General features: G+C 38.3%; 1 protein-coding gene across 2 annotated transcripts; it reads left to right on the top strand.

Moving 5' to 3' along the window:
* The first annotated feature begins 4,891 nt into the window (after positions 1-4,891).
* On the top strand, positions 4,892-391,299 carry PRIM2 (DNA primase subunit 2). Of its 2 annotated transcripts, none has more exons than XM_049894929.1 (14): positions 4,892-4,991; positions 5,851-6,013; positions 7,828-7,931; positions 13,428-13,507; positions 15,313-15,433; positions 82,378-82,467; positions 88,046-88,183; positions 221,829-221,896; positions 241,446-241,518; positions 244,302-244,487; positions 302,481-302,607; positions 308,571-308,653; positions 351,748-351,816; positions 391,171-391,299. In XM_049894929.1, exons 2-14 carry the CDS (start codon positions 5,860-5,862, stop codon positions 391,183-391,185), a joined length of 1,308 nt encoding a protein of 435 aa, XP_049750886.1. In that variant the 5' UTR covers positions 4,892-4,991; positions 5,851-5,859; the 3' UTR covers positions 391,186-391,299. The 2 variants fall into 2 exon arrangements, with proteins under 2 accessions (XP_049750886.1, XP_049750883.1); XM_049894926.1 differs by lacking the exon at positions 391,171-391,299 and adding an exon at positions 362,506-363,119.
* Positions 391,300-576,716: the final 185,417 nt, after the last annotated feature.

Raw genomic sequence — 576,716 nt, forward strand, 5'->3', positions numbered from 1 at the left:
TAGCCACCATTCATATACATTTTTCCACTTTTATAAAACCGAAAAAACCAAACCCAGTGCCGTCGAGTCGATTCCGACTCATAGCGACCCTATAGGACAGAATAGAACTGCCCCATAGAGTTTCCAAGGAGCGCCTGGTGGATTTGAACTGCCAACCCTTTGGTTAGCAGCCGTAGCACTTAACCACTATGCCACCAGGGTTTCCCCACTTTTATTAACACATTTAAATGTACTCTTTGGTTACACCTATTCTGCTTGTTTGGACCCTTTGCCAGCCAATCAGTGAGCCCATGCTTTCTAATCCTTTTGATTACTTTCTTATGAGACACTTCATTTCACTTGGATGTTCTTTATAAATTGGACAATGTGCATGTCCTGGCATAAGAGGTAACAATCTCTTAAGTTTCAGCTCTAATGGCCTTGTCTCTGCCCACATCAAACTCTTCTGCAGCATTTGGCACATGGAAGCATCATTTCCTTGGACCGCCACCACCATCATGACTTTCAAACACAATGTTATCCATGATCCCTAAACTGCCTTCCCTCTCTACTTTGTGATTCCCCAGCTCGTAGTTCTGTCCTTGGAATTCTTCTTCCTATGGAGTTCTTCCCAAAGATCTTATCTAGCCTTATACCATCTGCTCTACCTTTATGCAGATAATTTTCAATTTTACACATAGTTCCAATCTTCTTCTTGAGCTTTAAATTCATAATCCCCATTTGGCTGTGTTGTGCGTATATAGTTTACATTAAGAAACCATTGTGGAAGAAATGATCGTATTTCTAGATTTTTTAAAAAAAAGCAAGCTGAAGCTTACTCTGAGCACCCAGGTCTGTGAGAAATCAATCTGTCATTATTGGCATTTCTTGCTTCATGAGGAGATGGCAAAATTCAAAGTCATCTGTCATCAGTAAGTGCTGGACACCATTTGAATGCCCTGTCTCAGCTCAGAGGTCTTGTCAAGCTGGTCCCCATTGCTGTTTTGAGACCACACTTGGAGAAGGGTAATATTTAATAAGTTTGGATACCTCAGGTGTAGGTCCTACTTCTTCAGGCAAATCCTGCAAGGTCATTTAAATTTTCTTAAGGTCTGCATTCCAGGTTTGTTCAGGCAGCTCATATCAGGGCTTGGAACTGGTTCTTCCCAGTTCAATCATGGCTGAGGAAGCCACACTGGAACAGACTCGAATTTTAAAAATTTGTGTGAACCAGAACCATAACCAGAATGGGAAAAATTACTGGTTGAAGCCCTGCTAGAAAGCTAACGTCTTTCTTAGAAAGCAAGGGCAGTGTGTGCAATGTGTAGCAACCAAATCTCTTGCCTGTTCTTCCATTTTGCAAAACTGTGTTCCTCCTCAAAGATCTCAAAGATCTGGTGGTCCTACCATGCTGCTTTGGATGTGAGTTGCTCTCCTCAGTCCTGGCAATAATCCAATTTTATGTATCAGGCTCCTGAAATTGCTCACTATACCACCTGTGAGTCTCCCCTTCCAGGGTTTTGACGCATAATTTTTCCTGTCCCGGTTATGGTTCTGAGTCACCCAAATTGTAAAATTCAGGTGTCCTCTAGCTTTGTTTCGTCAGCTATGATTGAGTCAGTTCAAAGTCCAGGCTCACACGCTTTCAGTTGTCTTCTTTGGACCAGTTGGTGTTACTTATGTGTCTGATACAGATAGGAAGGAATGAAGGTGAGGTTCTGCTGTCATATTAATGGAATTATTATAGTGTGATGGTTAGTACTGCAGTCCTGGGGATCAGCCTTCCTGGCTTCTAACCTGGCTCTGTCACTTACTATGGGACCTTTCAAAGTTACTTAACTTCTCTTTCTTTTGTTTCCTTATCAGTAAAAAAAAAAAATATATATATATATATGTATACATATAAAAATATGTAGACATTTTGGTAAAATGGTTTTTTTAAAATTAGTTTTTATTGTGCTTTAAGTGAAAGTATACAAATCAGGTCAGTCTCTCATACAAATATGTACATACACCTTGCTATACACTCCTAATTGCTCTCCCTCTGATGAGATAGCACAGTACGTCCCTCCACTCTCTCTCATTGTGTCCATTCGGGTAGCTTCTGGCCACCTCTGCCCTCTCATCTCCTCTCCAGACAAGAGAGGCTAACATAGTCTCATGTGTTGACTTGATCCAAGAAGCTTGATCTTCACTGGTGTCATTTTCCATCCCTTATTCCCGTCCAATCTCTGTCTGAAGAGTTGGCTTTGGGAATGGTTCCTGCCCTGGGGTAACAGAAGGTTTGGGGTTCATGGCCTCTGGGGTCCCTCCAGTCCCAGTCTGACCATTAAATCTGGCCTTTTTATGAGAATTTGGGGTCTGCATCCCACTGCTCTCCTGCTCCCTCAGGGTTTCTCTGTTGAGTTCCCTGTCAAGGCAGTCATCTGTTATGGCCAGGTACCATCTAGCTCTTCTGGTCTCAGGCTGATGTAGTCTCTGGTTTATGTGGTCCTTTTTTGTCTCTTAGGCTCATAACTATTTTGTGTCTTTGGTGTTCTTCATTCTTCCTTGTTCCAGGTGGGTTGAGACCAATCGATGCATATTAGATGGCCGTTTGCTAGCGTACAAGACCACAGACGCCACTCTCCAAATCGGGATGCAGAATGTTTTCTTAATACATTTTATTATGCCAATTGACTTAGATGTCCCCTGAAATCATGGTCCTCAAACCCCCACCCCTGCTACACTGGCCTTTGAAGTGTTCGGTTTATTAAGGAAACTTCTTTGTTTTTGGTTTAGTCCATTTGTGTTGACCTCTCCTAAAATGAAACTTATGTACTATCTAATTAATGAATACCCCTCTCCCTCTCTCCCACCCTCCCCCCCCATAACCATCAAAGAGTATTTTCTTCTCTGCTTAAACTGTTTCTCCAGTTCTTATAATAGTGGTCTTATTCAATATTTGTCCTTTGCAATTGACTGATTCAGCTCAGCATAATGTCTTCCAGATTTCTCTGTGTTATGAAATGTTTCATGGATTCAACATTGTTCTTTATCGATGCGAAGTATTCCATTGTGTGAATATACCATGGTTTATTTATCCATTCATCCGTTGATGGGCACCTTGGTTGCTTCCAACTTTTTGCTATCATAAACAGTGCTGCAATGAACATGGGTGTGCACATATCTGTTCATGTAAAGGCTCTTATTTCTCTAGGATATATTCCAAGGAGTGGGATTACTGGATTGTATGGTAGTTCTATTTCTAGCTTTTTAAGGAAGTGCCACATTGATTTCCAAAGTGGTTGTACCATTTTACATTCCCACCAACAGTGTATAAGTGTTCCAGTCTCTCCATCAACCTCTCCAACACTGATTATTTTGTTTTTAGGATTAATGCCAGCCTTGTTGGAGTGAGACGGAATCTCATTGTAGTTTTTATTTGCATTTCTCTAATGGCTAATGATCGAGAGCATTTCCTCATGTATCTGTTAGTCACCTAATGTTTTCTTTAGTGAACTTTTTTAATTGGGTTATTTGTCTTTTTGGGGTTGAGTTTTAGCAGAATCATGTAGATTTTAGAGATCAGGTGCTAAAATGGTTTTGATAATAGAACCCACCTCATAACATTATAAGAATAAAATGAAGTGATGGGTAAAATCACTTAGAATAGGTCCTGTACAAAGCACTGTCATATGCAGTTAGGTCCATGCTCCATAGGTGCTTTGAAGCCTGATATTGTTTCAATATATTCCACATTTCTAAGGACTCAAACATTTCAAAGCACTCTTCACCCCCAAGGACTTAACCAGAGCCTTCCTCTACCACTTTTGTAAATGAGACAGCCTTCTAGAGGCCACCAGTGAAGTTTATTTCCAGCTTTTGAATATCCTACTGATAGTAGCCAGAGAGCTAGGCGTGGGTCTGATGCGCAGCTTCTGAGGCTGCAGTGTGAGATTCAGAAAGTTCATGGTGAATCCAGTTTCTTCCTGGCACTTGCCACTTCTTTGATCCTGTCTTCTCTCCTAGCCTGATCTATCTCAATTTTTGTAGACCCAGAGCGATTTCTGCACGTGTGCATTTATTCAATCGTTTTAGTTCATTCCACGGGTGTTTTGTTGGGCGCTTAACTATGTGCGAGGCACTGTGGGGAAAACTAAAGGTGAACTGAAAGTGGAACCTGCCCCTATGGGGCTTGCCGCCCAATAGAAAAAATATGTACTGTACATCGATGGGCAAACTAACGATTATTTTTTAGCTTCAGTTTTCTCATGTGCAAAATGGGGTAATATGAACTACTTTATAGGGCCGCTGAAAGACTAAATGGGAAAAAAATACAACCCCTAGAAGCAGAAACACTGGAGGCCTACTGGTTAAGAACTACAGCTGCTAACTTAAAGGTCAGCAGTTCGAATCCACTAGACCCTTCCTGGAAACTCTGAGGTGGTTCTACTCTGCCCTATAGGGTCGCTGAGTCCTAATCCACTGGACGGTAAGCGGTTTAATTTTTTTTTTTTGTGAGTTGGCTGCAAAAAAGCAGCTCAGTAAATGCCCCTTTTTCCTCCACTCTTCTCCCAGATTGAAAGTGATGAATGCCATAACTGCTTGTTAGAGCACATTTTCCTTAATTTATGCAATCTTTGTGAGTGTCCAAACGAAGTTATATTGGTTCATTCTTTAGCGTGTAGTAGTTTTGCCTTTAGTATTCTCTCAGCCTAGTTTCAATTGTTAAAAGCTACCAACTCCGCATGCATGAAGTGCGCCTTAAAATTTGGGAACCTCCCCGCCTCCAAATCTTCAAATACACTCGTACTTAAAAAACTTTGAGCTTTCAAAGCTGACCAAACAGCTTCAGCTCCCAGAAGCACCGCACTGAGCATGCGCAAAGCCCACGCTGAGCGGGCGGGACCTTTGGGGGCGGGCCTTGTGTACCAGTTGTTTCCGCTTCCGGCTCCATACGAACTCTCCCGCCACCAGGGAAGGAATAAGTGTCAGCGTTTGTGTATTTCTCATGCTTGCTGTGGTTTCAGGTAAGAGAAACTCCTGCGTATTGTAGAACGGAGAGCAATCCTGGTGCTGAGGCTTGCAAGTCAAGGGGAAAAGGGGAGCACTTTGCGGGCGGTGGGAGCAGAAGGACTGATCGGTCGGGAATGGGGGTTTTGGTGGTTGGTTTGTGGCAGAGACGCGGGCACCGGTGAGGGTTGAGTGGAGATGGCTTCGCTGAGGTGGTAGGGGATCGGAGTGGGAACATAAAGGAACTTGTGGAGGCTCCCTCTTAAAAAAAAAAAAATTAGGGGCGGATTAACCAGTAAGCAAGGTACGCCCAGGCTTGCTTTTGTTTACTTGCTAATCTGTAGTGCACGATTTCACCACATCTTTGATGTGAAAAAGGTGAAATTGTGCACTACAGATTAGTACGTAAGCACTGGTAAGCCCGTGTGTACCTTGCTGATTGGGTAGTGGGGAGCCTCCACAAATCCCTAAAAGGATTTTCAAAAGACAGTTTTATTTCTCGAGGTCATACGATGGGGAAGTAATTGTACCTGGTTCATCAAGTCATTTTTCTGAGTTCGGGACTGCAGCACATGTACAACCTCACCTCTTGAGACTTATAAGGTGGTGGCACGTAGACCAGTTGTCAGCAGGCACTGTCACATGACATTCATGTTGCTGGAAGTTAGGATCACCAGGCTGAATCTCCCTCACCTTCCCCCCCTTTCACCCCATCACAAAATTATCACAGTTGTAGAAAAATCTGGAAAATACAGCAAAACATCACTGAGGGATACCCACTATTAACATTTTGTGCATGCTCTTCAACTTCAGACTTTTTTCTGTGCATGTGGGATTATTTTGTTTCTTGTAACTTTTTATGTGCTTCTTTCCAAGGTAACCAAGATGGAGTTTTCTGGAGGAAATCGGAGGAAGCTGAAGTTGGCAGGTGACCAGAGAAATGCTTGCTACCCTCATAGCCTCCAGTTTTACCTCCAGCCGCCATCTGAAAACATATCTTTGATAGAGTTTGAAAACTTGGCTATTGATAGAGTTAAATGTGAGTAATATTTAAATTAGAATTCATATTTTCTTCAGAAGCTCACTTACGTTTTATGGGAATGAAGTTTTTTCCCCTTTTCAGCAGTTCATTCAGAAGATATTTACTGAGGATTTGCTATTCATTCATTGTACTGTACAGTGCTTATTTACTGAGTGCATGTTTTAGATGGCAGAGATTTTGAGATGAATACTATAATTCCCATCTTCATTGAAGCTGTATCCTTGTACATGGAGACAGACATCCAAAATAATAATCATAATTCAAAATTTTAAATACTCCAGTAGAGATAAATAGTAGTGCTAACAGTTCTTGAAGCACAGAGTTGGGAATGACTGACTTAGTCTGATTATCTGTGCTTCTTAGAGAAGTTGAAATGTGATCTGGACCTTGAAAGATGAGTAGAAATTTCCTAACAGAGAGGAAATTAAGGGTTTTTCCAAGCTGCGGTAACAGCCTGTACAAGTGTTTAGAGGCATGAAAGAGAATGTAATATTTGAGGGAACAGCGACAATTTCAGGGTAGATGAAGAAGTATGAATAATGGTGGTATCTTGTGCCATGCTCTTGTATAATATTGCGGTGTAAGAAGGATGCAGCATGGATGAAAGGAGTGAGTTAGGCAGGAACTGAGGCAGAAATACTAGTACTATCTTCATACTTATGTCCCATCATATCTTTGTGGGAAAATCCAAAGGAGAGGTGAGATACTGGTAATCATTCTTGGAGGAGTAGGATGAGAACTGCTAGTATAGAGAGAGGCGCACTCAGTACCTGTTTATTGAATTAAAGAGTGAAGGCGTGGAAGAAAAGCGTTTTAGGAAGGAAGTGTAACAGAGCCAGATGCTTCATAGGGATTAAAATGATTGAAAAGCGTTCCTTGGGTTTGGCACTTAAGAGGTGAGATGGTAAGCGCCTGAACTAATGTACTGACAATGACAGTGATAGGGAGAGATTTAGGGATACTTTCTGAGTTATGACTGGTAGGATTTAGTGACAGTTTGGATGTAAACAGTGAGGGAGCAGGTGGGAGGTGGCTGAAGTTCCTACCTGAATGATCTGGTGGATAGAGACTCTGCTTATATGAAAATGGGGAATGCAAGAGGAGGAGGAAGATTGAGGGGAAGATAATTTGGTTTGAGACAATTAGGAGTTGCCTATGGGACGTGAGTTCATGTACAGAAGGCAAGGTTTTCGTTCTTGAATTAAAAAAAAATCCTATTGAGGGAAGTAGAATTCATTTGGGGAAAATGGACAAGGGGCTTTAGGAGGAACCTTTGACTAGTAGGTGACATTTATTCAGAATTGTTCTTTTGGGTGATTGGCTGGCCTTGCGTCTTCACTGTTGTGTCTGCTTCTTCTCTGCATAAGAAAAGAAAGGATTTTATTTTTTGGTCTCTTGTAAGTAAACGAAACAGACCCCTAATAGACAGCTCCACATGAAGGATGTAAACAGTGGTGCTTAAGCTCCTTTCTCTCTTGATATACCTGAAGAGTACATTCCTTTCCTTATCAACAGTGGCTTAGTATTGCAGTGATTATCCACCATTCCTCCCTTTTCCCTGGTTGAAAAGACATGGTATTAGATAATGCTGGATGCTGTGGGACATGGATAATTTCTGCAAGTAGACCGAGATTATCCTTCTACAAGCGTATATAATTTATATAACATACTTGCAGAAAATAAAACTGCTACAGTGTCCTTTATAAACAAGCAATTGTGGAACTGCTAAAGGATCCTAGATTTTATTTGTTTTGGATTATTATTTTTTTAATTATCTTCCCTTGATGTCCTTTTTCTCTTTCTTTTTTTAGTGCTAAAGTCTGTTGAAAATCTTGGTTTGAGCCATTTGAAAGGAAGTGAGGAATACCAGAGTAAGTTAGAGGCTGAGCTTCGAAAGCTCAAGTTTTCCTACAGAGTAAGTAAAAAGAAAAAAAAATCCTTCGGTTTGTATATACTTATAAATTGAATATCTGTTATAGGAAAGGTCTTGTATCAGGCACAGGGGTTTTATAAAGACTAATACAGCACAGACCGTCTGAAGGATCCCATAGTCCCCTAGGGGTGATTGACACGTAATCAGATGATAACAATACAGTAGTGTTTCTTAACCTTAGCACTATTGACATGTGACCCCAGTAGTTCCTTCTGGGAGCCTTCCTGTACATTTTAGGATGTTTAATAGCATCCTTGGCTCTACTTTTTAGATGCCAGTAGTACTCTCCCTCTCACAGTTGTGACAACCAAAAATATCTCTGAAAGCCCCTAAACCCATACCAACCCAATAGAACAGAAAAGAACTGCTCCATACGGTTTCCAGGAAGCAGTTGGTGGATTTGAACTACCAACCTTTGGGTTAGCAGCTGAGCTCTTACACACTGTACCGCCAGGGCTCCAAAAATGTCTTCAGAAGTTGCTAAATGTCCCTTAGGGGCAAAATTGTAACTGGGTTGAGAATCGATGCAGTATAGAACAATGAATGCTGTTTTTGGAAGTGTGCTTCAGGAACTCTAAGAACACATACGATTACTCAACTCAGATTAGGGAGGTTTGGGATGCTTCCTGGAGGAGTTAGTGCTGGAACTGCATCTTGACAGATGCGATCACATTTTTATTTTGGGAAGATGCCAACAATAGATTGAAAGGGTTATGTTTGGTAGGAGGGAGACAGGGGTCTGGAAATGATGAGAGTCTGAAATAAATGGAGGGCAGAGGACTGATTAAAGAGATAATACGAAGGTATAATAAAAAAACGTCAGGGTCTAATTGCAGGAGGCAGAGGATAGGGAAGTGTTACGGATGACATCCAGGTTTCTAGTTAGGGTGACTAAGTGGATGGTGGTGATATTTTGAGATATGATACACAGGAGGAGAAGCAGGTTTTGAAAGGATGATCCAGAATTTAGTCTTTGACATGAATTTGAGGTGCCTGTGGAGATGTCTAGTGGGCAATTGGATATACAGGTCTGGACATAGGAGACAGATCTGTACTGGGAGTATAAATTTAGGGGAAAGTTGGAAACATTAGGAGTAGGTCAGAGCACCCTAGGAAAGTATTTGAAAAGATTACAGAGGGCAGGACGTGAAGAATGTCAGTATTTAAGTTGAAATGGAATCGGAGGAGTCTGGGAAGAAGATTGGGAAGGAGCTGCCTGAGAGGTCAGTTACCCAGGATAACAGTGTCATGGAAATCAAGGAAAGCTGACGTAAAATGGTAGTAGTAGAGTCAGAACTTGGCTAACTTAAGAAGGGATAGTGAGACTCAAGATCAGCCCAAAACTGTTCCCTATGAGGTGGAGGTCAGACATACCTCCATTTTCCAACCTCTTTTTTTTGACAGCAGCTGTCCCTCTCACAGCACTCTCCTCTTCTGGGTTTGATAATTGCAGTGTACACACAGAACTCACAGACCCCTAATAGACAGTTCCACATGAAGGATGTAAACAGTGGTGCTTACTGTTTTTTCTATCCTGATACACTGGAGGGGTACGACTTAGGATCAGGAACAGCAGACTACAACTCAGGATCAGGACCAGGAAGCATGTAGGCAAAGTCTCCCTTCTTCAGTGCAGGACAGCTCTCTCGGCTTCTCTCAGCTATACAAGTAGGCAGGCCGTTTGCTCTGCTGTGCATGCCCCGTCTCAGCTGTGCAGGCTTCTTCTTGGCCCCCTGAGGGCAGGCTTCCTTTTAGCCCCCTCAGGACAGGCTTCATTCAGACCCCTCAGGACTGGACTCTCTGTCTTTGACCTCCCTACTGTCACTGCCGAATCTGCCGCAGGACTCCTTCCAGGCCTATCACCACTGGCTCTGTCACAGGGCCCATTTCGGACGTGTTACTGCCGGGTCTGCTGCGGTGCCCCTTCTGGTCTTCTCGCTGTCTTCAGTGTCACAGCCCTTGACCTGTGTTACAGGTCTTTTAGGAGGTTCCCTTGTCCCCGCTTCCTTTCTTTTCTTATCTTTCTTGCCTTTTCTCCTTTCTGCGTCTTCTGTCTGTCAACCTCTGTGGGGTTTGCTGCATGTATAAGCAAACTCCTGGTTAATTTCAAGGCATGGCCCTCCCACCAGGGACACGGACTGACCAATCCCCTCACGGTAGGCCACAGACACTCCATTTGCGTAGTATATTGACCAGTACCTGCAAGGTGCCTACCAATCACAGGGCAGACTGTAGCCCAGGGCCAGACAAAAAGTCAGGTTGTTTACAGCTTGACCAGGAAATGTCAATCAACCTGCATAAAAGTAACAAACCCTCTGGGGTAGAAAACTAGGGCAAAGATAATTCCTCAGGGCTTAGGGGAAATACCTCTCAAGATGTTTTTCAGTAGAACTAAGGCAAAAGGCCACATAAAGGAACTCACTTTACCACAGCTGGAGTTTCGGTAATAATGTTAATCATGATAATAATAGTAATAGCAGTAGCAAGTATTTATAATATGTTTACTATGTACATACTGTTCAAAGCGCTTTATGTATATTAAATCATGTAATAACAGTCTTACGAGGTAAGTAGTATTATCATCCCCTTTTTACAGAAGAGGAAACTGAGTTATTGATAGGCTAAGTAACTTGCTCAAGCTCATAAGATAGTAAATGGTGGAGCCATTATTTGAATCTGGGCATTTTGTCTCCATGGTTGGTGTTTTTAACCACAACACTTTCAGAAACTTAGGATAGGTCATGAAAGATGAGTTGTACAGCGCCCATTGGATTTAGTAGCTGGATGGGCTCATATAGATTGGAACAGAAGTCATATTGATGGCAGTGGTTGCAGGAGGAAGGTGAAGAAGTGGATATGAACATTTTACTCTTTTAAAATGTTTAGGTGAAGAGATGGGAGAGGGCAAAATCTAGAGGAAGTTGTAGGGAAAAGAGGAGGTACACACATGTATATGGCAAGAGATACTCAGATATATGTATTTATAAGCTGAGAAGAAAGATCTAAAAGAGAAAGAGGAGATGAGCTTGAAGATAATTTACTCAAAGAGAATTTGATAAATCAAGGTCCTAAGAGGCAGAACAGATGGGATTAAGGGTTTAGGTGTAGGAGGAACAAGAGATGCTTCATCCGTAGAGGTGGGCGTGAAGGCTGTGCAGCAGTGTGGATGCAGAAGCTCAGGGTTGAAGGTGTCTCTGCCCGGCGGCCTTTATTACTGTAATCTGTCTAGAGGGAAGGGCAAGGTGATATAGTTGGGGGCTTGGAGCAACTGGTGAAATTTGAGATAGGTTTTCTGAGAAGTGAGGAAGGAGGTGATTATATATCTAATCCTAGCTCCGCTGCTTACAAGATTTGCCTCTGGAAAAGTTATGATTTCCCTGTGCCTCGTTTCCTCATCTTTAAAACAGAGATATAATAATGCCTACCTCACAGAATACCAGAAAGATGTTTATCTGTGTTTTATTGACTACACAAAGGCATTTGGCTGTGTGGATCATAACAAATTATGGATAACATTGTGAAGGATGGGAATTCCAGAACACTTAATTATGCTCATGCGGAAACTTTACGTACATAGATCAAGAGGCAGTCATTCCAACAGAACAAGGGAATACCGCGTGGTTTAAAATAAGGAAAGGTATGCATCAGGGTTGTATCCTTTCACCGTCGTTATTCAATCTGTGTGCTGTGCAAATACTCTGAAAAGTTGGACTATATAAAGAATAGGGCATCAGGATTGGAGGAAGACTCATTAACAACCTGTGTTATACAGATGACACAACCTTGCTTGCTGAAGGGGAAGAGGACTTGAAGCACTTACTGATGAGAATCAAAGACTACAACCTTCAGTGTGGATTACACCTCAACATAAAGAAAATAAAAATCCTTACAAATGGACCAATAAGCATCATGATAAATAGAAAAAAGATTGAAGTTGTCAAGGATTTCATTTTACTTGGATCCACAATCGACATCCATGGAAGCAGCAGTCAAGAAATCAAACGACACATTGCTTTAGGGAAATCTGCTGCAGAAGACTTCTTTAAAGTGTTCAAAAGCAAAGATGTTACTTTGAGGATTAAGGTGTGCCTGACCCAAGTCATGGTGTTTTCATCTGCGTCATACGAATGTAAAAGCTGGACGATGAATAAGGAAGACTGAAGAATAATTGATGCCTTTGAATTATGGTGTTGGCAAAATATATTGAATATACGATGGACTGCTAGAAGAATGAACAAATCTGTCTTGGAAGAAGTACAGCCAGCATGCTCCTTAGAAGCGAAGATGGCGAGACTTAATCTCATGTACTTTTGGAGATGTTATCAGGAGGAACCAATCCCTGGAGAAGGATATCATGCTTGGTAAAGTAGAAGGTCAACAAAAAAGAGGAAAAGCCTCGATGAGATGGATTGACACAGTGGCTGCAACAGTAGGCTCAAACATAGAAAAGATTGTGAGGATGGCACAGGAGGGGGCGGTGTTTCATTCTGTTGTATACAAGGTAGCTATGAGTCAAAACAACACCACCACCACCACCTAGTAGAATTATTTTAAGGATTAAGTAGGTTAATATGTGAAAAATGCTTAGAACTGTGCCTAGTACCCAGTTAGTACTCAAGACATGTTCACGCTTACTATTTTGAACTTGAATAAGGATTCCTTGGCATTAGTAAGGGTTCTGTTGAGGTTAAAAACCAAAAACAAAAAAACCCCATCGCTGTTGTGTTGATTCTGACTCATAGTGACCCTGTACGACAGAGTAGAACTGCCCCTTAGGGTTTCCAGGGAGCTGCTGGTGGATTCAAACTGCTGACCTTTTAGTTAGCAGCTGAACCCTTAACTGCTTCTCCACCAGGGAGTTGAGGTTAAATGTCATGAATTTTTAGAATTCCAAATTCCTATAGGTGTGTATGTATTTTTAGTCCAGAAATGCTCAGCATTTTGAGAATAGTACTGCAGAGTGTAGCTGTAGATTAATTTAAATTTAGATTTTGCCAGATGGTTGAAATTAAAGATGTCGAGAGTTCATGTGAGAAGTAGTTGGAAGTGTTGAGTACCCTGAACATAGGTTGGATAAGAAAGTTTAAATAGAAGGGGCTGATAGATAGGAAGAAGACAACCCATTGCCATCAAGCCAATTCTGACTCATAGTGACCCTATAGAACAGAGTAGAACTGCCACATAGAGTTTCCAACGAGTGTCTGGTGGATTCAAACTGCTGACCTTATGGTTAGCAGCCGTAGCACTTAACCACTACGCCACCAGGGTTTCCAGGAAGAAGATAGTGGGGTTCAAACCCAGGAGATTTTGTTGAGATTAGTTCAGTTCTCAGTTTCAGCTTATTACTAACTTAAGCATATTATGAAATTTGTGCCCTTGAAACTTTTACTTTACTATTGACTTATGCTGACTCAGTATTTCTTTATACTTCTTACCATTTTAATGTGTTTATTTTATTCATATGTCATTATTTTTAAGGAAAGTTTAGAAGATGAATATGAACCACGAAGAAGGGATCATATTTCTCACTTTATTTTGCGCCTTGCTTATTGCCAGTCGTGAGTATACATTTATGCTCTCATAGTCAAATCTACTTACTTGGTTTGTAAATTGGTGGGTGGAGAGTTGACACGTGCTGTACCGATTATAGGAGAACTCAGAATAACATCAGGGATCAGTGGTACATGGGTTGATATTTTTTGAGTTATTTCCAATTGTCCTTACCACTTATTCCTCCCTTTTGCCTTCAAGTGCTGGTACTGGTGTCTGTAGTTGGTTCTCTTTACATTCTCTCCCCAACTACTTGCCTGAAAGAGTTAGCAGCTAGTGACTTATGTACGATAAACCTTTTCCTCTGCATGGCTGGAAGAGAAGAGGCTAGGTATACCATATGTTAAAGATACCCACCCCCTTTTTGGAAAGATCAGTAAATACGTAACGACTGAAATTTTAGTGAGTTGAACACTTGCAGTGAATTGTTTGAGGACAGCTGTTTACTAAAAGATAACGAAAAAAATTCCTATTGTAATGTTTTATCTGTTGAAACACTTTTTAACGTTGTGGAATAGAGTCTTTGGGATTTAAAATTGGAAGAGATTTCATTGGGAAAAAAAGACTTTTGATACTTTTTTCCTGGAAAAAAGTAATATTTATAAGAAACAAACACATACTTGAATCTGATATCAATTTTAAGAAGTTGAAATGTTTAGGTCCTTTAGTTCTAAGATAGTTTCCTGTGGTATTTGTGTAAGTCAGTAGTGCCACCCAGAGGGAGAAGGAGTTAGTTGCTTTTTTTTTCTTGATGTGTTTTTTCCCATGTTAATTTTGGCCAAGTAATAAATAAAAAAAAAAAATCTTCTTTTGTTTTTAAATATATTTATAGAAGCCCTGGTGGTGTAGTGGTTAAGTGCTGTGGCTGCTAACCAAGAAGTCAGTAGTTCACATCCATCAGGTGCTCCTTGGAAACTCTGTGGGGCAATTCTCTCTCCTATAGGGTCACTATGAGTTGGAATCGACTTGATGGCAATAGCTTGGTTTTTTTCTTTATAATTATGGTTTTTTCTTTTTATTGTTACAGGCTTATCAAGTGAGAATCTTAAGTTGTTTACTATCCCAAGATAATAATAACTTAGAAATTATTCACCAGCTTTGGCCCTAGGGTTTATTTTTTGTAAAAAAGCATAAGCAGTTTATTTGATTTATGCAGTAAATGAATTGCTGACAATCTGTGAAAGTCACTTGAAAAAATATAATCATATTTTAAATGCAGTTGGGTATTTACAGCTTTAGAATAATGTATAAAATATTATGTATATTTTATAAATTAATATATTTATACATTGGCTTTTCTTAAATTGAGATATTGAGATTTCTTAAATTTGGTGGTATTATAAACTGTAAAGTTGTAAACAAAGTTTAATTTGCAAAGTTTATCTGACCATAATCTACTCATAGATAAAGTGAGTTAAAAAATTTGGTGTTTATTTGGCATTGATGAGGCGACTTCAGATTAGAGGAGTTTCTCATTTTCTAATGTAAATGACTGTTATCCCATTACATTAAATACAACTAACTATTTTCCTTTATATTATTTAATAATTAATACTGCACCTAGGCTCGAAGCATTCTGTATTTAATCCTTTTAACTTTATGTTCATAACACCTCTACCCCCATATGTAGTGCATCCTTCGAAAACTGGTATATATGGTAGTCATACTCTCTTTATTGTAATAGAGGACTGGTATGCTTTTAACTGCTTCTAGAATCTTGCTCATGATTGAATATTGCTTCATAAAAATTTCTAGGATTTAAAAATCATCGGACTTTTAATGTATATTTGTAATTTTCCCATCTCCATTTCAGTGAGGATCTTAGACGCTGGTTCATACAACAAGAAATGGATCTCCTTCGATTTCGATTCAGTATTTTACCTAAGGACAAAATTCAGAGTTTCTTAAAGGATAGCCATTTGCAGTTTGAGGCTGTAAGTATATTTTTATAGTTATTTCTAATTGTCTTCATCTCTCTCTTTTGCCTTCAAGTGCTGGTACTGATGTGTGGAGTTGGTTCTCTTCCCAGGTACCTGCCAGAAAGAGTACACAGCTAGTGATTTTGCACATTAGTGAGGCTTCTTCCCTCCCTGACTACAGAAAAAGGGGTTCCTTAGTATCAAAGCCTGTACATTTAGTGGCTTTATTTATTAAATTTGTGATATAGTAAAGTACAAAAAAAGGAGCCCTGGTGATTCAGTGGTTAAGCTAACCAGCTGCTAACCGAAAGGTTGGTAGTTTAAACACACCTACCCAGCCTCTCTTCAAGAGAAAGACCTGGTGATCTACCCCCACAAAGGGTACAGCCTAGAAAGGTCTGTGGGGCAATGCTACTCTGTCACGTGCGGTTGCTATGAGTCGAAATTGACTTGACGGCACCAAACAACAGCAAAGTACAAAAAGGTTTAGTTTGTAAAAGTTAATCTTTAACCAAAATCTTGTAGGCCAGAATTTTAAAACTAATAATGTATTAAAGAAAACAAACAGGTGATAGTTACTTATTTGCAGTGGTGAAGGTAGAAGGGGTAATATTTTATTTTAAAAGTTTGTTGTCAGTAGAATTTGCCTGTCCGAGAAGTTTTAAAAGTAGTTTTGCAGACAAATCTGAATGATTTACATATTATAATTATCTAAAAAGAAGAAATGTGTGGGACATATTTTGAATGGGTATTATGGATGGATACAGAATTTGTCTTTTAGGTGGATCTGTGCTGCAGTACCACATTGCCGTCGAGTTGATTTTGACTCACAGTGACCTTATAGGACAGAGTAGAACTACCCTGTAGGGTTTCCAAGGAGCGAGTGGTGGATTTGAACTGCCAACCTTTTTGGTTAGCAGCCAAGCTCTTAACCACTGCTGCAGTGGGGAGGTAGAAAATTCTGTTTTGGGAGATCTAGAGCAATCAGATGGTGGTAGGACTGGTTGTGACTATATTTTGGTTTTGGAATGGGTTGCTTGAGACCAAATAAGAAAGTAGAAGTTGGAGTGGATGAAAGACGTTGTCCTGTCTGACAAGTGGAAGATGTACCCGCTGTAGCAAAGAGAGCATATGAAGGGAAAGACACCACATTTAGCGTCTGTAACATTCTAGGGTGGCATATTCCGGTTTCCCTCCTTTACTTTCCCTAAAAGTCCCATGAGGTTAGAAGGTTTCTGAGTAACATTTACGTAGGAAGTAGTAGAAACAAGAGTCTTCTGACCTCGAAGTCCATGCATCTTCCACTTTGCTTTTAACTTTGATCCTTAGTGACATCTGTTATTGCCAATATCAATTATAGTTCATTTATCCTTTCATTTAAAAAAATATTTTTTTTGCGATTGTTGGTTTTATTAGATCAAATAGAAGGCTCTTCACAAGAAAGTCTGTTCTTTATTCCAGAGTGTCTCAACATGTTGTCAAGTGTAATTTTTTTATAATAGCTTTATTAAGATGGGATTCACATATCATGAAACTCACCCTTTCAAAGTGTCCAATTCAGTGGTTTTGAGTATAACCACAGAATTATGCAGCCATCATTGCTGTTTTAGAACATTTTCATCACCCTAAAAAAAGAAACCCCATACCCTTTAGCAGTCAGTCCTCATCCTCCCCTTCCCCTTTTTGGCAACCCCTAATCTGCCTTCTGTTTTGATGAATTTGATTATTCAAGACATTTTATATGAATGACAAACATGCTTGTGTTCATGCTACTTTTTGTAACGGGAGTAATAAGGCTCTTTGTCTCTGACCCAAGAGTCTGTGTCTTCTGCCAGGATACAGAAAACAGTAATAGGCTAACTTACTGACTTGTAAGTAGTGTAAAATTAAATTCCAGACTGACAGTCATTTATGTGATTTTGGGTTGATTTTCTATTCTCTATTTCAGTTTTCTCTTCTTTTAAATGGGAATAGTAACAATCTCTACATCAGAGATTTGAGAGGTTTGAATGAGATAGTGTGCATAGAGTGCTTAGTACTGTGGCTGGCATATATGTTAACTAGTAATATTATGGAGAGCATAGAGGCAGCAAATGCTTATGTATTGGAGAAGTTTGGGATCAATTAGATTGATATATTTTGCTGCAGTTTAAAACATCTATTTTGGGTCTTTTTTTCTAGGGCACAGGAATTTGATGAAAAATATATGCATAATTTTAACAAGTGGGTTGGCAGTCACTATCATGGTTTTCAATATTAGTTTGGTTGCTTACTACTTTGGTATAATTATTTGATTTATTTATATACTTATATCCTGTTTCACCCCCATGCGTCTGTCAGTTTGTCGTACTTTGAGGGCTTGCATGTTGGCTGTGATGCTGGAACCTGTGCCACCGGTATTCAAATACAAGCAGGGTCACTCATGGTAGACAGGTTTCAGCTGAGCTTCCAAACTAGGACAGACTGGGAAGAAGGAGCTGGAGGTCGACTTCTGAAAAGAATTAGCCAGTGAAAACCCTATGAATAGCAGTGAAACATAGCCTGAAATAGTGCCGGAAGATGAGCCCCTTAGGTTGGAAGACACTCAAAACGTGGCTGGGGAAGAGCTGCCTCCTCAAAATAGAGCCGACCTTAATGATGAGGATGGAGTCAAGCTTCTGGGACCTTCATTTGCTGATGCAGCATGACTCAAAATGAGAAGAAACAGCTGCAAATATCCATTAATAACTGGACTGTGGAATGTATGATGTATGAGTCTAGGAAAATTGGAAATTGTCACAAATAAAATAGAACACGGCCCTGTCCTATAGGGTTGCTATGAGTCTGCTCTGCTAGGAATGACAAATTGAAGAGGAATGGTGTAACATTCATCATCAAAAAGAACATTTCAAGATCTATCCTGAAGTACGATGCTGTCAGTGCTAGGATAATATCCACATGCCTACAAGGAAGACCAGTTAATACGACCATTATTCAAATTTACTTACCAACCACTAAGGCCAAAGATGAAGAAATTGAAGATTTTTACCAACTTCTACAGTCTGAAATTGATTGAATATGCAATCGGGATGCATTGATAATTACTGGTGATTGTTTGGAAACGAAGAAGGATCAGTAGTTCGTGATAGAAATGTTGCTGGAGATTGCATGATAGAATTTTGCAAGCCGAATGACTTCTTCATTGCAAATACCTTTTTTTCAACAACATAAATGCCAGCTATACATGTGGACCTTGTCAGATGGAATACAGAGGAATCAAATGGACTACATCTGTGGAAAGAGATGATGGAAAAGCTCAATATCATCAGTGAGAAGAAAGCCAGGGGCCGACTTTGAAACAGACCATCAATTGCTCATATGCAGTTCAAGTTGAAGCTGAAGAAAATTAAAAGAAGTCCACGAGAGCCAAAGTACGACCTTGAGTATATCCTACCTGAGTTTAGAGACCATTTCAAGAATAGATATTGAACACTAATGACCGAAGACCAGACAGGTTGTGGAATGACATCAAGGACATCTACAAGAAGAAAGCGAGAGGTCATTAAAAAGGCAGGAAAGAAAAAAAGACCAAAATGGATGTCAGAAGAGACTCAGAAACTTGCATGAAAGTCGAGTAGCTAAAGCAAAAGGAAGAAATGATGAAGTAAAAGAGCTGAACAGAAGATTTCAAAGGGTGGCTTGAGAAGACAGAGTATTATAATGACGTGTTCAAAGACATGGAGATAGAAAACCAAAAGGGAAGAACATGCTCGGCATTTCTCAGGCTGAAAGAACTGAAGGAAAAATTCGGCCTCCAGTTGCAATATTGAACGATTCTATGAGGAAAGTGTTAAATGATGCAGGGACTTTCAAAACAAGATGGAAGGAATACACAGAGTCACTGTAACAAAAAGAATTGGTTGACGTTCAGACATTTCAGGAGATAGCGTATAATCAGGAACTGATGGTACTGAAGGAAGGAGTCCAAGCTGCACTGAAGGCATTTGGTAAAAAACAAGGCTCCAGGAAGTGACAGAATACTAATTGAGATGTTTCAACAAACGGATGCAGCGCTGTAAGTGCTCACTCATCTACACCAATACATTTAGAAGACAGCTACCTGGCCATCCGACTAGAAGAGGTCCGTATTTATACCTTTTCCCAAGAAAAGTGATCCTACTGAATGCAGAAATTATCGAACAATATCATTAATATCACATGCAAGTAAAAATTTTTTGAAGATCATTCAAAAGTGGCTGCCACAGTATATCAACAGGGAGCTGCGAGAAATTCAAGCCAGGTTTAGAATAGGGCGTAGAACCAGGGATATCATTGCTAATATCAGGTGGATTCTGGGTGAAAGCAGAGAATACCAGAAAGATCTTTGCCTGTGTTTTATTGACTATTCAGAGGCACTCTGATGTGGGGATTATAACAAAATATGGATAAAATCGTGAAGAATGGGAATTCCAGAACACTTAATTGTGCTCATGAGGAACCTGTACATAGATCAAGAGGCAGCCGTTCGAACAGAACAAGGGCACTGCTTGGTTTAGAGTCGGGAAAGATGGGCTTCAGGGTTGTATCTTTTCACCATACCTATTCAATCTGTATGCTGAGCAGATAATCCAAGAAGCTGGAGTATATGAAGAAGAATGGGGCATCAGGTTTGGAGAAAGACTCTTTAACAACCTGCATTATGCAGATGACACAACCTTGCTTGCTGAATGTGAAGAGGACTCGAAGCACTTACTGATGAAGATCACAGCCTTCAGTATGGATTACACCTCAACATAAAACAAAAATCCTCCCAACTGGACCAAAAAGCAACATCAAGATAAGTGGAGAAAATGTTGAAGTTGTCAAGGATTTCATTTTACTTGGGTCCACAATCAATACCCATGGAAGCAGCAGTCAAGAAATCAAAAGACACATTGCAGTGGGCAATCTGCTGCAAAAGATCTCTCTAAATGTTGAAAGGCAAAGAAGTCACCTTGAAGACTAAGGTGTGCCATACCCAAGCCATGGTGTTTTCAGTCGTCTCATATGTATGTGAAGGCTGGATGATGAATAAGGAAGACTGATGAAGAATTGACACCTTTGAATTGTGTTGGGGAAGAATATTGAATATGCCATGGATAGCCAGAAGAACAAACAAATCTGTCTTGAAGAAGTACGATCAGAATGCTCCTTAGAAGCGAGGATGGTGAGACTACGTCTCACATGCTTTGGACATGTTATGAGGCGGGATCAGTTCCTGGAGAAGGACAACATGCTTGGTGAAGTAGAGTGTGAGCGAAAAAGAAGAAGACCCTTGGCAAGATGGATTGTCACAGTAGCTGCAACAGTGGGCTTAAGCATGGCAGCAATTGTGGGGATGGCGCAGAACTGGGCAGTGTTTCGTTCTTTTGAACATAGGGTCACTATGAGTTGGAATTGACTCGATGGCACATAACAACAACAACGACAATAAACCCTGTTTCATTCTGCAGGTCATTTGAGATGCATTATGTAATAAACATATTCATTCAGATAAGATGTGGAAATATGAATAAAATTGGAAAATTGGCTGAAGGGAAAACTAAAACCACGTTTGTAGGGCACAGGGTGGTCCTTTGTAGTTTCTAAAGGGAATGGTAGCTTTGGCTTCTTTCTTGTGTGACTTGTTTTTTTTCTGGTTCAGTGATTCTCATTGGGAAATAGAATGGGGAGATAGTTCTCCTCGGGTGTTTATCAGAACCTTGGGGTGGAGGTTTGTAGAGTATGAAAAACATTATGCCTTTGGTTTTTGAAACAAACTACAGACTGTAAGGAAACCCTGGTGGCATAGTGGTTAAGATCTATGGCTACTAACCAAAAGGTTGGCAGTTCAAATCCACCAGGTGCTCCTTATAAACCCTGTGGGGCAGTTCTACTCTGTCCTGTAGGGTTGCTATGAGTCGAAATCAACTTGATGGCGACAAGTTTGGCTTTTTTGGTCTTACACTGTAAAGCTTAACCAAGTATTTGCAGCTGGCGGGGATTCACGGAAGATAGAGTGAGAAAGCACTGCAGGGGGCCTGTAGAAAAACGATTTCTGTGATAAATTGTCATCACTTTCTTGGCAGAGCCCTGTTTTCTGTTCTGGTGCTCTCCCATGGCATCTGACACTGGTAATTAAGATGCTTGAATTTAGGCACTGCTAATTAACTTGCCCCCTGTGGCTCTTCCTATTTCATTTAGGCTTTTCCACCTGTTACCATTTCATCAATAGGAACATGCACATTCTCTTCACTTTGATTAGAGTATTTGGTTTGAATTTTAAAACCGTTTTGCTAAAACAGGTATCAGTGATGCTCTTTTGCCGTGTTTTAGACTCAGGACAAAGCAAGGATTGAGGGAAAGTTTTTGGCATTTTTGTATAAGGTGTTCTCTGATGCGTGATAGGCTCTGTGGCCTAACTTGACGAAGAAGGAAAGCTGGAGATGGTGAGCCACTGAGCCATCTTGGTTTCCATGTAACAGAAGCTTGATTGCTGGCACACATGTTCAATCTACCTGGACTTGAAGTGCCTTGTGTGTTGTGTTTGTATGGTTTTCCCTATCTTTTGAGTTTCATAAAGCAGCAGTGACTTCTATGTTGACTTACTTTGTAAAATAGATATATTTTTATGTTAGAAGGAGATGTAGTGTTATAACTAAATTGCATTGTGTTTGCTCTGATGGAGAAATATATACAGGAAAAGGGATCATTAATTTATATGCATAAATTCTTCTCTTAAATTTTGCTTTTGTTCAGATTACCATGGCTGCAGTAATTTTATTAGATAAAAATCCGAAGGAGGTGGAGGGGGCTCAGTTACCAGATCATGGACTGTTGTGTTCTGTTTCTGACTGGCAGTGCTTTTATATTTGGTTTTTTCAGTCTATACTTGGCTTTCTAGTGAAATGTGACTGCTTCCTGATAGTAGATTCTGAATCTCTATGACATAGAACAGAAAGCCTTAATATGAAATATTCAAAAAGGAAATTGAATGTGTTGCATTCTTTGATTTATGTGTAAATAGATTGGATTTTAAATCTGAAATTTCTCAGAAGGATTGGAAATGAATAAATGTTGCTGTTTATACGGACCATATTGCATTTCTCATTGCTGAGTTGATTGACTTAACCTTGTGCCACATTAAAATGAGTGAGTAAGGTTAAGCAGATTCTATTAATGCTTCTTCAGTTGACCAGTTAGGGAAAGGTCAGGCTTTGACAGCTCTCAGCCTCATAGACAAAGGGCCTCTGTGCTGTTATATGTTATAGTTCAGAGTCTTTGACAGCAATTTATAATCTACCTTGATGTTTTATAAAACCTTTTTGTTGTTGTTGATAGTTACCAGGGAGTCAATTTCGCCTCGTAGTGACTCCATGTGACAGAGTACAGTTGCCTCACGGGGTTTCCCTTTTTTTTTTTTAATTTTTATTGAGCTTCAAGTAAACGTTCACAGATCAAGTCAGTCTGTCACATATAAGTTTATATACACCTTACTCCATACTCCCACTTGCTCTCCCCCTAATGAGTCGGCCCTTCCAGTCTCTCCTTTCGTGACAATTTTGCCAGCTTCCAACCCTCTCTACCCTTCCATCCCCTCTCCAGACAGGAGATGCCAACACAGTCTCAAGTGTCCACCTGATACAAATAGCTCACTCTTCATCAGCATCTCTCTCCTACCCACTGTCCAGTCCCTTCCATGTCTGATGAGTTGTCTTTGGGAATGGCTCCTGTCCTGGGCTAACAGAAGGTTTGGGGACCATGACCGCCAGGATTCCTCTAGTCTCAGTCAGACCATTAAGTCTGGTCTTTTTGTGAGAATTTGGGGTCTGCATCCCACTGATCTCCTGCTCCCTCAGGGGTTCTCTGTTGTGCTCCCTGTCAGGGCAGTCATCGATTGTGGCCTGGCACCAACTAGTTCTTCTGGTCTCAGGATGATGTAAGTCTCTGGTTCATGTGGCCCTTTCTGTCTCTTGTGACCTTGGTGTTCTTCATTCTCCTTTGCTCCAGGTGGGGTGAGACCAATTGATGCATCTTAGATGGCCGCTTGTTAGCATTTAAGACCCCAGACACCACATTTCAAAGTGGGAGGCAGAATGTTTTCATAATAGAATTTTTTTGCCAATTGACTTAGAAGTCCCCTTAAACCATGGTCCCCAAACCCCTGCCCTTGCTCCGCTGACCTTTGAAGCATTCAGTTTATCCCGGAAACTTCTTTGCTTTTGGTCCAGTCCAGCTGAGCTGACCATCCATGTATTGAGTATTGTCCTTCCCTTCACCTAAAGTAGTTCTTATCTAGTAACTAATCAGTAAAAAACCCTCTCCCATCCTCCCTCTCTCCCCCTCCTCGTAACCACAAAAGTATGTGTTCTTCTCAGTTTATACTATTTCTCAAGATCTTATAATAGTGGTCTTATACAATATTTGTCCTTTTGCCTCTGACTAATTTTGCTCAGCATAATGCCTTCCAGGTTCCTCCATGTTATGAAATGTTTCACAGATTCGTCACTGTTCTTTGTCAATGCGTAGTATTCCATTGTGTGAATATACCACAATTTATTTAAGCATTCATCCGTTGATGGACACCTTGCTTGCTTCCAGCTTTTTGCTATTGTAAACAGAGCTGCAATAAACATGGGCGTGCATATATCTGTTTGTGTGAAGGCTCTTATTTCTCTAGGGTATATTCCGAGGAGTGGGATTTCTGGGTTGTATGATAGTTCTATTTTAGGCTGTAATCTTTACAGGAACAGATGATAATATCTTTTTCTCCTGTAGATTTGCTGTTCTACGGTATCCCATAGGGTCACCATGAGTTGGAATATACTTCATAGGGTAGAGAACTGCCCCATAAGGTTTCCAAGGCTGTAAATCTTTATGGAAATAGACTGCCATGTCTTTCTCCCATGGAGCAACTGGTGGATTTGAACCACCCTCCTTTCAGTTAGCAACCCAATGCTTAACCGCTGTACCCCCAGGGCTTCCTCTCACTTAAAACAAGTATGAGTAAAACTTTGAATTGCTTATTAAAATGTTTTTCTTACCCTAAACGTGGCATTTAACATTTGTTTATCATCCCCTGTAATTTGAAACTTTAATTTCTTCTATTTTAGAAATTATTTTATGCCGTTCTTGGCTGATAACTTCTTTTCAGTGAGCACGAATTAAAGTTTAATTGTTATTTGTTATTGAAAATGCCAATTATATGAGTTTGTTAGGAAATTTTGGATGCTTTTCTTCAGTTAACATTGGAACATTGATTTTACATTGGCACGTGTAGACCTTTAAAAATAGTTTTTAGTGTTCACATGCCTGTTGTTACTTCTTAGATATTGCAAGTTGGCCTTGAGATAGTCATGGTTTTCTGATCATTTGGGCCTTACTATCTTATTTTCAATGTTAGTTGATGTAGATTGGGTCAGTGTAGGTCTTTTATTTTAGTGTGTGCATTCATCCATTTCTATTACTTAAAATATTGAAAATACCATTGACCTGGTATACATGACTCTATGCTTACTTGTGGGTTCTGTTTACACATTATCATAAGCCTATTAATAGATTGCTAAGTGAACACATTATCGTAAGCCTATTAATAGATTGTTAAGTGATTTTAGTATGCTGCCTACAGAGTGGAGAGATACATTTACCTTTTCTTTCTTTACTTTATACATAGAATAAATTTCAGCCAATAGAGAGTATGGTGATACAGCTGAGATAGGACACACAGATTGTAAGAGCAGGACAGGCTAGAGAACAAATGTGTTTGATAAGCCTGAAAATTTCTCACAGGACTTCTGACAAGTCACTGACTATGGCAAAAGTGGAAATGGGGCCTGAGGGAGAGTGAAATGGAATGGTAAGATGCACTCTTAACACTCTTGGTAGAAATTCTAGACCCAAAATGAACTGAGAGAGAAAGAGTTAATAATCAGGTGAAGGGTTGAATTTATCTTGAGTGTGGGAGTAAATTTTATATTTCAAAGCTATGGAGTAAGCAAGTTTGATTTGAATTGTGTAACGGTTTCAAGCACAGTGCCAAGTGTTGAGTAAATGTCTGAGGTAATTTCTAGAGAAAACAGTAGTCGAATTCAAAAGATTTGTCTATATACTATTTCACGAACACTAGGTAATCTTTAAGATGAGTATAAAACATGAAATTCCCTTTCCTCAGGGTTAAAAATTAGGTGATAGATATATGTATAAAATGAGCTTTTTCTGTTGTACCGGATTTGAGGAATTATGCTGGTTAGCAAACCTCAATTTGTTCTGTTTCTGTATAGAAAAATTTGTGATTTAGAGAGAGCTCTTTATGTCTTTCTGTTACAATTGCATATCTTTGACTTTTTTCTAAGTGATATAAATGAAGTCATTACTCAGGCCTTTCTTTCAATAAGCAGATTCTACACATATAATACTTGTGTTCTCATATTGTTTTTTGATGTCAAATAATTATGGAAGCCAACCATGATTATTTTATGTATATTTATTGGAAAGTTTTAGTAAAATATTGATAAACTTTATTGTTTGGAGAATGGGAAGAGTGTTCATTACTGACCTCTTTAGTTAATTGAAGCCTAACTATTTATGCATATAGTTGTAAAAATATATCATGGCAGATGCTCTTTAGTGGCAATATCTTAGAAGTTCACAGAATTTGGATTTTCCTTACCAAGCTCACAAAATTAGATTCTGCTCATTATAACATACTTTAAACCTAGAGATTCTGTGACTAAACATGAAACTTAAAGCTGAAACCCTTGAAGGCTAAAATTAACGTACTGTAAAAATTTTCAAAACAACTTGTGAAAGTTATTTCTCTTTCAAGTTTTCATATACGAATTTGAATTTGGAATTCTTTGTATTCTTATTGTTGGTAACTCTGGCTAGGACTTTTGCCTTGAAAAAAAAAAGTTTATTGCATATAGAGCTATGTCCTAATTGTCTTACAATGTAATATAGATAGATTAATATTTATGTCCTAGAATAATGGAATTAATTTTATTAGGTGTCAACTCTAGTGTTCTGATATTCTCTGTAGTTAAACATTTACATTGGAAAGTATTACAGGTATGCATCGCATTTTGTGAAATAGGACTTTACGTGATTTGGATGTTGTGCAAACACCATATTATATATAGTATGTATGTTTGTATATATTTGATACACATATATCAAAGTAACCCCTGCGCAAGCTGCTCTGGCTCTCCCTTAGTGCCTGGAACCTTGGAGTTTGCAAACTTGCACCTGCAATTGGCTGCCTCTGGGCATGCAGCACTCTCTGGGCAGCCCCAGAGAGCCTGGTTTGAATTGGGGTCCCGAGGGACGGAGGGTGGCCAGGCAGGGTATGCTCCAGTGGCAGTTGCGAACCCTAAGGCTGCACATGCCTGCAGACTGAATACCTGCGGCCTCCTGGCGCCCTTCCAAGCAAGCCCCTCCTCCCCATCTCATGGAAGTATATGTGGTCGGTCGGTTGGTAGTTGCCTGAATGGACGTTATGTGGTGCATACCTGTGCTCATGTTTTCTAAAGGTGTTTAGAAAAAAGATAACTGAGCTTTTTAATGTATGCATCATACCATAATCTTCCTAACCATCTTCCATTCCTCTCTAGTTTCCTGGAAATTAAAACTTTTTGGTTGAAGTTTGTCATGGACTAGTTCAGAACTTAAGTCAAATTGCCTTATTCTAGGTCTTTTGGTGGGAAAACCAGGGATGTGGAGGACTAATGGAGTGGCAGAAAATAGTCCTTTTGTGTTCACAGTCATTGAGTGGCCAAATCTGATTTACCGAGGCAGGAAGAAGTTGCAGAAACAACATTTATCCAATAAGTCCAGCCTTATGAATATATTCATTCTGCTACTCTCCACACCTCTGAAGGCATACAGAAGACTTGTTGGTAGGTGCCGTCAAGTCTATTCCGACTCAGCGACCTTATGTACAACAGAATGAAACACTGCCTGGCTCTATTCCATCCTCACAACTGCTATCCTTGAGCCCATTGTTGCAGCTACGGTGTCAGTCCATCTTGTTTAGGGTCTTCCTCTTTTTTGCTGACCCTCTACTTCACCAAGCCTGATGTCCTTTTCCAGGAACTGATCCCTCCTAATAACATGTCCAAGGTACGCGAGGTGTAGTCTTGTCATCCTTGCTTCTAAGGAGCATTCTGGTTGTACTTCTTCGAGGACAGATTTGTTTGTTCTTTGGGTAGTTCATGGTATATTCAGTATTCTTTGCCAAAACCATAATTCAGATGTGTCAGTTACTCTTTAGTCTTCCTTATTCTGTCCAGCTTTTGCATCTGTATGAGGTGATTGAAAACACCATGGTGTGTGTCAGGTGCACCTTAGTCTTCGTTGCCTTTTAGCACTTTAAAGAGTTGTTTTGTAGCAGATTTGCTCACTGCAATGCATTGTTTGATTTCTTGATCATCCATGGGTGTTGCTTATGGATCCAAGTGAAATGAAATCCTTGACAGCTTCAGCGTTTTCTCTGTTTATCATGATGTTGCTTATTGGCCCAGTTGTGAGGATTTTTGCTTTGTTTATGTTCAGTTGTAACCCATACTGCAGGCTGTGGTCTTTGATCTTCATCAGTAAGTGTTTCAAGTCCTCTTCAATTTCAGCAAGCAAAATTGTGTTATCTGCATAACACAGGTTGTTTATGAGTCTTTCTCCAATCCTGATGCCCCGTTCTTCTTCATGTAATCCAGCTTCTCAGATTATTTGCTCAGCATACAGACCGAATAGGTATGGTGAAAGGATACAATTCTGACGCACTCCTTTCCCAACATTACACCATGCAGTATGCCCTTGTTCTGTTCGAATGACTGCCTCTTGATCTATGTACAGGCTCCTCGTGAGCACAGTTAAGTGTTCTGGGATCCCCATTCTTCACAATGTTATCCATAATTTGTTATGATCCACATAGTCACATGCCTTTGCATAGTCAATAAAACACAGGTAAAAACCTTTCTGGTATTCTCTGCTTTCAGCCAGGAACCACTTGACATCAGCAGTGATGTCCCTGGTTCCACGTCCTCTTCTGAATCTGGCCTGAATTTATGGTAGTTCCCTGTTGATATAGTGCTGCAATCGCTTTTGAATGATCTTTAGTAAAATTTTACTTGCTTGTGATATTAACGATATTGCTTGATAATTTCCTCATTTGGTGGGATCACCTTTCTTGGGAATAGGCATAAATATGGATCTATTCCAGGCAGTTGGCCAGGTAGCTGTCTTCCAAATGTTTTGGCATAAATGAACGAGCACTTCTGGCGCTGCATCTGTTTGTTGAAACATCTCAATTGGCATTCTGCCAGTTTCTGAAGAAGCCTTGTTTTTTGCCAGTTCCTTCAGTGCAGGATAAACTTCTTCCTTTAGTCCATTGGTTCCATCGTATGCTACCTCCTAAAATGGTTGAACGTCTACCAGTTCTTTTTGGTATAGTGACTCTGTGTATTCCTTCCGTTTTTTTTTTTTTTTTTAATAATTTTTATTGTGCTTTAAGTGAAAGTTTACAAATCAAGTCAGTCTCTCACACAAAAATCCATATACACCTTGCTACACAGTCCCAATTAATCTCCCCCTAATGAGACAGTCTGCTCTCTCCCTCCACTCTCTCTTTTTCTGTCCTTTTTGCCAGCTTCTAACCCGCTCCACCCTCTCATCTCCCTTCCAGCCAGGAGATGCCAGCATAGTCTCAAGTGTCCACCTGATCCAAGAACCTCACTCCTCACCAGCATCCTTCACCAACCCATTGTCCAGTCCAATCCATGTCTGAAGAGTTGGCTTCAGGAATGGTTCCTGCCCTGGGCCAACAGAAGGTGTGGGGGCCATGACCACCGGGGTCCTTCCAGTCTCAGTCAGACCATTAAGTCTGGTCTTATGAGAATATGGAGTCTGCATCCCACTGCTCTCCTGCTCCCTCAGGGGTTCTCTGTTGTATTCCCTGTCAGGGCAGTCATCGGCTGTAGTCGGGAACCATCTAGTTCTTCTGGCCTCAGGATGATGTAGTAGCTGGTTCATGTGGCCGTTTCTGTCTCTTGGGCTTGTAATCACCTTGTGTCCTTGGTGTTCTTCATTCTCTTTTGCTCCAGGTGGGTTGAAACCAATTGATGCATCTTAGATGGCCACTTGCTAGCGTTTAAGACCCCAGATGCCACTCTTCAAAGTGGGATGCAGAAAGTTTTGTAAATAGATTTTATTATGCCAGTTGACTTAGATGTCCCCTGAAACTGTGGTGCCCAGATCTGTGCCTCTGCTACGCTGTTCTTTGAAGCATTCAGCTTATTCAGGAAACTTCTTTGCTTTTGATTTAGTCCAATTGTGCTGACCTCCCCATTATTGTGTGCTGTCTGTCCCTTCACCTAAAGTAGTTCTTATCTATCTATTATCTATCTAATTAGTGAATACCCCTCTCCCACCCTCCCTCCCTCCCCTCCTCGTAAACACAAAAGAATGTTTTCTTCTCAGTTTAAACTATTTCTCAAGTTCTTATAATAGTGGTCTTATACCATATTTGTCCTTTTGCAACTAATTTCACTCAGCATAATGCCTTCCAGGTTCCTCCATGTTATGAAATGTTTCACAGATTCCTCACTGTTTTTTATCGATGCATAGTATTCCATTGTGTGAATATACCATAATTTATCCATTCATCCGTTGATGGGCACCTTGGTTGCTTCCATGTTTTTGCTATTGTAAACAGTGCTGCAGTAAACATGGGTATGCATACATCTGTTCGTGTCAAGGCTCTTATTTCTCTAGGATATATTCCAAGGAGTGGGATTGCTGGATCGTATGGTAGTTCTATTTCTAACTTTTTAAGGAGGCACCAAATTGATTTCCAAAGTGGTTGTACCATTTGACATTCCCACCAGCAGTGTAGAAGTGTTCCAATCTCTCCACAGCCTCTCCAACATTTATTCTTTTGTGTTTTTTGGATTAATGCCAGCCTTGTTGGAGTGAGATGAAATCTCATTGTAGTTTTGATCTGCATTTCTCTAATGGCTAATGATCGTGAACATTTCCTCATATATCTGTTAGCTACCTGAATGTCTTCATTAGTGAAGTGTCTATTCATATCTTTTGCCCATTTGTTAATTGGGTTATGTCAAAGCTAAAAACTTTTTGCCAGTCTGTAGGTAGTCTTTTTACTCTTTTGGTGAAGTCTTTAGATAAGCATAAGTGTTTTCTTTTTAGGAGCTCCCAGTTATCTAGTTTTTCTTCTACATTCTTTATAATGTTTTCACCATGTACTAGGGTTCCTAACGTTGTCCCTATTTTCTCTTCCATGATTTTTATCTTTTTAGATTTTATATTTAGGTCTTTGATCCATTTTGAGTTAGTTTTTGTGCATGGAGTGAGGTATGGGTCTTGTTTTATTTTTTTGCAGGTAGATATCCAGTTATGCTAGCACCATTTGTTAAAAAGACTGTCTTTTACCCATTTAACTGGTTTGGGGCCTTTGTGAAATATCAACTGCTCATACATGGATGGATTTATGTTCGGATTCTCAGTGCTGTTCCATTGGTCTATGTATCTGTTGTTGTACCAGTACCAGGCTGTTTTGACTACTGTGGCGGTATAATAGGTTCTAAAATCAGGTAAATTAAGGCCTCCCACTTTGTTCTTCTTTTTCAGTAATGCCGTATTTATCTGGGGCCTCTTTCCCTTCCATATGAAATTGGTGATTTGTTTCTCCATGTCATTAAAGAATGTCCTTGGGATTTGGATCAGAATTGCATTAAATGTATAGATCGCTTTTGGCAGAATAGACATTTTTATAATGTTAAGTCTTCCTATCCGTGAGCAAGATATGTTCTTCCACTTATGTAAGTCTCTTTTGGTTCCTTGCAGAAGTGTACTGTAGTTTTCTTTGTATAAGTCTTTTACATCTCTGGCAAGATTTATTCCTAAGTGTTCTATCTTCTCGGGGGCTACTGTAAACGGCATTGATTTGGTGATTTCCTCTTCGATGTTCTTTTTGTTGGTGTAGAGGAATCCAACTGATTTTTGTATGTTTATCTTGTATCCCGATACTCTGCTGAACTCTTCTATTAGTTTCAGTTGTTTTCTGGAGGATTCCTTAGGGTTTTCTGTGTATAAGATCATGTCATCTACAAATAGAGATACTTTTACTTCTTTCTTGCCAATCTGGATGCCCTTTTTTCTTTATCTAGCCTAATTGCTCTGGCTAGGACTTCCAGCACAATGTTGAATAAGAGTGGTAATAAAGGGCATCCTTGTCTGGTTCCCGATCTCAGTGGGAATGTTTTCAGGCTCTTTCCATTTAGGGTGATGTTGGCTGTTGGCTTTGTATAAATGCCCTTTATTATGTTGAGAAATTTTCCTTCTATTCCTATTTTGCTGAGAGTTTTTATCATGAATGAGTATTAAACTTTGTCAAATGCATTTTCTGCATCAATTGATAAAATCATGTGATTCTTGTTTTTTGTTTTATTTATGTGGTGGATTACATTAATTGTTTTTCTACTGTTGAACCATCCCTGCATACCTGGTATGTTTCCCACTTGGTCATGGTGAATTATTTTTTTGATATGTTGTTGAATTCTATTGGCTAGAATTTTGTTGAGGATTTTTGCATCTACATTCATGAGTGATATAGGTCAATAATTTTCTTTTCTTGTGGTGTCTTTACCTGGTTTTGGTATCAGGGATATGGTGGCTTCATAGAATGAGTTTGGTAGTATTCCATCCTTTTTTTTTCTATGCTCTGAAATACCTTTAGTAGTAGTGGTGTTAACTCTTCTCTGAAATTTTGGTAGAACTCTGCAGTGAAGCCATCCGGGCCAGGGCTTTTTTTTTTGTTGGGAGTTTTTTGATTATCTTTTCAATCTCTTCTTTTGTGATCGGTCTATTTAGTTGTTCTACCTTTGTTTGTGTTAGTTTAGGTAGGCAGTGTTTTTCTAGGAATTCATCCATTTCTTCTAGGTTTTCAAATTTGAGCATAGTTTTTCATAGTAATCTGATATGATTATTTTAATTTCAGTTCGGTCTGTTGTAGTATCGCCCATCTCATTTCTTACTCAGGTTATTTGCTTCCTCTCATGTTTTTCTTTTGTCAGCTTGGCCAATGGTTTATCAATTTTGTTGAGTTTTTAAAAAAACCAGCAGCTTTTGGTCTTTTTAATTCTTTCAATTGTTTTTCTGTTTTCTATTTCATTTAGTTCAGCTCTAATTTTTATTATTTGTTTTCTTCTGGTGCCTGTGGGTTTCTTTCATTGCTCTCTTTCTATTTGTTCAAGTTGTAGGGATAGTTCTTTGATTTTGGCCTTTTCTTCTTTTTGGATGTGTGCATCTATTGATATAAATTGACTTCTGTGCACCGCTTTTGCTGTGTCCCAAAGGTTCTGATCAGAAGTGTTTTCATTCTCATTGGATTCTCTGAATTTCTTTATTCCATCTTAATGTGTTCTATAATCCAGTCTTTTTTGAGCAGGGTATTGTTCAGTTTCCAAGTGTTTGATTTCTTTTCCCTGCTTTTCCAGGTATTGATTTCCACTTTTATAGCCTTATGGTCAGAGAAGATGCTTTGTAATATTTCAGTGTTTTGGATTCTGCTAAAGCTTGCTTTATGACCGAATATGTGGTCTATTCTAGAGACTGTTCCGTGTGCACTAGAAAAGATAGTTGGTTGCTGTTGGGTGGAGTGTTCTGTATATGTCTATGAGGTCTAGTTTTTTGATTGTGGCATTTAGACCTTCCGTGTCTTTATTGAGCTTCTTTCTGGATGTCCTATCCTTTAGCGAAAGTGGTGTGTTGAAGTCTCCTACTGTTACTGTGGAGCTGTCTATCTCACTTTTGAATGCTGATAGAGTTTATGTATCTTGCAGCCCTGTCACTGGGTGCATAAATATTTACTATGGTTATATCTTCTTCTTGTATTGTTCCTTTAATCATTATATAGTGTCATTCTTTATCCTTTCTGATGGATTTAACTTTAAAGTCTGTTTTGTCAGGAATTAATACTGCCACTCCTGCTCTTTTTTGATTGTTGTTTGCTTGGTATATTTTTTTCCATCCTTTGAGTTTTAGTTTGTTTGTGTCCCTAAGTCTAAGGTGTGTTTCTTGTAGGCAGCGTATAGGCGGATTTTGTTTTTTAATCCATTCTGCCACTCTCTGTCTCTTTATTGGTGCATTTAGCCCATTTACATAATGGGTAATTATGGATAGGTATGAATTTAGTGCTGTTATTTTGATGTCTTTTTCTGTGTGCTGACAGCTTCTTTTTCCCACTTGATTTCATGTGCTGAGTAGATTTTCTTTGTATATTGTCCTTTCCTCATATTCGTTGTTGTTGATTTTGTTTCTGCTGTGTCTTGTATTTTATTTTGATGATTAGGATAGTTTGTCTCCTTTGTGGTTACGTTATTATTTACCCCTATTTTTCTAAATTTATAACTAACTTTTATTTCTTTGTATCGCTGTATGTACCTCTCCATATGGAAGGTGTATGATTACATTTTATTTTAACGTTGTCTTCTTTTATATACTAACATCGCCGTTACCCTGTGTTGGGCTTTTTTTTTTAAATCTTGCATTGTTTTTTTTTTGGATTTCCCTGTCTGGGTTGACTTCTGGTTGCTGTGCCCAGTGTTCTAGTCTTGGGTCGATACCTGATATTATTGATTTTCTATCCAAAGAACTCCCTTTAGTATTTCTTGTAATTTTGGTTTGGTTTTTATGAATTCCCTCAACTTGTGTTCATCTGGAAATGTCTTAATTTCACCTTCATATTTAAGAGACAGTTTTGCTGGATATATGATTCTTGGCAGGCAATTTTTTTCCTTCAATTTTTTATGTCATCCCATTGTCTTCTTGCCTGCATGGTTTCTGCCAAGTAGTCCGAGGTTATTCTTATTGGTTCTCACTTGTAGGTGACTTTTCTTTTATCCCTCGCTGCTCTTATAATTGTCTCTTTATCTTTGGTTTTGGCAAGCTTGGTTGTAATATGTCTTGGTGACTTTCTTTTAAGATCTCCCTTATGTGGAGTTCGATGAGCATCTTGGATAGATATCTTCTCATCTTTTACAATATCAGGGAAGTTTTCTGTCAACAAATCCTCAACAATTTTCTGTGTATTTTCTGTTATCCCTCCCTGTTCTGGTACTGCAATCACTCGTAGGTTATTTCTCTTGATAGAGTCCCACGTGATTCTTAAGTTTTCTTCATTTTTTAAAATTCTTTTATCTGATTTTTCTTCAAATATATTAGTGCCAAGTGATTTATCTTCGAATTCAGAAATTCCAGCTTCTACTTGCTCAATTTTGCTCGTCTGACTTTCTATTGAGCTATCTAATTCTGTAATTTTATTGTTAATCTTCTGAATTTCTGATTGCTGTTTGTTAAACTTTTCATTATGATTTTTCCAGTTTGTTAAACTTTTCATTATGTTCCTGAATAATCTTTCTGATTTCTTCAGTTGTTTTATCTCTGTGTTCCTTGGCTTGTTCTGCGTATTGCCTCATTTCCTTCCTGATGTCTTGGAGGGTTCTATATATTAAACTTTTGTATTCTGGCTCTGGTAATTCCAGGAATGCACTTTCATCTAAAAGATCCCTGGATTCTTTGTTTTTAGACCCTGTTGAGGTGATCATGGCCTGTTTCTTTATGTGACTTGATATTGACTGTTGTCTCCGAGTCATCTACAAGTTATTTGTATTAGTTTATGCGTGCTCACTGTGTCATAGCTTCTTGCTTTGTTTTGTTTTGGCATACCCCTATGGGTTGCTTGAGTGAGCTAGCTTGATTATTTTCGCCTTTGGAGCTCTGATGTGCTGTCCTGAGATGGCTAGAGCTGTTATCCAGTATATCAGTCTAGGAGTCCATTCAGTTTTCTTGTATGAATTCAGCTCAGGTTTCCAGGTAGCTGATCATCAAGTGTGTGGTACAGGCTCTGTCCTACAGTCTTAGAGGGGCAGGGGTGATTGGCGTATATACCCATATCTGATTGCAGCCTGGGGTCACGCTCTGAACAAGGCAGGGTGCTGAGAACCGACCCCCAGGTGTCTCTGAAGAAAACGCGTCTCTGTTCCCTAGAGCGTGCTGGTGGGTGAGCTGTGCAGAGAGACCATGGGCACTGAAAGTTTTTGTTGTAAGGACCGGGAGGTACCAGTTATCCCTGGACCCCTGTCGCGGGTGGCTGGGTGACTCACGTGGAGCCTCTAGTCCTTAGGTACCCGTTGTGGGTAGGTGAGGACCTTGTTTAATAGGCAAAGCAATGTCAAATATCAAAAAGTCCACCTGCGCACCACACCGCCGAAATGGTTGCAGTTTGCCAACAAGGGCCTATTCTCCCAAAATAGGCCAACACAGGTCCATGCAGAAGGGAAAGGTGGTCAAGGTCCACGGATGGTTTATGCTTGGACAGGAGCCGCTTCTGTCCTGAGCTCCCCCAGTTAATGGAGCTAGCAAATTATCTTTTCCCCCCCCAATTGCAAATTTTTTCCTTCCCCAAGGCCGGGAGGATGGCTCCAGGTACTCACCAGGGTCTACATCAGGCTCGGGGATTCACCTGATGAAGCCAGCTTGGGGATGGGGGGGGGTGTGGCAAAATATACACAAGTACTTAGCTTTTGCTGAGGGCGCCCTTCTCCTTAGGTTCCGGAGGTGCGAGTGGGCTGTGTGGCTGGCTGCTTCTCCCTGAGGAGACTGTGGCCGAACGCTAGTACCAGCCTGCCGCCGCCGCTGCCGCTGCTCCGGGAATGGTGCTTGGGGGTTCCCCGGGATTCAGGTTCGGTAACTCCTCTCCACTTCTGAACGGTCTCTTCCTTCCCCTGCCATTCAGTTCGTTGTCTAAGCTTGCCTTTGAAGCTCAGGGCTCCCAGCTTGTCACAAGTACACTCGTTTCACTTGTTTTTTTTGGGTCTTTGTTGTAAGGAGGGCTCCACGGAAGCGTCTGTCTATTCCACCATCTTTGCTCCGCCTCCTCTCCATCTGCTTTTGATGCTTCCTGCGTCATTTAATATTTTCCCCATAGAATCCTTCAGGGTTGCAACTTGAGGCTTGAATTTTTTCTTCAATTCTTTCAGCTTGAGACTTAACACTGGTGGTGTAGTGGTTAAGAGCTATGGCTGCTAACCAAAAGGTTGGTAGTTCAAATCCACCAGGTGGTCCTTAGAAACTCTATGGGGCAGTTCTCCTCTGTCCTGTAGTGTCGCTATGAGTCAGAATTGACTCAAGGACAATGGGTTTTCAGCTTGAGAGATGCCGCGTGTTCTTCCCTTTTGATTTTCTGACGCCAGCTCTTTGCATATGTCATTATAATACTTTGTCTTCTCAAGCCACTCTTGGAAATCTGTTCAGCTCTTTTACTTCATTATTTCTTCTATTTGTTTTAGCTGCTCTATGTTCAAGAGCAAGTTTCAGAGTCTCTTTTGACATCCATTTTGGCCTTTTCTTTCTTTCCTCTCTTTTTAATGACCTCTTGGTTTCTGCATGTATGATGTCCTTGATGTCATTCCACTACTTGTCTGCTCTTTGAACATTAGTGTTCAGTGCATCAAACCTATTCTTGAAGTGGTCTCTAAATTCAGCTGGGATAGACTCAAGGTCGTACGTTTGCTCTCATGGACTTGTTCTAATTTTCTTTAGCTTCAACTTGACTTGCATAGGAGCAGTTGATGGTCAGTTCCACGGTGGGCCCCTGGCCTTGTTCAGACTGATGATGTTGAGCTTTTCCATCATCTCTTTGCATAGATGTAGTCGATTTGATTCCTGTGTATTCCATCTGGATAGGTGCATGTAAATAGTTGCCATTTATGTTGGTGAAAAAAGGTATTTGCAATGGAGAAGTTATCAGTCTTGCAAAATTCTGTCATTGATCTCCGGCATCATTTCTATCACCAAGGCATATTTTCCAACTACCGATTCTTCTTTGTTTCCAACTTTTGAGTTCCAATCACCAATAACTATCAATGCATCCTGATTGCATGTTCGATCCATTTCAGACTGCAGAAGTTGGTAAAAATCTTCAATTTCTTCATCTCTGGCCTTCGTGTTTGGTGGATAAATTTGAATAATAGTCGTTTTAACTGGTCTTCCTTGTAGGCGTATGGATATATATTCTATCACTGACAGCGTTGTACTTCAGGATAGATCTTGAAATGTTCCTTTTGGTGAAGAATATGAATGTCATTTCTCTTCACTTTGTTATTCCTGGCATAGAATATATGATGTCTGCTTCAAAATGGCCAATTTCGGTCCACTTCCGTTCAGTACAGAAGAGAGGGCAATGAAAACCTCTATTACGGACTTTTCCTCATTGACTGTCTACCTGCTGCTGATGGCTAGTCTTCCTGGCTTTCAGGTTCTTGGTATCATACTCCAGCTGTCGATAACTGCCAGCTGTCTTACTTTGTTTCATACCTATCTCTGGGCAAAATGTGCTCTCCCAATTCCAGTTTCCCATGAAGCTTTTGGACAAAAGATTTGTGTCATCTCTGTTGCAGTACTAATAGCCAAATAAATTCCAGCTTCCGTTTAGTTGATCCAGGCTTGTATAAGATTGTTGGGAAACCCAGAGGACTGTTCTTGAACTTGCATGAGGTCCTTGTTCCCTGGGGAAGGAGTACTTGTTGATGACAGAATGAGGACTGGACTTATTAAGGTTTGGGTTTGCCCTGTGATGTAAGATATAGAGGAGAAAGCTTGGTTAACATTTATTTTATGTTTGGAGTGTTCCAGGCACTAAGCTAAAAGTTTTTCATAGATTTTGTCAGTTGATCCTCACCGTAACTCCTTGAGGAAACTGAAGCTCAGAGGCTAAGTAACTCCCCCCGAGTTAAGTGATAGAACTGGAACCCAAAGATCAGATCCTTATATATTTTGAGATGTATAAATCACAAAGCATGTTACTAAATATAGGAACTGATTTCTTCTCAGCTAGTCTTTAACTAGCGGTTACATGAAGTGGGATAGATGCTGACATTTGAGGCGATATGACCCATCAAAAGGGATATACAAACACAGTTGTGATTTTAGAGATTTACATTAATGTAGGAAATTACAGCACTAACTGTAATTTTACATAGATGTTTTATTTTAGCTGATAGTTCTTGGCCGAAATAAAAACCAAATTTATTAAATACACCTTAAGTAGTTTTCCTACTGTATGTGCGCTGCCTCTAGGGAAAACACGTTCACACAGCTCTGTTGTTGAAGGGTTCATTATTTAGCCCGTGGCCTTTCTAGACCCTTTGTTGCTTTTCTTCTCTGCTACCTCTTTTTTTTTTTTAAAAAACATTTCTTTGATCACATTGTGCATTTTAGTTCATGTTCAAGAACAGGCTCATGTAACATATAAAGATCATTGTAAACCAAAATAGACAAACCAAAACCAAAATAGAATAGATTTTTGTGCCTGAGGTGGGAGTAATTTAACATGTCAGAAAAAGAGAAATTATTGACTTGGGTAGGTTTTCTTTGTGGCTCGTAAGAAAGATGTCATAGAGGGAGGCCAACTGGTTCCTGCCAACTGGATCTTTTAGGAGAACGGCTTCTTGGTCCAATCCAAGGGTTCTCAATAGGGACTGTAGTCTCCCCTGTTAGATATTCTGAACATCTTCGAGGTGTATTTGGTGGTTGCAGCAGTAATTGGCAGATGCTAGAGGCATTTAGTTGACAGGAGAGTGGAGAGTTCTATACAACAATGAATTGCCCTACCTCTTTCATGACTTTTGATTTTTTCCTTTAGGTATTTACGTGGGTAAAAAGGTCTCCTTTCTAATGATCTGAATCTAAAACCAAACACAATTTTACAAGCAAACAATTGTTTTTTTTTTCCCCCACGTTTTTTGTGTGCCTTGGTTGTTCCTGAAAAGCAACTGTTGTGTGAACTGAGTGAAGATTATAGTTTGTTCTGTTCTGAATGTTTTTTGGAAAAGCACATCAGTGATGTGATACTTGAGACAGCAGTACACACTTTACCCTTCTACATTGATAGATGTTACATTCACAGTGATTCTATGTATGAGTATAATACCTGAGTCCTTCATCATTTCATCCGTTACACTGTGCCTACCGTTTATGTTATACCAGTATTAAATAACTTTGCTTTTATTTCTCTCTTATATTTTATAGAATTATATTGATTAAAAAAATTGTGTATAGGTAGATTTTTCTATCTCCAAATTTCATTTTGGCATAGTAAAGAAGGTATTTAAAAATATTTGTTATAAAAAAAGTAGCATTGTCAGAGATACAAGGTGGCTTTTGTCTTATAAGATGGTGATGATGATACTGATGTAAAGAATACCATAGAGGAATTTCAAGCAACATAAACCATTGAGAGAACTTTGCCTTTGGAATAAGGAAACTCTGAAATTTAACTTGTTAGTCTACAGGCCCTGAAAATGTGATTGTGAACCATTAGTTCCATTTAAGATGTAGTCATGACTGTAGCATATTTCCTAGTTTTCTTTGTGGGAGATACAAGGTGGCTTTTGGCTTTGGAGTTCACTTTTTAAAATCTTTTTAAAACATTTTCCCCCTTGTTTTTAAACATACTGTTTATCTCACTAATGACTAAAGTAGCTGTCATCCCAGTTGCATTGTTTTATAACTAAAGTTATATATGGATGTCTTCTATTTTTTTGTAAAAAATAATTGTAAATTAAGCCCTCGATATTGCATATTCCAGTACCAACAAGACTTGTGAGCACAGCAGGTGAAGCAAACAGCCAAAAGCAGCATCACAGTAATACTTCTTTGTGGTCTGCAGTGGGCGGGACTGGAAGAGTTTAAAGCCCATTAGGGGCGATGGGGAGGGCAAGAAGGAAAGAAGGAAAGGGAGCTGGAGGCCTGGCAGGCCCGAGGGCAGCCAGCTGGTTGGTGAGTGTGCCCCCTGCAGGTGGGTGGAGGCCAGGGGCGGCTCGGGAGACCAGGCAGGACCAGTGGCGGTGTGGGTCCCAGGCTGACCAGCAACCTTCCTGTGCCCCTCTCCTGTGTATAGTATGGTGTTCGCACAACATCAAAATCACACGATGTCCTATTTCATAGAACGTATGGTGGTAGACTTTAAGCAACATATACCTGTACCACATAAAAGTATTATTTGAGGCTGTGGAAAAGAAGACTGCAAAGGGAGTATTTAAAACTGTGGGAAAAAAAGTTATGAGTGAGAAGAGAAAATCTGGGAAAATTAATCTCATATTGCATTTCTTATGACCCTAGATAAGCTGGAGCCTTAGTGGCACAGTGGTTAAGAGCTTGGCTGCTAACCAAAAGGTCAGCAGTTCAAATCCACCAGCCGCTCCTTGGAAACCCTATGGGGCAGTTCTCTTCCGTCCTCTGGGGTCTCTGTGAGTCAGAATTGAGTTGATGGCAACAGGTTTGGGTTTTTTGGGCTTAGATAAGCTACTTGACCGTTCAATGCCTCGTTTTCCTCTACTGTAAAATGGGGAAAATAGTAGTATCTCTCTCATAGGCTTGTTGGGAAATTAAATCATCTGTACAGTTGCGTAGTGCTTGGCACATAGTAAACAGTAAAGATTAACTGTATAATTTATTAAGCACTTTGGTTATGCATATGAAAACTGAAATGACTGTTTCTAATCCTAACTTTAGAAGTTGCACTGAATGTTTAATATTAAAAAAGTGATCTTATTAGATGTGCTATTTTAATTTCTCAAATTAGAACTTTGTGGTTTCTGAAGGTCTGGTCAGTTGTCATCTTAAAACTATTTTTTTGATAATTATATAATTTACTCTGTAGGTATTTTTATCAAAAGCTTTCATTTTTTCCTGACATTTAATGCCTTTTCGGTACAGACTTTGGTATAATAGTTTCACCTTCACTTTTTTCTTTTTTACTCATGTAATTCTTTCACCTTTTGAGACTTAGAAATAAACTCTTGATTGAATATGTGATTTTTTTTTTTTTGATAGATTGAATGTAAGATAACCGAGGAGTGGAAATACTAAAACTGAATCTAGTTATTGACAGGTTTCTTCTGGTGAAGATGGACTATAAGGAACCCAGTGGTATTCGGCATCTGTATTTTTTTTTCTTCTTTCTGTGACAGGATTATTATGCTCTAGAAATGTCATTTGGGGGAGCCAAAGCACTGTACTATAACTTCCAATAGTCCATTCAGTGTAGAAGGGAAAAACAAAAACAACAAAATGAATTGCAGTTCATGCTTTGCAGGTGTTTGCATGTTTCTTTCTTCTGCTTTAACAGTAAATGGTTAAAGGGATGAATAAGACTAAATGTTAAGTACTTATATACCTGGGATTTAAATTTTTTACGTTTGCATTGTAGTTCTCTTGATGTATAAGATTAAGAGAAATTAGTATTTTCAGTTGAATATGTGTCATGTCACTTCAAAGCTGTAGTTGCTCCAAATTAGACTATAGATTCCTTGTCTAATTGAGATCCACTATGAAGTGCTTTAAAAGCAACCTTTGGAATGTAGTCTGGATTTTTCTAGTCCATGAACCAATTAATATTTTCTGAGTGCCTGTAGATGCAAAGAACTGTAAATTATATTAAAAGTATTGCCACTTGAGTAGATCTTTACAGAAACAATTTTGGTACTGTTTGGTTGATTAGTGTACATCAGAGATATTGTTTGAGCTCTCCAGATGACAGGTTGTTCAGGAATGTAATAAGATCTGCATACAAATAGAATATTGGAATTTAGATTTGAAAAGGATGGTTTCTTATTTATTTTATAACTATCTATCTAGCTTTTCGTTTAGTTTGTTGTATCATTTAAAATGGATTAGAATTCATTTTAGCATCTCTTTTTAATATAACCTTGGCATGATTGTTTTTCTTTATTACTCCCCCTGACACACAGGTGTGTGTGCACACATGCACACAGATAATAGAAGAGCCACACTTTGGGTGGCATTCCTAGCAGAATAATGATAAGATTTATTTGGAGTTTTTAGTAGTTGCTATCCTTAGTCATGAAGGAGCCCTGGTGGCGTAGTAAGTTAAGTGCTTAGCTACTAACCCAGAGATCAGCACTTTGAACCCACTGGCCACTCCGTGGGAGAAAAATGTGGCAGTCTGCTTCCAAAAAGATTTCAGTCTTGGAAACCCTACTGGGCAGTTCTACTCTGTCCTCTAGCATCACTGTGAGTCGGAATTGACTTGATGGCAGTGGGTTAGGCTTTTGTCTCTAGTCATGAGAAATTTCTCTAGAATTTTGCTGTCTATGTATAAGAAAATTGATTCTATAACAGGGGCTGTATTCAAGACCATGTCTTCATCAGAAACAGAAGGTTACCGTATGTTGGCAATTATATGTATTTTCTTCACCACCCCTTAAGTTCTTGCTATTACCTGACTTTCGTTATCAAATTCCAGAGTTGCTTAGTTTTGTTTTGTTAGCCAAAGGGATGTTTTAAGTGGGTTGAGAGAGGAAATACTTTAAATATTTATGTCCCAGCATCTCTCTGTGTGTGAATGAATGTAGTTCCTGTAGAACAAGTAATCAGTTAGCTTGGTGTGTTAGAACGGCAGTTTTGCTGCTTTATTGTTCTCTGGTTTCTCTCTGTCTAACAAAAAAATTGATATGATACTTACTTTTTTATGAGTGCCATTGTTTAAAACTTTTATGATTGAATGCCTAGTGAAATTAACCTTGTGCAGTATGGAACAGCAAAAGTGGAAAGAAACTGTTTTCTGTCTTTTAAAATACTATTTGAATCTAGTTTGGGTATAATTGACCTCTGTGGAATTGAAAGGAGAAAACAAATAAGATTTTCTTTTCTTATGACATTGTATTAATTTTCCCCAAATGGCAGAATTATCCTAAATGTTGTGAAGTACTAGGTTTTAGCAAACTAAGTGGAGCTTAGTTGGTATTTATTTTTACTGTATATGTGGTAAAGTTAGGTAATTAATGAAGGTTTAAAGGGCTATGTATGTGATAAATTCACCCAGTTTCAGCTTCTTAAACCTAAGAAGCACAATTTGCCTAAATTATGCAAAATGCTAATTAAAGGATTTAATTTGCTAATCATCTCAGTTTGATTAGAGGCAGATGCTGATTATCTTCACAAGTCTAAATAGACCTTTCAGAGATAGCTTTCACTATTTAAAATCAACTTGTCAAACTAATTAAGACATAAACTTAAGGAATAACAAATACCAGTGGTTATCTATCTGCCTTCAGTGTAATGCAGGGCAGGGTAATTCACAAATGCTGTGCTCCAAACACTTGGTGTATACGATACTGTTATCAATTTCAGTATTCCCAAAGTTTACAAGCTGTAGTTTGCTTGGCTTTTTTATCGAGCTCATTAGATTCTCTAGTCATAATTTTTGTTGGTCCTTTGGGTCTCTGATTTTTTTCCCCTGCTCTTTTCTCCTTTTGCTATGAGTAGGACAGCATAAGGGAACAGAGACAGCCCTGTGCACCTGCATTCAAACCATGTGTACAAACAGGCAGATGTATCACGGGCAGGTATGCCAGGCTTCTCTTACAGGTGACCAAACTGTCCCCTTAAAAATCTAAGAGATGTGGCAGAAAACAGTCAAGTAGACGGGTCACTGTCAGTGCCAGGAGGCAGTGGAGCCCTCGCAGCAATTTGGATCCTTGCTGCCAGCGTTTGTATTCTTCCTGGCGTCTCTCTTTCACAGGAAGAGCAGACGGAAGATGACTTATAGACTGGTCAAGTGTCTGTGGCTGATTTAGGATTAACCAAAAACAAAACCAAACATGTTGCTATTGAGTCGATTCTGACTCATAGCGACCCTGTAGGGCACGCAGAACTGCCCTATAGGGTTTCCAAGCAGTGGCTGGTAGATTTGAACTGCTGACCTTTTGGTTAGCAGCAAAACGCTTAACAACTTTGCCACCATGGCTCCAGTTTAGCGTTAAGACTGTGGAAACCAAGGCAGAAATTGTCTTACATTTGGCTTTAGTCACATGCAAATGGCTCAGTAACAGAAATTGTTTGGGGTTTTATGTTGTACACCTAGGGTATTAGGATAGGAGGTCTGTCCTAACAAAATGAAATTAATAGACATACGGATGCTGCTGTACCAAGGTTCGTGGTAGCAGGATGAGGTAGCATGCCATCAAAGCAAGGTACTAATCCAGAGAGGTAGTATAGCCTGGCGGTGAAGAGCTCAGGTTTTGGTGCTGCACAACCTAGGGTTGAATCTTGGCACTCCCACGTACTAGTGAAATGGAGAATATAATAGTACTGTTTCATAAGGTTGAGAGACTTTGATAAGTTAATATACATAAAGTACTTAGAATAGTGCCTGACACCCAGTAAGCAAGCACACGATAAATGTTAACCATTATGCATTATTTTTATTTGTTACTGTTTCAGCTTCTGCTGGAGATTTACAAAAGATGGAGAATATTATAGATTCTGTTCCCTAATAAATCTACTTGAGCCATTTAAAAATTACTGCTATAAACATGTACAATAACAAAATTCCAAGAACTTCAGTTGTGTGAGATAAGCTAACATAGTCTGAAATACTAGTATCTTATTAAATGGATAAATACAGATTTTAGTCCAAATCATGCTTCTTTTTATGTGGTGTGAGGGGGTTAGGACTATGTATAAATAAATGCTAGATTGACAACGGACAATTGGCTTAAAAACCCAGCATTTGAACCATTTTGTGCTAATTGTATACTTAAGGGAGTTCGATTGAACTTGTTGCATTAAATTTATTAGGCAGACTGAGGGGAAAAATAAAAGCCTTGATTCAGTAGATGTTAGTAGAAGGGTAAAGAACAGAAAAATTTATATATTAGTGAAATTTCCAAGATTCAGTATGTGCCATATCTCTAAAAGTTCTTAAACCTTCTAGAAGGTTGCTGGTTTATGCTGGGTTTTAAAATAGGAGTGTTAAGGAGTCAGAACTTATACTCTATTAAAGTAAAGCAAAGGGATTTATTGAGGTTTCAGAAGAGTTTGAACGGGGCAGGGGGCACCTAAGATGGAGCCATGATGTGTCCTGAGGTACTGAAATCACACAGACATATTTATATGGTAAAACTAGGAACTTGAAGGTACAATATTCTGATTGGAAGGTTTTCATCAAGAGAGTTAGAGGCAGGCAGGCTTACTTGAAGCAGGGAACCTTCTGTGATTGGTTTGAAGAGTGTATGTGTGTTTTGTTGGTTATTTCTTGGTGATATGTATGCTTTGTTGATTAGTTACTACTTAAAATTGCGGAAGTGCCTGACTGTAGAGGTTTTCAGAATGATCACAAAACAATTACAGGACATTCTTTCTTGTTAGTGCAGTTCTCTTGTACAATGTGATGGTTTCTTTGGGAACACACTAACAACGTTCTTTCTTAGCTTGATTACAAAAACAGACATTTCCTTAGATATCAGTTACAAAGAAAACATTTCTTTAAATATAGGTTAAATCTATATAAAGGTTGGTGGTTGTTAAAGAAATGAGTAAATATTAAGATGGAGTCTGGACTCAGGCCTCAGGCCAGGTGTTTTACTAAGATCAAATGCCTTAGTTTTGGAGCTGTCATACAGGAGGAATGGTTCTCTGTATCACCTTGTACAGCTGTGAACTAGAGTGTCTGGGATTTGCAAAGGAAACTTTTCAATTTTTTGTCATCTTGAAGCTTTCATCTGAATTTAACAGTTTCTCAGTGTGATTGAAGTAAATGTAGGTAAAATTGCATATTCTTGAAGTGATAAGAATGAAAAATAACTTCTGTTCTTAAATAGCAAGTATGCTAATATTTCATATTCTACATTTGGCAGTGTAGTGAAAATTAATTTATAACCCAGTAGCCAAGTATTATGGATTGAACCATGTCCCCTCAAAATGTATGTCTACTTGGCTGTGCCGTGATTCCCAGTTTTGTGTGATTGTCCACCATTTTGTCATCTGATGTGATTTTCCTATGTGTTGTAAATCCTGCCTCTATGGTGTTAATGAAGCAGAATTAGAGGCAGTTATGTTAATGAGGCAGGACTCAATCAACAAAGTTAGGTTGAAATATAAAAGAGAGAATTGAGCAGAGACAGATGAACTTCATACCACCGAGAAAGCAGCACCGGGAGCAGAGTGCATCCTTTAGACCCAGGGTTCCTGCGGTGAGAAGCTCCTAGACCAGGAGAGGATTGGTACAAGGACTTTTCCCCAGAACTGATGGAGAGAAAAGGCCTTCCCCTAGAGCTGGATCCCTAAATTTGGACTTAGAGCCTCCTAAACTGTGGAAGAATAAGTTTCCCTTTTTCAAAGCCATCCACTTGTGGTATTTGTGTTGTAGCAGCAGTAGATAACTAATACACCAAGTATTATTATGTGGATAATAAAGGTATTTAGAAATGGTTAAGTGCTCAGCTATTAACTGAAAGGTTGAAGGTTCAAATTCACCCAGAGATGCCTCGTAAGAAAGCCCTGGCAGTCTACTTCTGAAAGGTCACAGCCACTGAGAACCCTATGGAGCATAGCTGTACTATGAAACACATGGGGTTACCATGAATTAGAATTGACTCAACAGCAAATCATTTTGTTTTATTATAAATACTTATAGCTATATGCTGTCCAGGCAGTCCCAACTCATAGCAACCCTACAAGATAGAGTAGAACTGGCCCACAGAGTTTCCAAGGGGCAGCTGGTAGATTTGAACTGCCGACCTTTTGGTTAGCAGCCAAGCTCTTAACTGCTGTGCTACCCAAAAGACCCCCTGCCGTCGAGTCGATCCTGACTCATAGTGACCCTATAGGACAGAGTAGAACTGCTTTATAGAGATTCCAGGGAGCGTCTGGCAGATTCGAACTGCCGACCTCCTGGTTAGCAGCCGTAGCACTTAACCACTACGCCACCAGGGTTTCCGTTGTGCTACCAGGGCCCATAAATGCTTATAGCTAATGAATATTTTGCGTTCTAAGAAATTACCTTAGGTGGTGTCATAGATTAAAGATGGCTGTAATTTTTTTTACACTTTCTCATTGAGAGGTGGGATTTATGCCACCTCCCCTTGAATTTGAGCAGGTTCTGTAACTGCTTTGACCAGTAGAATATGGCAGGAGTGATACTGTACCTGTTTCTGGGCTCAGATCTTAAGAAACAGGTAGTTTCTCACTTCCTGTCTCTGAAATACACTCTTTGGGAGCCCTGAGATACCATGTAAGAAATCCAATTGCTCTCAGACTGACTTGCTGGAGCAGTCTAATCTGAAATTTGGCATAAACCAGCAACCAACACGCCTGAGAGGCCATATCTCAGCATTTGTTGAGAGTTCTAGCTCAGCTCAGCCTTTAAACCAACCTACCAAGGTTCCAGACATGTGCGTGAAGCCATTTATTGACCCTTCAGAACAGCATTTCACCAACTGGATACAACTAGTGGCTCTATTTAGTACCACATGGAACAGAAAAATCACCCAGTTGAGCCCTTTCTGAATTCCTGACCCACAAAATTAGGGAATATAATAAAATAGTTTGAAGCTGCTAAGTTTTGGGGTAATTTGTTACGCAATAGATAATTAGAACTGGTGGCTAAGCTAGAGCTTCTGGCTTCTTCAATTTGAGATTAAAACAAAACAAAACAAAACAAAAATATCTACTCCAAAAGCCCCAAAACAGTCCTACCATGATTTGGAAAGACTAAGAAATGTAATGAAAGATAAGGTAACTTAAGATTATTGTTAATACTATGGAAAATGAAAATTCTGATAATTATTTGAGTGGAGAAGAGGACTCTAAGGGAGCTCAGATTACTCAGAAGGGAGAGAAATGGGAAGATTGTCACCTTTCAGAAATTCAGTTGGTGGAGCTACTTGAAAAGTTAGCTGAGTAGTTTATGGGTTTTTCATTTTGAAGAAGTGAGGTTTGCCACATCTAAGATTTTACAGGAATCCAAGAATTCTTTGATTTTCTTTACTTTCAGAGACAGCACTTTACTTTTCAAGACCCTGGGAAATGAGATAGTAAGGTAGTTGGCTGTCGTATATAGTGCCATTACCCCCCCAGAGTTTGCCAAAATGTGAAGTAGACCAAACTGTTAAGTTTATTTCATGGCATAGATTGTGGGTTGTCGTTTCTACTTACCAAATATAAAATTAACTCCACTGGTGGCACAGTGGTTAAGAGCTCAGGCTGCTAACCAAAAGGTCAGCAGTTCAAATTCACCAGGCGCTCCTTGGAAACCATATGGGCAGTTCTACTCTGCCCTAGAGGGTCGCTATGAGTTGGAGTTGATTCGATGGCAACGAATTTGTTTTTTTTATGAAGTGGTGAGTACCCAATATGTTCAGAGCACTGTGTAGGTGCTATGGGGGATATAAAAGCACTTTCTTATATAGAAAGGGGTGTAAATAAATGAGTGAAAAAGTTGCTGTGGACACCATACTGTACAAGCTTCTTGATTTTTGTGAGCTTTTCTGAAATGGCTGCAGATTTTTATTTTCAGCATTTCATACTGAAATTTAGATTATAATATTTCATACTGAAATTTAGATTATGATAGGTAAGGAGGGAAAACCTTTGGAAATTGTTTCTTATTGAAAAACTGAAAAAACAAAACAAACAAACCCTAAAAAACTCTTGTAAGTCCAAGGAAGCACGACAGTTGGAGCCTAATAAACCCTTTTATGTTGGCAGGCACATTTGCTGCTATTATAACATTTTGCTTAAGGAAAGGGAGAATCATGAATGAATGTAAACATGTACACAGCGGTTTGACTTTGCTGTTCAGCTTTCTGGGTTCCTTAAGGTGTATCACTTTTCTTTTTTTCTGGATTATGTTTTAAGCTGAGTCACTTTTGGATTGCAGTGATCTTCCTGGTGGTGAAAACAAGATGCAGCATCAAAATTTGCTTTTAAGTTTCCCAAGGCTGGTCTTGTTTATTTCTATAAAATAGAAAAATTTTGGCTTACTCAAAATGAACAGTCATAAGGGAAATACTGATAAGGAACAAGTAGTTGTATTTTGAGTAAGAGATCAATGTCAAGATCGTTACAGAGAACAATATGATGGGTGTAGAGTGTATGAATTCAGTGTTTTCTTTCTTTTGCAAGCTTGGGGATGCAGAATGAAAATAGCCATGTTGAGGCAGGGTAGGAGGACAGACTTTGGAAGGAGAAGATACTATATTGCAATGTGACTAAAATACACACTTAGAACATTTAGCCAGAATGATGGCTATTAAGAGAGGTTCATGCTGATGTTATATGTTGCTCAAGGTTAAAATGAGCTCCCATCTCATACTTTCTGAAGCAGAGGAGTAAAAGGAGGGCTGTGAATTGATGGGTTCAGAAGAGTGGCTCCTGGGTAGTACAGAGAGTCCAGCTTCCTGTTGCACTCTAGTGTTGCGGTACTTGAGAACTGGACGTCCCTGAACAACTGCATCTTTTCTCAGTAGCATCATGGCTTCTTCCTGTATTTCAATCCATAATTTAAGTGCAAGATAAAGCACTTGAACATTTTAGGACTGTAATTTAGGGATAGAATTGTAACTTGGGATAGGGATATAGCCAATGGGAGGAAGTTATTGATGGACTATGAAGTAAGATAAATGGTAGGTAGCCTTTTACTCTTCATTGGTGCCGGGCACCTTTATGAGATGATGGGGAACGTGTGTCCAGGTGAGTGACAGTGTCAAGAAGTGACTTGGAGGGACCTTATCAGTCCTTTCTTTACCAAGGTACCCCAAGTAAACGCACAATTTATAGAAAGTGTGCTTGCTGTACAAATCCATCTTTAAGATAAGTTCTCTAGCTACCAGAGTGACACTCCTAAGTCCATTTTGCATAGAAATTCTGGAGCTACTCCCTCCTTTGTACTACCTTGTTGTTGTTAGGTGCCGTTGAGTCGGTTCCGACTCATAGCGACCCTGTGCGCAACTGAACAAAACACTGCCTGGTCCTGAGCCATCCTGACAGTCGTTGTTGTGCTTGAGCTCATTGTTGCAGCCACTGTGTCAACCCACCTCGTTGAGGGTCTTCCTCTTTTTGGCTGACCCTGTACGCTGCCAAGCATGATGTCCTTCTCCAGGGACTCATCCCTCCTGACAACATGTCCAAAGTATGTAAGACGCAGGCCATTCTTGCCTCTTAGCAGCATTCTGGCCGCACTTCTTCTGAGACAGATTTGTTCGTTCTTTTGGCAGTCCATGGTATATTCAGTATTCTTCGCCAACACCACAATTCAAAGGCGTCAGTTCTTCTTCAGTCTTCCTTATTCATTGTCCGTCTTCAACATGCATATGATGCTACTGAAAATACCATGGCTTGGGTCAGGCGTACCTTAGTCTTCAAGGTGACATCTTTGCTTTTCAACGCTTTGAAGGGGTTCTTTGCAGCAGATTTACCCAATGCAACGCGTCTTTTGATTTCTTGACTGCTGCTTCCATGGCTGTTGATTGTGGACGCAAGTAAAATAAAATCCTTGACAACTTCAGTCTTTTCTCCCTTTATCATGATGTTGCTCATTGGTCCAGTTGTGAGGATTTTTGTTTTCTTTATGTTGAGGTGCAATCCAAACTGAAGGCTGTGGTCTTTGACCTTCATTGGTAAGTGCTTCAAATCCTCTTCACTTTCAGCAAGCAAGGTTGTGTCAGCTTCATAATGCAGGTTGTTAATGAGTCTTCCTCCAGTCCTGATGCCCCATTCTTCTTCATATAGTACAGCTTCTCAGATTATTTGCTAAGCATACAGATTGAATAGGTATGGTGAAAGACTACAGCCATGATGCACACCTTTCCTGACTTTAAACCAATCAGTATTCCCTTGTTCTGTCCGAACAACTGCCTCTTGATCTATGTAAAGGTTCCTCATGAGCACAATTAAGTGTTCTGGAATTCCCATTCTTCGCAATGTTATCCATATTTGTTATGATCCACACAGTCGAATGCCTTTGCATAGTCAATAAAACACAGGTAAACATCCTTCTGGTATTCCCTGCTTTCAGCCAGGATCCATCTGACATCAGCAGTGATATCCCTGGTTCCATGTCCTCTTCTGAAACCGGCCTGGATTTCTGGCAGTTCCCTGTCGATATACTGCTGCAGCCATTTTTGAATGATCTTCAGCAAAATTTTGCTTGAGTGTGATATTAATGATATTGTTCTATAATTTCCACATTAAGTTGGATCACCTTTTTTGGGAATAGGGATAAACATGGATGTCTTCCAGTCAGTTGGCCCAGAAGCTGTCTTCCATATCTCTTGGCATAGATGAGTGAGCACCTCCAGCACTGCATCTGTTTGTTGAAACATCTCCATTGATATTCCATCAATTCCTGGAGTCTTGTTTTTTGCCAATGCCTTCAGAGCAGCTTGGACTTCTTCCTTCAGTACCATCAATTCCTGAACATATGCCACCTCTTGAAATGGTTGAACATTGACATTCTTTTTGGTATAATGACTCTGTGTATTCCTTCCATCTTCTTTTGATGCTTCCTGCATTGTTTAATATTTTCCCCATAGAATCCTTCACTATTGCAACTCGAGGCTTGAATTTTTTCTTCAATTCTTTCAGCTTGAGAAACGCTGAGCATGTTCTTCTCTTTTGGTTTTCCATCTCCAGCTCTTTGCACATGTCATTATAATACTTTGCTTTGTCTTCTCGAGAGGCCCTTTGAAATCTTCAGTTCTTTTACTTCATCAATTCTTCCTTTTGCTTTAGCTGCTTGACGCTTGAGAGCAAGTTTCAGAGTCTCCTCCAATATCCATCTTGGTCTTTTCTTTCTTTCCTGTCTTTTCATTGACCTCTTGCTTTCTTCACGTATGATGTCGTTCCACAACTCATCTGGTCGCTAGTGTTTAATGTGTCAAATCTGTTCTTCAGATGGTCTTTAAATTCGGGTGGGATATACTCAAGGTCATATTTTGGCTCTCGTGGACTTGCTCTGATTTTCTTCAGTTTCAGCTTGAACTTGCATGTGAGCAATTGATGGTCTGTTCCACAGTCGGCCCCTGGCCTTGTTCTGACTGATGATATTGAGCTTTTCCATCGTCTCTTTCCACATATGTAGTCAACTTGATTTCTATGTGTTCCTTCTGGTGAGGTCCATGTGTATAGTCGCTGTTTATGTTGGCGAAAGAATGTATTTGCAATGGAGAAGTCGTTGGTCTTGCAAAATTCTATCATTCGTTCTCTGGCATTGTTTCTGTCACCAAGGCCATATTTTCCTACTACTGATCCTTCTTCTTTGTTGCCAACTTTCGCATTCCAATTGCCAGTAATTATCAATGCATCTTGATTGCATGTTTGATCAATTTCAGACTGCAGCAGCTGATAAAAATCTTCTATTTCTTCATCTTTGGCTGTAGTGGTTGGTGTGTAAATTTGAATAATAGTCATATTAACTAGTCTTCCTTCTAGGCATATGGATATTATCCTATCACTGACAGCATTGTACTTCAGGATACATCTTGAAACGTTCTTTTTGACGATGAGTGCAACACCATTCCTCTTCAAGTTGTCATTCCCAGCATAGCAGACCGTATGATTGTCTGATTCAAAATGGCCAATACCAGTCCATTTCAGCTCACTGATGCCTAGGATATATTGATGTTTATGTGTTCCATTTCATTTTTGACAATTTCCAATTTTCCTAGATTCGTACTTCTACATTCCAGGTTCTGATTATTAATGGATGTTTGCAGCTGTTTCTTCTCATTTTGAGCTGTGCCACATCAGCGAATGAAGGTCCCGAAAGCTTTACTCCATCCACATCATTAAGGTCGACTCTACTTTGAGGAGGCAGCTCTTCCCCAGTCATCTTTGGAGTGCCTTTGAACCTGGGGGACTCATTTTCCAGCACTATATCAGACAATGTTCTGCTGCTATTCATAAGGTTTTCACTGGCTAATGCTTTTCAGAAGTAGACTGCCGGGTCCTTCTTCCTAGTCTGTCTTAGTCTGGAAGCTCAGCTGAAACCTATCCTCCATGGGTGACCCTGCTGGTAGCTGAATACCTGGTGGCATAGCTTCCAGCTTCACAGCAACACGCAAGCCCCCATAGTACGACAAACTGACAGACACATGGGGGTTGTATTACTTTATAACTAGTATATCATATATGCTCTCTGTATCCAGCATTATGCTGCTTGTTATGGAAGATTTGGATTAATGTGTTTATAGTTTGGGAGATCAGGAAAAGACTTTTCATGAAATAGAGAACAAGGCATAATAATTGAATGTTTGATATGGCCTGTAAGAGCTATGAAAAAGCAAAAGGGGCATTGCCAGGGACTGGATTAATCTAGGAAGGTGTAATTGAGCTGTCATAAAAGATAAAATGGCAAAAGAAGGTGGCAGAGAGAGATTCTGATGGGTAGAGTGTGACGTACCAACCACAGACTCAAGTGCGTGAATAATTTTCTGAGGAACTAAAAATGTTGAATTGCATCAACAAATAGGTTACCTTCGTCAAAATCATAAAGCTTACTTCTAGTATTTTCAGTTATAAATCTACGTATTTAAGCATGGTTTGGAATAAACATTTCTTTTTCTTTTATTGCAGGCACAAAAAATAGTTAGTGTTCTACTGTCAATTTGAATTTAAAGTGTATGATGGAAACAGAAATAGAAATTTAATTGGCAAATATTTGATCCCCATGGTATGTAAAGGAAAATCTTAACAAATCAGTTTCTCCACTTCCTTGAATAAACATGGCTGCATGATGACTTGAAGTGAGCCATGTTGACTTTAAGCGAGTTTCAACCTTTTTACCCCAATTAAGTAAAACTATATTTTTGTAACATACTGTTGTGGAAGGCTCCAGTCATCATCATAACTTCTTTGAATCAGAGTTTGGCTGCCTGTCTTCCAAGGGTCTTGAAAATGCCCAAAATGCTACGTTGCTTAAAACTTAGAACCAAGTAAAATTGAACAATTTTCTATTGGGTTACATGCAAAAATGGGAAGGAAAATTACTTTCTTTTTGTTTTTTTATTGGAAGACATTTGCCAGTTGGAGCTTGAAAGAAGATTGAGTTTGGGAGGCCTTTAATTGTGCACCAAAAGGTTATTGTGGAAGATAACATAAGGGAGATGTCATAAAGAAGAAAATTTGAGACTCAGTAATAGAAAGCTGTGTGAAGAAATAGGCATGCTGCTAATTAACTGGGTGCTTGAAATAAATAGTTTGGAATTTAAAGAAACAGCTGCCAATCTCAGAGACTTGATTAACTTAGTTTATAGGGAAGCGGGTGGAGGAACAAACTTCATGTTACTTTAGTCATAAAGCACCCTTGTCATTCATTAAAGTTTTGCTTTGAAATTTTAATGATTATAAAGTTTAATGATATAGGATCAGAGAGATTATTACATCTAATATGTTAAATCATTGAATAAAATTCCAAGTGTATTTGAGTGATAATAAATCATAGGAGTGTAGTCCTAATTATCTCAGCAGTCAATGCTTATTTCCCAAACCGGACTAAGCGTGAATGTGTTTGCAGAGAGATTCAATGAAGCATATAAATGGTCCCTCACCCAAGGGTCTGCTTATCTACTGAAGATCTATGACCAATTATGTAAGTAACCAATTAATAATAAGCAAAAACATGTGAGTGTGTGTGTAAAGGAAATGTACAGAAAAACAGTGAATATTCATCTTTCCATAAATGTCCAGCTGTTCTCATGTTGCGTTAACGTGAAGTGTTTTTTTTTTTTTTTTTGTAGTTTTAAGGTTTTATTATTATGCCACTTCTTTGATTTCACCTGAAAAAAACACAAGAAAGGAGATTGTACTCTTTATTGAAAAATATTTTTGCTGGATGTTGAATTCTAGATTGGCAGATATTTGCTTTTAGCATGTTAAATATATTGTTCTACTGTCTTCTAGCTTCCACTCTTGCTATCGAGAGGTCACCTGTTAGTCTAACTGTGGATTCTCCAGAAGTAATAAATGTAACCAACTCTCCTTCTTTGTCTCCTTTTAAGATTTTCTGTTTGATTCACTTCTCTTTGTTTTAAACATTCTCAGTGTGTCTAAGAGTGGACTTCTTTTTATTTATCCTGCTTGGGTTTCACTAGGGTTCTTGAATCTGTAGAATGGTATCTTGTATTAACTCTGAAAATTCTTAGCCATTATTGCTTTAAAACCTCCTTCTGCCCATCCTTTTTCTTATCTGTGACTCAAATGTGTTTTAGACCTTCTCCTTCTGTCCTCTACATCTTATTCTCACATATTTGTTTAACGTCTGTGTTTTTTTTTTTGCTGAATTATAGATTATTTCTCTTGAGCTATTTCTCAGTTTGTTATGTCTGTTTTGTCTTTGGGTTTTACATTTCAGTTATTATAATTTCTAGAAATTCTATTTGGTTCTTTTTCATATTTGTTATGTTACTTTTCCCCCCACGTGTCTGTCAGTTTGTCGTACTGTGGGGGCTTGCGTGTTGCTGTGAAGCTGGAAGCTATGCCACCGGTGTTCAGATACCAGCAGGGTCACCCTTGGAGGACAGGTTTCAACTGAGCTTCCAGACTAAGACAGACTAGGAAGAAGGACCCAGCAGTCTACTTCTGAAAAGCATTAGCCAGTGAAAACCTTATGAACAGCAGCAGAACATTGTCTGATATAGTGCTGGAAGATGAGTCCCCCAGGTTGGAAGGCACCCCAAAGATGACTGGGGAAGAGCTGCCTCCTCAAAGTAGAGTCGACCTTAATGACATGAATGGAGTAAAGCTTTCCGGACCTTCATTAGCTAGTGTGGCATGACTCAAAATGAGAAGAAACAGCTGCAAACATCCATTAATAATAGGAACCTGGAATGTACGAAGTATGAATCTAGGAAAATTGGAAATCGTCAAAACTGAAACGGAATGCATAAACATCAATATCCTAGGCATCAGTGAGCTGAAATGGACTGGTATTGGCCATTTTGAATCAGACAATCATACAGTCTGCTATGCTGGGAATGACAACTTGAAGAGGAATGGTGTTGCATTCATCGTCAAAAAGAACATTTGAAGATGTATTCTGAAGTATAACGCTGTCAGTGATAGGATAATATCCATATGCCTAGAAGGAAGACCAGTTAATACGACTATTATTCAAATTTACGCACCAACCACTAGGGCCAAAGATGAAGAAATAGAAGGTCGTTATCAGCTGCTGAAGTCCGAAATTGATCAAACATGCAATCAAGATGCATTGATAATTACTGGCGATTGGAATGCGAAAGTTGGCAACACAGAAGAAGGATCGGTAGTAGGAAAATATGGCCTTGGTAATAGAAACAATGCCTGAGATTGAATGGTAGAATTTTGCAAGACCAACAACTTCTTCACTGCAAATACCTTCTTTTACCAACATAAATAGCGACTATACACATGGACCTCACCAGAAGGAACACATAGAAATCAAGTTGACTACATATGTGGAAAGAGACGATGGAAAAGCTCAATGTCATCAGTCAGAACAAGGCCAGGGGCCGACTGTGGAACAGACCATCAATTGCTCACATGCAAGTTCAAGCTGAAACTGAAGAAAATCAGAGCAAGTCCACGAGAGCCAAAATATGACCTTGAGTATATCCCACCCGAATTTAGAGACCATCTCAAGAATAGATTTGACCCGTTGAACACTAGTGACCGCACACCAGACGAGTTGTGGAATGACATCAAGGACATCACACGTGAAGAAAGCAAGAGGTCACTGGAAAGACAGGAAAGAAAAGACCAAGATGGATGTCAGTGTAGACTCTGAAACTTGCTCTTGAGTGTTGAGCAGCTAAAGCAAAAGGAAGAACTGATGATGTAAATTAACTGAACAGAAGATTTCAAAGGGCGTCTTGAGAAGATAAGGTAAAGCATTATAATGACACGTGCAAAGAGCTGGAGGTGGAAAACCAAAAGGGAAGAACACACTTGGCGTTTCTCAAGCTGAAAGAATTGAAGAAAAAATTCAAGCCTCAAGTTGCAATAGTGAAGGATTCCCTGGGGAAAATATTAAATGACGTAGGAAGCATCAAAAGAAGATGGAAGGAATACACAGAGTCATTATACCAAAAAGAATTAGTCGATATTCAGCCATGTCAAGAGGTGGCATATGATCAGGAACCAATGGTACTGAAGGAAGAAGTCCAAGCTGCTCTGAAGTTATTGTTGATAAACAAGGCTCCAGGAAGTGATGGAATATCAATTGAGATGTTTTAACAAACAGATGCAGCGCTGGAGGTGCTCGCTCGTCTTTGCCAAGAAATATAAAAGAGAGCTTCCTGGCCAACTGACTGGAAGAGATTCATATTTATGCCTATTCCCATGAAAGGTGATCCAACCGAAAGTGGAAGTTACAGAATAATATCATTAACGTCACACGTAAGCAAAATTTTCCCAAAGATCATTCAAAAATGGCTGCAGCAGTATATCGACAGGGAACTGCCAGAAATCCAGGCCGGTTTCAGAAGAGGACACGGAACCAGGGATATCATTGCTGATGTCAGATGGATCCTGGCTGAAAGCAGAGAATACCGGAAGGATGTTTCCCTGTATTTTATTGACTATGCAAGGGCATTCGACTGTGTGGATCATAACAAACTATGGATAACACTACGAAGAATGGGAATTCCAGAACACTTAATTGTGCTTATGGTTTTATGAGGAACCTTTACATAGATCAAGAGGCAGTTGTTCGGACAGAACAAGGGGATACTGATTGGTTTAAAGTCAGCAAAGGTGTAGGCCAGGGTTGTATTCTTTCACCATGCCTATGTAATCTGTAAGCTGAACAAATATCAGAAGAAGCTGTACTATATGAAGAAGAACGGGGCATCAGAATTGGAGGAAGACTCATTAACAACCTTCATTATGCAGATGATACAACCTTACTTGCTGAAAGTGAAGAGGACTTGAAGCACTTACTAATGAAGATCAAAGACCACAGCCTTCAGTATGGTTTGCACCTCAACATAAAGAAAACAAACATCGTCACAACTGGACCCATGAGCAACATCATGATAAACGGAGAAGAGATTGAAGTTGTCAAGGATTTTATTTTACTTGGTCCACAATCAACGGCCATGGAAGCAGCAGTCAAGAAATGAAAAGACGCATTGCATTGGGCAAATCTGCTGCAAAGGAACTCTTCAAAGTGTTGAAGAGCAAAGATGTCACCCTGAAGACTAAGGTGCACCTGATCCAAGGTATGGTATTTTCAATCACGTCATATGCATGTGAAAGCTGGACAATGAATAAGGAAGACCGAAGAAGAGGTGATGCCTTCGAATTGTGGTGTTGGTGAAGAATATTGAATATACCTTGGAGTGCCAAAAAAAACGAACAAATATGTCTTGGAAGAAGTGTGGCCAGAATGCTGCTTAGAGGCAAGGATGGCGAGACTGCGTTGTACATACTTTGGACATGTTGTCAGGAGGGATGAGACCCTGGATAAGGACCTCATGCTTGGCAGAGTACGGGTCATCGGAAAAGAGGAAGACCCTCAAGAAGGTGGATTGACATAGTGGGTGCAACAATGAGCTCAAGCATAACAATGATTTTAAGGATGGCTCAGGACCAGGCAGTGTTTCACTCTGTTGTGCATAGGGTTGTTATGAGTCGGAACCGACTCCATGGCATCTAATAACAACAATGTTACTTTTTATGAATTCTTGTTCCTTGGGGATATTTAAAATTTTCTTGTTGTTTCTCTAAATATTGTAGTTTGCTCTTTATAATCCGTGTCTGATAATTCTGATATTTAAGATGTGTGTGTGTCTGTTTCTGCTATCTGTTCTTTATGCTTGTTTCTCACTGATATTGGCTTGTTTCCTCTTGTGTTTGGTTATCTTGGTCTAGTTATTGCCCTCACACAGTTTTTTCGGGGGTTCCCAGGATAAATGTGCTTTCTTCTGAGAGACACTGTTTTTACTTCTGCCAGGTTTCTGGGAGTATTATTAGTCAGGGACTCTTTTTGGTATACCCCTATGGGTTGCTTGAATGAGCTAGCTTGATTATTTTCACCTTTGGAGCTCTGGTGTACTGTCCCCAGCTGGCTAGAACTCTTATCAGGGATATCAGTCTAGGAGTCCATTCAGCTTTCTCGTATGAATTCAGCTCAGGTTTCCAGGTAGCGGATATCAAGTGTGTGGTACAGGCTCTGTCTTACAGTCTTAGAGGGGCAGGGGTGATTGGCGTATATATTGGTATCTGATTGCAGCAGGCGGTCACACTCTGAGCAAGGCAGGGGGCTGAGAACCGACCCCCATGTGTCTCTGATGAAAATGTGTCTCTGTTCCCTAGAGCTTGCTGGTGGGTGGGTTCTGCAGAGGGACCATGGGCACCCAATGTTTTTGGTTGTAAGGACTGGGAGGTACCAGTTATCTTTGGACCCGTCGTGGGTGGCTGGGCGACCCACGTGGAGCCACCAGTCCTTAGGTTCCTGTTGTGGGTAGGTGAGGACCTTGTTTAACAGGCAATGTCAAATGTCAAACACCCACCTCTGCACCACTGAAATGGTTGCAGTTTACCAAAAAGGGCCTATTCTCCCAAAATAGGCCCACACAGGTCCATGCAGAAGGGAAAGGTCCTCCAGGTCCACGCACGGTTTATGCCTGGACAGGAGCCGCTTCTGTCCTGAGCTTCCCCAGTTAATGGAGCTAGCAAATTATCTTTTCCCCCCAGTTGCAGTTTTCCTCCCCCAAGGCCAGGAGGATGGCTCTAGGTGCTCACCAGGGTCTATCTCAGGCCCAGGGATTCAGCTGCTGAAGTCGGCTTGGGGGTGGGGGAGCGCATGGGAAAATATATGCAAGTGCTTAGCTTTTGCCGAGGGCACCCTTCTCTTCAGGTTCCAGAGGTGTGAGTAGGCTGTGTGGCTGGCTGCTTCTCCCTGAGGAAACTGCGCCCGAACACTAGGACCAGCCCGCTGCCGCCGCTGCCCCAGCTCGGGGAATGGTGCCTGAGGGCTCCCCGGGAATCAGGTCCGGTAACTCTTCTCCACTTCTGAATGGCCTCTTCCTCCCCGTGCCCCTCGGTTCGTTGTCTAAGCTTGCCTTTGAAGCCCAGGGCTCCCAGCTTGTCACAAATATACTCATTTCACCTGTTTTTTTTCTGGTCTTTGTTGTAAAGAGGGCTTGACGGAAGCATCTGTCTATTCCACCATCTTGGCTCTGCCTCTCCAGGGACTCTTTTTAAACCATATTTAGGATTGTGACTCTCTGGCCCATTCACAGTGTCTATACCTGGGATTATGACAATTACGATCATGATAACAATTCTGAGGGTGGCATAGGACTGGGCAGTGTTTCGTTCTGTTGTACACAGAGTTGCTATGAGTTAAACCTGACTCGATGGCACCTAACAATAACAGCAGCAACATATCTGAGGTGGCCACAGCTTTTCAAAGACTTTTTATTTTTCCTACCTTTTTCTTTTCTTGCTCTGCTCAGTGTCAAGACAGCATTCTGTTCATTCTCGTGTGTTTGGGGATTAGATGGTGGGTCAGTTCTGGTTCACTCATCCCCTGAGGATGTCATCCTTTGGGATTTCACTTTAATGTAGGAAGGTGGCATAAAACAAGGAGGGAGAGGAGCATTTAGCAGAGGCTGAACATATGGGGACAGTTGAGTGCATAGTAAAGGACAAAGTGGAAAATGTTTTGGAAGTAGTTCAACAGGGAATTTACAAATGAGTGAGGCAGGTAAATGGGAATTAGGGCTGTATTAAGGAGAATGAATATAGGAACAATGCTAGGTCTACTTAAACCAAAAAACCAAACCCACTGCCAGCGAGTAGATTCTGACTCATAGTGACCCTTTAGGACAGAGTAGAACTGCCCCAAAGGGCTTCCAAGGAGCCCCTAGTGGATTGGAACTGCTAACCCTAACTGCTACACCACCAGGGTTTCCTAGGTCTCCATAGAGGCTTATGTTTTGGTCACTGACTTAACGATGAGTGACATAGATGGAAATAATTGGACAAAAGATTCATTGAGAACTTTGATACAAAGTTGTGTGAGTTCTGACTCCAGGTGTCTACTAGGCTCTTAGCCTCCTAATTGGCATAAAATGATACAAATACTGTATTCTAGTCAATTCTTTTTTTCTCCCACTTATTTCTCTAAGATTTGATACTTTTATATTTCTTCCTTGTCTTTTATATATGTTTTTACATTTGGTCTCAGCTGGATCTAAGTTTTCTTAATAGGTCAAATTTTCTTGACATTGCTGCCTAGATATCCAGCATCATTTATTACATAATGTTTTGCTTACTCATTGTTATTTTATATATTGTTACATTATTTACATTTTTTTTAGATCACATTAGCTTGGGAGTGACTCAGCTCATAAATTGGAGTCCTACTTCCTAGTTCAGGACTGGGGTAGGGTATGTGCATATATGTGCGTGCGTGCGCGCGTGTGTGTGTGAGAGAGAGAGTATATGCGTACACGAAAAGTGGGGTGATTGATCAGAAATGACTTACTTGCATCTTCTGTGCCCCATGTGGCTTTCTGGTTTCATAGGCCCCTGAGGTGGCATCAGGCTATTCTCAGTAAATCTCGAGTGTTATGAACATTGCCTGGCTATCCCCTCATGGCACTGTACTGCAAGCCTGAGCCAAAGCCACCACCCTATTAGAGCTGTATTTGGTGACTTTTCAACTTATTATCTACAGGTGTTTGGGCAAACAGTGTCTGTGCTGGGCACTGAAATTTGGTCTTTGGGATGGATCACCTACTTGTCACTTTTCCACTATAATTAATATTCTTTCCTTCCTTCTTCCCATCTCTAACTTACTCAGCACCAGGCCCAGTGGCATTCTGACTGCCTTGGGCCATTTTGATGGTTTTCTCCCTTCCTACCCTGGTAGACCCAGCAATGAGCTCTTTTTCTCTGCTTCCCTTCTCTCCAAGCCTAGTGGACCTTCAGGCCCACACAGAGCTTTTGCTCTCCTTCAAGTGCATCCTAGAAACCGTACTTTTTCTTTTTGGGTGGCTGCTTTTTTTTTTTTTTTTTTCAGATTTCATGTTAGTGGAGTCAACTTAGCTACTTTTCCCCCTAAGCTTTTGGTATAGTTAAATAATATTGCAATGTATTTATAAACCAGCGCCTTATTTTTGTTTGTATTGTCTGTTGACATAGTACTTGGCTCATAAAAGGTGCTGAAGAAATGTTTGTTGAATGAGATAAATTACCCATTTTTTTAAAAGAAGAAATCTGTTTTTTTGTAGAAGAGAAGAAATGTGCTTGAGTATAAGTGATTAATCTTTACTTTTTAGTTTAAATTTCAGCATATTCCAAATAAAAACCCAGTGCCATTGAGTCGATTCCGACTCATAGCGACCCTGTAGGACAGAGTAGAACTGCCCCATAGAGTTTCCAAGGAACGCCTGGTGGATTCAAACTGCCGACCCTTTGGTTAGCAGCCGTAGCATTTAACCACAAATATGACTGTGCTATTAAAAAAAGTGATAATAAAGTAACCAGACGATTGATTTTTACATTGATTAGCTTGGCAGTGTTATTGAGACATCAACATACTAATTAGAATGTCAGGATATTATCATTCATTTTCTAACTTTTAATATTTTAGATGATTATAAACGATAAAAATTTGTAAATGAAGTAGCATGCCATCCCATCAATTTTGATTAACACAGCCACACAGTGGTAACTACTTCTGCTTTTGTTCCTTGTTTTTCTTTCTTCCCTAAAGATTTATAAACTATTAACAATTTAGTTATTTTTTTTTTCATTTTTCTATTATAAGGCTATCTTTTGCACATTAAACTGAAGAAAGTATTTGTAAGAGTTGGAATGTAAATAGAAAAAAAAATGTTTAAAACGAATTTTTGTTTTTTGTTGGTAAGCGTTCTAGTTATTTGTTATTATCTTACAACTACCCCCAAACCTCAAATAACAATTCTAAGACGTAAATCAAAACTTAACCCCAAAACTTAAAACAATAATCATTTTACTTTATCTCATAATCTTGAGAGTCAGGTATTCAGACTGGGCTCAGCAGGGCATGTGTAATTACTTGATGAAACTCAGTTGGCAACATGTCTGGTCTAGGATGTCTACGACAGCATCACTTAAATGCCTGGTGCCTAGGTGAAATGTCTGGAAGACTAGACTCTATTGGGTTCCTCTCCATGTAGTTCCTCAAACAGGGTGGTTAGGTTTCTTACTTGGTGACACAGGGCTCCAAGAGACGAAGGCAGAAACAGTCGGTCCTCTTAAAGACTAGGCCCAGGACTGGCATGAGGTCGCTTGCACCATATTCTATTGGTCGTAGCAGTCCCAGGCTTCCAAACTCAAGGGGAGGGGAAGTAGATCTCACTTGTCAATGGGAGGAGTGTCAAAGAATTTGCAACCATCTTTAATCTCTCATAGTAAGATTAGTGATTGGGTCATACTACATTTGGAAAACAAAGTAGCCTTTATAGATCATAATAAACCCTATTACCATCGATTTGATTCCAACTCATAGTGACCCTATAGGACAGAGCAGAACTGCACCATAGGGTTTCCAACGCTGTACATCTTTATGGAAGCAGATTGCTACATCCTTCTCCTGCAGAGCATCTGGTGGGTTTGAACTGTCAACCTTTCGGTTAGCAGCCAAGCTCTTATGCTCTGTGCCACCAGGACTCCTTATAGATTATAATACTTACTACCAGTATAGAACCTGTATTTATTTGAAGTAAAATAACAATATTAAAAATTATATTTGCTTTCAGTATTTGTTTCACCTGCAAATTTTTAATTTAATTATAAAAGAAATGATTTCTTACTGTTTAACTATGAAGCATATGTTTTAAACAGTCTTTCCATTAATAACTTGTTTTAAAAATGTTGGAATTGTTAACCTGTCTTCGTACCTGCTAGTACAGCTGTATTTCACTTCTAAGAAAAATTAATACTTGAAATCATTTATTTACATTTATTTATGCCATGCCCCTTTACACAAAGGATTTGAGTTAACTTGCAATAAGACACATAAAACAAATCTATATGAAAGTAAAAAAACATAAACTGCAGTGGATTATAAGGAACAAAAGAAACAATCAGTAAGTGACATCACCATCTACTCCTTCATTTGCAGTCCATCAGTCTGTGCTACCTCCAAAGTATATCCCAGATATGTCTACTTCTGTTTTTCAGCTGTACTTCTCTAGTTCAGGCCACCTTCTTCTTCTTTTCCCTAAACTTTTGGAAAAGTCTCTTAAATGGGTTTATTTCTTTCACTGTAACCCCTGCTTCATTTCGCTCTTCATTCAGCATAGAGTGATCTTTTAAAACTCACAGTGTAAATCACATCTTAACTATGTAATGCATTGTTCTTAATATAAAAGTCTATCTCAACATCAGCTGTCTTTCTATCCCTCGAACCCAGCAGCCTTTTTCATCGTGAGGACCTTTGCGCTAGCTGTTACCTCTCCTTGGATGTTCTTGCCCCCGGTTTTGCATGGCTGCCTGCTTTTCATGCAAGTTTTCATTTGTGTATCACTTCATCAGAGAAACTTTAACTGACCACGCAGCCTAAAGTATAAATCCATCAATTCGTATCACCTCTTCAGTTTTACTTTCATTATACTTCACTGCCTTATAGTTTCTTATTTATTGTCTGTCTCTCACGATTAAAATATAATCTTTTTTGGCCCTTCATAGCTGTATCTCATCTGCCTGAAATAGCGTGCGATATATAGTAGGTCCTTAGTGTTTTAGAGGAAACCCTGGTGGCATAGTGATTAAGTGCTACGGCTGCTAAAGGTTAGCGGTTCGAATATGCCAGGTGCTCCTTGGAAACTATGGGGCAGTTCTGCTCTGTCCTATAGGGTCTCTATGAGTCGGAATCAACTCGACGGCAGTGGGTTTGGTTTTTTTGGTTTTAGTGTTTTAGAAGGAATGGTTTAGCTCTATATACAAAAGAAAAAAAATCAAACGCTAGAATTGGTGATGGTATTTCTAGGACAACATAAGTTTATTCTGGCAAAGGGGATTTTCTTTTCCCCCCTAGAATTTACTCTTTACACTGGCAGTGTGTATTGGAATCATGAGTGGACCTCAGGGCTTGAATGTGTAGGTCTGATTGGGACCAGCAATCTGTAATTTTAAAAAGCTTCACTGACAAATCTGATAACACATTTTTGTTTGGGAACCAGGGCCTGAGAGAGAGAGCTATGTGGATTCAAACAGAAAACTCCCAGCCAAACTCTTAATAAATATGGTTGAATATTGTTGATAGGAAGCTTATAGAATAAATTTCTGGGAAACCTTATTTATATTTTTTCTTTAGAGACCAGCATAATAGACTAGGAAGGTGGTGTGCCCAAGATGATCATTTGGTAATGTGGAAAGGAAATAAATAATGCGATATATATTTTTAATCTCATCCCTTTTTAATTTCTTTTTTGGGGGAGGATATGTTTTAAGTACAGTAATATACAGTAGTTCATATATGCAGTTCATAGATAAATTACATATATTAGTAGTATGGACTCAAAATATTTTACTGATGGGAACGTGTGATCCAAAGAGGATGGGATTACTATTTCAGTCAGCTTTAGGTTATGCAGTAGTAACAAGTGACCCCAAAATCTCAGTGTCTTATAAAAAGGTGTGTTTATTGCTCACGCTCTGTGTCCTGTGGGCCAGCTACTCCCCTGCTTTGTGTCGTTTTGACACTGATTGAGCAGCCTCTACTTGGAACTTCACTACTTGCTGTGGCAGCAGGAAGAGAGAACTTGGTAGAGCTTGGTCAACCATGTACTTGTAAAGCTTTTGCTTCAGAGTGACACATATCGCTTTTGTTTGAATTTCATTGGTCAAAGCAAGTCATATGGCTATGCTTGAGTTCAATAAAAAACAAACAAAACTTGTTGCCCTTGAGTCGATTCCAACTCATAGTGACCCTATAGGACAGAGTAGAATTGCCCCATAGAGTTTCCAAGCAGTACCTGGTGGGTTTGAACTGCCAACCTTTTGGTTAGGAGCCGTAGCTCTTAACCATTATGCCACTAGGGCTTTCTGAGTTCAGTAGGTAAGGGTTATAGAGTCCTCCCTCACTGAGGGGCTCTGCTAATGAACAGCAATAAAGTCCACACAGACAACATCTGTCTATTAACCCCGTGGAATATTCACCTCTCCAGAGCTCCCTCTTAGTCTCCTTTTAGGATTGCTGGCAGGGTGAAACTGTTCTTCTAATTCTTGGTTTGATGAAGACTATCAAAAAGAAAAGAAAAGAAAAAAAAACACAGGCAAAATCCTTAAATCCATTAGTAAGGCAGCATGTTAACAATATAGTTTATAAAATATGGAGATATAACTTTACCAAAACGATTAAAGCCCAGTTGAACTTGGGTGACAAAAATTATACTATTATACCATATACCATTTGAAACATTCAGGTCCTGACTATATGGTGGGTGGATATGGATAGTAGGGATTGCGGGTGGGGGATAGTGGTGGAAAGAGAAGAACTTAGAAGCTCAGATGTTCGGGTTTCTGCCGATTGAAAATCAGAGTGAAGGGCGAGCATCTCTGGAATAGTAATGTAAGTCACTCAGGAAATGTGCATCCATTTAGAGCAGTCTGTTAAAATACCTCTTTTCAGGAATATGAATTTTCTGAAGCGTAATAAAAAAAAATTTTTTTTTTTAATATAACCTGATTGTGAGATGTTGCAGTGATAACCTAGCTTGCTTTAATCAATTATTTTGAATACCCCCTAAAGACCAGCCCTTTATTAATTTAACTAATGAAGTGACAAGTTTACAAAAACTGGTTTAGTTGCAGGAAACATTTTACTTTATTCCTGGGAAAAAAGCCTGGAAGACAGAAACTAATTCAAATATACATTAGAAATAATAATAATGAATATTTACCATTTGTTAAGGGCATACTATTTGTTCGGCCTATTCTAGACACTTAACATACCTTATTTAATCTCCACAAAAGTTGCATGAAATTGGCATTTTCTTCATTTTGCCAGTGAAGAAACTGAGGTGTGAAGAGGTTAATTAACTTGTATAAGATTTGAACCCAGGTTTCTGTGATTGCAAAAATGATATACTTTCTACTCTGTTACTCTCCTTTTATAATTCTGCTGTATCTGTTTTTACTCACATGAAATTTTCTGGTAGGAAACGCAGGAAGTCATTTAATTTTGTCTGGTTCTCTCAGAGGATGAGTATTTATGAGGCATGCAGCAGGTAAGTTCATCTGTAGATTCCCAGAAGATGAAAATGCTCATATTTCTCCCAGTAGATTTTAGGGAGGAAGCAAGAAAAAAAGAGAATGATCAAGAGTCTCTTATTTTAGAAATTGGAAATAATCGCTAGCAATTGAAACTAATGTGTAAAATTTCAGACAATCATCCTACATTTTTTTCAGTGAAAATTCTTTTACTTTGGCTATTTAATATTTAGTTATAACTAAATAGATAAATGAGGATTTAGAATGTGTGTGACAAGTGGGTGAACTTTTTAATTCCTTAGGGAAAAACAGAATATTTGCTCATAGGCTATAAGGCAGAAGATGCCCTGACTTTTAAATAGAGTGTGCTTGATTTAGGTGTTACCCACTTACTTTGTGTGAATAGTTTAGAAACACATTGAATTTCTTAGAATTTTATCCATTATTTCTAACCTAAGGAAGACCAGATAGCTTTTTCTCATCTTTGTTTTTTAAGATCTCAAGGAAATTTTGTTACATTCTTTCATGACCTACTCCAGTTTTTATTTAAATTCTTGAGTTTTTTTTTTTTTAACTGGATTTAACTGTATTTCTAAGTAAAAGACTATTTGGATAAGTAAAGTCTCTTGTAACTATTCTATTACATGGCCGTTGTACTGATGCGTACTTCTCCTGCTTCCCTGAGATTTACTTGGTAATCTGTCAATTGCTAATAAACACCTGTGATCTTGTTAATACAAATACTTGAGTTTAGGGAAAGGAGATATACTATGTTAAGATAAGTGAAATATTAGTGGTACTCACATATTGCTGTGGGATTTGTTTTGTCAGAACCGAAAATATTATTAGGACAGACACCCTTAGTTCAAAGATAGCTGATTTCTTTGATGTTGTAATCCGTAAAACCTGTTGCTGTCAAGTCGATTCTGACTCATAGCAACCCTATAGAACAGAGTAAACCCGCCCTGTACGGTTTCCAAAGATGTTGTAATAAGTGATTATAAAAGGGGTATGGCAACAAGTTTGGTTTTGATTTATGGCAAGATAGCATACTTGGCCTCAAATTCTACTTTGCCAGATTCAGTCAAAACTATTTGGGCCAAAAACAATACATGCAATCATTGTGATTATCTTCATTAATGGTGGGAAACACAGGCATGCATAATTAATGTAAAAAAAACCCGAAAAATGAAACCTGTTGCTGTCGAGTTGATTCCAACTCATAGTGACCCTATAGGACAAAGTAGAACTGCCCCACAGGGTTTCCAAGGTTATAATCTTTATGAAAACAGACTGCCACATCTTTTTCCCATTGAGTGAGTGGCTGGTGGATTTGAACCGCTGACCTTTTGATTAGCAGCTGAGCACTTTAACCACTGTTCTGCCAGGTCTCTCATAACTAATATATTCTATTTAATTTAAAATGAGTGTGTTCATTGAGTAAATTTTCATTCGAAATATACTTTTATATATAAATTGGAAATGCAGTGAAAAATGTGACGACTTGAAGATTTCTTGTTCTCATTTAGCCATATGTCCCGGATCAATTTCTTTATTAATTACTGTTTGAGAATGACAGCTTGGCTCTATGACTGGTCTAAAATGTAGCTACCTCCTCTCAGATATTCTTTGCAACGTGTATCTGGTTGTCTATTTGAGTTTCTCTTATAGAATGCAGAGTAAGAAGTAAATAGTCAATTAAGTAGAGAAGTTACTGTCAACAGAGATAAATGTAAACAAAGCAAATACTAAAACAGAATAATCTGGTGTTAGCTCTTAGAGAAATATTTGCTATTGCTAAACCTCAATTTAAACACTCTAGAACGAGGGTTGATTACATATAATTTGTGCTCTGACTGCCTTTAAAATTTTTACCTATAACCCTTCTCATGACATCTAGTAGTATTTCATTTTTAGTTTCTTTATCTTTTTCCTATCTTTTACCAAAAAGGAATTGCGATGAAAAATTTCAGTTAATGGTCTTTTGTTACATTGCTTCTGATGTTACATGTTTCTTCAATTCTATTGTAAAGTAATATTTCTTTGTTTATTTGGAGTCTGCACAGTCTGGTGAGCTTTCGTGTCAGATGGACTTTGGTTGGAAATCCAGTTTGATTTCTATTCCTATTAACTAGCTATCAGACTAGAATAACTACCTTGTAGAATTGTTGGTATGATTAAATGAGATAGTACAAGTAAAATGGTTAGCATAGTAACTAGCAAATAATATGCATTGACCTCAGTCACTACTGATTTTGAATAATCTTCAGGTTGACACACCTAAACTGCTTCCTTTTCCTCCTTATGTCAACTTTCATACAACTGATGACCAAACACTTTGAGCCATCACACAGTAGTGAGATAGCTGTTAGCCACCCATTGATTCTGTTTTAGTAGTGTTGCCATCACTGTCTTCATGGCACTGTTTGTGCAGTTACTTCCTATTTTCATTGTAGGGGTTCTTGACTTTGCTCTTTGGAAATGGGCCATAAAAGGGTAGAGATGGAATGGTGGTGGACTGAATGGGTTCCATCCAGCCGTATGTCTACCAGGCTAGTGATATATGTATTTTTTTCTTCTAATTTTTACACCATAATATCCTTGTGGGTAATATTTCCTTTGAAGGAAGAATTTTATTCCTAAAAATATATTTGAGAACCAGTTTTCTGTTAGATTTTTACCCTTTGTGGAAATACAGAGAAAGAAAAATAATTAGTACTGCATGAGTCTTAGATTCCGTTGATTGGGACAAATATGGAAATCATTAGGCATGTCAAAAGTGGCGATTGTACGGTGTCATTCTAATACTAATTGGGCTTAAGCTGGTCAACAGTATCTTTAATTTTGAAGTAAAAGAACAAAATTAAAATGACATTCAAGAAAGCAGTGAACAATTAGAATTAAAATTTAAAAATACCAAGTATGATAACACCCAAAACATGAAATAGCTAAGGGATAATTTAAAATATTCAGTATCGCTCCACTGAAAAGCATAAAACATTGCTGAGAGAAATTTAAAAAGACCTAAATAAATTAGAGATATACCATGTTTATAGATAACAAAATTCAACTATGTTCAGATATCAGTTCTCCTTAAATTGATCTATAGATCTGGTGTAATTCAAAAAATCAAAATCACAGCAGACCTTTTTATAGAAATTGACAAACTGATTTTTAAATGTGTATGGAAATGCAAATAACCTAGAGTATCCAAAGCCATTTTAAAGAAGAGAAAAAGAACAAAGCTCTAGGACTTAAACTACCTGAATTAAAACTTACTCTAAAGACACAGCAATCACTACAGTATGATATTGTTACAGGATAGACACATAGATCAGTGGAACAGCCTAGAGAGGCCAGAAGTAGACCCATGTGTATATGGTAAATTGATTTTTGACAAAGGTTCCAGAGTATTTCACTGGAGAAAGGACAATCTTTTAAATAAGTAGTCCTGAAACAACTGGATATATATTTGAGAAAGAAAATGAACCTCAACTTTTACTTCATACCATATACAAAAAATAACTCAAAAGGAATCATAGACTTAACCATAAAATCTAAAACTATAAAACTTCTACAGAATAGATAGGGGAAAATCTTTGTAACCTGGGTGAAGCAAAAATGTCTTAGGTGGGGCACAAAAAGCATGAATATAAAAGAAAACATGGTTAATAGGCCTTCAAAATTTAAAACTTTGAAAGATATTTTTAAAAAATGAAAAGGCAAACCATAGATTGGGAGAAGATACTTCAACACATGTATGTGACAAAGGACATATCCAGAATATATGAAGAACTCTTCCAACTCAAGATTAAGAAAATAACCGAATGAAAAATGGGGAAAATATTTGAATAGGCACTTCTCAAAGGAAGATACATGAATTGCAAATAAACCCATGAAAAAAATAGTCAACATTATTGAGCAATAGGGAAATGCAAGTTAGAACCACTATCACTCAAGTAGTTAAAGTTCAAAAGACTGACAGCACTGAGTATTGGCGAGTATGTTGAGCAACTAGAACTCTCATACGTTTTTGGTAGGAGTGTAAAATGGTACAGCCACTTCAGGAAAGGGTCTGGCTGTTTATTATAAAATTAAACATATATCTATGTTATGGCCCAGGGTCCTACCCTGGGTATTTACCCAAGGGTAATGAAAACATGTCCTAAGACTTATATGTAAATATTCATAGCAGCTTTATTCATAATAATCAAAACCCAGAAACAGTCTAAATCTCCACCTACCAAGTGAATGGATAAACTGTATCTGTGTAATGGCATACTACAATGGAATGAGTGACTGATAAAAACAACACCTGGATGAATCTCAAAAACATGCTGAGTGAAAGAAGCCCAATATACAGGAGAGGACTGTGTGAGTCCGTTTTATGAATCCCTTCTTCATGGCCTTTAATGGTATATTTCTGACTTTAGAATAATGATATAAATGGTGGCTCTTGGGTGTACCTGTTTATACCATGTCTTGCTCTATAAAGTATTTTCGATGACTAGGAAATTATTTGGGCAATAGGTATTTCAAATATATCATTTTAAACAACAAAAGCAGCTACTGTGATGATATAATTAAGGCAGTGGAAAATATGTGCATGGATAGAAAATTAAATATAAGAAGTAAAAACAATCATTTGTTTGACTGGAATTATGAATAAGCTTTATTGCAGCTTTTCTCTTAATGTTATTTCATTTTTATAAATAAACAAGAAAGAAAAAAATGCTTATTACTTACGGAAATGTGAACTCACATTTCTGGAATTCTCAAGCTTGCTTTTTTTTAAGAAGAGGTGTAAGATCCTTTGAAAAGCTTTACTTGTGCTTTGTAATTTTAAAAAAAGTTGGTTTGCTTTTTAAAGAAAATGATGATTGCTGCCTTTGTTTTAAGTTCTTTGTATATTTTATCAGTGACAGTGAGCAAGTACAGGAAAAGTGCCAGGCAGTGGCTGCATCAGCAGTAACAGCAGCAGAAATAGCCTGTAGTGTGTATAGAAGAGCTTTTGAATGGCAGGAACAGGAAATTTGATGGGAGAGGAGACAGCAAGAACACCTGGAGAGAACCTGAAAAGAAGAGAATGTGTAGGAAAATGAAGTCTATGAGAAAACAGAGATTATAGGAGAGACAGAAAGGGCATTTATAAGGGTTTGCAGAGAGGGCAGCCAAGTTCTAATAATAAAAATTTGGCTGAAGTTCTTCTAAATCCTGCTATGAATATGAGAGGAAAGGAGAAGGCAACAGATTATGACCACAAAATGAAGATACTATTCTAGGAACAAAGATTCTGTTCTAGCCACCCTAATAAAAAAACATTTATCATTTTCTTAAGTAAATAAAGATTGGTGGTCAAAACTAAAGAGATATTCCTGGGCTTTCTCTCTTGTTTTTTTTTTTCTTTTAAATATATATATATTTCTTATTTAAAACAAAAAAAAACTCTTTGACTCTGTAAATACTCAAATAGTACAGAAAAGTGTAAAAAATTCCTCAAAATTCTGTCATCCAGGGATAATCCCTCTGTTCGTTCTGGTAAATGTTTCCAGGCATCTTTCTTGCATATGTATGTACATATGCATGTCATTTAGTTTAAATGAGATCTTATCATATACTTAGTATTACTAGCGATTATAGAGATGGCATAGGAGTAGGCAGTGTTTCCTTCTATACATAAGGTCACCATGAGTTAGAGCTCACTTGATGAAACTAACAGCAACAACAACAACTTGTAGCCTGTGTTTTTCTCCCCTACTTAGAATGTTGTCATGGGTGTTTTTCCATGTTACTAAATGTAGATATCCATCTTTAGTAGTTACATACTGTCTATCCATTGTATAGATGTCCCACCATGTAACCTGTTCCTTACTGGTGTATCCAAAACACCAAACATACTGCTGTTGAGTCAATTCTGACTCATAACGACCCTATAGGACAGAGTAGAAGTGCCCCATAGGGTTTCCAAGGCTGTAAATCTTATGCAAGCAGGCTGCCATATCTTTCTTCCATGGAGCAGCTTGTGGGTTTGAACCGCCGACCTTTTGGTTGGCAGCGGAGTGCTTTAACCAGGGCTTCTTCCTTATGGGTATACATTTTGTTTAATTTAAAACTTGTAATTCATGTTACTTTCTTTTGGTTTTAGTTAGTTGTTTTTGCATGATATCTGATTCAATGAATAGTAATTAAATCCCTTTTGATCAGCTAAGGCCCCCTAGAAAGATTTTGTCTGCTCCAGAAGTATGTATATTTTTGATACTTCTGCTGAATATGGTTGGTTAATATGCTTCCAGGTATAGAAAGGCAAAGTCTTATTGGTTCTACCTGCAATGAGCTGTGATGAAAAATGGGCTCATAGAGAGGGCTGTAGCTCTGAGTAATTAACTGATATTACCCAGTGGCATTTTACAAGCTTCTATGTACTTACATAGGGTTTAGGACGTAGTTGAATAGGATAAGGTTCATTGGGAGGTAGTCTCCCTCAGACCCGCTTCCCAGGGTGAGTTGACATAGGAAATCTCTTCTGCACATGTAAGGCTCCAAGTTTATGTTGCAGGCGAAAGACCATGAGTCAAAGGGGCCTAGGGGTTTTATACATCAGAGTGCATGGGAACGTGGAAAAAGGAGTAAGAGGAAAGCGGCTTTGTAAAGCAGCACCTGGCCTGACTATCCTACTGTCAAGCTGCATTCAACAGTATGGCAGTCCTGTGACCATGAGTGCATGACTAGAAAGAACATTTGTTCTCCCACTGGTTATATGATTACCTTAGTACAATTAAGTGGTTATAGGTAGTCACAGAGGCAGTTACTGTGGGATCAGAACAGGGAGGAAACTTTCTGACAGGCAGCAGGGACTGGAAGAGAGAGACCCAATTCTAAGCCTCCCTATCAGAGAATGCTATGAGCCTCAGCTTAGGCAGCCTGGATATGAATCATAAAGGCAGACCACCCTCCCAGCACTACCCATTAATCATCCTCCTCACTGTGAAAAGGAAAAGGATGGATGGGGCATTGGGCGCCCTGACTGTGTAATGCAGGGTATGCAATTGGTGTCAGTAGTGGTGGTGGTGGGAGGTAGTTGTAATAGTGCATTAAATACTTATAAGTTCATTTGATGATTTATCTATGTTTTAAAAAAATATTTAACGTAGTGCTAGATGAATAATTCATATACTTGATGCTTGACTTCAGAACTTCGGTTAAATTAAGAAGCCCTTGTGGTACAATGGGTAAGCACTTGGCTGCTAACCAAAAGGATGGCAGTTTGAACCCACCGGTGGCTCCGTAGGAGGAAAGCCCTGGTGATCAATTATAGCCTAGAAAACCCTATGGGGCAGTTCTGCTGCATCTATAGGGTCTCTCTGAGTCGGAATTGACTCAGTGACACACAACAGCAACAATATGCTTATAATAATATGCTTATAATAAATCATTATAATGACTTATTATAAAATTGAGATAATTATAAAGAAGAAAATAAAAATTATCTGTAATCTCTTTACCCAGCATTAGACTGATATTTTGGTGTAGAACCTTCTAGACTTTTTGCCATATATACACTTATTCACAAAAATACACTTGGAGTCTCTTAAAGATTCATCACATACAAATTGTATTAATTTACTTTCATCTAACAGTATTTTATGGATATTTTTTTATAACAATGTTTGTAAATTTCCATAATTTTAAATTCTGTTACATAACAAAGCTAATTTACTTCTATTTCACTTTTTCTAATCTTTAAAAAATTAAGAAATATAACACATATACAGAAAACTATATAAAATACAAGCATGTAGTTTAATAGATTGCAGGTCAATGAACACTGATCTGTCATCCAGGTGAGGAAATATATACAGCATTGCGATTACCCTAGAAATCTTACCTTGTGCTGCTTCTCAACCACACCCTTTTCTCTGTCTCTGCAGGAAACCACTAGTCTGACTTTATGGTAATCACTTCCTTACCTTTTTTGTTTGGTTTTGTTTACCATCTGAGCCCTCGTCCCTAAATAATAGTTTTTCTTATTAAAACAAAACTTTATATAAATGGAATCATTCAGTATGTTTTACTTTTTGTCTGGATTATTTTGCCTAATATATTTTTAGGTTATCCATGTTGTGTGAAGTTGCAGTGTTTAAAAATTTTTGTTACTGTGAATATTCCACACTTATTCATTCTACTTTTTTATATTTTATTTTTGTTGTTGAGAATATACACAGCAGAACATATACCAGTTTAACAATTTCTGCGTGAACAATTCAGTGACATTGATTACATTCTTCAGGTTGTGCTACTGTTATCACCCTCCTTTTTCAAGTTGTTTCTCCCCATTAACATAAACTCACTGCTCCCCAAGTTTCCTGTCTCATCTTTCAAATTACCGTTGTCAGTTTGATTCCATATAGGTAGATCTTAAAAAAGCACAATATGCAAGATCGACATTCTTTACTAGTTAACCTAAACTATTGTTTGGTTTTAAGAAGTCTTTGGGGGTTATTTTTGGTTTCAGGTTTGAAATTATCTCAGGGCAGTAGTTCCTAGGGTTCATCCAGCTTCCATTACTCCAGAAAATCTGGATTCCACGAGAATTTAAAATTTTGTTCTGTATTTTTTCCCTTTTGATCAGGATTCTTCTATAGCATCTTCGATCAAAATGTTCAGTAACAGTGGCCAGGCACCATCCAGTTCTTTTAGTCTCATGGCAAAGGAGGGAGTTGTTCAACGAGGCAATTAGCTACATGTTGCATATCCTCTGCCTATTCCTGACTCCCCTCGCTCTGTTGCTCCAGGTGAATAGCGACTAATTGTTGTGTCTTAGATGGCTGCTTGCAAGCTTTTAAGACCCCAGGCACAACACTATGAACTAGGAGATAGAATGGAAACACTGAACACAGTTTTAGGTCAATTAACTGGAATAGCCAATGAAACCATGACGCTAAACCTCCAAACCAAGGAACCAAATCCCATGAGGTGTTTGGTTATACATAAGCAGCCTCAGCAGCTGTTCTTTTTTGTTGTTGTTATTGCTGTAAATATATCTATTACACAACTTTTGCCAGTTCAGCTTTTTACAGGTGTACAACTTATTGACAGCAATTAAATTAATCAGCCATGTAGTGTTAACCCTACCCTTAATCAGTGTGATTTTCTATCACTGTAAACTGAAAGTTTTACACTGTAAACCAAATGTCAGTGCATCATAAGCAATAACCCCCCTTTCCCTTCCCTCCCACCCCTTGTAACCACTAATAAACTTTGATCTCTATATATTTGTCTGTTCTTGTCTTTTTATATAAGCGACGTCATACAATATTTGTCCTTTTGTGATTGATTTATTTCACTAAGCGTAATGCCTTCAAGCTCCATCCGTATCATAGTGTGTATCAAGGCTACATTTCTTTTACTAAGCAGTATTCCATTGCATGTATGTACCACATTTTGTTTATCCATTCCTCCATAGATGGATGAGCATTTAGGTTGTTTCTACCTTTTAGCTATTGTGAATAGTGCTGCAGTGAACATTGGCAAACAAGTATCTGTTTGAATCTCTGCTTTCAAGTATTTTGGGTATATACCTAGCAGGAAATTGCTGGGTCATATGGTAGTTCTATCTTTAGTTTTTTGAGGAGCTGTCACCAGCAATGGAAAAGGGTTCTAATTTCCCCACATCCTCGCCAAGATTTGTTATTTTCTGTTTTTTTTTTTTTTTATCTTAGCTGTCCTAAACAAACAAAAAAACCCAAAACTAAACCTGTTGCCATCAAGTTGATTCCGACTCATAGTGACCCTGAAGGACAGAGAAGAACTGCCCCATAGGGCTTCCAAGGAGCGGATGGTAGATTTGAATGGCTGACCTTTGGTTTAGCAGCCAGAGCTCTTAACCATTAGGCCACCAGGGCTCCTAGCATGTCTCTGATGGCTAATGATGTTGGCCATCTTTTCATGTGTTTGGCAGCCATTTGAGTGTTGTCTGGTGAAATGTCTTTTTGAGTTCTTTGCCTGTTTTTGATCGGGTTATTTGTCCTTTTGTTACTAAGTTGATGAGGTTTTATGTATATTTTGGTTATGAAATTCTTATTGGATAATTCTACCTTTGGTGGTTATTTAGGTTTCCACTTCTTGGCTGTTATGAATAATGGTTATATGAATAATGCTTGCTGATGTTTCCTAGTATATACTTTTCTATAGGGCAGGGGTATGAGAATTTCGACAGGCCCAGCCCCATCATTTGGAAACTTGTTAGAAATGCAGATTCTTGGGACCTACCCCAGACTTTATGAATCAGAAGCTCTAGAGTGGGATTCAGCAATCTGTGTTTTAACAATCCTTCTAGTTGATTCTGATGAATGTTACAGTCTGAGGTTCATTGCCGTAGGGTAGGGATCTATAAACTATGGCTTATGGGCCAAATCTAACCCACTACCATTTTTGCATGGCCTTTGAACTGATAATAGTTTTTACATTTTTAAATGGTTGGAAAAAAATGAAAAGAATTATATTTTTTTGATACAGGAAAATTGTATGAAATGTAACTTTCAATGTCCATAAAGCTTTACTGGGACACAGCCATGTTCATTTTTTCATAAATTGTTTATGGCTGTTTGCTTACTACAAAGACAAAATAAGTACTTGAGATAGAGATCATATGACTTGGAAAGCCTCAAATGTTTACTATTTGGCCTTTTCCAGAAAGAGTGTGCTTATCTGTACTCTAGGGTATATACTTAGGATTAAATTACCAGGCTAATAGGGTATATTTATCTTCAACTCATGAGATAATGCCAAATTTTCTAAAGTGGTTATACCAATTTATACAGTCTTATCAGTAGGGTATGGGAGGTTCCATTATTCTACCTCCTTATCTGTATTTCAGCTCTTCTGGTGGGTGTGTAGAAATATCCTCATTATATTATTTTGAGCCCAAAATTATATTGTGAAAATTTTTGAACATACAGAAAAGTTGCAAGAACCTTACAGTCAAAACCCACATATACTCACCATCTAGATTTTATAATTTACCTTTTACTATACTTGTTTTTATCACATATCTATACATGGGGTTGCTGTGAGTCAGAAAAGACTTGACAGCACCTAACAACAACAATTCATTTATCTGTTCTTCTATCCACTCATCAGCCTATTCCAGAGTAAACTGCAGACATAAGTATACTTCCCACCTAATACTTCAGCATGCATATCATTAACTTGAGTTGAATGTTTATTAAGTTCTCTTTTTAAAGGTAAAATTTATATACAATGAAGTGTACAGATCTTAAGTGTATAACTTATGAGTTCTGACAAATGTGTATACTTGTGCAACCCAAATTCTTATCAAGATACAGAACATTATTGTCACTTCGGAAAGTTTCCTCATGCTCCATCCCAGTAAGTCTCTGACCCCATCTTCCAAAAGGCAGCTGCTGTTCAGAGTTTTTCTACTATAGATTAATTTTACCTGTTGTAGAACTTCATATGAATGGGACCATATACAGTAGTGTGAGCTCTTTTGTGTAAGGCTTCTTTCATCCAGCAAGTTTTTGAAATTGATTTATGTTGTTCATATTAGTAACTTGTTCCTTTTAATTGCTGAGGTAGCATTCCATTACATGGATAGAGTACAATTTGGTTATCTGTTCTGCTACTGATGGATACCTGGGCTATTTCTAAATATTTGCTATTATGAAAAGAACTTTCATGAACATTCATACATGAGTCTTTTTGTGGACATATGCTTTCGTTTTTATTGGGTAAATACCTAGGAGTGGAATTGCTAAGTCATAAGGGCAGATATCCTTAGTTTTATAAAAAATTGCCAGATCTTTTTCCAAAGTGGCTGTATCATTTGTATTCCTATCAACAATATATGAGAGTCCTGATTCCTCACACCTTGAAAAAATTTTAACCATTCTAATGGCTATATAGTGGTATCTCATTGTGGTTTTCACTATGGTTTTAATTTACACTACTCTGTTGGCTAAGGAGATTGAACGTCTTGTCATATGTCATATATTTATTGACCCTTTGAATTTTCTCATTTGTAAAGTGTCTGTTCTTGCCTTTTGCTCCTTTTCCACTCTATTTGACTGTGCTTTTCTTATTTTTGTCTTGGCTAGTTTTGGTCTTTTGCATGTGCATGTACATTTTACAATCACTTGTAGAATGTCCATACACATAAGATATTGTGGTTTTGTTTGGGATTGTATTGAATCTGCAGGTCAATTTGACACATTTACAATATTAAATCTTCTGGTGTGTGGTTATGGCATCTCTCTGTTACTTAGATTTTTTCTAGCTTCTTAGTAAATTTTGTATTTCTTTATGGAGACCTTGCACATCTTTTGTTAGGTTTATTCTAGGTACTTGGTAGTTTTGACCCCATTGTAAATTATAGCTTAAAAAAATTCCATTATTGATCTTTGTTGCTGACAGATGGAAATATGATCGGTTTTCTTATATTTGACCTTGTATCCAGAAAACTTTCTTAATCAGGTAAATGATTCTAATAATTAATCTATGGATTCTTCTGGATATTATTCTAAGTATACTAATCATATAATTTGTGGATAATGATGATAGTTTTGTTTCCTTTCAATATTTATACTTTTTTTTTTTTTTAAACTTTGGTCTTGTCTGTCTAATTCTAATTTATAGAGTCTTGTTTTCTTGTGTGCTTTGTTGTCCTTGACCTTGGGCCGGACATTGTATGTGGAAAGTTATTTGGAGGAATATATTGGGGCTTAGGAGGATTATATCTTTCTCCAGGAGGGTTTTTATTTGTTTCTTCCATGGGCCTGGAGGCACTGCTAGTCCAGGACCATTTTAATTCAAATACAGGATCTGATCTACTAGATAATGGGAGACTGGGCTGATATCCATATGCTGGCTGGTAAACCCCTTTGGTTCACTCCCACCTAAGTCCGTCAGGGTCTTAGATGAAAATAGGAGGTGGTTTATCTACTCTTGGCAGGTCTCTTCCAAACTGCTTTCCCAGAATTAGCAAATACAAAAGTGGACTTTAAATGGCAGGAATTGCCTGTTGATGTTTTACGTGGCTTCTTTACCTTAGCAGGTGGTTTGATCTAAATTACTTAGTCCCCAATTACTGAAACCTAAGGAGCCCTGGTGACACAATGGTTAAAGTACTCAGCTGCTAAACAAAAGGTAGGCAATTTGAATCCACCAGAGGGAGAAAAGACCTGGTGGGTGATGTGTTCCCTAAAGATTACAGCCTAGGAAACCCTGTGGGGCAGTTCTGCCCTGCCCTATAGGGTCTCTGTGAATCGACTGGACAGCATACAACAGCAATAAGGTGTTTCTTTATGATTGCATTGAGTTTTTAATTTCTGTTACTGAATTTTTTGTTTGTTTCTAAAAGTTCTTCTTCTTTTTTTTTTTTAAACAAATCACTGTTAATAGTTTTCCATTCACACAGATATCATCAGGCTTATTTTTTATTTCCTTACACATGTTGTTGTTAGTTGCTGTTGACTTGATTACTAGCACTGTTATTTCTATATACTTTATGAATCTGTTTGTGTTGTTTTTGCTCATGAAGTCACCTGTGCCTTGTTGTAAAATGCAATGTATTTGACACTGTATTTTAAAATTTATTTGTAGGAATATTTTGAGGCATACTGAGAAGGTACTTTCCTCTGTAGCAGATTTGAGTTTGCTTCTGCCAGGTGCTTGGGGCATTTGGATCAGGGACCACTGGAAAACAAGTTCAAGGCTTGAGATTCCCTTGATGACCCACACCATTTGAGCAGAAGCGTCTTTTAGATCCTACTTTGTGGGGGCCCGACTTTGTATAGTACCTTTCCTGCTTTTAAGAAGATGCTTATATTACATTTTTCCCCCTTTTTTTCCATGAGAGATTGATCTGAGTAACTTTTACTGAAACAGCAAGTTCTACTGCTGTTTATTTAATCAGATACCTGTTGTTGTATGCTTAGGTTTTTTCTTCTTCTTATAAATAACACTGTGATGAAGAAACATCGTTCTTACCTGTATACTTGTCTTGCTATTTAAGGTTAATTCTAGAAGTGAAATTGTTAGAGTTTGCATTTTTAAGGCTTTTTGACACGTATTGTCAAAGTGCCCTACACACAGATTGCCCCAACACTGTATTCTAAATCTTTAATTTTTGCCGTTTTAATAGATAGTTGTACCACATTTTTATTTAATTTATAATTATTATTATAACTTTTGTGAATATTGATTTTTGGGTTTTGCCAGTTTGGGGTTACTAGTACGTATGTACTACTGTCTAGGGGTTTATCGAGAATAACTCCTTGTGAAATATTGCAAGTATTTCCCTCTATTTGTCATTTATAGTTCATCTTCATTTACAGGTCTTTTTTTTCTGTATAGAAGTTTAAAATTTTTATCTAGTCAGATCTTTCAGTCTTTTGTGAGGCCATTATCAGTCTAAGATCATAGATTTATAGTTGTTTCTGCAAAAAATGAGTGTTTTAAGTTTGGAGTTGTCTTATGCAGCTAGAAAATTTGAAAAATAGTTAAACCACTCTTAAACTCAAATAAGTATTTTAGTAAATTAACATAACTCTTGAATTGGGATAATACACACTTTTAGTCTACGGTAACCTGAGTTTTTATTACAAATCTTTTCCGCTTTCTTTCTGCTAATTTTCTTTAAGTGTTGGAAATTGTCACAGTAGAAATTTGAAAGAGTAATGAATTTAGATTTTCTTTCACAAATTGACTTATCTAATGATAATAATGATTCAGTAATCATACTATGAAAGATTTGCGGTGTTAGGGTTTTAGAGGTTTTATTGTAAAAGTATTGACTCTCCAGTAGAACAGGAAAGCATTTTATTGAAATTGAATGAGAACTTTTAATTTCTTAAACAGTAAAATATGTTTCTTTTTAGATAAGTGATGAAGAGAAGAACCTTCGAGAACAGGAGATCATTGCCTCATCACCGATCTTAAGTGGGACTCAGTTGGAGACAGTTTATAAGGTATGTAAACTTAAAGTATTTTCTAGGTATTGTTAAATATATCACATTGACCTTTATATACATACTTAATTAACCCATTCATTGAGCCTCAGTGTCACCACAGCTACCCTACTCTTGCACAGCTGTTGTCCTCAACCAACTAGGGTATGCTAACATCTTTGCAGGGCTGTCCGCTTACACAGACACCCTCCTAACCTTGCTTGGGCTCTGACCCCTGCTGCAGGCCATTTTCTTTAAGGAATGCAGTCCTCACAATGCTTGGGCTTCTTACCCTGCACTAGGCTGCCCCCTGTATAGATGCCCTCATCACTCACTTGGCTCCAACACCCTGTGCTGGATTATTGCCTTGCATGGAAATCATTTTCACCACTTTTGGCCTATGACACCCTTCTTTGTACCACCTCTCCATGTGGACTCCCTCTCATTCCACTTGGGCTCTGACACTCTGTGCCAACTTGCCCTCCCATGGGAATACCTTCCTTAATCCACTAAAGTTCCAGCATCCTACACTGGGCCACCTCAGTCCCCCCCACATCGCCAGCACAGATACCTACTTTGCTTGAACCCACTGAATGGCTTTTGGACTGAATAGTTCCAGAAGTGGAAGAGGGGAAGAGCTGAAACTCACTTTAATATTTGATAGCTGCAAGCCTGCAAACCCACACTTTCTTTTTGAAAAAATTTCCTGGTTATTACTGGTGTGTGCCAGTAATTTTAAAATTCTGCCTACACATTAGCTGTCTGTTTCAGTTCCCTGTTTCTACCAATTGGGTTATCATTCAGTCAACCTTCCAAGCTTAGAGTGGGAGAATCAATATTTATTCCTCCCACATCACACATTTCCTGTTATGCTGCTTCATATCGTCTTTTGCTTCTGCTTGGGCATTTTTATTTCCACTGTGATAACCCTAATAAGCTGGAATGTTTAGAGCCAAAGAAACCCTAAGGGTCATTTAGTCTCTTTCTTCCTCTCCTCCCCCGGTTTTACAGATCTGGCCACTGAGGTTTAGAGGAGCTCAGTGAATTTACCAAAATCACAAGTATAGTTAATAACAGAGCTTGGACTAGAACTCACGTTTCCACACTTCTTCCATCCCCTTTTCTTGCCTGGGTTATTGCAGTAAACTCTCTCACCTGCTGTGTTAATATGTCCTTTGTGAACTTCTGCTTGGTGCAGTATCACAAACAGTACTGCCCTGTAGAGCTGTTTGACTTTCCATGTGTGTCTGTCTTGTTTCCTCAGCTAAGTGATGAACTCCTTGAGGACAAGAGCTGTGTTGTAATCGTTGAAATCAGCAAATTAACCAAAAGTTATCTGTTAAAAAACATACAGTATGTACATTGTGTGAGGTGTTGTTGAATATACAGAAGAATTTTAGGCATTTAGATTCAGCTTTTCCGTATGATTTGGGTGAATAGGGAAGTTAGGGATCATTATTTTTCACCTAATTTCCTACCTCAGTTTTAAAAAGGAGAGAAATTCTTCCTATATTGGAGAGTGGGAATGATTTTTGTAATTTACTAATATATTCTCCTCTCTTAGAATTGTAGCGTAGTTCATAGGACTATAAAAGATATAAGTGGAATAGTATCAGTATTTTTAAAAAATACTTAGAGAGACACACCATAGACTTAGAGACACAAACTAAAACTCAAAGGATGGAAAAAATATATCAAGCAAACAACAATCAAAAAAGAGCGGGAGTGGCAGTATTAATTTCTGAGAAAATAGACTTTAAAGTTAAATCCACCACAAAGGATAAGGAAGGACACGATATAATGATTAAAGGGGCAATATACCAGGAGGATATAACCATATTAAATATTTATGCACCCAGTGTCAGGGCTGCAAGATACATAAAACAAACTCTAACAGCACTGAAAAGTGAGTTAGACAGCCCCACAATTATAGCAGGAGACTTGAACACACCACTTTCTGTAAAGAACAGGACACCCAGAAAGCAGCTCGATAAAGACACAGAAGATCTAAATGCCACAGTCAACCAACTTGACCTCAAAGACATATAAGAAACACTCCACCCAACAGCAACCAAGTATGCTTTCTTTTCTAGTGCACATGGAACATTCTCTAGAATAGACCACATATTAGCTCATAAAGCAAGCCTTAGCAGAATCCAAAACACTGAAATATTACAAAGCATCTTCTCTGACCATAAGGCTATAAAAGTATAAATCAATAACAGAGAAAGTAGGGAAAAGAAATCAAACACTTGGAAACTGAACAATACCCTGCTCAAAAAAGACTGGGTTATAGAAGACATTAAGGATGGAATAAAGAAATTCAGAGAATCCAATGAGAGTGAAAACACTTCCTATCAGAACCTTTGGGACACAGCGAAAGCATTGCTCAGGGGTCAATTTATATCAATGAATGCACATATCCAGAAAGAAGAAAGGGCCAAAATCAAAACGTAATCCCTACAACTTGAACAAAGAGAAAGAGAGCAACAAAAGAAACGCTCAGGCACCAGAAGAAAGCAAATAATAAAAATTTGAGCAGAATTAAACAAAATAGAGAACAGAAAAACAGTTGAAAGAGTTACCAAGACCAAAAGCTGGTTCTTTGAAAATATTAACAAAATTGATAAACCACTGGCCAAACTGACAAAAAGAAAAACAGGAGAGGAAGCAAATAATCCGAATAAGAAATGAGAGGGGCGATATTACACCAGACCCAACTGAAATTAAAAGAATCAGATTACTAAGAAAAATCTTACTCAAACAAATTTGAAAACCTAGAAGAAATGATGAATTCCTAGAAACACACTACCTACCTAAACTAACACAAACAGAGGTAGAACAACTAAATAAACCCATAACAAAAGAAGAGATTGAAAAGGTAATCAAAAAACTACCAACAAAAAAAAAAGCTCTGGCCTGGAGGGTCATGGCAGAGTTCTGCCAAACTTTCAGAGACAAGTTAACACCACCACTACTAAAGGTATTTCAGAGCATAGAAAAGGAGGGAATACTCCCAAACTCATTCTATGAAGCCACCATATCCCTGATACCAAAACCAGGTAAAGATACTGCAAAAAAAGAAAAGGTAGCTAACAGATACTTGAGGAAATGCTCAGGATCATTAGTCATTATAGAAATGCAAATCAAAACTACAGTGAGATTCCATCTCACACCAAGGTAGCTAACAGATACTTGAGGAAATGCTCAGGATTATTAGTCATTACAGAAATGCAAATCAAAACTACAGTGAGATTCCATCTCACATCAACAAGACTGGCATTAATCCAAAAAACCCAAAATAATAAATGTGGGAGAGGTCGTGGAGAGACTGGAACACTTTTACACTGCTGGCGGGAATATAAAATGGTACAGCCACTTTGGAAATCGATTTGGTGCTTCCTTAAAAAGCTAGAAATAGAACTACCATAGGATCCAGCAATCCCACTCCTTGGAATATATCCTAGAGAAATAAGAGCCTTTACACTAACAGATATGTGCACACCCATGTTCATTGCAGCACTGTTTACAATAGCAAAAAGATGGAAGCACCCAAGGTGCCTGCCAACAGATAAATGGATAAATAAATTATGACATATTCAGACAATGGAATACTACCCATTGATAAAGAACAATCATGAATCTGTGAAACATTTCATAACATGGAGGAGTCTGGAAGGCATTATGCTGAATGGTCAGTTGCGAAAGGACAAATATTTTATGAGATCACTATTATAAGGACTCAAAAAATATTTTAAACAGAGAAGAAAATATTCTTTGATGGTTACGAGAGGGGGAGGGACAGAGAGGGGGGTTTTCACTAAGTAGATAGTAGACAAGAACTATTTTTGGTGAAGAGAAAGACAACACCCAATACCGGAGAGGTCAGCACAACTGGACTAAACCAAAAGTAGTTTCCTGAATAAACTGAACGCTTAGAAGGCCAGCGTAGTAGGGGTGGGGGCTTGGGGACCATGGTTTCAGGGGACATCTAAGTCAGTTGGCATAATAAAATCTATTAAGAAAACATTCTGCCTCCCACTTCGGAGAGTGGTGCTTGGGGTCTTAAACGCTAGCAGGTGACCATCTAAAATGCATCAATTGGTCTCAACCTATGTGGAGCAAAAGAGAATGAAGAACACGAAAGACACAAGGTAATTATGAGCCCAAGAGACAGAAAAGGCCACATAAATCAGAGACTCCATCAGCCTGAGACCAGAAGAATTAGATGGTGTCCAGCTACAACTGATGGCTGCCATGACAGGGAACACAACAGAGAACCCCTGAGGGAGCAAGAGAGCAGTGGGATGCAGATCCCAAATTCTCATAAAAAGACCAGAGTTTATGGTCTGACTGAGACTAAAACGACCCCAGAGGTCATGGTCTGCAGACCTTCTGTTAGCGCAAGACAGGAACCATTCCCAAAGCCAACTCTTCAGACGGGGATTGTACTGGACTATGGGATAGAAAATGATACTGGTGAAGAATGAGCTTCTTGGGTCAGGTAGACACATGAGAGTATGTGGGCAGCTCCTGTCTGGAGAGGAGATGAGAGGGCAGAGGGGGTCAGAGGCTGGCCGAGTGGACATGAAAATAGAGAGTGGAGGGAAGGAGTGTCCTGTCTCATTAGGGGGAGAGCAGCTAAGAGTATATATAAAACCCTGTTGCCGTTGAGTCAATTCCGACTTTAGCGACCCTTTAGGACAGGGTAGAACTGCCCCATAGAGTTTCCAAGGAGCACCTGGTGGATTTGAACTTCTGACCTTTAGGTTTGCAGCTGTAGCTCTTAACCACTGTGCCACCAGGGTTTCCAGGAGTATACATAGTAAGGTGTATATACATTTTAGTGTGAGAGACTAACTTGATTTGTAAACTTTCACTTAAAGCAAAAAAAAAAAAAAAACTTACAGGTAAATACTTATTTTAATATCAAAACTAAAATTATTTTCATTTCTTAGTGTTGAGACTCACTTTTCCAATATATTTTTGTAGAAAAAGAATGTAAACATAGATGAAGAAAGTCAGAATTTCTTTATGTACTAGTAATTTTAGCACTGAGCTATGTATGTACATTAGGATTCTATTTGATGGAGAATATAATGTGACTATGTTTTCTGAGGTGAATATAATGTGCTTAAAAATTGAACCAAACCCTTTACCGTCAAGTTGATTCCGGCTCCGAGAGACCCTGTAGGACAGAGTAGAACTGCCCCATAGGGTTTCCAAGGAGCGCCTGGTGGATTCCAACTGCCGACCTTTGGTTAGCAGCTGAACTCTTAGAATATAATGTGCTTAGCAGTTCCAAAATTTGAAATCTTAGAGATTATAATTTGTAAATTTATAGGTTAAGAATAAGAAAAAGCTATCTAACTTGGCATGTGATCATCATCATCTCTACTCTGAAACGAACAGTTTCCTAATGCTAAGTGTTTTGTTTTAAGGAGAATAAATTGATCTTTCTGTCTTTGTTTTGGATCTCCTGAGACTGATGTATTTTTCACAGGAATGATTTTGTTTAGACTTAATACATATAAAGATGTAGACGGATTTTGTAATGACAGGCGCTGACTTAACTTTCCCCATTTCACTTTGAATTCAGATCCCTTTTGCTGATGCTCTAGATTTGTTTCGAGGAAGGAAAGTCTATTTGGAAGCTGGCTTTGCTTATGTACCACTTAAGGACATCGTGGCAATCATCCTGAATGAGTTTAGAGCCAAACTGTCCAAGGCTTTGGCAGTAAGTAATTCACTTTATTATTTGACTTGTTCACATTTTTAATTTATACACCCTTTGTAGCTTTGTTCTGTGTTTCTTTAGGATATAAGTTAATTTAACTTTCAATATGATGTTCAGATTGCTTATGATGCTCTAAGGTTTTCATTTGGGTATTGCAAAGCATAAATAACTTTTTAATATATTTTAACTTGTTTTATAAATTTACTATGTAAAGAACTTTTTTGCATTTCCTATGCGTTTTTCTCTCAGATAATTCTGGGTATTCTAAGTATATTTGCTATTCCGCTAATCTTTCTAGTAATACATTGTAGAGGGAAAAATTGTAGCAAATTTTTATAATTTTTTTGGGGAAAGTTTGTAACTTTCCAGGTAGAAGACAGGATCCCTTCAAATGCTGAGAAAAAAGACAAAACTCTTTGACCTTCTAAATTGAAAATAACATCATTTTTTTAGTAAACTGCAAACTTTGTTCCTTGTTGGTAACAAATATAGCATATAAACTTTGAGTTTTTTTCTTCTTCCCTACTTCCTATTTATTCTTTCCCTGCTCCAGCATACTTAAGAAATGTATTTTTTGGTAATTTATTTTGAAACAATCCCAAACTTATAGAACAGTTGCAAGTAAAAAACAGTATCTTTTTCCCTAAACCATTTGAGAATAAGTTGCCACCCTGATGTCTCATCTCCGCCAAGTACTTTAGTGTCTAATTCCTACAAACGGGGATATTCTTACACATAACCATAATCCGGTTGTCAAAATACGAAAATTAGCATTGATACATTACTGCCATTCAGACCCCATTCACGTTTCACCAGTTGTCTCAATAATGTCTTTTATAACGAAAAGTTCTAGTCCCAAATCACCTGTGCCATTTAGTTGTCATGTCTCTTTAGCTTGCTTCAGTCTGGAACAGGTTTATAGTCTTTCCTTGACTTTCATGAGTTTATCATTTTTCAAGATTATAGGCTAGTTGTTTTGTAGAATATCTATTTGGGCTTATCTGATGTTCCCACATCTTTCGATTAAAGTTATACATCTTGAACAGAAATGTCATAGAAATGTACTGTGTTCTTTTTGTTGCACCCTGTCGGGTAGCACAGGATTCTGATTTGTTCCAATTCTGATTGATTTTATTACAATTTATTTATCTGTTCTATTGTTGACAGGCATTAAAAAAAAATTTTTTTTTTCGTAAGTATTACTAATACTTCTGCTTTGAACATGCTGGTATACCTTTTGGCAAAGATTTCTGTTGGTCATATTCCTAGGAGTGGAATTTCAGGGTATAGGGTAACTCTATGCTGACCTTTAGTGGATTCACATTTACTTTTAATGAATTTGTCCTGATTATTGGTGGGCTGTGAAGAGTTCTGGCCTCAGTGTTTCTGAAATTGATAGAGAAGGGACAATAACTCGCTGTGTCAGGCAGTACTTGTCTGTCTCCTGCGTGGTTCAAGACTAAGTCGGGCTGAGAGGAAGTCCAGGGAGCTCTTTAGCTTATCATGCAGGAGAGTAGATGGGAGGGAACCTGTCCTGGCAGCAGTGGAAGAAGGTAGGAAAGGAGGGAAGGAGTTTTGTTTAGGGCTGTGGTTGAAGTAGAACTCTTAATCTGTTACTATGGTCTCTTTATTACTTTCTTTTCCAGTGAGACAGGTTTTGACCTTGGGGTATGTAGTTGAGGCTGTTCAGCCTTATTAATGGAAATATTCTTATAAGATGAGAAAAACTTCCCTCAAGTAGATGAAAATGATATTTGACTTAGTGATAGAGAGTAACATAAATGGTGCTGGGGAAATCTAAGTTGATAGAAGAGTTTTATCCCAGGTGATATCTGAAAGCTTGTTCTTGACCTGTGATCATGTGATTATTATGGTAGTATAACTAATCTGGCTTTTGAACACACTTTAGAACTAGTAAAAATTAGACATTATCTTCTCCTTCGAGAACTCTTTCTTACCCCTCCTCACCTTTTGAAACTGAACTGTGACCTCCTGGCTCCAGAAGCCTTCCCATGTATATGCTTCCTTTGTGCTCCCACAGCATCTGCACACTACCAAACTGCGATAAAACTATTCTGATAATGTATTTTTCTCCCCAACTAAAATATCAGCTCTTTGAGAGTAAGGGCTTTGTCTTAATTAAAATTTTGTATCTCCAGCATCTAGTGTGTAGCACCTGGCACATAGGGTCAGTGTTCAGTAAAATTTTTTTGAACTGATAGATCCTGAATAATAATAACTTCGATTTGTCTTCAGTTTTCTGTTTGTGTGTTATCTCATTTGATCCTAACCACAAGCTTCTGAGATAGACAGGGGTTATAATCTGTATTTACAGATGAGGAAGTGAGAGGCTAAGTGATTTGCCAGAGGTTATTTCGATGAGTAATTGATGGAGCCATGATTGAGTCTCATGTCTTCTGACTATAATTGTTAGGATCTTTGATTGTAACTGTGTCTTTGTAAGGAGTTGTGCACTCAGGGGCTTTTAGATCTTCAAACCAAGAAAATATTGAAATTAAGTGTATTAGCGTCTAGTTACAGAGCAGGCAAAAAGGGTAAATGTACAACTGAGTTGCATTAAATCGATAATCAGCACAGTGAGGGAAAAGAATGAGGGAAAAATGTATTCCTTTGCTTCACATAATAATCCTAGAAGCCTTAGCCAGTTCTTTAATGCCCTATTTTAAATAAATTTTCGTTGGTTCATCCTCATTTTGTTTTAGGTAGTAGGGTTATAGTGCTTAACAGGTAAGATGAAGTTTCTTCCATTACAGAACTTATATTCTAGTGAGAGGTACAGACAGTTAGCAAAATATGACATGAAAGAGCCAGCTGAACAAATATACAGAAAACAGCGTTCCAGGCATGGAAGGTCACTAATGCAAAGGCCCCGAGGAGGGAGCGTTGGCATCTCTGCAGAGTAAAAAGGCCAGTGCATCTGGGTGTAGTGAGCTAATGGGGGGTGATATGAGACTGCGCTGGCTCTTGGGCAAGATGTAGAACTTTGAATAAACTCAGGTTAAAAAGTTTGATTTTTAGCCTAATGTAGTGTAAAGTCACAGGATAGTTTTGAATAAGGGAATGACATGATTTGATTTTTGTTTTAAATGGATTACTGTGGCTATTGCTTGGAAATCTGCTTTGGAGGGTAGAGAAAGTGGAAGCATGGAAGGCTCGTTAGGAAGCTTTCACAGTTAAGTTAGATGGTGGCATGAACTAGGGTGGATTTGGTGGTGGTAACAATTGAGAGAAGTCAGTGGATTTCAGGTATATTTTTGTAGTATTTTGGTATAGTGGGTTGGATGAGAGAAAAAAGGAATCAAGGATAATAATAAAAATATTAATAATAGTAATGCTAGCTCAAAGTTCATGAATATTTACTATTTGCCAGGTGCTGTTCTAAATGCTTTACATGAATTAAATCAAAACTAAACCCAGTGCTGTCGAGTTGATTCTGACTCATAGTGACCCTATAGGACAGAGTGAACTGCCCCATGGAGTTTCCAAGGACTGCCCGGTGGATTCAAACTGCCAACCTTTTGGTTTGCACCCATAGCACTTAACTACCATGCCACCAGGGTTTCCTTACATGAATTAGTACATTTAATTTCATAGTGAAGTCCTGGTAGTACAGGGATTAAAGCAGTCAGCTACTAACCAGCAGGTCGGCGGTTTGAACCCCCCCAGCCAGTGCACAGGAGAAAGATGTGGTAGTCTGCTTCTGTAAAGATTTATAGCCTTGGAAACCCTGTGAGGTCTATACGAGTTCGAATCGATTCAGCGGCAGTGGGATTGGTTTTGGTAATCCTCATAGCAAACCTATGATGTGGATATAATTATCACTCTGAGGCTTGTATGTTTGCACAGGTAGTGAAGAGCAGAAGCAAGATTTGAATCCAGGCAATCTGGCTTCAAAGTCTGTGTTCCTGATCACTGTTACACTGCCTGGACTTTTGGCCTGAATATCTGGTTAGAGGGTGATGCTGTTTACCAAGATGTGGAAGATTGTGGGAGAAGTACATAAAATAAATTTAAGAGTTCTGTTTTGACCATGTTAAGGGAGATGTGCTTGTTAGACACCCAAATAGAAATGGCAAGAAAGAAATTGGATTTAGGAGTCTGGAGAGGGAGAAGAATGTGAAGTGGTGCGGCTGTAGAGATCACATAGGGAGAGTATGGTATGTCAGTGCAGTAGAGAAGAGGGCCTGCTACTTGGGTTTTCACACATCTCCACTCCGTGCCCCTGAGTGGTGGAACGTGCTTTGCTTTTTTTTTTTTTTTAAATAGACAGTTTCTTAAATTGTAGATGAATTTCTGTAAGGTAAATTCCCTTTTTTTTCACATAGTATGACTGATTTCATTTTCTAATTGTGAGTCTCATCATTAGAACATGCTGATAAGCTTTAAAAAACACACTTTCAGAAAATATATTTCTAATATTTCTAATTTTTGAAAATGAAGAGGACTTGAAGCACTTGTTAATGAAAATCAAAGACCACAGCCTTCAGTATGGATTGCACCTCAACATAAAACAAAAATTCTCACAACTGGACCAATGAGCAACATCATGATAAACGGAGATAAGATTGAAGTTGTCAAGGATTTCATTTTACTTGGATCCACAATTAACACCCATGGAAGCAGCAGTCAGGAAATCAAAAGATGCATTGCATTGGGTAAATCTGCTGCAAAGGACCTCTTTAAAGTGTTGAAAAGCAAAGATGTCACCTTGAAGACTAAGGTGCACCTGACCCCAAGCCATGGTATTTTCAGTCGCATCGTATGCATGTGAAAGCTGGACAATGAATAAGGAAGACCGAAGAAGAATTGATGCCTTTGAATTGTGGTGTTGGTGAAGAATATTGAATATACCATGAACTGCCAAAAGAACGAACAAATCTGTCTCGGAAGAAGTACAACCAGAATGCTCCTTAGAAGCAAGGATAGCGAGATTGTGTCTTACATACTTTGGGCATGTTGTCAGGAGGGATGAGTCCCTGGAGAAGGACATCATGCTTGGCAGAGTACAGGGTCAGTGGAAAAGATGAAGAAAACCCTCAACTAGCGGATTGAGACAGTGGCTGCAACAATGAGTTCAAGCATAACGATTGTGAGGATGGCTCAGGACCAGGCAGTGTTTTGTTCTATTGTGCATAGGGTCGGTATGAGTTGGAACTGACTCGAGGGCACCTAACAACAACTCAACAACAACTTCTAATTTAGATATAGAAAGGAAATTGAGAAGTTTCCAAGGAAGCCGTTGAGCGGCTGGTAAGCAGCAGTTTCTTGGAGCTGCAGAGAAAAGAAAGGGTTTTCTCTTTGAAAAGGATTTTCTTTTTCACGATATTAGAATACTAGTTGAATCTGTGGCTTATGAAGTATTTACTGCTTTGGAAAAAGATGCTTTTGTAGGGATTTGATCAAGTAATTTTTATTTCTAAAGAGCTGGGAATCTTCTTAAATCTTTTATCCTTTTTTTTTTTAAAGCAATGTTCCATTTAGTTCCTTAAGCTGTGGTTAAATATAATTAATTTTCTTGAATGGTTACTTACTTTGGAATCATATAAGAATTTTCTTTGTCTTATTTGTGTTTAACTTATTGATTATTTGGGTTCTGAATTGATTAATATATCTTTTCTAATATTACTTTCTGATTAGTGTTATTTTAAAGTAGCTTTCTGTGAACCAATATCACAGCTAATCCATCATTTTTTCCCCATTTCATAAATTTACAAAAGAATTAGTGAATTATTCTGGATAACAGACTTCACTTCCACTATTACTATCAGGCACAGCCCATTTGTTTTCCCATGGTACTGATCTGTAGGAAACAAAACATTGCAGTTAGAAGCCATGGAACTAACAGAAAGAAATCATTCACTTTGGGGAAATCAAAACATACGCTCTACTTTGGCACATGTTTGTTTACCGAGAATGCTAAGCTGGAGTTGATCTTTGCTCAGTTTGTAAGATATTGGTTTGTTAGGTCTTTTATAAGGTCCAGTTTACAATTTGTTGTTGTTGTTTACAATTTGTTTTATACTGTTTCCAGTTTGTTTGTTGGAAGACAAACATTTCTTTAACATATGTCAGGTTTTCTGCATGGTGCCTCAGTAACATGGGACATAAGAAATTTATGAGACAGGACCCTGACCCTTAAGTCTATATTCTAGTAGGGTGAGCTAAAGGACTCGATGACTAGCTTGAAAGAGGGGAGTGTTCCAATAGCTACACTAAGTCATCTAAGTTCAGGAAATTTTGAGAAAAGATAAGAGTTGATATTGGCTTTAAATAACTTTTAGCCAAGGGAGATGAACAGCTTGTAGAGAGCAGTAGAGATAAATGGTCAGATGCCAGAATACATGGCGTATGTTTGGAGAACAGTTAGCAGTATGATTGGCTGGAGTTAATGTCTGTGAAGAAGAACAAAAAAAAACCCGCCCACTGCTATCAAGTCGATTCCGACTCATAGTGACCCTATAGGACAGTGTAGAACTGCCCGATAGAGTTTCCAAGGAGCACCTGGCGGATTCGAACTGCTGACCTCTTGGTTAGCAGCTGTAGCACTTAACCGCTATGCCACCAGGTTTTCCGTGAAGAAGAATAGTAAATCAAATTGGAACAGTGGGTATCACCAAAAGAGTTTGGGTTTTAGTTTGTATGCTGGTGGTTTTCAAACTTTTTTTTTATTGTGCTTTCCTAGTTAAAATACCACACATCCCTAATATAGAGATGTATATATTATAAAATTGGAATTTTAAAAATGATGAGAAAAAAATATGAATAGAAATTTTAATAATTTTTTTCTCCATCTCAGTAAGTCATCTTCCATCCATAGAATATGGAAACCATTGTTGTAACTGCTGCTGTTGTACATGGGTTTTAGCAAGAGGGATTTGAGACAGAGCTATTTGGAAGAGAAAATTATTTTTGTATTGGATGTGTTGAGTTTATATGATTAAGAGGACATTGGGTTGGAACTTAGGGATTCAGACAGAGATTTAGGAGTCACTACATTTTTTTTTACATGGTTGTGTAATTTGACGCCATACTAGTGGATGCACTTTCTAAAGAATAGAGAACGAAGAGAGAAGAGGATCACGTACCAAACTGAATGTATTTCAAGGTTGGGTGTGTGTGAATATTTTTCAACGCAATGAGTTGCATGCCACAAATGAGCCAAGTCATTGTAAGTAATTCTTGGCATCTTATCCCATGTATATTTTATTTTAGAAAAACTAGGCCATTGGCACCACTCACGAATAGAATTGAATAAAAGATATTTTCTTGTTTTAGTGAAGTATTCTAGTTTTTTGATAGAATAGATTTTATTTATTAAAAAAAATCAGTAATATACGTGAAAGTACTTTGAAAATTCCAAACTGCTATACATATATTAGGTGTTCATTTGAAGGGGATAGTTCATGTAAAGTATAATGTTTTAAGAGGGTTTGATTTTTCCTTTTAATTCTTACTATAGTGCCTAATAAAGCTCCGCATTTTCAGTTATGAAAATTATTGGTGGCAAGAATTCTAATGATTCAGTCATTTCAAGCTTTACGTTACCTTCTAATCGTCTGCAAAAGTCCCTGGGTGGCACAGACAGTTTGCACTAGACTACTAAACTAAAGGAGCCCTGGTAGTGCAGTGGTTAAGAGCTCGGTTGCTAACCAAAAGGTCAGCAGTTTGAATCTACCAGCTGCTCTTTGGAAACCCTGTGAGACAGTTCTTTTCTGTCCTATAGGGTTGCTGTGAGTTGGAATCAACTCGATGGTAGTGGGTTTTTTTTTTTTAAAAACTAAAAAGCTGGCAGCTCGAACCCACCCAGTGGTGCCACAGAAGAAAACCCTGGCAGTCTACTTTGGTAATGATTGTGGTCAAGAAAACCGTATAGAGTGTTTCTACTCTGTAACACATGAGGTTGATGTGAGTTGGAATTGACTTGATGGCAATGGCTTTTTCAATTGCCTACAAATGTTAGTTAGTGGCACATAGATACAGAATTTTTTGGGTAGGAAAGAATTTCAGAGTTGTATGATAATCATTGGTGTGTTATCTTGCCTTTTTTTCGAAGCTAGAAACCAAATTCTAAGTTTTTAGATATCAGTGAACATGCTGGCTTCTTCTATCATGTATGGTAGTGCTTAGCAGAATGCTTGATATAAAGAGAGGCTCTCAATAAAACTTACCAATCGACTAATTTTTGCCCTTGAAAATTTAGCCCCAGAAAGGCTGAGTGGCTTGCCAAAACTTGTGCAGCTAATTAGTGAAGGACCTGGACCCAGATCTTGGGTCTCTTATGACTCATATAGTTCAGTACCTTTTAAAAAAATTTTAAATTATATTTTAGGTGAAAGTTCAGTGTCTTTTTTTCTATAGCTTGTTGAGTCTCCCAAGGCTGAACTGTATACTGCCACCTCTGTTGCCTTCTCCAAGCCACCCTCAAGGAGTTGTTTCCATTGCATGTTTTAAATACTTCAGCTTCTCCAGGGTAGGGATCATGACATATTCAACTTAATTATTTCTGATGCCTAGCACAGTGCCTTGTGAGGAGTAGGTGCACAGCATCTGATGAATTACTTTGTGAAAGCTGCATGTTTGTATTCTTTTCCAGATGTGTTGAGAAAACTAAAGTTAAATAGGATTGCACGTCAGTGTACTGTTTATAAAAGGAAAGAGTGAAGTATCCAATCGTGTGTGAAGTGCTGTACATGTAGAATATTTCTGAAATCTCATTGCAAATGTTTAGGATCTAAGAATACCTTCGAAGAATTGTTGCAGTAGGCTGCAATAGTTAAAATTGTTACTCTTTTGTTTTTTTTTTTCCTGAAGTATGTGAATTTTATACTTTGCTTTGAAACTTATGATGCATCATAAACCAGGTTTAAACTCTAGCTGCCTTGAGGATAGCAGCATCATTCTTCATGATTGAATCTCCAGAGTAATCCTTAGGTTACTACTTTTGTGGTTACCCACCCTGTGATTTGTTTTCCTCATTGATAGACAAGATCCCACACCCAATCGCTGTATAAACACTTATGTTTCCCGGATCATTTTTCATATTTAAGAGTTATACATTTTAAAACCTCACCCTAGTTTGGCTAGAATATACTTAGTATTTTTGCACATTATTTTTTTTTTTTTTTTTTACTGAGTTGCATTGCCTGTATTGACACTGCCTTTATTGCACGGAAACACAGATTTTATCCCTATCACCTACTTGTGATGAGAAAATATCAGCAGATTCTAGTTGCTAGGAAACAGCTGAATACTGAAATCGGGTGGGTTTTTTTTTTTTAGTTGTAAATTCAGTTCTTTGACAGTTCTACTTTTATAGAGCAAAAATTTATTCAGTTACTACAAAGAAAGATGCATCACTTTTTAGTTTTCCAATTTACAGATTTTGCACAGGGAAACTAGAAATACAAAAAATGTTACAGGGTAGATTAAGCATTGAGAGTATAATTTTTAACAACAACTGGACACTGGAAAGTAATGATAATATGTATGTCTTTGAGTTTCAGTTAGAAGTTTTTGGTCATAATCAGCTTGGCTTTCATTTATAACTGATTAAATGTCATAATCATATAATGTTTTGAAAAAAAATTTTATTTACAGTAACTTTTAGAGTATCCACTATCTGCTAGACATAAACACTGGGCTACACGTATGACCAAACAATGGTTCCTGCATTCAGGGCGCTCAGAATGTGTGAGAGGCGGCAGGAATGGGGAGAAATGACCACATTATACAGTGTGGTCAATAAAGAGAGAAGTGTGTACCAGGTACAGAGGCAGCACAGAAAAGAGAGTGATGACCTTAGTCTGGGTATTACAGAGAGGGCTTCTAAGATGTTGACATCGAGCTAGGTTTTGTGGGCTCTTTCTTAGATGTCAGCAGTCCCTAACCTTGTCTTTTTTGGTGCGATATGGCATGATGTAGTAGATCATTACTATTCATCTTCATTTTTAAGGTCCCTCCCTGTTTCATTCCTGTCCGTATTCTTGGCTGATAATGGGCTCTGACATTTGTCTTTTTGCCTGCACCATTCAGGCAGATGAGTACTGTCCATATACCAGTTTCTAATTCTGTACCTTTAAATTTCTCTGCTTGTGTATTTAACCGCACACGTATATGAAGAACTTGTCAAGAAATGGCAGAATCCATCTTCTGATTTACATGCATTGTGAATCTTAAATTTTAGAAGTAAAAATCTTACTAAGGCTTATGTCTTTATCCAAGTGACATATAGAGAACCTATGAAGTCAAGTAGGTAGCATATATACTAAAACTGGAGTGGTACAGGAGATGTTATCTGAAATGTCCTAGGAGAGTAATATATAAACTCAAAACAAAAATAAAAGCAAAAAAATAAAAATTGTCCTAGTTGATACTACAAATAATCAAGGAATGGTAATATTGAGAATAATTAAATGTACAGGTTTGGTTTCCCTTACATTTTTTTTTTTCTAATTAGAAAAAAAAATTTTGTGGTAAAATTTTTGCCATTTTAACCATTATTAAATTCATTGACCTTAATTAAATTTGCCATGTTGTGCTGCCATCACCACTATCCATTTCCGATAGAAATTGAATACCTCTTCAGTTATAACTTCATTCCCCGCCCTGCCCAGCCACTGGTAACCACTAGTAAACTTTTTCTCTGTGCATTTACCTATTCTAGATATTTCATACAGTATTTGTCTGACTTACTTCACGTAGCAAAATGTTTTTGAGATTCACCCGTGTTGTAACATGTATCAGGAACTTCATTTCTCTCTCTACCTTACGTATTTAAAAAGAGGTGCTAAGTGGGGCATTGGTGGTTCAGTGGTAGGATTCTCACCTTCCATATGGGATACCTGGGTTTGACTTCCAGCCAGTGCACTTCATGTGCATCCACCATCTGTGTGTCAGTGGTAGTTTGTATGTTGCTATGATGCTGAACAGGTTTTAGTGGAGATTCCAGACTAAGAAGGACTAAGAAGAAAAGTCTGGCCATCTACTTCTGAAAAGTCAGCCAGTGAATTCTCTATGAATCACAACGATCTCATCGGCAACCATTATAGGGATGATGCAGGACTCAGCAGCATTTCACTCCATTGTGCATGGGGTGGCCGTGAGTTGGGAACTGACTCCATGGGAGCTAACAACAATGATAGAAGTAAATATTTTATGAGACGCTTGCTGTTTTGTATAAAATCCTTTTTTTTTCCCTAATAGTTTTATACTTTTAGGGCACACGTTAAAACATGGTATAAGGTGGAGTAACCTAACAAATATCTAAAACTTTGGGAGAGAGTGGTGGGTTTTGAAATAGCTGATCCTTTGGCTTTTCTGCTGAATTTTGATTTCCCAGAACAATAGCCGGGACATTTTCTAGGCCTGCTTTGCTTGATTGCCACTTGACTATTGCTTTTTTTCTGCTGAGGCTTTAGGAGTAACCTTTTGAAAGAAAAGAATAAATGTCCTAGTAGTAAAGCCTGCTCTAGGGCAGTGACTCCCAAATGTGGGAGGTGGGTGGAGTTAGGGGTGTGACAGAATCATTTGAGGAGCTTTTCAAATTCTGTTTGTTCCTTCTTTGAGCTTTAAGAGTCTTCTTCCCCTAGCGCATTGACTGCCTACTGATTTTCTGTAACTGATAGAAGTGTATCATAGCTCCTCAACTGTGTTGGGATAAGAAAAAGTTTGAAAAAAAGAGGATTTAAACTGGGGAGGGAAACCCTGGTGGCATAGTGGTTAAGAGCTACGGCTGCTAACCAAAAGGTCAGATGTTCAAATCCACCAGGCAGTCCTTGGAAACCGAATGGGGCAGTTCTGTCCTATAGGGTCCCTATGAGTCAGAATTGACTAGACGGCAATGGGTTTTTTTTTTTTAAGTAGCGAGTAGAACTAGGAGGATGGTGGTGGCTGTGGTTAGAATTCTTAACTTTCCATTTTTTGACATTTTGCAAAGTGCTTACCTAGTGCAATAGCACATGAAAGTGAACAGATAAGAATACGATTCTTTGAACAGTAAACATACAATGGGATTTGAATTTGCCTAAGAAGTAGACTAACAATGATTTTCCATTTTTACAGTTAGTGGGAAAAATCCTTTGGGTTGGGGGAAAAAATAACACACTGAAAAGCAGTAGTACCAGAAAAGCAACAATTAGAAAACAGTAGAAGTATATAACCAAGTAATAAGGTAGCTGGTAAAGCTTGTAAGTACTGCAGAATCCAGAAATTAGAAAGGTTGTTTGGACAAATAATAGCGATAAAGTTATTTGTAATTGTTTGGTTAGCCTGTGACCTTAAGCCAACCTTAATTTTTGCGATTCTCTAGACTGAAATACTGAAAAGTATTAACTTCATATTGAGTGCATATTGATAACAATTAAAAGCCTATAACAATTATAAGTTATAATTTATTAAAGATTTCTTATCATATCCTGGCAGTTGAGATATTTTAATGGTTGTGTAATATACTTTAAATTTCTCCTTCAAAGACCTAATGACATTTTTCAGGCAGGTGTTTGGACAACTGAGGTTTAAAAAAGGAAACTTTAAAATGGAGACTGTTAAAAATGTTTTAATAAATTCAAAACTTAATTATTAGGTTTAATTATTAAAATCATCCTGCTCTATTTTTAAAAATATTTTTGAAGGGATGTAGAAGTATCACTAGTTCTTTGTTAAATGGTGTTGTCTAAAGGCCTGATGACCATGCCATATAATTAATACGATACTATTGTAAATTTGTAAAGCTTATTTAAAAAATTGTTTTTGGTAAAATAAAACACAGAAACGGAAAACCACGCAAAACAAATATGTGGCACGATAAATTACTATAAGAGGAACCCTTTAGTAACTACTGCTCTGACCAACGCACAGAACCTTGCCAGCCATCCTGGAAGCTCCTTCCATGTGCCGCATCCCAGTCACAATTCCCTACTTCCCCCATAAGTAACCACTATCCTGAGTTTTATAGTAATTGTGTCTGTGCTTCCCTAGGCACTGTAATTTAGCCTTATCTTTTTTAAATTTGATATGTCTTTTAAGCCTCCTTTAATCCATAGGATTCTCTACACCCCGTTCTTTTGAAGAACACAGGCTGTTTGACCTGTAGAGATTCCTGTGGCCTGGGTTTTGCTGAATGCGTCTTCATGGTGCTGTTCAACGTGTCTCTGCATAGTTCCTGGAAATTAGAAGCTGGATCCAGAGACTGGCTCAGCCTTAGGGTCCATCTCTTTGGCCAAACCTTGCTATTAGAGCTTTCCTGCCTCTGTCCCCTCTACCACTTTAATCTGGACCTTCTTTTCCTTACTCTTCTTTGTTCCTGTTCTACTCAATTTTGATTTCATTCCCAGTAGTGTTTTTCTCCTCAGTGTGGGGCACTGTCCAAGAAGTGGGTGCTGGCTGGTCAGCAGGATTAGAGGCAGTTATGCTAATAACTCAGGACACAATCTACAGGAATAGGTTGTATCTTGAGTCAATCTCTTTTTGAGATATAAAAGAGAGAAGCAAGAAGAATGGAGAGGAACCTCATTACCAACAAGCAAGAAGAGCCAGGATCAGAGTGCATCCTTTGGATCCAGGGTCCCTATGCCGAGAAGCTCCTAGATCAGGGGAGGATTGATGAAAGGACCTTCCCCCAGAGCTGACAGAGTCAGAAAGCCTTCCCCTGGAGCTGGCACCCTAAGTTTGGACTTCTAGCCTACTAGACTGTGAGAGAGTAAATTTTTTGTTAAAGGCACCCGCTTGTGGTATTTCTGTTATGGCAGCAAAGACACTAAAATTTTTTTCTTCATATTCATATTGCCAGTCAGCGGTGGAATTGATAGTCTGATTTAGGTATTCTGATTTGTAGTTAAATCTTCTTTCTACATTACTACCTAGCCTGGAGTCTCACATGTTCAATCATCCTGGGATATCTAGAAATGAGACATTAAGTATATCTTGGCAGTAATTTCTAGAATTAATGACAGTATGATACTTTTGGTTCAGGCAGCCCTGCCTCCATTTCCTCCATTCAATGAATAAATACTAAGCCCCTGATATGTGCCAGGCAGGTACTTGTTTTTAGAGATACAAATGTGAGCCCTCATGAAGTGTACAATTTAGGGGAGATGATATATTTTAAACAAGTACTAGTTTTTTTTTTAGTCATAATGTATGCTGAGGGTTATGGTAATGGAGTATGGGAAATATACAGCAGGGTCCTTCAACCCAGTGCTATGTTTAGGGAACACTTAACTGATATTAAAGCTAAACCTGAAAGATGGACCTGAGCACAAGATTAAGAGATTAGGGGAGGTGGAGATAAGGGGAAGAATGTTCTAGCCAGAGACAACAGCAAGTGAACAGTGTCCAAAATGGGAAGGAATGTTTGGACCACAGAACATACTGGGGAAAAAAGATGTGAGATATGAGAGTAGGGAGAAGGTTGTTGTTAGTTGCTTCAGTGGAGTTGAATCAGGTGATGAAAACCCCATGGATCACAACGATCCAATCCACAAACGATTATAGGTATGGCAGAGGACTGGGCAGCATTTTGCTCCACTCTGCTAGGGTTGCCATGACTCAGGGGCTGACTCACCAGCAGCTAATGACAATAACAACAACAATGGTATCCAATGCCAGCAACAGAATGTAGATTTTCCTAACCTCTGGTTTTGAAAAACCACCAGTCCTGTGAAATTGTATATATAGCAATAGATTGTTTTAGTGTTTCATTTCTGATTTTGTTATTGCAGAATCTTACAAAATTGTCAGCTTTTAATAGTTTACTGTTTTAATGCCTACATTTTAAATTAGAAGCCTGTCATGCAGTTTTAAGACTTTAGACTTTAGTAATACCATGGGAAGCACTTAAGCTCTTGGTTAAAAACAAACATGTCTTTGTGACACTGATTTTGTTCACATACAAGTTTATATTTGTTGAGTTGCAAAACACCCACGTGAAAAATATCAGTGAGCTTACTAAATCAAGGTGTGAATGAAGTAATGGTCTAGAAAATAGAGAACTGAGCCTGGAAGAATATACAGAAGACAGATTATTTGCTCATAAAGTTGAAAACAGAATAGTTAGCCAAATTGGTAACCAGAATGTTATATTCTAAAACCATTTCATCAGAAACTCCATAGTTACCGCACTGATTATTAAAGGCTAAAATAATTGAAAGAAGACAAAATGATATTCAGTCTGTTGAGAAAGAAAAAAAAAAAAAACCTCACACAGCTGTGGATTTTGGCAGGGCAGCTGTAATCCCCAAGAAATAAATCAAGAATTTGCATTTATAGCCTTTTCTTCCAAGTAGCTTAAAGCTTTGCAAGTACATTTTCAGTAATCCTTTGGACTGCTTTTGAGTTTTGTTTAAAATATAAAGGAGGAAATATCTCTACTTCTTGAAAGGTGGAAGAAAAAAAATTACATCCTGAAAGTCATAGAAATTACTTCTTTACCTTGATGACTCCAGTGTTCTGTATGTTCTGCCTCTTATTTCTTAACACTTTGGTTATCCTTCAGCAAATGTTTATCAGTTTCATACTGTGGGTTAATCCTGAGGTAGTATACGTACATGCACACACACACACACACACGCGTGCACACACACACACACACACACTCAGAATAAATTTGAAAGTACATTTCCCCCATCAGTTTCATGTGGTGCTAAATCATTCTTATTAGGTCAAAGACAAAACAAAAAAACAACCCAGTGCCGTCGAGTCCACTCCGACTCATAGCGACCCTATAGGACAGAGTAGAACTGCCCGCATAGAGTTTCCAAGGAGCGCCTGGCGGATTCGAACTGCTGACTCTTTGGTTAGCAGCCGTAGCACTTAACTACTATGCTTCTGAATTTTACTGATTTTAGCTGAAGAATCGGCCTCTCTGGTCATGGAGGCAGATTTCTAATTTTTTTATTTTTCACTTATCGTAGGAAACCCTGGTGACATACTGGTTAAGAGCTACAGCTGCTAACCGAAAGGTCGGCAGTTTGAATCCGCCAGGCGCTCCTTGGAAACTCTATGGGGGCAGTTCTCCTCTGTCCTGTAGGGTCGCTATGAGTTGGAATCAACTTGAAGCCAATGGATTGGGGTTTTTTTTGGTACACCAGACACTGTTAAATTGTTGTATACATTGCTGATTTAATCCTTTCAGCAATGTTTTGAGGTAGTTGTTTTTAGTATGATTTTTGCAGATAAAGAAGCTGAGACTTTGAAAGGTTAAGTAACTTACCCAAGGTCATAATGCTAGTAAGTTGCTGAGCCAGTTCCTGGCCAGTGCACCTGAATCCATGAGTTTCTTTGGTCATGATTTTTTAATGATGTCTTCCTCTTTGTGGCAAGTAGGTGCAAATATGATTTCACTTTCTTTTTGGATTGGTGACGTGAGCATAACTATGCCAGTCAGCACCTTACTACAGAAGTGATGGTGAAATTGGGAATTTTACCAGTTAGAAAAATTGTAAACAAGTATTTAAACAGTGGCTTTAACAAATAGAGATATTTTTCTCACTCATCTAGGGGTAAGTGTTTGCTCATTTTCCAGTAGTTGCTCAACAATGTTTAGTCCATATCTCTTAAATTATCTTATATTTTCCTCACGATAATTGCGTCTCACTTGGTTGCAGGATAGATGGCTGCTTAGCTTCAGCTGTCATGTTCACGTCAGCCACCTCTGACCTTCTTCATCAGGGGAGCATATGCTTTCTCAGAATTGCTGCTTCCTACCCCCTCCCCCCGCCGAAAAATTCTGTTTATGTCTCTTTAGCCAGAACTGTGTCTCATGGCCTTCAGTGTCTGGGAGAGCAAATATTTTATCAGCCACTTTGGTAAGTCAAGTAAGGGAGAAGGCGGTCAAGAGTCAGCCAGCCTGCAGTGTGTGGCACAGGATTGTTTAGCTTTGCTGGATTTAGGCGTGATGAAGTGCACTTAAATACATATGGGATTGAAGAGGATTTTCTTAATGTGTACCTTAAGACATTATCTGTATTCCACAATGGATGGGTAGATTATTTTTGTCTTAGGAGATGGTAGTATTACTGACGGGAGTCCCTGGGTAGTGCAGTTAATGCGCCTGATTACTAACTACAAGGTTAGAGGTTTGAGTCTACTTGGAACCTCCTTGGAAGAAAAGCTTGGTAACCTACTTCTGAAAAATCAGCCATTGAAAATTCTGTGGAGCACAGTTCTACTGTGACACATGCGGGGTTGCTATGAGTTGGAACCGACTCAAAGGCAACTGGTTTGGTTTTTTTGGTTACCTTCATTCTCAGCTAGGTAGGCTGGCGATCCTTAGCAAGTAGTGAAGAAAAGAGAGGGATTCGAGGGCAAAGGAGCTTGGAATTTATTTTTGAAAGAAATTGGATTGAGAGAAAGAAGCTACGATCAAAAATGTATTGAATCCGTATGAGCCTGTGTGTATCAGGGGCTCAGTAACAGCTGTCCTTTTTTTGTGCCTATTTTTAGCAGATCGTTTTGAAATTATCAAATTGGCCTTACCCTTATCACTTGAATGACCAATTCCAGATTGATCACTCTTTTCAGCAATGGAGTGAGGTACTTTTGAGAATGGATTGTCTTTGATCCTTCCTGCTCATTTATCTCAGGGTACCAGGTATGTCTGTGGAAGGTAGCAAGGGAAGGTAGAAAAATGTCCTCTCTTTTATAAGTTAGAGCCCTCTGAGTTTTCTCAGGCCCCATCAGTCTAAAGAAAAAGTTTGCAGACAGTGGAAGGTATTGTAGTAAACGCAGATTTCTCGTCTGCACTCTGTCAAGCTTGCTTAGGTGCCTGGCAAGTGGGTAAGGCAGTCTTTGTGTGCGTAACAGAACTTACTCTTGGTTACCTGTTTGGTATATCTTCACTTTTAAAAAGATTTCTTTCTTCATTTGATTCCTTCATGTTGGGTTTCTCCATTGCCTGAGGCCTATTAATTCATGGCTGTTTTAGAGTAGGGACCTTATTTGAATAAGCAGTACTTACGCTGTCTATTTTCTTTATAAAGTCTTAATGGTCTTTCTTGAAGTATGAGTCTAACATTTTCTTCGGAAATATACTTTTTACTCTTTCAGTCTCTCTTAACTCTTCAATCAAATTTCTTGTTGTGCGTTTTGTCTCTTTATCTTCTTTTCTACTTTCTCTTAATGATAAAGCAAGATAAGAGTGAAGAGGTGAGAAGACGGGAGAAGTTTATTAACAAATAACAGTTGAGATAAATAGAATGACGTGTTTGTGTTAATATAGCTTAATGAAAATAACATGAGAAATAAAGAAAAAATTAAAGTATAGTTTCTTATTTTAAAGAATTGCTGCTGGACTTTGTATCCTACTATATTTTATTTTAGAACTCTGTATCACATTAATTAGTTTACATGACTGTCCCATTCACATGTATCCATAATTGCCTTTATGGCCTCGGTGATTTCCTAGTAGTATTTGGCCTATAGGAGTTACTTGGAAAATGTATGTTGACCTGAACATTCGCCTACCAGTTTTCCTCAATTATTTTTTGAATTTTCCTTTAAGTGTTAATATTGTCATGGATTGAATTGTGCCCCCCCAAAACATCTGTCAACTTGGCTAGATCATGATTCACAGCATTGTATGATTGTCTACCATTTTGCCATCTGATGTGATTTCCCTCTGTGTTGTAAATTCTATCATTATGATGTAATGAGATGAATTAGTGGCAGTTATACTGATGAGATCTACAAGATGAGATACTATCTTAAGCCAGTCTCTTTTGAGATGTAAAAGAGAGAAGCGAGCAGAGAGACAAGGGGCCCTCATACCACCAAGAATAAGGTGCTGGGAAGAGAGGGCATCCTTTGGACCTGAGGTTCCTGTGCTGAGATGTCCTAGACCAAGGGAAGACTGATGACAAGGACCTTCCTCCAGAGCCGAGAGAAAGAGAAAGCTTTCCCTGGGGCCAGCGCCCTGAGTTCAGACTTCTAGCCTCTTGGACTGTGAGAGAATAAACTTCTCTTTGTTAAAGTCATCCACTTGTGATATTTCTGTTATTGCGGCAGTAGATGACTAAAACACATACAATAAACTTAATATATTAATAAAATACTAATAAGTATATCATTAATTATATATTAACAGTTAACGTATTACAGTATCTTAATAACATATTAAATACAGTGTAGTAAGACCTGCCGGGGGGGTGGGGGGAGTGGCTGGTGTATCTTGCCAATTTTACGTTTGACACAATGAAGTGCATTATTTAATTAAGATGGTAATCAAGATGTGACATTATAGGCAAAATTACATAATAAATTAAGAAGGTAAATTAAGGGTATGGAGCAAATTGATAAATCAGAAGATTTTATCGTGCTTTTGTAAAGGTGTAAAGGGAGAAGAAAAGTCATAGCTTATAGGCCCCAATATATTTTAAATTATTGAAGATGTAATTGACTTTTGGAAGCGTTTAAATCTCATAAATGGGTGAAATTGTACCTGGGTCTGGTTTTCATGAGGGGTGAATGTCCTATGAGGAAAGCTCCCGTATACTGACCTTGAGAGCTCTGAAAACCCCTGTGGGTTCTTTAGTTTATATATATGTAAACTAATTAATAGAGAGTCCCAAAGTAAAATATCATAGGATACAAAGCCCAAGAGACTCACATGGGGCCTGTTTCTGATGATAAGCCACAGCTGTAATTTTTATTGCATGATCATAACTTCGTTCTTTTATTGTGTTTTTGTGACCAAATATAATTTATTCGTCCTATTCAAGTTTGAATTCCTGAATGTGCGTACAGTAGCGCTAAACTGCTAACTGAAAGGTCGGCGGTTTGAACCCATCAGTGGCTCCGCAGGAAAAAGATGTGGCATTCTGTTTCTGTAAAGATTTACAGCCTTGGAAACCTATGGAGCAGTTCTGTCTCTCCTATGGGGTTGCTGTGAGTCAGAATTGAGTCAATGGCAGTGGGTTTTTGGTTTGGTGCCATTGCTAAAAGTACATGATTCATTGATTATTTTTTAAAAACCTGTAAGTAGTGCTTGTTATTGGACTTTCCTTTTGGCTGCAGTATGATCTTAATCTCTGAGAGTGCCATGTATTTGGACCATCATTTTATTTATAAGGGAAAATCAAGTGTTAAAGTTTTAAGTGTCTTAAAAAAAATTTTGGTTGTGGGACTTTTTTTTTTATTAACTTTTATTGAGCTTCAAGGGAACGTTTACAAATCAAGTCAGACTGTCACATATAAGTTTATATACACCTTACTCCGTACTCCCACTTGCTCTCCTCCTAATTAGTCAGCCCTTCCAGTCTGTCCTTTCGTGACAATTTTGCCAGCTTCCAACTCTCTCTATCCTCCTATCCCCCATCCAGATAGGAGATGCCAACACAGTCTCAAGTGTCCACCTGATATAATTAGCTCACTCTTCATCAGCATCTCTCTCCTACCCACTGTCCAGTCCCTTTCATGTCTGATGAGTTGTCTTCGGGAATGGTTCCTGTCCTGTGCCAACAGAAGGTTTGGGGACCATGAACGCCAGGATTCCTCTAGTCTCAGTCAGGCCATTAAGTCTGGTCTTTTTATGAGAATTTGGGGTCTGCATCCCACTGATCTCCTGCTCCCTCAGGGGTTCTCTGTTGTGCTCCCTGTCAGGGCAGTCATCGATTGTGGCCTGGCACCAACTAGTTCTTCTGGTCTCAGGATGATGTAGGTCTCTGGTTCATGTGGCCCTTTCTGTCTCTTGGGCTCTTAGTTGTCGTGTGACCTTGGTGTTCTTCATTCTCCTTTGCTCCAGGTGGGTTGAGACCAATTGATGCATCTTAGATGGCCGCTTATTAGCATTTAAGACCCCAGACGCCACATTTCAAAGTGGGATGCAGAATGTTTGCATAATAGAATTATTTTGTCAGTTGACTTAGAATTCCCCTTAAACCACGGTCCCCAAACCCCGGCCCTTGCTCCGCTGACCTTTGAAGCATTGATTTTATCCCGGAAACTTCTTTGTTTTGGTCCAGTCCAGTTGAGCTGACCTTCCGTGTATTGAGTGTTGTCCTTCCCTTCACCTAAAGCAGTACTTATCTACTAATTAATCAGTAAAAAACCCTCTCCCACCCTCCCTCCCTCCCCAACTCGTAACCACAAAAGTATGTGTTCTTCTCAGTTTATGCTATTTCTCAAGATCTTATAATAGTGATCTTATACAATATTTGTCCTTTTGCCTCTGACTAATTTTGCTCAGCATAATGCCTTCCAGGCTCCTCCATGTTATGAAATGTTTCACAGATTCGTCACTGTTCTTTGTCAATGCGTAGTATTCCATTGTGTGAATATACCACAATTTATTTAAGCATTCATCCGTTGATGGATACCTTGGTTGCTTCCAGCTTTTTGCTATTGTAAACAGAGCTTCAATTAACATGGGTGTGCATATATCTGTTTGTGTGAAGGCTCTTATTTCTCTGGGGTATATTCCGAGGAGTGGGATTTCTGTGTTGTATGGTAGTTCTATTTCTAACTGTTTAAAGATAACGCCAGATAGATTTCCAAAGTGGTTGTACCATTTTACATTCCCACCAGCAGTGTATAAGAGTTCCAATCTCTCCGCAGCCTCTCCAACATTTATTATTTTGTGTTTTTTGGATTAATGCCAGCCTTGTTGGAGTGAGATGGAATCTCATGGTAGTTTTAATTTGCATTTCTCTAATGGCTAATGATCGAGAGCATTTTCTCATGTATCTGTTAGCTGCCTGAATATCTTCTTTAGTAAAGTGTGTGTTCATATCCTTTGCCCACTTCTTGATTGGGTTGTTTGCCTTTTTGTGGTTGAGTTTTGACAGAATCATATAGATTTTAGAGAACAGGTGCTGGTCGGAGATGTCATAGCTGAAAATTCTTTCCCAGTCTGTAGGTGGTGTTTTTACTCTTTTGGTGAAGTCTTTAGATGAGCATAGGTGTTTGATTTTTAGGAGCTCCCAGTTATCTGGTTTCTCTTTGTCATTTTTGGTAATGTTTTGTATTCTGTTTATGCCTTGTATTAGGGCTCCTAAGGTTGTCCCTATTTTTTCTTCCATGATCTTTATCGTTTTAGTCTTTATGTTTAGGTCTTTGATCCACTTGGAGTTAGTTTTTGTGCATGGTGTGAGGTATGGGTCCTGTTCCATTTTTTTTCAAATGGATATCCAGTTATGCCAGCACCATTTGTTAAAAAGACTATCTTTTCCCCAATTAACTGACACTGGGCCTTTGTCAAATATCAGGTGGTCATATGGCAATGGATTTATATCTTGGTTCTCAATTCTGTTCCATTGGCCTATGTGCCTGTTGTTGTACCAGTACCAGGCTGTTTTGACTACTGTGGCTGTATAATATGTTCTAAAATCAGGTAGAGTGAGGCCTCCCACTTTCTTCTTCTTTTTCAGTAATGCTTTACTTATCCTGGGCTTCTTTCCCTTCTATATGAAGTTGGTGATTTGTTTCTCCATCACCTTAAAAAATGTCATTGGAATTTGGATGGGGAGTGCATTGTATGTATAGATGGCTTTTGGTAGAATAGACATTTTTACTATGTTAAGTCTTCCTATTCATGAGCAAGGTATGTTTTTCCACTTAAGTAGGTCCTTTTTAGTTTCTTGCACTAGTACTTTGTTCTTTTCTTTGTATAGATCTTTTACATCTTTGGTAGGATTTATTCCTAAGTATTTTATCTTCTTGGGGGCTACTGTGAATGGTATTGATTTGGTTATTTCGTCTTCGATGTTCTTTTTGTTGATGTAGAGGAATCCAAGTGATTTTTTTATGTTTATCTTATAACCTGAGACTCTGCCAAACTCTTCTATTAGTTTCAGTAGTTTTCTGGAGGATTCCTTAGGGTTTTCTGTGTATAAGATCATGTCATCTGCAAATAGTGATAACTTTACTTCCTCCTTGCCAATCCGGATACCCTTTATTTCTTTGTCTAGCCTAATTGCCCTGGCTAGGACTTCAAGTACGATGTTGAATAAGAGCAGTGATAGAGGGCATCCTTGTCTGGTTCCCGTTCTCAAGGGAAATGCTTTCAGGCTCTCTCCATTTAGAGTGATGTTGGCTGTTGGCTTTGCATAGATGCCCTTTATTATGTTGAGGAATTTTCCTTCAATTCCTATTTTGGTGAGAGTTTTTATCATAAATGGGTGTTGGACTTTGTCAAATGCCTTTTCTGCATCAATTGATAAGATCATGTGGTTTTTGTCTTTTGTTTTATTTATGTGGTGGATTGCATTAATGGTTTTTCTAGTATTAAACCAGCCGTGCATGCTTGGTATAAATCCCACTTGGTCGTGGTGAATTATTTTTTTGATATGTTGTTGAACTCTATTGGCTAGGATTTTGTTGAGGATTTTTGCATCTATGTTCATGAGGGATATAGGTCTGTTATTTTCTTTTTTTGTGATGTCTTTACCTGGTTTTGGTATCAGGGAGATGGTGGCTTCCTAGAATGAGTTGGGTAGTATTCCGTCATTTTCTATGCTTTGAAATACCTTTAGTAGTAGTGGTGTCTTCTCTGAAAGTTCAGTAGAACTCTGCAGTATAGCCATCCGGGCCAGGGCTTTTTTTTATTGGGAGTTTTTTGATTACTGTTTCAATCTCTTTTTTTGTTATGGGTCTGTTCAGTTGTTCTACTTCTGATTGTGTTCGTTTAGGTAGGTAGTGTTTTTCCAGGAATTCATCCAGTTCTTCTAGCGTTTCAAATTTGTTAACGTACAGTTTTTCGTAATAATCTGATATGATTCTTTTAATTTCAGTTGGGTCTGTTGTGATATGGCCCATCTTGTTTCTTATTTGGGTTATTTGTTTCCTTTCCTGTATTTCTTTAGTCAGTGTAGCCAATGGTTTATCAATTTTGTTAATTTTTTTAAAGAACCAGCTTTTGGCTTTGTTAGTTCTTTCAATTGTTTTTCTGTTCTCCAATTCATTTAGTTCAGCTCTAATTTTTATTATTTGTTTTCCTCTGGTGCCTGATGGATTCTTTTGTTGCTCACTTTCTATTTGTTCAAGTTGTCGGGACAGTTCTCTGATTTTGGCTCTTTCTTCTTTTTGTATGTGTGCGTTTATCGATATAAATTGGCCTCTGAGCACTGCTTTTGCTGTGTCCCAGAGGTTTTGATAGGAAGTATTTTCATTCTCGTTGCTTTCTAAGAATTTCCTTATTCCCTCCTTGATGTCTTCTATAACCCAGTCTTTTTTCAGGAGGGTATTGTTTAGTTTCCAAGTATTTGATTTCTTTTCCGTAGTTGTTCTGTTATTGATTTCTAGTTTTATTGCCTTGTGGTCTGAGAAGATGCTTTGTAATATTTCGATGTTTTGGATTCTGCAAGGGTTTGTTTTATGACGTAATATGTGGTCTATTCTAGAGAATGTTCCATGTGTGCTAGAAAAAAAAGTATACTTTGCAGCAGTTGGGTGGAGAGTTCTGTAGAAGTCAATGAGGTCAAGTTGGTTGCTTGTTGTAATTAGATCTTCCGTGTCTCTATTGAGCTTCTTACTGGATGTCCTGTCCTTCTCCGAAAGTGGTGTGTTGAAGTCTCCTACTATAAATGTGGAGGTGTCTATGTCACTTTTCAGTTCTGTTAAAATTTGATTTATGTATCTTGCAGCCCTGTCATTGGGTGCATAAATATTTAATATGGTTATATCTTCCTGATCAATTGTCCCTTTTATCATTATGTAGTGTCCTTCTTTATCCTTTGTGGTGGATTTAAGTTTAAAGTCTCTTTTGTCAGAAATTAATATTGCTACTCTTCTTCTTTTTTGCTTATTGTTTGCTTGATATATTTTTTTCCACCCTTTGAGTTTTAGTTTGTTTGTGTCTCTAAGTCTAAGGTGTGTCTCTTGTAGGCAGCATATAGACGGATCGTGTTTCTTTATCCAGTCTGAGACTCTCTCTGTCTTTATTGGTGCATTTAGTCCATTTACATTCAGCGTAATTATAGATAAGTAAGTGTTTAGTGTTGTCGTTTTGATGCCTTTTTATGTGTGTTGTTGACAATTTCATTTTTCCACTTACTTTTTTGTGCTGAGACGTTTTTCTTTGTAAATTGTGAGATCCTCATTTTCATAGTATTTGACTTTATGTTTGCTGAGTTGTTACATTTTTCTTGATTTTTATTTTGAGTTATGGAGTTGTTATACCTCTCTGTGGTTACCTTAATATTTACCCCTATTTTTCTAAGTAAAAACCTAACTTGTATTGTCCTATATCGCCTTGTATGCCTGTCCATATGGCAGTTCTGTGCCACCTGTATTTAGTCCCTCTTTTTGATTATTGTGGTCTTTTACATATTGACTTCAATGATTCCGTTTTGAGCTTTTTTTTTTTAATTAATGTTAATTTGCTTTTGTGATTTCCCTATTTGAGTTGATATCAGGATGTTCTGTTCTATGACCTTGTGTTGTGCTGATATCTGATATTATTGGTTTTCTGACCAAACAATTTCCTTTAGTATTTCTTGTAGCTTTGGTTTGGTTTTTGCAAATTCTCTAAGCTTGTGTTTATCTGTAAATATCTTAATTTCGCCTTCATATTTGAGAGAGAGTTTTCCTGGATATGTGATCCTTGGCTGGCAGTTTTTCTCCTTCAGTGCTCTGTATATGTCATCCCATTGCCTTCTTGCCTGCATGGTTTCTGCTGAGTAGTCTGAACTTATTGATTCTCACTTGAAGGAGACCTTTTTTTTTTTTTTTTATCCCTGGCTGCTTTTAAAATTTTCTCTTTATCTTTGATTTTGGCAAGTTTGATGATAATATGTCTTGGTGTTTTTCTTTTTGGATCAATCTTAAATGGGGTTCCATGAGCATCTTGGATAGATATCCTTTCGTCTTTCATGATGTCAGGGAAGTTTTGTGTCAGGAGCTCTTCAACTATTTTCTCTGTGTTTTCTGTCCTCCCTCCCAGTTCTGGGACTCCAATCACACGTAAGTTATCCTTCTTGATAGAGTCCCACGTGATTCTTAGCATTTCTTCATTTTTCTTAATTCTTTTATCTAATTTTTTTTCAGCTATGTTGGTGTTGATTCCCTGGTCCTCCAGATGTCCCAGTCTGCATTCTAATTGCTCGAGTCTGCTCCTCTGACTTCCTATTGCGTTGTCTAATTCTGTAATTTTATTGTTAATCTTTTGGATTTCTACATGCTGTCTCTCTATGGATTCTTGCAACTTATTAATTTTTCCACTATGTTCTTGAATAATCTTTTTGAGTTCTTCAAGTGTTTTATCGGTGTGTTCCTTGCCTTTTTCTGCAGTTTGCCTTATTTCTTTTGTGATGTCTTGAAGCATTCTATAAATTAGTTTTTTATATTCTGTATCTGATAATTCCAGGATTGTATCTGCATTTGGGAAAGAGTTTGATTCTTTTCTTTGGGGGGTTGGAGAAGCTGTCATGGTCTGCTTCTTTATGTGGTTTGATATGGACTGCTGTCTCCGAGCCATCACTGGGAAAGTAGTTTTTCCAGAAAATCCGCTAAAAAAAAAATGCAGTCAGATCCCTATCAGAGTTCTCCCTCTGGCTCAGGCCATTCGGTTGTTAATGAAGCTGCTGGGGCAGGGTGGGGGAGGGATCAGAGAGATAGGAGAGTAAAAAAAAAAAAAAAAAAGGAGAGTAGCACCTCAGAATATAGCTAGAGTTGCTTGTCTTGCTTAGAATGACTATTATATCTGAGATTTCCGTGGGGCGCGTCGCCTATGTGTGCTGGCTGTGTGGAGATTGCCCCCGGGGGGTCTGGCCCGCTGGAGTCACGGTCAGATCCTCTGCTGCCAGCCCCACGTCCAGTGTCAAGGTTCCCCTACTGGGACGGTGCACTCCCGACTCCAAAATCAGTCGCTGCTTCCCGGGGACTCCCCGTTCTGCCAGCTGAGTCGCCGCACCGCTCCCGCGAACCTGCTGGGCTCTCCCCCGGGATCAGCTCAGGCAAGCGGAGCAGCTCCCCGCACCTGCGCCGTGACCGTGCGTCCTGGCTGGGAGGCTGTTCTCCCTGCTCCAAGAGCAGTCGTTGCCCCCCGGGGACCTCCCCCACTGGCTGCGTCGCCACGCCGCCGGCGTGAACCCGCTGGGCAGCCCCCCGGGGCTAGTTCAGGGGGATGGAGCTGCGCCTTGCGCTTATGCCATGCCCGTGCCCCGCCAAAATCCCGGCGGGTCGGTTCCCCGGCTGGGATGCTGCTCTCCCCGCTCCCAGACCAGTCACTGCCTCCCAGGGACTTCTCCCACCGGCTGCGTCGCCACGCCGCCTTATGCCGTGCCCGTGACCGGCCAAAATCCCGGCGGGACGGCTCCCTGAGTGGGACGCTGCTTTCCCCGCTCCAAGACCTGTCACTGCCTCCCGGGGACTTTTCCCACTGGCTGCACCGCCACGCCGCCCGCGCGAACCTGCTGGGCCCCCTCCTGGAATGAGTTCGGGGGCCAGGGCTGGGCCCCTTGTTTGTGCCATCTGCCCCCCTGGGCTCTGCCCCAAATCGGGCGCCGAAGGTCACCTGAGTGGTACGCTGGCTCCAGGCTCTGAAAACAATCGCTGCCTCCCCGTATTTGTTCGTTCTTCGTCTCTAAATCTGTGTTTGTTGTTCAGAGTTCATAGATTGTTATGTATGTGATCGATTCACTTGTTTTTCTGAGTCTTTGTTGCAAGAGGGATCCGCGGTAGCGTCCACCTAGTCCGCCATCTTGGCCCTTCCTCTCCTGTCTTTTTTTATAGACTGCTAAATTTTTTCTTCAATTCTCATGAGGGTTATTGGTGTACAATATTCTTTTTATGTAATATCAGTTTAGTTTTGTTATCAGATTAATGCTGGGTCATGATTAGTTGGAAAGTATTTCTTCCTCTTCTGTATGTAATTTATATAGCAGTGCAGTGTAAGATAGAATTTGATTATTTTATGTATAGAATTATTATTGATATTTTCTTTTTTCCCCTTAAAAGAAATCTTAGCTTAGTTTGTTTTGTGTTTTTTAGTGTGCAAATAACAATTAATTTTATTAATATTAAGATTTTTTAAAGAGCACAGGGAAAAAAACTCTGTTTTTAAAAATCTATAGGTATGCTAATAATTTTAAGGCAAAGCCCTGATGGCATAGTGGTTAGGAGCGACAGCTGGCAACCAGAAGGTTGGCAGTTTGAGTCCACCAGCTGCTCCTTGTAAACCCTATGAGGCCTTTCTACCCTGTCCTGTAGGGTCACTATGAGTCGAAATTGACTCAATGACAATGAGCTTAGGCCTTTTCTGAGCCCTGTGGTGCAACTACTAAGCACTTGATTGCTGACCCAAAGGTTGGCAGTTTGAACCCACCCCACAGGAGAAAGATCTGATGATCTGCTTCTGTAAAGATTACATCCGAGAGAATCCTGTAGAGTAGTTATGAGTTGGAGTTGACTTGATGGCACCCAACAACAACAACAGGCATTTTGTAGAAAACTTGGGAAGTGTAAGCATGTATAAAGACAAAAATTTAAATAGTTTTTATTTTTGAGATAATAAGGTGTTTAGAATTTAGACCGATTTTATTGAACATTATGTCACAGTTTCTCAAAATAGTAAAATTTTTAGTAAAATCATTTTTAGTGACTATAAAATAATCTCTCATGTGGACTTAATAATTTACTCGTTTGTTCCATTGATACTGGACTTTTATCCTGTTTGTAATTTTTTTGCTATTACACATAATGCTGTAATGAGTATCTCTTACATAGCTTTCGTTTGTATTTCTGGTAAATCTTCCTTTAAATAGACTTAGAAATTAAATTATTGAATCAAAAAATCTAATTATTTTAAAGCACTTGATATATTTTATGGGACTACTTTTCGGTATAATCTTTCAATTTGTGTTCTTCATGGAGTGTCCAGTCTAAGTCTTCAACAATATGGAATTTTACAGTTGAAAGTCTTGGCTAACGTATTAGGTAAAGGTATTATCTTATTGCTTTTACTTTCTTGTCTTTAATTACTTGGGAAATTTTAAAACAATCTATCAAAGACTTAAAGAATAGTCATTCGGAAGAGTTATGTACCAAAAGTATTAAGAGGAAATATATGGGAAAAGTGCCTGAAATAAAAACAAAAACTCAGAAATGGATAAACAGCAGTATAAGGGTATAGAATTTATATCACATAAAGAAAAGGAATGGAAATTTAGCTTGTAAATGGTCTCGTTCCCTTTCCTGGCAAATGGATAGAGTGACGGAGATCATAAGAACCATGGGTCTTACATTCTGATTTCTTTAAAATATAGGAGTACTTCATAAACCTAGTGAAAGAACCTCAGTACTTATAAGCTTTTTTTTTTTTTTTTAATGGCTTATGTCATTAATGGAAGTTTGTTTTGTGGAGGATAGCTACATCTTATTTAAAATAGGTATCTAGAGCATGGAGAAAGAGACCCTGTTCGGCCTCATCGTTATGATATTGATTTACACAAAAGTAATAATCTTGAAGATGTGAAGGAAAATAACAATGAAACTCAAAATATATGAAAGTACCAGCAGAAAATTTGGTCTTTATGGTAAATTTGATAGGTAATGCAATTTAAGAACATGGATGACTGATAAAGTCAGTGGAGAAGGGGAACTGGAGAAGAGTAAGTTTGATTAAAACTATGTTTGGTGGATAAAAGAAAATGTGAACTTTTTAATAGAAACTTGGTGCATGCCTTTTCCATGTAGGTAAATTCATTCATATCCCATTTTTTGTTTCCACAAAGCATCTGAGGGTGCTTGCAACAAAACGCATTCGTTGAAGTAATAAAAGAAATAGAAAGTTAGGCCCAAAGAACAAATCATAACTCTTAAGTGTCAACATGGGTCCTTTAATTAGGCTTCAGATTTGGCCATAAGCTTCCTGGGAGTAAAGTCAAAAAGGAAACCAATAGTTTCCATAGAAAGGAGGGACTGTAGCACTTTCTGTTATCCAAGAATTAACTACTATGCTCTGCCACTTAAAATGTTTACTGATGGAGGATATATAAATTAATATTAAAAAGCAATAAATCATCAAAGTGGTTAAATTATCGAGTGTATTAAAAGTCTTGTTAAATACTACCCTAGATTTAAGTGATTTTACCTCGTATCTATATATTTTGTGTTTGTGCGTTTATCCCATCTGTCTGGTGTTCTTTGGGTACTATCGACTCAATACTGTTGCCAGGGCTTTGAAGGATATAGATGCACCTAACAGAGTTGCTGTGTCACGGAAGGTTAAGGTATAGACAGTAAAGTAAATGAACAATTGGAAACACTTAGAGAATACTAAAATCAAAGCTTAAAGGTAGTTGGTGTAAATACAAAGGGATGATGTTGATGTGCACTATGCAAATTACTTGATCTGGGTCTAGAAGCATTTCGTTAAGTGAAAAAGAAGTTGTGGCATAGGATGAAGATCTCCTGGAGATCTGCTGCAGCAAGGATGAGGTGTAGCTGATCAGTTCAAAGATCAGATAACACCGGAGTGGAGAATTTTAAGAGACATTCGTCATATTCTTTGCAAAGGATGATCACCAGTGATACTTATTTGAAGAACATGACTATTTCTGTGACAGTTAAGAAACAGTTTGAAAGGAATAGATGGTTCTTTTTTTCATCTTTGAATTTCAATGCTTACCATGCGGCTTTGCATAATATAAAGGTTCAATAAATATTTATTGAATGAATGACTAAAAAGAGAAGATGGGAAAGAGGTAGTCTATGATAATGTATAAGAGAAAATATTAATCAAATATAAAGTAGCCATTTTTTCAAAGAGAGTTTTAAAGAAATAATTTTGTGTTAAGAACTATTTTTATAATAGTTATGGTAATAACTTCTCTGTAGTATTTTTTTTACTATAATCTAGTTTATCTTCAGTATTTAAGAGAAACAATACTAATTTATAAGAAATTGTCTGTATTTATGAAATAATCCCATATATTGATTCATTTGTCCCTAACCTGGAAAAGAAACTATAGATTGTGAATAGCTGAATGGAGTAGCAGATCAAGCATTGTTTCTTTGTTGTCAAAGTTCTATAATTACCTTATTTATTTTATTTTATTTTTTACCAATTAGCCTGCTGGATTGTTAGATATTTGAGGGCAGTAACCAGGGTCTTATTCATTCATTTACATCTGGCATCTAGAATAGTATCAAACACATTTGTATGAACAAATGTTTCTTAAGTGCTTTCTACATATGAGGTGTAGCATAGAAGCAGTTTAAGGCAGGATTCTTGAAATGTGTAGCTCATATCCTCTACTAGTTGAAATGAATAAATAAATGCATAACAATTAGTGTAGCATAATGAAAACATCACTAAATAGCCAAGAGCTATGCCAGCTCAGAGAAGGAAATTTGTTAAACCCTGTGATAACAACACTGATTATCTCTAAAACAAAGATAAAAGTTCATTAATTTATTCAGCCACTTTTTACTGGTTAAACAAAGAAAAGGAATTATGTATTTCCATCCTTTTGACATGGATGTGTGCAGCCATCCAGATACATGCTAATCTATTAGAGCACAGAGATTGTAAATCATTATTTTAACAGGAATTTAGCCTTATGGTAAATATGTGAATATTTATAGCCAGAAGGTTGCTACAAGGCAGCTCTGAGGAAAATTGTAGTGTAAAATAAATGCTAAAAAATGTTTTTCCAAACAGAAGAGAATAGGTGGTATTTATAAATAGGAAGGCTTAAAAATGGTCATATACAAATACAATAATAGTAAGATTGAATGGAGAAAATAACTAGGCAAAAAGAACCACATTAGACAAAATGTAGGGAAAACTTTATAGAGGGAATTCAAACAAAAGCTTGTATTAGTCAAAAGAGATTTTTAGAAGGCTAGAGCTGAGTTAGAAAGAGGATGAATTCAAACGTGGATAGGAAGTAAGTGTAGAGATAATAATGGGACAGGGTCATGTTTTGTTTTTATTATTGAATATTTCCTGATTTCTTCCTCAGTCCATTATCAGTAAAGAAGGGTTTAGGGACTGTTTTTCATATTTGAGTTGTGCCATGTCAATTATTTGCTTGCCAAACCTGATTATCTTTCATATTTTTACTCACATGTATCATGTAAAAGCAATGAGGATGTTGAAGAAACAATTATAGATCTCCTTTCTTCTAGGAAAGTACTTGAGGACACTGAGATTTAATTATTTTGGAGTACATTTTTCACAGTGTCTTCTGTATTTATACACAGTTTAGTTTTCTGGGATGTTCACCTTCCAAGAATTAAATACTTTATGTGAATTTTATATACACATGTGATAGTGGTGGTGATGCACTGGGGGCTTTGATGAAGGATTTGTTAAGACGCTTGTCTCATGGGTTGAATTGTGTCCCCCCAAATATCTGTCAATTTGGCTAGGCCGTGATTTCCAGTATTGTGTGATTGTCCACCATTTTGTCATCAGATGTGATTTTCGTTTGTGTTATAAATCCTGCCTCTGTGATGTTAATGAGGTGGGATTAGTGGCAGTTACGTTAATGAGGCAGGACTCAATCTATTTAGATTTTGTTTAAAGCCAATCTTTTTTGAGATATAAAAGAGAAGTGAGCAGAGAGACAGGAGGACCTCATACCAGCAAGGAAGCAACACTGGAGCAATGTGCATCCTTTGGATCTCAGGTTCCTGTGCAGAGAAACTCCTACACCAAGGGAAGAGTGATAACAAGGACCATCCTCCAGAACTGACAGAGAGAGAAAGGCTTCCCTTAGAGCTGGCATTCAGAATTTGGACTTCTAGCCTCCCTGACTGTGAGAGAATAAATTTCTCGGTTAAAGCCATCCACTTGTGGCATTTGTGTTATAACAGCATTAGATGACTAAAACAACACTGTTCCAACATTTAGATAAGAATTTATGAGGGCCCAGACTGGAATGTTATCCGTGGGGATAGAAGGAAAGGGATAAATATGAAGATATGCCCTGGGATATTGGTGTCCAGTTGATGGGAAATGGCTAGTCCAGGAGTATGAGGTGGGGGAAGTGTGGGGAGTTGCCATCCAAATCTTAGTGTTCAAAGGATATGTTGAAATAAGACTTGCTCTAGTTTGGTTTTGGCATCCAGAAGAGTTCAGTTTGATGTGTGGGATACAAAGCAAGAGTTTCTTGGTACTTTGAATGCTCAAAGTCTGTGGTAGCATTGATGCAATTTTGGCTGACCTGCCTTGTGTGCAGCAGGAACTAGCTATGACTGGGTAGGGTTGTGCCTTCTAGGAGCAAGGTTTGTCTTCCAGGACAGGGTTGCTGGCAAGACTCAGGCAGGGTATTTGGGCTCATCCAAGTAATCTAGGCTGCAGGCTAGGTCCAGTTCCAGAAGTGTATTGAATTGTGCTCACCAAACTATCAGCATCTTGGATGGCTCCGTTACAGGCCTGGAGGCAGAGGCAGGAAGGGGGTGGTATATATAGTAGTAGCTGAATTCATATTTAATACTCAGCTTTTGGATAGTTTTTTTAATATTTGGGAGAATTTCCCCAATAAAAGTTCAGTCTTGTTTATGTAGGAATCGGTCTTGCAAATATGGGAAAACGATACCCAAAATCACAGCTCCTTTTGTAGGCAGATCATAGGCATATCACTTAGATTTCACCAATTAGACTCACCCCCCCCCCAAAAAAAAAAAAAAAAAACCTTCAATTTGGAACTGAAGAAATAGTTTTGTATAGAACTTTCATTTTTGGTAGTAGAGGTGGTGGGTGTCAGCCAGGCTTTCCGCCTTTGGTGGGAACAATGACTTCATGTTGGTTACAAGGTTGCTTTCTAGCAACCAGTCTTAGGGATGGTTTTCTCTAGTTTTCTGTGGGGCCACAGCAGTGATGGCAATTTTCTAATTAGCCCTGTTTTCTGGCATAGCTTGGGCATTGTTTCTGGAAGCTTAACTGTGAGCACAGTTCTTTGTCTTCCCAACAATTCTATGAGGTACCCAATAGCCTTTTAATAAACCCCTTTTCTGTTTAATGAGCCAGGGTCAGTTTCTTTTGTACCGAGCTAAAAACCTTACGTGATCTTGGGTTGATTGGGAGATAAGGCAGAAAATGAAGACAAAGCCTCTGATGCCTTCTAGACTTTGTGAGAGTCAGCCTAGTAACTGGTTGCAGCCGAGACTACTTGTGTCAAAGATCCAGTGGCTACTGCTGAGTCAGGGTGAGGATGGCTAGGAATTTACCCAAAAGCCATGAGGCCTTGGTATCAGATTATACTTTGGGGTGAATTGAAGGAGAAATGGAAAATAACTAGGGTGTAATAATAGGTCTGTTAGGATGTCGGAGGGTGTAGAGCAATGATTTTAGTTTTGGACATGTTTAGCTGGAAGTGCCATAGAAATATTCGCATTTGGAGCTATTTGGCAAGTGCTTGGAAATGCGATTCTGACAATCAGAAGGGTGATTGGGGGTTCAAGCCTGTGTTGAAAGTGTATGAGAATGCTAAGGGAAGTAATATGGAATGGGGAGACAAGAGGACTGAGAGAATGACAGGAGGATCCTTGGGGAGTGTCCATAATTACAGGATAGGTAAAGGAAGGAGAAAGTGAAGAAACCTGAAATGGAGTAATCTAGAAGATGGAAGAGAACTCAAAGGGTATACTGTTTGAGAAGCTCAAAGAAGACAGAGAGCTCTCAGAGCAGATTGTCAGAACTATGAAATCCTACAGAGGAGAATAAAGACTGAGAAGGGCCATTGTATCTTTGTGACCTTGGAGAAAACAGTTTTAGTAGATGTTGGGAGCCCGAAACATAATTGTAGTGGGATGATATTATACCCAAGTATATTTTTATGGCAGTTGCCCAGTAGTAGGAGTGGAGGAAAAAATGAAAAAGTTGTGAATTACAGATTAGGAATTGGCAAAGTATTTATGATGGAAAGCCTAGGGAACAGACAATTTTAGGGTGCTTCTGAGAGCATAGTTAACCAACTGTGGTGGTCAGCTTGATAGGGAAGCAAGTAAATCCAGAAGAATGTGAAACTATTAAAAGATTAAGGATGGGTTTGCGACCTAGAGGTCAGGATGGTGGTGAGGGACATAATGAAGTAGAAGAGTAACACATTTTGGTCAGAGTGAGGAATTTTAAAATTTAAAATCTTGCTGGTTGAGCTGTTCGAAATGATGGTAGAGCCTCATAGCTGGTTCTGTTCTGGGAGAGCTGTAGGATAGTGGTGAAGGTCTTTGGTTTGTTTACTCATTTGCTCACTTACTCTGTCCGTACATTTGTTAATTTACAAATACTTTAGTGTTTATTTTGTGCCAAGCATTTTTTTTGGGTGCAAAGGATAGAACTGACCCAGACAGACAAGGTTCCTGCTCTTCTGACTTTCTAGTGGGGGGGGGGGGAGACAAAAACTGAACAAATAAGTAAACAGAGAAATATCTGATAACGATAAGTTGTTGTTACATGCTGTTGAGTCGGTTCCAACTCATAGCAACCCTATGTACTACAGAACGTAGGGTCCTTCGCCATCCTCACAATCATTGTTATGTTTAAGTCCATCGTTGCAGCCACTGTGTCAGTCCATTTCATTGAGGGTCTTCCTCTTTTTCACTGACTCTGTACTTTACCAAGCATGATGTCCTTCTCCAGGGACTGATTCCTCCTCATAACATGCCCCAAATATGGAAGAAGCAGTCTCGCCATCCTTGCTTCTAAGGAGCATTCTGGTTGTACTTCTTCTAAGACAGATTTCATTCTTTTGGCAGTCCATGGTATATATTTAATATTCTTTGCCAACACCACAGTTCAAAGGCATCAATTCTTCTCTGGTCTTCCTTATTTATTTTCCAGTTTTCACATGCGTAAGATGTAATTTGAAAATACTGTGGCTTGGGTCACGCGCACCTTAGTCTTCAAGGAGATATCTTTGCTTTTCAATACTTCAAAGAGGTCTTCCGCTGAAGATTTGCGCATTGAAATGTGTCTCTTGATTTCTGGACTGCTGCTTCCATGGGTGTTGATTGTGGATGCAAGTAAAATGAAATTCTTGAGAACTTCAATCTTTTCTGTTTATCATGATATTGCTTATTGGTCCAGGTGTGAGAATTTTTTTTTTTTCTTTTTATGTTGAGGTGTAATCCATACTGAAGGCTGTGGTCTTTGATCTTCATTAGTAAATGCTTCAAGTCCTCTTCGCTTCCAGCAAGCAAGGTTGTATCATCTGCATAATGCAGGTTGTTAATGAGTCTTCCTCCATACTGATGCCCAGTTCTTCTTCATACAGTGCAGCCTCTTGGATTATTTGCTCAGCATATAGATTGAACAGGTATGATGAAAGGATACAACCCTGACACACACCTTTCCTGGCTTTAAACCACTCAGTATCCCCTTGTTTTGTTCTCTTGATCTATGTATAGATTCTGTATGAGCACAATTAAGTGTTCTGGAATTCCTGTTCTTTGCAATGTTATCCATAATTTGTTATGATCCACAGAGTCGAGTACCTTAGCATAATCAATAAAATACAGGTAAACATCTCTCTGGTATTCTCTGCTTTCAGCCAGGATCCATCTGACATCAGCAATGATATCCCTGGTTCCATGCCTTCTTCTGAATCTGGCCTGCATTTCTGGCAGTTCCCTGTCGATACACTGCTGCAGTCACCTTTGAATGATTTTCAGCAAAATTTTACTTGCATGTGATATTAATGATACTGTTCGATAACTTCTGCACTCGGTTGTATCACCTTTCTTGGGAATAGGCATAAATATGGATCTTTTCTAGTCAGTTGGCCAGGTAGCTGTCTTCCAAATCTCCTGGCATAGACAAGTGAGCATTTCTGCGCTGCATCCATTTGTTGAAACATCTCAGTTGATATTCCATCAATTTCTGGAGCCTTGTTTTTCCCTAGTACCTTCGGTGCAGCTTGGACTTCTTCTTTCAGTACCATCGGTTCCTGATCAAATGCTACCTCTTGAAATGGTTGAGCGTCGACCAATTCTTTTTGGTATAATGACTCTGTATATTCTTTCCACCTTCTTTTGATTCTTCCTGCATGGTTTAATATTTTCCCCGTGGAATCCTTCACTGTCGCAAGTTGAGGCTTGAATTTTTTCTTCAGTTCTTTGAGCTTGAGAAATGCTGACTGTATTCTTTCCTTTTGGTTTTCTATCTCTAGCTCTTTGCATGTATCATTATAATACTTCACTTTATCTTCTTGAGTGCCCCTTTGAAATCTTCTGTTCATCTCTTTTACTTCATCATTTCTTCCTTCTGCTTTAGCTACTTGACGTTCAAGATCAAGTTGCAGAGTCTCTTCTGACATCCATCTGAGTCTTTTCTTTCTTTCTTGTCTTTTTAATGACCTTTTGCTTTCTTTAGGGATGATGTCCTTGATGTCATTCTATAACTAGCCTTCGGTCATCAGTTTTTAATGCATCAAATCTATTCTTGATATGGTGTCTAAATTCAGGTGGGATATACTCAAGGTCGTACTTTGGCTCTTGTGGACTTGTAATTTTCTTCAGCTTCATCTTGAGCTTTCACGTGAGCAACTGATGGTCTGTTCTGCAGTTGGCTCCTGGCCTTGTTCTGACTGATGATATTGAGCTTTTCCATCGTCTTTTTCCACAGATGTAGTTGATCTGATTCCTGTTTATCATCTGGCCAGGTCCATGTGTATAGTTGCTGTTTATGTTGGTGAAAAATGGTGTTTGCAATGAAGAAGTCATTGATCTTCCAAAATTCTTTCATGCCACCTCCAGCATTGTTTCTATCACCAAGGCCATATTTTCCAACTACTGATCCTTCTTTGTTTCCAACTTTTGAGTTCCAATCACCAGTATATCAATGTGTCTTGATTGCATGTTCGATGAACTTCAGAATGCAGAAGCTGGTAAAAATTGTCAATTTCTTCATCTTTGGCCTTAGTGGTTGGTGCGTAAATTTGAATAATAGTCGTGTTAACTGGTCTTCCTTATAGGCATATGAATATTATCCTATCACTGACAGCGTTGTAGTTCAGGGTAGATCTTGAAATGTTCTTTTTGACAATGAATGCAATGCCATTCCTGTTCAAGTTGTCATTCCGGGTGTAGTAGACCACCTGATTGTCCAGTTCGAAATGACCAATGCCTGTCTATTTCAGCTCACTAATGCCTAGGATGTCAATGTTTTTGTGTTCCATTTCATTTTTGATGATTTCCAATTTTCCCAGATTCATACTTCATGCATTCCAGGCTCCTATTATTAATAGATGTTTGAAGCTGTTTCTTCTGATTTTGAGTCATGCCGCATCAGCAAATGAAGGTCCCAAAATCTTGACTCCATCAACATCATTAAGGTCGACTCTACTTTGAGGAGGCAGCTCTTCCTCAGTCATCTTTTGGGTGCCTTCCAACCTGAGGGGCTCTTCTTCCAGTGCTATATCAGACAGTGTTCTGCAGTGGAAGTGATAAGTACTGTAGTGAAAAATAAAATAGGAAGATGTAATAAGGCATAACTGGTTGGCTACATTAAGTTTGGTGATCAGGAAGGTCCTCTGAGGAAAAGCCATTCTTGAGATCCGAGTGAGAAGAAGGAACCAGTCATGCAGAGATCCAGGAAAGAATATTTCATGTAGAGGGAACAGCTAGTGCAAAGCCTCTAAGGCTGGAACAAACTTGGCATATTAAAGGAACAGAAAAGAAAGCTAGTTGGATCAAGTGTTGTGGGTGAGAGGGAAGAGTAGAGCAAGATGAGGTCAGGCAAGGAGACAGAGTTCAGATCATGAAGGATATTAGGATAGACTAAGGAGTTTGAATTTTATTCTTTGTGATGGATGACCACTGAAGGTTTTAGATAGGGGAATGATTTGATTCTGATTTACCTTTTCAAAAGATCACTCTTGGAGTTAGATGGGAAATAGTTTGTAATGAGACAGAAACAGAAGCAAGCACAGTATTTTGGAGACTATGTATATAGGCACAGGTGAGAGGTAATCATGGCTTCACCTACAATGGAAAGAAGAGGATGAATTTGAGATATATTTTGGTAGTAGAAGGGACATATCTTTCTATTAGATTGGATGTATATCCCTTGGAGGTGAGGGATAGAAACCTCTAAGCTTTAGGCTTGAACATCTGGGAGGTGTCCTCTACTGAGATGGGCAAGACTGGTGCAAGATCATGTTTTGATAGTGGTGTTGGTGTAAGAAAATCAAGAGTTCAGTTTTAGGTATACTAAGCTTGAGATTTAGACATACTGAGCTTGAGATGCATATTATACATCCAGATGCATAATTAAGGAGACAGTTGAATATGAGAATCTGGAGTGCAGGGCAGAGGACAGGTCTGAAGATACACATATAGAGAGGTATTTAAATTTTTGGAGCAAAAGTAGGTTGAGATGAGACAAGGCCTTAGGACCACCCTGGGCTACATTGATTGAGTGATAATTAAGTGGATGAAGAGCCAGCAATGGATATCCAGGGGTAGCCAGTGAAGTCAGGAGCAAAACCAAGAGAATGTGGTGTTGTGAAAGCCAAGAAAACAAGCTGTTTTAAGAATGAATTTTAAGAATTTAAGTTTTAAGAATGCTGCTATGAGGTCAAGTAAGATGGGAACAGAGAGGAGGATATTGATTTAACAATATGGAGATCACTGGTGACTTTGACTAGAGCAGTGTGAGTGGAATGTGGAGATGAAAGACCAAGTGCATTGAGGAAAGAACAGGAGGGGAGAAAGTAAATGTTGTGACTGTACTGTAGACAGTGTATCCAGCAAGCTTTGCAGTGGTGGGAGAAGAGAGCTGGAGGGGGGCAGTGGAGTCAAAAGTTTTTTAATTTTTTTAAAAAAAAAAATTGTTAAGATGGGCATAAATTGAATATTAAGGTATAAATTGAAAAGGTGGAGGATTCTGAGACCAGAAGTAGGCAAGATGTTACAAATAACATGTGTATTGATATAACCCCAGGTAATAGTACTTGGTGAAGAAAAATTGTAAGCCATGTTTTTATATTTGTAATTCCTATGGAAATAAATACTAATTTTTTCACATAGTACTAACATTGGCTCTTCATGTTCTTTAGGATGTTAAAATTTAAGAGACTTGAAGACCATATTTTGTGGCTCAGGAGGAAAATGACTATTTTTCTGCCATGGAAAATGGAACTAAAACCTTTTTAAAACAGCAAAGGACTGAGGTGCTGTCTGGAGCAACAGAGGTTAAGAGAAGATTCTGGTCAAATTTTATTAGACAGATTTGAAATCTAAATTATAAAGTCTGAGACTGGAAAACAACCCATATCCTTTTCATTAGCAGTTTATCAGTTGTTAAGTTTGTATAACTATGCTGATGTATCAAATTCTTTTGTTTTAGTGAGACAACAGATCTTCACCATGGAAAACTTGGGAAAATAATTTTGCTTTACAGTTTTAGTGCTCATTGAGCATTATTATGTAAGCTGTAAACAAATGTTAGAGAATTAAGTGTTTGTGACATCTGTTTTTATTGTGAATGTGAGAAGTTTTATTTTGTAAGTATTATAATCATCACTGAGAACAGTTTGACCTTGCTTTCCATTTTTGCCAGACTATTTAATGATAGCTATTTGCATTCTGTCTTCCTTTCCTTTTGTTCTAGCTTTTCCCCCTTTCCCATAAACAGTGATTTCATTATTAGCAGATGGGAAACTTGGTGACTGTAGTTGGTTGGAACCTCTACTTCTCAAGATTTTCATTTTTCTGTCTTTTGAAGTGCTGCCTGTTTACATTTTCATTTTCTCTATTTTAAAGAGCTGTCTCTTTACATTTGATATTCTGATAGAATTTATCTGCTCCAAATGAAAGTCTATGCTCCTTGAATTCTGGCTTCAAAATAATCATCTAGAAAAGATATAAGATACTAGAGGAAGATGAAAGATGTAAAGATGCCAGTCTTAATTTACAAGAGTTTATTGTCAACAAGACTGGATGTTGACTCATATCATTCTTAAAAATGAATCTTGCTTTGTAATTTGAGCTACAGCATTTTCATCAAACAGAGTTTAAACTTATCAGCCTCTATGTTTTTTTGCATTCATTTATATAGTCAAAATAGAAGACATTGAATTCAAACAGTATTTCTTAAAATAATGATTCATTTATATTTTCTGTTGTTTTGGGGCAGAGTGTTTAAAAATTAATTGCAGTTCACTTGCAATTTATGGAAGATGATCTGAATATTATTACATATCATGGAACTTTAAAGTAAGCACACTTCAGTGTACATCTAGTTTAGAACCTAAAACCCTTTATAAATGTTCTCTTTATGTAAATGAAAAGCTTAAGGCATGTTTTAGTTATTGGATTTTTCTATGACATAACCCCAGGCAAGATACACAGGAAGTATATTTCAGTAAGTATAATCTCATTTATGAAAGAGGTGGAGAGAGATACTCCTGTTCCCATCCCGAAGATGGAGAAAATGAGTCTCAGAGAGGTTGATTTATACCTGATTAAATGTCTGGTGCTGAATGGATACATACCAGGGATTTTGAACTCCTCTTGTTGTTTGTTGTGGTTGAGTTGATCTCATCTCCTGGCAACCCCATGTGTACAGAGTAGAACTGCTCCATATGATTTTCAAGGCTGAGATCTTTTGGAAGCAGATTTTCAATCCTAGAGTGGGTTTGAAACTGCCAACTTTTTGGCTAGTAGTTGAGTGCATAATCATTTGCACCACCCAGAGACTCCTTTGAACTCCTAAAAAACCCATTGCTGCTGATTCGATTCTGATGCATAGTGACCCTAAATGACAGAGTAGAACTGCCTCATAGGGTTTTGAAGGAGCTCCTGGTGGGTTCAAACTGCCAACATTTTAGTTAATAGCTCTTAACCACTGTGCCACCAGGGTTTCCTTTGAACTCCTAGCCTGATACTTATTTTGTTTTAATAAGCCACTTTGGCAGAGATGTTTATGAGTTGATTTACAGTCTAAAAATTAAATTTTTTTGTGCTTTTTTTTCCTTTCTAGCTATTGATTGTGCTGACTACTAAAATTTAGAATTTTACTAAGAGACCAAGTTGCTATACAAAGAAAAAAATTTGTTAATATTAGAATTTCAGTGGCAGTGATACCATTTTCATTTTTTTTTTCTTGTTGGAATCTTTCTTTTTCAGAGTATTGCTAATATACAAATGACAGTATTTTATGCTAAGCAGCTTTTTTTCCCTAGATGCAACAGAACGCTGTTTACCTTGACCTTTCAGAGTAAATTGGCAAGCATGTCAGGTGCTAAGAGCTAAGAAGGAGTAGAAAAATGTAGTTTTTTGCAGGTGAATCTTTGGGGTGCCCCATTTACTTGAAATTTTAAACAACAAGGTAAAAGACTTTATGTTGAAGTGTGAATGTTTCAATATGATGATTAATGCGGAGCTTGTCACTTGGAATTCACATCAGGTAGTGTATTTCCAGTGGTAGCCCAAAGTAATTCCTTGTAACACAAATGTATGATTTTTATAATATGCACATGGAGGGTTAGGATAGTAAGGCAATAACTTAGCAACACAGTAAAAGCCATGTGTCCTTTCACTTATTTCGCTCTGAAGTTGATTTGTAAGCCTATGAGAAAACTTATATTCATTTCTACATTGATATTACATGTTGGTATTTTTCTGACAGTTTATGGTCTTTTTTTTTCTTATCTGAGAAGTTACAGATTTGGGGACAAGTTTTAATAAACTTTTATGTCTATTTGGGCTTCTTCATGTGTTTGCCTGCATGTACGTGTGGTGTGTCCATACCTGTGAGCGCACGTTTGTGTGTGTTTTTCTATGTGTGTGTATGTATCCCACGAGATTTAGGTTTGTTTGGAGCATTGAACAGCTGTGCAAGCTCTGTTCCAAACATTTTCTTTTTAACACCTTCTTCCTTATGACTCTTGTTCTTGCTTTTGACCTTGGGCGTACTGGAAATCTTTGTCTGTGAGACCAGGGTTGGGTGGAGAAGTGGGTGTGAGGATGATTTAGCCAGCATGTGTGAATAAGTGCATTTATTTAAACAATAGGTATTCCCAGAAAGTAGGGCTCCTTTTTCAGTTTCTTCAGTCTTGATTAGCGCTCTTGGGTTTAATGAAATGACAGAGATTAACTAAATTCTTGTTTGTCCCAACCACATCTTAAATTACTTGAAGAAATGTACATTATTAACATGAGGATAGTAAAATTATAACTAAAGTAGAGAATATAGGAAAAAGTTCTTTAAGTTGTATCAGGAGAGATTAAACAAAATTGAGAGTCTGGTTTAAGAAGAACAACCATATTTTAAATATTTAGTTAATTATGTGAGATGCAAAAGATATATAAGTGCCTGACTCCAGAAGATAACACAAGTGCTTAAATAAAGGCATTTAAAATTGTCAAGTAATTGGTAAACAGCACATCAAGGATGGAGATCTTTTCCATAGCTTCATTAAAGGATTCTACCAAATTTGGGAAACCCTTATATTAAGGAGGTTAAATTACTATTAAAGAAACATTGAAAAAATAATACTGGTCTGTAATCTAAGGGGATCTTAGTTAAGTAGAATAATACATTAAAACTACATCGAGTTGGATAATTCGGATGACAGAGATTGGAATGACATTTCTGACTTCAGTTGCATTTTAAACTAGAAATACCTTTCTTGATCTGCAAAGTCCTTACAAAAACGGTGTCATTAATCTTGATGCAGTCAGCATAATTCAGGACAACTGGAATATATTATTAATAATTAAATGAACTAACAAGAATGAATTCAGGTCTTTTATACACATATAAATGCTGTTTAAATCAATTAACTAAAAAGAATCTTGTGAAAAATTTTTTTGTGGTAAAATATGTATAACAAAACCTTTGCCGTTTGTAAGTATACAGTTCAGTGACCTTAATTAAAAAGAATCTTGACAGTGTTCCCTCAACTGTAGAGGAGTTCTCAATGAGTAAATAAACACACACACACATACGCACACATTTTATCTTGAGTAAGCAGATAACTATAGAGTATCAGGAATAGCTTTGACTTTTCAAGCTTTCCTCACTAAAAATATTGTATGTATCTAGTTTTATTGTGAAATAGTATATTTAAATTATATCTTCATTTCCTTATTGAGCAAATGATTAATATTTATTTGAACTGAATTCTAAACTATATTTTTTACAGAATTAAATTATTCATAATATGGTCTAATTTATAACAATGTAAGCTATTTGAAATGTTAATTAAAGATTAGAAATCAGCTTCAAACATATGAAACATTTGGTCAACAGACATTTAATATCTTCTTTAAGGGCCAAATAAAGAACTCTCAGAAGCCAGAAGTCATTAATAATATGAATAATGATAAGGGTTATTTTAGGAATATAATTCCAAGATATTTTAAGGAGACCAAGGATCTGAGGGACAGAGAGTGGTAGGGACAACAGTAAATCACACCTGCCAGAAATAGTGTACCTTTTTTATTAATTCATTTTTTCCTAAGTAGTCAGCTGAAGTTTTATAAAATTGAATAGAAATTTAGAGTGGTAGTCTTTTATTTATTTATTTTATTGTACTTTAGGTGAAGGTTTATAGAACAAACTAGCTTCTCATCAAACAATATGCATATTATTTTGTGACATTGGTTAGCAACCCCATAACACATTACTCTTGCCTTCTTGACCTTGGGTTCCTGATTACCAGCTTTCCTGTCTCCTCCTGCCTTATAGCCCTTGCCCCCGGGCTGGTGTGCCCCTTTATTCTTGTTTTATTTTATAGGCCTGTCTAATCTTTGACTGAAGGATGACTCTCAGAAGCAACTTCATTACTGAGCTAAAAGGTTGTCTGGGGGCCATACTCTTGGGTTTCTCCAATCTCTGTCAGGCCAGTAAGTCTGGTTGTTTTTTGTGAGTTAGAATTTTGTTCAACATTTTTTCCCAACTCTGTCTGAGACACTCTGTTGTGATCCCTATCAGAGCAGTTGGTGGTAGTAGCCAGGTACCTTCTAGTTGTGCTTGTCTCAGTCTGGTGGGGGCTGTGGTAGTTGTAGTCCATTAGTCTTTTGGAGTAATCTTTCCCTGTGTCTTTGGTTTTCTTCATTCTCCCTTGTAGAGTGGTAGAGTCTTTTTGTCTAATGTAAACCTGGTTTGTGCCTAGAAGGGGCCCTGAACATAGACTTGAGAGTTAAGTATTAGTTTAGTATTATCAGGGAGTTTTCAAACTTCAGCATAAGTGGGTAGCTGAATACCCGGCATTTCTTTTCATACAAGAAACATTGCAGTTCAAAGATGATGATTCATGTGGTGTTTTTTTCTGATATAATTTACACCTAATAAACTCCACACATTTTAAATGTTCAAGTCTCTAACTTTTGGCAAAAGTACACCCGCATGTAACTACTATCCCAAACAAAACACAATTCCATCTTTCCAGAAAATAATCTTGTGCCCTTTGTAGACAGCCTCTCCAACTCCCCAACCCAGGCATGCACTGATTGATTTTCATTATTATAAATTATTTTGCCCATTTTCATTTTTTCGTAAATGGAATCATACAGTACGTATTCTTTTATTTCTGGTTTCGTTTGTTCAGCATGATGTCTGTGTAGTTCATCATTTGTTGTGTTTTACTCCTTTGTATTGCCAAGCAGTATTTTATTGCATGAGTGCACCAAAACGAGAAAAAGACTTGAACAGACATTTTACAAAGGCAGATATACTAATGGCCTGAATATGAAAAGATGCTTAACATGATTAATCATAAAGAAAATGCAAATTAAAGCCACAGTGAGCTAGAACTGCACACCCAAGATAATGACTAAAATTACAAACACCGGTAACACTAAGTGCTGGTGACCAAGTTGAATTATCATACATTGATGGTGAGGGTGTAGAATGATGCAACCACTTTGCAAAATAGTTTGGTAGTTTTTTATGAAGTTAAATATATGCTTTTCATATTATGCTGCAATCCCTCTCTTAGATATTTCCCAAGAGAAATGAAAACATATTTTTACACTGACTTGTGAATGAATATTCATAGCAGTTTTGTTTTAATGGTCCCAAACTGGAAACAACCCAAATGTCCACCAACAGCTGAACGGATAAATGAAATCTAATATACTTTTGGTATTGTTCTTGTACCTGAGATTTCCTCTTGACTTACTTAATTAGAAATGTGTAAAAATTTCAGAAATTCTGATGCTAAAGGGTTCTTGAAAAATAGGTTTTTGTTAAGACAAAAATCGTAACAGAATCCTATTCCATTCTGTTTCTAACACATTAAACAGAAGTGGATTTCTGCATTGTGTCAGAATCTGATTGAAAATGCGGTGCAGACATGTTCTGCCTGTCTGGAAATAGCTGTCCCTTCTTTTGTGTTAGAACTCAATCATCTTGAAAATGGGAGTGGACTTCTTTATCACCCTGACTCAAATTGGCTTAAATAAAGCAGTTTTTGTGTTATGAATTTATTTTCCACATTTCAGAAGTATTTAATGAGATGTTTGAAGTGAGTGTGACGGGAACTGTTAGCTAGATTAATTTTTAAACCAAAAACTTTCCTAAAATTATATTTTAACTGTATCATTCAACCTTGAACCTCATTGGGTAGTAGTATATCAGTATTGTCTGTATTGTGGTCATAATCTCTTCTGGGTTTGTGGTTTATTTATTTCTTTATAAAGGAAATTAAGCTATATTATATGAATACATGAAGTATGATAAATTAAGGGACCTATTGGGAATACTTGAGATGGTAGAGAACTGTAAGATCAAAAGTTAGAAATCCTAAACCCTTTACATACGGGTTTATGTATTGTAGTGCTGCTTTTTCTTGAAATAAGAGTGTTATAAATTTGAACTTTTTTCTTATAAATGAGACTTTGAAGATTAACTGCAAGATTCAACTGTTTCAAATTAATTTAAGTTTGTATGGAAAATTCAGATAGTGATTATTTCCTAAGGGGACTCTGGGAACCCCATGGCTGTATCTAGACAGGAGAGACCAAGATTAAAAAACTAACTTTAAATAAAAGGGACATATTAGATATGCGGCTTAATTTTAGACATTCAGAATTGATATTTATTTATTTTTTTTAAATCCAAGGTTTATACCTTGGAAAGCTTTTTTTTTTTTTTTAAACATACACAAGAAGTGTGTTAGGCCTGTCATTTTCTTATAACTGAAATGTAATAATTTCTGAGGCAACTGTCCAGTAAATTGAATATGAATCAATACCAAGATGTAAAGTTATTTATTTTTTCCACTCTGTGTTGCTTCATTGTTTCTAAAATTAAATCTAGGAAGAATAAAATTAAATTGGTGTGAAATTACTCCTGAAATCCTGGGCTATATGTTTCAAGGTAAATTATTCAAGTCCTCATGTCAAGATAGTTTGAAGAAAGAAATAGTAAAACCGTTGATAATCTTTGCCTAATCACTGAATCTTAAATATTTTCTACTAGAGCTTCCCATTAAGGTTTTCATACTCCTTGGCAGCACACACTTGAGTGTTTAGGATGCAGGTACTCTTATAGTGTAATTGTTATTTTCTTTGGAGGTGGGGGAGCGATATTATGCCTTGCTGCCTAGCTTCTAAGTCTGGTTCTTCAGGCCTTCCGGAAGAATATATGAGTGAGCTATGAATATATTATTTAACCTTTTATTTGGAAATAGTTTTAAATTCACATAGAAGTTACAAAAATAGTACAGAGAATTCCTATTGTACCCTTTACCCAACTTCCCCAATTATAACATCTTACGTAACAACAGTACTAACTAAAAGATTGGCAGTTCGAACCCAGCCCAGTGGCTTTGAGGGAGAAAGACTTGTCAATCTGCTTCCTTAGAGATTACAGCCAAGAAAACCATATGGGGCAGTTCTGCTCTCTCACGTGGGGTCACTATGAATTGGAATCGACTCGATGGCACACAACAACATTAACTGCAGACCTTACTCAGATTTCACCACTTTTTATACACACTCTGTGTGTGTGTGTGTGTGTGTGTGTGTGTGTGTGTAGTTCTGTGAAATTTTATCACATGCATAGATAGTTGTAACCAACACCACAGACCAGAATACAGAACTTTTCCATTACTGCAAAGGAACTTTCTAATGCCACGCCTTTATAATCATGCCTTTCCTTCAGTCCTGGCAACTGCCTATCTGCTCTTTATCACTATAATTTTGTCCTTTTGCGAATGTTATGTAAATGGAATCATACAGTCTGTAAACTTAGGAGCTTTTTCTTTTTCAGTCAGCATAATGCTCCGTTCAGTAGTGTATCAGTAGCTCATTCCTTTTTATTGCTGAGTAGTATTCCATTGTATAGATACACCACAACTTTTTTTAATCCATTCATTCATTGAAAAACATTTGGGTCGTTTCCAGTTTTGGTATAATGAATAGAGCTATTATGAACATTCATCTACAGTTTTTTTGTATGAACATAAGTGTTTCTCTAAATACCTAGGAGTGAGATTGCTGGGTCATAGGTAAAGTATATGTTTAACTTTATAATACACTGTGAAGCTGTTTTTCAGAGTCTGAACCATTCTGTATTTCTGCCAGTAATGTGTTAGAGTACTAGTTGCTCTGCATCCTCGCCAGCATTTGGTATTGCCAGTATTTTTTTTTATTATAGCCATTCTAATAGGTGTGCGCTGGTATCTCATCACGGCTTTAGTTTGTATTTTCCTAATGGCTAATGATGTTCAACATCCCTATATACTCTTTGGTAAATAATTGTTTCTTATTTAGTTCAGAGGTAGAACATTGCAAGCAGAGAGACAAAGGCCAGGAAATTGAAATTGGGGATGGGGATGAAAGTCATTTGGCAGTAAGGAAAGTAGGACACTTTAGGGACTCGTGAATTGTTAGTTTAGTCACAATCAAATAACCCTTTGAATGGAGTTCTGCAGCTGGAGTCTGTCCTTAATATTGTACTTTGGCTTGTGTTAAGAAAAATCAGTGCTTGAATGAGAAATTTATTTTGAAAGAGACTGTTACAATGCATGAATGCTACTTGTGAAAGGTGAAAGGTAATAGGTCATAGGTGAACAAATTTCTGCCCCTTTGCACATGGTATTATATGGGTTAAGTGATAAATGGCTAGTTAAAGCCAGAATCCTGAAGACATTGGATTAAAGACTGAGTCTGTAAATAAGTAATGGAAAACAGCGATTATATGTGAAGTGTTAGCTTCTAACACAAGTTTCCCAAATCTTGAAAAACTACTGTCAAGAGAAGCAAATGAGGCTAAAGGACTAAGTAATAATAAAAAAAAAAGTAATAGATACAATTAAATCCCTTAATGTAAGTTTTTTTAGGTTATTTAGATGTTGAATAGTTTCTAAATGCGTCTTCTATTGACTTTAGACATTTTCTTGAAATAAGCTTATTTTACTTTTAATTGGATTGATTGCAGAAAACCAAAGCAGAAAGGCTTTCGTGTGTTTTTAAAGATAGCACATTTTTAAATCAGACCAGTTTCTTAACATAGAACTCATAAGTGTAGTTGGATTTGTAGATGGAGGTTTTAGGGGGAAAGTTTTAGGAGCAAATGATCCTGTGGACACACATAGACACACAAACACACGTGTACATATTCAAGGGGAGTACTCCATCAATCCTGTTTGTTTTCCTCTTTTTCGAATTTGACATTTTTCCTCCTGTGTATCAGCTTCTCTTTTTTAATATGTTTACGTAGAAGCCTGTACTATTCTTAAGTCTTCACGATCTCTAGCTCAATGGAGAACATACTCCAAGAAGCATTGACTTTTCTCAGGTGGTCACATAACCAAACCATCTTTCCCCACATTATGCAACAACTGTGAACTACATCAATTCTGTTAAATATACTTCATAAACAGACATATACATACATAAATACATATGTGATATCTACATAATTATATATATATTATATAATTTCTGTATATATTTTAGACTTAATAGAACTGCATGCACTTACGGGACTGAATTGCAGGATGGGGCAGTGTTTTGTTCTATTGTACAGAAGGTCACTATAAGTCTGAACCGATTCCGTGACACCTAACAACAACACCACCACCAAAGATCAAATGGTACTTGCAGTGAACCGACATGCTTTTAAAGAAAATTTGAGTTATTATTGAAAATAAACCTAGGTATTATTTAGTCATCATACACTGAATTATACTTTTATACAATAGATGCTAAATGTATGCTGTATTGTGGCCCAGATGTAGCTCTGATAACCTAATTGTGCTTATCTTAAATTTCTCTTTTTTCGTTCCTGAACATAACATTGCATCATTTTTGCAGGTCTTTTTTTTTTTTTTCATTTTTCCAATTTTTATTGTTTTATAGAATAATAAGGGAAAGGGCCATGCAGATGAAAATAATTACACAAACAGTGCTGTACAAGCCAGAAAGGTGACAGTGCCAAAGCAGCTGAGGTTTGGCAGGCAGGGACTGACCCCCACATGCACGCCATCAGCAAGTTCCCCTGAATCCTTCTCCAGAGCATGCCCCGCACATATCATCATCCCTCATTCCTTATTATCACCTCCCTAGACAAGCCACCATCAACCACCCCCAAGAGCACCATAGTATCCTCCTAACATCTCCCTGTTTTAATGTTTTCCCTCATAAACCACCTCATTTACCACAGAATATCCAGAAGGATCTTTTAGAAACATAAGTAAAATCACTGGTTTAAAATCCACATGACAATTTTGACCCACATGTAGGGAATCGGTAGGTCTAGATGAAGACTGGTAAGTAATCGTCTTTAAGTTCATTTAAGGAGCCCTGGTGGTACAGTGGGTAACTACTCACCTGCTAAGTGAAAGGTTGACAGTTCAGACCACCCAGCTGCTCCTCTGGAGAAAGACCTGGTGATCTCCCTGTAAAGATTACAACCTACAAAACCCTATGAAGCAGTTCTATTTTGTCACATGAGGTCGCTGTGAGTCAAAAATTGACCTGATGGCACCTAACAACATGAGGTTCATTTAAAACATGTACCTGGTGTCATTGTGTGACTTTTGAAATCAGACCTTATGTATTTTGTTGTTGTTGTTGTTAGCAAAATTTTTAAAAATTTTTACTGTGCTTTAAGTGAAAGTTTACAAATCAGGTCAGTCTCTCATACAAAAATTTATATGCACCTTGCTATATACTCCTAATTGCTCTTCCACTAATAAGACAGCACACTCCCTCCCTCTGCTGTCTCTTTTCGTGTCCATTCAGCCAGCTTCTGACCCCCTCTGCCCTCTCATCTCTCCTCCTGACAGGAGATGCCAACATAGTTTCATGTGTCTACTTGATCCAAGGAGCTCATTCTTCACCAGTATCATTTTCTATCCCATTGTCCAGTCCAGCCCCTGTCTGAAGAGTTGGCTTTGAGAATGGTTTTTGTCTTGGGCTAACAGAAGGTCTGGGGACTGTGACCACTGGGGTCCTTCCAGTCTCAGTCAGACCGTTAAGTCTGGTCTTTTTTACGAGAATTTGAGGTCTACATCCCACTGCTCTCCTGCCCCCTCAGGGGTTCTCAGTTGTGTTCCCTGTCAGGACAGTCATCGGTTGTAGCCAGGCATCATTTGGTTCTTCTGATCTCAGGCTGGTATAGTCTCTGGTTTATGTGGCCCATTCTGTCTCTTGGGCTTATAATTACCTTGCGTCTTTGGTGTTCTTCATTCTCCTTTGCGCCAGGTGGTTTGAGACCAATAGATGCATCTTAGATGGCAGCTTGCTAGCCTTACAAGATTTCTTAAAACACACATATGTACACATATACATATATAATTTCTATATGTATTTTAGACTTAAAATTATAGAATTGCATGCATAAATGTGGCTGAATTGCAGTAAGACTGAAGCAGTCTGGTTAGATTGCTTCAGCATTTGAATTTACCATAGGAACAAAGTAACATGTTCAGAAGGTTTATTTTCTTCCTTAATATAGATGTAGTCTATTGTAAGAAGTGGATTATTATCAACTTTAGTAGTCTTTCTAAAAGTTTAAAAGAATGGTATTTAAGATTTCTTTTTCTGTAAGAGGAAGATTATAAATTTGCCAACTGAATGAACCTGTAGGCTTGAGTCTATTTGTCTGTCTATTATCTGCATCTGTCTATCAGCTGTATCTATCCTTCCATCCTATCTGTCCAATCTATCTATCATAGATTGTTGGGTTAATACATGAAAAGCACTTAGAACGGTGCCTTGTTGTTTTTACGTGCCATTGAGTCAGTTCTGACTCATAATGACACTTTGTACAACAGAAGAAAATAGTGCCTGGTCTGGCACCATCCTCACAGTCATTGCTCTGTTTGAACACATTGTTGCAGCCATTGTGTCAGTCCGTCTCGTTGAGGGTCTTCTTTTTCACTGACCCTCTACCAAGCATGGTATCTTTCTCCAGGAACTGGTCCTTCCTGGTAACACGTCCAGAGTATAGAGAGGAAGTCTTGCCATCCTTGCTTCTAAGAAGCATGCCGGCTGTATTTTTTCCAAGACAGGTTTGTTCTTTCTTCTGGCAGTCCATGGTATATTCAATATATTTCTCCAACACCGTAATTAAAAGGCGTCAATTCTTCTTCGGTCATTATTCATAGTCCAGCTTTCATATGCATGTGAGGCGATTAAAAATACCATGGCTTGGGTCAGGCGCATCATAGTCCTCAAAGTGACATCTGCTTTTTAACACTTTAAAGAGGTCTTTTGCAGCAGGTTTACCCAACTCAATATGTCATTTTATTTCTTGAGTGCTGCTTCCATGGGTGTTCATTGTGGATCCAAGTAAAAGAAAATCTTTGAGAACTTCAGTCTTCTCTTTCTTTATTATGATGTTGCTTATTGGTCCAGTTGTGAGGATTTTTGTTTTCTTTATGTTGAGGTGTAATCCATACTGAAGGCTGTAGTCTTTGATCTTCATCAGTAAGTGCTTCAAGTCCTCTTCACTTTCAGCAAACAAGGTTGTGTCATCTGCATAATGCAGGTTGTTAATGAGTCTTCTTCCAACCCTGATGCCCCATTCTTCTTCATATAGTCCAGCTTTTGGATTATTTGCTCAGCATATAGATTAAGTATGGTGAAAGGATACAACCCTGACACATTTTTTTCCTGACTAAACCATATAGTATCTCCTTGTTCTGTTCGAACCACTGCCTCTTGGACTATGTATAGGTTCTGCATGAACCTAATTAAGTGTTCTGGAATTCTCATTCTTCACAATGTTATCCACACTTTGTTATGATCCACACATTCAGTGTCAATAAAACACAGGTAAACAGCTTTCTGGTATTCTCTACTTTCAGCCAAGATCCATCTGACATCAGCAGTGACATCCCTAACTCCACATCCCCTTCTGAATCTGGCCTGAATCTCTGGCAGTGCCCTGTCGATATAGTGCTGCAACTTCTGAATTCTCTTCAGCAAAATTTTACTTGCATGTGATATTATCGATATTGTTCGATGATTTCCGCGTTTTGTTGGATCACTTTTCTGTGGAATAGGCATAAATATGAATCTCTTCCGGTTGGTTGGCCAGGTAGCTGTCTTCCAAATTTCTTGGCATAAACTAATGGAGCACCTCCAGTGCTGCATTCGTTTGTTGAAACCATCTTGCTTGGTATTCCGTCAATTCCTGGATCCTTGTTTTTTTGCCAGTGTCTTCAGTGCAGCTTGGATTTCTTCCTTCAGTTACCATCAGTTCTTGACCATATGCTACCTTCTGAAATGGTTGAACGTTGACCAATTCCTTTTGGTACAGTGACTCTGTATATTCCTTCCATCTTCTTTTGATGAATTGTGCAGTATTTTGCCCATAGAAGCCTTCAATACTGCAACTTGGGGCTTTAATTTTTTCTTTAGTTCTTTCATCTTGAGAAATGCCGAGCATATTCTTTCCCTTTGGTTTTCTAACCCCAGGTCTTTGCACATTTTGTTATAATATCTTAACTTTGTCTTCTTGAGCTGTTATTTGAAAACTTCTGTTCAGCTTTTTTACTTCATCGTTTCATCTATTCGCTTTAGCTACTCAGTGTTCAAGAGCAAGTTTCAGAATCTCTTCTGACATCTGTTTTGGTCTTTATTTTCTTTTCTGTCTTTTCAGTGACTTTTTGCTTTGTTCATGTAAATGCTTAATGTGTGTTTATTGTCAATGTGACTGTGCTCATAATACTTTATTGAAGCACTTTCGGTCACAAGGTGGCAGTCTCTTACTGAAAGTAGTGTGCTTGGATGAAGGTAAAAAATTTCACAAGAACTTGCCTTGAAACTCCAGCTTTTTCCTGGAACAGCAATAAGTGTCAAATGATGCCACTGATATATCAGAGTAGAAAAACAATCAAGAAAGCTACATTTCTGAATTACGGAGGTATTCCATATAGTACATCAATTTTAATTATTGAGTAACAAATTAATTGAGGCATATGTTTCTTTTAAACCCCTGATTTCATTTTTTTCCTCTCCATTTCCTGCTTTCTTCAATTTAGCTTTTTTTCTCCACCAGCTTTAAAGTGTCATGTATTTGTTAATATATCAGATTCCTGGATCCTCCTTTGACTTTACTAAATTAAAATCTCTAGGGATTGACCCTAGGTGATTTTTATGCACAGTGAAATTTGAGAAACAGATATGAGAAATGTTGCAGTGAAAAGCATTGAGTTCTGCACTTTTTCAGTATTTTTGGGAAGAAGCTGGACTGTGGAGGAGAGGAAAACTGTTGACACCGAATTTGCTGAGGTTTGACTAGGAGCTGTTGACGAGGGGCACGTCATTTGAACTGTGTGACCCTTCTTTTGTCTTTTCTGTTATCTTCTCCCTGGGATTTCCTTCTCTCACTTGGATTTCTCCCTCCGCTTTCAGCCCCCAGCATAAACCGTGCTCACGTTTAACTAACTCTGTTAAGGCAGTCTAATAATTCCAAAAGAATTTTTGATACCAAGGAGAAAACGAATACTTACAGAAGAGACAAATATTGTAAAAATACGCTTCTAAAATACAGGCTTCTGTTGCTAAGAACCCTAGAGAAATGACTGAAGAAGTTCATCCAGCCTTAGATCCTCCTCTTCTAACCCCTAATGAGCTGGTGTAACTTCTCTGGATAAACTTTGCCTCCAGTCTTCATCTCAGAGGTGCCTTCTTATTTAATGCCACATTGAGGACACCTACCTGCCTAACTGGCTTCACTTTCAAACAGCGCCAGCTCTCAATTTTTTTTTTTTTTTTCAAAATATCAAGCAAGACTCCGTTTAGCTTCCTCATTTACCTTCAAGAGTCTCCCCAAGTTCAGTACCTCAAGGATACTAAGTTTGCTTACTTCTTTACTTTTCTGGAGGATTCTGTTAATAGTACTCCCACAGATGGGTTCTTTTCTTTTTCTTTCCCATTATTAAACCCTCCATACGGGAAAGGTATCACAACGCAACAATACTTTATCCGTACATTAGTTTATTGTGTAATTGTCTTCAGAGTTAGACACAATAGAGGAAAGGCAAGGTTGTTTTTTGCTGTGCAGCTTCTGCCCCCCATTATTGTGTGTAATTGAGTCAGATTGAGTTACTCAGTGTGACTGCATGTGCCTGTAGTAGATGTTAACAGGTGTTGCCAGGGAATCTGAATGCTTGTAGGAGCACTTACTGTGTCTCCTTACTATGGAGAGGCCTGTGTTTCACTATTCTCTTTTATTTTTAAAAGTCTCTAGAAGAGGATTTTACAACTTCTGCTAGGATTTCATAACTATAACCTGTTATGGCAATGTGTTCCAATATTTAATCAACGTGATAGATTTTAATACATTTTTTTTTTCTGTACCACTATCAAGCTGTATTTCACATTAAATTTCCTTTAAATAGCCTTTTAATATTGATTGATTAACCTTGTGGTCCATTCTAACTTCTGGATCTTTCATTGCCACTAACTACCTTTGTCTAGCTAGATGTTACTTTTTGGGTGGCTATTTTTTTAATCCATCTGTGTGCTTTATTGGAAACCCTGGTGGCCTAATGTTTAAGAGCTACACCTGCTAACCAAAAGGTTGGCAGTTCGAATCCACCAGGTGCTGTTTGGAAACCCTATGGGGCAGTTCTACCCTGTCCTTTAGGTTCGCTATGAGTTGGACGGAATCAACTCGACGGCAATGGGTTTGGTTTGGCTTTATTATATTTTCAGAGTATAATGACTGATCATTTTTAATTTAGAGATCTCTGGAGCTACTGACTGAGTTTTCTTGTCAGCAATTGGCAAATCATATCAGATTCTAGCAAAATTATGTGATCATTAATAAAGCAATTCTAAGTTCAAGTTTTAAATAATTCTCCTATCTCCTCCTTTTGCTCTGCCCTTATCTTTTATTTTTCATGTTTGTCTCTTCCTTAGACTCACTCCCTCCACTCTCATGCATTAGAATGAGGGGGCTAATGTTTGATTTCGGGACTTTTGCTGAGTTTGCCAATAGTGGTATTGACTGGGTGGTAATTTTTAAGAACCTTGGGGACAGCTTTATTTCAGATGAAGAGCATTTGAATGAGTAAAGGTGTGAACAAACTACACCATATTTTATAATCCTTATCACGTCCCTGACTCTATTTCAGAGCATAATGTGATTTGTCAGTTGTCACCCTTTCTGAGCTACAGATGTCATTAATCATGAGAGAGAAATTTCTATTTAAATGTTTGATCATTTGTCTTCAGAAAACATGATTTTCAACTTTTTTAGAGTCCTAAAACTTATAAACAATAATGAATTGGGTTCCCACTGGCAGCTCTGACCACGGGGGAGTGTTCATAAGTGAAATACAGACTGACTTGACTTAGATTGGATGCTGCCTACCCAGCCCTGAGGGCCTTTGAGTTTTGCATTAGGCTTGAGTGTTGATGTTCAAAGGGCTTTAATGAAATTTATTTCTGCTTGGTGTATTTCGTGCAAAGTTTTAACACGTTTTTGTCGCTGAGATAAACAGATTTCTTCTACTCTTGGCCGAGAACTTGAGCGAAGGAGTAAAAATAAACGCTTCTTCCTTAGATTCTTTTATTTTACTTAATTAAATTGCACAAGGCCTTGCATGTCTTGTGGCAATGTACATACTTAACAAAAATGCCCTTTTGTGAATTGCTTCTTAAATTGAAAGGAAGTGCTTACTATTTTAAGATTCTCTATTTCTTGCTGTTGGAGATGTTATAGAAAGTAATTATAAACCTTACAGTGACCAGGAATTTTGTTTGTGCAGGGATAAGGTTTTGGGGTGATAGCATTATCTTGCTCAGCTTTGCTCGCTTACTCTTTGTTGTCTTTGATTGCTATAATTTTACTTGATTGACTTTAGGTGTTCTTGTTCAACTTTCGTATCCTAACTTTTGCCTATAACAGATGGTAGAGTGAGAGAAGTACAAAATTTTTTTTTTTTTTTTTTATGGGGAGGACTAAGACCTAGATTTCATTTTTAATGTAGAGTCTTATAAGATAACCAAAAACACCCAAAACCAAACCCAGTGCCGTCGAGTCGATTCCAACTCATAGCGACCCTATAGGACAGAGTAGAACTGCCCCATAGAGTTTCCAGGGAGCACCTGGTGGATTGAAACTGCCAACCCTTTGGTTAGCAGCCGTAGCACTGAACCGCTACACTGCCAGGGTTCCTTATAAGATAAAATGAGTGAAAAAGAGAAAATCTCTGTTAGCAACTAACAAAGATCCTTGGGAAGGATTTTTAATTATCTCTTTCCTCGACTCCACTCCTCATTTAAATGGTACTATAAAAAAAATTTATTTATTTATATATATATATATATTGGTCACTAGAAGTGCTGGTGGCTCAGTGCTTAAGAGCTTTACTGCCAATCAAAAGGTCAGCAGTTCGAATCCGCTAGGCGCTCCTTAGAAACCCTATGGAGCAGTTCTGCTGTGTCCTACAGGGTCACTATGAGTTGGAATCAACTCGACGGCAATGGGTTAGGAGCCCTGGTGGTGCAGGGGTTAAACATATGGCTGCTAACCAAAAGGTCAGCAGTTCTAAACCACCAGCTGGTCTGTGGGAGAAAGATGTGGCAGTCTGCTTCCTTAAAGATTACAGTCTTGGAAACCCTTTGGGGGCAGTTCTACTCTGCCCTATAGGATCACTATGAGTCGGAATTGACTCAACGGCAACGGTTTATCGGTCACTAAGGGGCAGTGGTAGTTCACTGGTAGGATTCTTGCTTTCCACTTTGGAGACTGGGTTGAATTCCTGGTCAGTGTACCTCAACTGCAGTCACCACTGTCTGACAGTGGAAGTTTGTGTGTTGCTGTAGTGCTGAAAAGGTTTCAGTGGAGCTTCCAAACTAGAAAGAGAGGCCTGGTGGTATATAAAAAAAAGGTGGTATAGCTGGTGAAAAATCAGCCAGTGAAAACCCTCTGATCACGTTAGTCTGATCCCCTTGTGCACAGGGTTGCCATGAGTTGGGAGCTGATTCTGTGGTAGATAACAAAAACATTGGTCATGAGAAGAGGAATTTTTTCTCGACATCATTTTAAAAGTTGATTAAAAAACTCATTTCAATTTTGAAATATTTTAAATGTTGTCTTTTGTTTAAAACAATCAATTAAAAATCCATTAGTTACTTTTTCTATATATGTAATTTCCTTTTTAAAAATTTGCTACAAAGTCCAAAACAAAGGATGTACGCTTCTTTTTTTTTGTAGTATATCAGTGACCAGAGTTTTCTCTGTAGAAATATTCAGCTTTACCAATTCTGATGCTTTAAAACAAAAAGTGCTTCATTCAGGGAAGGTTTATTGCTTGGCAAGGCTTATTGTATGAAGGGAAATGAAGAGAAGGAAAATTTTTGCTAAAGATAGCGTGGGACGTGCTTTACTGCCTCTTAACAATTCCAATAAAAAGTTGATGTCCTCTGAAATTACCTACCAAGCTTAGCCTGCAGTTGTAGCTCTCTTTGAGGTGATGGATGCAAGCATATTTTAAAATTAAGATATTTTAGAAATCGACCTAAATCTGGGTATTAGTACGTACAAGTTATATTACCTCAAGCATTCAAGAAAATAGAATATATTTAAATGCTGTTTGAAGGATTTAGTTTAAAACAGTTTCTGAAACTTGAAGAATTTTATGAAGTCTCTTTAAAGGGAATATTCATTTTGTGGGTAGAAGAACTATACTGTCTAAAGAAGAGGGTGGCCCTTAACTTTATAAATTTTCCCCAAGTTAATGAACTCTGATCTTGCTTTTGAGCTTTTTAAGGAAATGTGGACTCTTACTACTGATTATTTAAGAGAACTTAACCTAGTTTTATTATATGGTTCAGATCACACTCTTAAAATTTGAGCCATGACAACTTCGGCTTTGGATTTGTGGTTCAAGGATTTATGTATTTTGTCTTTTCAATGGAATTTGGCAGAATGTTTATTACATATTTATTTTAACTTTTTTTTACTTAATCAAGTCTAAACTAAGCAAACCTTTCTCAGAGTTCTCCCTATTCTGGCCAGTAGACAAAATTATTTTATTGCTCTTGTTCTGTGATTCTGGAGTTAGACTGGCATGAACTTTGAGAATAGTTACTTTTTTTTTCCCTTGTGAAAATGTATGTAAATTCTGTCAATGTCATGTGCTGTATTTAAAATTATATAAAATATGTTTAAAGCAAGTTCCCAAATTTTAGTTTTCATATGTCAAACACTGTGGTTGACATCCAGAATTTTTTGAAGCATTTTTGAAAAGTAATAACTAGATTATCAATTCAAATATCAGACGTATTTCCTAAATTATTTTAAAATGGAAGATTTTTGAATGATCAAATATTTTAAATTATGTATTTATATATGCTGCTTATTTGTTTCTGATGACTAGAATAAGATCTATTCCATTTGAAAATTTCAGAAAATATAGAAAACATCAATAAGAAATTTAAGATCAGTTAGAGTCCCATTACGTAGTAACAACCACAATTTACCTTCTGGTAAATATCTTTCCATTGCCCCCTTTCCCTTTTTTTTCTCAATCTTATATTCTATTTAATCTTTAGGAGAACTTTCTAAATCAGTGCTTCCAACCGAGAATCATGTAAACAGTCGTGATTATTTGTTGATGATAGGAGAGAAATGTAAGAAAAAGAAGTAGAGATTATCGTACTTGGTTTAAAGAGACCTGGTGGCTCAGTGGCTATGCCCTTTGGCTGCTAACCTGAAAGGTTGGCAGTGCGAACACACTGGTGACTTCCCAGGAGAAAGATGTGACCTTCTTCTTCCTTAAAGATTACAGCATAGGAACCCTACATGAGGAAATTCTACTGTGTCCTGTAGGGTTGCTATGAGTCGGAACCAACTTGAGAGCAGTGGATTTGGTTTTGGTACTTGGTTTGGGATCATATTCTCCTTTAATTCCTTACTTTGGGAAAAAGTAATTGTATCTGTTTATAGACAGATGATTTTCTTTGCGGCATGTATATAAATTCCTCTTTGCCCTTGGTTCAAGAGTTTTCTTTGGGTTTCAGGATATCTAGTACTCTGACTAATCCGGGTTTCATGAAATCTCTTGTCGTTTAGGGAACACTTTTGACTGGCAGCACTTTGAATGATTCCATCAACTAACAAGGTTTTACAGTAACTGTATTTGTTGACCAAATTAAATTGCTTCCCAGTAGATCTTGTTTGTTTGTTCTCTGTGAAGCTCACTCTGTCTAAACCTTTTCCCTGTAGAAATTCCTACGGAAAAATCTTAAAGACCGCTCTACTTGCCATTTAACAGCAAAATTCAAATAATGCCCTTGTGTAAAATAAACCTAACAAAATAGAAGTCATACTGGTTTAGCATAAACAACATCAGAGCTTCTGATTGAACCCAACATCAAGAAATGTTTATGCCTCAGATTTAGCATCTCAGTGAAAGCTATTGACATTAGAGTTTACTACTTGTTGTTTGCCAAGTAAAAATGCATTGTTTGTCATTTAATAAGAGTCAGTAATATTGTGCTGATTTTTGGCTGGGAAGGCTGCATTGCTCATCAACCCCTGTATTTCTATGAGTTTTCATATCTGTGTGGACTCTTGTATTCTCAAGCATAAGTTAAAGAAAAGTCACATCAAGAAAGGAACCCCCGCCACCTGCTAGAACTGTCGCTCTCTTGTCTGTGAGTTCTTTCTGCCAGACTTAATGGTCAGCATCTTTTTCTTTCCAGCTTTTTGAGCTTACCAGGAAAATTGTAATAAACTCAACAGGAGAAAATCAAACAGTACATTAATTTTTTTTCTTTTTCACATGGAAAATAGTGATTCTTATAAGGCAGGCAGTAACATGTGGTAGTATGTAAATGATTTTTATATTTTGTTTGAACTATGCAGTTAATAACAGGCAGTGGTTGCATAAATAGACCCACCATAATTCTGTGTAGAAAATGGTTTCTGCCTTTATTAAGTTTAAAGGACAAATTTCAAAAAGCTAAAATCATCACTCTCAGGCAAATATGAAAATGAGCGTGTGTCAAAGATTTTATTTAACTCATAAATTAATGAGGAAACCAGTAAGATGTTCTGTCTGGTTCAAAGAGCATTTGAGAATTTAGGCATATATAGGCAATTAAACATAGAAATGTTGCTGGGTTAGACAGCAAATTGCTTAATGCCCAGTAGAGACTTTGATCTTTATTGTTATCTGTTCCACCAGATAGAAATTATTTAAATCTCTGCAAGTTAACAAGTGATTTCACTAAATCCGGGAGCTTTAATCAAAAGTCAACAGTGAGTTGCATTATGTACATTTGTCGGGAGTGACCTTTGCCTCTGTATGATATTAAAAAGACGTGCCAGCTATTTTCCGTATTTCTAAGATTTGAACATTTTTTTTGATGCAAGAAGGAAAAGAAAAAAAAAATTGAAGGAACATGGTGTTTACTTTTACAGATAAGGAAACAAGGATGGGAAAAGATTAGAAATGAAAAAGGATGGGTTAGGTAAGAAAGTTTTACTTTCATAGTTTTTAATATAAAAAATTAAGCACATATCATGTTATGGAAGACACTACTTCTGTTTTCTCCTGGTTGTAATGTAGGTGTTTCTCAAAAAATCAGTGGAAAAAGCTTAGCTGTTGTTGGATCAATTGTGTTCTAGGATTTAGGTCTCATAACTGAGTGGAATGAACTTTCGGTAGAGCTGCGATCCAGTTCACATTTTGTATTTTGATACATTTGTGAGGCATAGCTCTGTTGTAAGAAACTTTGGAGTGTTAAACATATGGAAAATGTCCATGTAGTTCCACTAATAATACTAAACTTTGTATTAACTCTAAGATATAGAATCTTAGACTGTTAGACCTGGGAAGGACTGTAGAGGCTGTCTCATTATATAGATAAATCTTTTAAAATTAGAAGTTAAGTGACTCATTGGGCTAATTCTGAGCAGAATGAGAACTGAAATCTATGCTTCTTACTTCTGGTCCAGCACCAAGCCTTCTTTAATGCATACGCAGTTGTCAGGCAAGCACTTAGAAAACTGTAATGCATATTTAATGTTTATTGGTTGCCTATTATGCTCATTTTTAAACTAAAATATATATATATATAGTCCCTACTATTGAAGGGTTCAAGATCTAGTTAGAGTAACTTTTTTTTTTTTAAGAACGAACACCAAAGACAAGGGTATACAAAGTAGTCGATGAGTGATTGATGAGAGTAAATGCTGTAGAAATTTAGAAGAGGAAGAGATCAGAAATGAATATAGTTAATAACCATGCAAACCAGCACATAGTTAGTGCCCAAAGGGCTGGAGAATCACAGTGAGGAAGCATTTGTTTTCTTCAGGGAGGCAAACTGGTATAGCACCAAGCTCACTTTCACATATGTCATCTCATTTAATTCTGGTGGTATCATTTTGGTTCTGCCATTGGTGAATTCATTTTACTTGGTGGTGCTATTAAAAATTAATTTAAATTGAATTTTGGGTAAATATCTCATGTATTTTAAAACATTAGATGACCCAGACAACCTATCCAAGTACAGTTGTTGATATCACTGGAGAGTGATGGCTAGATGTAATCCTATCTAGGCATATAGTAGACAACTATTTAAATATATATTTCCTAAAAGAATTATTGAGTAAAGTAAGAATTGTGGTTTTTTGTTGTCTGATGTTAAGTGTGTTTCTATAACTTTTGAGAGTGGCAAAATTGTAAAGAAGCAGTAGAATAGTTCATAGCTATGTGTTCATTTTACAAGGGCATTTTGTACTTCAGTTTTAGCAGAAAAGTTAACATTTTGATTGATGTATTTATCAAGGTTATAAGAAGCAAAAGCTAAAATTAATATTTCACAATTCTAATTGCTTTTGCTTGCCTTCTCTCTGCATGTTATGTATTCTGGTTTTTAAATATTTAAAATTTCATCTCCTCTGGTATAACGTGGAAATGAAATAACTTAGGGCAGTAGCTTTTTGTCAATGATAGTCCCTCCTTTCCCATTTTTAAAGCAAAGTAATGTTCATGTTGTATCTTTTTAGCTTTAAGAAAAATTATTTGCTATGGTGACAATTACTCTAAGTGCTAACAACATCTAGAGAGTGAACATTTATAATGTGCTACTTCATGTTGTGTGTGGCATGGTAGATATAATTGATAATTCTGCTTTCTTCTGTTGACTGTCTAATTTTTAAGTGTCATGGTATATGTCTTTCTGAACTATTATTTTGAAAAGTTTAGGCAGATCACAGAAAGGCAGATATCTTTGTTTTGCCAACAATCTAATGTAATCATAGGTTGTTAGAGCTAGAAAGGATTCAGGATGGATTCTAGGGTATCTTTTCATTGTTATAGCTGAAGAAACTGAGTCCCTCTCAGGGGACAGAGTTAGGAAATATATATCTTTATATGTGTACATATATACACATATTTGTAAGTATTTCTGTATCTATCTGTGCGTTCATACTGATACTTCTCAAAGCCTGATTTATCTGATCCTGATGTAACCCTGGAGCCCTGGTGGTGCAGTGGATAAGAGAGCTCAGCTGCTAACCAGAATGTCAGCAGTTTGAATCTACCAGCCCTTAATTAGAAACCTCAGGGGGCAGTTCTACTCTGTCCTGTAAGGTCGCTATGAGTCGGAATCAACTTGACAACAATGGATTTTGAATAGTATCATCAAGAACATTTTTTTTTGTTTTTTAAATGAGTAAAAAACGGCGATTTATGTAGATCTTAAACCCATTTCTTTGCCAGCATTCTTAATATTCAGTTCCCAGTTCTATCTTACTTTTGTGTAATAGTTGTAACTCATATAACACAGATAGTAAGTAACACATTAAGCTGCAGAACAAAGTGAAGATTAAGATCACATAGGAGAAATATTACCCTGTATTTCCATTTATACTATTCTCATGAAAATACGTTTGAAAGTGGAATGTCTGAAAAGTGAATAATAGAATATATTATAACAGCGGGTGGTGAGTTGTGTCAGTTCCTAGAGTTATATTAAAAAAAAAAAAGAATACAGTCCCTCTTTAGGGCTTACAGAGGGTCCGCTTCCCTGGATACAGGCAACAGGGTGGGTAGATGAGAACTATTAGATGAGAATTGGGTTCAGGGGTGTTGGCTAAGCAGCCCTTAAACTTTAAATTTCTACACAGGACTTTGCTGAGTTCCTGCTGTAGGGATCTGGGAAGGGGGTCTGCTTACTACTCCCTTGGGATGAGTTGAGACTTAGCTGGCCATCTCTTAGTGTCCTATGCCAATCCCGGTAAACCTTTAGCCTACTGTGTTGCACTTACTGCTCCATGATGCAAGGGATGAGAAGTTGAGGTGGGCAGATATGTTGGGCCAGGTACAAGGACATACATCCTTTTGGCGAGGTTCAGACCTTAGAGCCTCACCGGTGGGAGCTTTTGAAGAAGGCCCTTCTCAGCTGAGAATTTATACATGGTGCTTCCACAAGACACAGGTCAGGAAATGTCTCCTGCGGCCTTGCCCAATCCAGTGGCAGTACCACCACGAAATTGCTTGAAATAGTCTTTTCACCGAATTCTATTGGAGTAAGATGCAGGTATAATATAGGAGTGTTTATATAATGTATAAAACTGTATATTGTATTATAGTAGAGAGTGGCTTTAATGAATTTGCTGTAGGTCTGGGCCTTTATTAAACTCTGGAGACCTATGTGCTGTATTTGGGTGTTTAAATATAGATTAATGGATATAGCACGAGATGCGAAACCTGGTACCCATTGCTCTCAAGGAGTGTCAGAATTGACACACAAATGAAACAAAGGATAAAGGAACGCCTTATATGGCCATAAGTTTCTAGGGATTCAGAGGAGAGCCAAATCATTATGGTCTAAAGCTAATAGGAAGAGTTTCATAGAAGAGATAGATGTTAGGCTGTGTCCTGAAGATGGGCAGGATTTTGGTAGTTGGAGAGAAAGGGGAAACAGGCATTCATTCTTGAGCGATAAGGGGTTTGGGATTAGTGGGTGGGAAGGTGTGATGAAGTAATAAACCCTGGGAGAAAATGATGAGGTTGATTTGACCGAAGCAAAAGGTCTGTTAGGAGCACAGTTGGGAATGAAGTTGACTAGATAGGGTCAGCCATTCTAATAGAAAGCCACAGAAGGAAGAAAGAGAGGGGTTATATATTGAGAATTTGGTATTTTAGGTGACTATTAAAATTAAGTTCTTTTCGACAGTAGTCTCTTTAAGTTTAGAAAGAATTTGTCCTCCAAATGAGTTCATTCCAAATTGACAAAATGTTAGGGAATTAGTAAAACCTACCTTCTCACTAAAATGACCAAACACTGAAAGATAGCTATATATGTAGTTGACAAAATACTTTTGTACATTAATCACTGAAGAAAAATAGTTGGAATGCATAATTTTTTTGCTTTCGATGTTATCCTAATAGAGGGCAAAAGTATTCCTGGGCTTCCAAGGTTAACTATGGGGATAGTTCATCTAGAAGTGTTTATGAGTATTTGTTTTATTTACCACTGGAAAATGAAATAACCAAATCATCATGAAAATATTGCCTTCAAATGTACAGCAAGTACTTTCTAAAGTAAAAACCTCTATCTAAGACTGTTAATGGAAACCTGGTGGCATCGTGGTTAAGTGCTATGGCTGGTAACCAACAGGTTGGCAGTTTGAATCCGCCAGGCGCTCCTTGGAAACTCTGTGGGATGGTTCTACTCTGTCCTATAGGGTCGCTATGAGTCGGAATCAACTCGATGGCAGTGGGTTTGGTTTTTGGTTTTAAGACTATTAAGACTAGAAAAATGGAACGTTTATTAAGATGTATTCCTTACAAATGATTTTAATAAAAACAAATTAATTTTAAATCCAGTCACTTTTATAAGATACCTAAATTTTCAAATCAACAAGGGTTTCACAGTGCTCTGTAATAAAAATAGAACATTTATTTAAAATTTATAGCTGCTTTGAGGCATTGGCATAGTTTTTGAGAGAAAATTCTGCAATGAATGGGTTTGGAACGGAAAGGGGGAGTTCAAAGGATGTTTATTTGTCTAACAAATAGCCCTTTTGAGGATATGTTAATTTGAGATTATGTGATAAGTTTTTTAAGCCACCTTTAAATCAAATTAATGTTTATATTTTCATTTTGATCAACAGAGATTAATTTGGAGAGTAAACAGTAAAGGTCTGATATGTAAATTTCTATCCAAGGGATGGCTATTTAGCCCTAGCTGCTGAATTTATGTCAAAGAATTATGATCAAATAATTTCTCATTAAATTAGTAAATATTTGCTAGGAAAAGCCTTTAAACAGTCCTCTTGAGCAAATAAGATTACTTTATTGTTTTTCTTAAGTTTGACTCTGAACTTGAGAATCTAAATCTCATGGCAAGAAGAATAAAATGACAAAATGTGTCAGTTAGGATTAGGTATTCAATTATTTTATGTTAATACAAACTCATTTACTTTGAGGAGAACCATCACACCTTTTAAAATGAGATCAATCAACACCTTTCTTAGAATTGCTTTCATTGAGCTAATGAATAGATATTTTTATTCTTGAGATATTACGTTTTCGTTCTTTATTAATGACCCTTCCTGCATATGAGTAAATAAATCATCCAGCCACTAGTAGTTCTAAGTGCTTTTCAAAGAGCATTTAAGTGCTTGTAATCACTACGCAAAGGAGTACGTAGATTAAATGTGTTGTAAACTACACATGAAAGCAATGTCTTTTTTATTATCTGTAACTTTAATGGAAAGAAAATGTTAATTTAGGGTAATGAAATAGGCCTCCAAGTATGATCAGTGAATAGACCATTAGGTTAATTAAAATGAGGATATGTATCACTGCTGTGGTGGAACTATCATTGTGGAGGAGACAGATTCATTTAGTGCTTGAATAGTAAAATTCAGAATGTGTCACTCCCAAACGGGATTTACTGCACAAAGGAACAAGATTAATGACAGGGTAATTCAGTTTTGTTTCATTTACTTTTACCTGTCACATTACTTGTCATTCTAGGGTGCCTGTCATTTAAAGGTGAAAATTTATCCAATTTTATTTAAATCAATTAAGTGTAAATTTTGTTACTTTCCTATCTGTCCGTCATCCTCAGATGAATGAAATACAAAACAACGTTTAAGTAATAGTGATATATATGAGTTGCAATATAAGTTTAAAAAAGCTAGCAACTTTAAATTTATTGGGTTGTAAAAATGTAATGGAAATAACCACTGCAACTTCTTAGTTATTCTTTTCAGTGTCTAATACTGAGAATATGATTGGAAACTGATTTTGTATAGTTTATTATCCTCTTGGCCAATTTACCATTTGAATTTACTAGAGAATTTAGTGCATAAGTACTGTACTCTATTTTTTAAAATATTATTTGAACGCTCTTTAATTTTTCCCCTATGAAAAATTTTAGCATAGTGCTGGGCATGAAGTAGCTTTTCTGTGGTACTTTCTATTTTGGTTAAAAAACCTTGGCATTTGTTTAAGTAAAAATTAAGTTCAGTATGCTTTTGGGCTATTTGGTTTTCCCCATCGTATGCCTAATTTGATACATTAATTTCTATTCAGGTTTTAAAGCCACAATATCAGCATGTGCCCTAATAGCCAACCAACCTAATCATTGCCAATAGCTTTTTGTACTAAGTGATTTAAAGCAAACTCTTTCCCTAATGATTTATATGATCAGTCAGTCAACCATGTATTCGATGAATTCTAGCTCTGAGCCTCCTATCGTAGTAGGTACTTCCATGTGGTTAAGGCTTTCTTTGGGAGGGTGTACATGATCAGCATGTGCTTATAAAACAGCCAACTTCTCTCCTTAGCTTTACAAATAAAAAAACATTCTAGGAGGGTGAGTTTCTCTTTCTTTTTGTTTTAGCCTCTTGGTTCTGGCAAAGTCTTTTACTAGTCTAGCCTTCACCATTTTCCTAGATGATATTTACCTAGATAATATTTAATCGGAGATATTTAATGAGTTACATAAGTGTATATATTTAATATTTTTGACGATAATGTTAACATTACCTTAAATAAACTTGATATAGGAAAAACTTTCATGCTCATATCAGGAAATGAATTTTCACTTTGTAATCGGACTCACCATAAAATTTTTATAATTGACTTAGAAGATTTAACAGGTCTCATTTTATTCCTCTTTTTTTTTTTTTAATTGAAGACTCACTTAGGCTAGTTAAGTAGAAGAGGACTTTGTAAGAATTCATTCAGCTTGAATAGAGCCAGAAAGCTATAGCAATGAAGGCAGCTCTAGGGTTTGGATACTTTCACTAGTATACTCAAAAAACACACGATCTCTTCTGGTGTGTCTGTTTGCTTCATTCTTTTCTAACTATATACTGCCTTCTTCATTTTTTACTTTCTCTCTGTGTTTTTCTGTCTCATAAAAAAGCTTATTCATACCTTGTCTTAGAGTATACCAGATTCGACCTTGTGATTTGTCATCCATTTTGTATTGCCCAGTTCTTTCTCTTTTTTAGTTCATATTCCTGAAGTATAGAATCTGTTTGACTTACATATCAGTCAGTGTAAGATAGTTTTTGCTGCGGTAACAGGAATCATTCAGGTAATTATTTCTTACTCATGCTATATGTCATCATGGGTTGGTCATGAGCTTTGCTTCATATTGTCCTCAGCCTAAGACCTGGGCTGATTTAAAGCATTGCCAGGGATGGGAAAATGTAGCTAGTCATGCTTTGGCTCCTAAAGCTTCTACCCAGAAGTGACACATTACTTTGGCTCATGTTGCATTGACTATGCAAGTTACCTTGCCATACATGCCATTGATGGGAACATGCAATCCACATACCGTGTAAGTGAACTATAATTATTTGGTGGACAACATTAATTGCTATTACATTTAGCCCCCTAGTTACCAGATATCCACTTTACTTTTCTTCATACATGGAAAACACATTCCTGTCTTCATAGGAGACAATTAAAATATCTTATAAGAAATTATACATCCATACCCTTAGCCGTGTGGCTTCTGGTAACTTCCAGTAGGTAACTTTTTCACCTTACAATAAGGCTTGGCCATGTGACTTGCCTTGGCCAATGTAACATGACTAGACATGAAATATGCCAAGTCTGAATAGGAGCTTTCAGTGTGATTTGCATGTTTTGGCTTGAATTCTTGCATATCTGCCTGCTGCCGTGAGAACAATACATCCCAGGTATGCACTGCTTCCTTAACTTGAATCTCAGAGTAAGAAGACGTGTAGAGCAGACCTGACCTGCAGCATGGAGCAGAGCTTTATTCCACCCTTAACTTTCATTTTATAGGAGCAGGAAATACATGTTTGGTGTGGTAAGTTGCTGAAATTTTGGAATTGTTAGTACCAGCAAAAAAAACGGATTTAGAGCAATGAGCTTTGTTTGGAGTAAGACAACCTGGGTTTGAGTGTTGGCTCTGCTAGCTTTGTGACTTAGATAAGTTTTTCAGTTCTCTGAGTCTGGGTTTCTTCATCTGTAAAATGAAGATGATAATGCCCACCTCATAGTTGTAAAGATTTAAGTAGATGACGTTTTTAAAATGCTTAGTAGAGTACTGGAAACCCTGGTGACGTAGTGGTTAAGTGCTACGGCTGCTAACCAAAAGGTTGGCAGTTCGAATCCACTAGGCGCTCCTTGGAAACTCTATGGGACAGTTCTACCCTGTCCTATAGGATAGCCATGAGTTGGAATTGACTCGACGGCGGTGGGTTTTTTTGGTTTAGTAGAGCACTCAGCACATAAGAAGAGTTCAATAAATGTCATTTCTGTTTCCTTCAACTTCCACCCTAACTTGCCTGTAAGTAAAGTTATTCAAGTATATGATTATTACTTGTTGAGGATGTTATAGAAAGGAATCAATTGTGAGATTAGAGACCATTTTGGAACAAATGTAAGAATTTCTTTCTGAAGAGAGTCTCAGATGTTCTTATAACTGATGTCTTTTACACAAATGATAGGTTCCTGTAAAGCAGTAAATCAGCTAGATTTTTATGGCAAGAACTGAGCTAAACAGACTCCATCACAACATGGCTACCAAACCTGCAGCTCTTCTAAGAGAAACTACTCTGCTTGTTGAATAATCAGGTTCAGTACAGAGCCCCACCATCACCAACAGCTACCTCCTCCATGAAGGTTGACCTACTGCACTGGAACCAAGGACAGTTAATCTAACAGCTGACCAGAAACTTAGGATTTGTCTTAGCTCAAGAAGATGAGATACCTGTGAAGCAGATCATGTACTTAATGTATTTGTACCTGTAGGAGAAGAGATTTAAAAAAAAAGATGCTGATAGTGTGACTGCTGTTAATGAAATGGGCTAAGAAAAAACCTGTCTATATCACAAGTAGGAGTGAAAACATATACAGAGAGCCTACACACATTTAGAGAATTGGAGGGTGGGAAAAGAATCCCTGGATGGTACAAACAGGTAATGCATTTGACTACTAAGTAAAAGGTTGGTGATTTGAGTCCACCCAGAGACATCTTGGAAGAAAGGCCTGGCAATCTACTTCTGAAAAATCAGCCATTGAAAACCCTATGGAGCATAGTTCTACCCTGACACATGTGGGGTCACCTTGAGTTGGATTCAACTTGACAGCAAATGCTTTGTTTTTGGTTTAGGTTGGGAAGAAGCAAACTGCTTCTCAATTCCAACAATAAGGATAAAACTTCAAAAGAGAGACAAATGTAAATTAAAGCTCAGCTTTGTGGCTAGGTCAAATCAAGAATATGGTTTCATACCTTGTGGCACTTCTAAAATAAGCCTGCAAATTCTTTGATACTGTTTTCTACAAAAAAGCAGAACCACATTCAACCTGCATTTAATACTTGTTATGAACAGAATGTGGCAGAAGTATTGGTGTATGACTTCCAAGAGTAGATCAGGAAAGCATTGTAGCATACTTGCTCTTGGATTGCTCCCTTTGAGGAAACCAGCTGCCATACTGTGAGGACACTCAAATAGCCCTGTGGAAAGCTGCACATGGGTAAGAGTTGAGGCCACTAGCCAACATGAATGGCAGCCATTTTGGATGCAGCTATCCAGTCTCATGGATCCTGGTCGTCTTTAGATGATTGCAGCCCTGGCCACCAGCTTGACTAGCAAATTCATGAGAGATCCTGAGCCAGATCACCCAGCTAATTCACATCAGGATTTCTGACTGTCAGAAACTGTGAGATAACAAGTGTTTATTGTTTTTAGCTGCTGAATTTTGCAGTAATTTATTACACATCAATTGATAACTAATATTTGTTAGTAAAATATCTGAATAGGATAAGGCATATCTTTTCAGTTATATAACCTGAATCCACTGCTGTTGAGTCAATTCCAACTCATAGCTACCCTGTAGGACAGAGTAGGACTGCCCTATAGGGTTTCTAAGGAGTGGCTGGTAGATTTAAACTGTCAACCTTTTGGCTAGCTACTGAGCTCTTAACCACTGTACCACTAGGGCTCCTAAATTATGTAAAATGAATAAACAAACAAACCAAGAAAGAACCCATCACATCTAGAATTTATATTTCACTTGTTCTTGGTTAAAAATTACATTTTTAGTGTAAAACATTAGAAGGGAATATACAAACAAAACAAAACAAACCCCAAAGCCCTTGCCGTCGAACTGATTTTGACACATAGTGACCCTATAGGACAGAGTAGAACTGCCTCATAGGGTTTCCAAGGAGCGCCTGGTGGATTTGAGCTCATGCAAAAAACAGTGAATTAGAAAAATAAAATTGTAAAGTATTCTGGCTTATTCTCACCTGAAGATGTTTTTTTTTAATGCTTCTTATTTTTTTTTGGGTTTTCTACTCCAGTGATTTTCAGATATCTACTGGATCTTATACTTCAAACAGCCCTAAGGTGATTTCCTGAGGCAGAATGTTTGAGGGATGCAAAGACCAGAGGCTCCCCTCTCTCACCCATTCATAAAGTATTGGAGGTTGTGGCAGCCTTGTTTTCCACGCTTTTCTAGTACATTGGTGCCATACCAAACATGAGAGTCAGTGTGAACAGCTTTTATTATGATATCCAAACTCTTTTGGACCCTATTTTCTCAAACATACATTTAAAGAAAAAGTAGGACATTTCGTTCATAATTAAATCTTCCAGTGACTTGCTAGGTATCAGAGAGAATGGCCCAAGAGAAAATGTCCTAGTGTTAGCCAGTTGCTACCGGTAGAGAAGTTAGAGGTATATCAAATGTGTTGGAATGCTTCGTGTGTGCCATTGTAGGACTTTTCCTGGTATTCTGGAATATACCTGAGTCTCTGTAACCTTCTCCTTTTAGAATTGAACAGTCTCTGCAATTTTGCAGATGGTAGTACTCCTGAAAATCATTCGGAGGATATTATTCTGTAATGTTTGTTAAGTTTTGTCTCCTTTAGCAGGTTAAATATTATATCTACTGAATTTTAAACCTCTGTCATTCTGAAAAAAGCTTTTTTTTCTTCACCTACCCAAATCTTCCCCTTAGTTTTTTTTTTAATAATTTTTATTGTGCTTTAAGTGAAAGTTTACAAATCAAGTCAGTCTCTCACAAAAAAACTTATACGCACCTTGCTACATACTCCCAATTACTCTACCCCTAATGAGACAGTGAGCTCTCTCCCTCCACTCTCTCTTTTCGTGTCCATTTCGCCAGCTTCTAACCCCCTCTACCCTCTCATCTCCCCTCCAGGGAGGCAATGCCAACAGAGTCTCAAGTGTCCCCCTGATCCAAGAAGCTCACTCCTCACCAGCATCCCTCTCTAACCCGTTGTCCAGTCCAATCCATGTCTGAAGAGTTGGCTTCAGGAATGGTTCCTGTCCTGGGCCAACAGAAGGTCTGGGGGCCATAACCACCGGGATCCTTCCAGTCTCAGTTAGACCATTAAGTCTGGTCTTTTTAATGAGAATTTGGGGTCTGCATCCCAGTGCTCTCCTGCTCTCTCAGGGGTTCTCCATTGTGTTCCCTGTCAGGGCAGTCATCCCTTGTATCCAGCACCATCTAGTTCTTCTGGTCTCAGGATGATGTAGTCTCTGGTTCATGTGGCCCTTTCTGTCACTTGGGCTCGTAATTACCTTGTGTCCTTGTTGTTCTTCATTCTCCTTTGCCCCAGGTGAGTTGAGACCAATTGATGCATTTTAGATGTCTGCTTGCTAGCGTTTAAGACCCCAGATGCCACTCTTCAAAGTGGGATGCAGAATGTTTTGTTAATAGATTTTATTATGCCAATTGACTTAGATGTCCCCTGAAACCATGGTCCCCAAACCCCTGTCCCTGCTACACTGGCCTTCGAAGCATTCAGCTTATTCAGGAAACTTCTTTGCTTTTGGTTTAGTCCAGTTGTGCTGACCTCCCATGTATTGTGTGTTGTCTTTCTCTTCATCTAAAGTAGTTCTCATCTGCCAACTAATTAGTGAATACCCCTCTCCCAACCTCCCACTCTGCCTCCTCTCGTAACCACAAAAGAATGGTTTCTTTTCAGTTTAAAGTGTTTCTCAAGTTCTTATAATAGTGGTCTTATACAATATTTGTCCTTTTGCAACTAATTTCACTCAGCATAATGCCTTCCACATTCCTCCATGTTACAAAATGTTTCACAGATTACTCACTGTTCTTTACCGATGCGTAGTATTACATTGTGTAAATATACCATAATTTATCCATTTGTCCGTTAATGGGCACCTTGGTTGCTTCCATCTTTTTGCTATTGTAAACAGTGCTGCAGTAAACATGGATGTGCATATATCTGATCGTGTAAAGGCTCTTATTTCTTTAGGGTATATTCTGAGGAGTGGTATTGCTGGATCCTACGGTAGTTCTATTTCTAGCTTTTTAAGGATGCACCAGATCGATTTCCAAAGTGGTTGTACCATTTGACATTCCCACCAGCAGTGCAGAAGTGTTCCAATCTCTCCACAGCCTCTCCAACATTTATTCTTTTGTGTTTTTTGGATTAATGCCAGCCTTGTTGGAATGAGATGAAATCTCATTGTAGTTTTGATCTGCATTTCTCTAATGGCTAATGATCGTGAGCATTTCCTCATGTATCTGTTAGCTATGAATGTCTTCTTTAGCGAAGTGTCTATTCATATCTTTTGCCCATTTTTTAATTGTGTTATTTGTCTTCTTGCAGTTACGTTATTGCAGTATCATGTAGATTTTAGAGATCAGACGCTGATCGGAAATGTCATAGCTAAAAACTTTTTCCCAGTCTGTAGGTAGTCTTTTTACTCTTTTGGTGAAGCCTTTGGATGAGCATAGGTGTTTGATTTTTAGGAGCTCCCAGTTATCTAGTTTTTCTTCTGCATTCTTAATAATGTTTTGTATACTGTTTATGCCATGTATTAGGGCTCCTAACCTTGTCCCTATTTTTTCTTCCCTGATCTTTATCTTTTTAGATTTTATATTTAGGTCTTTGATCCATTTTGAGTCAGTTTTTGTGCATGGAGTGAGGTATGGGTCTTGTTTCACTTTTTTGCAGATGGATATCCAGTTACGCCAGCACCATTTGTTAAAAAGACTGTCTTTTCCCTATTTAACTGTTTTGGGGCCTTTGTCAAATATCAACTGCTCATATGTGGATGGATTTATGTCTGGATTCTCAATTCTGTTCCATTGGTCTATGTATCTGTTGTTGTACTAGTACCAGGCTGTTTTGACTACTGTGGTGGTATAATAGGTTCTAAAATCAGGTAAAGTAAGGCCTGCCACTTTGTTGTTCTTTTTCAGTAATGCCTTATTTATCCGGGGCCTCTTTCCCTTCCATATGAAGTCGGCGATTTGTTTCTCCATCTCATTAAAGAATGTTGTTGGGATTTGGATCGGAATTGCATTAAATGTATAGATCTCTTTTGGTAGAATAGACATTTTTATAAAGTCAAGTCTTCTATCCACGAGCGAGGTACGTTTTTCCACTTATGTAAGTCTCTTTTGGTTCCTTGCAGAAGTGTACTGTAGTTTTCTTTGTATAAGTCTTTTACATCTCTGGTAAGATTCATTCCTAAGTATTTTAACTTCTTGGGGGCTACTGTAAATGGCATTGATTTGGTGAGTTCTTCTTTGATGTTCTTTCTGTTGGTGTAGAGGAATCCAACTGATTTTTGTACGTTTACCTTGTATCCTGATACTCTGCTGAACTCTTCTATTAGTTTCAGTAGTTTTCTTGAGGATTCCTTAGGGTTTTCTGTGTATAAGATCATGTCATCTGCAAATAGAGATACTTTGACTTCTTCCTTGCCAGTCTGGATGCCCTTTCTTTATCTAGCTTAATTGCTCTGGCTAGGACTTCCAGCACAATGTTGAATAAGAGTGGTGACAAAGGCATCCTTGTCTGGTTCCTGATCTCAGTGGGAGTGCTTTCAGGCTCTTTCCATTTAGGGTGATGTTGGCTGTTGGCTTTGTATAAATGCCATTTATTATGCTGAGGAATTTTCCTTCTATTCCTATTTTGCTGAGAGTTTGTATCATGAATGGGTGTTGAACTTTGTCAAATGCCTTTTTTGCATCAATTGTTAAAATCATGTGATTCTTTTGTTTTATTTATGCAGTGGATTACATTGTTTTTCTAATGTTGAACCATCCCTGCATACCTGGTATGAATCCCACTTGGTCATGGTGAATTATTTTTTTGATATGTTGTTGAATTCTATTGTCTAGAATTTTGTTGGGGATTTTTGCATCTACGTTCCTGAGGGATTTAGGTCTATAATTTTCTTTTCTTTTCTAGTGGTGTCTTTACCTGGTTTTGGTTATCAGGGATATGGTGGCTTCATAGAATGAGTTTGGTAGTATTCCGTCCTTTTCTATGCTCTGAAATACCTTTAGTAGTAGTGGTGTTAACTCTTTTAAAGTTTGGTAGAACTCTGCAGTGCAGCCGTCAGGGCCAGGGCTTCTTTTTGTTGGTAGTTTTTTGATTACCTTTTCAATCTCTCCTTTTGTTATGGGTCTGTTTATTTGTTCTACCTCTGTTTGTGTTAGTTTAGGTAGGTAGTGTGTTTCTAGGAATTCATCCATTTCTTCTAGGTTTGCAAATTTGTTACAGTTTTTCATAGTAATCTGATATGATTCTTTTAATTTCAGTTGGGTCTGTTATAATATCGCCCCTCTCATTTCTTATTTGGGTTATTTCCTTCGTCCCCTTTTTTTCTTTTTGTCAGTTTGGCCAGTGGTTTATCAATCTTGTTGATTTTTTAAAAAAAAACCCAGCTTTTGGTCTTTTTAATTCTTTCAATTGTTTTTCTGTTTTCTATTTCATTTAGTTCAGCTCTAATTTTTATTATTTGTTTTCTTCTCTTGCCTGTGGGTTTCTTTTGTTGCTTTCTTTCATTTTGTTCAAGTTTTTGGGATAATTCTTTGATTTTTGCCCTTTCTTTTTTTTGTATGTGTGCATTTATTGATATAAATTGGTCTCTGAGCACCGCTTTTGCCGTGTCCCAAAGGTTCTGATAGGAAGTGTTTTCATTCCCATTGGATTCTATGAATTTCTTTATTCCATCCTTAATGTCTTCTATAACCCAGTCTTTTTTGAGCAGGGTATTGTTCAGTTTCCAAGTTTTTGATTTCTTTTCCTGTTACTGATTTCCACTTTTATGGCCTTATGGTCAGAGAAGATGCTTTGTAATATTTCAATACTTTGGGTTCTGCTAAGGCTTGTTTTATGACCTAACATGTGGTCTATTCTAGAGAATGTTCCATGTGCAGTAGAAAACAGAGTATACTTGTTTGATGTCGGGTGGAGTATTCTGTATGTCTATGAAGTTAAGTTGGTCGATGTGGCATTTAGATCTTCTGTGTCTTTATTGAGCTTCTTTCTGGATGTCGTGTCCTTCACCGAAAGTGATGTGTTGAAGTCTCCTACTATTATTGTGGAGTTGTCTATGTCACTTTTCAATGATGATAGAGTTTGTTTTATGTATCTTGCAGCCCTGTGATTGGGTGCATTAGTATTTAATAGGGTTGTATCTTCTTGGCGTATTGTCCCTTGAATCATTGTATAGTGTCCTTCCTTATCCTTTCTGATGGATTTAACTTTAAAGTCTATTTTGTCTCTATGTCTGAGGTGTGTCTCTTTTAGGTAGCATATGGATGGATGGTGTTTTTTAATCCATTCTGCCACTTTCTCTTTATTAGTGCATTTAGTCCATTTACATTCAGGATAATTATGGATTGGTAGGGATTTAGTGCTATTATTTTGATGTCTTCTTTTGTGTGTTGACAGTTTCTTTTTCCTACATAATTTTATGTGCTGAGTAGTTTATCTATTGTCCTTTCCTCATATTTGTTTTTGTTGATTTTGTTTCTGCTGAGTCTCTATTTTTTTCTTGTATTTTATTTTGATGAGTAGGATAGTTTGTCTCCTTTGTGGTTACCTTATTATTTATCCCTATGTTTCTAAATTTAAACCTAACTTTTATTTCTTTGTATTGCTGTATCTTCCTCTCCATATGGAAGGTGTATGATTACATTTGTTAGTCCCTCTTTAGTATTCTAATGTTGTCTTCTTTTATATAATAACATTGCTGTTACCCTGTTTTTAGCTTTTTTGTTTTGATAACTTGCTTTGTTTTTTTTGGATTTCCCTGTCTGGGTTGACTTCTGGTTGCTGTGCCCAGTGTTCTAGTCTTGGATTGATACCTGATATTATTGATTTTCTAACGAAAGAACCCCCTTTAGTATTTCTTGCAGTTTTGGTTTGGTTTTTACAAAATCCCTAAACTTGTGTTTATCTGGAAATGTCTTAATTTCACATTTATATTTAGGAGACAGTTTTGCTGGATATATGAATCTTGGCAGAAAATTTTTTCCTTCAATTTTTTAAATATGTCATCCCGTTGCCTTCTTTCCTGCATGGTTTCTGGCGAGTAGTCCGAGCTTATTCTTAGTGGCTCTCCCTTGTAGGTGACTTTTCTTTTATCTCCTGCTGCTCTTATAATTCTGTCTTTATCTTGGGTTTTGGCAAGTTTGATTATAATATGTCTTGGTGACTGTCTTTTAACATCTACTTTATGTGGAGTTTGATGAACATCTTGGATAGATATCCTCTCATCTTTCACAATATCAGGGAAGTTTTCTGCCAACAAATCCTCAACAATTTTCTCTGTATATTCTGTTATACCTCCCTTTTCTGGTACTCCAGTTATTCATAGATTATTTCTCTTGACAGAGTCCCACATGATTGTTAAGGTTTCTTCATTTTCTTAAATTCTTTTACCAGATTTTTCTTCAAATATATTAGTGCCAAGTGATTTGTCTTCGAGTTCTGCAATTCTAGTTTCTGCTTGCTCAACTCTGCTTCTCTGACTTTCTATTGAATTGCCTAATTCCGTAATTTTATTGTTAATTTTCTGAATTTCTGATTGCTGCCTGTCTCTGGATTTTTCCAGCCTATTAAACTTTTCATTACGTTCCTGAATAACCTCTCTAATTTCTTCAGTTACTTTATCTGTGTGTTCCTTGGTTTGTTCTGTGTATTGTCTCATTTCCTTCCTGATGTCTTGAAGGGTCCTGTATATTAATCGTTTGTGTTGTGCATCTGGTAATTCCAGGAATGCACTTTCATCTAAAAGATCCCTGGATTTTTTGTTATGAGAGCCTGTTGAGGTGATCATGGTCTGTTTCTTTATGTGACTTTTTATTACTGTTTTCTCCGAGCCATCTGTAAGTTATTGTATTAGTTTATGCTTGCTTACTGTGTTGTAGCTTTTTGCTTTGTTTTGTTTTGGTATACCCCTATGGGTTGCTTGAGTGAACAAGCTTGATTATTTTCGCCTTTGGAGGTCTAACGTCCTGTCCCCAGATGGCTAGAGCTGTTATCTGGTATACCAGCCTAGGAGTCCATTCAGTTTTCTTGTGTGAATTCAGCTCAGGTTTCCAGGTAGCTGATCATCAAGTGTGTGATACAGGCTCTGTCCTACAGTCTTAGAGGGGCAGAGGTGATTGGCGTATATACTGGTATCTGATTGCAGCAGGGGGCCATGCTCTGAACAAGGCAGGGTGCTGAGAACCGACCCCCAAGTGTCTGTGAGGAAAGTGCGTCCCTGTTCCCTAGAGCGTGCAGGTGGGTGGGTTCTGCAGATTGATCATGGGTACCCAAAGTTTTTGGTTGCAAGGACTGGGAGGTACCAGTTATCTTTGGACCCCTGTTGTGGGTGTCTGGGTGACCTGAGTGGAGCTACCAGTCCTTAGGTCCCTGATGTGGATAGATGGGGACCTTGTTTAATATGCAAAGCAATGTCAAGCATCAAACACCCACCTATCCGCCACATAGCTGAAATGGTTGGAGTCTGCCAACAAGGGCCTATTCTCCTGAAATAGGCCCACACAGGTCCATGCAGAAGGGAAAAGGGTTCAAAGTTCTCAGACGGTTTATGCCTGGACAGGAGCTGCTTCTGCCCTAAGCTCCCCCAGTTAATGTAGCTAGCAAATTATCTTTTCCCCGAATTACAAATTTTTTCCTTCCCCACGGCTGGGAGGATGTCTGTAGGTGCTCAACAGTGCCTATCTCAGGCCCCGGGATTCAGCCACTGAAGCTGGCTTGGGGGTGGGGGAGCGCCTTAAAACATACGCAAGTACTTAGCTTTTGCCTAGTGCGCCATTCTCCTCAGGTTCCAGAGGTGTGAGTGGCATGCGTGGCTGGCTGCTTCTTTCTGAGGAAACTGCTGCCTAACGCTAGTACTAGTCCGCTGCCGCCGCACCACTCTAGAAATGGTGCCTGAGGGCTTCCGGCGATTCATGTCCAATAACTCCTCTCCACTTCTGAATGGTCTCTTCCTTCCACTGCTCCTCAGTTCGTTTTCCAAGCTTGCCTTTGAAGCTCAGGGCTCCCAGCTTGTCACAAATATACTTGTTTCTCTTGTTTTTTTTGGGTGTTTGTTGTAAGGAGGGCTCGCTGGAAGCATCTGTCTATTCCGCCATCTTGGTTCCACCTGGGAAGAATGCTTTTTAAGAGTTTTCTGATTTATGTCTTTTGATAGCCCTGGCTTGTGTCTGTCAGCCTGATTTTATTTATTTTTTTATTGTCTTCAAGTTGCACTTTAAGGTTCATTTCTAGGTGTAACTTCTATGGGTTTGATTTACTGCAAAAGTAATATTATGAATTTTAGAAGACTTCTTTTAAGATGTGTTCTCCTTGTTCTTGGATTTTCCCTATGAAAACTAAAGAAGGACTTCTTAACCAGGTTTTATTTTAGTAATATCAATTTTATGAAGCCTGACAACTTCTTATTCTGAATTTTTGCTGAGCAGTGTTCCAGCTTAAGTGAATGGCTTATGATATTGAGTGACTCATCAGCTCTTTTATTGATTAATGACACAGATAAGAAAAATGTACCATGTTGCAGGGGTATTAGAGTCAAAGAAACTAGAAGTCCCTTATTTCATCTTCAGACAGTTGAAAGTCTGTATTTAAGAATGATATGATCCATGAAAGAGACGGAAAAGTCACGGTTTAGTTAAGCCATGTGGACTAGTGAGAAGGAGGGGGTAAGGAAAGAGAAGGCTTAAGCTTGAGGAAGGTGAGGGGGAATCATATGGCTAGCCAGGAAAAAACATCATATAAAGTCCTTGGTAAGTAAGTGGCTTTGCTGACATCGTAGAAGGATGAGCGGTGTTACTGATTGTCTTGTTGTTTAGCTGTCAGAGAAGATTTTGATGCTTCCTACATCTGCCCTCACATGCTACTTCACCTGTTCCATCTTACTGAGATGGATAAACCTTGTAGTTCAGGACTGTCAAGGGCACTGCAATTAGCACTAAATCATTCTCGCTCTGACAAGTTCTGGCAACAGAAGCTTCTGGCAGATGTGTAAGTGTATTTTCAGTGTTCCAGAATGTCTGAACAGCGTAGCGGCGCTCTCAGAGCATTCTGGGTAGCTCAATCGGATAGTGAGTCCATTGTAAGTCAGGTTTTAAAAGAGAAAAAATGTTGGAAATCAGTATAGGCTGTGTGGTTATCATTTGATAATCATGGTTAACTTTTGTTAATTTTGAGGGTATATGTTTTTATTAAAATAACAGGGAATTCAGGTTTCTTCGTGAAACTCAAAAGAATTTGTATATAAAATGTTGGTATACTTCAGATGCTGTGCCTGCTCTTCTCTCTTTACAGAACTGAGTTAGCTAGTTCTGGAATAGCATATAATACTAGAGGAATCAAAATCAATTTACGTAGAATAAAAATCCAGACCAAACCTGTTGCCATTCTAGTCAATTCCAACTCCTAACGACCCTATAGGACAGAGTAGAACTGCCCCATACAGTTTCCCAAGGAGCATCTGGTGGATTCGAACTGCTGACCTTTTAGTTAGCAGCTGTAGTTCTTAACCAGTATACCACCAGGGTGTCTATATAGAATAGTAGCTGGAAAATAAATTATACCTCAGGAATTGGAACACTAAGTATTAAAAAAATGTCAGTCTGGTATGAAAGACAGCTATAGTGTAATGGTTAAAGCCTTGGGCTATGGAACCAGACTGTCTGGGTTCAAATCCCTTCTCTTTTATTTTTTAAATACTCCAAGCTGCCCCTTACTCTCCTGAAATTATTAAGGGTAGTAATAAGTAAAAAGGTTAGATAAGATGATAGTGTCTTTTAATTGTCTAGATGATGGCAAAGGTGATTACTTCCATATGGCATCTCCTTGTGTGACTAAGTCAAGACAGTTGCAGAAAGCTGGGCAAACTTATATTGATTTTGACCATTTTGGCACAGATGAGAGAAGAGTGTGGTGAAAGATTAAAATAAAGCCTTAGGAGGTATGAAAATATGAATGTAGAAACCTTGTCTCTGGAAAATTGAGGAAATTCAGAAAGAGTAATTTGTGGACTTTTGGAATTACTAATTTGTTAGCATTTTCAGTTCTGTCCATTTGAAAATGGTGCTGGATTTGCAAAACTATTGTCCTGAAACCTCTGAGTGAATGTTATAACTTTATGGTAATGTTTTATCCTTTTTGACAAAAGGCCAAAGACTTCCATAAACATTAGAAAAATGAGATCAAATTATCTCTTTGTTACCAGTTACCAAAACTATAAATGGTCTTTTCTTATGTCTGGCCCAGCTGTGATGTGTAAGGGTTTATACTCCCAGCATTGTTCTCTGGCTTCTGTAGGTTGCTGCAGTGGGAGAAGAGCTCAGTATTGTAGGTTGTGTTTATGTTGCCACTTAAAAGAACCCCACCTGCCTGGAGCTGCCATCTTGACCGTGTCTTCTTTCTATTATGAGGTTAATGTCAGAGTCACCTGGCATGCTGTAGAAGTTTTTCTTCTGTCTAATAATTATTTGGACAAAAAAAAAATCTCTGATGTCAGTTCTTTGTGTTTTATCTGATTCCTCCTGAAAGTGGAGTCTTTAACAAAAGAGGGAAGTTTCCAGTTAATCAAGATTTAACTGCTTTGAGAACACCTGACAGCTGTTAAACAAATGTAGTCTGACATCTCCTGCTACGTGCTCCTCTTCAGTTTCTGGGTCATTATGCTGCATGTTAGTATTGTTTATATCAAGGCAGGCTTGTGCTCAACAGTGAGAAGTGAGTTAGCTTTCTCAGGGTGCTAAGACAATTTTGGCGTTTGGGCCGATTAAAAAGATGAGATTTTCTTTCTTTTTTTATGTATAGAAAGTATCCAGAACTGTGTCCCCTGTGTACTTTATCGTAGATATGAATATATATATATGTTGTTGTACGACAGTACGACAAACTGACAGACACATGGGGGATACAAGACATACAAACATGTCTATACCTCATATATGTACTCATACATGCATGTGCATGTAGTCCTGTATGCCTTTCCATACCTATCATAGATATCTATGTAACCATTCGCATGTTTTTTGCTTGCGGTGTTGCAAAATTGTGTATGTTCTATAGCATTTACTGTAGTCCTCGTTTATTCTTGCGTACCTCTCAGTGTCTTCATTTACCTTGATCAGGTTGTGTATTGTCTTTCCCATCACCAGAATTAACATTTTTTTTTTTTACTCTCTAGTAGGAGTGCTAGTGGCACAGTGATCGGATACCAGCTAAAAGGTTGTCAGTTTGAATCCACCAGCCACCCTTTGGAAACTCTATGGCGCAGTTCTGCTCGTCCTGTAGGGTCGCTATGATTTGGAATTGACTGGATGACAATGGGTTTGGCTTGTTTGTTTGTTTGCTTTTTTACTGTCTAGTAAGTGAGTCCCTCTCCTACCCCTGCTAAACATCAAAGAACGTTGCTTTCTGTGTGTATACCTACTTTTTTTTTCTGAAAAAAATTTTTTTTTTTAAATTTTTAAGTAATGAGAAAAGGCAGCAAACCGTGTTCTTGATATCCCAAAATGTTATTAAAATAGATGCATGTCTATGAATTGCATAATGTATTTCTCATAAATCAAAGTGAAAATTTTAAAGATCTTTTAAATTTTACAGGATCTTTTTTTTTTTTTAATGTTTTTATTGTGCTTTAAATGAAAGTTTACAAGTCAGTCTCTCATACAAAACCGTATATATACCTCGCTGTATACTCCTAGTTGCTCTCCCCCTAATGAGACAGCACATTACTTTTCTCCACGCTGTGTTTCTGTGTCCGTTTGGCCAGCTTTTGTCCCCTTCGGCCTTCACATCTCCCCACCAGACAGGAGCTACACCCATAGTCTCATGTGGCTACTCGATCCAAGGAGCCCATTCCTCACCAGTATCATTTTCTGTCTTATAGTCCAGTCCAATCCCTGTCTGAAGAGTTGGCTTTGGGAATGGTTCCAGTCTTGGGCTAACAGAAGGTCTGGGGACCATGACCTCTGGGGTCCTTCTAGTCTCAGTTGGACCAATAAATCTGGTCTTTTTATGAGAATTTGAGGTCTGCATCCCACTGCTCTCCTGCTCCCTCAGGGATTCTCTGTTGCGTTCCCTGTCAGGACAGTCATCAGTTGTAGCCGGACACCATCTAGTTCTTCTGGTCTCAGGCTAATATAGTCTCTGGTTTATGTGGCCCTTTCTGTCTCTTGGGCTCATAATTACCTTGTGACCTTGGTGGTGTTCATTTTCCTTTGCTCCAGGTGGGTTGAGACCAATTGATGCATCTCAGATGGCCGCTTGCTAGCATTTAAGACCCCAGACACCACTCTCCGAAATGGGATGCAGAATGTTTTCTTAATAGATTTTATTATGCCAGTTGACCTAGATGTCCCCTGAAACCATGGTCCCCAAACCCCTGCCCCTGCTAGGCTGGCCTTCGAAGTGTTTGGTTTATTCAGGAAACTGCTTTTGGTTTAGTCCAGTTGTGCTGACCTCTCCTGTATTGTGTGTTTTTACCTTCACCTATTTTTTTTTTTTTTAGATTAGTTCTTCTCTACTAGTGAATCCGTCTTTCCCTCCTTCCCTCCCTCCCTCCCTCCTTCCCTCCCTCCTCTCTCGTAACCATTAAAGAATATTTTCTTCTCTGCTTAAACTATTTCTTGAGTTCTTATAATAGTTTTCTCATACAATATTTGTCCTTTTGCAACTGACTAATTTCTCTCAACATAATGCCTTCCAGATTCCTCCATGTTATGAAATGTTTCACAGATTCATCGTTGTTCTTTATCAATGCATAGTATTCCATTGTGTGAATATGCCATAATTTATTTATACATTCATCTGTTGATGAGCACCTGGGTTGCTTCCATCTTTTTGGTATTGTAAACAGTGCTGTAATGAACAAGGGTGTGGATATATTTGCTCGTGTAAAGGCTCTTATTTCTCTAGGATATATTCTAAGGAGTGGGATTGCTGGATGGTATGGTATTTCTATTTCTAGCTTTTTAAGGAAGCACCAAATAGATTTCCAAAGCAGTTATACCATTTTACATTCCCACCAGTGGCGTGTAAGTGTTCCAATCTCTCCACAACCTCTCCAATGTCTATTTTGTGTTTTTTGGATTAACGCCAGCCTTGTTGGAGTGAGGTGGAATCTCATTGTAGTTTTGATTTGCATTTCTCTAATGGCTAATGATTGTGAGAATTTCCTCATGTTAGCCGCCTGAATGTCTTCTTTAGTGATGTGCCTGTTCATATCCTTTGCCCATTTTTTAATTGGGTTATTTGTCTTTTTGTTGTTGAGTTTTTGCAGTAGCATGTAGATTTTACAGATCAGGCGCTGATCAGAAATGTCATAGCTGAAAACTTTTTCCCGATTTATAGGTAATCTTTTTACTTTTTTGGTGAAATCTTTGGATGAGCATAGGTGTTTGACTTTTAGGAGCTCCCAGTTATCTAATTTCTCTTTTGCTGTTTGTGCAGTTCTAGTAATGTTTTGGTGTATACCTACTCTTGACATTTTATCAAAGTGGTATCATGCAATATTTGTCCTTTTGTGTTTGACTTATTTCACTCAGCATAATGTCATCCAGATTCATCCGTATTATAAGATGTTTGCACACTCATCATTATTCTTTATCATTGTGTAATATTCCATTGTATGTATGTAACACAATTTGTTTATCCATTCATCTATTGATGGGCACTTAGGTTGTTTCCGTCTTTGTGCTATTGTGATCAGTGCTGCAGTGAACATGGGTGTGCATATGTCTGTTAGTATCACTGCTGTTGTATCTCTAGGGTATATACCTAGGAGTGGAATTGCTGGATCATAAGGTATTTCTATTTCTAGCTTTTTGAGGAAGCACCATTCTGTTTTCCCTAGTGGTTCTTTCATTTTACAATCCCACCAGCAGTATATAAGAGTTCCAGTTGCCCCACAACCTTGCCAACATTTGTTGTTTTGTCTTTTTGATCATTGCCATTTTTGAGGGATGAGATGATATTTCACTGTATTTTGATTTGCATCTCTCTTTAATGGCTAATGATCATGAATATCTCTTTATATGTTTGTTGGCCACCTGACTGTCTTCTTTGGTGAAGTCTCTGTTCATGTCCTTTGCCCATTTTTTGATGGGATTGTTTGTTTTTTTATTCTTGAGTTGTTGAAGTTTTCTATATTATTTATAGAGATTATAAATATATCAGATATGTCTTAAGAATTTTTTTCTCAGTCTGTAGGTTCTCCTTTTACTCTTTTAGTAAAGTCTTAAGATGAGAATAAGCATTTAGTTTTTACGAGGTCCCAGTTATCTAGTTTTATCTTCTGTTCATGCATTTTTTGTGTGTGTTTGATAGTATGTTTATGCCAAAAATTAGGACCCCTAGCCTTATCCCTGTGTTATCTTCCGGGAACTTTATAGTTTCAGTTTTAACGTTTAGGTTTTTGATCCATTTTGATTTAGTTTGTATGTATGGTGTGAGATATGGATCCTGTTTGATTTTTCTGCAAATGGATATCCACTTTTTCCAGCACCGTTTGTTCAAGGTACTGTCTCTTCCCCCTTGAATGGATTGTGACCCGCTTTCAAAGATCAGCTGTCCATAGATGGATGGATTTCCTTCTGGGTTCTCAATTCTGTTCCATTGGTCTGTGTGTCTGTTGCTATACCAGTACCAGGCTGTTTTGACTACTGTGGCTATATAGTAAGTTCTGAGATCAGGAAGTGTGAGGCCTCCTAATTTGTTCTTCTTCAGTAGTGCTTTAGCTATGAAGGGCATCTTTCTTTTCCATATAAAGTTGGAGATTAGTTTTTCCATTTTGTTAAAGAATGTTCTTGGGATTTGGATTGCGATTGCATTGTATTTATAGATTGCTTTGAGTAGTATTGACATTTTTACAATGTTAAATCTTCCAATCCATGAGCATGGAATGTTTTCCCATTTATGTAGGTTTCTTGCAGTAGTGTTTTTAATTTTCCCTGTACTAGTCTTTTACATCTCTGGTTAGATTTATTCCTAGGTATATTATCCTTCTGGGGGCTCTTTTAAATGGTATTGTTTTTTTGATTTCCTTTTCAGAGTTCTCCTTTTTAGAGTAACCTAACTGATTTTTGTATGTTGGTCTTGTATCTATCTTGCCCCTTTGCAGAACACTTCTGTTAGTTCCAGTAACTTTCTTGTAGAATCCCTGGGATCAGAGAGAATTTTCTGAGTGGCAGAGTAGTAGATCGGAAATCTAGGACTGAGTTCTAGTTTTGGTTTTGTTACCAAAGGAAAAGTAAGATAGATAATGTCTCTGGTCCTTTCTGTCTTAAATTTATCCTTCTTTGGTTCTATGATTTAAAACAGTTCTTTTGGAAGGGATGGGATGGAGAATGTCACCAAATATTTTTTAAAGCATCGTCAGAAATTTCAAACTGTTTAGGCTTTTTTCACACCATTGCTCATGCTTGTCAGTGTATTGGATGTTAACCGTATCTTAAACATACACAATCTTAATAATATCTTTCTCACAGAGAGGTTCTCATCTTTAGATGGTGGGAATATTCCAACTACCCCAGGGTGGGTTAGTTGTTCTGGAAAATAAGAGAAACGTGATACTGTTGCTTCACTCACTGGTCTTGGGTTGGATCAACATGTGTTGCATGGTTTGGAAGTGTTCATAATCTGGTCCCTTCCTCTTCCTCTCTAGTCACACTGGTCTTCCTTTAATTCTTGGAATACAGCATGCTTCCTCCTGACACAGGGTTTTCTTTACACTTGCTGTTCTGTCTGTCAGGAATGCCCTTTGCTGTTTCACCTCCCTTAGTGGAATGCTGTCTCACCCTCTCTGTTAGCTAGCTCCTACTCCTCAAGGCCTTCTATCAAGCATTACTTAAACAGGGCTATCTCCCCTAACCTGTCTGACTAGGTCACTTTTCCTTATTGTACCTACTTGTAGTACCATGTACCTCTCTTTTGTAGCACTTGCCACAGTTATAATGTTACATTTATTTGTGTGGTATTTAATTAGTTTCTTCCCTGATATACTGTAAGTTCCATGAGACTACGGATTGTGTCTGTTTTTGTTCTCTTATATTTCTAGTGCCTAACTCAGTATATATAATTTGTTGAACAAATAAATGATCCAAAAGCTACTGGAACCTCTTGACTTAGAATAAGTAACGATAGTAACAACCACAGTAACAGCAGGTATTACTTGTTAGTACCAGTGTGCCAGGTACTGTTCTCCTGCTGTTGTCCCCAGCCCTTCATCATCATCATCATCACTACCATTTCTTGAGTAGTTAATACATGCCAGTTACTGTGCAGGAAGCACTTCATGCATTAGTTTGTTTAATTCTAACAGTATGCTTTAAGGTAAATACTGTTATTATTTCTATTTTTCAGATCAGGAAATTGAGGCTTAGTGAAATTTAATAACTTGCTTTGAGAAGCTATACTGAGAGACAGACCAGTTATTTTAACCCAGGCACTTGTGCCCTAAAGCCCACGTCCTTGACAACTGTGCTGTACAATTGATAATATCGTAGAAAAAGATCAGAAGCTTTCTGTAGCATTTGTTGTCCAGCTCAAGTCCTGTCTTTTGTGTGTAAATGCTTAATTTTTTAATATATCCACCACTGCCAGCAGAACATAGTGGGTGTTTTGTAATTCATTTTGGCTACCAGGTGTCTAATTCCCTGGGAAATTTCCTCTGTGGGGAAATCTTCTCCCCTCTTCTGTGGGGGCGGCAGACCTACCTCCTTTATAATATATGCTGAAAATATCAGCTACTTGATTCCCGAGCTTTTCTCCTAGCTAGGGCATACGATTCACTTGCCTAGACTCCAAATTAGAAACTAGTCGCATAACAAAGAAGATACGAGGGAGAATCATTTTGCTGGGGATTAGGCAGCAGCAGCAACTGCCAGGTTATAGCACTGGCAACCTAGAATGCTTCTAGATTGAAGCAGCTTTCAGGGCCCAGAATTAGCAGTGGTGTTCGTGGAACAAACTGTGGAGTTTGTGCCCAAAAATAGTGTAGTGGTTTATCATTTAAAAAAAATTTTATTGTGGTAAATATATTAAACAAAACATCTGCCATTTTAACCATTATTAAATGTACAGTTTTTCATTCAGTGACATTAATTAATTACATTCGCCATGCTGTGCAGTCATTACCACTATTCCCAGAAGTTTTTCATTACTCCAAAGATTTTCATTACCCTTAAGCAATATTTTTTTACCCCAACTCCTGAAAACCACTAATAAACTTTTATCTGTATGCATTTGTGTATTCTAGATATTTTATGTAAGCAGGATCCTACAGTATTTGTCATTTTGTGTCTGGATTATTTCACTTAGCATATGTTTTCAGGGTTCACCCATGTCATAACGTGTATCAAGATTTCATTTCTCTTTTTGGCTGAATAATATTCCACTGTATATATTTACCACATTTTGCTTATCTATTCATCTGTTGATGGTCATTTAGGCTGTTTCCACCTTCTGGCTGTCGTGAGTAGTGCTGCAGTGAATATTGGTGTACAGTCATTTATTTGTGTTCTTGTTTTCAAGTCTTTTGGGCGTATACCTAGGAGTAGAATTGCTGGGTCATATGGTAATTCTGTGTTTAACTTTTTGAGGCTCCACCAAACTGGCTGCACGATTGATTTTACATTCCTACTAGCAATGGACACAGTTTCAATCGCTTCATACCCTCTCCAACACTTGTTATATTCTGTTTTTTTTTTTTTTTTTTAAATAATAGCCATCCTAGTGAGTGTGAAGGAGTCCCTGGGTGGTGCAAATGGCAAATGACGCTCACCTGCTAACCTGAAATGTTGGCAGTTTGAGTCCACACAGAGGCGCCTTGAAAGAAAGTCCCAGTGATCTGCTTCTGAAAAAAACAGCCATTGAAAACCCTATGGAGCACGTTTCTACTCTGACACACATGGGGTCACCATGAGTGGGAATGGACTTGACAGCAACTGGTTCTGGTTTTAGTTAATGGGTGTGAAGTGGTGTCTTAATGACTAATGATGTTGAGAATCTTTTCTTGTGCTTATTGGCTAATTATCTATCTTCTTTGGATATATAAGCCCTTTGGCTTCACGGGACCAGGTTTAAGGCCTGATTTTGGGCTTTGTTCCTGACCTGCTTGTCTGTGAGAGGCATGGACTCTGTAGCCAGACTGGCTAAGTTCAGATCCTGTGTTCAGATCCCAGCTTCAGCCCCAGGTCTGCCATTTACCAGCCTTGTAACCTTGCTTGGTCAGGTTAATTAATCTCTCTGTGCCTCAGTTTCCTCAAATGTAAAATGGGGAAAATAATAGAATATAGCTCATAGGGTTTTTGTAAGGCTTAAATGAGTTAATTTGAGTAAAACTCCTAGTGTCTGCTGTATTGTGTGTGTTAGTGTTTTCTGCTATTATTCTCCTACTCCCTGAATGTTCCCTAAGTATGCATTTTTTAAACAAATTATTTTTCTTCTTAAATTTATAAGTCGAAGTGTATCCCTTACAACTTAAAACCCTGACTGATACAGCACTCAGTTATTGAATAACTATGTGTTGGATATAGTATAATCATAAATTTATTTTTTGGAGGGGCTTTATTTACCATTTCCTCGCGTATGTCTGGGGCCAGGGCTTATATTGTTTTTATTGAAGTGCTGTACTCATTTGCTATCTAGTTTCTTTTGGGTTAACTTAGTTCTGTTAAGACCTTGTTGCAGTATTTGTTTATAAACTATGAAGCAGAGTTTCTCCCTCAGGTTGGAATAGTTGTGAAGAAATCACCACATGTTAGGATGTACCGACTGTTGCCAGGCAGTGGCTTCGTTATCATTACTGTATCACAATTGTCTTGGCATAGGTTTATTGCTGATGATTGGCGTTCTCTATGACGAGCCTTTTTAACTCTCTTCTCATCTACAGTGAAGGGCCATCCAGAGCCAGAGTTTCCCTCTCATACCCTCTTTATTTTGCTGAGGAGCACAGTGCCTCCTGGCACATTAGCTTTCTAGTCTGTGAAAGCAGATACTTTCAAACGAGAAAATGTCATGCAAGGTGAACTATTGGTATTTTCACAGCAGGCAAATTCTTACCACCCTCAATATAAAAACACTACTGAATCACATTTATGGTTTTGTCACCATTACAGTGAGAACAGATTAAATCTAGGAAAAAAACCCTGATAAAAAATTTTTTTTTTTTTAATTGACTGTTAATTCTGAAAACTTGAAAAAGCAGGTAGAACATTGTGACCTTAGTGACGTGGCTTCGCTAATCAGAGCATCCAGATCACTCACATATTTGACGCATTGATTTTTGAAGAACGCGGCTGCTTTGTATGCACGGTATGAGAGTAGTGTAAGTTTTTTTGTCCTGCTTTAGAATAAGCAATGAGAGTCAGGGTCTTATGCGGTAGATTTAAATTTCTGTTGAATAATGTACACTTTTAATATTTTAATATATATTAACAGAAGGGATATTTAGTTTCCTCATATATTTCTAGCTATGTATTTAAAACACAGTATTATTAATATTTATATGTTAATTTTGTTTTCAAAAATGTTATTAATTCATTAATGAAGATGTACGATTACTAGGACCTTAGTATATACTATCTTACATTTTAAAAAGACCCCATCCATACAGGATTATGAATTTTGCCTGTCCACATTTGAACATGCTTTTCTGCACTTTCTTCCCTCTAAGTTTTGTTCTTTTGTAAAATTACCCATCTAGAGATGTACTGGTAGAGCTTTATCTGTCAATTTTTAGTACGTTGGAGGCTAAAAATGAAGTAGGTTGAGTTACCCTAACTTTCCATTTTAACTTAAGTTGACCTTAAGAAACAGAGATAATCTTTTGGACAAAGAGTGTTCAATGAACTCTGTGCCAAAAACAATAATGTAGGTAGGTTTGTATTTGAGCGTTGTGGCATCCCTTAGTCTCTTCAGTCATGTTTTGCAAATATTTGAAAACACTTTTATTTCCTCACTCTGAATAACGTCCTTGTCCTTGAGACCTTCTTTTCTCCTTGGTGTTATGCTTTGCAGCCGGCTCTTCACGTAAATTTGATCACAGATTAGTTGGCTTGGGTTTTTAGTGTGCTAGCTGCTTTAAGTAAAATGAGGGGGCAGTTTTTTTCTTGCTTTTCTGATAGATTATTTGGCAAAAAGTAATCTTCAGGTAATTTGTAGCAATGCTTAAGACTAGAGCAGTGCTGCTTTGGGAGAATAATGTGCAGAGAAAGTAAATAGGAACAGGTATATTTTCGAATGACTTTCAGAACCTGAAATCCCAGAATTCTGCTTTAATCTTTAAATGCCACTGAGAAATTAGGCAGAAAAATGTATTTATTAGATAACTGCATGTATCCTCACTGCTATTAGATATCAATTCTAGTTTGGTAGGATTAATATCTATGTTCTTTAAAATTCTTACTAGATCTCAGTTACAGTTAGCTTTAGTTATAACCCTTTATCATGTGCTTTCATTTCATGGTTCAAACATTGTCTTGGTTCTATAGATTTTAATGAAAAACAACCCTTTCTCCTCAGTGTTAGATATTTTAGCTGTTGCTCCCCACTACCTACCCTGTCTTCATATAAATTCAAAGATTGAATAAGAGGAAGCCAGAACTGAGTCCTGGTGGTAGTTTCCAAGGAGAGTTAGAAAGATGATGAAGGAAGAGAGAGATTGACTCTGTCCCCAGGTGTCTGCTAAAATAGGTGGTAGTCACTGCTGACGGCTACTTGTTCTGTTTAAGTTGACGGTGCAACCACATCAGTGTAGGGCAGGTCAAGTCTTTGTTTAAGCTTCACAGTTCCTGAAGGAAAAAGGATAAACAATGAATGATTTGCATCCTTTTTACTTTTTAAATAGTCATAAGGTTAAAATGAATTTAGGTGAGTCATCAAATTATCCTCTTTTCCTTTGAAAAGAAATTAGGTAAGCATACAATTTGGTAAGAGAGTCTTGTGTGATGACAGTGATTTATTACATAAATCAAAAAGTTGAATTTTATGTATTTCACTCAAGATATGAGAGAAAAAAACTTAAGTGTAACATGCAAGTTATTATGAAGTAGCTTTTGGTAAAATTTATTCTGGAACATTTGTTTTGAGATAAATTGTTTTTCTGGATAGCAGTCAAACAAGGTAATGTTTTAAAACTGTAAACAGGGCCTACCTAAACCTGGATTTATTCTGGAGACAACTACCATTTAGATGACTTCGATGTGAGGTAGAGGGAGAGACCTTGAGGTTATACCTGGAGCAGCACATGTGAGTGTTGCCAAGGAGAGTAGACTAGTCCTCTAACAAGGCCATTTGTGTGTTAGAGCAAAGTTGTGCCTAGGGCTGGCCCTTATAGTCTAAGTGAGGGTCTGATTTATAGTAGAGATTGCCGGTGAGTTATTTAGTGGGTTCCTAGCAGGGTATCCTTGATGTTTCTTATAGCTAAAGGGTGGGGTCTTTCAAATCATTCTTGATATGTATTTTTATGTTGGGGCAATTTTACCTAATGTCTCATTCTACTCAGGGAATAGAAAAATTTAATCAGTATAAAATCTTCAAATGCTCAAGTCTCAATATAACTAAATATATAATTGGCCAATGTAAAAGTTTGGCCTTACTATGCTATTAGATTGAATATAAAAAGGGATAGCGGAAGAAAAATTATTTTGCTTAAAATGAAAGCATAATTTTTGAAGTTTGCTTTGGAGAGCAGGAAGTAATTGTATTGTGAGTATGTGTAATTATTTTCATTCCTTTCCAACCTCTTTGGGATCAAACTGGTTTTCTCCAAGAAAGGCAATTATATGCAGGAGGCCACTTTTTGTTGAATTACTGTGTGTTCCATGCAGTGCATCCCACAAACCTGAAATCAGAGATGCACTGCTATGATTTATAATACCCATTAATTACAGCTTTGTATTAAAGGCTTTTAGTTTTCTGCTTCAGTAAACCTAAATTCTACTTTTGAAGAAAAATTGCTTGTATTAGGTCTTATGCTAAATAGTGTAGCCTGTCTTTTAGAAGCTCATCAGAAGCACTTGATGCAGCGAGAACTTCTTAGTTGGCTTTCAGTGTGCATTGCTGAAGCTGTTTAATTTTGTAGCATGATGAGATAACTGGAAGAGAGATTGCTCTTTCGATGATATGGCAGCCCACAACATGGGTCAAAGTAGAGAACAGCATAGCATCAATCAAGAAGTATTTATCTACCAGATGTTTGTCATCCTTTTACCACCGTTCTAGACTTTGTACTTGGTCTTCTCTTTCCATCTAGTTCAGTGGTTCTCAACCCCAGCAGATCTTTAGATTCATTTGAGGAGCTTTGAAAAAATGCTCTGCCACTATCCCAGAGCAATTAAATACTGGACATGGGTGTTTTTAAAGGGTTCCTTGGTGAATCTAATATGTAGTCAAGACTGAAAAAATGAATCTCTTCAGCTCTTTCTGGTGTGTTTTCACTTGAAAAGTTAGATTTCTTCTTTGTTTCCCTGAAATAGAAAATATGACCAGGCAAACAAACAAGAAACTCGAGCAAAAAACCAGGCTGCATTATCTTCTCTTGGACTTCTGTGATAGTCTGTTTCCATTTGGGGACAGATATTTCCTTGGCAACTCCCTTATGTGTTATAACTTCACCTTTTTTTTTTTCCTTCTGAAGAAGGTCTTATATAAAGTTCCTTTGTTAAACTTCACCGTTTTATGACCTTGTCAGAGACCTGCTTTTCAGTGGGGCTGTGCTGTTCTGTTCCTCTCTGAATATTTGAAATCACGTTTTGACCCAGAAGAGTTTTAAAATAAGGATTCATAGTGTTTTTCATTATATCTTTATTCAAATTACTCATTGAACTTTTGGTTTCTTATGCTTGAGGAATTTATAAAAATTATTTTTAATATTTTAAAACTCATCTTTTTGTGAAGAGAGGAAGCATATTAAGTATAGATTAATCTTGTAAAGCATCAGTTTGTCCAGTTGAAAATGAGGTTGCTGTTTGTTATCTACTTCTGCTGCTAGGCTGTCTTTTATATGAACATATTTGGAAGCAATAATCTAGTTGTAGTAAAAAAAGGTGCCCCTAAATGATGTACTAAAAAGTTCTGAGGAGAGAAGAATAATAATAGTAGTAGCAGCTACAATGCTTTGAATGCTTACTTGGTTCTAGGTGCAGTGCTGAGTGTTTCACATGCAATGGCCCATTGAAACCGCACACCAATTTTATGAGATGCACATACTGTTTGATCCCTCTTTTATAGGCAAGAAGAAACTGGAGCTACTGGGTAGGAGAGCCCAGCTTTTAACCCACATTGTGCTGCCTTTTCTCCTACCTCTGTATGCCACATGGCTGACACATTCTAGCATAGAACTGCTCACACCTCCATCCCTTCCAGGGGAGCTCATTGACATGATTTACCTCAGCTTCTTTACTTTCTTCCCTTTCAACCTTGGGCATCACTTTTTTCACATTTAGGGGATTAGGCGCATGGATGTGCTTTGGGACTTGGCAGAAGGAAGGCTCCATAAAGGCCTGTGGCAAGCATTTAATACATTTCCTCACAAACATAAATACAGTTTGATTGGTGATTTTTTTGGGGGAGGGACTGAGGGGTTTGGTAACAGCTTTATTGAGATATAATTTACGTACCATACCAATTCACCCATTTAAAGTGGTTCACTGATTTTTAGTATATTCACAAAGTTATACAACCATTACCACAGTCAAGTGTAGACCATTTTATCACTTCAAAAAGAAACACTACCCTCTTTAGCTCTATCCCCTATTCCCCTCTATCCCCCAACTCTAGCAACCACTAATCTACTTTCTGTCTATAGATTTACCTATTTGGGACATTTCATGTAAATGGAATCATATAATATGTGGTCTTATGTAACTGGCTTTTTTCTACTTGTTGTTAGGTGCCGTCGAGTCAGTGCCAACTCATAGCGACCTTATGTATAACAGAATGAAACACTGCCCGGTCCTGTGCCATCCTCACAATACTTGTTATACATGATGTTTTTAAGGTTTATCCATGTTGTAGCATGTACTGTTTTTATTATTTCATTTGTTTTTATCACCAAATAATATTGTATGCATATTCCAGATTGATGACTGTGTTCTAGTTTCTGTATCTCACTTCTCTGATGCCTAGAATTGTTTCGACTACTACAGCCAAGGCCACACCCCTCAGTCACACAAGAGAGAACCAGAATGTATAAAGGGTTTTCTGAAGTTGCACAGCTAGCCAGAGGTAAAATGGAGCCATTCCTTCTTTTGTGTATTTATCATATTTTTATTGAGTGCCTACTGTGTGCAAAACACTGTGCTAAGTTTTATGGTGAGTACAAACACAAGAGGACATGCCCCCTGTCCTTATAATCTAGGGAAGCTGAGACATGAATTAATCTATGCCCTGTGTCCTAAGCGTGCTATGAGAAAGTCAGGTTCAGAGGAAGGAAAAAAATGTTTCTGTTTGGGATTTGTGGATGCGAGCCAGTTCTCCCTGCTCCTAGGTCGTTATTTGTTTAACATTACCTTACATCTCACTGATGTGGGTTTTGCTGTCCTTGATATGGGCTATATTCAACAAATATATACTCTCCCCACCCCACAGTGAACTTAAGTGAGTCATTTTTTTAAATTTTTCTAGTTTAAAACTAATAAAAATTAAAACTTTATTAGAATCTGGAAGGTCATGGGTCATGGTGGGTTTAAAAATTTAGAGTGTCGGTACCCAGATGGCACAGAAAAGTTCAGAAACAGTAAAGTACGTTCAGCCACCCAAATTGCACAGCGATAACATCCTATTTAATTCAGCTTGAATTTAAGTTAAAGGCAGGTTTAATGGCTGGGAAACCTTGTAGCTTCTACATACTCTGATAAGCATTGCATAAATACCAGTTGTAGCCACTTGAGTGAACTACAGATCCACAAGAGAAACTCTCTTTATGCTATTTTGAAATACCATTCATCTGCTTCAGTTAGATTTTATAGCCATCCCTTCCTGTTTATTAATGTTATTTAATATTACACCGTCAAAGTATTCAGTGTCACAGCCATTGTATTTGCAATATTGCATAATTCACTGTGAAAGCTGAGTGTTCAGCTGTGTACTAACCTTGTTCTTGCTAAAAATTATATTAAAAAATTATATAGATGGTCCTAATTCAGTGGGTTTATATATAGAGAGAGTAAATAATTTGATTAGGTGCTTTAAAACTTTATAATAAACTGTAAGAAACCTGGACAAAATTTTACTTATGAATATTGTAGATGAGTTGGATTTAAAAAATTTTGTGAAATCTAATTCCTATTTTTTGAAGATCATAAGTTAGATATTCCTTACAAATAATACTGAATAACTAGTTTGGAGGCTGTGTATTAATTTAAAAACAGTATAAAGATACATTTAAAGTTAATAGCATCAAATATAAAAAATATCCGTTTATTACTTGAAACCTGTAGCCTTTATTCCACTCTTCAAAGGAAACCAAAATACCTTCCATTTGTAGAACATTTATTGTGTAAAAAAATTTTAATGAGTGTTTATTTTTTATGGGATGCTCACATATAATTTTTTCACATTCAGCTGTCTCCATGCTGAATGCTATTTCTAACAACAATAATAGTAATTTTAATTAAATTATAAAGGAGTATGGGTTTTTAAGGGTAGAGTAATAGATAGGAAGCTGTAGTAGTGGGAGTGAGTGGTGATGGGGATGGGAGATTAGAGTGTGGAAAGGCTTTATTTGTTTGAAACCAGATAGTAACCTCAGTGGAAAAGGTCAGCATAAAACTAGTAATATGCGTATGTGATCATAACCAGTGTGTTTTAAAATGAGTGTTGTAAACTTTACTTGTGTTTTAAGAAGTTTGCATTTTATACAGTACAGCTTAATATTCCTTGCTTATAATGTATAACATAAACTCAATATGTGCCAGTGATAATTCAGAATCATATACTACATTAAATATAAAATAATTGTTATTTGAGGGTTTACTCTGAGACAGATAATGTGCATATGCTTAATACCCATAATCTGCAGTAAGAATTTCTGACTTTACAGAGGAAGAAATTGAGGTTTAGAGGTTAAGTAATGTGCCAAGGTCACTTAACCTTTACTGATGCCATTATCTGTACCCTTGACCACTATTACCCTGCTTTTTTGTTCTTGTTATTTATTTATTTATTTTTGGGCTCTTTTTTTAAATTATGAAATAACTGTATATTTGTTGTAACAAGTTATGCAGTAAGAGGTATATGGCCTCTTAGTTGTGTTTTTCTTGACATACAAAACCATGTATGAGATATTTAGAGATTAATATACTTTACTAATATTATTTCACTTTGACTTTGTGCGAATATTTCTTTTTCTTAGCTGGAGGTTTGAAAATGAGCTTTAGATATGCAGGTGCACTAGAATTTATATCAATTTACGTGTTAGACAGACCTGGGTTTGAATCTTAACTCTGTCAGCATACTAAATGTAGGAAAGCTCCTTTACAGCTCTGATCCTAAGTTTCCTCATCTGTGAAATGAGGATAATGATATGTGTTTTACAAAATAGGTGTGAAGATTGGAGATAATGCATATAAAGTTCTGAGTACGTTGCCTGTTAATCACGGGCTTTCGGATGGTAGCAGTTACCATTATTTCCGTAGTTCTATTACTGGCTGACTTATGTTGTTTCTTATTGCTGTTAGATGCCATTGAGTCGGTTCTGACTCATAGCAATGCTATGTACAACAGAACTAAACACTTCCTGGTCCGTCGCCATCCTAACGATCATTGCTGTGTTTGAGCCCATTGTTGCAGCCACTGTGTCAATCCATCTCATTGAGTCGAGTTGATTCTGACTCATAACAACCCTGTGTACAATAGAAGGAAACACCACCTGGTCCTTCGCCATCCTAACAGTCATTGCTATGTTTGAGCCCACTGTTGCAGGCACTGTGTCAGTCCCTCTCATCGAAGGTCTTCCTCTTTTTTGCTGACCCTCTACTTTACAAGCTTGATGTCCTTCTCCAGGGACTAGTCCAATGTATGTGAGACAGAGTCTCGCCATCTTTGCTTCTAAGGAGCGTTCTGGGTGTACTTCCTCCAAGAAAGATTTGTTTGTTCTTCTGGCAGTCCATGGTATATTCAATATTCTTCACCAACACCATAATTCAAAGGTATCAATTCTTCTTCGGTCCTCGTTATTCATTGTCCAGCTTTCGCATGTGTGTGGGTTGTTGAAAATACCATGGCTTGGGTCAGGTGCACCTTAGTCCTCAGAGTAACGTCTTTGCTTTTTAACACTTGAAAGAGGTCTTTTGCAGCAGATATGCTCAATTTAGAATACTGTTTGATTTCTTGACTGCTGCTTCCATGGGTGTTGATTGTGTATCCAAGTAAAATGAAATCCTCGACACCTTCAGCATTTTCTCTGTTTATCATGATGTTACTTTTTGGTCTAGTTGTGAGAATTTTTGTTTTCTTTATGTTTAGGTGTAATCCATACAGAAGGCTGTAATTTTTTTTTTTTTTTTTGTATTTTTGTAGGTTTTTTTTTAAAATTGTGCTTTAGGTGAAGGTTTACAGAGCAAATTAGTTTCTCATTAAACAATTAATACACATTTTGTTTTGTGACATTGGTTGCCAACCCCACAATGTGTCAAAAGTCTCCTTCTTGGCCTTGGGTTACCCATTTCCACTTGTCCAACTTTCCTGTCCCCTCCTGCCTTCTTGTCCTTGCCCCTGGGCTGGTGTGCCCATTTAGTCTCATTTACACGGCTGAGCTATGTGTATTATTGTTTTATAGGCCTGTCTAATCTTTGGCTGGAGGGTAAACCTCAGGAATGACACCACTCCTGAGTTAAAAGGATGTCTGAGGGCCATACTCTTGGGGCTTCTCCAGTTTCCGTCAGATCAGTAAGTCTGATCTTTTTTTGTGAGTTTGACTTTTGTACTACAGTTTTCTCCAGCACTGTCCAGGACCCTCTATTGTGATCCCTCTCAGAGCAGTGGTGGTAGCTGGGAATCATTGGGTTGTTCTGGACTCTGGCTGGTGGAGGCTGTGGTAGTTGTGGTCCATTAGTCCTTTGGACTAATCTTTCCTTCGTGTCTTTGGTTTTCTTATTCTCCCTTGCTCCAGACAGGATGGAACCAGTATCTTAGATGGTCGCTCACAAGCTTTTAAGACCCTAGATGCTACTCACCAAAGTAGGATGTAGAAGATTTTCCTTATAAACTATGCTATGCCAGTTGAGCTAGATGTCCCCTGAGACCATGGTTCCTCAGCTCTCAGCCCAGTAACTTGGTCCCTGTGAGAGTTTGGATATGCTTATGAAGCTTCTATACCTTTGCCTTGGTCAAGTTGTGTTGGCATCCCTAGTATTGTGTACTGTCTTACCCTTCACCAAAGTTACCACTTACCCGTTGTCTTTTAGTAATTTTCTCTCCCTAACCCTTCCCTCCCTCCTAAGCATCAAAGATGTTTTCTTTCTGCATGTGAACCTTTTCATGAATTTTTATAATGGTGATCTCATACAGTATTTGCCCTTTCGTGATTGACTTATTTCATTCGGTGTAATGCCCTCAAGATACATCCATGTTGTGAGATGTTTTGCAGATTCTTCATTGTTATCATTGAGTAGTATTACATTGTGTGTATGTACCATAATTTATCCATCCATCTGTTGATGGGCACTTAAGTTGTTTCCATCATTTTGCTATTGTGAATAGTACTGCAGTGAACATGGGTGTGCATATGTCTATTTGTTTGATGGCTCTTATTTCTCTAGGGTATATTCCTAGGAGTGGGATTGCTGGATCATATGGTATTTCTAGTTCTAGGTTTTTGAGGAAGCGCAATATAGTTTTCCAAAATGGTTGTACCATTTTATATTCCCACCAGCAGTGCATAAGAGTTCCCATCTCCCTGCAGCCCCTCCAATATTTGTTATTTTCAGTTTTTTTTTTTTTTTGATTCATGCCAGTAATGTTTAGGTAAGCTGGTATCTCATTGTAGTTCTGATTTGCGCTTTTCTAATGGCGTGAGCAGTTCCTCATGTGTCTTTGATCTTCATCAGTAAGTGCTTGAAGTCCTCTTCATTTTCCGCAAGCAAGGTTGTGTCATCTGCATATCGCAGGTTGTCGAGTCTTCCTCCAATCCTGATGCCACATTCTTCTTCGTACAGTCCAGTTTCGCGGTTTCTTTGCTCAGCGTACGGTTTGAATAAGTATGGTGAAAGTATACAACCTGGATGCATACCTCTTCTGATTATTGACTAAAGTATATCCTAGGTTGAACATTTATTATAGTTGTTCCCTGTGATTTCTAGCCATTGGCCTCAAAATGGAAAGAAATCCCATGAATTAAAAATAGATCATATGAACTGATTGGAGTGTTAACTGATAATGCTGAATACTACCTAGTTGTCTTTTGTATATAGTAATGGATTTGAAATTGTTAATTGGCCATAGTTACTTGGTTAATGTATTTGTGGATGCTCAAACAATGCACTAGAATTTAAAATGATTCTTTTAAGAAAAACAAATAGGAAAAAGTTACATGTTAACTGCCTTTATTCTTACCCTTCTCGTGATTCATTTTGTTTCTCAGATCTTAACTTGATTAGGGAAAGTATTAATGAATTTTCCTCTGTCATTAGGGGATAATTCGCAGCTGTTCTCTGGAGAGTTCAAAGAGATACATTTTTAAGCATAATCTAAAATGTTCTTATTACTGCCTTATAGGACAAAAAAAATGCTTTTCTTCTTTTGTTTCCTTTTTTATTTTTGCAGTTATATGTATACATTTAGCCTTTAAAGAACATTCATGTATAGTGTACCACTATCCTCATTATGGTGTGCAGGTAGCCAAGGGAATAATAGAGATAAATTAATAAATAATAGGCATATTTAAGCCCCTACCCTCAATATATACTGCCTACCATGCACAAGATCAGTAAGTAGATGGTAGGCCAGAGAAAAAGATGAGTAATATAGCCATGAATATGGAGAAACATGTAGTCTGAAGGGAAGCTAAAACAAGTAACTACAGCATCAGGCAGAATATGGTAATTTCCATTGTAGAATAAGTAGTAGTGGAGTTCAGAGGAAGGAAAGATAACATCTGGATGAAGGAAGCAGAAAAAACTTGAAAGAAGGGTAATTTGAAATGCACCTGGAGGGATGGATAGAATTTCCACAGATGTGGGTGCAGTGGAAAGAGTTAGGCAGATGCTCCAGGTAGAGAGAACCTAGTGGGTGGAGAGTTGGAGTCATAAATGCATGAATGTGTTTAGGGCATAGCAAAGATTCACTTGGCAATGAGGAGAGGAGGCGATGAGTAGGGGATAGTGAGAAGACCTTGAAATTTGTATTATTTGTACTTAATTCAGTAGGTAGATTTTTTTTTATTTTGTTTGTTTTTATTTTTTAAACTTATTTTGAGAAATATAGATTCACAGAATGTTGCAAGAAAAAAATAATGTACAGGGAGTTCTCTTGTAACCTTTACACAGTTCTCCCAAGTGGAAACATCTTGCGTAACTGTAGTATGATATCAAAACCAGGAAATTAATATTGATACAGTCTACAGAGCTTATTCAGATTTCACTAGTTTTACATACACTGGTGTGTGTCTGTGTATATAGATCTGTGCAGTTTCATCACATGTATTTATTCTTGTACCATTACCACAAGACTCCTTTGTGTTTTCCTGCATAGCAACATCCACTTTCTCCCATCCCTAAACCCTGGGTATCACCGATCTCTTTTCCATTTCTATAATTTTGTTATTTCAAGAATGTTATATAAATGGAATCATATAGTATATAATCCTTTTTCCAATAAAAGCTTTTTATTTTGAAATATAGATTCATAGGAATATATAGTTGCAAATATATTACAGAGCAGTCTAGTGTACCCAATTTGATGCAGTGGTTACACCTTAAATGCCTATAGTACAATATCAAAACCAAGAAATTGACATTGGTATAACATATGTGTATAATTTTGTGTTCTCAATGCAGTTTTCTGTAACAACCACCACAATCAAGATGCAGAGCTTTTCAGTCACCACAAAGCTCCCCTCATTCTGTGCCTTCATAACCACACTCTCGTCCCTCCCGCCCCCATTCCATCCCTAATCCTCGGCAACCTGTAATCTGTTTTCCATCTCTATAATTTTGCCATTTTGAGAATATTATATAAATGGAATAATACAGTATGTGACCTTTTAAGATTGGCTTTTTTTTTATTTTTCACCCAGCATAATGCCCTTGAGATCCATCTAAGTTGTTGCGTGTACTAGCAGTTTGTTTTATATTTATTGCTGCATAGTATTCTGTGGTATGGATTTACTCCAGTTTGTAACCATTCACTCATTGATGAATGTTTAGGTTGTTTCCAGTTTTGAGTTATTAAAAGTCGCTATGAATGTTTGTATATGTGTTTTTGTGTGAACATAAGTTTTTATTTCTCTGGGATAAATGCCCAAGAGTGCAGTTGCTGGGTCATATGGTAAGTGCTTATGTAATGTTTTAAGAAGTAGCCAAGCTGTTTTCCAGAGTGGCTGTACTATTTTACATTCCCACCAGCAGTGTATGAATGATCTAGTTTCTCTAAATGCTCACCAGGCCAGCTTTTGGTGTCAATACTGTTTTTTTATTTTCACCGTTTTGATAGGTGTGAAGTGATATCCCATTGTGGTTTTAATTTGCTTTTCCCTGATGGCTAATGATGTGGACATATTTTCCATCAAAGACATTTGAGTTAGAAACTGAAGATTGTATTCTGGGTTGGACAGGTGAGGGGAGAAATAAAAGACAGGGAGGTTAGTTTGGAAGCTATTGAACTAGTTCAGATGGGAAGCTCAGAGGGCCCTTGGATGGCCAAGATGAGAACAGAAAGAATGGTGGAGGTGTCTGCGTGGATGTGGAGAAGTAAGGGTAATGGAGAGAAAAAGTGAAATGATTGGGTATTGATCAGCACTGAAAAGACATGGTGCTGTTGACATACATCCTAGAGAAGAGTGAGGAAGATGAGGATAGAGGAAAGGTGTGAACACAGTATCAGTCTGATGGTACTTGCAGCTGCCGGTTTTGAAGGGATTGAGGAGTAAGTGTGAGCAGTAAGTTTGTGAAATTTTTTTTTAAACACAGTTATATAAAGGGGAAAGAGCAATCAATTGTACTGTGAGACATTTAGGATGCATGTGAGAGTAAATTGTCTCAAAGCTGCAGAGCGAAGGTTCTTTGTAGAAAGAAGCAAGATGTGAGGGGCATGGTCAAGATAGCATCAAGATCCAGAAAGTGTCGACTTTGTCAAGGAAGTTAAACACACAGTTATGGACCCAAGAGGGAAGGAAGAGAGGGTATGTCCAACACAGATTTTTGAGGAGAGGTTGAGGAGTAAGATCAGATGGCTTCTTTGATCCTTTTAGGAAAGTCGACTCTTTTTTATAAGACAGTTAGGATGAGTCCAGATTATTTATTTGTAAAGCTGTGGCTTTGATTAAAGCCTCAGGATATGACCACAGTACAATCTTTCATTAAAATGTTTAAACAGCAGCAGCAAAAAAAAAAAAAAAAATGCCAGTAACATAAACAATATGTCTTACAGTCCTATCGGGGCCTTTTTTAAAAAGGACACACATGTCTACCTATATATCTCTGTAGAAAAAACTTGTATTTTAAAAAGTAGTATGGCAAATGAAAACACAGTAATCACATATATCTTAAAAAAAAAAAAAAAAAACCCAAACCAAAATTTATGGCTCTGGGATAACCCAGAAGTTAGGATTTTTCAGTGATGCAAGGTAGATGAAAGGATGACTAGGCAAGGTGTTAAATTAAATCTACACTGTTAAATTCAGTGTAGATGATATTCTGTGAGCCTTGGAAACAAAAGAAGGACTCATGTAGAAAAGAATGGGAATAGTGAAGGAGATGCATTTGTTATGTTGCATGTAAGGTTTTTTATTGAAGGGGGGTGGTTGTTGGTATTGAAGTAGCGTCATTAATTACTACTACTTGGCATATCATATAACAAAAGTTCCTGTCTTAGAAAGTAAAATATTTATCTTCTTTGAAATGTAAGTTTACTTACCCTACAGTCAGCTGTGACTGTGACCTAGTATTGGTCTAAACTAAACAAAGGCGCAGGAAGATAATTGTGATTTAGAAGTAGTAATAAATAAATAAAGCTTGCCTGAGTCTTACATTAAAATGATACAGACATTAGATATTTCTGATGTCATTAAAATAGTACTAGGCTTTGTTTCATTTTTGCTCAGTTGATTTAATAGTACCTTTTTCTAGTATGATATTTCAAATACTTGAATCTGTGATTGTAGGTTACTATTAATAGTTAATATTATTTACATAATTCTGCTTGTTCACAAATATTTTGACCTTGCTTGAGCTATGTAGATTGAAAGGTTTAGAACCTTGGAAAATTAAAATCATGTTTTTCACTTGGGTGATTTTACAAAATCTTGTGACAGATTCTAAAACCTGCTTTCTGATAGTATTTACATAGATATCCAAAAAGTAAATAATACAGAGGTAGGGATTGTTGTGGGGATTATACTGTCATTAGCTGTTGTAGTTGCTTTCTTTTTCTTCCCCGAGTAGAGTAAGAAGACACAGACTTAAGTTTCAACTGATAGCAGCTTGCTTGGAATGAGAAGAAAGTCAAATGGTTTCTCGGCACACTCAGAATAAAATATCCAAACTCCTACCCATGATCCACATGGCATGATCTCATTCCTGTCTGTCCGGTTTCATTTTTAAAAGTACTACTTGTTTTGCTCTTCTCTAGTCCATGCCATTTTGTTCTTGTTTCAGGGCCTTTGCATTTGCTCTTCCTTTGCCATGGAACACGCCTTCCGGTTTTTTTGTGGTCCCTTGAACACCTTGAACATTTTGCATTTGCTTTTACCTCATCCTGTAATGCCCCCCAGCCACACCCCTACCTCCTCACTCTACGCTCCCAACAGATATTGTGTGATTTGTGCTCTCACTTCATTCATGTCTCTCTTCAGGTCATCTTCGCAGAGAAAATTTGCATCTCTAAAGTAGACTTACCGTCCCAACCCTCCTCCGTTACTCACTCCCTCTCCCTTTTTTTCTCCCTTTACCATGTTGTTTTCATTATAGCAGTGACATTAAATTTTCTATTGTGTACGCTCTGTTTCCATCACTAGAGGGCAGGGACTTTGCCTTCTTCTGATCAATATACCTAGCATCTAGAACTATGTCAAGGAGTAAGTGTTCAAATAAACATTGGTGAATTCATGAATAGTTGCCCAATTAGGTTGAAAAACAAGTTACTATGGAGTTGGTATTTTGGAGATATTTGAGTAGTGGGTTAGCGACATAGGGTGATTAGTAGAGAGATGAATATCTGCAGTGGATTCAAGATTCTGTGAACATGTGACATGGACTGGGTAGATCACAGTTTCACACCCTTCTGGCCATAGTGATTAATTAGTCCAGGACATTTTGACTCAAACTGAGCTTGACGGGCAGTGTACCTCGCTCTATCCTGTGAGGCCCTGCATGTTTACTGCAGCTCATCCTTAGATTCTATGAGCTAGTTCAGTCTGGAATCCATTTAACAATTGCTGTTTCTCCTCTTGGCTGGTTAGATTTTAGTTTCTTTGCCTCTGTAGGAGTTCTGCCTAATATGGGTGGGCAAAGGCAGGTCATCTGAATTAGTTCAGTGTTTAATGTTTGTAACTATTAACATTAGACCTGAGTGTGTTGTGGTCTATAGAAAATCCCGATGAGTATAGTGCGGCATTTTCTTGTTGTTTTAACTTTAGGTCTCCAAGACAGGGTAGAAGTTAGGGGAAAACTTTACATTTTAGGGACTCTTAGGTTATAGGAAATATGAATGTTCTTCGGTGATCCAGACGTTTTTATCAATGGCTAGAGAATCCATTCATTTATTCAGTAGATATTTAATGAGTGCTTCCCATGGGGAGCCCTGGTGGTGCAGTGGTTAAGAGCTCGGCTGATAACCAATAGGTCGGCAGTTTGAATCCACCACCCACTCCTTGGAAACCCAATTGGGCAGTTTTACTCTGTCCTCCTATAGGGTCACTATGAGTCGGAATTGACTCAGTGGCAGTGGGTTTTTGGTTTTCCCATGTGTAGGGCGTTTTCCTTATATACAAAGTTTTAATAGAAAACATTTATTTAGTGGGAATTTTGTGCTGTGCTTTATGGTGGTACATGTGAATGAGCCCTGGCCTTTATTCTAAAGGAGCTTGCAGTGTAGGAGAGGGATAATAACAAGCAAACAAATGCATACAAAGCAGTGTAGAAATGTTTGCTACCAGTACACCAAGGAGGGAATCATCAAGTATAAGGTTAAGACAGGGTACAATAGGAGAGGCTCTTAAGGGATGGAAAAAATGCATAGGTATTTGCCAAAGAGGGCATGGAGTACATGTGGAAGGAGGACTGGTATTCCGAAGAGCAGCAGTGAGCAAAAGCAGAGAGGGGCATAGAACTTCTGGACAAGTGGGAAGAGCTGTGTTTCAGAATAGGAAGAGCTGTGTTTCAGAATAGGAAGAGCTGTGTTTCAGAATGGCTGGAGAGCATAGCCTAATGGAAGAAAGAGTTGGATGAACGATGGAACTAAAGAGGCAGAACAGGCTAGAGTGTCAGTCCTGTATCTTACAGGAAGATAGGAGTTACTGTAGAGATTTATTTAAAGAAATAGTAGAGCAGATTTGTATTTAGCAAGATCCCTGGCATGACACAATAGAGTATGGGCTGGAGGTATATAAGCCTGGAGGCAGGAAGACCGTGGAGAGCAGGAATATGAAGCCTCCTCTTCTTAGACACAAACCTGTCCTTACAAAAAGAAGAGAATCAAGAGTCCTTACCTGAACAGATGCCATAGATGGACTGATTCAGCTTTGAGAGGGAACTGGGCACTGCAGGCACATTCCTGGTATCTCCAGGATGTATGGCATGTCCACCTTCCCTAAGAGTTGTATCATCATCATAGCTCAGCTAGTCATATTTCACATAGTTCATCAAAAGTAAGATCTTGGAAACAGGTAGACTGCTGGCATTGATGCAGTATTTCTTGTGACACAACTTGGCCTGGTGAGATGGATGCCTGGAGAGAATGGAACCAAACTGAGTAGGCACTCAACAAATATTTCTGTGGCTGATTATTTATATAAACTGTGTGCTAAGGGAGAAGGTGATTATGGTTGTCATTATTACATCAGAATTATGTTGTACTCTGGAGATTTAGACTTTTTCTTAAAAATTCTGGGTCTCAGCATGTGGATTAAAGTTTTTAGAAATGGAAGAAAGGAAAAAAGTTGTGTAAGGAAGGTTAATTTAGGGAGGACTTTGCTCAGAAGGTCTGGTTACTTCCAGTGTTTCTTAATTTAAAGGATTTGTCTTCTGTACTTTTGGAAATTTCATTCAGTTTAAAATATAGCAGATATTCACAGTTAGATATTTGTGTTAATAAGCCCCATTAGAAAAAAAAAACTCCTTCTGTGAAAATTATAGGTCACTAATGGTTTATTCTTTCCTGTTCCTCCTTATTGCTTATCTCCTTATGCTTAGATGTGGTCACTTACACTGACAAGAATAAGCTTTCCTATTGAGCCGTGGAAACCCTGGTGGTGTAGTGGTTAAGTGCTACAGCCGCTAACCAAGAGGTCAGCAGTTCACATCCACCAGGCGCTCCTTGGAAACTCTATGGGGCAGTTCTGCTGTGTCCTATAGGGTCGCTATGAGTCAACTCGATGGCAGTGGGTTTGGTTTGGTTTTGGAGGTGGAGGAAGACAATAGATAACTTCAGTGCTTTTGAATTTTTGTTTATTGCAAGCCTTTACCTGCAAAGGGGCAAAACATTGCTCCACTTTCTATTTTTTACCCTGCTTAGAATCACCAACTAAGACTGGTAAAATTATCACTTTAGTTCAAATACCCTGAAAATTTAGTATTTTCAAGCTCATTTGGGAAGCATTGTTTTCTGTGGACTAATATCTGACTTTTAAACAGTCAATTTATAAAGTATTTTTAGAGCATTACCAATGGTGTTGAAACATCTCAATTAGTATTGCGTCAGTATCTGGAGCCTTGTTTTTTGCTCATGTGGAACCTTTACATAGACCAAGAGGCAGTTATTCTAACAAAATAAGGGGATACGGCATGATTTAAAGTCAGAAAAGGTGTGTGTCAGGGTTGTATCCTTTCACCATACTTATTCATTCTATATGCTGAGCAAATAACCTGAGAAGCTGGACTATATGAAGAATGGGGCATCAGTATTGGAGGAAGACTCATTAATAACCTGTGATATGTAGATGACACAACCTTGCTTGCTGAAAGTAAAGAGGACTTGAAACACTGATGAAGATCAAAGACTACAGCTTTCAGGCTGAATGACAGCTCAACGTAGAGAAAACAAAAACTCTCACAACTGGACAAATAAGCAACATCATGGTAAATGGAGAAAAGATTGAAGTCATCAAGGATTTTATTTGACTTGGATCTACTATCGATGCCCATGGAAACAGCAGTCAGGAAATCAAACAATGTATTGCATTGGGCAAATCTGCTGCAAAAGACCTGTTTGAAGTGTTCAAAAAGCAAAGATGTCACATTGAGGACTAAGGTGCGCCTGACCCTAAGCCATGGTGTTTTCGGTTGCCTCACGTGCATGGACAGTGTATAAGGAAGACCTAAGGAGAATTGGTGCCTTTGAATTATGGTGTTGGTGAAGAACATTGAATATACCATGGACTGTCAGAAGAATGGACAAATCTGTCTTGGAAGAAGGATAGCTAGAACGCTCCTTCAAAGCTAGGATGGCAAAACTTTGTCTTACTTACTTTGGACATGTTATCAGAAGGGGCCAGTCCCTGGAGAAGGACATCATGCTTGGTAAAGTAGAGGGTGAATGAAAAAGGTGAAGACCCTTAACAAGATGGTTTGACACAGTGGCTGCAACAATGGCCTCTGACATACAAACAACTGTGGGGATGGTCCAGGACCAGGCAGTGTTTTGTTCTGTTGTACATGGGGTCGCTATAAGTTGGAACTGACCCGATGACACCTAGCAACAACAACAGCACCAATGGTGTTTCTAACTTGAGAAGGCAAAAACTCTTTCCCCACCCCATGTATATTGCCATATTTGGCCAATAATCAACTAGTTGCCGAAGTCAATTTGAGAAGTTAGGCATTATTTTTTCTTTCCAATAGTGCTGGTGACCTAACTGGACTATCGATTTACAGTTTTTATCCATGCCAACAGAGCTCTTATTTTTCTTATTATTTACTAAGCCAGGTGATTCTCCGAGATACTTTGTCAGATAAGATTTTATGAATTGGAAAGCAAAAAATAGCATCTTAATGAAGTTATGTGCATTATAAAACAATTTTTAAGTAATTTAGTATAGATAATTTACACATAAAGTATATATTTGATTTCTTCTAGTGTGAAACATAAGGATTTTATTAATTAAAAAAAAACTAAAGCAGTTCAGAAAAACTTGTCTGGTAAGTGGCAGATGCTTTTAATGTTTATTTTTGGTGACTTTTATTTGACCCTTGAGTTTTCACAGTCACTGTTACATTAGAAAAACAATTTCAGAGATCACTAGGCAAGTTCTAACAATTCCCCTAGAAAGTTACAACAAAGAAATGTCTTCTAATAAGCTTGTTTAATATTAAATTTTAATTGGAACAAGCACTCAACTTGGTTTTGAATCAGTATCTTCAAGTCTACCCTCTTCTGTAAAATATTTATGTAGGTAAAGATGGACAAGAAGATAGAACATAGCGTAAAAGAGACATCCATCTGTGTGTTTCAAGCTATATGTTTGCGTGTGTATTTGTGTATGTGAATGTATATATTCCTTTCCTTTTCAAAAAACTGCCCACCTTTGGGATAATATTGTGGCAAAAACACAACAATGTGTATATCCTGTTTGGGGCTGAGTTTATTTGATCAATGGAATTTAAAACCTAAAGTCATTATTTTTATCTACCACAAGTACTATATTTAGAAATAATTAGAAGCAAACACATTCACTAACTTGTAGAGGTCGCATTTTACTAAAAAAAACATAAAATAATAAATATTCTGATTTTCTTGGGGTGGTTTAAAAGTAGTTGGATCCATCGGGAATTAAAATAATTTTAGAATTTGGTAAATATACTCTAAGGTAAGTGCCTCAAGAGTGAGCATATTAATTCTTAGGGAAGCTCAGTCAATTTATTTGAAATAATAGAAGTAATAGTAATGGTGATGATGGTAGTTTTACTAGTGGTTCGTATTAGCAGAAGCCACTAGTTCTTAGCATAGAGCCCACTGTAATGCACAGTACATTTTTGTTGAATAAATAATTGAAGGCATATTTTGTCCTATAAGTTTTTATTTATTATTTTTATTTCTTACAGTGCCTCTGTTTTACCCATGGGGAAATTGAACCACTAAGGAGTTAAATAATTATTTCAAGGTCATATAGCTAGTAAGGAGCCTCTGGGTAGCTCAAACAGTTAAGCACTCAGCTGCTAACCAGAAAGTTGGTGGTTTGAATCTAGCCAGAGACACCTTAGTAGAAAGACTTGACCATCTACTTCTGAAAAATCACAGCCAGTGAAAACCCCATGGAGTGCAGTTCTACCCTGAAATGCATGAGGTCGCCATAAGTTGGAATAGACTTGATGGCAGCTGTTTTATTTATTTATTTTTTATATAGCTAGTAAGGGTTAGAATTTGAACCCAGGTTTCTGACTTGAGGAAATAAACGAAGACCACCTAAATGAGAGCAAGTCACTACTTTTGGCAGAGACTCAAAGGCAGGCAGGGTAATATAGAAAGCTTTAGAGTGGAAAAAAGGGAGGACTTCAAGTGTGCTTTGATTGGAGGTTGTTGCCATGAGGAAGCTGGAGGCAGGCTAACTGGAAGGGGACGTCCTATGTGATTGCTTACGGGAGCATGTTTGATTTCTGTGGTTGGTCCTAAGTTGGAAGCGACAGCAGAAATTACGGAAACTGGCAGTTATTGATCAAGTCCTGGCCATTTTGGGCCAGTCCCCACAGAGGCTGTAGTTTGGCTTCCTGGAGCGTTCGCTGCAGAGGCTGTGGGTCAGAGTTCAGTTTTTATGTATGGTCTGGCCATTGTTTGTGTATTCAGTCTCTCAGATTTTATGTAAGCTCAAGTTTGTATCACTTGTTACTACGTCCTTTCCACCTGAGTTCTGATTTCCCCTTTCAGTCTTACATATGTTAAAAATCCTAGTATGTAACCCCTGACTACAGAGAATACACAGTACTATTTTGTATTGGAAGTGGTTGGAAAAGGAAGCCCCAGAAGAACAAATGGCCAGTAATGCTGGGGAGTTTGCTGGTTTTGTTGGTTGAAATCCAAGTAGGTCGGATTTCTCAGGATTACTGCAGCATTTCTTGTCCCCACCAAATGCAATGTGAATGTGAACCAGGAGCAGTGGTCCTGGGAAAAACTTAGAGTTTATGCATTAGAGCTGTGGCTTTTTAACATTAGAAACTGAGTGATAAGTTTTCGAACTTCGAAATAGAATGTAGGCTAAATAGTCTCTTGGAATTTCACTGTGAAATCTTGAGATTCTGGGACTGTTTTTGTACTTATGTTGTGTCTGGAACACCTCATGATTAGGAGTTATGTAACAAAGTTCTACTCTATATTAAGAATTATTCTTAATTATTGGTACTAATCTGACAATTGGATTACAAATTTGTGTTTTTAAGAATGTGTGTGGTTCTTTAAAAGTGTTTCTTTTTTTAAATATATATATATTCAGCGTTATCAGGTAGATGTATTTTCTAATATTTTATCAGTTTCCTACACTGTTGTAATAACATATACCAGTTGCCATCTAGTCAATTCTGACTCATGGTGACCCCGTGTGTGTCAGCGTATAACTATGCTCCATAGGGTTTTCAGTGGCTCATTTTTCAGAAGCAGATCTCCAGGCTTTTCCTCTGGGGAGCCTCTGGGTGGACTTAGACCTCCACCCTTTTAGGTTAGCAGCCAGGTGCATTAACCGTTTGCTCCACCCAGGGACTCCCTAAAGCTGAAGTACAGGGAGATAATTCCTTTACAAAGTTATTTGCCATTCTGTGAAGATAAAGAGTTAATGTGGGCTGGCTCCTTCCCCTAAAACTAAGCATGGAGAAATTACAGAAGTAAATAGTAAAAAAGCATGGGCCTGAGGAAGAAACTAAAATAACTATGAGAAACTTCAGGGGTGATTGAAGCTATTGTGACTTGGTGTGTATGTGTAGACGAGGGTATGGGGAGGCCTGAGGCATTGAGGTGGCAAAAGGTAAATTGTTTTAAGTTTTTTCTTGACCTGACTTTCTGCAATTGCTTTGGAACAACAATTGTCTGCCATCTGCTACAGAAATTGGTGTCAATAGAGTCAAGTCACTGTGACGTGAAAGCCCTCCTGAGGTGAGGAGTCGATGGAAACAGGTACAGCTAACCAGCTACCCCAGGGCACTCACTCCTTTTAGGACTTGCAGATTATACCCTAAAGAAAGTGTCTTCTTACAGTGCTGTTGCTTAGTGTCAAACCCCTTTGAAAGGGGTTGCCTACTTATGGGCAGCACAGAACTGGTCAAGAGTGGTTATTTGGTGCCTGTGACTCATTCCCTCCACGCTTCTCAAATTCACTAGCAGGGATAAAACTAGGATTGGGTTTTAGCCATTTTTTCATATGTTTCCAAACATAGTAGCAAATATATTTTGGTGTATTCCTTCCATCTTCTTCTGAAGCTTCCTGTGTCATTTAATATTTTCCCCATAGAATCCTTCACTGTTGCAACTCGAGGCTTGAATTTTTTCTTCAGTTCTTTCACTTTGAGAAACACCGAGGATGTTCTTCTCTTTTGGTTTTCCATTTCCAGCTCTTTGCACGTCATTATAATACTTTACTTTGTCTTCTCGTGCTGCCCTTTGAAATCTTCTGTTCAGTTCTTTTACTTCATCAATTCTTCCTCTTGCTTTAGCTGCTCGACGTTTGAGAGCAAGTTTCAGAGTCTCCTCTGACATCCATCTTGGTCTTTTCTTTCTTTCCTGTCTTTTTAATGACCTCTTGCTTTCTTCACGTGTGATGTCCTCGATGTCATTCCACAACTCATCCGGTCTTTGGTCACCAGTGTTCAATGCGTCAAATCTGTTTTTCAGATGGTCTCTAAATTCAGGTGGGATATACTCAAGGTCATATTTTGGCTCTCGTGGACTTGCTCTGATTTTCTTCAGTTTCAGCTTGAACTTGCATATGAGCAATTGATGGACTGTTCCACAGCCGACCCCTGGCCTTGTTCTGACTGATGATATTGAGCTTTTCCATTGTCTCTTTCCACAGATGTAGTCAGTTTGATTTCTGTGTGTTCCATCTGGCAAGGTCCATGTGTATAGTCGTCATTTATGTTGGTGAAAGAAGGTATTTGCGATGAAGGAGTCGTTGGTCTTGCAAAATTCCATCATTCAATCTCCAGCATTGTTTCTATCACCAAGGCCATATTTTCCAACTGCTGATCCTTCTTCTTTGTTTCCAGCTTTCACATTCCAATCGCCAGTAATTATCAATGCATCTTGACTGCATGTTCGATCAATTTCAGACTGCAGCAGCTGATAAAAATCTTCTGTTTTTTCATCCTTGGCCCTAGTGGTTGGTGCGTATATTTGAATAATAGTCGTATGAACTGGTCTTCCTTGTAGTTGTATGGATATTATCCTATCACTGAGAGCATTGTACTTCAGCATAGATCTTGAAATGTTCTTTTTGATGACGGATGCAACACCATTTTTTTTCAAGTTGTCATTCGCATCATAGTAGACCATATGATTGTCTGATTCAAAATGGCCAATACCAGTCCATTTCAGTTCACTAATGCCTAGGATTTTGATATTTATGCGTTCCATTTTCATTTTTGATGGTTTCTAATTTTCCTAGATTGATACTTCGTACGTTTCAGGTTCCGATTATTAATGGATGTTTGCAGCTGTTTCTTCTCATTTTGAGTCGTGCCACATCAGCGAATGAAGGTCCTGAAAGCTTTACTCCATCCACGTCATTAAGGTTGACTCTACTTTGAGGAGGCAGCTCTTCCCCAGTCATCTTTGGAGTACCTTCCACCCTGGGGGGCTCATCTTTCAGCACTGTATCAGGCAGTGTTCTGCTGCTATTCATAAAGTTTTCCCTGGCTAATACTTTTCAGAAGTATATTGCTGGGTCCTTCTTCCTAGTCCGTGTTAGTCTGGAAGCTCAGCTGGAACCTGTCCTCCATGAGTGACCCTGCTTGTATCTGAATACTGGTGGCATAGCTTCCAGCATCACAGCAGCATGCAATCCCCCACAGTACGACAAACTGACAGAGGCATAGAAATTACATATAATCCATATAAATAGATGCATGATAGATGGGAAGCCCTGGTGGTGCAGTGGTTAAGAGCTCGGCTGCTATCCAAAAGGTCAGCAGTTCGATTCCACCAGCCGCTCCTCGGAAGCCGTATGGGGCATCTCTACTCTGTCCTCAAGTCCCTCTATGAGTTAGAATCGACTCGACAGCAATGGATTTGGTTTTGGTCTGCCCATTCTGATGTAAGCCCCCCTGGGGCTCTGGGGCTTATTTTTCTTAGATTAATATAAAGGTGTGTAACCAAATATTTCACTTAAAATTATAGGATTAGCATATTTCCGTATCATTAACAAATCTCACCTGGAATAACACCTAAAAGCCTCTAACTGATTGCTTTCCTTTTTACCTACCTTTAGTCAATCGCCCATGGAACTACAAGAATGGTTTTGTTCAAAATGTAAATGTCATATCAGTCCCCATAAAAATATGATTTTAAAGACTACGTAGTAGTCCCTGGGTGATGCAAATGGTTAAGTACATGACTACTAACCCAAAGGTTGGCAGTTTGAACTCCACTCAGAGGCACTTAGGAAGCAAGGCCTGGTGACTTGGCTTCTGAAAAGTTACAACCTTGAAAACCCTATGGAACACAGCACACATCGGGTCACTATGAGTTGGAGTCGACCTGATGGTAACTGGTTTGGTTTTTTGGTTTACATAGTACTGCATCATATGAATAGTCCGTTATTTATTTAGCCAGTCACTATTGTTGGAAGCCTAGGCTGTTGAACATACTTGTACTTTTTAATTTCAATCTTTGGTTATTTCCTAAGGGTAGTTGTTGTTGTTATATGCCCATGAGTCGATTCTGACTCTTAGTGACCGTGTAGAACAGAGTAGAACTGCCCCATAGGGTTTCCAGGGAGTGGCTGGTGGATTCCAACTGCTGACCTTTTGATTAGTAGCCTGAGCTCTTAAAGACTTCACCACCAGGGCTCCAAGTATAGATTCCTGGAATTGGAATTAGCGGGTCAAAGGGTATCACTTAAAAATGTTTCTGAAACAGGTTTTTAAGTTGCAGAATTGAACTGAGTCTTAGAGGATAAATAATAGTTAACTAGATAGTAGAGGTGAGACGGACTACTCGATCAGGAAATCCTTTAGTTAAAGGATTTTTATGGGGACTGATATGACATTTACATTTTGAACAAAACCATTCTTGTAGTTCCATGGATGATTGACTAAAGGTAGATAAAAAGGAAAGCAATCAGTTAGAGGCTTTTAGGTGTTATTCCAGGTGAGAAACAATGAAAGTTTATACCCTAACATTAGGTAGTGACAGAGATGATGTGAAATTGACAAATTTTAGGAGGAGTAAAGGGTATAGAGAGATTTCCAGTTTTCTGGTGAGGTGCCTGAGTAGACGATGGTGCCATGCTCTCTGATTAGGAATGCTTTGGAGGAGGAATATCAGCCTTGGGAGAGGTGTAAACATGGAAGGGAGTGGTGGAGCTGAGTTATAGACATACTGAGTTTGAGATTTCACATACCAGTGGTATTTTCAGGGTGTTATGTCCAGTACAGAGTCCTGGTGGTGCAGTGGTTAAGAGTTTGGCTGCTAACCAAAAGGTCAGTTTGAATCCACCAGCCACTCCTTAGAAACCCTGTGGGGCAGTTCTTCTTTATCTTTTAGGGTTGCTATGAGTTGGAATTGACGGGTTTGGTTTTTTGGTATGCCCTGTTTATGTAAGAAATATAGGGTCTTGAATTTGGGAGAGTGATTTGCTGTAGAGAAATAGATATATAAGTCATCAACATGTTCACTTGAATTTGAACCATAGACCTGGAACGAACGGAGTTGTTTTGAGTAAGGAGAGAAGAGGGCTGAGAATAGAACTTTGGGAAATATCAACAGTTAATAAGAGGTTAATAGCAAGAAGCAGAACTTATGAAGGGAGTTGAGAAGGAGCTTGAGAGGTAAAAAGAAAGCTAGAAAAGGGGACTGTTCTAGAAGTCAAGGGAAGAGAGAATTTCAAGAATACTTTCATACTCAGGACTGTTAAATGGGAGGCAGTATGGCGTAGTTGAAAGGGTACAGGCTTTGTATACAGGAAGACCTGGATTTCAGTGCTCCATTACTTGCCAGTCTGTGGGCAGTTTCTCTGGGCTTCAGCTTTCTTATCTGTCGAGTGGGGTTACTAAAATTTAACTTTGAAGATTTTTGATTGTCTTGGAGGTGTATTTTGCTAACTTGTCTGTTTTGTGTGAGCTGAAAGGCGAGATTTGAAATTAGAACCTGGGCTCTAACCCATACCTAGGGGAGCTGCAGATTGCTTATCCTCACTTTAAATATAAGTTCATGTTTATAGCTTGATAACAGTCATGTACCAGCTGTTTGGATTCAGATTTCTTTTACTCCAAAGTTCTTTTTTCCTCTTCTGTAACATGCTACAGTTGTAAAGAGTATTCTATAGAGAGAAATATTTTATCAAAATTATGTAGGGGATATTGTTTACAATATAATAGAAAGGTTCTGGAGTGGCACAGAGAGTATTTGTATTCTGATAACAGACTTGTGAGGAATAGGGAGGAATTACATAAACAATGGATATGTTTGCATTTAGGTGCATTTAACACAGTGGTGTGAAATTAACTGACAGGTTTCAGAAAGGAGGTCTGGCATGAAATTGTTTCATTGCTGCTCCATGTTCAGGTCCTGGTGACAGTAAATCCTTGGTTTCCAACTAGGACATTGGTGAAAAGTCAGTCTGTTGTAGTCCTTAGTTATGTACACTTTTACTGTGTTGTGTCTTTAATTTTAAAAGTTTACTGAGTAGTTTTAGGTATATTGATGTCACTTTTATCCTTTTTTTAACTTCATATATATTTTTCAGTAGTTGACTTTAAAATATTCTGTCAACTGTCTGATAATGCGTATACCAACACTCTTGAAGCATCCTGGTAGGACTGATTTTAGTTCCTGCTAGCATTTATTTACATTTGATTAAGATGAACAGATTGAGGGGAAATATAAATCATGTACAATGAAAAAGTAAAATTTAAGAAATGCAAGGTGCAAATCTCTTCCTCTCCCTGTTTTATAACTGTTTATCATCACTTATTTGTGAGAAAATGCTTTTTTCTTTTTTTAAGATTTGCTGCTTCAAAATAATACTGACTTGGGGCTTCCTGTGCTTAGTGAGATCTTTTGGAACTAGTATTACCCATGAGTTTTTGTTCCCTTTCTCTTTTTCTAAGATATGTAATAAAACATGAAGATGTCAGATATAAAGGATGGCGATTGCTCAGATATGTCCTTTGCTTGTCTGGTTATTCATGAAGCACTATCAACCTGATTGTGCCAGAAAGTATGAAATAATGTCATTGGAAAGCAATCAGTCAAATGTATGTCAAGGTCTTTTAAAAGCCTCAGCTAGCTGTTCTGTTATCAAAGGATGTTTAACAGTCTGATATGCTAAAATGATTACCCTTAGGAAATGCATCTCCAAACATGCTTACTCCCCACCCCCTCTTGATTGCATGGAGCCAGTTGGGGCAGATGCATGTAATTGTATGCCACAGTGGTCTAAATCCACACCCTAGATGACTTGCAGGAAGACACCCGCTAGGGTTGCTTTCATCACTAAACTGGCAGCTTATAATTTGGGGCAGTTGTTATAACAGCTGCATTATTTTTTAGAAATATTCTCCAGCTAAGCAGGTAAGGATTCTTCCAATTTCCAGACCAGTTTCTTTTTTTTACCATGGACTCTACCCAACCCAGTGCCTTTGAGTCGACTCTACACACTCTAATTTAAAAAATAATAGAAAAAGGTCAGAGCCTGAAAGGAAATAAGGAATTAGAAAAATACCCACTTTCTTAAGAAAATGGAACTTGAATGTGATTTTGATTTACTAGGAAATCTAAATTAACAACGAACTGATTTGTTATTTTACTGGTATGAATCATTTAATTCAGGAGCTTGGGTCTGTATCCTTGGCGGTTTATATTATTTGAAACTTCTCTGAGCTTAGAAACGAGAAGGCATCACTGACCCAGGTTGCTATTTGTGATAATTTCAAATTTTGCAAGGGGGGAAAAAAAAAGAAAAGAATTTGGGGAACTCTGATTTTTTTTTTTTTGGAAACATTTCAAAATACTTTTTGATTTCCTTCATACTTTTTCAGTTATAGTAAAAGCATGAATTTTGTCCTCAAAGCTGTTTGAAAATGTATCTTATCTGATGTTAAATCAGAATGCTTAGGTGAAAAACCAAGTTGGCACTGTTTAAATGTGCTTATACTTTTCTATTTCATGATGAGTGGTTGTTATTGATTTTTATGTCATAACAATGGCATTTTTTTTGTGTGTCCTGATTTGTTTAAATGTCATCACAGAAGTTTTATAATTCATCATAATGCTCTAGTTATAGTAGGCAAAACATACTTTTGTTATATAATTGAAAGCTAGCCAAATATTTTAAGAAGCTCCTTTTAGGAGGGCTTAGAAATAGAAAATGGAAACCCTGGTGGCATAGTGGTTAAGTGCTATGGCTGCTAACCAAGAGGTCAGCAGTTCGAATCCACCGGGCACTCTTTGGAAACTCTATGGGCAGTTCTACTCTGTCCTATAGGGTCGCTATGAGTCAGAATCGACTCGATGACAGTGGGGGGCGGGGGGGGGGCTAGAAATAGAAAACCTGTAGTAGAGGAACAAAATTCCATAGTAGTCCTTTAAAAAAAAAAAAAAAAAAAAACTGAAGGACTTCCTCATGAACAGAATAGCTTGAATTCTAACTAAACTGAATAAATTAAAAATAGCACAATATCTGATTGTTTCAGGCTAGAGAAATTGTGAGCGAAAGTGGCGGCACACTGGACTGTTTCACATTTTAACTAAAAAGATTTTCTACATCTACAAAGGCAAGGTCTCTATCAAAGAATCATTGTGCTCTGAGACAGCTGGGAGAATTAAGGCACAGAAGCAAGGGAAAGTAGCTAAAGTACTAAGCAAATGAATACTATCTGCAGCATCTGTTAACATAAACATTAGAGGTATGTTGTTAGCCATCTGGGGCCACCATCCTTGAATTATACATTTGGATCAGTGGTTTGAAGTTCAGCTGTGGAGGGAAATAGAAATCTATGCTTATCCTTGTTCAAGTTTTTTTAATCACCTGAGGCCCTCCAGTTCTTTAAGTGCATTTCTAAGGACTGTGCCTTGTCACAGAAACCCTGGTGGCGTAGTGGTTAAGTGCTACAGCTGCTAACCAAAGGGCTGGCAGTTCAGATCTACCAGGCACTCCTTGGAAACTCTACGGGGCAGTTCTACTCTGTCCTATAGGGTCGCTATGAGTCGAAATAGACTCGACGGCACTGGGTTTGGTTTTTTTTTTGTGCCTTGTCACACAGCAGATCACTGTCACAGAGGCTCTGATAAAAATCCTGCCTACCTTCTTTGCTCCATTCCCCATTGCTCCCCGCCCCCCATCCCCAGGTATTAATAAAAGGCCAGATCAGGGGAAAAATAGTTCTTGTAGGTAAGCCAAAGTGTGTAGTTACACATTCACATTTTTTCTATGTCTCTTCACTTTGCTAACTGAATATAATTGTGGCCCCTTTAGCATTAATTTTGGATAAATAAATAAAGAACTTAAGTGTACTGCAAAATAGATTGTTTAAAGTTTCCAACATTACAAGTGGTACACTGTTTAATATTATTTAGAAAGAAGATTGCCAATGTAATGGGCAGCTTATAGACCTGACATTCTTAACAGGAAATAGATCCAGCAAGAGGTGGAAGGAATCATGGACTGTACTACCTTCTTTAAAGAAGGTAAATGACGTGCACTAAGAGGGCCACAGTTCTGTCTGGGCAGTCTTTTAAACATTTACTGGAAGCCCGTAAGTTGGCAACTCTGGTGCACATAGTAAAATTTGTGTGCATATTTAGGAAGCCTTTTGAGAAACTTTCACATAATAAGATTTCACTCAAGAGTCGTATTTACAACAAATAGTAAAGGAACAGGTTAGTTCTGAAAAACCCAGATAAACGCATTTGTTACATGAAGTAATAAATGTAGAAACATGTTTTCTAAAGCTATAGGATGGCCAAATGTTTGGAGCTAGATATATTAGGAGTATATAAAGCCATTGGAGAACAATGGCACTGTTTTACTTAATGACAAAGTCATTACATGTTTTTTTAAATAGTAAAACAAAGAAGGGCATGTTCTCGAGTCAAATGCAAATTTGTATGAATTTTTTAAGATAAATACATGAGACTAAAAGAAGTTGATGCTTAGGGCTTAAAAGTCACATATTCACCTTCCTTGGGTGTTCCAGGTAACATTAGCTGACCATTTGAGAAGCCCTGGGGTGATATGACTTTTCGGAATATTGTGAAGATTAAAGTATATATAAAGCTTCAGGGAGAGTGCCTGGCACATAGTAAACATGAGGAATGCAATCCTGTGAGAGGCCAAAGGTTGACAATGCCAACGTGAAAAACAAAACATGTTGAATTCCACTTGCCAGAATTTCGTTTTGTCTGTGAGAAGTCTAATTGTGAAACTGCTTGCTATGGCCTCTTAAGAATTTTGAGCCAGAATTGTCAGGGAATTCTAGAAGTAAAATGATTTTATGGGCGTTTTATTCTATGAAAGAAAATTCTGTGATTCATGTACATTTATCATAGTTTATTTCTTAATACCTTTTTTCTTACTCTAGCAATTGTTGTACATTTTTAAATGATATAGAGCATCAATAAGGTACTTAGGTTAGCCTTTGGATAACAAGCTTCTTTTCACACCATAAGTTTCATGATCGAAAGTCAGCACTGGGATGTCTGTTTGTACCGTTCCCAGGTTTGCTTTCTCAGTTCTTCATATCATCCAGACCTCTGAACTGGAAATATCTTGTTAAATCTGCACTGTTTAATATTCTTTGGACATTAAACTACCTGGGCAGGTTTAGAGCTCAAATGGAATCTATGCGTTTTGCTTGACAAGGTCCTTGGTCAGTATTTAGAGCTTATACATTGAAAATCGTGTTTGTGGCCAGCTGATAGAGAAATGTTCCTGTACAGGTGACATTGTACTGATGAAACAACCCCTCTTGTGAAGATCAAGTGAGGTAATGTGTGCAAGAGCCCTGTGAAAACCAAGAAGTGCTATGGGCACCTGAGTACTAGACTGTTATGATTAGCGATGGACAGCGTCTTCAGCCTGCCAGGGGAGAACATGAAACTGAAGAACAACTTTGGTTTCAGGAGCAAGGGGGCATGTTATGTGAAATCTCACAGTTTGGGATTTGTAATTGGGATCGTTTGCCATTATAAGAAAACGTAGTTGAAAAAGACCCAGGATTTTCTGTTGTTGAAATCAATGAAGTTAAAAGAGCAGCTGCTTGTAAAAGTTAATTTTACTTCACATCTGTCTTGGTCCCAGTAATAAAAGTGATAGTTCTGTTGAACAGCCTCTTCCCTCTAGAACTATATTCTTTGTTACTTTGAGGTCTGTTTAAATAAATTATTGCCTTTTGATTTCAAAAATTATTTTGTCAGTTTTTAAATATATATCTCTTAGAATATATGTAGAAGCATGATCTATGAATCTTCAATTTAATGGGGAAGGGCTGGGATTCTAGATTGAGTTAGTAGTCTTCGGGAGTTGTAGTAAGGTACAGGAGAGCCATCTCAAATCTTATATAGAATGAGGAGAATGTAAAGACATTTTGAAAAACATTCCCTATTTGTTTTTTATAAAGAAAAGCTACATTTGATCTTTTCATCATTTGTAAATGTACATAAATGCCACTGTCCTGATGCCACTGGAAGAGAGTACTATTGGCTTCTTTGATCAGAACAATATTATATGAAAAAAGAGGCCTAACTTTTGGTGATCACCCATCTTGGATTTCTTTTAAGGTACAACTTTGATATTTGTGGCTATTGTCATTCTTCTTGAGTTTTGTAAGGAATCTGAAGTGAGTGGTAGAGGGTAAAAACACCAGAGAACAAAATTGGGCAGTATTTTCTAAGTGAGCATTGTTTTCCTGTCATTTTTATGTGTTTTAATTTAGCCAATGTTGGGTGAGCAGTTCAGAGAGAAGAGATTTATTATTTTTAAAATGAAGCCACCCTCTTGTCCTTCATTTTCAACTGATTGAGCTACCTTTGTTTTCACAGTGTCTATTAACTTTTTAAGAACCATTTACTGTATTTATTCATACATTTACCTCCGTGTGTATTCTAGTCTCTCCCTTCCCACCCTTCATTTGGAGAAGAAAATAATGAAAAATGTTTTCTTTCTACAGGCCCCTTTAAAAAAATCTGCTTCAAAATAGCAACTGGCTGACAGCAAAATCCCCTTTAGTGTTTTTAAGAGCAACAGTCAGCTACACAGCTAGAGGCTGAGTGCTTTCCTCAGGAAACACTTTTTTATAAAGTGAAATTCATTTATTCCAGGTGTTCAACAAAGAGTTAAATTAATGAGCTGCTGGTTGTGTTCTCTCTAATAAATCTGTAATTGCTTAAAATCATTGCTTTAAAACTTTTAAGTCTACTGGCAAAATTCCCTGTTTCTCTTATTACCTTACTTCAGTTAGGGATGACACATACCAGGCAAGTAATGCCAAACACCTATTTCATGTTCAGAACGTAAAAAAAACAGCTTGGTGGGGGCATCTGACCTCCTTTAACTTCACAAGGGGGGAAGTCACAAGGGGGGAAGGAGAATCAAGATTAACAGCCCAAGGCTGATTCCTATGAGGCAGAAGTCAGACATGCCTCCACCCTCCAAACTGACACCAACTGTCCCTCCTACAGCACTCTACTTCTCTGCTGGGTTCAATAATTTGTTGCAGTGGCCACATGGAACTCACAGACAATACTCGCAATTATGGGGTTTATTAGTGAAGTAACAGGTTATAATTCAGGTTCAGGAATGTTCAGGATACAGTTCTTTGATCAGGACAGCCTCAGGACAGCCTGTTCTTAGCTTGTGCCCGCAGGCACACCTCTCCCTGGCCCTTTGGCCTCTGTCCTGCTCAGGCAAGTGTAACAAAGCTCGTTTAACTCTGTCGATAAGTGCCTAGAGGCACCACACTCCACCAGTAAGCCTTGGCCGGAAGGCACTCAACTCTTGCTCTGTGGGTCAGTGAGTCTAGCTCCATCGCCAAGTACCCAAAGGCACCCCACTCTGCCAGGAAGCCTCCTGCTCAAAGGGGTTTAGCTCTCTTGCATACCCACTGTAACTGCCTTGCTCTGTGGGCCAGGAAGCCCATTGTCTCCTGTCGGTCGCCTGGTTCACCTGCCTCTGCTAATGCCATTTCTCTGCTACTGCTTCTTGCCATCTCTTGCTGTCTCCAGTGTTACAGCTCTATTTCTGTCTCCTGGGTCTTGGAGGTCTTAGCACAGGGATGCCAGGTCCAATGTATGAACTTAACTTGTAGCTCTTCTTTCTTGATAGTGGTAGAACCCCCTCCACTCTGGGATTGACTGCTTTTCCAAGCCAAACTGGATGGCAGAACTGACCAGTTCCCTCGTTAGGGTTCTATACACCTTATTTGCATGGTACCACCCCCACAAGGGTGCCATGCATCTTATTTACATATTAGCAAGCTATCCAATCCCCTTGGTGGGCCGCAAGCACCTCATTTGCATAGTCCCACCCTGTCATTTGAGGGGAGTTACAAAGGGCTATATTAAATAATTAACTGTACTGCAAGAGCAGACATTAGTAGGTATCAATCCTGTATTCTTTCCTGGATGTGGCTTGATATGAACGCTCAATACAATGCTCTAATAAGCCATTACTAGTCAATGGCAGTTGGATGTCCCTACTTTATGCATATTCTCTGGGAAGTTTTAGTCAGCCCCATGACTTCATCTACTTCTTAATTACTTATGATGCATAAATCTAAATCTTTAGTCCTGTATCCTCTCCTGGGCTCTACATTCATACATATTCAGTTGCTTCTTGGCTATTCAAAAGCACCTCAACTTCAGCATGCCCAAAATTAAATTATAATTTCCCCTCCATCCCCCAATCTCTTCTTCCTGTATCCACAACATTGCAATTAATAAAATTATTCACCCACCTAGATAGTCTCTATAACTTCTTTTAAGAGCAGTTCCTGTTGAGTGTATATATCTGTAGAGTATACTTCCTTTATGTTTCTGAAGAGTATGCCTCCATTATATTTCTTACATTCATTTCCTCTTTACTATCTTTACTGCCACTGCCATAATTTGTTTTTTCATCTTGGATCCCTAGATCACTGCATATGCCATCCTCTTAATTGGTCTCCTTGCTTCTCTTTTAGGTTGCCCTCCTATAAGCCATTCCTTACACTGCTGGAAAACCATCCCTCCCTCCCTTTCTCCCTTGAACTATTGCAAACACACAAATGTATGGAAAATAATATAACAGGCTGTCATGTATGTACCTCCTGGAGTTAACCATTTTGTCATATTTGCTTCAGAACCTTCTTTGTTTGCTTGTTTCTTTGAATTTAAAGAAAGAGAATATTACTGATAAAATTGAAGCTGCCCTTGTCCCCAGTTTCATTTTCCTCTTTTCCTTCCCTAGACCCAAAACCCAAACCCACTGCCGTCGAGTCGGTTCTGACTCATAGCGACCCTATAGGACAGAATGGAACTGCCCGATAGAGTTTCCAAGGAGCGCCTGGCAGATTGGAGCTGCCGACCTCTTGGTTAGCAGCCGTAGCACTTAACCACTATGCCGCCAGTGTTTTCTCCTTCCCTAGAGGCAACCCAAATTAGTCTCTTCTCTCCAAATTCTTTTGAGATACTATTGAACAGAGATCATAATTCTAAAAATTACTTTTCCTATACTGATCAAATTTATATTTAACTGTATTGTTGTTCCTGTTAACTGCCGACAAGTTGGCCCCCAACTCATGGCGACCCATTCACAATGATCCCGTGCATGACAGGACTGGACTATTGTGATCCATAGGGTTTTCATTGGCTGATTTTCAGAAGTAGATCCCCTGGCCTTTATTCTTAGTCTGTAAACTCTGCTGAAATCTGTTCAGCATCAGAACAGCACACAAGCTGCCACTGACAGATGAATGGTGGCTGCACTTGTGGTGCATCGGCCAACTGTTGAATCTGGGTCTCCTGCATGAAAGGCAAGAACTCACCACTGAACCACATTTGGCTATACTAGAGAAATACAAGTTCAGCAGAAAGTCTAGGAAGAAATGATCTTTCATGTTTTTTTTACCCTTGGAAAGATACGAGAACTAAGCATTATATCAGCCACATGCTTGAAATAACTGTGTATATGTGTCATGTCTGCTAGGTTAAAAAGGCCATGTTTAAATACAACTTAATATTCCACAAACCAATGTGTGATGCTTAATAGTTTCTAAATAAATATTTGAAGATTAAATAAGGATTTTTCCTTTTTCTTGATAAGGAAAAAAGTAATTTTTTAGAATTACTGTCTTTATTAAAAGTTCTTACTTTTAGAGGAGGAAGAGTGTTTTATCAGTAATATGCATCTCTGTTATTCATTTTTATTAATATTCAGTTTTACATATCAATAATTTTAAAAAATGCTGAATGAAGTAGTAAAATAATTTTATGTTGTTTTATGACATGGTATAGTTAAACTGGAACCCTGGTGGCGCAGTGGTTAAGAGTTTGGCTTCTAGCCAAAATGTCGGCAGTTCGAATTCACCAGCCGCTCCTTGGAAACCCTATTGGGCATTTCTACTCTGTCCTGTAGGGTTGCTATGAGTTGGAATCGACTTGATGGCAATGGTTTTTTGGTTTTTATAGTTAAACTAAAATGAGTTAACTTTATTATGGCTTTGTATAACTTTATGTAACACCTAAATGCCCCATATTTGTTTGTTTTTCTTCCTAATTTTAAGTTTACAGATTCAAGATCATTTTTTTTATTTGAGAAGATATGCTTTATATCCATGTGTTTCCAACCTCAAATAGATTAATCTTCTAATTAGTATTTGGATTTTAGTTTTCTTGAAACTTCATGTCCTTTTAATGTGGGAATGTTTTGAGGCAGATATTTTGGACTCCCTTCCAGAATAAGTTACTTACCAGAATCCAGAACCCATTTATTTAGCAATACTATCCTGAAAGGTGTTTAAACAGAGCGCTTTAATTTTAGCATTGTGATTTAAATGACAAAGAATATTTTTGTACTTCTGTCTAGATAAGTCTTATTTGAATATAGTCACATTTACATTGCCTGCCTTGGAAACCCTGGTGGCATAGTGGTTAAGAGCTACAGCTGCTAACCAAAAAGTCAGAAGTTCGAATCCACCAGGCGCTCCTTGGAAACACTACGGGGCAGTTCTACTCTCTCATATGGGGTTGCTATGAGTCAGAATCAACTCGATGGCAGTGGTTTTTTTTTTTGGTCGGGGGGTTCTTTATTCACTTTCTGTAAAATTTTCAAACACTCCCAGTCTTGATTAGTTATAGTGTGAATACTTGGTCATTGGTTTTGCTTACAGCAAATTATCTTTCTTGGCGCTATCCATGTCAGATTCATCAAAGTAGCAAATAGGGACATAACCTGGGGGGATCCTTTGGTAAAAACCAATCATTAAAATATAATTACTACAGAGGGATAGACATATGATACAAAAGTACAATAAAATGTTAGCAATGGGATCTAGGTGGTAGCCATATAGTGTTCACTGTAAAAGGCTCAAATTTGATATTTGTTTGAATTTTTTATAATGTAGGAAAAAATTTATTCAGCTGATACTTCTGCTCTACTTATATGTCCATGTAGCTATCATTTAATGACAAAATGAAAACAAAAAGACATAGAAAAGAGGAACTATGTCATGGTTGCTTTTTTTTGGTAGTGCCTGTTAAAGTTTGTTTATAATATGAATTTTGTACTGGTGGTTTTGAGCTACTTGTTTCCTTTGAACCAAGGAGCCACAGTTTCAACTGTATTGAGTGGTGGAGCATGCACTCTCCTTTTAAAAGAAGGACTTAAGGTACTCTGTTCAGCTGGAAATGAAAGGAGAAATGCATATGACCTTCCTAGTTGATAGGCCATGTTTCTTGAAAAGTGCAAGACCAAAAGGGTCAGTATCTGAGGCAGGAGTTTTTGAAACTCATGCTTCTATTGCAAGTGTTTGAGAGAGGTGAATCTGTCGTTTACTCTGCAATATTTGTTGAGTGTGTACTGCATGCCACAAGCTGTTCTAGGCAGGGGAGAAAAATTTGTGGGCAAGCAGGAAAGGTTGCTGCCCTGACAGAATGTATATTCTTGTGGGGAGACAGACACAAATGAGTAAATTGATCAATAAGATAATTCACGTGGTGATAAATGCTGTGAGACGCCTGAGTAATAGAATCCCTGCAGATGCTACCTTATCAAAGGTAGTTAGCAAAGGCTTCTTGGAGGTAGTGACATTTGAGCCAAATCTCAAGTGATATGAAGGAACCTTCCATGCAAAAATCTGGGATCTCCAAGACTGAAAATATATGGGTGAAATGAATTTTGGAGAACACCATCTGGTTTTGAGATGTGAAGGGAGTAAGAGGGGACAGAAGCATGCTGGGATTATGCAGTGGCCTCTGGCAGGGTCACATGCTACTGTGGAGCATTCTCAGGGTGTTGTGGCGGTGGGAGGTGCAGTATGCTGTGTGATCTCAGACTGTGGGTGCTAGTGCAGTCATGCCAGCAACCAACTACATGTGGCCTGAGGAACCCAGTTTCTTCATGGATAAGATGACAAGTTGGACCTCCAAGTCTCTAAAAGGAGGATTAAACCAAAACCAAACCCGTAGCCATTCAGTCGATTCTGACTTACAGTGACCCTATACAACAGAGTAGAACTGCCCCATAGAGTTTCCAAGAAGTGCCTGATGGACTAGAACTGCTGACCTTTTGGTTAGCAGCTGTTGCACTTAACCACATCAGGGTTTCCAAAAGGAGGATTAGATGACTAAAATTCGTAGTTATTTTTTTGTATCCAGATATATGGCAAAATGCAAGATTCGTTCAATGATTCCCATTGCCATCTCCTCAGTTCTGACTCATATTGACCCTGTTCAGTGATGCTGATATTTAAAATGAGACTTATTTACATATCTGGCATACTTGCATAAAAACAGCATAAACACTGTGTTGGTTAATTTGGTGTGCTAGATATATTCTTAATAATGAAAGAATATCTTAGTAACTCACTTCTGACCTTTCAATAATAAGAAATAAGCTATTAAGTTATGCCCACTTTTTATGTTGGTTCCCATGGAAAAGCCCTAACTCAGACAACACATTTCAGCTTCACAGATGTAAACTGTGATAGATCTTCCCTTTTAATTCTCGATGATTTATGTATCAAGGACGTTGTGTTTTCTCTAAAAAGAGAAAAAAATTATTAAAACATTTGGAAACCAAAGTCTATTTAAATGCGACAGATGTTCTGTTTAGGTTGTAGAAGAAAGTTTTTAATACCGAAAATCTTGTTATGATACAGCATGGAATTCACCGAAGTCTGCCAGTTGTAATTTACTTGGCCCAATTTTAAGCTTTGCTCAAAACAGGAGTTTAAAAAGCTTTCACTATGAAATGTAGATCTAGATATACTTTCAGTTTCATCAATTATTGGAATTGCACATTTGCAAGTTCATGAGTTTATCACACATTCAATAAATATTAAGCCTCTTTTATGTTGCAAATGATAGGGATATGAGTAGTAACTACAGGGGCTTGTAGGAAAATTTCCTAAGAAAAATGGAGTCTGCAGTCTCTAAAATGAAGTTTATATTTTGTCAGCAAAAGGTCAGCCACATGACTTTGCCACTGAGGAGCTTTGGAATAGCTTTATGACCTCATCTTCTTAACATGAAGAGATACATGCTCTTTTTGAAAATGGCAACTGTTTTAAAAGTTGAAAGCAAAGCCTTTGGAAAACTGAAAATCTTCCTTGAAATAACTTTACTAAAAGCATTTACCCATAGTTTAGGAAATATTTTTGTCAGAATATTCAAACTTGAAAATAAGTGGTGTGTGTGTGTTGAGAGAGAGAAAAATCAAATTGTTGAGCATATCTGTTCTAGAAACTGGAGCTATGGCAAGTTCTACCTGGTGTGCTCCTGTTGTGTCTTGTGGAGTTGGCAAAAGTGATATAGTAAGTCACACTGATCCTATTCCCAGTGTTTCAGTAACGTAGTCCAAAAGGAAATTCTTAAGGAAAGTTTCTTATGAAAAACCTGGTGTAGTAACTTTATCCTGAGAGACTAATGAAATTATTAGATGGTTTCAATTAGGTTTTATTTTGAAGATTTCTCTGTGGCCTTGGTGTAGAGGCAAGAATGGAGGAGGAAGCAACAGTGATTGGAGGTATTGTATTAATAGTGTTGTTAGGTGCTGTTGAGTCGGGCCCCACTCATAGAGACCCTATGTACAACAGGACGAAACACTGCCCAGTTCTGTGCCATCCTCACAATCATTGTTATGCTTGAGCCCATTGTTGAACCCACTGTGTCCGTCTATCTTATTGAGGGTCTTCTGTTTTTTTTGTGGACCCTCTACTTTACGAAGCATGATGACCTTCTCCAGAGACTGGTCCCTCTTGATAACATGTCCAAAGTACGTGAGATGAAGTCTCGCAGTTCTTGCTTCTAAAGAGCATTCTGGCTGTACTTCTAAGACAAATTTGTTTGTTCTTCTGGCAGTCCATTCAGTATTCTTTACAAACACTGTAATTCAAAGACATCAATTCTTCAGACTTCCTTAGTAATAGTGTAGGGAAAAGGAAATGAAGGCTGAAATTTAGATAAAGAGGAAGATTTGAGAAATATTTCCAATATGGAATTAACAGATGTTTAGAAATATTTTGCTGTTACTGAGGTGTTTTTGTTTTTATTTAGAAAAGATTATTTGAATAGAAGCATGGTACATAGGTTGGCAGCAGTGATTGAAAAAGCCTAGTCTGTCAGCTCCATCTGTTTTCAGAGAATTGACTTTTGAAATATTTAGGTAAATTATTTAAATCTTTTTGCAGAGTAGTTTTTGGTTCTGAGCAATGAAATCTCTTGAACAATAACAGTGACATTGTGTAAAGGGATTTGACATTAACAAGATACCGAACCAAAACCAAACCTGTTGCCATCAAGCAACCCTGTAGGACAGGGTAGAACTGCCCCATAGGGTTTCCAAGGAGCCACTGGTGGATTTGAACTGCTGACTTTTTGGTTTGCAGCTGAACTCTTAACCACTGTGTTACCAGGGCTCCATTAACAGATGCAGGGTCTGTTAGAGTATTTAAATGTTTTGTTTTTAAAACCTTGAGAACTTTGATAATATTTGATATGTTATGATATACTAGACTTAACATTTCTTAGAGATACTGGAAGTTTGTTGGTTCTTGTCTCAGTTATCTAATGCTGCTACAGCAGATGGCTTTAACAAAGAGAAGTTTATTTTCTCAAAGTAAAGTAGGCTAAAAGTCCAAACTCAGGTGTCAGCTCCAGGGGAAGACTTTCTCTGTCAGTTCTGGAGGAAGGTCCTTGTCCTCAATCTTCCCCTGGTTGATGAGCTTCTCAGGTGCAGGGACCTTGGGTCCAAAGGACACGCTCTGCTCCTGGCACCGCTTCCTTGGTGGTATGAGGTTCCCAACTCTCTGGTTGCTTCCCTTTTATCTCTGGAAAGATAAAAGATGGTGTAGGCCCACACCCACTCCCTTTACATTGGATCAGGGAGGTGGCCTGAGTAAGGGTGATGTTACAACCCCATCCTAATCCTCTCAACATAAAATTACAATCACAAAATGGAGGACAGTCACACAGTACTGAGAATCATGGCCCAGCCAAATTGATACACAGATTTTTTGGGGGGGCATAATTCAATCCATGACAGTTGTACTAAAACTAGAGCAGACTAATTGTTTCACTTTATTGTATTTTAAATTAGTCAATAACTTTGTGGATAATGTTGTCTCTTTTCTACAAGATTTGAAAGTCTCCCCATGATTATTTTTGGATATAATTTAATAAAGATGACTTAGTGTATGGCACTTGAGTCAGCAATTTTTCTTTTCATAAATATATATATATCTATTAGACGTTTAAAAGTTATGATTTTATCTTTACTTGCATGGTATAGAATATTATTTTTGGGAAATGTCTGTCTTCTGTTCTTAGGACTTTTTAGTTAATAAAATATTAATGTATGAAAAATTAAAAACAGGATACCCTATATAAGACGAAAGGAAATCTCTCAGTTTATTGTTTGTCTTAAGATTGTCTTTTGTGAGTTGTTAAATGATTTATCAGTAGAATACAATAACTGTTATGATTCTAATTGAATCCAGAACAAATTTATCTTTTGTTTTATTAAGTTTACTTCAACCTATGTAATTACTTTTGATGAATGTCTTTAATTTCTTTGGGTCAAATTCTTATAGCTTATGAGAGCATTCTCTTAAGAACAGGGAATGAAATAGGAATATATAGAGATACAGCTAGTATATAATGAAAGTCTGTCAGAGGCTCATAGTTTCATAATACACTGTCAGCTTGATGCATAGTTTTTTAGGTTTTGGCTTTTACTTTTTGGTCCTAGATATTTGAGGTTTTATTTCAATATTAAATACTTTGAACCCCTTTTATATGTTTAAAAGATGTTCTTGGCTCCTTGTAGTAATAATTGTCTCAAAATGAAGGATTGCAATGGGTGTGTGTGTGTGTGTACTTCAGCATGTAACCAATTTCACAGTGGCTTAGCTATAAATGAAAGTTCTTCTCCCAAATTTTTTCATCATCCCAAGATTCGGTGGTACAAGGTTGGTTGTCGTACATTTTAGCATTTTGAAATTTTTCCACTTTTATTTACATAGGTTATAGTTTCATGACTAGAGCCTTTTCATGAACTCAGATGGACACTTCCTCTTACTATCTGTTTTGCCTCCCACTTCCTTTATTTCTAAATTCAGTGATATACCCTACAACCTTAGGGCAGGTAGTTAGCTTTAATCACATAGTATGAATCATCTTATTATATTCTTAATTTAAAAAAATGGAAAAATTTCCTTATATTTTAAATACTCCCCTCTCCCTTTCCCAAACCCTGCTTTTTGCGTTGACTATTCAAATGTGTTCAGTGTTTGGCCTTTGATGTTGTATTAACCCTCCTTTCTGCTTTCAGTTAACAGCCAGGTCCTTGCCTGCTGTGCAGTCTGATGAGAGACTTCAGCCTCTGCTTAACCACCTCAGGTAATACCAGGGCACAGCCTTGTTATGCTCATAAATGCAAGTATGTTAAAGTGGTTCATGCATATTAATGTTATTAAAGCCCCTTCAATTACTAAAAACTTAAAAAAAAAAAAAAAAGGAAACCAAGTCATCTTGCTTTAATTCTATGGCTCGATTTGAAGTTTTTAATACAATGTGCTTGTTACCCTTAACTTTAGAGGGTATCGTAGAAAGCTCTATTAGTTCAATAAAAATAGGTAGAACTAGTTATAGTTAATAAGTTTAAAGTAGGTAGAGATGACTAACTTTATAGCAAGATCTAAAAGGAGTGAGCTAAATATTTAACTCCAGGGGAAAAGCATACTTTTGAGACCTCCATATATTCTGCTCGGGATTGATGTAATGGGTGGGATTTATTTCTAACCACAAAAATAATATATTCTCGTTATTTAAAAAATAAACTTAGAAAATACAGGAACCAGACCAAACCAAACCCATTGTTTTCAGGTCGATTCTGACTCATAGTGACCCTAGAGGACAGAGTAGAACTGCCCCGTAGAGTTTCCAAGGAGTGCCTGGTGGATTCGAACTGCTGACCTTTCTGTTAGCAGCTGTAGTTCTTTATCACTATACCACCAGGGTTCCAAATACAGGAAAGGATGAAGAAAAACCCATCATCACTAATCAGAAGTAATACTTTTTCCTCTCTGTGCTTTCTAAAAGCCCTGCATTGAAATTTTATTTTTATTTAAAGATTATAAGATTTTACCTGTTTTTAAAATCTCTCCAAAAGTATAATTTTTAGTGACTACATGATATTTTCTTGTACAGTTGTACTGCAGTGTATTTATCTCCCTTTGGGGGGGGGACATTTAAACCTTTTCCGTTTCTTTTTCCTATACTAAATAATGCTGGATGCAAACTTTTATATGAATTTAGACCATTTACTTAGGATAGGTTTTTCAGAAAAGAATTGGAATTAGTTTGTCAAAGAGCATGAACATTTTCAAAGGTTTAATTTTATCATTTTCAAAAGCCTTACTCTATCTATACTCTCATATTGCACAAGACTGCCTACATTACCCTGAGCAAGGTGGAATGGCCAAAACAGTTGCTCATTTAATAGGTTAATCATAGCGATACCATTGTAATCGTATTCATTTCAGTGATTACTATTAAGAATGATTTTTAAACATTATCCATTTTTATTTTGGAGGGATTGCTATTTTTTTCCCCCATTTATTGTCAGTGTCTTTTTATTTTATTTGATCTTATCTGCTTTAGAATCCCTGTGTGGCATAAATGGTTAAGCACTTGACTACTGAAGAGTTTTGATTATTTACATATTTTTATTGTCAAATTTTATATAGTCAAGTGGCAATAATCTTTTCCTTTATGGTTTCTTTTTATTCTCTTTCAACTTAGAACATCACTTCTCATTCAGAAGCTTGGAAGGATGTTAATTTCTGGTATTTTTTAGTTTCCTTTTTTTCCTTTTCCCTTCTCTTCTCTCAATTAGGGAACCCTGGTGGTGTAGTGGTTAAGTGCTGCAGCTGCTAACCAAAGGGTCTGCAGTTCAAGTCCACCAGGATCTCCTTGGAAACTCTGTGGGGCAGTTCTACTCTGTCCTATAGGGTCGCTATGAGTCGGAATTGAGTTGACGGCAGTGGGTTTGGTTTGGTTTTGGTTTTTCTGTCAATTAACTTTTCCTTCCCAGGGAGACATCTCTGAATCTCTGTATAATTACTTTTTTTTTTTTCTTTTGGAGGGGGGAGGTGGAAAGGTGGATTGAAACCAGTATTTCATCATGGACTGAACATAAAAATTGTATCATTATTAAATTTTCTAGAACTTTGTGTTAGTGAGTTAAAAAACCCAGGAGTTATGTTTGAATCTCTTCCCTAACCCTACTCTCCTACCCATCTGTTAGTGACCAAAGTCTATTGATTTTATCTCCTGAATATCTCTTACTGTAGTAACCTCGTCTTTCCTCCCTGACTCCGTATTTGCTCTCCCTGGTATTTTTCATATCATTGCCAGATGTAATCATATTCTTCTTCTGCTTAAAACCATCGTCTGCCTCCCCAGTTTCCTTTCAGATGAAGTCTGAACTCCTTAGCTTGGCCTGTGATGTCCTTATAGAAGGGTCCTGCCCTGGCTCTTTGGTCTCATCTTTCAGTACTGGCATGCCAACTTTTAGTCCCACCATATGTCTTGAAATTCCTCTAATACAACATGCTCTTGCTCACCTCTGTGCCTTTGTAAATATAATTCCTTCTGCCTGGAATGCCCTTCTCTTCTTCCGGCACTTCTGTAACTTCACTAATGTTTGTTTGGCCTTTAAGACTCAGATCAAGTGTCACCTCCTCTTGTAAGCCTTCCCTGACAGTCTGAATTGGGCACCTTTTTTATATGTGTACATAACACTCCATGGCTACTTCTATATTGCAGAGCTTATGATATTGTAATTGTTTACTTGTCATTTCTCCATCATAGCATGAGTTGCTTGAGAGTTTGTAAGGTGACTTTCATATTTGTATTTCTAGTGGCTAGAATGGTATCTGGCCCATCATAGGCGTTCATTATGAGTTTCATCGAATGGATGAACGCATGTTATAACAGTGATATTTTGTGCTTTTTTTCTGTATAATGTTTTTACAATTTATAAATCATATTGTCACAATTTTTCCTGTAAAACCCCTGGTTCAAAAGATGTAAATCTAAAGGGCAAAAATCTTACCTCTAGTTAACCCTTGGTTCTGTGAAATAGTGGTAAATTCTCCTTCTTCCACTTAAGTATGGTAATTGTCAACTAGAATTTAGATTAACTACTGACACGTCTTTCTGGATCCTTGAAACTTGCACAAACTGTGCGCTCGTTTAGGACTTTCATTCTCTGTGGCGTTCACTCCTGACTTGTTGCTAGGTAACCAGGGCTAGATGCTACATGTAATATGCACCAACCGATGTTGCTTTTTTGTTATTATTAAACCAAACTCTTTCTCATTTTATTACCATGTCAGAGACATCTGTGTGTAGGGTGGCAGCTGATGTGCATAGTTTGATACTTCCCAGCCTATAAAGTAACTTTGTTTTATGCCTTTCAAGCCTATTGAATTGTATCTTTTGGCTGCTAAATGTAATTTTTTTTTTAAATCTTCCTTTTGCTTTGGTCAAAATAAGAAAGAATATTTGGTTTGAGATATTCTAATGATAATCTTCTTAGGCAAAATAATCATCATTGATTTGCATGACTGTATGATTTAAATGTTACCTGGAGGGAAGGACATTAGGAGGTTGAGACTGAGATAATTATTAGTTCTAATTTTGATTAGTGCCTTTAATGATCAAAGAGGAATGATGAATAGCATTTTAATTAAATTTGTCAATAAAACTAGTTTAAGAGATGGTACAAGTACCTGTAAAAATTGAAGTAACAATACAGAAAAATTCTCAAATCATTTTATAAGACCAAGATACTCAGAATTTGTGCAACACTTTGCCAACTGGAGAATCTTGAATATTGTGTGTGTGTGTGTATGTATGTATGGTTTTGGGAATGCAGAAGTGTTATGTCCAGATTTTCTTAGTCGAACCCAAATACACTCTAGTTAAAAGTTACAGTAAGTATAGAAAATATCTACTTCAACATTTTTTTTGAAATATAAGTTTATTTTTATTCATTTATGGGATCCATCCACTTACCAGTTGCTGAATGCCTATTATGTCCTTGGAATAAAAAAATAAGACTGTCTCAGTTCTCAAGGAAGTCATAGGTTTCATTTGAGAGATAGACACGTAAATTAAAAAACTTCAAAACTTGCTAATAGAATTAAATACAAAATATATAATTTTATTGATTTAACAGGCTATCTCCCTCATTGAATTATTTCCTTAAGTAATGGGGGCCATAACTTACTTGGTTTGGTTTTAGCAGCGTAATGGCTCTTAGTGGGTACTCCGGTTGTTGGACTAAACTTGAATCTCACTTGGAGGATGATGTTGCCATTAAGAAGGAGAACAAAGGGGGTTAGGGATGGATATGGTTGCTGAGAACAGATCCAGTAGGTAGATAGCTAAATATAGACCCAGAGTTTACAAGTGAGGTTTATACCAGAGAAAGACATTCGATAGTCATCGTCGTGTAAACCAAAAACCAAATCTGTTGCTGTCAAGTTGGGTCTGTCTTATAGCGGCCCTATAGGACACCGTAGAACTGCCCCAGGGAGCAGCTAGTGGATTCAAGTGGCTGACCTTTTGGTTAGCAGTCAAGCTCTTAACCACTGTGCCACCAGGGCTCGCATCTTTGTATAGGTGGTAGTTGAAATCAGGGGAGTGGTTGAGATCACCCAGGGAGAGAGTATCAAGTGACAAGAAAAGAGGTAATGGCCATGAATAGAATCCATGGAATATCAGTGTTTATTAAGGTATATGGGATGAGCACAGGTGGAGGTGGGAGAGGAGTTAACCAGCAAAAATACCAGCAAGGAATCTGGAACAAAATAGGAACAGAGCAAAGGGATTGTGGTACCAAAGAGGGTAAGATAAAGATTTCTAAAAGGAAAAGTCACTACTGTCAAATGCCATAGGAAAGTTGGTCATTCAACAATGTCAGTTGAATTTGGCAACTGGAAGCCGTTGGTGGCTTAGCCTCAACATTGTGATAGTGGGTACAAGTCTGATTACTGTGAGGAGTCCAGAAGTAAATGAGAAATGAGGCCATAGAAAGATAGGGAGTATAGGCTACTCTTGGTATATCTTAATTCTGAGGGCAAGGAAGGAAAAAAAAAAAAACACCTTAGTCGCGAGCTTCATGGTTAAAGAAAGTATTGTATTTTTTCCTTAAGACTGGAAAGATGAGAGCATTTACAGATTAGGGGAGAAATGGTCACTCTGGAAGTGAGAAGGAATAACTGAGGGAGCAAGATTTTAGAAGACATAGAAGGGGATGGGATCAAGAATTCAAATGAGTTGGAGTTTACAAAGCACCTTTCAACCTGGCTTTTTAATTCATGTTAAGAACAACCCAGTGAGGATGGTAGATGGTCATTTATCATTATCTCTATTTAAAGATTTTTTTTTTTTTTTTTGAATGCAAAGTGCTATGCTGTCCTGTCCCCTTTTCAAAGGAGACCACTGAATTAATTTTATGGAGTAAGACTTCTGTTTTTCAAAATTGATACCAGGAACTCTTCAACTGGAAGAAATAAACTTGCTTAGACTTAGAAAAAATATCAAATTCCAGAATGCCAGAGAAAATTTATTTAAATCACTATTCCTGCTTTCCTAAAATCACGTATCATTCGATGTATTATCTAATCAGCCTACATCTCAATGCAACTTTACTGTCATCCTTACGGTTATATGTTACTGCATTTTCTAGTGTGAATTGTATGATGTCCTAGGGTTTTTTAATTTGGAAATATATAAAGGCTCTGAAATATGTTCCTTGTGAAGTTTATTGTAAACAAGTGTCTTTGCTACCCATGAGATAATATTTATAAAGAGGCATTAAGCAAGGGTGTATGTTAAAGATTGTTAATTTTTGTTTATTATCTCACTTAAGGTATAAAAACAGGTGAGACTAGGGAGACAGACTTGCAGCTTACATTCTACATGCGATAACTTTAGTTATGCCATTGAGATTTGTTTCCTTAACAATAATGCCTCTGCCTACCCAGTGTATGTGTTTTCCTCCTTCACTGCTCTACTTCAAGATGTGAACTGAATGAGGGGACAGCATATTATAGATGACTTTAGCAGTTGCTCTCCTTTACTGTTTCGTCTTTAATTAATGGATAATTTTTAAAACATGTATTTGTTACATTATTTCTTCTAATTTTATTAGCATGTTTCAACCCAACAGTGAGTTAGAAATCAAATTAAGAAAAAATAAGCTAGCGAAGTGTTACCTACATACAGTAAATACTTGGACTGTATCGCAGGGATTAATTTGTAATGCCTTCTGAATTTGTAAGCGGATGCTTACATTGACCTTCATTTTAAAATCGTTTAAAATAATGAAAGCATCTGGCTTCAGTTGATATTATTACAGATGACTTTTGTAAAATTTTTTTTCTCCTGATGAAGTACATTTAGTTAATATGTACACGTTTCTAATTATTCCTCTAAAGATTATGCTGCCACAAATTTTATGTTACAAATGCAACCTCTGTGAAAGCTTTTCCCAGTATTCGAGTGGCACAGCTCTCAGTGTTTTCTTTTTGAATTAGTTCTCATTGTGAAATTTGAAAACTGCCTGGGCATTTATGTGCCTATTGTAGATATGAAAATAAATGTTAGAGAAAGGTTCAGAACATAAGGGCTTCCTCCATTTGAGGGCTGGAATGAAAGCCTCATTAACGTGTTCTACTCCTTCAGTTGTTTGTCAGCTCTTTCTCATCACCCGTTTCCAGCCTCTGGCCAGACCTTAAAGGATTTATTTCCTTGTCTACGTACAACAATACAAGCTTTTAGTTTGGTAAGTCCTGTAAAGGTTTTCCAGATACCTTGTGTCTTAGTTATCTAGTGCTGCTATAACAGAAATACCACAGGTGGGTGGCTTTAACAAACAGAAATGTATTCTGTCATAGCCTAGGAGGCTAGAATTTGCAAATTCAAGATGCCAGCTCCGGGGAATGCTTTCTCTCTCCATTAGTGCTGGAGCAAGTTCCTTGTTATCAATCTTCCCTTAGTTAGGAGCTTCTCAATGCAGGAACCCCAGGTCCAAAGGACACGCCCCGCTTCTATCACTTTTTTCCTGGTAGTGTGAGGTCCCTCTCCTCTTTACTTGCTTCTCACTTTTATATCTCATAAGAGAGTGGTTTAAAATACAATCTAATCCCGTAGATTGAGTCCTGCCTCATTAACATAACTGCATCTAATCCTGAGTTATTAACATCATAGAGGTAGGATTTACAATATATAGGGTAATCAGATGACAAAATGGTGGACAAGTACACAATACTGGAAATCATAACCTAGCCAAGTTGACACACATTTTTGGGGGACACGATATTAATAAATTAGAAAGAATATATTCTTTTCTATTAGTTACCATCTTTGCGTTATTTTTTTCATGTCTGTATGGAAAATGCTCTTGCCTTCTTAGACATGTACTTGTCAAGAATCAGCATTTTGTTTGAATCAGCTCATTGTGATAGGGCACTGGAATGGATACTTCGATGACTATATACAAGGAGCTAATAGATGCGTCTTAACCGAAGATGTTTTTATTTTTCAGAGCAAAAAAGGACCAAAATTTATAAACACACACACACTAAACAAGGCTGACCTAGAGTAACTGCTACAGCTTAATCAAGTAGAGATTAAACAGAGAGGGGGAGGGGGAAATATTTGTGAGGGGTAGTATGTGTATGTAGGTTATGTTACAAACTTTGTGAGGTTTAATGTTTTTTCTTTTTCCTTAAAATATATATATATAATTTTTTTTTATACAGTTATATAAAATATGGAAAACGAGAGGAAACTAGTCCTACCTCCCTACACCCACCACTAGGCTAACATTGTAATTTCTATTCCTATTTTTATGTAATTATAATTAAAGTGGTTAAACTTTAAAAATTATTTTTTGTTTAATGTATCATAACTAATTAATAAAGTGGAACATTGATTTTCATGGCTTTAATTTTAAATGGCTGTATAATACTCAGTTTTATGGGGTATTAGGCTTCTTGGTTGAATAATGCTATGAAGACAAATTATAGGATGTTAGCAGTAACATGTCCAGGTGAAGTAAGCTGAGGAGAAGAAAAGCTACGTGACTTCAAAGCTTGTGGTCATAACCATCAAGCTTTGTAAATTTGTTAGGAGTCACTGAGAGGGCAAGGTGTGAGGGGGAGACAGGAATAACTTTTTCTTCTCTTTCATGATTGTCCAGTCACCTGTCCATTTACCTTGCCTTCAGTTTTTATGTCAATTTAGAATATTTTTATATGCATCATTACCATTTTTTATTTAGTCTTTTCCACAGTATGAACGAATAGTTAATAAACTCTCTTCCCCTTCTGTGTAAGAGCTTGACCTTCAGTTAACTTCCAAGCAGTCTTTTCCTCGAAACAGGTAAAGATGGTAAATACCAGTTATTCTAATAGGCACCATGTAATGTATGGTAAAAAGGACCCTTGATTGTAAATTGTGTCTAGACTGGAAGAAACTATAAATACCTGATGAAGAAGCCATAGTTGTGTACTTCCTTCGCTTGTTCTGTGAAGTGACCCTGGAAGCTATAACTCTGGAGTTATTATAAGACGAAGTAGCTACAAAGGGGCATGAGGCTTCTAGACCAGGGGAGCCTCCACACCTGCCCACTTGCCCCTGAGCTGTCCCACTGTGCAGGACTGCTTTAAGGACTCCTGTAAAAGAGGAACACTTGAAGCTGCTGCCTGCCTGACAAGCTGTGATTCCTGTCCTGGATCTTTCTGAGTAGACTGTCAAGTGTGGCCTATGGTAGGCTTGTGAGTTTCAGTGTTTAGATAGCCTAAGAAGACTACCTGGTGAGTAGTATGCCTGATACAATTAATCTTTATTAACTGTGAGTAAAAACAAAACAAAGTCCAATAAATTGGACTGAGGAAAGACAGACTAACCAAGACACGCCACAGGTTTAATGCCCTCTCAATTGTTTCTAGTTACTGCGTAGAAAGTAGTACTGTAAAAGATAATGCAAGGTGAATACAAAGCTCATTTTTAATAGAGCTACCTTGGTTCTTGACTTCCTGCATCCATACAGTCTAAAGGAGGTCGCTAGAAACATTGATCAAATATATATAGCAGATCTTACAGAGGTCTACCCTTAGTCACCCAATTTAGTCATCCCTCACCAAAGTGCTTTATTATATTATCTCACCCTGTTTTCTTCACAGCAGCATCACTATCTGAAATGATTATTTTTATTTGTTCATTGTTTGATGTTTGTGTGAAATGTAAGCTCCATAAGAACAAGAAATTTGTTCATCTTGACAGCTGACATAATAAAAAAAAACCCCAAAAAACCAAACCCACTGCTGTCGAGTCGATTCCTACTCATAGTGACCCTGTAGGACAGAGTAGAACTGCTCCATAGAGTTTCCAAGGAGCGCCTGGCGGATTTGAACTGCCAACCTCTTGGTTAGCAGCTGTAGTAATTAACCACTACTGGAACCTCAGTATTTACTTGAATTAATGAGTGAGAGAAAAGACTTAGCTTTTCAAATTTTACCTCTCATGCCTTTTTTTAAGCTGCTACATGTTGAAACTGAATGAGATGGTAGTTCAGACAAAAAACTGATAGATTTTCTGTCATTTCTGAGGAAGAATTCTGATGTAGTCTCTACCTTTGGGAAAATTCAGTCCTCGTTTTGTCACCTGTTTTGGGACTTGAGACTCTTTGTCATGGAAACAGGACCCAATTTGGGATAAAAAGAGTGTTCCATTCCTGTATGTGACCCCCAGAAGAGAAGACCCATTTTTTTTTCCTCCTCAATGACTTATTCAAACATTGAAGCCTTATATTTAAAAACTAAACAAAACCACTATTATGTACCTTGCTATTTTGACCTGTGAAATGAAACTTTAAACATGAGATATCAGTGGTTATGCAAGACTAAAGGGATGGATAGGGAAAATACGTGATGTGACTACTGCACTGTTATCTTTAGTAATAAATCCTCATTACCCATGGCCATTGTCTCCCCACCGAATCCCCCCTTCCCAGAATCCTTGGTTCTCTGCAGTTACTGGGAACAAAACATGAGGGGATAATCCTAGAATGCCATAAAGGCATGATAGCCAATCTCAGAAGCAGTCCACACTCTGCAAATTAATGTATTAATTCTGCTGGATCTCAGAATTTTATGTCCCCCTTATTTTTTCATTACTACTCTCTCATCCTTTCTTTATTCCATTCATTTGACTATCCTGGGCCAGAAACAATAAGAAAAAATCCTATGTTAGAGTTCATTATACTACCAGGGCACACTAAGAATGTAAAAAAATTATGCATAAAATAGAGATATTTGTTGGGGTTTTAAATATGTATGGTGAAAATACTTATGTAGGGCTGTAGTTTTATTATGTATCATAGGCATGTGCATAGTTTTACTTTTTGAATCAATTTTATTTTAAAATATAATTTACATCCAATGAAATGCACCCATTTTAAGGATGTAGTTCTATGGCTTTTGACAGATGTAAGATATAGAGATTTTTGATAGAAAAAGAAGATGCGACTTTCAGCTCACTTGCTGTTCATTGGATTGTTACAGTTTTGAAATTTGAATAAATAGGAAAATATGGACCACATGGGGAAAGATGAGGCCAACCTAAAATAAAAGTAGCAGTTGTGCAGGTTATAGTTCTTACTTGATTTGGAAAGCCATACCGTCCTGATTTTCATTGGATGTGCAAGCCTCTTGAAATCATACAATTTTGCCCAGTTATATAGAAATAGAGATCATTATACTACATATCGTCTGATAGTTTCCTGCGGAGATTTCTTTTTTTTTTCCCAACAAAATTGAGTAAACTTCACACTTGTGGAAGAATAATTTACATTCAATTTAAAACAGAATCTTATTGATTGTGTTCTCATTTAGAATAACTGCAGGGAAAATCACCTGGCTAACACAAGTTGGATGCCATTTACTAGGGATTTAGCTACAAAAAGAAACTCATTTCAATTCCAGTGGTGACAGCTGTTGAGTGAATTTTTGTGTGATATCCTTCACAGCAGGAAATGATATATTGTAACTTTGGCTCCCTTCATTTCCTACCCACCCTACAAATCCAGACCACAGGGATTGTGCTTTCTAAATATCTGAATGGTCTCATTTATGGAGACAGTTTTTTTTTTAAACGTCCAAAGTGGGTAAAATTGTGATTGCAATAATGGATATATGAGTGATGTACAGAGGCCTTTGTTTTCTCTTCCTGAAATTGTTTTTCCATTTGTGCCATGATTACACCTGGCTTTATGTGAAGAGGTTGTATTGGAATTTAGTATACTTTTAAAGAATGATGTAGGAGATTACAGCTCATTAAAGATGTGGTAGCTTACTTTTTAATGATCCAAATAAATATGTTTCCTCGATGCAGGTATCAGTTTTGATTACTTGTGATGCTTTTTTCACTACATTTTTATTTTATGTCAGTTTTCAAAATATGGGAAACTATAGCCTGCCAGATAGAAAGGAGTGAATAGTGTTAACCTATTTAGGTTCAGGAGTACTGGGAAAAGCGTGACTAAGAAAGGAAATATGTTTTGTATATTATTGGTTTATGAACCTGAGAATCTCTGTCTCTTGGTGGGAGGGAGGGCAGAGACACTCCCGGAGGGTGGGAGAGGAATTCTTTCCAGGCTGGCCCAGAATCTTAGTGAAAGCCACATTAACATCTCTCATAGTGTGAACATGGCCTTTTCAAATAAGATAAAAAAAGGACAGGTGCAACCAGGTATTGAGGTAGACCAAGCAGCTCCAAAGAGTCCCAAATAGAAGCATGTCACAGCTTCAGTCCCCATTCTCTTCCCAGTGCCTTAGGTTGCCTTTTTGAACTAATCAGAATTCAAGATCACTTCCCTAATAATATAAATGGCAAACTGGCTAAAGTTTAAAAACTTGATTCCCAGGTAAAATATTGTGAAAACAAGCACATTTTCAGTAGACTTGAGGCACTTCCTTTAGTGGGCCCAATTGCGGCTTATATTCTGCTTAAGACTGTCAGCGACTGATATTAACTTGGCAGATAGAAGCCAAGGTAGATCATTTGGCTCTTCTACAGGTATACCTAGCCCTCAAGAGAATTTTTCTTGTCTCATGTCATCATGTTGTCACTATACAACAGCACTCTCCAATAGAAACATAATGAAAGCTACAGATATGAGCCACATTTATGATTTTAAATTACTTAATTTTAATGACATTATCTTAATGCATATCCAAAGTATCATTTCAACACGTAATCTATATGAAAAAGTTATTGGTGAAATATTTTACTTTTTTTTTTTTTTTTTGCACTAAGTCTTTGGAATCTGGTGTGTTTTTTACACTACTGCATACCTTAATTCAGACTAGCTATATTTCAAGTGTTCAGTAGTCACATGTGACCGGTGGCTACCATGTTGGACACTACCCGTAAAAAAAAAACCAAACTCGTTGTCTTCGAGTGGATTCTGACTCATAGTGACCCTACAGGACAGAGTAGAACTGCCCCATAGAGTTTCCAAGGAGCGCCTGGTGGATTTGAACTGCCGACCTTTAGGTTAGCAGCCGTAGCACTTAACCACAGTTGTACAAAATTGGACTCCATTTGAATCTTCAGTGTTTGAGAGTGAATTTTTGCTCTTCGGAAACTTCCTAAGGGTGTTAAGTATAGATTATTGATAGGCTCCCAAACTTTTCAGATCATCAGGTTATTCAAGGACATCTAAATTTTCCTACTTCGAGGTTAGATATTTTATATGACGGTATAAATAAAGTAGGAAAGAAAATTTTTTTTCTAGTACTATTGGAAAGACATGAGTGAATGTTAAGAATAGATAAAAACAAAAGCCAAAATCTTTAAGTGTAATAAATTTACATCTTATATTACATTGGATATTAATTATGGCTACAATTTGAATGAAAAACAGTGTAATACATTCTTTACATACTTTTCATTTGATTCTTACAACAACCCTTTGAGGGAAGTGCTCTTGTAATCCCTTTTATGATCTCTGTTGTACCAATGAGAAAACTGAAAGAGATAAAAAGATTTTTGTAAAGTCACACAGGTAGTAGGTCGGAGCAAGCTTATGGCTATTTGATTCAGACACCTCTGTCCTTAACCACTCTGCTCTTCTTACTCTTTTGTTCTTTTATGCCTCCACGATTGCCTTGGGCAAATAGGACTTGGAAAAATTATGCAAATATGAGAAGTTGCTGTGAATTCCTAAATTGTTGCAGCTATTCCACTACTCCTTGTCTAGTCCCCCAAGATCTCATAAGTCGTCTAAAAAGAGAAAATGATTGGAGAAGTAATCACCCTGGAAAAGCTGACCTTTGCTCTCTCATTTTGTCAGTTTTGCCCTGTGGCATTTATGTCACAGTGGTGGAGCTCCTGAATACCATTCTTGGAGGTGTGATGATGGTCTTCTGCTAACCATCAGTGCCACAGCAGGAAAAATTATGTTTTTTCTTAACCAGCTAATCTCGCCCACAAATCTGCTTTCATGTAATTTCTCCTTTTTGTTTTCAGCTCTCAGTTTCAACATTCAAAAACAATCCCCTGTTGAGTACCTAAGTGCTTGTATTAGTATGCGGGCTACATTGAAAGGAACTTAAATTTCTGTTGTTTCTACAAAGACCAGGAGTAGGTCTGCTTTTCATTTAAACATTCACAAATCAGGTGTGCGCAGACGTATTGATTTCAGATTTATCTTTTTATACATCCTGTGTATTTTTGTTCTGTGAATTAAATGATTGTGTAGTAGTGTTTTGGGGGAACAATTCCAGTGTAGATGCGGTTAATCACGCATCCTGTCTTAGTCATACCCCTCCCCCCCACGGTTGATTTAATTCAGTTTCAAATAGGGTCATTTTAATATTTGGCTATGTAAATATACGTTTTGGATATTTTGAAAGTCTAACCTTTCACCTTTCAGTTCTTCAATTATTAAAACTGTTAGCTTTAGAGTTTTCTTTTTACTGTGATTTTAAGCTATATTGAAAACCATGCTTACCTCTGATGAGCAAGATAATATGGGAGGAAAAAGTTCCTCAGATGTAACTGAGTTTTAATTAAGTTGTATGTAACTTTATATTGAACAATTATTGGTATAGTAGGAATATACTTTTATGTGTATCATTGTTCTCTTATAGTAGATTACATAATTTAGCACCATTTCCTCAACCAAAATTAAAAAAAAAAAATAAAACAAGGAAAAACGCCTAATTACTTCTAAATAAAACATTTTTTTATACACAATTGAAAAATTCTGTTTTTTAGAAAATACTATTATGCATATGCTTAGGTTTTTCAAAACTTGACAAAACCCCAAATTTTCATTAAAATCGGCACTTAGTGCCATGCTATTATAGAAGGAGATAGAATTTAACATTTTTTTTTTTTCATTCTAATGGTTTTTGTTTAGAGATCACTCAGTTTCAGTCCCTGCCCTGTGCTTGTCTTTTTGCCACTTAACCCAGTCTCTTCATCTATAAACTGTGGTTTAGAAATTTCCTTGGCTTTATCTTTTTCTGTCTGTCCATCTGATACGTGCTAACCTTCCAGATCCTGAGGAAAATAGACTTTATTATTCCAAAATGCCATCTCCTTATCACATGCTTACTTTAAAACCCTTCCAACAATCTTAGTAAGCTCAAATCACATACTATTATGAACTTGGTCAAATTTGAAGAATGTTTTAATGCAAACACAATTGTCAAACCACAAATGATAAGAATACAAAAATCACCATGCCTTTGACTTTTGTGAGGAACTGCCCTACTTCTAAGCCTCCAAACTCAAATTATTTTCTGATTGCAATCTCTTACTCTCCTACTTTACCCCCATCCCTCAGCCCCACTGATTGTCTTCCCCCTTATCTCAGCCTGCCTTGCTAGTTTCCCCAGGTCATCTCATCCTTCTGGCTTAACAGGCTTTTCTGTTCAGCCTAGACCCCATTGTCAGTCATTTCTACCACATTCTCATAACATTCTAGAATTCTAAAGTCTTTGTTTCTAAAGCATAACTCTCTATTCAGCACCATTTCTTTGCTCTGAAGTCTTTAATGCCACACATTGCTTACCTTCTCCCCTCATCCTTCTTTTAGAAAAGACCTGTTCTCTCTGGCTCTGGGAACATTTGTTTTGAGCATTGTTGTGGCACTTACTGGAGGTCCCTGGGTGGCGCGAATGATTTGCACTGGACTACCAACCAAAAAGTTGGTAGTTTGAACCTACCTAGCAGTGCTGTGGAAGAAAGGCCCAGCGATCTGCTTCCATAAAGATTACAGCCAAGAAAACCCTATGGAGCAGTTCTACTCTGTAAGGCATCGGAATTGTTTTTTTTTTTTTGATGGCACTTATCACATTGTATTATCTGGATTATCTCTTGATACTTCACTACTTTTATTCCTTGGTCACAAAGTTGGTTAATAAATAGTGTATGCGGAGCGGTTGAGAGACTATACAGAAATTCTTAAATATATGTGTGTCACACACATACACACACACACACACACACACAGTAATTAGAATCTGATAATATCCAGATAAGGACAATAGTATGTCCAGAATTGCCTACTGGGTTGTGGAAACAGTCTTCTTATAGGGAGCTGGAAATCTAGTGTTTAAGAAAATAAAGTTTGTCCTGAATTTTATGCATTTATATGTTTGGGTAGTGAAAATGTTTATTTTGCTAGTACAGTGTAGTAATTGCTACATTTTAGTACAAGTACACTATATCTTTTTACAACCTAGTGACTTCTGAGGGTATTCTAATGTAATTGAATACTCACTGAACCACATCTTTATTGTTTTTACTACTTTTCTGACTTTTTGGTGGCTTGAGAAAACTATATGACATTTCACTCTTAGTTCGTTTCACCCAAGACTGTAGCAATAAAAGATAAATTATACATTGAGAGGGCAAGTGAATCACTGTAGTCCATAATCTCTTGCCACACATCCATATGTATGAATGAACAAACTGAGGCATAGTTTGGCTTTTTTTCTTACTTTTTATATTTGTAGTAAATCTAAACTGAGAACTAAATCTTGATTTTTCAATCAAACTTTTTTCTATGTGTATTTGACAAAATACCAATTCATAACAATTTGAATTATGTGACCCTTTAAAATGTTTTTGGTCTGCTGTATTGAAAACAATGGCATTTGTGGTACATCTCACTTTTATTTTCTTATGAAAGGGCAGAAGCAGAAAATCTTTTATGTATACTTGTTGCCAGGCAGAAATCCCAGCTTTTGCCCAGTGTGACTTGTCTCAGCCAATAAACGAGAGAACGAGATGGGAGATCAGAAAGGCACTTTTATTTCATAGCCTAAGGAAAGGAACAGTTGGGGCTGCTGCTGACAAGACTGCTCAGCAAGGACGGGATGGAAATGTATATTTACAAGCAGAAGATTCATACAAGTTACATCAGTTCTTAATCATACTAAGCAGGCGCAATGGGGTTTACATATAACTTCATGAATTACTTGTTCAGAAAATGGTGGCTTAACACTACCCAGAGGTGGAGAAGTTACAATGTATGAGATACTTAGTGAGCTGAAAGGTTACCCAGAATGTCATCATAGAGCCTGAAACTGTTTCCACAGATTTCCTTTAGTTCTGGGCAGCAGTTAAGGAAAGGGGAACCAGGATGTTAATGCAAAGCTACTGGATGTGCCAAGCAAGCTGCTAGAGGCAGTGGAATTTTCCGCAGCCCAGCAACTTCTGTCTTATACAGAAGCCTCTTGTTAAAAAATGAAGATTGGCGACAGTGAATGTTTCTCAAAATAAAGCTGTGGTTATTTTAAGTGGATAAAAAAAAACAGTGTTTTCTCCTGAATTTGCCTGTGTTTATATATATAAAACCAAAAAAAAAAAAAAAAACCCATTACCATCAAGTCAATTCCAACTCGTAGCGACCCTATGGGACAGAGCAGAACTGCCCCATAGAGTTTCCAAGGAGCAACTGGTGGATTTGAACTGCCGACCTTTTGGTTAGCAGATGTAGTTCTTAACCACTATGCAACCAGGGTTTCCATTTATATATATCTATATATCTCTGTATCTGTAATCTATATCTATATGTAATAAAAAATACAACCCACTGCCGTTGAGTCCATTCCAACTCACAGTGACCCTGTAGGACAGAGTAGAACTGCCCCATAGAGTTTCTTGAACCAATTAGAAATGGTTTTTGCTATTACTATTTCTGCGTTCCAAGTGAGGCTTGTTTCCCCAATAAAATAATCATGAACAAATGTTCATTCAAAAAAATTGATGTTTTTTTATCATGAAAATAAGAACATATTTTGACAGCTCATTAGAGCATCAGCTGCATTCATTTGGAAGTAGAATGATATAAAGCTGATAAAAAAAAAAGCTGATACTGAGCTCCAAATGTGGTGGAAAGGTACCTGACTTTTCCTGGGTCCCTGTTACAAATCTCATTTAGTAGCATCCCTTGGCATTTCCAAGTAAACCCAAAGATAGTTTTGTGAGCTAATATGAGTTGTTCTTAAGGATTTTTATCTTTTCGTGGAAGCATTATTTGTTCCTTTTTCCTCTGCCTTGATTTTTGAGCATCTATTGACATTTTACAATTATGAATATACTGCATTAATCTGGGCAGAAGACAACTTCCTTAGAGTACAGTAATCATTTGGCCCCATTTACTCAATAAACATAATCATGCTTGTGTATCATTTTACCATCTGTAGAGGACTTTCATATTTGTTAATCTGTTTGAGCAGTCCTGTTAGATCACCATAATCATTTGTAGACTCAATTTATAGACTGAGACGCTGAGGCTTATAGGGGTCAGTGAGGGGCCTAGTACTTCTCAGCTGGATGATGGCTTCTCTGTAGGATCATGCGGCCTCTTTTCCCATCCAGTTATTTTTGTACTTACTGATCAAGACCACAGTTACTCTGTATACTGGAATATGCTTTACTGATTTTAATTAGCACTTTGAATATATTATGTCATTTGATTTTCCCAGCATTTCTGTCACTTAGGCAGACCTGGCATTATTAGTGCCATTTTACAGACATGGATAGTGCAAATCAGGAAGGTTAAGTGACTCACCCCAGTTTGTGAAACTAGTGATTTAAACAAAACAGGTTTTCAGACTCCTAGCTTGCTATTTCTATTGCCCTCTTTGCTTCACTGTAAGATATGGGAAAATGAAATGTATTTTTGGTCTTGGGATTCCACTGAAATAATTCTCTGATTATGCTCTATATTAAAGTTTAAAATATTAAAATTAAATGGCAACTGTTGGCTTAACTTAGCATGCGTTTTGTGTGTATAATACTAACATTTTTAATGGAACGAATAGAAGAATCAAATGATACATTCATTGGCAGAAAATTGTTGCTTGAGGGAGAAATAATAGGAGACAAGGAGACGTGTTCTAAGGCCTGGAGTCAGTCTGCATCCCTCCTTGGTGTTCTGCTCTTCCTGCTCTGCAGGCAATTCTCTGGCTTTCTTAGCCCACTGGGTGGCGGGGCAGGATGTTTTTAAGAGTAGGAGAAGTCTATAGCCTCATTTGTAACAGTCTTCAAGCCAGTAGATGCAACGTTCTCACCTCTCCCAAGATACTACTATAGTTTTGCTTCATAATCCATACCCCTGGTTTAATCGGTAAAATTGATTGTTGGTAGAAACAACAGCCTCACTATGGAGCATTTTGAGTATGTGTATATTTATATTGTTCAGCAGCAAGAATGTGTACTCAGCAGTAGAGTCTGAAATTCTTTAGGATTGTAATGACACTTCACTCCATGCTATCCCTTTAGTTGTGGGGTCTGCATAAACTATGGTTTGACTGTGGTTCTCTAGCAATTGTTTTTAGCTGTCTCACACCTGAATAACTGCATCTGAATCACTGTTTTTGGAGTTGGGCACGGGTATTAAGTCAAGAAGCTGAAAAATTACAAAAAAATGGATGGTTTTTGATGATATGTACCAAGGTATGTTTTCTATTTATAAGCAATAATTCAGCAGAATTTATTTTAGGGAAGGGGATGGCATGGTAGAGTGAAGAAACAAAGCACTAGGAATCGAAAGGTTTGAACCCCACTGCACTGCTGACTTGCTTTCTGATCCTGTCAAGTTTCTGACTCCTGAGCTTCCATTTCCTCATCTGTAAACTGCTCTCAGGGTTGTTGTTGTTAGGTGATGTTGAGTCGGTTCCGACTCATAACAACCCTATAGGACAGAGTACACCTGCCCCATAGAGTTTCCAAGGAATGCCTGGTGAATTCGAACTGCTGACCTTTTGGTTAGCAACCACCAGGGCTCCTTGGAAGGATCTAATTAAGGATATAGGTGAGAACTCTTTGCACACTGTAATATCTGACCGCTAGTCATATTTATTTTAATTTTTACAAAATTTATTTCAATTTAGGCCTCCCATCAACCCTGCAAGGCAGGCATTATCATCTCCACTTGACAGATAAGGAACCTGGGATTCAGAGTCTAATTTGCTCAAGGACCTACCGCTATTAAGATGGTTCCTGATTTAGCTTCAGTTTCTTCTTTGCTATGCTGAGGGGATAAATAGTTTGAACTTGAATAACAACTTGGATTATGTTTCTAAGAAATGGAAGTATCACTAGACTAGGAATCAGGGAGTCCAGACTGTCACTATATTTTTGAATTATTTTGGTGTAAGTTATTTAGATTTTTATATTAAATACATTCAAAATATTTGGCTATGTTTCTGCTAAGATTTATATGTTAAATATTTTCTTATTCTGACTTCAATCTTAATCAGAATTAAAAAAAAAAAGTTCTTTCAAGTGTTCCAAAAAGTTTTTTTTAACAAATCTTGTTTTAATATTTTGTTCTTTTTTGCAGTCATTCCTACACTGGCCAAGATTACAGTACACAGGGAAATGTTGGGAAGATTTCTTTAGATCAGATCGATTCGGTAAGCATCGGTCATCCTTTTAAACCTAGACCTTTGTCAGTGGAGGAAACACAGATTTTCTTCAGCCAAAGATTGGCTTTGGGTGCATGGTTGAGGGTGGGGGAGAATGTTATTTCATTGCTTGTCAATCATTTTTAAAGAAAATCCCATGTTTTTTAAATCGTAGGAAAGGCAAATTTAATCAGAAAATTGTGGCCTGATAAAAACAGAATTTAACCAATTATTCCAAAGGGAATACCTTTAAGTAATGATAGCTGAATGGTATTTATGTGTTTATATTTAAATGCCATATACACATAGAAAAGGAGAAATGAAAAATACTAAGTATAGGCTTCCATTCCTGGGTCGCCACTGGATAATGAATCGCATATTTTGACTTCATTTCACTTTGTGGTATCATAGTAGAATAAAAGATTAGCACACTTGACTATACTTTTATTTGTACAATTTCTCTTTACTGTGTAATAGAATTTCCACTCCATCCAAAAAAGGAAAAAATAAGCCAGCAATAAATAATTTTTGTTTAGACAATTACCAGATTATTTACAGTAACTTAAAAATACACTGAGATTTTAATGCTTGGAAATAAGAATTGTAATAAGGTAAGTAGAGAAAGACCATGAGTTTTTGGAGACTAAAATGAATAGTTTTTCTTGTTTAAAAAGCCATGATCAAGTGCTTATAGTTAGTATGTCTAGAAGTAACAGTAGGATAGCTAACCTTACACAGTTAATTTGAGACTTGTTCTTATATGTTCCATCCTTTAATTTTCTCAAACAGTATATTTAACTCTCTTTCCTCCCATATGATTTTTATATACTTTATGCAAATGATTGGAGGTTGATTCTTTTCCAAATTCTATCTGGATGTTTTCTCTATTTACAAGCAAAGGTGAGCTTGGTTGGATACTGTGGATGAACTTAGAAGTTTAATCATTAATTTATTTAGTGAATATATACAAAGCCCATTCATTATGGACCAACTGTTTTGCTGTGGAGCCCTGGTCATGCAGTGGTTTAGAGCTTGGCTGCTAAGTAGAAGGTCAGCAATTTGAAACTACCAGCTGCTCCTTAGAAACCCTATGGGGCATTTCTACTCTGTCCTGTAGGGTTACTATGAGTCAGAATGGACTCAACGGCAATAGGTTTGGTTGTTTTTTTTTTTTTAAAATTGTGCTGTAAAAACCAAACCAAAACCAAACTCTTTACCATCAAGTCTTTCGGACTCATAGTAACCCTATAGGACAGAGTAGAACTGCCCTATGGGGTTTTTAAGGCAGCAATTCTTTATGGCAGCAGATTGCCACATCTTTCTCCCATGGAGTGGCTGGTGGGCCCCAACCACTGATCTCTCAGTTGACAGCCAAGTGCTTAAGCACTGTGCCACTAGGACTCCTTGCTATAAATTCAGAGGTGAATAAAACAGAAAATGTCCCTCGCTTCATGGACCTTACTTGGAGGAGGTAGACACTGTAGTAAATAATAAGTGAGCAATATAACCATAAATTATGGTAAATGCTATGTGATGATCATGTCTGTGGGTCTGTGCCTGAAACTCTGAGCTAAGTGATACGGATGTATCTTTATCTGAATCTCTTTCAACCTCTGTATTTACATCTTCTGATCCTCACAACAGCTTATCATTTGCACACCCCTCAATATTTTTAATCTCTTCGCCAAATGCTCACTTTAGATTTTTTCTTCTAACTGAAATCTGGCTCTTCCAATACCATTGTTTTGCCTGTAGTGAGAGTGCTTTTTCTTCCACACTCTGTACATGTGGATTAAGTGTCTTCCTTGGTGCACATTGCCACTTCCAACCCATTTGTTTGTCTTCAATTGCCAGAGCTCCAGCTCCTTCACAGCCCACATGATCACATTATACCACCTGATACCTCCCTGTGTTGCTGCTGCCTTTCTTGCCCCAACTTTCCTTATTATTCATTGATGACTTAACATTTGGCTCCTGCACTAGCAGTACTCTGTTAACTGTTCTTGGCCTGTGCAACATCCATGTTGATAATCTCATACTCTAGCCTTACAACCCTTTCTGCTCAATTCCCACAGTCATTTCCTGTTTTGTTTCAGACAACCGTAGAACACGCAAACCCAATAAACACACGATCTCTGAAATCTTGGTTTTAAGCATGCAACGTTTGCATACCAAAAACCATCATGACTCTTCTTTTTCTCTCACACCTTGAATCAAATCACCAGTAAGTCTTGCTGGTTCTGCCTTCCAAATATATGGAAAATCAAACTGTTTCTCCCCATTTGGGCTGCTAGCATCATGAAATTACCACTGGAGGACACTGGGTAAAGGGTACATGGTATTTCACTGTATTATTTCGTGCGACTGCATGCAGTCAACAGTTATTTCAAAAGAAAAAATTTAACCTAAAAACGTAAGAAGAAAGAAACAGGTGTAACAAATTTTAATATATTTTACTTAACCCAGTATTTTGGGCTCAAACATAGCAATGATTGTGAAGATAGCCCAGGACTGGGCAGTGTTTCATTCTGTTGTACGTAGGATCTCTATAAGTCGGAACTGACTTAATGGCACCTGACAACAATAGCAATGTTAGAAATACTATCATTTCAACATGAACCAATATAAAAAAAGTTAAGAAAAAAAAGTTAATCTATAATCATGATAATAAAGTAGTACTTCCCTATAGTTTTTGTTTTTACTCTACTTAGACTGAATTTGCAATCACAGCAAATACTGTGGGGACCTGGTAAATCTTCTGCATAACCCAAAACTGGTTTTTTTTGTTGTAGCTTTCTACCAAATCTTTCCCACCCTGCATGCGTCAGTTACATAAAGCCTTACGGGAAAATCATCACCTTCGTCATGGAGGCCGAATGCAGTATGGCCTTTTTCTGAAGGGCATTGGTTTAACGTTGGAACAGGCATTGCAGTTTTGGAAGCAAGAATTTACCAAAGGAAAGATGGATCCAGACAAGGTAATTATGAAGAATCGGAGTGATAACTGTAATTTTAATTTGGTCAAAAATCAAAAAGTCTACCTTTTGAATTTGCTTCTTGAAGTGTAGTTGAAAATTTGAAGATAAGTATGTCTACAACTTAGTTTAGGTAAAAACAAACTCATATATTAATCAAATAGGTATTAATCCAAAGACTGAGAGATTTACATAAGGATAAGACTGAAGCAGCAACGTAAGATGTAAAGTAATGATTAAATGATGAGTCTTCTCTTTGTAGGTATATTGACAGTAGAACTTATAGGGCTGAAATTGCTTTTAGAGTTATATTTTTATAGGATTGTATATGCATACACATATATACATATATAAACAGTATAACTTTGAAGACTAGGAAATACTTAGAATAGAAAATGAATGCAGTTTAAAGATTTTCTATTGCTTTTTGAGGAATCTTTCAAGAGCATTTTCAGAGACACATTAATCACTATAAATCTGGTTAAAACTGTTTTAAAACCCACCCATAACACTCAGCTTGCTACCCTTACATTTTTTTTTTTTTAAATAGTGCTAAGTTATAATATTTTATTTTCGCAATATGGTTTCCTGTCCTTTCTATGCCAAAGCACTGTGGTATGAAGTACAATTTTTAATGTTTATTTCTTGGTTCACTTTCTCCTAGGAAAGATAAATTTAGAACAAAGAATACTTGCCAAGTAAATTTTATAATGACAGTTTATTATGGCTGTAGCTGTATACTTTATTAAAAAAAAGTTCAGGTCTTTTTTATAGTGTATTATAAAAAGCTGTGATAGTTTTTATAAGTTTGTTTTGAAAACCGCCTTTATTGACAATTGCCCATAGAATCTTAAATAATTCATTTAGTAGGGTTTTTTTTGAATACAGTTTTTGATATTTTTTAGTTTTCTATTATATTTTATTTTGAAAGTAATATATTCTGATTATAGAAAATATGAAAATGTACAGAAAAAAATTAGCTGCCATCCCCTGTTCAAAAATAATCACTGTCAGCATCTTCTCCTTTCTTTCTAGTGTAAATGGGTAGATATCTCTCTGTTTTTTTCCCACTTTTTAAATTGACATTATATTATGAGCATTTTCCCATGTCGTAGTCTTTGAATATATCATTTTAATCGGTTGCATAATATAACATCCTTTGAAAGTGATATAACTTGTTTAATCTTTCCCCTATTATGAGATATTTGATTGTATCTAATTTAACTTGTTTAATCTTTCCCCTATTATGAGATATTTGATTGTATCTAATTTGCTCTGTCATAAATATTATTGTAACCAATATCTTGGGCATATAAATCTTTGATTATAATTCTAATTATGTCCTTTGGATATATTCACCAGGAAATAAAATCATCTTGTGAATGTAGACTGTTGTAAGTTTTAGATGCATTCTGTGAAATGACTACTTACAAAAGTTTTTTTTAATTTTATTTTTGATGAATGTATAAACAGCAAAATCTGCTTTCATTCCACAGTTTCTAGACATAATGATGGTATTTACATTCTTCATGATGTATCAACATTCTCATTATTTCTGTTCTAGTTGTTTAGCTTCCATTTACTTATTCTCTTTGCTCCACAACCTTCTCATCTATGCTATAAAACAGCTGTTGACCCTTTGGTCTTACATAATTTTTTTTTTTAGAGAAACATAATACTCAAGGGTGACAGTTTTTATTCTTTGGGCTAACTGCTACTTAGGTTAAACGTGACTTCAGGAGATATTTCAATTCACGGTTTGAAGAGCAACTCAGGGCCATAGTCTCGGAGACCCCCCCAGACTCAATAGGTCCAGTAAGCCTGGATTCTTTAAGAATTTGAAGTTCTCCCCGAACACCCTTTTAACTCAGTTCTGAAGTTCACCTTTTAGCCGTAGATTAGACAGGCCCATAAAACAAACAATAATACACATAGTTCAACTGTATAGGAGACTAAATGGGCACACCAGCCCAGGGGCAAGAACGAGAAGGCAGGAGGGCACAGGAAAGCTGGATAAATGGAAAGAGGAACCCAAAGTCGAGAAGGGGAGAGTATTGACATGTTGCAGGGTGGCAACAGATGTCCAAAACAATATGTGTATTGTTTAGTGAGAAACTAATTTGCTCTGTAAACCTTCATCTAAAGCACAATAAAAAGAAAAGAGTTTCAGTTCTTTTCCACATTTTCCTCCCTTTTTATCAGAATTCATCTGTCGTGTCCCTGATCAAAATGTTAAATTGTAGTAGCCAGGCACTGTCTAGTTCTTCTGGTCTCAAGGCGGAGGAGGCCGTGGTTCATGTAGACAGTTTGTCCTATAACCCAGTTCTTTCTCTGATTCTCGAGTTTCCTTCTTTATCTTTTGTTCCAGACAAATAAAGACCGATAGTTGTATCTTAGATACCCACTTGCAAGCTTTTAAGATCCCAGACACTACTCACCATACCGAGAGGTAGAACATAAACTTTAGAAATATATTACGCCAGTTGACTGGATTGACGCACAAGACCATGGCTCTATTTACAAAAGCTTTTGAATTAGTTTCTCACCAAGCTATGTAAGACTCTTGTTCTTCCGTTGACCTAATTATATATTATTACTTAAAGTTTTTTAGATTGATAACATTTTTTTGAGGTAGAATATTTCTGCGCTTGGGAGAAAGTTAGGGGTTATGAAGTAAAAAGAGCATTTTAGCTTGGTTTTTGCTAAGGGAAAAGAGGACCAAAGAGAGAAGGGAAAACCAGCCATGCCAGCAGATACAGACACTTACCGTGAGCACTAAACCTTCTGGCTTAGACATCTGGTCACTGACCTGCCTTCTTTTGTGTAACTCTGGGTTGACCTGTGTATTAATGTCATCAACATTCAGTTTTTTAAAAACCTGTGTGTTAAAAACGAAAAAAAATTATATATAGGATTTTTATTTTGTAATGTAAAAGTCATTTTCTTCAAAAATTATTATAAAAGAAAATAAATAGATAATTTCTTACCTTTCTAGATAATATATAGCAGTCTCTTTTCATTAGCTTATTATTGATTTTGGCAAATATATCATGACTAAAAAATCATAAATTATACTTATGACTTACTGTGACAATTTAGCGTTCTGTTGTTACAGTCTGTGTTTATAAATAAATGTCTTTCTCAATTCTATCATCCCTTACATAATTTATCCCTTACCCAGTGCTGTTGAGTCGATTCCGACTCATAGCGACTCTATAGGACAGAGTAGAACTGCCCCATAGAGTTTCCAAGGAGCACCTGGCGGATTCGAACTGCCAACGCTTTGGTTAGCAACCGTAGCACTTAACCACTACACCACCAGGGTTTCCAATTATCCCTTAGTTAATTAAAATATTATATTTAATTGTATATTATAATTTTATAAATTGTATCCATTTTCTAAGTGATACATACAATTAAAAACACTCTTAAGAGGTGTAGAAAGTTGATGATTTAAAATACTATTTGTAGAGAATATTATGAAGGATGTATATTAGTCTTTTTTTCTTTTTTGTAGTGCTTAATTTTTTTTTTTTGTTAATAAAAAACTTTGGTGTTGAACCTTGGTTTGAATGACCTGGAACAATCAATTCTGTTTCATAGCTCATTTCCTTCCAAACAAACAAACAAAAAAAAGCCAAACCTGTTGCCATTGAGTTGATTGCGACTCATAGTGACCCTCTAGGACAGAGTAGACCTGCCCCACAGGGTTTCCAGGGAGCAGCTGGTGAATTCGGACTGCCGACCTCTTGGTTAGCAGCTGATTGCTTAACCACTGCGCCACCATGGCTCCTGCCAGTGGAGGAGAAATGATGTAGCAAAGTAGTTATTTTCAACCAGAATTCTTCTCCATTACTGAGCTTTCCAAATGACTGTAATGTCTGATTTCTTTCTCCTTACGCTAGTGTAACTTATTTGGGTGTAATGCCATGTGCATGTGAGGAAATATTATGGGTACCTGGTCATCACTTTTGAGGCGACAGAAAAAGACAGAGTATCTCTGACATGTTCCATCTGTAACTCTACTCTCATCACTGCCTTCCCTAGGTACACTGACTAGAACTAAATATTCCTTTTCCCTAGGTCTCTTCAAATGCAGCTTCATTCCCACTGAATTGACTGCCTAATCAGTATCTGTCTCTTCTTCCTATCTTTCCTCGTTTGTGGTTATTGCAGGCACTTACCTAGTCTTCTTTTTCCTTGTTTAAATACTTTCTTTCTAAGGATATATGTCTTGTTAGAGAAATATTTGTCTTCTGACTTCTAAAATCAACTAAAACTGTTGTTTTTTGTAATTGTCACCCTGAGTATAAATATTAAGGCAGCATGCCTCTAGATACCTTTTATTAATGTCAAGCAATTTTTCTGTTATGGTTTACAAAATTTTTGTTTTCTGTTACAAACATTTCTGAATAGTAATAATATGATTGTGGAAGCAACTCAGGGTTCTGATGCTGTTATTTTTTATTCGAAATTTGATGCATTAAGTCAGCCTCTCTTTACATGTTCAAAGTAGATACCTGTCTATGAAGTGCTTCTTCAGAGTTACTCATTTTGTTTGGTTGTTTCTCTTCTTTCTGCATCATTTTCAGACTAGCATACACACTCCACCAGATGGAATTGGTAAGATACCGAGGGATCACTGAATGTAGCTCCTGGTTACTTGCTAGCAGATTATGCTCTTATAATTTTTAGCACTTATTTCCTCATATTTATTTTCTATGACCTACTAAATTGGAATATGAACTATATAAAAGCAGGTATTTTGTCTTTCTTCTTGTTCTCTGCTGTAACTCTAACACGTAGAACAGTGCCTGACTAGTAGGCACTCAGTAAATGTTTATTAAATGGACTAAATCCTCATAGAAATAAATACATGGCAAACCAGGAAATTTGATCTATTTTTTTCCTCCAAGTTTCTTCACATAAATCAGAGCAAAAACACAATTGTTAATGTGCTATTATTCCATTTAGAGTGAATTTGAAGCTAATTAAACCAAGAATTTTGGCAGAACCTGAAATTTACTATAGGTGCTTTTGGTTTTATAAATTACAAGGGGCTTCTAACCAAAGGAGTATACATGGGTTGTGTGGCAGTTGGGTGCATGACATTAAAAAACCTAAAAACCTCTAAAGGTTGTTGTAGCAAAGGATAGAGCTCCTAGTTTAGTGTCTTACACATAGTTAGTTGTCCAGTAATTATAGTTTTTGTTTTTTTTCTAAATCAGGAATTGAATACCTTATGTTGGTCTACATTCATCAAACTTTATACATACCATCTTTATACTATTATCAAATTGCAGTGTTTTTATTTGCATGTGTGTCTTACAACTAGTCTTTTAGCTACTAGAATTCAGGGACTATGACTTTTCTATTTTGGGTCTCAGGGGCTTAGCGCAATACCTGGCAGATGTTAGGCCTTTGCCAATACACTGTAACTTCTGCCAAAGTTTTAAAAAGCAGTTTGCAGATTTAAAAAAAACAACAAATCCTTAATGTGTTTTATTTGTTTCTGTTCAGATAAACCTGTTCTTTCTAACAAATTATAAAATATTAATAGTCATTTTATTAGCTAGCCAAATTTGTCTGCCTTGTGTTTTTCAAAATCAAATTTGTGTTGGAAGAATATACAACTATATAACCAGTTACCATCATCATTATTTAATGCCCAAAAATGTAGTACAACTCAGTTACAAATATTTCAATAACACGGTAGTCAAATTATGATTCCTACTAAAGATACAAACATATATATGTATATACATATATACACACATATTCCATCTATTTTTTATCATCTACTTTGTATAAGTTATTCAATAGATTTTTAATTAGCATTCACTGTGAACAAGTGCTGTTCTGTAGATACTGCAATAAAAGACACAGCCCTTATTTATGAAGACTTTATAATCTCCTGGGAAAACCAGATAAATAACAAATACAATTATGATTCAGAATCATAATTGCTGTGGTAGAGATAGGATTCTGTAGAACAGATGAGGGAGGTGAGGGAAAGGAGAATAATTACTGAGTGCTTCACTGAGTGGGGATGTTATATTTGTCAGATGAAGTTAAGGAGTTAGGGAAAGTCTGGAATTCCATGTTGAGGGGGCAGCCTTTTCAAAGGCTTTAGGTGAGAGAGTATAACTGATTGTATAGGTGGTAGAAACCTGACTATACATGTGTGATTGTGGCAAGGGATAAGTCTGGAGACATAGGTTTTTACCTAATTACCGAAGATAGATGGACTGGTAGGTCAGTAGGGTCTTGCTGGGCAGGTAGCTGTGGTCAGACCAGCTGTTTAGAGTCAATTAGTAACTGTTCAGACATGGACCAGTAACTTTAAATTTCCCTCAATATTGGAGGGTGCTGAGAGACCAAAGAAAGAGGCGAGTAACTCCAGTGTGACGATGAAGAGTTTATTAGGGAGATTTACATACCAAGGCAGTGGTCCTTGGCAGCTGGAGGACCAAAGCAGATCTCCTTGCCGAGCAGTAAGGGGCAGAGGTTTTATAGTGGTCAAGGACAAATGTGGCTCCATGCCATAAGACTACCTCAGCAAGGTCACGTGACAGGTCCTTGGAAAACAGCAGTGAACTAACAGAAACAGCAATGAACTAATGGAAAGCATGAGGGCAGCCATGTTCTGCCTCGAAAAGCCTGTTTTCCCTGTCAGTAGCCATAATTGTAGTTAAATATACTTAGTTTCATAGCTTTGAATATTCACTAAAATGACTAAGCTGGAATTTTATGAGGGTTTATAAACAAAAAAGAAAATAGTGTGAATAAAGCTTCTACTTATACGTGGTTCAAAGTAACTTGGCTTCTCTAAATATGGATTTCTGATTATATAGGCCAACATTGAAAAAGGAAAAAGTCTTTTGCCTTGAGATTTTAATCTACCTCATAAGGAGTGATTTGAGAGACACGGATAATCTGGGAAACAATTACAAAACATGATGGTGAAAAAGTATCTTTAAGGTAATGTGTAGTAATGAAGTTATTAGGGTGGATCATGTTAGGAAAGGTTTCTTGAAGGAGGTCAGTCTTGAATTAGGATTTCAAAGAACACAGAGTGAACAAGGAAATGAGGGAAAGTAGGCAAAACATTGTTCACTCTTGTTATTTGTTGTTATTTTTCCATTATTTATTATTCACTGAGGCTTTTTGTTAGCTGTTTTGAGGGTTGTCATGATTGTTGTTTATTGTCATTTTTAAATCTCTGCTTCCAGATTTCTCCTTGGATTTTACTTTCCCAATATACTTGAATACTGTTTTTTTTTTTTTTTTTTGAAATGTGTTGTAGTTAGAGAATAAGGAATTCTAGTATTAAAACATAAGCCATTTCCAAGGAACATTCTGTTGTTACAGATGATCTTATAGCAAGGTAGTTGCTTTAGAACATACCTTAATCCCAAAATACTAGTTTCCTAATGTACAGTTTTAGTCTTAGATTTAATTGTAGTCAGTGTGAGTATTTATGATATATTAAAAATGTTAAATAAAGCCCTTCTGGTTACTCTTGTTGGTAGGGAGTTAAGGGACATTTGAAAATTGCACTTAGATTGTCAGGTAGTATTCTTTGGATTTGTGAATGATTCTGTGAGAGATGTTTGGGGTTTTGAATGTTTTATTCCTTAAATCATTTTTTGGACTCACCTATGGTTTATGCAAATAAAAAGTATTTAATTAATCATAGTAAAGTTTTATGCAGGTTTTTTGTTAGCTCTAAATATAATTTACATTCCAGTCTACCTGGGGAAAAAACCTCACCCTAGGTGTAAGAGATAAAATTAATCAAACTTCCATTTAAAGCATGAAAACACATACCACTAAAGTATTCTTTCTCTAGGAACTTGGATATTAAATCACTTCAGCCACTAGCTTTGTTAGGAATTAAATTGAACTGGATAATTCTTCTAATAAATTCAAAACAATGTGTTTTCTCAATCAGATTACTTATCGTGTTGTTGTTCTGAATTGCCTTGACCTGGCTCTGTTGGATATTAAACACAACATAGATCATGCACATTTTATATAGCTTAAATTCGTGTCCCTGATGATAACACACTTAAGGTCTACTACATGTTATTATAATTGGGTCAAGGAACATTTAGCACTGTTTAAGAAGCTTATATTCTGTCCCAGAATCCAGCTTGCATCATCACTTAGAACAGACTTATGTCCATAAAATTTGCCTGCCAAAAGTTTAACTATTTGGCTGTTGAGGTATGTGTGAATTATATTTATCACTAGGCTTAATTTTTTTGTTGTTGTTGTTTTAAAAGACCAGTGGTTCTCTTGGTACCTGAACCAGCATCAACATCATCTGGGAACTTGTTAGGAATGCAAATTCTCTGAATCAGACTTTGGGGTGGAGCCACAATCTGTGTTTTAACAAGCCTTCAAGGTGATTCTGATACACACTAAAGATTAAGAAACACTGTTTTAGGTATTTTCCTTATAGAAATCTAAATTGGTTTATTATGGACAGTAAGGTTTGTTGAACGAATGAATTGGATAAGGAGTTCACTGAGAATCCCCATTTATCTGAGACTTAAAGGATATATGAGAAATTATAAATTGGTAAAGGAGTGTTTGAAGGAAGATGAAAGCTGTGGATACTCATTCCCACTGCCCTTATTCTTTTCAATAAAGTAGGCAGGGAGATCACTTACCCAAAGGATTTGATAAGATTAAGGTTTAAGAAAAGTTGTAGAGAGCACAGAGTAGCACCTCCCAGGAATATGCTAAGTAGTTAAGCAGTGATAGAAAAAAAGATGGTTAAACTACAGAGTGATTACAGTTTGACCATTTCTTGAGTGCCTAGCATATGCCAGGCTTTATAATTAATACTTTACATATACCATCTTATGGAATCCTTAAAACAATCCTAGGAGATAGGTGTTATTTATGTCTAGTTTACTAATGAGATTTGTAATTGGCTGTATTGCTCTCTCTAGCAATATCTGTGGCCTTAGAGCAGAAGCAGAGAGGGCATAAGGTAAAATTATTCAGGCTTAGGAAATGGCAAAGCGTGCATACTTTTATTAAATCCTTCCCGTGTTCCTTGTTTCATTTAATCTCACAGCAACCGTGTGAGGTAAATACTGTCCTCAGTTTAATGAGCTTTCCCCAGGCTGCAGGGATGGTACATGATCAAGCCCGGGTTGAACCCTGATCCATTTTATTCCAAGCCCTGTGCTTTTCTTGGTTTTCTCAGGAGGAAGCTGAGGCATGCTTTCTAGGTTGGCATTGCTGTGACCAACCATGTAAACTTAAACAGGACACAATTTAGAATCGAGGTTTTCACTTCTTGTATTTAATCCCCAGAGCTTCAATAAAGTCTTCATTAAAATAGAGATAACAGTAATGACAGCAAAACTGTTGCAAAGAAATAAATATTTATGTGAAATACTATGTAATCTATAAAGTACTAAACTAATACTACAACCCCCCCCAAAAAGGTTATACTAGGTTATAATAATTTTAAAGCTTTCAATAAATGGTTTATTCTGTAATTATATACGTACTTTCTCAATTTATAAAGCTGACTATTAACTTGTAGACACATACATTAATTAGTTTACTAATTGATTATGCTAATTATAATTGGTTATGTTTTTTATTCTTCTTAAAGAAAACATTATTTTACTTAAATATTCATTTTAGTGATGCCCTAGGAAAGTAATTTGTAATGATAGTTTTCTTGCTGAAGTAGTCTAATCTTTGTCACTGTTGTTCTTGGGCAGCAATTTTAAGGTATCCTTAGCAGTTACTAAGCTATATAGAATATCTATCTTTAGAGCTTTATGATAATAAGGTTTCTGTTATACTCACCTACGTATTTTAATGTATAAAAAAGATGTGTGCATGATAAGGATTTAACTCATCTCCATGCTTTCCTTGGCAATTGGAATACAAATTCTTGATAGCACAGTATAAAAATTAATTTTTAAACATTGACTTTGGCAGGTTGGCCTTGCTTTCATGAATGGTCAAGAGGTTAGCTGCCAAATTTTCAATTAAATTACCTGTATTGGGTTAAACGTATCGTGAGAATAATATATTATTATCTCTCACTCCCAACACTATTCTGGTAAAAATTAGCTTTAGTAAATCTAATTGCTTTTAGTGTTCTACTCCAAATGCTTTCAGTTCTTAAATTATGGAAAAGAGAATAAAAAGTAGAAGACTTCAACTTTAATCATTCGCTTATAAATGTTATTTTGCTATTGATACCTTATGGATTATACTGATATATTAAAATGACATTTTAACTGACATTTTAAAAGGTAGGTCAAATATTTGTTAATGTAAGTATGTCTTCATTGGCCATGTCCTTGTATAAACTGACTCAGAATAAATTGATTATGTACAAGTTCAAAATGAATTAGCCTTCTAATGTTGGAGGATTTTTCTTAAAAAGATTTTTTAACGTTAGGAATTTGGGGAGATGGGAAGCAAGGGGAGGTATATTCTTGGCTTACTTTAACAACCGCTTATATGCTTATCAGAGGTCCCTGAGTGGTACAAATGGTTTATACTCACCTGCTGACCTAAAGGCTGGCAGTTAGAACCTACCTAGTAAAAAAAGAATTAGCAGCTCAGAAAAAAGGCTTAGCGATCTACATAAAGATTACAGCCTAGAAAACTGTATGGAGCAGTTCTACTCTGTAACATGTGGGTCGCCATGAGTCGGAATTGACTCAGTGGCAATGGGTTTGGTTTATATGCTTATCACCCATCACTTTCCTATAAATCTTCCTTGAATTTGTTTTTGTTTTTTAAAAATTATTCTGCACCATCTTTCCAGCTAGTTTACTTCTGTGTTAAGTAGGATTCATATTTAAAAATAGCTATTTTTAAATATGAAAAACAAGAGGTCATTGAAAAGACAGGAAAGAAAGAAAAGACCAAGGTGGATGTCAGAGGAGACTCTGAAACTTGCTTTCAAACGTCGAGCAGCTAAAGCAAAAGGAAGAATTGATGAAGTAAAAGAACAGAAGATTTCAAAGGGTGGCTCGAGAAGACGAAGTAAAATATTATAATGACATGTGCAAAGAGCTGGAGATGGAAAACCAAAAGGAAAGAACACACTCAGCATTTCTTAAACTGAAAGAACTGAAGAAAAGATTAAAGCCTTGAGTTGCAATAGTGAAGGATTCTATGGGGAAAATATTAAACAACGCAGGAAGCATCAAAAGAAGATGGAAGGAATACACAGAGTCATTATGCCAAAAAGAGTTAGTCGATATTCAACCATTTCAAGAGGTGGCATATGATCAGGAACCAACGGTACTGGAAGAAGAAGTCCAAGCTGCTCTGAAGTCACTGGCGAGAAACAAGGCTCTAGGAATTGATGGAATATCAATTGAGATGTTTCAACAAATGGATGCAGTGCTGGAGGTGCTCATTCATCTGTGCCAAGAAATATGGAAGACAGCTTCCTGGCCAAATGACTGGAAGACATCCATATTTACACCTACACACAAGAAAGGTGATCCAACCGAATGTGGAAATTATAGAACAATATCATTAATATCACACACAAGCAAAATTTTGCTGAAGATCATTCAAAAATGGCTGCAGTGGTATATTGACAGGGAACTACCAAAAATTCAGGCCGGTTTCAGAAGAGGACGTGGAACCAGGGATATCATTGCTGATGTCAGATGGATCCTGGCTGAGAGCAGAGAATATCAGAAGGATGTTTCCCTGTATTTTATTGACTATGCAAGGGCATTCAACTGTGTGGATCATAACAAATTATGGGTAACATTGCAAAGAATGGGAATTCCAGAACACTTAATTATGCTCATGAGGAACCTTTACATAGATCAAGAGGCAGTTGTTCAGACAGAACAAGGGGATACCGATTAGTTTAAAGTCAGGAAAGGTGTGCATCAGGATTGTTTTCTTTCACCATACCTATTCAATCTGTATGCTGAAGAAATAATCCGAGAAGCAGGACTATATGAAGAAGAACGGGGCATCAGGATTGGAGGAAGACTCATTAACAACCTGGGTTATGCAGATGACACAATCTCGCTTGCTGAAAGCGAAGAGGACTTGAAGCACTTACTGATGAGGATCAAAGACCACAGCCTTCAGTATGGATTGTACCTTAACAAAAAGAAAACAAAAATCCTCACAACTGGACCAGTGAGCAACATCCTGATAAATGGAGAAAAGATTGAAGTTGTTAATGATCTCATTTTACTTGGGTCCACAATCAATAGCCATGGAAGCCGCAGTCAAGAAATCAGAAGACACATTGCATTGGGTAAATCTGCTGCAAAGGACCTCTTTAAAGTGCTGAAGAGCAAAGATGTCACCTTGAAGATTAAGGTGCACCTGACCCAAGCCATGGTATTTTCAATTGCGTCATATGCATGTGAAAGCTGGACAGTGAATAAGGAAGACTGAAGAGGAATTGACGCCTTTGAATTGTGGTGTTGGTAAAGAATATAGGATATTCCTTGGACTGCCAAAAGAACGGCCAAATCTGTCTTAGAGGAAGTATAACCAGAATGCTCCATAGAAACAAGGATGGTGAAACTACATCTTACATCTTTGGACATGTTGTCAGGAGGAATCAGTCCTTGGCAGAGTTCAGGGTTAGCAGAAAAGAGGAAGACCCTCAACGAGTGGATTGACACAGTGGCTGCAACAATGGGCTCAAGCATAACAACAATTGTGTGGATGGCTCAGGACCAGGCAGTGTTTCGTTCGGTTGTGAATGGGGTCGCTATGAGTCAGAACCAACTCGACGGCACCTAACAACAACAAGCTATTTTAAGCATCTGCACATGGATTGTATTTCATAGAAGGACATTATAAGTTGCTATGGTTGTAGAGACTCAGAATGGTTGTAATGATGAGATGGTTGTATGTGGCTCAGTCAGAAAAGCAGGAATCCTTAAGGAATAGAAGGATGTTTACTCAAGGGGGAGTATAAATGATTACTGTTTTAAACTGGCAAGAATGTCAGCTTTTAAGTGAAAATAGGCCCAAGAAGAGTGAAGCACAGATAACCAAGTTGAAAAATTTGAGTGGTGAAGATAATATTGATTAGGTAACCTAAGAAGGGGATTGCTTTTTGACTTAGGATCCCTAGAATAAGCTTGTAATTTTATTTTGTTCTATCTCAGGCGTGTCCAAGCTAACCTGTCTTTTCCTAGAGGGGAGTGTAAAGGATGTATTTCATTCATCCATCCAACAAAAGTTATTTGGTATATTCCAGCCACTAGGCTATTACAGCTACTAGATACTAGAAATGTACAGCAGTGAACAAGATAAACAAAACATTGGCCCCCTGGAGCATACATTCTGGTGGGGGTAGAGATAGTAAATGAAGTAAATAAATTATATGATGTATTAGTTAACGATAAATGCTATGGAGAAAATTTTGCAGGGTGAGGATAGAGAATGCTCGGTGTGGGCAAGTTGCAGTTTTGAATAAGATAGAGAAGGCATAACCAAAAAGAAGACACTTTAACTACAACTTGTGTTTTGCATAAGAGCTCTACGTTTGGCATTGCGATTATTCATCGTATCTTAGTAGGATAGGATGGGCAGATATTATTGCCCACTGTTTTACGATGAAGGAAACTTGAGGACAGGAAAACTGTCCAAATGTACCCAGAAACAGCAGACCCTAGATCTCAGAACCCTTAGATATTGTGATTTGGATTTTGGGATAGAGTTTGGCTGGAATGCAGCCAGATCCAGCCAAAAAGTGAGGGATTTAAGGAAGGCCAGCACACAGCACTGGAGTACCCTCAGAGGGTGAAGCTGACTTCTAGTCTTATTAAAAGGCTAGTGCAAACTATCAGGAGTCAGGTGAAAAGACATGGCTTGTTGGGCCCTTGGGTATGCAAGGCCTACACTAAACTCACTGTAGGTGGTTTTAGGCCCTTCATTTTGGAGTGGATCTGGTTTTAAATGGCTGTCCAGTTTTTTGTTTGTTTTTGAATTTTCACTGTGGTTTATGTGAAAGTTTACAAATCAAGTCAGTCTTCCACACAAAAACTTATATACACCTTGCTATATACTCCTAGTTGCTCTCCCCCCAATGAGACAGCACATTCTTTCCCTCCACTCTATTTTTGTGTCCATTCGGCCAGCTTCTGACCTCCTCTGCCCTCTCATCTCCCCTCCAGACAGGAGCTGCCCACATAGTCTCATGTGTCTGCTTGATCCAAGAAGCTCACGCTTCACCAGTATCATTTTCTATCCCATAGTCCAGTCCAATCCCTGTTTGAAGAGTTGGCTTTGGAAATAGTTCCTGTCTTGGGCTAACAGAAGGTCTGGGGACCATGACCTCTGGGTTCCTTCTAGTCTCAGTCAGACCATTAAGTCTGGTCTTTTATGAGAATTTGAGATCTGCATCTCACTGCTCTCCTGCTCCCTCAGGGTTTTACTGTTGCATTCCCTGTCAGGGCAGTCATAGGTTGTAGCTGGGTACCATCTAGTTCTTCTGGTCTCAGGCTGATGTAGTCTCTGATCTGTCTCTTGGGCTCATAATTACCATATGTCTTTGGTGTTCTTTATTCTGCTTTGCTCCAGGTGGATTGAGACTAGTTGATGCATCTTAGATGGCCTCTTGCTAGCGTTTAAGACCCCAGGGATGTCCAGTTTTTATGTGATGACTCTAGTAGTTACTGGGGCTGACTTGTATTCTCTTCAGTATTTGATTCCTATAGCTGATGAGTGAAGCAAGACTATGTTAATCACACCCAGGCCTTAGGACCCTATCATTTAGTTAAGTTACTAAAGTTAACCAGTTGCCCTCGAGTCAGTTCTGACTCATGTGACTCTGTGTGTTTCAGAGTAAAGCTGTGCTCCATAGGGTTGTCAGTGGCTGATATTTTGGAAATAGAGCACCAGATCGTTCTTCCGAGGTACCTCTGGGTGAACTTGAACCTCCAATCTTTTGGTTAACAGCCGACATGGTAACAGTTTGTACCACTCAGGGCCCCGTTTCTTAAAGTAAGAGAGAGGAAAAGGTCAGGAGTCTCGTACTAAAAATCTCAAAAGAATTTCTGGCTTTCTTTTTATCACCCACTGGAAAGGCGCTTGAAAGGGAAGTGATTATGTCTACAATATGGTATATACGTAGGTCTTGATAAGCTAACCCTTTTGGAGTATATCCTTTAATTTTTCTCTGCATCTTTGGATCTCAAGGCCTTTTATTTCAGTCCTTTGTTTCTCCTTTGCATTGGTTAAGACAGACTGTTTCTTATATTTCCTATGTGTCATCCTCACTGTCTCAATTTTCACATAGGCCTCAAAAAAGTAAGTATCTCTATACACTGAAGTTCTGACCTTGCCTCTGGCAGGTAAGTTTCCTACCAGTATGCAAAGAATCCAACTCTCTTTCTACCCAACTGTCTTTTCTGCCCCTACCATGGCCAGTCTTTAGTCAGAAAGACATTGTATGAATAAACCCATATCAAAAACCAAACCCATTACCATGGAGTCGATTCTGATTCATAATGACCTTATTGGACAGAATAGAACTGTCCATAGGATTTCCAAAGCTGTAATATTTAGCCATATCTTTGTCCTGTGGAGTATCTGGTGGGTTCACTCCACTGACCTTTTGCTTAGCAGCCAAGCTCTTAACCACTGTGCCACCAGGGATCCTTTTATTTCCTATAGTATTTCAAAATAAACATTGTCATGAAAATTCAATTCAGATATTCTCCATTATATATTAAAAACTCTGCACATAAATTGTATTTTATCCCGTTAGATTTATGTAGACTGTAGTGGAAAACAAAGCAGTTGTTAGAGTGAGTAGGTATTTATGAAACAATGCATCATTGTCATTAGCTTAGGTGGTAGTTAAATAAAATTATTTAGTCAGTGTATACATAAGAAGAAAAGTCAGGGTGGCAAAAACCAGTATTTCATTGGAAATGTGTAAATTAAAAGACGTTTTCATTTGTTTAAAGATGGTTACATACTTTGTAATTTAGAGATAACAACAATATCATCCAAACCATTAGAAAATTAGTTGTGCCAACTATTGCATATTACTGTGATATATTTAGATTATATTATAGATGTGATGTTTCGGAAAAAGTGCATGTTGAATAATTCTCATGAATGTAAGTTTTATTATAATTATGCTTTTATTTTTACCTTCAGTTTTAAGACATTAAAAATCTCCCCTTGAAATATACATTTAGAAAAGTATAAATCCAGAACATAGTCATTTTCATCTATATACCTAGGGTATAATATTCACTAACAAGAATGATCTCACTCAGTGTAATTCAAGAAAAGATTATGAAGTCTTTTCCCTGCTTCTCCAGGGAGTGTCCCATTCTTTCTGTCTTTAAATAAGCACTTGGTTCTTTTTTTGCTAATGTTGTATATGCTCTTGCTTCCTGCTATATCTGATCACACATGAAAGCTTTGAGCCTCCATCACGTGTTTTGAGGTCTGGACATTCTCATTCTTTAGTGATAATTGTGAGTGCAGAAACAATCCATCATAGTATTTGAAATTTCAAGAGTGTCCCACCATTTGGGGCCACTTTCTGTTCCCCATTCTTGCTTCCTCATCTGTTATATAGCTTTGCTTTGTCCCCACGTAAGATCAAAGAGTTATGTTTCTGCAGTTCCCAAATACTTACTGAAAAGAACTAGAGTCGTGATGATTTCCAAAAAGTACCTTTTGCAATACATTCTCTCTCTCACTGTTCTCCAATTTATTGACCTTCTAGGAATAGTAAAAAAAAAAATCTGTCTTTAGTAATGGGCCCTTTCTGACAATTCAGCACTTAAATATTGTTTTAACACTGTTTTATGGTGATTATTATCTGCTACAGTTTTATGTATTTTAATTATTAACTTATTGATTATGCCTTGAGGCCTTTTATGCAATGAATGCAATTTGAATAATGCTGTGTTAAAGCCACTTAATCTCTGTTTACAAACCCATTAAGTTCCATTCCAGACAGTAATGATAACTCCTTTCTGTGGGCTCCATGGTACATACTGTTTACATGTAAGTATTGTATTTAAAGTTACATTTTGTTAAACTTAGATATTCACATTTGAAGTCATTCATAGAGCCTTATGTTTTTTTTTTTTTTTTTTTTTGAGAGAATTTCTATCTCCCTGTACCTATTACTGTCAAGTGGATTTTGACTCATAGCGACCCTATGTTATTGTTAGGTGCATTGGAGTTGGTTCTGACTTAAAGGGACCCTATGTACAACAGAATGAAACATCGCCTAGTCTTGTGCCACCCTCACAATCATTGTTTTGTTTGAGCCCATTGTTGCAGCCACTGAGTCAGTTGATCTTGTTGAGGGTCTTCCTCTTTTTTGCTGACCCTCTCCTTTACCAAACATGATGTCCATCTCCAAAGACTGGTCCTTCCTGATAACATGTCCGTAGTATGAAAGACAAAGTCTCCCCATCCTTGTTTCTAAGAAGCATCTGGCTGTACTTCTTCCAAGACACGTTTGTTTGTTTTTCCGGCAGTCCATGGTATATTCGGTAGTCTTTGCCAGCATCATATTTCAAAGGCATCAAATTTTATTTGATCTTCTGTATTCATTATCCAGCTTTCACATGCATATGAGGCAATTGAAATACCATGGCTTGGGTCATTGCTTTTTAACACTTGAAAAAGGTCATTTGCAGCAGATTTGCCAAATGCAATGCATCATTTGATTTCTTGACTGCTGCTTCCATGGGCATTGATTGTAGAACCAAGTAAAATGAAATCCTTGACAACTTCAATATTTTCTCCATTTATCATGATGTTGGAGCTCTGCTGGCACAGTGGTTTTGTGCTATGGCTGCTAACCAAAAAGTCAGCAGTTTGAATCCACCAGCTGCTCCTTGGAAACCCTTTGGGGCAGTTCTGCACTGTCCTATAGGATCACTATGAGTCAGAACTGACTCAGTGGAAACGGGTTTTGTTTCTTATCGTGGTATTGCTTATTGATCCATTTGTGAAGATTTTTGTTTTCTTTATGTTGAAGTGTAATCCAGACTGAAGGCTGGAGCCTTTGAACTTCATCACTAAGTGCTTCCAGTCCTCTTCGCTTTGAGGAAGCAAGGTTTTGTCATCTACGTATTTCAGGTTGTTAATGAGTTTTACACTAATCCTGATGCCCCATTCTTCTTTATATAGTCCAGTTTCTTGGATTATTTGCTCAGCATACAGATTGAATAAATATGGTAAAAGGATACAACCCTGACACACACCTTTCTTGATTTCAAACCACACAGTATCCCCTTGTTCTGTTTGAGTGACTGCCTTTTGGTCCACGTACAGGTTCTGCATGAGCACAAGTAAATGCTCTGGAGTTTCCATTCATCACAATGTTATCCATAATTTGTTATGATCCGCACAATTGAATACCTTTGATAGTCAATAAAACAAACAGGTAAGCTTCTTTTTGGTGTTCTCTGCTTTCAGCCAAGATCCATGTAACATCAGCAGTGATATTCCTGGTTTCACATCTTTTGAATTTGGCTTGAATTTCTGGCAGTTCCCTGTCGATGTACTGCTGCAACTGCTTTTGAATGATCTTTAGCAAGATTTTACTTGTGTGTGATACTAATGATATTGTTCAGTAATTTCAGCATTCTCTTGGATCATCTTTCTTTGGAGTGGGCACAACTATGGATCTCTTCCAGTTGGTTGGCCACATAGCTATCTTCCAGAATTCTTGGCATAGATGAGTAAGCACTTCCAATCTTGCGCCACTTTGTTGAAACATCTCAATTTGTATTCCATCAGTTCCTGGAGCCTTTGTTTTTTGCCAGTGCCTTCAGAGCAGCTTGGACTTCTTCCTTCAGCACCATCAGCTCTTGATCATATAATACCTCCTAAATGGTTGAACATCAACCAGTTCTTTTTGGTACAGTGACTCTGTGTGTCCCTTCCATCTTTTTTGGATGCGTCCTGCATCCTTCAATATTTTGCCCATAGAATCCTTTGCTATCGCGACTCAAGGGTTGAGCATTTTTTTCAGTATCTTCAGCTTGAGATGAAAAATGCTTAGAGTGTTCTTCCCTTTTGATTTTCGAACTCCAGGTCTTTGCACATATCATTATAATACTTTATTTTGTTTTCTTGAGCTGCCCTTTGAAATCTTCCGTTTAGCTCTTTTACTTTAGCATTTCTTCCATTTGCCTTAGCTACTTGATGTTCAAGAGCAAGTTTCAGAGTCCGTTCTGATATCCATTTTGGTCTTTATTTTCATTCCTGCCTTTTTAATGACCTTTTACTTTCTTCATGTATGATGTCCTTGGTATCATACCACAACTCATCTGATCTTCGATCACTAGTGTTCACTGTGTGAAAACTATTCTTGAGATAGTGTCATGGATTGAATTGTGTCCCCCCAAAATTTGTGTCAGCTTGACTAGGCCATGATTCCTAGTGTTGTGTGGTTGTCTACCATTTTGTGATCTGATGGGATTATCCCATTGTTGTAAATCCTAAACTCTATGATGTTAATGGTGCAAGATTAGAGGTAGTTATGTTAATGAGTCAGGAGTCAGTCTACAGGATTAGGTTGTATATTGAGTCAGTCTTTTTTGAGATATAAAGGAGAGAAGTGAGCAGTGAGACAGGGGACCTCTTCTCACCAAGAATGAAGAACCAGGAGGGGAGCATGCCCTTTGGACCTGGGGTCCCTGAGAAGCTCCTAGACCTTCCGCAAGAGCTGATAGAGACAACAGTCCCGTGGAGCTGGCTTCTTGAATTCAGACTTCTTACCTCCTAAACTGTGAGAGAATAAACTTCTGTTTGTTAAAGTCATCCACTTATGGTATTTCTGTTATAGCAGCATTAGATAACTAACATAGATGGTCTCTAAATTTAGATGGAATATCCTCAAGGTTGTATTTTGGTTGTTGTGGACTTGTTTTAATTTTCTTCAGCTTAAAATCGTGTATGAGCAATTGATGATCTGTTCCGCAGTGGGTTTGTTCTGGCCTTGTTCTGACTGATGATATGGAGCTTCTACTTTGTCTCTTTCCATAGATGTGGTTGACTTGATTCCTGTTTATTCCATCCTGTGAGGTCCATGTGTACAGTCACTGTTTATATTGTTGAAAAAATGTATTTGCAATGAAAAAGTCGTTGGTCTTGCAAAATTACACCATGCGATATCCAGTGTCATTTCTATCACCAAGGCCATGTTTTCCAACTACTGATCTTCTTTGTTTCCAATTTTGCATTCCAATTATCAGTGCATCCTAATTGCATGTTTGGTCAATTTCAGACTGGAAAAGTTGGAAAAAATCTTCAGTTTCTTCATCTCTGTCATTGTTGGTTGGTGCGTAAATTTGAATAATAATTGGATTAACTAGTCTTCCTTATAGACATATGGATATTATCCTATCACTGACAGCGCTGTACTTCAGGATAGATCTTGAAATGTTCTTTTCGATAATGAATGTGATACCATTCCTTTTTAATTTGTCGTTGTTGGCATAAGAGACCATATGATTATCTGATTCGGAATGGCCAAATACAGTCCATTTCAGCTCACTGATGCCTAGGATATTGATCTTTATGCATTCCATTTCATTTTTGACTTCCAGTTTTCCTAGATGCATACTTCATATATTCCATGTTCCGATTATTAATGGATGTTTGCAGGTGTTTGTTCTCATTTTGAGTCATGCCACATCAACAAATGAAGGTCCTGAAAGTTCTACTCCATCCGTGTCATTAAGGTTCACTCTACTTTGAGGAGGCAGCTCTTCCCCAGTCATATTTTGGGTGCCTTCCAACCAGTGGTTAAAAACTTGACTGCTAACCAAAAAGTCCGTAGTTCAAATCTGCCAGCCGCTCCTTGGAAACCCTACCGGGACAGTTTCACTCAGTTGTTATAGGGTCGCTATGAGTGGGAATCGACTGGATGGCATTGGGTTTGATTTTGGGTTTTTCCAACATGAGAGGGCTATCATTCGGCAGCATATCAGACAGTGTGTTTCACTGCTGTTCGTTGATAAGGCTGATTTTGGCAGAAGTAGACCTCTAAGTCCTTCTTCCTACTCGGTCTTAGTCTGGTAACTCCATTGAAACCTGTCTAGCATGGGTGACCCTGCTGGTATTTGAAAAACCGGTGGCATAGCTTCCAGCAACATGCAAGCCACCACAGTACGACAAACTGTCAGAGCAACAGGTGGAGCGACCCTTTAATATGTATAAATTTATTACCTAGGGAAAATGTGTAAATTGTTCTTTCTTATGAGGAGGTGAAATCTGGACAGGAAGGTAGATGGATTTAATGCAGTACTACTAGGAATAAAGATTTAGCTTAAGCCGCTATTGGTAAGAACTAAAGAACCCTTCCTGTTCATCACATAAAGCCCAGCCCCTGTGTTAATACTTTCCTGGGTATCTGAGCTGTCAGTGTCTCCCCACCCCTACCCTGTTTTTAATCTCAACTAGATTTTATTGTCTGTATAACAGAGATTCTGTCTGGAACTTTTATGTTCTCCCCACCTAACTCATTGCATTGGATAAAATGCTTTGTACCTAGTTTTTCCTTAATATATCTTCATTGGTTGAAAATGGATGTAATTATCAGACCATTAGTTTTCTTTATTAAAAGTCCCAGGATATGGTGCTTTTTTGTTGTTGTTTTTGCTGTTGTTTATTGTTGTTCAGTTCATGTTTAACTCTAGCTGTTTTAGTAAAAACATGCTTTTCATTTTAAAATTATAGTTGATTAGGAATGTGTTATCATTCTGAGGGAACCTTTCCAGCCAGATAATTTGCTATTCTTATCTATGCTTATAAGTGGCTTCTTCTTAGAGCAAGTGAACTGTGAGTGCCTGAGTGAATTGCTTGTGGTATTTTCTCCGTAAAGATAAACAAGAGTTCTAAAGGAGAACATTTTCTGCATTGTCTGTAGAGTTTATTTAGAGCGAAGGAAAAAACAGCTGTTAATCAGGGATGTAATATTTGAGGCTGATGATAGAAGCAAATGAAATAAAGAAACAATGTCCTTTTTCTTAGAAACATTTAATATCTTAACTGACTTTTAGAAATGATGGATGATTTAGTGCATGGTTAAGTAATTCGGAATGACTTGTTGGAGTGAGAAATTCATTCTGCAGTGTGTCTGGCACTTCTTGTAAATATAACTCAGTCTTCAGGAACTCATCATATGCGAATAGGTATTATTATTATCCTAATTTTGCAACGTAACACCCTGAAGCTTAGTAAATTTACCAGTAAGTAGAAGTGCCCGTATTCACATGGCCTTTTTGTCTGTTGTATAGGCAATACCAGGACCACTGGATAAGTTTTAATGGTATGGTGTTCTTCATTTAGAGAGATAAAAATAAAGATAGAAAATTAAAAAAGAAAACAAAAAAACAGAAATAGGCATTATGATGCACCTAGCTAAGTTACCTACTATACTGTTGCTGTTAGGTGCTGTCAAGTCGGTTCTGACTCATACCGACCTTTTGCACAACAGAATGAAACACCGCCCAGTCCTGAGCCATCCTTACAATCATTGTTATGCTTGAGCTCATTGTCGCAGCCACTGCATCAATCCATTCGTTGAGAGTCTTCATCTTTTCGGCTGACCCTGTACTCTGCCAAGCATGATGTCCTTCTCCAGGGACTGATCTCTCCTGACAGCCAGTCCATGGTATATTCAAAATTCTTCACCAACACCACAATTCAAAGGCGTCAGTTCTTCTTCAGTCTTCCTTATTCATTGTCCAGCTTTCACATGCATATGATGCAATTCAAAACACCATGGCCTGGGTCAGGTGCACCTTAGTCTTACAAGGTGACATCTTTGCTCTTCAGCACTTTAAAGAGGTCCTTTGCAGCAGATTTACCCAATGCAATGTGTCTTCTGATTTCTTGACTGCGGCTTCCATGGCTATTGATTGTGGATCCAAGTAAAACGAAATCCTTGACAGCTTCAATCTTTTCTCCGTTTACATGATGTTGCTTATTGGTCCAGTTGTGAGAATTTTTGTTTTCTTTATGTTGAGGTGCAATCCATACTGAAGGCTGTGGTCTTTGATCTTCATTAGTAAGTGCTTCAAGTCCTCTTCACTTTCACCAAGCAAGGTTGTGTCATCTGCATAATGCAGGTTGTTAATGAGTCTTCCTCCAATCCTGATGCCCCGTTCTTGATGTAGTCCAGCTTCTCATATTATTTGCTCAGCATACAGACTGAATAGGTATGGTGAAAGAATACAATCCTGACTCACACCTTTCCTGACTTTAAACCAATCAGTATCCCTTGTTCTGTCTGAACAACTGCCTCTTGATCTATGTAAAGGTTCCTCGTGAACATAATTAAGTGTTCTGGAATTCCCATTCTTTGCAATGTTATCCAAAATTTGTTATGATCCACACAGTCGAATGCCTTTGCATAGTCAATAAAATACAGGGAAACATCCTTCTGATATTCTCTGCTCTCAGCCAGGATCCATCTGACATCAGCAATGATATCCCTGGTTCCATGTCCTCTTCTGAAACCGGCCTGAATTTTTGGTAGTTCCCTGTCAATATACCACTGCAGCCATTTTTGAATGATCTTCAGCAAAATTTTGCTTGTGTGTGATATTAATGATATTGTTCTATAATTTCCATATTTGGTTGGATCACCTTTCTTGGGAATAAGCATAAATATGGATGTCTTCCAGTCATTTGGCCAGGAAGCTGTCTTCCATATTTCTTGACATAGACGACTGAGTACCTGCAGCGCTGCATCTGTTCGTTGAAACATCTCAATTGATATTCCATCAATTCCTGGAGCCTTGTTTTTTGCCAGTGCCTTCAGAGCAGCTTGGACTTCTTCCTTCAGTACCACTGGTTCTTGATCATATGCCCCCTCTTGAAATGGTTTAACATCGACTAATTCTTTTTGGTATAATGACTCTGTGTATTCCTTCCTTCTTCTTTTGATGTTTTCTGTGTTGTTTAATATTTTCTCCATAGAATCCTTCACTGTTGCAACTCGAGGCTTGAATTTTTTCTTCAGTTCTTTCAGCTTGAGAAACACCGAGCGTGTTCTTCCCATTTGGTTTCATTGTAATACTTTACTTTGTCTTCTCGAGACGCCCTTTGAAATCTTCTGTTGAGTTCTTTTACTTCATCAATTCTTCCTTTTGCTTTAGCTGCTCGACGTTTGAGAGCAAGTTTCAGAGTCTCCTCTGACATCCATCTTAGTCTTTTCTTTCTTTCCTGTCTTTTTAATGACCTCTTGCTTTCTTCATGTATGATGTCGTTGATGTCATTCCACAACTCGTCTGGTCTTCGGTCACTAGCGTTCGGTGCATCAAATCTACTCTTTAGATGGTCTCTAAATTCAGGTGGGATGTACTCAAGGTCATATTTAGGCTCTCGTGGACTTGCTCTGATTTTCTTCAGTTTCAGCTTGAACTTGCATATGAGCAATTGATGGTCTGTTCCACAGTCAGCCCCTGGCCTTGTTCTGACTGATGATATTGAGCTTTTCCATTGTCTCTTTCCACAGATATAGTCAATTTGATTTCTGTGTGTTCCATCTGGCGAGGTCCGTCTGTGTAGTTGCCATTTATGTTGGTGAAAGAAGGTATTTGCAGTGAAGAAGTCACTGGTCTTGCAAAATTCTGTCATTCAATCTCCAACATTGTTTCTATCACCAAGGCCATATTTTCCAAGTACTAATTCTTCTTCATTTCCAACTTTCGCGTTCCAATCGCCAGTAATTATCAGTGCATCTTGATTGCATGTTCGATCGATTTCAGACTGCAGCAGCTGATAAAAATCTGTTTCTTCATCTTTTGCCCTCAGTTTCTTGTACAGTGGGGGCTTGTGCGTTGCTGTGAGGTCCTGGAAGCTATGCCACCAGTATTCAAATACGAACAGGGTCACCCATGGAGGACAGGTTTCAGCTGAGCTTCCAGACTAAGACAGACTAGGAAGAAGGACCTGGCAGTCTACTTCTGAAAAGCATTAGCCAGTGAAAACCTTATGAATAGCAGTGGAACATTGTCTGATATAGTGCTGTAAGATGAGCTCCCAGGCTGAAAGGCACTCCAAAGATGACTGGGGAAGAGCTGCCTCCTCAAAGTAGAGCTGACCTTAATGACATGGATGGAGTAAAGCTTTCAGGACCTTCATTTGCTGATATGGCAAGACTCAGAGTGAGAAGAAACAGCTGCAAACATCCATTAATAATCGGAACGTGGAATGTAGAAGTATGAATCTAGGAAAATTGGAAATCATCAAAAATGAAATGGAACGCATAAACATCAGTATCCTAGGCATTAATGAGCTGAAATGCACTGGTATTCAGCATTTTGAATCGGACAATCATATAGTCTGCTATGCGGCAAATGACAACTTGAAGAGGAATGGTGTTGCATTCACTGTCAAAAAGAACATTTCAAAATCAATCCTGAAATACAGTGCTGCAATGATGGGATAATATCCATATGCCTAGAAGGAAGACCAGTTAATACCTACTCTACTAAAGTTACTCTACTAGAGGCCTAAATTTAGCTAAGGGGAAGAAAACTCTGTATTCCTCATTTTTGAAAACAAGTATAACTGTATTAGACTAGAAGAACTTACATATTCATATTAATTAAGCTCTATATGTACACTGGTGTTTTAAGGGTGATGAGTGAAAAAAATATACTTAAGATATACTCCTTACCTTAAGGAGCATCGTCCATACTAGATTGATAAAACTGCTACCTAATTATAATACAGTTGTTGAATTACCTTTCAATTAGTCATAAACTCTTTGAGAGCCAGAGACCATATTTTTCCAGGTTCAAATTTAAGTAGCATTTATTGGATACTTGAAAATCTTTATTATGTTGTAACTTAATAAATAAAGCACTAGCCTCTGGACAGAGTAATCCAGCTTGTATTAGATCATGGTTTTGTGTGATGAGGAGAATGTGGACTTTGGAATCAGACCATAGTTTAGACCTCATCTACCAATTACTAGCCATGTGACTTTGGATAAGTCAGCCTTTCTCAGCTTCACTTTTCTCATTCCTCTCAACTGGGGATATTGATGGAATTGATATGAAAATTACATATGGTAATACATACTATGCCCATTATATAGTAGATTTTTGATCAAATGCCCTACCCTTAGTTCTGATTTAATATGAGGTAGAAAGTGATAAGTACAGTGTGAGTGGGAGTTCAGGAGTGAGGGACTACATGTACCCAGGAGACTCAGGACTTCATGGAGAAATTGATACTTGAATTGAACCCTGAAAGATGGTAGGATTTGGACATACAGGATTGAGATTGCATGAGTAATTTATGATGTATGAAGTGTTTATATAAAGCCTGTTTGTAATATAATGGAGGACCTTTTATACCATGGTTTGGCTAAAGACCCAGAACTATTACTCAGATAGATGAGTCTTATATTGTACCTCTGTAAAAGCTGAGGGCATGTTATTAAATCTCAGTGAAAGTATTCCTGCTAGATGCTGAGAAATTACAGGCTGGTTTTATTGCTGTCCAGTGATCTTACTTAATACAGAGAGAGGTTAGAAAACCTAAATGAATAGTTACCTGCTACATCCGTTTTGTTTTTCCTTTAAAATGTCAGATGTCCAGAGAAATTTGGTGGCGAGTACTGAGCTGAAATCTTATCCAGAGTTGAATTTTGTAATAAATGCCAAAATGCTAAATTTGAAGTAGACATTTAAAAGATATCTTCTAGGCTCTGAGTAGATTAAAAAAATTGTTTAGATCAGTACCTCTCAAATTTTCATTACACATTTTGGGATGCTTGACTTTTGGGTGACGTGCTTGAAGAATTTAAGCTGAATCTGTGGACGTTGTCTTTGTAGAATCACTTGGGTCACCCTCTAGCACTGCGCCATCATCAGCATAGAATTGTTGTCTGCACTGACTTCAGTGTTTTACTTACTCTAGTGAACACTTGCACAGTCTTTCCTTGGCTTTACTTTGCACCTCTCACATGAAGCAGTTATGTCTTTCTCAAAATTGTATCTGAAGGCCTACTCAGTTCTGGATCCCATCTGAGTTATGTCACAATAACCATGTTTCTTCAGTTGCAGCAAAGATATTTACCCTTTGATCAAAAATTGAAGGACTGGTTCAGAAAGGTTTACGGGATACTTAATTAAATTCTAGACAACATGGGTGCCATAGATATTCAGCATCTCTAAGGCAGTATTAAGGAGCCCTGGTGATGCAGTGGTGAAGTGTTTGGCCGCTAACCAAAAGGTCTGCGGTTTGAACTCACCAGCTGCTCCACGGGAGAAAGATGTGGCAGTCTGCTTCCTTAAAGAGTACAGCCTTGGAAACTCCATGGGAGAGTTCTGCTTTGTCTCATGGGATCACTATAAGTTAGAATTGACTCCAGAGCAAGGGTCTGATTTGCTTTAAAGGCAGTATTCTGTTTGCATAGTTTAGTGCCCCAGAACATAGCTTGTTTGTTTCCTTTTTTATATCCACACTCATTCCCTCAGTGATCTTAATCCTGTTTTGTGGCTTTAAATACTATCTGTGAACTGCTGACTCCTGAATTTTATATCTAGCCTAGCCTTTTCCCTGAGCGGTAGACCCAATAGCCAACTGCCTACTTATAGTGTAGGTTCTACACAATAATGTTTATGAAGTACCTCAGATTTAATGAGATGAAAACTGAAGTCTTGATTCATCAGCGTGCCCCAAACCAGCTCCTCCTACAGTCTTGCCCATCTTCGTTAATCCTCTCTTTTCAGTTGCTCAGGATAAAAACCTTAATGTATGTAGTCTTTGACTTCATCTTTCTATCATCCCTGGTCTGTGTGCAAATCCTAGTGGCTTTAACTTTAAAGTGTGTCACTTCTCACCACCTCTACTGCTGCAGCTCTGGTCCACACCACCACCATCTCTCATGGGGATTGTTCAAACAGCTTCCTAAATGCTGTTTCAGTTTCTGCCTTAGAAGATTTATCAGTGTTAATAGAAGCTGGTGGAAGTAGGATTATTGCTTGAGCCAGTTTTTTGCCTAAAAAGGGGTTTTAAATCTCTTCAAGCCTTTAAACAGAATCTCTAATATCCTTTAAAGTCTCATGGTGTAAGTATTGCGAGGTGATTTTTTGTTCCGTGTATCATCATTGATCATAATATAAGAGCTTTTCAGTATCCCTCTGCGAATTGGAGTCTGAACTGGAATAGAACAGCCTCTTGATGGACAGTTGCCCTATATATCCTAAACATATTGCTACTCTTAAAATAATGAGATTATAATGAAGTGCACTCACTACCAAAAGTATACTGAACATAATTCATCTTTTTGATGATTTAGAATATGGAACTGCTTCAGGCTGATCATCAGGAACATCAATTATCATTACTTAGGCTGGGTTCTCTAGAGGAGCAAAACCAGTGAAACGTATATATACACACATACATATATGTATGTATATATATGTATATACACACACGCACACAGACAGACACAGAGAGATTTATTTCAAGGAAATGGCTTGCACAGTTGTGGAGGCTGATGAGTGTCAGATCTCTGGGTCAGGTGTCAGGCTGGAGGCTTCTTCTGACTCATGTGATTACAGGGGCTAACAAACCCAAAAATTGCAGGTCAGGGGACAGAGTGTTGGCCCAAGAACTGGAGGGCAGATGATGACAAGTTGGATGCAAGATTGAGAGAGAGCTTTGCCAGAACATCCATATATATCGGATGCAGGCCATACCCCCAAGGAAACTCCCCTTACATCAGATCACAAAATGGAGGATCGTTACAGAATACTGAGAATCATGTCCTAGCCAAGTTGGTACGTAACATTAACCATTACAGTCCACCCCTTGTCATCTTGGTGCTGGTACACTTCTCCTTAAACTATACATAATCTGTAAATAAAGACAGTTATAAGTCACACTTGAGCCTAACATGATATAACTAACATGCATACAACCAAAAACGTACTAGCCTATTTACATCTTACATTTTATAACTAATGAGATAAGAGATGTAAGAAAACAAAAATATGTATATATATCCCAATCCCATTGCTGTCGAGTTCATTCTGACTCATAGTGACCCTGTAGGACAGTGTAGAACAGTCCCATAGGGTTTCTAAGGAGTGGCTGGTGGATTCAAACTGCCAGCCTTTTGGTTAGCAGCCAAATTGTTATATATGTATGTGTATATATATATCACACACACATCCATGCGTACTAAAAAAAGGAAGAAATACTCATAACAATTACAATCCTCATTTCTGCAGTTGGTCACGTGGTCGTAACTGGGATTTAGAACTACCTCCTTTCACCACCCATTCCATATTCCCTTTGCCCTCAGCAAGCACCGTGGTCGTAATTCTTTGCCTGGTGGGGTGACCAAAACCTTCTTTCCTGAAGGGTCTGGGCCATTAGTAGTCATGTAGGAATGGGTTGCAGTGGTTTACCATTGACGTTACTCACAGGGCATGGTAGTACTGAGAGATGCCTAAGGGATCTCCGGTATTACAGAGATACTGTTCTTTACCTCCATTTATGTAGTACCAATCTGTTTTCTCTTTGGCAAATAGGATCACTTATACCAGCCAATATGATAACTCCCTTCTTTTCCTGTTGATCCAGAGGTTATAAGGAGCCCAAAGTGGCCAGTGGGATTCTTAGCTTCCAGTTCAGTGGAATCAGTGATGTGTCTCCAGGTTGGGGCATTCATCCCTTTGGTACTAAGACTTCTAGACCCACAGAGCATAAGGTTACAGGGACAGGAAGCAAAAATTTTGCAAGTGGGTCACTAGGGGTAGTAGGGAGTGGTGCTACTCCAATTTCCACCCCTTGATTCTTGGACCCATGAATTCTGGCTATGGGAGAAACAGCATAATATATTGGACCCTGGTTTACAGCATATACAGCCTCCAGGAGAACATGGTCCCAACCCTGCAAAGTATTGCTACCTAGCTGGGTCCAACCTGATAAATCCATTATAACATGCCAGTTTCCCTAAGCCTTTGGATACGTTCTTCTGTAGTATACAAAGACAGGTCTGGCATTTCAACTTGATTTAGTGTAGGCTACCACTTAATCCATGATTCAGTGAACCAACCAAATAAGCTATTAGACCTTTTTCTAACCACTTAAGCTGAAATATTGAATGAAGAGCCTGTGCTTAGTGGGTCTGTATCAATAAACTCGGACTGATCCAACTTTGTGTTCTTTGTGTCATTATTACACACCCTTAATAGCTATTCCCACACACATTCCCCAGATTTTTGTTTGTATGTATTAGAAAAATTAAGCAATTCTTTTGGTGTGTTGTGTACCTCCTCCTGAGTCACACTTTGTACTTCACCTCTTGGGGCTTGCTGGGACTGAAGTCCAGTTATAGATCTAGAAGCGTAAATGGATGGTGGGGGTGGGTCCTGGAGGTACTCAGCAATGTCTTGTAAGGCATCTGCCTTAGACAGTGCCCCAGGCGATATCTGAGACAAAGACTTTTCCGGCAAAGCTGATTTAATCTCATCAGATGGGGGAGGAAGGGGTAATGGTTTTACCGAGGAGGGTGGCTTAGCAGACAAAGATGGAATAATCTCTTTAGATGGGAGTAAGAGGGCTGGTTCTGTTGCCAGGAGTGATACAACAGAATTTAAGGGCTCAATGCCCCCAGCTTCCTGATTATCTGCCCATATGTCCGCACCCCCATCCCAAGTTTCAGGGTTTTGTTTCTTCCCATTTAACGCCCTCACTTTAATTTCAGACACCACTTGAGGTTGAGAATTCAATTTTTGTTGTAATTCATCTACTCTTATGATAGGACTCTGGGTTTGATTTTTGGCAATATCAGCTCTGTTACTACAAGAAATAAGGCTTTGTTTCCGGGAACAAGTGGCAACTTTCAGGTGTTGTATGCAGTTTTTGAGCTGTAACTCTAAATGTTTGAGCTCTTCCGTTTGAGCTCTTCCATTTCTTTGACCACTTTGTCTAGCGAAAATAAGACCAATCAGCCAGCTTCCTTATACTTCTCATTCTGCAAATGTGTAAAAAAGTATCAAATGTGTAATTACTCAGAGCCTTGTTTCTTGTAAATATTTGAGCCAGTGGTGGTGATATTTTGTGCATTTCTTTTGCTATCTTAAACACCATGAATTAGCAGTGCCCTCTTTACTAGTGGAGGCAGAGTCATCAGTGCCCTTAAGACTAGACAGACTTGAGAACCAATTCAGAAAACTCATCCTTACAATATTGTTCCTGTAGAACCACTCTCAGTACCACATGTCTTAGGCTGGGCAGGCTGCTGGCTTACGAGGCTACAGGAGCTGGTGAATTCCAGAATCTTCAGGGCAGGCAGCAGGCTGCTGGTTCATGTCCCAAGAACTGCAGATCAGATGATGACGAGTTGGATGGAGGATCGAGAGAAAGAGAGTTTTGCCAGAACTTCGGTATATATTGGATGCAAGCAACACCCCTAAGGAATCTCTCCTTAGATCACAAAGTAGAGGATAATTACATAATACTGAAAATCATGGCCTAGTCAAGTTGACTCTTAGCATTAACCATCACACATAGTGAAGGAAGTGTTGGTTAGTAGAGATTTCCATTTGAGTTATTGTCAGAAAAAGCAGTTTCTCTCTTCTAAAATCGAGAAGAGTTTATTAAACCTTTTAGGTTATTTCCACCTCTGAAATTTAGAGTATCGAGTCATCTACTGATATTATGGTAGTGTACTTTATTGTGGACTCATTAGCAGTGAGGGTTGACTGGTGGATTTTTTGTTTAAAAAAGGAAAGTTCAGTCATTGGATTTTGGAAGCTTTTTATTTGACTTGTATGTGTCTTAACTTTTTAATTTTATATTTATTTCCTAACTGTGTAGACCTGAGGCCCTTTCTGCTTTAGTGGCAAAGTAAAAGATACTAATGAGAATGTCTTTGGGACATAATTATGTAGATTTAAAGGAGTGATGTAGTTTTAATTATGCCCTTTAGCTAGTGTACTTGCATATTAAACTCATTCATGTCTCTGTGTATTTCCCTCTGAAACTGCTTTTCTCAGACCTTAAATTACTAATCACCTCATGGGTGTACCCGAAGGTTATGTAAGCTGTGTTGAAGCCTGCCAAAGAATGTGTTTAAACTATCAATCCAAAACATACAGAAGTTTATAGTTTAAAAAAATGGCCCATGGGTTTACAGCATTCTTTGCTAAATTCATATAGGGGTGATTCCAGCCTTGTATGAGTATGTCCTTCCCCTACCTCCCTCTCTCCCTTCTTTTTTCCTTCCTTTCTTCACAAATAAAAAATACCCCTTGGTTGCAATGTGTTGAAATATGTAATATATTGTTTCCTTTGAGCTATCTTATTAAATTGGGGCACTTGAAGTAAAGTAATAATAAGAAGAAATTATAATTTTTTTTTAACCTCTGCTTTTTTTGGCTGGTTTATTAATCTGTCATTTTAGGCTTCTAGATTTAGCAGAAAAGTAACTACCTTGAGGCTATGAAATGACATATTCACTTAAGGGAAAAAATTATGAAACTACCTAAGCCGTACTTTTGCGGGGGGCGGGGGGAGGGGATTTGTTTTTATTTATGAGAAGTTAGATGAGAGAAAATCTTTGGTTTAAAAAAAAAGGCAAAAAGGAAAAAGAACAGCCCTGAAAATCTTTTGAGGCTAACCTTGCTCACGAAACGAAAATGCGGAATTCAGAACAGGAGTCAGCTTGCTTCTTTCACAGGGCCACATACTAAATGTTTCTGGCATTGCAGGCCTAAGGTTTCTGTTGCACTTACTGCGATGTTGTAGGGACAGAGCAGCTACAGGCAACAGCTAAACGAGTGAACATGCTGTGGTATTATTTAAAGAAACAATCTGGGTTTGGTCTGTGTGCTGTAGTTGTACAATCCCTAGTTTAGAGCATGTAGTCCTTAATTTTTTTCCTTATTCACTTTTCGGACCAACATTTATCAGGTGCCTGCTATGTGCTTTAGCTACTACTTTTATATACTTTTTGTCATAATAACCACAAGTTTATAAAACAAGCAGGGAAAATGCATCTTAAAATTTTTCCATTATGAGGGATTGCAAATGTATATAAACACAAATCCCCATATACCCATTACCATATTCAACTGTTACCAGTATTTTTTCACATTTGGTTTATGTACTCCTTTTTATTCTTTGTATTTTAGCTAACATGTTTTAAAACAAGTTCTAGACAGTATGTTATATGACCCTCTATATACTTCAGTATGTATTTCTAAAAAAATATAGGTATTTTCTTACATAACCACAATACCATTATCTTACCTTACTTGGCAGAATTAGCAATAATTTTTTCATAACATTTAATATCCAGGCCGTGTGTCAGTCCACCTCGTTGAGGGTCCTCCTCTTTTCCACTGACCCTGTACTCTGTCAAGCATGATGTCCTTTTCCAGGGTCTGATCCCTCCTGACAACATGTCCACAGTATGTAAGACATAGTCTCGCCATCCTTGTTTCTAAGAAGCATTCTAGTTGTACTTCTTCTAAGACAGATTTGTTTGTTCTTTTGGCAGTCCATGGTATATTCAATATTCTTCTCCAACACTGCAATTCAAAGGCGTCAATTTTTCGTCGGTTTTCCTTATTCATTGTCCAGCTTTCACATGCATATGATGCGATTGAAAACACCATGGCTTGGGTCAGGCACACCTTAGTCTTCAAGGTGACATCTTTGCTCTTCAGCACTTTAAAGAGGTCCTTTGCAGCAGATTTACCCAATGCAATGTGTCTTGATTTCTTGACTGCTGCTTGATTGTGGACCCAAGTAAAATGAAATCCTTGACAATTTTTCTCCATTTATCGTGACGTTGCTCATTGGTCCAGTTGTGAGGATTTTTGTTTTCTTTATGTTGAGGTGCAATCCATACTGAAGGCTGTGGTCTTTGATCTTCATTAGTAAGTGCTTCAAGTCCTCTTCACTTTCACCAAGCAAGGTTGTGTCATCTGCATAACGCAGGTTGTTAATGAATATTCCTCCAATCCTGATGCCCTGTTCTTCTTCATATAGTCCAGCTTCTCAGATTATTTGCTCAGCATGCAGATTGAATAGGTATGGTGAAAGAATGCAATCTTGACGCACACCTTTCCTGACTTCAAACCCAGCAGTATCCCCTTGTTCTGTCCGAACAACTGCCTCTTGATCTATGTGAAGATTCCTCATGAGCATAATTAAGTGTTCTGGAATTCCTATTCTTTGCAATGCTATCCATAATTTGTTATTATCCACACAGTCAAATGCCTTCGCATAATCAATAAAACACAGGTAAACATCCTCCTCGTATTCACAGCAACACACAAGCCCCCACAGTACGACAAACTGACAGACGTGTTGGGGGGTGTTTTAATTACGTAGAATTTGTTATTCGGTGAAATTTTATTGTGGTTGAAAAGTGGTATGTAATCTGATTGTTTTGCTTTTTAGATATTTTTATGTTTGCATTTCTCTTTTACGTTTGAATACTTCTCCTTAGAGTCTTAAAGCTTTTCCCAGGCACAGTAGGAAAAGCTGTCAAATGTATTGTCATGTTTTCAACAGGACATAAAATACTTTATTGTGTGGTATATGGGAGAAGCAAAATGCCCTCTGCCTTTTCTTTCTCATTTTGCATTATATACTTGCTAGAATTATAGATGGCATCACTTAATTTAAATTCTATTTATAATCATATCTTAGCTGTACTTGGGTGGATTTTTTTAGACATATTTTAAAAGATTCTTTTAGCAAGATGTTTTTCATCCATTTATGAAGCAAAGGAAATCATAATAAATTTTTCCCAGTGTACTGCAGTAAAGCCTACTTACAGCTTTATTATTTTGTATTGTTTTCTCATTGTTGATATCTCAAGACTTGGTTGAAAGTATGTATATGGATTTTGTTCACCGATAAACTATTCCTGTTTGTTCATAGCCGTTTCTTCACTGATTTGTTGCACCATAATATAAAAGGCTTTTCAGTATTTCCCGAGTCGTCAAGTACCTTCTGAGCCTTATTCAAAAGGACGGTTGTGTTATAAGTATGCTGTACATCATTTAAAAATTTTCCCTTGAGTATGTGAAAGTGCTTTGTATTTGGCTGTGTATAGGTAGGCAAATGTGTTTGTCCATGACCATTAATGTGATTCATTTTATTGTGACCTAAATGTATTGAGTGACTTGTAAAGATCCCAAACATTCATTTATCAGTCTTTTTTCCTCATTATTTACGTGAAATTACATCACCTACTCTGAAGTAGGAAGAGATATACTGCATGCAGACTGCAAGTTTGCAGGCCTTTGTGTTAATATTTTATGAAAGAAAACACTGTTTATTCCTTGAACCAATTTTTCAGTACTATTTGTTCACTACGTGTCCCAGAATTTCTGTATTTGCAAATGAAACACAATTGTAGAAAGTTCTGATAGAAGAAAATGAAGTTAGGAGCAGCAATTGTAGCTTTTCTATTTTAACAGTTTTGATTTTCAAATAAAGGAAAATGTATATAAAATTCTCCTTACAATGATACCAAGAGAATAATAAAAATGGTAAACAAGTGTGTGATAAACGTGAAGACTGGAGATCTATCCAAGTCTTCAGGGCAGTTTTCCTGTCCAAGTACTTTGACAGATACATAGTGGCAGGGCTGGAGTATCGGAAAGAGCATTAGATCTGAAGGCTAAAGACCGCAGACCAGTGCTCTTGCAGCTCTGAAAAGCCATTTACTCTCTTTGGGCTTCTGTGTTGTCCTCTGTTAAAAGAAGGAAACAATACTTGCTTTTTTTGTGAGGGTCAAGAGTTGAATAAGTTTCCTGGAGGTGAAAATTCTTCCTATAGCGCAGATTGCTATTATACCAAAGCTAGACTGAGCTATGAGCACGGTGATGATTGTTTGATTTGGCTTGGTCCATTTTATGATCTTGGTCAAGATATCTAACTTGACCAAGGCCTGTCTTGTGCCCTTATCTGTGTATGGGAATTATAATGCCTATTTTGTGTGGCTTCTTATGAGGAGCAATGATAATGTCTGTTGAGTACCTAGCACACTGCAGGGCACATGTAGGTGCTCAGTGCATAGTAGCTCTTGTTGTTGTCTTTTGCTTTAAAGAAAAGAATTGATAGTTAACAAATACTCATTTTGTGCACATTAATGTGAAAGAAAGTGAATGAGCCGTTTTGATAGAAGGAGGAAGTTTTATATATTAATATGTGGCATTGTGGAGAGTGTCAGTTTCTAGTGATTTTCTGTTTTAAGGTAACAGGATTAATTAAAAGTCAGTGTTGCAAAATTAAATAATATCGATGTTTCTTGAAATCAAAACATTGGTAACTACAACAAGTAAGCCTAGATTATGTTTATACCTAAGATCTTTCCTTTCTTCTTGAAAGCAGTCATTTACTGTGTTCGTTACTCACACTTTTTTTTTTTTAATTGAATATGAAACATAAAGCTGTGGAAGTAAAAGTATAATTAAATGAAGAAAAACCTTATATATTAAAATTCATATTTGGCCTGTGAATTCCAAGATGAATTCATAAATCTCCAGCTGTTATTTCAGTTCTCACTCTTTGCGTTAGTTAACTCTGTTCGTTATTCTTGCCCATTATTTCCTTGTGGATATGGAAATGAATTGTGTGTACATGAGAAGCATGTTTTTGGTTCGTTAATTCATCATGGCAGCTACAGAGCCATGACGAGATCTTTAAGACAGATAATGGAAACACTTGTCTGGGAAAATGTTAGGAATCAAAGTTAACTGATGTGAAAGAGCTGGGTATAAACCTTTTTTTATTTTCCCATTTTATATATATATTTTTTTATTTTATATAGATTTATAATAAAATCTAAACGCCTTGTTTCAACTTTAGGTTTGGTCCCATGTTAGTTTTGTAACATGGGAAATAGTAACTTATCTTTTGTGATTGCCTAATTAACAGATGTCTCTAATTCATGAACTTGATCGTATTTTCCCACTCACTGTCAATCATCTTGGCCATCACAATTCTCAGAAACCCTGGTGGTGTGGTGGCTAAGAGCTATAGCTACTAACCAAAAGGCCGGCAGTTCAAATCTACCAGGTGCTCATTGGAAACTCTATGGGGCAGTTCTACCCTGTCCTATAGGGTTGCTATGAGTCGGAATCGACTTGTGTGTGGTTTCTTGTTTTTGTGTGTGTGTGGGGGGGGGCACAATTCTCTATATTCTGCTGGCTTTCTCTTGGTTTTTCTAACATTGAGGTAATGTATCTGACTGTAAGTATTGTAAAATACTTGGGTACTTAATAAGGAAAGGATGGATTCCTTTTGGAGATTTTACTGAAAACATATCCAGGATGTCCTAGATGAACTGTAAATGATCCTGTCAACCTTATGCCTGTAAAACTGCAATCCAGTTGAGGGAAAATAAGCCATGCCATTCAGCAGATTTTCAGTAATTAAATTGCATGATTAGGATTAAAGCTTAGATATTTTTGTTCAAAAATAAAACATTTTGCGCTATGTGCTAAGAGCTAGATATGCCACCATTGTCTATATCTCGTATTTTAAAATTTACGGTAGACGCTTACGCTCTCCAGATGTCAAATCTCATGGCAGTTTTGCAGAATGTTATGAAAATATCCTAGGTGTTTTCTGTTAGCGAAATTGATTTAACATCTTACTTATGTATAGTAGATTTAATCTTAAAACTAAACAGACAACTTTCGTCTTAATTATTCTTGCTGTGTACAGTGTACATTTCAGATCAAATAGTATGATTACTAGCCAAAAAATTGATGATTTCAACCCACCCAGTGACACCTCGGAAGACATTCCTGGCAATCTGCTTCCAGAAGGTTACAGCCTTGAAAACCCTATGTGGTAGTTCTACTGTATACACATGGGGTCACCATGAGCCGGAATCGACTCAACAGTGACTGTCGTGGATTGAATTGTGTCCCCCCAAAATATCTGTCAACTTGGCTTGGTCATGATTTGCAGTATTGTATTATTGTCTATCATTTTGTCATCTGATGTGATTTCCCTATGTGTTGTAAATCCTATCACTATGATGTTAATGAGATGGATTAGTGGCAGTTATATTGATGAGATCTTTAAGATTAGATAGTGCCTTAAGCCAGTGTCTTTTGAGATATAAAAGACAGAAGTGAGCAGAGAGACTGGGGGACCTCATAACACCAAGAAAGCAGCACCAGGAGCAGAGCACGTCCTTTGGATCTGAGGTCCCTGTGTTTGAGAAGCTCCTCGACCAGGGGAAAATTGATGACAAGGACCTTCCTCCAGAGCTAACGAAGAGAGAAAGCCTTCCCCTGGAGCTGATGCCCTGATTTGAACTTGTAGCCTACTAGACTGTGAGAGAATAAATTTATCTTTGTTAAAGTCATCCATTTGTGGTATTTCTGTTATGGCAGCACTAGATAACCAAGACAGCAACTAACAGCGACAAAAGAGACAGTAAGTCACTATAATGTCTCCTTTTCAATCTGGCAACCTTGGAGAAATAATCAGAATTTGGAAATAATATTAGATGCTGCTTAAATTTTATGTTTCAGATTTGTAACACATTATTTGATTAAAAAAAAAAAAAAAACTTTCAGAGCATGTGCTTTAGAGTTACTCAGACCTGAATTCACTCCCCAGTTTCACCACTGACTGGGTGTGCAGCCTTTGCTGAGCAAGTTGCTTTATATCTCTCACACTCAGTTTCCTTATCTGTAAAATGGGACTGAGGCCCTTTTCATGGTGTTGTCAGGACTTACGCAACATAAAATATATGAAGCAGTGATAATACATATATCAAGTGGTGCTCAAAACAAAGTAAGCTCTCAATAAATGATCACTATTATTATGGTTAGAAACTAACTTTTCTTTGCCAGAAAGTAAGCTAAAAATGTAGGAAAATGAATTCAAGATTATTGTCATTTAATTTGAGTTTTGGAATCATAAAATTGAGTGATACAAAGACATGGTTCCCACTGGTCATCGATTTTTAGTGAGAGACTTCAGAAAAGTGTGTAAAGTTCTTTAGGTTGTAAAGCTGAGGAGGATTTTCATATTCAAGTTACCATCAAACCTGCATCATTTCTATAAATTTTTTGCCCCCAAGATATGCACGTTGGTAATTTATCTATCGGATTTTATTGGAAAAGAAAATTATTTGATTTGCATAGTGATAATAAAGAATGCCTGTGTTCCCCTGGTTCTCTTGTGTTGAGGTATCAAAAACCCAAATAAAAAATACATGAAAAGCATTTTCTCATCTTTTTTATCTTTCAGTCATTTCCCTTTAGAACACCTGTCACTCCTATTAGAATATTTTGCATCAACTTAGAATGTTATTGCTTTATTTTAAGATGGCAAAATTAGAAGCGACATATATCCTTTAAATTATTATCAAAGCAAAAATCCCTACAAAGCAATAAGATAATAAGTATTATCTTTTCCCCCACGATCTCCCTACCCTGCTTCTTACTAGACAGAGCAAAAACAGCAGTGAATGCGTTTTTTTCTTATGTAAGAAACTGATGAAAATCAGGCTCCTTACAAAACCAAAAATTTGCCTTTGTGTCGACCCCCATGTATGCTAAATTCTTACCAGCTCATTTAATATTTGTTGAAATGTTTTTCTGAAATAGTTTCATCATTTGTGACTATTTTGCCTCTTTAGATAGAATTTTAAAAACCCCATATGTAGTCCCTGATTTTTAAAACTATACCTTATATTTTCTGCCACCTTCCTTCAGTGTTGATTTCCTTCTGTATTCCAGTCTATTTCTTTAAGGAAAAAAAAAAAAAAAAACTTTGATTAACGAACAAGATGCTGTCAGTGTAGTATAGCAAAAAGTGAAGAAAAGACAGATTAAAGCTCCTTTTTATTTTGCTTTGTTCAATCCACAGTTCAATGGAATAGGGTCGAGCAGCAGCCAACACCATGGAATTTGAGATTAGTTGTTCCAATACTGAATGAAGACTCAGCTGAGAGAGATAGGTTTTATAGTACATTTTTTTCCCCGTAGTGGAATTAAGGTGACTTTCCTTTGCACATTTGTCACCTCGATTTAGGAGCTAACCAGCCTGTGCTTATTGGTCAGGTAGCTTAATTTTGCAGGTTTGTGGAACGTGATGTTTTCATAACAGAAGGGAAGAGTAGATAATGATCCACTGAACCTGTCAGGAATGGGGATTTAACAGCTCATTATATGTTTATATGAAGTTTTATGTGCATACCTATGGAATTAGTTTACAATTTTTGAAGATTCTCACAATCAAGGATAGCAGACATAAGGCAGAGAGATTTAAGGGAATATAGAGAAGTCCCTGCCATCACAGTTCACTGTCCAGATCAGATTTAGTACTGCTTTTTTTTTTTTTTAAGAAAGAGAAACCTAAACTGTATGATGAGGAACCTTCATTGCTTAATACAAGTCAGTGCAGCAAATTTTATGAAATGTTAATTGTTTAGTATTCTAAGATAAAACACATTCTTCACCATTTATATACATCATCTAATGTTGTATCTGCTTGGTGAAAGGTTTCTCATTATCTGCTACCAAAGTTTCAGATGTGTAGTCGTGCCTTTATTTCCTTAGAAACAAGTATATCAACTTGATTTGGGGGTTATTAGTATTCAACAAATTACTCTTTAAAGTCGCCCATCAAAATATTATTATTCCTGTAATTTTATGTGTGTTATTTTTCTCATTACTATTCCGCTCATTTGTATTCCATATAGGAAACCAGAGGCAGCTTTTGGATTTTGAAGAAAATTAATCTATGTATTAAGTGGCTAGTAGACTTGGGATCCTAGAAGTTCTCATACCAGAGTGCCATGATTAGATTTGCACAGATGTCCACAGCTTTCTTTTTTGTTACTACCTCACCATTTAAATTGTTAAGTTTGAATTAATGCATACTAAGAGTTCTTACTTCAGCAACAGCTTTCCTTGTTAAACAAGAGGGAAAATAATAATTTCTAGTAAGTACTATGTCTAAGACATGATAAGCCGAAAACGGTAGCCACTACTGAAATTTTCTGTAGCAGTGACTCACTCTCTCTACACCCACATACACGTACACACATTTTTTCTTTTTATTGAACTTTAGATGAAGGTTTATAAAACAAACTAGTTTTTCATCAAACAGTCCATACATTGTTGTATGACATTGGCTAACAATCCCATGACATGTCAACACTCTCCCTTCTTGACCCTGGGTTCCCTATTACCAGCTGTCCTGTTCCCTCCTACGTTCCAGTCCCTGCCCCAGGGCTGGTGCGGCCCTTTAATCTTGTTTTGTTCCATGGGACTGTTCAATTTTGGGCTGCAGGGTGAACCTCAAGAGTGGCCTCATGACTGAGCTGAAAGAGTGTCTGGGGGCTGCGTACACACATTTTTTTAAAGATCATATATGTGTATATTTCAGGAGGATAAGTGTTTCACCTGATAATCTGTCCAGATAAACTCTCCAGGTGTAGAGAGAAAATGAAGGGGAAAGGGATCCTTAATGTAATTACATAGCAAAGGAGCATATATCTCCATACACTTGTGTAATATTTCTATATAGTCGGTGACAGAGACAAGTTATAATGAATTGAGCACAAAACTGGAGTTGGGGACCTGGAGTTTATCTCCCTACTCTTCTCTTACGGCTTTAGAAAAATAATCCTCCTATTAGTCAGTCATTTTAACTGTAAAATTGTGATTGTAGTACTGACAAATGTATTTAAAGTCATCTGCTTATATAATTTATAAGTGGCTACATGTAAGTTTTCTGGTAATTACTTGTAAGAAATATCAGGAAAAGATAATTTCTATCACCACCACCAACAATAAAATGTTTATTCAGTGTGTATATGCACTAGACAGGAAACAGGGATCCTTGACCCTAGAGGTTCTAAAAATGAGTGGAGATCAACCTTGGGCTCTCTGCCCACTCTGTTCTAATCTTTTTCTAGAAAGATGGCAGTTCTTCTAGCTCAGGCCCAAGGGAAAATCTGTGAAATGTAAAATTATAGTTTACCATTCATTCAGCTGGCATTAGGTAGAACCATATGAAATTGCTATTTATGTAGATCAAAAATAATATAACGTCATGGGAATCTATCGTGGTCTCATCTAATATTTATAGACCTCCTGCTATGTGTCAAGCATTGTTGTAGGTGTTAAAGACATAGAAGTTAACAAAACAGACCAATAAATAAATATTCCTGTTTTCATGAGGTTTACATTCTAGTCTCCAGCTCAGACCTCTCTTCTTACTCCAGATTCATTTATCCAGCTGCCTCCTGTACATTTCCACTTGTACATCTAATACAATTCTCAGATATTAAATGTCCAAAACCAAGCTCCTGGTGAATGAGCAATACACCTAGATTTTACTTGCTCTGTAGATAAAAATCAGGGCTAGAAGGACCATGGATATGTGACCTAGCCCAAGATATCTATTTCCCACTTCCTGCCTTTTCTCCTGCTTTCGTCTCTCCTCTCTCTCCCTTCCCCCTTCATATCTACATTTATTCCTATCTGTCTGATTATCTATGTGTCTATCTTATCTATCGCAATGAAAATGCAATAAATAAGAGTAATTTCTGTGGCACCAAATTGTGAGTTTTATCTGCTGAATTTTAAAAGTACCCAGACATGAAAGTGGAGTCAGGTAGACTGCTAAAAACAACTGTGATGTATTTGCTCGCTCCTTAGAAGCGAGGATGCTGAGACTTTGTCTCATGTACTTTGGACGTGTTATCAGGAGGAATCAGTCCCTGGAGAAGGACATCATGCTTGGTAGAGGGTCAGAGAAAAAGAGAAAGACCCTCAGTGAGATGGATTGACACAATAGCTGCAGCAGTGGGCTCAAGCATAACAATGATTGTGAGGATGACACAGGACTGGCTAGTGTTTGTTCTTTTGTACATAGGGTCTGTGTGAATTGGAACTGACTTGATGGCACCTAACGACAACAGCACGTTGCAAAGCTAGTCTGTATCCTTTACCACACATGGTAAATAGCGAAGAAATGTGATTCAGTGAATGAGTTCTGGGTAGGGAATCTACAGAGCGAGATTGGAGTTTCACGTTTGCTTCTGAGGAACTCTGTTGCTCAGGTGTTCATTAGCAAGTACAGATAAGAACTGTCCCTACGTACTTTAGTGATGTGAAATAAATGAAATAATAATTACCAAGTGGTTTGAAAATTCACTCCTTAGGGTCAAGAATTGCTATATAAAATATAAATAATTTCCTTATTCATAGTTTAATGCAATCTTCATGTTTTTGTTTGATTTTGTTTTGTTTTCTTAAGCACTACAGACTACAAACCATCTGATTTAGTCTTTGCTCAGGGGGCACATTGTTCTCTGCAACTATTCTTCTGACCCTGGTTATTATATCATTGATACATTAAGTTTTAGATTAAATTACCATGAGTGGGTATATAAGAGATTTGTGGGGCTACTTAATACATCTTTTGCATTTAAAAACGTTTTATTAGCCTGGTGGAATTGGGGGAAAATAAAAAGCATTTTCCTGGTTTATCTTATGATCCTTTTTGTTAGCATGTCCCCAGTGTTTAGTTTATTCAAAAGACTAATGTAGGAAAATAAATTTAGTTTCTTAGTGAGAAACCACATCAAAGCTGAGAAGCAAACAGCCTGCAGCCATACAGTGAAGTTTACATAGTCCTCCCTTGATAGATCCTTCTTCCTGTATTGCTGAGAACACAACCCATCAATGATTTAGTTCAGTTATATTTGGTTTTAAGAAAACAGCCATTGTTATGAAACTTTAATTCTGATTCATTATCATAATTTATAAGATAAAATGACGTCACTACTGTGGTGCCGGTGAACAACGTATCATTAAAAGGGTGAAAAACAGTGTTTCTCTTCTGTCAAGGACATGTTTTTTCTCGTCTATTTCTCTGGGATTTGATATGTTCTTCCTTTGTATTAAATAATATTTATTTGCTGGTTATATAGGTAAGTAGTATAGTGTTGCAAGAAGATAAACATGTAAGACAAATCTGAAAATTCACAGTTTTTCTGCACTAAACATCTTTGAACTATATAACGAAACACTTGGCGTCTATTGAAGTTGAATGGCCCTTGATCCAAAATGACATTTCTTTTCTTCATACCTCACACTGGGAAGCATGGCAGAGTGTTGTAATTTGTGCAGTTCTGCAAGACTTGGCTAATGGCACAGTAAATTTTAAGTTCTTCGCTTGAATACATAATAAATTGCCCTTTGTTGTTTTAAGAAAGAAACCCTTTTTTTGTTTATCTGTTACTATAGGCTTTAAGCAAATTGAAAGTTGCCATTAGGTTCTAAAAATAGCCTCTGCATGAGATGGCATTGCTGTCACTATATTTTAATCTAGCTTCAGAAGGGTTCACCTGGGCTTCCTGTGTGTGTAAATGTATATGTATGTGCTCATCATGACATGGCAGAAAAACACAGATTTTGAGCCAGCCATGACAAGACTTCTGTCCTGATGTAGCATTTGAGTGTTCTACCTTCTCTCAGTCTCAATTTCCCGGCCTGTAAAATAGGAATAATCACACCAATTTTGCAGGGTTGTTGAGAGAGTTAAAGAAATAGCCTAGGTAGTACTTAGTCCCTTGCCTCACACATAAACTTTTGTTTTGAAAAATTTTAGATTATATAAAAGTTGGAAAAATAGTAGAGTTCCCACGTACCTTCACCCAGCTTCTCTTAATGTTAGTGTCTTACATAACTATTTAACAGTAATCGAAATAAACAAATTAACATTGATATAATACTGCCAACTAAATATAGACTCTATAAAGATTTCACCAGTTTTCTCACTAATGTCTTTTTGCTATTCCAGGATTCAGTTCAGGATTGCACATTTCTTTTAGTTGTCCTGTCTCCTTAATCTCTTCTAGTCTGTGACAGTTTCTTTGCCTTTTGTCTTTTCATGATCTTGACAGTTGAAGAATATTGGTAAGTTTTTTGTAGACTCTTCCTCACTTTGGGCTTGTCTGGTGTATTCTCACGATTACATTGAGGCTATGCATTTTGGGGAAGAATACCACAGGAGTGATGAGCTCTTTGATCACATCATCTTAGGGGCATGTGATATCAGCATGACTTATTATAGATGATGGTAACCTTGATCACTTGACTAAGAGAGTATCTGTCAGATTTCTCCATTGTAGAGTTACTATTTTCTCCTCAAAATATCTTGGGAAAGTTACTTTCAGAGTAAATATTTTATTTCCCCACTAATTTTAATACCCATCAGTGAGTCTTGCCTGCAATTATTTTTACTATGGTATTCTAAAGCTTATTTTCTGTATCTCTCACTCCTTTTTCATTTATTAATGGGAAATCTTCTGTAAGAAAGAGCTGTCCCTTCTCCCTCATTTATTTATTTAGTTATATCAGTATGCACTAATGGATATTTACTTTACTATATGGGTTATAATTCGGTGCTATTGTTACTTATTTTGTTGCCCGAATTGTTCCAGCTTTGGCCATCAGGAGCTCTTGCAGATTGGTGCTGGTGCTGTTTTGACATACCTTATCCTTTCTTTGAGCACATCCTTTCTGGCACCTCACAATGCTACAGGCTCAGCTTGTGTTTTCTCTACCTCAGTCCTAGAATCAACCACTTCTCCAAAAAGCCACATAAATGTCCTTAAAAAAATAAATTAGGCATCTGTCATCTAGTATACATTTTTCTAGTTCTTGATAGTATATTTTGTATATCTCTTTTGATCTTCTTCAGATACAGCCTTGGGAAATGTAGTCTCATCAAATGTGAACTACTGGTTTCTAACCTTTAGAACAGAAACAAAATACTTGCCTACAACAGGAGGCAATAGATCCATATTCATCTACTGTTTGTCCCTGAAATTGTAAAGGAACAATCTGGCTTGTCACAGTAAATTAAAACTTTATCTAGTGAGGTTATCATTTCAGGGCATGATATATTCTTGTATCATTTATTGCTAGCTTTTTAAATCTAATTTACTTTTTTCCTTTGGTCACCTGTTAATGCAACCAAATTTAGATGACCTGTAATCTAGTAAATGAAATATCTTGCTGTATTGTTGTGACTTCGGGAAAATCATTTAATCCTTTCAGAAGTTCAGTTTTAAAGTTATTTCAGATCTAATTTTATAACTATGGTGGAAGTAAAAGTATGTCAAATGTCTTTAATGTAGAGATTTGAATGCATTTTTGACATTGTTAGAAAAATGTGTATTTAAATATGCTGTGAGTAACCAGTAGAGGGTAGTAAGGGGTAACCAGTTATCCATTTACTATTTTTTTTCAAGACTTGACTAAAGATTGAAAATAAAGGAGGGAATGGGAAATACCAACAAGTGGAATCAAAAAGAAAACTGGAGTAAAATATTAATATTATATAAAATGGAATACGAGGAGAAAAGTACTAAGCAGGACAAAGAGTTACATTTTTATACATTGATAAAAGGACTAATCCACCAAAAGTATATGACAATTCTGAATTTTATGTACCTACATACATATTGAAATATATCAATGTGTATGTAAATATTTAAATGTTTATGCAGAAATATATATACATAAATATATAGGGTTGGGGGTGTTATATTTTTGCAATCATACTGGTAGCTTTTCAAAACCCCACTCATTACTCATAATATATTTACTAGCTTATAAGCAGTGTCTTGAAGCATTTTTTTAATGATCAAGCTTCATCTTTAAAATGCTATCATAAGAGAACATTCTATAAATAGTTGCTTTGGATTAAAGTGACCAGTTGAGAAAACCTAGAAAACTATGTTAAAAAAAAAAAAAAAAAAGGACAGAAAATAAATCTGGGAAATTTAATTAATAGGATAAAACTAATCTAAATTTACATATAATTATTACTTCAAAATAAATGTTTTTTTTTTAAATCATAATTCTTATATCTGAGAAAGAGCCTCTCATTTGGAGATTAGAAACCACCATCAGCTAATGTGTGCAGTCTCTGCACATTTGGATGATGTTTTCAGTTTGCTTCCCCTGTTTCCAGTGAGTAAAAAAGACCAGTTTATTCAAGCTGAGCCAGCTCATCTTGGACTAACCCATTCCACATCAGTCAGCCTGTTCCTTTTGTTTCCTGGTGATATTTATATTATGTTGGCTCCTTTCCTACCAGTGAAGATAGAGGCTAAATTGACCACCTTTTAGGGCTACGTTTAGTCTTTTAGGCTATGAGAATGTGATTCAGTAAATGCTTTTACTTGAGTGAATGAAGGGGCACGTGCAGTTTCTATCTTCAAATTTTGGCATATTATATTTGTAATTTTAATAAATTTTAATTCATTATTATGACAGTGGTATTCATATCAGTGAATAAACTTTTCTAAAATAAGTTTGCCCGGTGAGATATTAAAATTTCATCATTAATCTAATCCTTTCCCTAGTATTGGGCACACTTAGCCATATAGTAGCCAGTTAAAATTACCACACAATTTCCCCAGACCATTTCCTCCAGGTTCAGTTGTTGAAGGAAGGCCTTTATTTAAATAGCATGCTAAGTTATAAAAAAAAAAGTTATAGTATTCAGTAATTTAGAAATTTGCTAAATCTGTTTTATCACTGAAAATTAGAAAAGTAATAATTGTAAGAGTAACTTTCAGTCCTGTGTTAGGGACTATCTTAGTTATCTAGGGCTGCTATAACAGAAATACCACAAGTGGATGGCTTTAACAAACAGAAGTTTATTCTCTCACAGTCTAATAGGCTAGAAGTCTGAATTTAAGGCGCTAGCTCCAGGAGAAAGCTTTCTTGGCCCTGGAGGAAGGTCCTTGTCATCAATCTTCCCTTGGTCTAGGAGCTTCTCTGCGCAGCAACCCTGGGTCCAAAGGACGTACTCTGCTCCTGGTGCTGCTTTCTTGGTGGTATGAGGTCCATCTGTCTCTCTGCTCACTTTTTGGTATTTCAAAAGAAATTTTCTTAAAACACAAACTAATCTTGTAGATTGAGCCCTCCTCATTAACCGCCCCAATCCCATCTTATTAGCATTATGGAGGTAGGGTTTATTAACACAAGGAAAAATCACATCAGATGACAAAATGGTGGACAGTCACACACTATTGGGAATCATGGCCTAGCTGAGTTGACACACATATTTGGGAGACACAGTTCTATCCATGACAGGGACGACCCTGTGAACATACAACACAAGAAAAGATTCTTTACAGTTCAGGTGAGCAAACATTTATTGAGCAGTTGCAATTCGCTAGGCAATGCAAGGGCTAAAGTTCTTTGCATGACTCCCTAAAGGAGGGTTAGACTCCTTTACATAATAATGGTTGCACTAGATGATGTCTGAATCCCATTTCAGATCTTATATACTGGATTCTAATTGATAAGAAAACTAAATTTGCTAAAGCTTCAGATCAAAGTGCTCAGTTAATGTGACCGTGTGTAGTGCCTCTTTTCCTGTCCATTTTCCGTATTTCCTTTTCTCCGATTCTGTATTCCCTTTCCTTGTCATGTCCCCAGCTACAAAATTACAGGAGGAAGAAGCTGAAGAAAACTAGTAATTTGAAAGCATGCTGAAACACTATTTATGTTTGTTTTTTTTTATCTCAGATTTTTTACTTCAAATTTGCCACATTTTATGATTCTAAAGTCATGGTAAATTAGAAAGTGAATAAACGATATATGAGTGGCTTGTTAGAATTACTACTTTTTTAGGGGATAGATACTTTTCTCTAGTTTTCACTAGTTAGCATCAGAAACATTTTTAAAACTGGCTCAGTGTGACCTTCAGATACCCTGGAAGCAATTGAGTGACTGTGAGGAGGCAGTCTACAAGTTGAATGTTTGCCATGGATAACTGACAATTGCCTGCATTTATCTTCTCCATTTATGATTTTTTAGTATTTTCTGGAAAGGCTAGGATTTTAATTCCAGCTTTTCCATTACGTAATTGAAGTAACTATTTACTTGGCCTCTCAAAGCCTTAGTTTCCTTGTCTGTAAAATAGAGATACCTGCCTTACATACCTTTTAGGTGGTGAAGGGTCTAGAAAGAATCATCTTGTTAATTTTAAAGATCTATAGAAATGTAAGCTATAATTATTGAATATTACTAAGCATTTTTTTTTATTGCTAATAACAATTTTTACCAAATTCTCTTTCAGGAATTAATGCTCTTTATCTAATACCTGCAGTATTACAACAACTTAGATCACACAGCCGCAGGTGACACATGACTCCCAAATCTTGTTTTCTGAGTCTGTTTGGGTGTAGTCCTTGTAGCAGAATATGAAAAGGACAAAACAAATCCACTAGTCCATACTCCACCTGAAGTTCAGGACAGATTCCATTTTCCTCTGATGATTATGGCAGATTTTTTGATACACAGCTGACCTTCCTTTTGATCTGTTGATCTCACTGAAAGTAGCCTGCTTAATCAACTACCTTATCACATTGCATAAGATCATTCCATTTAATAATTATTCTGTGGATTTTTGGCATTCACTCTCTATTTCGTTTTCGTTTTCTGTCAGCAAAGTGATCAGTCAAAGTAAAAAATAGAATTTAGCTTGACCCTGCCTCAGGGAAAGTTTGAAGGAAAGGAAATCTGCATACTCTGGAGCCTAGGGTGAAAATGTGTTTCCTGGCTTCAGGGGATTAGGACATGAAGATGGAGAGCATATGTCTTGTTTTTTTAAATGGAATTTTTTAAAATAATACAGTGAACCTGTGAGAGTCGAAACTCGCTGAGACTGCCTCGTTTTTCTCGCCAGTTTTCCACCTCTTACAGGGCACAGTCTTACCGCTTTTCTGTCACCCATTTTAATGGAAAATATTTGAGTTTTCCTTCTCTGTTAGGTTTCTGCTTTACCCACGTTCTGGCTTTTGAAGGTTTTACTGTATTACAGTGAGCTACAATCTTTTGATTAGTCTGTGGGCAGCAATTGTTTATTGATTCAACTCTGGATAATATTGGGTCTTGGGCTTTCCTTGGTAGAATAGACTTCATTTTAAGGGAAACCATGCACTGCCCTTCCAGGCAATCAGGTGTTCACATCTTGATTAGTGAGTAGATTTGGGCATTAATAAACCGTGGTGGAATAGTGGTTAAGAGCTACAGCTGCTAACCCAAAGGTCGGCAGTTCAAATCCACCAGGCCCTCCTTGGAAAACCTATGGGGCAGTTCTCCTCTGTCCTATAGGATCACTATGAGTTGAAATCGACTCGACGGCAGTGGTTTTTTTTTTTTTGGTTTTGGGCATTAACTACTTCTTAAAAATGTAATCAGATAAGATCCTAAGTGGGACTGGGACAGAAGGGAAAGTATAAGAGAAGCTCTGAAAGAGAAATGAGGTTGGAGCAGGATAAAAGCTTTACAATTTTTCTTGAGTTCAATTGGTGACTTCGTGCTACTGAAAGTAATTTGCTGCTGTCTTTGGCAGAAATGCAGATGAATGGGTTACCAGTGCCACCGCTGGGGTGTTAGCACTGATTGGGAAGGTTGCAAACTGCCGTTCACCCATTGTCAGTCCAGTGTTAACTTTCTAACTCCTCATCTTACTAGATGGAGATGGGATGGAGGAGCCCAAGAAGGAGAAGTTTTTTGCTTTCCATTCAATTTTCCCTACCTCTTCGCTTGTGAATGCTTAGAGATTTTCCCTTGCGTTGTGGCTACGGAGACCTAGAAAGTATTTTCCAGAAAGTACTTTCTAGAAAGTACCTCCTAATAAATACATCTTCTGTACAATATTTCAAGAAACTTGCTATTCTGAAAACTAGAAAGGATAATTTGTGTGGTAAATATGTGGATAGTCTCAAAGCTTAGTAAGGTCCAAATTCCAGAAATACTTCACATAGGTAGTAAACCAGTTAGAAAGAAGAGGAACCTACAACGATTTGGATTTTTTTTTCCTCCTTAGACAGAGTAGCTTTCCATTGTTTTAACAGTAGCTGACCAAAAAGTTTTTTTTTCAACTGCTTCCTGATAAACATACAGAAGTTTTTTATCTAAATAAATTCAATTCATACCAAAAGTTTGCACAGAAAGATTAATTATAGATAGTGTTTATTACTAAAGAAACAAACAGAAATTTTGTATGAACGTGTTTGCTGGAAATTTTAATGTTCTTGTTTTCACCATTGAAATTTAGTGATGACTTGGAAGTTTTTCTTTTAATTGGAATGCCTTTTGTTTTTCTGGTTTAGACTGCTTGTGAGCAAAAAGATAATTGTGAAGCCATAAGCTATTGATTAGTCAAAATCCCAACAATCTTTTTAAATAGGAATTGACAAGGTGATCTAAAATTGGTTGGGAAATGCCGAGGACATAGAATAGCTAAGATAATCTTGAAAAAGAACAAAACAGGAGGACTTACATTATCTGATTTCAAGAATTACTATCAAGCTGTTGTAATCCAGATAGTGTGGGACTGGCGAATGGACAGACCTATGTTTGTTGTTGTTGTTAGGTTCTGTTGAATCAGTTCCGACTCATAGCGACCCTGTGTAACACAGAATGAAACACTGCCCGGTCCTGCGCCATGCTCACAATCATTATGCTTGAGCCCATTGTTGCAGCCCCTGTGTCAATCCATCCTGTTGAGGGTATTCCTCTTTTCCACTGACTCTGTACTTCACCAAGCATAACGTCCTTCTCCAGGGACTGATCCCTCCTGATGACTTGTCCAGAGAATGTAAGATGCAGTCTCGCCATCCTTGCTTCTAAGGAGCATTCTGGTCGTACTTCTTCCAAGACAGACTTGTTCATCCTTTTGGCAGTTCATGGTATATTCAATATTCTTCACCAGCACCACAGTTCAAAGGCATCAATTCTTCTTTGCTCTTCTTTATTCACTGTCCAGCTTTCACATGCATACGAGGTGATTGAAAATACCATGGCTTGGGTCAGGCACACCTTAGTCTTTAAGGTGACATATTTGCTTTTCAATACTTTAAAGAGGTCCTTTGCAGCAGATTTGCTCGATGCAGTGCATGTTTTGATTTCTTGACTGCTGCTTCCATGGTTGTTGATTGTGGATCCAAGTAAAATGAAATCCCTGCCAACTTCAATCTTTTCTTCATTTATTGCATGTCTGTCAGTTTGTCATACTGTGGGGGCTTGTGTGTTGCTGTGATGCTGACAGCTATGCCACTGGTATTCAGATGCCAGCAGGGTCACCCATGGCGGACAGGTTTCAGCTGAGCTTCCAGACTAAGACAAACTAGGAAGAAGGATCCAGCAGTCTAAAATGAAAAGAATTAGCCACTGAAAACCTTATGAATAGCAGTGGACAGACCTATAGATCAATGGAATAATAGAGTCCAAAAATAGATACACAGTATATGGTCAAATTTGACAAGGGTGCCAAAGCAATTTAATTTAGAAAATATCTTCAACAAATGTTGGGAAAACTGGATATCCACGTGGGAGATAAAAAACAACCTCTACCAAAAACCAAAACTAAACCAGTTGCTGTCGAGTCGATTCAGACTCACAGTGACCCTATAGGACAAGAGTAGAACTGCCCCATAGAGTTTCCAAGGAGCGCCTGTTGGATTTGAACTGCCAGTCTTTTGATTAGCAGCCGTAGGACGTAACACTACCACCAGGGTTTCCAAACAACCTCTACTCCTACCTTATACCACAGAAATTAACCTGAAATGAATCAGGACCTAGACTGAAAAGCTAAAACATTACAGCTTCTCAGAGACAACTTAGAAGAATATCTTTGAACCTATCTTAGAGAGGACACAGAGAGCACTACCATGAAAAAAATTGATTAATTGGTCTCAATAAAAAATAATATCTGATCATCAGAATACTCCATTAAGAAAATAGGCAGGCCAGAGACTGTGAGAAAATATTTGTAACACCTATATTTGACATCAAGAATATATAAAAAATTCCTACAAATGAGTAATAAAAATACAAAAACCCAATTTTTAAAGTGAACAAAATGTTTGAGCAGACACTTCACAGAAGAAGGTATATCAGTGGCCAATAAGCACATTAAAAAGTTTCAACATCATTAGTCATCAGGGAAATGCAAAATGAGATACCCACTAGACTAAAATGAATAAGATTAACAATACCAAATGGTGGGGAGGATGTGGGACTCTCATGTGTTGCTGGTAGGGGCATAAAATAATACAACCACTCTAGAAAACAGTTGTTAGCAATTTCACTCCTATATAATTATCCTAGAGAAATGAAAACATATGTTTACAAAAGTCATGCACAGAATGTTCATGGCAACTTTATCGATAATAATGCAAAACTGGAAAAACCCAGGTATCTATGAACAGGAGAAAAGATAAAAAGTCTGGTATATCCATACAATGGAATGCTACTTGGCTGTAAAAAGGAACAATGTAAATAGCATGGATGAACCTTAAAAACATTTAAAAAACAAAAAAAGAAGCCAGACACAAAACACTTTGTACTGTACGATTCCATTTATATGAAATTATAGAACAGCTAAAACTAATCCATGATGATAAAATAAGGTCAGCAGTTGCTCTGGGTGGGGTATGGGGAATGCTTACTGAGAAAGGGCACGAGGGAACTCTGTAGGGTCATAGAAATGTTCTGTCTCTTCAGAGGGATATGGTTACGTGAGTATATCCATCTGTCAAACTGACCAAACTGTAGGTTTGAAACGTGTACATTTCACTGTATGTGAATTATAACCTCTAGTTAGAAATATCTTAAAAAATTAATGCCACTGTTTTCCTATCTCTTATTCTGATAATTTTTTCCACTTTCCTAAAAGTGTTAGGCAGCCCTGCCCCACTGTACTGAACAATTTTTTTTTAAGAAATGTAAAATTTATTAGTTTCATTATTTTTTGATATACTCACTATCCCCTATCGAGGGCATAATTTGAAACTTTTTTTTTAATTGTGGTAAATATATGCAGTCATGCACCGTGTAACATCTGTTCAGGCAACATCTGATAGCATCTACGTCCATGGTCCCGTAAGATTATAATAAAGTTCAGAAATTCCAATTGGAGAACGGCACATAGTGGATGCAACTGGATGACGTAGTGAACGCGACAGCTTCCCGCATGCAACATGTGTATCTCACAGGGCTTCGAATCAGTTCATTCCAGTTCAGCCCTTTGTTGAGAATTTTTCCTTTCCACCCCAGGTATACTGAATCAGAATTTACATTTTAACATCCTCAGGTGATTTTGAGAACTACTGCTCTACTACATAGTGGTAAGCAGCCGAATGCTTAACCACTGTGCCACCAGGGCTTCTTGTCAGATACATAGTTCCCCCCAATTTTTTCCCAATCTTTAGTTGTCTTTTCACTTTGTTGATAAAATCCTTGGTTGAACAAAAGTACTGGTATATTAGACATAATGTCCAATGACATAGAATTGAGAGTCCAGAAATAAACCTGAACATCTATGCTCAGTTGATTTTCAGCAAGGGTGCTAAGTCCATTCAGTGAGGAAAGAATAGTCCCTTAATAAATGGTACTGGGACAACTTGATTTCCACATGCAAAAAAATGAAGCTCAACCCATACCTTATACCATATACGAAAACTAACTCAAAATGGATCAAGGACCTAAATGTAAGAACTAAAACACAAAACTATTAGAAGAAAACATAAGGGCAGTGCTTCAGGACCTAGCGTCTAACAATGAATGCTTAGAAACTACACCAAAGGCATGACCGACAAAAGACAAAATAGATTAATGGGACTTCATCTTTTGAACTCTTGGTCACCTTTGTTGAAAAAGAAAAGCTAGAGAGAGGGATAAAATAGTGAACTTGTAATGATATCCCAATTTTTTGAAGTTGTTTCATCCTGATAGATTAAATGAAAATCTCTGTGACTTTATTTCATTCAGCCAGCCACTTTCATTCAAATGAAGGTTATCGAGCATCCCTGTGAGTACATGCTATGTTTAATCCTGAGTGGGCATATTGAGATGAGGCCATACCAAGTCCTGCTCTTAGGAAACTTATAATTTAGAAGAGGAGATAAATTAAAAAAAAAAAAAAAAATTCTGTTGGAACAAGAAAAATACTTTATAAATTGCTGCTGTGTGTTCTTTTAAGGAAGCAACTTCCTCTGCCTGTGGAGCCCAAGAAGATTCCACAACGAAAAGAGATTTGAGCCGGATTTGTTAAGAATAGTTTCTCAGCCATGCATGGGAGTCAAAGAAGGGAGGACATTTCAAGCAGATGACTAGAAATTTAATTTAAAAAATTCGATGAGTCTTTTATACTGTGAAAACTTTTACGTAAAGATTTCTGTAGATATCTGTTGATGATAGAAGGCTTTATCAGTAGCATAGTCAATGTTTATATTTGGATATCAACATATCTTTTCTTTCTTGCCCCAACAGCGGCTTACATTTATTGAGAACAAAGAATGTCACAGGCACTCTGCTTAATGTTTTAACTTAGTTTAGTCCTCACAACACTTTAATGTGTTAAATAATATTATTGTCTCTATAGATTAGAAATTGAGGATTGAAGGCACACCCTTTATAAGGGGCTAGGCTGGAGATTCTCTCTCAGGTCTCTCTGCCTCTGGTGCCTGAGATCTCATACAGTATGTGTATTGCCTCTCCAACTATACTACTGTTTGTGTGTTGCTCTTGGTGTGAGCCTAGAGAAGAAGAGCAAAGGACAGCTCTGTCATACTGAGATGCTTGGGGACACTTAAAATATTAGGAATTTAGCTGTTTTCCAAGATAGTCTACCCAGATAGTCTACCCAGCTTTTGCAGTTGTCTTAAATTTTCAGTTCACTGCCAATTTGCATATTATATAAACTCAAAACAATGTTTTATTTTTATTCCTATCTACATAATAGTACTATCTAGTATTATGCTTAGTAAATTCCACTTATGGAAATTTGCTAATTGTTATTTAAGCTTTCCAGAATATCTTTTTTATAAATTAAATTTAAAGATTCATGGAAGAGTAAAATTTGGAACCTCCTTAAAGCCTTTTCACTCTAATTATTAGATTCATAACTTTGAAGATTTTGCCCTTTGAAAATGACTTGTTGCTTGGGCTCTCTGGCTTCTCACTATTTAGCAAGTGTTGCTCAAAGTGTCATGTAGTAATATTTGCTGTGCTGCACAGACCACTCAGTAGCTTCTGATTATTATGCTTTTGAAAGCCTTGAGAAATCACTGAGTAGTAAAAGCAGGTAGTAATCTAAGATTGTGCTCCGCCTTTTGTTTTAAACAAATGTTATATATTTTAGAGTAGATTAGTTTTTACTAAATTTGTCATTTTCCTTAGTCTTAAATTTAACAGTTAAGCACTCGATTATTTGTCGAAAAGTTGATGCTTCAAACCCACTCACGGGCTCCTCGGAAGACAGGCCTGGCAACCTCCTTCCAAAAGGTCACAGCCTTGAAGACTATATGGAGCAGTTCTACTCTGTACACATGGGGTCATCGTGAGTCAGAATTGACTCGACAGCAACTAACAAAATTTATTTTAGAAACTTAGTTGTTTTAGGCCTATACTCTTTGCCCCAAAAGTTGAGATTTCTGTCTGAGCTTTCACCAGCACTGAATATTTTCTCTTGTCAGTAGAGTGTCTGCTTTTGGTTAACCAATGGGGTATATGAGTCACTGTGCCAAATGTGTGTCACCTAATAGTGGAGTGGGGAACTCAATAACCATCAGATATTGGAAAATATCTAATGGAAGCAGAATAGAATGATAACTTTTCAAAGGCTTCATTAGACCTAGCTAGGACTCCTTCCACATTCAGTTAGCTCATTTTTTCATGCATGGTCATACTGAGCTGAGTACAGAGATCAGATAGAATTTGCCTCAAGAAGCCTATAGTTCAGGAGGAGAAATAAGGAATATGAATAGGATAGAAGGTAGAGTATAATGGATCATAAGTACAGATAAACTCTGTAAGAATCGAATGTATAGTAAGGTAGATCTTCCCCAGAGCTCTGGGTATAGGTACAACTCTATTGAAGTCTGGAGGAAGAAGAGATTACTTCTAACTTTGGCTTCCTAGATGAACTAGCATTTGAAATAAGGTCTGAAATAAAGATGTGATGTCCTACAAAGATTTAAGTGGAACCTATGGTTTTTAAATATTTCATTACTGAGAAAGTGCAGGATTTTGGAAAAAGTGTGGGCTTTGGAATCAGAATGGACCTGCACATGATTTCTAGCCCTGTAGCTGTATGACTTATGTCACACTGCTTCATTTCTTTAAACCTCATTTTTTTTCTTGTTGGTAGCATCATAGAAGAATTGTGAGAATTCAAATGATTAGATGGGATTGCATATTAAAAAGCATCTAGTAAATAATTTGGCAATTAATTGTCTTTCAATAAATATTCCTTTTTTCTCCCTATCCCAGCTATTTCAAAAATCCGTTCCATCCCAGTAGTTTGTTTTATAAACATGGAGGCAGGAATTCCAGTTGGTGGCATAGGGGTTAAGTGCTATGGCTGCTAATCAAGAGGTTGGCAGTTTTAATCTGCCAGGAGCTCCTTGGAAACTCTATGGGGCAATTTTACCCTGTCCTGTAGGGTTGCTATGAGTCTGAATAGACTTGACAACAGTGGGTTTGGTTGGTTTTTGGTTTTATAGTGGAAATGGAAAAGAAGGGATTAATTTTGTTGAGGCATTTCAGAAATAAAATGGGTAAGGCATGGGAGTTCAGGGAGAACTAGGAGGACAGAGGGTAGAGAGGAGGATAAACTGATTTACATTTAGCATAATCTCTGGAATCAAACTAAGAAATGGGAAAATAGATGATTATTCTCAGGAAAGGATTGCCTGTCTTTAATCATATAAGTAACATTAGATGCCTTCTACCTGAGGTGATTATTTTTATAATTTTTGTACCTTTAAAAAAAAAAATTACGTGTATCATAAAGGACCCAAATGTTTTATATTACATGGTGTGAATATACATCTGCCCGTGAATGCTGATCTTATTTTAGAAAACACTACTTTGCACTTGGTGATTAAAGCTGGCGTTGCTGACTTTGTCCCTGTCTTTTTTCCCCAATCAGTTTGATAAAGGCTACTCCTACAACATCCGTCATAGCTTTGGAAAGGAAGGCAAGAGGATAGACTATACACCTTATAGTTGCCTGAAGATTATTCTAACCAATCCACCAAGCCAAGGGGATTATCATGGTAAGTGTTTCCACTGAATGTGTGTGCTAAATACTGAAATCCAAGAGCTCTGTAGGAAACAGTGAAACAATGTAATGGCTTTCTGCTTTACTGACTAGAACTAGCGTGCAGCTCATGTCAGTCATCAGTGTCAAGCTAGAGCTCTGTTACTCTTCCAGTGATTTGTCTTATTACTGAAGTAGGTCAGGCAAGAGAAGTTCATTCAACTGCATTTTAGTTTGTGCTGGACTTGGTTTTTCAGCTCTTAATCCCCCCTTTCGCCTGCTGTTCTTTGTCTTTCTCAGTCTGCAAGTATCTTAGAAGACTGATATAAAAGTTTTTCAAAGCTTTTAAATTGTCAAACTGTACTTTTAGAATGGTAAATCCATTAATTTTCAAGACTACTCAGGAAAAATGTATCTTATTCTCATTACTGTCATCTAATTTAGCAAACGGATTAAGTGAGGAATTTAACAAATTGTGTGTATACATTTGCTTGAGTTATAGGTTTTAAAAAATGTGTATCAAACTGTTTTCTGTGTGCTTCTGAGTTCACCAACTTTTTTTCTAAAAGGGTTCTCTAAGCATACCTTGAGAACCTCTTCATTTGTCTGGTACTGTCAGACAGTGATTTAATAGTCCACATTAGTGAATTTTCCAGATTACTGAAATTTACTGTAGTACATGTCAAAACTTTTTTGTTTTATCATTTCCAGTGAAACTCTTTTTAAAAAAGATTACACACTTTCAGGCAGTTGATGGTGAAATAATCAATCACAAACAGGACTTTTAGAAACATGTCCAAACATTTTAAAATGCCTTCTATATTCATATTTAATAGATGAAGAGGTGACTGGTACTGGTACATAAAATAAGTAGTGGTCTTTATCACTGTGTCAGAGTCACTTAAGGTACTTTTTAGAAATGTAGATTCTCAAGCTTTACTCTCAGACTTACAGAATCAGACTGTCTGGGGGAGGGACTTCACCTGAGAGTCTGTTTATAAGCTCCCTTGGTCATTTTCTTGCCTTCTAACATTTGAGACTCATAGTGACCCTATAGGACAGAGTAGAACTGCACCATAGAACTCCAAGGGGCACCTGGAGGATTCGAACTGCCGACCCTTTGGTTAGCAGCCGTAGCACTTAACCACTATGCCACCGTCGCTATAGGGTCGCTATGAGTCGGAATCAACTCGACGGCACTGGGTTTGGTTTTTTTTGGTTTTAACGTTTGAGAACCATTGACTCAGGTACTTCTGTTGTGGAACCCTATAGTGCCTTTAGCTTTTCTTAGCAGCCACATCAGGCAGTTAACACATGTTGAGTTTGTGACCAAATAAAACTCCTGTGAATTTCCAGGTCCTAGGATTTTTCACTAATTAGTTGATTTTTATGAGCTTAAATGCAGGACTTTGTATTTCTTATTTCTCTATCTTATTCATTCTAGTTCATTCATTTGTTTTATTTTGTTTTTAATTTAAACTCTGACAGTCAAGAAATAGCATACCTAGCAAACGCTTCATGAGCGCATACTATTTGGCACATTTATCCATCCTTTTTAGTTTTGTGTTATTTGTAAAACTATTTAGTCCCCCTAGGATGATATTATTTCATTAACTAACACTGCCTGGGAATAGTTATTCAGCTAGTTATCAATCTACTCAGTTGTTACCTGTTGCCATGGAGTCGATTCCGACTCATAGCAACTCAATAGGACAGAGTTGAACTGCCCCATCGAGTTTCCAAGGAGCGGCTGGTGGATTTGAACTGCTAACCTTTTGGTTAGCACCTGAGCTGTTAACCACTGCACCACCAGGGCTCTAGCTTATGTTTATTCATGTTTTCCACAGATGTATGTTGGCAAGCTTTGTCAAACACTTAGCTGAAATCAGTGTTAGTTATATGTGCATTCATCTCATCTTCATTTATCTTGTTAGTTCAGCCCTTTACAACTTGAAGATCATTCTCTTAGATGCAGAAGGTAGAAACAAAGTAGGAGTTGATGAGTTCTGCTTTCTTCCTGTCATCTGTTAAAATAACACCAGCTGTTCTAAACAAGAGTTTGTTTCTTCTGGTCTTACTGTGAGCGTAGCTTTAAAAGATCTTTTTCTGATCCTTAGCACCTTGGGGATCTTCAGTTTCTTCTTAGCTTATTCTTTTCTGACCTTTAATATGGGTCTAGTTATTATTTCACATGTAATCTGGATAATTCAATTTCGTCTTTTTTTTTTTTTTCCATTAAAATTCTGGGCTTAACCAGTTATTCCCTGTGCAGCCTCACTTCTTTCTCATTGCTATCCTTTGCAATTTCGTAATCAGATTTTTGAAGAGAAATAATGATGGCTAACACATGTTAAGTGCTGTGTGTCAGGCACATATAAAAGCTTCATATTTCATTCTTGCAAGAGCCCTGAGAGGTTGGTCCTATTACTCCCTTTGCTTAAGAGTAAAAGTAACTTGAGTTAACAAGAAGATAAAAAATTCACCCAAGTTTACCCAGGTAGTGAGTGAGAAGCTGAGATTCAAACCCAGGCAGCCTAGCTCCAGACTCTTAACCATGTGTTATTCCTGATTCTCAGAATGTTTCCTTGTACTAAAAATAACTGTAGTTTTAGATTAAATGTATGAATAAACCTAGGAATTTATTCATTAGATTAATGATTAGATTTATCTGAATAAACCCAATTTGGATAAAGTACATATTGTACATTTTGTAAATTAATTTATAGGAGTCCATATTTTATCATTGAAAGTTTTTATTTTTAAAATTTTTGATAGACATATTTGTTTGCATCCTAATTCTTTACTGTGGTTTTAACAGTAACCAATTTTGCATTGTTTTCATTAAAGATGCACAATTGTTTTTAATTAACTTACAAATCTGTCATTTGTATGACTAAAAAAATTAGCTTTTCCTATTATTAAATTTATTGAGAATATACACAGAAAAACAAACTAATTAAATTATTTCTACATGTAGATTTTAGTGACATTGATTACATTCTTCGAGTTGTGCAACCATTCTCACCCTCTTTCTCTGAATTGTTCCTCCCTCATTAACATAAACTCACTGGCCCCTAATCTTTTGCTTTCCTGTTGTCAGTTTCATCCCATATAGATAGTTCATAAAAGAGCACAATGCTCAAGGCAGGTATTTTTTACTAACTAAACTAAGATATTGTTTGGTTGTAAAAAGACGTCAGGGGATATTTTCGGTTGAAGGTTTAAAGATAATCTCAGAGCAATAGTGTCAGGGATTCATCCACCGTCCAGGGCTCCAAAAAGTCTGGAGTCCATAAGAATTTGAAGATCTGTGCTATACTTTTCCTCTTTTGATCAAGATTCTTCTCTGGAATCTTTGATCAAAATGTTCAGTAATGGTAGCTGGGTATCATCCAGTTCTTCTGGTCTCATGGCAAAGGAGGCAGTTTTTCATGGAGGCAGTTAACCACACATTTCATGTCTTTCACCTATCCCTGACTCTCCTTCTTTCTCTGTTGCTCCAGGTGAAGAGAGACCAATTGTGTGGCTTAGATGACTGCTGGCAAGCTTTTAAGACCCCAGGCACTATGCAGTGAACTAGGAGATAGAACAAAAGCACTGAACACAATATTAGGCCAGTTAACTGGGACATCCAATGACACCATGACCTTAAACCTCCAAACCAAGAAACCAAATCCCATGAGGTGTTTGGTTGTACATAAGCAGCTTCAACAGCTACTCTTTTTTTTTCTTTTTTATCGGCATTGTTGTAAATACATCTATCACAAAACTTTTATGAGTTCAACTTTTTACAGTTATACAACTTATTTACAGCAATTATGATAATTGTCTGTGCAGCCCTACTCTTAATCAGTACTGTTTTCCATCTGTGTTAACCTGCCTTTTTCCCCACCCTCCTGTGCCTGTGACCACTAATATACCTTGATCTCTTTATATTTGCCTTTTCTTGTCTTTTTATATAAGTGAGGTCACGCAATATTTGTCCTTTTGTGATTGGCTTATTTCACTAAGCATAATGCCTTCTAAAACCCAAAACCAAACCCAGTGCCATCGAGTCAATTCCGACTCATAGCGACCCTATAGGACAGCGTAGAACTGTCCCATAGAGTTCCCAAGGAGCGCCTGGTGGATTCGAACTGCTGACCCTTTGGTTAGCAGCCATAGCATTTAACCACTATGCTGCCAGGGTTTCCTAATGTCTTCTAGCTCCATCCATATTGTAACATATATTAAGACTTCATTTCTCCCACTGGCTGAGTAGTATTCCATTATATGTGTGTACCACATTTTGTTTATCCATTCATCTGCTGATGGACATTTAGGTTGTTTCTAGTTTTTGGCTATTGTGGATAATACTGCGATGAACATTGGTAAACAAGCATCTGTTTACTCTCTGCTTGCAAGTCTTTTGGGTATATACCGAGGAGTGGAATTGCTGGGTTATATGGTAGTTCTATTTTTATTTTTTTGAGGAACTGCCACAGCTTTCCACAACAGCTGTGCCCTTTTGCATTCCCACCAGCAATAGACAAAGGTTCTAATTTCTCCACATCCTTGCCAACATTTGTTGTTTTCTGTGTTATTTTTTATTTATTTAAATTAGCCATCCTAGTAGTAGTGAAATTGTATCTCATTGTGGTTTTGATTTGCACTTCTCTGATGACTAATGATGGTGAGCATCTTTTCATGTATTTGCTGGCCATTTGAATATCTTCTTTGATGAAATGTCTGTTGAAGTCCTTTCCCATTTTATGATTGGGTTAATTTGTCTTTTTGTTGTTAAGTTGTCAAAGTTTTATATATATTTGTGTATGTATTTTGGTTATTAGATTTTTATCAGATATGTCATTTCTGAAGATATTCTCCCTGTTAGTAGCTTGTCTGTCCATTTTTTTGGTAAAATCTTTTGGTGAACAAAAATTTTCAATTTTTATGAGGTCCTATTTTATTGTCTTTTGCTGCTTGTACTTTTGTTATCATATTCAAAAATCCATTGCTAAAAGCTAGGCCTGATGGCATTGCCCGTACATTTTCTTCTAAGAATTTTATGGTTTTAGTTTGTAGATTTAGGTCTTTAATCCATTTCGAGTTTGTTTTTGTATATGGTGTGAGGCATGGGTCCTGTTGTATTTTTCTGCATGTGGAAATTCAATTTTCCCAGTACCATTTATTGAAGAGATTCTTTTTAACCCATCAATGGATTATTATTAAATTTTAAAATAAATATTTTGACTTACCATGACAGCTTTTTATTAAAATATCTAAAATTTTCTAGATTTTAGCTTAATGTAGCTTTTATGTTTCAATTCTTCTGTGTTCTAATTTATGCTAATGTCTTAGTAGTCTATTTTTATCTTTCACAAGAAGTGATACAGAGAGGACTTGTATCTACTATAAATTGTTTTTCTATGTAATAGTTTTCTGTTTGTCCATTTTATTCCCACCTGTGACTCCTCTAACTAAACTCAAATGGATTCTATTCTGCAGGAAATAGGCATAGAGTTTACATCTGAAAATGCTGTGAGATTTTGATATTTCTCAGAGTTTGCACATTTTTCTTTTCATTTACACTGTGTAAACAAAAAATTGTAGTATGCCTTTTATGTGATTTTTTTTAGACTAGAAAAAATAAGAGATTGTATAAAGGCTTTAGACAAACTACTATAGCTATTTTGTGATTATCTCTTTTTATCAAGTAGCATAATTAAAGCTGTTTTCCTTCTATTGAGTTGGTGTCTTAGCCCTAGAATGTTGTAATGTTTTAGGTAACTCTTGAGTCTGTAGTACCCTGATAACCATACAGCTAAGTCGTCATTTAGATAAAGAGAGGAAAGCGGTTGCACCCATGGGCAATTAACTTTTTTATTAATAAGCTGTTAGACAGTTTAGGGGAGCTGAGACAGTCTTTAGAGTATGGTATTGTACTAAGTCCCGGGTAAGTAACCTTGTTGGTGCGTTGACTCGTTTTTTTGTTGTCAGGGTGCCCATTCCGTCACAGCGATCCAGAGCTGCTGAAGCAGAGGTTACAGTCGTACAAGATTTCTCCCGGAGGAATAAACCAGGTAGGTCAGATTCTGCTCTGCATGCTCAGTAATGTGGCATCAGACAGTTTATCTCAGTTTCATTTAATGTTCTTGTCAGTCCTCACCCCAGACATCTGTCTTCTAGATGATTTAAGCTAAAGCCCAGACATCTCAGAAATTCTAGTTCTTCTATCTTCTAGGCTGTGTTTTAATTTTTCTTGGTAATAAAGTAAGCTGGAAAACTTTTTTTCTCAATTTGTTTTACTGTCTTATTTGAGGACCACCTTTTTAAAAATGGAGCAATGCATTGAAACTTATTAATGAAGCTGAAAATTAATGACAGCATATTTCATTTAAACAGAAGATAATGTAGTGTGTACCAGCTGCATATTCTGACAGGCATCAGTTGTGGCTCTGTTTAATCTACAGTCCTTAGGTTTAATTGTTTGTCAAAATATTTTGTCTTGTAAACAATTAAAATAAAAAAAATGCTTAAAATTTTAAACCAAATACTTGAGTCCATCTTGCAGTTAAATCTGCTTTTGTTTAAAAATCAATATTGTAACATTACAAAGATTACTGTCTATGGTGTGCTTTTGAGTTGGCTTGAATTTTGAGAGAGTTAAAGAGGAGCTTCTTCCTTGAGAATAATAATACATATTTTAGAGGTGAACATCTAAATCATTATGTATCCTTTAACAGTTATTTTTACTTGAGGAAAATAATCAATGAAGAAAACTCTACTGCTTCTGCAGTGTATGAAGTTTAGGTTAAGTTTAGTTTATTCAATTCAAATGTTAAATCATTTTTGTGCACCTGTTCTGGGCAAGGCAGTGCCGGAGGTGCTGTTTGGGGTGCAAAGATAAATCAGGTCTAAATCTTGTTCTGACAGCACAAGGGTCTAGAGGTAAACATAAGCCAAGGGTTAAGAGAGAGGCACAGGTAGAATGTCTTGGGACTTCTAAAGAGGGAGAGACTATCAGCCAGGGGGGCCAAGGAAAATCTTGCAGAAGATGCTCTTTGAGTTAAGCCTTGAGGGAGGGTTGGGTATTAGGAGGAGAGAATGCATGAATAAAATACAGAAATTGTGTAGGATTATTGGGGTTTTAAGTTTAGGATAATGGTGGCACCAGTACATAAACATTAATAGGCAAATTAAAGGGAGTAGTTAGTATGGGAGATTAGTTTTAGAGGTAAGACATTTAAATGACACACAGAATGTGGATTTGTACCTCACTAGAGAAGTTAAATTTTTTTTTTTTTTTTTTAGAGAAGTTAAGACTAGAAATATGTCTTTTTTCCAGTGAGAAGTATAGGACTATGGGATTGGAAGGAACATTAAAAAGCCATGCCCTTCTTTTATGGAGTCCCAGGATCTGACATGCCCATGAATACACAGCTGGTAGAACCAGAAATTTGAAGCCAGTCATTCTGACTCCAAGATTTTTTTTTTCTCAACCCCACCCTACTTTAGGACTGATTATTATGAGTTTGCTGTGGAGTGAGGAAAACCAAAATGATGGAGTGAGGAGATACTTTCTCAAAATGTAATCTTGGCTCGTATTTCTCTTTATCAGGCAGTAGAAGGAAGTGAGATCAGTGGAGATTGAACAGAAATGGGGATAGGAAGAAATACATTAGGGAAGTGAAGTATCAGAAAAGTCAAGGAGAGAATTTTGAGAAGAGAGGATGGTCCACAGAGTCCCTGATAACAGAATGGTTGTATAAAACAAGACCTGAGAAAAATGATTGGATATGTTGAGTGGTTATACTCAACTTTGACTTTGCTAAGAGGTGTCAGTGTAATGGTGGAAACCAAAAGCCAGGTTATATCTACTTAAGGGATGAATGAATAAAAGCCAGTGGCTTGGATGTGCAGACAATGAATATAGGTGGTTATCTTAGGCTGGGTTTTCTAGAGAAGCAAAACCAGTAAAGTGTGTAAATATATATAGAGAGAGATTTATATCAAGGAAACGGCTCATGCGATTATAGAGACTGAAACATTGCAAGTCCGTGGATCAGGATAGGGGCTTCTCCACATTCATGTAGCTGCAGGGGCTGTTGAACTCAAGATTGGCAGGGCTCTTGTTCACAGGCTGTGGAAATCAACAAATCCCAAGATTTACAGACAAGATCACAAGGCTTCTCCTGATTCACATAGCTGCAGGGGCTGGCAAACCCAAGATCGGCAGGTCGGAGAGCAAGGCTCTTGCTTACAGGCTATGAAGATTAACGAGTCCCGAGATCGGCAGGTAAGCAGCTAGCTCAAGTCCCAAGAACCAGAGGTCAGATGAATAGGAGGCAGCTGCAGGATCCAGAGAGGGCAAAAGCCAGAACATTTACTTATATTCGATGCAGGCCACATGCCCAAGGAAACTCCTCTTCAACTGATTGGCTACTCAAGGCAGCTCCCATCATGGGAGTGATCACATATGATCACTGAGAGTCATGGCCCAGCCAAGTTGACACAGAATCTTAACCATCGCAGTAGTCTTTTCATAAAATATACTGGTAAAGGGGATGACAGATAATGGTATTAGCTTAAATGTTATGGGATGGTTTGTCTGTTTAAAGTTAGAGGAGGCCTGAGCCTATTTGAAGGAAGAGAAGAAAAGAACCCATCACAGAGGGTAGACTTGATAAAGATATAAGATAAAGGAAATGTCTTTCCAACCAAGCTGAGTTAAGCCCTCTTCATACATACCCTTGGTCCTAATATTTATTATGCTAGGTTTTAATTATTTGTTTATCTATTCATCTTTTTAATAGTTTGGGATTTCCCTGAAAGAAAGATTGAAGTTTAATTTAATCTCTCTGCTAGTAATTCAGTGACTTGCACTTGTTAGGTGCTCAAAAAATGGTGTTAGAAAAATAAGTGAATATATTTAAGAATGAAGTGGATCCTAGAGTGTGGTTGGTAGGGTACAGAGAGAGGCAAATAGGAACTCATGAGAAAAAGGTACTTTTTTGAACAAAGGAGAATATATACTTGGGTAAAAGGATAGTGACAGAGAAAGACATGCCCCTTAGCCAATGGGAAATATAGAGAAAAAGCTTAAGATAGAACAAAGGGATGTTGATGGAATTTATCAAGTGGCCTTAGTCTTCTTTGTAAAATAAGAGGCCTGGTCAGTAACTAAAAGAGTGATGTTCTAGACTTAGGAAAGTTTAGGAACTGCTACTAACCAATCTGAAAGGCAACCTAAAAGAAGGGAATTAGAGGCTTGTTCAGCAGTCGTAAAGAATGGCTTAAAAACAAGACAAAACCCTTGAAGGCTATTAACATTCCTATAGAGAAGATTAATGCTTATATTTAACAGTATTGACTATGTTTGCACACTCTTTGCTTTTGACTCTTCTGTATTCCATCATTCACCCTTTATAGGAATATCCCTTACTTACTTGAAGCCCCTCAGGGATTTCTATGCCATCCTTTAGGCCTGCATTGTAACCTTTTATCTTAAATGAACACAGACATATAGGGCATGTAGGCAAGCTGTAAATAATATTTTGCTTTTATTTGATGTCTTTATTGAGTGGATCTCAGAAGAGTGAAGCAGCTGGTGGACTGTATTCTAAAGGGCAGAGAGCTGATGAATGAAAAATCCATGTAGAACATTTTGATAAATGTTTAGTTGCAGGTTGGCATGAGCTCACAGTTAGATCTGGAAAACTCCAAGTGAACAATAAAATATTAAATGGAAGTTAAGAAAAAGTGCATCTGAGGTAAAATTCGGTATAGCTACTTTTTGTTTTAGAAAAAAACTACTTGAAAAAGTTACCTTCAAAAATGGGAGATGTTTGGATGTTTTAAATTATCAGAACTTTGATGATCAGAAGAGATCTTGTAACCTAACTGACATCAACTAGTTTTTGAAAAGGGTACTTAATACCATCATATTTCATTTTCCTTTTCAATTTAACCTAAACAGAATCACTGAAAATTAATGAACTTGGTATCCAGTTTCAGAAGGCAAGTTTAACAATAGAATAAAACCAAAGAAAATGGGCAGTCCTGCATTTACTCTTCAGCACTCCCCAAAAAGAGAAAAACACAGGACTCAATTCACCAACAAGACATAAAAATTTCAGATGTGTATTCCCCAACAATATAACTTCAAAATAGATGAAGTAAAAACAGAGAGAACTGAAAGGAGGAATAGACAAGTCCATGATTATGTATAGAGGCTTCAACACCCCTTTTCGTAATTAGTAGAACAAGTAGACAGAAAATTAGTGAGTATATGTGGTGAAACCTGTGAGAGCTGGGACTCGATGGGACGGCCCTGTTTTTCCAGGTCTCCCAAGTTTTCTGCATTTGATAGGGTACAGTCTTACCACTTTTCTGTTGCTCGTTTTAGCTGAAAATACTTTTTTCCTTCTCTGACAGGTTTCTGGCTTACACAGATTTTGTCTTTCACAGGTTTTACTGTAGAAGGCTTGACAATACTGTCAACTAGTTGACATCTATAGAATGTTCTATCCAACAACAGTAGAATACACATTTTTTTTACAGGTACATGAAATGTTAAACCAGATATTCAAGGTCTTAAAAAAAATTACAACTTCAAATGAAATGAAATCATACAAAATATGTTTTAGCCAAGTCAAAGAAATAAAAGGCATACGAATTGTAAAGAAAAAAAGATAACCTTTCTCTCTTCTGAGGCAATATGATTATCTATGTAGCAAATCTCAAGAATGTACCAAAATGTTACTATACGTAATAGGTTAGTTTAGCAAGGTCACAGGACACACTAAATCATTATGTACAAATCAGTCATATTTCTATATAACTATGGTGAACATCTGGAAATTAAAACTTTTTAAAGTACCATAAATAATAGTACCAAAAAAAAAAAAAACATAATTATGTACCTAACAAAATATGTGCATGGTCTTTATGCTGAAACTACAAAACACTGGTGAGAGAAATAAAAGAGCAAAGTTGGAGGCTTATGCTAACTGATTTTAAGACTAACTATAAAGCTACTGTAATGAAGACACTGTGGTATTAAACAAACAATAAACATAGATAAATTGGACAGGATAGAGTCCAGAAATAGACCCACATATATGTGGCCAATTGATTCTTAAAGGCGCCAGGGCAATTCAATAGAGATAAAATAGTCTTTTCAACAAATGGTGCTGGAACAGTAGGACTGCCATACACACACAAAAATAAGAACTTACATATGGAATGACATCAAGGACATAATACATGAAGAAAGCAAGAGGTCGTTAAAAAGAGAGGGAAGAGAGAAAAGACCAACATGGATGTCAGACAAGACTCTGAAACTTTTTCTTAAATGTTGAGTAGCTAAAGTGAATGGAAGAAATGATGAAGTAAAAGAGCTGAACAGAAGATTTCAAAGGTCAGCTCGGGAAGGCAAAGTAAAGTATTATAATGACATGTACAAAAGCCAAAAGGGAAGAGCATGCTTGCTTGGTGTTTCTAAAGCTAAAAGAACTGAAGAAAAAAAAAACTGAAGCTTCGAGTTGCGATAATGAAGGATTCCTTGGGCAAAATAACTGAATGATGCAGGAAGCATCAAAAGAAGATGGAAGGAATACACAGAGTCACTGTACCAAAAAGAATTGGTCATTGTTCAGCCATTTCAGGAGGTAGCATATGATCAAGAATCTACGGTACTGAAGGAAGAAGTCCAAGCTGCACAGGACACTGACGAAAACAAGGCTTCAGGAATTGATAGATACCAATTGAGATGTTTCAACAAATGTATGCAGCACTGGAAGTGCTCACTTGTTTGTGCCAAGAAATTTGGAAGCAGCTACTCAGCCAAGTTTCTGATCTATGCTAAGAACTGTGAAGGGTCTGAGAATTTACCCACCTTGCAAGCTAACAAGTTAGCCTGCCACAGTTTCATGGATGCTGGAAGAAGACATGAAACTGCTGGGTCAGAGACAAAGGATTTTATTACTCACAGCAGTAGCAGTAGCCAGAGTATCGGCATTTTCTTGCACCAGTGCCATGAGCCCCAGCTCCCATAGAGTTGGTGAAGAGGGCTAAGTAATGCCTGCATGTGCAGTGGATTGTGTTACAGAGGAACTCTGAGTTTAGGGAATTTTAATCTTTTCTAATGGACAGTAAGCATGTCTGCCCTTTCATTCAGAGGAAGGCGCTGTATCTTCGAAGGCTGTTCGTTACATGAATATCCTTGAAAAAGTAGTCTGGAACAAAGGCTATTTGTGCCTCTGCTTGCAAAATGTTCAGAAACATGAGACCCCTGGAAAATTATCTCTTAACAGTACTTAGCAGGTGATCAGTGAAGGATGTGAACTAAATAAAAAAATGTAAGTCTGCAAGCTACATTTTAAAATTTTTATTGGAACCTTTCCTTTTTCTCTTATATTAGTGTGCATTTTAATCTCGTTATTTCCTTTAACATTTCTTTACAATTTTTCCAGTGAGTTAATTATCCTTTAACATTTTGTTTGTTCAGTTAACCATATCCATCAGTAGTTCCTGCCTAATTTAGATATCTGAATTTTCTGATTATTCCAAAAAAAATTTTTATTTTGGTTTTTAGTTTTCATCTTTTGCTTAAAAAAAAAACACCCTGCATTTTTATGGTGGAAATATTAATACTTTGAGATATAGAAATGTTAAGAAAATGAGTTCAAAATATTGAGAATAAAACTTTGGAGTGACCTTAAATAACTTTATTTCTCTGAAAAGTTTTTTTTTTTTTGAAAAGACACACATGAGATTTTTGCACTGCAGTTTTCCTACCGGCTCCCCTAAGAATCTGCTGTGTCCTTTGCTATTTTAATAGGAAAATTGTCTTTCCTTTTAGTATATTTAATCACATACGGCATATCTTTATTTTTCACAGAGTTCAATCAATAAACAACAATAATTGCTGCCTGCAGACAAATCAAAAGATTGTAATTCGTTGTAATATATGTCACAGTGGAATTAATACCTTTTGTTATAATCCATTAGTGCTTTTATTCCTTAGTTTTTCTTTCTTATTATGTACTAATGAGTGGAGTGCTTGATCTGTTACCAGAAACAGAACAATTTGAAGCCACTGTAGTTTATTTTTATAAAAAATAAAAATTGGAAACCCTGGTGGTGTAGTGGTTAAGTGCCATGGGTGCTAACCAAAAGGTTGGCAGTTCAGATCCACCCTGCTCCTTAGAAACTCTATGGGGAAATTCTACTCTGTCCTATAGGGTCAGACTTGACAGCAGTCTGTTTTTTTTTTTTTTTTTTGTAGTTTTATTTTTATCTTTTTTGGTCTACTCTTGCCAAGCACTGTGATGGAGGCTTTACACAAATAAACTGTATCTCGTTTGATTCTCAGCACAATTTCGTCCATATATTATAGATGAGAAACCTGAGGTTTGGAAAAGATAAGAAATTGCCCCAAACTGTAGAGCTAATATATGATAAGGCCAGGGATTTACACTTGTGTTTGACACCAAGGTTCAAGTTTCTTCCACTGCATTGTTCTGCCTCTCTAATAATTTTCTTTTCTTTCTTATTCTTCTTTTAAATTTAGGTTGAATTCTTTTTGCTTTCTTCTTTCAGGGAAAGCCATTACCGTGAGGTGAATAGTATTTTTTACATACTTAAATTTAGAAATATATTTAATGAGTTATTTAAACTGGCAAGCTATGTGAAACAAAGATTAGAATAATTCACAAAATGTAAATTATAAGTGGTAAATATGAAGTCTGAGTTTTTTTTTAATTTAAATTTATTTATTGTGCTTTAAGTGAAAGTTTACAAATTAAGTCAGTCTCTCATACAAAAAGTTATGCACCTTGCTATGTACTCCTAGCTGCTCTCCCCCTAATCCTCCCTGTATTCCCCATGTCCGTTCAATCAGCTCTTGTCCCCTTCTTCCTTCTCATCTCGCCTCCAGACAGGAGCTGCCCATATAGTCTCATGTGTCTCTTTGAGCCAAGATGTTCACTCCTCACCAGTATCATTATCTGTCTTATAGTCCAGCCCAGTCCCTGCCTGAAGAGTTGGCTGTGGGAATGGGTCCAGCCTTGGGCTAACAAAGGGTCTGGGGACGATGACCTCCAGGGTCCCTCTAGTCTCAGTCAGACCCTTAAGTCTGGTCTTTTTATGAGAATTTGAGATCTGCATCCTACTGTTCTCCTGCTCCATCAGGGATTCTCTGTTGTGTTCCCTGTCAGGGCAGCGATTGGTGGTAGCGGGGCACCATCTAGTTCCTCTGGTCTCAGGCTGATGTAGTCTCTGGTTTATGTGGCCCTTTCTGTCTCTTGGGCTCATCTTTACCACATGTTAAGGTCTGACTTTTGTTTGATAGTTACTTAATCTTTGTTTTATTTCGCCATTTTCAGTTCTAAAATATTACTAAACTACTCTCTTAGTTAGGTATTACAGAGATCATACGTAATACCTCTAGGTGATATTTTCATTTTGGGGAGTTTGTTCTACGAGTTAAAGGTCCTCAATGAAATAAAAGTGTCTGAATGAACAGATGAGGCAGTCTGTTTCAGCTCTCAATTCCAGATGCGTGGCCTTAGAGTATGCATCTAATGTTAGATGTGGCTTTGTGTAGACAAGGTAAAACCTAGATGGGATGTGCAAATGTCATCTCAAAAATTTGTGAAGATAGAATTTGAAAAATGTGATTTCCTCTCTTACCCCCCCCCCCCCCCACAAAATGGCAATGATTATTTAGAGGACAGAAGGCAGAACAAACCTTCGAGAGCCATGCACTGTGCTTGCCACTGACATATAATTGAGTCATCATGGCAGCATGGAAAGAGAAAGCCCACCCTAGACCTGAGTCCAAATCCTGATACACCCACATACTAAGTAAGCTGGAACACAATATTTCTTTCAGATCCTTCTCGTGTATAAGATGAACTACTTCAGAAAGTTCTTGTAAGAATTAGTGAGGATAAATATGATAACATTAAGACAGTGATGAAGTCCTGATATTGGGATGGTGCTTCTCACCTGTTTTCATTTATCAGAGATAATAGAAAACGATTGAGATGAGTGCTTGGCAAAGAATGGAGTAGAACAGCAATAATTAGCCTTTCGGCAAACTCAGAAATCCACCTAGAGACTCAAAATGTTTTGTTTAGGGCTTTGGCCATAATAAGTGCACATACCACCATAACCCATGTGGATAGAGTTGGGCTAGGAATTAGGATTGTGCTAATTGTTTGGATCCCAACCAGGAACCAAAATATTAGCTGCTTAACAAGATGTACCAATGACAGGCATCAGTAGCATCAAAGAAGACAGTAGTAATTCTTGTAGTCTGCTGGTGGTAAGATGTCAGGATTTCCTATTTGGAGGTTTAGTTGGAATGGAGTGAGAAAAGCCACCCAGTTTGAAGCAGAATCTAAGCCCCTTTATTGAAAGGACACAAATACAGGCCTAGCCCTTGGGCAGCAGAGCTCGCAGGGAACAATCACACTGGGGAACTTAATTGGAAACTAGAAACTGGGAAAGAAGCCTAGTTATGTTAATAGGTAGTCACAGCTGGAGGCAATTGGTAGATTGGATACTAGATACTGGGTATAGAGCAGTGACACCAATTCCATATGCCACCTACTTTTTTGGATGAAGTTCTAAGAGACTGCCTGATTTAGTTAGGATTGCATTTTAACAAGGTAGAGGGACTGAGCCTACCATTTATTCATTCCTACATTCCTTCATTAATTCAACATGCAGTATTCCATATCTTTTACCTTCCACAGGAGACCCTGTGCCAACTGCCAAAGATAGAGATAAGCTGAGTCTTCACCTTGAGGAGGGTGTAGTCTGATAGGTTGAAGGTTTTTAATACTAACTTCTCATTTGCCTCCACTGCCTTAGTTTAGGAAAAGCTAGCATTTCTCATCTGACCAATTCGTCCTCTACATCACTTTTCTCTTTCTGACTCTGATCAAATATTATTTTTAAAAAGTCATTGGAAATATAGAAGATTTGAGCAAGAGTGTTAGCCAAATTGACTTAACTAACATTTATAGAACACTATAATAATAACAGCAGAATCTACATTCTTCACAAGTACATAAGGAACATTTAACAAGGTAGACATTATGTTGGGTAATAGAACAAGTCTCAGTAATTTTCAAAGGTCAGAGTATGCTCTCTGACCATAGAGAAATCAATAAGATAACCAGAAATTCTATTTGGAAATTAAACCACAAAAGTTTCTAAGTAACTCATGGGTTAAAAAATAAATAACTAGGGAAAATAACTTAAACTGAGTGATAATAAAAGCACAACATATCAAAATTTGTGAGATGCAGTTAAACAACCCTTAAAAGAAAATTTATGTCTTTAAATGCTAATGTTAGAATAGAAGAAAGGTGTAGAATCAGTGATGTGTGTTCCACCCTAAGAAGCTAGACAAAAAGAGCCAATAAAACTTAAGTAGAGGAAAGGGAATAAGAAAAATAAATGTGGAACTCAATTAAATGGAAAATGAACAAATAATAGGAAAGACAATAATAAGACTAGGAGTTGGTGCTTGGAAGAGATTAATGAAATTGATACACCTCTATCAAAACTGACCAAGAAAAGAGAGAAACTACAAATCACCAATATCAGGACTGAAAGAGGTGACTCATTAGAGATCCTATGGATATTAATAAGGAAATATAATGAACAGCTTTATGCCATTAAATCTGTGTGAAATGGACAAATTGCTTGAAAAATACAATTTAACAAAACTTATTAAAGAAGAATTAGAATATCTGCCCTATATCTCTTAAAGAAATTAAATTTGTAATTAAAAAAACTTTCCACAAAGAAAACTGTAGGTCCAGATGGCTTCGGTGGTAAACTCTGTCAGACATCTAAATAAAGAATTAATACCAGTATTGCTCAAGCTCTCTCAGAAGATAGGGAGGAGTGAATATTTCCCAACTAATTTTACAAGGCCATCATAACCCTTTTACCAAACCAGACAAGGAGATTACCAAAAAAAAAAAAGCATGGAATACCCCTTGTAAACATAGGCGCAAAATAAAATATTAGTAAAAATTAGCTTCTCAGGCTTTGACCATTCTCGAACTTTCACTGTCCTTTGAGTGTACTATATACCCTTTCATTCTTCCTTGTCTTAAAAATATGGCTCCTTTGTCTGCAGTGTGCTTCTTCCCTGTCTTCTCCTGGTAGATCTCTCATTCTATAATATCCAGCTTCAGTGTCACCTGGCCTGTTCTTTAACACCTTATGGAATTTCCTTGTCTAGTCATTCACTCTCTCTGAGCTCCCATGATACTTCTTTATACTTCTGTTAGAGCTCTAATCACATTGGTTATTGTTATTATCCATACCAGTCATTAATCCCTACCCTGTGCCGGGCACTCTGCTGAGTCCTTTCTATAAAAAATCACTTCCTTTTTTTCTTACCACAATCCTGTGAGATTGTAAGTACTGTTTTTATTGCTGCAATAGAGACAATATGTTGTTGTTATTGTGCGCTATTGTGTCAATTCTGACTCATAGCAACCCTGTATGATAGAGAAGAACTGCCCCATAGGGTTCCCTAGGCTGTAATCTTTACAGGAGCAGATTGCCAGGTCTTTTCTCCTGTGGTGCCACTGCTGGGTTCGAAATGCAGACCTTTCAGGTAGCAGCCAAGCACTTAATCATTGTGTCACTAAAGCTCCTTAGAGGAAGCATAGCACAGTAGTTAAGAGTGTAGACACTAAACCAGGCTACCTGGATTGAAGTCCTAGCTGTGACAGTTACTAACTGTATGGCTCAGTTTCTACATGTTGTGAAATGGTATAATCTCTTAGGTCTGTTAGGATGATTAAATGAGAAAAAAATATATAAAGTTCTTAGAATATTGACAGGCATATAGTTAGGTACTTGAGGATTAAGTACTTGAGGCTATTGTTATATCATTATTACCTTTATCATCATCATCTCATTTGACATTATGAGTATAGCTAGTAGTGAAATAGGAATGCAAAAGTAGCTGCTTAAGAAATTGAGATAGCATTAATTAATATGAAGAGCTGCAGGAAGCAGAATAGTTATTAATATTGATTAAGGCTAATCTAAGACAAAAAATACAAGCCCGTTCAACTTCTAAAATGGAGAACCTCTTTGAAAACTTAATTATACCAAAAGATTTTCCCCAAAACTGTTAAGATGAAAAAGATTTCATTAATCTAAGAATGCCTCTTTTAAAAAATGCATTTAGTGGCCAGTCTTCTACTTTTAATCTTTTTATGCCCTATCTGCACTGTCTGGAGCCCTGGTCGCACAGTGGTTAAGAGCTTCGTCTGCTAACAAAAAGGTTGGCAATTCAAATCCACTAGCCTCTCCTTGGAAGGCCTACAGGCCAATTCTACTCTGTCCTGTAGGGTTGCAATGAGTTACAGTTGACTTGAAGGCAACAGGTTTGATTTTGATTTCTCTGCACTGTATAGTATGGTAGCCAATAGTCACATATGACTTTGAGTACTTGGAATGTAATAAAAATGTAGTTGGTTTAAATTGAAATATATTGAATGCAGTGATGTACTGGTAAATCAGCTTTGGGGCAGGAGGTTGGGGGGCGGAGAAAAAAAAGACCTGATTTGTGTCATTAGTCAATATCTGTTGTGTAAATATTCCTGCCATGGCTGATGCTAAGCTACTAATGTGATGTCACTGAACCCAGCATTCGGAAGGAATATGCACAATCAGCTCACAAGACAGTTTGAGCCAACTCCAGCACACCACTGTTGTAAATGTAAAATGCACAACGAGTTCCAAAGACTTGGTATGAAAACAACAACAACAAATATTATAAAATATCTCAGCAGTGGTATTTTTATATTAATTGTATGCTGAATTGGTAATATTTGGAATATATTGGGTTAAATAAAATATTGTTAGAATTAATTTCACCTGTTTCTTTTTACTTTTTAAATGTGGTGACTTGAAATTTTCAAATTATTTGTGTGTCGTGCATTATATTTCTACTGGAAAGCAGTGCTTGAAGTATTTAGAGCACATATGACTATTGGCCACTTGAGAGTACTGAGTGTGAAAACATTTAGGTTCTATTTCCATACTGTATTTCAGTGTTTACCTTTGGCATACAGTTGTGTTTGACCTATTTCATCCAACATTTACTTTTACATGTTGGCCCCTAAGTGAATATAAGTGAGTATAAGTCCACTCATTTTTTGAGTTTTTTGATTGAAATGTTACATTATTTGCAAGTGTTATTTCCATACTCACATTTTTGATAATGACTTTTACTTCCCATTTTAAATTTTTTTTAAGAGGAAGGAAACATGTTTTAGAACTTGGACTCCACATAACCATTAATGATTATTTAAGCAAATCAAATTGGTGCTTTCAAGAAACTTAATAGTGATATTAAAACCATGAAATATGAAAAAATGTATGCTCTTTATACTTCTTGAGAGATTGGTTAACTTCTCTTTTTCACTGCCCAAAAATTCTCAAGAAGTTAGTGACCCTATTAAGTCTAAAACTGGTAAATGCCTTTTAATGAAGAAATCTTTCAAGATGGACGGTTTAAAAGACTTAAAAGTAACACTATGTCAAGAAGATTTTATGGCAGAGATAAATCTCAATGACTCCTTATTCAGTGTACATATAAATCTGAACTACCTAAAACTCCTGTGATTTTCTTAGGTAAGGAGTACTTATCAGTGAAAGATAGTAGTCAGTCGATCCGTTACTTCCTGAACAATAACTGCGTTTAAGAGCAGCTCTTCTGTCTATTTCATCTCCAGGAGCATCTCTTCTGATTTATGAGAGCAGTGCTTTGATTGCTGCACGTAGCTTTGCTTTTCTTAGTGTTGTATTAGAAAATGTGTACGTTATTCTTGGTAAATCCCAGAACTACATTAAAGAAAAGATGAGAAGTCAAGCATTAGAATTGGTATCAGGAGGCCATGGTTATATTTTTGACTTTATCACAGAAATAACTGAACATCAACTTGATATCTGTGTATCGCCTTCCTTTTTTAATAGGGTAAAGATAACTGGTAATTTGAAGATTAATTATTTAATGTTATTTAAGGTGGTTTGAAGAAAAAATATTTTGAAAGTCAAGTAACATGCCATTATTAGCCAAACCTCTTAATTAAAACTTACTTGCATTAAAATAAAAAATGTATTCTTTCTTAAAAGACTCTTAGTACTCTGTTTACAGTTATGCATCTTTCTACAATTATTTTATTGTTTATTACATGAGAAATTACTCCTATCCCTAGAGAAATTCCGCTTGGTAACTTTTATGATTTTTATGAAACTCTTCTCCTACCTTAGTTCTATTTCAAGATCAATTTTATACACTGTTATCTCAAAACCCATTTATTTATTTTTCTAGAGAAGCAAACTTAGAGTACCAGCAAATTAGGTAACCAGCCTTATTTCCTAAAGCGAATGTTGAGATTCTTCGTATGCCCAGTTTTATACAATTTTTCACTTCTTGATAGCATTTACAATCAATTTACAATGTATTTCTTGTTAGACAAAGTTTGTGTCCCTAAATTTGCATTATTTTTTTTCATCTTTTAATCTTTTTGCCACCTGTAAGTGCTGGTTTTAAGCTTAACTTTTGTTTCCAATTGTATATCTAATATGATACATTTCTTTTTTTTTGTAATTTTTTTTTATTAACTTTTATTGAGCTTCAAGGGAACGTTTACAAATCAAGTCAGACTGTCACATATAAGTTTATATACACCTTACTCCGTACTCCCACTTGCTCTCCCCCTAATGAGTCAGCCCTTCCAGTCTCTCCTTTTGTGACAATTTTGCCAACTTCCAACTCTCTCTATCCTCCCATCCCCCCTCCAGACAGGAGATGCCAACACAGTCTCAAGTGTCCACCTGATATAATTAGCTCACTCTTCATCAGCATCTCTCTCCTACCCACTGTCCAGTCCCTTTCATGTCTGATGAGTTGTCTTCGGGAACGGTTCCTGTCCTGTGCCAACAGAAGGTTTGGGGACCGTGACCGCCGGGATTCCTCTAATCTCAGTCAGACCATTAAGTCTGGTCTTTTTATGAGAATTTGGGGTCTGCATGCCACTGATCTCCTGCTCCCTCAGGGGTTCTCTATTGTGCTCCCTGTCAGGGCAGTCATCGGTTGTGGCCGGGCACCAACTAGTTTTTCTGGTCTCAGGATGATGTAGGTGTCTGGTTCATGTGGCCCTTTCTGTCTCTTGGGCTCATAGTTATCCTGTGACCTTGGTGTTCTTCATTCTCCTTTGCTCCAGGTGGGTTGAGACCAATTGATGCATCTTAGATGGCCGCTTGTTAGCATTTAAGACCCCAGATGCCACATTTCAAAGTGGGATGCAGAATGTTTTCATACTAGAATTATTTTGCCAATTGACTTAGAATTCCCCTTAAACCATGGTCCCCAAACCCCTGCCCTTGTTCCGCTGACCTTTGAAGCATTCATTTTATCCTGGAAACTTCTTTGCTTTTGGTCCAGTCCAGTTGAGCTGACCTTCCAAGTATTGAGTATTGTCCTTCCCTTCACCTAAAGCAGTACTTATCTACTAATTAATCAGTAAAAAAACTCTCCCACCCTCCCTCCCTCCCCAACTCGTCACCACAAAAGTGTGTGTTCTTCTCAGTTTATACTATTTCTCAAGGTCTTATAATAGTGGTCTTATACAATATTTGTCCTTTTGCCTCTGACAAATTTCACTCAGCGTAGTGCCTTCCGGGTTCCTCCATGTTATGAAATGTTTCACAGATTCATCACTGTTCTTTATCGATGCGTAGTATTCCATTGTGTGAATATTCCACAATTTATTTAACCATTCATCCGTTGAGGGACACCTTGGTTGCTTCCAGCTTTTTGCTATTGTAAACAGAGCTGCAATAAACATGGGTGTGCATATATCTGTTTGTGTGAAGGCTCTTATTTCTTTAGGGTATATTCCGAGGAGTGGGTTTTCTGGATTGTATGGTAGTTCTATTTCTAACTGTTTAAGGTAACGCCAGATAGATTTCCAAAGTGGTTGTACCATTTTACATTCCCACCAGCAGTGTATAAGAGTTCCAATCTCTCCACAGCCTCTCCAACATTTATTATTTTGTGTTTTTTGGATTAATGCCAGCCTTGTTGGAGTGAGATGGAATCTCATCGTAGTTTTAATTTGCATTTCTCTAATGGCTAATGATTGGGAGCATTTTCTTATGTATCTGTTAGCTGCCTGAATATCTTTAGTGAAGTGCGTGTTCATATCCTTTGTCCACTTCTTGATTGGGTTGTTTGTCTTTTTGTGGTTGAGTTTTGACAGAATCATATAGATTTTAGAGATCAGGCGCTGGTCTGAGATGTCATAGCTGAAAATTCTTTCCCAGTCTGTAGGTGGTCTTTTTACTCTTCTGGTGAAGTCTTTAGATGAGCATAGGTGCTTGATTTTTAGGAGCTCCCAGTTATCTGGTTTCTCTTCATCATTTTTGGTGATGTTTTGCATTCTGTTTATGCCTTGTATTAGGGCTCCTAACGTTGTCCTATTTTTTCTTCCGTGATCTTTATCATTTCAGTGTTTTTGTTTAGGTCTTTGATCTACTTGGAGTTAGTTTTTGTGCATGGTGTGAGGTATGGGTTGTGTTTCATTTTTTTTGCAAATGGATATCCAGTTATGCCAGCACCATTTGTTAAAAAGACTGTCTTTTTCCCAATTAACTGACACTGGGCCTTTGTCAAATATCAGCTGCTCATATGTGGATGGATTTATATCTGGGTTCTCAATTCTGTTCCATTGGTCTATGTGCCTGTTGTTGTACCAGTATCAGGCTGTTTTGACTACTGTGGCTGTATAATAGGTTCTGAAATCAGGTAGAGTGAGGCCTCCCACTTTCTTCTTCTTTTTCAGTAATGCTTTGCTTATCCGAGGCTTCTTTCCCTTCCATATGAAGTTGGTGATTTTGTTTCTCCATCACATTAAAAAATGACATTGGAATTTGGATCGGAAGTGCATTCTGTGTATAGATGGCTTTTGGTAGAATAGACATTTTTACTATGTTAAGTCTTCCTATCCATGAGCAAGGTATGTTTTTCCACTTAAGTATGTCCTTTTTCATTTCTTGTAGTAGTGCTTTGTAGTTTTCTTTGTATAGGTCTTTTACATCCTTGGTAAGATTTATTCCTAAGTATTTTATCTTCTTGGGGGCTACTGTGAATGGTATTGATTTGGTGATTTCCTCTTCGGTGTTCTTTTTGTTGATGTAGAGGAATCCAAGTGATTTTTGTATGTTTATCTTATAACCTGAGACTCTGCCAAACTCTTCTATTAGTTTCAGTAGTTTTCTGGAGGATTCCTTAGGGTTTTCTGTGTATAAGATCATGTCATCTGCACATAGAGATAATTTTACTTCCTCCTTGCCAATCCGGATGCCCTTTATTTCTTTGTCTAGCCTAATTGCTCTGGCTAGGACTTCTAGCACAATGTTGAATAAGAGCGGTGATAAAGGGCATCCTTGTGTGGTTCCTCTTCTCAAGGGAAATGCTTTCAGGCTCTCTCCATTTAGAATGATGTTGGCTGTTGGCTTTGTATAGATGCCCTTTATTATGTTGAGGAATTTTCCTTCAATTCCTATTTTGGTGAGAGTTTTTATCATAAATGGGTGTTGGACTTTGTCAAATGCCTTTTCTGCATCAATTGATAAGATCATGTGGTTTTTGTCTTTTGTTTTATTTATAGGGTGGATTACATTAATGGTTTTTCTAATGTTAAACCAGCCTTGCATACCTGGTATAAATCCCACTTGGTCATGGTGAATTATTTTTTTGATATGTTGTTGAATTCTGTTGGCTAGAATTTTGTTGAGGATTTTTGCATCTACGTTCATGAGGGATATAGGTCTGTAATTTTCTTTTTTTGTGATGTCTTTACCTGGTTTTGGTATCAGGGAGATGGTGGCTTCATAGAATGAGTTAAGTAGTATTCTGTCATTTTCTATGCTTTGAAATACCTTTAGTAGTAGTGGTGTTAAGTCTTCTCTGAAGTTTGGTAGAACTGTGCAGTATAGCCATCCGGGCCAGGGCTTTTTTTGTTGGGAGTTTTTTGATTACCTTTTCAATGTCTTTTTTTGTTATGGGTCTATTTAGTTGTTCTACTTCTGATTGTGTTAGTTTAGGTAGGTAGTGTTTTTCCAGGAATTCATCCATTTCTTCTAGGTTTGCAAATTTGTTAGAGTACAATTTTTCGTAATAATCTGATATGATTCTTTTAATTTCAGTTGGGTCTGTTGTGATGTGGCCCTTCTCGTTTCTTATTCGGGTTATTTGTTTCCTTTCCTGTATTTCTTTAGTCAGTCTAGCCAGTGGTTTATCAATTTTGTTAATTTTTTCAAAGAACCAGCTTTTGGCTTTGTTAATTCTTTGAATTGTTTTTCTGTCCTCTAATTCGTTTAGTTCAGCTCTAATTTTTATTATTTGTTTTCTTCTGGTGCCTGATGGATTCTTTTGTTGCTCACTTTCTATTTGTTCAAGTTGTAGGGACAGTTCTCTGATTTTGGCTCTTTCTTCCTTTTGTATGTGTGCATTTATCGATATAAATTGGCCTCTGAGCACTGCTTTTGCTGTGTCCCAGAGGTTTTGATAGGAAGTATTTTCATTCTCGTTGCATTCTATGAATTTCCTTATTCCCTCCTTAATGTCTTCTATAACCCATTCTTTTTTCAGGAGGGTATTGTTCAGTTTCCAAGTATTTGATTTCTTTTCCTTAATTTTTCTGTTATTGATTTCTAGTTTTATTGCCTTGTGGTCTGAGAAGATGCTTTGTAATATTTCGATGTTTTGGATTCTGCAAAGGTTTGTTTTATGACGTAATATGTGGTCTATTCTAGAGAATGTTCCATGTGCGCTAGAAAAAAAAGTATACTTTGCAGCAGTTGGGTGGAGAGTTCTGTATAAGTTAATGAGGTCAAGTTGGTTGATTGTTGTGATTAGGTCTTCCTTGTCTCTATTGAGCTTCTTACTGGATGTCCTGTCCTTCTCCGAAAGTGGTGTGTTGAAGTCTCCTACTATAATTGTGGAGGTGTCTATCTCACTTTTCAGTTCTGTTAAAATTTTCAAATTTTCTGTTAAAATTTTCAGCCCTGTCATTGGGTGCATATTTAATATGGTTATATCTTCCTGGTCAATTGCCCCTTTTATCATTATGTAGTGTCTTTCTTTATCCTTTGTAGTGGACTTAAGTTTAAAGTTTATTTTGTCAGAAATTAATATTGCTACTCCTCTTCTTTTTTGCTTATTGTTTGCTTGATATATTTTTTTCCATCCTTTGAATTTTAATTTTTGTGTCTCTAAGGTGTGTCTCTTGTAGGCAGCATATAGACGGATCGTGTTTCTTTATCCAGTCTGAGACTCTCTGTGTCTTTATTGGTACATTTAGTCATTTACATTCAGCGTAATTATAGATAAGTAAGTGTTTAGTGTTGTCGTTTTGTTGCCTTTTTATGTGTGTTGTTGACAATTTCATTTTTCCACTTACTTTTTTGTGCTGAGACGTTTTTCTTTGTAAATTGTGAGATTCTCATTTTCATAGTATTAGACTTTATGTTTGCTGAGTTGTTACGTTTTTCTTGGTTTTTATTTTGAGTTATGGAGTTGTTATACCTCTTTGTGGTTACCTTAATATTTACCCCTATTTTTCTAAGTAAAAACCTAACTTGTATTGTCCTATATCGCCTTGTATGCCTCTCCATATGGCAGTTCTATGCCACCTGTATTTAGTCCCTCTGTTTGATTATTGTGATCTTTTACATATTGACTTCAATGATTCCCTGTTTTGAGCTTTTTTTTTTTTTAATTAATGTTAATTTGCTTTTGTGATTTCCCTATTTGAGTTGATATCAGGATGTTCTGTTCTGTGACCTTGTGTTGTGCTGGTATCTGATATTATTGGTTTTCTGACCAAACAACTTCCTTTAGTATTTCTTGTAGCTTTGGTTTGGTTTTTGCAAATTCTCTAAGCTTGTGTTTATCTGTAAATATCTTAATTTCGCCTTCATATTTGAGACAGAGTTTTGCTGGCAGTTTTTCTCCTTCAGTGCTCTGTATATGTCATCCCATTGCCTTCTTGCCTGCATGGTTTCTGCTGAGTAGTCTGAACTTATTCTTATTGATTCTCCCTTGAAGGAGACCTTTCTTTTATCCCTGGCTGCTTTTAAAATTTTCTCTTTATCTTTGGTTTTGGCAAGTTTGATGATAATATGTCTTGGTGTTTTTCTTTTTGGATCAGTCTTAAATGGGGTTCGATGAGCATCTTGGATAGATATCCTTTCGTCTTTCATGATGTCAGGGAAGTTTTCTGTCAGCAGATCTTCAACTATTTTCTCTGTGTTTTCTGTCCTCCCTCCCTGTTCTGGGACTCCAATCACACGCATGTTATCCTTCTTGATAGAGTCCCACATGATTCTTAGGGTATCTTCATTTTTTTTTAATTCTTTTATCTGATTTTTTTCCAGCTGTGTTGGTGTTAATTCCCTGGTCCTCCAGATTTCCCACTCTGCATTCTAATTGCTCGAGTCTGCTCCTCTGACTTCCTATTGTGTTGTCTAATTCTGTAATTTTATTTTTAATCTTTTGGATTTGTGCATGCTTTCCCTCTGTGGATTCTTGCAACTTATTAATTTTTCCACTATGTTCTTGAATAATCTTTTTGAGTTCTTCAACAGTTTTATCGGTGTGTTCCTTGGCGTTTTCTGCAGTTTGCCTTATTTTATTTCTGAGGTCATCCGTGATGTCCTGAAGCATTCTGTAAATTAGTTTTTTTATATTCTGTATGTGATAATTCCAGGATTGTATCTTCATTTGGGAAAGATTTTGATTATTTGGGGGGTTGTAGAAGCTGTCATGGTCTGCTTCTTTATGTGGTTTGATATCGACTGGTGTCTCCGAGCCATAGTGATTTATTCTATATTTGCTCACTGAGTCTTACCTTGTTTTGTTTTCTTTCAATATACGTGGATGGGCTACTAGATTGTGCTGTCTTTTTTGTTGTAGCCCTTGACTTACCTATGACCTATTACCAGCTGGTTTGGGCTGTTGCCAGATATATATGCCTGAGTCTATTCACTATTCTTGAGTAGAATCTGATTTTGGGTCATCAAGTGTGTGCTGCACCCTAACACCTATCCACCTCAAGAAGTAGTGGTGATAGTTGTGTGCACCAGATTCTAGTAGCAGGTGGGGTTCACACTCCAGGGGGGGCAGGATGCTGACAGGCTTCCCTCAAGTGTCAGTGGGGTAGGTGTGTCTCTATTCCTATAGCACCTTGGTGCGAGGGCTTTGCAGCTGTACCTTAGGCCCCCAATGCAAGTACCTCTACTGATTGGTAGGTGTCACCCTCCTTAGACCCCTAAGGCAAGAGGCTAGGTGGTCTGGGGGAAGCCTCAGCCTTCAGTTCCCTGTTGTGGGTCAGTTAGGGCTCTGTTGAATACGCAGAGATATCAGACCTGGGAAACTTGTTTTTCCAGTAAATCTGCAAAAAAAAAGGCAGTCAGATCCCTATCAGAACTGCGTTTGCATTATAACAGCCACCTTGTTCCCTGTAAGGATGAAAGCCCGAGATCTGGATCATACATGCTTGGCTGGAGCTGGTTCTGTGTTTTTAGTCCAATTAGGGAAGGATTTTTGGTCCCTGGGTTTTTTGTGGTTTCTTCTCTCAGGCTGGAAGAATGGGTTAGGAAAAGACCAAAAAAAAAAAAAAAAAAGGCGGGGGGGAAGCGAAGCCGGAGCCATTCTCCCTCTGGCTCAGGAGATTCCAATGTTAATGAAGCCGCCTGGGAAGGGGAAGGGAGGGGAGGGTTCAGAAAAAGAGGAGAGAGTAGCACCTGGGAATATAGCCAAAGTTGCTTATCTTGCTTGGGATGACTATTTTATCTGAGATTCCTGAGGGGCGTGTCGCCTATGTGTGCTGGCTGTGTGGAGATTGTCCCTGAGGGTCTGGCCCACTGAAGCCGCGGTCAGATCCTTTCCTGCCAGTCCAAAGCCCAGTGTCAAGGTTCCCCTTCTGGGACGCTGCATTGCTGGCTCCAAAATCAGTCGCTTCCTCCCGGGGACTTCTCGTCCCGCTCGTCGCGTCTCCGCGCCGCTCCCGCGGACCAGCTGGGTCCCCTCCCGGGGTTAGTTCAGGGGAGTAGGGCTGCGCCCCGTGTTTGCGCCTTGACCGGATGCCGTGTTTAGCTCCCCTGTACCCAGTCCAAAGCCCGGTTCCAAGGTTCCCCTGCTGGGACGCTGCACTCCCGGCTCCAAAACCAGTCACTGCCTCCCGGGGACTTCTCCTCCCACCAGCCGCGTCGCCACGCCGCCTTCGCAGACTGCCTGGGCCCCCTCCCGGGGTCAGTTCAGGGGGGTAGGGCTGCGCCCCGTGTTTGTGCCGTCACAAGATGTTGTGTTCAGCCCCCCTGCGCCCAGTCCTAAGCCCGGCGCCAAGGTTACCTGACTGGGACGCTGGCTCCAGGCTCCGAATACAGTCGGTGCTTCCCCGGTGTTCTTCGTTCTCCGTCTCTGTCCCTCGGGTCATCTCTTTAAGTCTGTGTTTGTTGTTCAGGGTTGATAGATTGTCATGTATGTGATCGATTCACTTGTTTTTCCGAGTCTTTGTTACAAGAGGGATCCGAGGTAGCATCTACCTAGTCAGCCATCTTGGCCCCCTTCCTCTCTGCATTTTTTATAGTAAGATTTTTTGAAGAAATTATTCAGTCAGTGTAAATATTTTTCATCATTTTCATAAAGATCATAGGAGATTGTGGTTATGAACTGGATTGCTTTTATATTAGTCCAAAGAATGAGATAATCAGAGCCCAGTAACAATTAGTAACTGAACCCTGGAACTGAGGTTTGGTGATACTTTTCTCTATATTCTTAAACTGGCTTTACGCATGTCTTCTCATTTGCCCTCCCTTCCCCATCTTTTTCTACCCTCTCTTCTTTGCCTTCTTTCCCTCCCTTCCCCAATTCCAGGTGCACTTAGTTGTTGATATTCCTGAGAAGCTTAAATCCTTTAATCCAAAATATTGGATTAATACCTTTTTGGTATTAACTTGCACTGAAGAATTCAGTATTTCAGGTGGCAGTTAAATTCCTTCTCAAGAATCCTTTCCTTGCTGCCTACTTTTAATAATTGAAAACCTGAAATCAAATAACATAAAAGACAATGAGAAGTTTTCAATGTTAGAGTTTCTGTATTGTAAGATAAAGAAATAACATAATGTGGTTATCAAATTTGGGTGTATATACCTTCTAGAAAGTCTCACTTCTATTTGATATTTAGCTCATAAGAATATTTCAGCAGATGATATGATCTTATACACACAAAACCCTAAAGAATCCATGAGAAAACTACTGTAACTAATAGAAGAGTTCAGCAAAGTATCAGAATATAAGATAAACGTACAAAAATCAGTTGGATTCCTCTACACCATCAAAGAGGATGTCACCAAATAAATACCATTTACAATAGCCCCCCAAAGATAAAATACTTAGAAATAAATCTAACCAGAGATGTAAAAGACCTATGCAATGAAAACTGCAAGAAACTAAGAGACCTACGTAAGTGGAAAAACATACCTTGCTCATGGATAGAAGACTCAACATGGTGAAAATGCCTGTTCTACCAAAAGCAGCCTATAGATACAGTGCAATCCTGATCCAAATTCCAGTGGCATTTTTTAACGAGATGGAGAAACAAATCACCAACTTCATATGGAAATATACGAGGCCCCAGATAAGTAAAGCATTACTGAAAAAGAAGAACAAAGTGGGAGGCCTCACACTACCTGATTTTAGAACCTCTTATACTGCTACAGTAGTCAGAACAGCCTGGTACTGGTACAACAACAGATACATAGACCAATGGAACAGAATTGAGAATGCAGACATAAATTCATCCACCTATGAGCAGCTGATATTTGACAAAGACTCAAAGTCCATTAAATGAGGAAAAGACTGTTCCTTTAACAAATAGTGCTGGCATAATTGGATATCCATCTGGGAAAAAATGAAACAAGACCTATACCTCACACTGTGCACAAAAACTAACTCAAAATGGATCAAAGACCAAGTGTAAAATCTAAAACAATAAAGATCATGGGAGAAAAAATAGGCATATCTCTAGGAGCCCAAATACATGGCATAAACAGCATACAAAACATTACTAACAATGCACAAACACCAGAAGAAAAACTAGATAACTGGAAGCTCCTAAAAAACCAAACACTTATGCTCATCCAAAGACTTCACCAAAAGAGTGAAAAAACTGGGAAGAAATTTTTGTCTATGACAAGTCTGATCAGCATCTAATATCTAAAATCTACAAGGGACTGGAAAACCTCAATGACAAAAAGGCAAGTAACTCAATTGAAAATGGGCAAAGAATATGAACAGACAGTTCACCAAAGAAGACGTTTAGGCAGCGAACAGATACGTGAGGAAATGCTCACGATCATTAGCCATTCCACCAAACCAAACCCACTGCCGTCAAGTCAATTCCAACTCACAGCGACCCTATAGGACAGAGTAGAACTGCCCAGTAGAGTTTCCAAGAAGTGCCTGGCGGATTCGAACTGCTGACGTTTTGGTTAACAACCGTAGCAGTTAACCACTACGCCACCAGGGTTTCCTATTAGCCTTTAGAGAAATGCAGATCAAAAGTACAATGAGATTCCGTCTGACTCCAACAAGGCTGGCTTTAATCCAAATAACACAAAATAATAAATGTTGGAGAGACTGAGAGACTGGAACACTTATATACTGCTGGTGGAAATATAAAATGGTACATCCACTTTGGAAATTGATTTGGCACTTCCTTAAAAAGCTAGAAATAGAAGTACCATACAATCCAGTAATCCTACTCCTTGGAATATATCCTAGAGAAATAAGAGCCCTCACAAAAATAGGTATATGCACATCCATGTTCACTGCACCACTATTTACAATAGCAAAAAGACAGAAGCAACCAAGGTGCCCATCAACGGACGAATGGGTAAACAAATTATGGTATATTCCCACAATGGAGTACTACGCAACAATAAAGACCAACAATGAATCCGTGAAACATCTCATAACATAGAGGAATTTGGAAGGCATTATGCTGAGTGAAATTAATCAGTCGCTAAAGGACAGGTATTGTATGAGACCACTATTACAAGAACTCAAGAAAAGGTTTAAACACCGAAGAAAGCATTCTTTGATGGTTATGAGGGCGGGGTGGGAGCAAGGGAGAGGGATATTCACTAATTTGATTGTAGACAAGAATTATTTTAGGCAAAGGGAAGGACAATACACAACACAGTGGAAGTCAGCACAACTGGACTAAACCAAAAGCTAAGAAATTTCCTAAATACAACCAAACACTTCAAGGGATGGAGTAGCAGGGGCTGGGGTCTGGAGACCATGGTTTCAGGGGACATTTATGTCAATTGTCATAACAAAGTGTATTAAGAAAACATTCTGTGTCCCACTTCGGTGAGTGGTGTCTGGGGTCTTAAAAGCTGGCAAGCGGCCATCTAAGATGCATCAGTTGGTCTCAACTCACCTGGAGCAAAGGAGAATGAAGAATGCCAAAGACACCGAAAACTATGAGCCCAAGAGGCAGAAAGGGCCACATGAACCAGAACCTCCATCTGCCTGAGACCGGAGGAACTAGGTGGTGCCCGGCTACCACCAGTGACAGCCTTGACAGGGAACACAACAGAGAATCCGTGATGGAGCAGGAGAAAAGTGGGATGCAGACCTCAAATTCTATTATAAAAGACTGGTCTTAATAATCTAACTGAGAGTGGAGGGATCCAAGAGGTCATGGACCCCGGACTCTATGTTAGCTCAAAACTAAAACCATTCCGAAGCCAACTCCTCAAAGATTAGACTGGACTATAAGACATAAAATGATACTGGTGAAGAGAATGCTTTTTAGCTCAAGGAGACACATGAGACTGTCTGGATAGCCCCTTCTGGAGGTGAGATGACAAGGCAGCAGGGGACAGGAGCTGGTTGAATGGACACAGGAAATACAGGGTAGAGAGAAGGAGTATGCTGTCACATTGTAGGGAGAGCAACTATGGCCACATAACCATGTGTGTATAAGTTTTTGTATGAGAAACTGACTTGAGTTGTAAACTTTTACTTAGAGCACAATAAAAAAAGAATATTTCAGAATTTATGAGATGTGGGCATAGTACATTTTTTGACTGGTGGGTTCCACAGATTTAATCAGATTCACCAAGGCATCTTAAAGTTTAAAAGAGTGTTACAAGCATTCTTTATGGAATGTGTTTGAGTATATAAACCAAGAGCAAGGTTAGAGAGCTAATAAGTAATATAGCTAGAAGAGTACCTGGTACATAGTTAAATATATAAGACAGTTATTGTTATTGTCATTATATTCGTACCCCACACCCTCACCCAATAACAACAACAACAACAAAACAATTTATACTGTGTCAGATCTGATTTACTGGGAAGTAGACTCTGTGATGGAGATTTGCATGCACAATATTTATTTACTTGCATGTAGAATGTTTATTTGCATATAGAGTGTTTGTTGGGGTGAGCGTCCTCGATCATCTCTTGTTGGGGAGTGAAGGGCAGGATTGGACAGAGGAGAAGCTGGGCTTTAGCTAATCCCAGAGGAAGCTATGAAGCTAGGATGGCCCTGCAGAGTTGTCCCAGTTAGAGCAATGGGTCTTCATCTTTATAACTCTGCATCATCCAGTCATTGGATGAGCTGCTCCAGGAAGGGAACATGACCTTGAGCAAGGTGACTTTCTTCAGCTGAGGGGGACTTCTGCTGTAAGCTGTCAGTCAGCACTCTCTGACACTGGAGAATGTGTGCTTCAGACCTAAGAAGGGATACTTAGAGAGCATGCTACAGAGTCCAGTATACACTGCCTCCACATAGAGTATGTGAGATATTGGATGCCCATGCTGGAAACTGGGGATATATTCAAAACTCCTTCTGTTTTCTGGGTGTTCTTTTATCTGTCCTTGTTTTATCCTCATTTCCTCCTTAACTCAGGATGTCATGTGTTACTTTTATAAATACCTAATTTGACAATTCTCTTTCTCCCAAAAAGCCCTTCACAGTGATGCCAAAGTAATCTTTCCGATATACTTTTAAAAAATGATATTGTGGTAAAATATATATAACATAAAATTTATCATTTTAACCATTTTCGAGTGTACATTCTACTGTCATTAATTACATTCACAATGTTGTGTAAGCACCACCACTGTCTATTTCTAAACTTTTTCATCACTCCATACTCATTAAGCAATAACTTTGTATTGCCCAACCCCCAAACCCATGGTATCCTCTAATCTACTTTTGTCTCTATGAATCTTTCTATTTTAGATAATCCATATAAGTGGAATCAGAATCACACAATATTTGTCCTTTTGAGTCTGGTTTCTTTCGCTTAGTGTAATGTTTTTAAAATTCATCTATGTAACAGCACATATCAGAACTTTACTCCTTTTTATGGCTGAATAATACTCCATTTGTGTATAGGCCACTTTTTTTTTTTTTTTAATCCATTCATCTGTTGATGGACACTTCGGTTGTTCCCATCTTTTGGCTATTATGAATAGTGCTGCTGTGAACAGTGCTGTACAAGTATCTGTTTGACTCCCTATTTCCTTTTGGGTATATACCTAGGAGTGGAATTTCTGGATCATATGGTAATTTTATGTTTAACTTTTTGAGGAATTCCCAAACTGCGTCCACAGCAACTGTACCATTTTACATTCCCAGCAACAACGCATGAGAGTTCCGATTTTTCCACATTGTTGCCAACACTTGTTATTTTCTGTTTCTTTGTTTTGTTTTCATTTTTATAATAGCCATCCTAGTGGGTATGTAATGGTATCTTGTTGTAGTTATGATTTACATTTCCCTAATGAATTTTTTTTTTTTTTTATGAATTATGATGTTGAACATCTTCTCATGTGCTTACTGACTGTATGTATACCTTCTTTAGGGAAATGTCTGTTCAACTTCTAATATACTTTTACTTTCCCTCAAATAATTTGCTGTCAAGTCTTTATACCTTTGCATATGTTGTTCCCTGTCTGAATTGCCTTTACCCCTGCCTTTATCTTGATAATTTCTATTCATTCATTAAAATTTGTCTCACTTGGCTCTCCTGCTGAAATCTCTTAATGAGCGCTTTGCCTCCTGTCACATCATGTGTTTTCCTGTATTAGAGTACTCTTCACCTGTTGTACTCTTAAATTTGTTGTCTGCCCTTCCCTCTAGACTGTGACTGTGACCTTATCCTCCTTGAGGGCAGAAATAATATTTTTAATCTCTGTAAGCCCAATTCTTCATATAGTATCTGGTTCACTGTAAATGTTGCCTGAATGAATGGTGTAAGCAAATGAATGACTGACTTAGTTGGTACATAGTCAAAAAACTTACCTGAGAGGTGTTGGTAGAGCCTGCTCCATGCTTATAGATATTAGTATGTTTGCATGTGTGTGTAAGACTATACATAGCAATGGCAGATTTCTACATTTGGATTCAAGTTAATTTGATAGAGAATTTTCATTCTCTTCTCCAAAATGTCTTTAATATATGACAAGAAAAACTCAAGCCCTTTTATGTTTGTGGAAGGGCATTTTAAATTTATCTTTTTTTTTTCTCCCTTTGGTGCTACCAAAGGGGGGATGGGGATAGAAGAAATGAAATGCAACTGCCTAATTACAAAGGTTCTAGCAAAAGTGCTTTAAACTGATTCAAGCAGAAGTAAATAGTTTTGGTGAAGAAAGACATTCATTTTGTTACTCAACAGATGTTTACTCAGCACTTGATATATTGCAGAGTTTTTAGTATGTTCAAATCTGGAAATAGAAGGATGAATAAGAAACTATTTTAGAAGTTACACTCTACTAGGGCCAAAAGATTATAATTAACTATAATAAAGTATGGCAAGTGCTTTAATAAAAATATATTCAAAGTTCTAGTTTGCTGAATCAGAAAGGAAAGCTCTTCTGAAGAGAGAGAGGTGTGACATCAGGGAGTGCCTCACAAGGAAGTAACGTGAATAATTGAGTTTGAAAATTGAGTAGGAGTTTACCCAGTGGAAAGAGATGAGACATATCAATATTAAAAGGAACAGCATTCATTTAACCTCAATAAATAATAATTGAGTGATGACTGCATTCCAGTAACTGCTCAAGGCAATAGGAATATGTTGTTGTTGTATGACATGGGGTTGGTTCTTACTCATAGAGACCCCATGTGATAGAGGGTTTTCTTGGCTGTAATCTTTAAGGAAACAGATTGCAAAGTCTTTCTCCCAGAGAGCCACTGTATGGGTTCAAACTACCAACCTTTTGGTTAGCAGCCAAGCACTTAACTGTGGCTCCTTAGTAGGACTATAAAAAAGTGATGAATAAAGCTAACAAGACCCCTGCCTTGATGCAGCTGACATTCAAGTGGGAGAGACAGACACTGAACAGATGAGTATGGTGAAGGGAAGCTGTAACAGGAGAATAGAATGAGACTTACAGGAGGAAAGTGTGTTCATTTAGATAAGCTTGTCAGGGTATGACTGAGGATTGCTAATCCTGGAAGATCTATGAAAATAGGTTCTGAGGGCAAATTAGTTTGAAAAACACCAACCTGGTAAATCTTGCCATGAAGAAATGTAGATAATTCTGGATTAAACCAAATCAAATAATATGTTAAAAGAGAGAACCCCTGAATCACTAGAATTTTGTGAGCGAAATTCCAAAGAACACACTATGGGAGAAACTGGACTAGAATGTAAGGACCCCAGTGGCCAGGAGGGAGCCCCAGAAAGGAAGACTGGAGCCTGGTGGAGAAGGCTTTGGAACCATGATGAGGAGTTTGTATCCCATCCATTGCAGGGAGCTAGGAAGCAGAGGCAATGCCAGGTTTAGATTTGGATTTCAGAAAAGTTACTCTAGTGACAGTTTGTAAGCTGCCCTGAGTGATGAAAGAATGAATCAAGAAGCTTTGCAGTAAAAACGACAATGATGAGGGTCTGAACAACGGAGAGGAAAAGGTAGGTTTTAAAGACATTTAGAGCTAGAATCGACTCAGTAAGATAACTATGTTTATAGCCAATAAAAAGTGAGTCAGAAAAATTCTTGGCATATAATGTTTTAAATGATGAAAGTACATCTTCAAGAGTGGGAAGTTTGCCCCTAGTCTGCCAGTAAATGAAGGTCGCAGCAGAGTTGTAAGGCAGCAGCAGGCTGCTATGGCGAGTATGTGAGAAATGGGAGCAAAGTAATATATTCAGAACTGTTCCAGACTCTGCACTGCTACCACATCTTCATTCTCCTTTGAAATAAAGGAAGGTTAGAAGTGAAGTGGAAAAATATCAGCATGGTCTAGTTTTGCAAGGTTGAGCTTTTTAAGGAAAAACAAGCTTGTTGATGCCAGTTTTAAGTAAGACAGAACATGACCTTGAATTAGAGACAGATTAGCCACATGCCTAATCGGTGAGTGCAGCATACCTAGCTATACAGCACTCTACTCACTGAAGCCAAGGATGGGCAGGTGGCTACCTTCTGCTGCCAGGTAATCATCTGAACCTCCTTGGCAGACACTGAAGCAAAAGGCAGAGAGGAAGTTGCAGATGACAGGGAATATTAGCATTAGGAAGAGAGAAGGAAGTATGGCTCAAAGTTATAAAATGCTATGTATATTTTTATTGTATATATAAAACATTTCCCATCAGTGTTTTCTGTTGTGTGTGTTTTTCAGCTGACTGTGGTTATTTTTATGGTTATTGCTGATCAAATCAGAAAAATATCACCTTATTTACTCTTTGTTCCTCAAGTGCAAGAATACCTTGGTTAGCCACTTTATTAGAACTCTCTTAAAGAAAAAAACCAAAACAGTAATCTGCCTGGAGTATGAAATAAAGTATAATTAATACCTTTCCAAACTTAGCAAATAGAAAATATGATAAACTAACGTTTCCTTGTGAAGATGGCAAGCTGCAATGTCAAAAAAAAAAAAGCGCATCTAATTGTCTTCTTAGTGGGCTTAAGTCAGCTGATAAAGAATAAAAATAGGTAGAGAAAAAAGTTAAAGAATATGAATTACCAAAATATAGTAGTCTAATATCAGTGTTCCTTCTCAATTTTTCTTAGCCTTTCGATTACTGATAAACTAGATTAGAAGACTAAATGGGTTGTTACACTTGACATTTTGCACTTAGTCTGGAAATATTACCATTAAAAACTGAAAGTCAAGCTGTCATAGAGGAAAATTATATTTTTTATTTTGTCATTGTTGAGAATATACACAGCAAAACATAAACCAATTCAACCGTTTCTACATTTACAATTCAGTGACGTTGATTACATTCTTCAAGTTGTGCAACCATTCTCACCCTCCTTTTCTGAGTTGTTCCTTCCCCCTTTAACATAAATTCACTCTCCCCTGAGGTTCCTGTCTCATCTTTTGAGTTGCTGATGTCAATTTGATCCCATATAGATATTTCTTGAAAGAGCATAATGCTCAAAGCAGACCTTTTTTTTTTTAAATAATTTTTATTGTGCTTTAAGTGAAAGTTTACAAATCAAGTCAGTCTCTCACACAAAAACCCATATACACCTTGCTGCATGCTCCCAATTACTCTCCACCTAGTGAGACAGCCTGCTCTCTCCCTCCACTCTCTCTTTTTGTGTCTATTTCGCCAGCTTCTAACCCCCTCCAGCCCCTCATCTCCCCTCCAGGCAGGAGATGCCAGCATAGTCTCAAGTGTTCACCTGATCCAAGAAGCTCACTCCTCACCAGCATCCCTCTCCAACCCATTATTCAGTCCAATCCATGTCTGAGGAGTTGGCTTCAGGAATGGTTCCTGTCCTGGGACAACAGAAGGTCTGGGGCCATGACTACCGGGGTCCTTCTAGTCTCAGCCAGACCATTAAGTCTGGCCTTATGAGAATTTGGGGTCTGCATCCCACTGCTTTCCTGCTCCCTCAGGGGTTCTCTGTTGTGTTCCCTGTCAGGGCAGTCATCGGTTGTAGCCAGGCACCATCTAGTTCTTCTGGTCTCAGGCTGATGTAGTCTCTGGTTCATGTGGCCCTTTCTGTCTCTTGGGCTAGTAATTACCTTGTGTCCTTGGTGTTCTTCATTCTCCTCAAAGCAGACCTTTTTTACTAGCTAAGCTAAACTATTGTTTGATTTTAAGAAGACTTCAAGGGATATTTTTGGTTTTAAGTTTTAAAGTTTACTTCATGGCAGTAGATTCAAGGGTTAATCCAGCCCCCTTGGCTCCAGTAAGTCTGGGGTCTACGAGAATTTAAAATTCCCTTCTGCATTTGCCCCATTTTGCTCAGGATTCTTCTATAGAGTCCTTGAACAAAACGTTCAGTAATGATAGGCAGGCACCACCTAGTTCTTGTGGCCTCATGGCAAAGGAGGCATTTGTTTATGGAGGAAGTTAGCTACACATTCAATGTCCTCCTCCTATTCCTGACTCTCCTTCTCCCCTTGTTGCTCCAGACAAATAGAGACCAACTGTCATGCCTTGGGTGACCACTTGAAAGCTTTTCAGACCCCAGCTACTATGCAACAAACTAGGAAGTAGAACAGAAGCACTAAACGCGTTATTAGGCCAATTAACTGCGATATTCCGTGAAACCATGACCCTAAACCAAGAAACCAAATCCCATGATTGACATTTGGTTGTACATAAGCAGCCGCAGCAGCTACTCTTTTTTTGTTGTTGTAAATATACCTATCACAATTTTTGCCAGTTTAACTTTTTACAGGTGTTCAACTTATTGGCAACAATTAGAACAATCAGCTGTGCAACCCTACCCTTAATCAGTGTGATTTTTCCATCACTGTTAATCCTCCACGCTTTCCCTCTCCTTCCTGCCCCTGGTAAGCACTGATAAACTTTGATCTCTATACATTGGCCTTTTCTTGTCTTTTTGTATAAGCAGGGTCATACAATGTTTGTCCTTTTGTGATTGCCTCATTTCACTAAGCGTAATGTCTTCAAGCTCCATCCATATTTTAACATGTATCAGGACTTCATTTCTCCTAGTATTCCGTTATATATATATGTATGACATTTTGTGTATCCATTCATCTGTTGATAGGCATTTAGGTTGTTTCCACCTTTTTGGCTGTTGTGAATAGTGCTACAATGAACATTGGTGTACAAGTCTCTTTTTGAGTGTCTACTTTCAAATCTTTTGGGTATATATCTAGGAGTGGAATTGCTGAGTCATATGATGGTTCTATTTTTAGTTTTTCTAGGAATTGCCACACTATTTTCCATAATGGCTGTACCATTTTGCATTACCACCAGGAATGGACAAGGGTTCCAGTTTCCCCACTTCCTCGCCAATATTTGTTTCTTTCTTTTCTCTTTATCTCAGCCCTCCTAGTGGGAGTGAAATGGTATTTCATTATGGTTTTGATTTGTGTCTCTGTGATGGCTAGCAACATTGAACATCATCTCATGTATTTAGTGGCCATTTGAGTATCCCTTTTGGTGAAATGCCTATTCAAGTCCTTTGCCCATTTTTTTTTTTTTATTTGTCTTTTTGTTGTTTAGTTGTTGAAGTTTTATATATATGTTTTGGTTATTAGGTGGTTATTGGATATATGGTTTCTGGAGATACTCTCCCAGTCAGTAGCTTGTCTTTTCACTTTTTCGGTAAAGTCTTTTAATGAACAAAAGTTTTTAATTTTTATGAGGTTGCATTCATTTATTTTGTCTTTTGCTATTTGGGAAACCCTGGTGGCATAGTGGTTAAGTGCTACTGCTGCTAACCAAAGGGTCGGCAGTTCGAATCTGCCACGCGCTCCTTGGAAACTCTGTGGAGCAGTTCTACTGTGTCCTATAGGGTCACTATGAGTCGGAATCGACTCGATAGCACTGGGTTTGGTTTTTTTTTTTTTTTGGCTTTTTGCTATTTGTGCTTTTGTTGTTATATTAGATAATCCACTGCTAAAAGCTAGGCCTGACAACATTGCCTCTTTATTTTCTTTTAAGAATTTTATAGTTTTAGTTTATACATTTAGGTCCTTAATTCATTTTTTAGTTTGGTTTTGTGTATAGTGTGAGGCATGGATCCTGTTTCATTTTTCTGTATGTAGAAATCCTTTTTCCCAGCACCATTTATCATAGAGACTCTCCTTTCCCCCACTAAATGGACTTAGCACCCTTGTCAGAAATCAGTTGACCATAGATGTGGTTTATTTCTAGGCTCTTAATAATGACATTCCTTGCTAAAACACCTTCTGGGAGCTGTTAATTACACTTTGATTTTTATAGGTCACATGAATAGCAAGCTATGAACTCTATTTCATTTACCCCATCTCCCTGACTTTCCACGTTTATCTTCCACCTGGTTCTTTCTTCTTCCCATTTGTTTCCTTTTGCTGAATTTCCACCTCTGTGTAGTATGTGTTTCTCTCATCCTTTCTATTTCTGACCCTCACTCTGGGCCAGCCCCTACTTGCCAAGCTCCAGCCTTGAGGAGTTATCTTTATAAGAAAGACAAAGGCCAGCCCGCGAGGATGGAGGTCTGAGCATTTAGAAGCAGTGCTAGGGAAACAAACGCTGTCAAAGAAAGTACTGTTGCCTGACTACGTCTTCCATCTGGCTTCTCTACCTTGTGGAGTGTTTTGATTTTCACCCCAAATTCTGCTCTACAGAGCCTGCCTCAGTCATCTGTCCTTCTTATATTGGTGTTTGTTTGCCATGTCTCTAATTTTGCCCCTACTTCACAAACTGAACATTAGTGTCTTACTCATATCCTATTTATTCTTTCTCTTCCCCTGATCTTTAGCTTTGTATTTCCTGCCTTGGAGTCATACAGCCCAATGGCAAATTTCATCAGCACCATCTTCAAAATAGACATACCTTGCAGAATCTCTCTCCACTATTTTCCCCAGTAGAACTTCTTGATTTTTATATCTGTATTAAAACACACACACACAGACCCCCTAATACAGTGTTTATACTGGGAAAATTTAACAAAATGAAGCACAGAAAAAGTTTCCAGTTGCATTCCATATACAAATTGTAGAATATCAGAATCACTTTTGAAGGTTTTGAAGTCACAAAGGGGTGTGCCTTAAGATTTTGCTAGTGCTGAGAGAGATTTACAGGTATCGTATTTGTATTATATGCATAACATGATTGTTACTGTTAGCAGTCATATTAATAGTTTAGTTACTAGTAATGGTAGTTTGGTACTTAAATTTTAACCTGGTAGTTTGTTACTTATATATTGGCATTAAACTCTGTTTTATAAACAGTTTTATTTCAGAAATAGGTTGTGAGGAGTACTAAGTGAAATGTAATGCATTACTTTCAAACACTAGGAAGTAGGTTCCTGTTGAGTATTTTTGTGTAGGACATCTGATTTCCAGAAACGGTTTGTGGACGTTAAGTAGGAAATGCTTGTATGTCCAAATCTGACCATTTCTCACACCATACTGCTATCATCCTGGTACAAGCCTCCATCATTTATCCCCTGGATTCTTGTAATAGCCTCCCTATTTCTACCCCTGCCCTCCCAACTCTGTTGTCAACATAGCAGATAGGATTATCTGTTAAAAAATGTAAGTTGGGGGGGCAATCTAATATGGCAGAATAGTCAGAGACTTCATAATGTCTGTCTTACAACAAAGACCTGAGAAAACAAGTGAATTGGACATAGATGAAAACTTTGGAATTCTAAGCATCAAAGACAAGGCTGAAAAAATCAGACCAAGTGCCAAGTGGAAGGAGAGAGAGTATAAAAACAGCAGACATGGAGAATTAATGGACCACCGGCATCCTGCTAGCTGAAACTGCACATTGTGGCCATATTGAGATAAAGCAAGCAGTGTTCCCATCCGAAACTGCATCACCTGATGCAGCCAAGCAGGAGCAGCTCTGCATTCACATCCAGAGCCAGGCAGAAGTGCTTCTGCCCTGCAAAAGTTAATGCATGTATCCCAACCACGATGCTCACCCGAGCCCCCATGCCAGAGGTCTATGGGCCTGTGGGGCCCCCTGGCCCACCTTATCTAACTCCCCTCCCTGCATGTGATCGCAGTTCAGCAGTACCCACCACCCCCCTACCCCGTAAGCTGGGAGACTACGGATTGGAGGGTCCTGCCCTTTCACTCAGCCACTTGCACCGGGGGCCCATGGACCTGCAGCACTTTCTACTCCCTCTAACTACCTACACCTGTGGCCCACAGGCCTGTGGGACCCCCTGACCCTCCTTGCTCATCCCGCATCCCCACACACTATCACAGTCCAGCAGCACCCACCACCCCACCCCCTAAGCTGGGAGCCTTTCGACTGGAGGTGCCTGCCCCTTCACCAGGGGCCCACAGACCTACAGCACCTCCTGCTCCCTCTGGTCACCAGTGCTGGGGCTCTGTGGTGCCTTCCACTCCCTCCAGCCATCTGTGCCAGAGGCCTTAGGGCTGGCTATGTCCCCCACTCCATCCAGCCACTCACATTGGGGGCCTGAGGGCCAGCAGTGTTTCCTAAACCCTCCAGCCACCTGTGCTGGGGGCCAAATAACTGGCAGTACCTCCTACTCCCTCCAGCCACCGCTCCAGGGGCCTGGGGACTAGTGGCGCCTCCCACCCTCTACAGCCACCTGTGCTGGGGGCCCAAGGACTGGCTGCACAGTCTCCCCACTGAGTGCCCTAGTGGACAGGTGCACACCCTCCAACCAGACACCTGTGGACAGGTGACATCCTCCCTGCCTTGCCCCCCACATCACCCCCTTCTGCAACTGGAAGCTAACGGCTGCTGCTAACATCCCTGTATAGCCCTGCTTGCCTGAGACCATAGGTGAGAGTTTCCGCACCACCTACCTGGTGACCAATGACTAGGGCACCTTTGCCCGACCAGCTGGTAATTGGCAGAGTATACACACAACACCCAACCCGGCAACCAGGCAGAACGCCTCCTGCACCCATGGCCAGATGACCGGCCAGACAGATACATCACCTCACCAAAAACAGATACATCCTCAGCAACCTGTAAGAACAGCAAACAGAGAACTGTGCTCATATACCCAGTTTTTGCCCCACCCACCCAGAGACAGGAGGTGAGAGCTTCAATGCGGCCAGATTAGTGACCAGAGTAGCACACGTGCCCAGCCTAGTCAGATATATCAAAACAGAAGTTCAAGACACAGCAAACAAACATGCAGTAAATAAATATAATAACTTCTTGATGGCTCAGAGACAAAAGACAATATCAAATCACATAAAGAAGCAGGACAAGATGGCCCCAGCAAGTAACCAAAATAGAGAACCAGAAAACCTTCCAGAGGAAGAAATCGCTATGGAACTACCTGATAAGGACTCAAAAGACGAATATACAGGGCTCTCCAAGAGATCAAGAAAAAGATCAGGGAAAACACAGACAAAGTAATAGAAGAATTCAGGAAAACAATACAAGAAAAGAAAATTGCCAATTAGAAACCATATAAAAACAACACCTAGGATTCGAAAAGATTAACAATAAAATTTCAGAAATAATCAACTCAATGGAGGGATATAGGAACAAAATTGAAACAATGGAAGACAGAATCAGCGAATTTGAAGACAAATTACTTGACACCAATTTGAGGAAAAAATCAGGAAAAAGAATGAAGAAAAATGAAGAAAACCTAAGAATCATGTAGGACACTATCAAGAGGAAAAATTTGTGTATAATCAGAGTTCCAGAATGGGGAGGCAATGGAAAACAAGAACTGTCAAAGATTTGCTGGCAGAAAACTCTCCAAATGTCATGAAATATGAGAAGATATGCATCCAATAAGCTCAATGAACTCCATACAGGATAAACCCCAAAAGAAAGTCACCAAAAACCAAACTCACTGCCATCGAGTCAATTCTGACTCATAGCGAGCCTATAGGACAAAATAGAACTGCCCCATAGGGTTTCTCAGAAGCAACTGGTAGATTCCAACTGCTGACCTTTTGGTCAGCAGTGAAGCTCTTAACCACTATGCCACAGGGCTCAAAAAAAGTCACCAAAACATATCGTAATCAAACTTGCCAAAACCAAAGAAAGAATCCTGAGAACAAAGAAAATAAAAAATCCTGAGAGCAGCGTGGGAAAAACGAAAAGTCACATACAAAGGGGAACTAATAAGACTAAGCTCTGATTACTTGGCAGAAACCATGCAGGCAAGAAGGCAATAGGATGACATATATAAAACTTTGAAAAAAAAAATTGCAAACCAGTAATTATATAGCCAGCAAAATCATCTCTTAAATACAGTGATGAAATTAGGACATTTCCAGATAAACAGAAACTTAAGGGAGTTTGTAAAATCCAAACCAAACTTACAAGAAATATCAGAGTCCTTCAGATAGAGAACCAACATCAGACAACAACTTGAGATAGGCCACAGGACATCATCAGCCAGGTAACAACCCAGATAATTCTCAAAAATAGAACAAAGCTAAAAGGCTGAAAACAGGGACACAGAGATGTCAATCTGCAAACGACGACAATGTCAAAACAAAAAAGGGAATAAATGGTGTAGTTATAGAAGTTTTATACAGAGAGGAAGTTCAGGACAATATCAGTAAATAAAAGACTGGTTTAAACTTAGGAAGATAAAGCTAAATTTCAAGGTAGCCGCAAAGAAAGTTTACAAACTGCTCATCAAAAAGAAAAAGAAGAAAAACAGGAAGACTCAGTAAACACAAAATCAACGGAAAGAAAACCCACAAACAAAAAGAACTCAGCACAGAAAATTAAGTGGGACAAAGTACCTGTCAACGCCACAGAAAAAAAAGCACAACAAAACGATGGCCTTAAACTCATACCTATCAGTAATCACTCTGAATGTAAATGCTTAAATGCATGTATAAAGAGACAGAATGGCAGAATGAATGAAAAAAAAAAACTTGATCCATCAACATGCTGTCTACAGGAGATACAACTTAGATACAAAAACATGAACAAACTAAAACTCAAAGGGTGGAAAAAATGTATCAAGGAAACAACCAAAAAAAAACAAGCAGGAGTGGAAATATTAATCTCTAGTAAAATAGACTTTAAGGCAAAATCCACCATAAAAGATTATATACTTATTAAAGTTTCAGCCCACCTGAAGGGCATAACCATAATATATACACATCCAATGACAGGGCTTGAAAATACATAAAACAAACTCTAACAGCACTGAAAAAAGACATTAACTGTTCCACAATAATAGTAGGAGGCTTCAACATACCACTTTCGGTGAAGGACAGAACATATAGAAAGAAACTCAACAAAGATACACAAGATCTAAATGCCACAATCAACCAACTTGATCTCATAGACGTATACAGCACACGCCACCCAACGGCAGCAAAGTATACATTCTTTTCCAATGCACACGAAATGTTCTCCAGACTAGACCACATTTTAGGCCACAAAGCAAGCCTTACTTATCAAAAACATTGAAATCATACAAAACATTTTCTCTGATCACAGTGCCATAAAGACAGAAGTCAATTACAGGAATAGCTAGGAAAAAAAAAAAAAATACATGGAAAACAAACAATACCTTGCTTAAAAACCATTGGATAATAGAAGAAATCAAAGATGGAATAAAAAAAATTCCTAGAATTAAATGAGAATGAAAGCACATCTTACGAAAACCTTTAGAACACAGCAGAAAAGCAGTGCTCAGAAGTCAATTTATAGCAATAAATACACATATCCAAAAAGAAAAAGGTCCAAAATCAAAACATTAACCTTACAGCTTGAGGTGATTGAAAGAAAGAAAGCAGCAAAAGAAGCCAACAGTCACCAGAAGAAAGAAAATAATAAAGATTAGAGCAAAAATAGAGAACAGAAAAACAATAAAGTCAACAAGACTAGAAGTTGGTTCTTTGAAAAGATCAACAAACCATTGGCCAAATTGACAAAGAAAAACAAGGGAGGACACAAATAACCCAAATTAGAAATGAGATGGGTGACATTACAACAGAACCAACTGAAATAAAAAGGATCATAACAAAATACTATGAAAAATTTTACTCTAACAAATTTGAAAACCTAGAGGAAATGGATGAATTTCTAGAGACATACTACATACTTAAACTAACAGAAACTGAGATCGAAGAACTGAACAGAACCATAATAAGAGATTGAAGAGCTAATTTAAAAAACTCCCAACAACAACAAAAAAAGCCCTGGCCCAGATGGCTTCGCTGGAGAATTCTACCAAACATTCAGAGAATAGCTCACACCAATACTAATCAAACTATTTCAGAACATAGAAAAGGGAGGACTACTCCCAGTTTCATTCTATGAAGCTATCATATCCCTGATACCAAAGCCGGGCAAAGATTCCAGAAAAAAAAAAAAAATTACAGACCAATATTCCTTGTAAATACAGATGCAAAAATCCTCAACAAAATCTTAGCCAGTAGAATTCAACAGCATGTCAAAACATCATGATCAAGTGGGATTCATACCAGGTATTGCAAGAATGGTTCAACAGAAAATCAACCAACATAATCCACCACATAAAGAAAACAAAAGAATCACAATCATCTCAATCCATGCTGAAAAGGCATTTGATAAAGTCCAACATCCATTCCTGATAAAAACTCTCAGAAAAATAGAAATAGAAGTGGAATTCCTCAGCATAATAAGAGGCATTTATACAAAACCAACAGCCAATGTTATTCTCAGTGGAGAGAAACTGTAAGCATTCCCCATGAGAATGGGACCCAGACAAAGAAGCCCTTTATCACCACTCTTATTCAATATTGTGCTGGAAGTCCTAGCTATAGCAATGAGGCAAGAAAAAGGAATAAAGAGCTTCTAAATTGGTAAAGAAGAAGTAAAACTATCCTTATTTGCAGATAATATGATACTGTACATAGAAACCCTAAAGACTTCACAAGAAGGTTACTGGAACTAATAGAAGGATTCGTCATATTAGCCCGATACAAGATCAACATACAAAAATCTGTTGGATTCCTGTACATCAACAAAGAGAACTTGGAAAAAGAAATAAGGAAAACAATACTATTTGCTATAGCCCCCCAAAAGGTAAAATACTTAGGAATAAATCTAACCAGGGATGTAAAAGCCTTATACAAAGAAAGCTACAAAACACTACGGCAAGAAGGCAAAAGAGACCTATATAAATAGAAAAACATGTATGAATAGGAAGACTCAATGTTGTGAAAATGTCAGTCCTACCCAAAGCAATCTATAGATATGTGTGCAGTCCATATCTAAATATCAACAGCAATCTTTAATGAGATGGAAAAAACTAATCACCAACTTTATATGAAAGGAAAGAGGCCCCAGATAAGTAAAGAACTATTGAAGAACAAAGTAGGCGGTCTTATACTACCTGACCTCAGAACCTACTGTACAGCCAAGGTAGTCAAAACAACCTGGGACTAGTACAATGACAGATACATAGACCAGTGGAACAGAATTGAGAACGCAGATGTAATTCCAGCCACATATGGTCAGCTGATCTTTGACAAAGGGCCAAAGTCCATTAAATGGGGAAAAGACAGTCTCTTTAACAAACGGTGCTGGAAAAACTGGATGATGTCCATCTGTAAAAAAAAATGAAACAGAACCCATACCTCATGCCGTACACAAAAACTAACTCAAAATGGATCAAAGACCTAGATACAAAACCCAAAACTATGAAGATCATGGAAGAAAAAATAGAGACGATGCTAGGAGCCCTAATATATGGCTAAGTAGAATACCAAACATAGCTAAAAATGCAGAAACACCAGAAGGTGAACTAGATAAATGGGGCCTCCTCAAAATGAAACACTTAGGCTTATCAAAAGACTTCTCCAAAAGTAAAAAGAGAACCTATGGACTGGAACAAAAAAATTGGCTATGACATATCCAACAAGGATCTAATCTCTCAAATTTATAGAAAACTGAAACACCTCAACAACAAAACGATAACATAGTCATTCATTTTTAAATTTTTTTCCCCATAATAATTCAAGACAAATCACAGGACGCTGGGTGCTGTGATTGGTTGGCATTTACACAGGTCATTCATATGGAATTTGTCAAAAGGTAAAATGAAACACGTAAATTTAATCTATAAGGCAATCAGAAACACAATTCGTTGAAGCACATTCTTGTCAGCATTTTATGATGCCCGTTCTGTAACTGTAATTTATTTGTATATCTGTCAAAAGATGTAAGGCTATATTCAATAATGAGGATAGCAGGAATTTGAGACTTCATGTACCTTTCTGTTTGTCACAGGAAGGTCAACCTTTTGAAAAGGAATAGAAATTAACATTTCTTCAGAATTGTGTTTTCTTTCATTTGAGGTTATCTCTTAATTCCAGCATTTTACTGTGTTTGATAAACAGGCCGAATATACATTCTATTTATTTTGAAGGAGAAAGGTGATGAAACTTTACAAATTTCCACTGGCATTGCACTCTGTTGATAAGAATGGGAGTTTCAAAGCTCTGAAGAGATTACATGAAGTAGAATTGGAAAGCAAATTGTGTTTACAAAAGATCGGATGATGTTCCTAACAGGTGTTCAGAATAGACTGTTCACTTTCGTATTCTGCTGAGCTTTACTAGAAATAACGTCATTTTAAAAAAGGACAAATCTGATTGAAGGTAAAAGCATTCCCTCTCCACAGATTCTCGTCTAAAGGGTTTACATTAACTTTTTCTGATGGGCACACAGCAGTATTTTATGCTGTATCTGTATAAACTGGTAATGTGGAAAATAAAAATCTAAATAGTGTATTTGATTGTTTCATGTGCCAACCACTTAGATTGCTAGATTTATATCTATAATTTTGGAAGAGATGTTGCAATATGATATTCTGACAATAACTGTCTAAATCATAATACTGGGATCTGTTTTCATCTTGTTGTTGAGATAAAATTATTGAAATCCACAGTTGGTAGGTCAGAAAGATCACTTACTATCTTTTGTCATCGGTGGTTTAATGCTGACCTAAACAGCTACCGTATAACGTCAAAATTATCACAGCGCCCAGGCTGCAGAAGTGTAACATGCTATATGATTTCATGCATTTCCTGTCTGGAATGAAGACTATGAAAAGGCCAATAACTGTGAGCTATGGGGGTTTGGAAGATGCTTATATTTCTAATTTTTCCTTTTTCTTTTTCCTCATTCATTTTAGATTTTGGATTTAGTAAAGGGGACACATTACCAGGTAGCATGTCAGAAGTACTTCGAGATGATACACAATGTAAGTAAATTCTTTAACTTTATACCCTAATTCTTTCTATTTTGTTACTTTGTGTCTCACTGAAGATTCTTAGTTGCATCAATAGAAATGACTTGTTATTTTCAGCAGAAAGGGATTTATTATACAGTATTAGGTAGCTTATAAAATTTATAGAAGGGCCAGAGAACCAAGCTTGAATCCTACAGAACCAGGAATATTATAGCTAGGAGAAACTACATCATGAGAAGACCTTACTTTACTGTAGCAGCCGCCTACCACTCTACTTCTAGGGACCAGATTAAGAATTGGCAAACCTTTTCTGTAAAGAGCCAGATTGTAAATATTTTAAGACTTTGTGGGCCATCTCTGTCACAGCAAGTCAACTCTGCCATTGTAGCTCAAAAACATCCATAGACAGTATGTAAATAAATGGCTGGGGCTGTGTTTCAACAGAACTTTATTTATAAATGAAGGCTAGATTTGGCCCACTGGCCTTAGTTTGCTGACCTCTGGACTAGATCTACAATCTTTGCCACAGTTGCCCCAGGGGAACTTTTGCCATCTTGCTTGCAGAAAATCCCATCCTACTTGTGACTGTCACCTCATGTTGCTCTAATCTATTTTCCAAGTCCCATATTTATCTATTTGGTAGAACCTAGGTCCTGTATGGACCCTTGACTGCAAGAGAATCAGGGAAATGTAGTTTTTATCTTGCCAGCCTCCTTAGTACAAGAAGGACTACTGGAATGGCCCAGACTGCCACAGAGCTCTGAGAGCAGGGGCCACAAACTCACAGGCCAACAGAAGTCAGACAAATAATCCAAAGAGTGAATCTGGCTGAGATTAAGACCAGGGAGTATGGTTAAGACCTGTGGTACACTGAAGAACTCATGCCCTGTTAGAGTCATTCACACTGAGAAAATTTAAGATACAGACTACATCTGCAGATCAAATTCAACCCATGGGCCTCCAGTTTGCAACCACTACTCTTGAGCATGGATTCCTAATCTGGGACAGACAGGTTTGGAGGTCCATGTACCTCCTGAAACATTTTGCCTGTGAGTACGTATGTGCATTTTTCTGGGGTTTATGGTATTAGGTTTCAAAGGGATCCATGACCCTCCCAAAAAGATGTTGTATTTATTGCGTTTATCATCAGCTACCATGCCATGTTAATTTTTATAATTATTTTAATGTGTTTTCTAATTTTCATGAAATGATTTTTCTATTCTGATGATATATTTTCAGAATTTCTTACTTGATAAATTATTTCATAGAATATATTCTATAATGATACCAATAATGATGAAAATAATAATACCAGCCAACATTTAATGCATGCTAGGCACAGCACTAAGTACTTTGAATGCGTTAACTCCTTTGACCCACATTACAGCATTACAACTAGGCACTATTTTTATCCCCATTTATGAACAAAGCTTAGAGAAGCTGAGTAACATGTGCAAGGTCAGACTGCTTGTAGGGGAATGGAACTTGGATTTGAAGCCAGGCTGTCTAACTTATCTAAAACTTGTAAGCCTGACCGTGAGTGTGTTTGTTCAGTAGTAATCTGGTACTGAATTTGTAATCACCACTGCTGAGGTCATTAGCATTTGCTTGCCTAGATTCATAGAATAATAAGCATAGAGGGACTTTTGAGGTCACCTGCTTCAACCTTCACAGGTTATATGTGAAGAAACTGAGGCCCAGAGATTCGAAGTGAGTTGCCCAAGGTACTACCACTGTTAATGGGATAGCTGGAGTTAGAACCCCCATCTGTTGTGGTCTTTAGTGGATGCTAGTTGTCTTTCAACTGCACTTTTGAAAATATTTTTCTCATTTTAAAACATATGGAATTTATTTTTACAATATTTAAAGGCAAGTAACAACAAAATTTTATTAGTTTTATCAGAATAGGAATCTCACCAGATAAGCCACCCTTTGGGTATTTCTAGCACCATTTTGCATGACTCTTCCTTGAAGACTGCATTGCTTAATTGGCTTGCTCAGCTTGAGAGTTTTAATTTTGTATATGTTCTTAATTATTTGTGGACCCTTAATTAAGAGGCATCAGAACTTTCAAGAATTGAAGTCAGATCCAGTGTTTTTTTTTTTTTTTTAGTAAGATTTGAAAATTAGATTTAAAAAATTTAGGTTGTGACATAATCACTGAAAGATAAGGAGTATATATGTTTTAGTTCTCAAATCTGCTTTTGTAGTCTCTCTCTCCTATTAATTATTCCTGTAAGAACATGGCTGCTATTGCCAATTTTTAAAACTTGCCTTAGATTAATGAAGATATTGAAAAGACATGGGTCTAAATCCTCCTGTGTAAAGAAATAGCATAAGTTAAACTTCATGTAAATCAGTAAGTAAAGCTTTTTATATTCACTAGGTATCCCATTATAGATTTTTAAATGTGAGTGTCTCTCTTCCTCTGTTATTTCTTCTACTTTAAGTTAATAGTGGGATCTGTTTTTATATTTTTACTGTCAGGTTTCTGCCTACCTCCCATTCTGCCTCTCAGAAAAAGCCCTATGTTTATTTTCCTGAGCCCTCTGATCAAATCACACTTAAATGAAAGTTTTGAAAATGAACCAGTTAATTGATACCATTTGTAGCAGCACTGTGATAGTTCCATATGGCTTTTTTGGTAATACCAGCTGCCTCATTATATGCTGTCATTGCAAAACTTCTTGATTAAAACCCAAGGATCCCATAGGTAAAGCAATACTGCTTCCATTCCTTCAAAATCTACATTTGCTGTGGCGGAAATATGAGACCCATGTTTGTGTGAAGGTCACTGTGTGCAAAATATGTTGATTCCAAGCAGATGTTTGAGAGAGGATCATTTAGTAGATATCAGAAGCTGGGCTGCTTAAACCTGTTTCTCTCAGTGTTTTTAGGTAGCAATGTTTAAAATAATTGTTTACTTTAGGTTTTTATTATTATTATTATTTTCTGTGTGCTCCATGTATAAATGAAAACACTTGTGTAAATTAATCTCTGAATTTTAGTTGAAAGAAATTTTTTTTTTTAAATAGACCTCTTTGGGCACTGAGTCATTCTGGATACTATTCACTGAATAGTTGAGCATATTTTTTTTTTCCACCAGATAAAATGCTTCAGAAATTTTGTTAAAACGTATCACACGTTCTCCTGCAATCTTAAAGAGGATATACTAAATATAATTAAGTCTTTTTATAATAACTCAGGCTCATCATTATGGATATCAATTAGAATACTGGGCTAGAAGCCACCATCATCTCTCGCCTGGATCACTGCAATAGCTTTCTAACTCATTTCCCAGCATCTACACATGCCCCATTCCAATTTTTCTACTCCACACAGCTGCTGGAGTGATCTTTTAAATAGGGGAACCTGATCATTTCAGTAACCTATTTTCAAAAACCTTTAAAGCCATTAAAGGCCTCCCATTGCTCTTAACATGAAATCCTGAATTTATAATGTAGCCTATAAAGACCTCCACCCGCCTCACCCCTAAAGCTCCTCATCCCCCCATCCCATCCATCCCAACCCACCTCCCATGTCCTCTAGACTCCAGCTATACTAATCTTGTTTCAGATCCTTCGCAGTACTTTGGTATTTCCAAGCTAATGTCGCAGAATGAAAATGCGTAGCAGAATTTTCTTCTCCTGCTACTTAACAAAATAGGAAAAACATAGTGAAAAATCATTAATCACACACAAACACACATACATATACAAACGTGACCAATAACAAATAATCAAGAAATGGGGAAAGGAAAGAGAAGATTCACAACAGAGAAAATCATGAGATTTCTCACTTAATACTCTGGAATGAAATAAACTAAGCATTCTTACCTTTTTATTTTGATGAAGTAAGGAGTAAGCCCCATGCATCTATTGGTTTGTCATGCTGTGGTGGAATATACAAAGTATATGAATCTAGGAAAATTGGAAGTCTTCAAAAATGAAATGGAATGCATAAACATTGATCGCCTCTGCATTAGTGAGCTGAAATGGACTGGTATTGGTCATTTTATAATCGGACAATCATATGGCATATTATGCCAGGAATGACCAATTGAAGAGGAATGGCATTATATTCATTGCCATAAAGAATGTTTCAGGCTGTATCCTGAAGTACAACGCTGTTTTTTTTGTGATAGGATAATATCCATATGCCTACAAGGGAGACCAGTTAATATGACTATTTAAATTTATATACCAGCCACTAAGGCCAAAGATGAAGAAACTGAAGATTTTTACTAAAATCTGCAGTCTGAAATTGATCAAACATGCAATCAAGATGCATTGATAAATACTGGTGATTAGAATGTGAAAGTTAGAAACGAAGAAGAAGGATTGGTAGTTGCAAAATATGGCCTTGGTGGTAGAAATGATGCTGGAGATCACATGATAGAATTTTGCAAGACCAATGACTTCTTCATTGCAAATATGTTTTTCAACAACGTAAACAGCAAGTATACACATGGCCCTCACCGGATGGAATGCACAGGAATCAGATTGACTGCATCTGTGGAAAGAGATGATAGAGAAGCTCAATATCATCAGTCAGACCAAGGCCAGGGGCTGACTGCAGAACAGACCATCAATTGCTCATATGCATTTGCAAGTTGAAGCTAAAGAAAATTAGAACAAGTCCACGACAGCCAAAATATGACCTTGAGTATATCTCATCTGAATTTAGAGACCATCTCAAGAATAGATTGGATGCATTGAACACTAAAGACCAAAGACCAGACAAGTTGTGGAATGACATAAAGGATCTCATACATGAGGAAAGCAAAAGATTGTTAGAAGGACAGGAAAGAAAGAAAAGACCAAAATGAATGTCAGAAGAAACTCTGAAACTTGCTCTAAAATGTAGAGTCACTAAAGTGAAAGGAAAAAATGATGAAGTAAAAGAGCTAAACAGAAGATGTCAAAGGGCAGCTCAAGAAAACAAAATAAAGTATTACAATGAAATGTGCAAAGACCCAGAGTTAGAAAACCAAAAGGGAAGAACATGCTTGGCGTTCTTCAAGCTGAAAGAACTAAAGAAAAAATTCAAGCCTTGAGTTGCAATATTGGTGGGTTCTACAGGGAAAATATTAAACCATGCAGGAAGCTTCAAAAGGAGATGGAAGGAATACGTAGAGTCACTGTACCAAAAATAATTGGTTGACATTCAACCATTTCATGAGGTAGCATATCATCAAGAACTGATGGTACTGAAGGAAGAAGTCCAAGTTGCTCTGAAGGCACTGGTGAAAAACAAGGCTCCAGGAATTGATGGAATACCAATTGAGATGTTTCAACAAACAGATGCAGCACTAGAAGTGCCCACACATCTCTGCCAAGAAATCTGGAATATAGCTACCTGGCCAAGCAATGGAAAAATATCCATATTTATGCCTATTCCAAAGACAGGTGATCTAACAGAATGTGAAAATTATCAAACAATATCATTAGTATCACACACAAGCAAAATTTTTTGAAGATCATTAAAAGTGGTTGCAGCAGTATATCGACAGGGAACTGCCAGAAATTCAAGCCAGATTCAGAAGAGGATATGGAATGATAGACATCATTGTGGATGTCACATGGATCTTGGTGAAAGCAGAGAATACCTGAAAGATGTTTTCTGTGTTTTATTGACTATGAAAAGGCATTCGACTATGTGGATCGTAACAAATTGTGGATAACATTGGGAAGAATGGGAATTCCAGAACACTTAATTATGCTCATGAGAAACCTACATATGGACCAAGAGGAAGTCACTGGAACAGAACAAGGGGATACTGTGTTGTTTAAAGTCATGAAAGTTGTGCGTCAGGGTTGTATCCTTTCACCATATTTATTCAGTCTGTATGCTGAGCAAATAATCTGAGAAGCTGGACTATATGAAGAAGAATGGGGCATCAGGATTGGAGGAAGACTCATTAGCAACCTGCAATATGCAGACGACACGGCCTTGCTTATTAGTAGTGAAGGGGACTTGAAACAGTTACTGATGGAGATCAAAGACCATAGCCTTCAGTATGGGTTACACCTCAACATAAAGGAAAAAAAAAGTCTTCACAACTGGACCAATAAGCAACATCATGATAAATGGAGAAAATGTTGAAGCTGTCGAAGATTTCATTTTACTTGGATCCACAATCAACACCCATGAAAGCAACAGTCAAGAAATCAAGTGATACATTCCATTGGGCAAATCTGCTGCAAAAGACCTCTTTGGAGTGTTAAAAAGCAAAGATGTCACTTTAAGGACTAAGGTACGCCTGACCCAAGCCGTGGTGTCTTTTTTGTTTTTTTTTTAACTTTTCTTTTTATTGCACTTTAGATGAAGGTTTGCAGAGAGAATTAGTTTCTCGTTTAACAATTAATATACATACTGTTTTGTGACATCAGTTGCCAACCCCAGGACATGTCAACACTCTCCCCTTCTCGACGCGGGGTTCTCCATTGCCAGTTTTCCTGTCCCCTCCTGCCTTCTCATCCTTGCCCTTGGGCTGGTGTGCCTGTTTAGTCTCATTTTGCTTTATGGTCCTCTCTAATCTTTGGCTGAAGGGTGAAACTCAGGAGTGACTTCATTACTGAGCTAAAATGGTGTCCAGAGACCATATTCTCGGGGTTTCTCCAGTCTCTGTTAGGCCAGTAAGTCTGACCTTTTTTTGGGAGTTAGAATTTTGTACTACATTTTTCTCCAGCTCTGTCTGGGACCCTGTCTTGTGATCCCTGTCAGAGCAGTGGCAGTTGGTAGCTGGGCACCATCTAGTTGGGCTGGACTCATCGTGGTGGAGGCGTGATAGTTGTGGTCCATTATCCTTTGGACTAATCTTTCCCTTGTGTCTTTGGTTTTCTTCATTCTCCATTGCTCCAGATAGGGTGGGACCGGTGGAGCATCTTCTTAGATGGCCACTCACTTTTAAGAGCTTTTAAGGTCCTAGACACTACTCACCAAAGTAGGATGGGGAGTAGGGAGAGAAAAACACTAACTGGACAATAGGTAAGTAGTAGCTTTGATGAAGGGTAAGACAGCACATAATACTGGGGAATCCTTGGTGTTTTCAATGCCTCATATGCATGTGAAAGCTGGGCAATGAATAAGGAAGACCTAAGAAGAATTGATGCCTTTGAATTATAATGTTGATGAAGAATATTGAATATGCCATGGACTGCCATGTCCATGGTATATCTGTCTTGGAAGTACAACCAGAATGCTCCTTATACTTTCGACATGTTATCAGGAGGGAACCATCCATTAAGAAAGGCATCATGCTTGGTAAAGTAGAGGGTCAGCGAAAAAGAGGAAGGCCCTCAACAAGATGGATTGACACGGTGGCTACAACAGTGGGCTCAAGTGTAACAACAATTGTGTGGATGTTGCAGGACCAGGCAGTGTTTTGTTCTGTTGTACATGAGGTCACTATGGTAGGAACCGACTGGATGGAATATAACAACAACAAAAACAAAGAGTAAGCTTAAGCAGAAATAAGAGCAATAGGGAATCTAGATGTGGATACCTCTTTTTCTCTGTTCTTTTTCTAATTTGATTATATTGCGGGATCTGTTTCATTTTGTTCTGTTTCTGTTCCTTTCCTTCCCCTGCAAAAAATCCTGAATTTATTTTCCTGAACAAAATAAAAGGAGACTAAATGGCAAAACCCTAAGTTTATTTTCCTAATGGAAACTGAATGGCAACCATACATACTTCCTTGAGCTAAAAATAAAAATGAATGAAAGAAATAAAGCACTTAAAGGACAAAGAACCCATCCTGGAATAAAAAACAATTCACAGAGAAAACACTTCATAATCTCATCTTGTTATCAAGCAATTTAATAGATTCAAGTCCCATAAAATGAGCTCAAAGAGGAGGAAATTACAGAATGAATTAAGAAAGGACAATTGCAGACCTAAGAGAGAAAAATACAGAAACATAACATCGTATAGAACCATGGTACAAGTTCTCTTTTCCAAGGCATTTGGCACTGTTATAGCTGGTTGGCTAATAAAAATTATTAAGTAAAATGGAGAGTCAAATAGAAAAAGTACATTCCTTAAACATTATATTTGAAAGTTAAAATGTTTAAATGTCATTTATTTGCTAATATTTTGAAATAAGGATGAGGTCTTTTGTTTGAATATAGTTTCCCTGATATTAGAGTTTAATTTCATCTTACTTTCATAAGCCATACCTGTAATACACCACCAATAATTTCCAGTTTGTGTTTCTTTAAAGTGGAAAAGGAACTTAATGATACTTACAAAGCAGTGTGATCTTCTTCCCTATCCTTTTGGGAATTCAACTTTTTTTTATCTTAAGTGACTTACCTTTCTTGATGAGCCTTTCCAAAGCATTTAATTTCCACTAGCAACCTGATTATTATCTCCATTTCATAGATGAGGAAACTGAGGCTTATAAAGATTATGGTATTTAATTTTTTCCACATCTAAAGCTAATAATTCAGCTTAACCCAGAGAGTCATTTTCTGTAATAATAGATGTACTGAAAATTTTAATAACTTGAAGCAAGGTATAGAAAAACCTCCAATATATAATAACACAAGGTACTAGATTCTTTTTGCATGAAAAATACCACCATGTTTTCTATAATCTTTATATTCAAGTTTAAGTCTAGAATATTTCTAATGAAGATACCATTATCTGTTTATTTGACTTTGAATAAAACATCTTAAAACATATTTCAGAGCAACAAAATGATCTAGTCAGAGAGCCTGAAATCTAATTCAGACAAAACCACTTACTAATTCTATGACTTTGGGTGAACTGTGTAATCTCTTTAGGCCTCAGTTTCCAAATCTATACATGGAGGAGGTTCAACTTAAAGGATCCCCCAAGGTCCAACCAATTTCTAGTGTTCTCTGTTTATAAAATTTAAAGCCTTCTGATTGAAATGATTTAAGCTATGAACTTACCTTTCATGAGATACTTTGTAAAATGCAAAGTTTATATTGGATCTCCAAGTTTTTAATGAATTGGGTGAAAAATTGAATATAATAAAGGGAAGTTCACAGATGACTCCATTATTATTAAAAATTATAGCTGTACCATAAAAAATTCAGGAAACATTTTGAAATTAAGTAGCAAAGGAGGAGATAAAAATTTGTTCTCAGTGATCTGGGTAATAACGTTTAAAAAGATCATATTATTAATCTTCTGTATACTGAAGTTACTGTAAAATTATGGCTCAAATTTATTAGCAACTGACTAAAGAGAATCCTGGGGTGCAAGTATGTATTACCAGAAGAGACCGTGTTTCTGTTTACTGGTCCACCTGTCAGGACCGTTCATTCTGGATCATGACAGCAACTCCTTTTTTCTAACCCTTTTTTAATCTGCCATAATATTATGCATAACTCTAATCACCTCATCTCCCTAATTAAGGATCTTTAGTGACTTACAGACTTCTGTAGTTGCCTACAGAATTAGGTCCAGACTACTTACAGTGGGGTTTCAAGGCTCTCTGTCTGAGGTCTGGCCCCAGTCTGTCTTTCCAACCTCATTTCATGTTATTCCCCTTTATGTGTCATTCACACCAGGCCATCTAACTACTTGCTTTCCCAAGACTTCTTCTTTATACCTTGCTCATGAGGTCCTACCTACTGTTATCCCAGCTGTGCATTTTCTCCATCTTTCCAGACCCAGCTCAAATAACACTTCCTTTACAAAGTCTTCCTTGATCTCCCCAGCCAGAATTTCTCTCTACTGTGGAGTATAGTAGGTCTTAATTTGTGACCCTTATCACTTTTCCATTTTGCATTTATGCTAAAAGGTACTAGGTCATATCGCGGCTTTGTACACAGTAAGTCTTCAGTTAATATGTGAGATGTATAACTAGTATACACTAGCTAGTTCTGGGCTCAACCAAATATTTATTAGATACCTACTGTGTGCAAGCACGTCAGTATAATGAAGAGTAAGATATGCAAAGGTTGATAAATACAAGACAGATGAATGAAAGAAATGTAATAGCTTCTCGGTATATGAAAGATACAAAGTGAAAATGCCTCCTAATAAAAGAAAAGTAACTAACTCAACAAATGGTGTTCTTTTTTTGTCAACTTCTACTGTAGAAAACAGGAGAAGGTGGGCATTTGAATTAGGTTGGGTTTTACATGTGATCAACTCAGTTTGACCCATTGGTTGAATATGAAAAAAGTGATTCATGCAGGAGATTCATACTTTTCAGGAAAAACGTCCTTGTTTCTGTTATTTTGTTCTTATATCACACCCTAATAGGTAATCATCAACAAGAATTGGAAATGGTTTGGATATGGCCAGGATTGAGGGCATGGGTTGGAAGGGATATGGGGGCTGGGGAGGTAAGGAGTGGTGTCTAGTATGCTCCGCAGAACGGATTATGATACCGGTTACTGAGAGCGAAGGGCAGGGGAAAGGCTAAAGGATGAGTTTCATGTTGAGGTTGAGCTCCTTTGAACCATTCGAGAGGTTGAGTAGGAATTGGATAGGGAGCTGAGTGTAGGCTGGAAATATAAATTTGGGAATCATTAAGTTTTCAGTAGGTTGAAGCTCACTCTGAATGAGATACAGTAAGTAGTGGATTGAGTGTTAGAAAGGAGATCTGTATTTCAGATATTAAATAGATTTTAAGTGAGGGCTGGGACAGTTTTTAAAAGCCCTATATTTATAGCTTTGCTATATTTTAATGCAATTTCAATTTGCTTCCTTGTACAGGTTGATGATTGTGGCTTTTCTTTGAGTCATCCTAATCAGTTCTTTATTGAGAGCCAGCGGATTCTAAATGGTGGTAAAGATATCAAGAAGGAACCTGTACAACCAGAAACTCCTCAACCAAAACCAAGTGTCCAGAAAACCAAGGATGTATCCTCTGCTCTGGCCTCTTTAAATTCCTCTCTGGAAATGGATATGGAGGAACTGGAAGATTACTTTAGTAAATGATTCATAGTTTAGTAACCCTTTCTCCTCATCAGACTTCATTACCTGTTTTACCTCTTTCTTTTTTAACCTTTCTTGTAACTTCTCCCTCCACCTTACCCCCACTTCATTACATCCACATGTGCACACACTTCTTAACGAAAGCAGGCTTGCAAGTAAAATGAAGACCTCCGCTATATTTTGCTTTGGCAAAGGGAAGTAATAGAGCCCCATTGTAATCCACAAATTGGATGGCATGATTTATGTCCTATTTTAGGAGATAAAGACAGCTTTCTGGTCTGGCTACAGTCCCCTAGAAACAGTACAACTAAAGACAACTTTTATTTTAATACTTACCACTTTGTAATTTTGACACCATGTTTTTCTGGACCATTTTTGTTAATAAATATAAAAACTTACATGCGTGTGTTTGTGTGAGAATGGGAGAATCATGTTAATGTCTAACAGATATCAACATTAACTCAGTTTTTAAAGTGCTATTTTAGGGTATCCAACACACTGCCAATCAAGTCACCAATGGGACTGCTTTTTTTTAAGTTGGCCCATTTGTGGTATTCCATCTCAACAAGGAGACCTTTAGCCCCCTTTGAGTGACAGCAAACTCTATTGAAGTGAATTGTGACTTGGGGATTAAGAGAAACAAAATTTGTGTAGTCAGTTATATTTATTAATGAATTTAGAGTGCTTTATTGTATAAAATGATGACTCCTTAGCTATTGTCATTTCCCATTCACTCTGGGGGCATTAGGCAGCTCCTAAAGCAAGGATATAAGGTAAACCTGTGTGTTTCTTCATTTCACCCTCCAACTTCCATGACTTACTGCTTCTGTGGCTGTTCTGAAATGCTGGATAGGCTTGGTAAATTCATTAACTTCAATAATGAATGTTCTGATATTTATAATAACCCCCTCCTTTTCATGCCAGGGACGGAGTTTAGTGAATGTTGTGGGTGATTTATGGACATACCAGATTAATGCCTTGCTTGCTCTCTTTGCCAGCCTTTGGCAAACAGATAAGATGGGGGTATACTGTCCCTGTATTTTATAGACCCCATTTACAGAGCAGTATCCTCGTCGATGCCCTTGTCTAACTGATTTCTTCCCCCTGGTCTGCCCTCACCGAGCCAGATGAATTGAGGCTCTTAAGAGAGAGACCTGGTATGAAACATAACTGTTTCTCACACATTACCTTGGATTATGAGAAAATTATTAGTCTATTTCAGTCCTCTTTTCCTTGTAAACAGAAGCACTTTTCCCTTATCCTTTTGAATCAGATACTAACTAAATTGAAAAGAGAACATTGTATTCAGAAAGCTGGATTGTTAGAGGCACCATGTTTTTAATCCTGTAATAAATGTTATCAGTATGAAAATAAGGATTTAACAGGATCAGAGCATGAGTACCTAAAAATATCAGGTGATCAGGTTTATAGTCTAGGCTCCGAGTCAACGATTTCTTGGCATATTTAGTAACATAATTAATTGAGATATTATCTCAACTTTTACTTGTCTTTGTGAATTATTGTTACCTAGTTTAGGAAATGGTAGTTTTCTGCTACAAATTACAGTTATAAATCTCTTCCTTCTGAAGCCATCCACTCTTCCTTTCATCATTTATAGTTCTCAACAGGAATCTGATGACTACCTACCACTTTATCCATGAGCTGCAAAACCACAAGTGTCTTTTTTTTATGTTAAGAACAAGTGTTACACAGGGCTGTTTTAACCACAGAATTAAGTTAGCTTTAGAAAGCCAAGCATAGAAATGTAGGTCTCTGTCATATTAAAAGAAGGGAAATATTAGAAGCAGTCTCACTGCTGTAGTTCAATCAGAAATCTTATGACACGATATTTCATATCTGGCAACATTTTGCAAGGCTGTCTTTTTCCACTGCCTCATGTTCTCCTTCTTTTATGAAACCTGTTCTCCCTCCAGCTGAAAGGACAGAGCTACTAATAGCACGGAAGACCTGTCTTAGTTGACTATTTCAAACTGGCAGCCCTGAGAATTTGTGTCACGCTACTTGTATGTTTTATATGTGTCTAGTCAAACTAAAAAATAACATTAGTTTAAATGCTAGTTGTATTACAAGTTGTTTCTTTGTAATAGGCTTTGATCTCCTGTCATGTATTACACCAAATGTATAAACATTTTGTGAAGTCCATAGATTGGAGGATAGGGGTTAGAGGTTTGTAGAAGCAGATAGAAATTAATGCAGTTCTGGTGCTTTTTGGAATTGGAAAAAGCAATTTATTTTTCATGCTTCACAGGTCTTGACAATTTTGATTTGTTTTCTTTGAAAGCAGACCTGTTTGAATCGGATGATGTAGGAAGAACCTGAAAGAAAAATCAAAAACCAGGAGCCTCTTTTCAAAACAGTAGCCAATGAAAAAGAATATGAATCTCCCTATCTTTTAAACTTCTACTCTTTTTATAACCTCTTCAAGGGGAAGAGGCTGTCTGATTATCAGAGACAAAAGCAGAAACAGGAGAGGAAAGAAACTAGGTTGGACATTTATAGCTGGTTGAAGCAGCAAGCATTGTTAGTGGAGATTCTGTCATATTTCTTTCATGTTGTTTCTCCATAACGTTTCTTACTCTGTCCACATAGTACAAAACTCTTAATTGCAATGCACTTAAAAGAACAGTAAGAAGATCTTAAGTAAACTTTTTGGGACTGCCTATGATAAAAAAAAATACAGAGTCATAAAAGTGAATAGTTACATATTTTGAATGAGAGGGAATGGAATAAGGCAATGGGAAAGATCTTTAATTCATACAGAATTTTAATAAGCTGAGGGATTTCTTCTCTCACTAAAACCATGCAGCGTGTTTTGTTTGTTACACTTTGCTGTCTTACTGATACTCAGGGTCTTTGCAATCGAACTTCTGTAATTCTTTGCAAAGAAGAAAAGAAAACTTCTAGGATTTAAGCTTGAAAGGCGAAATGAGACAACTCTAAAGTTGTGGTTTGCTTAGAATCTACTGTTTGCAAATTTAATCCAGGTCTTCCACAGGCGTCAGCTTGATGTTAAATTTAAGTGCCCATTAAAGTGAGGATCTGACAGCAGTTCTGAAAGTGAAGCTTAGTCTGAGGACATCTTTACAGCTGGAAGGGAAAAAATTGTTGAGAAGCCTCAAACCACCGTGGTAATTGATTAGATCCATTTGTTAACTTCTTTTCTAATCTTGGGGAAGGGACAGGGAGAGAAGGTTAAGGGAGAAGCAAGAGGGACTGGATCCAGAAGAAGTCCAGTGCTCCCTATGGAAACTGGGCAAGGACGGTCCCGTGTTACAGAAAATGATGGCAAATAACCCCTCCGGCAAATGAATAAGATAAGGAACTGATTACAAGAACTTTATTTGGTTTGCCAGCAGAACCACATTTCTGTGGAAGTTGAATTTTGAACAGGTTGCTGGTTTGGTTGTCAGGCCCATTGGTAGACACATGGCATTATTTAGGAGTGGACCTCCAGTGGTACATTGTTGGCCTGAAGAGTTAATGTCTCTCAAGGGTATATAACTTACATTCAGGTAATCACTTCTTTACCCAAAGCATCTGGCCTTCTTTTCAATATTGAGTTCCTTTTTGACATGTAGTTGTTGCCCTAGTCTAAGGCATCTCACTGTAATTGGCATTGTAGGCAATTAGCTTTGTGACTCTATGGAAATCTTGTCACCTGTAGAAAATTATCTTCCCACTTCATCTGACCTTCCTGCCAAAAATGATACTATTTCCTGTGACTGGATTTGCTTTCTATCTTGTAAGCTCTTTTCATTCATTGCTTCATGACATTTTATTTTCTCCAAGAATTATCACTGCAGAACCTTATCAAAGGCTAAAGAATATGTCTGTATATAAAGCTCTTGTATTTCCCCTGAGTCTTCAATTCCAATGCTGTTTTTTGAACATTGATGACAAGGTAGTGAAACAACACTACTAATAAATGCATGATGGATTTTTCAATTCAGCCCTGCATTTCTAGGTAGTTATTCATCATAATAGAACTGTGAGGCTTTAGGGTACTACTACTACTTCTTTTTTTCTTTAATTTTACACTGAAATGATGCATTTAAGACTTTGTATTGAGAAAACTAACCATTGCATGCAAATTTTCTTTTTTTTTTTTACTTTAGCTTCCACTTAGAGGATACCAAGATCTTCATTACTAATTAAAAAGGACGTAGGGCTACATGCTTCCCTATTTTTACAGAGAACTAGAATTATGATTTAATAATTATCTTCCATTCTTGGTTGTCTCTGGAGTTCCTGCCTTGTGCTCTTCTTACTCAAAGAGTCTCCGTCGGTGAGCTCATCTACTCCAGTGGTGTTTCTTCCCATATATATGCAAATAATCCCCAAGTCTGTATCTCCAACTGAGATCTCCTTTAAGCACAGACCCATCCATTCAATTGCCCCCTAGACATCTTCATCAGGATGTCCCGCGAGCATCTCAGATTTATTGTGTCCAAAATCAAACCTATTGTCTTTGTTCCCAAGTCTACCGTATTTCTCTACTACCTATTTTGTCGTGATAGAAACCCTGAAGTTACCCTTGACTGTTCTTTCACCATCCCCACATATCCAAATCCAGTTTGTTCCATTTTAATAGCAGCATGCTCTAAACCAGTGGTTCTTAACTGGGCACAGTTTTGCCTATCAGGAGGCACTTTGCAATGTCTGGAGATATTTTTGGTTGCCTCACCTGGAGGGGGAAGTGCTGCTGGCATCTACTGGTTAGAGGCCAGGGACGCTGCTAAATACCCTACAATGCACAGGACAGCCCCCACAATAAAGAAATATCTGGCCCAAAATGTCAGTAGTGTTAAGGTTGAGAAACCCTGTTCTAAACAGTGTTTTCTTCTCCAGTCATTACTTGTACTATACTAGATTACGCTCTCATCACTTCTCACCTATGTTACCACAATGATCTCTTACTATCCCAGCTTCCATTTGCTTCCCCAGCACCCCATCCCACATCCTTCTGAAAAATGTAACCTTAGTAATTTTTCCCCCTAAAGTGATTGTCTTAAAAAGTGGCTTTCCATTACCCGTGTGATGAAGTCCAAATGCCTTTGGTGTAATGTATGAGACCCTCCATGACCAGCTCTTTCTTACCTAGTCAGAAAAAAAGTAGATGGATAATTGCAAACCATGAAATTGGAGGCTTTTTGTTTTCGTTTTTAAATATATATGTATAATGAGGTGAGAAAAATTGCTGACATAGTATCAGAATACTCCTTGCCCATAAAAGACAACCTGAGCTTTAAGCTTCAGTATGTAGAAAGCACCCTAAAACTTCCTCTTAGGGTTGTGATATTTCAGCAGGCTTACGTATGATTTCTAATGAAAATGATGCCCTGTGTGGCACAAAATTTATAAGCACTTACAAAATACTTTGAGGCAGAACAGGTCAGATGCCACCAAGGCACCCCTAAAATCTGCATTTTCCCTGAAAAAAGAAAACGAGACACTAAGAGGTTAAATCGCTTGATCTGGGTCACAAACTTTCTACTCAAACCAGACATTGGGACTCCCTGAACTGTCCACTTGCCTCTCCACCATTGGTTTTCACACCGAGAGCCACAGGACCAGCTTCCATGGCTGAGCAGCCCAAACTGCAGGCCCCAACTAGACCAACCCTTTTTATTTATTATCTTTGTGAATTAATTAAGCCTCTTGCTTCAGTTTCTTCATCTGTAAAATTGGGATCGTAACATTACCTACAAAATTGGATTGTTGTGAGATTAAATGAGATAATTTGTGTCGAATGCTCTGCACGTGGTCTGGCACGTGGTAGACTAAATAATTGTAAGCTAACATACAAGGGTTCTGTTAAACTCTTTTTGAAATAAGGGTTTGTCTAAAAATTTTCAAACTACAATAATAGAACATTTCATGTATTTAAGAGTAAAGGTTATGTGTCAATTTTACTCCACAGAATAAAAATTCCAGAACTCTTAGCTATTCAGATAAGAACAAACTGTAGACTCTCAGAATTATAAGAAGTTTCTACTACCAGGACTTCTCACTGTGACTTCCTTGGTATCATGGAATAATCTAGAAAAAGTAAAGCCAGAAGTGGCATGCAAAGTCATGGGGAACTTTACATGCCTTGGGTTGCTCACCAGCTTCTCAAAAACAGTCAAGTCAAGTCCCATGCCTTGGTCAGAAGAATATAGTATTATTCCCTTGTGCATATCACGGTATCTCTTTGTCTCCATTCAGTTCCCCTCCCTAGACCACAACAACCTATCCTCCTAAGAAGTTATATGGGTTGTTAATCATACAGATCAAAGAGGGAAGCTTTAGATTTTTCTCTTTGGTGTCCCACCCAGCCCTCTGTGCTATTACAGTGAATGCCCCCTATCATTCAAAAAACCAAAACAAGCTCATTGCCGTAGAGTTGATTCTAACTCATAGCGACCCTGTAGGATAGAGTAGAACTGCCCCATAGGTTTTCCAAGGAGTGGCTGGTGGATTCGAACTGCTGACATTTTGGTTAGCAGCCGTAGCACTTAACCACTGTGCGCACCAGAGCTCCCCTCCATCATTGAAAAAAATAAAAATTTTATTAGCACTGTTAAAATGCTAGAAACTTTGAGGCACACCCAACTTCTTCACATTGAGCATACCACTTAAATCCAAACGTATCTTCCATAATAACTGGCATCTGTATATCAAAATACAATAAGTACCATGGTTCCATGCAGCTTCTGAACATACTCAAATTGTAGGCTCTAAAAAGCACCAAAGCTGAAGGGCAATACAGTACACAACACTGGGGAAGCCAGAATAACCTGTACAAGGCAAGGTCATGGTAGCTCCATAGACACATCCAAACTCCCTGAGGGACCGAATTGCTGGGCTGAGGGCTGTGGGGACCATGGTCTCGGGGAACATCTAGCTCAACTGGCATAACAGAGTTTATAAAGAAAATGTTCTACATTCTACTTTCGTGAGTAGCATCTGGGGTCTTAAAAGCCTGTGAGCAGCCATCTAGGATACTCCACTGGTCTTACCCCTTTAGGAGCAAGGAACAATGAAGAAAACTAAAGATACAAGGGAAAGATTAGTCCAAAGGACTAATGGACCACATCTACCACGGGCTCCACCAGACTGAGTCCAGAACAACGGGATGGTGTCTGGCTACCACCACTGACTGCTCTGACAGGAATCGCAATAGAGGATCCCACACAGAGCTGGAGAAAAATGTAGAACAAAATTCTAACTCAAGAAGAAAGACCGGACTTGCTGGGCTGACAGAGACTGGAGAAACCCTGAGAGCATAGCCCCCAGACACCCTTTCAGCTCAGTAATGAGGTCACTCCTGAGGTTCACCCTTCAGCCAAAGACTGAACAGGTCCATGGAACAAAACAAGACTAAAGGGGCGCACCAGCCCTGGGGCAGGGACTGGAAGGTAGGAGGGAACAGGAAAGCTGGTAACAGGGAACCCAGGGTTGAGAAGGGAAAGTGTTGACGCATCGTGGGGTTAACCTATGTCATAGAACAGTATGTGTACTGTTTGATAAGAAACTAGTTTGTTCTGTAAACCTTCATCTAAAGCACAATAAGTAATAATAAAAATAAAAACACCAAAGCAGAGGGGAATGCATAAGAGAGAGACCTTATCCTTACAGGAGGAAAAACAATCTGTGAAGGTGTTAACTACTGTTAAAGTAAACAAAGTTGATGAGAAAGACTGTCTACAGTCCTTGTCAATGAAACAGGGAGAATACACCTTTTTCACCTTTTGGCTATTATGAATAGTGCTGCAATGAACATTGGTGTACAAATTTCTGTTTGTGTTCATATATCATATGTTCTTCTCAAAGTATGCATTTGTTTGATTACACATTTATTGTCTGTCTTGCACACATATTAGTGTATATCCAGGGAAATAAGGTCCATAAGATCAGGGACCTTGTCTTGTTCAATTCCATATGCACCGCATCTAGAATAGTTCCTGGAATTTCTCAGGCACTCAGTAAATACCTGTTGAGTGAATGAATGTGTCCTACTGAGCTGCATTTCCAAAGTTTTTCAGGACCTTAAGGCTGCCTCATGGCAAGTTATGTCAGAGTGAGTAATTCTCTATATACAGAGCCTTCTTCTCCAATAGAAACTGAGGCATTTAATAGGGTTCACTTGTCCAATTGATTTTTCACAGTTAAACCAAAGAACACACTATAAAACTCAGACGCTTAAGTTAAAATAATTTGAATTCTCTAAGAAATTCACAGCTCAGCAGCCCATGAGCATCTACAGAAGTCCTTCAGAAGTCATGCAGGAGTGGCTTTATGTTAATGATTAGTCTGTCAAAGGAAAATGCAAATGATTATGAGTCACTCTGTTAAGTGAGCGTGCTAGTGCTGCAGACTGTTGATGAGCCCGAAGGAAGAGGTTGCGCACCAGGGACTCACACTGTGGCAAAGATTCTTGTCAGTGTTCTGTCTTTGGGAGCCCTTACCAGTCAATGAGACCCCAATAAAAAAAAACAGCTAGAGGCTGGCTTTGAGAGAGTGATTATGCTGCTGTTGTGATGTTCCTTGTGAAGTAGATCCTTGACAATAAATGACAAGACATGGTTTCTAAAATACAGTTTCCTTGGGATACAAGTTCCAGTGAAAGGGAGAATATCTTATCCATGGAACAGTGGTATATGGAGATCTGATGGCAGGCAAGACATAATTTTCCCTGAGTGCTTAGAGAAGCCAGGTTGAAATAAGTAAGGTATATAAACAATAATAATAACCCAAACCAAAAACCAAATGCGGTGCCATCGAGTCGATTCCGACTCATAGCGACCCTACAGGACAGAGTAGAACTGCCCCATAGAGTTTCCAAGGAGCGCCTTGCGGATTCGAAGTGCCGACCCTTTGGTTAGCAGCCGTAACACTTAACCACTATGCCACCAGGGTTTCCAAACAATAATAATAGCTATCATTTATTCGGTGAACCAAAGTTCCTGGAGCCATCCTCAACTTTTTTCTTCTCACACTCTACACTCAGTCCTTCATCAAATCCTGTAGTAGCATTTACCATCAAAATATATCCAGAATATGACCGTTTCCCACCACCTCCACTGCTGCTATCCAGTTCCAAGATCCTACCAATTCTTGCCCGAATTATTTCAATGACCTCTAACCGGTATCTTTCATTACTAAATTTGTTGACCATCTAATGGCAGCTCGAGCAAAAAATATTTTATTTGTTCATGAACAGGGAAGTGTGTGAAATTGAAATCACTTTTTTTCTGAGCTTTTGCTTGGTGAATTAGAAAGCTATAGCTGAGGTTGGCAAACTACAGGCCAAATCCAGTCTGTTGCCTGTTATTGCAAATAAAGTTTAATTGGAGCATACCCATTCCCATCATTTACATATTGTCTATGGCTGCTTTCACTTTACAATGGCAGATTTGAGTAGTTCCAGCAGAGATTGGCAAAGCCTAAAATATTTACTATTTATTTACATATATAAATAATAGTATACTTACTACTCGACCATTTAAAGTTTGCTGAGCTATAGGATAGATCTCGTGTTCTTATAAAACCATTACACAAAACCATGCTATGTTTGCTTTAAGTCTAGCCAGTTACTATACGCATTATTCTTAAACCTCCAGAATATTTATGTAAAGAAATTTTGTCAAAAGTCAAACCCAAATAGAGTTGCCTCCACTAACATAATACTAGTGTTTCCGGGAAGTATAAAGCTCAGTTCCAACAATCTAGAAACCAATATCCTGTGAATTGAGGTAATTGAAGTCCTCGGGCCACCACAATTTTAAATTAGTGCTCTGGCCGAATTGCAACAAATGTTGTATGTGGCTCCATTTTCTGTTGTGTTTACAAGTTGGATTAGATAGGTTTTATTTTTTACTGAAATGGACCTATTTTAGGAAAAACCTCATTCCATTCTGGAAATTTCCTATAAGGCATGTACTTGTTTATATAACATGACATGAGATGCTTTTATCAAAGGGCTATAGAGTTGTCAGCATTCACCACCATTATTGCAAGTATAGGGTGGGCTTTGCGCTTTCTAGTAGAAGCACAGTTTGTACTGGTTCCTCCTTATCTCCCAGGCCACTGTCCCAGGGCTCAGTTCTCGATCCCCTTCTCTATGTACATTACTATGTTGGTGGTATCATCCAATCCCCAGGCTTTAAATACCATAGATAACCTCTATGTTCTCAGGGAGCCAACTTAGACAACTCCCCTCTACTTCTTACTCATATATCCAGCTGCTCACTTAACATTTCCCTGTGTCTTAAATTTGTCCAAAAATGAGCACTCAGTCTTAACCCCTTCCCCCACAACCTGCTTCATTTGCAGTCGTCCCTGCCTAGTAACAGCAACTCCATCCTCCTGGTCTCTTAAGCCAAACAACTTGGACACATCATTAGCCTCCTCTCTCATCATCATGTTCTGCCTTTGCACTTGCTGTTCCTTCTGTCTGGAACAGACCTTCCCCAGATAATCCACATGGCTCACTCCTTCATTTACTTCAGTTCTTTGCTCAAACATCAAAAAAGCCTTTCACGGCTACTCTGTATAAAATAGAAGCCCTGCTCCACCATCACTCTGCCCTTGCCTGCTTTATTCTAGCACTTATCACCACCTAAAGGAGCCCTGGTGGCTCAGTGATTAAAGCACTCAGCTGCTAACCACAAAAGGTCAGTGGTTGGAACCCACCAACTGCTCTGCAGAAGAAAGATGTGGCAATCTGCTTCTGTGAAGATTTATAGCCTTGGAGATCCCATGGGGCAGCTCTCTTCTGTCCTATAGGGTCACTAAGAGTCAGAATCAACTTGAAGGCAGTGGGTTTGGTGTATTTGGTATCACCACCTGACATTTTTTTCATGTTTATGGTCTCAGAGTAGGGCTTTGTTTTCAATTCATGAATGTCAACCCAGTACCTAGTGTGGTGCTCATAATACAGGAGATTTTTTTTGTTTGTTTTTTTTGGGCGGGGGGCAGGGCGAGGGAAGGGCTGTCTTTTTTTTTTTTCTTACTGTTTTATTGTGGTAAAAATATATATAACAAAACATTTGCATATTCGACATTTTTTAATGCCAGAATTCAGTGACATTGATTACATTCATGATGTTGTGCAACCATCACCGCTGTTTCCAAATTATTCCATCACCATTAACAGAAATTCAGTGCCCCCTAAGCAATGACTCCCCCTTTCTCCCTCCCTCCTACCCCAGGTAATCACTAATAAACTTTGGTCTCTATAAATTTTCCTATTCTAGATATTCTATAAAAGTGGGATAATATAATAAGTGTCCTTTTGTCCTGGTGGTGTAGTGGTTAAGTGCTACAGTTGCTAACAAAAAGGTCAGCAGTTCGAATCCACCAGGCACTCCTAGGAAACTCTATGGGGCAGTTCTACTCTGTCCTGTAGGGTCACTATGAATCGGAATCTACTTGACGGCAATGGGTTGTTTTTTTTTTTTTTTTTCCTCTGTGACTGAGTTATTCACTCAGCATAATGTTTTCAAGATTTGTCCATGTTGTGTCGAGTATCAGGACTTCGTTTCTCTTTATGGCTGAGTAAATATCCCACTGTATGTAGGTACCACATTTTGTTTATCCATTCATCTGTTGCTAGACATTTGGGTTGTGTTTCACATTTTAGCTATTGTGAATAGTACTGCAATGAACATTGGCGCAGAAGTTTATATGCACCAAAAAATCATACCCAGTGCCGTTAAATTGATTCCACCTCAGGCAACCCTATAAAGCAGGGTAGATAGAACTGCCCCATAGGGTTTCCGATCTATGAGCAGACTGCCACATCTTTCTCCCATGGAGTGGCTGGTGGATTTAAACTGCCGACCTTTCAGTTAGCAGCCATGCCCTTAACCGTTATGGCAGTAGGCTTCTTACAAGTTTATATAGGAGTCTCTTAATAAATATTTTTTGAAGGAAGGAAGGAATGAATGGGCATTTAACTATGTTCCAGGTTCTATGTTAAATCCTTTACATACATTGTATTGTTGACTTCTTGCAGCAAAAATTGAGTCCATGTTGTTGCCTCCTTTTAATGATGACAGTAATTTTCCCAAAGCCACACAGACAGTAAGTACACCAAGGTGTGCTGGCTTTAAATCTCTAAGCTTTGTCATCACTTCTGCTATGTCTTAGGAAAAGCTTATGAGAAACCTAGAAGATGATCACTAGTGTTGAAAGATTAAAACTGAGCTACAGGGATTCCTAGAACTCAGGAATGGAATAGATTTGTGTTAGCAATAAGGGGAGTTATATTTTTATCTCAGATGTGCATGGGACCCTAAGACAACAAGTACTAATTACTTCCACATTCCAAACTCTGCAGGACCTAAAACTTTGATGTACACTAGCTAGTTTCTTGACCTTTAGCTGTTATTTCACAGAGAGAGAGTAAAAGCGTTAATGTTAAATTGACCAAGAGTTGGAGATCAGTGAGGGGGTTTCTTTAGAGAGACTTAGTGCCTGCTCTAGTGTGGATGGAGAGATTTTTCCCTCAAGGTTAACATGAAAGTTTAATAAAAAGGCTGTTTACAGTTATGTGGGAAGAATGTAAGGAAACCACAAGGTGTACTGTAGTATCCTGGGCTAGTATCAACTGGGTACTGTTACCACTTCTAGGACTGGAAGGGTAGAGGTAGAGAATGGGTTTAAAGGAGTGAATGGAAGGTGCCCAGCACAGCAGAAGATTAGATTTCCCAAGTATCCAGATATATTCAAAGTGCAATGCTATATAAGACTCTTGCTGTAAGTACCTGTGACTCTGCCTGAGGGATTTCTCTGGCCTCAGAAAGTGCTTGGCCACTTGCAGAACAGGCTGGAAATGCTGGAAGAATGAACACCGCAGAAGCTGCCCTCAACCAGGGACAAGAGTTGGTGGACAGTATCTTACTTCTTGAGTGGGACAATTTGGAGGCCAGTTCACTAACATCTCTCTGAGGCACCCCAGCAAGACTGAGCCCCAGTGGTCTCCAGCTGTAACTTGCTTATCAACACACCCTTTAGTGACTTCTTTCCGTTTCTGATCTCACTCCCTCACTCTCCCATAGGTGTTTCTTAAGATCACCTCCCAAATAACCTACCTGCCCTCAGCTCCTAGTCTCAGGGTCTGCTTCTGGGGGAACCCAACCTAAACAGACCTTGACAAAAATCTACCATCTATGATAAGTTTGGAGTTCAGAAATAGTCAAAATTGGTATCCAAATAGAATTGCACAATTGGGCCATTGGAATAATACTGGAGCCTGTGATTACAGGGCAAATGTTACTCCTGATAGATTCATACACCCTCACTCTACGCTGCTGGGACAGAATGGGCAAGGAACAAAGTGGAGCAAAAAGGCAGCACAAACCACAGGCTTTGCGTCCCTGTATTCTGTGAGTAGCATTGGAGAGGGGAGTAGCACTGGAGAGGGGAGAACCAGCAGTCACTAACCTTGGGCTTACCAAGTGCCAGTGGTCACACATGGCACACACACAGAGCAGCTTACCCATGGCCTTGCCTCACTATTGTCAGAAACGAGTAAACCCAGGTCCTCTGTGTTCTCACTAACCAGGGCTGAGGGTAGGGCATGAGAAGTAAGGAGCACCAACTATGTTTAGAGTTCATTTATTCATTTAATAAACATTAACAGACTGTAATGAAATGCCAAGTACGGTGCTAATTACCGTGCAAGTTGCATTCACTAACACCACCATAGAAAATACTTATGAGAGGAATTAAGTTCAAAGAATTAAATAATGACCAGCTAGAAAATGGCCAAACTCAACCATTTTATTTCCTATGATGTCTTCTGTAGGACGTTGTTCAGAAGAACTTTAGACTGCTAAGGCCATTCCCACAGGAGAAACACCTGGTGATCTGCTTCTGTAAAAATTCCTGACCCATAAAGATTACAACCTAGGAAACCCTGTGGGGCAATTCTACTCTGTTACATGGGGTCCCTATGAGTTGGAACCCACTCTATGGCACACAAGGCTATTCTACACATTGTAGATTAAAAAAAAAGTTTCATTGTTGCTTAAAGCTAGTATAAATGTATATATTCAAGCAGTTAAATTTTATATTCACTCAAATTTTATCAGTCTGTGAAACAATTTTGTAAAGACCAGAAATATATCTATATCTATATATCACCATTTATTTGTCACATCTCTATTGTTCTCTGTAAGACGTGTCATTTTTCATCATCCTTCTCTATCTTCTGGTTAAAAACAAGGAAAACACTTCCAGCTTCTCTCAATATTCTAAACCATCTTTTTCAACCACGGCATATATGGTTCAGTAATATCATATTGTACCTATTCTAGTACATAAATTTTATGTGCACACTACTGCTTCTTAAGCATATTTTACCATCTCTTACTTAGATTTCCAATTATAAGTAGGTGTTTGCCTAATTTGAAGAAATTAGCTTTCCTCTCCAAAATATATTTCTTTATTACCTGAGCTCCTTCACTATCATTTTTCAACATGACATCTCCCTTATTGTAGAAATACATTTTAAAGTGCAGATTTCATCATAATTATAGAATTAAAATAGCCTTAAAATATATACATATATACTTCTTTTTAAAAAAAATAGAAAGTTGGTCTGCTACTAAGGCATTAAATCTTTTTTATATGTTAAATATCATGAGGTACATTATTGAGTTCCATGCTATGTACCTAGCCATCCTATTTCATATCTTAAGTTTCTTTATGTGTGTGTGTGTGTTTATAACTTCCTTTTCGTTTCCAGTTGTTTCATTTTATCTCTGGTGTTCATTCTTTAAAGTAGCCCTTTCCCTCCTCACCTCGCCTTTGTCTTAGGGGTGGGTGCACTTTATTTATGGGCCTGACTCTATCCGTTACCATGTGTAAGGCTGATATGGTCTGGAATGTGCTACTTTAATCTATTTAGGTCATAATCAGATCGCATCCTTCAGGGGAAGGACAATTGGAGCTCAGTGGAGAAGATGCCAGTAACGTGCAAGAGGTAGCAGTAGCCCACACTCTCATTCCCATTCCGAAATGCAATTTACTCTGGTTTTAGGTAAGTTACTTCAGCTTTACTTGAAAGTACAAAGCTGCCTGATAATAGTCGAGGGCACATAACTGAGTTGTGTTTTTAGTTTTGCCACTGGAATTGACCTTGAGCAGACATCTAAAAAACATTTCTGCTTTGTTTTGTCAGTGTGAGAAATGAGAATAATAATGCTGCCTACTTTACAAGAGGAGCCTTAATGAATTTTACTTTTGTAGAGCATTGTGAGATCCTGAGGCAAGGGGCACTGGGAGGGGGTGGGGCTGCTGTAGAAATCTAAAATGCCATTAACTCTTGGTATTTCAGAGCTGTTCTCTCATGGTTAAAACAGTCTCTTACCACAGTGCTTTTGAATTATTGTTATAAATAAGGAATAGAATCTAGTAGGGAGAAAGTGGAAATCTTGAGTTAAATTTTCATTTTGACTCCAGACCTGGGCTTTCTCTATATCTACCATTCTGTGAAATCAATTAAAAGCACAACACAAAATTGGACCATGATATCTGCCACTTCTCAAGCAAAACAATGTACCAGCATTCATATATCCAACTTTCAGACATGGCCAGCAGTCTGCTACCCATGCCTGGGAAAAGGATGATGATGGTGGCAAACTGGACATCAAATTTCATTCTGGGAGTCTTCACAATGAATATGAGTTGTATCAGATGAATTTCTGTAATAAATTGTGTTGCTTAAAGACTTTCACTATTGACGCAGTGATTAAGAGCTAGGCCGCTTCTATAAAAATTTACAGCCTTGGAAACCATATGGGGTAGTTCCACTCTGTCCTGTAGGGTCCCTATGAGTCGAAAGCAACTCGACGGCAACGAACCAAGTTTGATTTGGTTTATTGGCCTAGAAATCTGGCTAAATCCCATTATGACCCTCTTGTAAGGTCTCTCTGCATTTTTGTATCCACTGTCAATCAGATCAGAAGGAAGTAGTGCAATGGAGTGTGTAAACATAATTCTAGTCCATGAGCCATTTAACAACTCTTCAGGAGCCCCCTCCCTAGTTTCCCTTCCTCAGCCTTTCCATGGGCTTTTCCATTCCCCTTGCTACTGCCAGTACATATTCCTTCTGGAAACAAATGAGTCTTTCTTCTGCTTGAAAACATCTCAACTCTCAGATGTTGCCCACAGGAGTAATTCCAAATTCCTTTGACAGGCACATGGGGCCATTCACAGTTTGGCCTCAACCTAATTCATCCTGCTTTTATCCCTGGTCACTGTAATTGTATACTCTACATTCCAGCTTCCATGAAATTGATAGCATTTCTTCAAATAATGATGGTCTTCACTGTGCCTTTACCCATACTCTTCTCTTTGCCTGAAACACTCCTAGCCCATCGCCACCTTAGAAACTCTCATCTAGACCCTGTTCAAAGGCTGTGCAGCCTTCCCCGGACTATCCCTCCCTAGTAGCAGACAGAGTTCACCATTCCCTCTGACCTTCCCAGCCCTCTGTACATATTTCCTCTCTACCCCTCACAGAGTAAAATTTATCTCTGCTTTCCTGAAGTTAAGGGGTACACCTTCCATCTTCTTACTCCTAGCTCCGACACTAGAGCCTGGCATTAGTGCTTACTGAGTAAATGAGTTTTACTTCAGGTTTGCGGTTTATAGGTATGCAGTTTATAGGCAGTTTATAGACGCAAATTTCCAAATTAAGCTTAGGTGGACCCTTGTTTTAGGTGACAGCTTTAGAAGAGATACTGGGCTTTCATGAGCCACTTCGGCCAATCAGACAGGTCCAAATGGACTCATGTTTCACGGAATCCCATGCAAGGCAGCCTCTGTTAATGTAAGGCTCTGGTTTATTTCTCCCTTCATGTGGTCAGGAGATACACGCATATTCGGAGCTGGCATGTGCCTTATATAGGTCACCAGTTTAATCTCAGTTTACCAAATAAGAAAATTAAAGCTAGGAAAGGTTGGGGAATGCTCAAGGTAACATAGCAAGCTAGTATCAGAACTGAAATTTGAACCTACTCCCCCACACTCCAATCCCAGCCCACTGCTCATTACATTCAACTGTAGCTCTTCTGTGGCACTTTCTCTGCCATTCAGCGAGCATAGGAGTGGTAGGCAAGGGAGATGGACGTATTAAATAAGAACAAGTAGATGTGGAAAGAAATTTGACCCTGACTGTTTTTTTCCAAACAGTGAATCTTTTACAACAATCAGACTCTTCTCATACTTCTCTGCTTGGCAAGTAATTCTGATCTTCTGTGAAGACCAAGTGCTAGGTCTGTTGATAACCTGGAGTCTTTCCTTTTCTCCTACTCATCCTTTTTCCCTTGGATTCCCACTCTTCCCTTCAACGGTTTGGTTTTACCTTTTCCCCATCCCATGCCAATCTTTGCTTCTTTAGCAGTTGGGCTTCTCAGGACCAAGAACTTAATGTGTTTTTAATAATATTTACTCAGGAAAAATCATTGTATTAGAGCTTTAAGGAGAAAAGATGTGAAAGAAGTCTAATAAATAATCTATAAGAAGTATCTACAGTGTATCTTAGTCTAGGTTTCTCTAGAGGAGCAAAATCAGTGAGATGTGTATGTATATATAATATATATACATACAGAGAGAGAGAGAGAGTTAGAAAGAGAGAGAAATTTACCTGAAAGAAATGGCCCACACAATTGCGGGGGCTGTCCAGTCCCAAATCCATGAGTCAGGAAGCAGACTGTAGAACCTCTGCTGGCTCATGAGGTTCCATTTAATGTTTAAATGTCCAAAGTTTTAATAATGACAATATAAAAGAACATACATGTGAATGGTTAAAAAAAAAAAAAATTCTCAAAATCCAAAGAGCCTGGCAAAAATAAAAGCAGAGCATGTGAACAGTAAAGTCATCCAAAAGACATTTCAACAATCTGGTCAGTTGATTTGAGCATCAGGTGAACTGATGTTAGGAAGAAAGGCTTGGCTGTGCGCTGCTGGAAAAATCCACTCAAGTGCTGGCGAATCCAAAATCTGTAGGTCAGGCGGCAGACTGCAGACTTCTTTAGGCTTATGTTTCAAGAACTGGAGGTCAGGTGATGAGAAGAGTGTAAGACCAAGAGAGAGAAAGAGAACGCTTTGCCAGAACATCCATTTATATACTGGAGGCAGGCCACACCCCCAACGAAACTCTTTCAACTGATTAGCTGATTATATCAGATCACATCATGGAAGGTGATTATGTTATATCACATTACAGAAGAGCACCCAGTCTAGTGTCTGCCAAACTACTGAGAATCATAGCCTAGTCAAACTGATTAACTATCACTCTTTATAACTGCTTCACATTGAATATTCACAAATTATTCATATGTATAGAAATTTTAAAATAGATGGATTTGTCCATGCTTTCTTTTGGGTTTTTTTTAGTAAAAGGGAAAATGAAGTATGAAATAAAATTGGGAGGAAGGAGGGGAGGCTGTTGAACTAGATGCTCTTTATAGATATTTTCAGGGGAAAATTTTATGATTCTTTCAAGTGATGAAATCCAATGGGAAAAAGTCTAATGGTTTCCACTAGAACTATTTGCTTGTTTCTCTCCCTGGGTAAATAAGAAATAAAAGCTAAGTCAACCACATTTAGTTTTTCTTTTGAGTGCATGGCCTTTTGGATGCCTGTCAGTTTGGGTATGGAGTACCAGGCAGGGTCTCTCTCATGTTTCTCATAAACATTTCCTTTGGCTAGTCAGTTAGTATCTTATAAAGGACCCTCAGTGAGAAGCTTCCCATTTGTTCTCTGCCACAGAGAAATTCCCGTAGTACTATCCTACACAGTGTGAGCATGAGCAATATTCACTGTAACAGTAGGTTCTCTTCTTTGGTTCTCATCATGACCTAACATTATGAGCAACTGAGCACATTTCTAGAGTGTAGATCCCAGTGTCCAAAATCAGTGCTATGAATTATTTTACTTGCATGACAAGGTCAGATGGTACAGTATATAATAATTAATTGTAATTAAATAGCTAATATGCCCAGACAAACTAATACATTTTTAAAGGGTTCAAAAGGAAAATAGAAAAAAGTCAACTATAAGGATATAAAATAGTCCCATGATTTACACAAGAGTATAAATTTGATAAACGGTAGAAATTAGAAATGTCCTTTTAATGTTTAAATGTCCCTAAAGGTTTAATAATGGCACTATAAAAGAACATACATGTGAATGGTTAAAAACAATTCTGAAAATCCAAAGAGCTTGGCAAAACTTAAAAAAAAATGTAAACAGTAAAGTCATGCAAAAGACATTTCAACATCTGGTCATTTGATTTGAGCATCAGGTAAAATGATATTAGGAGGAGAGGCTTGGCTGAGTATTGCTGGAGAACTCCATTCAAGTGCACAGGCTGGAAGCTACAAGTGTATCCTTAGTGGTTTCTATTTGCCGACACTTGTATTTGTCTGGTTGGCTTCTTCTCCCATTTACCATAGAGGCTATATCAAGCTTTCACTCTCCTTTATGTCTTCTCCCAACTTGTACCTATCTCCACTTTAAGCAAATGCATTTGTCACTTTATTGAGAAATCCATCAGGTATGGATCCAGCTTCTTACTCCCAAATGATAGGGCAATTTATTCTACCCATCTGTTCCTTGTTTCCTCCAATCTCAGAAAATGGGAGGTCTTCCTGTCTGAGAAGTTAAAAGCTGAGGCTAGGTGGGTGGAAAGCATAATCCTGGCAGAGGTAACAGCATGTCAGATGGTCTGGTTATGAGAGCTAATATGATAACTTCAAAGAAGTGAAAGAAATTTATTGTGCTTGGAATAAGAGATCAGGCAGGGGTCTTGATCTTAAGGGCAGTGGAGAACCACTTAAGTGTTTTAATCAGGCAAGTGACATGATAAGATTTGTGTTCTAGAAAGATCACCCTGGTTTCAGTGAGGAACTGGTTGGGGAGATATGTGGAGGTGTCAAAATTGGAAGCAGGGAGATCAATAATTCGGGCAAGAAATCATGGTGCTTCAAACTTGCAAAGTGGCTGTATGGATAGTTCAAGGTACATTTAGGAGGTAACAGTGATACAACATGGTGATTGATGGGAGTGGAGAGAATGATACTCACAGTTTTGGCTTGTCCATCCTGGTGATTTGTGTAACATTTACTGAGGTGGAGAATACAAGAGATAAAGTAGGTTGGTGTCATAGATTGAATTGTGTCCCCCCAAAATATCTGTCAACTTAGCTGGGCCATGAGTCCCAGTATTGTGTGATTGTCCACTATTTTATGTGATTTCCCTTTGTGTTGTAAATCCTATCACTATGATGAAATGAGATGGATTAGTGGTAGTTATATTGATGAGATATACAAGGTTAGATAGAGTCTTAAGCCAATCTCTTTGAGATATAAAAGAGAGAAGTGAGCAGAGAGATGGGGGGACCTCATACCAGCAAGAAATCAGCACCAGGAGCAGAGAATGTCCTTCAGACCTGAAGTTCCTGTGCTGAGATGCTCCCAGACCAAGGGAAGATTGATGACAAGGACCTTTCCCTAGAGTCAACAGACAGAAAGCCTTTCCCTGTAGCTGACACCCTGAATTTGGACTTACAGCTTACTAGACAGTGAGAGAATAAATTTTTCTTTGTTAAAGCCATCCACTTGTGGTATTCCTGTTATAGCAGCACTAGATGACTAAGACAGTTGGTGTGTGGGAGCAAATGACAAATTCAGCTTTTAGTATGTTGAAATGGAGGTCCTGTGGGACACCAAGTACAGGAGTTCGATCGACAGTAAAATATGTGGATCTGAGGCTCAGGCGAGAGGTCTGACTAGAGATAAGGATTTGTGAGCAGTTTGCCTATAGATGATAATCAAGCTATGGGGCTACTAGCGAGAATGGGCAGAATTAGGGCAGGGTCCCAGATGGAACATCAGGAGAGGAGCCCACAAAGAAGAGGCAGGAAGAAAACAAGGAGTGTCAGGCCATAGAAACCGAGGGAATTGAGAGTTTCAAGATCGAGGCAGTGGCCAATGTTGTGTGACATGCTAGCCAAAAGAAAAAAAAAGGTAAGGACTAAAATGTGGCCTTTGGATTTGATGACAACATCTATCATTTACCTCAGAGAAAGCAGCTTCATAAATGAAAGACAGGTTGTGGGTTGTGAGTTAGAAGTGGAGAAAGTAAGTGAAGAAACAAAAGCTGTTTCAAGATGTTTGGCTGCGAAGGGGCAGAGAGAGGTAGGACTATCTGTGAGTTCAGTGTGGGGAGTTCAAATTGAAGAGTCTTTGTTTAAATGCTTTTTGTTATTCATCCATTCATGCACAACAAATGGGCCATATGGTGAATAAGACAGATGTATATTTTTGAGGAATGAGCAAGTAGAAAGGAGCTGGAGAGAAAAATAGAATAGCTGATAGAATATGGTGCCAGAAAAGGAAGAAACAGATGAAATATAGTGCAATGATTAGAATAGGTGGAATAATGACCCCCTCCCACTCTCCCAAAGATGCCCAAGTCCTAATCCCAGGAACCTGCCAATGTTAGGTTGCATGGCAAAGGGGAATTAAGGTTGCAAATGAAATTCAGGTTGCTCATCAGCTGACGTTGAGATGGGAAGATTATCCTGGTTTATCTGGGTGGGCCCAAGGTAATCATAAGGGTCCTTACAAGTGGAAGAAGGAGACAGAAGACAGAGAATCATAGGATGAGAAGGACTTGGCCTGATGTTGCAGGTTTTGAAGATGTAGGACTGGAGCCATGAGCCAAGGAATGTAGGTGGCCTCTAGAAACTGAAAAAGGCAAAGAAATGGATTCTTTCTTAGAGCCTTCAGAAGGAACACAGCCCTCCTGACACTATGATTTTAGCCTAGTGGGCACAATTTTGGATTTCTGACCTCCACATAAAGATGACAAATTTATGGTGTTTCAAGCCACTGTTTGTGGTAATTCATTAAAGTAGCTACAGGTAGCTGATTCAGTGATCTTCAAATATTTTTGCTCACATAACTCCCAAATAAATTTTTTTTAGTACTATCTAAAAATTTTATCATCAATTAAATAATTGAAAAGGATGTAATTTCTGATGGATGTGATTACATTAAAAAAAAAACTGTTGAAAACAAAAAATTGGAAACCACTGACTTACCAAAGGATATCTTACCTCTCTCATAGAATCATTAACTTTATTCATTTTGGGGAAATACACTTAGAAGGCTTTCCCTAGGCTTACGAATGACTCTTACTTATACCTGTTATTCTTTTATTTAGAGGTACTTTGTTTATGGATCTAAAACTGGATAAGAATTGGGTAAAAATCAACCCTACAAATTGAAAATCGTGTTTTTTAAGACTTTTTCCATTGACTGAGCATTGAGACCTTTGTATTCACCTCAATTTTCACTTTCCAGGTCATCTCAAAATGCCTGAGAAAGGGTGTGGAGGTCAGATAGAGACTCACACAAAAGCATTTTTATATATAGATAGATTGGTAATTTAATTTAATAGCTGAAAATAATTATATTTATGCATTTGAGGGAATTAAACAGCATATCTGCCTCTTAAGAGGGAAGAATTAATCCTAATTAAATAGAGTGATTTTTCTAAATTCGTGGATGTTACATCCTAGATTGACTTTGGGAACATTTTATTCTAGTTCCATATAAAAAGAGATGTTATGCTTTAAAGGTGCAGTTTAACCTGCTTTGTTAAAATACATAGCATAAAGAAGAGTAGGTATTGACTGGGCCACCAGTAAATGTGGGACTTAAGAGGTTAAGTAACGATTTAACATTATTTACAGTAGAATCAACATATTTCCATTTAAGTAATTTAAACCTAATAAACACATAATGGGAGTGAATAAATAAGCAGAGAAGTGACTGACAAGGGGCAACAAACAGGAGACTTGCAACTAAGAAAAAGGTGAATACACACTCTAACATTTTAGCAAAAGTTAATGAAAATGTTTCACCTACATATCTGTCTTAGTTATCTAGTGCTGCTATAATAGAAATACCACAAGTGGATGGCTTTAACAAAGAGAAGTTTATTTCTCACAGTAAAGTAGGTTAAAAGTCCAAATTCAGGGTGTCAGCTCTAGGGGAAGGCTTTCTATCTCTGTCGGTCTTCTCATCAATCTTCCCCTAGACTAGGAACTTCTTTGCACAGGAACCCTGGTTCCAAAGGATGAGCTCTGCTCCTGGCACTGCTTTCTTAGTGGTATGAGCTCCCCACTCACTGCTTGCTTCCCTTTCCTTTTATATTGAGAGATAAAAGGTAGTGCAGGCCACCCTCCCTTTACCTTGGATCAGGGAGGTGACCTGAGTAAGGATGGTGTTACAATCCCACCCTAATTCTCTCAACATAAAATTACAATCACAAAATGGAGGACAACCACACAATACTGGGAATCATGGCCTAACCAATTTGTTATACACATTTTTGGGGGGACATGACTCAATCCATGACAATGTGTGAATAAATTCTCACGATAATATAAAATGCTAACTTAGCATCAATATATGTTCCTTTTACTTGAAGCTGGAACACCGACTTTTTAAGGAACTTTTCCATCTGCTCCTTGGAATCAAGAAAACATAAGCCTGAGCCCTAGATCAAGACACAGGTGAATGTGAGTTCTAGCCAAGCTCTTTTCATTAAAAAAAAAAGTGCAGAGAGGGTGCACATGCTAAGAGATTGAAATTACCCAGTATGTCTTTTATCCATCTTGAATATTCTAATTCTAGGGAGGATAAGAAGATTCTAATTCTTGGGCAGATAGGAAGACAAGACACAGTTCCTTGCCTTGAGTGTGTCACCTGGATAAAGTAAGGTGCCACTGCCTTCAGTATTTCTCCAATGTTGTCTCTGCTTTGCTCTCTTAGCACTCTCTCTACTGCACTGTTTGGCAGCCGTACAGGGATAAGAAACCATAAAACCAAACCCAGTGCCATTGAGTCGATTCCGACTCATAGCGACCCTATAGGACAGAGTAGAACTGCCCCATAGAGTTTCCAAGGAGAGCCTGGCAGATTTGAACTGCTGACCCTTTGGTTAGCAGCTGTAGCACTTAACCACTACTCCACCACGGTTTCCAGTACAGGGATGGAAGAAGGGAAATTGTTAAATGAAATCGTCATCACTCCTTCAAAATATCTGATTTCAGAACATCCGAACTCTCTTAGCCTGGCTTCCCCCTAAAACAGAGCCTGAGACAAAGGCTTGCATATATGGAGTATGAGGACGGGGGTGAAGGAGGAAGAGGGAGAGCCAATAGTAGAAGCTTTATCAAGTGGCTACTTCTTTAGACAGCTGGCTGCTGGACACTGCAGGACCATCTGAGGAGCCTAATGAAATGTGGGTCAGGACCATCTCTCTTGCTGAATAAAGGGGGAAGCCTTTATTTACCAGCTGCCAGCTGCCATCACTTATGGATTGCCCCACAGAGAGGTAACTTCCCTGCACTGCTAGGTTGTCCGTTTGTGAGTTCCCACTCACATCTCACAGCATCAGAGAAGCCTAAGCAAGGTGCTTCTTCTGTATCTGCATGAAGCTGGGCAAAACCTGTGCAGAACTGGATAAGAATAACTGGTGAAATGGACAGGATTTGAAGAGGTTCACACAAGGTGAGGGATACATCACATGGGATTTTAGAGGCATACCGTGCCCTTAGAAATATATGAGATAGGGTAAGACACAGCCCAACACATGTTTAAGGTGCCTTAAGTGACTCAAGAAGACTACTGAAACTAAAATTTTTGGTTGTTTCTCTGGCCTTTGGAAGTTTTTATACTCTAGGGAAATTCATCCGAATATGAATAGACATGCCTTTCTTTTGTGAAGACAGAAGAAGGTGATTGTGGAAGGGGAGGTGGGCAAGGAAAATTTTTCTAATGCCTGGACCCAAAAGTTAGATTTAGGAATGTTCGTAAGGAATGCAAGGATCTGGAAATTGATTCCTGTGATCGTTAAGATTGTGTGTCAGCTTGGCTGGGCCATGATTCTCAGTGTTTTGGCAGTTGTATAATGTCGTGATCACTTCCCTGCTGAAATTTGATATGTGCTCACCCCCACGATGGAATCTGCTGAGTGGTACCGGCAGGGGTGAGGCCTGTGGTGGCTCACTGCCCTCTCAGCCTTCATCTCTCTGCCTTCCGCTGCCTACTTCCTCCCTTCCTGCTCACTTTGCAAAGGTTGTTGGCTTGTTCTGGATCCAGCAGCTGTCTCTTGTCTGACCTCTGGTTCTTGGGACTTAAGCTAGCAGCTTACCTGTCCATCTTGAGATTCACCGATCATCACAGCCTGCAAGCAAGAGTTCTGCTCCCTAACCTGCCTATCTTGGGTTCACCAGCCCCTGTGGCTAAGTGACTCAGGAGAAAGCTTGCAGTCTTGCCTGCCAACCTTGGGGATTCCTTGATCATCACAACCTGTGAGCAGGATTCCTGCTCTCCAACCTTCTCATCTTGGGTTCACCAGCTTCTGCAGCTCCATGAATTGGGAAAGGACTATATCCTGATCCAAGGACTTGGGATGTTCCAACCCCACTCCTGGTACCAAATTCAGTGTGTCAGCTCCAGGGAAGGCTTTCTCTCTCTGTGGGCTCTGGATAAAGGTCCTTGTGTTCAATCTTCCCCTGGCCGAGGAGCTTCTCAGGCACAGGAACCCCAGGCCCAAAGGATGCACTCTGCTCCTGGTGCTGCTTTCTTGGTGGTATGAGGTCTCTGCTCTCTGCTTGCTTCCCTTTCCTTTTATCTCTTGAGAGATAAAAGGTGGTGCAGGCCACACCACAGGGAAATTTCCTTTACCTTGGATCAGGGAGGTGACCTGACTAAGGGTGGTGTTGCAGTCCCACCCTAATCCTCTCAATGTAAAAGTACAATCGCAAAATGGAGGGCAACCATATAATACTGAGAATCAGGGCCTAACCAAATTGATACACACATATTTTGGGGGGTGTAATTCAATCCATGACAATTCCCTTAAGAGTTTTTTTTTTTTTTACAACATATCCTATGTCCCTCAGGGGTCTACATACCCAGGTTTGAAGTCCTCTAAAACCAGGGTGGAAAAATTAGCCTTTAGTAGGAGGAGGCCAAAAAAAAAAAACCAAACCAAGCCTGTTGCTGTTGAGTCAATTCCGAGTCATAGTGACCCTGTAGGACAGAGTAGTACTGTCCCCATAGAGTTTCCAAGGTGTGCCTGGTAGATTCAAATGGCCGGCCTTTTGGTTAGCAGCCATAACACTTAACCACTTCGCCACGAGGGTTTCCAGGAGGAGGCAATTCACAGTAATTTTCAATACAGGGATGAGGCAGAGGGTTTGTGCTGACAAATTTAAGCTTGCAGGTTTAGTGGCAAAAAGTTGCCTTGTATGATGTCCGGGTTCTCCCTCTACATCTCCACACATTTCTATTCAGTCTTCATGGAATCCTCTTGGTTGTCTCCCATTCAATGGGTTGACCCCAGAGCTCTATCTTCACTGATGTTGTTTCCTTAATCTCTTGCACACTCTTCCAGGGAGATCTCATTCACTTCCATGGTTTTAATTGCTTATTATGCATGGATGAACACCAAATATATATCCTTAGTTCTGAATTTTTCCCCAGGGCTCCAGGCCTATTTATTCACCTGCCCCCCTGGGATGTCTTTCCTAAGGCCAGAATTTAGCAGGTATTAATTTTTTTTAATTCTTTACCTCCCCCACCTTTCCCAAGTCTGCTGTTCCCCCTGAACTCCCCATCCGAGTGGTTGTAATCCTTACTCACCTATCCCAACAAGCCAGAGACTGAAAAGCTCCCCGGACTTCCTTCTGCACTTTGCACATCAGAGTCCTGTTGATTTTATTTCCCAAATACCTTTCATACTCATCTATTTTTCTCCTTCCCTGCTGCTACTAACTCATTCCAGGATCTCATTATCTTCTGCCTGGATCATTGTAAAAGCATGCAAACTGGTCTTACTTCCATTCACATCAGATATCCATTCTATTCTCCAAGCTGCTCCCCAAGAGTGAGCTCACCAAAGTGTAAATCAAATCCTGTTACTCCCTTGCTTAAAATTCAATGACCTTTTGTTGCCTTCAGGATAAAATTCCAGCTCCTTAGCAGGACTTATAAGGTCCTTCACGATTTAACTCTTTTTTACTCCTGTTACCTACCATATGAGGTTATGCAAATAGTTTTTTTCTACCTAGAATGCCCTCATAAATATAATCGAGCCTCATTAATATTGTACTATGTTTAAAAAAAAAAAAATTTTTTTTTTTTTTTTTTTTTTTTAATGTTTAGGGGGCTGTTTATCTGGTTTTCTCCACTTTGGGGAACAGAATCTTTATTTCAAAATATTTCACGCACACAGGAAAGAATAGAGAAATGCAGAAAAACATTACCAGGCTTTGTCAAATCTTAAAATCTTGATACATTTCCTTCAAATATATGTATACATATGTATGTATTTTTTTTTACAAAGAAGTACATCCTTGCAGATACAGTTGAAGCCCCTCATTCCCCTCCTTCCCTCTCCAGAGGTAGCTGTTTGACTGAATTTTGTGTTTTTCATTTTATACTCTTACCATGTTGCTTATGCCTCATAAATTATATATAGTATTACTTGGCACACTTTTAAGCTTCATATAGGGAATATTACATGGTATGTATCCTGCGACTTGTTTATTTGCTCATCAGTGCTTTTGAAATTTGTCCAAATTGATACATGAAGCTCTAATTCTGAAGGGCTTGTTAGTATTCCACTGTATGAACATACCACAGTTTATCTGTCCAATCTGCTATTGGTGAATATTTAGGTTGTTTCCAATGTTCTGTTACAAATAATGTTACAACAAACATTTCTTGTACATCTCTCCTTTTGCACATGTGGAATATACCTAGGATGAAATTCCCAGTAAAAGAATATGTACAGCTTAAACTTCAGTATCTGTTTTCTTCTCCAAAAACTCTTCAAAAAAGAAAGTAAAAGTTTTTCTCCAGGGGCAATAGAATCTCGACCCTGAAACCGAACCAATGGGTCCGTGCCAAGTGTGCAAGGAACCAAACTCTCAGCCGCTGTCTCTGAGAGGAGGAAAAGAGTTTATTTCACAGGCTAGCAAGCGGGAACTGAGAGGTATCGACCTCAGATTGAGTTCTGCCATCTGTGCGAGCGATGTACAATTTATACTTATACATATTCATTTAGGGGTGGAGGGAAACGGTATGCAAGATCAGAAGGTTTTACCTATTCATAGTCTCTACTGATCATTTATTATGAGGCGGACTAAGACTCAAAACGGAAGTGGCCGACAAACCAAACGCTTTTGAAATGGGCTAGACTATTGTCGATGACACATTTCTAGTGATTTTGGTTGCTTGGCATGAGTCTCTTGGTTCCTTGATACACGTTCTCTTGCGTTATTGAGCATGCATGGCAGCCCCAGGTCGTTCATCGGACATCGTTGTCTGTTCTGCGCAGGTCTGGCTACTCTGAGCTGGTTAGACCTGGACTCTTCCAGAGCTCCCCGGAGGGTCTGAAAAACAGCTTATGGAGGAAGAAAGTGACGTGGTGCAGATGGAGGTGACCGGGAGTGGCCTGATACCTGGTGGAGTACTAATTAATTAGGTGTCTTCAGTGTCGCCAGCCTCCAGGGTCCTCTAACAACCCTCCTAGTCAGGTAATGTTCATCAAGTCCAAATACAAATAAGTAATGATACCTAAGATGAAGTTCTTAAACTAGCAGCTTTTAAAGTTTATGAGAGGACCTTATAAATGAGTCTATGTTTAATTCTGAGAATTTCACTGCCAGTGTTAATGTGTAGGAGTTCCTGGGTAGTACAAACGGTTAAGCGCTGGGCTACTACCTGAAAGGTTGGCGATTTGAACCCCCCCAGAGGTGCCTTGGAAGACAGGCCTGGCGATCTGCTTCCAAAAGATCGCAGTCTTGAAAACCCTATGAAACAGTTCTACTCTGCACATATGGGGTTGCTGTGAGTTGGAATGAACTCAACGGCAATTAACAACAATGTTGATACAGATATAAATATTCACATAATTTATAATAAAGATATAAACAATATGTATGTTTATATACTATATGAGGAGTCCTGGTGGCACAGTGATTAAATTGTTTTGGTTGCTAACAGTCAGCATCACAATTCAAAGGTATCAGTTCTTTTTTGGTCTTCCTTATTCATCGTCCAGCTTTCGCATGCATGTGAGGCAGTTGAAAACACCATGGCTTGGGTCAGTCACACCTTTGTCTTCAAGGTGATATCTTTGTTTTTCAATACTTTAAGGAGGTCTTTTACAGCAGATTCGCCCAATGCAATGTGTCCTTTGATTTCTCGACTGCTGTTTTCATGGGTGTTCATTGTGAATCCAACTAAAATGAAATCCTTGACAACTTGGATCTTTTCTCTGTTTATCATGATGTTGCTTATTGGTCCAGTTGTGAAGATTTTTGTTTTCTCTATGTCGAGGTGTAATCCATACTGAAAGCTGTGGTCTTTGATCTTATCAGTAAGTGTTTCAAGTCCTCTTCACTTTCAGCAGGCAAAGTTGTGTCATCTGCATAACTCAGGTTGTTAATGAGTCTTCCTCCAATCATGAGGCCATGTTCTTCTTCATCTAGTCCAGCTTCTCAGAATATTTGTTTAGCGTAAAGATTGAATAGGTATGGTGAAAGGATACAATTCTGACACACAACTTTCCTGACTTTAAACCATGCAATATCACCTTGTCCTGTTTGAATGACTGCCTCTTGGTCTCAGTACGGGTTCCTCATGAGCACGATTAAGTGTTCTGGAACCCTCATTCTTCCCAGCGTTATCCGTAATTTGTTATGATCCACACAGTCGAATGCCTTTGCATAATCAATAAAACACAAGTACACATCTTTCTGGTACTCTCTGCTTTTCAGCCAAGATTCATCTGATATCAGAAATGATATCCCTGGTTCCACGTCCTCTTCTGAATCTGGCTTGAATTTCTGGCAGTTCCCTGTGCATATACTGCTGCAGCCGCTTTTGAATGATCTTAAGCAAAATTTTACTTGCCTGTGATATTAATGGTATTGTTTGATAATTTCTGCACTCCGTTGGATCACCTTTCTAGGGAATAGGCATAAATATGGATCTCTTCTAAGCAGTTGGCCGAGTAGCTGTCTTCCAAGTTTCTTGGCATAGATGAGTGAGCAGTTCCAGTGCTGCATCCATTTGTTGAAACATCTTAATTGGTATTCTGTCAATTCCTGGAGCCTTGTTTTTCGCCAATGTCTTCGGTGTAGCTTGGGCTTCTTCTTTCAGTATCATCAGTTCCTGATCATATGCTACCTCCTGAAATGGTTGAACATGGACCAATTCTTTTTGGTATAGTGAATCTGTGTATTCCTTCTATTTTCTTTTGATTCTTCCTGTGTTGTTTAATATTTTCACTGTAGATTCCTTCAGTATTACAAACTGAAGTCTTGATTTTTTCCTTCAGTTCTTTCAGCTTGAGAAATGCCTAGCGTGTTCTTCCCGTTTGGTTTTCTATCTCCACGTCTTTGCACATGTCATCATATTCTTTACTTTGTCTTTTGGAGCTACCCTTTGAAATCTGTTCATCTCTTTTACTTCACCATATCTTCCTTTTGCTTTAGCTACTTATTGTTCAAGAGCAACTTTCAGGGTCTCTCCTGACGTCCATTTTGGCCTTTTCTTTCTTCCTGTCTTTTTAATGACCTCTTGCTTTCCTCATGTATGATGTTCTTTTTTTTTTAATTAACTTTTATTAAGCTTCAAGTGAACATTTACAATTCCAATCAGTCTGTCACATGTAAGTTTACATGTATCTTACTCCCTTCTCCCACTTGCTCTCCCCCTATTGAGTCAGCCCTTTCAGTCTCTCGTTTCGTGCCAATTTTGCCGTCTTCCCTCTCTCTCTGTCTTCCCATCCCCCCTCCAGTCAAGAGTTGCCAACACACTCTCCAGTGTCCACCTGATTTAATTAGCTCACTCTTCATCAGCATCTCTCTCCCCCCGCTGACCAGTCCCTTTCATGTCTGATGAGTTGTCTTCGGGAATGGTTCCTGTCCTGTGCCAACAGAAGGTCTGGGGAGCATTGCCACCGGGATTCCTCTAGTCGCAGTCAGACCATTAGGTATGGTCTTTTTATGAGAATTTGGGGTCTGTATCCCACTGATCTCCTGCTCCCTCAGGAGTTCTCTGTTGTGCTCCCTGACAGGGCAGTCATCGATTGTGGCCGGGCACCAACTAGTTCTTCTGGTCTCAGGATGATGTAGGTCTCTGGTTCATGTGGCCCTTTCTGTCTCTTGGGTTCTTAGTTGTTGTGTGACCTTGGTGTTCTTCCTTTTCCTTTGCTCCAGGTGGGTTGAGACCAATTGATGTATCTTAGATGGCCGCTTGTTAGCATTTAAGACCCCAGACGCCACATTTCAAAGTGGGATACAGAATGTTTTCATAATAGAATTATTTTCCCAATTGACTTAGAAGTCCCCTCAAACCATATTCCCCAGACCCCAGCCCCCGGTCCGCTGACCTTTGAAGCATTCATTTTATCCCGGAAACCTCTTTGCTTTTAGTCCAGTCCAATTGGGCTGACCTTCCTTGTATTGAGTGTTGTCTTTCCCCTCACCCAAATCAGTTCTTATCTACTGATTAATCAATAAAAAACTCTCCCTCCCTCCCTCCCTCCCCCCCTCGTAACCACAAAAGTATGTGTTCTTCTCAGTTTTTTCTATTTCTCAAGATCTTATAATAGAGGTCTTATACAATATTTGTCCTTTTGCCTCTGACTCATTTCGCTCAGCATAATGCCTTCCAGATTCCTCCACGTTATGAAATGTTTCAGAGATTCGTCACTGTTCTTTATCGATGTGTAGCATTCCATTGTGTGAATATACCACAATTTATTTACCCATTCATCTGTTGACGGACACCTTAGTTGCTTCCAACTTTTTGCTATTGTAAACAGAGCTGCAATAAACATGGGTGTGCATATATCTGTTTGTGTGAAGGCTCTTGTATCTCTAGGGTATATTCCGAGGAGTGGGATTTCTGGGTTGTATGGTAGTTCTATTTCTAACTGTTTAAGATAACGCCAGATGGATTTCCAAAGTGGTTGTACCATTTTACATTCCCACCAGCAGTGTATGAGAGTTCCCATCTCTCCGCAGCCTCTCCAACATTTATTATTTTGTGTTTTTTGGATTAATGCCAGTCTAGTTGGTGTGAGATGGAATCTCATCGTAGTTTTAATTTGCATTTCTCTAATGGCTAATGATCGAGAGCATTTTCTCATGTATCTGTTAGCTGCCTGAATATCTTCTTTAGTGAAATGTGTGTTCATATCCTTTGCCCACTTCTTGATTGGGTTGTTTGTCTTTTTGTGGTTGAGTTTTGACAGAATCATGTAGATTTTAGAGATCAGGCGCTGGTCTGAGATGTCATAGCTGAATATTCTTTCCCAGTCTGTAGGTGGTCTTTTTACTCTTTTGGTGAAGTCTTTAGATGAGCATAGGTGTTTGATTTTTAGGAGCTCCCAGTTATCTGGTTTGTCTTCATCATTTTTGGTAATGTTTTGTATTCTGTTTATGCCCTGTATTAGGGCTCCTAGGGTTGTCCCTATTTTTTCTTCCATGATCTTTATCGTTTTAGTCTTTATGTTTAGGTCTTTGATCCACTTGGAGTTAGTTTTTGTGCATGGTGTGAGGTATGGGTCCTGTTTCATTCTTTTGCAAATGGATATCCAGTTATGCCAGCACCATTTGTTAAAAAGACTATCTTTCCCCAATTAACTGACACTGGTCCTTTGTCAAATATCAGCTGCTCATACATGGATGGATTTATATCTGGGTTCTCAATTCTGTTCCATTGGTCTATGTGCCTGTTGTTGTACCAGTACCAGGCTGTTTTGACTACTGTAGCTGTATAATAGGTTCTGAAATCAGGTAGAGTGAGGCCTCCCACTTTCTTCTTCTTTTTCAGTAATGCTTTGCTTATCCGGGGGTTCTTTCCCTTCCATATGAAATTGGTGATTTGTTTCTCTATCCCCTTAAAATATGACATTGGAATTTGGATCGGGAGTGTGTTATATGTATAGATGGCTTTTGGTAGAATAGACATTTTTACTATGTTAAGTCTTCCTATCCATGAGCAGGGTATGTTTTTCCACTTAAGTATGTCCTTTTGAATTTCTTGTAGTAGAGCTTTGTAGTTTTCTTTGTATAGGTCTTTTACATCCTTGGTAAGATTTATTCCTAAGTATTTTATCTTCTTGGGAGCTACTGTGAATGGTATTGATTTGGTTATTCCTCTTCGGTGTTCTTTTTGTTGATGTAGAGGAATCCAAGTGATTTTTGTATGTTTATTTTATAACCTGAGACTCTGCCAAACTCTTCTATTAGTTTCAGTAGTTTTCTGGAGGATTCCTTAGGGTTTTCTGTGTATACAATCATGTCATCTGCAAATAGTGATAGCTTTACTTCCTCCTTGCCAATCCGGATACCCTTTATTTCTTTGTCTAGCCTAATTGCCCTCGCTAGGACTTCAAGTACGATGTTGAATAAGAGCAGTGATAAAGGGCATCCTTGTCTGGTTCCCGTTCTCAAGGGAAATGCTTTCAGGTTCTCTCCATTTAGAGTGATATTGGCTGTTGCATAGATGCCCTTTATTATGTTGAGGAATTTTCCTTCAATTCCTATTTTGGTAAGAGTTTTTATCATAAATGGGTGTTGAACTTTTTCGATTGCCTTTTCTGCATCTATTGATAAGATCATGTGGTTTTTATCTTTTGTTTTATTTATGTGATGGATTACATTAATAGTTTTTCTGATATTAAACCAGCCTTGCATACCTGGTATAAATCCCACTTGATCAGGGTGAATTATTTTTTTGATGTGTTGTTGGATTCTATTGGCTAGAATTTTGTTGAGGATTTTTGCATCTATGTTCCTGAGGGATATAGGTCTATAATTTTCTTTTTTTGTAATGTCTTTACCTGGTTTTGGTGTCAGGGAGATGGTAGCTTCATAGAATGAGTTGGGTAGTATTCCGTCTTTTTCTATGCTTTGAAATACCTTCAGTAGTAGTGGTGTTAAGTTTTCTCTGAAGGTTTGGTAGAACTCTGCAGTGAAGCCGTCCGGGCCAGGGCTTTTTTTTGTTGGAAGTTTTTTTGATTACCGTTTCAATCTCTTTTTTTGTTATGGGTCTATTTAGTTGTTCTACTTCTGAATGTGTTAGTTTAGGTAGGTAGTGTTTTTCCAAGAATTTATCCATTTCTTCTAGGTTTTCAAATTTGTTAGAGTACAATTTTTCGTAGTAATCTGAAATGATTCTTTTAATTTCATTTGGCTCTGTTGTGATGTGGTCCTTCTCGTTTCTTATTCGGGTTATTTGTTTCCTTTCCTGTTTTTCTTTAGTCGGTCTAGCCAATGGTTTATCAATTTTGTTAATTTTTTCAAAGAACCAGCTTTTGGCTTTGTTAATTCTTTCAATTGTTTTTCTGTTCTCTAATTCCTTTAGTTCAGCTCTAATTTTTATTATTTGTTTTCTTCTGGTGCCTGATGGATTCTTTTGTTGCTCACTTTCTATTTGTTCAAGTTGTCGGGACAGTTCTCTGATTTTGGCTCTTTCTTCTTTTTGTATGTGTGCATTTATCGATATAAATTGGCCTCTGAGCACTGCTTTTGCTGTGTCCCAGAGGTTTTGATAGGAAGTGTTTTCATTCTCGTTGCTTTCTATGAATTTCCTTATTCCCTCCTTGATGTCTTCTATAACCCAGTCTTTTTTCAGGAGGGTATTGTTCATTTTCCAAGTATTTGATTTCTTTTCCCTAGTTTTTCTGCTATTGATTTCTAGTTTTATTGCCTCGTGGTCTGAGAAGATGCTTTGTAATATTTCGATGTTTTGGACTCTGCAAAGATTTGTTTTATGACCTAATATGTGGTCTATTCTAGAGAATGTTCCTTGTGCACTAGAAAAAAAAGTATACTTTGCAGCAGTTGGGTGGAGAGTTCTGTATAAGTTAATGAGGTCAAGTTGGTTGATTGTTTTAAGTAGGTCTTCCGTGTCTCTATTGAGCTTCTTACTGGATGTCCTGTCCTTCTCCGAAAGTGGTGTGTTGAAGTCTCCTACTATAAATGTGGAGGTGTCTATCTCACTTTTCAATTCTGTTAAAATTTGATTTATGTATCTTGCAGCCCTGTCATTGGGTGCATAAATATTTAATATGGTTATGTCTTCCTGATCAATTGTCCCTTTTATCATTATATAGTGTCCTTCTTTATCCTTTGTGGCGGATTTAAGTCTAAAGTCTATTTTGTCAGAAATTAATATTGCTACTCCTCTTCTGTTTTGCTTATTGTTTGCTTGATATATTTTTTTCCATCCTTTGAGTTTTAGTTTGTTTGTGTCTCTAAGTCTAAGGTGTGTCTCTTGTAGGCAGCATATAGATGGATCGTGTTTCTTTATCCAGTCCGTGACTCTCTGTCTCTTTATTGGTGCATTTAGTCCATTTACATTCAGTGTAATTATAGATAAATAAGTTTTTAGTGCTGTCATTTTGATGCCTTTTCATGTGAGTTGTTGGCCATTTCATTTTTGCACATGCTTTTTTGTGCTGAGACGTTTTTCTTAGTAGATTGTGAGATCCTCATTTTCATAATGTTTAACTTTATGTTAGTTGAGTCGTTACGTTTTTCTTGGCTTTTTTCTTGAGTTATGGAGTTGATATTCCTTTTTGTGGTTACCTTATTATTTACCCCTATTTTTCTAAGTAAAAACCTAACTTGTATCGTTCTATATCGCCTTATATCACTCTCCATCTGGCAGTTCAATGCCTCCTATATTTAGTCCCTCTTTTTGATTATTGTGATCTTCTATCTATTGATTTCCATGATTCCCTGTTATATGTATTATTTTGTTTATTTATTTTTTAGAATTAATCTTAATTTGTTTGTTTTTGTGCTTTCCCTATTTGAGTTGATATCAGGACGTTCTGTTTTGTGACCTTGTATTGTGCTGGTACCTGATATTATTGGTCATCTGACCAAACAATCTCCTTTAGCATTTCTTGTAGCCTTGGTTTGGTTTTTGCAAATTCTCTAAACTTGTGTTTATCTGTAAATATCTTAATTTCGCCTTCATATTTCAGAGAGAGTTTTGCTGGATATGTGATCCTTGGTTGGCAGTTTTTCTCCTTCAGTGCTCTGTATACATAGTCTCATTCCCTTCTTGCCTGCATGGTTTCTGCTGAGTAGTCTGAACTTATTCTTATTGATTCTCCCTTGAAGGAAACCTTTCTTTTCTCCCTGGCTGCTTTTAAAATTTTCTCTTTATCTTTGGTTTTGGCAAGTTTGATGATAATATGTCTTGGTGTTTTTCTTTTTGGATCAATCTTAAATGGGGTTCGATGAGCATCTTGGATAGATATCTTTTCGTCTTTCATGATGTCAGGGAAGTTTTGTGTCAGGAGTTCTTCAACTATTTTCTCTGTGTTTTCTGTCCCCCCTCCCTGTTCTGGGACTCCAATCACTCGCAAGTTATCCTTCTTGATAGAGTCCCACATGATTCTTAGGATTTCTTCATTTTTTTAAATTCTTTTATCTGATTTTTTTTCAGCTATGTTGGTGTTGATTCCCTGGTCCTCCAGATGTCCCAGTCTACATTCTAATTGCTCGAGTCTGCTCCTCTGACTTCCTATTGCATTGTCTAATTCTGTAATTTTATTGTTAATCTTTTGGATTTCTGCATGCTGTCTCTCTATGGATTCTTGCAACTTATTAATTTTTCCACTATGTTCTTGAATAATCTTTTTGAGTTCTTCAACAGTTTTATCAGTGTGTTCCTTGGCTTTTTCTGCAGTTATCCTAATTTCATTTGTGATGTCTTTAAGCATTCTGTAAATTAGTTTTTTATATTCTGTATCTGATAATTTCAGGATTGTATCTTCATTTGGGAAAGATTTTGATTCTTTTGTTTGGGGGGTTGGAGAAGCTGTCATGGTCTGCTTCTTTATGTGGTTTGATATGGACTGCTGTCTCCAAGCCATCACTGGGAAAGTAGTTTTTCCAGAAAATCCACTAAAAAAAAAAATGCAGTCAGATCCCTATCAGAGTTCTCCCTCTGGCCCAGGCTATTCGGATGTTAATGGAGCTGCCTGGGGAGGGTGGGGGAGGGGTCAGAGAGCTAGGAGTGTAGCGCCTCAGAATATAGCCAGAGTTGTTTGTCTTACTTGGAATGACTCTTATATCTGAGATTTCCGCAGGGCGCGGGGCCTATATGTACTGGGTGTGTGGAGATTGCCCCCCAGGGGGTCTGGCCTGCTGGCGTCACGGTCAGATCCTCCGCTGTCAGCCCCACCCCCAAAGTTAAGGCTCCCCTACTGGGACGGTGCACTCCCGTCTCCAAAATCAGTCGCTGCCTCCCAGGGGCTCCCCATCCTTCCAGCCGCGTCGCGTGCCGCTCCCGTGAACCGGGTGTGACTGCGCGTCCCAGCTGGGACGCTGCTCTCCCTGCTCCAAGACCAGCCACTGCCTCCCGGGGACTTCTCCCTCCGGCGCGCCATGCCGCTCGCGTGAACTGGGTGGGTGCCTCCCGCACGAACGACTGGACCCCCCCCGGGTCAATTCAGGGAAATGTCGGTGGTCCCCGTGCTCACGCCCCGCCTGCTCCACCAAAATCCCGGCGGGACGGCTCCCCAGCTGGGATGCTGCTCTCCCCGCGCCAAGACCAGTCACTGCCTCCCGGGAACTTCTCCCACCGGCTGCGCCACCACGCTGCCCGCGCCAACCGGCTGGGCTCGCTCCCGCGATGAGTTCGGGGGCTAGGGCTGGGCCCCTTGTCTGTGCCGTCTGCCCCCCTGGGCTCTGCCCCAACTCAGGCTCCGAAGGTCACCTGCCTGGTGCGCTGGCTCCTGGCTCTGAAAACAATCACTCTCTCCCCATATTTGTTCGTTCTCCGTCTCTAAATCTGTGTTTGTTATTCAGAGTTCGTAGATTGTTATGTATGTGATCGATTCACTTGTTTTTCCGAGTCTTTGTTGCAAGAGGGATCCACGGTAGCGTCCACCTAGTCCGCCATCTTTGCTCCGCCTCATGTATGATGTTCTTGATGTCATTCCACAGCTTGTCTGGTCTTCAGTCATTAGTTCAATATGTCAAATCGATTCTTGAGATGGTCTCTAAATTCAGGTGGGATATATTCAAAGTCGTAGTTTGGTTTTCATGGACTTGTTCTAATTTTCTTCAGTTTCAGCTTGAATTTGCATATGAGCAATTGATGGTCTGTTCTGCAGTTGGCCCCGTCCTTGTTCTGATTGATGATACTGAGCCTTTCCATCGTCTCTTTTCACAGATGTAGTCGGTTTGATTCCTGCGTATTCCATCTGATGACATCCATGCATATAGTCGCCATTTGTGTTGGTGAAAAAAGCATTTGCAATGAAGAAGTTGTTGGTCTTGGAAAATTCTATCTCCAACATTGTTTCTATCACCAAGGCCAGATTTTTTAATTACTAGATCCTTTGTTTCCAGCTTTCAAATGTCAATCACCAGTAATTCTCAGGGCATCCTGATTGCATGTTTGATCAATTGCAGAATGCAGAAGTTGGTAAAAAATCTTCAGTTTCTTCATCTTTGACCTTAGTGGTTGGTGCATAAATTTGAACAATATTTGTATTAACTTGTCTTCCTTATAGACATATGGATATTATCCTGTCATTGACAGTGTTGTACTCTAGGATAGATCTTGAATTGTTCTTTTTGATGAATGCAGTGCCATTCCTCTTCAAGTTTTCATTCCCGGCATAGTAGACCATATGATTGTCTGATTCAGAATGACCAACATCAGTCCATTTCAGCTCACTAATGCTTAGGATATTAATGTTTATGTGTTCCATTTCATTTTTGACAATTTCCAATTTTCCTAGATACATACTTTGTACATTCCAGGTTCTAATTATTAATGGATGTTTGCAGCTGTTTCTTCTCATTTCGAGTCGTGCCACATCAGAAATGAAGGTCCGGAAAGCTTTACTCCATCCACATCATTAAGGTCGACTCTCTTTTGAGGAGGCAGCTCTTCCCCAGTCGTATTTTGAGTGCCTTCCAACCTGAGGAGCTCATCTTCCAGCACTGTAATCAGACAATGTTCCACTGCTATTCATAAGGTTTTCACTGGCTAATACTTTTCAGAAGTAGACGTCCAGGTCCTTCCTCCTACCCCATCTTAGTCTAGAAGCTCAGCTGAAACCTGTCTGCCATGGGTGACCCTGCTGGTATTTGAATACCGGTGGCATAGTTTCCAGCATCACAGCAACATGCAAGTTCCCACAGTATAAGAAACTGACAGACATGTAGGGTGTGTGGTGTGTGTGTGTGTATATATATATATACACACACACACATAAACAAAAAAAAACCAAACCCACTGCCGTCGAGTCGATTCCAACTCATAGCAACCCTATAGGACAGAGTAGAACTGCCCCCACAGAGTTTCCAAGGAGCGCCTGGCAGATTTGAACTGCTGACCACTTGGTTAGCAGCTGTAGTACTTAACCACTACGCCACCAGGGTTTCCACATGCATACATATACATACACATAAAATACACATAAATACAAGAAAGGAATTATGTGTGTGGTTCTGGTATGTATCTCTAGTTCCTCCTCTGTGGAAGATCTGGTGCTGATCACCTTCCAGCAGCCTAGCTAAGGAATAACTTTCCTCTAGCTGGAATGCCCCTGCTGTGTGCCAGGATGTCCTTTTCTGGCTTTAGATCACTTAGTTCATTCTTACTAACCTCAGACATGGCTGCTCAGAGTTGCACCTCTGTTCTTTCAAGTCCAAAGAATTGGCTTTCTTTTCTTCTCCATGAGTGAACAGAAATGGCTCCAGGTATTAGGAGTCATTTGTGTTCAGTAGTGGAGTCAGTTAACAGATGCAGGCACTATTCTAAGTGTTGGTGATACACCAGTGAACAAAACAAAGCCCTAACCCTCATAGAACTTATATCCTAGTGGGAGTAGACACACAAAAAATAAATACACAAATAAATTTGTGTGTTAGCTGGTAATAAGTGCAATTTAGAAAAAGCAGTGAAAGGGGAATAGGGAATGCTGGAATAAAGAAGAAGAGATGTTCTTTCATAGAAAGTGATCATGAAAGACCTTGCTGAAAAAGTGATATTTAAGCAAAATCTAAAAGCCAGAAAGTGAGCCATGGGATAATATGAGGAAAGAGCTTTTGAAGCCGAGGGAATAGCAAGTGCAAAGACTCTGAAGCAGGAGAATGCTCTGTACTTTCAAGGACTGGCAAGGAGGCCAGTGTGACTGAGGCAGAGTGAGCCTGGAGTGAGGTCAGGGGTGTGGTGTAGGGAGGGAGCCTTATGCCACTGTAAGAGCTATGGATTTTGCTGTGAATTAAGAGGGAAACTATTGGTGGAATTTGAACAGTGGAATTCCATGATCTAAGTTGCTGAACTATTGCTCTGATTGTAAAATGATAGAGGAGCAAGGAGACCCAATGTGCAGGTTATTACATTATTATAGGTGAAAGGTACTTGTGGCATAGACCAGGATTGTGGCAGGTGCAGAGAAGCATTCAGATTCTGGATATATTTTGAAAGAGGCACCAAAAAGATTTGGTGTTAGATTGCATGTGGAACGTAAGTAAAAGAGAAAAGATTGTGGGTGACACCAAGATTTCTGCTTAAACAGTGGAAAGATGGAGATGCCATTAACTGAGATGGGGACAATTAACGTAGGAACAGTTTGAAGGAGGAGGAAGGAGTTTCTTTTGGGATGTGTTAAGGCTAGTATTTTTATCTTTTTTCCAAATAGAAGTATTTAGTAGGCAGAGAGACATTTATACTTGAAATTCATGGTTGACGTCTAGGCCAGAAATGTGAGTTTGGGAGTTACCAGCATATATATGCTTTTTAAAATAAATGAGATATCCCAGGAAGTTAGTTTGAATAGAGAAGTCTTTGGGCTGAGTCCTGGGACTCTCCAACACTTAGAGTATAAGGAAATGAGGGAAACTACAAAAGTGACCAAAGGAGTGGTTGTTGAGATATGAGGAGAGCCAAGAGACTGTGGTATTCCAGAAGCCAGAGGACAAACATGTTTCCAAAAAGACGACGTAGTAATACACTATATCAAATGTTGTTGTTGGATCAAATTTTTTTAAAGATTGAAAGTTGACTTTGCATTCAGAAACATGAAGATTGTTGGTGACCTTACCAAAAGCTAGTTTAGTGGAGCAGTGGCATTAAACGCCTGTTTGTAGGTTCAAGAGAAAATGGAAAGAGAGGAATTGGAGAAAAATAATATAAATGACTCTTTCAAGGGAAGATTTTGTTGAGAAGTCTGTTAGGGCCTAAACTTGAAAGAATACCCACAGTTGAACAATAACTTGACACTTGCTGCATAACACCCTTCGATATTTTTTGGCAACTGTGGCTGTAAGATATTGACTCAATTACTTCATTCAGAGTGCCAGCAGGTATACATTTCCCTACCCCGTGTGCATGGTGAACTTATACTCAGGCTTCCAAATCCTATTTAGACATCTTCCGTATGAATTATTTTTGGATTTTCAGTAAGAACAAGTCTTTCTGGACTTTATATATGTTTTTAGTATCACCACATTATCGTATTGTAATTTATCCCTCGCTAGGCAGTGACTTCCTGAGTACAAGTATTGAGACATTCCAGAATCCCCATTGCTGAGGCAGTCTGCCCAGCACCTGGTAATGTTAAGTTAATGTTGGCTGAACTCAACTAAATTATTTTGAGCAAATGTAGGATCAAGGCCCTCCATTCCATATCTAAGGGTTAGCAGTGTACCCTACTATTTCTGTAGGGAAGGGGAGCCTGAAAAGGGATTCCTGTGGAGAGTTTGGCAAAGCCCCTCCCCCCCTTTTTTCTCATCACAAGTATTTTCAGTTGAAGTCAGACAATTGGGGCTGCTTAGTGTCTTCAGTGTATTCCATGATGTTGATTTGTGGCAACACTGAAGTTGGTGACCCTGCAATGTGCCTTTTCCCATACATTGTTAGGCCAAGATGAAGGCTCCATTACGTTTTTCACTCAGGCAACTGTATTTTCCTGATGTGCTTCTCTAAGCACTGATGTCATTTCATTCCCAGAATTATTTCAATTACATCCTAGCAGTTTTTTATTGCATGTTTGCAACTTTGGAAGCCTTTTGAGATCACAAATTATTTATATCTGTGTTCAATCTGCTGTACTTTTCTCTGGCTGTTCATGGCTTAAAGTCCCTGTGTGATTTGTTTTGTGTGTATTATCTGGCCAAGAAGGAGTTGTGTGAAAATGCGGTTCAATAGCATTCCTAAGCATTTACTCTCTATGTTTATTCTTGGGTTTCTACTATTAATTAACAAATTCGTTTCCTGATGGCCACAAAGAGGTTAGAATAAATGTGCCTGGCTGGGTATCTAGCAAAATCCAGTGTATTCAGAGTGGTAACAAGAGACCAATTCTATCCTGATAAACACCATTAAAAGGAAAAGATAAATCAAATCTTATGGCCTTAGTCAGCAAGTTTTATTTTACAGAAGGAATCTTAGCTCAAAGTGACTGCTTTGTATTTTCCTCAAGGGTCAGAAAATCAAATCTGTATTCTGCTAGTCAGCCACACCATAAAGTGTGCCACCTTCACCTGGGTTGTTTGGACGGCCCATAAGTCTTGGTAACTTGGTGGATTTTGATGCACAGCCAGGAGTTCCACAGGGCATTAATTCTGCTCTATTGCTTGTCCATTTGAAATAAAAAGTGTTGGTGAATACATTATACTTGGGGACCTCCAAATCCCACTTTAGTTTGTTGTCATTCTCAAGGTCACTGATCTCCTTTGCTATCATTATTTCAGTATCCAGAGCACATTTGAAGTTTGCTGCTATTGTGTCCCTTCTCTTTTATTTTTGACAACTGTGTCAGCTTTTACTCTTGAGGAAATTAACATTCCCTTTTGTTCACAAAGCAAGATTATTTGGAAAGGTCAGTGTATGTAGCACATCACTCTGGTATATTTCTATAGAGAAATATGTCTATTGTATTTCCATGATGTCCTGGGTTAAAAGCTTAACTTACTTATTATGGTCCATAACCATGCAGAAATGATCATTGTAAATGCATTTATTATTTGAAAGAAACTACTTTCATTTAGAAGATTTTATGAGGGGATTTTTTTTTTTACTAAAGGAAATGACCAAGCCATTGTTACAGAGTTGGCTCTGTGGGGACTGCGGAAGCAACAGTTTGCTCTGGATACTTACTGCATCACTGGAAAGATGCTGTTAACTATTTGTGGCTCTCTTAGGAAGTTAAATAAATATTCTTTTCACTTTATTTGGCATTTCCATTTCAGTGACTTGGGCTAAACTATGATAAATCTATCGTAATTCCTTCTGCTTTTATAAGAGTGGATATTATCTTACGCTGTTGATAAATACCGATGTTTAGCCCAGAATCTATATATAAGTTCTGAAGAATAGAATTTTCTAACCAGGAAAACTGAAAAACACATGTCAGTAGCTCCTAAGGGTAAATAGATATAGAAATGAAGCTAGAAGTTGAAAGAAATTATGTGTTCAGCAAGAAGCATCAGAATTATTTCAGTAGGAGACCATCCGATCAGGTTTGGCATATGAATAGCAAGTACAAAGTAAGTGTACAGGCTTTATTCATACCTACTCTTATTTTCATTTTGTCACCAATCCTTGTTAATACTCTATATGATGTAATTTTAGTAGAATCAAACTTAACAGCATACATTTACAGAATTAATTGCATTCATCCTTAATTCCAACTACTGATTGAGTAGCCTTTTAGCAGTTTGTGGTATAACAACACAGGGCTGGTTGTCACATAGATCTGCCAGTTCGTGAATGCGAGCCAGTGTGGTTAAAAATCCTTGTGTGATACTCTGATGAGAGCTGGTTTTCATTTGTATAAATCGGGGCAACCATATAATTTGTCATCCAAAGTAGGACAATTCTGAGAATAATCAAGGGAGCTGTTAATAGTTAAATTTGGACACAGGCATGCCCACATTCTCAGAGATTCTATTTTATTTAGAAATAAAATAGTCTTAAGCATTCCTTTTTCTTGTGAAAACTTTTTATTCTTGTGTAATTTATAGTAGAGAATTGAATTCACATAGCATAGACTTAACCAAAAAAAAAAAAGTGTACTTTTATTATAGAAAAGACTGGAAAAATTTATGTCTAGGACCAATAAATGTTGGACTGTGGGGAAAAAAATTGTTTTGATTTTATCTTAAGCCTAAGCCTATTAAGCTGGATTGGAAGAAACAGATCTACTTTTCCCTACAAACATGACAGTGATTCAAAATATATCATTAAGTTGAATGGGAGAGAGAACCACTTAAAAGGCTGACTGACCATAGAGACCTCAGAAATTTGTCAACCCAGCAAATGAAGAGCCTATAGGAGAAAAGCAAATGTTGAACACAGGAAGGAGCGGTCAAGATGGCAACAGAGAGATAAAAGGAACTATTTCTCCTCTTTGTTTTCTTTTGAAGACACAAGATATTGTAAACATCCAGGAACCATGCTCAAGAATGATTTGGCTGGCATTTCTAGAGATGATGCCTTCCCGACACATGAAGGGGTTCCTTCAGCCCAGTGGATGAAATAAACAGCATCTAACAATCCGATTTGGATGGCAGACAGAATGTGAAATTGTTTACTTTGTATTCTTTATGTGTCTTTCCCTGTTCATTATATTTCTTTTTAATTAACTAGTGGAAAACATGCCTGAAGTGTAATGTCAGATATTTTCAGGAGAGCAGGTAGGAGATTGGGAATGGGGTAGGGATTTTTAAGGGCTGAAGTTAGGAGACAGGTTTTAACCCTAGCTGAATATCAAAATCGCCCAAGGAGCTTGGGCCCTTTCCACCCTGCCTTGTGAATTTACTTAATTGCTCTGGAGTGGGATCTGGATAACTCTATTTTTAAAAAGTTTCTGATGCATAGCCAGCTTGGGAATCGCTGAGTTAGAGAATTTGACAGCATAGTAATAGTCCATGAAATTAATTCACTCGGGAGAATTGAGATGCTATGTTAGAGGATATTTTAACTGGGTATAGCATTCTAGGAGTCCCTGGGTGGTGGTGCAGATGTTTAATGCACTCACTGCTAATTGAAAGGTTGGTGTTTGAATCCACCCAGAGGCACATTGGAAGAAAGGCCTGGTAATCTTTCGAAAATCAGCCATTGAAAACCCTGCAGAGCACAGTCCTACTCTAACACACGTGGGGTCACTATGAGTCAGATTGACTCAACAACGCCTGGGATAACATTCTAAGTTGACAGTGTTTTTCTTTTATCACTTTAAAGATGCCATCCCATTGTCTTCTGGTCTTCCAGTTTTCTGACTGGAAGTAAATACCTTTGTTCTTTGTTAAATAATGTATCTTTTCTTTTTCCTCTCTAGCTGCTTTTAATATTTTCTCTTTATCACTGGTCAGCAGTTTATGATGTGCCTTGGTGCTTTTATTTATGTTTCTTCTGTTTGGGTTCTCAAACACTGGGCAATAAGACTCTGATCCCTGAGAAGGGGGATCTTGAACTGTTGTGGATGTTCTTACGACCACTGTAGCACTTACATACTCTTTTCTCTGTTCTCCACCAGACGAACTATGTGATATCTCCTAGATGTGGCTAGTAAAACCGTGAAACTGAATTTTTTATTTTATTTTATTTCAAATACCTGGAATTGCGTCTGCACACAGTAGGCATTTAAGAAATATCTGTTGAATGAACAAACTGAACCCGCCAAGAGACTAAGTATAACAAGAGAATATGGAATTGAATACTTAAATATTTCAGAGGACTTTGGCAAGTTACTACATGCTTATATGCTTTTAAAATAATAATATAGTTCAAAAATAAGACTTTGGTATACTCACAGATATATCTTTTGAAAAGAATAAAAAGCATCAGTTATGTGCTAAAAGTTTGGTGGATTAGAAGTGCTCTGAGATGTTAAAAATAAAGTCCTTTCTTCTCGAAAGAGCACTCTACTTTTATTCAAATTAATACAATTTTTCTTTTTTCAGTTTTTTCTCATTATTTGAATTTTAAGTCATTTCTGTGCTTTTGAGACTCTGAGGGCTATGAAACTCATATGACAGTGCAAAAGAAATTACCCAGTATTCTTCCTGCTTCTCAAATTTTCCTCTCTCAACAGGCACATGTCAGAGGATTCTGTTAGTTGACAAAAAGGAGGCAGTCTTGTTAGTGTGACGTTGCTTCCCCATTTGGTGACTTTTTCTATAGCATTCTTCAGGCTATCTCGTTTGACACCTTAGAACAGCTGCCAAGTCCTTCCTAGCTCTCTGTAAACAGTGCTGTCACTCACAGAATGTCCCCTTACCTCAGTAGGGGATGGAGGTTAATGACTTTGGAAATGGAAAACAGAACAACCATCAAAAGGACTTTTAATACTAGGAGAATTATACGGGAATAATTGAATCAAATAAAATAAGAATATAAATAGACCGTATTACAAGCTGCATTTGTTAAAAGGTTTCATATCAGTTGAAGTTTTGTGTTACCTAGGAAGAGCAATAAAAAGAAATAAAGTAGATTGAAAATGGTTACCCTTGAGAAGCTATTTCTGACTTTTTGGCAGGATTTCCCTGTGGCTGCTGATGCCCAAATAGTGTGTCTCTTTCCTACTTTCTTTTCAACTTCAATTCTGCTTTACAAGTAAGACTTCTGATAGTTTTTTTTCTTTTTTTCCCTTAGAATGTCTTTGATTTATCATTTAGTTTAGTGGTTAAAGAAATGAGACAGCCTGTGCATCTGGGGAAATGCTGACATTTTTAGTCTTCTGATAGGTGGCCTTTTAAGGTCAAATACTCTAAGAGGAATCATGAGCACTTTTTTCTTTTTTTGGACAGACCGTATTCACTATGAATCAGAAGGTACTAGAAACAGAAATTAGAAGAGCAAAGACTTTTAAGAAATAAAAACAATCATTGTGTATGAGCGCATGCACACGTGTGTACTTGCACACGCACATGTGCACACACACACAAATATGCACACACACACAAATATGCAGCTGGGGGAGATGGGGACAGGAGTGATTTTTGCATCAAGACTCTCTTGCAGCTAAAATGCAGGCATGTGTCCTAGGATTCAGCCATCAGATGTACCCATGGGAGACACTGATACAGAAGGGAGCAATATGAGTGAACAGACTTTTACCTGGAACCTTCTGCATGTTGGTGTAGTGGTGGCATAAGCACAGTGGTTTCCTCTAGTCTTTGGTGGCAACAGTAGTAGTGTCTTTTTTTTTTTTTTTTTTTTTTTTTAACAGGCTGCACATTTATTTATGCCATTTGTGTCCAAGCTCATCCTTGAGCCTCATTCTTCGGGACTCCCAACCAATACCTCTATAGATATTGTATCTTTTTTTGCATCATCAGCAATGTTAACTTTTGTTGCTTGCAGCCAAAGCTTGACTGATAACACACTTCTCAAGGGAGATAAAGTAGAATTCCAGGTAACATATTGCACTTTAGTTTTGTATAGAACTTGGATCTGAAAATTCCTACTGGCCTTTGAGATGAGCAGTTCGAATCCACCAGTTACTCCTTAGAAACCCTGTGAGGCAGTCCTACCCTGTCCTGTAGGGTTGCAATGAGTTGGAATTGACTCAATGGCAATGGTTTGGTTTTTTTTTTTTTGTTTTGTTCTGAGATGAGAGTCTAGGGGAAATTCATAAGAATCCATTTCAACCAGCCTTGATTCTGAAGCCTGTCAGATGCCACCCTGGATACTCTGTCCACTGCTAAAGACAAACAGTGAAACCCCCAATCCAAATTTGCATAGGCCCTGCGTATCTTTATCACTGACCAGCTCTGCTGTTCCTGGTCCCGATTCTTAACTCTATCACTTAGTTTGGCCCATAATGACCATCCTTGGATCTGGTTGTATATTGGACTCCCCGGTGTGTAACTCTGGTTTCCAGAACAACGTCTCTGGCTTTAGACATTTGAATTATCAGCCCGTTGTTCAGCCTCCTGTGACCTTACCCCTGGTTCCAAGTAGCTTGGCAGTTTTAATGGTTGGATCTGCCTAGCCCCAGTTCAACCCATTTTACTCTAGTTCTCTGGATTCAGGGGAATGCCAGTTGCTTCCTGGAGTAAAGTTGAGTTGTATTTCATGGGAAACAAGGCATGGAAAGGGAAGAACACTGAAATTTGAGGGGGAGACAGTAGGCTTAATGAGCCAATGAAAGGGGATGAGAGAGCAGCAAGTCACCCTGGCACTTATAGATCTCACCTAACTCTCCTTCAGAGAGACTCCCAGTTCTGCTCCTGTTCTTTTCCCCAGAAAAAAGTTTTGGGAAAACTAGATAAATTGTTTTATTTCTTCATGGAGAAGCAAATCCTTAAGAAGATGCAGAGCCCACAATTTTTTAATTAATTCAAAGCCTTGGCATTTTTAAATGCCCCATCTGTGAGGTGATTAGGCTAAGTACTGTCCCTAGAATCTTCTATTCTCGAGAAATTACATATTCTATATTACCTACTTCTTACCACTAAATCCGTATGTCAGGACTTTGGAGTTACTGATATTGTCAACTCCAGTGGCTACAAAGAATGGTCTGAGGAATGAGTGGGGAGAAGGTGGCGGGGGGTGGGGAACAGATTTCTCCCAGAATCTTGTGAAGCTGCCCGTGTTGTCACCTTTAGCTGCAGTAGTGGTTGCTGGGCAATGCAATACTGATGGTTTCTAATATGGAGATGTATTGCATATTCTCTCTCTCTCCTGAAGAAATGAATTCTACTATCATTTTCTTTTCGCCTCATAGACGATCAACTTAAATCTTTGCCTATGTTGTTAAAAAACTAGAATCAATGTGAACAGTGTCATTGGGAAAAGTTAGACATTTTTGAGAGCATGAACCAGGAAAAATAAATTGGTAAAAGTAGTGTGAAATGGTCTCTGTCAAAGTCATTGTGCTTGATAGGTTTTGTTAAAGCATTAACCGGAGAGGTGTCTTCAAGAGATGCTTTCAAGATATAGCACTCTTAGAAAAGAAGACAGCGGAGTCAGTGGGCCAAAAAATAGGGTAGGACCTAGAGGCACTACATTTGAAATTCCATTTCACTACTGAGTCACTAAGGTACAGTGGCAATGTCACTTAAACTCATCATTGCTTCAGTTTTTCTACCTGCAGAATAGAAACAGTACTGTCCTATATATTTTAATCCCTTATAACTGCTTCATATTTTAGAAGCATTATACCTTCATTCGGGAAAAAAAAAAAAAAAATGCAGACGTCAAAAAGAACGCAAAATATATCCTCAGCCTTCGTTCTCTTTTCCCCAGTCCCAGTGAGACAATTACTTCACTTCAGTGCATATCCTTTTAGACCTCCAGATCAACTTTGAAGCCTCAGTTTTGAGACCTATGCTGTATTTAGCAACAACTGATAAACATCGAAAAAGCCATCAAGTTTCACATTTAAATATATCACTCTTCTCTTTTTTCTTAAGGTAAGGTAGCATCGATCATACCAAAAGATCAATAAAATTGGCCTAAGAAATAAACTGCATGTTAAAAAAAAAAAGAAAGAAAGAAATTGCATGTTACATCACAAAATGGTTATTTTATACCACACAAAGCAGGTAAATTTTCAAACATGAGTCTATATGCCTAGGGCAACTGTAACAGTAAACACACATCTTGTGGGACCTTGTGGGTTACCCTAAGGTGTCCTTGATCAACAGTGTACTGGAGGATAACACTTTCAATGTGACAACACAGTGAGGGGTAGAGGAAGTCCCTTTGCTGATGGAAAATCCCTCCTAGGTGGGTGTTAGTAAACCATAGTTCAAGGACTGTGTGATGCTGCATAAGCCAGTCAGTGAAGACAAGGTGACCCAGTCACCACACAGGGGCTGGTCAGTTCATTAAGGCCTTTGTTGCTTTTAGGGGGTGGTGTGTTATAGTCCACTCTTTCAGGTCTATTTTAGGAGCCCTGGTGGCGAAGTGGTTAAAGAACTTGGTTGCTAACCAAAAGGTTAGCAGTTCAAATCCACCAGCCGTTCCTTGGAAACCCTATGGGGGCAATTCTACTCTGTCCTATAGGGTTGCTACAGGTCAGAATCGGCTTGACAGCAATTTTTTTTTTTTTTAAACCTAGAAGGCCTCTGTGGACTTGTTTGGCTTTAAGGGTCCTTGTGAAGAGGTAAGTGGGGTCCTTGTAGTATTATTACCTCAGAGTGAGGAAGGAGAGACTGAGGTCTGATCTTCTGAAATAGCCCCTCTCAATAATGCTGATTGCCCATAGAGGGGGAACTCGTTGCCTGGAGAAGAAAGATGGAGGGAGATTTCACATGGTATATACTTTCTTGTACATTTGAGTTTTGTACCATGTGCAAATGTTATCTATCTCAAAATAAAATAGAAGTTAGCATTTAAAAATTTAAAATACGAATGACAAAGAAAAAATCTGTCATTTCAGGTGGAGGTTAAATTGCTACGTAGAGTTTTTTAATCTCATATGCAGTTTAGTTCTCTTGGAACCATCAAGGGAATATGGCAAAACATTTATATGAGGAAATTGCTACTTCCTATAATAATAGCCCAGATTAATGAAAACAATATAGAGAGACACTGCTTTTATAGCTGACTGTATTCCAATATAGGTGCTATGGCTACAGGTTTCAAATCACTTAACTAAACCCACCAGAGCATCCAGAAAGGATCTTGCCCAACTCAATGATAAGTTCAGTAGACCGTGCTGCAGCCTTCCTCTGCCGACTAAAACATGCTCCATGCTGTCTTCTCCACGACAGAGGAGGCTTTCTAAGCCTAACCGTATTTTGTCATTTTTGAACTTTATATTGATTTTTGGAAATTGTCTAATAGACAATTTTTGAGACTCTCCGAGAGTTTTTAAATTTTTTCCTCTTGGTTCATTAGGTTCATTTCCTCTTGGTTATATATGACTATACACAGTTGCGTTTGGAATGTCATTTGCTACACAAATAGGTAATTTACATGATCCATTTATATGATTTGAACACATGTAGCTACTGATACTAGGTTAAACAAAAAACCAAACCCATTGCCGTCAAGTTTATTCCGACTCATAACGACCCTATAGGACAGAGTAGAACTGCCTCATAGAGTTTCCAAGGCTCTAATCTTTACAGAAGCAGATTGTCACATCTTTCTCCCTCAGAGCAGCTGGTGGGTTCAAACTACCACCCTTTCTGTTAGCAGCCTAACACTTTAACCACTGCACAACCAGGTCTCCTAATACTAAATTGGGGCCCTATATTCCCTATACACAGTAGATTACATAGTTATTTAGTAAACCAGTAATGTGATGCACTGAAATTGTCTGTATTCATCCTACGACCATGCATTTATTTTCCTAATGTAAAATACTGTAAAACCCTCAAAAGCCAGAACTTGTGTAAGGCAGAAACCTGTCAGAGAAGGAAAACTCAAATATTTTCCACCAATAGAGAGGATAGAAAAGTGGTAAGATTGAACCCTGTCAAAGGCAGAAAACTCATGAGACCTGGAAAAACAACACAGTCTAGTTGAGTTCTGGCTCTCACAGGTTTCAGTGTAATTTGTGTTTCAATTTGGACGAGGAATAGCTCACCTCCTAGAAAACACAATTTGTGTAGACTGTATTCTATTAACTTTCCTTTGTTTTGAAATTCCCTTTATACCTTTGGGCAAATAAACATCTTGAGTTTGTTCCTACATGTTTTATGGAGATAAACCCACCACGTTTTATGGAGATAGCATGAGGGTTATCAAGACGTTAATAACCGGAAGAACATAACAAATGAAATCATCTCCATGTTAATAATCTAAGCCTAGGATGTAAAAACACATTTACTGAGACCTGGTGGTACAAGGGTTAAGACCTCGGCTGCTAACAAAAAGGTCGGCAGCTTGAATCCAGCAGCCACTCTTTGGAAACCCTGTGGGGCAGTTCTGCTGTGTCCTATGGAGTTGCTATGAGTCAGAATTAACTCAAGGGCGAGTTTGTTTGTTTTTTGTGCTCCCTTGATTTATCCAGCTGCCTTTGTAATACTAAAAATAACTTGGTTTTGTGTATTTCTGAAATCTTTTTTTGGATATTTTCCTTTCATTGTCATTGGGTCCCTCTTACTTACTCAAACACTCTGTGTCTTTCTCTGTATTCTTGGTTTTTGTTCTATCCTCCTCTGGCCAACTAAGTCAACTTCAGGCTTGTAAGCAGATAAACCAAATCCAAACCCAACCCATTGCTGTCCAGTCAATTTCGACCCCTAGTGACCCTATAGGACAGAATAGAACTGCCCCATAGAGTTTCCAAGGCTATAAATCTTTAAGGAAGCAGGCTGCCACATCTTTCTCCTGCAGAGCAGCTGGTGGGGTCTAACCACCGACCTTTCAGTTAGCAGCTGAGTGCTTAGCCACTGTGCCACCAGGGTTCCTGTTTTAAATGGCTAACCTTGGTTACATCTAGTGCAATTAGAATGAACAGAGTTCTCAACATTCCTGATTGCTGCTGTTCTCTTCAAACTGTGTGAAACAGAAGTACATTTAATAGGATGCAGATATCAAATAAAAATTTCTCCCTTACTTTTTCTGAACTGTTTTTATGGTGATGAACAGCAGACATACAGAAAAAATACATAGCACATAAATGTATAGCTTTCCAGTGGGATAGAAAAGTGGGATGCAGACCCCAAATTCTCACAAAAAGACCATACTTAATGGTCTGACTGAGACTAGAGGAATCCCGGTGGTCATGGTCCCCAAACCTTCTGTTGGCACAGGACAGGAACCGTTCCCGAAGACAACTCATCAGACATGAAAGGGACTGGACAGTGGGTAGGAGAGAGATGCTGATGAAGAGTGAGCTAATTATATCAGGTGGACACTTGAGACTGTTTTGGCATCTCCTGTCTGAAGGGGGTATGGGAGGATAGAGAGAGTTGGAAGCTGGCAAAATTGTCACAAAAGGAGAGACTGGAAGGGCTGACTCATTTGGGGAGAGCAAGTGGGAGTACGGAGTAAGGTGTATATAAACTTATATGTGACAGTCTGACTTGATTTGTAAACGTTCACTTGAAGCTCAATAAAAGTTAATAAAAAATGTATAGCTTTATCAATTATTATAAAGCAAAAGTGTATTTAACCATCACCCAGGTAAAGAAACAACATTGCCAACATCCCAGAATCCCCTTGTGTGCCCTTTCCCAATCACAACTCCCTCCCTACCCACAAATTAACCACTATTCTGACTTTTATGGTAATTAGTGCTTTGCTTTTCCCTATAATTTCACTGCCTAGGTATACATTCCCCAAACTGTAGTTTTGTCTATTTTTTAACTTTATATAAATGTAGCTGATGAATGTTTAGGCCTGGTTTTGTGTCAGTCACATTCTTGGTGGAAACAAATAACATATTCAAAAGGGGGATTTGAAGGAGTCCCATAAAGAGACTCTTCAAATTGTGAGCAGCATTAAGGGAAGTAAACCAGGGATGTCGCAGTATCCCAGGGCTAGCAACAGCAGAGGCATAGAGAGCCTTTACTACCCCTAGACCTGAAGGGGCAATGGGAAGAGCAAACAGTTACAGGAACCCTGTGCTCATTATTGCTGTAGGAGAGAGCTGCTCGACAGGAGATGTGGCCTTCAGTAGAAGAAGACAGTCACTGTGCCCTGGTAGAGAAGGTGCTAAAGGGACAAATATAGCGACCTCTCTCCGCTTACCCTCTCATGTGCCTCTTATTGGCAGGACCCAGAGAAAAACCAGTGAAGAAGTCCATACTGGTCAGGCTCCTCAGGCACAGGGTGGGCAGAGAAGGGTAGAGAGTGCACTTAGAGGAATGAATGGAACATGTCCAAAACAGGTTTCTTTTGCTTGGTCTTATTTTGTGAGACTAATCCATATTGTTGCATGTTGCTCTATTTTATTCATTTTCATGGCTATCTTATGCTCCATATAGGAATATACTGTTATTTATCCATTTTTCTATTGATGACATTTGAGCTGTTTCTTATTTTTGGCTATCATAACTAATGTATGCTTATTGAGGCACATAGGCACATTTTCTATTGATTATATATCAAGGAACACAATTATTGGAAAATATGGTGTGCATATATTAAGCTTTAGTAGATAATGCCGAAGTGTTATTGCACAGTTGTTGCACCACTTTATCACCCACTGGAAGTTCATGACATTTCTGTTGTTCCATGGCCTTGTAAATCTTCGATATTGTCAATCTTTTTAGTTTTAGGCATACTAGTGTGTGTAGTGTTTTTCAATTTGCATTTCCTTCATCAGTAATAACGAATGCATTGCATACTTTCTTTGGCCATTTGTATAAATGTTATTTTCTAGTTTTTATCCATTTTTCTATTGTATGCCTTTTTATTTTATATATGTGTATATATATACATATATACTGGTTACTAGTTCTTCGTTTTATATGTTGCAGGTATCTTCCTGCTTGATGGTGTGTCTTTTCTACTTCTTAATCATGTATTTCATGTGTATAATAACAAATTAGGGATAACATTTCAAAGAATGGGAATTCCAGAATGCTTAATTATGCTCATTAGGAACCTGTACATAGACCAAGAGGCAGTCGTTTCAACAGAACAGGCAGATACTGGGTGGTTTAAAGTCAGGAAAGGAGTGTGTCAGGGTTTTATCCTTTCACCGGCCTTAGTCAATTTGTATGCTGAGCACATAATTCAAGAAGCTGGACTATATGAAGAAGAAGGAGGCATCAGGATTGGAGCAAGACTCATTAACAACCTGTGATATGCAAATGACACAATCTTGCTTGCTGAAAGTGAAGAGGACTTGAAGCACTTATTGTTGAAGATCAAAGACTACAGCCTTCACAACTGGACCAATAAGTAACATCATGATAAACAGAGAAAGGATTGAAGTTGTTAAGGATTTCATTTTACTTGGATCCACAATCAATGCCCATGGAAGCAGCAGTCAAGAAATCAAACAATGTATCGTATTGGGCAAATCTTCTCCAAAAGACCTTTTTTAAGTGTTAAAAATCAAAGATGTCACCTTGAGAACTAAGGTGCACCTGACCTAAGCCATGATATTTTCAGTTGCCAACATGAATGCGAATGCTGCACAATGAAAAAGGAAGACAGGAGAAGAGCTGATGCCTTTGAATTATGGTGTTCCTGAAGGATATCGAATATATCATGGGCTGACAGAAAAAAGAATAAATCTGCCTTGAAAGAAATACAGCCAGAATGCTCCTTAGAAGTGAGGATAGTGAGACATACTTTAGACATGTTGTCAGGAGGGAACAGTCCCTGAAGAAGGACATCATGTTTGGTAAAGTAGAGGATCAGCAAAAAAGAGGAAAACCCTCAATGAGATGGATTAATGCAGTGGCTTCAACAGTGGGCTCAAACGTAGCAATGTGTCTTAGGCTGGGTTCTCTAAAGATCAAAATCAGTAAAGCATTTAAGTATATAGAGAGATTTATAAGAAGGAAATGGCTCATGCAGTTATAGAAGCTGGAACATCCCAAGTCTGTGGGTCAGGACAGAGGCTTCTGGCTCTTGCTCACAGACTTCGAAGATCAACGAATCCCAAGGTCTGCAGGCAAGATGGCAGGTAAGCTGCTAGCTGAAGTCCCAAGAACTGAAGGTCAAATGAACAGAAGCCAGCTGCAGGATCCAGAGCAAACAAAAGCCCACAAACCTTGTCAGAATATCCACTTATACTCAATGCAGGCCACACACCCAAGGAAACTCCCTTTGAACTGATTGGCTACTCACAGCAGATCCCGTCATGAAAGTGATCACATTATATCAAATCTCATCATAGAAGTGATCACATCACACGACTGCCAAACCACTGAAAATCATGGCTGAGCCAAGTTAACACACAACCTTAACCATCACGTAATGATTGTGAGGATGATGAAGGATCGGGCAGTTTTGTTCTGTTGTACATAGGGCTGCTGTAAGTCAGAACTGACTCCATGGCACCTAACAACAATCATGTGTTTTGAGGAATAGAAGTTTTCAGTATTATAATCTAATTTATCAATCTTTTCTTTTATAATTAGTGCTTTTCTGTTCTGTAGAAAAATCATTCCCTCTCTATTTCTTTATTTCATCTCCAATTTCTCCTAGAAATTCTTCATAGTTTTTGTGAAGTATTACATACCATTTATTAGTTTTATTCCTAGGTATTTTGCATTTTTAATACTATTGCAAATAGTATCTTTTTAAAACTTCATTTTCTAATTATTTTTTGCTCTTGTAGAGAAATAAAATAATTTTTGTATGTTAATTTTGTGTATCACAATTTATTTTCCAATTAGGAGAACACAGACTATCCTAAACATTTTAAACAGAGGTAATTTAATGTTGTTGTTGTTAGGTGCCGTCGAGTTGGCTCCTTCTCATAGCGACACAATGCACAACTGAACGAAACACTGCCCAGTCCTGTGACATCCTTACAGTCGTTGTTATGCTTGAGCTCATTGTTGTAGTCACTGTGTCAAACAACCTCATTGAAGGTCTTCCTCTTTTCCGCTGACCCTGTACTCTGCCAAGCATGATTTCCTTCTCCAGGGACTGATCCCTCCTGACAACATGTCCAAAGTATGTAAGATGCAGTCTTGCCATCCTTGCCCCTAAAGAGCATTCTGGCCGCACTTCTTCCAAGACAGATTTGTTCGTTCTTTTGGCAGTCCATGGTATAGTCAATATTCTTCGCCAACACCACAATTCAAAGGCGTCAACTCTTCTTCAGTCTTCCTTATTCATTGTCCAGCTTTCACATGCATATGATGTAATTGAGAATACCATGGCTTGGGTCAGGCGCACCTTAGTCTTCAGGGTGACATCTTTGCTCTTCAACACTTTGAAGAGGTCCTTTGCAGCAGATTTACCCAATGCAATGCATCTTTTGATTTCTTGACTGCTGCTTCCATGGCTGTTGATTGTGGATGCAAGTAAAATAAAATCCTTGACAACTTCAATCTTTTCTCTGTTTATCATGATGTTGCTCATTGGTCCAGCAGTGAGGATTTTTGTTTTCTTTATGTTGAGGTGTAATCCATACTGAAGGCTGTGGTCTTTGATTTTCATGAGTAAGTGCTTCAAGTCCTCTTCACTTTCAGCAAGCAAGGTTGTGTCATCTACATAACGCAGGTTGTTAATGAGTCTTCCCCCAATCCTGATGCCCCGTTCTTCTTCATGTAGTCCAGCTTCTCGTATTATTCGTTCAGGATACAGATTAAATAAGTGTGGTGAAAGAATATAATCCTGATGCACACGAGCACAATTAAGTGTTCTGGAATTCCCATTCTTCGCAGCGTTATCCATAGTTTGTTATGACCCACACAGTTGAATGCCTTTGCATAATCAATAAAACACAGGTAAACATCCTTTATTTTTTTTTTAAACATCCTTCTGGTGTTCTCTGCTTTCAGCCAGGATCCATCTGACATCAGCAATGATATCCTTGGTTCCACGTCCTCTTCTGAAACCAGCCTGAATTTCTGGGAGTTCCCTGTCCATATACTGCTGCAGCCGTTTTTGAATGATCTTCTGCAAAATTTTGCTTGTGTGTGATGTTAATGATATTGTTCTATAATTTCCACATTCGGTTGGATCACCTTTCTTGGGAATAGGCATAAATATGGATCTCTTCCAGTCAGTTGGCCAGGAAGCTGTCTTCCGTATTTCTTGGCATAGACGAGTGAGCACCTCCAGCACTGCATCTGTTTGTTGAAACATCTCAATTGATACTCCATCAATTCCTGGAGCCTTGTTTTTCACCAATGCCTTCAGAGCAGCTTGGACTTCTTCCTTCAGTACCATCGGTTCCTGATCATGTGCCACCTCTTGAATTGTTGAATATCGACTAATTCTTTTTGGTATAATGACTGTGTATTCCTTCCATCTTCTTTTGATGCTTCCTGCATCACTTAGTATTTTCCCCGTGGAATCCTTCACTATTGCAACTCGGGGCTTGAATTTTTTCTTCAGTTCTTTCAGCTTGAGAAACGCAGAGCGTGTTCTTCCCTTTTGGTTTTCCATCTCCAGCTCTTTGCACATGTCATTATAATACTGTGCTTTGTCTTCTCGAGAGACCCTTTGAAATCTTCTGTTCAGTTCTTTTACTTCATCAATTCTTCCTTTTGCTTTAGCAGCTCGACACTCAAGAGCAAGTTTCAGAGTCTCCTCTGACATCCATCTTAGTCTTTTCTTTCTTTCCTGTCTTTTCAGTCACCTTTTGCATTCTTCATGGATGATGTCCTTGATGTCATTCCACAACTCGTCTGGTCTTCGGTCACTAGCGTTCAATGCGTCAAATCTATTCTTGAGATGGTCTCTAAATTCAGGTGGGATATACTCAAGGTCATATTTTGGCTCTCATGGACTTGCTTTGATTTTCTTCAGTTTCATCTTGAACTTGCACATGAGCAATTGATGGCCTGTTCCACATTTGGCCCCTGGCCTTGTTCTGACTGATGATATTGAGCTTTTCCATCATCTCTTTCCACAGATGTAGTCAATTGGATTTCTGTGTGTTCCATCTGGTTCTGATAGAATTTTGCAAGACCAACGACTTTTTCATTGCAAATACCTTCTTTCACCAACATAAATGGCGACTGTACACATGGACCTCACCAGATGGAACACACAGGTAATTTTAATACAGGGGTTTATAACACACGTTATGGAAGAACTGAGAACCCAAAGAAGGGAGATGATAGAACAATCCAGAAATTATTATAAAGAGCAGGAAGCTTCTTCCACTTCTATTCTGGAGAGAAAAAGAAAGGAGTCGGTATTATTGCAGCCCAGAGACCTGGGTCACTCAGCAGATGCTGGAACCAGAGTCTTGTACAGTGAGAGCTGGAGAGAATCAGCAATTACCTGAGATGTCAAAGCAAGCAAAGGGAAGGAAAACACCCTGACTTCTCCTCTCCCCTGCATACTAATATTCAACCAATGCCTTCTGTTGGCTTAATGTATATAAAAGACAGAGGGCAAAAGAGACTGCACCTCCAATGCAGTAAAGAACAGAGAAAGAGTGGAGGATAGCTCTGAGTGAAATTGACCAGCCTAAGTGCTCAGTTTACTTTTTTTGATAATTTATCTTTATGCATTTTTTTTCCACCACTTGTCTGTTAGTTTGTCTTACTGTGGTGGCTTATGTCTTGCCATGATGCTGGAAGCTATGCCGCCAAGTATTTAAAATACTAGCAGTGTCACCCATGGTGGACAGGTTTCAGCAGAGCTTATTTTTTTTTGAGACAAAGACGGACTAGGAAGAAGGACCTAAAGGCCTAATTCTCAAAAAAATTTGCCGGTGAAAACCTTTTGAATAGCAGCGTAACATTTTCTGATATAGCGCCAGAAGGTGAACCCCTCAGATTGGGAGGCACCCAAAATGTGATTGGGGAAGAGCTGCCTCCTCAAAGTACAGTCAACCTTAATGACCTGAATAGAGTCAAGCTTTCAGGACCCTCATTTGCTGATATGGCAGGACTGAAAATGAGAAGAAACAGGTGCAAACACGCATTAATAATAGGAACGTGGAATGTATGAAGTATGAATCTTGGAAAATTGCAAGCCGGCAGAAATGAAATGGACCATGTAAAGATCAATATCCTAGGCATTAGTGAGCTGAAATGGACTGGTATTGGCCATTTTCAATTAGACAATCATGTGGTCTTCTATGCCAGGAATGTCAAATTGAAGAGGAATGGCATTGCCTACAAGGAAGACCAGTTAATATGACTGCCTTAGACTTGGTTCTCTAGAGAAGCAAAACCAGTAAAGTGTATAAATATCTATATGTAGAGAGATTTATCTCAAGAAAATGGCTCACATGGTTGTAGAGGCTGGAATGTCCCAAGTCTGTGGGTCAGGCTTGAGGCTTCTCCTGATTCACGTAGCCACAGAGGCTGGTGAACCCAATATTAGCAGGTCAGACAGCAGGGCTCTTGCTCACAGGCTGTGAAGACTGGTAAAACCCAAAATCAGCAGGCAAGACAGCAGGTAAGCTGCTAGCTCAAGTCCCAAGAACTGGGGATCAGATGAACAGGAGCCAGCTGCAGGATCCAGAGTGAGCAAAAGCCCATAAGCTTTGCCAGAGGGTCCACCTATATTGGATGTAGGCCACACCCCTGAGGAAATGCCCTGTCAACTGATTTGCTACTAGCAGCAAATCCTACTGTGGAAGTGATCACATCATCATACGACTGCCAAACCATACCATAACTGCCAAACTAGTGAGAATCACGGCCCAGCCAAATTGACACATAACCTTAATGATCACAACGACTATTCTTGAAATTTATGCAATAACCGCTAACGCCAAAGATGAAAAAATTGAAGATTTTTACTGACTTCTGCAGTCTGAAATTGATCAGACGTGCATTCAAGATGCACTGATACTGGTGATTGGAATGCAAAAGTTGGAAACAAAAAAGAAGGAACAGTAGTTGAAAAATATGGCCTTGGTGATAGAAATGACTTGGGAGATTGCATGGTAGAATTTTGCAAGACCAACAACTTCTTCATTGCAAATACCTGTTTTCAACCAGCATAAACAGCAACTATACACGTGGACTCCACTGAATGGCATACACAGGAGTCAAATCAACTAACTACACCTGTGGAAAGAGACAATGGAGAAGCTCAATATCATCAGTCAGAACAAGGCCAGGGGCTGACTGCAGAACAGACCATCAATTGCTCATATGCAAGTTCAAGTTGAAGCTGAAGAAAATTAGATCAATTCCATGAGAGCCAAAATACAACCTTGAGAATATATCTCACCTGAATTTTGAGACCATCTCAAGAATACATTTGATGCATTGAACATTAATGAGCAAAGACCAGATGAGTTATAGGATGACATCAAGGATATCATACATGAAGAAACAAAAGGTCATTAAAAGGACAGGAAAGAAAGAAAAAATCAAAATGGATGTCAAAAGAGACTCAGAAATTTGCTCTTGAATGTAGAGCAGCTAAGCAAATGGAAGAAATGATAAACTAAAGGAGCTGAACAGAAGATTTCAAAAGGCAGCTTGAGAAGACAAAATTAAAGTAGTATAATGAAGCACGCAAAGACCTGGAGTTAGAAACACAAAAGGGAAGAACACGCTCGGCATTTCTCAAGCTGAAAAAACTGAAGAAAAAATTCAAGCCTCAAGTTGCAGTATTGGAGAATTCTATGGGCTAAATATAGAAGAGATCCATATTTGTGCTTCCAAAGAAAGATGATCAAGCAGAATGCAGCTGTTATCAAAAAACATCATTCAGATCATATGCAAGTAAAATTTTGCTGAGGATATTTCAAACGTGGTTGCAGCAGTACCTTGACAGGGAACTGCCGGCAATCAAAATCTGCCAGAAATCCAAAATCTGGATTCAGAAGACAACGTGGAACAAGAGATATCATTGCTGATGTCAGATGAATCCTTGCTGAAAGCACAGAATACCAGAAAGATGTTTACCTGTGTTTTATTGACTATGCAAAGGCATTTGACTGTGGGGATCATAACAAATTATGAATAATATTGGGAAGAATAGAAATTCCAGAACACTTAACTGTGCTCCTGAGGAACCTGTATATTGACCAAGAGGCGGTCGTTCGAACAAAATAAGGGGATAGTGTGTGACTTAAAATCAGAAAAGGTGTGTGTTAGGATTGTTTCCTTTCAGCATACTTATTCAATCAGTATGCTTAGCAAATAACCTGAGAGGCTAGATTGTATGAAGAACTGTGAATTAGGATTGGAGGAAGACTAATTTACAGCATGCAATATGCAAATGACACAACCTTGCATGCAGAAAGCAAAGAGGACTTAAAGCATTTACTGATGCAGACCAAAGACTACAGCCTTCACTATGGATTATATCCCAACACAAAGAAAACAAAAATTCTCAAGCAACATCATGATAAATGGAGAAAAGATTGACATTGTCAAGGATTTCATTTTTCCTTGGGTCCATAACGAACACCCATGGAAGGAGCAATCAAGAAATCAATGGATGCATTACATTGAACAAATCTGCTGCAAAAGACCTCTTTAAAGTATTAAAAAGCAAAGATGTAACTTTGAGGACTAAGGTGTGCCTGACTCAAGTCATGGTATTTTCAATCGCCTCATATGTGTGTGAAAGGTAGACAATGAATAAAGAGGACCAAAGAAGAATTGATGGCTTTGAATTATGGTGTTGTTGAGGAATATTGAGTATACCATGGACTGCCAGAAGAATGAACGAATCTGTCTTGGAAGAAGTACAGCCAGAATGCTCCTTAGAAGCAAGGGTGGCAAGATTCCATCTCACATAGTTTGGACATGTTATCAGGAGTGACCAGTTCCTAGAAAAAGACATCATGCTTGATAAGGGAGAGGGTCTGCAAAAGAGAGGAAGACCTTCAAGGAGATGGATTGATACAGTGTTTGTAATGATGTGTTCAAGCATAGCAGTGATTGTGAAGATGGCACAGGACTGGAGAGTGTTTTGTTCTGTTGTACATAGTGTTACTATGAGTCAGAACCGACTCAATGGCACCTAAAAATGACATATTTTTCTATGTCACACAGTCATATCTTCCAAAAGTCATGATAGTTTAATTACTTCCTTTTTAATCCTCATTAAAAAAAAAAACCAAACCCAGTGCCTCATACCTTTTAATTTATTGCACTGGCTAAATGTGGGTAGATTTGTATGCCCTAGGGACTACAGAGCACTCTGTGTTGCCCTGAAGTCTTCCTGGATTCAAGTACAGATCCTTCTTGGACAACTTAAACCTATCTGATGGATCTTACTCTGCATATCTTATTTTTAGGATCACAGACTTACAGAATTTCAGAGCTGGATCTAAGAGGTCATCTAGTCCAGGGTTGGCAAAACACAGCCCTTGGGCCAAGTCTGGCCTACTGCCTGTTTTTGTAAATAAAGTTTTATTAAAACACAGCCACTTTTGTTCGTCTGTTGTCTATGGCTACTTTTGGGCTACAGTGTCAGAGCTGAGTAGTTGCAACAGAGACTGTGTATCCTGCAGAGACCAAAATATTTACTGGTTGTGACATAGACTGTGTGGTTGGCCCACAAAGCCCCAAATATTTACTATCTGACTCTTTGCAGGGTAGGTTTGCTGAGCACTGGTTTAGCCTATCGTCCTCATTTGACAGACGAGGAACTTGATCATCGCCCTCAGTCATACAGCTATTGGTGGCAGAGTCTGGATTACAACACAGACATCCTGACTCCTAGACCAGTGTTATTTTCACTGCACCATGTGATCCAACATGGACGTGCCTTATCCTGGACAGGATGGAAGTCCTGAAGTGGAGCTGGTCAGTGGCTCGGCCAGTCATATGAGAGGCCTTTCTCTGTCATGGCCTTTCTCCCCATCAAGATAAGATCCTGACCATGATGGCTCTCTTTTGCACTTGAGCAGTAAAGAAAGCAAAAAGCATAAGAACATGAACCTCTTCTCGTTCACAGTCCTTTCCCCTACATCGAGAACTAGTGTGATGTTAGGCTATGTTTAATGAAAGTACTAGAATATTTAAATTCGTTAATTTCAACTTCACAGCATTGTCAGTGTTACTGTTTACTTGAAAGTTAAGATTTCCAAAGGACCTTGAATTATTATTTACCGTCTTTGTTGCCATTATTCAGAGCTTCCTGGGCATAAAAACACATTCAATTAAATTTTCAAGCAGAGCTGTTTGGCAGTGGATACAGGGATAATTTCTATTGAAAAAGGGATGACCTCAAATTTACTTTTCTCAATACTGAGGCATCAGTTCTCTTCCATTTGAAAAGGCATAAGCAATTATTAAAGAACATGTTAAATAATTTTACATTTTTTTTCCTATCTTACCCTCCTTAATCCCCTACTTTTTTACTGTTTCTAATAAAATGCAGAAATATTCAGATGGAAAGACTGATTCTGGGCTTTGAGCTTGTCCTTGTCCTCTTGTGTATTTATCACTGCATTGCTTCCAGGTGTTAAGTGCTGATTATCACCACAGAAAAGTATTTACTTAACCAAATATTTCTATAAATGAGGACCTTTTAGCAATAGTGATAAGGAACTTAATTTGGTTTCTATTAACCTAAACTTGTCAATTTTTTAATACTTTGTAGGATAATTCCTTTTTCAAAGATCACTTCAAGTCCTTCTTGCTGCCTTGAATATTTTTGCAAAGGCGTGACTTCAGTTGGGCGATTCCAGAACCAAAACAGAGGAGCCCGGGTGGCTCAGTGGTTAAACGCTTGGCTGCTAACTGAAAGGTTGGTGGCTAGAACACTCCAGTTGCTCCATGAACCAGCTGCTCCGAGGGGGAAAGATTTGGCAGTCTGCTTCCCTATGGGACAGTTCTACTTAGTCCTATAAAGTCTCTATGAGTCGGAATTGACTCAACAGCAATAGGCTTGGTCTTTGGTTTGGTTTAGAACCCAAAAGTTATTTACTTCTCTATAGAGGTAGGAGCAAAGCTCTTTCTCTTTGTGAGTACTTTCTTTTAGCTCTAATCTAGTACCTTCTATATTTTCCTTTAGACAGATCATAAAGAAATGTCTTGGTAATATGAAGGGAGGTACAGTTGGAGTACCTGCATCATTTAACAGAACTCCAAACACATGGCTTCTTCATCTTTTAAACCATTTTCCTCAGTTCTGGTGGTGCAATGGTTAAGCACTCAGCTGCTAACTGAAAGGTCACTGATTTGAACCCACCCAAGGCTCTTCGGAAGAAAACACCTGGTAATCCTCTCCTGGAAAGATTATAGGCTAGGAAACTGTATGAGGCACTTCTACTCTGTCATATAGGGTCTCTATGAGTTGGAATTGACATGACAGCACATATAACAATCTTTTGAGGCAGATGTGAGAAAAGACAATCCGGGAAGTTTGCCATGTTACTGTTTTCTAAACTGTGGTGCTAGCAGTTCCACGTTATTTAAGACTTTTCATCGTGCCATTTTTCAAAAGCTTTGCCTCCAATATGGAAAGAGGTGAAATAGGTAGAATTAAGTCAAACACTGAATCTAGTGCCTTCTTATTTGGATCCACTTCTTTTGACATGTGCCCACCAGAGCCAACAATCTGAACATTTGTTTCCCTAGTGACAGACATGGGAAGGTCTCAGCTTTGCCCACCTGTTACTAAAATGAGCCACAGTGATGGTAATTCCTGAACTCAGTCTCTTAAGGTTCTACCTCTTTGACCAAGGACCGTTTGTATTCCCCTCCCCCCTGGCCAGAGTTCTTCCCTGTTAATTTCTGAGAATCATCAGGGGGCTTATGTGTCTCCACAACCAGTTCCTGTCATTGCCCATTGCTGCTCCTGCCAGAGGTAGAATGCCATTTTATCTCTCCTGCATAACTCACATGTATCCTCAGTTATAGTCCTACCTCATTTGGAGGTTTGTCCCTTCCTCCCAGCACTGGTTCTGTTGTGCCTCAATCATTGCTGAAACTGAGCATCTAAAGAGCCCAATGCCCCTTTGGCACTGACTACAGGGCCAGAGATCTGTAAAGAGAGTCTCGCAAAGAGAAAAGGAAAATGCTCCTTTCATGCTGTGCATCCACACCAGTCATGGAGAGGCACTGAATGTTACAGTTCTCACATCTGCCCTGGTCTGGGAATAAGCTTTTGGCCAAGCAGCTCTAGTTAAGACCTTGCTGGCCTCATGGAGGATCTCGGCCAATTTGTCCACAGGATCATGGTACTATGAGGTGAGAGAACGTTCCTTCTCTCTGAGTGATGTTTGGTCAGAGCCCGTAAGTACCGAAGTTCTTAGTGGTACAGGTCCTTCATTTAAATAAACTGCCATTTCCCCACCCTGATCTCCCCACCCAAGGTGCTAGCATTTTTCTAGTGTGGCTGAGTGGAAGCAAGAATTAGTTGCTTCAGAGGCCTACCCAAGTGAAGGCTGGGAATGGGCTGGGCCAAAAGCTAGGGCTAGGACCTTTGATCTAGAGGGAAGCAAATGCTTAAAAAGGTACAACCTTTGATTACCTCCTTTCCATATCTCGAGATCCTGTTTTTCTATTGCTTCCTTTCATCAGTCTTAGGATTGCATCAATATGTTACTTTAAAAATGACACCGCTTTTGGAGAATGTACTTAGAGGGACAACTATTGCTCTGTCTCATCCCCCGCCCCCAGCTACCCTCTGGCCTACTTGGCATACTCAAAACAAACTCTCCTTTTTTTCTCAGGTTTGGTGCCAAGTCAAATTTTTAGAATTCCTTACTCCTTACTTAGTCTTCTTAGTGCCATGGACCTCTTTGGCAGTCTGAAGCCTGTGGACCATTTTCAGGATGAAGTATTTAAATGCATAACATAAAATACATAGAGTTACAAAGCAGGCTAATTATGAAGAAATACAGTTAACCAAATACTAATATATATGCTTCTTTGTTTTTTAATAAAAAGACCCAGTGGTGGGTTTAGTAACCAATTTCAAAATGGTGATAAAGTGATATTTTGAATTGACTACAAAATGTAATAGATATAAAACTATCTGTGATTTCTGCTGGTGACAAAATCACAAGTACTTCTAAGAGCGCTCTGGTTGGTAATTGAAGGGAATGCTATGTTGCCGTTAGAGACTAGTGAAAATAACGATTTTTTTTTCCTCATTCAAGTTCATGTTGTTGCTGTTGTGTGCTGTTGAGTTGATTCCGACTCATAGCGACCCTATAGGAAAGAGTAGGACTGCCCCTAGGCTTTCCTACGCTGTAACCTTTACGGGAGCAGACTGACAGGTCTTTTTTCCTGCAGAACCGCTGATGGGTACGAATCACCGATGTTTTGGTTAGCAGCCAAGCTCTTAACCATTGTACCATCAGGACTCCTTATTCAAGGTCATAGGCCTCTGTAGTTGTAGTTCATGGACCTGGGTTAATACGGCAAGCTCTGTGCAGGGTTTCATAGTCCTTCCTGTAACCACATCTTGGTCAGGGTCATCACAGTCCACTGGACATTCTGTGGTATCTTCCATCCTCTAAGAGTTTCTGGTCTCCTATTTCATGCAGTCTCCTGTAACCACATCTTGGTCAGGGTCATCACAGTCCACTGGACATTCTGTGGTATCTTCCATCCTCTAAGAGTTTCCGGTCTCCTATTTCATGCAGTCTTCAAGGACAATTGGAACTGAGGGCAACAGGGAGGGGGTTTGGTATCTGTTTCTCTCACCAGCAGCAGCTTAACCTAGCCAAGCTCTCTGTTGACTTCTAGACATTGTGGTGCTTGTCTCAATTCTATTGGGCAGATAGAGACTGCTCCATTGTCCTTTACATAAAGCCTGTATCCCAACCAAACTGGATCCCTTGATGTTTTCTCACCCCTCCTTGAAACTCCCCACCTCTGTGCTTTGGTACTTGTGTCCCTTTTCCTGAAATGTCCCCCCTTCCATCACTTTCTCTCAAAATAGTTTGGGTCTAGACTCTGTGTGGCTTGCTCTATTTCTTTTCCTTCATTAAAAATTTTTCCCCTGTACTGAGAGAAATAAGTCAGTCACAAGAGGATAAATATTGTATGTTTTGCTTATATGGAATATCCAGAAGAGGCAAAAGCACAGAGACCAAAATGTACAAGTGATTACCAGGGGCAGGAAGGAAGGGAAAGTGGGGAGGTAGTGCTTAAGAGGCACTGAGTTTCTGCTAAGAGCAATAAAAACATTGGAAATAGATAATGGTGCTGGTTGTACAACATGGTGAATGTAATTAATGTTGCTGGATTGTGCACATAAAAATGGTTGAAATGGCGAATGTTTTGTTGTATGTATTTCACCACAATAAAGTTTTTGAAAGAAAAAGGAGTTTTTTAAAATTCCCATGCATAGTTAACCATTTAGATTGTGAACATGCACAACTCTTTTTAAGGGAAGTAAATAATATTTATTTTGAAACATCTTACCAATCTTTTCAGACCCTATTCAAATGCAGCAACCTCCTCGAAGCCTCTGTTGATCTGTCAGTCTGGAAGGGAATCCCACACTGAGTTCTCATTGCCTCTTCCTGTGCTTACCACGTTCTGTCTAGTATTAGTGTAGACACACTTATTGAACAAATTTCTTATCTTGTGTTTTCTTCCAGATGGTAAGTTCTTTGAAGAGAGTGTTCATGTGTTTAATCATCGCCAAATTCTTCCTAGCATCAAGCCCAGTATCTTGTGCATAATATCCTATTTTATCATATTTGAGTTTGCCAATTATTTATTAAGGAGCCCTGGTAGTGCAATGTTGAAGCACCCGGCTGCTAACTGAGAGGTCAGTGTTGGAACCCACCAGTGGTTCCGTGGGAGAAAAGACCTGGCAATCTGCACCTGTAAAGATTAAAACCCATTGCTGTTTAGAGCTAATAATAATTTTTGTTTGAATTAATATCAGGTTTTCTTGAGAAGGAGCCCTGGTTGCGCAGTGGCTTAGAGCTCGGCTGCTAACCCAAAGGTCGGCAGTTTGAATCTGAGGACAGTTCTGCTCTGTCCCATAGGGTTGCTATGAGCCAGAATCGGCTCAATGGCAGCAGGTTTTGTTTTTGGTTTTTTGTCTTGAGAAAAGTCACTATTTTCTGTAATAAGAACAATTGGAGAATTAAGAGGGGGACATTTCTATCCATCTTTCCATATCAGACGGGCCTCAGCCAGACCCTCCTGGCTTCATTCAAGCAAAGAAGTTGTTTTTTTTTTTTTTGCTAATTAAATTGGTCAGACCATTTGTCTGGCTACATGTTAGGGAGGGATGGAAGCCTCACCAGGCCTTACTTTAGGGACTCCTGCCATTGTAGATTGCAGTGGGACAGCATGAGGGATGTGGGGAGGAAGCAGGAACCCTCGCTTGGGTCTTCGAGCCTAAACTGTGTTTGCTAATCCAGCTTTTACCAGAGAGTCATTGCATTGCTGGCATTGGATGCCTACCCAGCTATTATTTAAGTTTTACTTTGATTCCCAGTCTGCTCTTATATTTTGCATGTAATTCTCTCAGTCCATATTTCCTTGGGGAGGATGGGTGAACAAGGAAGGAACCGATCATTTCTGGGTCTCTGTCCATAATGTATCCAAATTGTGCCAAACTCTCACCTCTAACTCGAACATCACAGAGGGGAACGACAATGGCAAGTTGACTTCATTCTGTTTGTGGTGTTGGCAGCTGTGTTTTCTATACTTATTTGGATTTTAGAACATCATGAAAAGGTACCCAATTTTACAGTAGTGATGGTAGGAAGTACTGTTTTCTGGCCCCAGATCCTAATGGCAGCCTTGGGCTGGATTTTGAGATGTGTGCAGTGCAAGAGATCCAGATGACATAAACTTTGCACTGTGGCATTCCTCTCCCATGTTTGGTGATGAAGGAGAGTGTACTGTGCTCACCGGGTGGGCTTGCTGTACCCCGAGATGATGAGAAGAAACTTCCAGTGAAGCTTCACGTTTTGCATCCAGCTCTGTGGTGGCAGCCACGGTGTCATGTGGCGTTTCCAGGTGCTCCGTTCTTGGCATGTTCCTAGCTTACATGCCTTAAACTCTGTATTATTTCTTAGTTCATATTTCCTTTTGCTGGAACCGTAACCTGGTTTTGCAACTTATCCCACTGTAAAAGATATGGACAAACATCTTCATAGTGAAGAATTAATCCTACCCAAAGAGACTTTTGCCCTTGGCTAAAGAAGGTAATGGGGCGGGGGGGGCGGGGGAGGGACGGTGCGGACCACACCAGTGATACTGATAGAGAAGGTGACAACAATCTCCCCTCGAGTTCGCCGTGGGGTGCGCGCCTCTCCCGTGCCCAACCCAGTGCCCACCTACCCTGTGGCGCCACAGAACACGCACACACACACACGCACACACTTCCTCTGGAGCTCAGAAAACTGGGACCGAGCCTGAGAGGGAAGAAGACTCCCAACTACATCCCAAGCAGCCTGACCCTCTGGAGCCCTGGACTGAGCAGTTCAACTTGGAGAACAACTTCCCTCCCTGCCTTTGGGGGCATATGGCCCAGAACCTTCCAGCCAGTAGAAACCCTCCAAGAGGGGAGAGTTTGATTCAAAAAATTTAAAAAATAATCACACTTTAAAAAAAAAAAAAAAAAAGATGCCAGTACCAACCTGGGCAGCCAGGAGCAGAGAGGAAGAAAGGACTATGACTGGAGAGCAGAAACTGCTTGGTCAGGTTGAGTGGTTCACTCTGTCTGGCTCTCTCAATCCAACTTTCCAAACCTAACCTGTTAATTAATGTATCCCGTGTACTGGTAAAGTTTAACATTAAAAGGAACATAATTTTGGTGTAGTTCTTAAACATTTTTACTTCGAATTCTTTTGTTTTCTCACTGAACTTCCACTTTGACCACATGAAACTATGTAAATATAAAATACATTTAGGCTGTGCATATGATATTGTAATTTAAAGGTAGTTTTAATTTTGCTAGTTGTTTATGTCATTTCTATTGCCATTACATTCCGTTATGTATGGATATTAAAATTTACAAGTAATGTTAGTACAAAAAACATTACTAAGGATTCTGTATTGTTTAGTATGGTAGGAGGTCTATGGGGGGTGACACCATGGGTTACTGCATAGGTGACACCAACCCTAGTGATGCCACTGACTGGGAAGTGATCTCTAGGCCCCTGAAATGTCCTGCCTGATAGGAGTCTTTGTTTTGGGGCTTTGGCCAATGACAGTCTAACAGTGTGATTTATGATGAGGGATTTGGGCCATGTAATATCAGTCCCAACATCTGGAGGAACTGGAGATTAAATGTATTACCCAGCTTCCAGGAGGAGCTGGAGACTAAAGGTCAGCCATGCAGGCTGTATGTGGTCAAAACTCAATAAACACTCTGCATATCACAGGCTTGGGTAAGCTCCCCTGGTTGACAGTGCTCTGTGCTCTTTTTACACATTGACTCCAAATGGGGAGGAGAACTGGAAGCCCCACATTTGAACTCCTCCTGCACTCTGCCGTATGCTTTAATTTTAATCTATATCCTTTCCCTACAATAAACATAACCATGAGTCTAACAACTTTCAGTGAGTTCTGCGAATCCTTCTAGTGAATTTTTGAACCTGAGGGTGGTTTTGGGAACCCCCTGAACTTGGAATTGATGTCACTATTAAGGGCAGTCTTTGGGGGGACTGTTTTCTTTAAGAGTATAGTTGGCGAAATTATTCTAACATCCGTTAATGTCCCAGAAAAATACAAGTACAGAGTGCCCATGACATGGTTCGGAATAACTTAAATGTTTAAACTTAAACTTTGTACACTCTAAACCGTGTTTTAGGGTCTTTTCAGCATTTAAATTATTGGTCCCTTCAGGAGTAAGCAATAGTCATGGATGGTAAGGATGAGATTAGCCACCTGTCACTTTCTAGGGATTAATCTAGCAGTTTTTTGAGTGAAAATTTCTTAGACTTAAAAAAAAATATTTTATGAGCCAATCTTTTTAGTCCAACAACGCACTGTAGGAAGTAGGTAAAGTAGAGAGGAGATTGTGGTCAGTTGGGAAGGAGGCATTTATCTCCAAGGACATGCTTTAAAGTTCAAAGCGTTTAAATAAATTCATAGGCTTTAAATACTCCTTGCGGGGGGGGGGGGGAAGGGGGAGATATTTTGTTGAATTTCTGTTCTTTTTCTTCCAACACGATATTGTAAGTAATTTTTAGAATACTGATGAACTAGAGAAACAAATAGAATGCTGGAAAGAAACAGGCATGTTACTAAGAGCAATTGCACAGTAGGAAAGCATATTGTTATTTGTCCCTTTTAGAAATTAAATGGGAATATAACAGACATTTGCACTGGACTCCACAAAAAGTTAGCCACAGAACTCCAGGCCTGTATATCCAGTTGCCTTCTTTTTTTTTTTTGTTAATAGTTTTTATTGAGCTTTAAATGAACGTTTACAAATCAAGTCAGTCTGTCACATATATGCTTATATACACCTTACTCCATACTCCCACTTACTCTCCCCCTGGTGAGTCAGCCCTTCCAGTCTCTCCTTTCGTGACAATTTTGCCAGTTTCTAACCCTCTCTACCCTCATATCTCCCCTTCAGACAGGAGATGCCAACACAGTCTCAAGCGTCCATCTGATACAAGTAGCTCACTCTTCGTCAGCATCTCTCTCCAACCCATTGTTCAGTCCCTTCCATTTTGTGATGAGTTGTCTTCGGGAATGGTTCCTGTCCTGGGCCAACAGAAGGTTTGGAGACCATGACTGCTGGGATTCCTCTAGTCTCAGTCAGACCATTAAGTATGGTATTTTTATGAGAATTTGGGGTCTGCATCCCACTGATTTCCTGCTCCCTCAGGGGTTCTCTGTTGTGCTCCCTGTCAGGGCAGTCATCGGTTGTGGCTGGGCACCATCTAGTTCTTCTGGTCTCAGGATGATGTAAGTCTCTGGTTCATGTGGCCCTTTCTGTCTCTTGGGCTCGTAGTTATCGTGTGACCTTGGTGTTCTTCATTCTCCTTTGATCCTGGTGGGTTGAGACCAATTGATGCATCTTAGATGGCCGCTTGTTAGCATTTAAGACCCCAGATGCCACATTACAAAGTGGGATGCAGAATGTTTCCATAATAGAATTATTTTGCCAATTGACTTAGAAGTCCCCTTAAGCCATAGTCCCCAAACCCCCGCCCTTGCTCCGCTGACCTTCGAAGCATTCAGTTTATCCTGGAAACTTCTTTGCTTTTGGTCCAGTCCAGTTGAGCTGACCTTCCGTGTATTGAGTATTGTCCTACCCTTCACCTAAAGTAGTTCTTATCTGCTAACTAATCAGTAAATAACCCTCTCCCATCCTCCCTCCCTCCCCCCCTCGTAACCATAAAAGTATGTGTTCTTCTCAGTTTATACTATTTCTCAAGATCTTATAATAGTGGTCTTATACAATGTTTGTCCTTTTGCCTCTGACTAATGTCACTCAGCACAATGCCTTCCAGGTTCCTCCATGTTATGAAATGTTTCACAGATTCCTCACTGTTCTTTATCGATTCGTAGTATTCCATTGTGTGAATATACCACAGTTTATTTAACCATTCATCTGTTGATGGACCCCTTGGTTGCTTCCAGCTTTTTGCTATTGTAAACAGAGCTGCAATAAACATGGGTGTGCATATATCTGTTCGTGTGAAGGCTCTTATTTCTCTAGGGTATATTCCGAGGAGTGGGATTTCTGGGTTGTATGGTTGTTCTATTTCTAACTTTTTAAGAAAACGCCAGATAGCTTTCCAAAGTGGTTGTACCATTTTACATTCCCGCCAGCAGTGTATAAGAGTTCCAATCTCTCCACAGCCTCCCCAACATTTATTATTTTGTGTTTTTTGGATTAATGCCAGCCTTGTTGGAGTGAGATGGAATCTCATCGTAGTTTTAATTTGTCCAGTTGCCTTCTTAATAGATATCTCAAAGGCACCATGAGCTCATCACACTAGAAACCAGACCTGTCGTCTCCTACCTCAAACCTGGTTATCTTACTATGATCCTTACTTCAGTAAATGGTACCACCCTTCATCCAGTAAAATCTAGTAGAATAATGTATTGAAATGTTGGATTGTGCTTGTTCTCCTCATGTTTTTCCTTCCTATTCATGTAAAAGCTGTAACTCTTGCAATGTAACTCTAAGCCTTAGGGATCTTGGCTGGGCTTGAAGCAGAGTGAATTAGAGTCTAGAGCTGGTCTTTGAATACAGCTTAAATCAGTTGTAGAGAGGAGTTGAGAAGGGGAAAGCTTTTGAGGGCAAGAAGAGAGGAAGGAGAAGAGTATTCCAATGAGGAACGAAAAAGAGAAGTCTGTGATGATCTCAGTAGAGGACCTGTATGATACTTCCGTAGCAATACCCTAGGACATGGCTAGCCCTTGGGGAAATGACTGTATGGTGTCCCTAGGGAGGCTGGATTCAGCCTCATCCAAGGTTCCTGTGACTTAGAGTAATACTCTAGAAGCCAAAGGAATGGCGGGGCCTAGAACAATGGGCAGCTCAGTGGTAACCTGTGTGGGCAGATAACCATCGAACTGGGGCAGATAGCCATTGGCTGGAGACTGTCTGAAACTTGACACATCATGGGGAAGAGATGGAAGGAGGGAATCTTAGTAGCTCAGTACCTTAGGGTAGGATCTTAGAGTTGAAACTTAATTCAAGAAAGTAATAAATGTGTTTTTTTTTTTACACACCTGATTTATGGAATAAGGTTCATACCTGCTACGCAGCCAATCCAGAATCCTTAACACTTTTCTCACCCTCATGCCTCGTAGCAAATTCATTACCAAAACTTGTGTATTTTACCCCCTGAATTTATTCACTCTTTACTGCCACCACCCTAGTCAAATTTTCCATAAACTTCAGGCTTGAAGTACTACCTTACCATCTTCACTGTTAATTTTTTCACATCAAGTTTTGCTCCCTTCCAATCCATACCTGTCTTTTGAAAATGCACATCTGATCACATAAACTTGAACAGATTCTCAATGTTATTAAAATAAAGGCCAAATCTTTTAACCTGGGCCACAAGGTCTTCCACAGGCTGTCTCCTGCCTACCTTTCTAGCCTCATCTCTTATCCAATCTCCCTCAGTTTCTCAGCTGGAGTAACCCCAGGACCTTTTCGTAGACTGTTCCCTTTACTTGGGATACTCATCGTAGTCCTCGTTGACGCCTGTCCATTCCTTAGAGAAGTCTTCCTGACCTCTCTGGTTAGGCCAAATTTATTATTGAATGCCTCAGGACATCATGACCTCCTTTTATAGGATGTATTACAGGTGAATTCTACTTTTACTGTATGATCATTTGAGTCATAGGATACACAGGACATGCTTAAGTGCCCCATCAATGAATTATGACAACATGTATGAAGTGTTGTCTACCAGGGAGCTCATTAGAGACTCAGTGCCCAAGATTTTTATTGTAGGCTGGTCATGTAGACATGTACCAAGATTCTAGATTTCTAGAAGGAAACCAAGTGTTCCACATAAACCACATTGTTTGTATAGTTTAAGCACAAAAAACCATTCTTATCATTTAGGGAAAGTTTTAAATCAGTGCAGGAAAATGTTTACCAGTCAAGCTCCCAGATTCCAGCCAGAGACCAACCTTAAAAGCAGAGTGTTTTTTTAAGGTTAGATAGTCTCAGGTCTGCTGTGCTAAATTTTTTCTGCACAAGATGAGTAAAAGTACATTTAACATAAGTGAAAATTTTTCAAGTTTTAACAAAGTATGGAATTGAGCCATCCTTCTCTATGAAGATTTCTCTGATTATAGCTTGCTGTTTCCTCCTCCCACCACCTTCCTTCTTTTCTTTCAGTCAGTTTTAACTGAGAAACATTTACATGTGAGACACTTTGCTAGGTTCATGAGAGTGAATAAAACCTAATTCCTACCCTCAAAGTGTCCCCACAACACTTATGTTCCTACTGTGCAGAGTTTTTATCTTAAATTTTACTTTTCAGTTGATGACACATTGTTTGAGATGTAATGAACATGTCCTTTTCTTATAAAACATGTGACATAAATAAGTAAAATATGTTTTTATCTCTGAAATGTATCTTGCCTTTCTTTAAGCTTTTCATCAGTAATGGCAATGAAAATAAAAAGATACGGTAAAAAATTTACCAAATTAATTTCCACCACTACGTTACAAGAACACCTATGTTTGGACTGCCTTGGCTTAGCTCCACAGCTCCCATCAGGCTTTTAGGAAGCTGCTTTTTCTCTGCTAAGGAGCGGGGTTTGCTCACATTGACAGTTTCTTTGTTGTGCTATCTCTTGTGTTAGTGGCCAGATAGGAAGCACTATCTAGCCTTGTGGTTGATTCCTCAACACTGCAGGGAACCTCAAAAGAAAGTGGTGAATAGCTGTTAACATCAGATTAGTAAAATTACATTCAGTGTCTTTTATGCTCTACAGCTATGTGACTTTCAGGGACTCATCTGCCTGTGTGTAATTTTCCACAGCTTCTCTTCTAAATTCAATCTGCCTTTGTCTCAGGATGCTCATCTAGCTTCATTAAATTTCTTCAGTTCTTTGAATCTCTTAAAAATGTATGATTACCTAATAAATATATAATTTAAAAAATTGTTTTACCTCAGATTGCCTCTTGTGGAAAAGAAAGCAGCATCCATTTTCTCCTTGGCATCTTTTGAAGTCTTAACAGTGTAAGAACTATCTGGGGCCCCTTGCCTCTATAGCCCCCCATTCCCTGCAGCTGTAGACTCCATGTGCTTTAGTTTTCCATGTGTTTAGCTCTGCCCTGGGCTATGGGACCAGTTATATCGTAAAGGAGAACTGAAGGAGAATCTGTTCAGTAGCTTAGATGATTCGAGTCAGCCAGCTGCTGTTGTTTTGTTTGGTGCACTGCTTCTAACACCTGGACTTCTGTCTCACTACTGGCCAGACTCCATGGTAGGCGAGAGAAGAAGTTTTTCTCATGAAACTTTTAGTCTAGCTAGGGAAACAATGACTAATAATTATTGAATGGCTTACTGCGTGGTAAGAACTGTTCGTAGCACTTTGCTCATTTAATTCTGATGTGATAAGTGCTTGTAATATCTCTCCCTTTTATAGATAAATGATCTTTGAACAGACAGGTTAAGTATCTTTTAGGTAAGTTTTCCACATTCATCTATCTTACAGTAATTCAGCTTCTACCATGATGCCTGGTACCAAATTCTATAAATATATTTAAAACTGTTCAAACAGTGTCTTGTTATACCTCTAGGGACTTGATCGGGCCTAAAGTAGTGGGATGGGGGGAATGAAGATAGGTGGGAGAGAGGAAATGAAAGCAAACCCTGTAAAGGATCTATTCTTACTCCATTTCTCCATATGGGAAAACTGAAGCCTAGGGAGATAAGAGGTGGAGCCAAAATTCAGGCCTCTAAGCCTCTTCTTCCTTCCTCGCCAAACTTCTTTGAGGCATGTAGAGCACCTCACCAAAGGGTATATCGGTATATGGCAGATTCCTGGAGGACATTTTATTCAAAGATAATGAATTTAAATCTCAAAAAATGCATGATATTTTATGTAGTATAACAAATACTTTGCCACTTTTTTTGTTTTATTGTGCTTTAAGTGAAAGTTTACAATTCAAGTCAGTTTCTCATACGAAAACTTATACACACATTGTTATGTGACCCTAGTTGCTCTCCCTACAATGTGACAGCACACTCCTTCTCTCTACCCTGTATTTCCCGCATCCATTCAACCAGCTCCTGTCTCCCTCTGCCTTTTCATTTCGCCTCCAGACAGGAGCTGCCCACATAGTCTCATGTGTCTACTTGAGCTAAGAAGTACACTCCTCACCAGGATCATTTTATTTCTTATAGTTCAGTCTAATCTTTGTCTGAAGAGTTGGCTGTGGGAATGGTTTTAGTTTTGGGCTAACAGAGAGTCCGGGGGCCATGACCTCTGGGGTCCCTCCAGTCTCATTCAGACCATCAAGTCTGGTGTTTTTACTAGAAATTTCAGGTCTGCATCCCACTTTTCTCCTGCTCCATCAGGGATTCTCTGTTGTGTTCCCTGTCAGAACTTTGCCACTTTTTAAGAAGAACAAATAGGAACATTCAAAGAAATACCATTCTTGCAGCTGCTTGTTTTGGACTAGAACTCCAGAATCACCAAGTTACATCCTGTGCTTTGGTAGGAATTTTGATCCAGAGTAACAATGAAGTGTTTTTATACCATGATTTGCAGTAATTAGAATTACTAATTACTCTCTTGGCTGTTATGCGGAAAATACTGCGCTTAGCACTTTGCCTCATTTATACTTACAATATGCCTGTAAAGTAGGAAATATTATATCACTTTCTAGATGATTCTCCTGAGCCTGAGAGATTTGCCTACATTTCCACAGGCAGTGCAGGGATTCAACATCAAGTTTGTTTATCTCCAGGGACTGTGCCCTTAATCTCTGATATTATTTAAACAAAAGAGTTCTTGAACTGGATCTCCCTGCTTAGCTCATAGAGGTGGGAATATTACTTGTAGATCTGGGCAATACCTGATTAGGCTCAAGGATAGCCTAATTATGCATTCCAACATGGTTAAAAATGGGACCATTCTCTACAAGTTGGATCTCTGATCTCCCTGGATAGAAGACGTAATTGCTTCAGAGTGCAATTTTTGGCTCCTCTCTGGTTGGCCAGGTTGTCTGCAGTGAGGTATCATACCTATGCTCACATCTGCTCAGCCATCTGTAGTGTAAAATGTTGTCAATCATTCTTACCTCAGGGAAACTATGAGATTTTAGTTTTGGGAAAATTACTGTCCTGGGGAAGAAGAAAGCAGGGTGTAAGTGGTAAAGATATTTTATCAACATCTCTCACTTCAGATGAATTCCTGGATATATAGATTGCAGACTTAGGATTTTTAAAGTACATTAGGATCTCTCAGCCTATGAAAGCAGTTCATTTTATGCCTATGGTATTACTAGGTCATAAGTTTTCCTTCCCAGGACAGAACTGTGTTATCAAGCCCGACAGTCTAGGTGTCTCAGACTGAACGAAACCAAAGCATCGCTGGGATATAATAAATTGTCCAAACTGGCTGTTTGGTCGCTCTGTGAATTCTGTGTCTGTTTTTGGTGGCTGTGGTAGTGGTAGGGGGTGGAGGGTGGTGAAAAGGAGTAATGAGCCGTAACCCTGCTGGTAATTCGGCAGTTTCTCAGGAAGGCAACTAGTTCAGTGATGTGGTAACTCCACTACTTGATTATTTATTTTTTCAAAAGGTCTGAAACTCTTACACGTACTCTTAGCCCACACTGCCTCTATGGTTGCCAAGCCAGTGTACTTTGAACAACTTTACCTCCTTTGTACATCCAGTCATCACACACTGGTTTTTCATATTTATTTGAGCCCTATATTTTTTGCACAAATGCTGAGGGTAATGGTCCATGGGGAGATTCTTTTTTAACTTCTCATGACAACTCCCAAAGCTGAAGGAACTGGACTAGGTCACGAGGCCTACAGCTCCTTCTTGCTCCAGATTTGCAGTTTGGACTCATTTGGATGTATTTTTTATTGTTTTCTGCTACCTTTTTAGACAGAATTCACAGCTTGTGGTTATATAAATGGAAGCTACTTCTGGTGACATGATGTGACCTTCCTCCTCAAATCTGGCCCTTTTCCCGGTCTCAATGAATGGGGCTGTCATCTGCCTAGTGGCTCATGCCAGAAACCTAGAAGCTATTCTGATACCTTCCTCTGCCCCTGGCTATATTTAATCCATCACCAAGTCCTTCTGTGTAGTTCTGGAATAGCCCCTTAATTGGCCACTTTTATATCCTTTTGCTCATCCTCCAGTCTCTATTCTCCACACTGTAGCCAGAGTGATATTCTCAAAATTTATCTACTATTGTGTTAGTTCATCTCACAAACATATTCTTAGTGCCTACGGTGTGTGAGCAATACGGTGAGGAACAAGACAAAGTTCTGCCTTCATGAAAATGCAAAACAGGTCATGTCAAGCTCCACCCTTTCTGCCCCCTCCCTCCCTACCACTTTGTGTTAAAACCCTTCAACAAATTTCTAATTGTTCTTAAATTAAAAACCAAAACATTTCCAATGACTTTCATAATCAGGTCACTTATCTATTCTTCTAGCCTTGCCTTATATCGACATGCATTTCACTTTAACTACCTGGCTTTGTTTCAGTTCCCTAGTTATGCCATCTGCCCTACCACCTCAGGACCTTTGCACATGCTGTAATTTTTTGCCTAGGGTGCTTCCAATCTCTACCAACCCGTACCAGCCCTCAGATCTCAGTTCAAATGGTTCTTACTCAAGGAAGTGTTCCCAAACCCCCCGACTAGGCTACATCTTTGAATTGTATGCTTTCATGATACAATGAACATTTCTTTGTGGCAGTCATCAGAGTTATTCTTGAGATTAGTTGATTAGTGATTTAATCACCCCAAAATCTTAAAACTCCATGAGATTTTTGTTCACCATTTGTAGCCCCTGGAGGCCAACATACTTCATGTATAATAACTGCTCAATGATATTTTTAATGAATGGTTGTTTATGAACAAACGGACAGTTGGTCTTATAGAGTGAGCCTTTATTTGCCGAACAATCTTGGGTTGGCCACATATACTGGTGGTGGTTGAGAACACAGGCTCTGGCACTGAATATACCTAAGAAGCAATTCTAGCTTCTCCAATTACTAGCAAGTTCTTCACACTCTGAGAGCCTTAAATTTTGGCACCAATATCAGAGAGTTGTTACAAGAACTAAGTGGAACAATGACACAAATCACTCAGCACAGTGACTGGCACCTGGTAGGTACTTAATAAGTAATAGTTATAAGAATAACAACGATAGATCATTATCATCTAACATGGCCTCTGTCTACATCTGTAAAGTAATAGCATTTGGCCTTTTCCTGTCGTCAGGTAAGTTATATGTAAATGAGTGGTTATTCAGGAAGAAGGCCTTCAGAAATTCCAAGTGTTGTCTTTCTTGGCTGGCAGTTTTTTCCATCAAGCCTTTATACATGTCATCCCGTTGCCTTCTTTCCTGCATGGTTTCTGCCGAGTAGTCTGAGCTTACTGACCTTCCTTTGTAGGTGACTTTTCATTTATCTGTGGCCACTCTTAAAATTCTCTATTTTTGGTTTTGGCAGGTTTGATTATAATATGTCTTGGTGGTTTTCTTTTGGAATCTTCCTTGAGTGGTATTAGATGAGCACCTTGGATAGATATCTTCTTGTCTTTCACGATATCAGGGAAGTTTTCTGCCAACAAATCTTTAACAATTCTCTCTGTGTTTTCTGTTCCTTTTCTCGTACTGCAATCACTCATAGGTTATTTCTCTTGATAAAGTCCCACATAATTCTTAAGGTTTCTTCATTTTTAAAAATTCTTTTATCTGATTTTTCATTGAATATATTGGTGCCAAGTGTTTTAACTTCAGTCTAATTCTGACTTCCCTTTCCTCAATCCTACCCCTCTGACTTTCTATTGAGTTGTCTAATTCTGAAATTTTATTGTTAATCTTCTGAATTTCTGATTGTTATCTCTCTATGGATTCTTGCAGCATATTAAATTTTTCATTATGCTCTTGAATAACCTTCTTAATATCCTTGACTGCTTTATCTGCATGTCCCCTGGCTTGTTCTGCATTTTGCCTGATGTCCTTCCTGATCTCTTGAAGAGTTCTGTATATTAATTATTTGTATTCTACCTCTGGTAATTCCAGAAATATATCTTCATCCAGAAGATTCCTTGATTCTTTGTTTTGGGAGCTTGTTGAAGTGATCACAGTCTGTTTCTTTATGTGATTTTGTATCGACTGTTTTCTCCAAGCCATCTATAAATTATTGTATTAATCTATTTTGTTTGCTTACTGTATCCTAGCTTCTTGCTTTGTTTTGTTTTGATATACCCAAATGGGCTGCTTGACTGAGCTAGCTTGATTGTTGGAGCCTTTGAAGCTGTAATGTCCTGTCACCAGATGGCTAGAGCTGTTACCAGGTATATGAGCCTAAGAGTCCATTCACTTTTCTTGTATGGATTTAGCTCAGGTGTTCAGGTAGTCCGTCAGTCACCAAATGTGTGGTGCAGGCTCTCACCTACAGTCTTAGAGGAGCAGTGGTGATTGGTGTATGCATAGGTTTCTGGTTGCAGCAGGGGGTCACAGTCCGAGCAAGGCAGACGGCTGACAACTGCCCCCTGAGTGTCTGTGAGGAAGGCACATCCTTGTTCTCTAGAGCACAGATGGGTAGGCTCTGCAGCTGTACCATAGGCACCCGATGGTTTTTGCTGTAAGGACTGGGGTCCACTTATCCTTGGACCCCTATCACAGGTGGCTAGCTGGTGTGGGTGGAGCCACCAGTCCTCGGGCCCCTGATGTGGGTAGGTGAGGACTCTGCTTAATAGGCAGAGCAGTGTCAAATGACAAAAACCCACCTCTCCATGTACAGCTGAAACAGTTAAAGTCAGACCTCAGGCACATACACCCCTTGCACTGTGACAACAAGGGCCTAGCTACCGAAATGGGTTCACAAGGGTCTATGTAGGGCTGAAAGGCATTCAAAGTCCTTGGACTGCTTGTGCCTGGACAGGAGCTGCTTCTGCCTTGGGTTCCCAGCTTAGGGGAGCTGGCAGATTATTTTTTCCCCATTTTTTTAATTTGTTCCTTCTCCAAGGCTGGAAGAATGGCTCAGGGTGCACAGTAGGACCTATCTCAGGCCCAGGGAAACTGAATGTCACTGAAGTTGGCTTGGGGCCTGGGGCAGAGGGAGAAGGGACCGGACAAATGGGATAGAGTTCTTTCAAAGGGGGAGTTATTTGATCGACATGGGAAATTAGACACAAACACTTATCTTTTGCTGAGAGCACTGTTCTTTGATGATTCCAGAGGTGTGAGTAGACTCTATGTTGCAGGCAGTCTGTGGCTAAGGAAGCTGTGTCCCAAACTCAACCATCAGCCCCACTGCAGTTGTGCCAGGGGATTCGGCCTGTGCCACTCACTCTCTTTTGCTGAGTTAGCCGCATTCAGTATGCTACCGCCGGTCCCGCTGGGGTCATGCCAGGGGACCGGGCTTGAGGTGCACTGGTTCCTGCTGAGTCAGGTCTGACAACTCCTCACTGATTCTGAACCATCTCTCCCTCCCCCTCCCAGTCAGTCTGATTTCTTAACTTTGCTTTTGATATTCAGGGCTCCTCGCTTGTCATATATAATCGATTAACTTGTTTTTTTGCAATCTTTGGTGTAAGAGGGACTACCAGAAGCATCTTACTTCTCTGCCATCTTTCAAGGGTTGTTCTTCTTAGTATTTTGGGGCTCTGCTTCCATTCAAAAGAATATTAGCTATTGGGGCAGAGACTGTTGTTGTTCCTCAGTATCCATTTTCTCCTTTTGTTGCACTGATAGAATGTTTAAGGGCATATAACTACCGAGAAGAAAGTCTACATCTACCAGCTTTTCTTGTACCTCGGTTTATTCATTTGATTAAGTTCTGGCCAATGGAATAAATGTTGTGGCAATGTAAAAATGTTATTCATGAAAGTTGGCTCAGAATTTCTGCCCTTTATTATTATTTTCTTTTTCCTTCTTTCCTTTGGTTGAACTGATGGCTATACCTGGAGCTACCATCACAGATCTTGAGGTGCTCTTGGGAATGGGCAGAGCTGCAAGATAAAGCCTGGATTCCCAAGGCCTTCTTAGGTTAAAAACCTGCTCTGTGGAGCAAAGCCACCACATAGGTCTAGACTGTCTCCCTCTCAACTTTTACGTCAGAGAGAAAAAAAAAAAAAAAAACCTATCTTGTTTAACCACTGTCATATGAAGTTTTACTCACAGCCCAACCTAATCTTAGTTAATACAGCTCTATCCAAGACATGAAAGGAATACGAGTTGCTTTGCCTTTCTCCCAAGGCCTGTGGGGTAGTGATTTCGAAATCTGTTTTCCTCTAAGACTCGTGTGCAATACAGTGATCAGGCTGCAGCTCTACAGAGCCCAGACGATTCTTTTCTTTTTTTTTTTTTTTCATACCCTGGTCCAAGTCAGAGTCCAAGTTAATTATTTGGTTGATTCAGTCATTCATATGTTCATACACTGAATATTTATCAGTCATCTATTATGGAGCAGGTACTGTGCTGGGTTCTTAGGGCACTGAGCTGAGCTATATTAGAACCTGGTTTCTCCTGTTTCTGAGCGCTCTTTCTCTCCCTCTGGAGGGGAGACAGTCTTGTTGATAGTTATTTCAAGCTCAATATCTTTTTGGCTTTAGGAGCTTCTGTATTTGGTGGGGAAACCCTGGTGGCAGAGTGGTTAAGTGCTACGGCTGCTAACCAAGAGATCAGCAGTTCATATCTGCCAGGTGCTCCTTGGAAACTCTATGGGGCAGTTCTACTCTGTCTTATAGGGTCGCTATGAGTTGGAATCGACTCGACAGCAGTGGGTTTGGTTTGGGTATATTTGATTGGGAGACTGACAGTTAGCTTAAACATTTTCTTTAGCTTCTAATGCTTATGAAGATAAATATAAAATAGTTCTTTTTTGACTTTTTAGAGCCATACATTTGGTCATCATAGGTTGAGAGCAAGCTTTGAAAGGTCAGATCCTTTTACTATTTTGTCTTGACAGGTACTTCCTACCTCTATCCTTCCCAAAATATAGGCCAGCTGCTCATGAGTATAGGGAGGGAGAGTCCATGTGGTTTCAGCCACTCTTGGGTGGCTGATGAAGGACACATGGGCAATATGGTTTTCATCCCTCAGGATCAAGCCTGGTCTGCTCTTGATGACCTTGGGAAGACTGTCCACAGAAAAGGACCACTGCTTCCTTGTGCTTAGTTACTGCTACTTTATGCCAGCTATAAAGAGGCTATACTTATCTCTCAAGGAGCCCTGGTGGTGCAAATGGTTAAGCACTTGGCTGCTAACCAAAAGGTTAGGTTCCAACCCACCCAGTGGCTCTGTGGGAGAAAGACCTGGCCATCTGGTTTAGTAAAGATTAAAACCTGGAAAACTCTATGGGACAGTTGTAAAATTGACTTGACGGCATTTAACAAGAACAGCTTACTTATGTCAGCACCTTTGGCATCCAGGATTAATCTAGCTAGCCTGGTATTCTTTTTTATTCTAATGGAACCCAACTTTCTCCCTCTTTAGCATGCTCAAATTGTTACTTATTTAATGACTGGGATCCATGTGTGACTGTACAATATCCTCAGATCTTCCTTTGTATTTATTTTCCTAACTCAAGGAGATAGGAGGCCCTGTTCTTTCTTGGCTGAGGGAAAGTTCATTTCAAGGGTTTCCATTCTGCTTTTCAAAGGCATGAACATGTTGAGGAAAATAGAGAGGTTATATGACTGTGCCCTGAACCTCAACCATACCTGAGATGTGGCAAGACTCAAAGAGGATGGTCCCATGGAGCATCAAGGAACATGGCCCCATGGGATACTGGAGAGGCTGTGCCCAAGCCTTCCATGTCCCTGAGTGTCACAAAAACAGCAGACCAGGAAACCTGATACTACTATGTAAATTAAAAACAAACAAACAAACAAAAAAAAAACCTCTGTTGCCTTCAAGTTGCTTCCAACCCATAGTGACCATATAGGACAGAGTAGAACTGTCCATAGGGTTTCCAAGGAGTGGCTGGTGAATTCTAACTATAGACCTTTTAGTTAGCAGCCAAGCTCTTAACCACTGCACCACCAGGGCTCCACTACGTGAATAGGGGCAAAATAATTCATAAATGATCACTGTGGAGAGAGAACCAGTAACGAGACAGGCCTCACTGATGTTGGACACCCATTACAATCTTAGAACTGGCACAATGCTAGAAAGTGTACATGGGGAAAGACTCAAGAAAGAGCCTGATTGGATGGGAGTTTGTAGTTGAAATTAAGATGAATTACAAGAAAAATCAAAGGATGTGTTATTTTTTGCACACCTGGAGTAGAGTATAGTGATTAAGAGCATGGGCTCAGAACTAGCTCTGCTGCTTACTGGCTGTGTGACTTTGGACAAACCACTCAGTACTTACAGTAATTGCATCTCAATTGTCTCATCAGTAGAATGGAGCAGTAGGAGTATTTACCTCGCATGCTTGTTGTGAGAATCAACTTATTTAATCTACATAGTGTGTGGTACAAAGTGAACATTCTGTGTATTAGTAGTTGTTAAGACCACCTGTCTATGGAAGAAATACTTTCATCTGTTGCTTATTTTCATGTTTATAGATTTTCTAATAACTCTGAGATGAAAAAAGTTCGGAAAGGAATTTTAAAGTTATAGTATTAGGAAATATTGGTCACTTAAAAGCAATGAAAACTGAAAGTAACAATCTTTTGAGGTGGATTTGGGGAAAAAAATCATTCCTAGAAACAGGACTGAGTTCACAGAAGTTTTACATTTTCTCAGGAACACCTTATTTGGTACAGTAAAGGGCACCTGTTGTAAATGATCCCATGTGTTTTAATATCTACTTTACATAAATTAAGCATCTGCTTTAGTTTAATTCATGGCCAAATATTAAAAAAAACTGGTGCTTCCTCTCCTTGGAAAACAGCTAAAGGAATACCCCTTCATGATCTCATCTTCCATGGATACCCTTTCCCTATATTCTTGGAGATTTTAAGACAGAGCTTAATGCCTGTGCTTGAGGACTACACACTAAATGCCAATAAACCCTGCGGATTGATTCATTATTCCTAAAACCTTTAATATAGTCAGGAGTACAGTTCAATTATTTCAGCATTTTCATTCAATGCTTACCAAGTCTACTTCATGATTTGTAAATGTTTGTTTTCTGTTTAGATTTTTAGCGTAATGGACTGGAGCAGAGCTTCTCAAACTCTATTGTGTTATGAATCACTGTGGGATCTTGTTCAAATTCCGATTTGGGTGCACTAGCTCTGGGATAGAGCCTGAGTGTCTGCGTTTGTGACAGGATCCTGGGCAATGCTGATGCTCCTGGCCCAGGACTGCACTTTGAGTAGGCAAGGCCAAGATTCCATCAGGATAAATATAGCAATGGTCTTATGAGGGGCTGGGAGAGGTTACCAAGGAAACTTGATTCTTTTTTCCCTTGAGAACGTATGAATAGGATACATAACAATCTGACAGAAAATTTTTAGATGTGGTCTTCTTTGGAGACTGGGTTGACTAAAGGACCTCTGACAGTTACTACTCTCCCTGTGGCTCAATAATTAGACTACAGACTACAGTGTGGTGTGATATCAATTCCATAAACATTCATGTGCTCACAGGATAAACAGCATTCCACCAGGTTCTTGATTAAATTTTAAATCAAGACTTCCAATATGCTAGTTTTTTTTTTTTTTTTTTTTTGCTATGAATGGCTGAGTTGGAGTTAAAAGCCCTGTGATATTTTTTTCTTTGTTATTTTATTAAATATGATAGTATATAGCAAAACATGTTTTTAGATGTAAAGTTCCCATGGCATGTAAAAATATTGATGCATGTCAGTTTGTCAGCATTGTAGCTGACACAGAGACAAAATGTCCAAAGAATAGACATGGAAGTATCAAACAGAAAATGACATAACATATACAAGGATGTCACAGAAGTAATAATTGGGCAATGCATAGGATGCTGCTCTCTGTAATCTATTTCTTTTATCCACCAAAATTAGGCATCTCTATTTTACTCTACTCCAATTTATAAAAAAGCATGGTATTTCAAAGAGTTGATACAAGAGAATGCCAGCTTTATAATTATGATGATGGAGGGGTTTGATAGGATAGGAAGAGAGGCACCAAAGAATAAGTCCTCCTCCTCCTTAGAAGTTTCAAACCTTAACCCCACTTGAAGCAAGGGAGAATGAAGAAAAGCAATGACACAAGGGAAAGAGTAGTCCAAAGAACTAACAGACCACAACTACCACAGCCTTCTCCAGACTAAATCCAGCACAACTGGATGGTGCCCAGCTACTGCCACTGATTCCTGTGATGGAGATCACGATAGAGGTTCCCCGACAGAGCTGGAGGAAAATGTAGAATAAAATTCTAACTCACAAAAAAAGATCAGACGTACTGATCTGATAGAGACTGGAGAAACCCCAAGAGTGTGGCTCCTGGACACCCTTTTAACACAATAATTGAAGTCACTCTTGAGGTTCACTGTTCAGCCAAAGATTAGACAGGTGCATAAAACAAAATGAGACTAAATGTGCACAGCAGCCCAGGGGCAAGGGCTAAAAGGCAGGAGGATACAGGAGAGCTGGTAATGGGGAACCCAAGGTCAAGATGGGGAGAGTGTTGACATGTCGTGGGGTTGGCAACCAATGTCACAAAACAATATGTGTATTAATTGTCAAATGAGAAACTAATTTGCTCTGTAAATCATCTAAAGTACAATTTATAAAAAGAAATTTCAAACTTTATTGGAGAGAACACTTACCTGTGTGAAACCATGTATAATTCAAGATACCGTGGTATAGTGGTTTTCAAACTTTGGCCAGTATAAGAATTATCCTGGGAACTTGGTAGACGTACAAAGATCCAGGCCCTGCTCCGTTTAAACAAGCCCATGTCTCCATGTTCTTGATTAGCTTTACAGATGAGATTGTGATATTCACATGTGGACCAGAATCTGAACCACTGATGTAGTAACTACTTGGCTGCTAATTTGTATGTCAAATGAGATTCCAGAGGAGAGAGGGAGGTAGGCTAGGGGGACTGGAGGAGGCTTAATGTGAAGGTGTAGCTTATGTGGAGACTTGCAGGGACTGTGAAGAAGGGTAGGGGTAGGAAGTCAGGGAAGGTACTATGAGTTTAGAGCTGATGGGGCGGTCCTTATAGCTAGATGAAGAGAAGGGATGAGACGGGACATATTCAGCGGGAACATCATGGGTAAAGTCATGCAAGCAAGAAGAAGTTCAATTTGTTGGAGAAAGTGTGAATAGATTTAAATATCTGGAGTAAAGGGTGCAGGCGAGGAAGTGGAGATAGGGCCAGAGAGATGGCCCAGGCAGTGAAGGACATAGTATGTAATCTCAGAAGCTTGAATTTCATCCTGGGTGATACGAAGCCATTGCAGACTTTTATGCAGAGGAATGACATAATCCAACTTCAGGGTAAAAGATTGCTGTGTCGTTTTTTTTGGATAGAAATAGGGAGCCAGATTAATATGTTATAGATACTGCTTGGATAAAAAACAATGAAAGTCTGAACCAGGGCTATGAAGTGGAGATGAAGGCAGAGGGAGATATAAAAGAGTTAGTCCAGTATGATGAAAAATGTTCAGACTTCCAAGTTCAATACGTTCAAATCCTTTCCTTGTTATAAATTAGCTGTATGGTCTTGGGCAAGTTTCTGGACCCCTATAAAGGTGTTTCCTCATGTTTAAAATGGGCGTCGTAATTAAGAAAGGATTCCTGGAATGTAGGAATCCAGGAGATAATGCATGTAAAAGATCCAACATAGTGTCCAAGATGTAGGATGTGTTCAGTAATTGATACCTATTATAATTAGGAAGAAAAAAAGTTGGAATTATTGATGGAAATGGGGCATAAATGGAAGAGTCAAGGATGGCTTTAAGCTAGTGGTTCTCAGTAGGGGCAGTTTTTGTCCTCCAGGGAACATTTGGCAACGTCTAGAGACATTTTTGGTTGTTCCAACCTGGGGGAGGGAGGTGGAGCGCTTTGTTACTTACATCTAATGGATAGAGGCAAGGGATGCTGGTAAACGTCCTACAATGCATGGGACAACATCCCCAACAAAGAGCTAGCCAGTTTAAAATGTCAATAGTGCTTTAAGATTACTGTCATAGACTGTGGAATTGACAGTAGAACATTATACTCATAAGAAACACAGGAAGAGAAGAAAGTTGATGGGGAGAACAGTGAATTTGATTTTGAACAGTGAATTTGATTTTGAACATATTTAAATTTGTGGCACATGTGGGGAAGAGATGGTATTCAGGTCCTTGTTCTTAGTCACTGCACATGTTCTCCATCACTACATCTACTGCCTCTTTACAGAGATGGTGACCAAATGGAATGGTCAAGAGACTGGAAGAGCTGAATGCAGTCTAAGGATAGGGTATTTGGGAGAGTGTGAAAGACGGGGTGGGGGAGGGAGGGAGGGAAGTTGGGAGACTGTAATAGAGGCCATAAGGGAGGGTGGTAGGTAGGTAGAGACAGAGACAGAAAAAGAGAGATAGAAGGAGAGAAATTAAAGGGAAAGTGCAGCAAAGGTAGGAGGTTGTGTTGCTGAGAAGACAGTTGGTGTTAGGAATTTCAAAGGTGGAATGGTCCTGTTATTGACCTTGTTTAGCCTTTGACACTAGCGGGAGTGTTGCTGTGGAGATAAGTTAAGGGGGTTAGATTTGAAGAGGTGGAGAAGCTATGGAGCGATGGTTCATCCTCTTGAACACTGAGGTCATTCTAGATGGTAGCTTAGATCTTGGTGCCATCTGCCCCTCTCTGTGCACCAGGCTTGCCTCTTTCCACACTCTCTTTTCCAGATGTTCTAAAGGGAGCAATACTTGTTAATTCAGTTGGCTGGAGCCCAAGACACTCAATGTGCCGTGTTTTACCGGAGAAGTCACAAGCCTATGCACTTCCTACTTCCTCCATTCATGGGGTGAGTACGCCTAAGCACGTCTTTTTCTTTAATTCTGTGTGGCTGACTGGGCAAGTCAGATATTCTTCAGAATTTGGGCTTACGCCAATACATCTTCATTCTGTTTGATTCCTCCCTGGTTTTCATCCCAGATCTGCCTACCGAAATTTGCCCAGTTCCCGGGATACCTGGCTGTCCCATTTGATCCTTTATATAGTTTCACCTGTGAGGTGGACATTTTGAAGGCTTTGAGTTTCTGCCTCCATACAGAATGGTGTTTGATGTTTTCTACTCGAAATTCTATTGCTGACCCATCAGCCTCTTACCACATTGCCTTTTAGCTCTCACAAAAAGTGCTCTCGTTACTGTTCCTCATTCCTGTCTTCTGCAAGTGTGTTACAGATAAGAATTATTTCTATTTTCTTCAGTGGTTCAACTTCCTGCTTTTCTTTTTTGGTATAATCCAACGTAGAGTAGTTCCCAGCCATCTGATAGTAATCTCTACAGCCTCTTTACTGAAGAATTAAGAGATTTCAAAACTTTTAAATTTCAGTCCCAAATTCGATCTCTCTAGATGTCATTCCTGATTTCAGCTCAATTTTTAAGCTAATATTTATCGAACACTTTACTATATTCTGAATGCTTAGTGTTTTACATGAACAATTTCATTTAATTCTAAATATACGATATGTATCTCAGCATTCGACTCCTGTGATAAACTGCCTTGTTTTATGGCTTGGCTTGTTATGTGTGTCTGTCCAACAACTTGTAGAGAATCTTTTATAGCCCTGAAAATTTTCTCTGCCCACACCCACAGTTTCCCAACTGAATGTGTGCTTATCTTATAAATTAACCCATTTTAAATCAGAGGAAATAAGAGAAGAGAGAAAGGAAGGAATAGAGAAGTAGAAACTATATTAAGCTTCTATAAATGAGTCTCGGCTAAATGTCTTATTTTAATTTCTTTTGAAAAATAGATATTCAAGTAACTGTGCAAACAATTGCTTACCTTCTTTGCCCCCTCCCAGTTTCTCTTAATACCAAAAATAAAGGACATGCTTTCAGTATTTCATTCAAGATTAAAGTCCTCTTACATTTTTAAAATGTGTTCTTTGCTTTCCATTTACAGAAATGGCAGTAGTGAATGGTTGTAGACAATGAAATGAATTGCAGGGATTTCAAAGGATTACCAAGCTGGAAAAAATTCATTAACATTGCCTTTTATTCAGTACAAAGCTATGTTTGTATTCACTGGAGAATTTAAGGGGAAAGAAAAAACTTTGGGGAAAAACCTAACAATTCTTGCTTAATAATATAAGATAAATGAGGGTAGATTGCGAGGTAAAGTTTCTCTGGCAATTAGGAAGGGGGAAAAAATCACGCCAGCACAATTTTGAGCTGAATCCAATAGCTGCTATCGATTCATAAATGTGAATACAAATAAAAACCATTAGAAAATGTAATTACTCCCTGACGATTTTCCCATACATATTAAACAAACAAATTAACAAAATTTCACTTAGCTTAGAAAGCTTTGTTTTAAAGCAGCTTCTGACCTTGTTACAGTAGCTTTTGCTTTTTATGCAATTTTCCAGCTGGATTGTTGCTTTAAAAAAAAACTAAAAAGTATATTGTATGATTTGTGCATTAGTCAGATTTATGTTGAAACGTGTACAGCAGACTTCTAGGATCAAATTTTTATTCTGACAAAAGACTAAGACGCAATCGCTGAAGGCTTTGTCATTGTTTTTCTGTGAAATTGGGTTTTTATGAAGGGTGTTGGTATTTGGTGGCTCATGAAAGCTTTTGAATTTTGTAGTACAAAAAAAGAAATTGTATAGTCTAAAAAGAGAAAATTGTACTATGGTATTAAAAAAAAAAATGGTATACTCACCCAAAAATGCACATCTCAACTTATTGAAAGCATTGGTACAGACCATAAACAGCATAGGCCGTACATCAGTCTGATATAAAAAATGACGTGGGATATTAGCCGTGTGGTCTTGTTTGATGCTTTGTCTACCCATTGTGCTGTCAGTGCAGCCTATTTAGTTTTTAGTGTTTAAAAAGAAAGAAAAAGAAACCCAAGCAATTCAGTGCGAACAATAAGTCAATGAAGTATTTGACTAGCTTTTAATAATCGATTTGGTTGCATCATGTAGATAAAATGTAAATATACTTTTCAATTTATGCAATGAGAAAACTAGGTTATATGTACCAGTTTTATTATTATTTTTTTTTTTACTTACAATCCCCCATCAATACTTTTAACTGTTAAGTTGACCTTTCTGTTATATATAAAAATATGATGAAAGTTTATATACGCAGTTGCTTCTGTTGAGTAGGTCACTTACAGTTGATCAGACTGAGATCTATTGTTCAGTTTTTTCCTACCTCCAAACTTTCTTGTTTGGAATTTAGACTTTTATTACCGAGATACACATATAAGTGAATTTTTCCCTTTTCTAGATAGAAGGTAATTATAGTTTCCTAGTGTCAGGTAGCTCAGATATTTAACCCAATGACTGTCACAAATTTCCTTGGAAAACTCCAAGCTTAGAATAAGTGATCTCTAAGCTAAACAGAATTAGAATCCAGGTGATGTAATCTGAGAACAGCAGTGAGCACCTGGGTACTGTTTTTACCCTCTTTTTTTTTTTTTTTTTCATTTAAGAAGGGACTGAAGTCTTATCTACACTGGAGAAATGATCAGGGTTTAGGACAGTTGGACTAGAAGGCTCAAATAAAATATTTGGCGTGATTATGAGGATATGAATACCAAAACCAAACCAAACACAGTGGCGACAAGTTGATTCCGACTCATAGTGACCCTATAGGACAAAGTACAACTGCCCCATAGAGTTTCCAAGGAGTGCCTGGTGGACTCGAACTGCTGAGCCTTTGGTTAGCAGCTGTAGCACTTAACCTCTACGCCACCAGGGTTTCCATCAGGCTTTAATTTTCTAAATGGGTTCTATGCATTATTATTATTTTAAAAAAGCATTCTGCTTTGTTGCTAAGAAGAGCATTTAAGATCATGTTCTCACGTTGCATTGATGAATCTCTGAAGTATGATACAAGAGGGGAAGGTTGCACGGTGAGGCAGAGTGATGGGGGGAAGGGATACCTGGGTTCCAAAATATGATTCAAGTAGGCAGCTTCAGTTTGAGAGACAAAGAAAAGTCTTCAAATGGACTCAAAGAGCAAGGAGGCGTATACCTCAAGTCAAGCTCCCCAAACAAAGGGAGGCAGAACCTTTTATACCATCTCTCACAAGGAAGTACATACAAACATTATGAACTACACAGGTTATCATGGCGTGCAGGCGCTGTGAGACAAATTGCATTATTTTTTCTTTGGCTCTGGGTTTGACTGGTTTGAGCCACATCCAGTGCTTTGAGGACAATGGATAGGAGGGGGCAGGTTCTGCTTGGTCTGAGCAGCTCCCAGTTGAGCCACATCCGTCTCTATCACTTCTTACTTGACAATGGCTTAGCAGCTCCTGGCTGCGTTGGCTATCATAACTACTATTAATGTTCGAAGTATGAAACACTTCAAATAGAACAGAAACCTATAGAAGGTTATATGCAGATATCCACATAAGTATCACTGAGATTACACAGATAAAAATATTTTTCCAAATGTGCTTAACATTTATTATTCTTTTAAGAATAAATACGTTTTATACATGGTATTTATTAGATATGCAAGCATCCTTAAAACGATATTTGCTTCATCTTGTAATTTTTGAAAATGGACATAGACGATATCATACCATATATATCTTTTTTTTTGCAATTTGCTTTTTTTCTCTTTTAACATTTTTTAAAGATTTATCCATGTAGATAGTTATTAATCTAGTGCATTCACTTAAATTGCTGTAAAATATTTCATTATATGAGCACCAGTTTATTCATCTATTTTCCTACCACAGAACAGTTAGGTTGGCTCCACATCTTACCAACAGTACTCCAATAAACATCTTTGTTTGCATTATTCGAGGATGGGTGTGAGCGTGGAATTGACTCGTAGGCTATGCCCATAGTCACTGTTTCTAGGTATTGTCAAGTTGTTTTACAGCATGATTGTATTAATACTAGAATGAAAAAAAGAAATCATTTTCTGACATCTCTGACACTGCTTTGGTTTATCTGATTAAATAAAAAAATTTCCCCAACAGAATGTGTTTAAAAAGGCATCTCTTTGGTTTATATGTTCCTGATTACAAATGAGATTGTGCGTTTACTGGTATATTAGTTATCTATGAATAAATCTAGTTCACATGTATGTAAATGATAGTCTAAAACAGATCTATGTGCATATGGACGCTACCGCTGTACTTAAGCCACACTGTTTTACTAACTGTAGCTTTACAGAAAAATCTTAATGTGTTGTGGGCAAGTCCTGCCTAATTACCTTCCTTCTAAATTATCTTGGCAAGCCTAGGCTTTCCTCTTCTTTATGAATTTTAGAAACCAAATGTTACACAAGAGCCTTTTGAATCTGTAGCATTGAACCTATAGAAACATTTGCAGAGAGTTGCCATCTTTAAGTCTCATCCATGACTGTGGCATATTTGTCCAGCAATTTAGGTCTTCTTTATGCCCTTCAGGAATAAAGTTTTATAATTTTCTCATATACATTTTTGTTAGATTTATTTATAGATACCTAATTAAAAATTTTTTTTTTATTTTGAGTACATAAGAACCTAATAGTTTATTTATATTTTATTATAAACGGTAGCTTTTAAATATTAAAATTTCTAAGCATTCATTGCTGGTAGATAGAAATACATTTTTATTTTGATCTTGTATCCAGAAAGCTTGCTATTATTAGTTCTATTAGTTTGTCAATAAATTTTCACAGATTTGTCTATAGCAGCAGCCATATTTAACAACCATATTTTCTGCTCATTTTCTTTGCGCATATATTCAGAAGTAGAATTGCTAGAAGGAGCTCTGGTGGTGCAGTGGTTAAGCACTCAGTTGCTAACCAAAAAGTTGGCAGTTCGAACCCACCAACCACTCAGTGGAAGAAAGATGTGGCAGTCAGCTTCCGTAAAGATTACAGCTTTAGACACCCTGTGGGGCAGTTCTACTTTCTCCTACAGGGTGTCTACTTTGTCCTACGGGGTGTCTGAGTCAAAATTGACTCAGCGGCAGCGGGTTTAGAATTGCTAGGGCTATAGAGTATATAGCAGTCCCTGGGTGGTGAAAATGATTAAGTGCTAGACTATCAGCTGAAAGGTCGATGGTTTGAATTTACCCAGAGGTGCCTCAGAAGAAAGGCCTGGCAATCTGCATCTGAAAGGATGACTTCAGGTTTTTGACCCCAGCAGCTCTTTTTTTCACTATATCTTTTTTTTAAATCACTAGTAATTGTTTTTGCCTCAAAATCTATTATAAGTTATATCAGTGATGCTAATTATTTGCCTTTTATTTTTGACCTTTCTGGATCTTCTTTTAACCAGCCTATAGCTGGATTTCTTTTTCTTTTCTTTAAACCAGTCTAAGATTCTCTTTTAGTAGGTGAGTCTATTTATATTTATTAGTATTTATTTCTATCAGCTTTTCTTTGTGTGTGTTCGATACACCATGCTTTTTCTTTGCTTTTTTTTTTCTCCTTTCTACCATCATTGTTTATCTTTATACTCTTATTTTCCCTTCAGTGTTTTGAAAGTTATATATTTTATATCTATTATTTTAGTGTTGTTGTTGGGTGCTGTTGAGTCAATTCCAACTCATAGTGACCCCATGTGACAGAGTAGAACTTTGTTTTCTTGGCTGCAATCTTTTTTTTTTATTGCTATGCAGGTTTTTGCTCATTGGTCCAGTTGTGAGGATTTTTGTTTTCTTTATGTTGAGGTGTAATCCATACTGAAGTCTGTGGTCTTTGATCTTCATTAGTAAGTGCTTCAAGTCCTCTTCACTTTCAGCAAGCAAGGTTGTGTCATCTGCATAATGCAGGTTGTTAATGAGTCTTCCTCCAATCCTGATGCCCTGTTCTTCTTCATGTAGTCCAGCTTCTCGTATTATTTGTTCAGCATACAGATTAAATAGGTATGCTGAAAGAATACAACCCTGACGCCCACCTTTCCTGACTTTAAACCAATCAGTATCCCCTTGTTCTGTCCGAACAACTGCCTCTTGATCCATGTAAAGGTTCCTCATGAGCACAATTAAGTGTTCTGGAATTCCCATTCTTCGCAGTGTTATCCATAGTTTGTTATGACCCACGCAGTCGAATGCCTTTGCATAGTCAATAAAACACAGGTAAACATCCTTCTGGTATTCTCTGCTTTCAGCCAGGGTCCATCTGACATCAGCAGTGATATCCCTGGTTCCACGTCCTCTTCTGAAACCAGCCTGAATTTCTGGGAGTTCCCTGTCCATATACTGCTGCAGCCGTTTTTGAATGATCTTCAGCAAAATTTTGCTTGTGTGTGATATTAACGATATTGTTCTATAATTTCCACATTTGGTTGGATCACCTTTCTTGGGAATAGGCATAAATATGGATCTCTTCCAGTCAGTTGGCCAGGAAGCTGTCTTCCGTATTTCTTGGCATAGACGAATGAGCACCTCCAGCACTGCATCTGTTTGTTGAAACATCTCAATTGATATTCCATCAATTCCTGGAGCCTTGTTTTTCACCAATGCCTTCAGAGCAGCTTGGACTTCTTCCAGCAGAGAAGAGATTGAAGTTGTCAAGGATTTCATTTTACTTGGATCCACAATCAACAGCTATGGAAGCAGCAGTCAAGAAATCAAAAGACACATTGCATTGGGTAAATCTGCTGCAAAGGACCTCTTCAAGGTGTTGAAGGCAAAGATGTCACCCTGAAGACTAAAGTGCGCCTGACCCAAGCCATGGTATTTTCAATTACATCATATGCATGTGAAAGCTGGACAATGAATAAGGAAGACCGAAGAAGAGTTGACGCCTTTGAATTGTGGTGTTGGCGAAGAACATTGAATATACCATGGACTGCCAAAAGAACGAACAAATCTGTCTTGGAGGAAGTGCGGCCAGAATGCTCCTTAGAGGCAAGGATGGGGAGACTGCGTCTTACATACTTTGGACATGTTGTCAGGAGGGATCAGTCCCTGGAGAAGGAAATCATGCTTGGCAGAGTACAGGGTCAGTGGAAAAGAGGAAGACCCTCAACGAGGTGTATTGACACAGTGGCTGCAACAATGAGCTCAAGCATAACAACAATTGTAAGGATGGCGCAGGACCGGGCAGTGTTTCGTTCTGTTGTGCGTAGGGTCGCTATGAGTTGGAACTGACTCGACAGCACCAAACAACAACAACAACAATGCAGGTTTAATAGAAAATTTGTAATTGGACAACATGTTGTCACCAAGCAAGTCAGTGTTCCAGTTAAGATTTTCAACGTGCTATGTGTATCCACCATGTGTATAATTTTATCAGGAGCTTTGAACAAACAAATTCTGACTGGTATGCCAAAATACTGAAATCTTATAAGAGAACAGTATGTACTCGAATATTGTCAAAGCTTAAATAGAAACCTTACTAAGACAGTCACAAAATTAGCGATCCATTGTTATAAGACCCCTGGAGTCTTGGAAACAGGACATGTTCATTAACCTTCAATTGTTTTCCGAAAGAATGAGTTTCAATGAGCCTGATCACCTAAATACAATTATGTGAAATGAGATAAGCTACTTTTAAAAGTTATAATTTAAGGCATAACTGTAAGCTTCAAAAATTATATATAAGTATATTTATTATACAACACATAGGTTTCTAACTTTTAATAAGATGACCTTTAGTGTTGTGTGTAAGAGAACTCCCTGTTTTCATAAACCAAAACTTACATTTTACAGTGTCATCTGTGAATAAGGGTAGTTTTACTTTTTCTTTTCCAATTTGATTACGTTTTATTTATTTATTTGTTTATTTCCCTCTTGCTCTGGCTTCCAGTACAATACTGAATAGCAGTGGTGAGAACCAGCATCCTTATCTTGTTCCTGATTTTAAAGGGAAAGCTCTCAGTCTTTCTCTGCTGAGTATAATGTTGGCTGTTGGTTTTTCACAAAAGCCCAAAATCATGTTGAAGAATTTCCCTTGTTTTCCTAGCTTGTTGAGTGTTTTTATCAAGAAAATATATTGGGTTTTATCAAGTGCCTTTTCTGCATCAATTGAGATGAACATGAGGTTATTTTCCTTTGTTCTTTTGATGTGGTGTATTACATTGGTTGCTCTTCTAATATTCAACCTGCCTTGCATTCATGGAATAAATGCCACTTGGACATGTTAAATAATTTTTTTTTTAATTTTTATTGTGCTTTATGTGAAAGTTTACAAATCAAGTCAGTCTCTCACACAAAAACTTATATACACCTTGCTACATACTCCCAGTTGCTCTCCCCGTAATGAGACAGCCCACTCCCTCCCTCCACTCTCTATTTTCGTGTCCTTTTTGTCAGCTTCTAACCCCCCCACCACACTCTCATCTCCCCTCCAGGCAGGAGATGCCAACATAGTCTCAAGTGTCCACCTGATCCAAGAAGCTCACTCCTCACCAGAATCCCTCTCCAACCCATTGCCCAGTCCAGTCCCTCTCTGAAGAGTTGGCTTTGGAAATGGTTCCTGTCCTGGGCCAACAGAAGGTGTGGGGGGCCATGACCACCGGGGTCCTTCTAGTCAGTCAGACCATTAAGTCTGGTCTTTTTATGAGAATTTGGGGTCTGCATCCCACTGCTCTCCTGCTCCCTCAATGGTTCTCTGTTGTGTTCCCTGTCAGGGCAGTCATTGGTTGTAGCCAGGCACCATCTAGTTCTACTGGTCTCAGGCTGATATGGTGTCTGGTTTATGTAGCCCTTTCTGTCTCTTGGGCTCATAATTACCTTGTGTCCTAGGTGTTCTTCATTCTTCTTTGATCCAGGTAGATTGAGACCAACTGATGCATCTTAGATGGCTGCTTGCTAGCGTTTAAGACCCCAGATGCCACTCTTCAAAGTGGGATGCAGAATGTTTTCTTAACAGCTTTTATTATGCCAATTGACTTAGATGTCCCCTGAAACCATGGTCCCCAAACTCCCGCCCATGCTATGCTGGCCTTAGAAGCATTCCGTTTATTCAGGAAAGTTCTTTGCTTTTGGTTTAGTTCTGTTGCGCTGACCTCTCCTGTATTGTGTGTTGTCTTTCCCATCACCTAAAGTAGTTCTTTTCTACTCTCTACCCTCCCTCCCTCCCCCATCTCGTAACCATCAAAGAATATTTTCTTCTCTGTTTAAGCTATTTCTCGAGTTCTTATAATGGTGGTCTTATACAATATTTGTCCTTTTGCAACTGACTAATTTCACTCAGCATAAGCCTTCCAGATTCCTGCATGTTATGAAATGTTTCACAGATTCATCACTGTTCTTTATTGATGCATAGTATTCCATTGTGTGAATATACCGTAATTTATTTATCCATTCATCTGTTGATGGACACCTTGGTTGCTTCCATGTTTTTGCTATTGTAAACAGTGCTGCAGTGAACATGGGTGTGCATATATCTGTTCGTATAAAGGCTCTTATTTCTCTAGGATATATTCCAAGGAGTAGGATTGCTGGATCATATGGTAGTTCTATTTCTAACTTTTTAAGGAAGCGCCAAATTGATTTCCAAAGTGGTTGTACCATTTTACATTCCCACCAGCAGTTTAGAAGTGTTCCAATCTCTCCACAGCCTCTCCAACATTTATTGTTTTGTGTTTTTTGGATTAGTGCCAGCCTTGTTGGAGTGAGATGAAATCTCATTGTAGTTTTAATTTGCATTTCTCTAATGGCTAAGGATCATGAGCATTTCCTCATGTGTCTGTTAGCTACTTGAATGTCTTCTTTAGTGAAGTGTCCGTTCATAGCTTTTGCCCTTGGCTGTAATCTTTATAGGAGATCACCAGATCTTTCTCCTACAGAGCTGCTGGGTGGATGTGAACTGCCAACCTGTTGGTTAGCAGCCGAGTGCTTAACGCTTACACCACTAGGGCTCCTTATTCTTTTAGTAAAAAAAAAAAATTTTTTTAGTAGTTACCCTAAACTTATGACATACCCTACTTAATGAAGTCTAAAGGTAATCAGTATTTTTCTACTCCTAAAAAATGTCAGGACAGAAAAATGCTTGGATTCCAATCCTTCCTTTCATCTTATATATGTTTTCAGTATTTTATTTTATTTTAAACTTTTCATAGTGGAATTTTCCACATATTCATAAAAGTATAGAGAAAAGTATAATAAACCCTATGTACTCTTCACTCAGCTTCAGTACTTATCAGTATATTCCCATACTGTTTCATCCATATCCCTCCATTTTTCCCTCACCCCTTCTCTCACAACTGGATATTTTAAAGCAAACTCCGCACCCTGTATCATTTTATGTGTAAATAATTCTCTATGTTCTCTGAGAATTAAATGGTTCAGTATTTCAGTTCCATCTTATTTTATTCCCTCAAAGTAGTCATGGTTGTTATCATTGCTTTATACAGGTAATTCCTCTTTAGACTTACACATACATTTATCAATTATATTGCCCAGCTTTGAGTTTTGAATCTCATTTATTTGTTCTGGCTTCAGTTCCCTTCTTCCTAAACTAAGTTTTTTTTTAGTATTTCTTCCATGAAATTTGAATGGCGTGAGTATTTATGAATTCTCCAAGTCTTTGTCTCAATTATTTTTTTAAGTTTTGTGTTCACTGTTGCATAATATCTGGGGATAAAATACTTGGCTGACAGTTATTTTCCATAACATTTTGAAATTATTTCCCCATTGCCCTCAAACCTTTATCACTGCTTTTACAAAATCAGTTGTCAATCTAATTGTTGGTCTCTCTTTCATGTTCTATCAACTCACTGCTATGTGTGTATTTGTGGATTTTTATCTTGCTTATTGTGGGGTTCTTGAAACTGAGGATTCACAGATTTAATCAGTTCTGAAAAATTCTCAGTGTTTATCTTTTTAAATATTATGTAGCCCCCATTCTTTCAATTCTCTCTTTCTGGAAACTCCTATTTTACAAACATCGGAGTTTCTTAGTTGGGTCTCCATGATTTAAACTTATCTTTTATGATTTCCAACTCTGTGCTACAGTGATTTTCTCAGATTTATCTTTTGGTTCTCTAATTTTATTTTCAACTGTAGATTTCATTTGTTAAAGTTCCTGTTCTTTCTAGACAGGTACTGATTACTTACTTGTTTTCATAGTGTCTTTGTTTTTGGAGTGGGATGGTTAGTTCCTTCCCTTATCACTTTAAACATGCTGTTTTTACATTCTCTTTCAGGTTGTCCTTCAGTTATTTCATTTTCTCATAGCTCTAATCCCCCTGTTGGTGTCTATTGACTCTTTCCTATGGTGGATTGGTACCCAAATAACTGACTCACTTCAGGAGAGGTTTGTTTGTTGCTACTGCTTTTTGGTGGACAATCCACCTTTGTAGCCTGGGATGTGGAAGATTTCCTTTAGAGTGATTTTGCATTTCCTTATGCTGTGTGTTCCAGAGGTACCACTGATCCAGGAACAGTTTTCATGTAAATTTCTCAGTTTAGAGGTCCCCAGACCACAAAGGTAGAGGAAAGATTGCACATCCATGTGATTTATAAACCTGGGGTTTAAATTAATCAGGGAATGTTTTTCCTTCTCTTTTTTTCTTATCTTGAGTCCAGAAACAGAATATTCCATTGTCCTACTATGCAGATTTTAAATTAAATGAGAGCCTAGAAATCCTAAACTGTCATAATGTGTTAAAAAGTATTTTATATTTGAATGTGGAAAGCTCAGAAATACACAAAGAAGAAAATAAAAATTACCTATTATTACCAGGCTAATAATGTTCACATTTTGATGTTTTCTTAGTTATATTTTTTGCATATATATTCACTCTTTTTAAAAATAAAAATTAGAACACATAGTACGTTTAATCTTATTACCACTTTTTACTTTAAAATGATATATTATAAAACCTTTCTGTATATTTTAAGTATTCTTCAACCACAGGTTCTCAATCTGTGGTGATTTTGGCTCCCACGGATATTTGGCAGTGTTTAGAGACATTTTTGATTGTCACAACTGCCGAGTACTACTGGCATCTAGTGGGTATAAGCAGGGATGCTGCTAAACATTCTACATGCACAGGACAGCCCCACAACGAAGAATTATCTGACCCAAAATGTCAATAGTGCAGAGGTTGAGGAACTCTGTTCTACAGCATAATTTTAATGCGTACTAATAAGATAATGTACTAATGTCTTTCAGGTCATCAAAAGCCCATGTAGCCCTTATTGTCAGTATTAACCCTTAAGCAGTAATAAATGTTGTCTTGAACTATTGCTCATTTCTTTGTGTGTATATCCAACTAGTCCATGTACTGTCTAGTCTAAGGAGCTGCATCTCCGTACTCTGTTTCCTTGGTGACCAGTGGGCTCGTAATTCTTGTTTGAAGATAATGGTGAACATGATCAGTAGTACTGATGAGAGCGAATGTAAAATCCCCCTTGGAAAGAGGCAATGCATTTGTTAGAACATTCTTGGACCTGTCATCAAATTCAGACCTTCTTCCTCAGCAGCTTTTGTGACTTATGTTTTTCTAGCCGAAATTTCAACATCTGTAAATGGGTGTAATAATACTTAGCTTGTTGGTTTTTTTTTTTCTTCTTCTTTTATTTTGAGATCATATGATAAAATGCCTGGCAATAGTAGTCAAGATTTGTTACGGTAGTGTTGGAACATATATCTTTTTTGGCACCCATGTGTGGGATATCTTGACTAACACTTAGCTCCTAGTAAAAGGAACGTTGGTGGTGCAGTGGTTAAGTGCTCAGCTGCTAACCAAAATGTTGGCGGTTTGAACACAGCAGCCAGTCCATGAGAGAAAGATTTGGCAGTCCGCTTTCCTAAAAATTAAGCCAAAAAACAAACGAAAACAAACCTGTTACTGTTTGAGTCGATTCTGACTCACAGTGACCATATGGGACAGAGTAGAACTGCCCAACAGGGTTTCCAAGGAACTGCTGGTGTATTTGAACTGCTGGCCTTTTGGTTAGCAGCTCAGCTCTTAACCACTGTGCCACCAAGGCTCTCCCTAAGGATTACAGCCTTGAGAATCCTGTGGGGACAGTTCTATGCTGTCCTGTAGGGTCACTATGACTCAGAATAGACTCCATGGCAAAGGTTTGTTTGTTTTTTTTCAAACCTATTAAAGGGAGGCATTACTGAAAAAAAAAAAATTTTTTTTTTTTACTGAGTCAGAGTTTACCTGGGTATAAAACAATTCCGTTGAGTGAGTTATGATCTTCAGGGAGTTTGTCTTGGTCATCTAGTGCTGCTGTAACACAAATACCATCAGTGGATGGCATTAACAAATTGAGGTTTTTTCTCTCACAGTCCAGTAGGCTAGAAGTCCAAATTCAAGGTGTCAGCTCCAGGGGAAGGCTTTCTCTCTCTGTTGGCTCTGGAGGAAGGTCCTTCTCATCAGTCTTCCCCTGGACTAGGAGCTTCTCCACACAGGATCCCTAGGTCCAAAGGACGCACTCTGCTCCCGGCACTGCTTTCTTGGTGTTATGAGGTCCTCCTGTATCTCTGCTTTCTTCTTTCTTTTACATCTTTAAAGAGATTGGCCCAAGACATAATCCAATCTTGTAGACTGAGTCCTGCCTCATTAACATAACTGCTGCCTATCCCAGCTCATTAACATCATAGAGGTAGAATATACAACTCCTAGGAAAATAACATCAGATGACAAAATGGTGACCAGTCACACAATAATGGGAATCATGGCATAGCCAAATTGATACACATATTTTTGGAAGACACAGTTCAATCTATGACAGAGTTGTAGTCCCTCCTTCAGGCACTGTGTCATCATTCAGTGCACTGACACAGTAAGTGACTAACTAAAAAAAGTAGCCTGAAAACAATACTAAATGAATGTTAAATACCAGTGTGTCACAGGATTTGAAATTGTGAAGCAAGATATCTTCATGATAAAATCACTTTGCAGGGCCAGTGCTGGGCAATATTTTAAAATAGGCAAGGTGGGTCTTTGGTTCTCTTCCCCATACCACTGAATACCAACCTCTAGGTTGTCCTTGGGCAGCTGTCATGCTCCTTACTCCTGGAGAATGTTTTTCTTTGCCAGCTGCCACAGTGGGAACACCAGCAGGTAAGAATTCCCTCTGTTGTTAGCCAACAGAGGCCCCAGTGGTAGTTGCGTTTTTATAGGAATCTTCTAAAGACCAAAAAGGCTTTAGAACCCAAAGGAACCAGTCTTTAGGGGAAATTACAAGTAATGGAGGAGATAGTAAGGGGCGAGGAAGCTTTCCAGCTCCTCTAAAATCATATTTACATAAACCACTGCTTTCTGATAGCTAATCAGACTTTTGAGGTTTATGCAAAAATTCTGAGGCTCACTTTGAAGAATAGCAAAGTACTTCCAGTTACTGTATCTTTAATTTATTCAGCATCTCACGTGTCAGAGATACTAGGCTTGACACCCTTGTATATATTAGTACCTCAGCCAATCCTTATATATTTACCCTCTGATGTTGATAGTCTTATTTACAGATGAAGTGGTAGGAGGTTATATGAATGTATCAAAGGAGTTGTGAATGAATACATTTTCATACCATTCACATGAGATAGGTCCCCAGGTTTTTACCTGCTTGTCCTGAAATACACCAGTGTCAATTCTAAGGTGAATGACTATTTTTTTTTTTTTTTAGAGAAGACAGTTTTTTCTCTAATTTTTTTAAAAAGTTTTTTTTTTTTTTATTGTATTTTAGGTGAAGATTTACAGAGCAAATCAGTTTATCATTAAAAAATTAATACATATATTATTTTGTGACATTGGTTGCCAAGTCCCACGACATGTCAACACTCCCTCTTTCTCAACCTTGGTTTACCATTACCAGCTTTCCTGTACCTTCCTGCCTTCTAGTCCTTGCCCCTGGGCTGGCGTGCCTATTTAGTCTCAATTTCTTTTATGGGCCTGTCTAATCTTTGGCTAAACAGTGAACCTCAGGAGTGACTACAGTACTGACTTAACAGAGTGTCTCAGGGCCATACTCTGGGGGTTTCTCCAGTCTCTGCCAGACCAGTTAAGCCTGGTCCTTTTTTGTGAGTTAGAATTTTGTTCTACAGTTTTTTCCAGCTCTGTCCGGGACTCTGTATTGTGATCCCTGTCAGAGGAGTTGGTGGTGGTAGCAGGGCACCATCTAGTTGTGCTGGACTCAGTCTGGTGGAGGCTGTGATAGTTGTGGTCCATTAGTCCTTTGGACTAATCTTTCCCTTGTGTCTTTGGCTTTCTTGATTCACCCTTGCTCCAGATAGGGTGAGACCTTTGAAGTGTCTTAGATGGCTGCTCACAAGCTTTTAAGGCCCCAGATGCTACTCACCAAAGTAGAATGTAGAACATTTTCTTTATAAACTGTGTTATGCCCATTGAGGTACATGTTCCCCGAGACCATGGTCTCCAGCCCTTAGCCCAGTAATTCAGTCCCTCAGGGAGTTCGGATATGTCTTTGGAGCTTCCAGTGGCCTTGCCTTGGTCAAGTTTTGCTGGCTTCTCCAGTTTGTGTACTGTCTTACCCTTCACCAGAGTTGTCTGAGGTGAATTTTTGAGGTGAGCTGGGAACTTAGAATTCTGAGAACTCTGTTCAAAGTCCCAAGGGATTCTGCAGGGATAGGCAGCAGTTGGTGCTACACTGGGAAGGAGATGATTATGGCCCATTTCAGGTATTTCCTGTCATCTCTATTTCTAGCTTTTCTTGATATAATCCTGAAAAAGATGATTGTAAGTATGTATGTGGGTGTGTGTATGTATACACAAATGTATGTGTGTATAGGCACGTGGGATGTGTGTGTGTGTGTGTATATGTATTTTTGAATTGGATTAGCTTTTGGAGATTTCTGGCCCATTGAAGGAGTCCCTGAAAGGCTGGAGGTTCGAATCTACACAGAGGTGCCTTGGAAGAAAGGCCTGGTGATCTATTTTTTTAAAAATCAACCATTGAAAACCCTATGGTGCGCAGCTCTACTCTGAGACACATAGGGTCACCATGAATCAGAATCAACTCTGCAACAACAGGTTTTGGCTTACAGAGGCCCATTGAACATGATGCTTTTAACCGGTTCCTGACAGTTTTAGATGTGGTTAGCATTGCTTTAGTGTTCACATTGTCTGGTCTGTAACTGTGAAATTGGTGTTCTGCCACCTCTTTCTTCCTACTCCATAAAACTCATTAGGGTTTGTAGGATTTTATTTGGTAGAATGTAAAGAAACTTCTAGGTAGATACTGTAGCAACTATTTGATACTTGTCACATACTACCTTGTGCTTTTATACTGACAGGCAAAAAGAGCAAGAGCTTTGGAGTCATAGAATGGAGTTCTAATCCTGCAATATACTGACCATGTGACCTTTCTGAATCCCATCTGTAAATTGTAGACAATAGCATCTACCCCTCAATATTGGTGGGAGATTGGAAAGGATATGTTTAAAGTACCTAAAAGAATGCCTGGCACATAGTCAGAGCTTGATAAATCTATCTTATGTGTTTACGTTATGATTAAACTATTACATGCTGAAGGTATTGAGCATAGCATCCTGCACATAGAGCTCCGTAATTGTTTGTTGTAAGATTCAAAAATTAAGTACTTTATTCATTTGCCGAACTTTGCATATATCCATTCACGGCTTACAAAAGAACAGCTGTGGATACTGGTTCTTAATAAAAGCAAGTCATAATGGTCTTCAAGAAAGGCTGCTGTTTCCGGAATTGTCTACAATGTAATGTCACAAAAAGTCTCCCAGTTAAAAAGTCTTTTTTTGGTGTGTGTGCGATAATTGTGAGAAGAAAACGTTTGTGTTGGTGTTCACAAATTGATATGTTTTAATGTCTTGAAGATTGGAACCATAGTTCAGAGAAGAGACTTAAATTTCAGGCAATGATTTTCTTAATTTCTCTTAAGAATATTTTGTAACTTTTGGTTAATATTTCTAAAGTTGGTTAGAAGATAACCTGTAGAGGTAAAATGCATTTTTCTCCTCTCCAGGCTTAGGATAGGCTGTTCACACATACTAAGTGAAATGAGACCTTAAATGGTGCAGTCTGTTTAAAAAAAAAAAAGTCAAGGTTTTTTGACATTGTTCTGAAAGAAAGGGGAATCAGACTGTCTTGAAAAAAAATTGAGATGTCAGTCTTCTCTCTTTTACATGGGAAAATACAGCAAGTTTCTGTTTATTATTTCAAGATCTAAAGACTCACAGACAGTGCAGGGCAAAATCTGCCTTAGATGCTTCTAATGTCCCCAACACTTTAAGGAGAAACACAGAATTCTGAACTCAGATCTTGACTGGTATGTGAATAGGATGACATGCATTCTTGCTTTTCACAAGGTCACTTTTATAGCTCAATGCCTACAGGGTAGAATAAAAATAGGACCAGAATACCCTAGAACAGCTGTCCTGAAAATATCATTCTAAATGTTCTAAGGAAAAACTCTGTTTTTTATGGAAAGAAGACTTTTGGCAATACTTGCAAATAATGGTAACTCAAATAGTACCAAAAAAATTTATCTCACCCTGGTTTTTGGTAAGCAGTGAAAAATCCAGGTGGATTATAAATGTGCAGTATTGGGTCATAAAGAGCTTTTAAAAAAACAAACTCATGCTGTTGAGTCGATTCCTACTCATAGCGAACCTACAGGACAGAGCAGAACTGCCCCATAGGGTTTCCAAGGAGCAGCTGGTAGATTTGAACTGCCAACCTTTTGGCTGGCAGCCGAGCTCTTAACCACTGTGCTACCAGGGCTTAGGAAACCCAAAATAGTAAACTGGATCTTGCCACATTGTCTGCTTCTTCAGAACAGGAGGTGTGCAGTGTTAACCTGTGCATCTCCTGTGGCAGCTCTAACACAGTACTCTTCACGTAGTTGGCACTCAATAAGCATTTGTTGATTGAATGAGTAAAGGACACCATTGACTATATACGGACAAGGGGCAGATTTCAGGCCGGATTAATTGGAGCTGTAAAAATACTGTATGCAGCGTTCTGGACAGATCCAATATCTTAAATCATTGCATCTTGACTTCCTGGGAGAGGTATGTCAGACACATCCTGTGGACCCAAGATTTCATTATACCATTGTCCACATCCCCCTAGGCTAACTGAGTTCCTAAGAGTAGGCCTCCAGTAAGTTTTCATAGGAAACCAACTAGTGTGTTATATATAATGTATGAATTCATAAAGCATACACAATATTTTTATTTTGATGCTTCTTGAATGTAACTTTCTCGAGAATTACATTTGTGTCTTGTTCTGCTACATGGAGATAAAGTGTGTAATGATTAAAAAAAAGTTGCCTCAGCAAAGACCATTTTTTGCTATATACTGTAACATTCATAAATTCCAGGAATAAAGACATGGAAACCTTTTTTGGGGGGGGGGGATTTTTCAGCCTACCGCAGTACCTTATAAGGATTTCTCAGTATGAACTCTAAGGATTTATGTGAGAATTAGTGCACTTACTAAGCCATCTTCAAATGGATATTGAGTAACCTAAATAATGATGTATCTCAGCATTGAGCATCACTAAATCTGTTAATTATTTTATTCCTTTCTCTGTCCTTAATTTTAACTGGTTATTTTGTCTCTGATACTTGTAAACATTAATTATTTAATCACCATTCATCATTTCATACTCCCAACAATTCTCTTATGTAAACATAACTGGTATTATCTTTATAGTATAAATGAGAAAACAGATGTTTAGAGAAGGTAAGTGAAGTGCCCAAGATCAAAACTTTGAGCAGACTCATGATACCAGCTATTATGAATTGAATTGTGTCTCCCCAAAATATATTCTGAAGTCCTAACCGCATAACAATGGGTTTTAACGAATGTATCTGTGAATGTGACCCTGTTTGGAAATATTTGGAATGTGACCCTGTTTTATTATGGTAATTAGGTAATACCAAGAGTAGAGTGGGTCTGAAACCTAATCCTTTCTGAGATGAACAGACACAGAGACATACACATAGGGGGAAGACACCATGTGTGGATTCATCTACAAGCCAAGGAACTCCAAGAAGCACCTGGGGCTGTCAGAAGCTGAAAAAGAGAAGGAATGATCTTCTATCTTCTCCTAGAATGAAAAGAGAACAGCCCTGCTGACACCCTGGATTCAGACTCATAGCCTTCAAAACTGTGAGATAGTGAATTCCTGTTCTTTAAAGAAAAAAATACTTGTGGAATTTTTGTTATGGCAGCACTAGCACACTAAGACACCAGCCAAGGTCTTTTTGCATCTAAGCAAATGTCTTTTATATTTTATCATGCTGACAAATTGCTTTCTCAGAGTAAACTCTGGGATTTTTTTTTTTTAACCTTAAAAAAAAAATCTTTCAAAACACCTTAAAAAATCTTTTAAAACTCTTTTGTTTTAGACTACTTGGAAGATGACTGTGGGAGCAATTCCACACTCCTGCCATGGTTACCAAAGAAAACAACCAGAAATTGATAGTTGAAATCAATGCGACAGCAATGAGTTTTGGTTTTGGGATATGGTTCCAAGCTTGGCTGCTAACCAAAATGTCAGTAGTTCGAATCCAACAGGCGCTCCTTGGAAACTCCATTGGGCAGTTCTACTCTGTCCTATAGGGTTGCCATGAGTCAGAATTGACTCAGTGGCAATGGGTTTTATAAGGACTCTAAAAAGCAATCAGAGGGTTGCAGCAACTAACTAAATGCTAGGAAATGGCTCTGGATTGAGAAGAGCGGAGCTTACTAGCAGGCTATTGTACATTCTGTTCTGAGTTGTCTGGGTGCTGCCTGGAGGACTGAAGTGAGGTGCTCCTCCTTCTTTGGCCTTCTTTGGAGCCCACGTGGGATGGGGAAAAAAAGGAGTGGTGAGCAATGCCCGAAGGCTGTGACTGCCCCACCTGAGACTGAGTAGTGTGATTGGAGCATATGATTAACTTCTAAAAGTCGAGGAAAGCCAGTAGGAGAGTTTACTGGAGAATTTAGCTCCTTCAGAATCACCATGTATACAGGGAGATTGAGAAAGCCGCATGCATACTCAAGGTAAAACACGTGTATACCAAATCCCTGAGAAGAACCTATGCTTTCGCCTTGGGTTGATCCCTAAGCACAGACCCAAGTTATAAACACTGGAAGAGGTGTTCCTCCCCCCGCCCCGCTTTTATTCCTTTTCTTTCTTTGATTTTTTCCCATCTTTTTATTCATTTTTTCCTTTATCCTTTTTCCTCCTTCAACAACTTAAAAAAAAAAAAATCTGAACACTGGAGAAGTAGAAAATCTAAGTTTCAGAGCTAACAAATTGTAGTAGTCAAATGTCTCAGTTTCAATAAAAAATAAAAAGGCATACAAAGAAACAGGAAAGGATGGCCCATTGAAAATAACAAATTGAAGAGATAGAAACCATCCCTACCAAAGGCCAGATAGACAAAAATTTGAAACTAACAGTATTAAATATGTTCAAAGAAATAAAGGAAATGAAGAAAATGATACATGAACAAAATGAGAATATCAATGAAGACATAGACAATATAAAAAGGAGTCAAGCAGAATTACTTGAACTGAAAAATACAGTTACTGAATTGAAAAATTCTCAGTAATTAAAGTTTCCCAACAAAGAAAAAGGTCAGGACCAGTTGGCTTCATTGGGAATTCTACCAAACATTTAAAGAATTGATACCAGTTCTTCTTAAACTTTTTCCAGAGGCTAGAGGAGGGAGCAGTACCTAATTCATTCTACGAGGCTAGCATTAGTCTGATTCCAATGTCAGACAAAGATATCACAAAAAAAGGAAACTACAGACCAATATCCCATATGAATACAAATGCAAAAATCATCAACAAAATACTAGCAAACTGAATCCAATAGCATATTAAAAGGATTATATACCATGACCAAGTGGGATTTATCCTAGGAATGCAAGGGTGGTTCAGCATAAGAAAATCAATATAATACACCACATTAATAAACTGAAGAAAAAGAACCACGTAATCTTTTCAATTGATGCAGAAAAGGCATTTGACAAAATCCAACACCATTTTATGACAAAAATGCACAGAAAACTAGGAATGGAAAGGCAATCACTCAATATGATAAAGGGCATTTGTGAAAAACCTACAGTTAACATGATACTCAACAGCTTTCCCCTAAGATGAGGAGCAAGACAAGAATACTTGCTTTTCCCACTAGTGGTTCCTCCAAAAAGTTAAACCTAGAATTACCATGTCTTAGTTTCCTAGTGCCGCTGTAACACAAATATGACAAGTGGGTAACTTTACGGAACAAAAATTTATTTTCTCATAGTTCTGAATATTAAAAGTCCAAATCAGGGTCTTGGCTGAGTCAGTTTCTTCTCTGTAGAGAGTCCCAGGCATTCCTTGGTTACTTGGCTTTTAGAGGATCTTCAGATGGCATTTGTGTCTAATCTGATCTTTTTATAACTCAGAAGTGATTAGATTTAGAAGCCAACCTACTGGGGTATGATCTAATTAATATAACAAAGAAAACTCTATTTACAAATAAGCTTATATTCACAGGAATAGGGGTTAGGAATCCAGCACCTGTCTTGTGGACAGGAAGCACAATTTAATTTGTAACACCACATGATCCAGCAATTCCACTCCTAGGTATACACCCGAAAGAACTGAAAGCAGGGACTCAAACAGATACTTGTCCAACAGTGTTCATTGCAACATTATTCACAGTAGCCAAAAGGGGGAAGCAACCCAAGGTCCATCAAAATGAAGTTTCAATACATTTTATGACATGGGTGGACCTTGAAAACGTTATGCTAAGTGAAGTAAGTCGGTCACAAAAGGACAAATATTGTATGATACCACTTTTATGAAATTTCCAGAATAGGCAAATGCATAGAGACAAACATTTATTAGTGGTTACCAGGGGCTGAGGAGAGATAGAAATGAGGGGTTATTACTAAGGGGTAGTGAGTTTTTGTTTATGGAGAGGGAGGGAGGGAGGGAGGGAGGGAGGTTACCAGGGGCTGAGGAGAGATAGAAATGAGGGGTTATTACTAAGGGGTAGTGAGTTTTTGTTTATGGAGAGGGAGGGAGGGAGGGAGGGAGGGAGGGAGGGAGGGAGGGAGGGAGGGAGGGAGGGAGGAAGGAAGGAAGGAAGGAAGGAAGGAAGGAAGGAAGGAAGGAAGGAAGGAAGGAAGGAAGGAAGGAAGGAAGGAAGGAAGGAAGGAAGGAAGGAAGGAAGGAAGGAAGGAAGCAATAAAGTTGGAGGTGGTGGTGGGTTTTGTGTATGTGCTTTAAGTGTGTGTATTTTTAAAAACTACAGCATCTGTGCAAATATCTGCTTCATTTTTATGAATAATGCACTTTGCTTGACCATTTTAGGAACTACACTTGCTGACATCTAATATATTTATGCTATTTCTGTGAGGAAATGTTCAGTTGACATACAGCTTTCATTGTCTTAGGGAATACTTATACTATATAATGAATATTTATTCTTTGTATTTATGGAAGTCCTTTCTACCAGAGAGCTCAAGGTGTTATTTTAGTTGTTTCTTGGTCTTTAGATGGATTTTAAAATGGAAAATCACTTACCAGTGAATGTATGATGTAGAGACACCTAGAGAGCATCTGGGGTAATTATTTTCCAGTTTTTGCCTCCCTCCCTCCCTCCCTTCCTCCCTTAACCCTTCCTGCCCTCCCACCCTCCCGCCCTCCCTTGTTTCCTTCTTTCTTTTTTAATAAGCGCTTTGGCAAGGGTAGTATCTGGGAATAGTGACCCAGAGCCAAGATATCTCATGCCATCAACTGACAATAGAGAACCCAAAGTTTCATAAAAGGGCTGAAGTTAAAGAGAGGTTATTGTTATTTGTTTCTTTTTAATCCCAATGCGTTAGACTGTTGGCCTGAAATAACTAATTAACCAAATTTTGCTTCATGAAAACCACCCTAAAACTCAGTAGTTCAAAACAACAATTATGTACTCTTAATCATGACTGCACATTGAGTGGCCCACATCACTCTCATCTCCTAGCTGGAACATGTTCTCATGGTGATGACAGAAGCCACTGGGGAAGATTGACGAGAAGGACCTTCCTCCAGAGCTGACAGAGAGAGAAAACCTTCCCCTGGAACTGACACCCTGAATTTGGACTTCTAACCTATTAGACTGTGAGAAAATAAATTTCTCTTTGTTAAAGCCATCAACTTGTGGTACTTCTGTTGTAGCAGCACTAGATGACTAAGACAAATGATGTGTGGCTGTCTCACAGAGGTTGACATTGCTCATTCTACTTACTTTTTCTGCATCCCCCTAGGTCCGTAGGGGAGAAGAGAGCTCATGTTTAAGAGTATCAACACTGCCAGGAGCATTGCTAAATATATTACTTATGAGATAATTTTGTTTTCACAAGCATATTGGAAGAAGCATGTTATTATCCTCAGTTTGTATTTAAGAAAATGGGACACACAAATAATAATCTTATTCAAGGTCAAATAGTAGGTGTTAAGTGTCAAAACTGAAATTTAAGCCCACGATTCTCTAATAGCATAGCCCAAGCTCTTTCCACTGTAGGACACTGCCTCCCTTTACAACACATACAAGCCAACAGGTATTTCCCCTTCCCTGCTGTGCACTCCATCCTGTAGAAGCCAAGCCAGTGTGGGAAATCACATTAGGTACCATGTAATACTATGGTTGGCACTGTTTTTCTCCATCTGTTTATACTCGAAGTAAAAGTGATTTTTTGTATTTATGGTAAATTGGATTATTGTTCAGAAATATTCCATTTCTTTTCCCCACTTCCATGGGAGGTGCATCCTCACTTCACGTTTGTAAGACAAAACGTGGTTCAGGCCACACCCCAGGGAAACTCCCTTTATATTGGATCAGGGATGTGACCTGAGCAGGGGTGTTACATCCCACCCTAATCTTCTTTAACCACAGGCAGAGATTATGATTTATAACACATAGGAAAAGACAAAATGGAGGAAAATGACACAATACTGGGAATCATGGCCGAACCACGTTGACACATATTTTGGGGGGACACAATTCAATCCACGACATCATTATAATGTATTGCTTTGCATAGCACTTAACTCTGACATCATTGTTTTACTTTTAATATGTCTCTATCTCTACAGTTATATTGAAAGGAAAGGGTCTAATTTTATGTGCTAATGTCTTACACAAGGAGCCCTGGTGGTGCAGTCGTTAGGCACTTGGCTGCTAACTGAAAGGTCGGTGATTGGAACCAATTACCCACTTCACAGAATGATGTGCCAGTCTGTTTGCGTAAAGATTTACAGCCTTGGAAACCCTATGGGGCAGTTCTGCTCTGTCCTACAGGGTTGCTATGAGTTGACTTCACGGCAGCGGGCTTTGGGTATATCTTACACAGTACCTTAGAACATTAAAGGCTAGGATGGTGAGACTTTGTCTCACTTACTTTGGTCATGCTATCAGGAGGGACCAGTCCCTGGAGAATGACATCATGCTTGGTAGAGGGTCAGTGAAAAAGAGGAAGACCCTCAACGAGATGGACTGACACAGTGGCTGCAACAATGGGCTTAAACATAGCAGTGATTGCAAGGATGGCTCAGGAGTGGGCAGCCTTTCGTTCCGTTGTACGTAAGGTAGCTATGAGTAGGAACCAACTTGACCTCACCAAACAACAACGCCATCACACAGTACCTGTCAGAGTTCTACCCTGGTGAGGCAGTGTCAGGAGAGGGAGAGAACTTGCTTTTGAAATTAAGGGATCTCTGTTCTAGTTTTAGACCAGCCACTCTTTCATCTTAAACTGCCATTTTCCTTCTCTTGGTCTCTTTTCCTCATCTCTACAATGAGGAGATTGGACTCTATTCCCCAGAACTGTGCCTGGCACATAGTAGTTGCCCAATGAACATTTTTTGGTTCGATGAATAATTCCTATTTAAGATTCCATCGGGCTCTAAAAATCCATAATAAAGTTTGACTTAAGGCAGAGAAACAAGTGGCTGGAATTGTTTTTAATCAAATGAATTAAACATTATTGACAGCAACGTATTATCAGATTTCATATCTCTTCTTCACAGAAAAATAATAATTTGAAACAAATGAAATCCTGGGAAAACATTTGCCGTATGAAAAGATAAATACAAGCGTGCTTTCCTTTTGAAGTAACTTGTGATTCCTATTTAACTACAAAAACAAAATCTATTCAGGCAGACATCTTTCTATGTTCATCATGTTGATAAAAACCTCAACTATACTACACAGTTGGGCACGTTTAGTCTGTCTTGATGAGTTACAGCTTTCATATGATAACTCGATGGACCTGATGGATATTGAGTAACTTTCATTGGTTCCCTATTGACTCTCAGTGATAAAAATTCCTGTATCAAACCAAAATGCATTTACTACTGAATTACATGAATGTTTTTTGTTGATTTTTTTCCCCAAACAGATTGTCTGTAAACCTAGTTTTGCTATAAAAACTTGAAAGAAATATGTCTAAACATTCGGGTCTATTAAAGTAGCAGGAGGGAGGGTTGAAGCCAGGCCATTGCTGTATTTTCTTATGGAATTCCTTGCAGATGATTTATGGAGGTTTAGGCAGTGTTGCTGTTTTTATCGTTCCCCTGGCACCAACTTACCCTAGGAAACATTTCTTTCACCACCCTTGAGAAAGTGCATGAAGACTTTTTAAGAGATAAGGAAGGATGGAGCCTCTGCTCTCAGTCCCTGGCCTGTCTCAAGAAAACAGTCTAATGATTTCTTCCCGACACACAAGCTGGATGCCGTAGGCAGTGTTTCATGATCGTTAGAGCCTGGAATCTGGAACCTGTGCTGCCTGTATTTAAATCCCGGCTCTACCACTAACTACTAGATTTTACCTTTTTGTGACTCTATTTCCTCATTTGTAAAATGGAAATTATAATCACCCCTGTTGTGAAGATTAAATGAGTTACTATATGCAAAGGATTTACAACAGGGCCTGGCACATAGTAAGCACTGTGTCAGTATTTGCTATCTTTATTATGTCAATAACATCTTTCCTGGTTCACCGCGCCATTTCTGTTGTTTGAGTCCAAGTGCTACTATGGTTACAAGTCCATCAATGTTTTTCCTTTTACCTTTATCCATCCTTAGAAACATTTGCTCAAAATTAGAGAGAAATAATAGACTCTTTAATAAAAGCAGTTCATCAGGCAGGAAGAAATTTCTAAACTCTTTGGAGATGTTATTTTCCTTCTCCAGCTTTGGTGTGTTTTATGTTTTCCTTTGAGCAGCAAACTCATTTTGAAATTGTAAAAATAGTTTTGAAGCTATGGTCTTGCATCAGAATTATTTTTGATGCATCCAATTTGCATGTTGAAAGTCATCTTTCCAGAAACACAAAGCCATCAGTTGGGGAAAATAATCACTTCTCCAATTCAGTGTCAGTAAAGAATTTCCTGCAGCAGGAATGAAAGACAAGCTTAGAGGATGCATCTGATAAACAAAAAATGATCAGATTTTACTTATAATGGAAATCACAATGTATTAGGCCTCTGTGGGGCATAGCATTTTCTTTTCATTAGTTTCTCTTATGTGTTCTGTTGCCCTTCATTAAGATGTCTCATATCTCTGGAGAATCAAAGAAGAAATTTAAACTTCCAGAGCCTACCAGTAAGCCACCTCTTGCATAGATTCTCCACACTGTTGCTGTGCTGGGGCAAATAGAAGGAAAAGAGATGCAGCATTTAAAAAACATTTTTTTAACTGGGACAAATATTTGTCTATAAATGTTAGTGTCTTAGAATGGAAATGACTTGTGTCCTAGGTGGCTTGTTAGAATATAGCACTGGGCGTTTTCCTGAAGAGAATAGTTTGCCTCTTTTGCCAGAAGATCACCTTGGAGAAAATATGTCCCTAAAGGATATCTTTTAGGATGCAGTCTGTGATCTTTGGTAGTGTAAAGTAGATATACTTAATGTCTGTGAAGAAATTCCAGTTTGATATCTGTGTTTGAAAACAAAGACTAAATGGAGATGGGCTAGAGGCTGTTGTAGATCAAGCGCAAATGGCCTACATTTTAGAACACTTTGGTGTTCAAAGACTATTGTTGTTGTTGTGTGCAGTCCGGTGGATTCTGACTCATACAGACTCCATTCGTTACAGAGTAGAACTTCCCCAAGGGTTTTCTTGGTTGTAATCTGTACAAAAGCAGATCTCCTGGTCTTTGTCTTGAAGAGCTGCTGGGTGGGTTCGAACTGCCAACCTTTTGCTTAGCAGCTATATGCTTAACTCTTGTACCACCAGCGCTCCTTTTAAAGACTATTAAAATAGAGGAATTCATTACAGAAATTCATTTTAAAAACAAAACAAAAATTGTCCCCATGAGTCTGATGGAATTGAAAAATGTTCCTGTTCTTATGTTCACTGATTCCTTCCCTTAAATTTTGGATGGAAACAGAAACATGGAGATACAGTCTCGCTGCCATTGTGGACAATTCTGTAACCTTACTATATTGCTCTTCTCACCGACTGCTTTTTTTTTTTTATGAATATAAATGCAGAACAAGTTCCATCTGTTCTAGGGTAACATTTAAAAATATCTGCCTCTTTAAAAAAAAAAAAAAAAAAATACCTGCCTCTTTCCGTTCTTTTTCACAGTCAGATCCTAATCAACTTTCCTCCAGGCCTTAGCTTAAGCTCCTGTGTCAGCCTTCTTGCCTCTCCCTTTTCTTGAAGCAGCAAAAAATAATTGCTCTTTCTTTAAGGGGTCATTTTGAGCCCAGATTTGTCTCAGTTGATTTTTTTTTGTCAGGGGAGAAAATTTTAGGCTTATTTTAAAAAAATTGAAAAATATAATAAGACATGAAAAACAAAACAAGAAAAAACTCCAAACTTAAATTCTCCATAATCCTTATATCGTTTTCTAGTATTGGTGTGTGTGTATGTTTTCTACCTATTGCTGTGTAACAAAATCCCCCAAAATGTAGTGGTTTAAATAACAGCTGCATTATTACATCTTATGATTTTGTTGGTCAGGAATCCAGACAGGTCTTGGCTGGCGATTCTTTTGTTCCGTGTGGTATTGACTGGGGTGTCTGGTAGTATAAACTGGTGGTTAGGCTGGTCTGCTACGAGTTGGAATCAACTCTAAGGCAATGGGTTTTTTTTTTTTTTTTCCTTTCCTGATCTGGATGGTCCAAGACAGTTTCACTCACATGGCTCAGCTAGTTCTCTCTCCATATAGTGTAAGGGCCTCTCCACGTAGTCTTTCCAGCTGGTATGTGCAGTTCTCACACGGTAGCTAATGGCTCCAAGAGCAAAAGTTCCCAGAGGAAGAAAGTGGGAGCTGCCAATCTCTTAGGTGTGAGGAAATTGGCGTAGGGTCACTTTTGGTGTGTTTTTTTACCATAGGTCAAAGCAGCCACAGTGCCTGCCAAAATTCTCAGGGAGGAGTGTCAAAGAATTTGTGGACATCTTTAATTTGTTATAGCCCACCCTTTGGTCATAAATAATTTATATCCCTCCCACATGCAAAACTACCTCTTTCAAAGATTACGGAAGTTTTATCCCATCACATCATGAACTATATAGTTCATGGCCAAATCAGGCTCACTGCCTATTTTTGTAAATAAGGTTTTATTGGCACACAGCTATATCCATTAATTTTCATACTGCCTATGGCTGTTTCATACTATAACAATAGAATCACGTGTTGTGACAGCGATCTTATGGCCTGCAAGTCTAAAATATTTGTTCAGCCTTGCTTTATAGCATCAGATCAAAGTCCAGGATTTCATCATCTAAATTAGGGCATACTACAGAGGCTCCCCAAATGCAGTTCTTTGAGTACAATTACTTTTGATCTGAAGACCTGTGATACATTGTCCCACATATCCCCAATATACAATGGTGGCTAAGAGAAAGGGTAACTCAATAAACACTCTCATTCAAAAAAGAACGGGAGGGACTTAGCAGTCAGTAATCCATATGAATCCTGAAATCCAGTCAAGCAACTTTTGCCAGCTCTTGAAGTCCTGCTCCCTGAAAAGGCTTTTCCATGGCTCTTGGCTCCACCCTCTGGGGTTTGGTTCTATGCAACTTACCCTTCCCTTTCTGTGTAGCCCGTTTTGAAGCTAGGGTTTTCTCAATCTGCTTCCTGTTCATAAAAGGTTGGGGGGCAAAGGCTCCTTTTATTTTGAACTGTCTCTGTCTCTTTCAGCCCAACCTAGTATAATTCCTTTATAAACCTTTTAAGTTTCTTTGGTATCAGTTGATAGTAAACTTCTTCAGTCAAAAGCTACACCCATATTTCTTTTTTAGACAGACTCTTCTCTACCCTTGACTGCCTGTGAAGCTGCTGTGGGATAATACCCTTAACATTCTAATAAGCCCTATTGCCTAACTGAGATGGTCTATGAGGCATACCCTTAAGATTCTTAGAAGTCCTACTAGACATACCCTTAAATATTTCTGAGGTGTTGATGAATAGTCTTACAGCCATGCCCTTGAATCTTTACTACCCTGAAGTCATGCTTTACTGATATCTCCCTGGATTTGATCTTTGCCTTGAAGCTATTTCTTACTTTGAGAATATTTTGCAAGGAGAGACTGGTGATGAGAAACAATTTTATTTTCAAATCAAGCAAGCACTGGCTTTGTCATATTTTCTCAAAATTCTGTTTGAAAACCTAATAGTTCCTTTTTAAACTCATTTATTTACTTATTTTTTTTTAATCTTTTTTAGTATGTTGTCACAGGCATCTAGAAGAAAGCTGGTACATTCTGCTTGGCAATCTCCCCAGCCAGATCCACAAGTTCAGTTGGTACCCTTTCCATTTTCCACGTTATCACTGGTGTCAAACTTTTCACCACGACATAATAATGTCTTCCGTACTGTCCTTGAAACCCTCAGGAACAGTTCCTTAGGCCCTTGAACTTCCACTTGTTGCCCAGTCCCAGGGCCAATGCCACGTATTTTACATTTTTCTTAGGGCAGCATCCCATTTCCAAGTACTAAGTTCTTATATATATTAAATACCTTTTTCTTTTTATGTATCCCCTACCACAACTTGACATATTCTGTCTATTGCATATAAAAAAATTACCCTTTCTCATTCTCTCTCCTGGGTCGTCTGCTGCAATGACCATGTGTTCTGAATATTTGGACTTAGTTAAGATTTGTGTGTGAAAGAATCCTTAAGTCAAATAAAATTATTCAGATCTAAATTGTTTCCATGGATTGCTGTATTCAATCTCTTTTAATGCTGTAACTTGACAGGAAAAAAATAAAAGAAAAACAAAAAGGAAATTAGATACAAGAACAAGAGAAAGGTCACAGTCAGCTACCTCTTTATCTTTGGGCTAGTTTAGGTAATCCTTTAAGACATGCTTGGTAATTAATTGTATTATAATAAATAACCATAGCATAGACTCTGGCCTTCTTTCTGCTCTCAAATCTCTACCCATCTTCCAACCTAATAGACTAAGCTGAGAAATTGGGAGGTGAATGTGGACTGCGTGTCCAAACATTACCTGGGTTGCAAATGCTGTTTTGTCTCAACAACTTTTTGGTTAACTGTCCAATTCCCTACAACCATTTTCCTCAGATCTATGTATCAGGGCAGTGATTCTTGGAAAAGGGGTATAGAAGGAATGATAGGGAAAGAAGTAAAAGGAGAGGAAAAGAAGGGATATACATCTGAAGTGATATCACCTGGAAAGCTTTTTCAAAATACACATACCCAGACATTCAATTAAGAATCACTGTACTAGGGAGATTGTTGATGTTGTTTTCACAAGGACCCTTCATGGTTTGGTAGATACAGCGGTAGTATCTTTATCAGATATTGGGTGGGAGCAATTCTACTTGCTCCTAAGTTTTTCAGCTCATGGTTCAGCACTGGATTTGTGGTGAGAAGAACCTTGAACAAGTTACATCCACCTCTTCGAGGGTCTCTTTTAGTAGCCGTTCTTCCTAACTTGCAGAGAAATTGTGAGTTTCAAACGCCATAATGGATGTGAAGTACCTGAAATCTCTAAAGAACATTGAGGGTCTTTCAAAGGGCATGTGAAAGGTTTTCCTATGGAAGAAGGATTATCCATGTTGTCTGTGTTCCCACAGGTAGCAGGATTAAAGTGAAACATCAATTTCACTTTCAGCTGCAGCCCCAAGTGAGAGTGAACAGCTATGCTGCATTTGAGAGTGAGGTATTAGACCATTATGCAGAACCTCTAAAGAGTTACTAAAAATTTATTTGGGTGATTCTTAGCATCTCTTCCTTTGCAAGGATATAGAAGGGTTCAGTTGGAGTCTTGAAGATAATTTTTTTGGAAAGGGCTTTTGGTACATTTTGAGTCTCCCTTCCCCCAGCCAAGTGGGACAGTGTTGAAGAGGATGTTTTTTTCTCTCCTTAAGTTTTGATAAAGGAGTTTCAATGGAATTCCTTGGATAGCTAGACATGCTTCTCCTATAACTGCTGTCTGATTTATTCCTGAAAAATATCTAAGGGGCTAAGGGCTATGACCATCTGGCTGTGACTGTGGAGAGAAGAGAGGGTACGGCACACCAAGCTTGTTTACCTGAGGATGCAAGAGTATGTCCTCTGGGCCAGATGAGGTCATGCAGGGAGAAGTCAGAAGAGGGCCATCTTCTATCCTGCCCACGAGAGTCACAAAAAGAAGGATGCTGGTGTATTCCTTCAATTGCATTGAGGGTGAGGGGAGAGTAGAAAGTGATAAGCTTTCACAATGCCGCCATTTCACCATATTAAGCAAGAGAGTCAGTGATGGTGGGAAGCAAAGGGGCTTCAAAGAATCCACAAAGTTGTTATGAGAGAAAAGTTCAAGCTCAGACTTCACCAAAATTATAGTACCATGACAGTACCAGTTGAATGAGACTGTTCTGACCCTTGACTCTTCTATCTCCTCATCCTCAACCTAGAGGAGGCAAAGGTAGCCTACTGAGTGGCTGGGTGGAGAAACTCCAGATAAAGAAAGGGAGGAGATGCTGACCACAACACCCCCTTCCCTGCTTCAGGCTGCCAGCTCAAAGGTGGACAAACTGGGGACATGGGTAGGAGGTGGAGAAGAAGAAAAAGCTTAACTTCAAATGAACTTAGAAGTTGACTATTATTATACAGGCATATTTATGTATGTTTTTATATTATGATAGTAAAAAGAAAAGGTATGGGTACTGCCTGTATGTTTATAGGGGCAGGGAAAGAAAAGAACCAGCCCCATAGAGCAGGATTAAATGGGCAGTGGGGAAAAAGAATAAAGGTATTTTCTATCCCCAGGATTCTTACTTGCTTAATATAATGATTACACATAGAATAGTGTTAGGACCGATAAATGGAAACTGCAGAGCTTATTACAAAGAAGATGTTTTAGCTGCTAGAGCTGTCCAAAAATGGTTTCCAATAGGAGGGCTTTCTTTGACTTAACTATAAAACAGATGATGCTTATGAAATTAAAACTTGTTTCCTGTAAATATTTGTTACTTTTTTTCCTTGCCTTATTTTGCAAATTTCCCCTGGACGAGGCTAATGTAAAGTGCCACATTATACCACACTATTTCTCAGACCCCCTTCCACAGATAACCCTTTGGTTTAGGTTGAAGACTTTCTCTACCTTTCATAAGTGTAGGCAAAAGTTGGAGGCTCTATCTCATTTTAGAAAGCCCACCAACTCTTTGAGGGAGAGAAGTCATCCATGGATAATGAGGGCAAAGCCTTCTCCCATGCTGCAGGCTTCATTTCAATTCCCAGCAATTGTTTGATTAGCCCTCGACTAAAACATGTTGACACTGGACACAACTCATTTGACCCAACTTCCCAGAGTCAATGTCAAGATAACAGTCTAACACACTCATCTGAACCAAAAACTGATAACACATTCTGTGAGAAATACCTTCCAGAATCTGTGAGAAGTCTTTTATTTTGAAAATCTCTTTTCTGTTGCTATTTCCAGACAATGAGTACTGAAAAACGTTTTCTAGCTGAACTCAGCTAATAACTTGTAAATAAGTCAAGGAAGTAGAAAAAGAGATGCAGAATTCTTTTTTTTTTTTTATTATCCTGAACTTTCCGGAAATGGTCTTGAGTCTTTTCCTTTAATTATATGCTGGCTTTCCTTGAATGGAGGAAAAGTTGTTCCGATGTTAAAAATCAATATCAACATCACACTTGTCCTCTATAGTCTTCTTTGCTCCTGTTATTGCCATTTATAATGTGTACGCTTTTTTTTTAAAGGAAACTTTGGACAAATTATTATTCTTTAGGTTTGAAATGACTGTCTCATTTTCTTTACAGAAGTGAACATAATTTTGACTTATTATCTAACATTACAGTCTTTTAATAAAAAATTTCAGTCTAGTATATACATTTTAAGAGCCTCTGCCCAGCATACAACCTTCTTCCCCTGAGAGCTGCCTCATTACTGTCCACCCACAGGAAAGGACCTAACTACAATGTTTGTACATTTCTTGTCTTCTTTGGCCATAGGAGACTGATGATCAGATCTTACTGAGATGAGTAAATGTTAGTCTTTTAACAAGGAATTTGAAAATAGGATTCAGAAATGCTAGTTAATTTCTTCAGTTGTCTTGACTGAAGTGATACAAGTTCCTGAACAGAGGCTGCCATTGTGGGGTGGCCATTTTGAGTCATACTGGTTTTCAGAGAAAGAGAAAAATGAGCCCAATATGCTGAGAGATAAAGAGGTAAGACCACATGGATGGAGAGAAAGAGCAAGAGAGTATGAGAGAGACACAGAAATTGTTTATATCAAAATCCTGTAAAAATAATTTTTTGCATATATAAAACAAAATTAGATAAATTAGACTTCATCAAAATCAAAGACTTTTACACATCAGAAGACTTCATCAATAAAGTGAAGAGGCAAGCTACAGAATGGGAGAATATATTTACTAACATACACATTTTTAATGACATGGATTGAGTCGAGCTTTCCAGACCTTCATTTGCTGATGTGACACAACTCTAAATGAGAAGAAACAGCTGCAAATATCCATTAGTAATAGGAACATGGAATGTATGCAGTAGGAAAACTGGAAATCGTCAAAAATGAAATGGAATGCATAAACATTGATAATCTAGGCATTAGTGAGCTGAAATCAGCTGGTATTGACCATTTTGAATCAGACAATCATATGGCCTACTATGCTGGGAATGACAACTTGCAGAGGAATGGTGTTGCATTCACCATCAAAAGAACATTTCAAGAGCTATCCTGAAGTACAACACTGTCAGTGATAGGATAATATCCATACTCCTAAAAGGAAGACCAGTTAACAAGACTATTATTTGTATTTAGGCACCAATCACTAAGGTCAAAGATGAAGAAATTGGGAAAATTTTTACTAACTTCTGCAGTCTGAAATTGATCGAACATGCAATTAAGATGCATTGATAAATACTGGTGATTGGAATGCAAAAGTTGGAAGCAAAGATGAAGGATCAGTAGTTGGAAAATATGGCCTTGGTGATAGAAATGATGCCTGAGATCACATGATAGAATTTTGCAAGACCAATGACTTCTTCATTGCAAATACCTTTTTTCAACAACATAAATGGTGACTATATGTGTGGACCTTGCCAGATGGAATACACAGGAATGGAATCAACTACATCTGTGAAAAGAGAGGGTGGAAAACTCAATATCATCAGTCAGAATAAGGTGAGGGGCCAACTACAGAACAGACCATCAATTGGTCATATGCAAGTTCAAGTTGAAGTTGCAGAAAATTAGAACAAGCCCACGAGAGCCAAAGTATGACATTGAGTATATCCCACCTGAATTTAGAGACCATCTCAAGGGTAGATTTGACTTATTGAACACTAATGACCAAAGACCAGATGAGTTGTGGAATGACATCAAGGACGTCATACATGAAGAAAGCAAGAGGTCACTAAAAAGACAGGAATGAAAGAAAAGATCAAAATGGATGTCAGAAGAGACTTTGAAACTTGCTCTTGAATGTTGAGTAGCTAAAGCGAAAGGAAGAAATGATAAAGTAGAAGAGTTGAACAGAAGATTTCAAAGGGCAGCCAGAAAAGACAAAATAAAATATTACAACATGGGCAAAGACCTGGAGTTAGAAAACCAAAAGGGAGGAACACACTTAGCATTTCTCAAGCTGGAAGAACTGAAGAGAAAATTCAGGTCTTGAGTTGCAATAGTGAAGGATTCTATGGGCAAAACACTGAATGATGCAGGAAGCATCAAAAGAGGATGGAAAGAATACATAGAGTCACTGTACTGAAAAGAATTGGTCGACATTCAGTCATTTCAGGAGGTAGCATATGATCAAGAATCGATGGCACTGAAGGAAGAAGTCCAAGCTGCACTGAAGACATTGGCTCCAGAAATTGTCGGAATACCAATTAAGATGTTTCAACAAATGAATGCAGCTCTTTAAGTGCTCACCCCTCTATGCCAACTGACTGGAAGAGATCCATATTTATGCATATTCCAAAGAAAGGTGATCCAACAGAATGCGGAAATTATTGAATAATATCATTACTATCACACACAAGTAAAATTTTGCTAAAGATTATTCAAAAGTGGTGGCAACAGTACATGGGCAGGGAACTGCCAGAAATTCAAGCTGGATTCAGAAGAGTATGTGGAACCAAGGATATCATTGCTGATGTCAGATGGACCCGGGCTGAAAGTAGAGAATACCAGAAAGATGTTTACCTTTGTTTTATTGACTATGCAAAGGCATTTGACTGTGTGGATCATAACAAATAACTGAAAACATTGGGAAGAATGGGAATTCCAGTATACTTAATTGTGCTCATGAGGAACCTGTACATAGATCAAGAGGCAGTTGTTTGAATAGAACAAGGGGATACTGTGTGGTTTAAAATCAGGAAATGTGTGCCTCAGGGTTGTATCCTTTCACTATACTCATTCAATCTGTATGCTGAGCAAATGATCCGAGAAGCTGGACTATATGAAGTAGAATGTGACATCAGGATAGAAGGAAGACTCATGAACAACCTGCGTTATGCAGATGACACAACCTTGCTTGCTGAAAATAAAGAGGACTTGAAGCATTTACTGATGAAAATCGAAGACCACAGCCTTCAATATGGATTACACCTCAGTGTAAAGAAAACGACAATCCTCACAACTGAACCAATAAACAACATCATGATAAATGGAGAAAAGATTGAAGTTGTCAAAGATTTCATTTTACCTGGATCCACAATCAACATCCATGGAAGCAGCAGCCAGGAAATCAAAGGATGCATCGCATTTGGCAAAACTGCTGCAAAAGACCACTTGAAAGTGTTGAAAAGCGAAGATGTCACCTGCTCAAATGCATGCAGTGTGTTCACATAACTCAGCAAGTTTTTCCATACCCCCTGCATGCATTTTCCCATAACTTCCTCCCAGAAAGATGCAGTGTTCCAGATACACTGACATTTGTAAGTGTAGTTCATTGTGATTTGAATATGTTATAAGTTGGGGACTATCTATATCTGATAAGGTTGCAATATCTAGAATATATAAAGAACTCCTACAACTGAACAACAAAAAGGCAGATACCCCAATTAGCAAATGGGCAAAGGACTTGAATAGACATTTCTCCAAATAAGATATATGAATGGTCAATAAGCATATAAGAATGTTCTTAATGTCATTAGTTATTAGGGAAATGCAAATCAACACTGCAATGACGTACCACTTTACACCCACTAGGGTGGCTAATATCAGAAAAAACAGAAAATAGCAAGTATGGGTGAGAATGTGAAGAAATTGGAACACTCGTGTATTTCTGGTGGGAATATAAAATGGTGCAGTAGCTGAGGAAAACAATTTGGTGGTTTCTCAAAAAGTGAGATGTGGAATCACCGTATGATCCAGCAATTCCACTCCTAGGTATATAGATCCAAAAGAATTGAAAGCAGGGTCTCTAACAGATATTCGTATACCAATGTTCATTGCAGTATTATTCACAGTTGCCAAACGGGGGAAATAACCCAAGTGTCCATCAATAGACGAATGGATAAACAAAATGTAGTATGTACATACAGTGGATATTATTCAGCCATGAAGAGAAATGAAGTTCTGAAACATGCTGTAACATGAATAAACCTTGAAAATATTATGTTGAGTGAAACAAGTCCAACACAAAAGGACAAGTATTGTGTGATCCCACTTACATGAAATATCTACCATAGGCAACTGCATAGAGACAAAAGTTTATAGTGGTTACCAGGGGTTGGGAGGAGGAGAAAGTAGGGTTATTGCTCAAGGCTACCAAATTTCTGTTTGGGGTACTTTTGCAAATGGATAGTGATGGTTACACAGCACGGTGAATGTAATTAAGGCACTGAATCATATGCATAAAAATGGTTAAAATGAGTCAGTTAAACGGGGAAAAGAGACTTAAAAAAAAAAAAAGGAACAAGACCCATATACCTCACACCATGCACAAAACTAACTCAAAATGGATCAAACATCTAAATATAAAATCTAAAACAATAAAGATCATGGAAGAAAAAATAGGGGCAATGCTAGGAGCCCTAATACATGGCATAAACAGTATATAAAACATTTCTAACATGCACAAATACCAGAAGAGACACTAGATAACTGGGAGTGCCTAAAAATCAAACACCTTTTATGCTCATCCAAAGACTTCGCCAAAAGAGTAAAAAGATTACCTACAGACTGGGAAAAAGTTTTTAGCTATGACATTTCTGATCAGCAACTGATATCTAAAATCTACATGATACTGCAAAAAATAAAAAAAAAAAAAAAGACAACCCAGTTAAAAAGTGAGCAAAGGATATGAACAGGCACTTCACTAAAGAAGATGTTCAGGTAGCTAACAGATACCTGAGGAAATGCTCACAATCATTAGCCCTTAGAGAAATGCAAATCAAAACTACAATGAGATTCCATCTCACTCCAACAAGGATGGCATTAATCCAAAAAACACAAAAGAATAAATGTTGGAGAGGTTGTGGAGAGACTGGAACACTTATACACTGCTGTTGGGAATGTAAAATGGTACAACCATTTTGGAAATTGATCTGGTGCTTCCTTAAAAAGCTAGAAATAGAACTACCATAAAAAAAAAAAGATCCAGCAATCCCACTCCTCGGAATATATCCTAGAGAAATAAGAGCCTTTACAGGAACAGATACATGCACACTCATGTTCACTGTGACACTGTTTACAATAGCAAAAAGATGGAAGCAACCAAGGTGCCCATCAACTGATGAATGGATAAATAAATTATGGTATATTCACACAATGGAGTACTACACATTGATAAAGAACAATGATGAATCTGTGAAACATTTCATAACATGGAGGAGATATTATGCTGAGTGAAATTAGTTACAAAAGGACAAATATTGTATGAGACCACTATTATAAGAACTCAAATAGTTTAAACAGAGAAGAAAATATTCTTTGATGGTTACGACAGTGGGGAAGGAGGGAGGGAAAGGGGTATTCACTAATTAGTAGACAATAACTATTTTAGGTGAAGGGAAAGACAACACACAATGCAGGAGAGGTCAACACAACTGGATTAAACCAAAAGCAAAGCAGTTTCCTGAATATACCGAACACTTTGAAGGCCACAGTAGCAGGGGCAGGTGTCTGGGACCATGGTTTCAGGGGACATCTAGGTCAATTGGCATAATAAAATCTATTAAGGAAACATTCTGTATCCCACTTTAGTGAGTGGTGTCTGGGGTCTTAAATGCTAGCAGGCAGCCATCTAAGATGCATCAATTGGTCTGAACCCACCTGGAACAAAGGAGAATGAAGAACACCAAAGACATGAGGTAATTATGAGCCCAAGAGACAGAAGGGGCCACATAAATCAGAGACTCCATCAGCCTGAGACCAGAAGAACTAGATGGTGCCCAGCTACAACCAATGACTGCCCCGACAGGGAACACAACAGAGAATCCATGATGGAGCAGGAGAGCAGTGGGATGCAGACCTCAAATTCTAGTAAAAAGACCAGACTTAATGGTCTGACTGAGAGTAGAAGGATCCCAGAGGCCATGGTCCCCAGACCTTCTGTTAGCCCAAGACAGGAACCATTCCCAAAGCCAACTCTTTAGACAGGAAATGGACTGGACTATAAGATAGAAAATGGTACTGGTAAGGAGTGAGCTTCTTGGCTCTAGTAGACACATGAGACTAGATGGGCAGCTCCTGTCTAGGAGAGAAGATGAGAAGGTACAGGGGGACAGAAGCTGGTTGAATGGACACAGGAATACAGGGTGGAGAGAAGGAGTGTGCTGTCTCAATAGGGGGAGAGCAACTAGGAGTGTAAGGTGTATATAAACTTTTGTATGAGAGACTGACTTGATTTGTAAATTTTCATTAAAAAAAAATTTTTAATGGTTAAAACGGCAAATTTTTTGTCATATGAACTATTGAAGAGAAAAATTTGAGTCAATTAGAGTTAGCAGAGTTTATTGAGTGAAAAACTGTGAACGAAGAGCACCCCTAATTGAAAATGGTGAGAGGGCTCAAGTTTACACATTACAGCACCCTTTTAAAGCTTCAATGTGTAAATATGGTGCCCTTTGCTCCGATTGTTTAATTATATTTAATCTTCCTTTTGTTTTGGGAAAATTGGTTACTGAACGCCAACCTAGCATATCTTGATGGGATGAGTGTTCCTAACTCACACTGATGCCCATTGGGACAAGTAGATTCAGATTCACAGTGATCTTATGTAACAGTAGAACTGCCCCATAGGGTTTCCAAGGCTGTAATCTTTACAGAACAGACTGCCGCATCTTTCTCCCATGGAGTTGCTGGTGGGTTCGAACGTCCAACTTTTCAGTTAGCACCAGAGCACTTAAAAACTGTGCCACGAGGGCTCCTAACTTGTGCGGATCAGCGTTCTTAACTCACATTAATTTATGGCTGACAGGAAAAAGTTGCTTAAGTTTCTATTCTGTTTCTTGTAAATGGCCTTGTGACTAATTTTTGTTTGGCTCTTGGCCCAGGGAAGTCATTTTAACTTTTGTCTCTTTAAAAAATTTTATTAGTATTTTACCACAATAAACAAAACACACACAATTAGGCTTAGGTAATAGTGAACTTGGTGGTTCAAGTCCACCCAGAGGTGCCTTGGAAGAAAAGCCCGGTGATCTACTTCTGAAAAATCAGCCATTGAAGACCCTATGGAGCACAGTTCTACTCTGACACACATGGGATTGCCGCAAGTTGGGACCAACTTGACAACAACTGGTACTGGTGGGACATTCTAAAGTTATGTGGGATGTGGGAAATACCTTCATTGAGCTAGTTCAACCCACTAAGTGTAGGTAGTTGGTTCAATCATTGTACCAAACAAACACTCACAAAACTCTTTCCAGGGAGTGTGCCATATTCTTGTGAACCACCAGAACAGAGTATTTTGACTAAGGAGGAGAAATGTTAAGGTGGGGCTGGAGAGGCAGTCAAGGTTTAGGATCATCCAGGAAATCAGCAACCTAGTGGATGGTCGAAGGACTGCAGGCTTCTCCCTTTAATAACATCCTATGGATGGGCCATGGGTAATGATGCAATTTCTCTGTTTGCTTTAGATCTGGTAGGTCTTTGCATTAACTTTTCGTCTTTTAGTTTTGTTTTATGTGTACTTCTTATAAATAGCATTTTTTCCTACATTGTTTTTTAAACCCAACTTAAGGACGTTATCTACCACTTGGACATCTTGATTGCAAAGCACCACTGTATACTTCTAAACTAGAACAGTGCTAGCAAACATTAGGTGCTCAAAATGTATTTGATAAATGGATAAATCAGCGATTTCCTTTAATCTTCAGTATTTTGGAAATTATACATCTTGCTTTTCATTTTATATATGACTATCTTTTAAGTTTTTTGAAAGAAGTCATTAACATTTTCCATAATTGTCAAAATTCAGAGTGAAATGGTTGAGTTTGAATCCTCCTAATTTAAGAGAATTTCTGTTCTTTTCTCACTACTTCTCAGTTTTGTTAATAAAAACCTTGAGGTTTAGATTTATATTATTGCTAAGGCTTTTTTCTTTTTAAAGCCCATTTTTGACATATACCCCTCATTTTATAACCAGATTTACAATTATTTAGGTAACTCCTTTTAATGGGGTTTCATATTCTCTGCCTGTTCTCCTATGCTGACTTTCCTGTTCCTAAGCTGTTAATTATATTTCTTCTCTCTTAGATTCAAATTTTTTTTTTCAGGAAGGGTACAGGGGTGGTATATTTCTGAAGACCTTGTATTTTATCACCTTCGGTGAAAAGACAACTTCGGCAAGTATTGAATTCTTGGGTTATGACCCTTGAATAATTAGCTCTTGAATAACTGAGAGTTAATTTGAGTAATGCAGTATTCTGAAAAACACCACTTCCAAGAACACTGTTATTTATATTATTCTAAAATGTAAATGAAAAAAAGATTTTTTTCACCTTTTAATGTGAAGCAGCTTCTTTACTGCTAGTCATGAGATACTACCCTACCCCGCTAAGAAGAACAATACTATAGAACATGAGAGAATTTGACATTCATTTATTCTTTCACTTATTCAAGCAAAGGTATATGATTTATCATGCTTTTATTGAGCAGTTACAGTTTTAGCTCATTGACGTGCTCAAAAGAATGGGAAGGCATGATCTCTGACATTTGAGGAACTTGCGGTCTTGTTGGAGGGACAAGAAATCTATAAAAATAACTTGGGAGCAATCACAAGGCAGCATATAATCTAATACAACATATAAGGCATGTAAAGTAATGAGACAGATTTTACAAGCCATAGGCAAATCTATTTTAATGGTATATATTCACACCTTATCTACATAAAAGGAAACTATTTGCTAATTTTTTTTGACATTTAGTACATGTCAATCTTTGTTTAGGATATAGGAAACTTAAAGGTGATTAAAATTGAGTAAGGAAATTGAGGAGCTTGTAGAATGGTGATGAAAAGAATCGGTTATCAGAGAATTCAAACTAAAAGAAAGACTCACCAGAATAAGATTGGACAGTGTTAAAACAAAAATCATATTAAGCCAATAATAGAAATTGATTGAATTTTATTTAATATATGATTTGCAAATCGGGATAACATTTCAACTAGGGAGTCAAAAGTCTTCTGAAGATGAGAGAACTTCTAAAGACTCTTACACCTAATTATATCAGCATTGCCATGAAGAAAGGGCTGGATCAGAACTGATAAACAATTTGTGGTCATGAAGGATTTCATACAGCATTGTCTTCAAGAAAAATTAATTACCGATTTACCTGAAAACATAGCTCTTTGGAGTCTTGCTTCCTGAAACTGATTGAATTCTTCAGAAGAGCCCAATGCCTATCTTAGGCTGGGTTCTGTAGAGAAGTGAAACCAGTGAAGCATGTGTGTGTTTATATACACACACACATATTTAGAGAGAGAGAGATTTATATCAAGGAAACAGGTCACATGGTTGTAGAGGCTGGAAAGTCCTATGTCCGTGGGTCAGACTGGAGATTTCTCCTGACTCATGTAGCTGCAAGGGCTAGGGAACCCAAGATCGGCAGGTCAGACAGCAGTCCTCTGGCTCACAGACTGTGGAGGCTGATGAATCCTAAGATCAGCAAGTAAGCTGATAGCTCAACTTCCAAAAACAGGAGGTCAGATGACGAGCCAGAAGTAGGATCCAGAGTAAGCAAAAACCAGCAGGCTTTGCCAGAAAGTCCACATATATTGTATGCAGGCCACACTCCCGTGGAAACTCCCTTTCAACTGATTGGCTGCTCACAGCAGATCTCATCATGGAGGTGATTACATTCTATCAGATTTCATTATAAAATAGGTGATTATATCATTACATATCCACCAAATGCCAAACTACATCATAACTGCCATACCACTGATAATCATGGCCCCACCAAGTTGACAAACAACCTTAACCATCACAATGCCCAAGGCAAAATGGTCTTACTGGTTTATCTAGACTGTTTGACTAAAAAGGACTCTTAGAAACCAGTTTCTTCAAGACTCAAGGTTCAAAAGGACATGTAAGGACAATGGCCTGAGTGGGCTATCCCAACCTCCATGAAAGCCAGAAATCTGAATTCCAGGAGAATTAAAACTGTTTCTTGATAGCTTGGACTTCTTGGAAATAGTACACCTTGGTGATTTTTTAGAGCTCTATTTAAGTAGACATATATTGTTGAACAGAGATTATATAAAACCTTGGGTTGAAGGTAAAATGCCACTATATTTATTATAGTTATATAATCTTACTAGCACAGAACAAATGTTGGTGCTTAATGCTGCATCTGCATATTTGGCACCCAAAAATATTGCTTGAATTGATTTTAATTCAAGCTAAAACTTTTTTGTAATATTAATGTTTAGGGAATTTCTACTGCATTGGTCTTCAGAGAATAGAACAAGGGACGTAGAATCAGTAAACTCTAAACTAACTTGGGTGAACCAAAAAGAGGTGATAAAGATCAGTGTCCCGGAGGCTGAGAGGTGGTGGATATAAGAATTCTACAGCCTAGCATATGAAGGAGCGTTTGTACCAGGTGTCAACAGAGCCTGTGAGTAATTCATGGGGATTACTCCAGTGATGGGAAAAAAAACACAAAAGCATGAGACCAGATTGGAAAGTCCTTAAGGGCAGGGACATACTTTTTTCAACTTTGAAAATCTTACAGCCCCTAGGTTTGGTAACTTTTTAGTGGTGGGTGCTCTATAAAGGCTGGTTAAATTGGGCAACATTCTTGATGGAGCATTTTTCTCCCTGTTAAAATTTTTCAATAGCAATAGAATTGTCTAATAGCTGATGAATGAGTACTAAGGCACAATGTTCTGGCGGACTAATAAGGTAACTGTATTTATATCAATTTGCCTTACTCCAGGATAAACGCTTCTTAGGTGGAAGTGTTTTTCATTTTACAGCTGGCTTGACTACTAGCAAGAAACTCAGGGCATGTAAATTCTAACTTGGTGTTGACTTTAGGGAAGTACAAGACATCTCTTGGGCTCAGGTTTTTATTTTCTCTTCGATTAAATGAGGTAATAATATTAACCAAATCATCAGGCTGTTATAAAAAATCAATAAAAATACCCCCTTACCCATGCATCCTTTTGGTGAAGAATAAAAACTTGGTTTAATGAAGTGATAATCTCTAGCTCAGTCGGGAGGAGAGAACTGTAACAGGAAGTTCTGAGATTCCTCAATATCACCCAGGGACAATTACAATAATAATAATAATGGCAAAAAAAAAAATAGTACTTATTATTTACATTATACCAGAACCAGAGCTTCCATATAGGAGAGTAGCAATCTAGTTGGAAAGAGGTGCCGAGGCTAGGAGACTTGTGTTGAGGTTGCATTTGTATAGCACTCGGCCTGAGACTGAGAAAATGGCAACTGCTCATATCAAAGAATGGGAATGGGGTGGGTGAGTGGAGGTGAGAGAGATCATGGGGCAGGGTCAAGCTGCCCCACATCCTTTCCTCACTCCCCACAAACTAATTCTTGATCCTGGCTAATGCACGGTAATTTGCCTTTTCAAAGCTCAAAATATTCTATTCCCATCAATCCACCTATTACAGACACAATTCCTATACATTCTTTGTTCAAAGGGAGCGTCATTTGCTTGTGTAATTTCTGTTCATATAATTCTCTCACAGGATAATACTAACCTGTGTAAGACTGAAATGCTAAAGGAGGGTCAAAACATCTCCATGGAAGTTAACGAATGTCTATTGTGAGGTGCATTTCACGTTATATATGAAATTGTCCAGTATCAAGTAATAAATGTTTGAGTGACAAGGGATTAATTCTCTTCTATCTATATAAAGTTTAAAACTTTGCTTTGATCATTACACCTCAGTAATTAGGGTCATATGAAGACAGTCTTGGTTTGGTCAGGGTTTTAATGTGTTTTCCCTACCCCATTCATGGCCCTGTTTTAGAATCTCCTAAAGCAGTCTGGAACATTCCCAGTCATCATTCTGAAAATGAAATAATATCCACCATGTACTGGAGCTCATGAAAGCTTTCATAGCTGTAATTAAATATGCATAAAAGGCAAATAACACTTCCAGCTCAAGTCGAATGCTGTTTTGTTTTATCAAGTATTCAAGAAGGTTCTCCTGATTGGTGATTAAAAGTGGATTAACAATTTGGGTTTCTTCCTTCAGGGTTAGCAGTCACTTTTCTGTAGCAGCATATTTGAGCCATACCTTGGGGCACGTCCACAAGTTGCTAGATCCAGCTTTAAATTCCAGATTGAGGTTTACATATTAAAACTGCACATTCATTTTTGCATTCTTCGCCTGGGGCACCCTCTCTAATTAATCATCCCAGGGGCTTAGAAAACTGCCCAATTCTTTCTGATTTGATAAAGAAGAGAGAGAAGGTCTGAGTCTGAAAACGTCCTTGTCTGATAAGTGTCATATCATAGGGATTTTGACATTTAAACATGTTTTCTTTGTAAATGGAATGCCTTTTCCAGACTAGAAAGATGGAAAGTTTGCATATATCCACGATCCACGTACGTTCGCAGACAGAACACTTGGTACAGTAGAGGAAAAATATGGCTATTTAATAGCTCTGTTATTTTCCATTCAGATCACATACACTTTTACTGAAAGAGGCCTCACAGCATGGTGTCTGATATTACAGCAGTGTTTTTAGGAGGCAATAATTGAATACTCCTCATTAAAAAGGTTCATAAAAGAATCCTGTTAAAACTGATACAAATAATAAACTTCGAAAATGTTGCTTTAAATTCCAAGAGGGTGGTGAAGATCGGCTACAGTAACAGTCTTCCTATTCATACAGTGATTCTGAAAATCTTGTGGATTGAAATTTTTCTAAGCCAAGAAGGCCCCTCACTACCAAATGAAGGACCCAGGGAATATTTTAAATGCATTCAACGCAAGCCTGTGCCTTTACAGCCCATCTTCTCCAAGAATGTATCTCTAATCCCGACAGGATACCTAACCAAAAGGCTAGTTATCTATAATCATTCAATTGATAAGTAATTCTTACAAAGAGGCTAAACAGCTGAACCCACTAAGTCCTCACTGCATGGGCAAATCCAGCTGGTTGGATGAGCTAATTTCACTAAATGAGAATTTGGCCAAAGTGTATGTTGTTGCAAATAATGGTAAATGTACCCAATTCAAAAACAATAATGAAAAAGTTATTTTTTGTTGCATTTTTAATCAGAAAGGTGGCTGTGGAGGGACCCAAAGGCGCAGTCCATATGGCTTATCTCACCACCCCAGATGGTGCTGCTGGCCTGGGCTCTCTGAAGTCTACTCTGGAAGCCTCTACCCTTTCCCTTGTCCCTTACCCCTTTGCCTTAGCCTTCCAGCTGCACTGGCCACTTCATGCTGCTCTTTCTCCATGGTCTCCCCTTATTTTCAGTTATCTCTCAGTGTTTCTTATAGATTTTTCCTAGTTTCTTCCTCACTCAGGTGCCAAGACCTGTTTGTGGTCTGGCTCTGAAGAAGATAAAAATTCATATGGATAGTGTCTTAGTTATCTAGTGCTGCTGTATAAGAAATACCACAAGCAGATGGCTTTAACAAACAGCAATTTATTGTCTCACAGTTTAGGAAGCCAGAAGGAGGAATTCAGGCTGCTAGCTCCAGGGGAAGGCTTTCTCTCTCTGTCGGCTCTGGGGGAAGGTCCTTGTCATCAATCTTCCCTGGTCAAGGAGCCGCTCAGCGCAAGGGTCCCAGGTCCAAAGGGCACATTACTCCTGGCTCTTCTTTCTTGCTGATATGAGGTCCTCGTTCTCTCTGCCCGCTTCTGTCTTTTATATCTCAGATTGGTTTAAGACACAATATAATCTTCTAGATTGAGTTCTGCCTCAGTAACATCACAGAGGTAGGATTTACAACACATAGGGCAATCACATCAGATGACAAATGATGGACAATCACACAATACTGGGAATCATAGCCTAGCCAAGTTGACACGTATTTCTGAGGTACACAATTCAGTCCATGACAGATTGGAATTCATGACGCAGTAAAGAGTTACAGTGCATTTCTCGCAATTGTAGATCTCAGACAAATGAGATGGGGTTTCTTAGATTTTTACACATTTTAGTTTAATGGCTTCCCAATTTTCCGATCTGGATTGTGTGAGACCTCTTTATCTAAGCACTGTTTTGTGATCATCTTTAGCCATGCTTGTTGTTGTTAGGTGCCATTGAGTTGATTTTTGACTCATAGCAACCCCAATTGACAGAGTAGAACTGCACCATAGGGTTTTGTCATCTCCATGGGAGCAGATCACCAGGTCTTTTCTCCCACAGAGCCGCTGGGTGAATTCAACTCTCAGTTAGTAGCTGAGCCCTTAACCATTGTGTCAGCAGGGCTCAAGCCATGTAGTGGTGGTTGCTACCAAATACACTAGTTATTTAACTAAAAACAAAAAACGAGTGTCTGCAGCATTTTTTCTCCTTCTTTTCAGTGTGTGCTATCCTTTCTCTCTTTCTTTTTGTGTTTCCACAGGCTGTTCCTTGCCTTAGTCTTTATATTCTAGAAGGGCGATTCTCAAACTTTAGCTGCATTCATCTTGATGGCTTTTAAAACAGATTGCTGGGCCCTACCCTCAGAGTTTCTGATTCAGTAGGCCCGAGTGAGGCCAGAGAGTCTGTATTTTAACAAGTTACCAGATGTTTCTGATGCTGCTGGTTCAGGGGTCGCACTTTGGGAACTACTGCTCTACAGGTAAGAGAAACTAAAAGGGTTAAATACTCTACTTATAGAATCAGTTACAATTTTTGCCTTACCATCAATTATAGATTGAATTGTGTCCCCCCAAAATGTGTATCAACTTGGCTAGGCCATGATTCCCAGTATTGCGTGGTTGTCCACCATTTTATAACACATAATCCTATGTGTTATAAATCCTCACCTGTATGGTGTTAACGAGGCAGGATTAGAGGCAGTTGTTTTAATGAGCAGAACTCCATCTACAGGATTAGGTTGTATCTTGAGTCAATCTCTTTTGAGATACAAAAGAGAGAATTGAGCGGAGATGATGGGGACTTCATACACGAAGAACGTAGTGCTGGGAGCAGAGCGCGTCCTTTGAACCCAGTGTCCCTGCACCTGAAAAGCTCCTAGACCAGGGAAGATTGATGACAAAGACCTTCCCTCAGAGTTGACAGAGAAAGGAAGCCTTCAGCAGACATATAGCCTCCTAGACTGTGAGAGAATAAATCTGTCTTTGTTAAAGCCATCCACTTGTGGTATTTCTGTTAGAGCAGCACTAGATAACTAAGACACCATCTTTCTAACTGGGTAGCCTCTTAGCTGATAAACCTCCCTAAGCTTCAGTTTCCTTGCTGTTAAAATGAGTTTAGCAAAACATCCCTAGCAGGGCTGTTAAAAGGAAGAAACAGTGTATGACTCTTTTAATATGCTGCTGGATTGTGTTCACCAGTATTTTGTTGAGGATTTTTACATCTGTGTTCTTAAGAGGTATTGGCCTGTAGTTTTCTTGTGATGTCTTTGTTTGGTTTTTGTGTCAGGGTTATGTTTGCTTCACCAAATGAATTAGGGAGCATTCCTTCCTTCACTGTCTTTTCGAAGAGTTTAAACAGTATCGGTGTCAATTCTTCTCTAAATGTTTGGTAGAATTCCCCAGTGAAGCCATCTGGTCCAGGACTTTTTTTGTTGGGGAGAGGGGTTTGATTACTGATTTGATCTCTTCACTTGCTATGGATCTACTGAGACTTTCTATTTCCTCTTGCGTCAGTTTGGATAGGTTATGTGCTTCTGAGAATATGTATATTTTATCTAGGCTATACAGTTTATTGCCATACAGTTGTTCATAATATTCTACCATAATTCTCTTTATTTCTATCAGATCAGTTGTAATGTCCTCTTTTTTCATTTCTTACTTTAGTTATTTGCACCTTTTCTCTTTTTTTTTCTTTGTCAGTCTAGGTAAAAGTTTGTCCATTTTATTGACCTTTTCAAAAACCAACTTTTGGTTTTATTGATTCTATTGTTTTTGATTTTATTTCTGCTCTGATCTTTGTTATTTCCTTTTTTCTGGTAGATTTAGGCTTACTTTGTTCTTCTCTTTCTAGCTCCTGGAGTTGTCTAGTTTGGATGTTGAGTTGAGATCTTTCTTCTTTTTTTTTTTATGTGGGTATTTAATGCTCTGAGTTTCCCTCTGATAAGTTCCCCTCTGATGCAGCTTTTGCTGCACCCCATAAGTTTTGGTATGTTGTGCTTTCATTTTTGTTTGACTCTAAGAAATTTGTGATTTCTGCCTTCATCCACTGGTAGTGAAAAGACAAGCTACTGACCAGGAGAATATCTTTGGGAACCATATATCTGATAAGAATCTAATAACCAAAATAATAACAACAACAAAAAAGACAAATATCCCAATCCTAAAATGGGCAAATGAATAGACATTTCACCAAAGAGGACATTCAGATGGTCACATGAAAAGATGCTCAGTGTCATTAGCCATCAGGTAGATGCAAATCAAATCCACAATGAGATACCATGTCACTACCAGTAGAATGTCTAAAATTAAAAAAACAAAAACAAACAAACAAAAAACAGAAAATAAGAAATGTTGGAGAGGATGTAGGGAAATTAGAACCCTTATCCATTGCTGGTGGGAATGCAAAATGGTACAACTCTTGCGGAAAAGAGTGTGGCAGTTCCTCAAAGACTGAAAACAGAACTGTCATATGACTTGGTGATTTCACTTCTAGGTATATGTTGAAAAGACTTGAAAGCAGAGACTCAAGAAGAGACTTGTACACCAGCGTTCATTGCAGTATTATTCACAATAGCCAAAAGGTGGAAACAACCTAAATGGCCACCAAAAGATGAATGGAAAAACAAAATGTGGTACATAAAAATACATACAGTGAAATACTATTCAGCCAGTAGGAGAAATGGAGTCTTGATGAATGCTGCAGTATGAATGGAGTTTGAAGACATTATGCGCAACAAAATAAACCAATCACAAAAGGACAAATATTGTATGATCTCACTTATACAAAAAGACAAGAAAAGGAAAAGGTACAGAGACCAAAGTTTATTAGTGGTTCCCAAGGATGGGAAGGAAGGGAAAAGAGGGGTTAACAGTGATGGAAAAATTGCAGTGATTAAGAGTAGGGTTGCATAGCCAATTATTGTAACTGTAGTCAATAAATTGTACAACTGTAAAAAGTTGAATTGGCAGCAACAACAACAACAAGAGTATCTGCTGAGGCTGCTTATGTACAACCAAACATCAATCATAGGATATGGTTCCTTGGTTTGGAGGTTTAGGGTCATAGTTTCATGGAATGTCCCAGCTAATTAGCCTAATAAAGTGTTTAGTGCTTCTGTTCTACCTCCTAGTTTGCTGCATGGTGCCTGGGGTCTTAAAAGCTTGCAAACAGCCATCCAAGGCATGACAATTGGCCTCTTTTCACCTGGAACAACACAGGAAGAAGGGGAGCCAGGAATAGCATGAGGATATGGAAACTGTGGCTAATTGCCTCCATGAACAACTGCCTCCTTGGCCATGAGACCAGAAGAACTGAATGGTGCCTGGCTACAGTTATTGAAGAATTTGATTGACAATTCCATAAAAGAATCCTGATCAAAAGAGGGAAAATGCGGAGCAGAATTTCAAATTCTCCTGGAGTCCAGATTTTCTCTACCCATGAAGGTTGGATAAGCCTCTGAAACTATTGTCCTGAAATGATCTTTAAACCGTAAACCAAAAATATTCCCTGAAGTCATCTTAAAACTGAAAAATATTTTAGCTTAACTAGTGAAAAATGTCTGCCTTGAGTGTTGTGCTTTTTTTAACAACTATCTATATAGGATCAAATTGACAACACAAACTTGGAAAATTACACAGGAACATTAAGGGGCAGTGAACTTATGTTAGTGAGGGAGGAACAACTCAGAAAAGGAGAATGAGAATGGTTGTACCACTCGAAGAGTGTAATCAATGTCACTAAATTGTACATGTAGAAACTGTTGAATTGGTGTATATTTTACTCTGTATATTCTCAAGAACAAAATAAATATAATTTAAGAAAAAAAAGGAAGAAATGAGCTCATGTATATTAAACATTTGGAAGAATATTGATTGTGGTGGGTGTTGTTGTTATCATTATTACTTTTTGTTTCTTCCCTAGAACTCAATTTCAAAGACTTCAATTGAATCATAAAGGGTCCTTTAAGCACACGATTTGGTAAAGGAAATTGTGGGTCTGTTTAGAAAATAAGAAAATAAAGTCCTCTTGGGAGGATTTTGACAAGGTAATGATTCTGAAATTTATCTGAACATGCACAATAATAGCCACGAGAGTTTTGAAAACAGACTCCTCTTTCAATTGGGATCTTACCCTACCAGATATCAAAACATACTATAAAGTCACAATAATCAAAACAGCATGGTATTAACTTGGGAAAAGGCAAATAGATTAAAGGAGCAGAGTAAAAAAAAAATCACACTCAGACACATACATAAATACACACCTACATATACATACACACTCATATATATGGATATGTATGTATATGCATACATGCATGAATATTCAAAGGTGGAATTTCAAATTGATGAGAAAAATAGAGACTATTAAATGATGTTAGAGCAATAAACTCTGGATTTAAAAAAATCTGATATTTGCCTTATGATGGGCTTTTTTTATGTGCAGAAATAATTTCTGAGTGAGTTTTTAAAACAATATATATTAAAAGTAAATAAAGTATAATATTCTTATCATCTTGGGGAATGGAAAGAAATAGAGATAAAAATGTCAGATTTAAACTTTCAGAAATTTAAAACTTCTGTATGAAAAAAGTATTTTTTTATTAAGTTGAAAGACAAAACAGACTGGGAAATATTTGACAAAGGATTAATATCTGGATGACAAAACCACTTTTTCCAAACAATAAGAAAACACATACAAGGAAATGAAAAACAGAGGAAGAACATCAATAGCAACTTCAGAAGATGAAGAAATATAAATACCTGATAAAGAGTGATGAGATTTAGTATTGCTAAGGCTATGGAAAGCAGATTGCTCTCATGTAATATGGGTGGAAATATAAATTTAGATAGCATTTTACTGGGCAAAGCCTTTGAAACAGCAAGTCTACTTCTAGAATTTTGTGAGCTACAAATACTCTCATATTGGGAAAATGCTATATTCACAGAAATATTTATGCAGACATTTATGTTAATACTGAAAAAAACAATCTAAATGTGCATCAACAGGGAAATTGTTAAATACATTATGGTCTATCCACATTATGGGATGCCATATACAAAGCAGGACTTGAGCTTCCAGCAAACAAAAAATCAGATATTATGAAAAACCTTTTGCTAGATAAGATACAACCAACATTTGTTGAAAGCATAGTTGAACTTACACCAAAATAAGTAATATTCACAGGGGTGAAAAGGAAAAGAATTGGGAAACCAGAATGGTAGGCAAGCTGAACAATGTTTTGAGGGCATTTGCCTATAGTGAGAAATTAGAACTATATGGGACAGGAGACTAGGCCATAGGCCTGTGTAGAATGTTGTCATTTGTGTTGTTAGGTGCCATCCAATTGGTTCCAAATCATAGCGACACTATGCTCAGCAGAAAGAAACACTGCCCAGTCCTGCACCATCCTGTCAATTGTTGCTATGTTTGAGCCCATTGTGGCAGTCACTGTGTCAATCCATCTCGCTGAGGGTGTTCCCCTTTTTCACTGACCCTCTACTTTACCAAGCATGATGTCCTTCTCCAGGGATTGGTTCCTCTTTATAACACATCCAAAGTATGTGAGATGTAGTCTTGCCATCCTTACTTCTAAAGAACATTCTGGTTGTACTTCTTCAAGACAGATTTGTTCATTCTTTTGGCAGTCTGTAGTATATTCAATATTCTTCACCAGCACCACAATTCAGAGGCATCAATCCTTCTGCGGTCTTCCTTATTCATTGTCCAGCTTTTGCATGCATATTGAAGTGATTGAAAACACCATGGCTTAGGTCAGGTGCACCTTAGTCCTCAAGGTGGTATTTTTGCTTTTTAACACTTTAAAGAGATCTCTGGCAGCTGATCTGCCCAGTGCAATGTGTCTTTGATTTCTTGACTGCTGCTTCCATGGCTGTTGAGTGTGGATCCAAGTAAAATGAAATCCTTGACAACCTCAATCTTTTCTCTGTTTATCATGATGTTGCTTATTGTTCCAGTTGTGAGGATTTTTGTTCTCTTTATGTTGAGGTGCGATCCATACTGAAGGCTGTGGTCTTTGATCTTCTCCAGTAAGTGTGTCAAGTCCTATTCACTTTCAGCAAGCAAGGTTGTATCATCTGTATAATGCAGGTTGTTAATGAGTCTTCCTCCAATCCTGATGCCCCGTTCTTCTTCATATAGCCCAGCTTCTGAGATTATTTGCTCATCATACAGATTGAATAGGTATGGTGAAAGGATACAACCCTGACGCCCACCTTTCCTGACTTTAAACCACTCAGTATCCTCTTGTTCTGTCCAAACAACTGCCTCTTTATCTATGTACAGGTTCCTCATGAGCACAATTAAGTGTTCTGGAATTCCCATTCTTTGCAATGTTATCCATAATTTGTTATGATCCACACAGTCTAATGCCTTTGCACAGCCAATAAAACATCCTTCTGGTATTCTCTGTTTTCAGCCAGGATCCATCTGACATCAGCAATCATATCCCTGGTTCCATGTCCTCTTCTCAATCCAGCCTGAATTTCTGGCAGTTACTTGTTGATACAGCCGCTTTTGAATGATCTTCAGCAAAATTTTGCTGAATTTTTCAGATTGAATAGGTATGGCGAAAGGATACAACCCTGACACGCACCTTGTTCTGTTTGAACAACAGCTTCTTCACCCATGTATAGATTCCTCATGAGCACTATTAAGTGTTCTGGAATTCCCATTCTTCCCAATCTTCCCCATTATTTGTTATGATCCACACAGTCGAATGCCTTTGCATAGTCAGTAAAACACAGATAAACATCCTTCTGGTATTTTCTGCTTTCAGCAAGGATCCATCTGACATCAGCAGTGATAGCCCTGGTTCCATGTCCTCTTCTGAATCCAGCTTGAATTTCTGGCAGCTCACTGTTGATACACTGCTGCTGCTGCTTTTTGGTGATCTTCAGCAAAATTTTGCTTGCATGTGATATTAATGATACTGTTTGGTAATTTCTGCATCTGGTTGGATCACCTTTCTTGGGAACAGGCATAAATATGGATCTTTTCCTGTTGGTTGGTCAGGTAGCTGTCTTCCAAATTTCTTGGCATAGATGAGTGAGCACTTGAAGCACTGCATCCATTTGTTGGAACATCTCAATTGGTATTCTGTCAATTCCTGGAGACTTGTTTTTCGTCAATGCCTTCAGTGCAACTTGAACTTCTTCCTTCAGTATTATCGGTTTCTGATCACATGTTACCTCCTGAAATGATTGAACGTCCACCAATTCTTTTTGGTATAGTGACTCTGTGTATTCCTTCCACCTTCCTTTGATGCTTCCTGTGTCGTTTAATATTTTCCCCGTAGAATCCTTCAGTATTGCGAGCCTCGAATTTTTTCTTCAGTTCTTTTAGCTTGAGAAATGCTGAGTGAGTTCTTCCATTTTGGTTTTATATCTCCAGGTCTTTGGACATGTCATAATAATACTTTGTCTTCTCGGGCAGCCTTTTGAAATCTTCCGTTCAGCTCTTTTACTTCATTTTTTCCTATTGCTTTAGCTAATCGACATTCAAGAGCAAGTTGTAGAGTCTCTTCTGACGTCCATTTAAATCTTTTCTTTCTCTCCTGTCTTTTTAATGACCTCTTGTTTTCTTCATGTATGATGTCCTTGATGTTATTCCATTCTACAACTTGTCTGGACCTTGGTCATTAGTGTTCAATCTATTCTTGAGATGATCTCTAAATTCAGGTGGGATGTACTCAAGGTCATACTTTGGCTCTCATGGACTTGTTCTAATTTTCTTCAGCTTGAACTTGAACTTGCATATGAGTAGTTGATGGTCTGATCCACAATCTGCCCCTGGCCTTATTCTGACTGATGATATTGAGCTTTCCTTCCGCTCTTTCCACACATGTAGTCAATTTGATTCCTCTGTATTCCATGTGGCAAGGTCCATGTGTATAGTCATTGTTTATGTTGCTGAAAAAACATATTGGCAATGAAGAAGTCATTTGCCTTGCAAAATTCTATCATGCAATCTTTAACATCGTTTCTCTCCCGAAGGCCATATTTTCCAACTACAGGTCCTTCTTCTTTGTTTCCAGCTTTGGCATTCTAATCACCAGTAATTATCAGTGCATCCTGATTTCCTATTTGATCAATTTCAGACCGTAGAAGTTGGTAAAAATCTTCAAAGTCTTCATCTTTGGCCTTAGTGGTTGGTGCGTAAATTTCAATAATAGTAGCATTAACTGGTCTTCCTTGTATGCATGTAGATATTATCCGATCACTGACAGCATTGTACTTTAGGATAGATCTTGAAATGTTCTTTTTCATGATGAATGCAATGTTATTCCTCTTTATTCCTGACATAGTAGGCCACATGATTGTCTGATTCAAAATGACCAGTACCCATCAACTTCAGCTCACTAATGCCTAGAATATTGATCTTTATTCATTCCATTTCATTTTCGACAATCTTCAATTTTCCTAGATTCATGCTTCAAACATTCCAAGTTCTGATTATTAATGGATATTTGCAGCTGTATCTTCTCATTTTGAGTCATGCCACATCAGCAAATGAAGGTCCTGAAAGCTTTCCTCCATCCATGTCGTATTTTGAGTGCCTTCAAAAAAAAAAAAAAAAATTTTTTTTTTTTTATTCCAACCTGAGGGGCTCATCTTCCAGCACTATATCAGACGGTGTTCTGCTGCTATTCATAAAGTTTTCACTGACTAATTCTTTACAAAAGTAGACTGCTGGGTCCTTCTTCCTAGTCTGTCTTAGTCTGGAAGCTCAGCTGAAATCTGTCTGCCATGGGTGACCCTGCTGGTATTTGAATACCAGTGGCATAGCTTCCAGCTTGTATATTGCTTGTAGGGGATGGGGAGCTGGGATTGAGACTTCTGAACAAAACAGTTCCTCGTAATAGTTCTAAAGAGAAGAAGAGTATGCTAGAATCCCTACCTGCTAGCAAAAAGAGATGACAAAGACAACTGTTTGTCTCAAAGTAGTCTCTGGGTAAAAAAGAAATAAAAGGAAACAAACAAAAAATGTAAAAGAACTTCACATTAGCCAGAAAAGGCAAATATGACCCAACATAAAAATGGCAAAAATACATGCAATTTGCGTAAGAGGAATCATGAATAGCCAATGAATATATGAAAAAATGCTTAACTTCACTGTTGTTGTGCAGTTGATACTGACTTGTAAGGTCTCTATAGAACAGAGTAATACTGCCCCATAGGGTTTCCTAGGCTGTTATCTTTACAGGAGCAGATCACCAGGGCTTTACCCCCATGGAATGACTGGTGGTTTTGAGCTGCTGACCTTTTGGTTAGCAACGAAGTGCTTTAAGCATTGCCCAACCAGGGCTCCCTACTTTACTAGTGATTAGGAAATTGTAAAACCAATATGAAATATATATCAGATTGGCAAACATTGCAGAGTCAGAAAATACTCATTTTTGAGGGTATAGAGTATAGAATTTATGATGGGAGAATAAACTGGAGTAACTACCATGGAGAACAATATGGTGATAACTAGGAAACTTGAGGAAACAATATCCTGTAAATCACCAATCTATTCCTATATTCATACCCTAGAGAAACTCCCACACAGGCACATAGGACACATTTACAAGTATGATAATAGCATTTGTAATAGCAAAAGTTAGAAACAATCTAAATATCTACCAAGAGAAGAATGTACAACTAAAGTGTGATATAATTAGAGTAGAAAGTTATACAGCAGTGAACGTTAAGGAATAAGATCAATATATATCTACCAGGTGACTCCCACAACATCATTTTGAATGAAAAGTACAAGGTGTTTAGGAATGCATTCAATATGATACCATTCTTATAAAGCTTAAAAACATGCAATACATTTCTACATTTGAAGTATGAGAGATAACATTAGTTATGTAAGAGCATGCACATATGTCACCTGATCTTACAGCAGTTCGATGAGGCAGGCATGATTATTATTATCCATATTTAAGAGGCAACAGAACTGATTATGAACAAGTCAAATGTCTTGTTCCAGGTCCCATGGGATTCAGATAAGAATCATTAATGAATGTTAAAACTGGTGGATGAAAAGTTTAATGAGGGTCGGGATATTTACATAGTCTCAAAGTAGGTCCATAGGAGATATTTATTCATTCCTTATTAATAAATACAGCATACTTTACAGTGAAGAAACTGGCAGTTATCATCTTATCCAAGACAATATTATTGTATCAGTGCTAAATTTTTTGAGTATGATAATGGTGTTGGGTTTATGAAGGACAATGTTCTTGTTTTTAAGAGATGCATGCTGAAGTAATTAGTGGTGAAGTGTCGTGATACCTATAACTTCCTCTCCAAAGGTTTTGTCAAAAGTGGTTGTGTGTGTGCGTGTGTAAGATATATGTGGCGCCCTGGTGACACAGTGGTTAAGAACTTGGCTGCTAACCAAAAGGTTGGCAGTTTGAATCTACCAGGCGCTCCTTGGAAACCCTATGGACAGTTCTATTCTGTCCTGTAGGGTCACTATGAGTCAGAATTGACTTGAACTGGTTATGTATAAATGTGTGACAGAGAGAGAGGGAGATAGGGACAGAACAAATGTGGGAAAATGTTAACAACTGGTGGATTTAGGTTAAGGGTATATGGTGTTCATTGAACTATTCTTTTAATTTTCTACAGCTTTGCAATTTTTCAAAATAAAAAGTGGAAGAATTAAAAAAATGACAAAAAGATTGCCATCGAGTTATGAAGTCTTAGATATGTAAGGAATATATATAGATCTTTGCAATTATCTCAAATTCTTTATGAATTAAGACAAAATATAAGAACTAAATATAGAAATATGTAAAGGAAAAAACGATGTAAGCAAAAATCATCTGTTTCTTTGCTGGACAGATGAAGACATAAACCATGGGATAAATTAACTCTTCTTAGGTCATACTCTAATGTGTATAAGATTTCATTTCTCTGAGCTTTGTATGGTAGCTGAATATCAAATACAGTCCTTTGAATACCTGAAATTTTTCTTCCAGGCTGTTGGCTTGAGGGAAGCTCATTGTATTACACTTTATCAGAGAGAACAAAACTTTCTTTTTGTATCTACTACTTTTCTCTTATGTTTCAGTAGGAGTTAAAGTATCAGTAGAGATGCTTTCTGTTTCTTAACCCTGCTCTGCATAAGTTGGTGAAACAGTTGAAATTCTATTTATTAAATTTGTTGAATAAAGTGATAGTGATACTGAAACAAACAATGAAGTGGAGTGTGAAAACAAAGATTCTAGCCAATATGTAATTATTTTGGAAATGTACGTAATCCTCTCTTGCTTTGTATTAAACAAGGAGTCGTCTTCCAACCAAGGATCATCATAGATCATGATGTCATACATCGTCATCGGTATCACCTGCCTGGAGAAAGGGAATTGACAGTTCCTACATTGCAGTTGGGATGCTGGGTTCATACCCTGCTTTGTCCCTTACTGGCTGTGGGACTTCGGGCGAGTTACTTAGCCTCTCTAACTTTCATTTCCTCAGCTTTAAAATGGAAATAATCAGTTTCATAGATTTCTTGTGAAGATCAATGAGACTGGTCGTAGCCTGGTAAATAGTAAATAGCTTTTTTTAAATGAAGCTCTATTTTGTTAATTAGATATTTCTCAAATGACTGAAAAGAGTTTAAGATTGTTTATATTTTACAGAGCTCACTGACCTTTCTACTTTCACATTTATGTATCACGGTGACTTGACTAGAAATAGTTGCCTGTAAACACCAGACTGTTTTCATTTTTGATATGAAAATAAAATTTAAAATATGATCTATGTGTCTGTGTCCTTCCAGACACAGAATTTTTATTTTGGACCCATACAAATGTGTAATATGTTATTTGCCTCCTAATTTATAATATCAGGAAATGCTATCCTGATATGTATATATTTTCACCTTATCTTTAGTTGTTTTTTTTTTTAATTTCTAAGTATGTTAGATTGAAGCAAGTGCTTCAATGACACATTTATTCTTGCATTTATTTCTGTGGAGTAATTTTACATTTGGTTAGCTTTTACAACATATTTAAGGATTTGGAGTTGAATATGGACATTAAGCAATGGCGATTTAGGGTTCAACGGAATCACAGTAGACCAAACTCAGGTTAGACCTCTATTCTGACTTCTTCCCAGATTTTTACTCCGTGTAAAAGCAAGCTGCACATTCATTCATTTTTTCATTATTCTATAAGTATTTATCCAGCGCCTACTATGTGCAGTAATAAGGGGTAAAAAGTAAAAAATAGTGCCCATTCTCTAGGAAGAACCAATATAATTATAAATAAATCATACACATAAACATCTATTTAAAAATGGATGAGAATATATAAATGGCCAAAATAAATGGTGAAGGTAGGTCAAGGTCAGTAAAGCCAGAAATGGTCAGAAAGACTCTTGTTTATGTTAAATGAGCTGCTTCTGAAAAGATGAGCAGGAATTAGCTGGAAAGGAAGGGAGAGGGATTTTGTGTGAAAGGAACTGCAGGATCAAAAGTTTAGAATGGAGATTGAGCTTAACATGTTGTCAAAAGAGTGAAATAATAAGTAGGCTAGAGTGCAGGGTAGGTCTTGGGGAGAATTCAAAAATAGGTGGTACAGAGAGACTACAGAGCATCTTATCTGGAAATACCATTTTGCCATGAAGGAAACAGGAAAACTTAGAGAATGTAAAACCTGATGAAAGAATATTTTAAGGAAGTTTATAATGTATTGGTATAACTGAAAGAATGGGGAAAGAGAAACTGGAAGCAGAGAAATTCAATAAAAATATGCTGTTACACATTTAGCTTTTCTAAGAAAGATGCTGTTGGACATGTTATATTTACCATTGAACACAAATGGAATTTTAGGGCTGGAGATATAACTCTATGAGTCATAAGCACTGAAGTCATGATTGAAGAGTTTGGAAAGATAAGAACAAGAGCCTGAGGACTGATTTAAACAAGAAAATGAGCCAGCACAGGCAATAGAAAAGGAGTGTTGAAAGTTATGGTAGCTCCACCTTTACACAGAACTTTCTTAACGTCTGTGTGTTTTATGTGTTCAAGTTGTTTGATATAGATAGGTCCAAATGCTAGGCATAGTTTTGTGAAGGACCACAGCATCAACTATTTTGCCTAATGATTCCGGGTTGAAAAATAATTGATGAGGCATTAAATGTATTGCCTAGTTAGCTTATACAAGGCTTCATTCTCAATTCATCCCTACATGCTGCTATTTAACCTTCTGGATAAATATAAGGAAGGGGAATTTATGATCGTGAAAAATATTACACCTTCAACTGGAAAGACCACAGAGTCACTATATGGGGCAGATGGATTAATCAGAAGGTCAGTGGGGTAGGGGGAAGGGAGAGATAGTAGAAGCAGAAAGTTAGGTGGAGGAGCATGTAAGCTTTTGTGGATAAACTTTGATCATATCTTTAGTGTAGGATAGGGAGCGACTTAGAAAAGAACTTGACTTTTTTGAAGGCTAGCTATGTATCAGACATAATGCCCCACAGTCCAGGCTTTTGGTTAAAGAACCTTCAATCCAGTGAAGAATCAGGCGAAGACTGAGCAGGCTGGTTCACACAACTGTATTGCAGCTGGGAATAGGCATGGCTCAATGGGTGGAAGACAAAAGCAAATGGCTATCTAACAGGGTACATGGAAATTGGGCATTGTCTTGGTTATCTAGTGCTGCTATAACAGAAATACCACAAGTGGACGGCTTCAACAAACAGAAGTTTATTTTCTCACAGTCTAGTAGGCTAGAAGTCCAAATTCAGATCATCAGCTACAGGGGGAGGCTTTCTCTTTCTGTTGGCTCTGGGGCAAGGTCCTTATCATACATCTTCCTCTGGGCTAGTTGCTTCTCAGCACAGGGATCCCGGGTTCAAAGGACGCACTCTTCTGGCACTACTTTCTTGGTGGTTTGAGGTCCCCGTGTCTCTCTGCTCTCTTCTTTCTTTTATATCTCAAAAGAAATTGACTTAAGAAACAATCTAATCTTATAGGTTAAGTCCTTCCTCATTAACATAACTGCTGCTAATTTCACCTCATCAACATCATAGAAATAGGATTTACAACACGTAGGAAAATAACATCAGATGACAAAATGGTGAACAATCACACAATTCTGGGAATCATGGCCTAGCCAAGTTGACAGACATTTTGGGGGACACAATTCAATCCATGACAGGCATAAAAGGAAGGCTACCCCCTCTTCCTGGTTGACTGGGGTACAGAGGGAGATTACTGTCATCATATTTAGTATCCCACTTGATCTGTAGGGCATTCCAGTACTGTGTTCTCAAAATAGAATAGACAGTGAATCTTAGTGCAAGCCCCAGTCAGAATTCTCATAGGATCTCTAAGGAATTGCCAAAGGAGGACTTGTCTTAGTTTCCTTGAGCTACAGTAACAAAATATAACAAAGTGGGTGGCTTTAAAGAACATAAATTTATTTTCTCACAGTTCTAGAGGCTAGAAATCTGAATTCAGGGCATTGGAAGGACTATGTTCTCTCTCTGCAAGCTTCAGGGGAAGTTTCTGGTTTGTCGTTGTTAGGTGCTGTTGAGATGGTTCCAACTCATAGCGACCCTGTGGAAAACAGAATGAAACATTGCCTGATCCTGCGCCATCCTCACAATCATTATGCTTGAGCCCATTGTTGCAGCCACTGTGTCAATCCATCTTATTGAGGATTTTCTTGTTTTTCGCTGACCCTCTACCCAGCATGATGTCCTTCTCTAGCACTGGTCCCTCCTTATAACATGTCCAAAGCATGTGAGATGAAGTCTTGCCATCCTTCATTCTAATGGGCATTCTGGCTGTACTTCTTTCAAGACAGATTTGTTCATTCTTCTGGCAGTCCATGGTATATTCAATATTCTTCACCAACACCATAATTCAAAGGCATCAATTCTTCTTCTGTCTTCCTTATTCATTCTCCAGCTTTCACATGTATATGAGGCAATTGAAAATACCGTGGCTTGGGTCAGGTGCACCTTAGTCCTCAAAATGACATCTTTGCTTTTTTAACACCTTAAAGAGATCTTTTGCAGCAGATTTGCCCAGTGCAATGCATTGTTTGATTTCTTTACTGCTGCTTCCATGTGCGTTGATTGTGAATCCAAGTAAAATGAAATCCTTTACAGTTTCAATCTTTTCTCCATTTATTATGATGTGGCTCATTGGTCCAGTTGTGGGGAAGGTTGTGGTCTTTTTTATATTTTTTTAATAATTTGTATTGTGCTTTAAGTGAAAGTTTACAAATCAAGCCAGTCTCTCACACGAAAACTTATATACGCCTTGCTAAAAAAAAACATACACCTAATTACTCTCCCTGTAATGAGACAGCCCCGCTCTCTCCCTCCACTCTCTCTTTTTGTGTCCATTTCGCCAGCTTCTAACCCCCTCTACCCTCTCCTCTCCCCTCCATGCAGGAGACGCCAACATAGTCTCAAGTGTCCACCTGATCCAGGAAGCTCACTCCTCACCAGCATCCCTCTTCAACCCATTGTCCAGTCCAATCCCTGTCTGAAGAGTTGGCTTTGGGAATGGTTCCTGGCCTAGGTTAACAGCAGGTCTGGGGGTCATGACCACTGGGGTCCTTCTAGTCTCAGTCAGACCATTAAGTCTGGTCTTTTTATGAGAATTTGGGGTCTGCATCCCACTACTCTCCTGCTCCCTCAGGGATTCTCTGTTGTGTTCCCTGTCAGGGCAGTCATCAGTTGTAGCTGGGCACCATCTAGTTCTCCTGGTCTCAGGATGATGTAGTCTCTGGTTCATGTGGCCCTTTCTGTCTCCTGGGCTCGTAGTTATCTTCTGTCCTTGGTATTCTTCATTCTCCTTTGATCCAGGTGAGTTGAGACCAATTGATGCATCTTAGATGGCTGCTTGCTAGTGTTTAGGACCGCAGACGGCACTCTTCAAAGTAGGATGCAGAAAGTTTTGTAAATAGATTTTATTATGCCAGTTGACTTAGATGTCCCCTGTAACCATGGTCCCCAAACACCGGCCCCTGCTACATTGGCCTTCGAAGCATTCAGTTTATTCAGGAAACTTCTTTGCTTTTGGTTTAGTCCAGTTGTGCTGACCTCCCCTGTATTGTGTGTTGTCTTTCCCTTCACCTAAAGGAGTTCTTATCTACTATCTAGTTAATGAATACACCTCTCCCACCCCCCTCCCTCCCCCCTCTTGTAACCACAAAAGAATGTTTTCTTCTCAGTGTAAAGTATTTCTCAAGTTCTTATAATAGTGGTCTCATACAATATTTGTCCTTTTGCAGGTGACTAATTTCACTCAGCATAATGTCTTCCAGGTTCCTCCATGTTATGAAATGTTTCACAGATTCCTTACTGATCCTTATCGATGCATAGTATTCCATCCTGTGAATATACCATAATTTATTTATCCATTCATCCATTGATGGGCACCTTGGTTGCTTCCATCTTTTTGCTATTGTAAACAGTGCTGCAGTAAATATGGGTGTGCATATATCTGTTCATGTAAAGGCTCTTATTTCTCTCGGTTATATTCCGAGGAGTGGGATTGCTGGATCCTATGGTAGTTCTATTGCTAGCTTTTTAAGGAAGTGCCAAATCGATTTCCAAAGTGGTTGTACCATTTTACATTCAGACCAGCAATGTATAAGTGTTTCAATCTCTCCACAGCCTCTCCAACATTTATTCTTTTGTGTTTTTTGGATTAATGCCAGCCTTGTTGGACTGAGATGAAATCTCATTGTAGTTTTGGTCTGCATTTCTCTAATGGCTAATGATCGTGAACATTTCCACATGTACCTGTTAGCTACCTGAATGTCTTCTTTAGTAAATTGTCTATTCATATCTTTTGCCCATTTTTTAATTGGGTTATTTTTCTTTTTGTAGTTGAGTTTTTGCAGTATCATGCAGATTTCAGAGATCAGGCGCTGATCGGAAATGTCATAGCTAAAAACTTTTTCCCAGTCTGTAGGTAGTCTTTTTACTCTTTTGGTAAAGTCTTTGGATGAGCATAGGTGTTTGATTTTTAGTTATCTAGTTTTTCTTCTGCATTCTTAATAATGTTTTATATACTGTTTATGCCATGTATTAGGGCTCCTAAAGTTGTGCCTATTTTTTCTTCCATGATCTTTATCGTTTTAGATTTTATATTTAGGTCTTTGATCCATTTTGAGTCAGTTTTTGTGCATGGAGTGAGGTATGGGTCTTGTTTCATTTTTTTGCAGATGGATATCCAGTTATGTCAGCACCGTTTGTATTTAACTGTTTTGGGGCCTTTGTCAAATATCAACTGCTCATATGTGGATGGTTTTATGTCTGGATTCTCAATTCTGTTCCATTGGTCTATGTATCTGTTGTTGTACCAGTACCAGGCTGTTTTGACTACTGTGGTGGTATAATAGGTTCTAAAACCAGGTAAAGTAAGGCCTCCCACTTTGTTCTTCTTTTTCAGTAATGCCTTATTTATCCAGGGCCTCTTTCCCTTCCATATGAAGTTGGTGATTTGTTTGTCAATCTCATTAAAGAATGTCGTTGGGATTTGGATTGGAATTGCATTAAATGTATAGATCGCTTTTGGTAGAATAGACATTTTTATAATACTAAGTCTTCCTATCCATGAGCAAGGTATGTTTTCCCACTTCTGTCAGTCTCTTTTGGTTTCTTGCAGAAGTGTACTGTAGTTTTCTTTGTATAAGTCTTTTACATCTCTGGTAAGATTTATTCCTAAGTATTTTATCTTCTTGGGGGCTACTGTAAATGGCATTGATTTGGTGATTTCCTCTTCGATGTTCTTTTTATTGGTGTAGAGGAATCCAAGTGATTTTTGTATGTTTATCTTGTATCCCGATACTCTGCTGAACTCTTCTATTAGTTTCAGCAGTTTTCTTGAGGATTCCTTAGGGTTTTCCATGTATACGATCATGTCATCTGCAAATAGGGATACTTTTACTTCTTCCTTGCCAATCTGGATGCCCTTTATTTCTTTATCTAGCCTAATTGCTCTGGATAGGACCTCCAACACAATGTTGAATAAGAGCGGTGATAAAGGGCATCCTTGTCTGGTTCCCGATCTCAGTGGGAATGCTTTTAGGCTCTCTCCATTTAGGGTGATGTTAGCTGTTGGCTTTGTATAAATGCCCTTTATTATATTGAGGAATTTTCCTTCTACTCCTATTTTGCTGAGAGTTTTTATCATAAATGGGTGTTGAACTTTGTCAAATGCCTTTTCTGCATCAATTGATAAAATCATGTGATTCTTGTCTTTTATTTATGTGGTGGATTACATTAATTGTTTTTCTAATGTTGAAGCATCCCTGCATACCTGGCATGAATCCCACTTGGTCATGATGAGTTATCTTTTTGATATGTTGTTGAATTCTATTGGCTAGAATTTTGTTGAGGATTTTTGCATCTACATTCATGAGGGATATAGGTCTCTATTTTTCTTTTCTTGTGGTGTCTTTACCTGGTTTTGGTATCGGGGATATGGTGGCTTCATAGAATGAGTTTGGTAGTATTCCGTACTTTTCTATGCTCTGAAATACCTTCAGTAGTAGTGGTGTTAACTCTTCTCTGAAAGTTTGGCAGAACTCTGCAGTGAAGCCGTCTGGACCAGGGCTTTTTTTTGTTGGGAGTTTTTTGATTACCTTTTGAATCTCTTCTTTTGTTATGGGTCTGTTTAGTTGGTCTACCTCTGTTTGTGTTAGTTTAGGTAGGTAGTGTGTTTTTAGGAATTCATCCATTTCTTCTAGGTTTTCAAATTTGTTAAAGTACAATTTTTCATAGTAATCTGATATGATTCTTTTAATTTCAGTTGGGTTTGTTGTAATATCACCCATCTCATTTCTTATTTGGGTTATTTGCTTCCTCTCCTGTTTTTCTTTTGTCAGTTTGGCCAATGGTTTATCAATTTTGTTGATTTTTTTTAAAAACCAGCTTTTGGTCTTGTTAATTCTTTCAATTGTTTTTGTGTTTTCTGTTTCATTTAGTTCTGCTCTGATTTTTATTATTTGCTTTCTTCTGGTGCCTGTGGGTTTCTTTTGTTGCTCTCTTTGTCTTTGTTCAAGCTGTAGGGATAATTCTTTGAATTTGGCCCTTTCTTCTTTTTGTATGTGTGCATTTATTGATATAAATTGATCTCCGAGCACCGCTTTTGCTGTGTCCCAAAAGTTCTGATAGGAAGTGTTTTCATTCTCATTGGAGTCTATGAAATTCTTTATTCCATCCTTAATGTCTCCTATAATCCAGTCTTTTTTGAGCCGGGTATTGTTCAGTTTCCAAGTGTTTAATTTCCTTTCCCTGCTTTTCCTGTTACTGATTTCCACTTTCAAAGCCTTATGGTCAGAGAAGATGCTTTGTAATATTTCAGTGCTTTGGATTCTGCTAAGGCTTGTTTTATGACCTAACATGTGGTCTATTCTAGAGAATGTTCCATGTGCACTAGAGAAGAAAGTATACTTGGTTGCTGTTGGGTAGAGTGTTCTGTATATGTCTATGAGGTGAAGTTGGTTGACTGTGGCGTTTACATCTTCCATGTCTTTATTGAGCATCTTTCTGGATGTCCTGCTGTCCTTCACCGAAAGTGGTGTGTTGAAGTCTCCTACTATTATCGTGGAGCTGTTTATCTCACTTTTCAATGCTGATAGAGTTTGTTTTATGTATCTTGCAGCCCTGTCATTGGGTGCATAAATATTTCATATGGTTATATTTTCTTGGTGTATTGTCCCTTGAATCATTATATAGTGTCCTTCCTTATCCTTTCTGATGGGTTTAACTTTAAAGTCTATTTTGTCAGAAATTAATATTGCCACTCCTGCTCTTTTTTGATTGTTGCTTGCTTGATATATTTTTTTCCATCCTTTGAGTTTTGGTTTGTTTATGTCTCTGAGTCTACGGTGTGTCTCGTGTAGGCAGCATATAGATGGATCTTGTTTTTTAATCCATTCTGCCACTCTCTGTCTCTTTACTGGTGCATTTAGTCCATTTACATTCAGAGTAATCATGGAATAGGTATGAATTTAGTGCTATCATTTTGAGGTCTTTTTTTGTGTGTCATTGACAGCTTCTTTTTCCCACTTAATTTTATGCGCTGAGCAGATTATAAATTGTTGTTTCCTTGTATTGTTGATTTTGTTTCTGCTGAGTCTGTATTTTTCCCTTGTATTTTATTTTGATGAGTAGGATAGTTTGTCTCCTTTGTGGTTACCTTATTATTTACCCCCATTTTTCTAAATTTAAACCTAACTTTTATTTCTTTGTATTGCTGTATCTTCGTTTCCATATGGAAGGTGTATGACTAGATTTCTTAGTCCCTCTTTATTATTTTAATGTCGTCTTCTTTTATATAATAACATTGCTGTTACCCTGTTTTGAGCTTTTTTTTTTTTTTGGATTTCCCTGTCTGGGTTGACTTTTGGTTTCTCTGCCTAGTGTTCTAGTCTTGGGTTGATACCTGATATTATTAATTTTCTAACCAAAGAACTCCCTTTAGTATTTCTTGTAGTTCTGGTTTGGTTTTTACGAATTCCCTAAACTTGTGTTTATTTGGAAATGTCTTAATTTCACCTTCATATTTAAGAGACACTTTTGATGGTTATTTGATTCTTGGCAGGCAGTTTTTTTCCTTCAATTTTTTTAAATATGTCATCCCATTGCCTTCTAGCCTGCATGGTTTCTGCTGAGTAGTCTGAGCTTATTCTTACTGGCTGTCCTTTGTAGGTGACTTTTCGTTTATCCCTTGCTGCTCTTATAATTCTCTTTTTATCTTTGGTTTTGGTAAGTTTGATTATAATATGTCTTGGTGACTTTCTTTTAAGATCTACGTTATGTGGAGTTTGATGAACATGTTGGATAGATATCTTCTCATCTTTCTTGATATCAGAAACCCTGGTTGAGTAGTGGTTAAGTGCTACAGCTGTTAACCAAGAGGTCAGCAGTTCGAATCCGCCAGGTACTCCTTGGAAACTCTATGGGGCAGTTCTACTCTGTCCTATAAGGTTGTCATGAGCCGGAATTGACTCGATGGCAGTGGGTTTGGTTTTTTGGTTTCACAATATCAGGGAATTTTTCTGTCAACAAATCTTCAAGTATTCTCTCTGTATTTTCTGTTATCCCTCCCTGTTCTGGTATTCCAATCAGTCATAGGTTATTTCTCTTGATAGAGTCCCACATGATTCTTAAGGTTTCTTCATTTTTATAAATTCTTTTATCTGATTTTTCTTCAAATATATTAACGCCAAGTGATTTATCTTCGAGTTCAGAAATTCTAGCTTCTACTTGCTCAATTCTGCTCCTCTGACTTTCTATTGAGTTGTCTCCTTCTGTAATTTTATTGTTAATCTTCTGAATTTCTGATTGCTGTCTGTCTATGGATTTTTCCAGCTTATTAAACTTTTCATTATGTTCCTGAATAATCTTTCTGATTTCTTCAATTGCTTTATCTGCATGTTCCTTGGCTTATTCTGCATATTGCCTCATTTCCTTCCTGATGTCTTGAAGGGTTCTGTATATTAATCTTTTGTATTCTGGCTCTGGTAATTCCAGGAATGCACTTTCATCTAGAAGATCCCTGGATTCTTTGTTGTGAGAGCCTGTTGAGGTGATAATGGTCTGTTTCTTTATGTGACTTGATATTGACTGTTGTCTCCGAGCCATCTATAAGTTATTGTATTAGTTTTTGCTTGCTTACTGTGTCGTAGCTTCTTGCTTTGTTTTGTTTTGGTATACCTCTATGGGTTGCTTGAGTGAGCAAGCATGATTATTTTTACCTTTGGAGCTCTGACGTCCTGTCCCCAGCTGGCTAGAGTTGTTATCAGGTATATCAGTCTAGGAGTCCATTCAGTTTTCTTGTATGAATTTAGCTTAGGTTTCCAGGTAGCTGATCATCAAGTGTGTGGTACAGGCTCTGTCCTACACTCTTAGAGGGGCAGGGGCGATTGGCATATATACTGCTATCTGATTGCAGCAGGGGCCCACACTCTGAACAAGGCAGTGGGTTGAGAACCAACCCCCAACTGTCTCTGAGGAAAGCACGCCCCTGTTCCCTAGAGCATGCAGGTGGGTGGGTTCTGCAGATGGACCATGGGCACCAAAAGTTTTTGGTTGTAAGCACTGGGAGGTATCAGTTATCTTTGGATCCGTGTCTTGGGTGGCTGAATGACCAGAGTGGAGCTACCAGTCCTTAGGTCCCTGATGTAGATAGGTGAGGACCTTGTTTAATAGGCAAAGCAATGTCAAACATCAAACACCCACCTCTCCACTGCACAGCTGAAACGGTTGGAGACTGCCAACAAGGGCCTATTCTCCTGAAATATTCCCACACAGGTCCATGCAGAAAGGAAAGGTGCTCAAAGTCCATGGTCGGTTTATGCCTGGACAGGAGACGCTTCTGTCCTGAGCTGTCCCGGTTAGTTGAGCTAGCAAATTATCTTTTCCCCCAATTGCAAATTTTTTCCTTCCCCAAGGCTGGGAGGATGGCTCTATGTGCTTAACATTGCCTATCTCAGACCCAGGGAATTCAGCCCTGAAGCTGGCTTGGGGGTGGGGGGGGTGCGGTAAAATATACGGAAGTACTTAGCTTTTGCCGAGAGCGCCGTTCTTCTCAGGTTCCAGAGGTGTGAGTAGGCTGTATGGCTGGATGCTTCTCCCTGAGGAAACTGCGGCCAAACGCTAGCACCAGCCCACTGCCACCGCCCCTCCAGGAATGGTGCCTGAGGGCTCCCTGCGATTCAGGTCCGGTAACTCCTCTCTGCTTCTGAACAGTCTGTTCCTTCCCCTGCCCCTCAGTTCATTTTCTAAGCTTGCCTTTGAAGTTCAGGGCTCTCGGGTTGTGACAAATATACTTGTTTCACTTGTGTTTTTTTGGTCTTTGTTGTAAAGAGGGCTTGCTGGAAGCGTCTGTCTATTCCACCATCTTGGCTCCGCCCAGGTTGTGGTCTTTGATCTTCATCAGTAAGTACCTTAAGTACTGTTTACTTCCAGCAAGCAAGGTTGTGTCATCTACATATCACAGGTTGTTAATGAGCCTTTCTCAAATCCTATGTTCTTCTTCATATAGTCCAGCTCCTTGGATTATTTGCTCAGCATACAGATTGAATAAGTGTGGTGAAAGGATACAACCTTGATGCACACATTTCCTGACTTTAACCAAGCAGTATCCCCTTGTTCTGTTCGAACAACTGCCTCTTGGTCTAAGCTCAGGTTCCTCACGAGCACAGTTAAGTTTTCTGGAATTCCCATTCTTTGCAATGTTATCAATAATTTATTATGACCCACACAGTCAAATGCCTTTTTGTAGTCAATCAAACATGTAAACTTCTTTCTGGCATTCTCTGCTTTCAGTCATGATCCATCTGACATTAGCAATGGTATCCCTGGTACCATGTCCTCTTTTGAATCTGGCTTGAATTTCCGGCAGTTCCCTGTGGGTGTACTGCTTTAACCACTTTGAATTGTCTTCGGCAAAAATTTACACTTGTCTGATATTAATGATGCTGTTTGATAATTTCCAAATTCTGTTGGCTCACTTTTCTTTGGAATAGGTACAAATACAGATGTCTTTTAGTTGGTTGACCAGATAGCTGTCTTCCTTAGCATAGACAAGTGAGCACTTCCAGTGCTGCATCCGTTTGTTGAAACATATTAATTGGTATTCTATCAATTCCTAGAGCCTTGTTTTTCACCAGTGCCTTCAGTGCAGCTTGGACATCTTCCTTAAGTACCATTGGTTCTTGATCGTATGCTACTTCCTGAAATGGTTGAACGTCTATCAATTCTTTTTTGTATAGTGACTCTGTGTATTCCTTCCATCTTCATTTGATGCTTCCTGAATCATTTAATATTTTCCCCATAGAATCCTCTACTATGGGGAATCCTCAAGGCTTGAATTTTTTTCTTCAGTGCTTTCAGCTTGAGAAATGTTGAGCATGCATTTGAGACAACTGAAAATGCCATGGCTTGGGTCAGGTGCACCTTGAACCTCAAAGTGACATCTTTGCTTTTTAACATTTTAAGGAGGTGTTTTGCAGCAAATTTGCCCAATGCAATATGTCATTTGATTTTTTATCAACTGCTTCCGTGGGCATTGATTGTGGATCCAAGTATAATGAAGTCCTTGACAACTTCAATCTTTTCTCCGTTTATCATGATGTTGCTTATTGGTCCAGTTGTGAGGATTTTTGTTTTCCTTATGTTGAGGTATAATCCATGCTGCAGGCTGTGATCTTTGATCTTCATCAGTAAATGCTTCAAATCCTCTTCATTTTCAGCAAGCAAGATTGTGTCATCTGCATATTGCAGGTTGTTGTTAAGTCTTCCTCCAATTATGATGCCACATTCTTCTCCATATAGTCCAGCTTCTCGGATTATTTGCTCAGCATACATATTGACTAAGTATGGTGAAATGACAAGAGCCTGATGCATACCTTTCCTGACTTTAAACCATGCAATATCCCTTTGTTCTGTTCAAATGTCTGCCTCCTTGTGTATGTATGGGTTCCTCAGGAGCACAATTAAGTGTTATAGAATTGCCATTCTACACAATGTTATCTGTAATTTGTTATGATCCACATAGTCGAATGCCTTTGCATAGCCAATGAAACACAGGTAAACATCTTTAAAGAACAGAAATTTATATTCTCACAGTTCTAGAGGCTAGAAACTTGATTTCAGGGCTTTGTCAGGACTATGTTCTCTTTCTGCCAGCTGCAGGGGACATTTTTGGTAGCCCAAGGTATTTCTTGGTGTTCTGTGGCTTGTAGTTGTATCTTCACAAGGCATCTCTCTTACCCTTGTGTGTGACTCTCTCTTTTCTTCATTGTGCTTTAAGTGAAAGTTGAGAAATCAAGTCAGTCTCTCATATAAAAATTTATATGCACTTTGCTATATACTCCTAGTTGCTCTCCCTTTAATGAGACAGCACACTTCTCCTCTGGACCCTGTATTCCCTGTGCCCATTCAGCCAGCTCCTGTTCCCCTCTTCCTTCTCATCTCTCCTCCAGACGGGAGCTGCCCACAAAGTCTCATATGTCTACTTGAGCCAAGAAACTCACTCCTAACCAGTATCATTTTCTATCTTATAGTCCAGTCCCATCCCTGTCTGAAGAGTTGGCTTTGGGAATGGTTCCAGTCTTGGGCTAACAGAAGGTCTGGGGCCATGACCTCTGGGTCCTTCCAGTCTCACTCAGACCATTAAGTCTGGTCTTTTTACTAGAATTTGAGGCCTGCATCCCACTGCTCTCCTGCTCCATCAGGGATTCTCTGTTGTGTTCCCCGTCAGGGCAGTCATCGGTTGTAGCTGGGCACCATCTAGTTCTCTTGTTCTCAGGCTGAGGTAGTCTCTGATTTATGTGGCCTTTCTGTCTCTTAGGCTCATAATTACCTTATGTCCTTGGTGTTCTTCATTATCCTTTGCTCCAAGTGCGTTGAGACCAATTGATGCATCTTAGATGGCTGCTTCCTAGCGTTTAAGACTCAGACGCCACTCTCCAAAGTGGGATGGAGAACCTTTTATTAATAGATTTTATTATGCCAGTTGACCTAGATGTCCCCTGAAACCATGGTCCCCAGACCCCTGCCTTTGCTACCGTAGCCTTTGAAGTGTTTGGTTTATTCAGGAAACTTCTTTGCTTTTGGTTTAGTCTAGATGCCCTGACCTCTCCCGTATTGCGTGTTGTGTGTGTGACTCTGTTTTTATAAGTCTGCACTCCAAAGGGTTTAGGACTAGGACCCACTCTACTCCAGTATGACTTAACTGATAATATTTTCTGAGAATGACCCGTTTTCTCAAACAAGATCACATTCACAGGTACAGAGGTTAGGACTTAAGCATATCTTTTTAAGGGGACACATTCAATCCATGGCAGGTTTCTTAGTTATTGACGTACTGGATCTTCAGAGAGTTCTTGATTCTTAAACAATTTAAGGCCTGAGCTGGGCATCTGAGCATCTCTTCAGCCTTCACAGTCCTACCTTCCTATCTATAAGCCTTTGAAAATCTCTTCTTCTCTTGGGCAACCATTTTAAGTTGCCCTTGGAAGGAGGGCTGGGCAGGGTCTTTTATTCCAGTGGTTTACTTTGCATTACATTTGGCACTGTGCTCAGTGCTTTATATACATTTTAAAACTATGAGGGAATTACAAAGTGAAACACATGGTAATTTCAGTTAAGGTCTTGAGCCCATTAGGAAGTTTGGGGGACAAATACTTATAGTGGGCATAAGGAATGAATAACTATTGAAGAACCTAGTGGAAAGATTGGTATTTTTCTTTGCCTTTAGCTATTTAAAATCAAATGGCTTATGTGTAGAGTCCTTTTAAAGGTGCCAAACAGGTGAAAATAACTTCCAAGGCATGAGTTTCTAATGAATATGAAATCTTACTGTAAGCAACCTATCTCAATGGAAACAGTGGCCTCGTTGAGAGAGAAACTAAGAACTTATAACTTTGTGTGAAAGAATTATTTTTCCTTGGTAGTTTGTTTCCTGACCAAGATATAGATAATATTTGTGAATAAATATCTAAGAGGAATTACAGAAATGGAGCTAAAATTTATTTTCTCTGAGCATGTGTTAATATACTACTGAAATTCAAAGGGCTGGATATCAGAATACATTAATGAAGTATGTCTAGAAACCTACATATCAAAATTGGTCAGTAGTCAATAAAATATATATTTATAAAAGAGGAAAGAAGAAAAACAAATATCAGTGAAATGGCCTAATTGGTTCCGTGTGTGTGTGTGTGTGTGTGTGTGTGTGTGTGTGTGTTTATGTGTCTTCTCCAGGGATACTTTACCCTTAAGAAGAAATACTATACTAATATCTCAGAGGTTTATTCTAAAGAATGATGAAAGCAAATGGAAACATTTATGTGTGGTTCAAGTTGTTTATTTTGTTAAATATTCATATTTCTGCATATGAGTTCCATAAGAAAGCAGATGGGCATTTTTAAAGCAAGGAATAAATTAGAATCCGTGAATTTAGATGACTTAATTTTATTAAACATTTAGAATTTTAGAATTAATAGTACAAAAACATAGTTTAATTTTTTTTGTTGCTGTTACCTGCAATGAGAGTATGTTTCATTTCTCACTCTCGTTGTCTTAGAATGATATTAAATGCAATGTGGAGCTTTTGGGAGGCAGCTGCGAACCTTGATATCCCAGTTATGTGCCAATATTTTATGACCAAACAGATGTGTATGCAAATCACACCTGTTCTAATTCCAGAAGCTCTGCTTCAGTCAATCACTTTAAAATAACTTCTGTCTCTAAGACATAAAATGTACTAAAGAATCTTGAAGGCTGGACAATGAAGGTGTCAGCAGCACCCCTACCAAGGGCACAGCTGAAACATATGGCCACGTTTTCGTTGCTTTCATGGGACTCCGGGGAGCACTCAATGACAAATCAATGAAAACTTCTCATGGATGGGAAAGTGAGAAGCCCAGAGAATGTGTTGGAGGGACACAATGAGACACATCTTGCTCTATGAATGCTTTTCTTTTGCTCCCATGTTCAGAAAAATCTTGAAGAGGTAATGGCCTTATACTGTCTAGTAACGGCAGGTAAATCTTATTTTGAAAGTCAAACTTGCCCTCTGAGAAGGTGAAAGGTAAAGTACTTTGCATTTACTGTTTTTTTGATATTTTCATATCTATCTGGCACAAACCAGAAATGATGACCCAGAATGGTAGACTTCCACTTTTTCTATGAAGATATACTAATAAGGTAAGACTATTCTGGTTATATAACCCACATTCCAAAAAACAAAATAAATAAATAAATAGCCACTTAAAATTCAGGGTGTTAAAATTTTTTGAAGAGATTTTTTTTAACAGAAAAATATATTGATTTTAAATTGATGATGTGCACGTGTGTCAGTGTAGAACTGTTCTCTGTAGTGTTTTCAATGGCTGATTTTTTGGAAGTAGATTGCCAGGCCTTTCTTCTGAGGTGCCTCTGGGTGGACTTGAATAGAGCACTTTAACATTTGTGCCCCCCAGGGACTCTTCTCTGAGCATTAAAAAGAAAAACAAAAACAGAAACAAAACTGTTGCTATCGAGTCATTTGCAACTTACCGCAACCCCATGTGTTACAGAGTAGAATTGCTCCACAGGGTTTTCTTGGCTGTAATGTTTATGGAAACAGATCGAGGTTCCAATGGGTGGGTTCAAACCACCAACTTTTAGGTTTCTAGCCTAGTACAAACCATTTGTGACACCCTGGGACCTTCTCTGCCATAGTCTCATGCTATTTCTACTTGGTAAAAGCAGGCCGTTTGGTATAGAGGCAGAATTTACTAGGCTAAGGTTAGAAAAAGCACAAGTACTTTTCATTGCATTCCTTGCAGACATTTAACAGTTAATGGCTGGTGGGAGCAACAGTCTCTGTTGTGTCTGGTGTTTTTAATCCAGAGCAGCCACATTGATAACAGACCCTTCAGTTACTCAGTTGATTATCACACCAGTAGCCATAGTTCTTTGCCATTAAGGGCTTCACATCTTTTTATTCTCACTTGCCTTTTCCTGTATCATCACCATAAACTCTTCAATATAAAGAAACCATGTTTAGATCTTGCCGTAAATATATTCCAATTTAATCCAACAAATGCATTGTGATCTTTTAGTGATAAGTGCCCAACAATGCTTTTAGGGCCTCAAAGTTTGCACCCAAGATGAAATCTCCATCAGTGATTCCACTGAGTTTTGAGTTTTAAGGTATAAAACTCCAAATACCTTGGGAATAGATTCATACAGAATGTAGTTTTAAAAAAAGTTACAACTTCAGTTTTACAGCTTGGGAATTATTGTTATTCACCATGTGTGCCCACATCTGCACAGGAGACAAAGACTCAGCACAGCATAAGCTTCCAAATCCCGAAGCAGTTTGTGGGGCTCCTTAGAAGCAATGGTGCTCTTGCAATCCAGCCAGATCTGTTACTTCTGCTGTCAGTTCCAGGAGCAATGAGCAAGGCTAGGGGTCTCCCTTTTCTTTGGTTCCCCCATCTTCAGATCTGCTGGTGGTGCAGTACAGGTTGGGAAGGAATTTGGAGGAGCAAAAGGAGTATATGTTCAATGCAATGCTGATTTTTATTGTTGAAACTGTCAGGATTGCAGAGAGCAATTTTACAAGAGCCTTTTTCATCTTCAACGATTTGCTTTTGGACAAACCCTCTCCCAAATCCTTCTCAGTTTCTCTATCTTCTCCCCCTCTCTCTTCACAAACAAATCCTTTATTGCTATAGATTTATGTAGTAAGTAAAGTAAAAATAGCACACCAGTTTCAGCTAATGAAGTAATGTTCATTATATGTATAAGTTGACAACCGTACATGCCATTAATGATTCATTGTTTTTTTTTTTTAATCAGAAAATGATTTGGGATTAAATTGATACCAGGACAGATAACCCACTTGCTATACTCCATAGTTACCAGGATAAAGAAAATAATATCATGCAACTATGTTTTGATATCTGAAAAACAGATGGAAAGGACATTGTTTTTAAAATGTCTCAGACTAATTTTGGTAGTATGGAGTACACCCAAAGCATCCGGTCTTTGCCCTTGGTTCCTAAGACAGAACCTCCAAATCCTTGGAATTTCCCCAGTAATTGGAGTTTTGGTTATCCGTGCTACTGTGAATGCTTCATTATTTTGATTTGAAGACTCAGTAGAAATATTCCGTTTGTTAAAACCTTAAGAGAGACGAACATACAGATAACAAGAGCATAAAAGTGGTAAAGGCAGAAAATTTGGAGCTTGTCTCCAAATTCTTATCTTCTGAGTTCAAACTTAATATAACCCTGAGCACTGTGACAAATGATTTGGGGGATGGTGATTATGCCAAACTGCAATAATGTACTTTGGGAAAATGATTCTCTTCCAGCTCCACCCATCACACTCCAGCCCCATTTTCCTCATGTATTTTATCATTCTTTACAGAAGATTTGAAAATAAGTAAAATAAAAAGAACCCAAGAGATTCTCTAGACCACAGCTTTTTGATGTTAAGACTCTCCAAGCTGAATTTATTGAAAGTGAGGGAAGGATGAGGTCAGATACTGTGTGAAGGCTGGTAAGAAGTGAAGCGTCCAAGACCAGTGGTATGGAGCCACCACCATGGCTCCTTCACAGCACCTGCTGGCACTTCCCCAGTATGGGCCTCAGACATATCGCCGTCCTCACACCTGAGTAGCTGTTGATGTCATCTGGGGGCAGGGATTACAGGATGTGTAAGAGTAAGTCAATAGCATCAGGCTTCCTCACTAAATTATTGGGAATTTGTCCTATAACTGAAGCTAGTCTTTGTCCTGTAGCTTACCTGTGTTCAGCAAATCTATGCTTTCTCCACACATCCATATATCTGCAAAAAATCAAGGAAAACATAGGGAAATTGAGTGTATCGAATTTATTTTAGCCTTGCTTTTCATGAGGTTGTTGTTGTTGTTAGGTGCCATCGAGTTGGTTCTGACTCATAGTGACCCTACGCACAGTAGAACGAAACACTGCCTGGTCCTGCGCCATCCTTACAATTGTTGTTATGCTTGAGCCCGTTGTTGCAGCCACTGTGTGAGTCCACCTCGTTGAGGGTCTTCCTCTTTCCACTGAGCCTATACTTTGCCAAGCATGATGTCCTTCTCCAGGGACTGATCACTCCGGACAACATGTCCAAAGTATGTAAGACGCAATCTCACCATCCTTGCTTGTAAGGAGCATTCTGGTTGTACTTCTTCTAAGATAGATTTGTTCATTCTTTTGGCAGTCTATGGTATATTCAGTAATCTTCGCCAGCACCGCAATTCAAAGACATCAATTCTTTATTAGTCTTCCTTATTCACTGTCTAGCGTTCACATGCATATAATGCAAGTGAAAATACCACGGCTTGGGTCAGGCGCATCTTAGTCTTCAAGGTGACACTTTTGCTTTTCAATACTTTAAAGAGGTCCTTTGCAGCAGATTTACCCAATGCAATGCGTCTTTTGATTTCTCGACTGCTGCTTCCATGGTTGTTGATTGTGGATCCAAATAAAATGAAATCCTTGACAACTTCAAGCTTTTCTCCATTTATCATGATGTTGCTCATTGGTCCAGTTGTGAAGATTTTTGTTTTCTTTATGTTGAGGTGCAATCCATACTGAAGGCTGTGGTCTTTGATCTTCACCAGTAAGTGCTTCAAGTGCTCTTCACTTTCAGCAAGCAAGGTCATGTCATCTGCATAAAGTAGGTTGTTAATGAGTCTTCCTCCAACCCTGATGCCCATTCTTCTTCATATAGTCGAGCTTCTCAGATTATTTGCTCAGCATACAGATTGAATAGGTATGGTCAAAGAATACAACCCTGACGCCCACCTTTCCTGACTTTAAACCAATCAGTATCTCCTCATTCTGTACGAACAGCCGCCTCTTGATCTATGTAAAGTTTTCTTATGAGCACAATTAAGTGTTCTGGAATTCCCATTCTTCGCAATGTTATTCATTATTTGTTATGATCCACAACGTCGAATGCCTTTGCATAGTCAATAAAACACAGGTAAACATCCTTCTGGTATTCTCTGCTTTCAGCCAGGATCCATCTGACATCAGCAATGCTATCCCTGGTTCCACGTCCTCTTCTGAAACTGGCCTGAATTTCTGGCAGTTCCCTGTCAATATACAGCTGCAGCTGTTATTGAATGATCTTCAGCAAAATTTTGCTTGTGTGTGATATTAATGATATTGTTCTATAATTTCCACATTCGGTTGGATCACCTTTCTTGTGTATAGGTATAAATATGGATGTCTTCCAGTCAGTTGGCCAGGAAGCTGTCTTCCATATTTCTTGGCATAGATGAGTGAGCACCTCCAGCGCTGCATCTGTTTGTTGAAATATCTCAACTGATATTCCATCAATTCCTGAAGCCTTGTGTTTCGCCAATGCCTTCAGAGCAGCTTGGACTTTTTCATTCAGTACCACTGGTTCCTGATCATATGCTGCCTCTTGAAATGGTTGAACATCGACTAATTCTTTTTGGTACAATGTCTCTGCGTATTCCTTCCATCTTCTTTTGATGCTTCCTGCGTCATTTAATATTTGCCCCATAGAATCCTTCACTATTGCAACCAGAGGCTTAATTTTTTTCTTCAGATCTTTCAGCTTGAGAAATGCCTAGCGTGTTCTTCCCTTTTGGTTTTCCACCTCCGGCTCTATGCACATGTCATTATAATACTTTACTTTGTCTTCTTGAGCTGCCCTTTGAAATCTTCTGTTCAGTTCTTTTACTTCATCATTTCTTCCTTTTGCTTTAGCTGCTCGACACTCAAGAGCAAGTTTCAGAGTCTTCTCTGACATCCATCTTGATCTTTTCTTTTCTGTCTTTTCAGTGACCTCTTGCTTTCTTCATGGATGATGTCCTTGATGTCATTCCACAACTTGTCTGGTCTTTGGTCACTAGTGTTCAGTGCATCAAATCTATTCTTCAGATAGTCTCTAAATTCAGGTGGGATATACTCAAGGTCATATTTTGGCTCTCGTGGACTTGCTCTGATTTTCTTCAGTTTCAGCTCGAACTTGCATATGAGCAATTGATGGTCTGATCCACAGTCGGCCCCTGGCCTTGTTCTGACTGATGATACTGAGCTTTTCCATCCTCTCTTTCCACAGATGTAGTCAATTTGATTTCTGTGTGTTCCATCTGGCAAGGTCCATGTGTATAGTCATTGTTTATGTTGGTGAAAGAAGGTATTTGCAATGAAGAAGTCGTTGGTCTTGCAAAATTCTATCATTTGATCTCCGGCATTGTCTCTGTCACCAAGGCCATATTTTCCAACTACTGATCCTTCTTCTTTGTTTCCAACTTTTGCATTCCAATCACCAGTAATTATCAATGCATCTTGATTGCATGTTTGATCAATTTCAGACTGCAGCAGCTGATAAAAATCTTCTGTTTCTTCATCTTTGGCCCTAGTTTTGGTGCGTAAATTTGAATAATAGTTGTATTAACTGGTTTTCCTTGTAGGCGTATGGATATTATGCTATCACTGGTAGCGTTGTACTTCAGGATAGATCTTGAAATATTCTTCTTGACGATGAATGCAACACCATTCCTCTTCAAGTTGCCATTCCCAGCATAGTAGACTATATGATTGTCTGATTCAAAATGGCCAATACCAGTACATTTCAGCTCACTAATGCCTATGATATCAATGTTTATGTGTTCCATTTCATTTTGGATGATTTCCAATTTTCCTGGATTCATACTTCGTACATTCCAGGTTCCAATTAGTAATGGATGTTTGCAGCTGTTTCTTCTCATTTTGAGTCGTGCCACATCAGCAAATGAAAGTTCCAAAAGCTTTACTCCACCCACATCATTAAGGTCAACTCTACTTTGAGGAGGCAGCTCTTCCCCAGTCATCTTTTGAGTGCCTTCCAACCTGGGGGGCTCATCTTACAGCACTGTATCAGACAGTGTTCTGCTGCTATTCCTAAGGCTTTCACTGGCTGATGCTTTTCAGACGTATACTGCTGGGTCCTTCTTCCTAGTCTGTCTTAGTCTGGAAGCTCTGCTGAAACCTGTCCTCCATGGGTGACCCTGCTGGTATCTGAATACTGGTGACAAAGCTTCCAGCTTCTCAGCAACACGCAAGCCCCCACAGCACGACAAACTGATAGACACATTTCATGAGGAGCCTGAGTTAAGTGGTGGTGTATTTGTTTTGTTGGGCTGGTTTTTTTGTTTTTCTTTCTTCCTTTTTTTTTTTTTTTTTTGGCTCAGACTTGTTTTCAGTGTCAGACTTTTGCTTTATGGCCTTTTTTGTTAAAAAATGAAGGGAGAAATACATAGAATTTATTTTTTTTCTGAGAGGGAGAGAGTATGGATTCTTAAAAATTTGGCAAGACACTATGGATCTGTGAGGTTTAGTCTCTTTATTGACATAGATGATGATATGTTGTCTGAATTGCTCTTCACAAAAGTACAGTTTTTTTTTTTTTCCTACTGAGGGTCTGTCTTTATCAGTAAATCCAGAAATATTCTTAGTATAACACCCATGACCTATATTTGTCCATAAATTTTTTAGGTTGTGAAATATTATTATTTCAGATTTCCAGAGCTCCTAGAAATATTTTAAACAAACAGGTTTTTACCTCAGTAATATTTAGACATTTATTTGATATAAACTGCTTCAATATAATGCTTCCTATGTGAAACTGAGTACATGCATGTACAAAATTTAAAAAAGTACCAAGTGGGATACAGTGAAAAGCAACTTTTCTACCCAGTACCCCAGCCCCGTCCAGCCAATGCTCTTCCTAAGGGGTAACAACTTTATCATTTATATATATGAAATATATAATGATATATATATATCATTTATGTAAATATATAACTACAAATATTTATGTATCTGTGAGTTGGAATTGACTCGATGGCTATGGGTTTGGTTTTTTTTTTTTGGTATACAGATATATAGTGGATTTATTTATTTAGGCCCCTGTTGTTGGCTGCCATTGAGTTGAATTTCAACTCATAGCAGCCCCATGTTACAGAGTAGAACTTCCCCATAGGGTTGTCTAGGCTGTAATCTTTGTGGGAACAGATTTCCAGGTCTTTCTCCTGTGGAGCATCTGGGTGAATACGAACCACCAACCTTTCAGTTAGCAGCCAAGCACTTTACCATTGCACCACCAATGGTATCTAAGTATCTATCTTTATGGATAGATATTTAGGTTATTTTCAGTTTTTCCCTATTACAAACAATGCTGTGATGATGTATATTTAGAACATTTTTTCCATAGATATTTGCTTGGCTTGTTTCCCCATTTCACTGAGGTTCTGTTTAAATGTCACCTCGTTACCTACCTAATATGAAATAGCATCCATCCCTCATTAAAAAAAAGAAAAAAAAATTTTTTTTTTCTTATCCTACTTTATTTTTCTTTATAGCACTTGCTACTACTTGATGTGTTATGTATTTATTTGTTTATAGACTCTCTCCCAGGCCAATATAAGCTTCATGGGACTCTCTACTGTATTTGCTGCTGTATCTCCAGTGCTTTGAACAGTAGCTGGTATGCAGTTGGTGCTCGCTAAGTATTAAATGAATAGATCATTTTGCACATTTGTGAGTACATCTGTAGGAAAAATTACTGGAAGTGGAATTACTGTGTGAAAGGTACAGTTATTTGTAATTTTGAGACATATGGCAAAATTTCTTTCCCTAGAAATTGTAGAAATTTATACTTCCATCAGCAACGTATGAGAGATGATTGTCCCATACCCTCACCAACAACATCACACTTTCAAATGTTTTCCAATCTCTTATTACTTTATGGTATCTTACTTTAGTTGTAATTTGCATTTTAATTTGCGTATTATATACAGTGCACATACCCCCAAGAGTCTTTTGCTGCTTGCAATGGCGGAACATGCATGAAGTGTTTTCATTTGAGCTTTCTCAAAGATCCAAAGATCTTCTTGACGCTCGTGCTCTGATGCTAGGAGTTGCTTTGATACCTGTCCTCCTAGACTTTGTAGGTACAAAGTGGTTCTTGGCTGCCTCAGTCACATCCTTACTCAGTTACTCTGAAACCTATGACTTACATGTATTTAACATTGGCCGATCAAGTCAGGGGTTAAACATATTTTCTTTAACTTTAGTTCCCATTTTTTTTCTCTTATGAAGATGTCTATTTCCTACATGTTCTTGCTTTAACCTTTAACAGCCAGGGGCACAGACACGTCCAGCATCTAGAAGACGCTTCTGACAATCCTTAGTATCCTTTTCCTCTAAAGTGTGGTACACATCACTGCTGGTTGACCAGCCCAATAAATAAGTTTCTAAGTAATTTTGGTAGTTGTTTCTGACTTCTAGATTTATTATGCAATAAAATTTAATATATTTCCCATTTTACTTCATGCCATTTAATGTTCTCCCACTTCCACACACACACACACATACACACACAAACAAAACAAAAACAAAAAACAAAGAAAAAATCATATTTGGGTCCTTAGTCAGTCCCACCAGGAGTGGTAGCACCAAACAGTACATCTCACCACAACAGAGGTAAAAACATCAAGGCTTTGATGTATAGTTGGGCTTGCATGAAAGAGTGGCATCAACTCATTATGCTCTTCCTTAGTAAATCTTCTCCCAGGTATTTTTTAGATTCTTTCCTAAAGAATGTTTAAATGTGCTAAACCCATGTGTTTTGGACCATCACAGTTTTACTGGAAAGTGATATAGGTGTTTTCTGTTGAAATTTATGGTTTGGCTTTTAGATAATGTCTAAACACACAAATTATAGAATCCTCATAGCAAGGATAAAATAATGTCGCCAAAGTCATCTTCCACACTAGACCTTTTACTACCACAACTTTAATCATATCAATATTTTTATAACAACGACAAAGGGTAGGAGGCATCGGCTATTTACCTTTTATGAGTTGTGTCAAAGCCTTGAAAAATGGTGCCATTATAAGAACACTGAGGCAAAGACACTAAAACAATTCTCAGGTCTCTTGAAAACTTGTGTTTTATTTCTAACAAGACATCACTGTCTTTATAGTATGTGATTTCCTATTTTTGAATGTTAGCCAAGAAGCCTCTGAATTTTTAATGTGGTTTGTGCCTATAATTTGTTGTATGACATTTGTTAAATCATATCTTCACTCCTTTCTTCCTTATTAAGTAGGGGATTATGAAGAATCATTTCTCAACTCATATAAATGGTACGAATAAGATCAAATATTTAAACCAGTCTAGGAATACTGTGAAACCTGTGAGAGCAAGAACTCGATGGGACTGCCTTGTTTTTCTGGTCTCGCAAGTTTTCCGCCATTGATAGGGTGCAATCTTACCACTTTTCTATTGCTTATTTTCGTGGAAAATATGAGTTTTCCTTTTCTGACACGTTTCTGCCTTATCCATGTTTTGGGTTTCACAGGTTTTACTGTGTATTGATAAAAAACAAAAAAAAGTGACAGGGCCAAGGGAATTTTTTTTTTCTGAAATTTCTGAAATTCTTCAATCAGTAAATGTCATAATTGAAAAATTTCATGAGATAGAAATTCTTCATGTGTATACATCCACTGGTCAGAGAAAATGAGGCAATAAAAGAATCTTATTTTATAATGACATAGGAAAAATTTGGTACTAATATAAATACATGGTGGCTATAACCTTGATGAGAAAAATCTCTGAAAATCCTTGTTTTTAAAAGCAGCTGTCATAATGTTAGGGCCCAATGATTATGAAAAACTATATGACTAAGAGAAGATAACCTTGACACTATAATATAAAATCCCTGAGGTGTTATGGATGACTGTGTTGTATAAATGTAACTTAGAAACATCTTCACGCTGAGATTTAATACTTGGGGGTCAGTGTAGTGGTAAAGTTTAAAAACAAGCAAACATATCAACTAAACAACCTTCATTATCGTGCCCACCAGGGAGTCTCAGTATGATGTCTTTCTGCATCAAGAATAATTTCAACACTGAGTGCAAAAGCCTAAAGCCTGCAGGAGATCAAGCAATGACACAATTCTTAAAAAGAAACATGAACTCTTGCATATAAACTTTTACATAGAATGCACTTAAACATATTACTTAAGGATCAATTTTCCAAATGTAACAGGATCTATATATATACTTTTAATCATTTACTCCCCCGCCCCCAAAAAAAGCACTTGAGTTAATCAAGGAGATAAAAATGTTATTTTATAATCAATATCACGTAAAAATTGAAGTCCTGTGAGAAGCTAAATAAAAACCAATTTTCTTTTATTTTTATATTTAAAATTAACCACTTTATTGCAGTATAATTGACATAAATAAACTACATATTTTTAGTATACATTTTGGTGAGTTTTGATGTATGTGTACAAATGTGACATGTTATCATGAGGGACCAGTCCTTGGAGAAGGACATCATGCTTCGTAAAGGGTCAGCAAAATAGAGGAAGACCCACAACAAGATGGATTGACACAGCACAGCAGCTGCAACAATGGGCTCAAACATAACAATTGTGAGGATGGTGCAGGACTGGGCAGTGTTTTCTTCTGTTGTGTATAGGGTCACTATGAGTCAGAACTGACTCGATGGCACCTAACAACACAACAACGTACAACTGTGAAACCATCATAACAGTTAAGATAGTGAGCATGTCCATCACATCCAAAAGTTACCTTTTGCCCTTTTTAATCCCTCCTTCCTGCTCCACCCCTACTCCAGCCCCCAGACAACTACTGCTCTGCTTTCTTTCTGTCACTGTAGATTAGTTGGCATTTTCTAGAGTTTTACATAAATGACTCATACAGCACATAATCTTTTTGTATTCTTTTACTCAGTGTAATTATTTTGAGAATTGCCTATGTTGTTGCATTTATCAATAATTCATTCCTTTTTAATCGTAGAGTAGTATTCCACTGGGTAATTTGCTTATGATTTGCCTTACTGTAGTTTTCTTCATGTTTCTTGTGCTTGGGGCTCGTTGAACTTTTGGTATCTGTGGGTTTATAGTTTTCATTGAAGTTGGAAAAAGTTCAACAATTATTTCTTCACATGTATTTTCCGTGTCACCTTCTCTGTTCTCTTCTTCAGAGACTCCAGTTACACCTATGTTAGGACACTTGAAGTTGTTCCACAGCTCACTGACTCTCTTTTCACTTAAAAAAATTTTTTTTTCTCTGCGTGCTTTATTTAGGAAAGTTTCTATTGCTTTCTCTTCAAGGTCACAGATCTTTTCTTCTGCAATTTTAAATCTGCTTTTAATCCCATCCAGTGTATTTTTCAATTTCGGCATTGTAGTTTTTATCTCTGAAAGTTTGATTTGAGTCTCATTTTATATCTTCAGTGACTCTTTTTAGCTTTTGAAACATAGGAATGCAATTATAACAACTGTTTCAGTGTCCTTGTTTGCTACTTCTAACATCTGTGCCAGTTTTGAGTCAATTAATTGATTATTCTTTTCATTATGGGTTATGTTTCCTGCTTCTTTGCATGGCTGGTAATCTTGGATTGATTGCCAGATGTTATGAATTTTACCTTGAGGGGTGTTGAATATTTTTTTCTATAAATCTTTTTCAGCTTCATTCTGGGATGAAGTTATTTAGAAACAGTTTGATTTTTTTTACATCTTATTTTTATAATTTGTTAGGTGGATATGGAGCTGTGTGCAATCTATTATTCCTCACCACTGAGACAACAACTTTATGAGTATTCTACCCCATGCTCCATAACATATGAGGTTTTTGGTCTGGCTGTTTTGAATAGGCACTATCTTAGTTTCTTAGTGCTGCTATAACAGAAACCAGAAGTGGGTGACTTTAAGGAACAGAAATTTATTTTCTCAAAGTTTAGGAGGCTTGTGCAAGTTCAGGGTGCCAGATGTAGAAGCCTCTCTCTGTCTGCTCTGGGAGGGGAAACCCTTTCTTCTCAGCATTCCTTGGAGATCTCCATGTGGCATCTATCTTTCCCCCATCAGTGCTTGCTTGTTTCTCAATCCCTCATCTGCTCCTTTATATTTCAAAAGTGTTTGGTTTAAGACATATCCTATACTAGTATGGACTCATTATCACAATAAAAAAATTCAATACCAGATGGAATTACATCCACAAGTATATGGATTAGGATTTCAACACATGTATTTGGGGGACAAAATTCAACCCATAACAGGCAGTATTCTCAGTCTTATATGAGCACCTGGCACCATTCCTCCTAATCCTTTCAAGTGGTTCTTTCCCTAGCCTTGGTCGGTTTTCTCACACATAAGTGCTGATCAGTATTCTGCTAAATTCTCTAGGAAACCATCTGCAGCTTTCTGGGTTTCTCTCTTTATATAGCTGTTTCCTGTTCAGTATTCTGTTCTATGAGCTCTAGTCTCTTTGATCTCCCTGGACTTTCAGCTATGCCTCCTCAACTGAGGGAGTCCACTGGGCTCTGCCGGGGTTCCCCATCCCTGTGCTGAGGCATGGAAGCTCTCTTAAGCAGTAATCTGTGGCAGTTGTAGGGCTTACTTCATTTGTTTCCTGTCTCTTATTGATCACTTTATTCCCTGATATCCAGTGTCTTGAAAACCTTATTCTTTTTTTTTTCAATTGTGCTTTAAGTGAAAGTTTACAGCTCAAGTTAGTTCCTCATACAAAAATTTATACATGTTGTTATGTAATCCTAGTTGCTATCCCTGTAATATGACAACACTCCTCTTTTCTACCTCAGATTTCCCGTGTCCATTCAACCTGCTCCTGTCCCTTTCTACTTTCTCATTCTGCCTCCGGACAGGAGCTTCCCATTTTGTCTCATGTATCTACTTGAACTAAGAAGCATACTCTTCATGAGTATCATTTTATATCTTATAGTCCAGTCTAATCTTTGTCTGAAGAGTTGGCTTTGGGAATGGTTTTAGTTCTTGGTTAACAGAAAGTCCAGGGGTGATGTCTTCTAGGGTTCCTCCAGTCTCAGTCAGACCATTAAATCTGGTCTTTTTACTAGAATTTGAGTTCTGCACCCCACTTTTCTCTTGCTTCATCAGGGACTTTTTGTTGTGTTCCCTGTCAGGATGGTCATTGGTGGTAGCTGGGCACCATCTAGTTCTTCTAGTCTCAGGGTGATGGAGTCTCTGGTTTATGTGGCCCTTTCTGTCTCTTGGGCTAATATTTTCCTTGTGTCTTTGGTGTTCTTTATTCTTCTTTGCTCCAGGTGGGTTGGGACCAATTGATACATCTTAGATGGCTGCTTGCTAGCTTTTAAGACCCTAGACGCCACTCACCAAAGTGGGATGCAGAACATTTTCTTAATAAACTTTGTTAGGCCAATTGACCCAAATGTCCCCTGAAACCATAGTCTCCAGACCTCTACTCCTGCTACGCTGTCCCTTGAAGTGTTTGGTTATATTCAGGAGACTTCTTAGCTTTTGGTTTAGTCCAGTTGTACTGACTTCCCCTGTATTGCTTGTTGTTCTTCCTTTCACCTAATATAATTCTAGTCTACTATCTAATTAGTGAATACCCTTCTCCCTCCCTCCCCACCCTCGAAACCATCAAAGAATGTTTTCTTCTGTGTTTAAATCTTTTCTTGAGTTTTTATAATAGTGGTCTCATACAATATTTGTCCTTTTGCAACTAACCGATTTCACTCAGCATAATGCCTCCCAGATTTATCCATGTTATGAGATGTTTCATGGATTCATCGTTGTTCTTTATCGTTGTGTAGTATGAATATACCGTAATTTGTTTATTCGTTTATCCATTGTTGGGCACCTAGGTTGTTTCCATCTTGCTATTGTGAACACTGCTGCAATAAACATGGATGTGCATGTATCTATTCATGTGATGGTTCTTATTTCTCTAGGATATATTCCAGGGAGTTAGGATTGCTGGATCATACAGTACTTCTGTTTCTAGCTTTTTAAGGAAGAAAACCTTATGCTTAATTTGTTTTGTCTTTTGCTGTTACTGTTGTTGTTTCCAGTGGGAATGTTACCTTATCTTGATCAGATTGGAGGTCTCCAATAACTAATTTTCCAAAGAATTTTTGTCTATTTTTTTTGTGAAGAATAAGTAATATTTTTAAGATGTGAATAAGGAGAAAGGGTAGTGCAACATTTCCGTTTATATAGAGAATTTATCCTGAGGTGAAATGTTAATAGTTTGGGCTTTCCTTTAATTCATTCTGATATTGAAATGATTGTTATTTAATATATGTTAAGCCTTCTAGATATAGACACCACAGCTACATTTTAATTAATCAAATTCCTGCCTTGGAGAACTTGAAATATAATGACACAAAAGATATATAATATTGAAACTCTAATATAGAATTAAAATATAAGTAGACAGGGATAGCTAATGTGGAAATGTGGTAGGCTGAAACTTTAATCTTTCCTTTTTCAAACTTTCTTTAAATAGAAGAGTCAAGTTACAAAGTAATAATAAAAGGAATATTACTGAGAGTTATGAGAGAAGGAGATAAATTAACTAAATTCTCACAACTGAAATACTGTAGGATGATGATACAGTAACAGCAAAGAAAAGATGTATCATATAACAACCTCCTGAGGTGGCTTGGCAGGTATTATTATCTCAGTTTTAAAGAAGAGAATACTGAAGTCTTGTGAGTAAAAATAATGAGTTCTTCAAAGACATACCTTTCCTGACTGTTCCACGTAGAGCTGACCAAACCTTCCCTACCAAAACCCATTGCCTTGAGTTGATTCTGACTCATAGTGACCCCATAGGACAAAGTAGAACTGCCCCATAGGGTTTCCAAGGAGCAGCTGGTGGATTTGAACTGCTGGCCTTTTGGTTAGCAGCCAAGCTCTTAACCACCATGCCACCATGCCACCAGGGCTCCATACCCTCCTTACACACACACAGACACACACACACAAACACACACACACCCCACACATAAAACTTGTTGCTGTCTAGCTGATTTCGACTCATAGCAACCCCACAGGACAGAGTAGAACTGCCCCATAGGGTTTCCAAGGAGCAGCTGGTGAATTTGAACTGCTGACCTTTTGTTAGCAGTCATAGTTTGCTGTAGCTCTCAACCACTGCACCATCAGGGTGCCTTTAAACCTTCCCTGGTACCCCATAATTGTACCCTTCTCATATAATTATGAAATCACACTAAACTTAGACCAATGGCTCACATGATTATCTCCATTACTACAATGTATAAATTTATCATATGGAAAAATACATAAGGAGGAGAATAATTTGACCTGGAGGAGGTAGATACTTTTATGAGGTGGCACTCTTGCATTTACGTATGTTTGTACTTTAGAACTTGCAAAAATGTTGTGGTTTTGACACTGTTGAAGAATTGTACTGAATCTTGTCCATCTTTTTTTTTTTTAATTTGTTTATTGTGCTGTAGGTGAAAGTTTGTTTATTGTGCTTTAGGTGAAAGTTTACCAGTCAAGTCAGTCTCTCATACAAAAAGCCATACACATCCTGCTGTGCACTCCCAGCTGCTCTCCTCCTAATGAGACAGCGCATTCCTCCTCCCCACCCTCTATTCCTGTGTCCATTCCACCAGCTCCTGTCCCCCTCTTCCTTCTCATCTCGCCACCAGACAGGAGTCGCCCACACAGTCTCAAGTGTCTACTTGAGCCACGAAGTTCACTCCTCACCAGCATCATTGTCTATCTTATAGTCCAGGCGAATCCCTGTCTGTAGAGTTGGTTTCGAGGATGGTTCCAATCTTGGGCTGTAAGTGGGTCCGGGGATTATGACCGTCAGGGTCCCTCTGGTCTCAGTCAGACCATTAAGCTTGGTTTTTTTTACGAGAATTTAAGATCTGCATCCCACTGTTCTCCTGCTCCATCAGGGTCTTGTTCATCTTTGAATTCCTTTGAATTAAGTGGTCAGTAAATAATTGTGGAATAAATTGATACTGTAAATTTTCAGAAGAATTGGAGATCAAATATATTAAGAGAACTTAAAACGGCACTATTTTTCTTAGTTATGACTTCACATTTCATGAAGTGGACTAGAAGCAAATATTTGTAAAGAAAGGCAAGCATCAAACTCCTAATATCATACTTTCAATGCCTGAAAGAATAAGGGATTTATTGCATTACATACTTTCATATCTAATATATTTTTCTTTCCACTCACATTCAAACCATCGGCAAGTATCCATGATTCTGCTTTTAAAACACATTCCAATCTTACCACTTCTCACCACCTTCATCACTATCAGCCTACTTGAATTCATCATGACCTTACCTGCTCTCTAATAAACAGCCACTCTTGCCCTTCCACAGTTCTTTACATAGCAGCCAGAGTGATCTTTTAAAACTTTTCAAAAGCATCCCATTTAACTGAAAATAGGTCCTGCACTCTATCTCATGGCCTACAAGGTACAACAGGTTGTGCTGCTGCCCCCCACTCTGCCTCCTTCCCTTACCACTCTCCCCAGCTTATGTCATATATTGGCCTTGGAGTTCCCTAAAAACTACCGTATTTGTAAGGAAATAACTCGTGCGCTTTCTATGTTTTGTTAGCCAACTGTGCCTTCCTTCCCCTCACCCCCTCCAAGTATTTTTATAAGCACCTATGCCAATTTTTTTACATGTTTCTGTAAAAAATTATCGTAGAGCCCTCGGTGGAGGGAGGAGGGCATGGTTGACAAACATAGAAGGCGTGCGTTTTTTGTGGAAAAATATGGTAAGTGTTTTGCACTTGCTCTCCCTCTACTTGTAATGTCTTGCCATTTTTTATCCTGAAGTGGGTTGAATAATGGCATCTCTTATGGAGCAAACATATAAAGCTCCCAGTGGACCCTTTTGAAAGACGACGTGCAATTGGATATATAAGTTGCAGATTTGTCAAAGAATCAGTCACGGTGACTTCTAATTACAAATGTTAGAGTAGTTTAGAAATAAAGATGGTTTGCTCTCATTCTGCAATAGGAATGGTCTGTTGAGGGGAATCCATTCCATGTCTCATGACTGCCTTGGGAGGCTGGCGTTTCTGTTTGAACGATGAATTACCCAGCATCTGTATTGGTAGAACAAGCAGCTATCATTCCTTCTGTCTCTGTCAGTGTGTTGTCACTTCCACAGTCAGCCTTTCCAGCTTAAATGAGCTTCCTTAGGGATGTAACACCTAACCTTCCCTCCAAGGTCAATTGCAGTTCACTTGACAGGGACAGAGCTATTACAGCTACATCACACAATTTGTTTTTTTACTCTAATCCCTTTGATATCATTAATACAGGCGTTGCTGCTTTGCTAGAAAAAGGAGGCTCTATCCAGGGAGAAGAACATGAAAAATGACCTGAGAAGAAATGGGATCTTTATAACAAAGAGATATATCAACGTAAGAACTTATTAAAAACATACCATTTATAATGTACAAATTGTAGTCATTGCAATGGCCATCATTGTTATTCTGAACTGCTTCTCCAGACTTTCAAAGGAGACCAGTGTCCTCAGACAGTCTCTTTTGTCAATGATAGATTTTTCTTTTTATGTTGCAGTACTATAGGATTTGTTCCTCTGCTTGGTTCAAAGGGCTGCACTTCTGTTCATCCCTGTTTTCACCAATTTCCCTTCTATCTTGTCTCTTCTAAGCTGGTTACAGGAGTTAACTTTTTTTTCTTTCTGAAAATAGACTAAACAGAAATTGCCTTTCTGCTTCAGGGAATTTTAAACTCCCATAAAAATATTAGTAAAAATATAATCCCTGTAGAATCTTTGTAACAATTAATTTTGCTTCGTATAAAAATATTTCGACACCTTGTGTTTTTGTGGCTAAGAGTACTATGCATTTGCATAACACTCAGGAGGATGATGCATTCTACCTTGGGTGGACTTTTTATTTGCCTGCGTGTAGAGTTTTGGCAAATATTTGGCTTTTCTTTTCCAGGGTAGAAATAGCTACTGAGGCACCATTTGAACCCATTCAACCAACATACTGAACAAACAGCAGTAGATAGACTATGCTGGTGACTAGGAATCAAAAGTGGTATTGCTTAATTTGAAGGAAACATCTGTGCTAGTGGCAGTGTGACAGGCCTAGCAAGGGAAGAAAATACATGGTATGAAAAAAACTATGGATAATGCTTCCATCTTTTATTATATGTTCATAAACTGAAAGGATAGTACAACTAGTGGAAGGTACTTTCCAGTGAAGAATATGTGATTCACAGAGCTCAAGTTAGGCAAGGTATTAGGGGCTATATGCATTTTGAGGATTGGGGGCCACGAGAGAATGTTTGTGTATGAATGTTCTGTACATCAGTTCGCCTGGAGCTGGCACCCTGGATTTGGGCTTTTAGCCTCCTAGACTGTGAGAGAATAAATTTCTCTTTGTTTAAAGCCATCCACTTGGGATATTTCTATTTTGGCAGCACTAGATAATGAAGACAGCATGGCAAAGGGAGAATCTGGTGTAACAATTTTTGTATTAAATCTTTTATGATCTCTCTCATGTTACAGCCAATTGAATTATGAGGTTGACCCATCCCAATTTCCCACCATATAATGAGTTACAGCTCAAAAAAGAGCAAATTGTAAATCCTCCCCCTTGCAAATCAGTGCCTATTATTTATCTTACCTTAGATCTCCTTGTTACTGAGTCAGGTTTTTTTTTAAGTAAAGGGGGCACAGGTGATGAAGAACAACTCACCATTTTCTTATATGATCAACTCTGACAAATTTTGGGATTAACCAAAGTGAAGTTCAGTAGGAATTAGGGAAAGTCTCACTTCTCCAGGGAAAGATATTAGGCATTTTTTTTTTTTATGTACTGTATCACCTGTTTGCACTAAGCATTGTGTTTGGCCCCCAAATACAAAGATGAGTAAATCCAGGTCACTCTATTTGAACGGCTTTCATTCCAAAGTGTTTTAGAATAGGGGTGGATTAAGGCACTGAAACCAAACAAGCAAACAAACAAAAAAAACCCCCAAAACCGTTGCCATCCAGTCTATCTATCCTGACTCACAGTGACACTATAGGACAAGGTAGAACTTCCCCACAGGATGTCCAAGGAGCAGCTGGTGGATTTGAACTGCTGGCTTTTTGGTTAGCAGCCAAGTTCTTAACCACTGTACTACCAGGGCTCCAAGGCACTAAGTAAATAAATAATAATAATGATGTTTTCCAGTAGAGGAAAAAAAGGTTCATTCAGGAGGAGTTAGAGGAAACGTTCAGTAGGGCTTTACAGAGAGGACAAGAGTTGAACTTGAAGCTTGAATGATAAACAGAAGTCTGCCAAATGAGATTAGGCAATAAGAGCCTTCTAAGCAGAGGGAACAAAGCCCTGGTAGTGTAGTAGTTAAGGCTGCTAACCAAATGGTCAGCAGTTCCAGCTGCTCCTTGGAAACCCTATGGGGCAATCTGTCCTGTATAGGGTCACTATGAGTCAGAATCGACTCATTGGCAGTGGATTTCTTTTTAAGCAGAGGGAATAGCCTGAACAAAGACAGGCAAACATGAAAGATTTACAGTGATCAGAAAACAGAGAACTTGGCTATTAGGAAGGCTGAGTGAATTTCTGGCACAGAGGGGCAGGAGATGAGCTTGAGAAGTTAGGTGGTATCTAGGTTGAAAGGGACTTGAAAGACAGGGCTAGGGGGCTCTTCTACCCCAGTCTTGGCAAAGGGGAACCATTAAGAGCTTTAAGCAGGGCAGTATGATGAGAGTCTGTGTTCTAGAAAACTCACTTAGGCTTGTGTGGAGGGTGGATTGACTGGACTTGGGAAAATCAGATTGAAACTTGCAGTAATGAGTGGGTTGATGAGGAAGCCACAGTTAAGGTAATGGGGGTGGAGAGAAGGAGCGAGAGAGATGTCAAAGATAGAATTGATAGGGCTTGGTGGATCTAAAAAGAAAAGAAAAAAAAATTGGATTTGTATATCTATAAAACTTTAGACCTAGGGGCTGTGTGAAATAAGATTAGAAGACACATGTCTTCTTTTGGGTGTGATGAAAATAGATGATGGTATGATCATTTGTGCCTAAAAACACTTAGGTTTATATCATATAAACAATGGCTTCTCAATGCCATGGTGGAGGATGGTTAGTTTTTTCTGTATCCAAATATTTTTAATTGGTTTCTCCTACCTCCAAGAACTATATAGTGTTATGCTGAAACTCATGAAGCATCCAAATATTTTTAATTGGTTTTCCCTACCTCCAAGAACTATTTCAGTGTTTGCTGAAACTCATGAAGCAAATTAACATCAAAGTTAAATTTCATTTAAACCTTAGCTTTTATATGGAATTGCTCATTTAAATTCATATTTGAATTAATCAAAGGTATTTTTTATTCAATAAATATTAACCAAAGACCACACTTTGGGGATTCTTCACATGTTGTCTATCACAAATCAATTATAATTTGATCTACACAATTTTTAAAAATTGAATCAAGATTAAAGCATTTAAATCTTTTAAAATTCCAGTTAAGAGTGAAATGTAAGTTGCTAAAAATACCTTCCAAGGAATCATGAGAACCAAACAAGCTTTCCAACTTCCAAAACATAAAAAGAAAAATCTTTTAATTCTGAGGACTCGTTATTCAAGTTTTCATGAATTTCTGAAGCGTTCAGTTTCTCTTTGAGACACACAAGTTAAAGCTTTATGACATCTTTTTCCTCAGTCTTAATTAAAACAACATAAAGTTTCATTTAAGGGTCCTTCTGGAATAGTGTTTTATTCCTTGCCAAGTGGTGTCTCTCATAGGTCTTTATAAAATGAAGTCATGAAAAACAAAATAGTTTAACATTGGTCTGGCAATATTATAAAAAGTCATACATTTTATTGGTTAGTAAAATCCCCACAGTAATTAAATACTCAGATATCTAGACCACTTTTTCCAGTTCATTTACTGGTTTTTTTTTGTCTTTTTTTCCATTCATTCTTTTTTCACCATGAGGTATTTTTTGAGCATTGATTATGTGCTCAAACGATGCTAAGTATTATTTTCCTTTCTGCTGTTCACCCTCTCTTCCTGCATTTTCCTTACCTCGAGTTCCTTTCCATTTTGTCAGCCAGGATATTAGGGTTGGGGATAAAAAAAAAAAAGTGGAAAAAGCATGATCTTTGCTTTCAAGAAGTTCATGGACTAAATACTTAAATACATGCATACACAGACTGTGATTCTTTTGATTTCTTTGTGGTCATGTGAAGTGTGTTAATTTTAAAGATTAAACTAACTATTAAATGCAAGTACAAAAAGAAATATTGGAGATAAGAATCTATGAAATTTTATCCCATTTAAATTTTTCAAAAGCATATTCTTTCCTTGCTTAGTACTTCTCAAAGAAAGAAAATTATAAATTAATTCTAAAATTATGAAATTTATTTAAGCTGAGAGTTTGTGTATTTTTGTATTCAGGATAAAACTTAGGGTAGTTCAATAACTAAAAGATTTAAGAGAGAAAGGGATTATCTTATCAAAGCTCTTTGGATTCAGTAAAAAAAAAAGCACAGTGAAATAACCAATAAATGCTACTTGTATTTGTGATCTCCAAAAGATTTTTTTTTTCCATTCATTCATTTAACTTTCATGTCTTGAGATCCTAGAACCTTAATGCTCTAGACGTTGTTCTAGCCACTGGGACATATACTTTGCCACCAAGATAGTTATAGTTTAGAAAGCATGACCTCAAAAAGTAGGTGTTACATAGGGACATGTAGGACCTGATCTCAACGTGAAACTTGTGTTGTTCTTGTTAGGTGCCTGCAAGTAATTCTGACTCGTAGCAGCTGCATGTGACAGAGTAGAATTGCCCCATAGTGCTTCCTAGGCTGTAATAAGCTATGGCTGCTAACTCAAAAGGTTGTCAGCTCGAATCCACCAGGCACTCCTCGGAAACCGCATGGGACAGTTCTACTCTGTCCTGTAGGGTTTCTATGAGTCGGAATTGACTGGACTGCAACCAGTTAATCTTTACGGAAGCTGACTGCCAAGTCTTTCTCCAGCAGAGCTGGTGGGTAGGTTTGAACTGCCAACCTTTCAGTTAGCCGCTGAGCATTTAACCATTGTGGAACTTGTATTACCTGCATTTAAATATAAATATATGGATAGGTAGAGATATACTTTTTATTTTAAAGTAAAAGCCACTATGTTTGTCTTTTTACATGATAATTTAAAATATTCTTGTTTTCATTATTAAAAGAGTAGTTCTGAAAAATGTTATTTTTATATGTTTTCAATTATTGAATTCCTACTCTGAGTGTTTCTATTGTAGACTGGTTATAGCAATTTTTGCAACTTTGGATAAGACTGATAATGGCATGAAAGAAATACTAAGTCTTCTATGTCTTCAATGATCATAGTACCAGAGAGACTATTTTATGTCTATTTAAACTGATCAACTTAAAATCAGTTTAAAAAGACAAAATGTTAGGATTTTTCCTGGATCTAGTCAATCACCATTTTGTACAATACTATGACATATAAAAATGTATATGAGTATTTTCTAAAAAAAAATATGTTACCAAACTCAAATAATAAGAGCAGATAACTCTCATTAGAAAGATTTCTTAATAGAAATATTGATAAGGTAGTCAGAAATTTATCCATATAAAATATACCTAGCCCCCCAAAATTGAAGAAAAGTTTCTGCTAAAAGTAGAGGACCATATAATTTATATTGCATGAACTGTTTATAGCATAGAAAAAGACGGAAGGCTTTCGAATTCTGCAAGGTTGGCATATCAATAATACCAAAACTGAGCAAGGATGACACAAAAAGGGAAAATTACAGACCTATTTTATTTCTGAACATAAGTCCCAAAACCCAATTAAAATATTATCAAATGGAATTCACCAAATATGCTTAACATTAAAGCATCGTGGGCACTGCCATTAAAATCCAAAATTATTACTGTTAACACTGTACAGTTGGTCCTAGCCAACAAATAGAATAAGAAGTAGACCAATGAAGAGATCAAAGACACAAAGAAACAAAAAAACTATGAGGTTAGAAAGGAAGAGAAAAAAAAAAACAAAAACTGTATTTTCAGACATTATGATTTGCTGTCAAAAATTTCAATGTAAAATTATTAGGGCTTATAAAAGAATTAAGGAAGGTGGCTTGTTATTTGATCACCGTACAAAAATAAATGTACTTTAAAACAAACAAAAAAAAAACCCTCATAGCAACCCTAAGAACTCATTGCTGTCGAGTTGAGGCCAATGTATAATGACCCTATAGGACAAAGTAGAACTGCCCCATAGGGTTTCCAAGGAGCACCTGGTGGATTTGAAGTGCCGACCTTTTGGTTAGCAGCTGTAGCTCTTAACCACTACACCACCAGGGTTTTCCCATAGAGTTTCTAAGGAGTGGCTGGTGGACTTGAACTGCTGGCCTTTTGGTTAGCAGCTGAACTCTTAACCACTATGCCACCAGGGCTCCATATCTTAAATACATCATCACTTAGAAATGCAATTGATAAAAGGATGTCCTTTACAATAGTTAAAAGGCTTAGAACATCTAGGAATAAATCTAACAATGAAGGTGGAAGTTCTATGTATTAGTTTCCTACTGCTGCTATAACAAATTACCACAAACTTAGTGTCTTAAAACAACACAATTTTTGTTTTTACCTTATAGTTGTGGATGTCAGAAGTCCAAAATGGGTTGGCAATGTTTCATTGCCCCTTCCAGGTTCTAGAGACTGCCGTCATTCTTTGATTTGTATTCCCTTCGACTGTCTTCAAAACAAGAAATTGCATCGCTCTGACTTCTGCTTCTCTTTCTCAGGCTCTTCTGCCTCCGTTTTTCATCTTTCAAGGATCCTTGTGATTACATTGAATCTGCCAAAATAGTCTTGGATAATGTCCCCATTTCAAGACTCTTAATTTAATTACATCTGCAGAGTCCCTTTTCTAGGTAAGGTAACATATTCCCAGTTTCCAGGGATTAGGATATTGAAATCTTTGGGAGCCCCTTATGCAATCTCTCACAATCTATGTGAAGAAAGTAAAGATATGATACTATCGTGGTTAAAACTGTTAGTTCTGAAGTCAAGCTACCTGAAGGGGTTTCCCAATTCTACCCTTACACTTACTTCCTTACAGATTACTAAAATAATCTCTATAAACTTTTTTATCTGTAAAATAATGATAATTATTATTTTAAAAAAATTATTGTGTTTTAGGTGAAAGTTTACACAGCAAATTAGGTTCCCATTTAACAATTTTTGCACAAATTGTTCCGTGCCATTGGTTACAATTTTCATATTGTTTCAGCATTCTCATTATTTCCATTCTGTTTGTTCTGTTTTCATTGACCTAGCTTCCCTTCCTCTCTTTGCCTTCTTTGCTTTTGGGTAAATGTTGACTGGCCTCATACAGTTGAGTGTTTAAAGGACAGAATACTCATGGGTGATATGGATTATTTTATAAGCCAATCTCTTATTTGGCTGAAAGGTGACCTCCAGGAGTAGCTTCAGTACCAAATTCAAAGGGTGTCTTAGGGCGATAGTCTCAGAGATTCCTCTAGTCTCTGTTGGTCCAGTAGGTCTGGCCTTTTTAAAGGAATTTTTGTTCTACATTTTTCTCCCATTCTATCTGGGACTTTCTATTATGTCTCTGGTCAGAATGGCTAATAGTGGTAGCTGGGCACCATCTAGTTCTGATCTCAGGTTAGAAGATGTTGTGGTTTGTTTGGATTATAAGTCCCATGGACTAGTTTCTTCTTTGGGTCTTTGGCTTCCTTTGTTTTCTTTTGCTCCAGTTGAGTAGACACCAATAAATGTATTTTAGATGGCCCTGGATGCTACTCACCAAACTAGGGTTTAGAACATTAACTTTATGAACTATGTTCTGCAAATTGACTAAGTTATCCCACAAGACTATGGTCTAAGCCTTTTAACCCAGTAAACCACTCTCATGAATTATTTGAATATATCTAGGAGGCCTCCATAACTCTGCCACTGTATGCTTTATTATATATATGCAACACAAACATGTGTATATATATATATACACACACTCACGTTTCTTCCTATACATAATAATTATTTTTGGTTCTTCAGAGAGTGATCACAGGAATTAATAGGATAATCCTTATAAAGAGCTCAGAACAATTTGATCATTTAAGAAACCATTGCACCCGTAAATAAGAACAGCATACAATGAAAAAGAATACTTAGATAATAAAAAATTCTTAGTAAATAAAGGTATGTTTATCAATATAAAATTTCAGTAGAAGAACTGGGCAATAAAATTCAAGAAACATCATAATATAAAATAAAAAGATAATAAAATGAAAACATGCACCAAACGTCAGAGGCATAGAGAATAATTTCAGAAATTCCAATATATGCTAACAAGCATTATAGAAAGAGAGAACAAAATAAAACTCAACAAAGAAAGTTATGAAAGGAATAAAAGCATAGAGTCTTCCTCAGCTAAAGAATTACACAATTCTTCAAATGGAAAAGTACCATTAAATGCTGAGTAAAGTGAATATATCAGACACGCATCAGATTTCTCAATGAAAATATTAGATGCTGGAAAACAGTGGAGCATAATATCAAAAAATCTGACAGAAAATGAATTTCAACCTAGACTTCTATACCTAGCCAAACTATCATTCAAGCGTGAAGAGAAGATGTCTTTACAGGCATGCAAGAACATGGAAGGTTTACCTTTCAAATACTCTTCCTTAATGAGGAGAAATGAGGGAATGAACTAAGGAGAAGGGTGTAAGATCTGGGAACTAAAGGAGTCAACTAAAGAGAAAAATGCAGGCAGTATCAAACTGACACCTATGGATCAGACCTAGGAGTAATCAATCCAAGTTGGAGAAGGAGGATAGAGATTTTGTTGATTTACTGTCTCTAATATGTTGTAATAAATTCATGGCCCCAAATGGTTCACTGCCATTCTGCATCTCAGCCAGCAGAAAAGGGAAAGGGGAAGGCGCCCATTTAAGTACATGATTCAAATGTTGCTCATATTATTTCTGTTAACACTCTATTGGCCAGAACTTAGTCAAACCTAGCTGGAAGACAGGAATCCCTGGTAGTGCAAATGGTTACATGCTCAGCTATTAACCAAAAGGTTGACGGTTCAAGTTCACCCAGAGGCACCTTGGAAGAAAGGTCTGGTTATCTACTTCTGAAAAATCTGCCATTGAAAACCCTACAGAGTGCAATTCTACTTGACACACATGGGGTTACCATGAGTCAGAATCAACTCAACAGCAACTGGTTTAGCTGGAAGGGAAGCTCAGGCTCTCAACCCTGTGTTCTAGACTATTTGATTATTCTACCTACTTTTGAATACTATTTGTTAAGTGCTTACTATGTGCCAGACACTGATAAATTCTTAAACTGACTTATTTTATCTTCAAAACAATCCTTGAAGTATTCGTCATCTAGTGCTGATATAACAGAAATACCACAAATGGATGGCTTTAACAAATAGCAATGCGTCTCTCACAGTCTAGGAGACTGGAAGTCTGAATTCAGGGTGCTAGCTCCAGGGGTAGCCTTCCTGTCTCTGTTGGCACTGAGGGAAGGTCCTCGTCATCAGTCTTCCCTGGCTGAGGAGCTTCTCAGTGCAGGGACCCTGGGTCCAAAGGATGCACTATTCCGCCGGCTCTTGTTTCCTGGTGGTATTAGGTCCCCACGTATCTCTGCTCACTTTTCTCTTTTATATCTCAAAAGAGATTGACTTAAAATACAGTCTAATCTTGCAGATTGAGTCCTGTCTCATTAACATAACTGCCACTAATCCCACCTCATTAACATCGTAGAGGAAGGATTTACAACACATAGGAAAATCACATCAGATGATAAAATGGTGGACAATCACACAGTATTGGGAATCATGGCCCAGCCAAGTTGACACACATTTTTGGGGGATACAACTCAATCCGCAACAGGCATTATTCTCATTTTGCAAAAAAAAAAAAAAAAAGGGATTCAGAAAGTTTAAATAAGTTGCCCAAGGTCGCACAACTAGTGAATGGAAGAGTCATGGCAAGAGTTCACATATATCTGACTCTAGCATTCATAATCTCAACCTCTGAAGTACACTGCCTTAATCACAACAGTCCACCAGTGCAATAAACTATGGGTCTTGACTACTAGAGCTGTACTCTTGGTGTCACAGCTGAGAATGTACTGCACCATTGCCCTATATTGTATTACTGGGAAAAGGGGTGTCTTGAATGGATATAAAGGATTCTGGTATAAAAACAAAGCTCCTTTGGGTAAAGAACTTCTTTATAAAATGAGGGCAGAGGATAGTAACTCCCAGACTATCTGGAATATAATTGCAGTTTCAAATGTTCAAATCGGGGGTGGCTAGAAGGCTTTTTTTTTTACCTCTTGTTCTTAGACATGCAAATACCGTAGACATGTTTCAGGTGCTAATCATTTCTGAGATTCATTCATCTATGTTTAGGGAATTTGTTTCTGAAATTGGAAAATCTTTCATGGGTATACAAAATTGATTTTGTATTGACAAAATATTCTTTATTTTCTGCTTTTGAGTCTTTTAATATTCTTTATTTTCTGCTTTTGAGTCGTTTTCTGTTCTCATGGATTTTTTAAATCAAAGGTGGAGGAAGGTGAATCAGACCCAGTTTGCTTGCTGCCACCAGACTTGGAAACTGACACCGGGCCAGTCTTTGTGCTATTAAGGGAACAGCCATTAAGAGAAGGACAGCTGAGCAATGGCTACTTTATATTCTCAGCTTGTCTCTGCAGACGCAATTTGATATCAACGAGGAGACAGACTTTTTAAAAGAGAGAGAGGGAGGGGAAAAAAAAGACTCAATACTTTTTAGCATGTACTTTCTCAGAGAATTAATGTTTGTCTTATGAAGAAGTGTGTGTGTTTGTAAGAGTATGGTGTGTTGGTGAGCAAGTATTTCAATAGTTGAGAATAAAAGGATATCATTGAAACCTAGCTGGTGAGGGGATTTTGAAGGAGAGGAGGCTTGAAGTGTCTTCTCTGTCCTGGACGACTTTGGAGGGTCAAGATTATACCTCGTTCCTTAAGCCTATTCTTCAGGTTTAGAATGCTAAGTACCACCACTGACTATACAGCTAAGGCCCTGCAAGACTTGACTCTAGGTCAAATTAATCTTCTTTGGTGAAATGCACTTCTTGGGAGAAAGAGAGTCATCTGTTTGAAAACAGTGCCAGTGGGCATGTAGTGGGATTTCCCATGAGGTAGGTCCCAGCTGCGAGTTGGGTTAGGGGTGGAAAGGAAAGATGGAGGTCTGACAAAAAAGTGCAGACCTCAGGGCAGCATGGAAAGGTTATGGATATGACCAGGCAAGGATCCCTGAGAAGTCTTACATCTCTGAATGCTTTTCCTTTGGGCTATGAGAAAAGGCATGTTTACTATATAATCTTTAGTATTCTCTTCCTACTCGGAATTCTCTTGAATTTCCCCAACCCTTAAGTAAAGTTGAATAGTCCTGTATAGCCATGTATGACAGTGTTAACAATAAAGTGAGGATGTGTAGCCACCACCTGTCTGTCAGTGGAGGCTTGCGTGTTGTTATGCTATTAAACAGGTTTCAGTGGAGCTTCCAGACTAAGATGGACTAGGAAGAAAGGCCTAGAGAACTACTTCTGAAAATTAGCCAGTGAAAATCCTACAGATCACAACGATCTGATCTGCAGCCGATCATGGGGATGGTGCAGGATTGGGCAGCATTCCCTTCTGTTGTGCGTGGGGTCTCCATGAGTTGAGGGGCTGACTCAGTAGTACCACCACTGCAGGGAAATGTGATTTGCTCCATTTTCATGCTCTTTGGAGACATAAAAAAGGAATAACTTTAAATTTAGGGGCCCGAGAAGCCTCAAGCAGGTAGCAGTCCACTGAAGTGCTCTAAATGTCAGGAAGACCCCCTGATGGTGAGTAGAAATTGTGCATCAGACAGGAAGGACTCACAGGAAACTAAATTTCTTGTCTCCCTATTTAACAGAGGGAGGTGATCCTTGCAAAGGGGGAAGATGATGATGGGAGGACACTTTGATATAAAGTGTTTGTTTATTTGTGTGTTTTTTGCATTGTCATGATTTTATGACCAGTTTCCTGGTAAGATTAATAGATAATAAATGGTTGCTTCTGATAATCCCTACTACAAAACCTTGCCTGGTTAAAATATTACTTGTTTCTATGTGTTCTGTACCAAAAAAAAAAAAAAAAAATTTTTAAAAGAGGTTTTCTATAAGAACATTTGTACACGGAATATATTTTCATATGTTCTTTTACAAGTACAATCCTGGTTAAAAACCAATATGCTTAGTTTAGCAATTATTCTGCAATTTGAAGATAACAGTGTGTGTATAACATATACCATACCTTCTGAAAACCAAGCCTGGGGAGAGTCTGTAAATAATTTAATAGTCTTCATAGCATAGGAAGTAGAGCATCTGGAATCTCTTCCTTCTACTTTGGACTGGGCAATTCAGATTTGTTTTGTCATCATTCCTCTTTTTTTGCCAAAACCACTGAATGAGGGACAACTTAAAATCTGAAATGTGCTTATCTTTCTGACTGCTTTGTTTTACCCTTCTGACTTCTCTGGCACAAGATTATAGAAAAAAATGTTTATTCTCATTATCAGGACGCACTGGTCCTATTGAGAATTCACGCTCAGGAGTAACCTCTTATCAGTGCCCCACTGTCAGCAGTTACTTGGCTCCACTGATAATGATCTGGTGCTTTTTTTTTTGCTACAGTCACCGCACAGTGGTAAGGTAATGAAGATCTTATTGTCATTTTATGTTTTACCTTTCCTACCCTTCCGTGTTTCCTGAGACACGAAATCTCTGGGTCTTGACTAAGATGCTTGCTCCTCTGCTCTTGGAATCTAAATTATAGTTTTAAAGGCATACCTCAGATAACGTGACTAGAAATCTTGGAAATTCCTTCTTGAAAGACAACAGGTATCCTGACTAGTCATATGCATAATGCCACATCTGAATCTTGTGTAAGAGGTAATGAGTAGTAGCCATCAACATCTTTCCCATGTGGCCTTTCTAGGTCAACAGTTCTTCTGGCTAAGGGGTTGAGAAGTGTTCCTGTTTGAAGCTCTGCACTTCCCCGGTCTTGTTCAATGTGTGGGAACTATGAATCCACACTGAAAACTAAACAGTTTGATAGTCACCTGCCCTCTTGGTGGTCCTATCCTAAACCAGAGTTTTTGATTTTGTGGGGCAAAAAACAAATAACACGGTCATCTGTTACTTTGGATCCTGTGGAGATAAAGGTTATGGCAGCATGTATACTGTCATGGGCACTGATAAGGAAGATGTTTTCAGGGTGATTCCATTATAAAGTAACATATTTCTAGTTTGTGGGCCAACTGAAAATTAGAGCATGTAACTATGTTCATGATAGCCTTTGAGTTTTTTGGGGTAAGGGGTACTAGTTGCTGTAACAAATAATCCTAAAATCTCTGTGGCATTACACAATGAAAAATAATTTTTCACCCACATGAAGTCCAGTGGGGTATGGGGATCTCTGTTCCATGCTGTCATTCAAGAATTCAGTTTTTTTTTTTTTTCATATTATGATGCCACCATCTTCAAATATGGCCTTCAAGGTTATTGCTTAATGGGAAAAGAGAGAGACTAGAGCATGGATCAGCAAAGACTTTGTAGACTTGAAGTGAGGGAAGCCTTCAGAAAGGCAAGCAGTTTCCAGTTGGACAAGGGATATAGTCCCAGATACCAGACAAACAAGAGCATGATGTAATATAAAAACTCAGTATGGATCCAAGGACCACGTCTATCCCAAAGCCAAGAGGGCGCATAAGTCACATGTTGTTCTCCCTCGCCTCACAAATGCCCAGAGGCAAACTAAAGGAGAGAAGCAAAGGGAGGGGAAGCCTTGGAGAAGTTTTTATCCAAGAGAAATAGTAATACCTAAGATACTATTTAAACTATAGGATCACACCTCAAATAAACAGATTGGACATTTTGGTAATTTTTTTCTTGCTAACCAGCTTGGGAGGAAAACTGATTAGTTATAGACAAAAAGCAAGAAATTGCATTTCTTCTGCACATCTGAGTTGATTTGCGAGTTAAATATTTGCTATCCTGCTATACTGGCTAATGAATTAAAATTAAAAGAAAACCATTAAAAATTTATTGCATTATGAATTCTCATCTAATTGGAAAATACTTGTATTATCCAAACATACATATGTGTTTATATCACTTTATCCTGGAAAAAAATCAATTACAATAACTAAAAAATGCTTTCTTTTTAACATTTAGCAGAGATGAAAATTGAATGTTCTCTAAGTTTTATAATAATATGCTTTAGAGGCTTACCTAATATACGCAGAGTAGTTTACCTCAAAAATCCAATCTCTGAAAAATGTGTATTGTTAAGGCAATTTGCTTCTTTCTTTAAGCAATCGACAGCATCACAGGAAAAGGTGAATCACTGCACATTTGCCTGTCACTAACTTTTTTTTTTTTTTAACATTGATTGAAGTCATATACCATTTTCCACCTTTAAGCATCCTGTGTATTCCGTGTTATTATTTTGTGCCCAAGATGGAAATTTATCAGAATATATTTAATAAATACTAAAGAAGTGAAAGATCCTCATGTGAGGTGAGGGGCAATTTTTATTACCACTCGTTTATAGAAGATGGAGCCCTGGTGGTACAGTGGTTAAAGTGCTCTGTGGCTAACTGAAAGGTTGACGGTTGGAACCCACCAGTCTCTCTGCAGTACAAAGATGTAGCAGTCTGCTTCCCTAAAGATTACAGCCTTGGACATAGAAAACCCAAAAGACTCCACAAGAAAACTGCTGAAACTAATGGAAAGATTCAGGACAGTAGCAGGATACAAGATAAACATATAAAAATCAGTTGGATTCCTATACACTAATAAAGAGAATGATGAAAAGGAAACCAGGAAAACAATACCATTTGTAATAGCCCCTAAAAAAATAAAACACTTGGGAATAAATCTAGCCAGGGATGTAAAAGACCTTTATAAAGAAAACTACAAAACACTACTTCAAGAAACCAAAAGAGATCTACGTAAATGGAAAAACATACCATGCTTATGGATAGGTAGACTCAACATTGTGAAAATGACAATTTCACCCAAAGCAATTTACAAATACAATGCAATCCTGATCCAAATATCAACAACATTCTTTAAAAAGATGGAAAAACTTATCATTAACTTTATATGGGAAAGAAAGGGGCCCTGGATAAGTAAAGCATTATTGAAGAAGAAGAAAATAAAAAGGAGGCCTCATGCTACCTGATCTCAGAATCTACTGTACAGCTACTTTAGTCAAAACAGCCTGGTACTTGTACAAGAATAGACACATTGACCAACGGAACAGAATCAAGAACCCAGATGTAAATCCATCTGCCTATGGCCACTTGACTCTTGACAAAAGCCCAAAGTCCATTAAATGGGGAAAAGATAATCTTTTTAAAAAATGGTACTGGAAAAACTGGATGGCCTTCAGCAAAAAAATGAAACAGGTCCCACACCTCACACCATACACAAAAGCTAATTCAAAATGGATCAAAAACCTGAATATAAAGCCTAAAACTATGAAATTCATAGAAGAAAAAATAGGATCAATGCTAGAGGCCCTAATACATGGCATTAACAGGATACAAACCACAGCCAACAACACACAAACTCCAGAGGATAAGCTAGATAACTGGAATCTTCTAAAAATTAAACACTTATGCTCATCAAAAGACATCACCAAAAGAGTAAAAAGAGAACCTTCAGACTCAGAAAAAAAAATTTGGCTATTACAAATCAGATAAAGGTCTAATCTCTAAAACCTACAAGAAAATCCAACATCTCTACAACAAAAAGGCAAATAATCCAATTAAAAAATGGGCAAGGGAAATGAACAGACACTTCACCAAAGAGGACATTCAAACAGCCAACAGACACATGAGGAAATGCTCACGATCTCTAGCCATTAGAGAAATGCAAATCGAAACCACAATGAGATACCACCTCAGCCTGGCATTACTGGCACGAATCAATAAAACAGGAAATAAATGTTGGAGAGGCTGCGATGAGATCAGAATTCTTATGCATTGCTGGTGGGAGTGTAAAATGATACAACCATTTTGGAAAATGATATGGCGCTTTCTTAGAAAGCTAGAAATAGAAATCCCATATGATTAAGCAATTCCACTCCTAGGAATAGATCCTAGATAATAAGAGTCGTCACAGGAATAGATATATGCACACCCGATTTCATTGCTGCATTGTTCACAATAGCAAAAAGATGGAAACAACCTAGATGTCCATCAACAGATGAATGGATAAACAAACTGTGGTACATACACACAATGGAGTATTACACAATGATGAATCTGTGAAGCATCTCCTAACATGGATGAATCTGGAGGGCATTATGCTAAGTGAAATAAGTCAATCACAAAAGGACAAATATTGTTTGAGACTACTAGTATAAAAATTCATGAAAAGGTTTACATACAAAAAGAAACAATATTCGATGATTATGAGGGAGTAGGATGGAAGAACACTAAATAGACAATAGATAAGTGGAAACTTTGGTGAAGGATAATACAGGACACAATAATGGGGAAGCCAGCACAACCTGTACAAGGCAAGGTCATGGTAGCTCCATAGATGTATCCGAACTCCCTGAGGGACCAAATTGCTGGGCTGAGGGCTGTGGGGACCATGATCTTGGGGAATAACTTGCTCAATTGGCATAACATAAAAAATATGTTCTACATTCTACTTTGGTGAGTAGCATCTAGGGTCTTAAAAGCCTGTGAGCAGCCATGTAGGATAGTCCACTGGTCTTACCCTTTCAGGAGCAAGGAAGAATGAAGACAACTAAAGATACAAGGGAAAAGTTAGTCCAAAGGACTAATGGACCACATCTACCACAGCCTCCACCAGCCTGAATCCAGAACAACAAGATGGTGTCCGGCTACCACCACTGACTGCTCTGACAGGGATCACAATAGAGGATCCCACACAGAGCTGGAGAAAAATGTAGAACAAAATTCTAACTCAAAAAGGAAGACCAGACTTGCTGGCCTGACAGAGACTGGAGAAACCTTGAGAGTATGGCCCCGGACACCGTTTCTGCTCAGTAATGAAGTTACTCCTAAGGTTCACCCTTCAGCCAAAGACTGAACAGGCCCATGGAACAAAACAAGACTAAAGGGGCGCATCAGCCCTGGGGCAGGGACTGGAAGGCAGGAGGGAACAGGAAAGCTGGTAATGGGGAACCCAAGGTTGAGAAGGGAGAGTGTTGACATGCCGTGGGATTGTTAACCAAGGTCATAGAACAATGCTTGTACTAACTGCTGAGAAACTAATTTGTTCTGTAAACCTTCATCTAAAGTACAAAAAAAAAAAAAAAAAAGATTACAGCCTTGGAAACCCTATGGGCGCAGTTCTACTCTGTCCTGTAGGGTCGACTATGAATCACAATCAACTGGATGGCAGAGGTTTTTTATTTTTTTTCTAATAAAGGAATATTTTGTTCATTTCTACCCACTCTCTCCAGGGTAGCATGCTAACAGTCGTTCTTCCGTTGCTTTCCCTCCCAATCTGTCTCTGTCTCTCCACACATATGGTTAACTGAGATGAGCCTCTCTGGGTGCTTGGGAAGGCATGAAGCGAGCCAAGCCTCCCTGATGACGGTTGCCTTTTCTGAAATGAAGGCTTGTTGCTGCAACTGCCGCTAAGGCTAGAGAGCTGCTGTCGGGAGCCTGTGTAAAGGCGCTGGGCAGCTGTGCTTTCAGGCCAGGAGCCTGGAGCTCTGTCCCTGGCGCAGCCTCCAACCACAATAGATTGTAATTCAATAGAATTCAAATCTTTAGCTGCCTGGAGCAGCCAGGCAGCAGGCCCAGAGGCCCTTTCAAATCAGGGTTTTTACAGTTATTTTAATCCACGGGAGATGCCAGCATTTCTGTGCCTCCCAAAGACAAGCAAAACTGTACTAACACAGAGGCCGGTAACATACAAAGTCTTGAAGAGGGACTCGAGCCAGATTGTCTTGTGGGGAAAAATGAACACAATCCATGTGTATTGTTCATTGTGCTAATCTGCTATCTATCTTCAATTCTCAGAGACAGATTTGGGTAGAAAATGGTAAAATAAGTAAATAATGGGAGAAAATATATGAAAATGCATACCATTTTGTGCAATGGGACCATAGCAGGCACCCTGTACCTTATATGGCTCCTTTTTTCATCCGAATGAATATTATTAGTCACTTTCTTCTTCTGTTGGATTAGGTTGGACAGTAGAGTAATGATTACAGTGGTTTAACCCTGCCAGGGCTCACGAACTTAGCTTAGCATTAGTTATTATACTCGGAGTTGCTGATGAGCTCTCATGCAGTACAGAGCACACAGCCTAGGAAAAGCAGTCCTCTTAGTGATTATATCAGCACAGACCCTGGGATCAGGCCGCCTGGGTTTAAATCCTGCTCTGCTATTTACTGGCCAAGATAAATAATTTGGGTACATTTGTACCCTCTTTGTGTTCCAGTTGCCTCACCTCTAAGATGAGAAAAATAATAGTGATGGTTCCTATACTGATGACTAAATCAGTAAACATATTGAAGGAGCGTAGAGCAGAATCTGGCACACAGTGGGTGCTCGTCAAAGTGTAGTCTGCAGACCAGATGCCTCAGCATCACCTGGGAGCTCATGCGAAATGCAGGCTCTTGCATCACCTACGGCATCAGAATCAGAATTTCATCAAGATCCCAGGTGATTCTAGGCACATGAAAATTTGGGAAGCACTGCTATGTAAACGTGGGTGTTAGTATTTCAGGCTAGCTATCACAACCTTCAGTGGTCAGGATGAGAGCAGGCATCCCTGCTGATTTGCCTTCATGTTCCCTGCTCTGAGCCCCAAGAAGAGAGCTTCCCTTGCTCCTGCCGACACTGGCCTCTGGTTATCCTGACTTCTTGATGGTCAGTGAACTGTGCTCCTGTGAACCTATAGTCTGTGTCATTATTACTGTGCATTTCAATCTTAAGTATTTACTCTGCATCCAGGTCCTGATGTTTCTGTCTCTAGCCAGCTAACTTAACCCAAGATCTCCATCAGTGCCTTGCTTCTCAGCTTTATTGGATGTCTTAAATTATACACTGCATCCTGGTGCCTTGCAGTTCATCTGGAAGGTTCTAAGCCCAAATGCCCTGCCTGAACAAAGCAAAAAGAATATTAGGAATGTATTAGGGGAAATAAAAAAAGTTGATGTTATTTAACACTTCCCTCCTAGGCTCCACACTGCACAGAAACATTTGGCTTTTATAGTTGATTCCAAGAGACAATTTTCTAACAGAGATTTTGTAGTAGAGAAGAGAGCTCAGCCTTTAAAGAATGCAAAGGTCAACAAAGCAAAATTTGCTCTATTTATGGTATGGGTGTGATATTTGGACCTCTTAGCAGCAACATTCTTTTGGCTTTAGGAAACAGTTCTTCAGCACACCTGTTGTTTTATTTCACATCAAATGGTGTTCAGTTAAAGAGGTTTGGAAACAGAGACCTTTGCAGGCCTTTATGCCAAGCTTATCACAATTCCACGACACTTGGCCAATAATGCAATGAGAATGGATGACACCAGCATGCCAGTGCCCTTGGTGTGTGGTAAATTGAAGGGTTGTAATTGTATGTGAAACAGACAGAAGAAATGCTTCAAGGACACACTGGCACCTACCTTAAAGTAGCTGAACAGACCTGCAGAGAGGCAGGGATCCATAGCAATAAGCTTTGCATCTTGCCAGGGATCAAATTAGAAAAGTGAAGAGGTTAGTTATTTGTAGACTGTGAGATTGATGTGATTCACATGCCATTTCAACTGTGGATGTCCGAGCTGCTTGGAAGGAGTAATTGGCCATCTGCAATTATTGATTGTGTCCTCTGTGTTTGACATTATGAATACAGTGAAGGGACAAAAAGGAGAAGTATAAAACTAGATCCTTCCACCAAAGAATATATCATCTCATATGGGAAACACATTTATGTGTATGAAATAGAAACCAACATTAGCAGGGAGTAAGTTAAAGGTCTCAAAAGAGTAACAGACGGAAAGGACTCCAGAGGAGGAGATGTTACTTCAGTCTAGTCTAGTGGAGTCAAGATAGCTTTAAGGAGAAGGTAGAATTACTAGTAACTTGGAGTGTCAACTCCTTTTGGTTATGTGTTGTATTCACAATCTTGTAAACACAGAAGCTTATGCCCCAGGGTAAGGTCTGGATGGAAAAAGAAGACAGAATTTAGAAGGTCAGTAAGTAAAACCCTTTTCTTGCCCTTCCCAGTTTGAACATATTGAGAGAAGGACAAAAGAATCAGATATTTAGGGAGAATATCAGCTTTATTATTGAAGAAAGCTCAGTTGTAGGACATGACTAATTTGTGGCTGTACATTTTTTTTTTTAATACTGTACTGATGACGTAGGCAGACTTAGATGCCCCATCACTGGGAAAGCTGGATGTGGTACAATGAATCGCTTTTATACCGCCTTTCTTGCCCTTGCTTTGTAACTCCCAAACACCCAGAGAGGCTCATCTCAGCCAACCATAGGCATGAAGAAACAGATTGGGACAGAGCAGCTAGGAATGAGAGCCCAGGAGGTGCTCCACCATGCTGGCTTAGTGCTTTCACCCAAATTCATCAATCAGAAAAGTCTTTCCTCCTCCTTAAAAATATATGCTCTGCCTAATCCATCCAACTAATATCATTCACCAGAAAGCATTCTATTTTTAATTGACTCTTTAGGTTGATATCTGTGCAACCAACCAACCAATCAAAAACACGTACCACCACCACCAAGAACACCATTATTTATCTTTCTTTAAATCTGTACTTTTTTTTTTTGTGATGTCAGTGGGCATACATACTGAACATAGTTTTTCTACATATAAAATATATATAGTTTCTATATGTAAAACTTCTCTATGACTAGTTTTTCATGTTTCATATAGTAACTGTAAACATAAAACTTTAGGATAAAGATTGCGTTACTTAAAAATTGTGACCTCGCGATATAGAGGATCACTGGAGATCTCTCCTTTTCCATCAGCCTCATTGAGATCTGTTAAAGAAATCCTGGAGGATAAGACAAGAGAAGACTCAGGAGAAGCAAGAAAACTACACTGTTTGGAGGCCTGTCATGTAGAGGCAGATGAGTCTTGCTCTGTATGACCTCACTGCATGTAACTAAGAGCCAAGACTAGAAGCCATATTTACCTACACATAAGGGAATTTTTTCCAACAACAGGAACTACTTAAATATTGAAGAGGGCTGTCTTGAGAGATTGTGAATTTTCTATTGCTAGAAATTTACAAACAAAATGATAGGGATGTTTTTGAGGTTATTTTAAGCATCAGATGGCTGGATGAAATAGCTCAGAAGCTCCTAAATGCCTGTTTTAAAGCTAATGGCTAGCTAGCTATGTTAGATTAACCCGGGGAGTATGAAAACATAAAGATTTCTGGCTTGAGATTCTCATTTAGTGAGCTACAGGAGGGCCCTGTAACCTAGATCAGAGTTTCCCAATGGTGTTGCTTAGTGTGATATGAATGGGCTGTGTTAGAAGTTCTCAAGACCACCCTCAGGCTTAGTGATTCTCTAGAAGGACTCTGAAAAGCTGTTAGACTCATGGCTATTATTTATTACAGTGAAAGGATATAAATTAAAATCAGCAAAGGGACAAGGCACATAGGGCAAAGTCCAGGAGAAATAAGGCTTCTAGGTATCCTCACCCCGTGGAGTTACATGGGGATGTACTTAATTCTCCCAGCAATGATGTGTGACAACGAGTATTGCTGACAAGGGAAATTTACCTAGGGCTTGATGTACAGAATTTTTATTGAGGGTCAGTTACTTAGGCAGGTAGCACCCACCTGACTGACCTTAATACTCAGTCTCTAGTCCCCGAGAGGTCAAGCTCATAGAGTGTGGCCCAGGCCCTCAGGAATACAAAAACAATCTTCTCGGACAGGATATTCTAAGGGCTCAGAGACTACCACCCAAGAGTCGGTCAAGAGCCAATCTTTTCTTTGGATGTGCAGGGTTTGAGCAAACCAAGTCTGCTGAGTTAACCATTTGCTACATAAGGCTACAGGTATGCCTCAAGATATTGATCCCTTCAGCCCTGAGGAAGCCAGGGCTGTGATCTGCCTCTTTGGACCTCCTCAGGGCCTGATGTAAGCACTGATAGACATTTAACTAATATTCCAGGTAATTCTGACAAACAGTAAGTCATGGGACCTTTTGGGACTAGGTGATTTTTAAGGATTTCTAAATCTTTGGCTCAATGGTTCTTAGAGCTGTATTTGCAGATAGCAAATTGCCTTTTTCTTTCTCTGGAGACTTATTTGATTAAGTTTGGTTTCTGGCCAAAGATACTGCATTTTGGAGAAGTACTTTCAACAAGGGAAGTTTGTTGGCTCCACAGGGATGAGGAATAGATATGAGAAAGTTTCCCAACTGCATTCCCAGAGGAGGAGCTTCTGGGGTACACTCAGTTTAAACAAACAACAAGAATCAAACGTGTTGCCATCGAGTGTATTCCAACTCACAGCAACCCTATAGGACAGAGTAGAAATGGTCCATAGGGCTTCCAAGGAGCGGCTGGTGGATTACGAACTGCCGACTTTTTGGTTAGCAGCCAAACACTTAACTACTACATCACCAAGGCACCACACTCAGCCACACTCAGTTTAGAGGGTAGTTATGTTAAGAGGGAATGGGCATAGGTATGGTTCTCTGACAGGCTTTTACAAAGGACCTAGGACTAAGGACTACTTGTCATCAAAAGATGATTTCATGAAGACATGAGTAACAGATTGTTGAACAATGGAGGTTTAAATTTTTTGACATTTCTATTTTGTGGGGACTGTTGCATGTTACGTGTCTCCCTAGGTTCCAGTTATCTTACTTACTAAATGGGATTAAGTAAAATAAAACTATCTGTGTTTATGGAGCCCTTTTGGCACAGCGGTTGAGAGCTTGGCTGCTCACCAAAATTTTGGCAGTTCAAATCCCGCAGCTGCTCCTTGGAAACCCTATGGGGCAGTTCTCCGAGGTCCTATAGGGCTGCTATGAGTCAGAATCGACTAGACAGCAATGGCGTACTGTATGATTATAGTGCTAAATACATTTAAAAAAGATTTTTAAATAAATTTGTAGATATAAATACTGAATAATTACCAGATTAAGATTCTGTCATTCTTAAAATTAGTTTTTAGCAGATCTGCCCACATAGGTTAAATATGGTCTAGAAATAAATTGATTTACATTTTGGTGTCAACTTTCTTCTTTGTAATTTGCTACCAGGACACAGACGGGCTCTCTCTTATTTTGTTTCCTATACATTATTTTAAGAAGCCCTGGTAACGTAAAGGTAGATACTTAGCTGCTAACCAAAAGGTCGACGGTTCGAACCCATCGTCTGCTCAATGGGAGAAAGATGTAGCAGTCTGTTTCCATAAAGATTAAAAAAACAAAAAATTTTTTTTTTTTTTTTTAAAGATTACAGCCTAGGAAATCCCATGGGGCAGTTCTACTCTGTCTTATTGGGTTGCTAGGAGTCAAAATGGACTCAGTGGCACCCAGTAGCAACAATACATTGTTGTGCTCTTCCTTGCCTTCTAAAATGTCTCATTCTGTGCTCTATGTCTCTTCTCTAATTCTTTCTCATTCTTTTTCTTTGGAACTTCTACTTTTGCCTGCCCCTTAAATATAGTTGTACCCCCAAGGTTTATTCTTAGTGCAGTACCCTTTCTTTTAAACTCATTCCTTTAGAAATATAACTAAATAATAAATGTTTATTAAGTGCCTACTATGGGTATGTGCCAGACAGTGTGCTAGGCACTGAGGACAAGGAGGTAAAAAGCAAAGACCCTGGTCTCAGCCTTTTTAGCCTCTCAAAATCTTGACCATCACTTATATTCAGTTCCTCTCATTTGAAGTCCCAACTTTAAATCATACACTGACCATTTCCGCTTACAAGTCCTATAGGCACTGCAGACCAAAAATAGAAAACTATTGAACTCATTATCTCTCCCTATAAAATTACTCTTTGCTCCATGTTCTCTTTCTCTATTGAATAGCATTATCTCAAGCTTCCGTATTAGTAGCATTGATCTCTCAATCTACTCGGGTACCAATCCTGTTTATTCTGCCTCGACTATGGGTCTCACATCCATTTCTTTCTCTCTGTTTCTACTATCTCAGTGAAGGTCCTCACCTACATAGGTACAGCAGCTTCTTAACTGTGTCCAGGACCTAATACCTTTTGTTGACCCCTGGGCTTGGGATGCCCTTTTCTCCATCTTTTCTCGGTGAACTTCAACCTTCAAGATTTAGTTTAAATCTGTGAAGCTGTTTGTACGTTTTCCAGGTAGAAGGTTTCTCTACCAGTTCTTCGTTCATATTTATCTTATAGCACTTTTCACATTGCATTTTGTATTCCCAGGAATTTGTTCAGTGCTAGCACAGAATAGATGATCAATTATTTTTCTTTTCTTTTTTGTTGGGTTGGGGTGGAGACCTTCTGAATAAGCAAAACGAAATTTGCCACACTTCTTTACCTAAGGCTCTGTCTCTATGTCATCCTTGAAACACCTATTTCAACCTTAACAAAAGATTGGATTGTTGAACAGTGAATATATTTAATTGATTCAAATGCAATTGTGAAGAGTAAGTTTGACTTACTGGGTTTATATTTACCTGAAATTTACACCTTAGTAGAAAAAGGTAATTCATTTTTAAAAAATATCTCTATGCTTTTATTTATTAAAATATTTTCTGATAGAGGAATCACACTTGGAATGTTAAGATAGTCCAGTTTGCCTCACATTTTCAGCACATGGGTGGAAGGAACTGAAAGCATACTGAGATTTTGCAGGGTGTAATTGCTTTGGATTCTGTGCCTAGATTGTTCTTAACATTATGCTTTACACTTTAATGAAGAAAATGCTGAACAGTGCTGATTTATGTGCCTTCCTTCATAGGCCATTGGGAATATAAATGATGGGAAGGCATAGAGTTAATTCTATTTATTCTACTTATATATTCATTCACAAGCTGGTTATGTAACCTATTATCACCATTTTCCATGGTAGGATTATTGAGTCCAGTTATTATGTGGAGCTAGGGATTTTCCTTTAAACTCTAGGTATTCTAGGGTGATGCGTGGGTAAGTTTATTATTGCTGCAGTGTGCTCCACGAGTACATTCCTAGTAATCTGATTGTCTCCACAGGGTGGATTTTATAGATACACTTCAACTCATTTACAGCTCAGGATGACATGAGAGCTGGGGGACAATAAAGGTTTAGTAATGCTATTAGTGTGTTAGTCTGCACGTGGGTAATTTTCCAGATTCTTCTTGGATTTAATATTATTTCCAGCGGATTTTTCTTTTGCCGTGAGTTTAATCTTAGATTGTTAAAAAGCAAAGCAAAAGAAGACTTAGGATTCTCTTTGACTAAACATTTTAACCCTCAGGATATAATTAAAAAAAAAACTGCCATAAAAATTGAGGAAAATGTGAAAATAACTCTAAACATTAACTATTTTTAGTGAATTGGATGGTGCAGAGGGATCCTTCCAAAATGGTACTCGTAAAACTAAACGAGTTGCAAATATCTTTTGCCCCAATCAATTGTATGTACTGTATTATGACACTTCAGCTACTACCCATTCAGTGTTGCATAATTTGTGAGACAAATTGAACTTGTATCTGTGGCTATCAGAGGAATCACCCACCCTCCAGCAACTTGCAGCTGTTTGTGGTTCCCTGGACACACTAGGTGGTTTTATTCCTTTTTTGGTTTTACTGACATAGTCTTATCTCTGGGAGTCTACATGACTCCTGCTCAGTCCTTACGACTCATATCAGGTGTCCTGACTCCAGGATGTTCCCTGTGATCCTCAGGCTGGGTTAGGTGCCTCTGTATTGCATATCTCTATCACTGTATTTTTCATACTGTTTTTTAATGAAGGAGCCCTGGTGGCACAGTGGTTAAGCGTTCATCCACTAACCAAAAGGTTGGCAGCTTGAATCTACCAGCTGCTCCTTGGAAACCCTATGGGGCAGTTCTACTCTGTCCACCTATATGGTCACTGTGAGTCAGAAACAACTGGATGGCAATGGGTTTGGGTTTTGGTGGTGCAGTTCTTAATTGCTCTGCTATTAACTGAAAAATTGGCGGTTTGAACCCACCAGTTGCTCCATGGGAGAAAGATGTGACATCCTGCTTCAGTAAAGTTTACAGCCTTAGAAACCCTAAGGAGCAGTTTTACTCTGTCCTATAGGGTCACAATGATTTGGAATTGACTCTATGGCAATGGATTTTTATAACCATCTGTTCGTGTAACAGTCTGTATCATTTGACTATGGGCACCTTGAGACCAGAGCTGTTCTGTACTCATCTGTGCCTTTTGCTGTGACTTCAACATAGCAGTCGATACTGTACAAGTGTTTGTACCATGAATAAATGAAGCCACCACTCAGGGACTAGAATTTTCATTGTTGTGCAGCTCCACTGAAAACTCTTATTTTGAAAAACTGAATTAAATATAATATCACCTAAATTTTATGGACATGTCTGAATCACTGCATTAAACTACTGTGTTTAATTTAGCTCTAAAATAAAAGCCATACCTCTTGTCCTCTAGTTATTTAAAGGGTATATTTTTAAAATGGAAAGTGAGGGTGAATTAAAAAGCGTAGAGAAAGTCCCAAGTGTAAATTGCTTCCCAATATAATCTCTTGAGTTCATATTTAATAAAGATAAGTTACTCAATCAACAATTGCTCCATGTGCGAGAGTATTTGTACATAAATCACTTAGTTTGGCTTGGATCTAACATTGATAGGACACAATTGATCTTTAAAAGTTTTATGAAGAATCACAGACTGTGAAATTAAAGGCAGCCGTATTGTCTAACTTTGTCTTTCCATCAAGCAGAAACCTGTTTTCTTGGTAGTGGAATCGTGTTTTATATGTATTATTGACCAGTCCATCAATTAACATCATGTTACCTTCTAGTTTATATCAGGAAAACCTATCTGCGTTTTCTAACCTGATAAACTGCTAGCTAGGGTTTGTTCGTTTTTTTTTTTTAACCCCCCCCAAATGTAAAATAGGCATTAAAGCAGTGCATTGTGTTCTGGTTCATGATTTGGTAAACCAGTTTGTCATTTAACCTTATATATTACACGGTCTTGTTATGTGCGGTAAGAGTTGGAAAATATCCAATAAGCCAATTTTATTCTACTTTTATCAATCTATAATAAGCTGTACCTTGAAATTTTACTTTCTAACTACTCATAAATATTGTTACTATCTCTGAACCTTGGAAAAGAGAATAATTAACTGGATAGTACACAATAGTTAAAGCTTGTAATTGAAGTCCTTGAGAAGTATCATGTCTTTATGTCTTTGTCTCCTCCAACAAATTTCATTGCTACTATAACATATTATCACAAATTTAGTGGCTTTAAATGACACAGATTTATGAGTTTACGGCTCTGGAGGTCAGAAGTCAGAAATGGGTTTCACTGGGCTAAAATCAGAGGGTCGGCAGGATTACATTCCTTCTGGAAGCTCTAGGGGAACATCTGTTTCCATACCTTTCCAGTTTCTAGGGGTCACGTGCATTCCTTGACTTGTGGCCCATTCCTCCATCTTCAAAGCCAGGAATGAAATCATTCTGATCTCTGCTTCAATGACATTGGGTCCACTTCAAGATAATTGAACCTAAACCAAGATAATCTCCCCATCTCAAGTTTCTTAAGTTAATCACATCTGCAAAAATCCCCTTTGCCATGTGTGTTGGGAGTCCTCAAGACCACCCCGTAGGTTTGATGATTCACTAGAAGGACACACAAAACTCAGCATATAGTCATACCCAAGCTATGATTTATTATGGCAAAAAGATACAAAGCAAAATCAACAAAGGCAAAAGATGCGTGGAGCAAATCTGGGGGAAACCAAGGGTCTTCTCCCTGTGAAGTTATACAGGATGCACTTAACTCCCTCAGCAACTGGCTGTGACAATAGGTGTAAAGTGTTACCAACCAGGGAAGCTGATTAGAGACTCATTATCCAGGTTTTTATTGGGGGCTAGTTTTTTAGTCACATAGACAGTCTCTTTCTACTACATAGACCAAAATTCCGAAGTCCCAGAAGGAAAGCAGGTATTCACCATAAACCACATTGTTTGTTAAAACAATTTAGGACAATGAGCCATTATTACCAGTTAACGATGGAAACCCTCCAGAAATCTAAGTTCCCTTACGTCAGCCAAGGGCCAACCTTGTAAGCAATGGCAGTTTAGGTCTGCTATGTTATCTCTTTTCAGCACACTATGTAAAGTAACATATTTGCAGCCTCAAGAAATTGCAACATAACATCTTTGGGGAGGGGTTATTATCTGCCTAAAGCATCCTTATTTTACTTAGTTTTTTTATTTACAGCTCTAGCCCATTGCTTTGCATTTAGTGAGTGCACAGGAAATACTCCTTCTTAATTCACTGACCTATGGACCATGATTTGGCACATTCCCTGTGGTCCTATCTTAGTAAATGGCATTACTGTCTACCCAGTTGCCAGAATAGAAAATCTAGGAAAGATTTTTGAACACTCCTTATTTCTTGTCATCCATCCACATATAATCAATCATCAAGTCCTGTTGATTCTACTCTCTGTTTCTTGATTTCATCCCATCCCCTTCAGGCCGACTACCACCATGGTAGTCTGGGCCATTATCACTTCTTGACTGTCTTAAACTATAACCTCTGGACAGCCTCAAGCTTCCAGTTTTGCTTTTTTTCAATCTATTCTCCCATTAGACCAAGTGTGTTCTTTCAGAAACTGACCTAGTTAAAACAGCTTAGTAGACCCTGTCTACTTCTCCAGTCTCAGTTTTTTACCTCTTTAGGAGCCCTGCTGGTGCAGTGGTTAAATGCTTGGCTGATAACTGCAAAGTTGGCATTTGGAACTCACCAGCCTCTCAGAGAAAGATGGGGTAGTCTGCTTCCGTGAAGATTAGAGCCTTGGAAACCTTACGGGATTACTCTGCATAGGTTGCTATGAGTTGAGATTGACTTGATAGCAATGGCTTGGTTTTTGGTACCTCTTACATGCTGTATAGTTTCTATTCACACTCAGTTTCTCTTGGTTCCTCAAAGAAAAAAATGCTCCCTATTAATATCCAGGCCTTACATGAGTTTTTCCCTTTGTACCAAACATTTTCTCCCTCCTTTGCAAAGTTAATTCTGACTAACCGTTCACTCCCCCATGTGTCTGTCAGTTTGTCGTACTGTGGGGGTTTGCATTTTGCTGTGATGCTGGAACCTATGCCACTGGTATTCAAACACCAGCAGGGTCGCCCATGGCAGACAGGTTTCAACTGAGCATCCAGACTAGGAAGAAAGATCTGGCTGTCTACTTCTGAAAAGAATTAGCCAGTGAAAACATTATGAATAGCAGCGGAACATTATCTGATATAGTGCTGGAAGATGAGCCCCTCAGGTTGGAAGGTACTCAAAAGATGACTCTGGAAGAGCTGCCTCCTCAAAGTAGAGTCAACCTTAATGACATACATGGAGTCAAGCTTTCCGGACCTTCATGTGCTGATGTGGCACAACTCAAAATGAGAAGAAACAGGTGCAAACGTTCATTAATAATCAGAACATGAAAAGTATGGAACATGAATCTAGGAAAATTGGAAATCGTCAAAAATGAAATGGAACACATAAACATTGATATCCTAGGCATTAGTAGCTGAAATGGACTGGATTTGGCCATTTTGAGTTCGACAATCATATGGTCTACTATGCTGGGAATGACAGCTTGAAAAGAAATGGCGTTGTGTTCATCATCAAAAAGAACATTTCCAGATCTATCCTGAAGCACAACACTGTCAGTGATAGGATAATATCCATATACCTGCAAGGAAGACCAGTTAATATGGCTATTATTCAAATTTACTTACCAACCACTAGGGCCAAAGATGAAGAAAGTGAAGATTTTTTACCAACTTCTGCAGTCTGAAATTGATTGAAGATGCAATCAGGATGCATTGATAATTACTGGTGATTGGAATGTGAAAGTTGGAAACTAAGAACAAGGATCAGGAGTTGGAAAATATAGCTTTGATGATAGAAACAATGTGGGAGATCACATGTTGGAATTTTGTGAAACCAATGACTTCTTCACTGCAAACATGTTTTTTCACCAACATAAATGATTATTGTACACATGGACATTGCCGGTTGGAATACACAGGAATCAAATGAACTACATCTGTGGAAAAGCTCAATATCATTAGTCAGAATAGGGCCAGGGGCCAATGTGGTACAGACCATCAACTACTCATATGTAAGTTCAAGTTGAAGCTGAAGAAAATCAGAACAAGCCCACCAAAGCCAAAGTACGACCTTCAGTATATACCACCTGAATTTAGAGACCCTCTCAAAAACAGATTTGACACCTTGAATATTAATGAACAAAGACCAGATGAGTTGTGGAATGACATCAAGGACATCATACATGAAGAAAGCAAGAGGTCATTAAAAAGACAGGAATGAAAGAAAAGATCAAAATGGATGTCAGAAGAGACCTGAAACTTGCTCTTAAATGTCAAGTAGCTTAAGTGAAAGGAAGAAATGATGAAATCAAAGAGATGAATAGCAGATTTCAAAGGACAGCTTAAGAAGACAAAGTATTATAAAGACATGTGCAAAGTCCTGAAGATAGAAAACCAAAAGGGAAGAACATGTCTGGCATTTCTCAAGCTGAAAGAACTGAAGAAAAAATTCAAGCCTTGAGTTGCAATAGTGAAGGATTCTATGGGGAAAATATTAAATGGTGCAGGAAGCATCAAAAGAAGATGGAAGGAATACATCGAGTTACTACACCAAAAAGAATTGGTGGACGTTCAACCACTTCAGGAGGTAGCATATAATCTGGAACTGATGGTACTGAAGGAAAAGATCCAAGCTGCACTGAAGGCCTCGGTGAAAAACAAGGCTCCAGGAATTGATGGAACACCAATTGAGATGTCTCAACAAACAGATGCAGCACTGGTTGTGCTCACTCCTCTGTGTTGCATCAGGGTTGTATCTTCACCATACCTATTTAATCTGTACACTAAGCAAATAATCTGAGAAGCTGGACTATATGAAGAAGAACAGGGCATCAGGATTGGAGGAAGACTCATTAACAACTTTCATTATGCAGATGACACAACCTTGCTTGCTGAAAGTGAAGAGGACTGGAAGCACTTACTGATGAAGATCAAAGACCACAGCCTTCAGTATGGATTACACCTCAACCTAAAGAAAACAAAAATCCTCACAACTGGATCGATAAGCATCATCATGATAAATGGAGAAAAGATTGAAGTTTACAGGGATTTCATTTTCCTTGGATTCACAATCAACACCCAGGAAAGCAGCAGTCAAGAAATCAAAAGACACATTGCATTGGGCAAATCTGCTGCAAAAGACCTCTTTAAAGTGATGAAAAGCAAAGATGTCACCTTGAAGACTAAGGTGCACCTGACACAAGCCATGGTGTTTTCAGTTGCCCCATATGCACACGAAAGCTGGATGGTGAATAAGGAAGATCCAAGAAGAACTGATGCATTCGAATTGTGGTATTGATGAAGAATATTGAATATACTGTAGACTGCCAAAAGAATGAACAAATCTGTCTTAGAAGAAGTACAACAAGAATGCTCTTTGGAAGCAAGGATGGCGAAACTACATCTCACATACTTTGGACATATCAGGAAAGATCGGTCCTTGGGGAAGGACATCATGCTTAGTAAAGTAGAGGGCCAATGAAAAGGAGGAAGACCCTCAACAAGATGGATTGACACTGTGGCTGCAACAATGGGTTCGAGCATAGCGACGATTATGAGGATGATGCAGGATTGGGCAGTGTTTCGTTCTGTTGTACGTAGGGTCACTATGCATCAGAATCGACTGTGGCACCTAACAACAACAACCCTTCACTTGGCTCTCAGTGTAAACATTTCTTCCTCAGGGAGATCTTTCCAGGCATCTAGACTAGAGTAGGCCCTTCTATTACCTGATTCTCTGTGCCTTGTACTTTTCCTGTCATTATACTCATCCCAAAAGTTATGTTTGTCTTCCCTGCTAGGTTAAAATCTCCATGATGGTAGTAACTGTCTTATTTGTTCAC

Source organism: Elephas maximus, chromosome 1 (genome assembly GCF_024166365.1).
Source record: "Elephas maximus indicus isolate mEleMax1 chromosome 1, mEleMax1 primary haplotype, whole genome shotgun sequence".
Lineage (NCBI taxonomy): Eukaryota > Metazoa > Chordata > Mammalia > Proboscidea > Elephantidae > Elephas > Elephas maximus.

Excerpts from the sequence above, each read along its gene's own strand:
- PRIM2 (XM_049894926.1), top strand. The coding sequence starts at position 5,860 with ATGGAGTTTTCTGGAGGAAATCGGAGGAAGCTGAAGTTGGCAGGTGAC. Across the intron at positions 241,519-244,301 it reads CTTTAGATCAGATCGATTCG|CTTTCTACCAAATCTTTCCC; the intron begins GTAAGCATCGGT and ends TTTTTGTTGTAG. Across the intron at positions 351,817-362,505 it reads ACTTCGAGATGATACACAAT|GTTGATGATTGTGGCTTTTC; the intron begins GTAAGTAAATTC and ends TTCCTTGTACAG.